We start from the raw sequence: 527,789 nt of genomic DNA on the forward strand, positions 1-527,789 counted from the left end.
TGGGAGTACCGCACAGCTCCCAGCCACCAAGGGGAGCAGGTGGACCCAGACCTTCCGCTTGCCCTGGGCGGTACGGCTTTCCACAGCTGCCCAGCCACAGTGTCTGGCAAGGGGCCCTTAGCAACAGCCCAGCAGCAGCAGGCTTGCAGAAATGGGTAGTGAGGGGACCACCTGCAGCAGCCCAGCTGTGGCAAGAGGACCCCCCGCATCAGCCCCGCTGTGGTGGGGGGACCCCACAGCTGCTTAGCCATGGTGGGCCGTGGGGGGACTCCACAGTATTTCAGCTGCTCTGGGCAACAAGGCCCCCCTATAGCTGCCCAGTCACAGTGGGCAGTGGGGGGACCTGCAGCTGCACAACCACTGCAGCCATGGCGGGGGACCCTAGAGCCCCCAGCTGCTGTGGGTTCTGGACCCTCCTCCCTCCCCATTATGTGAGAGATATTTTTAGTAAAAGTCACAGACAGGTCATGGACAACAAATAAAAATTCACGGAAGCCTGTGACCTGTCCCTGATTTTTACTAAAAATATCCCTGACAAAATCTGAGCCTTAATAATATGCATGGGATAAAGATATGGGATAATGTGCCCAATAAATATAACATTATATTGTATGTAGATTATATCCTTATTAGTACAAAAACAAAGGAAGAAAAGATATATTAGATCTTTCTACAGAAAGATAAAAAAACAGAGTTCAAAATTAGCCTAGGAAAGGCTGAAATATGTCAGCAACAAGTAAATTATTTAGGAGTAACATTAGGGCAAGAGGGATGGGTAGCAGACAAATAGAGAATAGAATTATTGCAAACAATACCAGCCTCCAGAGATATATCATTGTTCAGATTCTTTTGGGGAATGACCAGTTCCTCAAGGCATTTTATAGAGAATTACATGGAAAAACCAGTCTACTATATAAGTTATTAAAGAAAAGTAATAAGTTGGAATGGGGACTGGAACAGCAGAAAGCTTTAATTCAGCTCAAGCAAACATTGGCAAAAGCCTCAGCCCTAGCATACCCGAAAAGGAGACAACCTTTTGTGCTTCAATTAGCTACTACTAGTACTGGAATGAGTGCAGTCCTTAGTCAAGACTATGGTACAGGTCTTCAACCAGTGGCATATGCCTCTAAAGTTCTACAAGTAGTAGAACAAGAGTTCACTCCTTGTGAAAAAGAGGTGTTAGCCTTAGTTTGGGCTTTGCAACATTTGGGGATATTTAGTGGAAGTATCCTCTGTGCTCCTGAAAACATCCCAATCACCTGTAAAATATGTGCTAACAGTACAAATTAAAGATGGATATGTATCCAGTACTAGCTTAGCAATATGGATGTTAGCTTTGTTAAATAAAAGTGTGACCATGGAAAAGGTCCCAAGTCTATCCCCAGTCCCATATGCCCTCATAATTAAAGGAGAATAGCATGAGTGTCCCTTACTGGAAATTCCTCCTGAAGGACCTACACTGTTTCAAGGTGGAGCAATACTGAAAGATGTAATAGAAAACATAGATGAGGTTTGGTTCATAGATGGATCCAGTTATTATGAAGAAGGAAAACCATATACTGGATATGCATAAGTGACAATATCTGATGAGAAGGTTTTTAAGAGACAATGCTTACCATATTCAGCACAAGCTGCTGAAATTGTAGCTGTGGTTGTAACACTGGAGAATATGCCAACGGATAAGACCAGGGCTATTTTCACAAACTCTGAATGGGTATTAAGAGCTATAGTGGATTGGATGCTTCAATGGGAAAAGAGGGGAATGAAATCAGCAGATGGTAAACACATTGCACATACTAAAAATGATCTTATTTATAGAATCATAGAATATCAGGGTTAGAAAGAACCTTAGGAGATCATCTAGTCCAACCCCCTGCTCAAAGAAGGACAAATCCCCAGATAGTTATGAGACTTAGCACAGCAAAGAATACAACCTGTATTAATGGGAAAGGTAAAATAGGAAAAATGCTGGAGCAGCTCAGTGGAACAACAAGGCAGATGAACAGGCTAAGGAAGGAGTCAAGGAGGGGATAGAATGGGGGCCACACTTTCAGTTAGCCCCAATAACTAACGTAGAAGGAGAAAAAGTAGAACAAATTGATTTAGTGGCATTACAGAAAGAAGGATCCTGAAATAAAAAAGTTAGTGTCAAAAGAAAAATACGAAGGATGGAAAATTTGTCAGCATGAAAAAGGATTAGTATTAGCTACTAAAATGGAAGATAATATGTCTGTGTGGGTAGCTCTAACCGAAATAAAATCTGAAATAATAGCTTTAGTTCATGGTAATGGACATTTGGGAGTAGATAAAATGCTTAAAAGGTTACAGATGACTGGATGGTGGCCAAGTATTAAAGCAGATGTAGAACAACACATAAACAAATGTTTGCCCTGTGCAGCTAACAATGTGGGTACTAAAATAGAGAAATTACCATTGGGAAACCAACGGAAAGAGGGTCCCTGGGCCAGATTACAAATTGATTATATTGGTCCACTTGCAAAAACTGAAAAAGGAAATCAATATTATCTGGTAATAGTAGATCCTTTCACTAAATAAGTGGAAGCAATCCCTACAAGAAATAATACTGCTTTAACCACATCCAAGGTTTTGGTGGATCATGTAATTACAAGGTGGGGTGTTCCTAAGGGAATAGATTCAGATCAAGGGCCACATTTTATAGGGGATTTACAAAGGTATTAAGCTTTTGGTATCAAAAAAGATTGCATATAGGACATTGCCAAAGTTCAGGACAAGTAGAAAGAACTAACAGAACATTGAAAACAGCCCTAAGAAAAGTAGTAAATCAACAGGGTAAAGACTGGGATCAAAAACTTCCTCTAATATTAATGGCTATCCAAAGGAACAATAGCATCAGATGGAGTGACTCCATTTAAAGCTATGACTGGGCAAAACATGAGATTGCCACAACAGTGATGGGTGGTTGGAACACCTCCTGATGGATTGCAACCTCCGGGGTTAACTGATCAACAGATGCAACAATTGCTGAAATCCACTGCTGAAACACATAAACAGGTGACAATCACACTTAATGTAGATAGCCAACAAATGGATAAGAAATGGGACCAATCATACACCCACAGGAATGGCAAATATGTGATATGGTTATGTATAGACAAATTAAAGACAAAGGTCATCTGCTTAGTCTAATATGGATAGGACCAGTGAGAATAGTAAATAAAGCTAGTACCATGGTATATCAATTAGATATTCGACAAGGAAAAAGAAAAGTATAAAAATGATTCCATTCCTCACCATTGAAAAGGTGGAAGGGAGAGTCAAAATAGTAACAATACTATCTTTTTTATAGGAAGAGAAAAGAATTAAAAAAAAAAGGAAAATGCAACAAGAAGGAATAAGAAAGAAGTGTGAGATGAAAGGGAATGGCATGAGTTTCCAGAACTCATGGCACAGGACATTAATGATTTCCTTGAGAATCTAGCAGCAATAGAAATGTCTAATCTGAATCCAACAATACAACAGCTACCCAAGTTATAACACCATCGAGTCAAGTAGTAGGAAAATCACCCCAAATTATAACACCATTATGGAAGGAGCGACATGGAAGACCTATAGTGGATATAAGTATAGATAACGGAAAGGTCCACCAGTTATGCTACTTAGATACAGGATCCACTTACTTTGTTCCAAAATTCAACAAGCTTTATCCCATATGTTTCTTTGGTAACAGCAGAGATTCAGGGACTACAAGAGATAAGAAGTGAAATACCACTAAGCATTCCACTAGAAGTCAGTATAGGAAAGAAAAGGATGGAAAATGTGCATTTTGGATTCAAGAAATGGAGATAATGGATGTGGAGTAATAGGGTTAGATATGCTTAAAGTATTACGTTGCTCAATAGATCTTGTGAAGAATGTTCTATGGGTATTAGAGTAAGTTAAAACATGTAAAATAGTAATAGTGATAATAATAATTAATATAAGATGTAGTAATTCCTTTTTATATGATTAATTTAATAGGGAAAGTTAAAGAGAAATGAGAGTAGATGAAAGGTGGCAGAATGGTTTCAAGAAATTCCTATGGGGGACTGAGTCATCTGTCTGCCGCACCCATCAGGAAAACTGAGAGGTCTGCTGCTTGCCAGGAGCTAGGATTCACGATGTGACGGAGAGACTGCTGAGACTCATCAAGCCCTCGGATAACTACCCCTTCCTGCTTCTCCATGTAAGCACCAATGATACTGCCAAGAATGACCTTGAGCGGATCACTGCAGACTATGTGGCTCTGGGAAGAAGGATTAAGGAGTTTGAGGCGCAAGTGGTGTTCTCGTCCATCCTCCCTGTGCAAGGAAAAGGCCTGGGTAGAGACTGTCCAATTGTAGAAGTCAACGAATGGCCACGCAGGTGGTGTCAGAGTGAAGGCTTTGGATTCTTTGAGCATGGAGTGGTGTTCCAAGAAGGAGGAGTGCTAGGCAGAGACGGGCTCCACCTAATGATGAGAGGGAAGAGCATCTTCGCAAGCAGGCTGGCTAACCTAGTGAGGAGGGCTTTAAACTAGGTTCACCGGGGGAAGGAGACCAAAGCCCTGAGGTAAGTGGGGAAATGGGATACTGGGAGGAAGCATGAGCACGAGCGCGCAAGAGGGGAGGACTCCTGTCTCATACTGAGAAAGCGGGACAATCAGTGAGTTATATTAATTGCTTATGCACAAATGCACGAAGCCTGGGAAACAAACAGGGAGAACTGGAAGTCCTGGCACAGTCAAGGAACTATGATGTGATTGGAGTAACAGAGACTAGGTAGGACAACTCACATGGCTGGGGTACTGTCATGGATGAATATAAACTGTTCAGGAACGACAGGCACAACAGAAAAGGTGGAGAAGTTTCACTGTATGTAAGAGAGCTATATGACTGCTCAGAGCTCTGGTATGAAACTGCAGAAAAACCTGAGAGTCTCTGGATTAAGTTTAGAAGTGTGAGCAACAAGGGTGATGTTGTGGTGGAAGTCTGCTATAAACCACCAGATCAGGGGGATGAGGTGGACAAGGCTTTCTTCCGACAACTAACAGAAGTTACTAGATCACAGGCCCTGGTTCTCATAGGAGACATTAATCACCCTGATATCTGCTGGGAGAGCAATACAGTAGTGCACAGACAAACCAGGAAGTTTTTGGAAAGTGTAGGGGACAATTTCCTGGTGCAAGTGCTGGAGGAACCAACTAGGGGCAGAGCTCTTTTTGACCTGCTGCTCACAAACCAGGACGAATTAGTAGGGGAAGCATAAGTGAATGGGAACCTGGGAGGCAGTGACCATGAGTTGGGCAAGTTCAGGATCCTTATACAAGGAAGAAAGGAGAGCAGCAGAATACGGACTCTGGGCTTCAGAAAAGCAGACTTTGACTCTCTCAGGGAACTGATGGGCAGGATGCCCTGGGAGAATAACATGAGGGGGAAAGGAGTCCAGGAGAGCTGGCTGTATTTTAAAGAATCCTTATTGAGGTTGCAGGAACAAACCATCCCGATGTGTAGAAAGAATAGTAAATATGGCAGGTGACCAGCTTGGCTTAACAGTGAAATCCTTGCTGATCTTAAACACAGAAAAGAAGCTTACAAGTGGAAGATTGGACAAATGACCAGGGAAAGAGTATAAAAATATTGCTCAGGCATGCAGGAGTGAAATCAGGAAGGCCAAATCACAACTGGAGTTGCAGCTAGCAAGAGATGTTAAGAGTAATGAGAAGGGTTTCTTCAGGTATGTTAGCAAAAGAAGACAGTCAAGGAAAGTGTAGGCCCCTTACTGAATGAGGGAGGCAATCTAGTGACAGAGGATGTGGAAAAAGCTAATGTACGCAATGCTTTTTTGCCTCTGTCTTCACGAACAAGGTCAGCTCCCAGACTGCTGCACTGGGCAGCACAGCATGGGGAGGAGGTGACCAGCCCCCTGTGGAGAAAGAAGTGGTTCAGGACTATTTAGAAGAGCTGGATGAGCACAAATCCATGGTGCCAGATTCACTGCATCTGAGGGTGCTAAAGGAGTTGGCGGATGTGATTGCAGAGCCATTGGCCATTATCTTTGAAAACTCATGGTGATCAGGGGGAGGTCCTGGATGACTGGAAAAAGGCTAATGTAATGCCCATCTTTAAAACAGTGAAGAAGAAGGATCTGGGAAACTACAGGCCAGTCAGCCTCACCTCAGTCCCTGGAAAAATCATGAAGCAGGTCCTCAAGGAATCAATTTTGAAGCACTTAGAGGAGAGGAAAGTAATCAGAAACAGTCAGCATTGCTTCACCAAGGGCAAGTCATGCCTGACTAACCTAATTGCCTTCTGTGGTGAGAACCAGCTCTGTGAATGAGGGGAAAGCAGAGTTTTTGATATGGTTTCCCACAGTATTCTTGCCAGCATGTTAAAGAAGTATGGGCCGGATGAATGGACTATAAGGTGGATAGAAAGCTGGCTAGATCATCAGGCTGAATGGATAGCGATCAATGGCTGCATGTCTAGTTGGCAGCTGGTATCAAGCAGAGTGCCCCAAGGTTCAGTCCTGGGGCCGGTTTTGTTCAACATCTTCATTAGTGATCTGGAGGATTGTGTGGACTGCACCCTCAGGAAGTTTGCAGATGACACTAACCTGGGAGGAATGGTAGATACACTGGAGGGTAAGGATATAGGATACAGAGGGACCTAGACAAATTAGAGGATTGGGCTAAAAAAAACCTGACGAGGTTCAATAAGGACAAGTGCAGAGTCCTGCACTTAGGACAGAAGAATTCCATGCACTGCTACAGACTAGAGACCAAATGGCTAGGCAGAAGTTCTGCAGAAAAGTTCCTAGGGGTTACAGTGGATGAGAAGCTGGATATGAGTCAAAAGTGTACCCTTGTTGCCAACAAGGCTAATGGCATTCTGGGCTGTATAAGTAGGGGCATTGCCAGCAGATTGGGGGATATGATCATTCCCCTCTATTCGACATTGATGAGGCCTCATCTAGAGTACTGTGTCCAGTTTTGGGCCCCACACTAGAAAAAGGATGTGGAAAAATTCGAAAGAGTCCAGCGAAGGGGCAACAAAAATGATTAGGATGCTGGAGCACACGACTTATGAGGAGAGGCTGAGGGAACTGGGATTATTTAGTCTGCATAAGAGAAGAATGAGAGGGGATTTGATAGCTGCTTTCAACTACCTGAAAGGGGGTTCCGAAGAGGATAGATCTAGACTGTTCTCAGTGGTAGCGGATGACACAGCAAGGAGTAATGGTCTCAAGTTGCAGTGGAGGAGGTTTAGGTTGGTGTCATAAACAGATAGCTAAGGGTTAATGTCTCTTTCACCTGAAAAAAAAAGTAACCTGAAGCACCTGACTAGAGGACCAATCAGGAAACAGGATTTTTTCAACTCTGGGTGGAGGGAAGTTTGTGTCTGAGTTCTTTGTCTTCTGTCTGCCTGTATGCTCTCTCAGCTATGAGGGGATTTCTATTTCCTGCTTTCTAATCTTCTGTTTCCCAGTTGTAAGTACCAAAGATCAGATAGGGATTTATATGTTCTTTTGTATTTACATGTCTATAGTTGCTGGAGTACTTTATATTGTATTCTTTTTGAATAAGGCTGTTTATTCATATTTCTTTTAAGCAATTAACCCTGTATTTGTCACCTTAATACAGAGAGACCATTTGTATGTATTTTTCTTTCTTTTTTATATAAAGCTTTCTTTTAAGACCTGTTGGAGTTTTTCTTTAGTGAGGAACTCCAGGGAATTGAGTCTGCAGCTCACCAGGGAATTGGTGGGAGGAAGAAGTCAGGGGGAGATCTGTGTGTGTTAGATTTACTAGCCTGACTTTGCATTCCCTCTGGGTGAAGAGGGAAGTGCTTTTGTTTCCAGGACTGGAATTAGAGAGAGTGGACTCCCTCTGCTTAGATTCACGGAGGTTGCTTCTGTGTATCTCTCCAGGAGCACCTGGAGGGGGGAAGGGAAAGGTTTATTTCCCTTTGTTGTGAGACTCAAGGGATTTGGGTCTTGGGGTCCCCAGGGAAGGTTTTTGTGGGGACCAGAGTCCCCAAAACACTCTAATTTTTGGGTGGTGGCAGCAGTACCAGGTCCAAGCTGGTAACTAAGCTTGGAGGTTTTCATGCTAACCCCCATATTTTGGATGCTAAGGTCCAAATCTGGGACTAGGTTATTGACAGTTGGATATTAGGAAAAGCTTTTTCACTAGGAGGGTGGTGAAGCACTGGAATGGGTTACCTAGAGAGGTGGTGGAATCTCCTTCCTTAGAGGTTTTTAAGGTCAGTATTGATAAAGCCCTGGCTGGTATGATTTATTTGGGAGTTGGTCCTGCTTTGAGCAGGAGTTTGGACTAGATGACCTCCTGAGGTCCCTTCTAACCCTGATATTCTATGATTCTATGAGGAAGAGATGGGAGAGTTGTTGGATTTAGACTTTCCACAAACGAGTTAATGGCAGCAGAAGAGGAAGTGGACAGCTGGATAAAGGAGTCAGAGGAAGAGGAAATACCACCAATGATAGTGTTCCAATTATCAATAGACTAGTTTTGAAGGCCCCTGGTCCAAGTCTGAATCAACATGGCAGAAATTGAGATGATATGTTATGAGGACACTGGCTCCACAATTTCAATGTTAAATACTGAAATGGACTTTGATCTTTTGCAATATATATCAGAAAACATATGTTTGATGGTGGAAGATGCAGTTCTATTCATCTGGGTATTTGTAGCTACTGGATTCTGCTATAGTGGTGCAAATTTGGATGCAGAGAAATCAATAATAAAGATTCAATGGACCAAGTCCAATCAAACAGCTGTTGCCAGCCATCTCCATGGTTGTGTACTGAGTAATCCCAAGAAGTGAAAATAAGATTCTTGATACTCATCTCTTTCCAGATAGTTAATTCCCCCATATACACATCCCCTGCTTCTCTTCATTTTTCTTTTTGCACTCTATTTAATAAGAGTCCAAGTAGGACAAATCTAATCTCACCTCTCTGTGCTATGACTACTTTAGCAAATTGAAAGCAATTCTCAAGAAGCCTAATTCTAGTGCATCACCTGCCACATATTACCCAGAATAAAATAAAGGCTACTTAGCTTAATACATTCCACAGCCAGTGGAATAAAGCCAGGATCCATAAGTGGCTAAACGTGTTCTGTGCTGTGCTTGTGGTCTTCCAGTAACTGAACTGGAACATAAGTAAAAGTGGCATTTTCTGATCTTTTGCCACTATTTTCTCTACCCTTATATGTGTGTTTGCCTTGTTTTGACTTTGAAAAGTGTCTCCTTGAAAAGAAAGATGGCAAGTCTCATGTTATTGATCAATTTGTATAGCATGGGATTTGGCTACATGTGAGGTAATAGCAGGATGTAGCAGGTCCTAACAGGTACACAAAGATCACTTCAAGAAAAGAGTTGCAGGTGACTCCTGGGTGGTATCATGTGGTGAGTTCCTGCAGACAAGCAAGACATTATTCAAGTTCTGCTGATGACTCAAAATAGACTTGTTAGCTCCTAAGGCATGCTTAAATATCTGTAGACTGTGTTCTGCTAGTCTGTCTGTAGCAGAATGGTATGGAGTAGAGTGTATATGTTGACTTCCATTTGAAGCTAGGAACCTCTGAAATTCTTCAGAATATAACTCATATTCAGTGTCACTCATCAAGTGTAATGGTAAACCAAATTGGCTAAACAAGGTACAAAGATGTCCAATGGTCTTGATAGTTGTTGTAAAAGTCATTCTGAAAACTTCTGGCCATTTCAAATGGGCATCAGCTATGACCAAAACCATATAATCTTCTAAAGGTCCAGCAAAGTCTACATGAATACGTGTTCCAGGAGTCTGAAGCCACAACCAAAGGAGTCGATGAACTCGACCAGGATAATGCTGAATTTGTTGACATGTATATCAGCACTTCACCTGCCTCTCAATGTCTTTGTCAGTTCCAGACACCAGGCATGACTCCATGCTATGGCATTCATCCAGATGATGACAAAATGATCTTCATGAAGAGCTTCCAAACATGAGAGTGAAGTGATTTCAGAATGATCACTTGCACTCCCCATAAGATGAAAACATGATTCACAGATAATTCATGTTGATGTAACACAAATTGTGCAAACTGAGGATTCTTTCGATCCAACACTGTACTTTGTAGTACCATTTACTGCACAAGAGAAAGCATGTCATCCATAGTGGGTTTTTTTGTTGATGTCTTTGATAGTGATGGTAACCTATCCATGAAACTGAGATAGAACATTTTTCCTGAAGTCTCTTTGGATTGATGGGACTTTGAACATGCTGGGAGTGACAGCTCATCAGCTCTTCTTTGCTGAGTCCCTTGAAGGAATTGTATAGGAATGAGTTGAAAGTAGCAATACGCATTGTTGCATATGAGCAGCAGGTAAGAATGGAATTCCATGTTTTAGTCCAAAAATTGAAGTAATGGCAATAACCCATCAGATCATCAGATAGGTAAGGAACTTCTGAATTCTGAAGATAATGCTGAAATCTTCTCTCTCTATTTGCACATAGTCCTTCTCAGGAGTTGTGATTGCTCATGAGACAAAAGTAATTGCCATTAGGAAAAATGTGGGAAAGAATGGAACCCACTCCATATGGTGAAGTATCACAGAAAATTGCAATGGTAGCGAATCATCAAAGTGTGTAAGAACTTCAACTGATGTCAGCAGTTTCTTTGCTTCCTTAAATGCACATACACACATTCTCTTTAGTCCATTTCTATTTTGTATTTGCTTGTAACAGTTCATCTAAAAATGCCAATACTGTGTCCAAATTAGGCAAAAATTTACTGTAGTATGTAAGCAGTTCTAACAATGAAAATAATTATGACACATTGTCTGGTGGTGGTGCTTCAAGATACCCCAAAATATGGACCCAAAGCACCTTTATAATTGCCTGCCTATAACTGTAAAACAATTATCAATTTGACCTGTCTAAATGGGTAACTGGAGGTGGCGCACCCTAGAAGAATTAGCCAGGTTTTACCAGGGAGTTTATAAAACTCATTTTCAAGACAATTAAAATAAACAAAAATAATTTCTTTATTGCTTGGTGCCTATCATTCACCTATCCACTAGGGGGTGCTGTAACTTCCCTTATGTGTCAAATAACACTGTGGTCTCACCCAGGGACACAAAGTTGTTACCCCAACATTTGGACCGAGGGCACCCTAATAATGGCCTGCCTATAACTGGGAGGATATGATACAGTCCTCATCTCAAAGGATTGACACTCAAGCAGTAATTCTTCAAAAACAGAGTAACATTTAAACATAATATTTAATTACAGTGCACTTAAGAAAGCCTTACACAACATTACAATACTACACATAAAATGGCATTACTAAGTAATAAGATTCTATGAGCAGGCAATCACAGAATGTGTGAGGGAAGAATCCATTTAGATGCAGGCATCCAGCTTTATTTACAATCATACTCATGCATTCTTTATATTTAACATAATTATACTTACTCCTATTCTCAGAATCTGACTCAGCTCAGGTCCTATGCTCTGTCAGATACCGTTTTCAGCTGTTCTTCTTTGATGCCTTCCACCTGCTTCTCCATCAGCTTCTTTGTTTTCCACTCTCTTCTGCTGCACCTCTAATTCAGGCTTTTGGAGTTAACCTAATTTCAGCCTAGTGAATACTTCACCAGAGTTACTTGTCTGCTATTGGTCAATTCAGCCCCAGACAACCATTCTGACTTCCTAAGAAATCAGTGTGACCGCCATTTTGGATTTCTAGTTAAACCTGCTTAAACGATCACTATTTAATATTAATAAAAAGTCTTAAATCTATAACTAATTACATTTTTACGTACATCTAAACATTATGATACTGTCATCACTTTTGCTATGCTAATTGGGACAGGTGATATTTACCAAGTTTTTCTCCCTCTGCCTGCTTCCAGCTGTGTGGCTGAGTGCTCTCCATGGTGCTGCTGTTTTTCTCATACAGTATAATGCAGCTAAAAGCCTCTTGTATCAGTCCCCTGCTTGTTGGGTGGTATACTTATTTATCAATCCCAATACACGTTTAATTAGTGAGGTCAATGGATGTTTGGTTTACTCCAGTATTGGCTCAAGGCTCTCCTGTGAGACCAAGCAGATACCTCTTCTTACTGGCACATTTCCTCACCATCCTTGATTCTCACCAAGGTCACATTTTCCTTTCAATATTTGTGGGCTACACAGCTGCTTAAATTTTTGTTTGACCAGAGTACCAAGACAATAAGCATCAGTGCCATCAGAATCTGATATGCTGAGATTATTATAACAGGATATAAATTGTATTAAAGGATCCTGTTGCTGTAGGGGGCCTTCCTAAAAATACTTCCCACCAGCTACATTTGGTGTCCCTTTTTATATGCTCAATGATTTGTCCAATTTTGTTAGTTGAGTGATGAAGAGTAATCATAATCTTCTGAGTTTTCCTGGGCTTTTTTAGTTTTTGTAAATCAGGATGATCTGTTAGCTGTTTGACTAAACCTATATCTAATCCCAAAGGCACTAGGTCAATCTGCCTGTAAATCTAATACTGATCTTTCATTTCCTCATTACCAATTTCAGGTAGCCTGAAATTGAAATTGCAAACAATCATTGAGGTGATATTACAAAAACATTGGGTTTCATAAGGGTTCTGAGTTACATTGAACAAATGATTGACTTTAAACAGCTTACACCAGCTTCTAATACATACTCACTTGTTTCCAATATACACTATCACGGATCTGTTAAACGGGAAAGGGTCTAACTGATAATGGCATTTCTCCTTTCCATAGTTAAACATACATCATATTGCTGGATTGTATCACTATTACAAACATATCTGAATCCATGTTCTTCCATACAAGCCTCAAACTCTACCATTTTCCATTCAGAGTTTTGTCGTATTGTCCATAGTGTGTGTTCTGTTGGTTGCGTTATGCTATTGTTCATATTTATCCCTAGCACTACAATAGGCGATATCTATTCAATTTGGACATTGGACATTATGACTATATATGTGGTAATTTGATTTATTTGAGGATTATATGTGAAATTCATCATTTTCTACCAGGAAGACAACTTTTGTTCCACCCTCATGGCATGTTTCCTCATTATGCTTCTTCTTTAAAGATAAGATTCCACTCATTCCATCTCTTATAATATCTTCTACCATATCATCAGTCCAAGCCTGTCCTGGTATGCAAGCCAATGCCATGGACAGTATGGCTAAATGATCAGCTTTTTGTAACTTTTCCCAGCCAGGGAGTAAACTAGCTATTAGGTAATGGCTAGTACTAATGTAATTTAAACATGTTTTAAAGACTTGGACAGAACTCCTAAGTGTTGTCCTACTGCATTTAACTTGTTAGCCAATAGCTCTACATCTATACTATTCAACAAGTCCTGTAGAGCTGTATCTATTACACTTCTTTTCCTCCTATTAGTAGAGACTTTTAATAAGAGCTCGGTTTCTATCCATCTTTTCCATTCTACGAACAGAGGTGCGATGTATTTAATACGTTGTGGTTGTACGGATGAAATGTTAATGGAAGCTAAGTCTATTACTATTGTTTTAGGGAATAAGTGGGATCTATTATTAATTGTCTTTTAATGTTCTCTTTTACTATAAGGACGAATGTTAATGGTTTTAAGTTCGGATATCTGCAGATTAGTAAAAGTATAATTGAGATAAGGGCCAGTAATTCTCCATGTCCCACTTCCATGTTTTCTTGTTATAACTGTACTACCCTCCCCTCCAATAGGGAAATAAAACTTGGCCTGTATCATTTCTCTTACATTCACTACCCCCTACTATTTGTCTATACCAACGTGCGTGCAGGCTTCATTGATTTTTAAATAGAACTTTTGGTTGTGCTACACACTGAATGCTTATTCTACTCTATCCTCCCTGCAGATCAACAATACTATATAGCATCCTTTATTTTAGCACTGTTCTGAGCCCATTTTAATAATATTGGTTCTTTATCTTCTTTTGTCCATTTGGCAGCATACAATGCTATGAAAGAACATGAAGGGCTTTCCTTTAAAACTTGTATACAATTATTTATTTCTTATAGTTTCATACACAAACCCCCTCCTCCTTTGTACCATAGCATAGGTTTATCTTTTCCTGGGCCATCATTTATAATTATCATATTTTGTTGTGTCAGTGACCTATTAACTACATGTGCCCATGTTTTTCCTTTCTTTACTCAGCTCCATTGATATTTTTGTCCACTTAATATTAGAGAAATTTGGATAATTTTTTCTTCATCACATGGATTAGGTGGGGTTGTCCATTGGGAATGGCCCTTTTTCATATTTACTACCTTGGTATGGTGTACTAAACTCCATGTTTTCTTATCTATATCCAAAGACCATTTACAGATTATTGTAGTATTCCCTCCACCCCTTTTTTTTTGCCTGTATACTGTTTGTTAGTATTGTAATTACAAAAGGGGTACTAGTTATTCTTTCTGTGGCTACCAAGAGACTATTGGAGTGTGCAGGTGTTCCTACTAGCACACATTGCCATTGTCCGGTTCTTACTGCCTTTCCATGTATTGAACCTTTTCCTTCTTTAGCTACCTATTCACATTTTATTGGCCCTGGTGAGGGATAGCCATGAGAACTCAAGGTTAAAGAGGACAATGTAGTAAAACACCTATGAGAATCTGGTTGAGATGGTTGGTATCATCTGGTTCCTTTCTTCATCTGGTCCAGTCAGAACATCTTTCAGAATCAGGAAACAGTGTGGAGGTAAATCTTTGGGTCACAGCATGTCATGGTGATCATGAGAATGTTGCAGAGGATAGTGGATGTGGCAATTATATTGTAGCCTGCCACACGACAGTGAGTAAGTTGCTAAGTATGCCTTGGAAAACAAATGCCCCAAAGAAGTGGCAATGTTGTTTCATCAAAAGTGTCCAGTGCAGTGGTGGGCAGCCTGCGGCCCATCAGGGTAATCCACAGGTGGGCCGCAAGACAGTTTGTTTACATTGACCATCTGCAGGCATAGCCGCCCGCAGCTCCCACTGGACGCGGTTCGCCATTCCTGGCCAATGGGAGCTGCAGGAAACAGCAGCCAGCATGTCCCTGTGGCCCACACTGCTTCCCGCAGCTCCAATTGGCCAGAAACAGTGAACTGCTGCCACTGGGAGCTGTGGGAGGCTATGCCTGTGGATGGTCAATGTAAACAAATTCTCTTGTAGACCGCCAGTGAATTACCCTGACAGGCCGCAGGTTGCCCACCACTGGTCCAGTGTAAATAAACTTCCAATAGTCCTATCTATGAATACTTTCTCTCATCTTTAGGAAAATCTGGTTTCTTACTATAACATTTTGCAATCTCACCAGAAACTTTGAAAACCCATTCACAACAGTTTTTTTAGTCCAAAGTCAGCTTATTATTCCTGTTTGACTCCATTTAATAGTTTCTTTCAACAATCAAAACACCGAAAGAATAGCAAGGTTGGAAAGCCAAGCTTGCATAAGTTAGGGAATGCCAGTATTAAGGTTGTCAGTGTCCTATTATATTGTATAATGTGTGAGGCTGTTGTCTGTGGGACCTCTGCCTCATTTACTGCAAAGCCTGGAAAGGTCAGTAGTGAATAAATTGAGTATGCAGGAAGAAAAAGGATAATCTTATGGTTAAGGCACTTGACTGCAACCCAGGAGACTGCAGTTGGGTCCTATCTCTGGTTCTTCCATAAACTTCCTGTGTGATTTTAAGCAAGTCACATAAATCAGAATTTTTTGAGGAATGCACTAATTGTGTGTTCTTCATTTTTTGAGTGCTCAACTTTAGAACTAGGGTTTGACTTTTCAGAAGTACTGAGTAGGGGGGAGGGATAGCTCAGTGATTTGAGCATTGGCCTGCTAAACCCAGGATTGTGAGCTCACTCCTTGAGGGGGCCATTTGGGGATTTAGTTGGGGATTGGTCTTGCATTCAGCAGAGGGTGGGACTAGATGACCTCCTGAGGTCCCATCTAACCCCAATAGTCTATGATTCACAACTCCAGCTGAAGTCAATCCTCTCAGTGCTCAGCATTTCTGAAGAACAAGAACTAGGTATCTCAAGATGGTCACCCCTCACTAGGACATTAGTGAACATGTCTGTAAATTTTGTACTTCAGTTTCTTTTCTGTGAAATGGAAATAATAATATCTCCCTACCTCACAAGATAAATTCATTAAGCTTTATGAAGCACTTAGTATAGTGATAGCACTATAGAAAAGCCCATGAGGAAATAAAATATTTTTATTCAGATTAATATTTAGATACTATGCAGTAAATAAGGCCTGGAGCCACACATTGAACAATGAGGATAAAAAGAAATATTAAACAGATGCCGTATTTACTGAGCATCATCCATCCCATGTATTGAATGAGGCTGCAGTTCTCCAGAAAAAACCTCTGTGATCATGTGATTAATGATGGTATCATAATGCATACATGCAAGTGGACAGAACTAAGTTTTCTTGGCATATTTCGCTTGACTCTACAACCTTAATAATAAATAAAATGTGTTTTATATGAATTTTCCTAAGTGTGTGGGGGGTAGGGGGTTGTTTTGTTACAGAAAACTGAAGTACCATAAATTTCAGCATGTAAAACTGTCAATAGAGCTTGAACTCAGGACCTTCAAATCCACAGCAACATCTTTTCCACTTGTGTTAAAAGGAGTAACTGTTAGACACAATAAGCTGTTATCCCGTATGGGAAACAGCCACTACAGGGGAACACAACACATATTTTGGAAGTGATTTACAGAGCTTTATGCTAGAAGCACAGTAGGATTTGTGAGTTCTATTCCTGGCTTTGGGTGCAGAGTGTTGTTAAAGCTGTGATAAAGAATAGCATAGCCAGACATGTAGATTTAATGTATTCATTCAGAAAAACTGTTGGTAAGTAAACTTAGAAATCCCTTTTTAGAGGCTTGGTTTCTAGCTCTCTCAGAAGTGACTTTGTGCAACATCTGTTACCCCTTCAGTAATGCAGCAGGCAAAGGCTTTGCCTGCCTTTTAGGGTGGGGGTATGAGGACTCGTTAATACTGTGGGTTATTGCATAGAAAAATTAAAAACTAATCACTGGAAGAAATAAAGTAATGAACTCATGGGGTTGGGACTACCCTCCCCCACCACACACACACTTAAATTACAAGTTCCTGTTCCAAACCATGCACCTGTTCAAATAAATGGTTAGAATATTTTTTCATTCACAAAAATTACCCATATTTCTCTAACCTCATTCCAAAATATATATATTTATATATTCTGAACTTTGCAAACACATTCCACTTGAGGAAGAGCTCAAGCATGGGAAATTTCAGCCTGAATGTTTAAAGTTCAGCACATTTATAAGCAATTGAAAGCAGACACTTACAATGAGACATGGAAGGTACCCTGAACTCTTGGTGTTGCTAGAGGCTTCTTGCCACTTTTCAACCACTTTGGATAGGTTAAGATTCAGCAAGTATAGGATTCAACATAATTGGATCCAGTTCCAAAGCTTTTACTTTCAGCCAATAATGCTTTAATATAAAATATTATATATTATATAAAATATTTGGCATCATTTAGAAGCAACAAAAAAGAACTTGGGCTAGGGTGACCAGACATCCCCATATTATGGGTCAGTCCCAATTTTAGGGGACTTATCCGGCGTCCTGACCTTACATCAGCCGGGACGCCCTTTGTCCTGATATCGGGGACCGTCTGGACAGCAGCCATGGCACCGCCACTCACCACTTCCTGGGGAGTGTTGTAGGGGCAGGGCTTGCAGGTGCCGGGAGCAGGCAGAGTGCCCTCTGCCCCCACCACCTGACTCGCGACCCTAGGAGCCAGAGGGACCACCTGCCAGATGCTTCCCGGGACAGGAGCCGCCCCAGTTGAGCACCGCCAGGACTCCCCACCTTGCCTCCTGGCAGGTCCCTCTGGCTCTTAGGGTGGGGGGGGCTCTGCATACTGCCAGCACTTGCAAGCCCCACTTCACAGCTCCAGCAGCTCCCATTGGCGCTTTTCCCAGCCAATGGCAGCCATGGAGTTTGCGCTTGTGGCAGGCACAGCACGTGAAGAGTCTGGAGACTCCCCTTGCCACTCTCACCCTAGGAGCCAGAGACCTCCCAGCAGGGCTGGTGAGTGTGACCAGGGAAGGGAGCAGGGTGTGATGGAGTGACGGTCTGGGAGGTGTGTGTGGGGTGCTTGGCTGTGAGGGTGTGGAGAGTGCTGGGCAGTGGGGCAGATCTGTGTGTGTCAGGGCACTGGGCAATGTGGGTCTGTGTGGGGCATTGTGTAGTTGTGGTGGGGCTGTGGGGAAGGGCACTGGGAGAGAGCAAGGAAGGGAGGGAGGGGAAATCTCTGTGTATTGGGGAAACTAGCAAGTGGGGGGTTCTGTGTGGGGTGCTGGGCGGGGTGTGTGTGCACAGTACTGTGCATTTGTGGTGGAAGGGTTGTAGGAGGACTTTGGGCATAGTGGATCCAGGGGGCACTGGGCAGGGAAGCTGTGTGGTGCAGCATGGGCCACCCCCAACAGTAAGGGGCATGCTTGTAGCACAAGGGCCAGGCGGGTCAGTGTGCCTCTGGCTCGGGTAGGGGCTGTGCACCTGTGTCTGTCCCCCACAGCTCGACCAATGTGTCCTGATATTTCATTCTTGCGATCTGGTCACCCTAACTTGGGCACCTGTGCTATGTTCAGATATTTCAGGGTTCAAACCCTGTGTGTGTGTATGTGTGTGTATATATATATATATATATATATATATGTATAAGCTGCTGAAAGATTTTTTCAAAGGATATACTGACATCAATATTAATAAATGTCATTTTCCTTGGTGGAAAGGACACACACAGCAAAGTCCAAGGGAATGGGAATTTGTTTTCTTACATAACATTTGGAGTTGGAAATGTGATTTTTGATCTTTACCTCTAGTAGTATTTCAAGGTGGTGCTGGGTAGGGAGTAACATATGGCCATTTCTGTATGTTGACAAGAAAAGCCCCTTTTCAGATAAACAGCCATTAGCTAAACAATGGGGCTTCTAATCTTATTAATCCTCTGAAAGATTGCAGAGAATGTGTAGTGTATATAAATCTGCTGCTGCTGGCCTGTGCCTCTGTTTTATTATAACAACAAAAAGCTGCTGTCCCTGGTTCATCCTCCCCCTAGATGGTGGATAGTAAAGTCTTAGCCATAGAATGTGTACAGTGAGGTCAGTGGGTTGCTGGATGGATGGATTCAAGTCTGTTTCACACCTGTGACTGATTTCTAAATGACCTGTACCTTTTTCCAGTCAGCAAATCCCTTTTAGGAATCAAGTAAGTACAGCTAGACATATGTATGGGTGTGTTTAGTGATTCACATGCATATACCATCTATATTACACTGATCTCTGCAGAAACTGAGAGCTAGGGTGCAGTGTTAGCATGATACATACACTAACTGTCAGATTATTATTTGAATGAATAGTGCACTGAATCCACTCTGTGTCTACTGCTTCTTTTATCAGTGTTTTATTTTGGTGAATCCCTGGATCTGGTGATGACTGTTTGGGTCATACTAGTGGAGTAGGAAGGGGGATATGGTGTGCAGTGCAGAGACCCCATCTTACTGGCACATGACAGCAAAAATTTGACCTGCCTTAAAATGTGCCTTTTAGCCATCTTAACTTCTGCCAACAAAAGCTATGACTGGAAATGCTGAAGGGCATGGAAAGCAGCCTTCAGAAAATACTCTAAACATTAAATGTATGACCATGAGATATGGTACAAACCTCAGAATGTGTCTGCCTTCCTGTTTGACTATGTGGTGCATCAGAGAGCAACATGGTACATCCTTCAGAAAGTGCCCATCCTAAAGTTACCATCCCCGTGCGCTGAGAGGCACATTGTGAAGGCTATGCTGCACCCCTCAAATTGCCCCACCCACCAATTTTCATCCCCCTTCCACCAGTTGCTTATTCTAAGAATGAATGTTCTATTATAATAGAAGTCAGCACCCATGAATATATACATTCAATCAGCTGTCTTTCACATCAAATCTTTTTCTTTTTTACACATTGTTACACTTAACTATAAATTTATTCAAATATAAGACTGTGGAAGGCATTAACTATTAACAACCCAGAACTCACTCTATGGCAAACTTCAGGAGAAAATACCATAGCTTCACTGTGCTTGTAACAACTAATCACAGTAGTGGGAACACTTCATTTTAAACACATGGGAATATTTATTGAGTCGTTTTGAGTTTCCATGTTACTGGCATAGCTAGCTTTATTCCTGCCTTCCAATATCCTGGGCACAGGAGGCATGACTAGTGTGCACGGCATTCTAGTGATCCCCAGCAACAAACTGCTAACCCCTGGGAACTTTGGTAGCTAAAGGTCATTTAGAGCAATCCTAAAACTGCACTGAATTGTGCTGGAATCTGAACTGGCCCCATCACCCTACGTATGGGACAAAGCAAACGTGGTGAAAACTCTGCTGCAGCTGAAATCTGGGCCTGGGGTTTCAAAGTCTATTAATGAGGCCCTACTTGAATTACGGGATGACTCTCAAATAATGGCAGCTGAGTTGTGGACAAGACATGGAAAATCATGGAAAACTAATAATGGACCTTTATTAATTGTGGTAATTTGGAAAAGCCAGATAAGACCTATTTGTTTAAGGAAATTTTGCTGGAACAATATAAACAGTAAAGTAATATGTTATAACTGCTAATTTTTTTTGATAATCCGGGCATTTTGCCATAACAATATTGCAATCATTAACGTGCGAGGCTGACAGCCTGAGCCCCAGTCACTTGGGGCTGACAGCCTGAGCCCCAGCTGCTATCAGCTCAGATAAATGGGGTTCTATTGAACTAATGGGAGAAAAGTGTTGCAAACATCAAAATGTATGCAAAATTGTAGACTCTGCAAAGTAAGCTAATTAAAATCAAAATTGTAGTGGAAGCCTAATATTGCAGGGTCTGCAATTTCTGCAATATCACAAATTAAGTAGGGCCTTACCTATTAGTATTTTCAAATTCCTTCTGTTCTCACCTGACCTGCTTCCATTGATCTGCTCCTCCATACCCATCTGATTTTCCATTTCTTCCATGCTTCCCATCTCACCCAGTCTGTTCCCTGGCATGGATACGCCCCCAGTCCCTTTCTGACCTGCTCTTTTGCATGATTTTGCACACAGATTAAGACACAGGAATTAAAGGTCCAAGCCTAGACTCTCAGATCCTGGAGTCATGTCATTACATCAGAATATATTTTTATTACAATCAAATAAAAAAAGTAAGTTTTTATCCCTGGTTGCAAAGAGAACGTTGAAAGCACGAGTGTGGCAGGGCAGGGGTAAAACCCCCTTTAAAGCCCTGCCAAAATGCTGGCTGCAGTCTGCTCTCTGGCAGGAGGCCAGGATAAAGACACAGGTATTCACCAGTGGACCAAGCTGCAAGCCCTAATCAGGGCTGGCTCTGAGGAACATGCTGAGCTGAGTGCTGACAGTTGAGCTGAGGCACGAGAGGGCTATAAAAAACCTGAGCAAACCTCAGAGAAGGGGCTAGACTGGGAGGAGACAGGAGGGTAGGATTGTGTCTCTTTACCAAAGGGGGAAGCCTCAAAGGCAGGAGACTCTGGGGATGGTCTGTGGGGTGCTAGCTATTGGGAGACTGGGGAACTGCACAAATGCTGTAAATAAAGACACTTGGGTGATCCAGCAAAAGAAGGTATGGAGGACTCTTTATTATACGAGCCTAAACGCAGGGTGCAGGCAGAAAAGTGGGAGAGCCTGCACGCACCCTGTGACAATGAGCCTGAACATAACTGATGCAGTGATGACTGCCTTAGGCTGCAGACTTGCCAGCCTGAGTCAGTAGGCTTAGGTGGTGTGAACTGCCTTCTGCACCTCAGTGCAGTGCCAACTCCAAGACCCCATGTAGGGGAGAGCAAGAGAGCTCTGCCAGCACCACCCCAATAGAGGATTCTGTGGCTATGTCTACTGTACACACCACAGGTGTAGTGTATCCACATGTTGCAGTGAAAGCACATTATGTCCCTATTGCAATTCTAGCTACACAGGTCAGTGAAGGCTGTCAGGGGAGAGACAGTGGAGAAAATCTTTAGCTGCCACAGTCTTTCACTGCAGTGAGGAAAGGCTCTGTCTTCCCCCTACTGGAGCTCTTCCCTACTGCCAGTCTTTTCCTGCAAGGGGGAAAGCTCCAGCAGCAGGACACAACACTGCTAAAAACAGCTGTGTAGATGGCTCGGGCAAATAGTGAGCTTTGTCAGATATCTACTTAATTACATACCCACACCCTTCAGGTGAGTTTACTCTACTCACAGATGCTGTGCCTCATCATCTACACTACTGGGGGACTGTGTGTGTATATAGATTACCTGCTGCCAGAAGAAGACTGGAGCGTAGATGCAGCCTGTGTGGCAGGGGGAGAAGAGTGAAGCAGGCCCAGTCCCCTCAAATAGATATCCCTGCTGCTAGACTAAGCACTGTGAAGCCCCTTGTTGCCACCCTTGTTTGTCCAGGAGGCAGAGGGGATCCCACAGTGCCACTCCTAGTGAAAATAAGGATATTTCTGTCTCTCAGGGAGGGGACAGGGTTGGGGAAATGCAGCCACAGGCACCCCATGTTGGGGGTCCTAGGGCCACAGATTGCCTTAATCTAGCCCTGCTATGATTCATCTACTCAGCTCCTCCCATGCAGTTTGTCCTAGCCTGATCTATTTTCTTGTATGTGTAACCTTGTGGTGAATGTGTAGTGCAGGTTCTCACTCTGTGTAAATCTACAGATGACATGAAATGTTACAGTCCCACGCTATGTGTTTTGGCTCTTTAGCTCAAGATGTAGCAGTTCATGCTTTGAGCTCTAAAGGTTGCAGTTCAATTCCTACTCTGTCCTTCCCCACTCCCTGTAGGGTAGTGGTCACAGCTGCATCCCAGCACTGGTCCTGTTCTCCTGCACTCACTGTACAGCAAACCACCTCACTATGTTCTCCTGTATATGCCCATCTGATCCCTGACTGGTCTCTCATCATATTTGCTGTTTTTCCTCAATCCCCAGCTTCTGGAGTCATCTGAATATGCAAGACTCTCAGCTTTTAAGTAAATGTGGCCTTTATATCTGTGGATAAAAGCTTGAAAACATGGTCCCCATACAACCCAAAGGCTCAAAACCAGAAAGCAAAGAAGACAAAATGCAGTATTAAAAACCTCATGATTTTGACCCAATCTCATGATTGGCAGGGGCTGAGTCCTTACTGAACCTTGAAGATGGTAATCCTGGGTGTGCCCCTTTGGCCCTCTGAGCATCACCCCTGCCAGCCTGCTCCTCTCTCCCCAGCAGCTCCTCTCCTCACTCCCCGTACCCCACTCGCCCAGCTGCGGGGGGAGGACAATGACTCTCAGGGCAAAGGGCTGGGCAAGGGCAGCCGCTTTGGGCATGTGCGAGGGCCGCGCACACGCCGCCTGACCCCCCCGCAGGACTGGGTGGCTGGGGGATGCAGAGCGCGCCGGCCCCCAGCATCGGTCTCCCACCTACTCTCCCTCCCTCGGTTTAACGGGCTGCACCGGGCCAGCGCTCAGCGCCCCGCAGCTTCCCGCCCACTACCCCCTCGGACTGCGGACCCGCTGCAGCCGGGCGGCTTCCCAGCGCCCCCGCCGCGCAGCCTGGGAGTGACATCACCCTTGTCCAATCAGTGCCCGCCGCTCCCCCTACCCCAATCGGCCCCGCTAGTCGCGAGCCCCCAGTGCGGGCTGGGAAAGGGCGGGCCGCTGTCCCGCAGGTTGGCTGGGCGCGCAGAGCAGAGCAGGGTACGGTACTCCCAGGTGTTTGCAGCGGAAGTGGGGGCTCCTCTAGGTGACAGCCCCGCTGTGCAGTAGCAGCAGCATTGCACAGGTAGGACACAGCCTGCTATTTATTTATTGTCTTCTGCGCGCGGGGGAATATTTGCTTCTTAGTAAAAAAAAAAAAATTTGCAAATGCTGTAAAATAATAGCAATAAAAAGATCCTGTTGCATTTTGTTAGGGGAGCAAGCACATTGGGGCTGCAGGGACAGAATGCGTGAAGTGTGACTCGGCAAGGGGAGGGTTCAAGGTAGGTAGATGGGGAAATGTCTTGGGAAGAGGCAGAGCTTTGCGTGATGCAACGCATTCAACAGAGGAAGGATGGGGACGGTGACAAGTCAACTTTCCCCTTAGATTCAGCAGCGGGGCTACTGTGGCAGCTGCAGCAGTACCACTAATCTGTGACTGGCATGTTGATAATGTGCAGCCTTGCTGGAGGATTAGGAGCCACTTGTATATCCAGGATATCACAGGAATATGTGCATATTTGAGACCAATCACCCCCCACCCCTTCCTTCCCTATGTCTCTTCAGGTAGAAGAAGCTTTCCTCCTCCCCAACCTTGCAGTCCAGCCATTTCTTCTTCTTAGACAGGAAGCATAGAGTATATTATTCTGTGGCCTGAACACTGAAACTGAATCATAATTTCCCATGTGGGTTCGGAGAAGTGACTGCAAGTCGGTGGCATTTTCTGTTCATGAGTGTCTGGAATTGCAGTAGAGACAGATGAGGAGGAGGGAGACTGTTCCTAGTCACTATTTCAGGCTGGTATTGGCTATGGATGGCCCAAGCAAGGCAGACAGGAGATGACATACATGTACTAAGGGCATTGGCCAGAATATGGAAATCAGATCAATTTTCACAACATGTGGAAATGCCGGCTTGAATTCTTGAATTACCATGCCCACGTTACAAAATGCCTTCCCTGTGCTAATAATAGTGGGTACAGGGTGGTCTCAGAACACCAGACTCCTACTGCAGGAAGTAGGATATGGACCCTTTGTAAAATGCAGCTTTTTTTTTTGTGTCACAATCCCTGCCAATAATAATAGTAAAAAAAAACATTAAAAAGCATTATACATTCTTCATCCTCAGTATGCATTGGCATGGATTGGACAAAAAGATCCAGTACAGAAGATCTATTTCTATCATTGATTTCTAGGAATATTTTTGTCATGTGAATGAATGTTTGGAAGCTTGTGAAACGTGTCTACATTTATAACTCACTCCCATTTTCACACTACTGTTGCTGCTATGCAGGCATCTTTTGGAGCCAGTCTGCATACACAAAGGAAGGTAGCACCATGTCTTATTTATTTATTTGAGAAAAAACTGTTTGCATGTATTTATGGTAATTGGGTTGCAAGACCTTTTTATTACCTCTTATTACAGTTACAATCACATTACTTCACTGTTTTTATTTTTAAATGTTAGTTACTCTCCTTTTCTTTGGCACTTTGTGTAAATAGTAGTAATTCACATTGACTGTAGTAACACCTGCTGATGAAAGAAGAGAGATCTTTTGCAGACTTTGTCGCTGCTGAGCTCAGCTAAAAGTCATTTCAAGAGGATGAGCACTTAAGTGTTTCTGATCACTGAGTTGCAGAAGGAAAATGACCGTCTTTTTAGGGAATTTAGCTTCCTGGGTGGAATGCTATTTAATTATATGTGAAAGCAAGAACTTCTGCCTTTGGCATGTATTAGAGATTATCTATGTAACTAATAAATACAGTCCATTTATTAATTAAAATGAACTATGACCCTTAAGCTAAGGCAGTGATAAGCAGACTTAGTGGTTCAGGAGCCAAATTAGCGATCAACATTACCCAAAAGAGCCACAGTAATGTGAATTCACTATTTCATTTACTATAGTACTAGTCATATGTAAGCTGTATGACAGGGAAAATATTTAGTTTTATTATATAATTCTCACAGCAAATCAATTAATAACTTAGTGGAAGTTCATAACTGGTTAATAACATAGAAAAATCATCCTGATTGGTTAATAACTTAGGTTGGTTAATAATTAAATCACAGTGTTTTAATATCATGTGCAGCAAAAAGCTGCAGAAGACATGTTGAAGAGCCAGTTGCAGCTCACAAGCCACACTCTGAGTATCACTGAACTAAAAAAATAGTTTTAAATTGAATTCCAGTTTGTGATTATAAGCCATTATGTAACTATGTCTGACACAGAAATTTTTTTTCCTAAAGAAGGCTATATATTTCTGTGCAGTGCTATCTGAAACAAAGAAGATGTTAACTAACATCCATTATTTAAGATGAGTATTAGCAAATCACTTTTTAAAAACATAGGTAATTTCTGCCTCAGTATAGTAATTATTAAACAGCAAGAGGAGGTCTTTCGTAACAAGGTTGGACTTGAGAACTTTTAAAAATCTTAAAGTATTGCCTTTGCATCACTAGTTTTATATATATATATAATGTGTTTTGCACCATAAAAGTCCCTGTAAATTGATGTTTCAGTATGATCGTAGGTACCCATCCTTAATCTGGCAAAACTCCCACTGACTTCAGTTACAATTTCCCCTTGTTTCCAGGACCTGGTCAATAGTGCTCTTTCTCTGAAATTGTTTGTTTCCACTAGCAACAGTTACTTCAAGAGATTAACAAACAAAAGCTATGACAGTTAATGACAGTTCAGGACATACCTCATCCACCTCAAACTTAAAAGCTTGGAAATAGGAAGACGTTAAAGAGGAAGCCCCTTGGTTTCCTCTCCACCTTTGTATAGCCTATACAAGCTTAATTTGCCCCCTTGTGTGTATGCATTATGCTATAGTCTTTAATGACATGATCACAAGACCCTGCCTCGTTTAGTGCACAGAATGGAAGATGCTCACTTAGGGTCAACGCTGCAATTAAAAACCTGCAGCTGACTGGTGTCAGCTGACTTGGGCTTGCGCTTATGGGCCTGTTTAATTGCGATGTAGATATTTAGGGTTGGGCTGGAGCCTGGGCTCTAGGATTCTATGAGGTGGGATGTTCCCAGAGCTTGAGCTGCAGCTTGAAACCAACTGTCTACACCAGAGTTTAACAGCCCCTTAGTCTGAGCCCTGCAAGTCCAAGTCAGTTGGCATGGGCCATCTGTGAGTGCCTAATAGCAGTATAGACATATGCATAAGGTGCTGCTTTTCAACATTTTATTTTCTCTTCATTGCTTATTACTACATACTATTCAAACTCTGTCCTGAAGACAGAATTCATCACTATAGTATCTCAGTGCTTCACAGATATTAACAAATGTATTTGTACAACACCCCTATGAAATGGCTGAGCATAGAAAGATTAAGGTCAAAGGTATCCATTAATTTTGGGTGCCTAATCTGAGACACCTAGGACCTGATTTTTCAGAATGCATAGCATTATATAGCACTTTGTTTGTTCGAAGTTCAGCTGCCTCACTGAGTGCTCAGCACTCTGCAAATCTGACTCCAGGGTCTCACGTTGCTCTCCCAGAAATATGAGCAACACTCAATTACTGACCACGTGTGAAAAGTTTGGTTTGTGTGACTTACCTAGCATCACACAGGAGCTCTGTTAGAGTCGGGAACAGAATCCAGTTCCAAAGAGCAGCATTCAATTACCTTAGCTTTGAGGCCATCCTTTCTCTTAAAACTATTGTTTGACTCATTCACTACCAATCTTCCCTGACTTATTCACCCTACACCTTCCAACTTCTGCAACAAATGAAGCAGGGGGTGGTACAGACAACATCGATTTCGCTGCACAGCATTGCTCCATCCTAAGAGTGGGTCTGTGCTGTTCACTGAATGAGGCAGATGCCTGTGGAAAACATCGTATATGATCATGTAATTTAAGATTATATCATAATGCATATGCACAGGGGAAAGTTGCCCAGGCAGCCTTCATTCTGGTATTTCCTAATTTTTGTGTACTTGACTTTGCAACGTTAGTAACATTCTTTCAACATATTTTTTGTGTGTGATTTCTGAGGTTTTTAAAAATAAAACCGGAAAAATGGATATCTGGTATGTGGCATCATATTGACACCTATATGGGTCATCAGCAGGGTAGGAACCTTAAGTCCACTGCACAGACTTCTGCCACTTGAGCTGATGGAATAACTCTTAGCAGTAGAAAGTTGTCATCCTGTGTGGACCAGCACCAGAAGGAGATGGGGGACACACTTTGCCAGTGGGTTTCCCAGATATTTGCTGACAGCAGAAGAATGGTGAGACTCAGGAATCTTGGGTTCCATTCTAGGCTCTAGAGGGGAGAGTTCTCTAGTGGGCACATACTTTTCTGCCATTCTCTTCAAGCATGACCCCTTTTGCTCAGTCCCATCCCTCCTGTTCCTATCTCACTCCTGTCTCTCCCCACCTTGAATCCTCACTGCAGTCCCATTCTGCCCATTTCACACATGCTCCCTATACAAGTCATTTTGCCCAGTCATTCCCAGTTCTCCCTTCACACCCCAACTCCTCATCAGACTTGTCTGCTTCTCCTCACTGGTTATCAGTCCTAGTCTATTTGACAAGTCTGCCCCTTGGTTCTTCAGCTGATCTGTCTCCCCTGCTCCTTAGTTCCTCTCCCCAGATTCTAGTCCTAGTGTCCTTGCCCAATCTGTCTCAGTTTCTTCATCTGGCTCCTTAGGTATCTAGCCAATCCCACACTCCCTCCCTACTTCAAAATCCTAATCTGTCTGTCCCCCGCAACCCTCAGCAGTCATCAGTCCCAGCTTCTGCCTCCCTATCCCCAGACTCTTGTCCCCACCTATTTCCTCTCATCACCCACAGGGCTGACACTTGTCCTATTTGCATTTGAATCAGGTAACTTCCTCTTTCACACTGCCTGAGCCCAGCAGCAGAGTCATTGAGTGCACAGAAGATCCAGGCTCCCAGCTGTTAGTTCTGATGTCTGGGTCCAGGCCTGAAACAGCCTGGAGCTGCAGTTGCAGAGAAGTCCTGCTCAGTCCCAGGCTGGAGTGTGCAGACCAGGTCCTGCAGACCTGGGTTTAGTGTAGACATACCTGAAGTATTTAGATTTCTTCCAAAAGTGGTGTGAAGAAAGGCAAGACAGTATTGGTAGAGGCCCTGAGTTTTTTTTGCCTTCCTCTGCAGCATGGGGCATGGGTCACTTGCTGGAGGATTCTCTGCACTTTGAAGTCTTTAAACCACAAGCTAAGGACTTCAGTAGCTCAGACATAGGTCAGAGGTTTGTTACAGGAGTGGGTGGGTGAGATTCTGTGGCCTTCATTGTGCAGGAGGTCAGACTAGAAGACCATAATGGTCCCTTTTGACCTTAAAGTCTATGAACTATGAGCATTGAAAAATTACCTTCAGGGTGATTTTTGAATACTTATGTGTTTTTTTAGGAATCCTTTTTTCATCAAACCAACATGACAAAATAAAACACTGTTCATAGTTTGCATTCATTTTTTTTTGGCCATTTCTGTGACATTCTTTTAACAAACCCTTCTGTTAAGTTAAAATCTCAACCATGGTAGAACTACCACTCACTATGCTATCTTGTCATGGCAAGCAGGCACTTCTTATATGGCGCGGTATAGTTTTCAATAAGCGTTGCTGTAACATGCAGCTCTGTTTACAGATTTATCTGTTTCTCTGAGAGAAAAATATTTATTCTAGTATCTGATTTGGAAAAAATAAGAGAATAGTAATCTTGGGCTGTGAGATAAAGTGAGTTACCTATAGCTATTCACACCAGAAAGTATGTATAAGTATTTCAGTATCTGCATAATCTTCAAATGGACTCAGCAGGGCTATAGGATTTCAGTTTTAAACTGGGAGTCAGGAGACCCAGCTGTGTCACAGACTTCATGTCTGAGCTTTAACTGTTCATTTAGACCTCAATTCAACAAGTTAAACACTCACCTAACTTTAAGCAAAAGGTAGTTACATTCACTGAAAGTGTGTGACTTGAAGTCAATGGCACTACTCATTGCTTAAGGTTAGTCATGTGTGTAATAATACTCTAATGCAATGAGGTTATTTCTCTGTGCTTTAGTTGTCTTCGCCTTTACAATGGGGATAATACACATTAACAATAATTTGATTTTGTTCGTACAGAGAAATGGAAGGCATTATATAAGGGCAAATCATCAATATCTATTTTGAACAGCAGCACCTGATAGAGTATGTAGGCTATGCTGATGTGAACATTTTTAATTTGCTGAGTGAAATATTTCTTATGACAAACTGAATCCTCATTATGCTTCTCATCAGGATTTTTATTTAACACATTACTAGTTATTAGCTGCACTCACTATGTTAGTCTTTATGTTATACTGTCTACTTTATGGGAGTATTGTGTATTAAAAAGGCAGTGGGTTGGTCAATGTGTGTTCAGATGTCAGGCTACATTTACAGAATATCAGACAGATTTAATGAACGTACCGGAATATAATCTCTTCAATTCTTTTTTTTTAAAGCAAAGATTAAATTAATTTTTATTCTTAGAACTGCAGTTTACTATTATGTAACTTGTATTTTTCAAACAAAAATGTATCAATTTATTCTTGTCAAACTGCATGTAAGTATTTAAAACAAAACATACACTGATATTAATAAATGTAACAGGTTTGTAGCGTTTGCCTGATATATCCTTCACTGTTAGCATGTGCTGATTGTACTGGCTGACTGAAGCAGGTGACTCATTACTTATTAAAGGCATGTAGATGTGGCTCTCTTAGAAGAGAGGATCTAGAATGTGACTTTGAGCTGTCCTGAGCTAGGAACCCTAGTAAAAGTCAACCCTAGGTAAGAAGGTTTAATATAAAGTACATGTTGTTAAGCTTATTAAGCTTAATGGGGTTTCATTTTGTAGTTTTCACAATATATGGACTGAGTCTGAGAGCTGATTGATACTCTCTCTTCCTTGGTGCAGAAGATTGGGGGTCCGGGACTGGATGCACTTACCTCTTCTTAATGCTGGCATGATTTAACAAATAACATTGTAATATTTTTCAAAGCACTCTTTTTGCTCTGAGATTAAGTAAGACAAAACTGAATATCCAATAATAGCATTGAGACATGGCATTCTTGGAGCTTTTCATCTTCAAGTATAATTGCATGGTGAGAGAAATAGAAGAATGTGTACCAAGGAATGCTACTACATAGCTGCTGAACAGGCAAGCACCAAAAACTTTGGTGTCGTGATAAGATTGCCAGTGATGGACATTAACTGAATACAGCCAGAGCACCCTAAGGACTTATTAAAAAATTGATCTGCAAGGAGGCCACAACCCTTTGGGATTTGTAGTGATGATGAGAAATATGAGTGGCGATAAGAGAGAATAAAATAGAAGCAGCCTTACATTCCAAACAATTCTTTAGAAGGAGAGTTTCTAATAGGCATTCAGAATTCTATCTACTATACTTTTCTTGTAACTTAATGTCCACTTACCTTGATGGAAGCAGCTGTTTGCTCTTGCCAAGCGTCTATCTGTCCCAAAATGAGATCATGCGGAGTATATGCATATGTTCCCCCATAAGTCGCACTATTTTTAAAAGTCATAACTGCATATTTGCCTTTACCCACCATGTGGATTAGTAGGCTGTTAGTGCATATTATAAGACATGCACCAATATCTTAGTAGGCAATCGGCAAGTTATCCGCTGGCATAGCTTCAAGTATCAGGGGGTAGCCGTGTTAGTTTTTATCCACAAAAACAACAAGGAATCCGGTGGCATCTTAAAGACTAGCAAATTGATTTTGGTATAAGCTTTCATGGGTTTTTTTTACCCACGAAAGCTTATGCCCAAATAAATCTGTTAGTCCTAAGGTACCACTGGACTCCTTGACATAACTTATTGCTGTTAGAATAGGACTCTTTACAATTTCATTTTAAAAAAGATCGTTTATCCTTCCACTGTGAAAAGTAGCTCCTAAGAAGAGAAAAGGTGGATACCTCTATCTATCTATATAAATACATCCTTTTTCTCTACTATCTTGAATAAATTTATCTGAGAACTGTTATAACACTCTTTCTCTGCTTTTAATAAAGGGTAGCTGAACTCCTTCTCTGCATCTTACTGTCACCAGAAGCCCAACTCCATTTTCATCATCCTTTTTAAAATACAATATTTTTTTAAAAAACAAACTTTGGAATACTGAAGAGTCCACAGTTAGTTTTTCATTAGAAAAGGAGTTAAAATGGCTTAAAGGACCACAGACTGCTCCTGAAATGGCAGCTTCCAACTTTAAGAGTTGGACATTTTTTTAAAGTTGTGACTTTTCCCTTCATCCCATCACTCTGAACTCTCCCTCCAGTGCTTCTCTTTACCCCTTTACTTGTTATCTTTGGCTTTTCTGCCTCCACATTTTTCCCATCCCTCAATTTACCTAATAGGCGTAGAGATTTTTGTGTACGATTCACTGAAAAGGTCTTCAGTATATGCCATTGGGACTTGGTACACATCTGTGACATCATCAGAAAGGCACAATCAGTCAATCAGAATATGTCTTCAGGCAAACAGGGTCCACAGCCAGACTCTAATAGTAGAAGTTCTGTGCTTTGGTATTAAAATATACATTTTTAAGTCACAAATAGTAGGTTAGCTAATACTGAAATTACAAGTGAAATCGTAGAAAGGAGATTTGTACTTCTATATCTCATCTTTCTCCTTTCTTCTGCATGACTCTCTGTAGAATACACTGCATTTGAACAGTGTGACATCTGCTAGTCATGGCAACAAATGTCATCACGACAGGAGAACTAGTGGAACATTGCCAGTGCTGACTTTCATTCCAATTACTAGCTCGGTGATATTTGGCTACTTAAATATCTTCCATTTCAGTTTTGCCTTAGGTCTTGCAGGACAAATGCAGTACTGTAAATAAATAAATAAAAATCAGTCTAGCATAAATAGACTACATTCACAGTTATGGAATTTTAATACTGAATATGATCTTTGAAGACCCTGGTTCATCATGCTAGTTCATTACATCTTTTATTTCTTAATGTAGACCTGCCCAATTGAAGAGGTGAGTTTTTTGCAAAGATTATTGATGCACTAGCTGAAAAATGAATCTTTCATTATACAGTCCTACGTGCCAGAAATGTATCCAATTTTTATTAACTGTCTGGTTATCTGCACAGTACTTAAATTCAAATAGCTCAGTGATACAATGGATTCCCCTGTTACCTCTTTATTAGCATTCAGATTTAGACAGAGTTTATTTCCTCTTGAGCAGAACAGCCAGTAATTGTAAAATGAAAGTATGAATAGCATAGGACAAAAATATTTCAAACAGATCACTTAATCGGACTGATCTGGACTTACCAATGTGCCAGGATTACCTGTATTGATACATTATATTGATTACATTCATTTGTATGAACATCAATACAAGTATCACTCTAATCTGTGGTCTTGACATATGTGAATCTGCACCTTTTCTTAGGAAGGTGATTATCTTTAAAGAGAGTGTTATTGTCACCAATATTGAGAGAAGGAAAGCCTTTTTTGGGAAAGGAGAAACAGACCTTCCTTGTTTAAAATTCATGGCATAGTATTAATATAGAGTACTTACTACTTAACCAGGCTAAAGTTGACAGCATGGGATTCCTGACTAATCATCTGTTAGTTAGCAAATAAGCCATATTTTCATATACTACATGTTTTCTTTTTCGAGTCATTAGTTCTTTGGTAATTACCTAGTTTTAAGATACTTGAGAAAATGTAATTTAATACCTCTATTATGAGGGTTGCATTGCCACCTATCTTTGAAAATCAGCCACTGCATTTGGGCAAGCACATGCAGTCGTTTTTTGAAGAGCAAAATGCAGCATATCCGAGGATAGGATAGCATGAAGATTGGTATGCAGTACTCTTGTTTGAATCATAAGAGAGCACTATATAAATTATCTGTTCCTAAAGTAGGGAGTTTGGCCATTAATAACCCTAAAACAGAATTTTGAGCTAAATATTACATGGAAGTGTTTGACATTATTAAGTAACAGAACAGGAATATAAATATAATAACCCTTTGGACATTTGAAATTGCAAGTTCTTTTCATATAGGCACCTTTTTCATTTTTCAATTTAGCACATGAATTACTGACTTGTTGTTGTTGTGGGGTTGAATTGCGCTGCATTCTCCCTGCCTTTTAAAGGAAAAATAAACATTAAACCAATATTTAAAACACAAAAAGAATTATATTGCTTTTACAAACATATGAGTAAGATCAGGTTAAATTTTGTTAATCAACTTCAGTATATTAAATGATGGAGTGGTTTAAAAATCTCTCTTAAAAAAACTGGTTAGATTTTTTTTCATTAGGTTGTAATAGTGATAGTTTTACAATTTAAGAACATTTCAGACTAGTGGAAGATTTTGAAATAAAAAGCTTGAATGCATTTACACTCACCAATATGTTGTCAGTTTATTTTTTATTAAGATATGATTATACTACATGATAGGGCTGGCACGAAAGCGAAACTACTGAGAGGAAAGATTAATTTGCACTTAGTTATGTACATGAGACACAGTAAAAGATAAATCTGACATTCTGACTTGATCAAGTATATTTGTTGTGGAGATCAGAAAGCTTTGGTCTTTGCTTCTCAGAATGGCATGAAATGCTACAGAAATTTATAAGCTTCAAGAAAGGTTTGTTGTTAAAACAATCCAAGAATGGTCATAAAGCACACCTGTTTTCATTTCTGTGCAGTCTCTTATTGTCAAATGTTTTGTGGGTTTCTACAAATCAGCCAACTCTGTCTTTTAAATATGGCTGAACCATAAAATCTTGTTTTTTCCGATTGCTTTGGGATCATCTTTGAAGATTTCAAAGGATATGGATACTCCTTTCCCTTCTCCCCACCATTCCGGAATGATTAACTCCACTTCTGTCAAGCGCACTTTAAGTGTACATGGCCCCAGAAGAAGTTTAGTTTAATTTATTCTAATTAATTAAAAATTACAGCCGTTTCAACTGTTTCATATAGGTCAGACCTGGATTATCCTTATATCAAAAGCACGAGAGTTCAGGATGGACAGTAATGTTGGTGGTGCCCCTAGGGATACTGCTCAAATACCATATTTCATATTTCCATTATCTCGGTCTTATCTACATTTCTGCCACATTATGTTTTAATGGCATTGAAATCAGTCACAAGGTGGTCAGGTCCTTGGCAGTGTTGCCAAGTAACAATAGCTTTCTGGTCAGCTAAAACCTGCAAGTAGTGTTATATTGATGTTATATGCTGATTTACTCAAATCACACTTGCTGAAGCTTCTGTGCCAAATAAATTTACATTGACATGAGAGGAAAGGAGAATACACAGGGAGTTCTCATAAACTTCTGGCTGCTGCTCAAACAAATTATGTTGTGTGGCACATCTGGGAAATCCATGAAAACCACTGGCATGTCAATTTTTTTTTTTAATAATATAGCTACTTAAGTGTTCTAGGCAGTTTATGTAGCAGAAATACATAGTTTGCAGGCTTTCTGTGCAGTGATATCTATCGATCAAATAGTCATAATGAAGGGTGTAAAGCAGCACCTGAAATGTAATTTATGCTCCTGCAGTTAGGCCCATAACTCTAGCTGATCATTTGATAACCAGTGAAACTATAGATATACTTCTATTTAACCACCCAGATCCTAAAACTAAATGTTTGCAAGCAAAGTGCAGTTATGCATAAACTGTCATGCAGTGTGAATCCTACAATTTTCATACTTGTATACATTTGAATTCTGTATCTTGTTTTACCCGTGCTTGGTTTTCAAACCTGTCTGTAGTCATACTAATTTAAAAACCGATGCCTCACTGCATTTTTTTAAAGGCACGTCCTCAAATCCAGAACAGAGGGATTGGATCCTTTACCTGTTGTACATTACTTAAAATGTAAATTGTGTACATGTATAAGTTAAGAACAATAGATACAGATTCTTCTTTTTCCCCTAAGATTTTCTTTTAAATTATTTAATATTTTAGAGGCACAGTCATCTGAAAACCAGCAAACGGTTGAATGACTGCTTCTTGCTAGAAAGCACGTCCAATAATCCATTACTCAGGTATTGGGTGTTTTACTCTGTGTACAAACCAAACATTGTCCCATCACCCAAGGGTATTTATTTGTAATGGTACATACCTTACATAATATATGCTTAGTTATGGTCTGTCCAGCAATTTTTGATAAATATTCTCTTTGCTGGCCAGTCCATAACGAGGCAGCAAATTCCTATATAAATTATAGAAGGTATGTACCACTGCAGATAAATACTCTTGTTTGATGGGTCCGTGTCTCGTTTTGTACACAGAGTAAAGCACCTCGTACATAGATAATACATGAGCAGAATATGCCTTCAAGGAAGAAGTATTTAGCAATTTTTTTTTTTAAATTATCATGTCTAAATTACAAAACAATTCAAAGGGAAAATCGTTGAGGAAAAACGTGGCAGTTTATGTACCTATGGTTCTATTCTTACAAAACTTATATTTTGGAACTTTAACTGACACAAAGTAATTCAGGTTCTGGCTTCATAAAATACAGGGTGTCATTCCAAGAGCATTCAAGTTTTAGTAACATTTCTTTGACAACTAAGGGAAAATCACTCTGCTCAATACAGCTACCCAGGACTTCTGGATCATCACTAGATCACAAACCATGGCAGTACTTCCTGGCAGAAGACAGAATACCCTTCAGCTCTTAAACACAGTTACAGGAGAATCTGTATACAGGTAGAAGTAGACATTTTAACCTCTGTCTTCCAGCCACTACATTTGAGCTGGAATGACAAGCCCCATATAGAAAAGGTTTGTAGTGTTTAAAAGAAAATGACAATCTTTGTATAGGTTTTTTGGAATCACCTCATAGACTTTAAAGAAAAGTATGCACCTGCAATATAATTGTATAAGATGTATCAAAGTACGTGTGTGTGTATACAAATATACACTCTATTTCATTTTGTATGTTTTAAAGAATATTTCTTACCTTTTTTATTTCATCCTTATTAAATTTTCTATGACCTTTCTCCCTAAGGGTCTGTGCAGACAAATGATACAAACATTCACTTAGCTGTTTATATTTTAACATACTGTCAGTCCCCTTACTCTGGAAAACAATGGCAGTTGGTCACATTCTCTAATTCACATTTCATGGAGTAGGTTCATCTATGACCCCCTCAAAAGGACCCCAAAATAACAAATTGAAAACAAGGGAAAATCTGCCATCAGCTGAAGATAATTATGCAGACATTCCTATATTAAATGTAATAACATGTGACCAAACCCAACACACACTTTACACATATTAGTAGACCATGGTAAGAAATCCCTATTTCAAGTTCAGAAAAAATTGGTGAACTTAAGTCTCCTATACAAACCAAATCAGAAGCTCTTTGCTGATTAAGTGTACTCACTCTGTATATCTTTGCCAGATTTTTTTCACTGTAGTGAATGTTAAGTTAATGCTTCTTTCTTAACTAGGAGTAATCAGTTAGTGGCATAATCTCTTGTATTCATTCGCTTATATTTACCTAACATGTTGTTTTCATGAAAATTTCCAGATCTTCCACACTGCCTCGAGCATTTATGTGACTTTTTGGTGTACATTTAAACCACTCTCTCAGGGATCATATCAGTTCTGCCAGTTAATTTATGTTATGTTTCAACCAGTGTTTAAGAAAATACACAGATACCGAGAGAGCCTCTTGTGACCAGCAAGTCATCTTCATCAGTCTGAATTTCTTCATCTCTCCCACTTATCCAGGAATGGCTGTTTGTTAAAGATGCTTTTCCTATTAAATGTGCAAAGTAATGAGAGAGATGCTTGGCACTCATTGCTAATGTAACTTTCTGTATCCTCTTTTAAAACATAACAATTATAATAACAAGCAGCTATTGGAGAGCAAAACTACATTATTGCATATGGATAAATGGAAATAATCAGAATTTCCAGTCTAATTTTCTCTTGTCCAAACCTAAAAGGCTTCTCAAAAAGAGTTGATGATAATAAAGGAATCCATTTTATTTCATTTCCCTGTATTCGTGACCCATATCTTTTTGAGTAATTACCCATTACACCACATGTGCTTTAATTTGTTTTCAACATTTTACAGAATGTTTCCCTTACATTTTTGATGGCTTGGATTTGGAATGGGGAATCTTATTGTTTTTACACTATAATTGGTTGCAAAACTATATACATTACTGTATTTCTGTGTTTCTTTCTTGATCCAGTGACAGTAGGCAGGTATTGGCATAGAAGTCGGGTAAGGAAATCACTCCCTTCTGTCATGCTACAATATAGTCTTTTAAGACAAGTTCTTCTGTTCTCTTTCCAGAGGAAATCAGCAATTATCCTATCTCTAAAAGAAAATGTGCACAGATAAAAATAAAGTAAGGAAGACATACTTGCCCTCTGAGTTGTGCGTGTTCATCTGAGGGGCAGATCTGTTTCTTTTCAAAATTGATCCAACAGTGTTTGAAAATTAAAGTGGCTGCCAAAATGGAAAATCTTCTATTTTTTATTGATATATATCTCAACATCGATTGAAAAAATAACACAGCAGGGCACAGATTATCCAACAAGTTCTTGGAATGTATTGGAGACAATCTTTTTTTTCAGAAGGTGGAGAAAGCTACTGGGGGGAGGCTGTTCTAAATTTGATTTTGACAGAGAGAGAGAGGAACTGGTTGAGAATTTGAAAGTGGAAGGCAACTTGGGTGAAAGTGATCATGAAATGGTAGAGTTCATGATTCTAAGGAATGGTAGAGGGACACAATAAGACAGTGGATTTCAAGAAGGCAGGCTTTAGCAAACTCAGGGAGTTGATAGGTAAGATCCTATGGGAAGCAAGTCTGAGGGGAAAAACAATTGAAGACAGTTGGCAGTTTTTCAGAGATACATTATTAAGGTCACAAGAGCAAACTATCCCACTGTGTAAGAAAGAGGAAGTATGACAAGAGACCACCCTGACTTAACCAGGAGATCTTCAGTGATCTAAAACTCAAAAGAGTCTTACAAAAAGTGGAGACTGGTCAAATTACCAAGGATGAATATAAATAAATAACACAAGCATGTAGGTACAAAATTAGAAAAGCCAAAGCACAAAACAAGATCAAACTAGCTAGGGACATAAAAGGAAACAAGAAAACATTCTACAAATACATTAGAAGCAAGAGGAAGACCAAGGACAGAGTGGGCCTGGTACTTAATGAGGAGGGGAAAGGCAATCACAGAAAACGTGGAAATGGTGGAGGTGCTTAATGACTTTTTTGTTTCAGTCCCACCAAGAAGGTTGGTGGCAATTGGATATCTAATATAGTGAATGCTAGTGAAAATGAGGTAGGATCAGAGTCTAAAATAGGAAAAGAACTAGTCAAAAATTACTTAGACAAGTTAGAAGTCTTCAAATCAGCAGGGCCTGATGAAATGCATCCTAAAATGCTCAAGGAGCTGACTGAGGAAATCTGAGCCATTAGCAATTATCTTTGAAAAGTCGTGGAAGACGGGACTGATTCCAGAAGACTGGAAAAGGGCAAATATAGTGCCCATCTATAAAAAGGGAAGTAAAGACAACCTGGGGAATTACAGACCAGTCAGCTTAACTTCTGTACCCGGAAAGATAATGGAGCAAATAATTAAGCAATCACTTTGCAAACACCTAGAAGATAATAAGGTGATACATAAGTCAGCATGGATTTGTCAAGAACAGATCATGTAAAACCAACCTGATAGCTTTCTTTGACAGGGTAACAAGCATTGTTAGGGGAGAAGCGATAGATGTGGTGGATCTTGACTTTAGTAAGGCTTTTGATACTGTCTTGCATGACCTCTCATAAACAAACTAGGGAAATAAAACCTAGATGGATCTACTATAAGGTATGTGCATAACTGGTTGGAAAATTATTCCCAGAGAGTAGTTATCAGTGGTTCACACTCATGCTGGAAGAGCATAATGAGTGGGGTCCCGCAGGAATCGGTTCTGGGTTCAGTTCTGTTCAGTATCTGTATCAGTGATTTAGATAATGGCATAGAGAGTAATCTTTATAAAGTTTAAGCAGCAAAGAGTCCTGTGGCACCTTAGTATTGGAGCATGAGCTTTCGTGGGTGAATACCCACTTTGTCGGATGCATGTAGTGGAAATTTCCAGAGGCAGGTGTATATATATGCAAGCAAGAATCAGGCTGGAGATAACAAGGTTAGTTCAATCAGGGAGATGAGGCCCTCTTCTAGCAGTTAATGTGTAAACACCAAGGGAGGAGAAACTGCTTTTGTAGTTGGCTAGCCAGTCTTTGTTTAATCCTGAGCTGATGGTGTCAAATTGCAGATGAACTGAAACTCAGCAGTTTCTCTTTGAAGTCTGATCCTGAAGTTTTTTTGCTGCAGGATGGCTATCTTTAAATCTGCTGTTGTATGTCCAGGGAGATTGAAGTGTTCTCCTATAGGTTTTTGTATATTGCCATTCCTAATATCTGATTTGCGTCCATTTATCCTTTTTTTTGCTGCCTGTTATGAAAAAAGGGTTCAATTCTGCTCTAATTTGCAGGGAGCGGAAGTGTCTGTGATTTACTATGATTAACATTTTGTTCTGAGACTTTTAAAGGTGTTGGTGTCTCTAAGATGATTTGTAAGAAATATGCTTATAAATTATTTGTATTACAGTAGCACCTATGTGCACCAATCAGAATCAGGGCCCCATTGTGCTGGTTGTTGAGCAAACATACAATATGTAAATGATAGCCTAAATATGGATGAGATATCACAAGTGAGTATAGAAACTCAAGGAGAGGGAGGGGGATGATAACAGTAACAGTAACACAAGAGTATGAGTGGAAAGGAAAAGAATATCTGAATATTATCCTCATAGAATGCACTGAGGTTGCTTCCTCAGCTTCCGTTAGGAAAATTAGTTCTGAGAGTTTCACTAGAATGGATGAAGTCCAAGGTAAATTCGTGGTTTCATAGAACACAAGAGTAACTTCTTCCTGTCTTCTCCAAGTAATTTAAATTTGACCTTTAATAACCTAATGGGTAATGTCTAATATCGGTTGGGAAATACTTAAAGTACAATTCATATCTTGATTGTTTATTTAAAGGAACATAATTTATTGATGAGGACCAGAGCATAAATTATTCTTCCCTCAAAAGCTGCATCTCAAGATGCTTGAATTCTGATTTGAAGTGCTTTGTGTCTGTGTGCATTTTCCTGTGTTGCTACTCTCTATATATTGTTCATTGTGAATATTTTATGCCTTTGTATTAATTGCACAACATCCTCATCATTCTAGTGCAGAATACTTTCCTTTTGGAGGAGTGAGATCTTGGTAAGAGTTATTCAGTAGAAGAGTATTATGGCCTTGATTGTGCAACGTATCACAAATGGGTGAACCCTGCCGCCCACACACAGCAAGGTGCAGGTTTCTGCCGTTGAAACACATTTGCTAAGGTCTTATTCCTTGAACAATAATTGAAGCACTTTGAGTGAATGTAAACATAATCACAAAGTAGGTTAGATATTTCAGCTTCCACAGAAATAAATGGGGCTCCATGAGGTCACAAGAGTCCATATGAGTTGCAGGATTGGGGTCAGATGATGGTTTAGAGATTGTAAAGCGTCCCCTTCTGTTTCATAATAAACTACTTTCACAGCACCCTTATTGTGCTGCATCCTTCAGAACTGATGGCAGACTATTTTTTTCCTCAAAGTTTTTTCCATCAAAATGAAAAAAAAATCCTGTTAAAATAAACAATGCTGATGCTTTAAATAAAACATTAGGTGTAGGTGTTGAAAGGTATGGCTGTATGCATAGTACAGTGGGCACTGACCTCGGGCGGGGGAGGGGCAAGGGGCAGGTGTTACAGGAATATCACTATTAATATGTGAATTTTCCAAAAGAACCTATTGTGAAGCATTGTCTCTCAGTCCTTTTCAAATTTAGACCATTCTTAACTTGTATTTTGTTTCCAATCAGTCTAGGCTGAAACTTGGTCTTGGTACGAAACCTCCTTTCATAGGATTTTGCTGTGGACTCCATTCGCACCACGTTCAAGCCCCTTAATGAATTGGTACAAAGATAGGAAAACAACAGACTTTGGCACTTTTTAAATGTGTTTCATCCCATTTTTCTCTAGCTGCCTGTTAAAACTTATTTGTATTGTTTTAATGGACTTATAAATATAAATAAATTTGCTATTTTTGAGTGAAATATTTCTCCTGAATGAATTTTCCTACTTAGTCTTAATGGTATAATTTCAAGATTATATCTCTTACCCCCTTCTGAATTAAAATTGTGAATAATTTATTTTGTTTTAGCAATTTTTCAGAATATAGCGGCAAGTGCTGCATATGGGTCTTAGGTTATTGTGAAATCTTCCCTTTGCCAGTGAGAATAGGCGGAGTAACTTCAATCTAATGGTTTCTAATGACATTACTGTGCATCTTGTCCAAAGCAGTGTTATAATTCCTACCAAAAAAAATGCTGCAAATGTAGTGCTTGTGATGGGAGCCCTATTGGCGGAGTTAGAGTATGAAATCCTCTGTTTTTACTTAAGTGTTACTATGACTATTCTCATTTACAGTGGTGTAAATGGGGAGTAACGGATGAAGTCAAGGGAGTGGCACTGGGGTAAAACATATTTAAGTAGTTCTATGTCTGTAAAGCTTCTTAAAGATTAAAAACATTATATAAAGTAAATCATGTGTTGTGTTTGTTCACAAAGGCATGGGTTCCTCCGCTGGTATTTTGAGCAGTGATTTCACTGGGACAACTCGCAGAGTAAGGTAATACCTATACACTGTAATTAAGGATAGAATAAAATGCCCCAAAATAAGTGAGAAGCAGTGCAAGTATCATTCTGTGGATATTGAAACCACTTGTGTGAAACAGCATTTTGTATATTCAAAGTGCTGCAGTAAAACGTACCTCAAACAGAATCTCAAAGATTGTGTTACTGCCTATTCAGTCCTTGAGCACTTGAAGACAAGCTACAAAATATAACAGAATTAGCACTAACTTATGATAACCTGTCTACCATGGAATGGACTGTGACCATTAACTCACTTCTCATAGGTAGGGCCCTATCAAATTCATGGTCCATTTTGGTCAATTTCATGGTTAGAGGATTTTAAAAATAGTAAATTTCATGATTTCAGATATTTAAATCTGAAATTTCAGTGTGTTGTAATTGTAGGGATCCTGACCCAAAAAGGAGTTGTGGGAAGGGGGTCGCAAGGTTATTGTAGGGTGGGGCTGTGGTACTGCTATCCTTAATTATGCACTGCTGCTGGCAGTGGCAGTGCTGTCAGAGCTGGGTGGCTGGAGAGCAGAAGCTGCTGGCTGGGAGCCCAGCTCTGAAGGCAAAGCCAGTAGCAGCGCAGAAGTAAGGCCCCCTTAAATTAACCTTGTGCCTCCCCTCCCCACAACTCCTTTTTGGATCAGAACTCCCAATTTGAGAAACCTGGTCCCTGTAAAATCTGTATAGTATAGGATAAAAGCACACAAGACAAGATTTCACAGAGGGAAGATGATTTCACCATCCGTGATGTGTTTTTCATGGGTGTAAATTTGTTAGGGCCCTACTCATAGACCATGAAGCTGTACTGATTTGTGGTCACTAATAACATTGGGCAGGTTTTTTCTTCAATGATTGGGGCTATATTTGTAGTTACTCATATTTTTGAAAGAAGGACAAAACACACAAGAAGAGCAGCAGAATACAGACTCTGGACTTCAGAAAAGCAGACTTTGACTACCTCAGGGAACTGAAGGGAAGGATCCCCTGAGAGAATAACATGAAGGGCAAAGGAGTCCAGGAGAGCTGGCTTTATTCTAAAGAATCCTTATTGAGGTTGGAGGAACAAACAATCCTGATGTGTACAAAGAAAAGTAAATATGGCAGGCAACCAGCTTGGCTTAACAGTGAAATCCTTGCTGATCTTAAACACAAAAAAGCAGCTTACAAGAAGTGGAAGATTGGACAGATGACCAGGGAAGAGTATAAAAATATTGCTTAGGCATGCAGTAGTGAAATCAGGAAGGCCAAATCACACTTGGAGTTGCAGCTAGCAAGAGATGTTAAGAGTAATGAGAAGGGTTTCTTTAGGTATGTTAGCAACAAGAAAGAAGTCAAGGAAAGTGTGGGCCCCTTACTGAATGAGGGAGGCAACCTAGTGACAGAGGATGTGGAAAAAGCTAATGTACTCAATGCTTTTTTTGCCTCTGTCTTCACGAACAAGGTCAGCTCTCAGACAACTGCACTGGGCAGCACAGCATAGGGAGGAGGTGACCAGCCCTCTGTGGAGAAAAGTGGTTCAGAACTATTTACAAAAGCTGGACGAGCACAAGTCCATGGGGCCAGATGCGCTGCATCCGAGGGTGCTAAAAGAGTTGGCGGATGTGATTGCAGAGACATTGGCCATTATCTCTGAAAACTCATGCCGATCGGGGCAGGACCCAAATGACTGGAAAAATGCCTACGTAGTGCCCATTTTTTAAAAAGGGAAGGAGGAGAATCCAGGGAACTTAAGGCCAGTAAGCCTCACCTCAGTCCCTGGAAAAATCATGGAGCAGGTCCTTAAAGAATCAATTCTGAAGCACTTAGAGGAGAGGAAAGTGATCAGAAACAGTCAGCATGGCTTCATCAAGGGCAAGTCAGGCCTGACTAACCTAATTGTCTTCTGTGATGAGATAACTGGGTCTGTGGATGAGGGGAAAACAGCGGACGTGTTATTCCTTGACTTTAGCAAAGCTTTTTACATGGTATCCCACAGTATTCTTGCCAGCAAGTTAAAGAAGTATGGGCTGGATGAATGGATTGTAAGGTGGACAGAAAGCTGGCTAGATCGTCGGGCTCAATGGATAGTGATCAATGGCTCCATGTCTAGCTGGCAGCCGATATCAGGTGGAGTGCCCCAGGGTCGGTCCTGGGGCTGGTTTTGTTCAATATTTTCTTTAATGATCTGGAGGATTGTGTGTACTGCACCTTCAGGAAGTTCGCAGATGACACTAACCTGGGAGGAGTGGTAGATATGCTGGTATGGTAGGGTGTCAAGGTATTATTCCCACTTTGAACTTTAGCGTCCAAAAAGTGGGGACCTGCATGTACCCTTCTAAGCTTAATTCCTAGCTTAGATCTGATAACGCTGCTACCAAACAAAAATATAATGTTTTGGTACACTTTTTGTCCCCCAAAAATCTTCCCGGGGAACCTAAGACTTAAATCCCTTGGGTCTTAAAACAGAGAGAAATAAACCATTCCCCCTCCTTTCCCCCTCCCAGACTTTCCCTGAGGGATGCACTGATCCAAACTTCTTGGATCCTTAAACAGAGAGGATTTAACCTTTCCTCCCCTTTGTGTCCCCCCACCACTCCCTGGTGAGTTCAGACCCAATCCCCTTGAGTTTTACACAAGAAGAAAATCAATCAGGTTCTTAAAAAGAAAGCTTTTAATTAAAGGAAGAAAAAGTAAAAAACCCTATCTCTGTAAAACCAAGATGGAAAATGTTTACAGGGCCTTCAGCTGTATATAGACTAGAGGGAACCCCTCCCCTCTAGCCTAAGCTACAGGTACAGCAAACGGAGGAAAAAATATCCTTCCAGCAAAATACACATTTGCAAATAAAGAAAACAAACATAAAGACTAATCCGCCTTCTATCTAGTACTTACTGTTTGAAACGTGATAGACTGTTTCAGAAAGATTGGAGAAACCTGGTTACATGTCTGGCCCCTCTTAACTCTAAGAGAGAGCAAAGAACAACCCAAGAAGCACAAACAAAGACTTCCCTCCACCAAGATTTGAAAGTATCTTGTCCCCCAATTGGTCCTTTGGTGTCAGCCAGGTTCACTAAGCTTGTTAACCCTTTACAGGTAAAAGAGACATTAACCGTTAACTATCTGTTGTGGAACCACACTGGCGGTGATTTTTTCCTAGAACTTTAGAATAAACAAATTAATAAAACACATGCACCTTTACATATACTACTAATTATGTAAACTACAAGACTTTTTACATTTTAAGGACAATTTTTTAACCAGTTGATTTTGGGAAACTTTTACGGGAGAGTGCATCAGCTGCTTTGTTAGAAGCTCCTGAAATGTGTTGAATTTCAAAATAAAATTTTGGAGAGGTAAACTCCATCAAAGAAGTTTTTGTTGTTTCTCTTGGCAGTGAAGCCATTTTAGCGCAGCGTGGTTGGTTTGTAGCTGGAACCGCCGTCCCCAAATGTATGGGCGTAGCTTTTCCAGGGCATACACAATGGCGTAGCATTCTTTTTTACTGATTGACCAATGGCTTTCCCTTTTAGACAGTTTCTTGCTGAGAAACACGACAGGATGGAAGTTTTGATACGGTTCTTCCTGCATTAAAACTGCTCCCACACCACGCTCAGATGTATCTGTGGTTAGTAGGAATGGATTGTCAAAGTCTGAGGCCCTTAGCACAGGGTTAGACATGAGTGTCGCCTTAAGCTGGGTAAAGGCCTTCTGACACTCATCAGTCCACTTAACTGCATTCGGCTGGGTCTTTTTGGTCAGGTCTGTTAGTGGGGCAGCGATTTGGCTGTAGTGTGGTACAAATCGCCTGTAATACCCGGCCAAGCCTAAGAAGGATTGGATCTGTTTTTTGACTTTGAGACGGGCCACTTTTGGATAGCATCCACCTTGGCCTGTAGGGGGTTTATTGTTCCTTGACCCACCTGATGTCCCAGGTAAGTCACTCTGTTTTTGCCTATTTGACACTTTTTAGCCTTAACAGTTAGTCCTGCCTGCCTGATGTGCTCAAAGACCTTTTTCCAGGTGTTTTAGGTGTTTGGGCCATGAATTAGAAAAAATAGCCACATTGTCGAGGTAGGCAACTGCATATTCTCCCAATCCTGCTAGTAGACCATCTACCAGCCTTTGGAAGGTGGCAGGTGCATTTCGCAGCCCGAAAGGAAGCACATTAAATTCATAACATAGGTGATGAAGGTTGACCTTTCTTTGGCGGGTTCATTTAGCGGTACTTGCCAGTACTCCTTGGTTAAGTCTATTGTAGAGATGAACTGGGCATGTTCCAGCTTCTCCAATAGCTCATTGGTGCTTGGCACTGGATAGTTGTCTGGATGAGTTACCGCATTTAGCTTACGGTAGTCCACACAAAAGCGTATTTCCCCATCTGGTTTGGGTACCGGAACCACTGGAGATGCCCATGCAGTGGTAGATGAGCGGATTATACCCATTTGTAGCATGTTTTGGATGTCCCGTTCTATAGCAGCTTGGGCATGAGGAGACAGCCGGTAGGGTAGGGTTCTAATTGGGTGAGCATTACCTGTGTCTATGGAGTGGTATGCCCGTTCAGTCCGTCCTGGGGTGGCTGAGAACAGTGGGGGGAAGCTAGTGCACAGCTTCTTGATTTGTTGCCGCTACAGACGTTCCAAGGTTGTGGAGAGGGTCACCCCTTCCACACCACCGTCACTCTTTCCTTCGTAGTAGACACCTTCAGGCCACTCAGCATCATTTTTTCCCTGGGCTTTAAAATGACAAACCTTTAAGTCTCTGGAATAGAAGGGCTTGAAAGAATTAACATGGTACACTTTAGGCTTTGATTTTGTCACCTATGGACTGCATGGACTACCTCTCACTGAAATGGACTAGGTTTGCAAATTGAACACCTTTCCACTTGCCCTACCCCTGCACAGTTAATTGTTTCCAGGTGTCTCAGTAGACTGAGTGTTTACAGAGTTGTGTATTTACAGGCATGGCAATGTAAAGTTATTATTTTTAAGAATCAGGAATGGCCCTAGCAAAATCTGCACCTTTACAGTAAAGGTATTGTTCACTGTTTGCATTTTCCGGTTGCCATTTTGAACTCCATGTGATGGAGTGTGTGCGAGGGGAGAACCAAGGCACTGGTGTAAAATCCACCATTAGTGGATACACACTGCTAGCTGGGGCTTCTCATAACTTTTACATTGGTTCACAGAGTGGAAATCCCTTCCTTTACTCTATCAATAAACATTAAAATGGAGCCAGAAACTTGCCTGGCTCAGGGATGGCTTCTGTCCCTTCTCTGTCTCCTGTAGACTCCTCTGTAGGCAGGATACCATCCTGGTTGACCAGGTCATCATGCACCACCGTTGGCTTCATGCTGAGTGACATGCCTACCACCTGGTGAAACTACTCAAAGCGGGAATGAGCTTGGTGAGTTGCCCGAAGTGCAGTTCTGATCTGTGGTTTTCCAGTACTCGTTCTTGAGCTGCTTAATTTGCTCCCTGCACTTTTCACCAATCTGGTAAATTTGCAAAACTGCAAACTTCTTCACTATTTGCTGGTGTGCATGGCCATTCCTAGTATTCTTACAAAAGTCCACAGTTTTGCAGGCCTTGCACCAGAGATTAACCAAAATCTGTTTAAGCAGCAAAGAATCCTGTGGCACCTTATAGACTAACAGACGTTTTGGAGCATGAGCTTTCGTGGATGAATACCCACTTCGTCAGTTGCATGTAGTGGAAATCTGTTTGTGCTACCATGACCATGTAGCAGCATGCTTTGCAAAAGGCTTCTTCTATTCAGTCTCCATTGCAAACACGCAAGACTCTCTGCTGGTGTGTTTGCAGCTCAATAGTCAGAAGACAAAGGAAGGGTTAACATTGACTTGACGAGCGGCTGCTGTACACCAAGGGAGGCTCTTTCTGTCTTCACTGGATTCAACTGCAGATTCTTGGGATAGAGAGGACAAAGGAAGTTGGCCCATGGGATTGTGGGATACTTGTGTAGGATTCCCAGAACCTGAGTTGCAACGGAATGAGGCTCTTTCCCTGCGCCATGACTTGATGTGAGTTTGGACCTGGGCCCTTTGGTCTGAGCCCTGGGTTAATGAGATTTGTGTGTAGATGGAAGGGATTTTAGGCTTGAACCTGAGTCTGAGCCTGCCCTTACATTGCAGCATAGATATACCCTTAGTGCATATTGTTGTTCAGTGTTTGAAATAATCTTTGTTCTAATGAGGAGTCGAAGACCAGGAGGGTACCAAAGAATGGCCTCTAAACACCTCCCTCCACCTGCCCCGGGCTAAGTTGTAGCAGCATCCTGCACTATGATTTCAGCCTTTCATTACCAGATGATTTGAAAGCAGGTCACAATCGCATGACACTTCTGTGCCCAGATATTAATGGCCTGATTAGATAGTTCAGATTGGGGAGCTCCTCTGAGCCCATGACTGGATTAAAAAAACTCACTCATTACCATGGGAACCTCAGAAAACACACTAAGACTGACTGGTCGGAACATCCCAAACCCAGGGCTCCTTTAAAGGCAAATTCTCTTAAACAGACAATTTACAGTTTATCTCTGTCCAACTGCCTCTATAGCTCAGTTTAGCTCACAGAGGCATTTACAAAATCTCACCAGATGATCCCAGTCAGACAGGGCCTGGATTTGTTATCTTTCTGGGCAGGTTATAAGGCTCTCTGCACTTCCCCAAACTCAAGCTTTTGATGCGATGATGGAGTGGGTGGTAATGCTGGTCACATGGAATTGTTTATTTTTGTTTTGGGTGATCCTAATGGAGAAAATCATGTTTCTTTTCTTGCATAATACATTCACTGTTTTTGAATGATTGCATTGCACCTGGAGCCATTGATAGGTGCTGTCTTTATTGAAAGAAAAATATAAAATAAGAGAGACACATAAAGACACAAAAATCAAATTGGGATTGAAATGTCATGGTTTGCAAAATAAATTGAAATCTGCCTTAGAATGACATCTTCTGGTTTATTTTTCACATGTTTAATAAGCTAGAATTCACTATGTGGGTGTTTTAAATTTTCACCAAGTGTTGTCTTGTCCTGTATTTTTGTAAATATTTTATTAAAAGAAAGGCATTTTGACTTCAGTTAATGGGAGCTGCCTTTACTTTGTTGATCATATAACACATAGTTTGTATTCTTAAAAGTTTGTCTTCTGCGTTATCATGAATAGCTTCTGGATTATATTGTATGATTATTATTATTTTTTGGTAGCTACTCAAACAGCAAAATTAGATAGATGGTTGTCCTGTATAGCATGTGCAAGGATATTATTTCCTCAGGAAGACAACGTGTCTGAGGGAGTATCTTTTACTGGACCAACTTCTGTTGGTGTGAGGGACCAGGTTTTGAGCTTATACAGAGCTCTTCTTCAGGTCTGGGATGTAATTCAGAGTTGAGTGTTGAGAGCTGGGGATTGTGTTTTCACTCTGTGTACCTTAGGCAATGATGTGGCCCTTGAGAACAACCTTTTGGTTATCATTACAGGCAGTAAATGAACACTGTAAAATCTATGAAATAGGTCTTTTTTTTTTTTTGCTCTGTTCTGAGTTTATCACCCAATAAAGTAATAGAAAAGTCAATGAGTATTGAAACCTGAGGGCATAATTTGTTGGTGTTGATATTGTTATGATGAGCAGTCTAATATGTCCCTGATTAAATATTTGCATGATTGGATTTTATGAGAAAAAAAGGTGATAATGATGTTTCCCAATCCTGTTTATGTAGGATTCTATTCAAACAAATGTTTTTTGCCCTTCACACTTACGCAGTTTAAATATTGAATTGGTTGAGGTTTATGGCCTCCAGAGATTTTTATTTTATAAATAAAGCACTTTTTGAATTAAGTGTTCAACCTTGGATAGAATAACATTAGAAATAATCAAAATGAGTGTCACTGGTTCATGCCTCTTATTGAGACATATCCACCCTCACCACCCCCCTACACATCTCTTTGACTTTTTTTAAAGAAAGTTTAAATGTTTAAATATTCAAGCCTAAATTTTCAAAATTGTGTGGATAAAGATAAGCTTGAAGTCTATATGTAGTGATTAAAATAAGTAATTGGGTTCTCAAAAGTGCTGATCGAAGCAGCTCCCTTGATTCAACGTGGCTTGAGTTAGCATTGCATTAAAACCTTTAATTTTTGCATTTTTTGACTTGAATTATTTTAAAATCTATCCTTATGCTGGAAGTTAGGAGAAACCTTGGTGAAGCTGGGGGGCACAACAACTGCCTTCCATTCAAACTAAAACAGGGAACAATTAAATGCCTCTTTGTTTAGAGATAGATGGAATAGTAGGAACCATCACCCCAAACACGGGTCATATACATGGCTGGGCAGGAATCTGAACTCTGTGGGTGGATGAGTTTCACTGTGGGATGACTGTAAATGCAGAGATGGGAGATTCATTTGTGTGAGAGGGAGTAGAAACACCACAAGACAAAGTAGACAGAGAAGGGACAAATAGCCCTGAATAGTGTGACCCTGAGAAAAAGCCTAGCGAGAGAGCTTTTTGGGTAGAGTGCTGGCTGGAAGAGGGTAAGAACTGTGAGAAAGAAACTATCTCTTGTCGTTTGATTTCTACAGTATTCAGGGGAATGGGGCTTTGTGTATATTCTCTATAAATAAACAAAATTGCATCAAATAAACACTTGACTTCATCATTGGTTTCTCCTCCTAACAGAGGAGACCTCCGCAAGACCCTCAAAATTGGCCAACTGCTTGGGTCAAAAAGAGGTAATAATATTTTAGTTGCAGTACACTTCTCATATTTTCCCCAGTATTTTCAAATAAAAAGAAGAAAAAGAAACTGCCTGTGCTTAATAAAATTGGCATTCATGTCTCAGTTATGGTTTGTAGTTCACACCACATTGAGGAGTATAGGAAGCATGTGTTCTCTCCATTGCTGCTGCTATTTGGCTGAAGACCTCTCTCTTGGTTTACAGTATGCTGGACAGGTCTTTGCAATGGAAAGCTGCAATGAAATGAGTATTGAGAGGTTTTTGGATGTACAGCTAGAATCATAGGTGCTGGAACTAGGGCTGCTGGGGGTGCTACTGTACCCCCTGACTTGAGATGGTTGCCATTATATACAGGGATTTACAGTTTAGTTCAATGGTTCTCAGCACCACCACTATACACATTGTTTCAGCACTGTGGATAGAATTATGGAGAAGACACTACATACACACAACTGTGATTTATTTTAGTTTTATTTGCTCACAATTTATCTTGTTCTGCAAAAACTCAGCCTGGGCTGTGAGTGTCATGGTGGATTCTTTCCCTTAACCATGTCAGTACCATTAATAAAGGTTCCACTGGACAAATTAGGCTCACCTTTGCAACCGAATTGTCTTCAGATTACATCCTTATTGGCACTTGTGAAACATTATGGCTATTAGTGAGATTGCACAGGGAAACTGATTGGAACTTGTGCCCCAATCCTGCAAATTCCTACATACATGCTTAGCCTTACTCCTGTGATTTCATACTTGTAAAGTATGCATAAGTGTCTGCAGGATTCATAAACAATTCTGCTGATGATGAACAAGACAGAATAGTTCAATATAAGTTTCAATATAACTTGTTTTGGCTGTGCAGGGATAAGAGGAGTAAAACACATTGAAAATTTATTTTAGTCACTAAAATAAGCAGTATGACTCTTAATATGTAAAATGAACTGATCTGATGAATAAGAAGATGCCATTTTAACATGGTCATGTTTTAGATTTCTACTATACTTTACATTTATATCTGTAAAAGCAGCAAAGAGTCCTGTGGCACCTTATAGACTAGCAGATGTATTGTGAACACCAAGGGAGGAGAAACTGCTTTTGACAACTACAAAAGCAGTTTCTCCTCCCTTGGTTTTCACACCTCAACTGCTAGAAGAGGGCCTCATCCTCCCTGCTTGAACTAACCTCGTTATCTCTAGCCTGCTTCTTGCTTGCATATATATACCTGCCCCTGGAAATTCTGTTAGTCTATAAGGTGCCACAGGACTATTTGCTGCTTTTACAGATCCAGACTAACATGGCTACACTTCTGATAATTTTATATCTCTGTATTTACATGTGTATATCTATATGTAACAAATTATTTTATATGCTTGTGCACGTATACACATATAAGACAATCCCTCATGGTGATATACTACAGTGTGAAAAATAAAGCCCAGGTGGACAATATTTTGATAAGAAGAGAACATATGAAAATGGTAAAATACACAAAGATTATACCTAGTGAATATGCGGCAGAACAACATAAATTATTAACAGATAAAATCTGACTGCAACCTGAGGAGACAGGAAAGAAAATGAAATTGAGTAAGAAATTGCAGTGGTGGTGCTGTGGGGGAAGAAAGAAAGCTTTTTGTCAAAAAGTGAAGGAAGTTCTTTCGTGCTTTGCCAACAACAATGAAGTCAGTGGCAGAAGAATAGAGGAAGTTTAAAATACGTTTCATTAAGGCAGTGGAGGTAATGTGGCAGAATGAGTGGTAACATGGAGTGCTTTAGGAGAACAAGCTGGTATTAGAAGTTTGATACAGAAAAAAAGAAAGACCTACTCGGAGTTTGAGGAATCAGATCATGATGATGAGACATTCAAAAATGCACACAAAGAGCTTAAAAGGGCAGTTGCTAAGGCAAGAATGGACACAGCAGAGGAATTATACAGGCACTAAAGGAGGAGGATGGTAGGAAATTAGTTTTGGGTTGGCAAAAGATAGGAACAATAAAACACAAGATATGAAGAAATCTTTGTGTGAGTGATGGGGACTGTGTGGTCACTAACTCTAAGGAGGTGATAGAGGAATGGAAAATATTTTCAAACGCTGTTAAATGAGAGGAGAGATTTGTGCATACAAGCACCACTAACAATTATGGGGAAGCCTCAAAAGGTATTGATCTCTGTTGAGAAGGCAGAAGAAGCACTGAATAAGTTGAAGAATGGTAAAGCAGTTGGTGAAGATGAGATAATTGTTGATATGATCAAGGCATTTGGAAATATTGTAATAGAATGGTTTCATAGTTTATAGTGTTTTTGCTGGGGTCAAGCGAGGTTACCAGATGACTGGAGAATGGGATTAATTGTACTTCTTTGAAGGGCAAGTGTGCTGAAATGATCCAAACACCTATCCGGGCATCATCCTATTAAGTCAGCCTCTCAAAGTCCTTGAGAATGTTTTGGTGGCAAGGTTGATGTTCAAGGTGGAGGAAAATATAGTAGAGAAGCAACATGGCCTTAGGAAGGGAAGGAGTACTGTAGACACAATATTTGCAATGAGACAGAAGTTTGAAAGAATGATGAATGGAGAGTGTAATTGCTATGTAGCATTTATTGATCTTGAGAAACTAAATGACTTGATTCTGTGGGAACTGGAAGGTGAAGGTGGAGGAATCTCCATCCTTAAAGGTTTTCAAGGCCTGGCTTGACAAAGCCCTGGCTGGGATGATTTAGTTGGGAATTAGTCCTGCTTTGTGCAGGGGATTGGACTGGATGACCTCCTGAGGTCTCTTCTAACTGTAATATTCTATGATACTTTGAACTAGTGTTTGGAGAATTTGAGATGGATGGAAGTGGGACTTAAAAAAGTGGAGATGATAGAGGAGCTATATCGAGGGTCAAGAGCTCACATGGTAACAATACATGGAATTTGGGAGAATTTTGAGGTTATGGTGGGATTGAGACAAGGCAATGTTCTGAGTCAACTTCTCTTCATCCTAGTTATGGCGTTAATTAGTAGGAGAACCAAACCAGAGGATACATTAGTTTTCTCTGCGTATGCTGACAATGTAGCTCTTTTGGCGGACAGCAAAAGTAAATGTGTTATTAGAGTGGGAATCTGTGTTTGAAGACCGCAGTTTGAAGGTAAACAGAAAGAAAACTGAAGTTATGCAAGTAGGAAAGGTGGGAAAAGAGATGTTGATTGAAGTTTCAGGAGAGGAGAAATTGAATCAGAAGAATTTGTGTACTTGGGAAATATATATAGCGCTATTTGAGAGAGAGATTGAGAAATGAGAAGAACCACCCACTGTGCATGAGCAGTAGTGAAAAAGGTAACAGGAGTATTGTAGGATTAGCAATGAAGTAACAAACTGAAAGGACAAGAGTATGCTGCATGCATTTATCGCTGCCTACTCTATGGTTTGTAAATAGTGGGTTTTATGGAGATGGAAGAAAAGGATGATACATGTAGTAGAAAATAATATATTGAGGAGAATGTCTACCCACCACTTGCCTGCCATCCAGTGTGCACGTGGAAAAAATTAGGGAGGAAGATGAGCTTGAAATTCTCAATGATAGGTAGGGTGGAGAATTCACATTTGAGGTGGACAGGACATGTGATAAGAACCGGAGAAAAATGACCTGCAAAGAAAGTATGGGAGGAAGGAAGAGCATGGAAAGGACATGGAAGACTGAAGATATGATGGAAAGACTCCAAGACCTACAAACCCATGGTATCGTCCGGAAGGTGTGGTGGAGAATCCACATGCAAACAGAAAAAGGAGACGAGAAAGAAAAGTGTGTGTGTGTAAGTAAAATAATTGAGTGTCTTGGAAACATCAGTAGTGTGAATTACTGTAGTGTGTTGTAGGTATTATAGCAAAATTAATATTCCTGTATGTTTATATTAGCTATCCAGCAAAGGAGAAGGAGTCAAAACATAGACAGTTATTAAAAACCAAACAAAACCAACATCATAACAAATGACAGTTGCAGGATGCAGCAGTTTCAATTTAAAATTCCAGATACTGGTAATTAGAGTATTAAAAATAATTCACTAGTCTCCCATAGATTAGAGCTGGTTAGGCAATGAAATTGGGACTTTCCACTTTTTTTTTCTTCTGTTGCTGTGTCTGTTAGCATCAAGTAGTTCAGGCTCTCACTCTGAAGCAAACAGTACAACTCTCAATCTACTTGACGTAGCTGGTTATATTGTGTTAGTTGAGATTAAAAATAGAGAACATCATGTATGGCTGAATGATTGATATTACTTTAACTCCCAGAGGCCCAATCAGGATTAGGATTTCATGATTTATTTTCATTTATTATTTCGTTTATTATTGTGGTAGCACATAAGGGCCCCTATCATAGCCCAGGGTCCCATTTGTCAAGGTGGTTGAACTAGACAGGCCTCTTGTTCAATTAGGAATTAATTCAGAGAATTCTCTGGCCTTCGTTATTCAGGAGGTCAGTCTAATGATCACATGGGTCCCTTCTGGTCTTATGATTTATGAAAAAATTAGAAAGATTTAACAGCAAAATCTGCAGATCATCTTTTAGCTAGAAAGTAACTTACTGTTCAACGATAAACTGCTCATCTGAACTCTCTTGGGGCTTGCCTGCATAATGGTTTAGTGCACATCAGAGGGATGTAAATTCTGGTGTGCACTGGTATGTTGTGCACTAACTGGTCATGTGAACCCTGCTGGTGTGCACAAGAAGCTCCCTAGTGCTCTCTACTTACTGAACTTACAGGTTGTCTTTGTACGAATTCAGAGTGGCTCTGTCCAGAGTTCTGACCCAAAGACCCTCAGGGATTCTGAGCAAAGACTTTAACCTGACCAGACTGGCTTTTGCATCTTCAGACTGTCTTAGAGGTACCTTGACACAGTGGATTCCTGGTACTGTCCCACTGAGCACTAGGCAATGGAATTTTATCTACAACCATTGTGTGTGTGGGTTCCTGCAGGATTTAGCCTTTAGCTACCTTTTAAGCCAGCAATACCATGATCTATTGAACCCACGGATATTTATCTAGATATCTGTCTAGATATATAAACATTCACAAAAACAATGCAAATTATTTCCACGTTTTTCATTGTAACCCTTTATCATTTAGCTTTCATTTAGTACGATATAATAATATTGACATGATAAACAGAAGAGTGTTTGACAAACTAGATGTGTAAGTGAATAGAAGATACTAGTAACAATATTCCTTGGTTAGTAGATATAGCCATTAGAGTGTTTTAATTTTTGTTTTTTATTACTGTAAATATGGGAACTTGATGTATTTTAATTTATAACGTTGCCTGTCTGCTGATGCAAGGAGCAATCATGTTATGTAATCTGATATTGTCACCAAACTACATTGTCGCCTAGCAACAAGAGAGCTTATTAAGCACAGTGTGGTACCAATTCCTTCTTCAACCCCTTATCCCATCAACAAATGATCCTGTAATCACAAAATGATGACTGAACTCTTGATATGTTACAATAAGTCAAAAATGGAATTTGAAAACTGTCAAAAATCTTTTCCCCCCTCTCCTAGCTCCCAGGAAACTGATCTGAGCTGTGTTCCAGCTTTAGGCAGTAAAACACAGTCATCTAAGGCAGGAGGGAAGTAGTGTTCTTTTTGGGTTTGGTTGTTTTTTTCCAAAGTGCCTTCAAATCCAGATAACTTTTGATCTTACTACTGGGAATCTTGAACTTGTGCCTTGGATTTGGATTTGGAGACTGGGAATGGCTGAGCCATTACATAAATAGAATCTATTTCCCCATGTTAAGTATCCTCACACCTTCTTGTCAGTTGTTTGAGATGGGCCATCTTGATTATCACTACAAATGTTTTTTTTCCCTGCTGATAATAGCTCATCTTAATTATCCTCTTTTCATGTTCTCTGTATGTATAATATCTTCTTACTATATGTTCCATTCTATGCATCTGAAGAAGTGGGCTGTAGCCCAAGAAAGCTAATGCTCAAATAAATTTGTTAGTCTCTAAGGTGCCACAAGTACTCCTGTTATTTTTAAAACTAACTGCATCCATGGATTAACCCAAGTGAGTTACAGCAATAAGAGCAACCGACAGACAGAACTTAACTCCATAACCATGTGAACTGTATATATTGTAATAGATTCTGTGGTGATAGGCATTTGCAGAATGCCAAACATAATTAAAGAATGTAAGTAATTAATAACTGAGATTATTAACAACATTTATAAACCAAGAGTATAAAATACTGTATGGTGCTCCCGCAGTTAACATTTTGTCTTACAGATGTATTATCAACTGGAAGCTGATTACTGGAAATCAACATGCTTGATTAGTAATTGCACTTTATTCCTGGAAGTGTGATATTTGATTTCTGTGACACATGAGGTACATTACAGACCAGTAGGGGACTGTGTCATCCCTGCCCGTCGAACTTGCTAAAGTAGCTCCCACCTGGGCTGCTCACAGCATGCAAGTGTATATGTGTAACTGCAGCTTGCCAGTTACATCCTAGCTCTCACTGGCCTTGGTTATATTGCAGGGTGATCACAACACACATGCAGTCCTGGCTTTCCCCCCAGAAATGTATGTCCTGTACTGCCCAGCCCTCTCCTGGACAGTACAAATTTATTAAGTCTGTTATTCCTTTAAGGGAATAATATGCCAGTTTATTATTTTAAATAGAGTTGGCCAGACACTTCAACTTAAACACACTGAATTTGGTAAAACAAGCTTATTAACTACAACGAGAGAGATTTTAAGTAGAATTAGTGAGGCAAAAAAGTCAGAATTGGTTTGAAGATAAAACGCTTACTAATACCTAACTGGACAAACCCTGTTGGATTCAAACAAGCATGCTTCCTGCAAAGTTACTGACCAAACTCTTCAGGTCAGGACCCCTCCCCGAAAGTTCAGTGGCTATTTCCTTTTGTCTTTTCAGGTGTAGAGAATGTGATGGACGGGGTCGGGGGGGGGGGAGAGAGAGAGAGGATTGTCTTGTGGTGTTTGTCCCTCCATTTTACAGTTCCAGACTCCCTCTTGAAAAACATTTCCAGCTGAGAACCTAGAGACAGAGTCTGTGTGGAAGGATGTTCCCTGCTCGATTTTCTTCATCTGTTTGAGCTTGCTTTCTTTTTTCCTTCCTACTTGATGACTCTGTTTACTGTTTAAATGAAAATTAAGGCAAGCACACATTCCTTTGTGTCGGGCAGATCTGTTTGCCAGCTTCTGCCTAGGCAAGCCTGTGGGGTTTGGAACATATGTTAATAACATAATACAGGAAAATCTTATAACTTCACATACAGTGTTACCACACAGTTTTTTAGGACAATACTGACCAGCAGATTGAGTTTTCAAATAATACCTTAGAAGGCATACCTGTACAACGATTATTACAGTAGTGTGTATGGTGTGAATATAGGGGTGCATTCGATTACGGTATCATCTGCATGTTGCATCAGAGATGAAATCCTGGCCCCACTGAAGTGAGTGGCAAACTCCTGTTGCCTTCAGTGGAACCAGAAGTTACCTATGTGCAATCGTCAGTGGGAGTTACACGACTAAACCACAACTTTGCTTATTGACCTTAGAGAGTTTCCCCTGAAGTTTTATGGAAGGTTGATAGCATTCCAACATGGCCCTAAAAATGATAGAAATTTTACTTACTACCAACAAACTTTTTTAAATTATTACTTTAGATAATCAGTGTTACCATCCCCATACATTCAAAAATCATGAGTCTCACACACACCAAAAATCATGAGATTAGCTTAAAATCAAGGGGTTTTGAAAAAATAATGCATCTCTGTCTTTGCCTTCTGGTTTTTGAGTCTTCAGGGTGCACATATGTCATTTTTTCAAACTTTTCTCCCCAACTGTGAGGCATAAAAATTGACTTAAAAAAAACAAACCAAACGCCAAACTTCTCAAAGCTGAGCTTGTCATGTAATCCAGTGAAACCATGGAGCTGGGGGGCTTAAGAAGATCCTACCAAATATCACAAGAGTTAACAACACTGACAAGTGAAAGGTGTGGGGAGTCTCTCAAGGAAGGACTGCGTGTGTGTGTAAATGTGGAGTTACCATCACCCTTTAAGGCTTTTGGGAAGTGTCTGAAATAGATGTGATCTGGGAGCAGCAGCGGCTCCAGGCACCAGTGGCCCAAGCTTGTGCCTGGGGCGGCAAGCTGCGGGGGGTGCCCTGCCGGTCCCTGTGAGGGTAGTAGTCAGGCAGCCTTCAGTGGCTTGCCTGCAGGAGGTCTGCCGGTCCCGTGGCTTTGGCGGTGGGTATGCCGAAGCCGTGGGACCGGCGGACCTCCCGCAGGCATGTCACCAAATCTGCGGGACCGGGGACCTCCCGCAGGCAAGCTGCTGAAGGCTGCCTGACTGCCGTGCTTGGGGCGGCAAAAAAGCTGGAGCCACCCCTGTCTGGAAGGGTAGACCCTATTCTCCAAATAACATGCATTGAAGTTTACAGAGCTAGGCTAAAATCCTGTCCCTGGTTAAGTCAATGGGAGGTTTGCCAATGACTTCAATGAGACCTCGATTTCAAACCAAAAGTTTCAGGCCTGGGGGGGGGGGGCAGCATTGCTGGCCATTCATCTATTGAATTCATGAAAATATGGCAATTGCTGTCATGTTTCCCCGCTCCCCCCCCCGCCCCTTAGGACAGTTGAGGAAATTTTACTCCCTGCTCAGGAGAAATCACACAAAATTACAGACCCTGCTACAATGGGAGTAGCAGAGCAGGGTGGCTACTCTGTCACCTAAGTACTTGCAGAGCTGCTGGCACCATGCATGCTAGCTTGAACAGTTCTTTGTTTGGGTCTGACAATGTTTTCCCTGCTATATTTACAGCTAATGACTCAGAGTAAGTGTGATGAAAGAAAAAGCATTTGTTTTCACATTCTCAGTTTTATTACTTTGTACATTTGACAGCGCTATCGTTGGTCTCCCTTCTTTGTCTATGATTTTCACTCAGCAGCAGGGAAGAAGAAAAATGGATTAAAAAAAACGGCAGGAGAGATTTAGGGGCAGATATGCTATCTGGAACCACTTAAACTAATTTTTTAAAAGATTGACTTGATTTCATGTTGAGTGTGTCCCTTTAACATATTTCCACTATTTTGACAATATATGCCAGTAGAGGCTTCTGCGGTGCTGTGTGAAATGATTTTTTTTTCACCAAGCATGTCAACAGCAATCTACTTTAAATGTCTATGAATTATAAAATCTCAACATGGTTTTGGGGAATTAGTCTAGGATTAGAATATTTTCTTCTGTTAGTGAATCGATGGTGAGAGAATAGCTTTGGCAGATTAAATACGGTGTCTACTTATCTGATTAAGAATGGTTCCAAATTATTACACAAAATGTAGCATTACTGCTGTGAGATTCTAGAAACCCCGCATGCTGTTGACAAACTTTAGATGGATAGAAAGTAAAACAGGATTTGCATCTAAAGCCAGATGCCATAATGATATGACAGTAGCCATTGAATGGTGGTCAGTACACAAGTTCATTATACTTTCAGGTTCTTATGACTTAATCTCAGCCCTGTCTAGACATCTGAAAATTAGATTAATTGTGCAAAGTTCAGCAGGAAAAATCTGTAAATAAACAGAAAACATTCTCATTCTCTCCTGCCCAAAATACTACATCCCTACCAGCTCAGTGATCTTTTTCTTCTTTCATATGGCTTGGGAAGATAGCAATGATTACAAATCTATATCTGAATTTGATAGCCAGCACATTGCTGAAGCTGATGATTCTATTTCTTTTAAGCACCCCACCCTTGAAGGCTTGCCACAGGCAACCATCCTTCTGCCTGTGAAGCATAGAATGTGACTCTTTGGGTGCCACGGATCTCTTAATCTTTTACAAGGGAGTGTTGTTTGCCTGACCTCATTTGCTCTCCTTGCCTTAGAATTTATAATTGAGAGGAACTCTGGGGCAGGATTTCTCAATCAGATCCAGTACTCTCCTTTTGAACAGTAGTTATAGGTCAATAGTTCTTGATGATGAGGTGCATTAATTCCTCTTTCAGTGTGACTGTGGCTATGATTATATTTCATAATCAAAGATGGTAATGTCTCACAGAAAGTGAATCGGATAATGCAGACTCTGCACTGCTTCATTAAACACTGTTCTACCACTAAAGTAGGACAACATACTATATTACGCTAGTCTTACCTACCAACCATTTTTTAGAGTATTTAATAGATTTATTGCAAATGTATTTTTTCTTCCAAATTATCTTATCTAAACCAATAAGGGGTTACTGTGGGACAGTGGTCTCCAACCTTTTTACGCCGAAGATCACGTTTTGAATTTAAGGGCAACCTAGGATCTACCCCGCCCCTTTCCAAAAGCCCCACCCTGCTCACTCCATCCCCTCTTCTCTCAGTTGCTTGCTCTCCCCCACCCTCACTCAGCTTCACTGGCCTGGGGCAGGGGGTTGGGGTTCAGGAGAGGGTGAGGCATGCAAACTCTGAGAGGGTGTTTGAGTGCAGGAGGGGGCTCTGGGCTGGGGAAGCAGGGTGGAGTGTAGGAGGGAGTACAGGGTGCTTGCTCCGGGAGGAGGTTGGGGGTTGGAGGTTGGGGTGTGGTCTCTTGCCAGGCAGAACTTACTGTGGGTGGCTCCTGGTCAGCAACACAGTAAGGCTAAGGCAGGCTCCCTGCCTGCCCCAGCCCCACACCGCTCCCGGAAGGGGCCAACATGCCTCTGTGGTCCTTGGGAGGGGGGCCGGGGGTACGTGGGTCTGCGTGCTGCCACTCTGTGCAGGCACTGCCCCCAAAGCTCCCAATTGCCACATTTCCCCATTCCCAGCCAATGGGAGCTGTGGGAGTGGTGCTTGCAGGTAGGTGCAGTGTGTGGAGACCCCTGACCCCTCTTGGGCAGTGGGAGCATGCTGGCCGCTTCCGGGAGCGGTGTGGGGCTGCGGCAGGCAGGGAGCCTGCCTTAGCAGCAGCCCCACCACACCACCAGAGATCACGATCGATTGGGTGAGTCCCCAGGATCGACCAGTTGATCGCAATTGATCAACGGTTGGTGATCACTGCCATACGAAAATATAATTATATTTAGGGCTCCCTGTCTGTCACGGAGGTCGGGGAAGACTAAATTGTAGCCTTAATTATAATATTTTGTTGGATCCTTTTAAGGCTTAAGTGCCATACTCAAAATTATGGATCTTGTAACCATAAAAGTTTATCTGAAAGAAAACTCTTTTATTTAATGACCTGTGTATAAAATAATACACTGCTGTGCTGACTCATTCAGTCATTACAAACTAATGCCAAGAAAACTTTGTGCTTTATCTTTACTGTGTATTTTACACCATCATATATTTGTCAATTACTATATTTTGTGGTAGCTGACAAAAATATGACTTTGTACAACACTATATATTATCAGCAAAAGAAACTTGACCCAGATTATCTCCTTAGAGTTGAATCCTGCTTTTTCTTCGCTGGGTCTCAATCTTGTTTCTTTTAAATTGATGTACGCTGTCTTGTTTCAACCTCGTTGTGCAGGTGTCTACGCTTAAATGTATCCCCCATCAGTAAAGCTCTACCTTATGCTGTCCTGAGTGGCATTGAGCCATGGTCAATGTATGGAGGTAGATGCAGCTGTTACCTTGAAAAACTGGTTTTGAGGAACCCCTAGAATAACCTGCCTATTGCCCCCTTTATCTGTCCTTTCTTGAGTATCTGTCTCCAGGGTAGCTAAGGAAATACTTAAAGGACACTGATGCAGCCTTCCGATAAATGATTGACATGGGCAGTATTCTTTTAAAAAACTAGATACCTTTTACTGGTGCAACTAATAATCCCTAATACAATAATCTACAAATACAAATGAAACACAAATCCCATATTGCAAGTTAAAGAGCATTTTAAACTGCAATAATGTACAGTTCAGATGATTTTAAATGGTTGTGCTCTGTAACAGATGACCAGTCTGTTACAGATCGCTGACAAAAGTTCTTAAATGTACCTTAAATTTTACATCTGTAAATTACAATACACACACACACTAATACTACAGTATACTATACTGTGATTAAAACTGGCAGGCTTACTCTGTCCAGTTGGCTTTCTGTTGCTGCTTCTGCTGCTGTTACAGTTGCTGCTGCTGCTCCTTCTTTTGGTCAGCTCTTTCTTTCTTGATCAGCTTCACTCTTCTTTCTCATCGGCTCCGTGCCAGATCATCCGCTCTCTGCCTTTCTCCTCTCAGTGGTCCTACTCGTTTGCCTTTTATGCTGTCCTTCCAGAACTTTTCTAGACCTTTTTAACTACACATTCCATTTGTGATTTTTTTACTACACATTTATTCATTCATGCTTACTGCCAGTTGATTTCCTCAGTTATGAGCCACTGACTTATCATGTGAGCTGCAGCTTCCAATGGTAGAATGACTTTTGCTTATTGAAAATGGAAGCTAGTGACACAAAATGGAGTCTGAGGAATTTCTCTGGTATCACAGCATGAATGTAGTCATTGTATTATCTATGTTGATCCTAACAGTTCTCCAGCAACAGTTCCACAATGCCTGACACTGATGACTCTTGTCACAATTGTGAACTCCACTGCCCCTGGGTCCTAGACACTGGAATCCACCTACATTTAAGACCCATATGTTTTTGAAATGCCTTTTCTGATTATTTATCTTGGCAAATACACCTAGCAACTCTCCATTGTTGTGTGCAATTGACTGTGCCAGCTGCATGCTCCAGACATACTCCAGCATGGAGTAGACAAAGAGGTGGCCTGGACCTGTGAGGAGAAGAGGCTGTGCAAGCTGACTGCTAGTTGGGAGGGAAAGGATGAGCATAAGAGACAAGTTACTTCATTTGTACTCCTGCAATCGCCACCCCCTCTACTGCCCCTTTGGAAGCAGAGCATAAAGTAGGAGGGGAAAAAGCTGAGGATCCCCAAAAACCTCATACTGTCTCTGTTCATGTTAGATGTCTGTGTGTGTATTCCAGAATGTCTTGTTACTCCTGACACTATAGTATTATCTCAGCATTGAACAGGTATTGTTCATAGTGGACATGATAGAGGACTCTGCATTTTGCCTGTCACAGGCTGTAGGAGCCTCTTCTATGTGCATTTTATTTTTTTGACCCTTCACTCTCAGTTAGCATTTCTTGTTATCTGTTATGGCAGGACAGCTTTGACAAGTAAGTGGGTCTTGCAGTATGTTCTGAAGATGGCCTGGTTTGGGCTTGGTCTTGGTCTTCTCTAGTAGCTTATCCCAAAATCACATGCTCTTTACCAAGAAAGCTACATCTCCAGCTTCCAAAACTTCTGTCCTAGGACTTGTGTTGTCTCAGAAGAGTCAATGGAACTTCGACCTCTACATGACGTAGGTGCTTTTGAAAAGTCTTAAGTTGTCAATAAAAGGGAGCTGGGAGCTAATAGAGGGTGCAAAGAACAGGTCTGAAGAGCTCTTAGCAAATTGTCCAACTGAGGAGAGGAGCTACTGTATTCTACACAAGTACTATATGTTTTCCATCTTCAATCCTAGATACAACGAATCACAAGGGAGCCTGAAGGTGATGCATGTAAGCATAGATTTGGATCTGACCATAGCGAAGAGGAAGGCAGCATTTCTCTCCATCTTTTGATTTTAAAATGAAATCATATTATGCATGAAAAAACAAACAGTGGGGAAGCCACAAACAAAAAATTTATTGTAACAAAATTCAGGGCTGCCACACTCACATCTACCAATCTCATGTACCTCTTACTTGAACATCTATTTTTTTTCTTTCAGATGAGGGTAAATAATTCCAACATCCCATTACATTGTTTGGTTATGTAATTAATCATATTAATAAGATGTTTATGTGAAAGCAGTGTCAGCATACTAATCTTTTAAAGTAGGTCACAACAGCTTTTCCACCTTCTCAGGGTAAAAATCTCCAAAGGAATGACCTTGGACAATATAGTAGAACAAACAATGCCTGGCATAACAGGCATTAAAGAAAAAAAACGATTTGATCTTGGGGAAATTGTTCAAGACTTATAAAGTACTAGAACTTAATATGGCCCAAACCAGTGAGACCCTTGTTGAACTGCTATAGCAGAATCCATGGTGACCCAAGATAAATTGCTCATTGAAGACAGAAAAGGCAGCAGGAGAGAGAGAAAGAGATGGCAAGAAAAGGGAAAAGGCAGAGAGGAAAATGGAACTTAGACAATAGCGATGGGCATTTTAAAAAAAGGGTTAGCCCATATAATTTTATCACCAAGAATTAAGTGGTTTGCCAATTTTACCTGTGGGATACCATTATTTGATGATTTTGTTCACCCTTACAATAAGAACAGTGTTCATTTTGTGATATTTACTTTGGTTGCTACTGCTGGTGTTTTTCTTGAGCTCTCAGAAATGTCTGGAAAAAGCAGTATAAAAATCTTTTGGTCTTAGTATGCTTTATCTGTGTAACTTAATTTGTATCTCAGCAGTGATAAATGCCATAGTAAATTGCAACGTTAGATTTCTTAATTAAACTAGTATTTCAGAGTGGCATGTGCTAAAAAATAAAACAGACAAAACAGTACACATTACATTGTTTTTAGTAGGCTGTGGCTGAATGTACCCCTGTATTCACATCCTACACACTGTTGCAATAATCTTTGTACCAAATATGTCTTGTGAGGAATCATTTGAAAACTAATAACTGGTCAGTAATATAATGGTGAAATGTGTGTAGTATCATATGTAAAGTTATGAACAGAAACTGAAATTATGACTGAAATGTGTTTACTGGAGAAATCTGGGGAGAGGGTAAACCTCAAAGAAAAGCACAAACTGATGCCTCAAGCCAGGAATCATCAAAGTTGATTGGGAAACCCCAGTCAAGTGACAATTCTTCGGAAACAGAAAGCGGCAGGAACAGAACGATCTGCATTTTAACAAACACCAACATGGAACTTCTTTCACCATGAGACTCCATGTCTCTGCCCTCATAGTGGGAAGGAACTTTATCTAGGGCTAAGCCTCTGGAAAATGCATTTTAAAGGGTGACTGGACTATAAAATTGAGAGGCAAAACCACCCCAGGTATTTTTTTTTTCTCTCTCAACCTCTCTTTTTTACCTAAGAAGACAAAGGAACCAGCCTTTTGACTTTGGGAGGTACCCTGACATGAAAATGTGGTTAGCAATATTGCAGGGAACATGTGGTAAGGATTTTACCTTAAAGCAAGTCTAGTTTAAGTTTTAGTTACTATATTTCTCTTGTAGCCATTTCTGACTTTAATACTTGTACTCATTTAGTCTTTCTTTGTAGTTAAATAAATTTGTTTTATTCTTTAATGAAAACTAATCCAGTGTTGTGGTTAACTGGGCTGTGTTGTAACGCCATTTAAAGTAGCAAACTGTTGTATATTGACCCCTTACAGGGGCAATAGTCCTGTTATTAAAAAAAAACTTCTTCAACGTAGCACATAAACCAAATGTATTCTTCACATCATACTTGAAGATGGAAGCAGAGCTAGTCTCTAAGCATCCCAGTTAACTGCTATATATTGGGGACAAATATAGCCCGTGGCCTTTTCTACTTAGATTTGGTTCAGGGCTATAAGAGAAATGAAATTGTAAGAGAGTGACCTGTCCTCTTTCTTCTCAATTCCATTTGCTCTTCACAAGAGGGAGGTAAATAATTCACAGCAAATCATATATTAATCAAATGTAACTTTTTTTTTCTGTTTATGAATTATCTGCAAACAAAGACTGCATTTCATAAGTTGCTTATTGTTAAAATTATTAGCTCAGGTCGAATGTGTACATATTTCACCCAATGGATCACTTGTGAACTATGAATATTACTCTGTGTATTTGATATTAAAAATAGAAATTTTAGATGATTTGATTGGGTACGTAGATTACATGGTATACTTCTGTCCCTTGACTGGATGAGTATAACTTAGATTCATCTTCCCATTTGAACTCTTGTGATTTAAGTTTGCATTCCATAAATATTATTAGGGCCCTGCCAAATTCACTGTCCATTTTGGTCAATTTTATGGTCTTAGGATTTTAAAAATAGTAAATTTCATGATTTCAGCTATTTAAATCTGAAATTTCACAGTATTGTAATTGTAGGGATCCTGACCCAAAAAGGATTTGAGGGTGTGTGACTTTCTCCTGGTGTTGTCCGGACCGGTGATGTGCTAGGTCACTCCAATCCTTGACTCTGGGAGCCAGCCTAACTCTGCTCTGCTGTGAGAACCCCGACTCCTGGGCTGTTCACGCACAGCCTCTGGCATGTAAGATGCTCCCTGGATTGTGCAACCGAATGACACTAGCCAATATCTCTGGTCCCAAACACAATCCTAGGAGCCTCCATCTTGCAGTGTCCATTTATACCCACTGGGTGCTGCAATACTGTGATCCCCTTAAAATAACTGTGTGACCACCGCTGCAATTCCCTTTTGAGTCAGGACCCTCAATTTAAGAAACACTGGTCTCCCCATGAAATCCCTATAGTATAGGGTAAAAGCACACACAAGACCAGATTTCACAGGGAAGACAAGATTTCATGGTCTGTGATGTGTTTTTCATCGTCGAGAATTTGGTAGGGCCCTAAATATTATTATTCATTTCTAATTCTACTTTTATTTAAATGGCCTATCTATTGCTGTGAACAGTTTAACTATAATTAAAATAAGTAATAATTAACAATTAAAATTATGCTAACGTTACTTTACATGTAGAGAAAGAAATTATATATATATAGAGTAAATAAATTGTCAGGGTGGAATCTGAACATTTCTTGGTGTGTGCCCCATGCATCTTCTGTGCCCTGGAAAAATATATGACAGCCTCCTTTGAGGTGGACAGTAGGATTTCCATCTTGCTGTTGATTGGCCCATCAGGTTATTATGCGTGGTTTGCAGGTCATCAAACAGACTCTCTTCTGAGCCCATCATCCTGAAAAGAAAATGAAGACTGGAGGCATTTGTTTCTGCACAATGTCTCCTTTTTATATACTTAAAACTATGTATTGTTACAAATTGTACAGTTTTCACAATGCTTATACTAATTACATATTCATTGTTAAGAGTGCTAAAAATCAAGCAAATACAAGCTTTCTGAAACTTTCATTTAACATATATGTCAGAGGAAATAGCACCTATACATAGTATTTTTGGTGCTGTTATTTGAGGGTTAATTTAATGAGTGAGCTTGTTCATATGATTTTGGTGTTTGAAGCTCTTCTGATGTATTTTGAGGACATTTATTATTATGTAAAGTTGTATCTGGTTCCAAACACCTCAGATAACAAAGTACTGTCTCTATATCTTCAGTCAGAGCGATTTTTAGCTTTATTTCTCAGCAGTGCTATGGATAATTCAGTTTCAACTTGACACTATAAAATTTCCACAGTGGTGTTTATAACCTACTGCATCTTATTTTAAGACATGCACATTTTGGCAATATAGCATCTTGACGTTTGAAATCTCTGTATCTTCCTTATGAAAAGTTTGTAGGAGTAATATCTAAATTGTGAGATAGGAAATTCATCCATGAATTAAAGGATCTCACTTCTATCGGAAGAAGAGTTTCAATCCCAATTAGGTTTTTCAAGTCGTTAAAGAAGGATCAGAGTTCTACGTAAGATTGTATTGGACTAACTTGTATGCCAAAGCTCCTAAACTAGAACTGATTTTTTTTCCGTTGGAATAGATTCTGCGTTATGGGAAAATTAATACTTTATCCAATATCTGAGTTGCATCTGCTGTTGTCAGCTAAATCATTTAAGTTGTGTGAATGTGTTGATTGAGTTTCCTTCCGAAATGTCTAGGGTAAATATAAATTTTTTTAACTGGTCTCTGGAAATAGCTGTGCTTTTTGCGCTGTTATTCCTTCATGATTGTTTTTATTGTAGCATCGAGAATTGAAGCTACTTAGGTCATTATAACAATGATTGATGGTCTAGAAAATCCGCTTTGCAGTGACAGACTTAAGGAGCTCAATCTATTTACCTTACCAAAGAGAAGGTTGAGAGGTGACTTGATCATGGACTATAAGTAGCTACATGGGGATAAGATAAATGATACTAGAGGATTTTTTAATTTAGTAAACAAAGGCATAACAAGATTTAGAAGGTGGAAGTTTGTCAGAAAAATTCAGATTGGAAATAAATGCAGAGTTTTTGCAGTGAGGGTGATTAAATGTTGGAACAGCTTACCAAGGGATATGGTTAGTTCTCCATCTCTTGGAGTCTATAAATCAACAATGGATGTCTTTCTAAAAGATAAGCTTTAGATGCATGATAAATTATTAGGCTTGATACTGGAATCACTGAGTGAGAGTTTATGGGCTGTGTTACACAGGAAATCAGGCTAGGTGATTATAATGGTTCTTCTGGTCTCGCAATCTATGACTCAGTTTCCCATGCATGTCTTTCCATTACTCAGAGGGGTAGCCGTGTTAGTCTGGATCTGTAAAAGCAACATCCGACGAAGTGGATATTCACCCACGAAAGCTCATGCTGCAATACATCTGTTAGTCTAATAGCTGCCACAGGACTCTTTGCTGCCTTTCCATTACTGTTACTGTTCAGTTTTGCTACTGTGTGAAGGTGTAGTTATAATTTGCTGGCTGCTGTCACTCACAGTTAGCTACTTTCTCTACCACAGGAAATTTATTTTCTTGGCTATGATATAGAATTTGTAAGCACCAGCATGTTGGCCAGCAGCAGAGAGGGGAAGTAGAATCTGGGATAGCAGTAGTAGTGATAATATTTAAGATGCAAATTGGAAAAAAACTTCTTCATTAGAATTATATTTAAAATTTTTTTGTTGGTTTTCACACAGGGTTTAAGTTATTTTAGGTTTGGTTTTGCACAAATTATCAGTATTCCATACCTGTAGACATGCAGTTACTTAATAAGAATGCATCTTTCTAATATCTGTCATGGGTATCTACTTAAAAGTGCAGAACCTTCTGAACGCTTCTTGGAAGCTGAAACGCAGCTTCCCCTTTCATACTAATAAAGAGCACAGTGCCAAGCACAGGATGAGAATCCCGAGTCTCTCAATAGATAAGTGGGAGACTTTCTGGAATAGGCATGTATATGTCAAAAAGAACAGGATAAAATTCTAAATTGACAGTGTCCTTTCCCACCCTTTCCCTTTTTGTCTCAAATGTTTTAAACCTGCTGTCATGATGAGTAACACCTCAGATTACTGTCCGAGACCAATACAGGTTCGAGTAAGTTTTTGATCGAGTGAGGAAAATCAAAACGTGACAGATTGAAAGTTCAAAACCAAGTGGCCATTTATTGATGGGGGATAAGTTGCAACTTGGGCTGGGGAGGAGCACTTTTACTAACTAATAATACTATTAGAACAAGAATATTTACACAACTTGAAACAATCTATTTACAACCAACAACAGGAAACCAAATGATCTGTGATTAACTGCTCACCAGAAATTAGAGCAGATACACCAAACTGAGTAAACTATATATTCGTTAACCAAATATTGTAAAGTACAACAATTAACTGCAATAGCAATCAATACAACAATTTAACTTTCATATACTATGTACATAACTTGGTACCAAGTAACAACAATATATGCAGCTCTGTGTCAAATAAGAGAGGGAAAAGAGAAGAGACTAAGCAAACAGAATATTCACAGAAATGAAGAGGCAAAGCAAACAAAGTGTTACAGAAATTAGAATACAAATACCGCACTGCAGGCGTAGCTGACCAGCAGTACAGACAACAAGGGCATGGCGAATTGGCGGGACACAACACAACACGAGCTGGCAGGATACACAGGAGACCCTTCTAGCTGGAAGGAGGATCCAAGTCTTTCAGCTAACATACGGATACTCCCGCGGATCCTGGCGTGAGACCTGGTTTTATTCGAAAGCTCTCTTACTCATGTCAGCATCTGACTGGTCCCTAGCTCCTTCACCAGCCAGGTTCCGAGCTGGTGCCCTCTATGTCAATGGGAGCTGCACCCAGCACACTACTTTTGCACACAGCCCTATGCTTCTGCACACAGCACCAACTTGACCTTTTGATTGTTAGAAGGTTCAAGAACAGGCACACTACCCTTATGCACATGGCACGCTGGTATTTTTGCACAAGGCGTCCCCTAGGTGACCAGGGAAAAAGAGCGGGAAAATGCACACGGCTCTATAATGTTGCACACCGCACCACAGTGTTGCACACGGTACCAATGTGACCTTTTGACCGACAATTGGCCATACAGATGCCATGTTTGAGCATAGGTTTAGGGCTGCGACAATTACAAAACATGGTTTGCTGTTTGTGATAAAATGAAGATGCAGACATGCACAGTTGTTGAGTCTCAGTAAATTTTGGCATTTCAACTTAGATTTTCCTTTGAAAGATGCTGCTGAAATTGTATCAGACAAGTATCTGAATGTTTTCTGTTGATGCAGTATCATATGGAAAGAGAATCGCTCTATAAAAGTATTCAGAGAACCACTTTATTGAAACAATTTCTCATTTTTCTTGGCTATTTTCCAACATTGGAGAAAAATACCAGTGACAGCATACAACATTCTCAGCATAGCACAAGTATATGACACAGCAAACTTCTGAATAAGAAGTCAGTCATCTCACATAGATGGACAAAGCCTTTAATACAGAGCTTTTGAAAATGCTCTTCTTTTGTATTCTGTTTCAGTTGACAGAGTTTACAGTTCTTACAAAGCCTCAGAAAGATTGGCTGTATAATTCTTCATAAATTTCAGTTTAGTCCTTGGATGAGACTTTCTCCAATAGAGCTGAAGAGGCTAATTCTGTAGCTTAATGCAGAAAGTGAAGCAGTAAAGTATTATTCTATACTTCAAGGATTACTAAGTGTGCTGCATGAGTCCCAATCAAAATAGCCCTCCTGTGTTGCATTGCTATGATTTCACTTGACTAAACAACAAATGTCCTAGCTGGTATTAGTTAAAATCCAGTTTTCCATGCCTACTCAATTCTTTCAGTGCTTGATTGCTCAATAATTATATAGCATTGAATAGCTTCAGAATTTATATAAGAGCTTACTTTTCTCTCATCTGTGTTTTAGACACATCCTTGTTAGTTAAATGCCGTTTTCTGGGAGTAATCTGTGGAAGATTTGGTTGGCCTCAGTTGAAATATAATATGAAAACACGTTGATGCACACCCAGCCTATAGTCCTGTTCAGACCTCTTCTTTTTTTTAGTTAAATAAGAATCCTTTAAGTAAACTATCTGCAAACAAGTTGCATAAGTTCCTTGTCAAATAATTATACAATATTATTGATATGACTATATGGAAGTGAAATAAGTTTGACTAATATGATGCATAAAGATTTCGTACATTTTCTAGCAATAATTACTTGTCCTCCTCTTGTTGGGTTACATGGCTTTATATCACCTGACCCTCCAGTAAAAACCACTGTATTCCTAAAGGAGTTCACGGTCAGTAAATATGGATAGTGATCGCAACATCAAAGAAGTAATACATCAAGAAGTATTACAGTTAAATTTCATTGCTTATTGCAGCCTGATTCAGGCTCAGTTCTGCTCTAATGTTTGTAAATTGTAAGAGTGGTTCAACGGCACAAATAGTTATGGGTTCTAGTTTTGGGATGAGTACTCCCAGATACTCCACAAGATGTCTTACCATGCTCTCTTAAAATCTCTTTCTGCTTTGTGATGTGGATGCCATCAAATCTCTCAAACTAAGCAGGATTGAGGTGAGTGATCTCAGTGTGGTTTTAAGAGATTTGGATGGCTTGGCTATGCCTGCAGGGTCTCCTGTATGGACTTGAGAGCAGTAGGTCATGCAGTTTAAAGTATTGCATGTTATATATTAGCTCATGTGAATGGTATGAAATTATAAGCGAAACTGGAAATCTCTGAGTTGTCCTTCACATGTGCATGGCACCATTCTGAAGTTCAGCCTGTTTAGTAGGAACTGTTGTACAGAATCAGTTTTGCCCTCAGCCTATTTTTATAAAAGAATGCAGATATTTTTTTCATCAATGAATCCATCTATATGTAACCCACACACCACCTGGTTGTGATATTCTGTCCTATTGAGTGGCACTGAGATTACTTAGAGAGCAAGAAAGAGGGAGAGGTTAATGAGTCTGCTCTACAGCCTTTGCTAACAGCCAGTTGGCTTTTAGCTCATGCAGTAGAGGCCCATGTACTAAGCTCCAGAGATCCCAGGTTCAATCCCACCTGTCGACAATCGGGGTCTATCGGTGTTGTATACATTTGTCACTAAATTGTAAAGAAAGGACCTTGTTTTCTTAGAGCAGCTATGGTTGCACAGGGGTTAATATTAACAAGTTGGAAATCACAAGTGCTATCTGGTACTAAGAAATTAATTCTTAATCTGTTAGGTCAAGCACATTTAGGGAAAATTGTATAGAGAAGAATTTCAAAAGACCAGATATTTAATGGATGTTAATGCCTTACAGTATGACCGCATTCAGAACTCTGACTAGACTAGTTTGGTGATGTCTAGAGCACAATAACTTATAGCTTTCTATACACTCTAGTATCTGGCACAGAAACTAGTTTCAGATGAAGATGTTAATGTGTTCTGCATCCTTTGTCTTTTTGAAGCCTGGTTTATTCGTTGCTAATAATGGTGTAATGCATTTATACTGCACATAATCTCAAGATGTTCTTAGGTCAAATATATTTAAAAGCATTAAACAAATACTTTCAGTTTAGATTTAAAAACTGAAATAGATTAATCTTTCTAAATAAGAAAAGGAAGGTAATTCCATAACCGTGAGGCAAAAGCATAAAAACCTCAATCTTTAAATGTCTCCAATTTATATTTTGTACAAACCAATAAATTAGCAGAATCAGACCATCTAAACAACTGCTATAGCATAAGGAAAAAAGTTAGTCTGAAAGATATCATATTGTGTGTATCCCCTATCTCTCACTCACAACTTTATATTAACACTGTTCTTTTATGATGATGTGCTGTTTTGTATATACAGTCCAGCAGTATATAGCAATTTGCCATGAGCTTAATTCTACTTTCAGATGAATTGTTACAAGTTAATAAAAATCAGTGGACATCAGGCTACACAAGATTCTCCTCTTAACACTGACACAAGAATGGTGGTGCTTGGTCAAGAGAACCCTCCTTTCTAGTGATCTATAGTGCTACTGAATAAAAACCCTTGTCTCCAGCTAGTGCGTTAGATAATTGAGCTTTTCTATTTTAATTCTGGCTGTGTCTGGAAACTTCCTCTTCTCCATGTAGATACTAAAGAGGTTTTTCACCAGATCTCACTATTTGGCTTTAGTAAAACTGGGATGATCAGGCTAATGGTGATGTTGAAAAACGTTTCCCTTTTCCTGGTATCAGGATCTTAGTGAGTAATGAACAAGAGGAGTTGTGCAGTATGCTGATATCCCTACATATCCGATCAATGTATCTTCTTTTTTCCTTTTTTTATTTTGAATTTTAACTTAACTGTTACTTTAAAAAAGGCAGTCCTCTCTTCCTAAAAACTGCTACATTGAACTTTTGTATTGTAAATCTGGCATCCTGATTGCTTTTACATCTTAAATGACATTTTTCATTGATGATTCTTCTTTCTGTTGTGCATACAGACAGTTAACACTACTGAAAACATCAAATAAGCAAGAAAAGGTTATAATTTAATGTTTTACTCACACTTCTATCACTTTCACAGAGTTTTTACCATTTCTGTTCTTCAGTTTTAGAACAGTAAAGCTATTCAACTTTATTCTTTTTTTTAATTGATATAAAATCTCTGATTAAGGAACCCACAATCTTTGAAGCCTCTTTTACAGTTAAACCCCGAAATAGAATTTCTACATGCACGTGCTTTTAAAGTGAATTTTCCATGTTGCACTTCCTTTTGATAACTCTGCTTTCAATTGAGAACAAAGATGTTACTATGTCCAATTTAGTCACATGTTTGTAAATGATGAGCTTCTGATGCCAATGATGGCTTTGTTTTTATGTTTATTAGTCCAGGCTCTAGTGCAGTTTAACTTGTCCTGAATTTACTGTACTAATTCAGATCTACATAGTCTACAGTATCTTCCTCCTGCCTGAATGACATTCTTCGTTGATGTGACCTGCTTCTAGTTCACCTTGGGGAAAGGTCAACTGGAAAATGTAACTTTTTAACTTGTATACAAACTTGCTCAACTGTTTGATTTTTTCCTTTTAGTATATTAGGAATATTGTTAGCCTGCATCTAGGGTACTCGGATATCATGTCACTTGCGTATGCTTTCACCGTGACCTAAGGCTGGTCTACTGCACTTCTCTTTTTGGCTTTCAGTATTTTTGGCTTATTTATGTTTGTTGGAATTATAAAAACTTGCTTTTGACATATAATCTAATTTGTGAGGCTTGTTAAACTTTTACACTGATATGGTTGTAAATAGATACACAATGTATGCTTATAAAATTATAAATAATTTTTTATATGAAAAGAAATGTCATTTGCTAGAAATAATCTGAGAAACACTAGGATATAGAACACTAATGCAATACAGAGGAACGCTTTAGGTTTGCCTAATTTTGAATGAGGGTGTTCACATAGGTTTAATATAGTTTAACTAATTTACTTTTCTGGATGTTCTTGAAGAGCAAAGGGCTTGTCTACACATTTCTAACGCTCTGTTGATCTGGTGTGATTGATTTATTATTAATCCTGACTGTTTTTACATCTTAAAGCATTGGTGATTCAAAGTTTCAGACAATTCAATTTTTGTTAACTACTTAACTGATCTGTTTATAAAGTTACTTTTTCTAGTAAGTTTTCTGAGATTTTATTTGATTTAAAATGTGGTTTTCCTACTGAAAAGTAGTAAGGTTAAAATGTTACATTTGCAAATGATTTTGTTTTGTGTAAGAATATTTTGCAATCTCATTCTGGGGTTTACTGAAAGTGTCATATGTTGTTCCACTCTAGTCAGCAGTGGTGAGCCCCAGCTGGAGTACTGTGTCCAGTTCTGGGCATCACACTTCAAGAAAGATGTGTGCAAATTAGAGTCCAGAGGAGAACAAAAAAAAATGATAAAAGGTTAGAAAACATGGCTTATGAGGAAAGGTTGAAATAATTGGACATGTTTGTCCTAGAGAAGAGGAGACTGAAAGGGAAAATAAGTCTTCAAATATGTAAAAGGTTGTTATAAAGAAGGCAGTGATCAATTGTTCGCCATGTCCACTGAAGAGAGGAGAAGAAGTAATCGGCTTAAATTGCAGCCTGGGACATTTAGGATAGGTATTAGAAAGTTTTTCTTAACTATAACATTAGTTAAGCTCTTGAACAAGTTATCTAGGGAGGCAGTGGAATTCCAGTCATTGGAGGCATTTAAGAACAGGTTAGAGAAACCCCTATCACAGAAAGTTCTGGTATACTTAATTCGTTCTCAGCATGGGGGGTGGGTGGACTAGATGACCTTCTGAGGTCCCTTCCCACCCTACATTTTAATGGTTTGTTTTGTAGAATTTTACCATTAAAGGCATACATCAAATTAGATTGATTGTGAATAATTTGATTCAATATAATTAAAAATCAGAATGTTTTCATGGATTAGTCCATCTTGCAGTGTAGCATATAGTGTTGTATCTATTGATTTGAAAAAGAAGAATCTTTAAATGGTCTAAAATAGTAAAAGGGCAATATTAAAACTATTTCTTGATATTGGACTAGCAAATGCATGTACATCATTTTATTGTTGAGAGTGATCAAATTTTACCCAGGTTTTGCGGGAAACTTAAGACTAAATCTAATACATTTGGTCTAAATCTGAAGTCCATCTGTATAACCAGATTTTTTTTATATTTTATTTTTGATTTTGGAAAACTTTAGAACCATTTTCATTGTAGTACTCTAGATACATCAAGAAGTAACATTTCAGTTGTAGATGCTAATAGCTCTAATTTTATAAACATTTTTTTAAAATGTTGGATGTTATGATGGGCAAAGGATTTTGTTCTACCAAGAAACGGTTGTATAAATCTCTTCAGATTATTAATGGAATTATGATATTTCTTTGCCAGCAAGTTAATGAAGTATGGATTGGATGAATGGACTATAAGGTGGATAGAAAGCTGGCTAGATTGTCAGGCTCAACGGGTAATGATCAATGGCTTGAGGTCTAGTTGGCAGCTGGTATCAAGCTGTGGGGTTGGTCCTGGGGCTGGTTTTGTTCAACATCTCTATTAATGATCTGGATGATGTGATTAATTGCACCCTCAGCAAGTTTGCAGATGACACTAAGCTGGGGGGAGAGGTAGATAGATACACTGGAGGGTAGGGAGAGGGTCCAGAGTGACCTAGACAAATTGGAGGATTGGGCCAAAAGAAATCTGATGAGGTTCAACAAGGGCAAGTGCAGAGTCCTGCACTTAGGAAGGAAGATGGTCTAGACAGTATTTGGTCCTGCCATGAGGGCAAGGGGACTGGACTCGATGACCTCTCAAGGTCCCTTCCAGTCCTAGAGTCTATGAATTTATAAGAATCCCATGCACTGCTACGGGCTAGGGACCAACTGGCTAAGCATCAGTTTTGCAGAAAAGGACCTGAGAATTACAGTGGATGAGAAGCTGGATATGAGTCAGCAGTGTGCCCTTGTTGCCAAGAAGGCTTACGGCATATTGGGCTATATTAGTAGGAGAATTACCAGCAGATTGAGGGAAGTGATTATTCCCCTCTATTTGGCACTGGTGAGGCCACACTTGGAATATTGCGTCCAGTTTTGATCCCCTGACTACAGAAGGGATGTGGACAAATTGGAGAGAGTCCAGCAGAGGGCAACGAAAATGATTAGGGGGCTTATGAGGAGAGGCTGAGGGAATTGGAGTTTTTTATTCTGCAAAGAGAAGAGTGAAGGGGGGATTTGATAGCAGCCTTCAACTACCTGAAGGGGGGTTCCAAAGAGGATGGAGCTCAGCTGTTCAGGGGTGTCAAATGACAGAACAAGAAGCAATGGTCTCAAGTTGCAGTGGGGGAGGTCTAGGTTGGATATTAGGAAACACTATTTCACCTGGAGGGTGGTGAAGCACTGGAATGGGTTACCTAGGGAGGTGGTGGTGAAATCTCCATCCTTAAAGGTTTTTAAGGTCAGGATTGACAGAACCCTGGCTGGGATAATTTAGTTGGTGTTGGTCCTGCTTTGAGCAGAGGATTGTACTAGATGACCTCCTGAGGTCTCTTCCAACCCTAATATTCTATGATTCTATATTATCAACAGGGATAGATTTTTAGTAAAGAAAAATATTTTTAATGAAGCTTAGAAGTATTACATTTTCTAAGAGGTTGTTAAATATGAGGTCATTAATTTGAAATGCATTTGCTTTTTTAAAATTAAATTCCTTTCTTAACCCCCATTATTTTCAGATGTTTGCTTAATGCTCACAAAGGTATTTACCACAGTGAGATACAGCTTCAGATTTCTCCAAAGTTGTATTGACCTTTATTTGAATAGTGTGCACTAGACCAGAAGAATAATTCATCTGGAGCTTATATCCTTCTATGAACAAGTGCTCGACAGAGTTTTGCCATTTACTTAATTAAACTCAATTTCCTACTACCTAACTTGTCAGTTAGTGGAAAGTGAACTGCATTATTGCAGACTACAAATGTTAGCTTACAGAAATGGATCCTGAGTGATTGTTCATATTGTTTTGTAATCATTCAAGAACTTACAAAGAGGGGGTGTTACTTTACCACTTTTGATTAAAGGTATGCGTTAATGCATCTGAAATATCAGATACAGCAAATATGGTGTGCTACTCAAATGACATGATAGACTTGTGTAAGGGACAATTCTTACAACAAATAGGTTATCCAGGGCAGATTCTTGGCTCTTCTATGCTTGCTTTGCTCTACTGTAGTGGCACAAAGCAGCTGTAAAGCCAGCATATCCAGCTGAGGATCCTCCTTGTGTAATGGGAATTCCCAGTATTGCCAACATGAAGTGTTCAGAAATAATGAATCAGGGACAAATAATCATGAGATTAGCTTAAAAGTCTCAAATTTTAAAATAAAGTTTGTCGTCTTGTTTCCCTTCTGACTTTTGAGCTTCTTTTGGGCTGGGATCATGTTTTCAAGTTTTTCTCCCCAACCATTAAAGCTGGAAACATACTTAAAGGGGGTGGGTGAAAAATAGAGAATTTCACCCTATCTCCAGGAACTGGGACCTTAAGAAAGCACTCCAATATGGTGAGTCTTTCTAATAAAGTTGAGAGAGCTGGCTACACTGTCAGTGGCATATAAAGTAACAGCTCCTCTTCAACACCATAGCAACCAGTCATGTATGGGGCTTTCCCAAGGAAATGGCATGTGATTGTAGTGTCCCTGTTTCTGGAATGCTGCTTGGACACTTGTGATAGGGAAATTGTGTTCTATGCCTGGCTAAGGCAGAAGGGCTGAGAAAGGAAACCTAAACGATAATAATTACCAAAGCTTCCAGGCTTAAGCTAGGTGAGGTGGGGTGCATGGTGCTGACATCTGTGACCTCTTAGGGTATGTCTACATGGGGATAAAAACACGCAGCTCGCCGGGGCAGCTGACTTGGGATCTCAAGACTTGAGCTCTGGAGCTGAAAAACTACTGTGTAGATGTTTGGGCTTGGGCTGAAGCCCGAGCTCTGGGACTCTGCAAGGCTGAAGGGTTGCTGAGCCCGAACATCTACACAGCAATTTGTAGCCCTGTAGCCGGAGCCTTTGTGCAATGGTCTGAGTAAGCTGACCCACCATGGCCGTGCTGCAGGGGTTTTATTCCTATGTAGATGTACACTTAGGTTGCTGGAAGGGGGAGCTGGCAGTTGTAATTCTTAATTGCTGAAGACATAAGAAGAAGCTGGGGCTTGTAGAGGGGAGGGAGAAGTGCTGTCATACCTCCTTCTAGCCTAGGAGGCTGCTGAATCAACCTGCAAGCCAGGAAGGAAGGAAGCCAGGATGGACAGATGGACAAATCAACGGGGAATTTACTGTCTGACACAGAAGGATTATACTAGAAATGCCAACTGCAGTGAAGACTGTTTTGTCAAGGCCTTTCTTGGAGCTGAAGGAAGCCACCCTGTGTTTTGTTTGAGCGTGTGTGTGTTTTGTTTTTGTTTTCTTTTTTTGTTTTTCCTTTTGCTTAGGCTTCAGGAAGCTGTGACTGAGGTCTTATTATTTTCTGAACCTGGCTTACCACGGTGTAAGAAAGAAATAACTGGGACAGCTTGCAGCAGTGTGGCTTACTACACTACTCCCACAATGACTGCTTCAAAAATGACCAGATTCTCAGCATCCTAGTTTTTTTTTTAAATGTTGGAAATGCAAACCATGTGCAAATAATGCACGACTATGATCCTTGAATCTTCAGAGTGCATGAAACAATAACTCTAAAAGGTGTATTTGTCTCACTGAGGGTGCTAATTCAGTTGCTAATCATGATGCTATAAATGTCAACATACTTAACTGTCTTATTGCCACTGTGTAGATCTAGTATGGTGGTCTTAATTTACTCTGAGTGACAGCTCATTTTGGTTCCAGGTGTGGGTGGACATGGGAGATCTTTTGCTACAGTTACTGTCTAAGACTACAATAACAGCTCAGAATGTGTCAAGAGACCTACACTGCAAATTGTATGTCAAGTGATGGTCATACATCTCTCAGTCATAAATGCAGGGATTATTCCTATCAGTTCTGATGGTAGATTTAAGCAATTTGTAAACATTAGTTTGTCTTAGCCAAACAGAGGTGCAGCAGGCGCTCTCATCTAAGCCCCAATCTTCAGCAGACACAAAGTCATCTACTTTATTGCCATTATTGAATCTGTTCTACTTTTGGGTACTGCGAACACATACTTCAAGCAGGAAAGACTCTTCCCATATGCTAATCTCAGCTTCAACACTTTCCTCCATCTCCACACCAAAGGAACTGTACCCTGGTAAAAGTGCCTCTTGGCTTTTTTTTTTCTTGCTATATCTGAGGGTCACTTCTTTATATTTATTCTTGTCAATCTTCTTCCATAGATATCCCAAAACACTCTCTTGTCCTTGATGCTTTCTCATTCTTTCATGTTTTCTGTGACTCTGTCCTTTATTGGTTCTCTTATTTAGTTGACTACCTCTACCTTTTAGTAGATCCTCTTCTTCCTTCCACCCTTCTTCTAGGATTGTCACCCTGGGTTCCATCCTCAGTCCTCCCTTTTTCACTGTATACTTAATCTGTTATTGATGAGACTCAAGTCTCTTGCTCATCTTCATCTTCAACTTGCATCTTTGCAACAACTTCTTCTGGATGTCCTACAACTTGCTAACCAAGTAGGACAGACTCAGTCAGGTAACACATATCATGTGACTTCTGTTTTATGATCATTCTAACCCAATATGAAATACTGAAAAATACTATAAATTACTTAGAACATAAAAACGGCCATACTGGGTCAGACCAATGGTTCATCCAGCCCAGTATCCTGACTTCCAACAGATGCTTCAAAGGGAGTGAACAGAACAGGCAGTCAAGTGACCCATCCTGTCTCTTCCACTCCTAGCTTTTGGTAAACAGAGGCTAGGAACCTGCAGAGCATGTATTGCATCCCTGCCCATCCTGGCTAATAGCCATTGATGGACCTATCATCCATGAATTTGTTTTTGTTGAACCCTGTTATAGTTATGACTTTCACAACATCTCCTGGCATGGAGTTCCACAGATTGACTGTGTGTTATGTGAAGAAATACTTTTTTGTTTAAATCTGCTGCATATAAATTTCATTGGGTGACCCCTAGTTCTTCTGTTATGTAAAGGAGTAAATAATATTTCCTTATTCACTTTATCCACATCAGTCAAGATTTTATATACCTCTATCACATATCCCCTTAATTGTCACTTTTCCAAAGTGAAAAGTCCCAGTCTTTTTAATCTCTTCTCAGGTGGAAGCTGTTCCATACCCCCTAATCACTTTTTGTTATGCTTCTCTGTACCTTTTGCAATTCCAGTATCTTTTTTGAGATGGGGCAACCAGAACTGCACAAAGTATTCAAGATGCGGGTATACCATGGATTTATATGCAGGCATTATGATATTTTCTGTCATCTTACCCATCCCTTTTAGTTCCCCACATTCTGTTCACTTTTTTGGCTGCTGCTGCACATTGAGTGGATGTTTTCAGAGAACTATGCACAATGACTCCAAGATCTTTCTTGAGTTCTAACAGTTAATCTAGACCCCATCATTCTGTATATATAGTTGGGATTATGTTTTCCAATATTCATTACTTTGCATTTATCATATTGAATTTCATTTGCCATTTTGTTGCTCAGTCCCCCAGTTTTGTGAGATCCTTGTAACTCTTTGCACTCTGATTTGGACATAACGATCTTGAGTAATTTTGTATCAACTGCACATTTTGCTACCTCACTGTTTACCCCATTTTCCAGATCATTTATTAATACACCTCTACCCTGATATAACGCCACACAATATAACACGAATTTGGATACAACGTGGTAAAGCAGCGCTCCGGGAAGTGGGGGGCTGCATGCTGGGGTGAATCAAATCAAGTTCAATATAACGCGGTTTCACCTATAACACGGTAAGATTTTTTGGCTCCTGAGGACAGCGTTATATCGAGGTAGAGGTGTATGTTGGACAGCACTGGTCCAGTACAGGTTCCCGGTAGATACCACTATTTATCTCTCTCTCCATTTTGAAAACTGAACATATATGTATACCCTTTGTTTCCTATCTTTTAACTAGTTACTGATGCCTGAGAGGACCTTCCCACTTATCCCATGACTACTTACTTTGTTTAAGAGCCTTTGATGATGGGCCTTGTCAAATACACTATATCCACTGAGTCATCCTCTATACATATTTGTTTGAACCCCCTCAAAGAATTTTAATAGATTGGTCATGCATGATTTCCTTTTACAAAAGTCATGTTGACTCTTCCCCAGCAAATTGTGTTCATTTATGTGTCTGATAATTCTGTTCTTTACTATCATTTCAACCTATTGCCTGGTACTGAAGTTAGGCTTAACAGCCTGTAATTGTCGGGATTGCCTGTGGAACCCTTTTTAAAAATTGGTGTCACATTAGCTATCCTCCAGTCATCTGGTACAGAAGCTGATTTTAATGATAGGTCACATACCACAGTTGTTAGTTTGGCAATTTCACATTTGAGTTCCTTCAGAACTCTTGGGTGTATGCCATCTGGTGCTGGGGATGTATTACCATTTAAGTTATCAGTTTGTTCCAAAACCTCATGTACCGATACCCTGGCTCAGGTATGGGAATCTTCCTCCCATCTTCAGCCTTGAAGACAGATGCTATGAATTCATTTAGTTTTTCCGCAATGGCCTTATCTTCATTCAGCACCTCCGTTATCCAGTGACCCCACTGATTGTTTAGCAGGCTTTCTGTTTCTGATGTAGTTAATTTTTGCTGTTACTTTGACTAGTTGCTTTGGCTAGTTGCTCTTCAAATTCTTTTTGACTTGTCTAATTATTCTTTTATACTTGACTTGCCAGAGTTTATCCTCCTTTCTATTTTCCTCAATATTTTTTCCCTCTAACTGCTTCTTTTACTTTGTTGTTTAGCCACAGTGGCACTTTTTTACTATGTATTTTAATTTGGGGTATACATTTAATTTACTTGCTTTGACTATCAGCTAATGGGAACTTTTTCATTTAGTTTCCTCTAAAATCACTGTCAGTCCAAAATCTTAAACTAAATTTACCATCGTTTATGCCTATATAACCCAATCCAAAACTGGCAACTCACAATACAGGTTGACTTGTCTCTAAATAATATCTCTAACTCTAATATGGAACCTTTTGTCCTCAAAGAGATGCAGAATAATGAATTATATCTTTCAACCAGGATAAGAACTAGGTGGGTAACCAGTTGAAAGAATCTGGGGCAAGCCCCATTCATTCAAAAAATAGCAGAGAGAAATACATTTATTCAGAAAGACTTGCTGCATGGAACTCAAGTCCATATATCTGTCTCAGAAGGATGAAGGGCTAAACCCATGTTGCTGGATTTTGAACCAGAAATCCAGTGAGTTTAAGTATTTCCTGCTTGATTCTTAGATCAGTAAGTGCTTACTCTTTAAGTCCATTCTGTGTAATCTTTGAAATTCAAAATTCCAACCCTTTTAATCCTTTTGGTTTTTAATATGATTATTTTAACAGACATATATTTTCTTTTGTTCTGACATGAATTAAACAGGACAGTCACTGTTACTGCAGCCTCATGTCACCTGTCTTATTAAGAAAATTGGAAATAATCTTAATAAATGTTTGCTATCTTGAGGGATCCTAATTTTGAGTTTATTAATCTGGAACAAATCACTAAGTGATATCTCCTTTTGTTGTTTGCTCCATGGCAGACTTTCAAATACAGAAACAATAGGAGGAGGAAGATAGTTTTGACTTAAGGATCTATCATTCTCTTCCAGGTGGGTTGGAGTCTCATAAAAGTCTCTGCTCTTTATGTGAAAGTTTAAAACAAATAGAATTCAATCCTTGCTCAGCTAATTCATATTAATAGTTGGAGAGTCATGTCATATATAATTTCAAACTAAAATGATTAAGTATCCTCCCTGGTATATTAACTGGATAAAACAGATTACTATTTCATACTCAAGAGCTGTTCCAGTGTTCCTGCTTTGGGACCTTTGAGTCTGCCATCAGTTGTTAGAGTTGAATTTATTGTACAGTACTGTGGGAAACTGAATCATGTGTCCACACTATTTAAACTTAATCATTTTTGACTAGGACTGTCAATTAATTGCAATTAAGTCAGGCAATTAATGCAAAACAAATTAATTTAGATTAAAAATTGGTCACAATTATTTGCAGTTTCAATTGCACTGTTAAGCAATAATAGAATACCAAGTTAAATTTATTATAAATATTTTTGGATGTGTTTCTACATTTTCAAATAGATTGCGTTCAGTTATAACACAGAATACAAAGTACACTGTGTCAACTTTATTATTTTTTATTAAAATAGTTGCACTGTAAAAAAGATAAACGAAATAAATATTATTTTTCAATTCACTTCATACAAATACTGCACCGCAATCTCTTTATTGTGAAAATGCAACTTATGAATGTAGATTTTTTCTCCCATAACTGCACTCAAAAACAAAATGATGTAAAACTTTGTAGCCTTCTTCTTGTTCAGCTAATCACTAAGACAAACAAGTTTGTTTACATTTATGGGAGATCGTGCTGCCCGCTTCTTATTTTACAATGTCACCTGAAAGTGAGAACAGGTATTCGCATGGACTGTTGTAGCTGACGTTGCAAGGTATTTACATGCCAGATATGCTAAACATTCATATGCCCCTTTAGGCTTTGTTCACCATTACAGAGGACATACCTCCATGCTGATGATGCTTGTTTAAAAAAAATAATGCATTAATTAAATTTGTGGTTGAATTCCTTGGAGGAGAATTCTGTGTGTCCTGCTCTGTGGTTTTACCTGCATTCTGCCATATATTTTGTGTTATGACAGTCTCAGATGATGACCCAGCATATGTTGTTAGATTCACTGCAGATCTGACAAAACACAAAGAAGGTACCAATGTGAGATTTATAAAGACAGCACTTGACCCCAGTTTAAGACTCTGAATTGCCATCCAAAATCTGAGAGGGCCAAGGTGTGAAACATGCTGTCAGAATCTTAAAAGAGCAACACTCTGACATGGAAACTATGGAACCCGAACCACCAAAAAAGAAAATCAGCATTCTGTTGGTGACATTTGACTCAGATGATGAAAATGAATGTTCATCGGTCCACACTGCTTTGAGATCGTTTGTATGTTTTTTTACCTCAAAAATTTCAGGACAATGTTACATTTTTTCCTGTCAGAAATAACATCGTTTTAAGCAAATTAGCAATGTCTGTCAAAGAAGAATTGGCAAAGATACACGCATGCCAGCAAGGCTTTGGCCTAAGTGTTACTTCATCTGTATTCATTCATAATACATAGCTATATTTTAATGATTTGTAATTAACAAAGATTTTAATCTTCCCATTTCTCAAATCCTTTATTTTTATATTTCAGTGTTAAGTCGGTATATGTTATCCCCTTAATCTATTTAGGGAGAGGAATTTAGAGAGTACACTATGATTCTTTAATTTCTACATTTCTTATTTTTTTAAACACGAAGTTTTCATTCAAAAGTTAGGTTTGTTTGTGAATTTTTTCAAAAAAACTTTATTAGGAATTTTCCTCTGAATGCATTTTGAGGGATGTCTCAGTTTTGGGGCTGTATATTTAGTTACTTTTAATGATACTCCAACAAGTACATATTAAGTTTTCCTTTTATATTTGACTAAGGATGCATTCCGCATAGAATATTCAATAGATGTTTGCCTGCCTTCTGGGAGGCTGATTTCATCTGAAGTCAAGGAGATCGCTGGATCAGGTCCAATGTCCACATTGTGTATTTAGTTTCATTCTACTTGGAAATAATTATTCTACTTAAAATAAGTATTCTAATAAACATAATTAATGGATTAGTCATCAAACTTTACCTCTTTTAATTATACACTGAATTCCTGTAATTCTAGATTGATGGCATGAGACCATAAATTAATAACAAATTATGCAGTTGTCATTGTTGTCCTTCATATTTTCAAAAACATATTTTAAAGCAGTTAGAAATAACTTGCAAACAGTTTTATCATATGGTAAAAATCCACATTGGCAGTAAAAAGACCACTTAGTGCAGGTGGAATAAGATGTCCCGATTTTGATATTGGCTTGCGAAATGACAAATACATTCCTGCCAACATCCTCTAGGCTATGAACTTGAATAAGTTAAATCGTTAACCATGGAAAAACATTTACCTTCTGATTTCAAGGTTATGTGATAAAGCCCCAATGTAGGGAGATAACAACAGTGATTATGGAGGAGTCTAAACTGTTGGATAGAGTGCTGTCTGTCTAAATTAGTATACTTTTTTGCCATATTTTCAAAATTGTCCTAAGAAATGAGATTAAGTGCTTGTTAGTACCATCACTAACCTGTCATTTAAGTTGTCAAAAGGAAATGCAAAAAGTCAAATTGTTTTTGTTTTTAAAAACCCTGTCCGTACTCCTGTACCTGTTCTTAGAACATGTTCATTTAAGCTGTGCGCTGGAAAGTCAGGGATGTAAAAACTCATTCACAGTTTTTGTTCGCTGCAAAATTGTTTGCCTTCTGACCTAGGGAAACAACCTGAAAATTCTCAGGGAAGTTCCCACAGAAAATTTCAAACTTATACAGGATGTGGATGTTGAGAGAGGAAATACAATTATGTTATGTGAGAACATCAAATCTCTATTTGGATCATTCAAATTGCAAGAGATGTCAAGGAAGCAAAAGATCACTTTGAAACATTTTAGTGTGAGGGTTGTTTCTTAATACAGACATCAAAATCTGAAAGAAATAGCCCCTACACTAAGCCAGAGAAAAACAAAACAAATCAATGATTCATGTTTCATGGTATACTTGGATAAAGGGATAAAAATTTGTATTCTCCAGGAAAAAGAAGAGTAGGCAACTGTGTGAATGACACTAATTTTATGCAAAAATAGTGGGACCAATCCTGACCACCTCTGAGAACTGCCAAGTCGCTCAACTGCCTTTAAGGCAACAGAATTTCAGAATGCTAAGTAGGTATTGAGCACTTCACAGAATCAAGGTTGTAAATTACAAGATGGCTTAAGAGTATAGTGCCAGATTTAAGGCAGTCGAGAGAAAGAGTTGGCTCAATCATTTGTGTATTGTTGGTCCTGACCTCACCACTAAATCATAAGTGGAAGTTGCAATACAACAGACATCTGGATCAGATGTCAAAAATGTCATCAGCTGAATATACAGTCGTATAAACCATCTGCAGTAATTCATCTTTGTGGACTAATTCCTGTTTAAATATTGGGGAGTGGCCCAAACAAACTGCTAATCACTGGTAGGTGGTTGGTGTACTCTTTGTAAGAGATTTGCATGTATAATTATTGGAGGTGCCAAGCAGACATTTCTGATATTCTGCGTAACTGTGATCATGCCAAATGACATAATTGTTCTGCAGTCAAATACTGCAAATAATACAGGCAGTAGTGGGAAGATTTGCATTTCAGTTCAGTACTCTTGTATTATTTCATTGAAATAAATCAAACCCTAACTTCTACCTCTTGACTCCCATAACTTCCCAGTATTTATTCCTTTGACCCTTCACCAACTCTGCACTTGTGCTCTTTTTCATATTGATCCTATGCTCCCTCTTTTTGTGCAGCAAGTGACAGCTCTGTCCTTCTTCAAACTTCTCCTTACGACACATTTCTACTAATGATCTTCTCTGACTGGACTCATCTCCCAATCTCATATCTACTCCTGAAGTAATTTGTCTTGTCTTTCCAACCTAGACTGCAAACTCAGTATGCAGTGGACATAATAGAGATGGGACAAAAACAACCTCATTTATTGAACTCATCTAAAAAGTACTGGTTCTTAAAATCAGGTCAAGTGTCTGGATTAGTATTGGTCTGTTTCTGTATCTAATTCCTTGGGGTCAGTCTATGTCTTATGAACATCCTCATTGTTTCCCTATGCTGTCATGTCCCCAAGAGCATAGGGTCTTTTATCCTCATATCCTTCCCCCAACATCTTTGAAGACATCTGGCTGGCAGACCTCCTGTCCCCTTGATGTGGTCTGGTGATGGACTTAGTAGTGAAGATTGAGCCTCTTCTCAGCCCAATCAGTCTCCTGGGGAATTGGATAGGTCTCCCGTCCCATTAGCAGTGCATAGTAAGGCTCCTCCTGATGCTTCACTGTTGCTATGGTGCCATTTGCAAACCTTGTCCTTTCTGTACCCTTTGTTTTCTTAGTTATGTCTTTATATATTGGTCAAGCCCATCAATTTGCTTGAGAACACCTCATGTTAGGGGCTTGTATTCAGTGTCTTGTCTGTGAAATTATTAATTTTATACTGCTCACAAATACTGTAGGTTTTATTCCCATTTCAGGGAAATGCGACAGAGGGAAAGTGATCTGGTCAAAGACAGAGACAAAGTCAGTGTCAGAGAAGGGATTAGACCTCTGCATGCCCTGGCTCCCAGTCTTCTGCTGAGACCATTAAACTATAGTTCTTCTTACATATTACAGCTTGCATTGTGGATAAGATGGAAATGCATTCCAATGCAGAACTTTTGGGGATGGTTTCAGGTGTCCTAAATTAATGTGGGTTGAGTGGGGAAAGAAAGGGGCATTGCTTTTTCTCTACACACCTTGCTTGTAGCTGTCATCATGGCACCTTACCTGTAACCGAACAGAAGACATTTGTATTTGTTGATCTCCTTTGCTTCTTTGACTATTAGGTATGATTTAATCTAAAATTAAGATATAATGTGAGATTAAGATAACCAAGCACTCAGCTCATTAAATGTTCAGACTATGTAGTTGAGAGCAGAGATGAATTCATGGTGGTATCACATTATAAAAATAATGAATGGCATACTGGAAGTAGTGCTGCTATGTATCCTTTCCCATAATTGAAACACAAGGGAATGTTTACATGAAATTAAAAGACATCACATTTAAAATTCATAAACAATTATTATAATCAATTTATAAGTAATCAATGGAACTCACTGCCACAATAGGTTGTTGAAGAAAATAACTTAGTAAGAATAAATAATAAGGAATAGTAAATATATCAGTCATTTACACTAACTTGGATAAAAATGCTTGAGAGAGAAAAACCTGAAGCATCAAGAGATAAGCTAACTGCCAGTGGCCTGGGTTTTGGAACAAACTTCTTCTTGGGAATATTACTCTATAGTTGTCCATTTTAAGGGTTTTATATAGCATCTGTTACCGCCCAAAGCCTAAGACAATAAACTTGTCATCATGCACGGCTGTCTGATCCAACATGCAATTCCTAGGTTTTTGGTTTAAACACTGGAGAGTTTCAGTTTCTGGACAACATAACGTCCTCATGTCAAGGAACAGCGGCAGCCTGTAAAGAATTCAGGGAACCCTGCCCATCATATGGTTGGGCAGGGTATATATGGAAGCAGGAGCTGGGCTCGGGAGTCACAGAGGAAGGGTGTCCCTCTTCCCCTTGCTGGTTGAGGTAGGGAAAACCCTGAGGGAACTGTCCCACATTCATCAGTTGAGTTATTTTATTCATGATGTTTGATACAAGCAATAAACCATGTCCCAAAGAAAGGGTCTTAAAAAGGACTTGGTAGTGGAGTTTGCTTCCCTTCCCCAGCATGTGAAATAGTCCAGGAGCCTACAATCCTCCAAACAATCTGGGGAAATAAAGTACATCAAATTATGTCAGGCACTGTTTGACACAGTAAACTTGTAAGGTAAAATAATCTAAGCAGGATTGCACCTATCTGTTACAATGCATATCAAGAGTTAATATGAGAAACTTCTTTGAATCCATAAACGTAGTTTAGGCTTTGCCCTTGAAAAGTTCATCATTCAGTTTTGGTACCATATTTTCTTTCTTGTCAGATGTTTGTGACTTAAGAATCTCTGGACGTGTTAAAAGCGATTTCTTCTGATATGCTTGTCACAGGAGTGCTTGTCCTGCTCTCAGATCTGTCTGGTAAACGGCAGACACTGGCTTACATGTACATCCCCAATAATAGCTTTGTAAATACCTGTTTAATCACAAAATTAACAAAAGCTGGCTATGCTATTCTCTAGAGAAAAGTATAAATATCTAGTTTTCCTAGTTGTATATTTGCTTGTTTTTAGATGTTGTTTTAAATTCCTCTCAAATATATATTAGCGATCAACAAGCTGGAAGTTTTGCAGAGTAAGTTTAAGGAGAATTAAATAAAATTTGTGTGTAAAAACCCCTGACCTTAACTAAATTGAATATTAAGACCACTGTTTGGCACAGTAAGTTTGTTGCTGCGATTGGGTAATTAGACACTAACTTATGGTGTAGTCTTAGTTTCTGCCAACGGGTGGAACCTTGGTATGAATTAGCCTATATCTCCTGACCTTCATGGCTCCCCTATTTTTGGAGCATTGGGGAAGGGAGAGTTACTTAAGGAATGATGCTGAAGGAGGGAGGGGAGTATTCCTTTCTATTTTATCTGTGCTCTGGTTCTTCACTCTATATTGATTGTGTTTCAAAATAATTATTCGTGTATGGAATAGGTTTGGTGTTCTGTATTTTTATTTCAATTTATAACATTACTCATTAATAGTCACATGATTTTTTTGGTATGGGCGTTATTTTTTGTTAATTATAGACAACATGTAAAAATCAGATGATATAAATAATGATGTATGTTTTTTCACTTTCAGAATTTAGATTTTGTTTTGGTCGTGGGCATGGTGATTTGGAGGAGTTGAGATGTTCTGGCTTTATATAGAAGTTGAAAATGTTTTGTAGTGATTATGTGTTCAAGAAGATTTTTTTTTTTTAAAGTGTTTCTCACTCAGATGATTTGACCTAATTCATCAGTTCCATCCTTAAGTGGAATGTTGCTTCAGTCAGGATCTGCACATATTTTTAAACCACAATATTTACAAAGGCCCAGGGAAAAATGGCTATGGAAGCAGCAGAAGGTCAAGGAGCTCCTTTGTAGTGGTGCTGGTTGTGGTACAGGATGTTCAGTAGACATCTTGAAGCCAGTGAGCTATTGCCCTTCTGAATGATAAATGGTACAATGTCACATACAAACAATCCTGGAAAAATTGCAGTTGGCCATAAAGGCCAACTAAAAAAAAATAAAGGCTGTGTTTTGAAGGGATTGCATTTTTGATTGAATCTGTGAACAGAAATAGCGTTGATGTGTTTAATCCTAGAAAAAGAGCCCTTATAAGTTAATGTAAATACTGCAAAGCAGAAGCAGATTCTCTTAAGGAGACTGTGTGTGTGAAGTCTCCATTGTGGAGTGGAATCCGAGCAGTCTCATTCTTAGAAGTTCCAGTCTCTGTGTGAGTCAGTTAAAAAGATAATGTGTCTTCTAGAAACGTCCAGGCTGCAAAATGTAGATTCAGGCCTAACTTTCAGGGTATTCAGAGCTAGGAAAAAGGACCCTTCTCTCCAACTTGAAGTTATAGCACAATTATTTACAATTTTTTGGCACTTTCCTTTGCAAGGCCACTCAGGAAAGTTCAGCTGAATAAACTAAAGCTATGAAGTTAAAGTGCAGAAGTTAAAGAGCATTAAATCACAGTGTGGATGCTCTCATTCAGTAGTAAAGTGCTTGAAAGAGATTTAAGTTACAGTGAACTAAGACCATTTTTTAATTTCTGAATGAGAGAGTCCATATAAGGGTTTAATGCACAGTACTTTTTACTTATGCACACTAACTTCACAGTTTTTGAGGGGTAGCCGTGTTAGTCTGGGTCTGTAAAAGCAGCAAAGAATCCTGTGGCACCTTATAGACTAACAGACGTTTTGGAGCATGAGCTTTCGTGGGTGAATACCCACTTCCTCAGATGCAATCTATAAGGTGCCACAGGATTCTTTGCTGCTTTCACAGTTTTTGTTAATTCATTGGAATTTTCCTGAATGTTCCCATGAAGACAAGCCCTTACTATATTTAGAATTTATTTTCTCCAGATACCACCACTTCCTCCTATTAGCAATGTCCCCTGACTACCACCTAACAGAACTACTGTTGAACAATAACGTTGGCTACTCCTTCCTCTGCCTTCTACCATACTGAAATACTATGATATTACCCTTCATAGGTTTACTAAAACTAGAGTCTTTACTTTCATTCTTTTTCTGGGCAAGTCACTATCTGGTTCTGTGGAGTTTAGTTTGTTGACACTATATTAGGACAGATCCTGTAACACTAAGTGACTCTGCTCAGGGTTTTTCCAAGTCCATTTCATTTGCACACAGGATAAAAATTGCCCAGATGTTTACCACTTTGGGATTATTTTGTGCTAGTTTTATTTACTCTTCTGATACCTATGATGAATTTGGCTATCTCAAAGCAAAAGAAAACTTAAATAGATTGATTTAAAGACTATCGCATAAAGAAAACAGTTCATCGAGAGAGGCTGGACCATCATGTATGGAAAGTAACATCTGCTCTGGAGAGAACATTCTTTTTTTGCTATGGGTGCAAGTCACTTCACCTCTGATTGCCTCACTTTCCCCATTTGTATAATGGGGATAAGGATACTTATGACCTGTGTAAAGCACTTTGAAATCTACCAAGGAAAAGGGCTATATAAGTGCTTTGTATTATTATTATTCGTATATCATACAAATTGATAGGAAGCTTGACAATTACCCTTTGAAACTGTCTTCCTTCACAGAGCACTGTATTAATTCTTTTTATTTACAGGCATTTCTACAGCTTGTAGTATCAGCATGTCATCATTAGATCTTTTTATTTGGTATATTCAGTAAAATCAGTATATTTTTGATTATATCTCATATAGTTTGGATTTTGTCTAGAGGTTAATAACTGTGGGTTAAACTTTGTTACATTAACACTGTTTATGCCCAAGTCTTGTTGGTTGATAGTGGGATTAGTCCATTCACTATAGTATATTGTACTTTCTGTGCATTGCTTTAATACTTTTCTCCTGAGAGGATGGGGTTTTCATGTATGCAAAAACTGAGAAGTCATAGGCAACTGACTTCTGGTGATGCATTGCAGTGACAAGGTTTTCATTATATTCAGTATCTTGAGGTATGTGCAGACTTAGGTCCATTCAGACGATTCCCGTAAGGATGGGGCTGAACCAAAATGCCTCATCTGTCCATTGTCGCACTTTGTGGGTGTTTGATAGCCAACCTCAGATTTGAGTTTTATAAATGGCCCTTGTCTTTTTATAAAGGATAAGACCTCCAGAACTTTTGGGTGTTCAAGATTCTAATCTGAAATTATGATTCCCAGGCTTATGTTGGATGTTAGTAAATATGGCTCACTTTTAAGCTCTAAATTTTTGTTCATTGCTTGTTTTATTCTGTCCTCTCTGCCCCACTTAGAGAAGTTATGGTAATTTTATAATTTCAAACTCCATACAAAAAAAGCAACTCTGAAATATATTGAATAAGTACTATATAAAGTCACTTTGTTCTTTGCTAATAGTAAACATTCAGGGCATGTCAGACTGCTTTTTTTAGTTCACCTTTTTGTTAAAACAGATAAAGGTTATTTTCATCTCTAGCGATTGCTGGCTGATCACTGTGTTCCGTGTCAGAGAGAGGCTTGAATAATCTCTTTGAAGGCAGTATTCAAGCAAAGAATTAGCATTCTTTCCAGCTGTACTCTGCTGTACACAGGTTGATTTCTCATTTGTCATTGCAGTGTTTTCATTAGGTCAGCTGAAAAGCTGCCTTTCTCCCTTTCAGAATACAAAATGAGAAGCGAATAAAGAAAAACAGAATCATAGAAGTAAATGTTGGATAATATGTGTCAGTTAACCATGAAAGCATCTACATTGTGGTCGTTCACAAGTTTTAATAATTTGCATGTGACTTTGTACACGGAAACATTTTAGACACATACTGGGGTTTCTTGGGTTTAAATGAGGGCAGAGTCTGGCCCACCACTTTTTAAATAAGCATATCTTTTATTCCTTTCCAAATTAGAGTAAGTATAGAATTTTTTTTCATTTTTGATTTGGGGAATAAAAAATTCAGATTACTTTTGATAGAAATTTTAAATATTATCTTGTAGAAGTCTGACAATAATACTGAATTCCTAATATTTTAAAATTTTGCTATGGTATAATAATCTTAATATTGTAGATGTATTCATCCTTATGTCTTACAAACCTAGACTGATTATCTGGCAAATGGAATATACATTACATTTTAAAAGTTTCATCTATTTTTAAATATTTTATTGTTTTGAGGGGATAGTGCTTATTAAAATAATGGGGATTAATGGTCTCAACTATCAATATCTCAACATCCCTCAAACTGATGTAACATTTTAAAAATGCTTTGACATCTAAGATGAAAAGTGCTACTAAGACTCAAATATTCTTAAATGCATCCACTGTGTGTTTGAGATTTCCTAATTCTCCTCTTCTAATGTCCTATGAAGATGAAGAGAGAATTTTTTTTAATAGTAAAGGCTTAAGAGCATTAAGTATTAAACGGAGTACTCTACAAACTCAGTTATTAGAATTATATTCCGTGTTGAGGAAATGAAAGTATAGCTGCACTTCTGAGAGAGATGTAAAGCAGTAAATGGCATTATTTATTTATATATAAATATATAATTAATGACCACAAGGAATGTACACACCAGCGTGACTCTTCTTCATTTCTGAGAGAGGTGTACTTTCCTTGTGGCCATTAATAATTGAATCAGAACTGGTTGGCAATAGGATAGCTTCTGAAGCCCAAATTAACAGCAGAGTGAAAACCCAGACATAGTTAAAAATTTAAATTCACTTTGGAAGTAAAGCAGAAGCACAAACATTTTGCTGTGGGCTTAATGTTTACTCTGTCTTTTGTGAACTAGAAGAAGTTGAAATGGATTCCCTGTTTTACTGCATAAGATTAGATTACAGACCAGATGATAAGAAAATATAACAGTAATAAACTAGAGTTCGCTATAGACATGGCCAGCCTTATAGATCAGATAAGTTGTACAAAGAATGTGATGAGGTGATCTGGAGAAGTGGAGAAGAATGATGTAGTAGTTTTTGGCACAGCAATAGTATCTTACCATTTGACTGCAAAATATGAACTTCAGTATGTGTTTTATACAAAAATACTGAAACTGAAAGATGGGTCCCCTTGTCAGAACATGAATGCCTAAACAAATATGGGAAAGGTTACAAAAATCTGTTTCTCTGTTTCATACAAAGGTAAAAATCTGACTGTCCTTATTCAGCCAGACTTCACTTAAAATAAATTTGATTAGAATATACCATTTAATGAATTCTGGAATTATTTTGGCCTCAAAATAAATAATACAGCATGTAGAAAATGATCAAATACAGAGAAGCTGAATAACTGACATAATAACTAATATGGTGTAATGTGAAATTTTACTGTTCACCCCACTTATCAAGATCTGTCTTGCAACTAATTTGTTGTAATATAGAGTGAACTGAAATTTTCAGTACTTTTTGAGCAATCACTTTCAATGAAAATTTCTTGTTTATTAGAAACCAGTTAAACCTTTTTTTTTTTTTATTACTTTAAATGGTAAAAATAAAATAATCCTTTTGGGTGTTCGTGATGAGTTGGGTCATGGAGACCCCCTTGGGACTGCTACCTGATGTTCTAGGACTACCTCTGAGCCCATTTTCCCTGGCATCTTGGGACTTCAATACCCTGCCTTATTGAGCCAGACACGCTTCAGTACCCTGCCTTGTTGAGCCAGGCCCAGGTCTGAACCACATCCCCCAAAAGATGCAGGCTTAATGGTAAAGAGTTTAAGAAGTGCTTCTGTCTCCAACACCCAGATACCCAGTTCCCAGTGGGGTCCAAACCTCAAATAAATCCATTTTCCTCTGTATAAAGCTTATACAGAGTAAACTCATAAATTGCTCACCCTCTATAGCACTGATAGAGAGAGATTCACAGCTGTTTGCTTCCCCAGGAATTACTTACTTACTCTGGGTTAATAAGTAAAAAGTGATTTTATTAAATATAAAAAAATAGGATTTAAGTGGTTCCAGTAATACTTTGTTCTGTTTAAGTTACCAAGCAAAATAAAATAAAACATGCAATCGAAGCCGAATACAGTAGGAAACTAAATGCAGGTAAATCTCATCCTCAGAGGTGTTCCAATAAGCTTCTTTTATAGACTAGACTTCCTCCTAGTCTGGGTCCAGCAATCACTCTTTGTTCCAGTTTCTTTCAGGCATCTCTTCGGGGTGGAGAGGCTATCTTCTGAGCCAGCTGAAGACAAAATGGAGAGATTTCCAGGGCCTTGTATAGTCTTTCTCGTGTGCAATATCACAGCCACAAGATGGGATGTCTAGCCATCTGGGCAAGTCACATGTCTATGAATGATTCAGCTTTTTGCAGTTTGACACCATTGTTTGCGTGTTAGTTTGAACGTTCCCAGGAAAGCTCAGATGTGAATTGGCATCTCCCAAAGCCCATTGTTAGTTAAGTTCTCCCAATTACTTGAATAACCCCTTCACACTATGTTGACCAAATCTACCTTATGATCAAATTATGCCTACAGCAAACACTTTAAATACAAGCATAGAGCCAACACTCATAACTTCAGCCACAAACGTGATACATGTATACAAATAGGATGGATATATTCAGTATATCATAACCTTTGCAAAGATATGTTACATGGCATATCTAGCATAAAGCATATTTCAGTTATGTCATATTTACTCTCACAAGCATATTTCTATAAAGCATTATGGGGTGCAACCTCACAATGGTGTCAAGTGCTTTTCACCTATTCTAATCAAAACAGAAAATGATCATAGAATCTTAGAGTTAGAAGGGTCATCTAGTCTAACCCCCTGCCAAGATGTAGGATTTGTTGTGTCTAAACCATCCAAGACAGATAGCTATCCAGCCTCCTTTTGAGAATCTCCAGCAAAGGAGCTTCCACAACCTCCCTAGGTAGTCTGTTGCAATTGTACGGTATTCTAGGTTTTCCATAGTTGGCAGGTATATTTATTGCCCAGACGGACAGGTACCTGTGCCAAATTTGAGTGCAGCAGATTTTGTTGATCAGCCTGTATACAAGGTATTGACTAGGTCACTGTGACTATATAGTTTTGCCTAAATAACAGGAATAATGTAGACGAAACTTTACGTGGTCTTGTGCATCTTTTGGACTCTTCGTAACTAGTACACATTAGTGATCCCTATGTCATCTGTCACGGTAGAAACAACACTGAATACTTCTTCAATGGAAATTAACCACTTCATAGCACCCTAATACAAATTTAAATTGGTTTTTAAAGTCTTAAGACCCCAAAGTTTCTCTAGAGGTAAGAAAAAATGCGCTCTAGAGTCGTTGGCTTAGCAGAAGGTCAACTCCTCCGCTTATCATAGGTTCAGACTCTCATGAGTGTCTCCCTCAATCACAGCCACTATTTCTCCTCATATCTTGTGCGAGGGAACAGTAATCTGTTCTGTCCTCTACACTCAAATGTGTGAAGAATTAAAAATTTAGCAACAACAAAGATATGTGGGCTGATATAATTAGTACTACAAACATTCTATTTGTAACGTGCCAAAGCCACAGCTTCTTAATGTTACCCTCTTCTTTCTGGAACTTGCAAGCTGTCTGAGGTATTAGCAGGTCATTTCTTAGGCTGAGAAATGTTGCACAGATCTGGGTGAAAAGCTTGTTCCAGGCAGATTGCTCAACAATCTATTGCACCAAGCAAGTCGGTTCTGGCATTAACCTTGTGGATTAATGCAACCAAACTCTGTATCACCAAATAAGTAATTATTTAATCATAAGATATTCAGCAAAGGAAAATCCATAGAGCTAAAGGCATAGACTGCTCTTAAAAATAACATCATTTTGAGGCCTCCATTTTATCACTATAAGTTGTTGTTTATACCTGCTAGAGGTGATCTTCAAATCTTTAGGAGAGACCAAGACTCCAGATTTGTCAGAGGACAGGTTATTGCAGTTGCTCCTTCAACCCATCTTTCAGCTCATCATAAAGGAGGCCAGGGTTTTTAATTATAAGGGAAGAGGATATATTTTTCAGTCAGGTAAGAAGTTAGTGGACTCTGTGTCCCCAGTCACTGTCAGATAGTATCTTTGGCTGCAAGTTGCAACATTGTCATATACCAGTCTGATTTGTTCTTGTGAATACTGAGGATAGCAAAACAAATGTACAACAACAATCACATACCCCACCCACATTTGCGAAGACTTATACAGGATTTAGGGAAAGACCTATAACATCAGGCTTGCTCTTAAAAGCTTTGGGAATGTCTCCTACTCTGCAGCATAGTAGGGACTAGCAACGTGTAATGTGTTTCATATACAAAAAAAAAACCCCTGAAGTACTTTAGACTTCATGTAGTTTCTTAACGCTTACCGTGCTTAGCTAACTGTTATATAATCTCACAATTTGTGAGAATTTGTAGGACTTTTTTCTTTTGAAAATGTGGCCCTAAACATTGTACATAATTTACAGCAGCCACTCACAAGTCCTTCTGTGATGCTGTGATGTTCAGACACATCTTAGCTAAGGATACTTAGGCAATACTGGACTGTAACACATCACTTGGCAGATGTTCCTCATCAGTCGTGTTCATTTTCCTCTTCATTTTAATTGACTCAGGAAGCTGTACCTCATTTAGATAAATGTAATTTAGATTTACCAGCAGTATAATCAAGGAACATCTTACATATTTTGAATCTTGCAGAGCTTTCTGCTGCTCATCTAGGAGCACTGCACAGAGCTTGACATTGTTCAGGGCATTGGAAGCAGGGGGGATTTCTCAAAAAAGAGAGCTGAGCCTGTTTGCAAAAATGCATGCTTACCTTTGTACTTTCAGTTCTTGCAAATTGCATGTGTTCTGGTTAGTGTAGTGTCTAAATACAACTGTGTGTGCAAAATATTAATTAGATGAAGGAACAAAAATCCACACCATGTAGAGATCAAGCATAGGAGTTTATGTATAGCGTTTGATGGAGTGTCACCTTGCTTATCAGGCTCAGAGACACTGTCAGTCAATCGATTACAATGGAATATATGGATTTTCCATGGGCGGGGGAAAGTGACGCGGTAGGCAGTTTCAAACCCCGGATAGTCTAGCAGCAAGACAAGATAGCACAGTAGCCAATGGTCAAAGGTTACATCATGTCTCTGCCCGTGGTCTCAAGTTAACAAATTAACATTTAATTTGTATCTCAATAAATGTATTAGTATAAAATATATATGTTGAATTTTGATTTGGGGTCCATATTAATCAAGTAACTCCTTTAATTGTCCAACAGGTACGTTCCTAGGGATTAAACCAAAGAAACAGTGAAAGTATATGGCAATAAAGATTGTCTTTCAAGTTGCTTATTGGCAAGGCAGGCGTTGGCCGCTGGGAAAGGGAGGTAGGAGGAGGCCATATCTTATACTGACATGCTTTAACCATTCATAAACTCAAGATTGGTGTGTAGGAAGAACATCTCCCTACAACAGAAATGAACACAAATAAACAGGGCTTCTTTGTTCTGTTTGCAACTTTGAATAAGACACAATTATTGCCCCCAGCATCTGGCATTATGCTGACTAGGCTGCTTTAAGTAAAGCAAAGTTATTTTATGTTTGTTCTGCTTCTCTTAGCTAATCACTATTTGTTAGGCCTCTGACCTCTTGACCAAACTCTGGACTTTGGGCCTGTAGAAAGAGCTGACAATCCATACACGAGGTTTTTACATAAGCAGCTAATGCATTTTGACCCTTCATTAAACATTTTTAATCCTGGGACCTGAAATTTCCCTTTTTGCAAGTTTGATTTCAAAGGGTAAATTCTCAAAGCACATCCATAATTTCCATTAACTATAAAAGTTTGAGGGCATGCATATAAGTGAGAGTAGATGTCAAACCATTTTAAAGATCCCATATCTTCCTCCATTGGCCAATCAGAGTGTTTGAATTTAATTATGATACAACTGGTCTTCAGATATGTGGAAAAACAGCCAGTTATTCCATAGATATGCCTGATACAAAACAATGTGAAGATTATTCTTAAAGTTTTTCTTGCTCAAAAGAAATAATTAACTAAATGCCATCAGTCTTACATTTCAGTATTGTCCAATATTTTTGGAAAGCTGGCTGATTTACAGTGAATGAATTATGACATAGTCTCTCTGAATACCCAGGACAATCAGTTACTTGATAATTGACACACACAACACCTGAGACTGAGGGAGGTGAAGTGACTCCATTGTTGATATGAATCACCTTATTATGAGGAGGGACAGAAGATGGGATTTGAGTGCAATTTGTAATGTCTAAGGCAGAGGGAAAATTAGCTGTCATACAGTTCAGAAATAATCTGCTGTTAACACAGTTGATCTCTACATCTTCTGAAATTAGCATCCACAAACAGATGAATTCACTTTTTGTCTGAAGAGTTCACAAATGCATATATGGTGTTTTCTATGGTGATTTAAAAAGAGCCAGAAGCTAAAAAGCCTAAATAGATTTGTATGTTAATACCATGGCAATGCATTATTTGTATGTTAATACCATGGCAATGCATTATTTCTATTACTTCCAAAATCCCTTGGTAAGGGCTACATTTTTTCTACTCTTACAGTCAGAGAGACTTCCATTGTTTCTACAGGATGGTTGGATCACTTCCTAAATCACCTTGAATAGTCAGTGAACTCTGCAGGTCAAGCTATAGATAGAAGAACAGATATATTCTATATCACAGAATATCAGGGTTGGAAGGGACCTCAAGAGGTCATCTTGTCCAACCCCCTGCTGAAAGCAGGACCAATCCCCAGACATATTTTTGCCCCAGATCTCTAGGTGGTCCCCTCAAGGTTTGAACTCACAGTCCTGGGTTTAGCAGGCCAATGCTCAAACCACTGAGCTATCCCCTCCATATAGGTCAATAGGTTTCTGTCCATTTATATTTATTATCTTCTTAACAGTTTTCAAGTTCTCAGTGAAAGGTAACTTTTTGCCAGCTAACAAAAAAAGAGTCTCTAAAGTCACAAGGTGCACAGGAAAAACACATTGATATTGTAAGTTTAATTTTGGGGAGTAAATATTTCATCCCTGTTTTTGGATGTCTCAGATGACAGGGATCTCCTTCCACTGGGCCATTCTCTTTAAGCTATTATTCTTGAACTTTAGCTCGGCTTAACTAGCATGAATTCAGTTGCTTGTAATGGTCCTGTGTTCAACCTGCATGAAATTTAGCCGCAGCCTACTTTTCTCTACTTTCTAAAGTTCCAGTGGTTTTAAAGTTTAACTTGGGACTTACCCAAATCTGTATCTTTTATAGGACTGAAGTATGGCTTGCTGCTGGAAACTTTAATGAGAATCCCACAGCCTTTTAAAGGAGGCAGCGTAAACGGGTAGGGGGAAGTGGATATAGTATTAATGGAGAATGATGATTGGCAAATGTCACATTAGTTCTACATACAAAATATGAAAATAAGATGCAGTGAAGGGGAGGAGTTACTAGAAGGATGAGAATAGGAAAACAATTATGGAGAAGTACATTGGTGGGGGAGGGAATGAAGGTAAGTAGGGAGAAGACAACAAGGAGAAGAGGGAGGTTAAGCACGGACATAAGGTTGGAGGACTGGGAGAGTACAGAAGTGCAGCCTAAATATATTTATCTATCGTTTTTCAACACCAAGATGCACCTCACCACTGCATCCTAATCTGACTATTACGTATACTCTAAAGACTTATCCAAGATGTCTGTCCTTAAAAACAGACTGCAATCTCTCACTTGAATGAATAAAGAAAACTAATTTAGTCTTTTAAATAAGTGTATTGATATCAACACTTGTTTCTTATTCTACCTCTTGGATAGTTTAGATCACTTATACCTAGAGTGACATTTCTATAAATGTAGCTGTTTTGTTAATTTAGCTACTAACCATAAACTATAACTATAGATGTGTTATAGCACAAGGAGACAGATATATATTTTTTAAAACTTATTGAGAGATAAACAATCAAATGGAAAAACAGAGACATTTTCAAATTCTGTATGTACCTTATAGTAATGTCAAAGAGAAGTTACATTTAGGAAATAATATGTCAGCAGGGTCTTTTAAAAAGATCATATATTACACTACCAAGTTCATTTCATTGTATTTATTTTATGTGACTAAAAATGCTGACAACTTTGACATAAGCATGTATCTTATATATGAAATGGTGAGGCGTGATACAACTATTTTAAAAAAATGTTTTGTGTAAACAAATGTCTGTTGCCATATGCACCAGTCTGCGTCAACCTTTGCAGCCATTTCAGTGGTTCATTTGGCTGGAACATTTGAGTGTTAACATGAATGTTGGTGTATCACCTTATTTGACTATGCTTGATCATCTCATTTTAACTACACCTCTACCCTGAGATATAGTGACCCGATATAACATGGTAAAGCAGCGCTCCAGGTGGGGGGGGTGCACGCCCCCGTGGATCAAAGCAAATTCGATATAATGCGATTTCACCTATAACGCGGTAAGATTTTTTGGCTCCGTAGGGCAGCGTTGTATCAGGGTGTATATGCAATTAATGGCCAGAACCTGCTGCCCTTACTCAGGCAAAATCCGTAGAAAGTCCAGCCCTGAGTTGATTCTTGGCTACCTCTTATTTTCTTTCCAGCATGTAAAAATGCCTTACAGCTGATTATATTTTCAAAAGATTTAAACTCCTACTTCGTCCTTCCCTGACAGAAACAAGTTTAATTCCTCTCTGATTTTCTCTGTACTTTCCCCATTTACTTAGTGCATGTTATGACCTTTAACAAAACCCTAAATAACCATTGTGGACTTCGTTCTAGCATGTGCCTTACTCCGTGCAATGCAGGGAGAGGGGGAGGATGAGGTACCCAGGATGCACCATTTGGCTGAGGCAGAGGGGAGACCATTGTGTATTATGGGAATGTAGTCTGGCCCATAGGAGAGAATGGGAATATGAAACTCTAAAACTACCAGTTCTGTAAGGCACCATGGACTCCTAGACAGATGGAATTGAATGGTGAACTGACCCAAAACCTAAGTATTTCATTTTAATCTTCCACATGGGAATTAAAAAATTTCTGCAAAATGCCTTTTAAAGTTTCAGTTTTGTGGAAGCTGCATTATCTGTGGATAAATCATTCTGACTGAAATTTCCCAACCACTTCTACTGGTTACAGCCCTCCAGCCCCCCTCACCCAATATTCTTGGACCCAACACTGCTTAGAAGAGCTGATATCAGGCAGTTCTAAATTCCACCCCAGCAGACCTTCTACCAGTGGAGGATTGGGTTAGTGTAGTGGAGCTCCACCAAAACCCCCTGCTCCAGCGAGAGGGATAGCAGGTACAGATTTGGGTCTCTCACAGTTTTGCCCAACAGAGAGGTCATCTACACCAGGGAAAGTTTCTGCTGGGCATTTGTGACTAGATTATGGCCCTTTTATGTTGCCTGAGTTCTGGCACTGGGAAGAATCTTTCCTGACATCTGTATTTGTGCCAAACTGCCTCAGTTAAGATCAGTGGAGACACACGAATAGGAGCCTTGTAAGAACCTAAATGGATAAAATAGAGAAGGTTGTTTTTAAGGCTCTGTATTAAATCAAAGAATTCTGCTTTAGTAAGAAGCTTAGCAGAAATGCAGTGGCTGTTCTTCCTTGCAGACTTGCTCTCATACAGTCTTTATATGAATTTTTTCCCTTTAAGTCCTTGAACAGCCAAACCTGGCAGGTATTATTTTGCAGGATATATTTATTTGTTACGTAAAGTATAATTTCTTCCTTGATGCAATATCAGAAGAATATTGATATTAAGAGAGAGATATTAGAGTGATACAGATTTGGTTTGGTTTTCTCTTTCTCTCTGCCATTTCAGGGTATCTATGACAGTTATTATTAGCAACTGTCTTATTATTATGCAAAATTGAATTACAGCAAAAATAGACGTTAGAGAAATTCAGTGTACTGCGACTTTGAAAATTTAAGTAAAACTGACATGGGTTACCAGCACAGTCCTGCTTCTTAAATCTTAACAGAAGAAAATAAGTGTCTGTTCTACATCTTGCTTTTAAAATGAACATTTCTGTGTATAGGTCAAATCCCTAAAGCATGTTTTGTTATGAGTGCTGTATGCAGGTTAATCCCAGAGCCAGAGGCTTTTTCAGGATTCCAACAGGTTCATTGTATGTGAGAAATTGATTATTAGATGAGCAATAAGCTGATAGCCCTTCCTTCCCTAGCCCAAGATAGTTGCTATTCTCCATTTGAGAAAGTGACAGTATGGTCCAGTGGATTCCATTTTCATTTGTGCATTTGCAACACCAATAGACCCCAATCAGCAGCAGGTGGGATTGAATCAGGGACCTCTGGAGCTTAGTACATGAACCTCAACAGCAGACGCTAAAAGCCAACTGGCTCTTACCTAAGGCTGTAGAGCAGACTCATTTTTTCTCTCTAAGTGGTCTCATTGCCACTACGTGGGACAGAGCACCACAACCTGGAGGTGTGCGGGTTACTTACTTCCCCTAGTTGAGGAAGCACGTTCTGAGCTTCAGAGACTTCACAGTTGAAATCTTGGACAAGCCCCCACTTATAACACTGACAGATCCCGGTCGTAATTGGGCGGGATTGAACCAGGGACCTCTGGAGCTTAGTGAATGAGCCTCTACAGCATGAGCTGAAAACCAGCTGGCTCTTAGCTCAGGCTGTAGAGCAGACTCTTTTTTTTTCTCTCTCTTTAAGTGATTTCGGTGCCTCTAGATGGGGCAGAACACCACTCTCAGAAGGTGTGTGGGTTACACATTTATCTACAAAGACAGCAGGTAGACAAGCAGTCTCTTAATTATTTCATTTCAAATGATTTAATATCTGCAAGGGAAAAAAGTATGTGTTTATTTTGTTATGGGTCAAATTGTACTCTGATTTATACTGGTGTAAACTTCCTGGAAGTTACTCTGCAGTAATTAATAGTAGAATTTGGGCTGTACGTACACATACGATCAGGATCAGCTCAGCTTAGACAAACATACAGCTGCAAAGAATTCGTGGTTGTATTAGCCTCATCCTGCTAGATGCAAGTTGAAATAATGGTCTGACATTTACCACTCAAAGAGCAATCAAAAAGCAGACTAATAACCAGACATTGGCTGGCCCCTGTTTGGGTGTATATGGGAGGCTGCAAGAAGCACCTGGGTCCCCATACAAGAACCAGTTGTAATTGTCACCCTTGCATTCCCCTGAGTTCAGGAACTATACTTTGTTGACACGTCATAGACTATTATGGCTGGCAGCCTGCACAAGATGGGGCATGCTGTACATATGCAAGGATTGTAGTAGTGGGCATGTGCCTCCTGACTGTAGACCCCAGTGGCTTCATGCTTTTCTAAGACATAGTGTCACCTGCTGAGTCTATTGGGATGGTGATGCCACCATATGGAGGCTCTCTTTACCGGGCTGCAAAATGATGGAAAGGTCAAAGGAGATGTGAAACTCTTGACTCTGCAAAATGTACTGGGGACACCTTTTGTTTTCAGTCTCCAGAACGGATAGTTATTTGACTCCAACACTAGAACTCTGGGTGAGGCTTAATGCTCCTGTTAAGAAAAGGGTTTGCTGCAAGCTATTGGTGAGCTCCCTGAGGATTTTTTCTCCTCCTCACTACTATCCATGAAGCTCCAGCAGTGCTGCTTCAGCTGAAAGAATAAGGGTTTATGTCCTGAAGGCCAGTAGAAGCATACATGAAAACGTACCCAGTAGTAGCCTTGATTTAGGTTTAATTGTGGCAAGTCCCTGCCCTCTGAGGTTTCTAAGTGGCTTTAGATTCATATTGGGCACAGGGATGCCATTTAGGGGGGCAGAGTGGGCTTCTCCCCTCTTGCCCCCGAGTCTTGTACAAGAGGTCTCCTCGCGGCCCACATCCTAGCTCCAGGTGGAGCTCTTAACTGCAGCACAGCCTTTGTGTGGAATATGAGTTCTGCAGAGGCGAAGTGCTGCTGTCAGCTTGTGTCCCTGGTGTGGGAGTCAGTATTTTGTTTATAAACAGAGGCAGGGTGATTGAGATAAAAAAGGGCTCATAGTTAAATTAAGGATCCGGAAGTCCTTAGATGAACGTGTAAAACAGGAATTCTTCTGCAGGGAATGGATAGTTTTGAAGACAGAATGAAGTGGACTGAGAAGAAATACAGCTAAGGATACATTCAGAAATGAGGGGTATAGGTGAAAAGAAGGGGCCAAAACCAAGGGAAGGGATGTCATGTGGCCCCATCACTGTAGTACCTGAGTGCCTCACAATATTTAACCTATTTCTTCTCACAGCCCCTCTGTGAGGTAGAGCAGTGCTGTTATCACCATTGTACAGATGGGGCACTGATATGCAGAGAGACTAAGTGCTAGATTTTCAAAGGTATTTAGGCACCTAGTAAGATTTTCAAAAGCACCTGAAGGTTAGTGCCTAAAAACTCTGTCCCTAAGGCACTAGCCTGAGACCATACAGGAAGTCCATGGCGAGAGGACTCGGGTCTCTGAGGGCTGTCTCTTTCTCTGCTGCATGCTGTAAAAAAAAGTGACTCTGATAGATGGGAGCAAAACCAAGAAGGCCAGTTCTCTGAGACTCCAGCAAACAGTCCCAGGAGATTGGGTAGGATGTCATGGTTGACCACATGAAAGGCAGCACAGAGGTCAGGAAGGATAAAGAAAGAATGAGAGTCAGATGAGATGAGATCACTTAACCCCACAGGGATGGCAGGTTCTGGTGGCTGTAGAGCAATGGCTACTGTGCAATTTTCCAGTTTAACTGAAAACCATTTTGTTTTGCAATTTTGTATTTTGTGTTTGAGAAAAGGAAGGAAGGAAAAAGTGTCATATGCATATCAGATATGTTTTCAGGCCAATTCCAGAACAAAGAACAGAAACTGTATCCACAGAATCCATAAAGTTGACGATTATTGTCATGATTTGTATTATTCACTGGGTACCATCTGTGTGCTCAGCAATGTTCAGAATATTCTAGAAAATGTAGTCGCTGAGCCGATACGTATATAAAATAATGACATCAAGAAAGCAGGTTTCATGTTTTCTCCCTCCTCCCTGGTTCTCCCTTAACCAAGGAAGGGGAGATTTCAGAATCAAGTTTCAGGGCTCTAAATATTGACTTTCAAGCTAGAATGTTTCCACTGGAGTATTTTCCAAACACTGATGAAGAGTTGAAATGCAGACCATTATGAATGATCAAGAGGATGTAGTTAATGGATGCGAGATGTATTTTCTTTGCCCTTAATTCAGAACAAGAATTCCTTAACAAAAGTTAATGTACTTTACAGATCGTAGGAGGACAGGATACATTATGTACAAGTTGCAAAGGTTGATACAGTGGCAACTGTGCTAGCCAAGGACACTTACTATAGATGAAGAGGTTATTCTTAGAGAGAATTCAGAAAGGCACATAGAAGTGACTCTCAAGAGAAATCAGAAGGCATTAGCAACTTCTCTTCAAACATAAGTAGATTCTATTTGTTTCGCAAGAGCTACTCTGGCTTGATCTGCACAATTGAGAGTGCATCTGCTGAGGATAAAAATCAGAAGTCGCCTACAGGTAAGGTGACCAAGCAGCAAGTGTGAAAAATTGGGATGGGGTGGAGGGTAATAGGAGCCTGTATAAGAAAAAGACCCAAAAATCGAGACTGTCCCTATAAAATCGGGACATCTGGTCACCCTATTTACAGGAGACATTGCTTGCATTTCCCCCAGAGCTCCATCTCAGCCCATAGATCATTGCATCAATCACACCCTGCTGACCTTAACTCTGGTTTCATTTGCCCCTTGTATGGGCATACCAGAATAATTTGTCCCTTCAGAGCCTCAATACCTTGGTGTCTGCCCTTCTCTATCTTATCTCCCTTCCTTGTAACTATCGGGGTAAATTTGCCAGTCAAGGCCTCATTATCAGGACCCTGCTTCCTCTTTTCAGCCTGCCCTTTCTCTGGAGCCTTGTCCCATGGCTTGTTCCTTCTAGGAGCCTCCACCCTCCTTTTCCTCTAGATGTCTCTGACATAGTACTTCCTGATTTACTGCCCCCTTCTTGAGTTTTTTTCCACCTAACATGCACTCCAGGATGTTGGTTCTTTCTGGGCTTGTTAACATGCAGTTAGTTGCTTTTGCACTACGCCTGGAGGGCTGCCCGGAGGGTCTACATTTGGGATTATTTTATTCAGACCCACCTATGGGAGTCGCCTCCTTCTTACCCAAGAATTTTACCATATAATCATACTTAAATTTCCTACTAACACTTATTTAACCAGCAATGTTAATAAATGCCATGTACATCATAACAGCTATAATGAATTGTTTGTATTATACCCAGTGTCACAGTACTCAGTTTTATTGCAGCAGTGATATATGGGACAGGATATCTTTTGTAAGAAACTGAATCCCCATATATAACCTCTTGTGCTAGTTGTGTTGTATGTGTGTGTTGGAGGGAAAGTGGGTGTTACAGGATTGGCTGGCCCTATAAGGGATTTGGGCTCAGCCCAACTTGTGTCTTGTCATCCAGTTCCAGATAATGTGTTTGGGCTTAATCTGATTGTTGTGTCTGCTGATCGGGCATTACGAGATGGTAACCAGGGGGCAGGGCTCTATCAAAGAAAGGAAGACCAGAGTTTGGTGTGGTCCCAGCAAAGCTATCCTGGTATGAGGAGCTGAGAGAACTGATGTCTTGATTCAAGAGTAACTGGGAAATCTGATCATTTGAACTGTGGTGTTATTTTAGTAAACAAACTGCAAGAAGGGGTGCCGTTTGACTTGTGAAATTGTGGGTAGTTACTGGGAAACCCATGAATGAGAAACTGAGGAAATGGCAGGGTTTGAGGCGAGATTGGGTAAAACTCTGTTACGGGGTGGTTACATTTGTTTAAATTCTTGCTTGTCTTGTTTTATATCTCACTTCTGGTTGTGTCCCCAGTAGAGGGCTGGTGGACATACCATTTATTTTGTTGAGAGTGAATTGGATTGGTGAACATTTTACTTATGAGATAATAAATTCTTAAGACGCTGCCCTCTCTCTCATAAATGGGATGTTATAATCTGTTCAAAATTAGCTGAGGATTACTGTAAATGTGATTGTTACATTTTAGGCCATTTGTATTGTGGTTGAGTTCAAAGGGATTGATAGCTCTCATAGGTGACCGATGATTGACAGTCGTAGAATTGCCTTTGGATCCCAGAAAAGATGAAACAATCTTATAGATAGGCTGCTTAAAATAATTTAGCTTTTCTTGAATATTTTTTCAGAGTGCTGGCACAAAAATGTGATGGTGTATGTTACAGTCAGCCAGCTCAAACACACGGCCCTTCTGAGATAAGCTTGAGTCACATAATCACCAGAAATAAAATGCAAGATGTTGCTGGGCTTAGGAAATATGTGAAACAATGTGTCTAAGTAGGAAGAGGGGATAATCTTATCAATGTTGTAATCTTATCAATATACAGAATGCAAGACATGGAAAATTTTAAGAACATCTAGAGAAAGTATAGCATAATTTATCAGCATGGAACCACACAGGGACTAAGGAAGCTAGGTCCCTTTTTGAGGGCTTTGGCAACATAGATTAAAAGATTTTGGGTTATCTGCTTGAGGGGTGAATAGTAGTAGGACTGGGCATACTAATATAAACCACAGTTTGCCCTGTCTCTTCACCCTAGAGTCTGATAAGAGTGTTAGGCAATTCTATTAATATTGTATCTGTTGATTCTATCTCTGATTTTATTTTGACTCTATGAATAGTGTAGTGAAATAGTATTTGTAGTAACCTTTAGCATTTCATGGATGTCACTGATAGCAATATACACAGAAGATAGCTAGCATAGTTAGTTTGTTCTTCAGCTTGGTATAGTTATCAAGTAATGTACAGAAAACAAAGAGTCAGCTGTTTTTTTTCCTCCTTTCCCCTCCTAGAAAAGAGGGGGCAAAACCTGTCCTTTTAAATAGGTATTTAATTAATCTTCAAACAAGAAAAAGGTCAGGTTTCTCCAGTTTGGAAGAAAAATGTATGTGTTCCAAAATGTAAAAGGAATATTAAAATACTTGTGATCTCTGGTGTATTCTGTGAAGTGATATTTGTGTATTTAAGGAATGGGGATAGATCCTGGGCTCTGAAAGGTACATGTGGCTTGGAAGAATTGAAGCAAATAGAAAGGATGATAAGCTGCTGCTGCTGACACTGGAGCAGATAAGTGGGGGGGGAAGAGTGTGATTTTAATATTATGGATCTATTTATCTTTCTTTTTCTCTTGATGAGGTGTCTGTGGTTCCTTCAGTGAAGCACATATGTTGTGGAGAGGTTTTCTTAATATTGGGAATTTTTGACTCATTACTGTGGGGCTGATAGAGTCCATTCTTGTTTCCCTGCTATACATTGTTCTCAACTTATTATAAACTGAGGGTGCTCTTGGCTAGCATGTATTAGTCTTAATTACACAATGTAGCCTCTGTTTTTTCATGCAGGCTAATCATATCTTTTTTCTATGATTTGTTCATTTAATTGGTACAGTAGAGAATAGCAAGCCACTCTTACAGCGAGGAAGTATTTGATGCATTTGAAGGGCTTCAACAGTGGATATCATTAAAGCCTTGACATTTTAAAGTTTGCATAATAATTGCAGAATTCCACATTCTCACGTATAGGGATTGTGACAAAGATAGGTAAATAATACAGCATGGTGAACGCTAAGGGCCAGATTCTGGGCTGCACCTCTCTGGTTGCAGCAAAGTCTCTGTGGTGTAATTTAGAGAAGTTCTGGGGGCTTTATCTTTCAGCAGTTATGATTGGCAGCTTATCGGCTGCTTTGCATCCTAGAATGATGGGAGCACAGAGCATTACAGGCATGTCCATCAGTATCACTGATTCAGAGCTTTCTTGGGGGGGGGCAAATTCCAAATATTGTCCCAGGCAGAGTCCCCCTTCTGATCCCTGCTTGTGCCTCTCCACTGGGACCCCAGGTCTCTGTCGGGGGGGAGTCTCTCCTTTCTCTTACCCCCATAGTGCATGAGCTGATTCGGCCAGGAGTCGAGTTCTTGGCAGACTCCCTGTGCTCTGGTGTACAGGAACAGACTTCTTGGACTCCTGTGTGCCAGATTGCAACACTCCATCTGGACAGAGGAGCAGACAGGCCAAATTTTGAGTGGCATTGCAACACAATTCACTGAAGCTTGGCCCGGCTGTCCCTTCATCTATAGAGAGAGGTGGCTGGGTGAAATGTCAGTAGAGTTGCGACTACGCAGCTGGAGCAACACTACAGACTTATCTGGAAGCAGCCATGTTGATGTAGTACAGGACCACTGCTTAAAAAGTGGTTGGGCCATGCTCTTCCCCTATCCCCAACCATCCATGGTCTGTGTAACTTTGAGCATTTGAAAAAACTTAGTAGTAGAGGGAAAGGATTCAATCCCCTCCTTAGTCGATGCTACTGATGCCTCTATGCCCACGGCTGTGCAGAAAGTGGTATGAGGCTGCTGACGTTAGCCCTACATAATTCCTGTTCTGGGAATATTGTCCAGGGGGCCACAGCAGGAGTAATCTGGAATCACGTGTTTGATAGAATCTACTATATACATTTAGGAGCAGCATACTGTTTGCAATGTAGATGCAGTTAGAACTGTAATCATGTTTAACTGGAGAAATTACATAACTGTATATTTCATATACATGACACGTTACTAAACCACAACAAATCCTGATTTACCACGATTCTTAATTTTATGTAGTATTTATGTAGGAGGAGGTTGTTAAAAGCACCTGAGGAATCTACTTTTATTCAGAGAATTGCGCACACAATATTTGGGGGCACCTGTGATGATGTGTCTCTGTAAGGCTAATATAGTATTATAACCTAAACCCCAGCAATGCTTTCTCCTGAGGGAATTCTGTGTCAAAAAATTACAAATTTGCACAGTATTTTAAAACTCTGTATATTTTATTTGACAAAATAACACAGTATAATCACTCCGGTTTCAATTATTTTGGTAATTTATTTCAAAATACCTGTCAACAAGTATGTGAACAATACACACAACACTGCAATAGATTCCCCTTGGAGTAGAGATTTAAAGAAAGCCCTCTGACAGACCAGTTCCAGTTGGGAGGCAAAGGAGGGGGCTGCGTGGAGCCCCCAGAGCCCAGACACCAGGACTCCCGCCCTCCCAGAGCCCAGAAACAGTGCACCCTCCCGGCCCAGACACGAGCACACCCATCTTCCCCAGAATCCCGCCACTGGGTATCCACAGAGACCAGACACCCACACCCCTGTTCCTCACAGCACTCAGGCATGGGGCACCCCCTGGCCCAGACACTTGCCCACCCCTGTCTCCCAGAACGGGACACTCCCAGAACCCAGACACCCACACCCCCAGAGCCCAGCCATGGGGTACTCCTAGTGCCCAGACACCCACTCCTAGTGCCCTCCCCCCCAGAGCCCAGCCATGGGACAGCCTCCCAGCCCAGGCCTGTGCGGCCCCCCAGCCCAGAGCCCTTACTCCTCCCCTTCCCCCAGCTTCTTTACCGGCCTGCTAGGAGACTTGGTGTGATGTGACCCTGCCCTTCCTCATTCTTTTCCAGAACTTGGTTTCCTGCACCCTCTGTCATCCCTGGGAGAATGAGGATCAACTCAGACAGCCAGAGTGTGTAGCCTCTATCCCTGCTGGGTTAGGCACTCCACTCATTGAGAGCTGGGCTCTGCAGAGTCCAGTGGTCTCTAGTGGTGGCCAGAAGCTCTGCAGCCCCAAGCTCGTGGAAGAAATACGGAATTCTGCACAAATTCTGCATTGCACAGTGGCACAGAATTCCCCTAGGAGTAAATGCTGGATGGAATCTAGTGCACAAACTGTTAGCAGTATGCTAGGGCATTGTAAGTTATACAGCATTAATCCTGTACCTGTTGTGGAAAGAAATCCAGGCACACAAGACAACAGCACCCATAGACCTTTTTAACAAACCAAGAGACATTCTATCAGTCACTTGCCCTGTGAAGACTTGTAATAATAATGCTATGAATACTTGAGCAGTAATCTCTGCCTCTTTTCCATATAAAAGTGGAGAACAAAGGAAAAATGTATATACGTTGTTAAACAGCAAGCATAAAAATATAAAAATCCTGGATGTTAAATATATATGTGCTAGAAATGCACATATATTTACTGTACTGGTCTTGTTTATAAGTGTTTTGGCAACTTAGAAATAGCAAATGAAGCAGAGGTAGTGTAATACAGAAGTATTAATTCATGTAGAATCCCTCATTCGGGGTTTATTTTCTCACTGAACAATGTTAAATTTTACTCAGGTTTTGTGGGAATTACCTATGTAGGATACTCTGTGCATTGTAGGGAGAATAGACATTGAGGCCTGGTCTACACTACGCGTTTAAACCGATTTTTAGCAGTGTTAAACCGATTTAATGCTGTACCCGTCCACACAACGAGGCCCTTTATATCGATATAAAGGGCTCTTTAAATCGGTTTCTGTACTCCTCCCCGACGAAAGGAGTAGCACTAAAATCGGTATTACCATATCGGATTAGGGTTGGTGTGGCTGCAAATCGACGGTATTGGCCTTGGCGGTATCCCACAGTGCTCCACTGTGACCGCTCTGGACAGCAATCTGAACTCGGATGCACTGGCCAGGTAGACAGGAAAAGCCCCGCGAAGTTTTGAATTGCATTTCCTGTTTGCCCAGCGTGGAGCTCTGATCAGCATGGGTGGCGATGCAGTCCCAAATCCAAAAAGAGCTCCAGCATGGACCGTACGGGAGATACTGGATCTGATCGCTGTATGGGGAGACAAATCTGTTCTATCAGAGCTCCGTTCCAGAAGACGAAATGCCAAAACATTTGAAAAAAATCTCCAGGCTATGATACGGAGTCCACAGCACAGTGCTGAGGGACATGCATAATGGAAAGCCAAAGAATCAAATGGACATTCATGGAGGGAGGGAGGGGGTACTGAGGACTCCAGCTATCCCACAGTCCCCGCAGTCTCCCAAAATCATTTGCATTCTTGGCTGAGCCCCCAATGCCTGTAGGGTCAAACATGTTGTCTGGGGTAGTTCATGGTCTATCTCGTCAATTTGCCCCCTCCCCCCGTGATAGAAGAGGGGAAAACATCATTTCTTGACTGTTTATATGTCATCCTATGTATACTGCATGGTGCTGGTAGACACGGTGCTGCAGCAGTAAACAGTAGCATCCTCTCTCCACCCCTCCCCGGTGGCAGACGGTACAGTGCAGTAGGACTGATAGCAGTCCTTGTCATGAGCCCATGAGTGCTCCTGGCTGGCCTCAGGTGAGGCCGGCCGGGGGCACCTGGGTAAAAATAGGAATGATTCCCGGTCATTCCCAGTAGATGGTATAGAACGGCTGGTAACCATCCTCATCATAGCAACTGGGGGCTGAGCTCCATCAGCCCCCTCCCTTTCATGTGTAAAGAAAAGATTCTGTACTGCCTGGACTATCATAGCAGTGGTACGCTGAGCTCCTCTCCCCCACACCGCTTAATGTCCTGCCTGGACTATCATAGCAGCTGGAGGCTGCCTACCCCTCATTTTATCTCACTAACAAGTCAGTGTTTCTTATTCCTGCATTCTTTATTACTTCATCACACAAATGGGGGGACACTGCCACGGTAGCCCAGGAAGGTTGGGGGAGGAGGGAAGCAACGGGTGGGTTGTTGCAGGGGCACCCCCCATGAATGGCATGCAGCTCATCATTTCTGCGGGATCTGACACAGAGTTACTGTGCTCTCTGGTACACCGGTTCTCTAGTACACTTGCCCCATATTCTAAGCAGGACTGACTCTATTTGTAGATACCATAAAGGAGGGATTGACTCAGGGAATTATTCCCGTTTTTCTCTTTGCGCCCCCAGCCGACCTCAGCCAGGGGCACCCATGACAGCAGCAGATGGTACAGAACAACAGATAACCATCATCTCATTGCCAATTTACAGAATGACTGATAACCTTCTCTGCTATCTTGCAAAGGCAAATGAATGCTGCTGTGTAGCGCTGCAGTACCGCGTCTGTTAGCAACATCCAGTAGATATATGGTGACAGTAAAAAAAAGCTGAACGGGCTCTATGGTTGCCGTGCTATGGCGTCTCCCAGGGCAATCCAGGGAAAAAGGGCACGAAATGATTGTCTGCCATTGCTTTCCCGGAGGAAGGAATGAGTGACAACATTTACCCAGAACCACCTGCGACAATGATTTTTGCCCATCAGACACTGGGATCTCAACCCAGAATTCCAAGGGCGGGGGGAGACTGCGGGAACTATGGGATAGCTACGGAATAGCTACCCACAGTGCAACGCTCCGGAAATCGATGCTATCCTCGGACCATGGATGCACACCGCCGAATTAATGTGCTTAGTGTGGTCGCGTGCACTCAACTTTATACAATCTGTTTTACAAAACCGGTTTATGTAAAATCGAAATAATCCCATAGTGTAGACGTACCCTTACAATAAATGTCTAGCAGAAAAGTTACATTTCCTTAAGGGAGACTTAATTTACTGACTGACTTTTTTGAAAATGTGTTACTTTTCCAACCCACTCCCCAAATAGGTATGTATTTTTACTAAGCTAGAGATGGAGCTGTATCTTATGGGCAAGTATTGGTTGGTTAAGGGACATTTAATGAAAAGTTGCAAAGCTCATATACTGCTTTGTTTTCTGCTGCATTGATTTATTTTGATGAAAGCCTGTGTAAACAAAACTATAAGCAGTATATTTCTAGGCTTCTTTGTGAGATATTGTGTGTGCACTTCAGAAAATGGGAGCTTGATTTTTATTTACACTGCCTGTTTTCATTGCTCTTGCATCATAAAGGCACCTTAGTGTTATAAAGGGGCTTTAATGCAAATGATACCCAGTGACAGATGTTTAGTGAAATTTTAATGCTATGTGCTGAGTTCCAGAAATATACATATGGATAAAAACCAACCATTCTCTAGAACATTAAAAGAACCCTGAAGTGACTATTTGTAATTGGTACTCAGCGCTGATTTACTGGTTATGTGTGGTGGTGATTGAGGCTTTTTTTGGTCTGAAGCCTTATCATTGGAGACTGTAATCTTGCCATATTTCATAAGCAGGGCCAACACTTGAGTGGAAGACCTATAAGTAGAGCCCTGCGCGGATATAAAATTTGTAACTGCATCTGATCCGTGATCTGCAAACCCTTTCTGCGGATATAAAGTGGATATCTGCAGATTTGGAGGACTCTAGATATAGCATTTGGATCTGCATCCATCCGCTGTCCGCAAACATGATCTGTGGATATCCACAGATTTGCAGAGTTCTTCCTATAAGAAAAACAAAGGTTTACATGGTATGGTTTGGGAGTTTCAGTAGATGTGACACTCTCCTTTGAGGTTATGGAGAGCCAGTGTTCCATACTGGTGTCAAGAGCCACTCTGATGTTGAGTGAGGACCTGCATTTCGGATGTGAGGAAAAATGAAGTTTTGACCTTCCTTTAGTCATTAAGGATCCTATATTACTTTTCATAAATGTTAAGGGTTTAGTTTTGGTATGATCCTGCTGTGTGGTGTGTGCAAATTCCCGACAGGGCAAAAACAGCTACATTAACCAAAAGGGACAAACAAGCAATATAACAAATTCAGGTTCTGCACATGTAGCACATCAGTCCCTGCCCCTACTATGTTCAGGAAGAGTGAGACACCTATCAGAAGGGAAATTGGAGGTGGCAGGATTTTTCTAAGCAGTATCTGAATTGTCTTCCTTCTGTGATATATCAAAATGATGAGACGCTCACTTGGAGGAGGAGTGAAGCTTCCCAGGGCAAGCCGGTCTGTGGTGGAAAGATGGATGACAGAATTGAAATAAGTACATAATCCAATCAAGTCAGTGGGAATTTTGCTGCTGACTTCAATGGGAGCCAAATCTGTTTAGAATTATGGAAGCCTGGCATGCCTCAAATTCAAGAGTTGGTTCCCCCAAAAGTCCAGATCTTGGCTTTCTGGCAATAGTTAGGTAAGCAAGATTCCTGCACCACCCATAAAACCCTATCATGTCATTAAACCAGAGTTTTTCTTCCAGTTCCTACCTATGTAGAGCTTCAAGCACTGTCATGTTAAAATAATTTACCTGCCTCAAAGGCAGTTGCTCAGTCATTATCCCGCACTCCTCTAGGTCCACTAACAATTCTAGAATGAATATATTAAAGGCTAGATTTTTAAAGGTATTTAGGCCAGTACCTGGTGTGCTATCTGAGGGTGGTGACCCACTGACTGGGAAACTTTGGTCTTGTGGATAGACAGTGGAATGGGAGTACAGCAACATAGTGTCACAGAGTGTGGGGGAGTTAGGGCCCTGCACCCCCCACTTCCTCCGATTTACTGTAACTTTTAGCCAGCTAGTAAAACAGAAGGTTTATTAGATGTTAGGAACATGGTCCCAAGCAGGGCTTGTAGTTACAACCAGGACTCCTCAGCCAGGTCCCTCTGGGGGGCAAGAATCTTGGGGTTTCCTGCCTTTTTCCAGCCAGCCCAAAACTGAAACAAGAAAAACCCTCTTCAGCAGGCTCTTTCCCCCTCTTTCTCTCCCTTTATTTAGTTTCCCGGGCAAAGGTGTTGACTCGCCCCACCTCCCTTCCTGGCTCAGGTTACAGGCTCAGGTACCGTCCCTCACCTAAAACGATCCCCTGCTCTTCCATCCCCCATGCAGACAGTTCCAGTAAAACTAAATGACATTTCCAGGTCAATTCATCCCGATCCCTACTGCTTCACACACATGGGTTCTTATCCCTTCTTTGCTAGTGGGCAAGTCACCTCACCATGCCTTTGTTTGTGCTCCCACCTCTTGTGTTTTGTCCTTTGGGGCAGGGTATGTGTTTTATTGTTTTATAAAGCACATAGCATAATGAAGTCCCAATCTCGTTTGGGGTCTTTAGGCACTAACGTACACACATCCACATGTAATCCATAGATGCTTTAGTTAGCCCCTTAATCTCACCTTCCAAGCTTTGATGAGCAGACCATTTGACTCTCTGAAGGACATCTTGCTCTCCTTCCTGTCAGTTGAGGTCACCGCAAATCTTAAAATTCAGAGCTCTTTTCCTGTGGAGAACCTATACTTTATGAATTACAATAATGGGAAGCAAATGGTTGGAACCGGGACATAATTTCCAAAGTTTGCTTGCTATTTCATAGTTGACTTGCACATGCTCACGTCTCTTCCTGTCCAATTCTCCCCACCACCCAGAGCGGATGGTTCAATTTTGGGGGCAGATTGTGATGGTGCTTGTGCAGCTCTGCAGTAAGAGGAAGGGACTGCACCAGAAGCCTTTCCTGAACCTTTTCGAGAGGACCTTTCCAGGGCTGGTGCAGTCCATTAGGCAACCTAGGCGGTTACCTAGGGGGCTAACATTTGGGGGGCGACGACTGTGGTGGCCGGATCTTCGGCAGTATTTTGAGAGTGGGACCTTCTGCCACCTCTGTTGGGGGCGCCATTTTGGGGTGGGACCTTCTGCCGCCTAGGGCACCAAAAAAGCTGGCAGCACTCCTGGACCTCTCCCAACAGCAGTCCCCAGTTTTCTCTAGGGAGAGCAGGGACTGTTGGTCCCTACTCTGGCCTGGGGCACAAATTACCTAAAAGAGGGCAGGGAGGAGGCATACTCTGACAGAGCATGCATCTCCAGTGCGCTAATAAGCCCTAAGAAACAGTGAGCATGCTTTCAGGCACAACATCCCTGGTGCTTCCTCTAAAGTGGTGCTCAGAGCTGTGGCATAATTGCCACAGTGTGGTCCTTGATATCGGACAATCCACCAGAATATAGTATTGGTAACAAAGTTTCAGGACTTGCAGAGTGAGTTTGTTGTATTCTGTCTCAGATGCAGAGATAAGGCATCAAAACCTACCATCATTGGATGGATTACTTTGTGTACATCTCAGCTGTCCTAGGAATAGCTGGATTTATCAAGTTGTGCATTTCAGTGTCCTCTAGACAGTAGAGGACAATGGCCTGTGCAGATGAAATGCGCATGGCAGAAATCTGAAAATTTCTGCACCTTTTCCAGGCTTGAAAGTAATCTAGACTAGTTGTCAACATCCAATACAGCTTTCAGATGATCGATTCTGTGTTTGGCTGTATAAAGTGGACAGTAAATTTTCATGATAAGGCAGCCAAAGATTCCCCTAATGTAGGAGTGTTCCTACATAGGCCAGTGTGTGGCTCAGCAATCCACAGCTATCAGAGCAGGTCAGTCCCAAAGTCAGGGAGTAGAAAGGTGCCTGAGTCACTAACCCCTGCCCTGTACGTTGGTTCCTGTGCTAAGGCAGCTCTGGTCCTATATTCCCTAGCATCAGGATGCACACATTAATGCTTTCATTTTTCTTCAGTTCCTAGACTCTTCTTTGGTAGTGTAACACATCTGCTGATGGATTAAGAAGTCAGTTTGTTGTATAGGTTTGATTTGGCTACTTGTCTAATACCCATACTTACTTACCTAACTCCTGCCATGATGTAAAATCTGAAGAAAGTCATGTGTGTTTACGGGAGAACTGAAGAGGAAGATCATTCTGGAGCCTCTCATAAGTAAGGTCTAGCATTTCCTGGGTTCAGTCTGCTGATTCTGCCAAATTGCGTCAATTTCTGTTTAGTGGTTTTATAATGCAAGACTTTGATCCATTAAGGACTGAGATAGAAATTATTAATCTCAATCATTCATTTATTATTTATAACATTTTAGACCGGGGAAATCTTGGGATTTTTTTGGTTTGTTTTTTCTTTGTTGATGTTATGGAAGACAGCACTAATTTTCTCTAGGGGAGAATGGCTGGGTCAGGGATTGGCAGTGGAATACAGAATCTTTTGACTCTAGTTCAGGTTAAATATAGACTGTGTTGGATTCACAAGGACTTAGGGGACTAAAGTGGCAGTTAGGCACCCAAGTCCCAGAATCAGGCCACACTGGGATTCAGAAAGTCCCACTCAGCGCCCCTCCCTCAACACCATAGGTGCCTAAACTTGCTCAGTACCTAAATTTTTGCAGTAAAAGTTCCCTTGGCGCTTATGTGTATACCTCTGAGCGTACACACTGAGCACCATGGCATGTATCCAGATGCTTAAGCCCCCACAATGAAGCATGAATTGGGGGAAGATAAGTGTTCTTCCATTAAACTCACCTGCAGGGCCTGCTATCGTAAGTGTGCTCATACTTTGCCTACTAGGTCCTACCCCAGTGGACAAGATGACACAATAGGGGGAGGAAGGAGCTCATAGCCCAATGGTTTGGGTACTCACCAGGGATGTGGGAGACCTTCCCCAGTTCAAGTTCCCCCTGTGCCTGAGGTGTAGAATGGTTTTTAAATGTGCTGTCATCTCTCCGGAAGTGATATAACCACTAAGCTACGGGATATTCTGAAGCAGGGCTGCCTCAGTTTCTCCTGTTGAAGCTGTTCCACTGGGGGTAAATAATGTTAAACAGTCACTGGCACAGGGGGAATGGATCCTGGGTCTCCCACCTCCCTTGTGAGTGCTCTAACCACCAGGCTATAGAGTCATTCTTATGGTTGCTTGCTTGCTGTCTCTGGCCCAATGATCCTTCCTTTATTCATCCACAGTGAAACTAGGGCACTCATCTGAGAGGTGGCAGATTCCAGTTCAAAACCCTTTTCCCCCGTCAGCTGGAGTGGGGGACTTTGACCAGATGTCTCTCTCATCCCAGGTGAGTACCCTAACAATTTGGCTAAAAGCTATGAGGGAGGCAGTGGTGTTACTGTTAAAATGGCATAGGTGCCTATACTAAGAGAGGGGTTGCAGCTCAGAATCCCGAGTAGACGGAGGTGGTCAGTGTCATCATGCTTAAGTTTCTTTGTGACTCTAGCCCTGAATATTGAGTGAGCATGTTACATGAGTTGATGGCTTAGCCCAGCTCTTACTGGATAGGTGTACATAAACCCCTCCCCCCGTGTCACTAATTGATTCCCTAGTTGACTGTCTCAGCAGAGATACATGTGAGAAAATGAGGCATGACAAATGCTCTATCACCCATAGAAGGTGCCTTTCTAGGTCATGGCTGATGCACATTGGCTCGGCAGTGTGGTGAAGTTTGCCCAGATACTGCTTGTATTGTGTCTGTTCTTGAGTATAAATAGAAGACTTGGCTCTCCATGGCTTTTTGTGAGCACAAAGATTCCTGGACAAAAGTTAAATATAGAAGAAATAATGAAAGAAATCTTTCCATTGCTGAGTGATGCTTTTGTTATATATAGATATGCACATAATTTTTTAAATTATTCTACACTGGAGCTATTTAAAGAAATGCTAAGGAAAAACTAGTACAGTATCTCTCTATCACACTGTAGTTATGCAGAGTTGAATTAATAAGTAACTTGGAAGCTCAAAATAGATATGAAAAATATACTTTGGGTTTGATTTTTCTATACATACAAAAACCAATTTCTCTTATCTCAATATTTTTCAATTATTTTGTCTTAGTAAATATGTCAAATGAACAGAAATTATAGTGCTTCCCAAATCCAAGGGAGATGGCTTTGGTCTTCAATTCAGTTAGTTTCTGAGAAAGTCGTTTTATTACCAGGTACAGTAAATAGAAGAAAACCAAACCCACTGAAATATATTTATTCTAAATTATTGTTAGCAAGTTCATTGTATACTATTTGAAGTCCTGTATTTAGATTTTTGAAGTATGATCCTCATGACAACAGATAATTTTTAGAAATATCTTGATCTTCTGTCGAGAGAACAGTTGAGTACATTGAGGGCTCCAGATAGAATCACTTCTGATACATATTTCTTTTTCCATTTCCCAGTTTTACAGTTAGTGTTCTCAGCATCTGAGGATAGAGTTTTTTGTTTTTTTTTGTTTTTTTGGGGAGTGTTTGTTTTTTTCTGTAGAACTGGGTGAATACCTGATTTTTATTTATTTATTTTTTTGGTTTGCTGGCAATTCTGAAAAATTGGGGAAAAAAAGTTTGATCAAATCTAAATATTGCAAAAAAGAAATAAAATTTAATGAATTGGAAAAAAAAATCCATTTGGGGTTGAACAAGCTGGGAGGAAGGGGCAGGGAAGAGGAGGAGGCTTCTTTTATAACTTTTAGCCCAGTGGCTAGGGGACTCGTATTGAGACAGGCTCAAGCCGCACCATGCCTAATGCGGAGAAAGGGTTTGAATTTGGGTCTCCCGCACTGCAGAAGAATGCCTGGGCCACCAGGTGGTCTGAGGGAACAGTGGATTTGAACTGGGGTCTGCCATCTTTCAGAAGGTGCTCTAAATTAACCATTAGGCTATGGGATATTCTGAAGTGGGACTCATTCAGTCTCTCCTGTTGAAGCATTTCCATTGTATATAAACAATTAGTCATTTTAGCTAGGACTTCCACATCCTACAGGAGTGCTTTAGCCGCTCTCTCTTCTCTGGGCCAGTGACTACTCATTGTCAGTTATATGGCAGTTCATAGTCAGAACTTGCTCACGTAGGGTGAAATTCATCCCTCCCCACACAAAGTCTGAGTAATTTGGCTTTATGAAGAGGACTAAAAAGGATTTCAGGGTAGGATTCACCACACAGTTCATGGGTTGAAGTGCTGCTGTTGTAGTCAGTAGACAAAATTTATTTACCTGTGTTCAGGAACTCTGGGCCACTGGATCTTTGAAATCACAGACCATATTGTATGGCTGCAAGTCTGTCATGGAGGTCACAAAAGTAATGGATTCCGTTACTGTCCGGCACTTCTGTGGTCAGCCACACTGCTGCTGCAGGGCAGCCCCAGCAGCTGGTGAAACCCTGGGACCGGCCACACTGGCAGCTGTTCTGGGAAGTCCGAAGCAGCTTGCCCTGGGGGATGCTGGAGCAGCAGCGGTCCTGGGTGCTACTGTGCCCCTTCCCCCACTATCCTCCCCCTGCCCCTGAAGCAGCCCTCCCCGAGCAATTGCAGCGTCCTGGGCTGCCCTCCCTCCCAAGCAGCCATGGGACTCTGGGCCGCACCTCCCCCCAGAGCAGCAGCAGCCCTGTGGAGCCCCCCAGAGCAGCAGCAGTGCCCCGGGATCCCCCAGAGCACCTAAGATTTAGTCAGGGATATTTATTGTACTAATCATGGACAGATCATGGGCTAAATGTAGCCTTACTTATTGCTTTGTCCCTCAGCCATGATCCGGTGAGTGATCTGTTTAAAGACACAAATCTCAGTAAGGCCAGGGCTTGAAATACCCTCAACTGGTAAATGGAAAAAAAATGTCCTGGTGAATCAGGAAATATTACTCTTCATCATCTTAGTTGTCATCTTAAAAAAATATTTCTGGTTGTGTGCAGTGGCACAGCAGCGAGCAAACAGAGCTGTAAACAGGGGAGTTTCAGTGGGAGTTCTGTTGGAGGAGCAGGTTTTTGTATTTTGTGTATTGTATTTTGCAGTTTGTATGTATGGAGGCTGGTAGGGGCAGGGTGCTGGGAGAGAAGCTGAGCCCTGCTTAGGGATCCTATAAAGGTAGCCAGCCAGTCAGGCAGCGGCATAGACAGCTGCAACGGCACAGCAGCCAGCCAACAGAGCTGTATACAGGGGAGTTTCAGTGGGAGTTTACAGGGGGAGGTTGCTGGGGAGACTTAGAGACCTAAGCAGAGGAACTGACAGGCTAGTGAAGGGAGTGGGTGGTGGTCTGCCAGTATTCTGGTACCTGTTGGGGGGGGTTTGTTTTGGTTCGTGTTTCTTGGACCAGCAGGTTTTAGGTGAGAAGGCTATGACTGATACAGAGGCAGCAGTGAAAGACACAATGAGGGTGACTGGATATGGAAGCTGCGGCATGTACATGATCCTGGAGGGGGTACCTGAAAAGAGTTTTGTCTGCATGAAGTGCAGCCTGATAGAGCTGATGGAAGAAAAGATCCGAGGACTGGAGATGCAGGTGGAAACTCTGGTTGAGTTTAGAAGGGGGTTCGAGCAGATGGTGGAGCAAAGACATGAGGAGGCTGAAGGGCTAAGCTCAGACTTACAGATGGAAGCAGGACCAAAGAATTCTGAGGGGAGACTGCTGGGTGAGGAAAGTGGTCGGTGGAAGCATGTGACTAAGAGAACCAGGCAGAGGAAAAGACGGGCCAGTGAAGAAGAAATAGAGCTCAGGAACAGGTTTGCAGAGTTGGAAAATGAAGAAGGGGCACAGCTGGTGGTCGCTGAAGGTGAGAAGGCAAGGAAAAAGAGAAGAGCAGCTAGTCCTACAGGAAGAGGGGAAGAGTCAATGGAGACAACACCAAATATGAGCCCCAGGAGGATACGGGATGGGTTGCAGAGGATTGCAAGGGTGAATGGGAATCGAGAGGACTTGCAGCCAGTGGGAGCAGGGGATAGACCGGAGAATCACACTGTCACCAGGAAAAGACAGGTCTACGTGATTGGGGACTCCTTATTGAGAAGAATAGACAGGCCTGTAACTAGGACTGATCCGGAGAACAGAAGGGTGTGCTGTCTGCCGGGTGCTAAGATACAGAATGTGGACCTGAGGCTGAAAAGGATCCTAACAGGAGTGGGAAAGAATCTGTTGATTGTCCTTCATGTGGGAACGAATGATACAGCTAGATTCTCGCTGGAACATATCAAGGCAGACTATGCCAGACTGGGGAAGAGGCTTAAGGAAATCGAGGCTCAGGTGATCTTCATTGGGATTCTGCCTGTTCCTAGAGAAGGGCAACAAAGGTGTGACAAGATTATGGCGATCAACAGATGGCTCAGGCAGTGGTGCTATAAGGAGGGCTTTGGGATGTATGGCCACTGGGAAGCATTCATGGACAGAGGACTGTTCTCTCGGGATGGACTTCACCTGAGTAAGGAGGGAAATAGACTTCTAGGATGGAGGCTTGCCCAACTGATTAAGAGAGCTTTAAACTAGGAATTTGGGGGAGATGGTTGGGAGATGTCCAGGTAATCTCCATGCCGGAATTTAATATTGAGAAGGAAGAAAACAAAGTAAGAGAGGATACAGCTGGGGGCAGAAGAATGGACATAAGAAGGAAGGGTAGTGTAGATACCAGTCTAATAGGTGATACTGGTGATAGAATGTCTGTGCCTAACTGGGCAAAGAATGTCAGTGAAGCCAAACGGCAAAAATTAAGATGTCTGTACACTAATGCCAGGATCCTAGGTAACAAAATGGAGGAACTAGAGCTACTGATGCAGGAAGTGAAACCGGATATTAGAGAGATAACAGAAACATGGTGGAATAGTAGTCATGACTGGAGTACAAGTATTGAAGACTATGTGCTGTTCAGGAAAGACAGAAATAAAGGCAAAGGTGATGGAGTAGCATTGTATATCAATGATGAGGTAGACTGTATAGAAATAAGAAGGGATGGAATGGATAAGACAGAGTCTGTCTGGGCAAAAATCACATTAGGAAAGAAAGCTACTAGATCCTCCCTTGAGATAGTGCTTGGGGTGTGCTACAGACTGCTGGGATCTGATTTGAATATGGATAGAGACCTCTTTAATGTTTTTAATGAAGTAAACACTAATGGGAATTGTGTGATCATGGGAGATTTTAACTTTCCAGATATAGACTGGAGGACAAGTGCTAGTAACAATAATAGGGCTCAGATTTTTCTGGATGTGATAGCTGATGGATTTCTTCACCAAGTAGTTGAAGAACCAATAAGAGGGGATGCCACTTTAGATTTGGTTTTGGTGAGTAGTGAGGACCTCATAGAAGACATGGTTGTAGGGGACAACCTTGGTTTGAGTGATCATGGGCTAATTCAGTTCAAACTAGATGGAAGGATAAACAAAAATAGATCTGGGACTAGGGTTTTTGACTTCTCAAGGGCTAACTTTAGATAATTTAAGGAAATTAGTTAGGGAAGTGGATTGGACTGAGGAACTTGTGGATCTAAAGGCAGAGGAGGCCTGGAATTACTTCAAGTCAAAGCTGCAGAAACTATCAGAAGCCTGCATCCCAAGAATGGGGAAAAAAACCATAGGCAGGAGTTGTAGACCAAGCTGGATGAGCAAGCATCTCAGAGAGGTGATTAAGAAAAAGCAGAAAGCCTACAAGGAGTGGAAGATGGGCAGGATTAGCAAGGAAAGCTGCTTCATTGAGGTCAGTATATGTAGGGATGAAGTGAGAAAGGCTAAAAGGCATGTAAAGTTGGGCCTTGCAAAGAGAATTAAAACCAATAGTAAAAGGATCTATAGCTATATAAATAAGAAGAAAACAAAGAAAGAAGAAGTGGGACCGCTAAACACTGAGGATGAAGTGGAGGTTAAGGATAATCTAGGCATGACCCAATGTCTAAACAAATACTTTGCCTCAGTCTTTAATAAGACTAATGAGGAGCTTAGGGATAATGGAAGGATGACAAATGAGAATGAGGATATGGAGGTAGATATTACCACATCCGAGGTAGAAGCCAAACTCGAACAGCTTAATGGGACAAAATCGGAGGGCCCAGGTAATCTTCATCCAAGAATATTAAAGGAACTGGCACATGAAATTGCAAGCCCATTAGCAAGTATTTTTAATGATTCGGTAAACTCAGGGGTTGTACCGTACGACTGGAGAATTGCTAACATAGCTCCTATTTTTAAGAAAGGGAAAAAAAGTGATCCGAGTAACTATAGGCCTATTAGTTTGACATCTGTAGTATGCAAGGTCTTGGAAAAAATTTTGAAGGAGAAAGTAGTTAAGGACATTGAGGTCAATGGTAATTGGGACAAAATACAACGTGGTTTTACAAAAGGTAGATCGTGCCAAACCAACCTGATCTCCTTCTTTGAGAAGGTAACAGATTTTTTAGACAAAGGAAATGCAGTGAATCTAATTTACCTCGATTTCAGTAAGGCATTTGACACGGTTCCACATGGGAATTATTAGTTACATTGGAAAAGATTGAAAGGTAGATAAGGAACTGGTTAAAGGGGAGACTACACGAGTCATACTGAAAGATGATCTGTCAGGCTGGAGGGAGGTTACTATTGGAGTTCCTCAGGGATCAGTTTTGGGGCTAATCTTATTTAACCTTTTATTTCTGACCTTGGCACAAAAAGCGGGAATGTGTTAATAAAGTTTGCGGATGACACAAAGCTGGGAGGTGTTGCTAACACAGAGAAGGACCGGGATATCATACAGGAAGATCTGGATGATCTTGTAAACTGGAGTAATAGTAATAGGATGTCAAGTATCAGAGGGGTAGCCGTGTTAGTCTGGATCTGTATAAGCAGCAAAGAATCCTGTGGCACCTTATAGACTAACAGACGTTTTGGAGCATGAGCATGAGTTTTCGTGGGTGAATACCCACTTCGTCAGATGCATGTCATGCATCTGACGAAGTGGGTATTCACCCACGAAAGCTCATGCTCCAAAACGTCTGTTAGTCTATAAGGTGGCACAGGATTCTTTGCTGCCAGTAATAGGATGAAATTTAATAGTGAAAAGTGCAAAGTCATGCATTTGGGGACTAATAACAAGAATTTTAGTTATAAATTGGGGACACATCAGTTGGAAGTAACGGAGGAGGAGAAGGACCTCGGAGTATTGATTGATCACAGGATGACTGTGAGCCGCCAATGTGATATGGCCGTTAAAAAAGCTAATGCAGTTTTAGGATGCATCAGGCGAAGTATGTCCAGCAAAGATAAGGAGGTGTTAGTACCATTGTACAAGGCACTGGTGAGACCTCATCTGGAATATTGTGTGCAGTTCTGGTCTCCCATGTTTAAGAAGGATGAATTCAAACTGGAACAGGTTCAGAGACGGGCTACTAGGATGATCCGAGGAATGGAAAACTTATGAAAGGAGACTCAAAGAGCTTGTCTTGTTTAGCCTAACCAAAAGAAGGCTGAGGGGGGATATGCTTGCTCTTTATAAATATATCAGAAGGATTAATATCAGGGAGGGAGAGGAATTATTTAAGTTTAGTACCAATGTGGACACAAGAACAAATGGGTATAAACTGGACACTAGGAAGTTTAGACTTAAAAATTAGATGAAGGTTTCTAACCATTAGAGAAGTGAAGTTCTGGAACAGCCTCCCAAGGGGAGTAGTGGGGGCAAAAGACACATCTGGCTTTAAGACTAAGCTTGATAAGTTTATGGATGGGATGGTATGATGGGATAGCCTAATTTTGGCAATTAATTTAGCAATTGATCATTGGTTATCAGCAGGTAAGTATGCCCAATGGTCTGTGATGAGATGTTAGATGGGTTGGGATCTGAAGGTATGGCTACACTTGAAAGTGCACAGCGCTGCCACGGGAGCGCTCCCGTGGCAGCGCTTTGAAGTGTGAGTCTGGTCGCAGTGCCAGTGCTGGGAGAGAGCTCTCCCAACACTGCTCGTACTCCACCTCCCCGTGGGAATTAGCTTACAGCGCTGGGAGCCGCGCTCCCAGCACTGCGGCACTGTTTACACTGGTACTTTACAGCGCTGTATCTTGCTGCACTCGGGGTGTTTTTTTCACACCCCTGAGCAAGAAAGTTGCAGTGTAGATTATAGGACAATAACAAGAGATGTGATTTGGAGCATTACTAGTGGAGCTGTAGAACAGAGAGTACTTTCAGTCTGAAAGTAAAGCCGTTTTCAAGGTACAGTGTCAAGCATCTTTGGTTTTAATTTTTATTGGTCTTCCTTTGATTTAGGATTTATTCCTACAGAAATGTACAAGTATTACTTATTACTGCTTGCAGGTATTTTCAGGGTAGCCAAAATTGATTTTCCTATCAAGTCAAGAAGGATTTAAGTTGCTAGAGTTAAGTTTTGATTATATACTCCATAGCCTCAGCCAGACAACTTGATTGCCTGAATATTTATAGGTCTTGGTCTCTACATGCTCTATGGAGTCTCTCCTGCTATATGTTTGCTGGAATATCCCATGTGTTTGTTTGAATGAGAAGATTTATATTCCATGTATATTGTATTAACTTATTAATCAGTTTCTACCCCACAATATCATCATTAAATTATCATTACAATTATGACATACAATGAACTATTTTTCAGAGGAAATGGGGACTGTAGAGGGGTTTGGCCAGGGCTCATCCTTCTCCGGGATGGTGGGGAACCACACTGCCTCGCTGCTTCCTTCCAGTTGCTGATGGGGAATTAGCCTGGCCATGGGAGTCTCTTGCCACAGCAGCAATAGAGGCAAACACAGATAGTTATTCACACCTGGCCCGTGGTCGGTGGGCAATAGTGAGTCAAGGCCTTAGGCCGTCAGGCAGGGACTGAGCAAAGGCAGGTAAACAACAAGGCCAGGCTCTTGGCTCAGAGGGGCCTGGGAGAGGAGGAGACTGCCACACACCATTTGGGTGGCAGGAGTGACGCAGGCTCACCCACTCCATGGCGTCCCAGCACGGGGCCCTAATAGTGGCAGACCTGTTGCTGAGTCAGTGGGGATCCTGGCCGCAACACACTGACATAGACTCTGGCAGTGCTGCAGCCAGACTAGGGTTGGCTACCCTGGGGCCACTTCCGAACTCCCCCTCTGGCGGTACCTGGGTCTGGATGGTGCCCTTTGGGGGGGGTCAAGCACCATGGGGTCCTCTGGATAACTAGCAAGAGACAGGCTGGGTAGCTCCTCTGGGGGGGGTGAAGCACCATGGGGCCCTCTGGGTAACTGGTGAGGGACAGGCTGGGCAGCTCCCTCCGAGCTTGGGTCCACTGTAGGCCACCGGGGTCTCCCAACCAAGAGATAGGCCTCTCTGGCGGCTGCCTCTTGAGTAAGCTCAGGGGCTGGGCTGTAGGTTTGGATTAGAGACCCTGAGCTTTGTTACATCCTGATGTTTGTTCTTTGATTCAGGGTAGATGAACACTCATTCGGGGGGTATGATTTCAACGCGTGTATACATACCTGAACTAGCTTTAATCTGTCTAGCTTGAGTAATGGAGCAGTGAAGCCTTGGCAGCGCGGGCCATACAAGCCCTCCTTGAAGCTGGATGATTACTCGGTCAGCTAGCCCATGCTGACACTGCATCACAGAAAAGCTAGCTCAGGTATGTCCACGCAAGCTGCAGTCACACCTCTTTATATGTGAAGCTATGCCTACATTGTAATCAAGTTCTCCATGAAAAAATGGGACATGACCTCTTTGTTGACCTCTGAAGCCTACTCATGACAACCTAAAAGTTACCATTGAAAACTTATTTTACTGCTGATCACTTTAGCAGAAATATCCAACTTAATGCACAAGCCCATTGTATTGGATGTAGTAGAAGCTATAACTAGCAAGAGTTAAGTCATCTAGTCCATCCTTCTGCCAATACCAAATTTTCCTGACTCTGTAGCCTTTAAATTAAAGAACTAAATGCATTTTAAATTTTTCTTAGTGTTGTTTGTTATAATAGATTAGCTGAGGGCTTATGATATGAATGATGGGATGTTATCAATAAATCATATTCTACATGTCAAGCCCTATTTCTACCTTTCAGTATCCAGATGGATTGCGTATTTTTCTTGTTAAACTTTCTAAGCTTCTCAACAAAGGTTTAGGAGTTATTCTCAATTAAGATTAACTGTGAGGAAAATTTAAAATCCATCTGCTTGTCAACAGAAGGAAAGATGAAATCAGAAGTGTTTAGTGAACATTTGACTTTTAGCTAAGGAATTTTGTGATGCATAAAGTAAATGAACTGCCTTCCTAGTAAGAAAGTTGAAGAATTTATCATTAGTGCCAGTTGGTCACCTGCTCATAAGTTTAAAAAAGCCAAGGTTCCCTTGGACATCTACAGATTATGAACTTTCAATTGTTGTGTAGGACATCCAGGTCAGTTCAGTAGGAAAAAGTATTTCCGAGCAGCAACCAGACAGATATATATTTTATTATGAGAACTGATTGAGTTATCCTGAGGACACTACATCAGTTTGTATTATAAGATGTCTTCTCTGCGTTCAGTTAATTTTCCGCACCCCACTTTTTAGTGATCATGTCTGAACTCTCACTACTGAGTAGACACCTATAATCTGCCAATAGAAGTACCTTCAAGGCATAGTATCACTTTGCATTAAAAACAATTACTGCAGTACTGCAATGATAATTCAGATTTGGTGCTTCCTACTGTACATGTGTTTGATTCCCATCTTATTCGTTTATATATATAAAATGTATACATGCAGAGATTATGTAAACATATATGGATGACATATATCTTGCTCCAGATTTCCATATCCGTATAATACACACATTTCCAAATCTATTTTAAAACCATGAGGGCCTCTTTATTGGTTTATAAGTTTGAGGAACTGACTTTTGAAACTGTTAGAAAACTGTTACCCAAACCCTATTATTTAAAGGAGAGAGGGCCTGACTATGATTTGCTGACATTACTGTATATCAGGGGTAACTCCAATGAAGTCAGTCTGACTACATTGTCACAAAACCATTGCAAGTGCATGGGCAGTAAAAAACAGAAAATTAAATTAATGATACAGAAATGACTATCAGGACTGCTATTTCAGCCTGCTTATGAATTCAGATGAATTGTTTATTTACTAGGAAAGATTTACCAGATAACGGAAGCTCCTAACAAAGGCTAGAGAAGGTCTTTTGCATCAGATTTAAAGCCAGTCAAGTCTTAGATTTTTTGCTTGGAGTGAGGATTTCCTAATGCATTAATCTACTCAAAATATGCCCTACCCTCTGGAAAAAAAAGTCACAGAAATATAAGTAGCATAAACCATCACATTGGCATTAGTGGGGACAGGATTTCACACAGGGTTGCTCAAGGACTCTTCTCTTGAACAGACCTCCCCCCCGCCCTCAAAAAAAAATGTGTTTTAAGAAAATTGCAACTCCCTCTGTTCGGCAATATTCCCAGGAACCTAACTGCTGCTGTGTACCCAGACTAACACTGTAAATTCTCATGCTATTATAAACTCGGTTTAAAGAATATCTGCATATTTAGTTCACTGACCTTTATTAATAAAGTTAAAGTCAGATAGGAACTATTGACATATGAGAAATTACATGCAAAACTGTGTTTAAAAGAGTGGTATTTTGGTTGCAAAGCCAATATTTGAGAGTTCAGATATGTCCAATTTATGATTGCCTACACAATCTTAAGTTTGCCCCTTTGTGCATCCGTTCTGTGCACTGAATGAGGCAGGGATCTTGTAGAAAAAACAGACTGCCGCCACTTGACCTACAGAACTAACATAATTAGTTGGCTGCAGGACAAAACTGTTATCTCAGAAAGGGGATGATTGCCCCAGATACTGGGTCCTGTGGGCGGCCTTTGGGAGGAGCCCTGCCCAGTCTTGCGCATGTGCTTTCTCTCTTTTTCTGTCTGTCTCTCCTCACCATGCCTGAGGCTGAGGGATCTCATGACTCTTGTGTTGCCTACAGAGTAGAGACAGGCCACTGGGGCCATGTGCTTGATCTGATTTCAAGGAAGGTTGATGAGAACCTAGCATTTGTATTTGCTCTACCCTCAGGTATGGGAGTTGGGGAAGCTTCAGCCACCTATACTTCCCACAGAAGGGAGGAATGGACTGCTGGGTCCAAGAGCTGTTTACCAATGGGGAAAACCTGGCCTGGTTTTTGTCCCATGCAGTGCACCCAGAAGGGAACATGAGCCCCTAGATGCTCCCAGCTCTGCTTCTCATACTCTGCTACACACTACTTGAGTCCTAAAAGTAGTAGTGCTGGAATTCACTAGACCTGGCTACTGACAGGAGTGGTGGTGGGTTGATAACCTGGGTGGATCTCAGGGGAGCGCAGAAGGACTCTCCGGACTCATATCCTCACTTCAGAAGGAAAGAGGTCAGCTCGGTAACGTGAGTGGCCTAGGTTACCAAGCCACCATCTTTTCTTCCAGAGCAGGCCCGGAAAAGGTGGAGGAGGCAGCATGAGGAGTTGACACCCAGGTTGTCAAACCACCATCTCTCATTCCAGAGCAGGGAGCTGAGTCAGAAGTACCAGAATGCCATTCCAGAGCATTCTTGCATGCATGACTGAAGTACTGCTACTACAATTGCTCTAAGAGGTCCTATGAGTTCCAGTAGACACTGTGCTTCTGTGGTGGCAGTGGTGTGATCGTGACCTTAGAATATTTGTTGGTTTAGTTATTGTATTACAGGCTGCCAAAACATTCCTTGAGGAACACAATTGACAGAAGGGAAATGGTGATTTTTATCTTTGCAAAACACAAATCGAATTTCGTAGGTCAAAGAGAAGGCTCTTTTGTAGTCTTGAGGGGTTGTCTCACAGCTGAATATCAAAAGCCTCAATATCTCAAAGAAAAGAGTATAAGAATCATGTAGTGTGGAAAGCGTTAGGCTGCCTAAATATAGGAGTTGTTACCAGCTTTCCCTTTAATAAAATGAGTTTTAGTGATCCTTGTTAATTTTGCCTGTTCTATAAGGAATGTACTTGCTAAAATAGCTTCCAAATATCTGAATTTAAAAAGGAAATAAGCTATGAGCTTGGAGTACAAATCCCCTAAAGGATGTGAACTGATATTAGCAGATGTAAAACTCAATTAGCCTGTACACCAATCATTTACTACTTAATATGGCAGCAATCTAAGGCAAATTTATGTGTGAAATTTAGAGTGAAATTTGTGTCTGAGATGTGGCATTAATAACTTTTTAGTTGCATCTGGGACCTTAATTATTCTGCTAAACTTTACATGAGACTGAATCAAATCAAATCAAATTATAAAGTGTATTGAAATCATCCCACTAAGCATTCCCACTAAGGCTAGTAAAATACCTCTACTCAACTCCCACCCCCAACAAAAGAATTGCAGCTTCAATCTTTGTGACAATTAAGGTTACTACAGTCAAATTTTAAAAGAACTTATAGTGTTCAGAAAGCACTTGGGGCATTCTATAATAGCTGTAATTTCAGGGGCAAATGGGAGAGTGGCTTAAATAACTTTTCTATTTCTTTTTATTGCTCATAAAATGGCTTTTAAATGACATATCTTTGATTCTGTACTTCATTACATTTCTGTATAGGCCCTCTTGCCTGTGTGCTAGTGGACTTATAGAAGTGCTCTTGCTTATTGTTTGTGCACTTACAATAATTGCTCTCCTGTTGCTTATGGTATTTGGTATTTTCCAAATGGCTCATGAGAGTACTTTAAAAGTCCAGGAAAAAGATGTGAGAAGAGCCCTTCTCTATTTAGAATATGATTCAGATGATTCTTGTGCCCTGTAATTTTTTCTTAGTTAACTGTCACTTCTTCTTTAACAGAGTCTTTCATTTGCTTATGGCAAAAGCAATAAGGGCAAGTTTGAATTTTCTCACTCTTATGTTATCAGACTGTACCAAGAAACTAAACTGCAAATCAACTCTCTCCAGTTTTTGAAGAGTTTTGTTGTGAAAAATTTATGGGAAAGGCCATATGTGCATGCATATTAAAACAGATGCTTAAAAGGATGAAGTGAAAAAGTGCACAAAGGGTTTAAAGAGGATTCTTATGAAAAGGAAGTAAATTATCATGAATAGCTTTGACAAAAGCTAAAGGAAAATCCCAGAAGTCCTTGCTATTGTGATTCATAGCCTGAGTCTGAACACCTCATATCCCTTTGTACCATTTAAATTGCCAGATTCAGAAGAAGTCCTTTTTTTTAGTATTCTGTGGAAATCTACTATAGATCTTGATTTGGACTTTGATATATGCAGATAGATGCAGCCTAGTTCACTGGATAGCGTGGAAAAATCTAGCTACTGTGTCTGCATATGCAAAGAAAGCATCAGCTTTTTATGAGTTATACAAGTGCATATTTTGTATCCTAAGGCAGAAGCAAACTCAAAATAGATAATATGTATCTATTCCTGCATGATACAAAAAGTTGTTGATCACCATTTATGATGATTTGGGGAATCTATGTACAGCTTATGAATTCTGGTTGGTTTTAGTAAATTGTTATCACTGAATGCCTCAGTGTATGTCAAAGCCACGATCCACTGTCAAGGCTGTGTCTTATGTCCCCCCAGTCCAGGGACAGGGGGGATCATTAAGCTTTGATCCTCCTCTAAGGAAGGACTTTCAGACAAATAGGTTGGCTGCATCCTAGTTGAAACCAGTTCTCTTCAACCTTTCCATAGGGGTTTCGAGTTTGGAAAGTAGAAAATCTGCAAACAGGAAAACAAAGAACCTAACCTGTTTGTGCTGATTCTTAAAAACTAGAGAGCCCGTGAGACTCTGGAGAAACTAAGATGTACTCATGGAGACAAAACTTGGGCAGGAAAGAGGAACACAGGAGCATGTTATCATAGCAGAGGGGTCTTTTTTAACTGTAGGACCAGCCAAGGAAGAAGGAAACTGAGAGAGAGTCCATGATTCAGAGGAAAAGCCATATGCAGAAAGGGGATATTGGTTTTTTTTAGCAGACTCTGACCTATACCTCAAGAATGCTCGAGAGGGTGAGGAAACTGAAGCAGGATGATAGGTCACCCAGTGTCCATGCAGAGGATTTCATCTTGGATCATGGCCTGTATCTGTTACTGCTATGACCTGTCGAAGGTGCCTCCACTGGCGACCTTGACTGCCCACTCAACTAGGGCGCAGATTTCACTGGCAGCTTTCCTCGCCCAGGTGCCAATTCGGAATATCTGCAGGGCTGCTACCTGGTTGACTATCCATACATTTACATCTCATTATGCACTCACCCAGCAAACCTGAGGCAGTGCTGGCTTTGGCAGAGCAGTGTTGCAAGCTGCACAACTGTGAACTCTGAGCCCGCCCCTAGATATACTGCTTGTGACTCATCTAGAGTGGAATCAACATGAGCAAGCACTTAAAGAAAAAAAATAGTTACCTACCTTTTGTAAGTGGTGTTCTTCAAGATTTGTTGCTCATGTCCATTCCATTCTCTGTCCTCCTGCCCCTCTGTCGGAGTTGCCAGCAAGACTGAACTGAAAGGGCGTCGGGCCGACATCATCTCATATACTGATCCATGGGCACGGCACTCAGAGGGCATACAGCTGACCTTACCAATACCGCTAAGGCAAAAATCTCCGGCCACACACGTATGTGTGCGATCCTAGAATGAAATGGACATGAGCAACTCATCTTGAAGAACTGTTACAAAAGGTAGGTAACCATTTTTTTGTTTCCACTATCATGAGTCCCTGAGGAGGTGAACTGTAAGCCTAGAGTGTCCACAAAGTTGGAGCTCTGAGAAAGGGTGTACTTAAGTTACAGGAATGTTGGGGGTGGAGTGGGGGTTCAACACTGGTCCTGGGGGGCAAAGGGAGTTGGGTTGAGAGGTCCCATTTCCATGAAGTATAGCAAATAGAGAGTCTGTGCCCAAGAAATGTTTCAGAGAGGCGAAGGTAGGGAGAGACAATACGGAAGCCTACTCAGACCAAGAGAAGCTTAATAGCACAAGAGTCTAGTGATTGAATCCAAACAGAGCAGTGTGGTGTATGTCCAGTAGAGTGAGCTCTGCCAGGGCTGTGACACCACTTAATTTGAGAAACCCTTTTTTTATAGGATGCCTTAGAAAAATGTACATTTTGAATTATTTTCAGCAGTTTTCCCTTATTACACTGCAGAGTTTCTTTGCATTGGTAACCATTGTATACCACATTCAGTATATCGTTCTTTGCAACAATTTATCAGGAGAATAATCAATAATACAACAATTTTTTCCTTGTATGGCTTAATTTATGATGACCAATTTTTCCCCATCATTACCCCTACCAAACACTCTGCATTGCCTTGATCTATCCTTCCAGCCAATGAGAATGGAAGTGACTTCTACAAAAGCCCATCAGTTTAGCTTAGGAATAGTTGAGTTCAATGATTCAACAGTGCTCCCTCCCTTAGCTCAAAAATATGACAGAAGCTGAAGACCTCAACTTACAATTGCAAAGCTGATCCTACGTTTTGTGTGGTCATCTGTAAATTAAGACATCTGGGGCCTCAAACAGACATATCCTTACCCTGTGCATAGTAAATCTGGAGATGGTGGGTGAGGAAATGTTATTACTGGTGAAAGAAGTGTTTAGTCACCTAGAAGATTGGGCTGAGAGAATTTTGCCATTTGGGATGGAGGTTGGGTTCCATGGTTTGTCTTTCGGTGTGAAGTATTGCCATGGGCACTTTGGTGGAAGACAGCATGGGTGCTTGCATACAAATAGGTATTTCCCAAAAGCATATATCTTCTGCTGTGGCATAATTAGTACTCATTTCAGGAATCTTCTCTAACTTTACTTCCTTTATTGATTAAATAAATACAATTAGACATGGAGAGTATTCTGTGCCCAGCTTCTCCTGTGTTGCCAGGCTAGTTGCTAGGAGATGTGCAAGTGGTTGGAATCCTACCCGCCAGACCTTAGAGAAAGCAGCTATGGATCTGCCTTGTGCAGAAATCTTCACTCCAATGTCTTGAGTGACCTTTGTGATTCCTTGCCCTTCCGCTTGCTCTGCAGGGATGAGAATCAAAACATCTGTGGAGTGGCAGTTTCCACAGCCCTACCCCTCTCTGGCTACCTATGCACTGCTCTGCAGGGGTTGTGCACCCTCTAGAATCCTTTCTCCATCCTGTACTTGTGCAATGAAACCACACTGGTTTGGCTGCCAAATGAACCTTTATTGCTGAGGAGATAGGTGCAAGATTTGTTCTTAACTGAAGATTGCCACATATGAAGGCCCAACAAGAAGACTCTAGCACAATTATGAAAAATGATATTAACTGAGATCTGTTTTTGTTTTTAGGCATAATGTAGTTTGCATTTTAGAGAGACACATTTGGATAGCAGTAGTCAAATTTTATGGGATTTGAGGAAACTTCACATATTACCCTAGAGAGACAATGGGCGTGAGGTAGTATCTGATTGGGCCAACTTGTGTTCATGAGAGAGACAAGTTTCTGAGCTTGCACAGATCAGACCTGAAGAAGAGCTCTGTATTAGCTCGAAAGTTTGTTTTGCTCATGAAAACAAGTTGGTTCAGTAAAATATATTACCTCACCCTCCGTATCTAATATCTGGGGACCAACACAGCCGCAGCAACACTGGGGGAATCATGGTAATGATGTATAGATTTTTTTTTTCTTGCTGATATGGAAAGATTGATTGTAACTTGCTGGAAATATTTATTATGCATCTGAATAATTTACTTCATACTACTAAAAATGAAGGAAAGTGTAGTCAGGAAAAAATTAACTATTTTGATGTGCAGATTGAGTTAATCACATATTTAAGAAAAAATACAATAAAATAATTTATATGCGCATAGTTATTGCGCTTAATGTCTGTGTAGACTTCAAGATATTCACAGTGTTTAAGGACCAGGAGAATTTGTACAGATTGAGAAAACTGAGGATTCTAAATTTTGTTAATTTTTTTTTTCAAAATTATTTACACATCTGAGTTTAAAAGCATTTTAGGGGGAATAAATGTAGCACTGAAGATTTTGTTGGGAGATAAAGATTCAAATTCCTACCAGACTCATGAAGATGATATTCAGACAACCAACCAACAAAGCAAAATGCCTCTCCCTTATCCAATGAATTGTTAATTTAGGCTTCTGTTTATCTAAATTCATTTTATAACATGCAACTTTATATTGTGGTTGATTTTTCTAACAATTCTAATTTAAATTGTTAATGTTTAAATACTCTTAATTCCTTCCTGTAGCACCATTAAAATCTGTCCTCATCTTATCTGGTGGGTTTTTTATTACTGTAATTTATGTAATAGACCACAGTTTGTTTATAAACAAGTGGGAAGGGAAATAGGCAAATGTTGTATTGGAGAGGAGGTTTTTGGATATTCATTCTGCATGCTCTGGATAAGATCATTAGCGCTACTGATTATCTTTGTAATTCCTGCAACTCATAATGATTCAAGTGAGAGCTGCACCCAGTGATAAGTCCCACAGAAACCCTTTAAGAAAAATGTGAATTATTTCATTTTCTAGAAATCGCATGATCAGGGATGCAGCTGATTATTTGACAAAGGATTATGAAAGCTGTGGATGCCATAAGCAAACACTGGGTTTCTCAATACAGTCCTCAAACTGTATTATTATAATCTTTTGTTCTTCAATCTGTATTGTACATACCTTGTAATCTGTAATATTGAGCTCTGCCAATTCATCACAGATAGTCTTACTTTATTGTTTAGTAAAGGAAAGTGATTTATTTATATTAAAATAAGGCTACGAAGAAATGATGAGAGAACAATGTCATAAGACAATGTATAGTTTCCTGCTTTTTCGATGATTTAAATTTTTCACATTAGTCATCTAGTATTACCTTTTTATATTACCTTGGCATTTCAGGCTGAAAGTATTTACATACTAGTGTGACATGAATTTCTGCCCTTTGACTTACCCTCTTTCTTTGTGAAGTGACTGTGCACATACAATAATAAAGCTCCAGATTGTTCGGCCTATGGAGAAGTCCTTCATTTTTTATATACTTGTTGAATTTTAAACCTGTCTAAATAACTGTTGCAGTGAAAACAATTGTATTTGTACTGCTTTAGACTGAGAAAAGTATTAGATTCTTAGACTTTAAGGCTGGAAGGGACTATCATGATGATCTAGTCCAGTGGTAATCAATTATTTTTGTCAAAGTCCAAATTTCTTGGTCAATGAATAGTCAAGGTCCAGACTCTAGAGAAAATAATACAAAAATCATAACTAATGATGAGGAAATAATAAGATTTTTGCAGTCTATTCAAAAGCATCTGGCAGTCCAGGTTTGGCCCACAGTCCACCCCATTTGACCTTCTGCACATCGCAGGTCACAGAACTTCGCCCAGCCACTCTGGTAATAGACCCATAACCTTTGGCTGAGTTACTGAAGTTCTCACATCATGACTTAAGAACTTCAGGTTACAGAAAATTGACCATTTACACCAGTTTAAACCTGAAAGTGACCTGGGCCCCATGCTGCAGAGGGAAAACCCCCAAGGTCTCTGCCAATCTGATCCCGGGGAAAATTCCTTCCTGACCTCAAATATGGCAGTCAGTTGGACGCCGAGCATTTCAGCAAGACCCAACAGCCAAACACCTGGAAAGATTCTCCGTAGTAACTCAGAGCGCTCCCCATCTAGTGTCCCATCACCAAACATTGGAGATATTAGCTACTAGTAGTTGCAGATCGGGTACATGCCACTGTAAGCAGTCTCCTCATACCATCCCCTCCGTAAACTTACCAAGCTCAGTCTTGAAGCCAGTTAGGTTTTTTGCCCTCACTGCTCCCCTTCCAGAACGTCACTTCTCTGATGGTTAGAAACTTTCACCTGATTTCAAGCCTAAACTTGTTGATGGCCAGTTTATATCCACTTGTGTTTATATCCACATGGGCACTTACCAGTGAGAGAAGGAGTTATTTAAGTTATTTATCCCTCTAATGTATTTATAGAGAGAAAACCTATCTCCCCTCAGCCTTTGTTTGGTTAGGCTTAATAAGCCAAGCTTTCTGGGTCTTTTCCATTCCTTTGATCATCCTAGTAGCCCTTTTCTGTACCTGTTCCAATTTGAATTCTTCTTTCCTAAAAACGAGAGACCAGAATTGCACACAGTATTCCAGATGATGTCTCACCAGTGCCTATGTGATGGTACTAAGACTTCCCTGATGCATACCTTCCCTGATGCATTTTAGGATTGCATTAACCTTTTTCGTGGCTACATCACATTGGCAGCTCATAGTTATCCTGTGATCAACCAATATACCCAAGTCTTTCTCCTCCTTTGTCTTTTCCAACTGATAAGCCCCCAGCTTATAACAAAAATACTTCTTGTTAGTGCCTAAGTGCATGATTTTGCACTATTAAATTTCATCCCATTTCTATTACTCCATTTTTCAAGGTCATCCAGATCTTATACGATTTGCCAGTCACTCATCTGTATTAAGAATACCTTCCAACTTTGTGTCATCCACAAATTTTATTAGCACACTCCCACTTTTTGAGCCAAATTCATTAATAAAAATGGTAAATAAGATTGATTCCTCAGGAATTCCACTAGTAGTCTCCTTCCAGCCTTGATAGTTCACCTTTCAGTATGACCCACTGTAGTCTCCCCTTTAACCGGTTGCTTACCCATCTTTCAATTCTCATATTAATCTCCATTTTCTCAAATTTAACTGATAATTTCCCATGTGGAATCGTATCAAATGCCTTGTTGAAATCCAGCTAGATTAGCTCTACTGCATTTCCTTTGTCTAAAAATTCAGTTATCTCCTCAAAGAAGGAAATCCGGTTCGTCTGGCACAATCTACCTTTTTGTAAAACCATGTTGTATTTTATCCCAATTATTATTTACCTCTGTCTTTAACTACTTTCTCTTTCAAAATTTGTTCTAATGGGCTACTGTCCATTTCCACTAAACCTCTTATTTATAATTTGTATTTTGTTTGCACCCACAATGGGGTAGATATTACCAATACACACACACCAATCCAGCCCCTACTGCAAAATGCTTACAAGCATAGATTAACAATTATGTAAGAATCCTCTTCAGAAGAAAAGTGCATATTGGGCAACTAATACAAAATTTAATTAGAATCCTGTTCAAAAAGCCCTTTTTGTCTTCCTGTTTTCCAGTAACATGGAGCCATGTCTAACTTCTCACATCTTCAGAGTCTAATTGACATTTGATAAATTATACATTAGTTCTGGTCAACCTTGACAGATGTACAATACTTAGGAAAACCTTTAGTGCTAACATGGGTTCCTATTCACTAAACCTCACAATCATGAAAAACGACACAATAGTTAACGAGAGAATGCAGAAGAAAACAACTGGAGAATAGAGTTAATTCCAGCTTTCTCCCTTGTCACCAAGAGAGAACCTACTGTATTCATTACCTTAAAAAAGAAAAGTTTGACACTGCATAAAACTAGCATGTTTTAGGAGCAATAATCATATCTGAGAATTTACCTTGGTGCTATTTATAAATGTTGGCTTTTTGTTAGGATTGACTTACCACATAAAGCTGCTATCCATTCTTCCAGCAGTGCTTCAGTGCAGCAGGAGGTTTACTGACTGGCATGAACAACTGTGATCCTGTTATGCTCACCATGTATTCTTTACATTGTTTGTTTTTTAAAATGTGGATTGAATTTAACTAAGCTTGGTTAAGCCCCAGCTATTTCTGTCTGTTGTGTGTATTATGGTTGAGTCTACATGCTCAACTGAGATCAGGACCCCATTGTCCTAAGCAAATTCATATTGAAAGACTACACTTTAAAACACAGGACAGACAAAGCAGAGGGGAAGGGAATTAGTTTTATTCCCATTTTACAGGCAGAAAGCTGAGATGTAGTGAGATTACAGCACAGATCCTGAAAGGTATTTAGGCACCTAACTCCCTTTGACTTCAGTGAAAGTTAGGCACCTACTTATCTTGCCAAAGGTCACACAGGGAGGTTGTGGCAGACCTGAACCTAAACCTCCTGAGTCCCAATCCAGTGCTTAAGCGTGTAACTGTCCTTCCTACTACTACCTGAACCTTAGCCTGATAACTATTATCCTCTTTTAGCACCCATCCCTTAGGGCTTCCATTGTTGCTTCAGCAGTTCAACAGGTGATCATTCTTCTACCTTTACTGTCCAGGACTCTTAATTTAGAACTCATTCTTGGTTTCCATGTGTCTCAGTCTAAATCTACTTTCTCTTTGAAAATGGGCGAGTGAGTGAGGGTGGGGAGAGTGAGTGACAGAGGAAGGGGGGAATGGAGTGAGCAGGGTCAGGGACTTGGAGAAGGGGCAAGGCATGGGCAGGTCCTCAGAGGAGGGACTGGGCAGGGGGCAGGGCAAGGGTGTTCGGTTTTGTGCAAGTAGAAAGTTGGCAACCCTAATGAAGGGTTCCCATTTTAGACAATTGTTGAGCATACATCTGAGAGCAAAATTTGGTTCTAAAAGTTCAGGAGTAAATAATGCCTAGATCCACAAATGGATTTAAGTGTCTAACTTCCCATTTAGACCCCTAGGTCCAAAATTTCAGCATGACTGAGAACCTGAAAACCGCTGCTTGGTTATCACCTAAAGTTGTTGGTGGCGAAAAATTTTGCCATAAAAGTCTCCTAAACGCCTATATTTCTGCTGTGGGCATGAGCGCAATGCCTCAGTTCAGGTGTCTGCCTACCTCTCTGATGCTTAAACCCCAGCAGGATCCTCAGGTGGGGGAACCTCTATCTTCACCTGGCTTATTTTGTCTGAGGGGCCCATTGGACACGGTGGTGCCTCCCTTATAACTTTTAACCCAGTGGGTAGAATACTCAGCTGGGATGTGGGAGACCCAGGTTCAGTTTCTCCCTCTGCCTGAAAGGATTTGAATAAAGGTCTCTCACCACTTAACTGCTGGGCTATTCCCATGTGGGGCTTTAATGTTGAAGCTATTCCACTCTGAATAAATAATTAAATGGTCATTGAAGCAGGGGGAGTGAGCCCTGGATCTCCCACCTCTTAGGTTTATTCCCTAAACATGCTCCCTACTTCTGGCCCAATGACTCTCTTAGTATTTATCCAAAGTGGATAACGCTTAAGACCCTTTCTGGAGCAGCGTTCATTTTTGAATACACAATAGTATTTGCTGAGTAGTAAATTCTGTAGCAAGACCATTTCAGTTATAATTCCTGTGGTTAGCTTCTTATAACTTTTGAAAAAAGTCTCCTTTTGGATGTAAATTTGCCACACTTGGCCTCAAAAGTGAAGTTTTGGAGAGAAAGTTAGGGAAAACCCATTCAGCTATTACTGTAATTACATCTTTTTCCTCCCACAAATGTAAAGCCAGATTTGCACTTAGCGATGTGACCGCTGTAGTTATAGGACTGTTGTGTACCAGAGTTAGCTGTTTTAGGGGGAGAGGGAAAATAAGTTGTTCTGTAGGACTGTGGCCAGGAACCAGGCAGGAAAACTAGTGAGGAGGCAGTCAGAGAGAATGCAGGTTTTCTGCAAAGGTAACATGTTCTAAAGTTTGCTCTGCTCATTTCTCCGCTCCTTTTACCTGAGTGAGGTGAGACCTACTGATCTTAATCAGGACCATTATTATGCTAACATTAATAAACATGGGATATTTCTTAAAAGCAGTGAAGTTAATTAAATTGTAAAGTTATGTTAATGGAAAGTGTGTGCTGTGGTGGAGGGGTTTTTTATTTTTATTTTTCATTTATTTATTTTTTCCCCTGAGTGCTGGAACTGCTAAAGTTAAGGTGAAAGCTCAGATTCAGCTCCTGTGTGGCATTTTGACACCTCTTTCATGCTGCCTTCTTGTTCTTCACAGTCTAAGACTTGACTTATTTTATAATAAAAATAAAATAGTCTGTAGTAGATATGGTTGCTGAGATACACTCAGGTTGCATTTTCAAGGCTAACTGATGTAGTGCTGTCTGCCTGCATTTATAAACAAGCGTTAAGAGGTGTGACGTGCCCCATTTATTTCCATATGTACTCCTCAGATGCCAGTAATAATACTTTAAATGTCATCATTGTTAACTCGCTGCTCCTTAAAGCAGAAAGAGGGAGCAATGTATTATGAAGATCTGCACAAACTACTGTGACATAGCTCATTTGGCACTACCACTGAGTGAATGGGCCTGAGAGAATACAGCTACTCCCTCTTCACCTGGCCATTCAAGAAAGAGCCAAGCCCCTAGAGCCTAGGGTTGCTCATTGGGCAATTTGAATTCCCATCCAAGGGACAATTAGCTCAAGAAGGTCATATACTCCTCTGGACAGCATGCTGGAGCTTTGGGTGTGTTTGGGTAGCTGATCCCAGAGGGGCATGCACTGTTATATTTTAACATCTGTACAATCTAGTGGGAGTAATATCTCATGTGGATAGATTATTTTGTGAGGAAGGCTTGGAATAGAGTACCAGCAGTATTTTTCCAATCTAACTCCTTTAAGGTTTCCCAATAGTGTGACTTGGTCCAGTACTTTTTTTATCTTGAAGTTACAGAGGTGCCTCCTTAGTTATAGTTGTGGTCAGTTTTCCACTTCAAGTGGTGAGTAAATCCCTTAAACAAACAGTAATTGGTAGAAATCATTCTCTAAGATGGATTATTTTAAGAAGGAAGACATGTTAAATATATACATACTTTAAATCTTAGAATTCTACCAGAAAGGTAGTAAGTTGATTTAAAGTTACTTTTTAAGAATTTTATCTAAAAATGTTAATGATTTTTCATAGTATCATATGTCATGTGAAATATCATGCAAACTCTAGAAAAGCCCAGTATTTTTTGGGGGAAGGCGAGAATATTCAAGATATAATTATTTGATTGGTTTCCCGAAACAGTTCATTTTTTTGCCATGGAAGCCAGTTGGACACTATTTTTCCCCCAATAAAATATCAATCTCCTGCTCAATCTACCTTCCTGATTCCAGGCTACAGCCGTTGGTAACTTTCACTCTGTACCTCTTTTAATCCCTGTCCATTTTCACTTGAGTTGTCTTTTTTCCTCATTCTGTAATTTACTCGGTGGAAAGTCATAATATAAATTGTTTCTATTCCCTGGGAAAATCTGATGTAACGTCAGCCATCTTTTAAAATGATTTTTGATTCAATATTGCATCATGAACTGGCAAACTGAATGGTCTGTGAGAATTAAATCTGTATTAAGTTACTTCTGTTTTCTTTCCTGTGTAACTGATTAAAGATGTCATGGTAAGGGACTGCCAGAAACAACAGGCAAAAACAATGTTAAATTATTCCAGATGTTGTGAAACAAACACAGGCCTATTATGAAGTTATTAAAAATTGGATCACTGTCTCTATTGATTATCCCACCTAATGCTTCATATCCAATGTGGTTATTAAAAAAAAAAAAGGTATGTTTAGACAAGCATTTGGGCTAAAAAAAATTGTCTGGAAGCTTAATGCACCCATCTTTGGGATAGTCTCCGCAAACAGTCACTCATGATAGATAAATAATCAAGGTTTACAAAAGCATGTCAGAATCCCTGTTTTGAAAGTATAGGTGGGCCCAAGGTAAAGTAAGCACGCAGACAGGAGAATTTTATCTCTGATCCTTCTAAGCCTGCTGGATAAATGGACTTTGCAGTTTCCCACGCTATATTCTCAAGAGTTCCTAATAGTAACAACAGTCTCCAATGGGTGCTCTGTTCCAATCTATCTTCAAATGCCATTACATTATTGCCTATTTTTTCTGTAGTATTCTATCTTATCACACTTGCAAATTCATTTCTAATTTCCTGATCTACATAGTAAAAAACATGTTCCTGTTTTATTTTAGCAACTGTATAGCTGATACAAGTTTCTCCATAATGTATGGTTCACTAGATGTTAAAAATTAATACTCAGACAGATGAAATACTTATAAATGATGGACTAATATTATCCAAAATGCTGTTGAAAGGGGTAGAATGCATTGAATTTATTCCAGCATATTTCTAACCACCTGTTGCCTCTATCACCTTCCATTGAAACGGATGCCTATTGATCTTTCATCTTTGTTTGCTTCTTGCATTCTGCAGCAGCTGTTGGCTTCATTTGAGAGGCATACATCTAAACAGCAAAACAAATAGAGTTTTATATAACAAACATATTTTGAAAAAAATATAGAAGTCTAGATGTGTTTTGAATGTTAGGATCTTCCACTAAATACATGACAGGAACTAGTTAACACACTTTTAATCAACAGAATTTCTATGAAAACTTCACATATTTTGAATAATTGTTTGTAATTATCCTGTGGGTGGCATGCCCTTGTCTCAGGGCTTACAATGTCTCTATCTTTTCATCCTCTCCAAGGAAGGGGAGAAAGGGGCTTAAGCCCTTTCCTCAACAGGGTGGGGTTGTAGGGAAGCCTGGGTTTTCACTCTCCACAAGAGGCCAACCCAGGGCTCTATGAGAGGCAGTGATAACAAACTCTCTGGAGTTCTTTGAGGCTGCCTCCCTGAGCCACTTCCCCTCCAGGTCTTAAAATCCAAGAAGAAGTAGTACAAAACAACTGAATCTTCGGCTCAGCTGCTAGCTGCTTTCTTTGCATGTTAGCCCCAGCTTCATGCTGGTCTAGCTTCCTGGTTTCACTGTCTTCACCTGGGGTCTGCCACTCTCCCCCTGACCTGGGTTTCAGGCAGGCTTTAGTCTCAGATCAGCCCGTATCTCCAGTCAGCCTCCAAGGCTTCTCTCAGTTTTCAGCCCAAGATAGAGAGAGAGCTCCCAGCTACCTCTCACCGGAATCCTTTCCCTGGCTGCTCCTCCAGAGCCTGGGATAGCTGCTACTTGCAGTAAGGACTCTGGCTATACCTTATTCAGGGTTTCCCAAGATAAGTCTCTCTGCCTTTATTGTCCCTGTCTTGTCTCGTTTCTCCATCCCTCCCCTCTGAGCTGTCCGGCTCCCTTTTCAGTTCCTCCTTCTGCTGGAGCAGGCTCTGCAGGGGCAGTGGGGCAGAGTAATCTGCGCTCAGATCTGCTTCTTAACCCCTGCTATTCCAGTGTGGTTTATATACCTCATCACAAGGACCTTGAGGCTAACTTTTCTGTATCTCATCATGTCTTCTCAATCCAGATTATAAACTGTGATGCAAGTGTGTACCTTTTCTTTATGAAAGGGCTAGGGGAAGGAGGAATGGTGGTACTTTTTGTCTAGGTGAGTTAGTGGAGAAGCACCTGTCTTAGATAGAAGGTGAATGTCCAGATGCCTAGATGGAGGCAGCAGCACAAATACTCAGAGGTGGAAACAGGCATCTAGGAACTTTTATTGTAAAACCTAGACGTGGAGTGAGTTCAGGTGTCTACCAGGATGCTGAGCAATGGTTTTGTGGATCACAGTGGTGCCTAAAAGTGAGGCTTAGGTGCCTTAATCTGAGGGTTGGGTATTTGAGTACCTTTGTGGGTCTGGTCCTAAAACTAATGTCCGTGCAAATGACAAGTTGTTATGAGTTGTACAAACTCCACACTGACCAGGAAAGCTGCTGTGGGCTGAATCAGCCTCACCCTGCTACACCTGCTGTCAGGCTTGGAGGGAGGGATTAAACGGGGGAGAACACAGCTCTGTTGGGATCTGAGTGTGAAGGAGCGCAGACCCCATTCTGTGAGAGAGGCCTGGCTGGGGCCAGGAACAGCTTGAGAGGCTGCTCCCTGCTTGCTAGAGCCCCCTGGCGGAAAGATGGGACTATTGTTCGACTTGTCACCAGTGAATCTCTAGCTGGTGCAAAGTGAGTCTCCTGCAGTTGGTACCCTGCCTGAAGAGGATGACAGCTAAATAAGACCTTTTATTTCCTTACACTCAATTTAGGAAACAGCAGTGGTTTGTCCTGTGCCCAGAAGACCTCAAGAGTTGATGCACTGCCTTTTGACCATCTTGCTCTTTCTCCACATCATCCACACAGGTCTAGGTGGTTTACTGACAATCTGTGACAGATACGTTGTGAGGGGAGGAGGCAGGTATGCCTTTGATGGAGAACTAGCACAGCATTTGCTGAGCTGTAGTCTTGAGTGTCTAAGTACTCCTATTCTATGGCCTACACTCCTCATACTTCTTCTGTCACTTTGTCACTACCAAAACTCTCACCTTTCTTTCTCTACTTCTCCTAGGGTGACCAGACAGAAAGTGTGAAAAATTGGGATGGGGTGGAGGGTAATGGGCACCAATATAAGAAAAAGCCCTGAATATTAGGACAGTCCTTATCATATTAGGACATCTGGTCACCCTAACTTCCCCTTCCTCCCCTTATTCTTCCACTCTCCCCCTTAGCTGCACTGCCTTCAACATAATTTTCTCTCTTACTTTCACTGCAGCTCCAGTGTTATTTCTACAGTATTATTTCTAAAAATCTTTATCTTTTAAATAATCACCCATCTAACTCGCTGTGTTTTGGAACTTAGGACAATACTTACCCTATTGCTCATTAAAAAGCTTTCCTGCAGTAATAGAAACTGAAGCACAATAATGAGGATAGGAGACGTAGGTGGGGGCAGGGGATGGAAAGCTAAAAGTTGTGTGGCTGAGTCCTAAAATGGCAAGAGTATGGTCCACTTAGCATTAAAGGTGAGATTATATCTTAAAAGCCTTAGGAAATTGCCTATGGGCAGAATGTGGATGCTTGGTTATTAATCAGTATCTTCCATAGAAATATCCCAATCTACCATTGGATCCGTGGGTCCACATCAGAAACTTGTTTCTTTCCAGATGTTTGATTTTGACCTGTGTAGTCCTAAAATGTGCTAGAGGATGCAGTTAAAGGCAGATGGGTGATACTTGCAGCTGTAAATCAGAGCAGGTTTGGGAGTAAGATATCAGAGAGGACCTTTTGGTCCATCAAGAAGGATTCTGAGTGGTTAGGAAAAAGAAATCTAGCATGTGAAAGTAAGACTGAAATAAGAAGAGAAATCACAGGAAATATAATCTGTGGAGGAATAATTAGTTGTGAGGCAGGGAAGGTTGGAGCTCGGTGAGGGTGATGCAGAGCGTGTGTTCAAGCAGTGAGCTTGGCATAATTTTATGTAAGAGACAGTTGAGGAACAAAGTTTTTGAAATAAGATATTAATGATCTTTTAGGTCATTTGTATTGATTTTAGAACTATATAATAGCTTGTTTTTAAGTAATCAGGGAAACCAAAACCACTCATGCTAATCTTGCATTTATAGTTAATAAAGATGGGATTTTATGAATATGTTTTAAATTGTTTCTCACAGAGTGACTAACTGGAAACTCATGGGAAATGTTTAATGCCAGGTTGTTTCTTGGAAACACTGCACATGAGTGAGTGTTGCAAAGTCTGTTATACAAATATAAACAATAAGCTGTAACAGTCTGGCATTAGAAAATTATTTTTAAAAACAGTCCTCCAACAACTGGATTGAATTCTGTCTGTATTCACTTGTAGGTAATGGTTCTGGATCTGTACTGAAACAGTTTACTACATATAGTAAAGGTAAGTAACTTTTCTTTCTAAATTCTCTCATTATTGTTCAATAGTAAAAATAATTATTCATTGGTATATTTGAATAATCGAGTAAAATGATATGAACACTTGTGGAGTTAAAATATTTTTACACTGCATTGAGCTTGTATTTAAAGAGATTGGGTAATATGATATCCTTAAATTCTGCTATTGTAAGTATCTGACACACACAGGCGGGTCTTGCTGTTTTTCACATCCCTAACGCTGCTTTTGTTTTTAAACCTTATCTAATTTAAAACTCTCAAGTTTTTAAATTTACTTACTAAATTTAGTTTTTTAGTTTGAGGTAATAATTTGATTTACAGCCTTCACTACCTGTTTGAAGGCAGCGGCAATGGGCACTATTGAGATGATGTCTGAGAAGCCATTGAAACAATGACAAGAAGCAAGCAGATAGAATGCCACTCTCTTGTGTGCTATGTACATAATGTTCCCACTCTTACTCCCATAGGGCCTGATCTAAGGCTCACTGAGTGATTGGAAATTGACCATTGACACTAATGCTCTTTGATTTGAGGTTGTAAGGAGTGAGTTATGGAAGGGAGGCACACAGAGTATATTCCTGTCCTAGGCGACTTCTGTTGGTGAGGAAATGGATTGAAAACCTGGAATGAGGGCATAAGGTAGTGCAGCAACAGACAGCTTCTGAAGAACATTTGATGTGCCTTCCCCGTTTAGCATGGGGAAATATAATATATGTGAGAGCCTGACTAAAGTAAAGCTCAGAAATAAGACAATTCTATACAGATTTTGGAAATGTTTATCAATATATTATTTAAAAAGCATGAAGTAGCACTTCTTGTTATATGTTAGTAAAGAACCAGAAGAAGCCCAGTCTCTGTGTCTGAAATGGACTCATGACTACTCAGCCATCTCTTGCCTAAATGTTATGTATTTTAAATAGCTTTACACTTTTTTTAAAAACTTTTGTATTTTTCACTTTATAAATCATTAACGTTTTCTGCCAGAGGGATAGCAAAAAGCATTTCCATATAAACAAACTGATAACCCTTAGCCCCTAGAATGCTGTGAGTTATTCCTGAGCCAAAACTAATACCCTTTAAAATATTTAAATTCCATATAATCGCTCAAGTTTTGCTAAAATGTATTAATAATAGACATAGTTGCCTCAATTGGAACCTATATTTAGGTTCTAGTCCTGCCAGGATTTACTTATGTGCTTAACTTTATGCATTGTGAGTGGTTCTATAAAAGTAAATTGGACTACGCTCAATATGCCAAGTTAAGCATGTATAAATCTTTAAGGCACCAGCCCTGCAGACCGTAAGCTTTTTGCAAGAGGGGACAAGGTTTTTTTGTTATGTTCATATAGTGCCTAGCACAATGGGGTCCTGTTCTTTGAATTGGGCCCCTAGGTACTACCACAATACAAATAAATAATAATTCTGCCTATTTTTTATTTCTCTGTAAAATACCTTCTTAAATTCTCCTTATACATGTTGTCTCTTAACTTAAACATACCATATATAATTTAGTTCTGGTTTGTCCAATTACTTTAAATAGATCAAGCTGAATTTCATAATAACCCTTAGCTAATTTAAGTATTTCTGTACTGGATGGAGTCTTGAAAGAAAACAGTTAACTCAGTCAACAGTTAATTTTATCAATCCTCCCCTCAAGTTTGAACCCTACTACTCAACCTGTTATAGAGCCCCACTATTCTGTACTTTCAAATTTCATGACATTTTTTCCATCTACTATATTAACTAATTCAGTGCCATAGAAACTAGATATGGCATGGGTACTATTTCTGTTCGATTGAATCTTCTATCTTTAGAGAGATTGGATTTTTCATATTCCCACCTGTGAGCACTGATTTGTCACTTGGTCTCTGGAGAGACCTGACTCTCTCCTTTGAATGCTATGCTTTTTTATGTTTTGGAAAGTTGATTTCTTTGGTAACAAGGACAGAAGGGCAGTTTGTTATTACAGTATTACTTACTTTTTGGCATGAGCCAGGTTTACTGAAGTCAATGGCAGCCTTTCCATTGTCTCCGTGGGATTTTGATTGGGCTCCTATGGATCCTGGTAGGTACTGAGGCGCTATTGTGCTTCGTGTTGTACAAAAGTAAATGATCTTTGTTATTTTTAATGTTAAAATTTAAGGGTTAGGGTCTCATCTTGATACATGAGTATATCTATATATAACTTCCATAGCTCTTTATCGGTGAGATCCTGCCAACGTTCAGTAAACTGGTCTTGTGTGGTGATGAGAGAGGACAGAGTTCACCTCAAACCTGGGGCAGTGCACGGGACTACAAGCAGACTTTCTGCATTTCTATAATTGTAAGGGGTATGAAAGGGCAGGCATATTCATTCCTGGCTTCTGGATCCATATAGGCATCTCATGCATATCAGTCCCTGTCAGACACCCCTGAGAAGATACTGGTCCCCCATGAGACATTTGCTTCTCCCATACAATCTGGTTTCTCTTTGATGAATCCCATGTTGCTGTGATATTGCACTCCATATGCTTTATAAAAATATGTTTATAAGTATGAATATGATGTAACTGGAATATGCTTTATGCAAAAGGTCTCTTGTAAGGTGTCATTACAAAGCTTATATTCTACAGAGTGTGTTTATCCTATTTGTATGCATGTATCATTCTTGTATCTAAAACTAGAAATATGAAGTATTACTCTGAAGTCCTATTGTAATTATGCAAAGTGTGGGCCACTAATGGTGGCTTGGAATCTTGATGGCTGCCATTAACTAGGACAATTGATTGTAAATGGCTGTTTACTTGAAAAACTTCCTGGGTACATGCTGGCCAGCCTTGGAAGAATGGAGACTAGGGGCCTCACAGGACATGTGACCATGTCACATGATACTGGAATCCATCTTAAACCTGGTGCTTTTCCATTTAGAAGGAGGGGTGGGAACCCAGAGAAAGAGAGAGGATTCCTGCCTTGTGCCAAGGCTATAAAAGGGGGTGGAACAGAACAAAAGGATCCCAGACATATGGAATCCTCTGCTTTTCACCTAAGATGCCTGCTGGAACTAACAAGGGCTGTACCAGGGGAAAGGATTGGGCCCAGACTAGAAAGGAGTCTAGTCTGTGAAAGAAGCTTATTGGAACATCTCTGAGGGTGAGATTTATTTGTACTCAGTTACTTAATGTGTTAGGCTTAGATTTGTGTGTTTTTGTTTTATTTTGCTTGGTAATTTCCTTTGTTGTGTCTGTTATTACTTCAAACCACCTAAATCCTACTTTTTATACTTAATAAAATCGCTTTTATTTATTAATTAACCCAGAGTAAGTGATTAATACCTGGGGGAGCAAACAGCTGTGCATATTGCATCTCTCTCTATCAGTGTTATAGAGGGTAGACAGTTTATGAGTTTACCTTGTATAAGCTTTAAGCAGAGTAAAATGGATTTATTTGGGATTTGGATCCCATTGGGAACTGGGTGTCTGGGTGCTGGAGATAGGTGACCTGCTGAGCGGTTTTTGTTTAAAGTCTTTAGCTTTGGGGGCATGGACCTGACCTGAGCCTGTGTTTGCAGCTGACAGTGTCTGGCTCAACAAGGCAAGCTTCTGGAGTCCCAGGCTGGCAGGGAAAATGGCAAATTCAGCACATCCCAAGGAGGTCTCTGACAAAACCTGTCACAATTGCATCATAGGATAATGTGTAAAAAGCAGAGGTAGCAAACGTGTGTCATCTCCCACACATTTCTTCATCCCCTTTAAAATCACTAGCTACCTTATTTTTTTATGCAGATTCTCCATCCCCATTCACCCTCTCATTCCTTCTTCATACGGAAACTCAACCACTTGCCTCTCTAGTGTGGATATACCACCACCTTTTAATGCTGATACTGGGTGGAAATAGAGGTTACTAGTTCTAGAGGGTAGACATTTTGCTCATCCTGGGGGAACGTGTATGTGTATGTAGTGAGGAAACAGGAGCCTGAATGTGTGGGAGTGATGGTGGTACTCCTGGTCCCGAAGGCAAGGGTGTGGTGGCAGTGGCAGATTAACGCATGAGCCCATGGGGCCTGTGCTCAGGGGCCCAGGCAGGAGCACCGGAACCTGTGTATAAGTGAGGAACTGTGGTCCATCCCTGCTCCTTCTCTTCTACTGAGGCCTGCCCCCTGCTACTCCCCTTCCCCCTGGGGCCCTAGCCAGGCCAGAAGCTGGAGTTGGGCCATGGTAAGAGCCACCCAGGGAGCCCAGGCCACTGTGGTGAGCACTGGATCCTCTATCTGCCCTTGGTGGAGTGCTGAGGGACTAACAACAGCCCGTGTCCCTGTGCCTTGGGTTGCTCCAACCATGGCAGATGGAGAGTCCCGGACTCCCCACAGTGGCTCAGGCTCCCTGGGTGACTTACCATGGCCTGACTCCAGTTTCTGGCCTGGCCAGGGGGCAGCGCCTTGTGAGGAGAGGAGAAGCAGGGGATGGGGCCCCATGGTGAGGGGGTTGTGGGGGGCCCAAAAGTTCTTTGTGGCCAGGGCCCCAATAAATCTTAATCTGATTCTCTGTGGTGGCTATAGTGGGATGTAGGGAAATGGTGATGTACATCTCTCCAGGGTGGCCAATTATTTCATTGTGTATGCTTAGGGGTCCCTCAATCTGCTTATTCACTGTGGGAAGATAGTTGCCTTTGGAAAAGTAGAGGAGGCCAGTTTGGTGAAAGACCTGTAGTTTTACCTAGATGGCAATTTTTTTGATGTTTCTAGACAGGCAAAAATTCATAACATGCACAGTACCAGAAAGGCCAGTATTCCAGCGTTCCAAGCACCGTGGTTCTGTCCCACATCCTGAGTGTTGGATTATGACAAACCCAGATTTACCAATTCTCATAGTATTATTGCGTGTCTCATGGTTTTACTCATTGTTTGTATTTCAAAGCTGCTTATGATCTCAGGAGCAGCTGGGGTTTTTTGATGATTTTTTTTGCCTTCATTAAAAATGGCCGTCATCTCCCAATGTTGCTCCCAGGCTGCTGTCAGTAATGATTAGGGCTCAGATTTTGTCATGGATATTTTTAGTAAAAATCAGGGATGGGTCACAGGCAATAAACAAAAATTCACAGAAGCCCATGATCTGTCCTTGATTTTTACTAAAAATATCCCTGTCAAAATGTTGTTGAAGAGTTTGTGCCAGCCAGTACAGAGAGAGCAATCCTGTTTTATTCCTCTCAAGAGAGATGAATTACTCACTGCCTTGGCTCCTGCTGTAGTACAATCTTATCCGTGAGTTAGAAAATGAAGAGGTCTACTCTGTTTGACTGAATTGCTGTTGAGAACAAAATAATTTCTAATATAACTGGGCACAAGATAGACATAGCACCCACAGCAGCTGAACTGCTGCGTGGTCCCCCTACCCACCACCTGCCACGGCTGGGCTGCTGTAGGGTCCTCCTGCCCTCCCCCACCACCTGTCGTGGCTGGGATGTTGTGGGGGGTCCCCCCCTGCCGTGACTGAGCTGGTGAGGGGTGGGGCTACGGCTGCCTGCTGCGGGGGAGCCCAGCTGTGCGCAGTAAGGGGAAGCTCTGGGGATCCCCCAGGGAGCTCTGGGGTTCCTCTGCTTCCCAGCGGCTAGCAGGGGAACCCCATGACCTCTGTGACATAATCGTAGCCCTAGTAATGATGAATAGTCCTTGTGTTTTTTATTGTGGAAATCTGTCATTAGATATTAGATGTGGAGGAGAAAGTGAGAGAGACAGAGACTGAGGCAACAGAATGTGGGAATAGAGGAAGAAGACAGTGAGGCATGGGCAAGAGGGAAGGAGACTGAGGAGGGAGAATGGAGGAGACTGTAGAAGAGCATGGAGGCCGACTGAGCTGCAGGAGACTCTGGGGAATAGGGAGGGAGGATGCGAGGGGGACAGGAGGCTGGGAGAGTAGAGAGCAGTTAGGACGCTGTGAGGATAGGAGTTGGAAGTAGGGGGTGGCAGGAGAATGTGAGGGGGAAGCTGAAAGTAAAGAATGGCAGCTTTCCTGCTTTAGGGGTTAGGAGAGAAATGAAATTCCCTCTGCTGGCAGCCAGGATGGAGGGAGCTACACTTTTAGGTCTGCATTGAAAGTTGGACTTTCATCTTGAAATGACCACACACACAGATCTGTAGGATGAGGGGGCTTCACCCCTTCCCCTAAAGATTTACAAAGTCAAGAAGCAGTCCAGGAAAAAAAAACCCATCAAGATTTATTATTGTTTAGATCCCATTTGGTTTTGGATAATCTGACACACATTTTGAACTTGTAGAATGAATAATACTACACATCTGAATAGGAAACCATATTTACTAATCTGTTTGTGGCAAAATTCTGGAGCTTTAAACTTCAACATTTCTTGTGGCGCGAAAAAAAGTGTATCATTTTTCCTCCCAGGAATTCAGTGTTACTTCAATGAACTTCACCAGGCAACACAGTGCAGGTGCAATTTAAGACTCCTGGTTTTAAACACTACCGTATCAGCAATATGACTTATGTCCAGCATGTGCGGTTGTATCAGGTTTAATCTAATGAAAGAGAAATACTTTAAATGTTGTTGGGGGAAAAGAACTTAATCAGGATCTGCTGGTTCTCAGCACCTCTGAATATGTTGAAACTGGTAAAAACAGTTCAGATCAACATTCAGCTGGAAAGCCTTTAGCAGGATATATTCTATTATCTATTCTATATTATGGTAACTTATGCAATTGGCCACTATGTAGGCACTATTATTTTGTATTATTAAAATACTTTAAGAGTTGTGCCCTTGGTGAAAGCATAAACAAAGTACAAAGGCCATTCTGTTTTCTAAATAGTAGATTGTTGTTGAAGAGTTTGTGCCAGCCAGTACAGAGAGAGCAATCCTGTTTTATTCCTCTCAAGAGAGATGAATTACTCACTGCCTTGGCTCCTGCTGTAGTACAATCTTATCCGTGAGTTAGAAAATGAAGAGGTCTACTCTGTTTGACTGAATTGCTGTTGAGAACAAAATAATTTCTAATATAACTGGGCACAAGCTAGACATAAATATATGGAATTGTTTGTTCTAGACAGGATCATTACCTGTGCAATGTCTTGGACGTATGCACGCAAGCCATCTCAACAGTTTGGGGGCTTGTGGTTTTTTTTTTTTTAAAAGAAAAGTCAGAGTAGGTTTTTTGGGGGAACGAATTTGTTCACTCATCATCAGCACATTACAAGTGGCTATGTCACCCATTTATATGTTTTGATGTTCCAGGTAATGTTCCGTACTATTCTTTTGTCTGGAAAACTTGCACATTAACTCACAATAATATTGATTTTCTCACTGCAGCAGAGAGCTGTAGAGTTAAGATAACTTGGAATAAGGGAGATCACTTAGCAGTTTAGGTGTATTTGCATCTTTATTGCAAGTCATCTTCATTTTGTTTTGGCACTCTGACCTCTTTCTAGACATGAAATAGCTTTCATTGTGTACTATGTCTTGCAAACAATTTCAGTTTTTTTTCTTTGCATTATATAGTGAAATAAATTTAACTGTGGTATCTGTTAAGTGTTGTGCTGTTACAATGCAGGCCTTAGCCCTTGGGGTTAAAGTGGGACTGACATACTAATAAACGGCTCATCTTGATGCCACAGATCAATGACAAAACTCCCTGTGACATAGGTAGGAACAATATGGGGCTGTATGATTAGCTATGAGAAGGCACTGAACAGCACTGCTAGGAAACCAGAGATGAATGCTGAAGGATATGCATGCAAGATACCAGATTGCCTAGCCTGTAAGTGGATTGTATGTAAAAAGGTTGCTTGTCCATCAGGTATGCAGTCTGATAAAATTTTGGGGAAAGAAATAAATTAAGATAAAGGTCATTAAATCTGTGTAGTTTGGGAAATTGATAGTTTCAAAGAATATTTCTTAATCAGCTTTACTTGCAAAGAGAAGGTACACTTGTGTACTGTCACTCATCATTAACTGTGTAAGAAAATAGATGGATCCACTTAGGAGGTAGATAAGATTAAAGGAACATAAGAATGGTTATAGGGGCTCAAACCAATGGTCCATCTAGCCCAATATCTTGTCTTCTGACAGTGGCGAGTGCCAGATGCTTCAGATGGAATAAGCAACACAGGGCAATTTTAAGTGTTGTTCAGTCCTAGCCTGTAGCAGTTGGAGGCTTAGGGGGAAACACAAAATATGGGGTTGCATCCCTGACCATCTTGACTAATAGTCAAGTTCATGGAGAGTAGGTCCATCAATATCTAATACTTTTTTGAACCTAGTTATACTTTTGGCCTTCACAATAACTCTGGCAATGAGTTCCACAGTCTGATTGTGCATTCTGTGAAGAAGTACTTCCTTGTGTTTTCATTTTAAAACTGCTGTGTATTAATTTTATCAGGTGACCCCAAGTTCTTACGTTTTATGAAAGGGTAAATAACAATTCCCTATATGCTTTCTCCAGAGCTTTCATGATTTTATAGTCCTCTGCCATATCCCCTTAGTCATCTCTTTTCTAAGATAAACAGTCCAGACTTTTTTAATCTCTCTTCTTATGGAAGCTGTTCCATACCCCTAATTCTTGTAGCCCTTTTTTGTACCTTTCCCAATTCTAATGTATCTATTTTAGATGGGGCAATCAAAACTGCACACAGTATCCAGGGTGTGCATGTGCAATGGATTTATATAGTGGCATTATGATATTTTCCATCTTATTATCTGTCCTTTTCCTAATTGATCCTAACGTTGTTAGATTTTTTGACTGCTGCTCCATGTTGAGTGGATTTTTTCAGTGAACTATCCATGATGACACCTAGATCTGTTTCTTGAGCAGTCATAATTAATTTAGATCCCATCATTTTGTAGGTATAGTTGAAATTACGTTTTCCATTGTGCATTACTTTGCATTTATCAACACTGAATTTCATCTGCCATTTTGTTGCCCAGTCACCCAAGTTTAGTGAGATCCCTTTGTAACTCTTCGCAATCAGCTTTGGACTTATCTGTCTTGAGTAATTTTTTATCGTCTGCCAATTTCCCACCTCACTGGAAGATTTATGAACATGTTGAAGGCACAGATCTCTGTATATCTCTTTGGGGGACCCCCTCCATTTACCACTTTCCATTGTGAAAACTGACCACTTATTCCTGTCCTTTATTTCCTATCTTTTAATCAGTTGCTGATCCATAAGAGCATCTTCCAACTTATCTGATGACTGTTTACTGTGCTAAAGAGCCTTTGGTGTGGAACCTTCTGAAAGGTTTTCTGAAGGCCCAAGTACAGTATGTCCAGTGGATCGCCCTTGTCCACTTGCTCTCCCATCTTTCACAAGTGGCGAGAAGCTTGTCATATTTCCATAGTATTATAATTCTTCATCTTTCAGTGTTCTGAACTGCACATTCAGAGCCAATCTAAAGAAACTTATTCAAATATTTTTATGGGGCTGTTAAATCTGGGATAATTTCACAGGGACAATGATGTCTGTCCTATCAAGGTAGACAGAAGGAAGTGATGGGAGTGACTTCTGTGTAAAAACCATGTAGTAGCCTTACAGATGAGCTCATGGGTAATTAAGCTGATGGGTGACTAAGTGAACAAAAGGGTTTGAGACATTTGTTCCAGTCATATCAACTAGCACAGGGGATGGGAGCCTTTCACCCTTACCACAGATAAGGGGGATCTTCCCCCTATCTTGGTACAAGAACATATTTTAGATATTGTAAACTATGATGAACATAAAGAATGATGAGTACTTGTGGCACCTTAGAGACTAACAAATTTATTTGAGCATAAGCTTTTGTGGGCTAAAACCCACTTCATCAGATGCATGGAGTGGAAAATACAGAAGAAAGATCTATATACACAGAAGACATGAAAAAATGAGTGTTACCATACTAACTGTAACAAGAGTAATCAGTTAAGGTGGGCTATTATCAGCAGGAGAAAAAAACTTTTGTAGTGATAATCAGGATAGCCCATTTCCAACAGTTGACAAGAAGGTCTGAGTAACAATAGGGGAAAAAAAACATGTAGCCTGCTCCCAGTGCAGGGCTCTTCAAGGTAGACGCAGAGGTCAGATGAGTGATGTTTAAGGGTTTCTATTTGATCTGACACAGGCTCACCAGGAACAAGAGTTTTGACTTCCTGACAGGAATTGCCTCTCAACTCAAATATTGTCATGAGATGTTTGTACATCTTAGTTTTCAAATTATATAAAACAATTAACAAATGCTAATATTAACAATAATAACAAAAAGGGAGAATGAATGCAAACAAGAATAGTGAAAGAATAGGTTAAAATATTTAGATATATTTGATGTATTCAAGTTAGCAGGGTTTGCCTAAATGTACCCTAAGGCCTAAGGTGTATAAAGAACTAGCTAACAAAGTCTTGGTTCCATTAGCAATTATCTTCAAGAACCCATGGAGAATGGGTGATGTACCAGAGGACTGGAGAAGGGCAAAGGTAGGTACTTGTCTTTGAAAAGAGGAACAAAAAGGACTCAGGGAATTCTGGACCAGTCTGTCTAGCTTTGATACCTGGAAAGATACTGGAACAAATTATTAAATAATCATTTTCTAAACACCTAGAGGATAATATGGTGATAAGTGATAGACAACATGGATTTGTGAAGAACTAATCATGCTGAACTCATTCTGGCCTAATCACAGACATTCTCATAAGTAAACTAGGGAAATCTGATCTGGATGAAATTACGATAAAATGGGTGCATACTGGTTGAAAGACTGTATTCAGAGTAGTTATCTATGGTTTGTTTTCAAACTGTGAGGACACATCTAATTGTTACCTGAGGTTCTTTCAACCCAAAGCTCTTGGTAACTTTTACTCTGTGCAAGGTGGTGTCAGGAAATAAATCAGGGGAGACACATCCATCCGACTGATAGATGTCACAAACAGGACAACACAAATTCACTTAAAGCTAAACTTTACTTAGCCCTGGTCTACACTACGAGTTTAGGTCGAATTTAGCAGCATTACATCGATTTAACCCTGCATCCGTTTTTTCGCCTTAAAGGGTTCTTAAAATCAATTTCTGTACTCCTCCTCTGATGAGGAGTTTAGTGCTGAAATGGACCTTGCCGGGTCGAATTTGGGGTCATGTGGGATACTGTGGTTGCAAGTCGACGGTATTGGCCTATCCCAGAGTGCTCCATTGTGACCGCTCTGGACAGTGCTCTCAACTCAGATGCACTGGCCAGGTAGACAGGAAAAGGCCTGCAAACTTTTGAATCTCATTTCCTGTTTGGCTGGTGTGGCAATCTGCAGGTGACTACAGATCTCATCAGCAAAGATGACCATAATGGAGTCCCAGAATTGCAAAAGAGCCCTAGCATGGACAGAATGGGAGGTTCGGGATCTGACTGCTGTATGGGAAGTCAAATCTGTGCTATCAGAAATTCGTTCCAAAAGACGAAATGCCCAGACATTTGAAAAAATCTTCAAGGGCATGAAGGACAGACGCCATAACAGGGACCCACAGCAGTGCCGCGGGAAACTTAAGGAGCTGAGGCAAGCCTACCAAAAAACCAGAGAGGCAAACGGCCACTCTGAGTCAGAGCCCCAGACATGCCACTTCTATGATGATCTGCATGCCATTCTAGGAGGTGCCCCTACAACTACCCCACCCCTCTGCTTTGACTCCATCAATGGAGTAGCACACAACAGGGATGCGGGTTTTGGGGATGAGGAAGATAGCTCACAGCAAGCAAGCGAAGAAACCGTTTTCCCTGACAGCCAGGAAATGTTTCTCACCCTGGACCTGGAGTCAGTACCTCCTGAACCCACCTAAGATTGCCTTCCAGACCTGCCAGGTGGAGAAGGGACCTCTGGTGAGTGTACCTTTGTAAATATTAGATGTGGTTTAAAAGCAACCATGTTTAATGATTAATTTGCCCTGGCATTCGCGGCCAGTACAGCTACCGGAAAAGTCTGTTCATGTGTATGGGAATGGAGTGGAAATCCTCCAGGGACATCTCCATAAAGCTCTCCTGGATGTACTCCCAAAGCCTTTGCAAAAGGTTTCTGGGGAGGGCAACCTTATTCCATCCTCCATGGTAGGACACTTTACCACGCCAGACCAGTAGCACATAGTCTGGAATCATTGCATAACACAGCGTATGGTCCCGGTGTTTGCTGGCATTCAAACAACATCTGTTCTTTATCTCTCTGTTATCCTCAGGAGAGTGATATCATTCACGGTCACCTGGTTGAAATAGGGTGATTTTATTAAGGGGACATTCAGAGGTGCCTGTTCCTGCTGGGCTGTTTGCCTGTGGCTGAACAGAAATGTTCCTTGCTGTTAGCCACGCAGTGGGGGGACGGGTGAAGCAATCATCCCAGAGAATTTTGTGTGTGTGTGTGGGAGGGTTAGTTGGGTTTGTGCTGCATGTTAACCCAAAAACCACAGTCCCTCCTTTGAAATTGCCAACCCATTTTAAATAGTCTACCCGTTGTTCTCTGAAGTGTGTCTTTTTTTAACTACCACTCTCCCTTTTTTTTTCTTTCACCAGCTGCAAGTGTTTCAACGCTCACACTATCTTCTCCTTCCCAGAGGCTAGCGAAGATTAGAAGGCAAAAAAAACACACTTGTGATGAAATGTTCTCTGAGTTCATACAGTCTTTCCACCCTGAAAGAGACCAGCAGAATGCATGGAGGCAGACAATATCAGAATCCAGGAAAGCACAATATGAACGTGAGGACAGGTGGTGGGCTGAAGATGATAGGTGGCATCAGCTTCGTGACAGAAGGCAAGAGGCAATGCTGAGGCTACTGGAGGAACAAACTGATATGCCCTGGTATATGGGAGGGGTTCAGGAAAGGCAGCATGGGCACAGACCACTGCTACAGCCCCTGTGTAACCAACCACCCTCCTCCCCAAGTTCCATAGCCTCGTCACCCAGATGCACAGGAATACGGTGGTGGGGCCTCTGGGCACCCAACAACTCCACCCCAGAGGATTGCCAAGCAACAAAAAGCTGGCATTCAATAAGTTGTAAAGTGCAGTGTGGCCTTGTCCTTCCCTCCTTCCCCACCCCACCTGGTGCTTCCCTCCTCCCCCACCCCTCCCGGGCTACCTTGGCAGTTATCCCCCTATTTGTGTGATGAATTAATAAAGAATGCATGAATGTGAAGCAACAATGACTTTATTGCCCCTGCAAACGGTGATAGAAGGGGAGAGGGGAGGGTGGTTAGCTTGCAGGGAAGCAGAGTGAACCAAGTGGGGGAGAGTTTCATTAAGGAGAAACAAACAGAACTTTCACACTGTAGCCTGGCCAGTCGTGAAACTGGTTTTCAAAGCTTCTCTAATGCGCACCATGCCCTCCTGTACTCTGCTAACCGCCCTGGTGTCTGGCTGCACGTAATCAGCGGCCAGGTAATTTGCCTCAACCTCCCACCCCACCATAAACATTTCCCCCTTACTCTCTCAGATATTGTGGAGCACACAGCAAGCAGTAATAATAAGGGGAATATTGGTTTTGCTGAGGTCTGTCTGAGTCAGTAAACTGCACCAGCTCGCTCTTAAACGTCCAAATGCACATTCTACCACCATTCTGCACTTGCTTAGCCTATAGTTGAACAGCTCCTGACTGCTGTCCAGGGTGCCTTTGTACGGCTTCATGAGCCATGGCATTAAGGGGTAGGCTGGGTCCTCAAGGATAACTATAGGCATTTCAACATCCCCATTGGTTATTTTCTGGTCTGGGAAGAAAGTCCCTTGCTGCAGCTTTTGAAGCAGACCAGAGTTCCTGAAGATGTGAGCGTCATGTACCTTTCCTGGCCATCTCACGTTGATATTGGTGAAATGTCCTTTGTCATCCATGGGTGCTTGCAGCACCATTGAAAAGTAACTCTTTCGATTTATGTACTCGCTGGCTTGGTGCTCCAGTGCCAAGATAGGGATATGCGTTCCATCTATGGCCCCACCACAGTTAGGGAATCCCATTGCAGAAAAGCCATCCACTAAGACCGGCGCATTTCCCAGAGTCACTACCCTTGATATCAGCAGCTCTTTGATTGCGTGGGCTACTTGGATCACAGCAGCCCCCACAGTAGATTTGCCCACTCCAAATTGATGCCCAACTGACCGGTAGTTGTCCGGCGTTGCAAGCTTCCACAGGGCTATCACCACTTGCTTCTCTACTGTGAGGGCTGCTCTCACCTTGGTATTCTGGCACTTCAGGGCAGGGGAAAGCAAGTCACAAAATTCCACGGAAGTGTCCTTACGCATGAGGAAGTTTCGCAGCCACTAGGAATCTTCCCAGACATGCAACACTGTGCGATCCCACCAGTCTGTGCTTGTTTCCCAGGCCAGAATCAGCATTCCACAGCACGAACCTGCCCCATTAACACCATGATGTCCATATTGCCAGGGCCTGTACTTTGAGAGAAGTCTGTATGCATGTCCTCATCACTCTTGTCACCGTGCTGCTGTCGTCTCCTCGCCTGGTTTTGCCTTTGCTGGTTCTGGTTCCGCATATTCTTTGGGATAATGTGCGTGGTGTTTACGGTGCTCATAATTGCGGCGGTGATCTGAGCAGGCTCCATGCTTGCCGTGCTATGGCATCTGCTGTGAAAAAAGGCAGAAAACAATTGTCTGCCATTGCTCTGACGGGGCGGGGGGGGGGGCAGACTTGGCTTACAGGGAATTAAAATCAACAAAGGGGGTGGGTTTGCATCAAGGAGAAACACACACAACTGTCACACAGAATGGCCCCCTCAAGGATTGAACTCAAAACTCTGGGTTTAGCAGGTTAATGCTCAAACCACTGAGCTATCTGTCCCCCCACGATTCAAGGAGGGAGGGGGGAGCAAATGAATACAAAACAAATCTGGTCTCTTTCTTGTTTTGATCCACTCCATCTCTCTTATACATCTTAGGCTGGCAGCAGATGGTGCAGTACAACTGCTAGCCATCCTCGTCTCCTGCCTTCTTACCAGAAGACGGTGCAGTACGACTGCAGGCAGGACTGAATCTCCATGAGACTAAACTTAAAAAGAGAATGACCTGGAGTCACTCCCATGTCTGCCCAGGCGCCCCGACCGACCTCACTGAGGTCGGCTAAAAGAGCACCCAGGAGACGACGACGATGGCTACTAGTCATGATGCACTGTCTGCTGCCAAAAGGCAATGAGCTGCTGCTGTGTTGCAATGCACTGCCACGTCTGCCAGCACCCAGGAGACGTATGGTGACAGTGAGCTAAGCGGGCTCCATGCTTGCTGTGGTATGGAATCTGCACAGATAACCCAGGAAATAAGGCTCGAAACGATTGTCTGCTGTTGCTTTCATGGAGGGAGGGAGGAATGGGAGGGCTGATGACGTACCCAGAACCACTCGCAACAATGTTTTTGACCCATCAGGCATTGGGATCTCAACCCTGAATTCCAGAGAGCGGAAGAGACTGCGGGAACTGTGGGATAGCTACCATAGTGCAATGCTCTGGAAGTCGACGCTAGCCTTGGTACTGTGGAGGCACTCCACTGAGTTAATGGTCTTACTGGTCTTGAGTGAGGACACACACAATTGATTGTATAAAATCGATTTCTAAAAGATTGACTTCTATAAATTCGACCTAATTTCGTAGTGTAGATGTACCCTTAGTCTCTAGCACTTACACATGTCCACAACAGGTTAGTAAAAGACCCTCAACCCTTGATAATTGCTGAAACTGAGTGTGGCTCTCGCGTTGCACAGCAGCAGCCCGTCCGCCACTGGGGAACATGATGCATCCAGAGGGAGAGTCCAGTCCCACTACTTCAAACTTTTCCCCCTTATTTATACATAATAATACAGTGACAGGTCCCTCAAAGAAAACTTGTTAAGCAAGCAGTTTCAATGGTCAAGCAAGAAGTTTCCTTCTGATTATTGATTAACCAGGTGTATTTTTTCCCCCAGACTTTGCAGCCTTGAGACCGTTTCAGACCCATTCCTGAGGGCACATCCTGCTCTTTTAAAATGCATGTATCAGCAACTTCAACACAATTCTTATCAGGAAAGATGCTGGGTCAGGCTGCCCTTTCTGTGGCACCCAAAACCCTCTCCACTCCTGCCTTGGTTAAGCTAAGCTTGCTGCATGGCCACTTTATGGCCTGCTGACTTGGCTGCTTTTAGCAATAAGCAATAGTGGTTTCAGGCACTTTACTGGTTTGCCAAAATCTCCCCGTACATAATAGTGTCCTATAAGGGTTCAATATTTTTCTCTAATGACTTTGATAAAGAACTGGAGACTAAGATTATAAAATTTGTAAAAGACACCAAGCTGGGAGAAGTTGCAAGCACTTTGGGGGACAGGATTAGAATTCAAAACAACCTTAAATTGGAGAATTGGTCTGAAATCAACAAGGTGAAATTCAATAAAGATTGTAAAGTATTACACTTAGGAAGGACAAATTAAATGCACAAATACAAAATGGGGAATAACTGGTAGTACTGCAAAAAGAGAACTGGGGGTTATAGAGGATCATAAATTGAATACGCCCAACAATGTGATGCAGTTGTGAAAAGGAAAATGTCATTCTGGGGTATATTTACAGCAGTGTCTTATGTAAGACAGAAGAGGTAATTGTCCTGTTCCACTTGGCACTGTTGAGGCCTCAGCTGGAGTACAGTGTCCAGAAGACTGAGGGGTACCTAATAAGTCTTAAAATATTTTAAGGGCTATTATACAAAGGATAGTGATCAATTGGTCTCTGTGTCAACTGAAGGTAGGACAAGAACTAATTGGCTTAATCTGGAGCAAGGGCGATTTAGGTTAGGTATTAGGAAAAACTTTCTTACTGTAAGGATAGTTAAGTACTGGAATAGGTTACTAACGGTGGATGTGTAATGCCCATCTTTGGGGGTTTTTAAAAACAGGTTAAATAAATACCTGTCAGAGATGGTCTAGCTTTATTTAATCCTGGACCAGATGACCCCTCATAGTCCCTTCCAGCCCTACATTTCTGTGTTCACTAAATCCTTTTCAGAGTTACTGCTTTCCCGGATACAGTCTCTCACAGTGTGAGTGAGATTGGGTTGTTTCATGATGTTTCTTCAAGACAGCACTAATCCAGTATTTTTTTAAAATACCTCTACCCTGATAAGTGAGAAGAGAACCTTCAAAATGTGAACCAAACTTAACTTGATTCAGTAATGTCTTCCTGACTCGGCAGGCAGCCTGAAATAGCTCTGAGAGAACTGTACTCTGTTGCCATATGTCTGAATGGGGATTACTCATGAATCTTAATACAGTTTGTATGTCAGTATTGTTAATTGATTCACTGCTCGCATATGCAGAAATAAATAAATAATCCTATTGTATACACCTGCACTGTTTACTATGAGTGGGATCCGTTGTGGTGTTATGGAGTCAGAAATGTTTTATATTTTTAATAACCCTTGGCTCAAAGATTCTCCTCTAATTCCTCTGAAATACCTTGTTTAAATATAGAATATAGTGGATACCATTATACTACTTAGAAGTGCCTTACTAAGTAATTAACATTACTATGATATTCCATTTACTAAGAATAGAATACCATATGGACCACAATGATGTACTATTTAGACTACTTGTAAAGGCAAATGTTAAAAAGATTTTAATGATGACTATAAAATGCAGTTCAGGAAAAGCCTAGAAATTCTAATTTTGCTTCCAGTAGTTACCAGCATCTTTATGTATTTACTGATTCAGTTGGTGGCTCGGCAGATGTGGAGTCCATTGAGGGTTACGAAACTCAGAGGGGATGATCCTATTTTTTATGGGATGGATCCCATGCATATTGTGGAGTGAAATGACTGTGTAACTGAAGACGCTTTAAAAATCAGGGAAAACGGGACAATGAGTACGTGTGTAGAAAGGTTAAATTCTTAAATATGCCTAATATCAATAATTATAGATTGAGTTGGTGCTATACTTTTAATAATGATTCAGTTGAAGAAATTACACTTAATAAAAGTCAAGCAGTGTTTTAAGGATTTGAATTATGCATACTGCTCAGTATTTTCTGGAAGATACGAAAAATAATCTGCAGATATTTAAGTAAAAAAGTTAAGTAGTTCAAGAATCTTTTATTTGCCATATATATACACTGCATTATATTTTTTCCTTATTTTATTATATATTTATGTAACATGGTTCTTGCATTTTTTCCTTTAGCAGCTAATCATGGTGCTCAGAATTTTTTTGATTTTGGTTTCCATTACTAAACTGTGTTACACTCCAGAATTAAACATAAATAGTTTAAAAAAAATCTTGTGTACACATTTTTTCTCTCGCCATCTGTATGTGTGCATACATACATACAGACTGTATATATATTTAATATATAAGTATAAACCCAGTGAAATGCCCAAGACGCCTATAATAGTTTATTTCAGATTCCATCAGCTTTCAGTTTTGGTAAGTCAGTAACTGCAATTGGAATTTTTCTAAATATAGTTATGTAAAAGTTTCTGCAATTTCTTTATATATCAGTAATTATTGTAATGTAAGTAATGGTATATTGAAGTCATCTGATCAAAAGATGTGATTAGAAATGATCTTTTCACTGAAGAAACACACATGGTCATTGCCAGTGTCCTGCAGGACCCCTGTTTTTAAGGACTAGAGAGAACTTAATTTTAATGCTACATGTTTAGTTACAGATCTCTGTCAAAAACAAGCTACTAAATGTGTGAAATTGTGCATGACATTAATAAATGCAAATAAATGCACATTGGAAAACATCATCCTAACTATATGTACAAAATGATGGGGTCTAAATTAGCTATTACTACTCAAGAAACAGATCTTAGAGTCAGCATGGATAGTTCTCTGAAAACATTTGCTCAGTGTGTAGCAGCGGTCAAAAAAAAAAGCTAACAACGTTAGGAACCATTAGGAAAGGGATAGAAAATAAAACCAAAAATATCATCATGCCACTATATGAATCCATGGTACTCCCACATTTTGAACACTGTGTGTGGTTGTGATCACCCTGTCTCAAAAAAGATATATTAGAATTGGAAAAGATACAGAGAAGGGCAACAAAAAATATTAGGGATATGGAACAGCTTCCATATGAGGGGAGATTAAAAAGAAGACTGGGACTCTTCATCTTAGAGAAGAAACAACGAAGTGGGGATATGAGAGAGGTCAGGGATATAACCCTAAATCTCTGACTGCCGGAAGCTGGGACTGCACCTCGGGATGGATCACTCAATAATTGCCTGGCTCTGTTCATTCCCTCTAAAGCATCTGGCCCTGGTCACAGTCAGAATATAAAATGCAGTGCTAGATGGAATGTTGTTCTGATGCAGTATGGCCATTTTTACATTTTACACTTTACTGCATCAAATATAATGTCAAATATGAACAGAACTCAGACCACACACACAACTACCTCTTCTTTTTTCTCTTCTCCATCTCTCTCTCTCTTTCTCTTTCCTGGAGTCAGGGTGAAATCCTGACCCTACTGAAGTGGAACAGGAGTTCTTCCATTGACTTCAGTGAAGCCAGGTTTTCACCCATGGTCTTTCTCCTCTGTTCAGCGAGTGGATCTCTCTTCCCTTAGGTCTCCCTTTCTAATTGAAGCTTTTTCTTTATCTCTGTGCCTTCAGTATGTTTGTGTACTCCAGCTTGTGTGCTCTTCCCAGACACAGTCCACTTAAGCCCTAGTAAAAATGTCCAAAGTAGCACCCTAGCTTTTTGGATTAGTCTAGAATCCCTTACTTCCAGCATTTTGCTTCCTACTCCCAGGTGCCTTCTCCCCCACAGATATCTTGTGGGGTCCTGCCCTAGTGAGCATCAGCTCCACCCATAAAAATCACTGAAGTGGGGAGCTGATGGTGCTAGACTTGGCACTAGTCCTCTCTCAGCCCTACTCTAAAGTCACTCTCAGACACTCGAAGAAGGGAGGTAGGGCACCCAGCAGAGGTGAAATGGTTGCTCAGCTCTACATGTCTTGCCTCATGAGAGGCAAAAAATGCAGTTTTTGTAATTTTCTAATGTGTTCCATCCCATGTCCCCTTGCAGAGATTGAGCATGAGACAGCTATCTAAATTGAAAATATTTAATTACTGTAGCCATAAGGCACAGTCTGATCCTGTAGATGCTGTGCACGTGGAAATAATGTGGGCTATGAAATAATAATGGGAATTCTGGAAAAGGAGCAAAAGCATACTGGGAGCCATGTTCTGGACACACATTGCCTCAATGACAATTTGCAATGGATTTTAAAATTGTTTCACAACCCATGACATTAAGACATTGAAGGATTATATGTTTGTGCATATGTTTTGTACTATGTTGGCATTTGATGGAGAAGATAATATGACGATTTTTCCATGGATAACCCATTATATGCCAGTATGGTTGAATGTTCAGTTATTTAAAAAACTTGAATTAAAGGGTTGTTCCTAATATACTGTCATAGGACATACCTGCCCTGTAGCATTCCCTGTTGGCTGGGTGTGGTTCTGCAGGCACTCCCTGCCTCAATTTCTCCTCTCCCAGGTTTTCTGTCCCTGCTGGGAATTCGTGTGGCTCAGCCCTCCAGCTGGGTCACTCTTGGGTCACTCCCCCTCTGATCACACAAACAAAAAGTTATTGCCACCCAGCCTGAGCGTCAGCCCTCCCTCAAGCTCAGTTCCCAGTCCCTTCTTGGCTATCTTTAAGTTTCTCTGGGATAGAACCTGACTTCCTAGCTGCTTCCCTTCAAGACTCTACTTGAGGGCCTTCCACAGGAACTTAACTTGCTCCTTGTGGCCCCTCCTCCAAACTGAGTTTTCTCAGTCCTTTATGAGACCCAGGTGTTTCAGGCTGTTACCTGACACCAATCAGTTCAGCTCCCGCTTAGTTGAGGAGGCAGTCAAAATATGGCTTATAATGGAATTCAGCACACCACGTTAATTATGGAACTGTATCCAGTGCTTCCATTTTGTGTGAGCATATGTGTGTAGTAGTATGATTAAACAACACTAAATTAAATGATTAAACAACACTAAATTGTGTTTCATCTATCTCTGGAAGGCATTCCAAATAAGAGTAAAACCACCAACCAAACTGTTTTTTTAAAGTGGGGTGGAAATCTCAATAATATAGTTTCTAATGTCTAAGGACTCAATTCTGTGAACCAGCAAAGCGCACACAAATTTAAGCATGCAGGTAATCCCATTGACTTCAGCAGGACTATACTCGAATGCTTAAAGTAAAGCATGTACTTAAGTATTTTGCTGGACTAGGATGTAAGATTCTGGACTGAGTACGTAATTGAGCTCCGTAAGCTTGCAGTCGCTATATTATCAACAGCTAATTAATTACCATGTAAAGAGTTTTGAGACATTGTACCTTAAGTGTGAAATGCAATCTATACAAACATAAATTATTCTTCTGTTCTATTTCGCAGTAGTGGAGAAATGTATTTTACAGTTTTTACTAAACTTATTTATTTATTAGTCATAAATTGTTATAATAAATGTGGCATCTTTGCCTTGTCCCCTTTAATAAGTTGACAGTTTAGGGGATTTCTGTCAACTTATGAATTCCATTTTGGTTCTGTGAACACTATGTTTTATTCCAGTCTCCACCTTTGTTTTGAATGTAACGTTTAGTGTGACTTTCAGCATACATTTTGTAGCAGGAACTTGATTGTCAGGCCTGGAATGCATTAAGAAATTAGGTTGATATAACTACATTGCTCAGGGGTGTGAAAAATCCACACCCCTGTGCAACACAGTTAAATGGACCTAGCCTTCCCCCATTCTCCACCCTCTGATGTAGACAGCTCTAGGTTAGCTACTGCCTCTCAGGGAGGTGGAGTACCTATGCCGACAGGAGAACCTCTCATATCAGTTTAGGTAGTATCTTCATTTACGCGATGCAGTTGTAGCAGTTTATGTGTAGATGTACCCTTAGTGGAGAGACAATGTCTGGGAAATTGTGACAGAGCAATCAAGGGCTATCAACACTGAGTAGCCCTACCCTGGTGAAACAGTGGATTGGCTGCCAGTAGGATCATTGACTTTGAACAACTCTACACAGAAGTTGACTGGGACTGGGTATAGTTTATAGGTTGGAAATTCACCAGTGGAAGCTAAGGGTCAAGAAAGGCTTCCAAAGCAATTTTAAAAGAGGAATGCTCTCTAAGCAAAGGAGACCATTCCAGTGACATAAAGAAGACCATGCGAAAGAGGAGGGAAATCTGTCTGTCCTAAGGACCTGGACTAAACTTTGGATTCACGGGGGTGAATCAAATTGGATCAAACTCCTCAGCAGTTTCCAAATTGTATTCAGCAGTTGGTTTTCTGAAGATCTAAAACTCTCTTGTGCTTTTTAAGAGTATTTGTGGCTAAGAAATTCTTTTGCCAAGGCTGTGTTTCATTTCTTTCCTGCCATGTTGGCTCTGAAGGGTATAAACAGAAAAAAAAAAACCCACATTGATGGGGGGGGGATATATATCTAAGTTACTGGGCACTCAGGAGACACTGTTTCCAGGATCTAGGTGGCCAGACTGCAAGGTCCCACTGTATAAGTAGGGTAGGAAGTATGTCTAAGACACAGAGCTTGTAGAACTGATAAATGAAATTGTTTTTAATTGTTCACTTTATTAACGTAACTTCTGTTCACCGTTCACTACACTTGCCTACACTGTAACTTCTGTTCCATATTGTAATTCAAACCCCATTTTAAAACACTCACTCCATTTTGTAAAAGCTTCCTCCAACCTTCGTTTTTGCAAACCCTGCTGTAATCTTATTAGTTTAGTTTAGATGTGTGAATGAGGTATGGGTGGATGATGGAATCAACCTCCAGCCCCAGCCTGTCCTGATGAGATAAAGTTCAAATACCAACGGCTGAAGACCTAGACAACAGCCCTAAACAAAGTAAGAAGCATCCACCCTGAAAAGAAAAGGACAACAGAACAACAGAAGGAAGATCAAAGCCAGGTTCAAGGCTGAAAGTCACGCCTGCAATTGATGGGTGATCAATCTAAATCCAGAGGCAGCGTGACACAGCAAGACCTATAGACTTTGAATCCAAACTAAAAGCCTATAAAAAAGAAGGGTGAGATGAGAGACTTTGGGTAACATTCTGCTGCCAACGTGGAAGAACATCGGTGCCTGCCCAACAGAGATCCAGCTCAGCCTTGTGCCCAGCTTTCCTGGCCAGTTAGCTGCCACAAGCTACGAACCCAAGCTGCAAAATCAAGCCATGAACTTAAGCTATCTTCAGGACTGGTAACTATGCAGCAGCTGCAGAACACCTGATGAATGTGTGTGTGTGTGTGTGTGTGTGTGAATGTGTGTATGTGTGTGTGTATAGGTATTAGGTATAATATATGTGTGTGTGTGTGTGTGTAGGTAATAGGTATAATGTGTGTGTGTAAGAATTAAGATATTAGTTATTAGTCATAAATTGTTATAATAAATGTGGCATCTTTGCCTTGTCCCCTTTAATAAGATCCTGCTGGTTTTTACTGGTCTAATATAATCGGTACAACAAGCTGAGAACTAGAGCTGGCTGTAAAACAAGAATTTCATTTTGTGAAACTGTTAAGAGGCTTTTTTTAATTGGTTTCCATCCTAATGTGGAACAAAACCAAGACCTCTCAAAAAGTTATGTGGAAAAACCAGAGAAAGAGACCCACTTCCGAATAGTCAATAGTCTGTTCATAGAATCATAGAAGATTAGGATTGAAAGAGATTCAGGTGGTCATCTAGTCCAACCCCTGCTCAAAGCAGGACCAACCGTAACAGGATCAGGAGCAACCCCTGTTGGTAAGTTACTCACCTGAGTTGTGGGCTATTAGCTAATCAGAGTGTCTCTCTCTTGTTCTGACCAGAAGAGCCATCGTGGACCTGAGAATCCTTCAAACTAATGCTTTGTTGAAACAGGTACATCTCCATTAAAAGTTTGTTTTTGATTAATCAGCATTCTAAGACAAAAAACATTTTGTTGAAAAGTTTCCAGTCATCTCTACTAGTACCAGTGATCAGTCATTACCCAGAATCATGGGACCTAGAAACACATGGGATTCTGCAGCTGGATCTAGAGAGGAGGACAGGAGTCAATTGTGACTGTAGTTATTAAAAACGTTTAAATTGTAGGCTCCCAGACCTGCACTGAGACCTATGTAGATGCACTGTCTGACGGAAGTCAGTTAATTTCAGGATAGGGGCCCTAGAGTGGAAAAAAGGATACTTTTTAAAAGGTTGCTTTCAGTTTTTACTTTGTTTTGTTGTTTGTTTTTGTACTAGGCAGAAAATTGGAAAGGTAACGTGACTAAATGAAACAAGCTGCTATAATTTACACAGACGCCCATGAGCCAAGCAACACTTAAACTGCTTTTTAAAGTTTGAATTCAATGTGGCCATTTTGTATTGTTTTTCTTGAGAACATTTTCAAACAGTCTAATTACTAAAATACAACCTAAATAATACACCATATATAGTGTATGTGAAATAGGACTCTGAGAAGAATGAGGAGAAAATTAGAGGGCTTTATATAGTATTTGTAATATTCAGGGCCGGTGCAAGGAAGTTTAGCCCCCTTGGTGAAACTTCCATCTTGCACCCCCACCTCCAGGCTTGCGGCAGCTCCTGCCCCTCCCCCGCCCTAAGGCGCCCCCCTGTGGCAGCTCCCTGCCCCCTGGAGCCGTGTGGCACCTCCCCACCCCAGCTCACCTCTGCTCTGCCTCCTCCCCGAGCACGCAGCTCTTGCGCTAATTCTCCTCCCAGGCTTGCGGCGTCAAACAGTTGATTGGTACTGCAAGCCTGGGAGGTGGGAGAAGTGGAGCAGCAACTGCGCGCACGGGGAGTTGTGCTTTAAAAAGAAAATTGGGGCACCGCTTTTTGGCGCCTCCAATCTTGGCGCCCTAGGCAACTGCCTAGTTTGCCTTTGTCATGGTATAATCTCCACTCTGAACCTTAGCGTCCAAAAGATGGGGTACCAGCATGAATTCCTCTAAGCTTAATTACCAGCTTAGAACCTGTAGCGCTGCCACCAACCAGGAATTTCAGTGCCTGGTACACTCTGGTCCGCCCAAGACCTTGCCCGGGGAACCCCAAGACCCAGACCCTCTGGATCTTAAAACAAGGAAAGTAAACCCTTTCCCCCACTGTTGCCTCTCCCAGGCTTCCCCTTCCTGGGTTACCCTGGAAGATCACTGTGATTCAAACTCCTTGAATCTTAAACAGAGAGGAAAATGCACCTTCCCCCCTCCTTCTCTCTCCCCTTCCCAGACTCTCCTTGAGAGAGACAGTAATCCTAACACAGAGAGAAATTAGCCTCTCTCTCCCCCTTCTCCCCACCAATTCCCTGGTGGATCCAGACCCAGTCCCCTGGGGTCTCACCAGAATAGAAAAACAATCAGGTTCTTAAACAAGAAAAGCTTTTAATTAAAGAGAGAAAAAACAGTGAAAATTATCTTTATAAATTTAAAAAATGGAATAGGTACAGGGTCTTTCAGCTATAGACACTGGGAACACCCTCCCAGCCTAAGTATACAAGTACAAATTAAAATCTTTTCAGCAAAATACCAATTTGAACTCCTTTCAGCCAAATACACATTTGAACTCCTTCCAACCAAATACACATTTGCAAATAAAGAAAACAAGCATAAGCCTAACTTGTTTTATCTACCTAGTACTCACTATTCTGAACTTATAAGAGCCTGTATCGGAGAGATTGGAGAGAGACCTGGTTGCACGTCTGGTCCCTCTGAGCCCCCAGAGAGAACAACAACCAAACACTAACAGCACACACACAAACTTCCCTCCCTCAAGATTTGAAAGTATCCTGTCCCCGATTGGTCCTCTGGTCAGGTGACAGCCTGGCTCACTGATCTTGTTAACCCTTTACAGGCAAAAGAGACATGAAGTACTCCTGTTTATTAACCCTTACTTATCTGTTTATGACAGCCTTAATGGTAGCACCGGCCCTGGTAATATTCCAGCTCACACTTAGTCTTTAGGATTGTTAACTAAGAACCATTTGCAGGACCAGATTCTGTCCTTTGCTGTGCCTGTGTTCTGTATCCTTCTACTTGGAGGACATTTTGTCCCCCTCACTATGCTCTTGATCCCACTTTGCTATTAAAATCATACTGTTCCTGTAAAAGAAAATGAGATAGTGCTCACTGATGTCAGCTTGTTATGCCTGAGCCAGCTTTTTTTGACTATATAACAAACAGAGCTAATATTTAAGGACCAGATTCTTCCCTAACTTTCACACCTTTCCAGTCCTAGTCATGGGGGTTGCCTAAGTTCTTAAACAGAATTTGGGCCTAAGGCTGCAGAGATCTAATTTCAAACTCTAGCCACAGTCTAATAGTCTGTATCGCTAATCTCAGTGTCACTTGTTTGTCCAATATGCTTTATAATGTATGGCAGCACATTTATGAATATTAAGAAATGAAAGGATAGTTCCCACAGCCTTCCAACGAATTCTGTGAATTCCTGTACTCCGGATGTTGCAGAGCATTACACTCTTTCAAGAGTCATAAAGCATAAGCATTCTGAAATACTCATTAAATTAGAATTGTAAAGAATTACTGTTCAGAAAAATTCTCTCCTTCTGAATACACCAGATATCTTGGGACATTACTCATAACACCCTCCGACAGGGATAGAAATCTTCTGGATTCTCTTACCTTCCAGTTCTATGTCCTGGATTACATGGAACTGTCCTGCTTTGACACCTGCTCCCCCATTCTCTGAGTCCCAGCTGAAGAGCAGTTTGCCTTAGGCCCTCTGTCCGAGAGAGCCCCGAAACTAATTGGCATTGAATCTGGTGCACGAGGTCACAGCACCATTCATGTGTGACCTAGTTGCCTCTCTGTCTTGGTCTATGGCAGGCCAGGCCATATTTATATGTGCTAGATAGCAACTACAATCAAATTTGGCATGTCTGACTTCACCTCCATCAGCGGAGGTATGGATGGGCCAGTCCTGAATGGTGCTGTGCCCGGTTTTAGTAGCTTAAAATGTTGGTAGGTATGCATTCTGTTTTAGCAGGAAGTACTAAATGAGCCCAAAGAATGGTGGAATACGGCCAATTCTGCTAACTAGAAGACTGATTCCTTTCCTTTGTTCCTACCTAGAGCACACAACAAAAATGTCCTTCATTCTTCAAAGGAGAAATCTGCTCTTCCTGATATTTTTAACATGCATGCCAGAAGTTCTACATTCTTAAGACAATTTTTAAGGCCATTTTTAACCCTATCATATTTGATACTTTAGAGAATGTGGGTTGAAAAGGTACATTTCTCATTTTGCATTTAAGTAATTGCCATTCCTGTTTTTTTTAAAGTGCTAAAGTTGTAGTGCAGTACAGATTTAATTGATTTCACAATAGAATCTCAGTGACATTTCACAGTTCTTTTCACTTCCCTTCAAATACTAGATTATTTTCTGTTACAAGATATATACTTAAAGCTCGTGTTTTGAGTTAGTGATTTTTCCCAGTGTGTTCCTAATAAAAGATTAGAGACCTAAAATCTTGAGAGCTTTTGGGAGCTGGGTTGGGAACCAATGCCACTGTGGTAATGGCCTAATCCCATACCTGGTAATGGCACCACATACAAAAATCTTTTCCAGGACAAGCTGCACCTCAGATTTGCTTGTCAGGTGACAAAATATGGTTGTCATAAGGCCAAAATGAGCAATTTTTGTAATTTGTGTTTATCCCTAGTCAGACAGGACTATTGGGAATGTTATGTGGAAGAGCGTCTGTTCATTCAGAGTTGTGAAGAAGTGGAGATCGTCAAGTCAAAAGCCATTCTCTGGTGAGGGTTTGAGAGGGTTCCATCCTTGAGGGGAACAGAGTCAGAGGCTGATTCTGATTGACAGTTCAGCCTGCTGTTGGGGAAAGAGCTTGGCTTCTGTGTATTTTGACACTTTACTGACAAGCTACTGATCTGATCTGACCTGAACTTGACAACAGTGGTTGCTGCTGACTGACAAGCATGACTGACAAGCATGTCTGACATGAGATTGAAAAGTAAATATTGGTCTAGCTGCATCCCATGCTCCATATCATGGAGCAAGCAGACACACTGCGTTTTGGGAAAAAGAAAAGTATACGTGAGATGCAAAGCAGAGTCATTGGAGGTATGTAGCAAAATTAGCAGGCCGGACAAGCAAAGCATAGCTTTCTCCTGCCATTCAGTGGTATTTACAAGGGAGTGAAGAAAGCAGGCCTGTTTCCATTTTTAGTCATATGAATCAATAAATGCACCTGAGATTTGCAGGGCAGTTGTCACTTGGAAATTCCTCCCTGTGGGGTACCCTCAAGCTCTTTCACACACACACCCTCCCCGGGGAAGAGCTAAGAAAGAAAAAAAAGGAAATTAGTTGTGGCTACCAGCTAATCAAACAAAATATGCACAAACCTCTTAAGACGCCAAAAATCCAATCCTGTTCTCAAAGGTAAATTTTATTAAAAACAAAAAGGAAAAAATTACATCTGGAATTTAGGCTTTTCGCTAGAAAAGAAACAATTACAAAAATTAAGCACTCAAAATTGCTTTTTTGGGGGTTCATCTTAAAGGTTACAAGCAAACAAAAGCATCTGGGCTTAGCACAGAGGAGTCCACAAGCCAATAAGAAATAAAAGTAATAACCCTAATCATGTCTTTTTAGACATTCCTTAATTTTACTTACCTATCTGAGGCTCCAGAGAAGTAGGTTTGAGGTATGACATGATAATTTATAATCATACCTGGCTTAAAGCTGGTTACAATTTTACTGCCCGTTTCCCTGCAGCCCAGAGAACAACAGACAAAGGGAACGTTTCTTTTCCAGTTTTAAAAAGTTCTACCTTCCCCTACGCTCTTTTGGTCAGGTGCCCACATCTGACCAAAAGGGGAGGAGCTGGTGAAACCAGGGCTCGAGTAAGGTTGAGGAACCACAAATGATAAAACAAGGGTGGGAGTGAGGGTTACAGGGTTAAAAGCAGGGAGTCAGAGGGAGACGCTGAGCAGAGAACCCCAGTCAACTGAGACGTACTGAATTCTGGGAAAGGGGTGGGCGTGAGTCCACCCTTATCAGAACGCCCCTCCCCCATCTTAAGGGGGAGGAGCCATTAAACCGAGGGTTCAGCTGATCACATGGGGCAACAAATGATTAAGCAGGGACAGGAGTGAGGGTCATAGGTTCAAGATCAGGGATCCAGAGGGGGACACTGAGCAGAGAAGCCAGGTCAGACTGAGAACCAGCAGCTGAACCAACATTCTGGTCAGGGTAAATCCAACTAGTTCCCTGGAGAAGGCCTGATTGAGGGAAGGAGTAGCTAATTACTAGATCAGCCTGAGCTGGGGAGAGCTAAAGGAGATAATTAGCCCATTAACTGCAAGAGTAGAAAAGGCGCATAGGAAAGAAGTGCAAGGGGGAGGAGAGAGAAAAAAAGAAAAGGCTAAGGGAGATCTTTGCTTAGAAATATCTCTTTTTTCTCTCTCCTGTCTGGCAAAACAGAATGGTGGTTGTATGTCACTGTAAATCGAATCGCTATACAGGACAGTGAAGGGGTGGTGGTTGATACAACACAAACTACATGGTGATGATTACAGACTAGAGGCGTTAGAGCCATTTGTGCAGGAAGACAAGCAGATGGCTGCACCTTGTCACCTGAGAAATTAGAGTTCACATATCTCAACTGGGCATTTGATGAGTCAGACAAGTCAGCATGGCCTACTGGAATCTACTGATATTAGGAAAGCAGGAATTACAATCAGCTTTGCTCTGACTTGTGTGTGGGTGAGCATGGGAAAACCATTCAAACTCTGAATGGATCACTTCTCCATCTGAAAGGTGGGGATAATTATCCATGCTGCATAGTGCATACATAGGGCCCTTAATTTTCGGGTTTTATATTATTTAATTTTTCCCAGGAATTTATCTATATTACCACCACAACAAAAACAGGTGAAAATCAGTACAAAAAAGTATCAATAAATTTTCTAGGTAAATATCTGGGTTTATTTTAGTGGACTAAAAGATGGTGGGGGGGGGGGGGAGTATTTAGAAGATGAATGCTTTGAATTCCGTTCATCATTGTGGTTTCTTGCAGAATTAAAACAGAACTCAAAACACAATGCCGCCTCTGAGTTTTAGAAAATAATATAGCTCTCAGCCTAAAACTTTTCATTTAGATAAACAGTTTACTGTTGTAGTCTTAGAACTACTAGCCTATAAATATTTACATTCAAAAATTGGGCCACGCCATTTTCAGCACATACACTCAACTTTATCCTTTTCTCCTGTTTTTGATTTTTTAAAACTTTTGAATACTTCCTTGTGTTCTGAACGTATTCTGATTTTCATTTTCTTCCCATTTTCTGTCAAATCTTTAAACTGTTATCTGCTAGTAAATGTGTGCATGGAGGGTGTGAGATTCATCAGTGCATTCAGAGGCACATGCCCTTCAGAGCTTGCGTGTGTGCCTGTTTATTGTGTGTATCTTATAGACCAGTGGTTCCCAAACTTTAACAACCCGTGAACCCCTTTCACTAAATTGTGAAATCTCATGAACCTCCTCCTAAAAATGAATATTTCCAGGAATTTAAGGTTAAATTTCCTCAGTGTGATGGATACGCTTGTTTGGTCTTCATAGCTTTTGGAAGTCTGGAACCACTGGAGAAAGATAAAGTCTCAGGTCTCGTTCTGCATCAAATCTGTTTCTGTATTTGGTTTTCAGGTGTGCATACGAGGAAAACGGTTTTCTCACATAATATGTTGTTGAAAATGGTAACTAAACTGTAGTAGCTTTTTCTGCCAGAAATGGTTGGTCATGAGATTTAGGCAGAGTGATCGTGGGAAAGTAGGAAAAGATCAGAGAAGTGTGCAGAACCCTTTCACTGAGCATAAGGAGCTTACATTTTATGCAGAGGTTCAGATGCTATAGTGATAGGCATGGTATACGGATCTAAATAGGACAGTGAGCCAGTGAAAGGATTTGAAGAGGTGAGTGATGTGATCAGAGTAACGGTGATTTTCAGATCATTATTTTGGATAGTCTGTAGGGGGGAAACATAATTTCAAGCATGTTGCTATCTACTTAGCACTATTATTTTGAAGCAGTGGCAACTAAAATTACATCACTCTACAATTGCTGAAATAAGATTGGAACTGGGGTACAAGGATTGGACTTTTGACTGAAAAATCAGGCAGTGGGCTAGATAAGTCCCACGAAGGAGCACTGTGTCCATTTTTTTGCAGATCCTTTTCTGGAGGAAGGTGCTTGTGTGTTATTACAGTGTTAACATCACAATAATAAGCAGCAACAAATAGAACATGGAAGAATTATTCTCAGTGCTCCTTGGCTCTGTGTGTATGTATTTAGTTACTGAATGCAGGATGCCATTTTGAGTGAGTTACAACTACCACATGTTCATGATCATTTGGTGCAAATATAACTGTGTGGTGGCTGTTTTAATATATGCAGAATATATGCACAAGTCTTGGCATTTTCCTCAGTTCAGACTATATACAGGATCACTTTATCCATCACGGAAATGCATTTACCTCTGAGTGAAACACAGTAACTGTTTAACAGCACAAAGCAATGCTGCACAACAGTTTAGTACAAAAAGTAAATAATCATTTAAGTAAAATATATTGAACTATTTGGAAGTATTTCAGTCCTTGCAAAAATGAAATTCTAAATTAAAGGTAAGTAGACACATTTTTAGAAAAATATAAAAACTATTGAATATGTGAAATATCTCAAGATAGTGACAATATAGTGTATTTAAAATGCATATTTGAAAAATTGTTTAAGCAGTAGTACTTATGTGTCCCAGCCGGGACTGTTGTTTATATATTCAACTCTAATGACTGAATTAACAATCTTATTTCCATCAACTTCTAAGACTCTAAGTAGGGCCTTTATTGACTCATTTATTAGATGCTTGATCCTGGGGAAGAGATAATGTAGTGTGAAGGCTGGGATGGTAGGCATCGTGTACTAAAACTGATGCGTGTGATGCAGCAGCAAGAGCAGATTTACTTCTTTGCATTTGTATGTCTAAGTCTCTGAACTCCAACAAGATACAATAAATACATGAGAACCTGCTGTATGATGACATGACAGCCTTTCGTTAAAAGCTCTGGGCAATGCAGAGAGAGACAAAAGAAAGTAAGACATTTGGGCTATCTCATCTTCAGGTTTAGAATTCTTTAAAATGCTAAAACCAGCTTTTGGTCAAGGACTATATATACTTGTTTTGGTTTGTTTATTTTTCACTGTGCCTAGGATGATGAGGCCTCGAGCTGACAGAGGCCTTTTGGTACTGCTGTAATACAAATAAGACGTACTCAGATTCAACAGTAATATTTGGATTCAGTGAGGGCAAATACCCTTAACAGAGCTCTAGGTTATCCAAATTCTAGGCCCCATCCATTCAAATGGGAAGAATCTCAGTATCTGTTGGTCTTAGGGCTGCCAACCAGTCAGCTGCTCCGGTGGCCTCAGGCCTGGCTGCCAGTCAGCTGATCCAGTGGCCCCATAGCTGGATGCCAGTCAACTGCTCTGTAGTCAGTGCTCCGGCAGTCCCAGAGCTGACAGCAGCTTCAGGCCTGCCCCAGAAGTAGTCATGGATGTCCTGGAAAGTCACGGAATCCATGACCTCTTTGACCCTAAAAGTAATAGCAACTTTTTTTAAAAGTATATCAGAAGCGGGAAGCCTGCTAAACAACCAGTGGGGCCACTGGATGATCGAGATGCTAAAGGAGCACTCAAGGATAAGGCCATTGCAGGGAAACTAACTAAATTCTTTGCATCGATCTTCACGGCGGAGAATGTGAGGGAAAGTCTCAAATCTGAGCCATTCTTTTTAGGTGACAAATCTGAGGAACCGTCCAAGATTGAGGTGTTGTTAGAGGAGATTTTGGAACAATCTGATAAACTAAACAAGAATAAGTCACCAAAACCAGATGGTATTCATCCAAGAGTTCTGTAGGAACTCAAATGTGAAATTGCAGAACTACTAACTGTGGAATGTAACCTATGATTTAAATAAGCTTCTATACCAGATGACTGGAGGATAGCTAACGTGACGCCAATTTTTTAAAAAGGCTCCAGAGGTTATCCTGGCAATTACTGGCCAGTAAGCCTGATTTCAGCATCGGGCAAACTATTTGAAAATATAGTAAAGAACAGAATTATTGGGCACATAGATTACCATGATTTGTTGGGGAAGAGTCATCATGCTTTTTGTAAAGGGAAATCATGCCTCACCAATCTACTAGAATTCTTTGAGAGGGGTCGACAAGCGTGAGTCAGTGGATATAGTGTATTTTGATTTTCAGAAAGCATTTGACAAGGTCCCTCATCAAAGGCTCTTAAATGAAGTGAGCTGTCATGGGATAAGAGGAAAGGTCCTCTTATGGATTAGTAGCTGGTTAAAAGATGGGAAACAAAGGGTAGGAATAAATGGTCAGTTTTCAGAATGGAATGTTGGAAATATCGTTGTCCCCCAGAAGTCTATTTTGGGATCAGTTCTATTCAACATGGGAGATGCACATCCTCGCTGAGGTCTGGGGACCTCAGCGAGGATGTGCATCTCCCATCAACACTGGAGGCATTCGAGGCAGCCTCTGACTTATTAAGCCTCCCGGTGCCGGCCTCCACGCGCTTGTGGAAAGAGCTGCCAGACACGGCCCAACTCCCGATCCAGTGAAGGGGCAAGGAGGCCATGATGTCGCTCCAGTCCCCTCCCCTCCCCGCTCCGCTCCAGCCGCACTGGTGCAGAGAGGGTGCTCCCCAGCCTTGAGGCACCACTTCCCGGCGACAGTGGGTACTGCTCCCCCTTGGTCCTCCTATTCGGAGACCTCGGACTTGGAGGTGGAATCCTACTGCTCCAGTAGATCGAGGAGCAGGAGGTCGGCTTCTCAGGCATGACAACGACCTTACCCGGTGTAATGGCAGCAACAGTGGCAACCGCCCTCTCAGTGACCGTTCTGGACTTCCTGGGCCTACCATCAGTCCCTGGGACAGATGCACGGCCTGCGCTCCAGTTCTTTGTCGGTCTCCTCGATGTCGGTGGCTCTAGCGAAAATGCCTCCACCACCAGCACCACTGTCCGGCACAAGTGTGCCACAACAGAACTTGGCACCATCTAGTTAGATACCGGCACAAACGGGAACCATGTTTCTGACGCTGCAGCATGCCTCATTGTTTGGCATCGACCCCGGTACCGGCTGCGGTGCCGCATCCTACATCCACACCGGCCACGCAACCAGAGTACCATGTGCCGCAGAACCCTACAGAGGCTGAGGGTACAGAGGAGAGTCCTTTGCAGGTGATCTCCTCCTCTTCCTCACCGGATGAGGTGGTTGTGGGAACTTCAGCAGCACTGGCCCTAGAGAACAATCAGGTGCTTCAGCTGCTACTTAAGCATGCAGCTCAGAGCCTGGCGATCCAAGAAGAGGAGATCGAGGTGGATATAGATCCAGTAGTGGACATCGTGGCCCTCTCGGGTTGCCCTACAATTGATCAAAATGATAGCTGATATGTCCAGCACCTTGTAGCAGACGCCAGCTTCGTTGGCCCCTACGGCCAAAAAGACAGAGGCGCTACTTTGTACCCAGGTGTTTGCACGCCAAAGCCATGAGCAACTATATATCCACCCTCCCCCGGACTCTGTGGTTGTGGATGCGGCCAACCAAAGGGAGCATCAGGGGTTCCAAGGGTCTACAGCAAAGAACAGAGGCCAAGAAGTTGGACCTCTTTGGTAGAAAGGTGTACGTGATGGGGGATCTGCAGCTATGTATAGCCAATCAACAGGCTATAGTGAGCCGGTATGGCCATAACACTCGGCCTTGTCCAAGTTCGCTGAACTCCTTCTCCAGGAATTGCAAACATGATTTTCCGCTCTGGTAGAGGAGAGGAACCTAATTTCCCGGGCATCCCTTCAAGCAGCCCTGGATGCGGCGGATGCAGCCTCTCACATGCTGGCAACCGGGCTGGTCATGTGGTGGGAAGCTTGGCTTCAGGTCTCAGGCCTTAAGCCTTCCACATGAGGTCCAGCAGACCATCCAAGACCTCCCCTTCGAGGGGCCCATGCTCTTCTCTGAGAAGATGGACAAGACGCTCCATAGCCTAAAGGACTCAAGGGCTACCTTAGGCTTGCTAGGCCTGCACACCCCAGCCATCCAACACAGGCAATTCAGGCCGCAGCCGGCTCTGCGGCTGTGCCAGCCCTACAACCACCCGGAGTCCTTGCATAGGCAAAGCAGAAATGGCAGAAGGAGGCAACAACAGCCCTCTGGCCAGTCGTCTGGCCAGCCGCGGCCTCCATTGGGGCCTAGACCCCAAATTTGATGGTATGGTTGAGGACGAACTACAAGTCAGAACTCTGTATCCTACCAATCCTACCTTTTTGTCACGTCTGTCCCCCTTCTATTGTGCCTGGTCCCAAATCACGTTGGACAGTTGGGTGCTCCACACGATAGAGAGGGGATATTCTATCCAATTCTCTTCCCTCTCCCCCTCCAGGTCCCTCCCCATCCCTTTTCAGGGACCCCTTTCATGAGCAACTTCTAATTCAGGAATTGCAGTCCCTCCTTGTAGTAGAGGCAGTGGAGGAAGTTCCTCAGGGGCAGGGGTTTTTACTCCCAGTATTTCCTAATACCGAAGGTGAAAGGGGGCCTCAGACCCATTCTGGACTTGTGGCATCTGAACAAATTTGTAAAGAAGCTCAAGTTCCATATGGTCTCCCTGTCCTTCATCATCCCCTCCATGGATCTAGGAGACTGGTATGCCGCCCTCGACTTGAAGGATGCGTAGTTTCATATCACAATAATCCCTCAGCACAGACATTATCTCAGGTTCGTATTGGGCAACACCCATCTCCAGTTCACAGTCCTGCCTTTCGGTCTGTCAGCTGCCCCAACGGTCTTCACAAAGTGCATGGTAGTTTCATAGATTCATAGATTCTAGGACTGGAAGGGACCTCGAGAGGTCATCGAGTCCAGTCCCCTGCCCTCATTCCAGGACCAAATACTGTCTAGACCATCCCGTATAGACATTTATCTAATCTACTCTTAAATATCTCCAGAGATGGAGATTCCACAACCTCCCTAGGCAATTTAAAACAGACGCCTGCGGAATCCCACTTGTTATACCTTTCCAGCAGGATTGGGAACCATTAATAACTACTCTATGAGTACAGTTATCCAGCCAGTTATACACTCACCTTATAGTAGCCCTATCTAAGTTCTATTTGCCTAGTTTATTGATAAGAATATAATGCGGGACCGTATCAAATGCCTTACTAAAGTCTAGGTATCCACATCCAGCGCTTCTCCCAAATCCACAAGACTCGTTATCCTGTCAAAGAAAGCTATCAGATTTGTTTGACATGATTTGTTCTTTACAAATCCATGCTGGCTATTCCCTATCACCTTACCACCTTCCAAGTGTTTGCAGATGATTTCCTTAATTACTTGTTCCATTATCTTTCCTGGCACAGAAGTTAAACTAACTAGTCTGTAGTTTCCTGGGTGTTCCTTCTTCAGGTGGTCTTCCAATTCCACATGGGTCAGGACATTTTTCTCCCTGTGTTCTACCCTAAGCCACACTCCTCCAATGCAGAATGTAGGCTGCATTCTCTGGACGTTCGCAGGGCTCTTTCATTCTATATTGAATGAACTAAACAATTCAGGAAATCAAACCAACTCTTTGTAGCTGTGGCTGACAGGATGAAGGGGGCTCCCCGTCTCTTCACAGCGTATCTCCTCATGGATCACAGCTTGCATCCGCAAATGCTACAATCAGGCAACGTGCCTGCCCCATCAGTCACAGCCCACTCCACAAGGGCACAGGCCTCCTCTGCGGCGTTCCTGGCTCAGGTCCTGACACAGGAGATATGCAGGCCTGCCACGTGTTCCCCAATCCACACATTCACGTTGCTCTATACTATCATGCACCAGGCCAGAAATGATGCAGCCTTCGGCAGGGTGATGCTCCAATCTGCAGTGAACTCCGACCCCACCACCTAAACTCAGGCTTGTGAGTCACCTGCTTGGAATGCACATGAACAATCACTCGAAAAAGAAAAAACGGTTACCTTTTTGTAACTGTTGTTCTTTGATATGTGTTGTTCATGTCCATTCCAATACCCACCCTCCTGCCCCTCTGTTGGAGTGCTAGCGAGAAGGAACTGAGGGGGTGGGGGTTCGAGGGCCTCTATATAAGGCGCCATGGAGGCACCACTCCAGGGGCTGCCAGGGCCAACCCTACGAACACTGGTAAGGGAAAATCTTCCATCTGGCATGCACACGGCATGCACGCGCCTGCTTGGAATGGACATGAACAACACATCTTGAAGAACAACAGTTACAAAAAGGTGAGTCACCGTTTTTTTATATGTAGCTCCTTACATAGTATGTGTATGTGTATTTCACAATAATATTTATGACCAGTGTGATTTGCTTTCATTTAATACCTTCTAGGACATTATTTAGTGAACCAGAATTTATACAGCAGACTCATAAGTTCTGCACCTCATTGCCAGTTGGCATTAGGGGGTTCTTGGGTCACATAAAAACTCCACAGACAGTGGAATTCCACAAAATATCGGACAGACCCATTGTAGTCCCACTTGGAAGAAATTTTATCAAGACTGTACTTGGACAAAAAGAGAGAGAGGTTTATTCTTGGTATTTTCTGATACAGGGATGCATTCTGGTCACAGAATCCAACTCTGATTTCTATTAGGGAAATTTACTCACAGTTCAAGGTGTTGCTGTTTGGTCTGATTTTATTTTTGTAGAACGTTTGGTGCTTCCTACATTGAACTGGAGAGTGTAATCATTCTCCTATCTGTTTGACTGACTGATCAAGGTTGGAATTCTGGAAGGAATCTGTCTGAAACAACATGTCTGCCCTGGAGTTCTGCCCACCTATTGATAAAATCTGTTACAAGCTTTTATCATAAATTACTTAAAGACCCTGTGGAGTCCCAGTCACCGTTGGGTTAAATATAATAAAAGTCATCAAAGTCAATATTTTCCAACAATTACCATGTCTCCTATTCTGTGCTTAGATATTTTGTCAATCCATGGTGTAGTGACCATTGACAAATACTGACATTTTAATAAAAGGAGTACTTGTGGCACCCTAGAGATTAACAAATTTATTTGAGCATAAGCTTTCGTGGGCTACAGCCCACTTCATCAGATGCATGCAGTGGAAAATACAGTAGGAAGATATATATATATATATATATATATATATATATACATATATACATATATATATATATATATATATATATATATATATATATACATATACACACACACATACAGAGAACATGAAACAATGAGTGTTACCATACACACACTAATGAGAATGATCAGTTAAGGTGAGCTATTACCAGCAGGAGGAAAAAAAAAACTTTTTGTAGTGGTAATGAAAATGGTCCAATTGTAGCAGTTGACAAGAAGTTGAGAGGAACTGTTTGTGTGTTTGGGGGGGAATAAACATGGGGAAATAATTTTACTTTGTGTAATGACCCATCCACTCCCAGTCTTTATTTAAGCCTGATTTAATGGTGTCCGTTTTGCAAATTAATTCCAATTCAGCAGTCTCTCAGAGTCTGTTTCTGAAGTTTTTTTTCTTGTAATATTGTGACTTTTAGGTCTGTAATCAAGTGACCAGGGAGATTGAAGTGTTCTCCATTTGGTTTTTGAATGTTATAATTCTTGATGTCTGATTTGTGTCCATTTATTCTTTAACGTAGAGACTGTCCAGTTTGGCCAATGTACATGGCAGAGGGACATTGGTGGCACATGATGGCATATATCACATTGGTAGATGTGCAGGTGAACGAGCCTCTGATAGCGTGGCTGATGTGATTAGGTCCTGTGATGGTTTCTCCTGAATAGATATGTGGACAGTGTTGGCAACGGGCTTTGTTGCAAGGATAGGTTCTTGGGTTAGTGTTTTTGTTGTGTGGTCTGTGGTTGCTGGTGAGAATTTGCTTCAGGTTGAAGGGCTGTCTGTAGATAGGGACTGGCCTGTCTCCCAACATCTGTGAGAGTGATGGATTGTCCTTCAGGATAGGTTGTAGATCCTTGATGATGTGCTGGAGAGGTTTTAGTTGGGGGCTGAAGGTGATGGCTAGTGGTGTTCTGTTACTTTCTTTGTTGAGTCTGTCCTGTAGTAGGTGACTTCTGGGTACTCTTCTGCTCTGTCAATCTGTTTTTTCACTTCAGCAGGTGGGTATTGTAGTTGTAAGAACGCTTGATAGAGATCTTGTAGGTGTTTCTCTGTTTGAGGGGTTGGAGCAAATGCAATTGTATCGTAGTGCTTGGCTGTAGACAATGGATCATGTAGTGTGGTCTGGATGAAAGGTGGAGGCGTGTAGGTAAGTATAGCTGTCAGTAGGTTTCCGGTATAGGTGGTGGTTATGTGACCATCGCTTATTAGCACTGTAGTGAACAGGACATGTATATATATCTTCCTACTGTATTTTCCATTGCATGCATCCGATGAAGTGGGCTGTAGTCCACAAAAGCTTATGCTCAAATAAATTTGTTAGACTCTAAGGTGCCACAAGTACTCCTGTTCTTTCTGCGGATACAGACTAACACGGCTGCTACTCTGAAACCTGACATTTTAATGGTGACCACTCTGTGAGGTCTTCTAGTTATGACTCAGATGAAACTGTCATTCTGTCCCATCTAAAAGTCCAAATTATATTGGTTTTGATGGGAAGTATAAGATTGAGCTATTGGGTTTTGTTTCTGCAGTGATGGTTTATGGTACCCACGGCATGCCTTAATATGAAGGGTCATAAATGAGCACTAAGATCTGTGGTCACATCTTATTTTGCATTTCATTTGGGTAAAACTCCCTCCCTGGTTTCCAGATCTGTTGAAAGTGACAGTGGCCTATCATATACATCATCAAAGAAGATGCATAACTTAACATCCTGAGCTGGATTTTTTGGCTTAATGAACAGGGGGGAAGGTTGACAAATTTTGATATCTGAATCTCCATAGCTCTCATGACTGTGTAGAAAGAGCGTACAAGAAAGACTTATAGACTCAAGATCTGCTCCAGTTACATTTGTACAATCCCATTGATGTTAATGGGGTTACACTGGTCAGATGAAAACAAAACATAGCCCATATTTTGTGTGTGGACAGGCTCATGCTTTGGTTGAAGTGAGTTATGTGAATCCCTCCACGCATACCTCACAAGCTCTATCTAATTACTTTGTGTGTCAGTCTGGGTTACAGATACTGTTCCAAAATCTGCTATTCTACACCAAAGGAATTGAACTCATTGTAGTTGCGTGGAATTTACACTGCTATAAACAAGAATAGAATTTGGCCTATGGGGTTCTCAGCTTTCTATGGATATGTGAAATGTCTGCAGTGAGCCCTCTGAAGGATTTGCTACAGCTGTTTTTCCCCTCCTCCCCCCTGCCCCAAGAAACCATTGGTGTGGCTCTTGGTAATCTTCAGAATGTTTGTTTTTGACATGCTGGAAACCTGTAAGTTTCTTGCGTGGAAGGGGCTTTATTCTGAATGACAATTACTTTTGCGTAAGATTGGAAGAAAGAAAGCTAGTAGACTGTGCTGGGAGCTTTTTGTTGAGGTCACTGGAATGGAAGAAAAGGAAGTGTGCTGGAAAGACTTCACAATGTTCTGATCTCTGGATAAGGGTGGAACCATTAGTATGCTGCTCTGTACTGCAGTTTTAATCAAACTGCCAGAAATAAATTATCCTGTGAACTATGCTATTCTAGACAAAATGATACGTGTGTACAGATTTATATAGCGTGCATGTAATATATATGTGTAAAATAGGATTTCAGTTAGAGACTGCTCTTTTTATGAACATTCTGATGCATATGCATCATCTATAGTAGTATAGAAAGTAAAACAAAGCTTTAGTATTACAGCAGCTCCGTATATTTAGTGGTTTGCTTCTTATATTATTTAGAGTATAAAACAAATGACTGCAGAGAATGTACACTTTGAATAAAAGAACAGATGATGCAGCATTTTACGAAGGGTGAAGAAATGCAGGGCCCATACTCTGCAGTAGGTAAATGCCATGCCATGTACGTTGGGGTTATGCTTGAGTGCTGCAGGGGTGGAAAGTGTGTGTCTGCATCTGATTTTGGTTGGTATATTGTTTGTTGCAGTAAACCAGTTGCCTAGCCTCAATTGTTTTAATGATGAGCTGATCAATATCCCATTATTGGATGTAACAGTGGCTGCAGGAAGTGCCCGGAAGATTTTAATACATGAATTATGCATTCTGTGCTCATTTTTTAGTCTCAAAGCACAGTGACAGAGATGGTGAAGATGACTGGGATAGTTTTTTGCATAAAGTAACTGCAGTCAAATGCTTCATATTTTCATGCACACAGGCAGCATCGAGTGGGACAGCCTATTTAAGAAGATATAAATCCCTGAGTTTACAGCACAGAATGCTTGATTTGAAAGCATTTGCAGCCATGTACAGAGCCAGTTTTCCTGCTGTCTAACCTGTTTTCTACAGAAGGTTGGCTGAGGGATGCTAACGGCTGTGCTTTGCTCTGAGGTCACAGCTTGAAATCTGTCTTTTTTTTTTTTTTTTAATTTGCTTTCTGCCGCAGGAGAGGATCTGTGAATTTTATTGGTGCAGCAATCGTATTTTCAAAAATATAAACTTGGAATAGTTACTATGAACAAAAGGACATGAATGAACTCACCTTCTCAGGTAAAATGAGTGTGGTTTTTTTTTCTATAGGTTTGATTGCGGAAACTGGAATGTGCTGAGGCAGGATTATGTGGTAACATTGACACAGATCTCTGTACTGGAATACAGAGTCAGGTTTCTCAAGTGGTTATTGCTGAATTTATCCTACCAATATGATTATTTTAAAATGACTATTATTGTGAGAGAATGTTTTATACTTTTTGCATATTGCAGTTTATATAGGAGTATATATTGGTGATCAATTTGTATCTTCTGTAGATGACTGCATCATGGGGAGGGGCTGTACAGTAACCAAGCTTAATTGATAAAAATAAAGTGATCAATTTCATTAGAGGTACTGGCAGGAAAATGACAATGGAGTTTCATTGACATTTATTCCTATTTTTGTGCATTTACTATCACATTTGCAAACAATAGTAACATAAAAAGTGTATCTGGGATGTGAGATAGCAGAATCTACTCCCAGACTGTCCTGTAAATGATTGAGATGAATAAACTTAAATCTTGGCTAAAAGTCATGACTGTCATATAGTACAGAAACAAATCTGTCCGTATTGTCCTTCAGAATACTCCATGCTGTCTGACAGTTTACATCCTCAGAGATCTATTTATAGTGACTTAATTTGCTGGAACTACGTGTTCTTGACAAGAAATATGGGATTAAAAATCATATAGAATCTTTACATTTGCACACAACATACAAATTGTGAGATGTTTGTAATTTCTATATAATTAATCTAGAAGTACAGTACAGCAGGCACCATTCTGAAATACAAGAGTACACTCAATTTATACAATTCTTGCTCATTAAACCAAATTTTCTAGTACAGGAAATGCTTTAAATGTTTGTATCACTTCCAAATATTTTTGTATGTTTAAGTGTTGATCTTCTGTGTTTTGTAGGAAATGGGCTCAAATGACATGCAAATCTACAGTCTTGTAAAATAACTTATAAAGATGTATCCACATTTTTTTACATAGAAATATTTTTTCTGAATTACAGGTACTGAAAGACCCTGACAGATAATTTAATAAATCTGAAAGCTATGTGATATAAATTGTTGAGGAGCTAGTTAGTGCCATCTGTATTGTGTGAAAAAAAATTTTTTTAACAGAAATTCCATGTGTTATATTTCTTAAGATAAATAACTTTGCCTCTGAAATTACATTATTATTTAACAGTGTTGCAGTAGCATCCGTAGGCTCCAATCAGAATCAGAGGCTCATAGTGCCAGACTCCGTACACATGCTTATGGGCTCTGACTCAAAGAACAGGCTGTGTTGATTACTTGCAAAAAGTTTCCTTGAGAAATATGTAGGAAACTAACTAATCAACCAACAATGAATTTTCTTAACCCAATAACTATTAATATTTCTGATTTGTGTGGCAAGATTATTGCTCATTAGTGTTGTTTTTCTATTGTAAGCTGTCTTTTGGTTGCACTCCCATACAGAAGCCAGAGTTTAGACCATGTTTTATTATTCTTTTTGAATTGGGTGTATTGTAGAGGTGAGACACACAGAGCTTCCAGGGAAGGGACGGTGTTGCTTGCTTGAATCTTAAAGGACACCTGAATGCTGAATCACAGAGCAGTTTTAGGTAGTGCTCACTTGCCTCCCGGCTGGAGATAAAGTGGCTATTGCAGTATGATGATGATTGTGAAAAATTAGGGAAGAATGCTATCCAAAATGAGTGGAGAGACGGAAGTCTTAAAAATCTTTTGTGGCAAAAACAGTATCTTAAACTAAGAGCAATGTGTGAACATGCTTCTGGGTGTGTAATTTTTTCAGGGTGAAGTGGAAAGATGTAAATCCTGTTGTGTGAACTGCAGCAACATAAATGTAAAGCTAACACAGTAATTTTAACAAGCACATGTACATTAGTTTGTCTTTTGGCAATGTGTTACTCGCTAAATGTTCGGCATTTGTTGGAAAAGTATTAAATATATGAGGCCACTTTTCTCACAAGTGACACAAAAGTAACAAGAGCCAGCTTCTTAGATGAGCTAGACAATACTTAACTTTTGTGTATGATAATAACAAACTAACTACAAACCAACTACAAAATTTGTATGTATTTGTAGGTGTGTTTGCATAGATAATGTGTTCTGAGCATATAATACCTAATAAAATGGCAAAAATGGAGTTGCATGTTATTCAGATAATTATGTATGTTTTTAATTGTCATAGTTGAAACATTAATAAATATTAAAATGTCAAAATACAATGTTTAGCATTAAAAAGGAGAAATACTAATTTTCAGAAAGAAATTGTGGCTGGGGTTTTCCACAGTGGCTAAGTGAGTTAGGAGACCAAACACCATTGTGTTTTAATGGGACTTGGGCCCCTATGTCCCTTTAGCTAAGATTATCAAAGAGCCAATATAAATATTTAAGTGAATACAGCAGGGACAGTTTGGCTAGAAAGCAAGGACAATAAAGGCAGTTTGCTTGTTCACAGCTGTTAATATAAATCTGAAAAATAATTAGAGAGAGATCAGAAATCGTATTATTTTCTCCCCACATAACTCTATTATTGTGTTTTGTGAAAGGCTCAAGAGGCAATGCATGATGTCATAGAGAAATGAATTTAATATAAGTTGTTCGGAGAATCCTGAGAACTGTCTTATGATTAAGGGATGTTATTGGAAAAATGCAATTTGATTCAGGCATTAAGTCATACTTTACTAATCTATTAGGGTTTTTTATATCTCATACTTTTATATAAAAGACTAAATAAAAGAACTAAGTGGACATACTACGCTTAATTTTCGCTTTTGACTTGGCAGGTTTGAAAAACTATTTTGGAACAAACTACAGCCATGTCATCTTGGGCACTAAACTAAGCACAGTTCAGCGTAGCCAGTGGCTGAATGGGAGACCACTTATGAAAACCAGATACTTCAGGAAGTAGTATTGAGCTTCAAGGAGTGATGCTTAGATGGCACTTCTATGAGTCAGTTATGAGCAATGCTATAACGTAGCAGCACTATCATAATATTGTGCTGTATTCACATGAAAATGAAACTGAAGACTTTATTTCTAATTGTCATGGTACTTGTTATAGCAGGAGAGATAGGGAGGAGAGAAGGTATAAGTAAAAGATCAGCAGAGGCTAGTGGGCATGTAAATGAGGATGCAATGAAAATGCAAACAGAAGTTAAGTGGATGATTAGTAAAGTGATAAGAAATATTTACACAATGTATTTTCCAGCAGTATTGAGTTTATCAAATGTTAAAGGGGCTAAGGAAATTTCAGTTTCCTCCATTCCTTATGACACAGTTTGTGAAATGACTGAGATATCCTTGGCACTAGTGCTGTGTGTTTCCCAGTGTGGAAGAGAGGATATAGATGGTTGAGAATAACAGAAATGTTTATGAAATAATTGGACACACCTGAGATAGCTAGATTACCAGTTCAGATCTATTCTATGAAACTACGAGTTTTAAAGAAAGTGAGGAAAGAAATGTGTGAGTTCTTAAAGTGTATTTATGGTCAGGTAAGTATGTATGTATACATGAAAGACACAGTTTTACTCAACAAATACGTTCCATCAGATCTTACTTTTACTTTACCAATAAAGTACTGTTATTTTTTTACTCCAGCTCACACTCACAAGCCAATACCACTGTGTGATACTGAAGTGGTTTCTGTTGGCATCACTCTTTCACAGAACTGAAAACTACTTTGGCTTTCATATTCTATTGTGAGTTAACTGAGCAGCAGCAAACCCAGAACTCCATGATGCCATTTTACAGAGATGCTCTTCAGAGTGTAGTCACACACCATTGTATTTCTGAACTTCTCAGAGGTTGGAAATAAGCCTCTCCATCACATCAGAATTGGGTAAAAAGGATGCCTTGGATGTCTTGTAACTTTATATTTACTAAAATGCTGTTAATACACTATGGATTAGTTTTCTTGCTACACTTTATTTATTTATTTACCTGCCTAATTAGTTAGACACTGTAAGCCTAATGATAAATGTAGCTCAATTAAAGCTTTTAGAGTTTGTCTAGTTCTCAAAAGTACTTCTTTATCCTCTTCTTAAAAGCTACTTAAGTGTTTTAAAGCAATATTCATCGAATTAGAACAGATATCCCTATGCCTCCTGCCGAAACTGTGCCCAAGGGGCATATTAACTGCTGGAACAACTGAGCAGAAAATTAAACAGTTGCAGATACCAAAGTCTCTTCCTCAAGATTCAGTGTTTATATCAAGAAAGTAAAGTATATCAGCACAGACAGAAAACCAGAAATCTCTCTAACATGGTGTTCAAGCACAAGCTTTCACGCACAGGCCTTGCCTCCCACCCCTGCAAAGATAATCTTCCCTCTTTCTCCTAAGTAGCCATTCTTGTATAGTCCTTACCTTAAGCACTTGTGCCAGGAGAGGGATACCTGACCTGGAGTTATCCCTTTACTCGCCTGGCACTAAGTTGGGCTCCTGCACCCTCTTACAGGGTGGTACTTTTTTTCAGACAGTGGAAACGTAAGTGTCACAAAATGTCATGTTACAGCTTTTTATACCTAATGTACTTTATAGCTTTTATATATGCATACAGACTGTGGGCCAAATCTTAACCTCTGCATTTTGGAACAGATTTTCAAAAGTGCTCCAGTCCCATTTAGAGACCATGGTAACTGGCTGGATTTTCAAAGAAGCTCATCACTTTGGGTGCATGTTGGGAGCAAGCTCTTTTTAAAATTCTGACCTTTGTGGGTGAGGCGACCCACCAGGATTCAGTAGTATAAACCAGGGAATTCTTTGGGTGCATGTAGTGAGGAAACTCGTGCCTACTTCCCTAAGTTGCTCCTCAACTGCAGTCATAGAGCTGTCCAACCCTGCCTCTCCTCTGCTCCCCGCCCTCTTATTTTAAGTGGGACGCACAGGATGTTGACTCTAGGTGAAGTCCCATCAGCTGAGTTGCAGATCAACCAGAAAAGGGACTTGTCTGACTTTGAGCAGTAAGGTGGGAATGACAGGGTCAGCTGGTCAGAAAAATACCATTGCCCCAAAGGCAAATGGGCACAGGTTATCAGCAGAGCTTTCCTTTCTCCCTTTCTACCCTTCCCTATTTCCCCTTACCACAAACTTCTTTGACTCTGAGCCCCCACTCAAAACACACAAGGAGTTACTGAATCCCCAGGACTGCCACAGGCTTTGTAGCCTTTTGGTGGAAGAGGGAAAGGGACAGGGATCTGCAGAGAACCAGAGAAGAGTTTCTCTGGGGAGTCTTAGGACCTGATCTGAGAGTGGCTTTCGCCACAGCTGCTAACATATCACTGTGACTGTCCTGAGGATTAGTCAGGCTGAAATAAAGTTTTGAAGCTTTCCTAAGGAGTAGCAAGACCTTTGCATCCTTCAGGATACCTGTACACAGCAGGTCCCTTTGCTAGATGCACAAGCACAGCTACCACTGAGATCAATCTTGGCCACTTTGCGTAGCAGTCTAAAGTAGCGTGTAAGAGTACTGTAATTGAAATTAGGAGAGGTATATAGATACGCAGAATGTTATTTTACCCAAGTTAAGATTTGACCAGGACAAACATTGCAATAGGAATGTTACATCTCATTTGATGAGGGGACTTGAGGATTAGGTTCAGTACAAGTAGGGAGGGTGGACCATTCATCTTCCATTTCCTATGATTGTCTTCCCTTGTTTGCCATGATTTAAGTAACCTTGCAGAGAAAAGAAAGTGTTGGTTAATGTCAGTGCCACCACAGCAGGCCCCATGGGAGAAAAGAAAAGATGCATCTTACAAAGAGAGACTGTCCATGTGCTGTTTTTGGTATAGGAGTCATGTACTCACCTTTCACTTTACATCTATTTGCTGGCAAATTGTTTGTTTCTCCGGTCTGTTGGTGTGTTTTTATTTATTTGCTGTGGTGGTCCAGTTATGTTGCCCAGTTCCACTGACTTCTGGACATGAAGCCCTAGTGGTGGAAAACATGCATAGTAGAAGATGTACCAAGGTAAACTGGCCGCAGTCCTTGTGCAGATCACACATAGGGCTATGGCAATTTGCTATCCTCTAAGCAGAACTCTGCTGACAAGTCTCATTTAGAGCCTGAAACTGAAGTTTATGCTGGCATGGCATGGTGCATATTTGAGGGAGAAGGTTTTTGCAGGGCCTGCTCTCCTTCAGGGGTGAATTCCTGATAGGGGTTAAATTAGCATTTATTTATCTATTGCATCCCTTTGTCCCTGAATCAAACCTGTACTCTTCAAATAATAACATACCTTATTTATTTGCTGAGTCATCGAAGACCCTGAGTACTGCTGCAAATGCCAAAAAACTGTGGATGTTACCAGTTAGGCCGAGCCCATAATATGTGGGGCTGTAGAGCTGCAGTACACTGTGCGCATGGTGATCATTCTGTCTCCCAATCTCCTTAGTGCACAGCAGGAGCCTGCTTCTCCTTTCTGAGGTGCAGTCTGCCTCAACATGGAACCAGTTTCACCCTCCTTTGCAGCTCATTTAGGGTGTCCTACATCTCTGGCAGAATAGACACCTAGCAGTTCCTCCCTTCCCTTGAGTGCAGGGACTAAAATTCCTTCTCTTGTATGTGGGCTTCCTTGTGCCCTCCTCACCACTGCTCACTCGCATACAGGCCAAACAGCATGTGGCGCTTCACCAAGACTTACCCACTTCTGTCCAGTCTTGTCCTTTCTTTCCTAGTTGTTCCTGAACAAAGGCTGTATATCTATTGATATTGTTCCATGTAACATGGGGTGGAAGGGTGGGGCTTCTAGGCACTACTGGAATACAAATAATATGTGAATAACAGTAGCCCTGTCCTCCTGTCTCATTTCCGCTCTAACAGCGCCGCTACCATTGGAATTGTTGATCTCTTGAGAAGAGCTTGCTTTCTTATCTGAACCAATGCCACAGCTTTAGAGGGTTTTTTTTTCAGTTTTTCCTTGGGAAAGTAAGGATTCCTGACTCTTACTTCCATCAGAAAAGGCCTATTTAAACCTAATATGTATGGGGAAATCCCCAGCTGGCTCCTTAGTTGAGCTTTCTATCTCCTTTTGAACTGCTTCGTGGCACAAAGGGAACAGAGAAGGTCTGAAGATCTGGCCATGTACGTCACTGTGATCTCAATATCCCTGCCATTGCAGGGCCTCGGGCACTGGTGCACTCCAGTCCCTCCTGTTCTTTGCCTGTGGTGCATAACAGTCTAGTCTCCTATGGGCTGTAACACTGGGGTCTAATTTAGGTTGTTGGGTTTAGTGTCCTGGGTGCTGGGTAGTGTTGCTGGCCTGTGCTATACAGGTCAGACTAGATGATCTGGTGGCCTTAACACTATGACTCTGTGACTCAGTATCAGATATACTGAGGTTTATGTCTTCTAGCACATGTTTCTGTATTAATCAGCTGTGATGGAAAGTTTTGCTCAAAACTGAATGCTAAAAACCCTCTGTGTATTCAGGATCCTAAAAATATATATTTATACTGTGTAGGTGCTGAGGTTAAATTTCCTCTGAGTAAATGTGTTATGAATTTAGGATTTATTTGTCATAGCTGCATTCAAAATGCCATTTTTGTACTTGGCTTTTTTTTCCCCCTAATTTTATGCTCAGTTTGAAACAGTGAAAGTTCTGCACTGGAAAAGTCTATATGTATTTGTGCTCCAGTCCAGAAATAAGAGTCTTCCTTTGAGTTGATTCACATATTTTATCGCATCATTTATGGAAACAGGAGTGCTCTACTAGTTACCTTTCAGAACAAGAAATCTGGTTGTTCTTCTTTTCCTTCTCTGGCGTGGCCCTGCCGGCTGAGATTTACTCCATTGAAAGGCCTCCTTTAAAGAAGGAAATGATGACATACACATCCACAGTCTCATTTGAGTGAGATGAAATATACAGAATAGTAGCTCTGAGACGCTCAAGGGAGTTATTGAAGCTACCTTACTGCCTGCCTTTAATAAATGTGTGCATTTGCAGAAAACCTCAGAACAACTATTTATGCAGTTAAACTGAACATAAACTCTGTCTTGTGGGAGTAGAAAGTTTTGAGTTAGTTTCTTAATTATTCCCCATTATCTTTCCCCACTGATGCTGGCTATCTTATCTGAATACAGTTGTGACAATTAGGGCCCAGTGCGGCAGACTTTCTTTGCACTTTTTTTTGTACAGTGCTGGCGCTAAAGAATATGTAAAAATTCCAAAAGATGACTTCAGCTTTCAGTCTGTTTTGAGCTTGCTAAGTACTCCTTGTGTACCATGCTTAGTTTTCTCCTGGAGGAATTCTGTGTATGTGCAGAATTTATGTTCCCCACAGATTTCTTTGCTCCCCTGCAGAAAAATAATTTTATGATGGGAAAGCAAAAGGGAAGCCATCAGTGGTCATGCAACCCTCCCCAGCAGTATGTTTTGGATGTCCAGGGCAGCCGGCAGAGAGGTAAATCATTGTGAGGCAGGGGGTGGGACTGGAGAAGACTCTGCTGGTGGCTCCTACCGTGCCCCATGCTCAGCTGCTGGTCCTGGCTGGACTGGGAAAGATGGGACTTCCTTTTTCCTGCATGGTATCTGAGGCTGTGTCAGACCCACCCTACCCCCAGATTTATCCCCCGGCAGTAGGAAGCTCTGCAACCCCCACTCCCCACACTTCCTGCACCCATCACTCCTCAGCTGCAGGGGGAGGGATCACTGTACAGGGAGCTGCTTCCCCATCCACCCAACTCCTGTGCATCCAGAGCCCCTCATACCCAGACCGTCCCACTGAGCTTCACCCCCCCTGCACCCAGACCCCCCTCCGATGAGTCCCACTCCCCCTATCCCTGGACCACCCTGACAAGCCCCCTGCATCTCCACTCTCCCAAGCCCCATCCAGCTGCACAGGGATCCTCACTCCATTGAGCCCCACTCCCCCAGCATCTAGAACCCCCCCAACACTAAACCCTGCACACTCAGACCCCCTGCCAAGCTCTATCCCCCCCCCTTCCCCACTGAGCCCCAACCACCTTCATCTGGAGTCCCCTGCAGAGTCCCATTATCATTGCACCCAGAACCCCACAAGAAGACCCTATGCATCCATACCCCCCCACACTGATACCCCACTGAGCTGCCTGCACCCAGATTGCCCCGCGCAGAAAACTCTCATGCCACACCTGGATCCTGGCACACTAGGATCCTGCTGGGCTGAGCCTGCACACCCACACCTAGTACACCTGTGTCATGGTATAATTCCCCACTCTGAACCTTAGCGTCCACAAGATGGTGTACCAGCATGAATTCCTCTAAGCTCAATTACCAGCTTAGTCCATGTCCCATGGGGGAGCTGCACAATGATCTCCCCCCCCCGTGCAACCAGTGGCCTGTGCTCCCCAATGCCATGCTGGAGCCTCCATACTTATTTGACAAAACATTCAGAATTTTGCAAAATTTTAAAATATTGTGTGCAGAATTTTTAATTTTTTTGGTGCAGATTGCCCTCAAGAGTATTAGTTGTAATATATTGATTCAAGCATCAGAGCACCTACATATGGTATATGAGAGAGAACAGGTTCATATCATCGTGTGAAAAATATAAATATTTATATTCTTTGCAGTTTCTGTAGCATCCCGTGTGTTGGAAAGGAAGACACTTTTGTGACCCATTGAGTACAGCTTTCAGCTAAGGGCAAAACTGAGATTTCATAGCATTTTTTATAAAAGATGAACCCATATTCTGATGTGTGTCTCAAAGAGCAATCCACTCTGCAGCATTCAGTCTATGTATCTTGGGTGGTCACTGAGGAGATGCATGTCAGGGGAGAAATAGTTCTGTTGTGACTTAAGGCTTAAGTGGCCTCTATGACCATCCACCACTTTAGCAAGAGGAAAGCACCAGCAGCTCCTCTGGTTCTAGCTTTTCCTGGGCCTGCTCCACTATCACAGACTTCTTTGTGCTGTCATGCAAGGGGGACACACAGAGCCCACCTGTTACCTTTTTCTTTGTTCCTGGTACCGTACTAGTTCCATTACCGGGATGCTCCCTGAACCCACTCACATGAGGACAGAGTTTGCCTCAAAAATTACATCTCGCTGCTGAATGCAGTGCTGTAAAATCAGCATTTCCCAGCTGCGTTGCTGGTCAGTCCCTAAAGTGTTTTCATTTCGGCTACGGGCAAGGATCTTTGTGCAATATTTCCTGAGCATAGCAGAATGTGCAGGTATGCCTATCTGTGTCTTATAACAGTGATTTTTAGTGCAAGTGAACATTAGCACACTTCAACAGATCCAGTTGTTTTGAGTCACAGGCTCAGTTTCTGACCCTTCTGCATAATTGCCCTTTACCCATGAATTTGACCCACACAGAGTAAATTAAGCAGATTTTTTGTTTATCCTATTACATGCCGTCTGTTCAATACATATAATGAGCACATAAAAGGAATTTATGCTTGAATTCATCGTATCATTTTGCGTGTTTCAATTCTTTGATTAGCTTTGATTAGTTCTTCAGTATTGCTAAGTAATGAATACACTATGTAATGTATTACAGTAAACCAAGGAAACAGGATACAGCAAAAGAAAGATTAAATTTATTTTGGGGTATGAGCATTTGTACTCATGGATGCAGATCCAGGAAGGGCTCTTCAAGTTGAGGCAGAATCCTAACAGAGCGATTCAATTACCTCTTAAATGTGCTCTATCTTTTAAAGCTCTTTGTTCCTTGCCCTAATAAAGTTTTTTTTTTTTAAGTGTTATGACCAGGATGTGGGTGGTTTGGCCAAGTGGGTAGGACCAGGAGTCGGGTGATCAGAGCAGGAGTAGGGAGCTGGGGGTCAAGCCAGAGTCAGAAACCAGGAGTCAAACTGAAGGTCAGAACCAGAATTGTCAGGAATCAGGAGTCTAGTCAGAGATTGTCTCAGTGTCAGGGGTCAGAAATAAAACACTGGGTCAGAGCTAAAGAACAGAGCCGGGATCCAAAGCAGGGAACAGGAGAGGGTCTGTTGTAACAGGAGGCCAGGTACTGCTAAGTTGCTCAGATAGCTTCCTGGAACTTCTTCCATGTATAAATAGTATCCCTGGACCAATCAGAGGTCACGATGGTGCTGCGAATCAGGGTCTTCGGTCGGCGGTGGTTCTCCTGGTGCTTAGTCTTCTAGGGTTTACAGTGTATCAGAGCTCAGCTGTATTGATCAGAGATCAGAAGCATTGGTCACCTGGAGCTGTACAGACCTGGGTTTTATCCTTTGCAGTGTTAATTGAATCTTTCATGTGAAACCAAGTGTCAAAATATGATCCTTTTGCTACATCTTAGTGTCCAGGACTAATGCATAATGTGTGATAATTAAAATGTAAGGCACATGGGGTACAGAGGGATTGTATGTGTGCTCCCATTTTCAGTCTGATGCAAGCTGAAACAGTGGAGTTAGAAGATTCCTAAAAGTGGGTTAGATGGGAATGGATAAAAGAATTCTTAAACTGAAATATGGGTTTAAAAATAGTACTCAAAATAGAAACATTTTCTTAACTACCACTGTGCGTATTAGCTGCTGTAATCTGTTTCCTTTTCACTCCCCACTGTGAAGATGAATGCTGTGCTTCAGTATTTTTTAAAGTGACTCCTGAGCTTTTCTCTTTTATTGTGTCCCTTATGATTGCATACTCCTCACAGAAGCCTTTTTCTGACTCTAGCAGGCCCTTTTTGTGCATCTTATCATGAATTATAACAGTTTTATATAGTCAGACTCAGTTCAACCATTTAATAATTGTATTAAAAAGATAGAAAGAGGTGAACAGTCTTATGGAGGTATACATGTGCATCTTAATGGATTAATATGAAGTAATCACTCATTTATCATCATCTATTGATTTGAGAAAGGATGGTCTTGTGCTTAAGGCACTGAACAGGGACTTAGGGATATAGGTTCTGTTCCTGGTTCTGCCACAGACTTCCTGTATGACCTTGGGAAAATCATTTTGGGTGGGATTTTCAAAAGTGAAAGAAAAAAATGAGACATAAAGAGGTTAAGTGACTTGCCTTATTTTAATTCTTCATCTGTAAAATGGGGATGATACTTCTTTTGTCCCCATCTTTGTCTGCCTTGTGTGTTTAAATTGTAAGCACTTAGCGGCAGCAACTTTCTCTTACTGGGCTTTTTTACTGTTCCCAGAACAATAGAGTCACAATCTTGCTTGAAACATCCGGGCCCTTAAATGCAAATAAATAATAATGAGTATAATGTAAGTGGCAGTTTAAAAATATAAAAATTAAATTCACAAACTGATAACCAAGCTCACATGTAATCAGATTTCTCTCTATGTAGCTAGTAATTTAAATATTTTACCAGCATCAAACATCTTGAGAGATGAAAAGCAAACTGTCCTTCTGAAGAAAGATGGAACTTTCATTCCCGAATCATACAAGCACTATCTTTTTATTACCTTTCTTAAATATTAAACACTGAAGAACTGTGATATATAAGTACTGTTTTCATTTGGTCAGAGAGGTCATGATGACCAAGGGAATGTGGCTTATTCTGTCAAATTACCAATTTTTGAATAGATGCAAATAGCAGTACTATTTTAGCAACTTACTTTAATCAATCAGTTTTTGTCATGATGGGCTATACAGACTTTTAGATAAGATAGGAGTTGCGGTACCTGAACAGACCAGTGGCCCATCTAGTTCCCTGTTCATTCACGGACAGTGCTCAGTTCCAAATGCTTCAGCAGAGAGAGAAAAAAATCCCATAGTGATGTAGCCAATTATTTTAGTTTATTGTTCATTTATTGTAGTGTTAGGCTCTAATAGAGGCCTCTCTATGGGATTGGGGAGCAGGCAGATACCAGACACAGTGTTGGTGTATAATACTCTAAATGCTATTAATGATTATAATATAAACCCCATTCACTCCACATTCACACCTTAAACATACTGCACCAGAGTCCAAAAATGACAACAGAGTCCCGATGGCCAGCCGAGGTTCGTTCCAATCATAAGGTGTGGGGAACTGGCATTGCACACCTCTTCAAAATCCGGGCTCTGGATCGGTGACTGACTCCAAATTTCAGATTTGTCAGGCAACTATTTATAGACCAATCCGTTGCGTCATCAGTTCTTTCCCTCTGTTTCCTAGGCCTTTCACCCATAACTTCAGCAAAATGGTTCCGGGCAGACTGCCATAATCCCAGATGATTTTTTTTAAGTACATCAGAAACGCTGCTAAACAACCAGTGGGGCCATTGGACAATTGAGATGCTAAAGGAGCACACAAGGATGATAAGGCCATTGCAGAGAAACTAAATGAATTCTTTGCATCGGTCTTCATGTTGAGGATGTGAGGGAGATTCCCAAACCTGAGCCATTCTTTTTAGGTGACAAATCTAAGGAACTGTTCAAGATTGAGGTGTCATTAGAGAAGGTTTTGGAACAAATTGATAAACTAAATAATAAGTCACCAGGACCAGATGGTATTCACCCAAGAGTTCTGAAGTAACTCATATGTGAAATAGGTTACAGACTACAGGTTGTAGTCCTGCAGTCATTTAAATCAGCTTCTGTACCAAACAACTGGAGGCTAGCTAATGTGACACCAAATTTTAAAAAGGGCTCCAGAGGTGACTCTGGCCTTACTTCAGCACCAGGCAAATTGGCTGAAACTATGGTAAAGAACAAAATTGTCAGACAGATAGATGAACAAAATTTGGTGGGGAATAGTCAACATGGTTTTTGTAAAGGGAAATCATGCCTCACCAATCTACTAGAATTCTTTGAGGGGGTCAGCAAGCATGTGGACAAGGATGATCCAGAGAATATAGTGTATTTATATTTTTAGAAAGCCTTTGACAAGGTCCCTCACACCAAAGGCTATTAAGCAAAGTATGCAGTCATGGGATAAAAGGGAAGGTCCTCTCATGGATTGGTAATGCGTTAAAAGATAGGAAGCAAAGGGTAGAAAAAAATGGTCAGTTTTCAGAATGGAGAGAAGTAAATAGTGATGTCCCCCAGGGGTCTGTACTGGGCCCAGTCCTATTCAACATATTCATAAATGATCTGGAAAAAGGTGTAAATGGTGAGGTGGCAAAATTTGCAGATAATGCAAAACTACTCAAGATAGTTAAGTCCAGGCAGACTGCGAAGAGCTGCAAAAGGATCTCTCAAAGCGGAGTGACTGGTCAACAAAATGGCAGTTGAAATTTAATGTTGATTAAATGCAAAGTAATGCATATTGGAAAACATCACAACTATACATATAAAATGGTAGGGGTCTAAATTAGCTGTTATCACTCAAGAAAGAGATCTTGGAGTCATTGTGGATAGTTCTCTGAAGACTTCCACTCAATCTGCAGCAGCAGTCAAAAAATCAGACAAAATATTGGGAATCATCAAGAAAGGGATCGATAATAAAGACAGAAAATATCATATTGCCTCTATATAAATCCATTGTACACCCATATCTTGAATACTGCATGCAGATGTGGTTGCCTCATCTCAAAAAAGATGTACTGGAATTGGAAAAAGTTCAGAAAAGGTCAACGAAAATGATTAGGGGTATGGAGCATCTGCCATATGAGGAGAGATTAATAAAACTGAGACTTTTTAGCTTGGAAAAAATGAGAGGGAGGATATGATAGAGGTCTATAAAATCATGACTGGTGTGGAGAAAATAAATAAGGAAGTGTTATTTACTCCTTCTCATAACATAAGAACTAGGGGGTCACCAAATGAAATTAATAGGCAGCAGGTTTAAAATAAACAAAAGGAAGTCTTTTTTCACACAATGCACAGTCAACCTGTGGAACTTCTTGCCAGAGGATGTTGTGAAGGCCAAGACTATAATAGGGTTCAAAAAAGAACTAGATAAATTCATGGAGGATAGGTCCATCAATGGCTGTTAGACAGGGTGAACAGGGATCATGTCCCTAGCCTATGATTGCCAGAAACTGGGAATGGGCGACAGGGGATGGATCACTTGATGATTGCCAGTTCTGTTCATTCCTTCTGGGGCACCTGGCATTGGCCACTGCTGGAAGACAGGATACTGGGCTAGATGGACCTTTGCTCTGACCCAGTATAGCTGTTCTTATATTCCATTTCACTCAGTTTTTATCCATAGCTGTAATGGATACATTGTCATGACAACACCATCCATGTCATTCCATTATCTGCTGATTCTTCTTATTTCCCATGGATACAACACAGGTGTTTTTCAAGAACAGTTCTTGACCACTCATGACCTTAAATCTTCGCTTCAGGTGCTAACACGCAACTCATGTCAAACACAGCATTCATACTAGGCCACAATGGCCTATAACGTATTACAACATATACTACTGTATATATTCCAACAGTGCGATGTTATACTTAACTAACATGTTATGTTATATATATTGTCATTGTATGATAAATAGAGTTAAAATGTAGGATTATAGAAGTTTAAGACTAATCAGTATGTAGAGGGAATAATCATGTATAAGGTATCTAAGTACATAGGGTTGAAATGCAAGGCCTGTAGGCTGAGGCCTGCAAGTTTTTAGCTTAGCTATTTTAGGCCTTGGAGCTAAAAAATGCTGATAAAAGTAAGTGACCGAAGAATAACCCGATGCCTTAAGATTATGGGAAAAGAGGTACCAAATGGTAATATTGCAAAAAATTAACCAGAAGATTAACTTTAAATCATAAAAATGCTGTAAAGGAACATCTGTTTCCAACATATGCTGTTACCACAAGACACAGGTTGTGCGTCCGTGCTAATGAGAATAAAGAGAGCTGACACAACCTATAGAAATCAGGGTCCCGTCAGGTTCTAGGGAACATCAGTCTAATAAGGAAAAAGAGGGTTGACATGTTTATGGACATGTGCAGAATGTAGGTATAGACAGAATCACTTTATAAAACAAGGATGCCTTAAGCAGGGCAAATTTAGCTCCCTATGGGAAACTCCAGCAGGAACCATTCCTCTACTGATGATCAGTTCATGAGAGACCCATCAGAGCCCAACACTGTTGTTAAGGATGTAAGTAAGGGTAACTTGTGCATAGGTCTGTATAGAATTTCTGTGTGCTTGGGTATTCATAACTTTAACTGTAACTTTAATAAATCTTGTTAAATAGACTAGACCTTGTACTTGTGAAGGTATGTGTGGTCACTACCCTTGGTCTTTATGTGTTCCTACAGACTCTAAATCTAAAGTAGCACGGGTGGCTTTCACTCTGCTAATCTTGAAACTGTAACTTCCAGAGTGATATAATGCCACATTGCAAAATTTACTTTAAATAAAATAAAAGGTTGCAGTGGACAATTATGGAATAATCTGTTGTTGCCCTGAACTGTGACTGCACCTGTATTCCCCTCTATGGTTCAGCAAGAGCACCCACTCTCAAGCTTCCAGCTTCCCAGCTTTTGGGAGAAGGCACACTTCTCTCTGCTTCCCTGACTTTGGTATTTTCAGGCAGCACTGTTCCCTGCTTTCACTATAAATTCCTCAGCAAAGTCAAACTGACAAAGCAGTGTGCTATGCTTTTCTCCCTAGAGGCTATAAACAATGTAATTGACACATTTAAAAGTTACCACATCGTACTTTCTAAGGAAGTACATTTATTCTTAAGGTAAAAGCATTACAGAGAAAACATATTAAAAACAATAAAAGAACCTACATGCATACTAATAAGCTTACCAGAGGTCACCTCTCACTTCGACAAGGGCTCTGCCAGGTGGACAGTCCTTCAGACCCCATGAAAGGGTATTTCTGTGGTCACAAGTTCATAATAGCTGTTAACTTAGAACAAGCATGCCCATGAATCTGAGAGTTCCTCTTTTATCCAGTTGAGGCCTGTCATAAACAGGTGGTTAAGGGATAATGCCTCTTTTACCTGTAAAGGGTTAAAAAGTTCACCTAGCCTAGCTAACACCTGACCAGAGGGACCAATGGTGGAATAAGATGTCTCAAAAGGAAGGAGGGAAGTTTTTCCTTTGTTTAGAGTTTCAGCCGAAGTGAAAAAGATTAAGGAACCAGCCTCTTATCAGAGTAGTAAGTTTTAGAAAGGGATAAATAGGTTTATGTTTATTTCTTTGTAACCTGTCTTATGCAATTAGAGGTAGAATCAAATTGGGTATTTTTTTGTGTAACTAAATGTGTGCCCAGGGGAACTTCCTCTGTGTTTGGAATCTGTTGTCTGTGAGAGTAGCTGGTATGCTAATCTCTCCCAGAGGGTTTTCTTTTCCCTTTCTTTTCCCTTTCTTTTCTTTAATTAAAAGCCTTTTTCTTAATACTTAATTGATTTTTCCTTGTTTTTAGATCCAAGGGGATTGGATCTGGACTCACCAGGGTTGGTGGGGGAAAAGAGCGGGGGATGGTTAATTTCTCCTTGTTTTAAGATCTAAGGGGTTTGGATCTGTGTTCACCAGGGAATTGGTAAAGTCCCTCAAAACTACCCAGGGAAAAAATTAGTGCTTGGGGGATAGTGGCAGTGATACCAGATCTAAGCTCGTAATTAAGCTTAGAAGTGTCCATGCAGGTCGCCACATCTGTACCCTAAAGTTCAGAGTGGGGAAGGAATCTTGACAGGGCCTCTAATCTTGTCCTTGTGTAACAGGTGATTAGCAGACCATGGGTTTCTCCTCAGAGTGCAGCTTCAGAAGGATGGGCCCAGAGATGGATAATTTGCATTCCCCTCTTCCTAAATATTTCCTGGGAAGTCTGCTGAACTAAAAGTTCAATCTTGTCTGGCCCATTGATTTAGAGTCCTTTGAAGTTCATAACACTTCCTAGGGTTTACATTAGTCCTTCTCCCCCTTAACCAGGTTACAGAGAATCCCCCAATGACACATAAACACTTGCATTTTTAATATAATGAACTCCTTAAGTACTTAAACTTAATTCAATAAGGTTTAGCTTAATTCTCCAGGAAATTGACCACACCTGTCACTAAAATAAGATTTTATTTTAAATAGCTGGTTTATGCCCTGAAACATAAAGGTTTATGTCTCTCCTAGTTTTTTTTTAATTTAATCTAATGTGACTTTGTATGTTCTCATTATGCATATAAATGTTATTCTCTTTTAATCCTACCGAGTTCAGTCATATTTTGTGGCAATGAGTTCCACAGTTTTTGATGTCTAATAAAAGTATTTTAATGTTTTATTTTTTGCTTTTTAGTTTCCTTTAATGTCCTCTTGCTCTTTAATTATGAGGAGATAAGTAGGAATGCCTGATTTACTTTGTACCTGTCATTATTTTGTTTATCTCTAAATAAATAACAAGGAATATATTCTCAGGACTAAACAGTCCAAATCTTTTCAATCTCTTTATATGGAGTCTTGCCGTGCTTCTGGAACCTTCCTGCTTCTGCTCTGTTTTTTAGCCCAGGTGACATTTATTACTGAGCTACAATCTAAAGGCCTGATTCATCAATGGTAACTCCAGTGTCACTCTGTTTCAGCAGGAATGAATCAGGCCTAGAATGTACATGTCTCTGCTTTATTAGATTAATATCAGTTCCTAATTCATTTGACCTTTTGTTTCTTAAATATAATCAAATGCATGTTTTGAGTGAACTACGTGTTAAATAATTAATAGTTGCAAATAACTGGGCTCTAGATGCTAATCTAATCCTTACCATTCTCAAAATAGTTCCATCCTTGAAAAGGTGCTCTTTACTGTAAAGTTTGAGCAAAAGTGGTTCCATCATATGCTCTATTTTTGAATTGGAGTGTGAAAAAATAAACTTTCCCCATATGTTCTGATCAGACTTTTTTTGTTCATGTGACTTGAAAAAGGATAAAGATAGAAAATATGACTGTTTTGTAGTCTTTCCTGAGAATTAAGACATGATTGATTCAAGTTTTGAAATATTTAGTACATTAGTTTGAAAGTTATGAACAATTTGCATTGGCAGTTTTGTGTATTTGACGTAGAAGTTTTCCATATTCTTGTACGTAGTTTTAAGATTTCTTCTGTTAAGCATTTGTATCAGTTATTTTTACTATCTGTACTTAAGGCACTATCTGGGCGGTAGATCTCTGGGTTGTTGAATTCTGGCAGATTTTTTTGATTTATTTAGGAGTCTCAGATCTAAACAGCGAACATCTGGAAGGACTGCAGCATCTTCCTGGTTGTAATCTCTATAAGAGGAATAGCTCTGGGTCAAGTAATTTACAAATTCTGCTAGTGCAGCATCACTTAACCACTCAGCACTAGCTTAATGTTTCATCCTATATCAGAATTTTATGCTAATATGGTCCTGCTCATTCACTATAATTATGATAAATTGATTCCCTAGGAGATATTTCAACATGTGGTGGTGATATTAAAAGCTTGATTGAGTGACACATGTTAAACAACCAGTATATTGACAAATGTAACTGAAAATACATGACCTAAAAGCATTTTTGATCAGCCTGCTATTAATTTAATTTATGCCAGATATGTTAGGCCATTTTTGTAAAATAATAACCATGTGACTCTCTTTATTAACATCTATTGAAAAGGTGTGAGTGAGCCATTCTGCTAGAAGGGAGGGGCAGGAGGAGCTTCATCATATCCCTGGTGGTCTAGTGGTTAGGATTTGGCACTTTCACTGCTGTGGCCTGGGTTAAATTCCTAGTCAAGGAAAAGTGACTTCATGTCAGAAAACATTCAGTTATTTGGTGAGGAGGAGGGATAGCACAGTGGTTTGAGCATTGGCCTGCCAAACCTAGGGTTGTGAGTTCAATACTTGAGGGGGGCCATTTGGGGATTTGGTCCTGCTTTGAGCAGCAGGTTGGTCTAGATGATCTCCTGAGGTCCCTTCCAACCCTAATAATCTATAATTCTGTGAGGCCAGCCATGTACAGGACCTGGAGCAGAATTCCATGTGGCTTCCTGGCTCTGTAGGGTTAGAAGGCAATGTCCAAACTGTTGCTCCTTGAACACATCCTCCCATGAAGAGAATCTTTTTGTTAAAGAATCCTGTGCTCTGTTGCTGTTCTGTAGGTTTTACTATGAGAGGGCACAGAATGGCCCTCACTGTTAATATTTCAATACGATTATTTTGAAAACTATAGTATTGCACTTCATTAAGGCATGAATAATTTCCTCAAGCCTCTCAGAGCCTTGATGTGATGCATGACAAGCTGATCTCAATCAGAAATTGGACATATTTATATACTGTAATTACTTTCATACAGTATAAGGGCACAGTTCGATTCAGTGATTAAGAAAATAGCAGATGTCCGTGTAGAGATGTCAAGGTAATCATAACCCAGAAATGATAAGATGGAAATAATTACCTGAAAAGCCCAACTGTATGTAAAATGTCAAGTGCTATATATTTTTGTACTTGTTTGTTTATATTTATTGTACATAATATTTATTCTCTACTTCTTGCATTACTATTAGTAGATTTATTTAAAGACAAAATGGATTCACTTAATTCCTAAGCTATCGTATTTTCAAATTTGTGTTATTAAAACAGGCACCTATAAGTAAAGTGCAATTTCTCATCATAGAGCTCTGATGCTGCTTATGCTGGTGCAAATCATGAGTAATTATTTAAATCAATGGAGTTATGTTGATGTAAAACTAGGGTGAGAGCATAATCAGGACCATGGTATCTACAGTTCTCGATACTTGATTCTCCAGTGCTGTATACCCTGTGAAGTCATTTGCTCCAGGACAAAGTGGGTGGAAAGTTGGTTCTCTGTCCCTCACTCCTGGTCCCATCTATGTGTATGGGGATGGGATAGGGTGTGACTGGAATGCGTTGGGCTCTGGTGACCCTGGGCAGTTATCAGCCAGCACATCGTGGAGCAGGCCTGAGGCTGCATCCAAACAAATGTGAATATAAGATTTCATTGGATAATCTTAGATACACCTTTTCAGTCCACAAGATGTCAGTTGATCCTAGGGACATTAAACATATTGCTGAACTTACTAGTGTTACTGAAGTCAGAAGCCCCCTTAGATTTGCCAGTCTAACCCACTTGTGCTGATCCACAGAGGATACGAGTTGTCAGCTAGATTTCGCTCAAGTTCTGATAATTCATGCTTTTAGCTCTGGAGCTCCTTGGTTCGATCCTTGGTATGTTGGCTAAGAGGACCACCATCACATGACACTGAAAGATCGCTAGGTAAGGTTAATCAAGGAGTAAACAAAGAAACACCTTGTAGTGCTCATTCATATTAAGAACTCTCATCAGTGGGTAAATAGTGGTCTGCTTAGTCAAGAGGCTATGGTTAAATGCACAGGGCACCAGAAGAGGAAGCATGAGAAGTTGGGCTACTTCCTGGCTCTGTCAAAGGACATGCTCTTTGGCTAAGGAGAAATCACTTAACCTTTGTGCCCCACTTTTCTTGTCTATAGAATTGTTCATTATGATCATTGTTTGCCACCTTTCTACAAAATTTCAGATGATATTAATATCTTGATTCATTCAAGGCTACATAGTTTATTATTAATGCCAGAACAGTTAGTCTTGGTGTTCTCCTGGTACTATTTGATTCTCAGGATGATGTTTTTACCACTTTATGTATATGGCAACAAAACTTTGTCACTAGTCAAAGAATAATATTTATAAACGGAGTCATTTGTTGTCGTCTTGGGATAAAGTTGCATCTCTCTCTCTTTCTCTTGACATAATTTTCCTGTTCTTGCCAAGCCTTTGCAATTCATCTTTAAAATGCTTCTTTCCATCCACCAGCTCAGGCTGAGCATTTGATGCTGAAACTACAAGTTTATTGTACTTTTTTTTTTTTTTTTTTTTAACAGAAGTGTACAGTCTTAGTTGTCTTACCCTACCGGCTACTTCTTTAGCACACTGTCTTGGATGTCTTTGTATAGAAATTTCAGTGTTATTCCACTTCTTAGATTATGTCCTTGCAGTCATAAATCTCAAATATGAATCCTATAGAGATGATATTGTCTTTAATGTCTTAATTCTTTAAATAATTTAGCCTTAACTGATACCTCATCTTGCATTGTCAGGAGCACAACTACTAATCTGGCATGACTCTTATCTTTAGATTGGTCTAGTAAAGTGTCTAAACTAGCTCTTCCAGACTCCAGTGACCCCTGGATGAAGAAAAATCTATTGGACTACAAACTGAATTTCCAGAGAAAAGAAAACACTCTCTGCTAAATTTTAAACCCTGCGCTGTTTACATAAGCAGTCATTTGAAGTATGTTGTACCACGGTCTTACTTAGAGCAGCATCAGACCTGTTCCCTCAATTTGCCTTGCTTGGGTTTCTCAGTAACTGCACTGTCATATAAGTCAAACAACGTGCTTGTTGGGGTTTGGTTTATTAAAACAATATCACAAATCAAATGTCAAAACAAATCTTCTCTTAACTTCGCAGTTTCTTCAGCTGCTTGCTTCCTCAAATCTCAGAATCAGGAGAGGCAGTTAATAAGGCATAGGTTGGGTTAGCCCAATCTGTTTTGTAAGGCTATAGTAAAGACTTCAGAGTGGAAGGAGCTCTCTGCTCCCTCCATTGGTGGAAGGGGGAAAGAATAGCTATAGGCAACTTCGTTGACATGTGTTACTTACCTACAATTCCACCAATTTTGTTTGGAAATCATCCTAATTTTGGGAATAAGAGAGAGAATATCATGTTTCTTCTATAAAAATACATGGTATGCCCACATCTTGAATACTGCATGCAGATGTGGTTGTCCCATCTCAAAAAAATATATTGGAATTGGAAAAAGTTCAGAAAAGGGCAACAAAAATTATTAGATTTATAAAAATAGCTTCCATATGAGGAGAGATGAATAAGACTTTTCAGCTTGGAAAAGAGATGACGGCGGAGAGGGGTATGATAGAAGTCTATAAAATCATGACTGGTGTGCAGAAAGTAAATAAGGAAGTGTTATTTACTCCTTATAAAACAAGAACTAGGGGCACCAAATGAAATTAATAGGTAGCAGGTTTAAAACAAAGGGATATATTTCTTCACGCGGTGCAAAGTCAACCTGTGGAACTCCTTGCCAGAGGATGTTGTGAAGGCCACCACAAAAACAGGTTAAAAAAAGAACTAGATAAGTTCATGGAGGATAGGTCCATCAATGGCTATTAGCCAGGATGGGCAGGGACGGTTTCCCTAGCCTCTGTTTGCTAGAAGCTGAGAATGGGCGACGGGGTGGATCACATGAGGATTACCTGTTCTGTTCATTCCCTCTGGAGTACCTGGCATTGACCGCTGTTGGAACACCGGATATGGGCTATATGGACCTTTGGTCTGACCTAGTATGACTGTTCTTATTGTGACAATTAGCAGCGAGCTCCTAACAGTTAGTAGCCTTATAATAGCTAGCAACCATTAGGAGAAATTAGACACCTCACGGACACAGTAGCCTAAATTTTTGAACTGTTTTTTATTATTAGTTTTGAGGCAGTTGGAGCTGGTCCTAAGATGTTTTTGCTGAGCAGATTGCAGAAGTGCAGGGTTTGCTAACCAACAATCAAATGCTAACACGACCAAAGCCTGTGTGTGAGTGTGTATAAAAGATTCTTGGTTTTTGTATGGAGTAGAGTTTTTGTACCAAGGTACAAACTCTCCTTTCTTCTGCAGAATAAAGCAACTTTTCCTTATCTCTGTCTGGCTGTCGTTGGATCTCAGCTAGGCGGACCCAACATTTCATTAACAGTTTCTGGTGACCCAGATGGGATACTGACGAATTCAAGGAATTACAATGCCTGGCTTCAAGGTTATACGCACTGGTTCTGTGCGGAGAGTGCTCGTGTGTTTTTAAAGTGTCCCATAGGGAGGCTTTTTACTGTGGTATGAGATAGTTGCATGGGGAGGAGGGTCTCAATCCTCCATCATTCAGTAGCTTCCGTGGAGGCACCATGGGATTTCGATAGTCCCTTAGGAGAGATTATCTCAGATTTCTTTAGCGTGACTCGGAATTAATGGCCTAATCATTTGGGTAGACCTGAACTGAGGGCCTGTGAGGAGAAGAAGAAGGAAAAGTATTCACCCTAGCAGGCTCTTGGTGGTTTTTCTAATTAAGACCTGCATAATCAGCCTTTCAGCATAAGATTCAGAGTTCCAGGAGATTTCTGGACTTGCTTAGAAAGCTCAGAACTTTTAGTGTGGCCCGAACAATTAGTGACAGAGGTGCCATGGATGCAGTGACCATTACCAAATAAATCAGGTGAGGAATAAAGAATGGGTCCCACAAAAAGCAGACTACAAAGACAACAGAGAAATAAGATTGACTCTTTTAGCCTATTGTTTCACTTAAAATAGGAGATAAAATTATTTTAACATCAAGTTGTTATCAAATCTGTGATATTTTCTTGAATGGGAGATAGAATGCCATTGTTCGTGTGGGGTTATTGGGGAGACCAGGGAATGACTCCAGGGAATAGCCAGGGCTTAGACTTCTTAATTTGCCATTGTAAGCAATGAATGAAGACTATCAGATGTAACTTTTCCATCTTTCTCCCCTTTGGTTACTCCTTTGCCAACTGTTTGTATATCCTCAGTTCAGTATTCCAGGTCCTTGCTCAAGCCAGGAATTGGACGTGAACACTGTAAAATTACAGGTCAAGAGTTTAAAAGATAGGAGCCTAAAGTTGTTGGGGATAACCGCAAGTTACTTTGGGCTGTTGTTACAGAATAGTTCGGGGGGAGCTAGTAGTGAACTGGCTTTGAACTGATTTGCAGCCACTCAACTGGATAAACAAGTAAAGAGATAAGGAAGGCCAGAGAGTGTTGAGTGTGGGAAGTGGGAATAGAGAGCAGTAGTGTTTCCTGCCAGAGCCTGCTTGTGGGTGAATATGCCCCCCACCCCCTTTAGAAGGAGATGATGATAAAAGCAGCTATGAGGATTGCTTTAGATGAACAGTCTCACCTGCAGACCCTGACCTTATGGGTGCCCAGGAATTCCCCACGTTGGAGCAATGCCTCCTATGAGCCCTCAGGGACAAGGCTGGAGAGTCCGGAACTATCCATAGCAGAAGGGGTGTAAGCATTGATTCTTGCTTGTTTGCTTGCTTGGTTGCTGGAAAGCATGTATATAGTAACGTGTGCAGACTGGGAAGCTGCTTATACTTTGGCAATAAAACCGGTTATACTCATGCACCTGGTGTGGCTTCATTGAGTGTATCCGAGCCCCCCACACTTTGGCTCAACAAAAGGAAGTCCATGTTGAGGCACTTAAATAAAGTACCCTGATTTTCAAAAGTATTTACCATCTAGTAGTTCCCACTGTCCTCTCTGGAGGCTGTTGGGTGCTCAACAGTATTAAATATCAAGACACTTTAAGTGTTTAAATGAGTATTTAGGAAACTAACTCTAGGCTCCTATTTAAAAAAGAAAAATCTTGGCAACTATTTTTGATATAAAATTAAACAGCAAAAAGAACTTAGAGTGGGAGTTAGTGCACCTGATATTTGAAAATCTATTAAATTGATTTTGTGGTGAAATTCTCTGCCCCCACCCCAGAAGATTTGTCATGTATTCTTTGTTTGACCAAAGACTGGAAGCAGAGTGAGGAAGAACCACCACTTCCAGAACAGAAATAGAAAAAGGACAACACAACATGTAGATAGAACATATTTTATTTTAAGTTTTTTAGTCAAGAGAAGGTGCTGCCAAAAAATTGATAAGGAATCCCCATACATTTTACCACAGAAATAAGTCTTAAAATATTTCCTTTTTTAATAGTACATCTGGAAATCTCAAGTTGTTGTCAGAAAAGCTGTTCTATAGGCAACATTTAAGTCTAGTTAACTATTAAGAGTAATACAGGTTTGTGATGGAGAAACAAATTAATACAATTTGTGTGAGAACAATGAATTAGAATCAAGGGTGAAGTGATCAATTAATATTATTTATTTCAAAATTCCTTTACTAATTTTGTTCTGCATTTGAAAATGTACATACAGCACAAGCTTTGAAGGGATTTTTTTTACCTTCTCTTTGCTTTGCTTACACTATATGTTCATTTGCTTACATTATATGTGCAATAGTTTTTAGTGCACTGTTCTCAGTTACTTCATCCATTTCAAAAACGAAATCCCGGAAGCTGTAAACTACTCCTGAAAAGTAGCAAATGTAATTATTATGAATTAAATTTTATTGTCTGTTATAGAAACTAGAGTGATTTACAGCAGTATTATTTTAGTCACACCTGCTAAACCAACTCCGGGGCATATTTAAAAAAAAAAAAGAATTTTTGTTATTTCTGGAAACAGAGGCAAATAAGTAAATATCTTAAAGACTTTAAGAGGATTTCTTCAGCAAGTCCCAGTGCAGAGGATGACAAGACAGATTAATCTATCATTGAATATACTGTTTCTTAAAATCTACTGGACCGTTCATAGAAGAATATAATTGAGGGCTAAATACTGCTTTCCTTACTCAAGCAGACTTATTGGGCTAAGGCTCAGAGAGGCATCAATTTTGTGCAGACATAGAATGTTATGAGCAGAAGGTAAAAAAAAGTCAATATCAGTTGCAAAGGAGAACCCCATGCTTAATAAATAAAAATGCTACACTGTAGCCTCCAAGTACTAATGTCTAGTAACGAAATAAGATCAAAAGGAGCCTTAGTCAGCCAAGGACTCCTATCTCCTGAAATCTCTCTCTTACTCTGGGCTCAAGAGGTTTTGCAGGATCAAGACCAGAATTGGAAATAAGTAACAATGCTGCAGGATAATGCATCTAATTGCATCTGTCTCCCAGCATTTCAAGAACCTAAACTGCATACTTGCATATAGAAACTCCAAAGAGGGTGGTTTCTTCTGATCTCGACCTTTACAGTAGTTTTATAAAGCAGTATATTCATGGAATAACGCTGTAAAATAGGGATGAAAGGAGTATAACGATCTCACATACTTTGGAAATTTTAAAAGAATTAAGACACTTCAATGAACTCCAAGCACATCCAGTTCCTGTGTTGATCTTGGACATCATTCATTTTCTCTGTTACACTGGAGCCTGACAATATTACCAAAACACATAGCTAGAAATGTGTGAAACAAAATTTGCTGCACAGATTGAAATGTTAGACTTTTAACGTTAGACTTATGTAGGATAAATTTAGGGACAAATCTGCTCTGTTATATCGTTATAATTGTTTTTGCAGAGCTCCTAGAGATTTAAACATTGTAACTGAAATCTGAATTTGGCCCAGTGTAAGGAAAATAAATGTACATCTGTTTTTTTCAAACCTGGATGCCTAAACTTAAGCTGCTAAATCCATAATTAGGCATCTAAATAAAGGTGGCCAGATTTTCCAAATGCTGATACCTGCAGCACCAGTGAACTTCAGCTGATTTTGCAGGTGCACAGTACCTCTACAAATAAGCCACTTTTATTAGGTGCCTAGTCAGGGATTTAGGAGCCTAACTTTAGCCACCCAGGTTTATTTTGGCCTCAATTTATAACTGCAGGAGGAGCAGCAGTGTCTGCTACAGTTAATATTGTATAAGCATTTCCTCTCTACCCTCTCTCTCTGCTAGTAGTCCACTAGAGGATATAACACAGTCAAGGGCAACGAAAATGATTAGGGGGCTGGGGCCCATGATTTACGAGGAGAAGCTGAGGGAACTGGGGTTATTTAGTCTGCAGAAGAGAAGAATGAGATGGGATTTGATAGCAGCCTTCAACTACCTGAAAGGGGATTCCAAAGAGGATGGATCTAGCCTGTTCTCAGTGGTGGCAGATGACAGAACAAGAAGCTAAGGTCTCAAGTTGCAGTGGGGAAGGTCTAGGTTGGATATTAGGAAACACTATTTCACTAGGGAGGTGGTGAAGCACTGGAATGGGTTACCCAAGGAGGTGGTGGAACCTCCATCCTTAGAGGTTTTTAAGGCCCAGCTTGACAAAGCCTTGGCTGGGATAATTTAATTGGTAATGGTCCTGCTTTGAGCAGGGGGTTGGACTAGATGAGCTCCTGAGTTCTCTTCCAACCCTAATATTCCAAGGTTCTGTGATTCTAAGGTAAAAATGAAGGCAAAAGGCTACCAAAAGGATGGTGGAGTTTGGAGAGGGCAGGATGATGCTACCAGGCGATTATTTATAATTTATTTCTGTATAAGGCTCAAGATATGCAGGAGTGAGTTATTAATTCATAGTGGGTAAGCAGTCATAATAGTAAAAAAGTTAGATAGCATAATAATATAAACTTGAGGGCTATAGGAAATAAATTCCATGAAAAATTCTTTTGAAAAGGAAAACTAGTTTTTTTCCCTCATGAAGTCCATAAAATAATTATTGTAACTGGTAGTTTTAACTAAAATAAAGGATACTATCAATAGCTTACCCTCCTTTTTCCATTTACTATAACTAAACACAATGTATAAATGAATGAAAAGTATTTAGGTGCTACTGTCATACAAAGAATATTAATTTACAGAAACCTTTCAGATTTTAATCAACAGTCAATAAGATGTTACAGCAATATCTGTTCTGTAGCTTGACTGTAAAAGGTATTATAGAATTAGTGTGTGTGTATGTTTTCTTACTGCATTTGTGCTAAATAATGTGATGGTACATTTATTATGCATAATAATTGTAACTGAACATTGCATCAAGCTTTTGAATATTCTAGATAAAGGAGAAGGAATGAATGTTTCAGTTATCTCAGAAATGTCATGCTGAGTTTTGGACAATAAACTCTACTAAATTTCTATTTCCTTTAGATATTCACATCCTCATTTATAGCTTGTAGATCAGGGGTAGGCAACCTATGGCATATGTGCTGAAGGCGGCACGCTAGCTGATTTTCAGTGGCACTCACACTGTCTGGGTCCTGACTACCAGTCCGGGGGGCTCTGCATTTTAATTTAATTTTAAATGAAGCTTCTTAAATATTTTAAAAACCTTATTTACTTTACAGACAACAATAGTTTAGTTATATATTATAGACTTATAGAAAGAGACCTTCTAAAAAGGTTAAAATGTATTACTGGCACGCAAAACATTAAATTAGAGTGAATAAATGAAGACTCGGCACACCATTTCTGAAAGGTTGCTGACCCCTGGTGTAGAGTATTAATGCTTTGTCCCCTAGTAGTTAGTCTTTCATCCTTTACAGACTATAAAGCCCCAGGACTCTATGCACACTGTGCAAAGTGGACATAAAAAAGGGATAATCTTTAGTATATCAATTTTCCATACAGTTGAAAGTAAGACACAGAATTTTGACATGACTGCAAGACATGCAGCAGAGCTGAGAATAGAACTCAGGAGTCCTGACTTAGTTCTCTGATCTAACCTCTAGAAAACAGTTCTTTACAAGGGCTGTATGCTTGGATTTGGTGGTAAACACGGGTTTCACTCTTCAAATGATCAGTAGAATTCACATTAGGGTAAAACTTGTCAAGATGTCAGCATGCACTAATACTTTTTTCAAAACTATGCAAAGTATGCACAAGTAAAACTGCAAATAAGATCTTCAGGGGAATATATATATATATTTATAAAAGGTGGTGGTATTAGTTGGCAGGATCCTCAAGTGGTGAAATTACCAGGCATTAATTTGCTTTTCCTTACCCCCATCAATGCTTTCCGTTTTAAATTTTGTTGAAGCTAATAGAACACTTTCAACTTAATTAAATTGGAGAGATGATAAAAGCAAAAACTAAGGTAATAGAAGTGATAGAAAAGGAAACTTAATAGTGATAAGCCAAATTCCTGAAACAGCAGTTTCCAAGCTCTTATCTCTACTGCCTGATAAGTGTGGTTTTGGTTGATATTTTGTTAAGCAGCAGTGACATCCAGTGGCCAGTAAGACTAATTCCAAATCTCTTCACTTGGAGATGATCCAGATATATTAAATATCCATCTCTGGAGTTGGTACTCTGAAATTATTTCATTTATCTACTCTCTAATTTGGCTCATTTTTTCTTTACATTTTCCTTTTAGATTATCGGATGTTGCATTGAGAATAAGGGTCAATAAATGTCTCCAGCTGGCATTGCCATTTTATTGGACTGCATGATACGCTAATTCCTATGTATTGAGCCACGTGTGATACCAGCTAATGTGTATACTTTAGAAAAAGACGACAGGACCATTAATATTGTATGAGTTGGCTTCTCATACAGTACATTATCAAGGATAAATTCAAGTTTATTTAGCATTCATTTTATTAACTGCTTATTTTACGTAATGTATCTGAGGACTGTGGTTTGGTGATACCTAGTATAAACCAAAATTTCTGTTGCTTACAAGCTACTCCTTCTATAGCAATTTATGACTAGAATGTAATAGGTAAATTTGAAATATGCTCAGTTCTGTCATGTGCCTCACATTATCGGCCCACGAGACGAATGCAGTTTTCAATGTTAACAGTTGTCACAATTATGGAAAAATAAACCTGTGTTGCATTATATAGCATCTAAACAAAGCATATCAATTAGCAGATATGACTCATTCCTAAATGTATAAATCAACCGTGATTGTAATGTTTTTTTTTAAACTTGATCTCTGTTCACAGTGAGGTCCAAAGAAGTTGAGGACGTTAAACAGTTCTCAGAAGGGCTCAGCACCTTCCAGGATTGGGCTGTAAACAAAGTCTTATCCAAGTGAATAAGTAATTTCACTTATTGTTATGTATTATATATTTGATTCGAGGCTTGGGACAGGGTTAGGGGGGATCCTGTCCAGTGAGGGCGAGTGTGTCATCTCCCTTAAGGTGTAGGGGCAAGGTGTACGTAACCTGCTTCATGTTTCAGTAGCCAAAGTCAATATACTCACCTCTGTTAGCAGGGCGGGCAATGAGGCCCAATGGCCAGAGTCAATAGTCACCCCTCTTAGCAGGACAATAAGGTCTAGTGGCCAAAGTAAGTTAGTAGGGCAGTGTGGCATAGTGGCCAGAGTCAGTGGGTTCATCCCTGTACGCAGGGCAGTAAGGCCTAGTGGCCACATGGCCTCAGTTGGGGAAGAAGTCCACCACTCCCAGAAAGGGGGGATGGTGGCAGCCTGGGTGGGGGGCCCAGGCCCTCCCTCTCCACCGGGCTCCAGCCCAGGGCCCTGGAAGTGATAGGAGCGCATTCCACTGAGTCAGTGTGGGGGCGGGGTGGGTCTGACAAAACATGTTGATTCAATATTCCAGTTCACTAACCAGACCACTGTCTGATTCCCCTGGACTGCTTCCTCCCCTGGTGCCTGCTGCTGCGGTCCATGTGTCTCTGGGTTCCCCAGTCTGTGCTGTCCCTGGCGACTCCGGACTCTGTGGGGCCTCCATGGGTAGCCTAGTGTCTGCCTGGGTTGCAGTGTTTCCGGCTTCCGTGACCTCGGGCTTCGGCTGATCCTCGGCTGGAGCGAACAGCGTGCACCCTTCTTCTCCAGCAGTCAGCCCCTACTGAGCTGAGCTGCTGTTCCCTTTTATACTGGTGCATTTGGAGCATGACCAGCAGAGCTGAGGGATTGTGGCTTCCTCAGCCCACAATGTAGGATTAACCCTTACCCGTCCAGTGCGGGGTGAGTGCACCCTGTCATAGGGCTACTTAGAGGTCCCAAGTGAGATGGTGGGGAGGGGGAATCACTGTGCTATACAAAGAACTAGTATGAGACAGTCTCTGTTTAAAAATTAGAAATGTATTACTAAAAGAAAAAACCCTGGAGATTTTAAATTATGGAATATACTTTTAATTGATGAGAGATTTTGATTGAGTCCACCAACCATGTGCTGAACACTTATTCCAGTTAATACAATAAGTCTCTCAGCATTTATTGTTTATAGTGTGGTTGCCGCTAACTGTGTGAGTTATTTTCTAGAGGGGAAGTCACAGCCTTTGCTCAGAAGATCATACAGTCTAACATGACAAATACAAAGACCCCAATCTTGCAAACACACTGAGGCTTAAATGTTTTGCCCTGAGCAGTGCCATTGAAATCAAAGCTAATGGTAGTGAAGTTAAGCAGGCTCATAAGCATTCGTAGGATAAGGGTCGAAGTGTATAGGTGGTGGGGATGGGAGAGGGAGGAAAGGAAGGTTCTGGTTTGGCAACAGTGATAAAGATTTGGAAAAAGAGTTTATTCACCCCTTCAGGAAACTAAAAATAAATGGTCAAAATACAGAAAAAGTGAAACTAGCAAACATATTAAAATAAAATTCAGGTAAGGAAGATAATTGTGGTTTTGTAGATACATGGCAGATTAAAACACATGAGCAAAGAGATGTCTTCCCTCCCACTTTCTCTGAGTGGTATGCCTTACTTGTATGCTTACTTACAGTACTTTATATTTTCATTCATCTGTCAAAAGCACACATCATAGCTAGATGTTCGTGGATATGTGCACAACAGAACATGACATCACATGGATCATTCATAATAATAAAAATCTTGATTCTAAGAGGTGCTGAGCACACACAATTCCCACTGATGTTGATGGAGTAAAATTGCAGAATATTGAAATCAGTGAAGTTGTGTTCAGCGCCTCTCAGGATTAACCCATAATTTTTGTTTAATTATAGTGTGAACATTCAGGCTGTATCTTCCGGAGTGAGGAATGGGCATTTTGCCAAAGCTTTGGGGAGAAACCCTGGGATTTGCAATCTGTCCTTCTCCAGTATTCTGCTGTTTGACTGTAGCAGGAATTAAAAAATAGGATGTAATAGAGAAAATGGGTGACACTGAAGTGGTGTTTAATACATTTGTATGGACTACATTATGTCTTTTCAGACAGGCCTTTAAGTGATGTTCCACTTTATACTGATTTATTACTGAGAGACCTTATGTTAAACTACAGTCTTGTCTGTCTCTGATATTCACACACAGTCTTATCTCTCTCAAAATCTGTGGTGGTGATTTTAGTACACAAAGATCTTCAGGATACTGTTCCTGCACAAAGTTATTTATAAGAGTACATGAATGAATTGTTGGATGCTACTAAGCTGTGATCCCACTGTGGTTACTGAAAGCAGGAATGGGAATGGACATTGTGCTTTCCATCCATCCATCACTTATGGGGCGGATCCTTAATGGAAGTCAGTGGAACTATGACAATTTACATCAGCTGAGAATCTACTGCATAGTTACTTTAGTGACTGTATATACTGGAAATGAGGAGAGGTATTAAGTGTCAATTATATTTTAAATAAATAAATGCATTTTCTTTATTTTTACCTAGGAGAGTTGTTGGACTAAAAGTCTAAGTGTGAGCAGTGAGACCAAATGTTTCAGGGGATTGAAAGTTGGGTGTATAGGTTTTTTTTTTAAAGTAAATAGTTCAAATACATCCTAAATCAGTAGTGAAATCTGACACCATTCACTGCTGTAGAGCAGCTTTTGTCAAATAGGTTGCCGGACATAATCCATTTCCTGATGACCAAATGTCCTCATTGCAGAAAACTCTCTTGATTAATTGGTCATTGGCCTTGTTAACCTTGATGATGTTGACAATCTAAGTAGTGAGGTCAAGGATTCAGCAGGCATCCCCGGGCCTTGGGTAAGGTCCTTGTTTGTCAGGGTTGGGGCTCACTGACAGGGAAGTTTGGTGAAGCTGATATTATTGCTACCCGTGCTGTAATGGTTTGATTACTGAGGACTTCCGTTTCTAGTGGCATCTGGCAAATTCCACAAGTTCTAAATTCATCTCACAGTGTGCTTGATATGGATGAATAGGGTCTCGTTGTACCCAGCCCTCCACAAGTACACTAGAGTTCCATGCAGACAACTTCCAGAACCCTGGAAACCGAACTAAGGACAGGTGCAGCCTGCCCATTCCAGTCCTCTGAGCACAAACATTTTGAGGCTAGTGTCAGTAGCAGCTTGAGCCACTTCAAAATGGGCAGGGAGCTGGCATGTGAGAAGGGGAATAGAACTGTTTCTTTGCGAGGAATGCCAAAGGGGTTGTGATTCCCCTGCTGCTCCAGTACGCATTCTTCCTGAGAGCATTGCCTTTGGGAGCTTCTGCTGAGGCAGTGCACCATCACAACATTCCTAACAAAGACTTGTACCTTAAAGGCACAGTATAGCCCATAATATTCTGTTGGCTAGAATAATATAGAAACTCTTCTTTGGGGGGACAGAATTTTTATTCTGGCATACCTCTCTAGGAACCAAGCTGGAATTTGCAGATGTAATATTAGTCTTAAGTAACTTCATTTTTTAATGCTCAGTTTTAAAGTGGCCTGGTTTTTAGAAAGTACCAACCATCCACCCTCTGAAAAGCAGGTCCTTTTAAAGTGTCTCAAATTGAACCACTGGTCACTTGAATATCTTGGCCCATATATATAACTTTCCCGTGTTGCGCTACAGAAGGTTGCACATGTCCCTTTTGGGAGCTTAAGTCACTTTGCATATCATATGCATTGGCTGGGCTTCTTATTTAATCTGGTTCTAAGATTTCATTCTAAATTATAGGTAGGTAATTTTGCCATCAGATATACGTGCAATACATTACCACTAGGGGGAAGACAGAAGCTCCCTGTGAATGCGGGTTGGAGGGAAAAGGTGGGGAGGAGGGCAGTCAGCTCCAGGCTGGGAAGAGGTGTCCCAGTAGTTCCTACTGCCATTACTACAGCAGGTCCTTGGTGGCTGGGGCCTAGTGTTGTTCCTTCCCCAGTGGCTGGTACCCTGTGTGTGCACCCTGCCCAGGTGCTAGTGCCCTGTCCTATCCCCTACTCCATCCCAGCAGCTGGCTGATGTACTCCTGCCCCTCCCCTGGACAGGTGTCTTCATCAGGACTCATGCTGGCTGGAAGGTGGGCTCAGACTGGGCCCGGGAGTTCTACCTGCTCCCTGGCAGCTCGCCCAAAGTTACTGATATGTTTTGCACCACCTGGGGCCCACCAGCCCCTCCTTTAGATCCCGCTCTTGTCTCTGCCCCTCAGGCATGTGTGTGCTCAGCATAGCCAGGTGCCACTTTTTCTTCCAAGATATTGTGGGGAGAGAAACAGATTCCCCCCACCCCCAATTTTTTTTTCCACAGTAGGGTCACTAGCACCATCCCCACCCTGCTCTGCAGCCCCTGCTTATCACTGCTCAGAAATGCATTTCAAAGTGTGTGGGTGTTTGTGTGGGTGGGAATGTGAATATTTAATTTTTTCCCTATTCATCTTGTGCTGGAGTTGTCCACAGTGAATTCAAGGCTTGAAAAGACTGAGAGGCTGTGTGCTGGCTGTCTGCACTGGAGTGAATTTCTTGCTTTGATTATGTTACTGTCAAAAAAGGTTCTTGTTAGTACCATGAAATTTACAGCAAAACAGTGGGCCATGTCCTCTGATCTAGCTAAGCTGCATTTGATGCAGGATGTGGGGGTTATAGGGTGGAGAGACACAAAACATTGTTTTAAACTACCTTTGTGTTTCCCCAGCCCACAGCCCTCCTAGGAGGCTGGCGGATCATCTGAGGGTATCTCAACTCTGGCTGCATCCTGTTCCCCTAAAAGTATGTCTCCACTTTGAGCTGGGGGTGTAATTCCCATCTTGAGGAGACCTACCTGTGCTAGCTCTGACTGAGCTAGCACACTAAAAATAGGTATACCTGCAGTGGTGCGAGTAGTGGGAGGGGTTATCTGCCCCAAGCACATACCTGCCTGAGATGGTAGGCGTGTACTCAGGGCCGCTAACCCCTTCCCTCCACTAGCAATGCTGCAGCTACTCTCTATTTGTAGTGCACTAGGTTGATCAGAGCTAGTATCTGTGTCTCCATGAGCTGGGAATCACCCTCTCTGCTCACCACATAAACCTACCCTAAGACAGGAACCCAATGATTCACCTTATAGCAGGAGAATTCTAAGCTAACAAATTTAAAGCACTGAGACAATAGCAGAGTTAAAAACTGGTGCACTTTTTTGGGGGGGCGAGGAATTCAGTACATAACTTTAAAAGTATTTGTAATCAGTTTAAGCCCCATTTAAGCCTTTAGTTTGAGGTGTCAGTAGAGATGAGGACATTGTCCGAATAGTCTGGAGAGAATTCCACTCATTGTGAATGAAATGTTCTCTTAATGAAGTGATAGAAATCTTTACAAGCAGTTTTTTTGTATAATTGCTTATTAAGAAAGTATAAGTTATTTATCAATTCATTAGAGGGAAAGTACCAAAAACACAAAATTAACAGATGCAAAAATGAACATCTCACTTCCTGTTTGAGAGACATTATGCAATGACCCAGTGAAATTTATCTATTTGACAGAAGAGGAACCTTCTTACATCAGCCAGACCATATTTTTTTCTGAAGTATTTCTTCAGTTGAAAAACAATTCTATCTTTACTCCTATTAGCAAGTCTAATAACCATTTTTGTTTTTAAATTGTCAAATGCAATCAGGTTTTTCTCTGAAGATGAGTGTGTTCTGAATATTGAGTAGACAGTGACCAAATATCCAAGTCTCTATTTAATTGGTGCTGTTTTGCTGTGTGTATACCTTTACAGGTGGCTTTAAAGCAATAGAAAAAGATTGCATGCATCATAAAATATTAATAGAAAATGTTCAGATTGAATCTTTGAACTTTTAAATATCTTCTTTTGTGATGAAAGCTCCCTCGTCTGGAGGATGATGGGAACTGCCTGGAGGGTAAGCCCATTGCAGGTGGAAAGAAAATAAAAGTTGTCCCCATTTTATTTTCAGTAACAGACTGTAACTGGGACAAACAAACTTGGCACGGGGGCCTGGGAAGTGAGCAGTCCCAAGTTCCTTTCATGACACAGGAAACTTGCTACCAGAGTACAAAATACTTCAGTGACTATGCTAGAGTTCTTCACTAGCTTTCCAAGTGGAACTTGGAATTTGGTTGGCAGTGAATGATGATCTCCCCTGTACTCGATTGTTTCACTGAGCACATTACAGATTTCAGTTTATAATATTAATATGATTTTTCTTCCTGGAAATGTACTCAGTTGTACAGTCTCTCGATCTGGGAGTTAACTAGTTATTCAGAAAACACTAGCTGCACTTAATGTGAGCTAAAGTTTTGGATGGAATGCCATCCCTTTAGATTTGGAGGTGGTTTTTCGTATAAGCATGACTGGCGTGATTCATATGAAGGTGGCTGTTAAAGAGACCAGCATAAAGAACTGTTTCTGAAAATGCAGGTCTGTTACACAAGTTCCAGATGCTGAAAAATAAATCTTCCGTGTTGATATCTCTTCATCTGCATAAATTAGCATTGCTGAGTTCAGTATGCTTTCCATGATAAGGCCTTATCAAACCCCCATTGAAGTCAATGAAAACACACCTATTTACTTCAGTGAATCTGGATCAGGCCCAGCACAGGCTATTGTGAAAGTAAAAGAAATAATGACACACTCTGGCATCTTAAATGAGGGGAGAAGACTGAAATAAGGGTATGGGGACTACGACAAAAAGGAACTCTCACCCAAATGTCAACCATGTAAAGAGGAATTCTTTACAGCCTTTGAAGGATCTTTTTAAAGGCAAAAAGTCTGTAGACCTGAACATTGACACAGTCTGCAATCATTCTGCATTATTCCTCTGAGGAGATTAGGTGAATGAAACAAGGTGGGTTTTTTTTGTTGATAGGAGATCTTAAATGTTGTTTTTTGAAAGATACGTGTGTGCAGGAACTGTGCTATACTCTTCCTCCTAAAGCAAATGAATGAAAGGCAATGGCTGGGAAAATTTTACAAAATTACATTTTACAAATGGAAAATGAAATTATTTTAAATTACTCATTCCCTGTTTTGATTTGTTATGTGACAGTTGACCATCAAGTGATGACACCTACTTTGTGTATAATACTTGGTTGTAACAATTAAGAGGACCAGGCATGAAATCACTGTAAATTAAGTGTCGGAGGGGTAGCCATGTTAGTCTGGATCTGTAAAAGCAGCAAAGAATCCTGTGGCACCTTATAGACTAACAGAAGTTTTGGAGCATGAGCTTTCGTGGGTGAATACCACTTGACAACATGCATCTGATGAAGTGGGTGTTCACCCACGAAAGCTCATGCTCCAAAACTTCTGTTAGTCTGTAAGGTGCCACAGGATTCTTTGCTGCTTTTACTGTAAATTAAGTTCACTGTAGCGTAAGAATAATTAAGTGTGGGTACGCCAAATCACTATAAACACATGTTTTTAATGCATCAATGTATTTCATCCATGAATTCTGTTAAAGGATATATCTACACTGCCGAGGGTCAGTGGGACTTTAGTCAGCTGACCTGTGTTAGAGAACCCTGGGATTGAGTGTCTGCACTGTTTCTTAACCCTACATTAAAGCTTTTCTAACCCAGGCTTGAACCTGGAGCTGTGGTGTCCTCACTGCAGCACTCAGACCTAAGTCAAATCAATCATATTCCGTAGTCTCTAACACCTTCCTGAAATGTGTCCGCTCTTGCTCTTTGATTGTGATGCATTGTGAAAATTTTGCTGCCCATCCTGAACTTTACAGGAAGTTTGAAAAGCTTGCCAGCACAGCCTGCCAAGCAGTCATTTTGGTCTGTGTGCTCCCAGCTACCAGGGGCAGCAACATGACCAAGGCGCTTTTTGAAGAAGTTCTCTTGCTTGCGCTTTCGGTCTAGTCAGCAACTGGGCAGAGCATCCATGAGGCACTGGTGGACATTTCGGCAGGGTCTTCTGTCCCACCAAAGGTAAATAACAGATTTCCTGATGGAGCAGCAGGAGCAAGAAAAGAGGAGGAGGCAGAGGAAGAGGACTGGCATGGCAGACACTGCTCAGTACAATTGGCAGAGCCGCTGATACCCCTTATGTAGACTGGTGCTTCTGGGCCACAAGCATAGACTGGTGGAACCATATCCTCATGAAGACCTGGGATAACCAGCAGTGGGTCCAGAACTTTCATATGAAGAAAGCCACATTTCTGGAGCTTTGTGAGCAACTTGTCCTGGAAAAGACACACAAATGAGGTCACCCTTGCCTGTTCAGCAGTGGGACACTATAACCGTCTGGAAGATGGCTAGCCTAGACTGCTGCCGGTCTATTGCCAACCCATTTGGTGTTGGAAAGTCGACTGGGTAAAGCAGTGACAGATGTTTCGGAGGCATTCAGGCATGTGGTTACCCCAAGGTGGAAGGCATTAAAGATATTCTGGAGATAATTGCTGGCTTTGAGAGAATGGAGTTTCCTAACTGCGCTGGGGCCATTGATGGGGCTCATATGCCCATAATTTTCCCTTCTCAAGGAGCACGAGTACATAAACTGCAAAGGGCTCTATTCCATTGTTACGCAGGACCTTGTGGACCACAGAAGCCGATTTATGAATGTCAGCATGGGCTGCTCTGGAAAAGTTCATGATGCCAGCATTGTTGCCACTCAGGAGTCTGCATTCATGGACAGACTGGGACTCTATTCCCACCCAGTGACTCATAAACAGAGTTAATGTCACCACTGTTGTTCTGGGGGATCCAGAGTGTACCCCCTTTTGCCTTGATTTATGAAACTATAACCTGATTTCAGAGGCCCTGACAAAAGAAGGTTGAATTATTCTTTCAGCAGGTGTAGAATGGCTATTGAATGTGCTTTTGGCAGATTGAAATCCCATTGGAGGATGTCATTAGTGCTGCCTGCATTAGTGTGGCTTGCTGTGCTCTTCACAATCTTTGTGAAGCCAGAGGTGAGCCATTTCCCCCTCTATGGACCTGTGACAATGATTGTTACCCTCAGCCAGAAAGTCCACCTACCACTGCAGGAGCTGGTTGCACCAGGACCAAAAAAAGTCAGGAATGCTTTATGTTCTCACATTAGGGACTTGCAAGGGAAGAGGGGGAATAGTACCTCTATGAATGTGCTTGTGTGGGGAAAGGGGCTAATTTTTTTTTGGGGGGGTCAGAGTTTGGGAGGGGTGTGAGCTTGATTGCTATGCAGTGTCCTTATGAATGACATGATGAAGAAAAAATTGGGGGGGGAGGGGAATCACACCATGGGTTTATATATGAAATTTATTGAGGTATGAATTGCTGTACCTAACTAAATAGAGGAATGATGTTTGCTTATTAATGCCTAATTGCTCCTGATTATGATTTAACTTTATTCTCAGATCATGATTGTATCATGAGATGCATTGGTAAATAAATAAAAGTTCTTGATGACGTACAAGCCTTTATTTTTAATCATGTATTAAAACAGTACAACAGTCACCCAGTGCTGGGCAGGCCAGCTGTTATTACAACCCACTAAAACAAGTATCAGAAGAATATTTCCAAACGAAAACCACAAAACAAGTGAAGGAAACAGTGCAAACCTAACAGAAGCCTCCTACCTCTACATGGCCCCTGCCCCCACGCTCTCCTTTCCCTTCTTTCCCATTTTACTTAGTGCCTGGGGAGGAGGAGGGTGAACATAGCCACAGGAGAGAGGTTGAAAAAGGAAGGCTGTATGAGGTTTAGTTGCACTGCCCAGTTGCTGAATGCATGGACCACCCTGACATGGAGTTGTCCAAGTTACTTCTGGACTGAGACTGCATTGCAGGGGGAGGCAGCAGGAGCTGATGCTTTTGCAGCCATGAGGGAGGTGAGTCATTCAGGCAGTTCTCTTTGGTGGGCTCTGTCCTCCCTTAGCTGCCATTCCTTTTCCAGGAAGTGCTTTGCAAGTGCCTGTTCCCTTGCTGAAACCCTGTGCTCCTCCAGCTGCGCGTTGAGCCTCAGCCTTTTCTCCTGGTTCTCTGCATGCCGTTGCTCTAGTCTTGCATCACTGTGATTCTGGTATGGGACCTCTCCAGAACTTTGACTATAACTTCATCAGAGAAATGCTTCCTTTTGGAACCATCTGTGCAGTTACGTTGGGCCAGGGATTAAGTTTTTACGAACAGCAGGCAGTAGAGGTGAAGTACGGCAAGAAACAGAGCGTTATTGTCTGCAGTAGCTCAGTGGAGAAGCACTGAATTTAATTCTTGTGGAATCTGAAGGACATAAAATGTTACCTTTCAAAACTGAACCAATATATGCTGTGAAAGGGGTGCTTCAGTCCATAATCGCTCTCTGGACACAGTCTGGTTAATCGCAGTTACAGATGTGTGCAGACAATGGTAGGGTTAAAATTCAAGATTTTATTCTGTTTTATAAAAATTGCATAATTACTTGAGATATGGGAGATGTGGGGCAGCTAGTGCCCTTGCTATAAAAGGCTTTTTCTATCGTTTCAGGCCTTTCACATTTTGGAGGGCATAACTGTTCTTGTAGTGCCCTCTTGTTATTCCAAGCAGCTGGTGGGAAATCTGCAGTATACACAGCTGAAGTATTCAAAGTATAGTTATCGAACAGCACGTCTGTGAGTGGAGTGGGCTAGTCAGCTACTGAGGTGGCCCTGGAAAATATGCTCTTCAACTCAATGTGGCTATCTGGAGTGCCTGCTTCAGGAACGGTTTTGCAGCTATAAGCAATCAAGATTGGGTCAGAATCCATGAGAGAATCAACAGGATGCTGTGTTAGCATCAACATGGTGTAGCCTGCTACGATTGCATGAGGACTTTCATAGCTCTCCTCCTCAGCACATTCTGGATAAAAACTGACACCCCACTCAAGTTTGGGAGAAAGGATTTTGTCACCTGCAGACTGCACAGATTACCTCTATCTGAAATGGACTAGATTTGGAAACAGACCAGACTTTCTTAATCACATATGCTGAGTTCACTGTTTTCAGGCGGCTACACAGACTGTTAAGCAATTGCAGAGTAGCAACCTTCAAGCCATTATTACTTAAAGGAAAACATGAAAATACTTTATCTTTTTTTAAATACAGTTTGCAATTTGCGGTCACCATTTTGAACACCATGTGGGAGGGGCAGGGGGGATGCAAAGGTGCTGTGATATAATCACGCTGGAAGCAGGATTTCTCATAACTTTAGCACTGGCTCTTAGATTGAAAATACCTACCATTACTGTAGTAATAAACTTTACATTGGAGTCAAAAACGTATCGGGCTCGAGACGGCTTCTGTCTATACCACGTTTGCTGCAGGGTTGGCAGCGGGGTCCTCCTTGGTAGCAGGAGGAGAAATCAAACAACTTTTCTGAGTATGGACTTATAATTTGCTGTTGACCCTGTTCCACAGCCCACTCTGGGACTGGTTTTAGAGAGTCACTTAATGTTCCTTACTCGGAGCCTGCTCCTGTCTCCCATGCTGGATTCAGGGATCAGCAGGGAACCATACTGGCTGACCAGGTCATCATGCCCCATGGTTGGCTCCGTGCTGGGCACAGTGCCCGGCAACTGGTCAGTCTACTCATAAAACAGGCATGACATTGGCAGGTTGCTTAAGGTTTGGTTCTTGTCCCTGGTCTTCCAGTACTCACTTTTCAGTCTCTTAATATGCTCTCTGCACTGGTCACCAGTCTGGAAAATTTGTAGAACTGCCAGCTTTTTAACTATCTGCTGGTACACATGGATATTCCTGTTAGTTTTGCTAAAATCCACAGTTACTCATTTCAAATGAGAGATTCACCAAAATTTGGCTGTGCTCCTGTGACCATGAAGCAACTCTCTTTGCAAAAGGCTTGCTCTGTTTGGTTTCTACTGCAAACTCAGGAGACTCTCTGATTGCATGCTTGCAGCTTGGTGACTAGAAGACAGTGGGTTAATAGTGACTCAGTGAGCTGCTGCTGTAAACCAATGAGGCATTAGTTCCATTTTCAGTGAAGTTGAGATCTTTGGGATAAAGAGGACAAAGGAAATTGGGGGATTGTGGGATATTTCTGGAGAACTCCCTGGACATGAATGAAACACGGCTGGGTCTAAACTGTAAAGCAATAGAGCTCAAATTGTGAGTCCTGTCTTGACTTGGGCCCAGAGATGACCTCTGATTAGTGCAATTTCTGTGTAGATGGAAAGGGTCTTCAGCTTAAGACTGAGTTTGAGCATGGGCTTACACTGCAGTGTAGACATACCTAAAGATTGTCTGAAACTGCTTACAAAAATAATTAAGCAAGACAAATGTAAATACAAATTTGAAACTAACATGAATAATAAGTAAATACTCAAAATATATTAATTAAATGTAAAGGTAGGTCTTGATCAATCAAAACCAGTACCTTTATGAAGATTTAAGCTTGAAAACTAAAGTTGTATAAAACTTTCACTCATAATAATCAATATATAATAAAACAATCTTGTCAACCTGTAAATTTATTGATACAGTTAAATACTATAGTCCTATCCAATCAAAACTTGAGTAGATATCAAGGGGAGTTTTCCCCCAAGCAGGTAATATTGAATGTGAGAAATATGGCACACCATATATTCCATTTACAATACAGACAGATCAGCTGACTCATCTTGAACTAATGTGCAGCCATCTGGTGAGGAGAGTTGTTTTTTTTTTTTAAAGAACCCTTTCAAAATTAGTACAGTATTAAGTGTGTCTTGAGTTATGGCTTTTTGTAAATAAGAACTTACTTTTGCTTAATCTCTATCATTTAAACATGCAGCCTTAAACCTGATATAGTCATTTACTCCTGCTCAAGATGTACAAAAATCAGAATTCTTAATCATACAGGCATTGACATTGTATACCCACTTTGCTTGTATGTAAATGACAATGTAACCCATGGGTGAATGTGTTATACGTCCCAGCTGCAGAACCTTAGCTCTTTAGTTCAAGCTATAGCCACACATTCTTTTAGGTCTGGAAGTCCATCGTTCATTCCCCATTATGTTAGCCAAGATGTGGCTATCATAACTCACAAGAAGTAAGACGGGTGAATCAGGCCCACTGACTCCAGTTCCAAAAACACGTAATCTCTCCACAAGTATATTTCTGAACTTTAAAAATGTTAGATTAATCTTTGTGACACACATTCTCTTTACATGTATTGTGCATATAGATTGGTAGTCAAAGAAATTTTATTCGTAAAAAAATAAACATTTTAGGAGTAACCTATGCCTGATTAAAATTTGATAGCACCAAAGTGGCTGGAGAGCAATTAGAAATTTAAAAAAATAAAATAAAAAAAATCAATCATCCACAAATCTTAAATTGAAAAAGTAGGAGTAATCAGTTGAGCACTTGCACATATGTGGACATTTCATAGCACAACTAAGCAATTCATCAATTTATAATTAAAGGTGAAAGAGAGAAGAGAGGTTGGCTATACTTAGCAATGACTTTGCTATGCTTTATATTGCTTAAAAGCACTTAGGGAGACAATTTAAATGCAAACAGGCAAATATCACTTGTCAGTCAAAGGTCTGATCTTGTCAGGGTTATGAGAGGAGGACATGCAGCAAAATGTTATGAGGTGCTCATCAGTTTGCAGGACTGATCCCTAAAAAGCAGCAGTTTATAGATTTTGTTTTGAGTTTAATATTGCTGTGACAAAAAAATTACATTCCTGAATATGGATTAGGCAAGTCAGACAGAAAAAAAGCCACATCTTCCCTTTAGTTGTCAAAGTAACATCAATGTGAGATCTTCTGACAGAATAATTTTAAACGTTTAGGGATATTCAAGACATTAGCTATTCCGCTAAATAGATGAGTGCCTATTTATAGATGCAGTTACAAAAATACTTATCAACCAAATATGGTGACATGCCAACAAAGGAGATTAACCATCAAATGTATCATAAAATGATCGCATGGTAATACCATGAAATCTTGCCACAGCTCCATTTTGCTCAGAGGAATAAAATAGCATTGCCTTTGAATTCCAAAATAAATTCCAAGAATTCTTGTACACGAACCTAGTATTTACTGCTGTCCCCGCTAATTAAAGATTTACAGCATCCACACCACGCAGAAGGTGATTTCAGGAGCTACTGACAGCACCTAAACAACAAACGCACAAACTAGGTTTACTAAAACAGTGCCTATTTTTAATACATCAAGGGTTTTAACTTTCATTTCATAAATTCCAAGGCCAAAAGGGATAACTGTGGTCCTCTAATCTGACACAGGTCATAGATCTTCCCTAAAATAATTCCAAGAGCAGATCTTTTGGGAAAAACATCCTATCTTGATTTTCTAGAGAGAAGCTCTTGGTCACATAAAAAAAGGCCACATTTTTAGTAAAGAGCAGATTTTTAAACTCATGGTCTGGCTGAAAATTCCTGTTTTAAAGTCTCCAAATTTGACAGTATAGAAGTCATGAACTTGAATACAGTTTTTTATATTAACTGTGTAGAATGCATAATCTGTTATTATTTCAGACATATAGGATGTGTCTACACTGCACAGTAAACTGGGCTTAGTGGGAATTGGGTTTTTGACTCAGTGTTTCCAAGCCCATGCTTGAGCATCCACCCTACATTATAAATCTGGTTTACAATTGATGGACCTGAGTTTCACAGACGCATAAACATATCCATACTGCACTACACACACCTTCTGACTCGAGTCTGTGGCTTGACTATGTCAATATTACAAAATGACCAGGCTTGGACCCAAGTCTCAGCAGGAATCAGGCTCTGACCCATCCCCCTAACAGGGTCTTAGAACCCAGGCTCTGAGTGCTTGCTGACCCATGTCAGACTGATTTGTGTGTGGATGGAAGGGGTGTTTGGGCTCAAGCCTGAGTCAGTACCTGGATTTAGTGTGCAGTGTAGACATACCCATGGTTTCTCTTAATGCCAGAACCAGAATTTGATCTGGTCAATCAGCAGTGAAAAGGACTGACAATTTTTAGAGTTCTAAAATACCATCATTTGCAGGCTGTTCCAATGTTTTAGGGATCAAACTTTTTGGTACTACAATAATGTGTGTCAGGAGATACATGTAGCCCTTCCCAACTAGAATGGTTTGTAGGAAGCAGGGATGATGGTGAAAGCACAGAGAAACATGAGGCAAAATATCATGATGTAAGACCGCAGAGCATAAAGTACAAGCTGGAGAATTCTCTCTGAGTGATTCTTTTGACTTCTATACCTTGTATCTGCTTGGTTCCACATTTTACTCCTGATTTACACTGTTTACTATAAGTGAGATCCAAACTAGGTACATAGAATTCCTATCCTATTACCTCACAGGGTACTAGCTAGATGTCATATGTTTGAGATGATGCCTGGATATCTCTATTCTGCTGTACATGTTCTAGCAGGGCAGTTGTCTTTATGCTTTTTGGAAAGGATGGACCCTTAGAAGGCATACAGCAAATTGACCCAAGAGCTGGATTTCTTAACATGGCCAATGTGAAAAAACTCCCTTAATCCATACCATCATATTTGACCCCAAGATTACTTCTTGGAAGATTATGCTAGAAAACTGCTGTACACTTCTACTAGATAAATTAGGGAATGGACTTCTTATTACTTGCTTACTGTCAGTACCCACAACAACTATCAAAGAAGCCAGACTGGGGAGCGAAGCCAGAGTTGGCAGGTTTTCTTTTCTCTACTTGTAGTTGCTCTTCTATCTCTTTTGGTGTGTGTTTGTAACATATCTATTACAAAAGTCTGAGATCACTCTCTTTACCTATATCCTTTATAGCACTAAGTCTAGTGCTTATAGGTGAGATCCTTAACTATTTTGTTTACCTGTTGATCTCTGTTAGCCTTTTGTATCACCATTCCTTAGTGCTCTGAGCACATCTGTGCCTATTTGTTCTAATATCCAACCTTTTAATTAAAAACAAAAACTTGAATTTAATACTTTTTAGTTAGTATGAAGAGAGTTTATGCCTATTGTGAGAACCAAAGGCTAATTAGGAAGAGCTCCTCAGGCTTTTAGGTAGCCTGGCTAATATTCACCCTGCTTTTCATAGGTTCCGGACCCATGTTGTTTATTAAAAAGAATGTGACTCAATAACAGTTTTATGTGTTTTATTAAAACTATAAAAGAAAAATACAGTGAAACGCAGTAAATGAAGTGTGCATAATGATTTTCAGTTAAACACAGCCTGCTCTGTTATTTAATTGCCATTGAATATGCCACAGATAGCACTCTGCCTACCCAAACAGTAAGCACTTTTCCAAGAGAAGAAGAATAAAGGGAAAAATAAAAATGAAATTCCATCACTGGAAATAGCACATAAATATCTGTCACTTGTGTTAGAAGAGAATAGCGACGTCTAACAGATCTTGAGAACACTCAGCCTCTACAGGGGAGATCTTGAAAGTCAATATGGCACTGCACAAAAAGAATGGAATCCGAAAGCTAAAATCTCCCAATGGCCTTCTACATTCATCATATTTCTTACTTTGTGCTTGCTTCTTGACTCTTGTGATTTTTATTACTGCCATTATCGACAGTTTTCTTTGTGTTCATTTGAATTTGCAGTATTACTATACTGGCTGTAATAACAAACTGTTAAGAGAAGTGACCAATATGTCGGCTGTTACCTCTCTTTTCAACCAACAAGACAGTCATTGCTTCAGGGTATAGTCTGAATTCTTAACCACCTCAACCCAACTAAATCTGCATGTCACTTTGAAAGCATTTACAAAAGCAGGCCTGATTCACTGCTGTGTTACTCCAGCTTGTGAATAGGTTTACACTGGCATTAAACTGGAGTAATGCAGTGGTGAATCAAGCCCTTTTGTTTCTAGGCTGCTATAATCTTTTTATTTTTTTGTTTATTTTTAAATAATTTTTCAAGTGATTGACTCAAGGGATAGGAAATGGTGCTGTCAGTAGCTGCAGCTGTCTTTACTAAGATGTGAATGCAGGCTCACTGCTATGGGGTGGGGAATTAAAGGCAATGTTCTTTCCCCCCTCATGCGCCTCCCACCTCCATGGAAACAATTCCCAGCACAGATGTTGAATAACTGTGAAGGACAGGAATGCTCACCTGGAGTGACTCAGGTGCTTCTCATCTGCTACCAATCAGTTGTTGGGTGGAAGAAAAGGGACCACTACTCTCTGCTCAGCAGGTGATGAGTGGAAATAGACTGCATGTGCCTTAATTGGCCTAAAAAGGAGGGGAGTGGACCATAATTTCAGATGATCATAATTCTTCTTAGAAGGGAGGGAAGTAGAAAGAGATGATAGGAAAGTTAATCAGATAGAAAACAGACAGTGACATATTTAAAAGGAAAATGGATTGAATGATGAAAAAAGGAAAGGAAAGCATATACTTGCTTTACTTACTATTTTGTTGAAATGCCATGGGGTAACATTATTTTATCAAACTTATACAAAATAATAATAAAAATGCCTTAACATAGTCCATTCCTTAGGGTTTTTTTTATCCCCCTCTCTTCCTTTACTCCACTTCGCTATGAATTGCACCTGGCAGGAAATTGGCAGGAAATATGCACAAGCAAATGAGATCTTGGGGGGCTGGTTTATGTTTGTTGGTATTTTAACAAAAACACACTGTCCCTGGCAAGTTATTCCAGAGCGCCATTCTACAGAAATAGATATTAACATTGCTCCATCTTATTCATAGAATCATAGAATATCAGGGTTGGAAGGGATCTCAGGAGATCATCTAGTCCAGCCCCCTGCTCAAAGCAGGACCAATCCCCAACTAAATCATCCAGCGCTAAATGCTGGCATGAACAGAAACGGGGCATGCAAAGTGATCGCATCAGGTATCGAGCCCTTCACAACTTGCTTGGAAGAAGGAAGGGTAGTGGCCTGAGGGGAGGAGGATGGGAAGAAAGAGAGGATGGGTTGCAGGAGAGGGAATAAACACGGTTACTTGGCTTAATATGTTGTCTGTGATATCCAACTGGATTAGAATACGTTCCATTTCCTTAAACAGTTTCCTCATCTCTGATCCATATTATCATTTTGTTCTAAATAAGATGGTCAGCTTCTTGCTGTTACATAAAACTTTGGTGTTATAAAACATATAGCCTTAGAACATTCGTTGATAGTGTTGTTGCATGTGTCTGAAGCTCTACTCTTCATGCTATTTCTTGCCATTAAATGTTTTCTTAGACTGCCTTCCCCAGTTTGTAAACAGTGTGAGCAATGATGTGCAGATGGTACAGATTTCCTACCGAGGCAGCTAGATACAGTTCATTCCATGTTGGTACATGAGCTACCTTAGGAAAAAAAATACGTAATATGTAGGGGATGGTAGTTCTAGTGGAACAATTATGCATTTACTTTCATTTAGGACTTGCACAAAACATGACACTGCACATGTATTGTACATTTGGTTACGTAGTATAACATTTAATTTTATTTGATTTGTATATACAAATGTAGTGAAGGGATCACTGAAAATCACTTTCAACAGCTTATATTCTTGTTACGATGCATATACAATCTGAGCCTCTGAGAATTAGTGAGAGTGATGGCACCTGAGTTTAGCATATATAAGGGCTAGATAATATATTCACTGATTTCTAGGATTCAGCTCTTAAACTTGCATTGCAGAAACTGTGATTCATAACACAGGCACTTCACACTGGGGTTAGTGATTTATACTGAACAACATTCAGGAAGTGTTCCATGCAATATAAATCACTAGTTAAGTCAATTGAGCCATGGCTCTTCACACCAGCTGAGGATCTCCCCCTTGCCGCTCATCGAACAGTCCTACTTAAAGATACCAGTTGAAATAATATTTTATTGCCAGTGATACAAACAGATCTCAAAGCATTTTACAAAGCCTTCCCTAAAAACCTCATCATTTTGCTTAACTAAACAGCCAACATTAATTCAGAGTTTATGGTATTCCCTACACTTCCCAGTGCTTAGGGTATGGAGTGTATGTTTAATATTCATTTTAAAAAAACATTTATTGCTATGAGTTACAAAAATTAGAGTGTACAAAAAGATGGAGCTGATGTACGGTACTTAGAGAGGTGCCCTCTGGAAATACAAATCAGGAAAATATAGATATTGTTAGAATAAGATTTTGTACTCTAAAACCCAAAACAAAATTACAAATAATGAAAGTGAGCAGATCCTGCTTTGAAGTACTTGCAGAACCCGATGCCAAGGGAGCATGCCAAAGGGACATGATCAGTGTACTTCTGCTTGCCGGGTACCATGAAAATGCTGCCCTTATATAAGCTTTGTGTTGCTGCGTTGCTGCTTCCTCTTCCACTTCCCATGCCAGTATTTCTTAACATAAGACCCCACTCACTTGTGTTGTGCATGACAGAAGTCGTTATACTCTTTGTCCAGCTTCTTATTATTGCCCTCTGCTCTATCTATCCTACTTTTGTTCCCACTCGGTGGCAAATACTGACCAGCTTCTGGCTGGAAAAATTGTTGAAGAATTCATCCGTGCCAAAAAAAACCCTTTTTATTAGTTCTCTCATCCATATTTAGCAAGATTATTGAGATGAATGGCCAAATTCCTGATGATGTCAGCCTGGAACCAACCCCTCTTTTGGGTTCACTACATTTTAGGAATTGTGCACTGTAGTACAGTGCAAATCATTCTTCTTAATAAACAACTGCCATAGTTCAGAACTGCAAGTGATAAGCTGAGGTTAGAAATATTTTTTGCTAAAATCATAGGCAAAAAAAACAAACCCAAAATCAAAGTAATTTGTAAAAGAGCTTTAAATCCAAAACCGTAACTAAAAGAAAATTATTTTCCAGACGTGCAAGAAGCAGTAGATTCATTTTATCATAGAAATTATTTATACATTATAAGTCCATTAATTTTTTCTTTTATTGTAATTTTCCCCCAGATTAGTGGATGAAATTCCAGTTTAAATCCAGAGCTAATGGGCAGAATGCAGAGCAACTCAGTTGACTACAGTGCCATTACTCCTGATTTACACATGCATCTGAAAGGAAGATTTAGCCCAAATGATTTAATGTTACCTGAAAGTTGATATCTATTTTTGTAACTGCATCTATAAATAGGTACTCATCTATTTAGCGGAATAGCTAATGTCTTGAATATCCCTAAACGTTTAAAATTATTCTGTCAGAAGATCTCACATTGATGTTACTTTGACAACTAAAGAGAAGATGTGGCTTTTTTTCTGTCTGACTTGCCTAATCCATATTCAGGAATGTAATTTTTTTGTCACAGCAATATTAAACTCAAAACAAAATCTATAAACTGCTGCTTTTTAGGGATCAGTCCTGCAAACTGATGAGCACCTCATAACATTTTGCTGCATGTCCTCCTCTCATAACCCTGACAAGATCAGACCTTTGACTGACAAGTGATATTTGCCTGTTTGCATTTAAATTGTCTCCCTAAGTGCTTTTAAGCAATATAAAGCATAGCAAAGTCATTGCTAAGTATAGCCAACCTCTCTTCTCTCTTTCACCTTTAATTATAAATTGATGAATTGCTTAGTTGTGCTATGAAATGTCCACATATGTGCAAGTGCTCAATTGATTACTCCTACTTTTTCAATTTAAGATTTGTGGATGATTGATTTTTTTTATTTTATTTTTTTAAATTTCTAATTGCTCTCCAGCCACTTTGGTGCTATCAAATTTTAATCAGGCATAGGTTAGTCCTAAAATGTTTGGTTTTTTACGAATAAAATTTCTTTGACTACCAATCTATATGCACAATACTAGTATGATAGATTGTGATGTCTAAACTGGCACTTTTATATGGATAAATCCTGTATGTCATTATGGAAATTTAGTCTCTTCAGCTTTGGGCCTCAGTATATGTTGAATTTATCAACAGTTTAGTAACAGAAACTTTGCAGTTTTTTGTTTAAATACTACTTAGGTTTTAATAGCAACCCATATCTGCGGTTGATGGTATATTCAAATCACTCATTTACACTTGGAACCATAACCGGTGTTAACAGCAAACTAAAAAACAAAACAGATTGTTGGATTCTTACAGGTTCCCTCCTTTTAATGATGTGTTCCAATTGTCAGCTACCTGGGACAAAGAGTAAATAAAACTTAAAATTTATTTGAATGCATTAGGCAATGAAAGTCACAAGGTTAGATTCATATCATACCTGCCTGCATTGCATTCCATTATTATTCATTATTTGTTAAACCTCACCATTCTCAGTGCTACATTTCAGGAAAGATGTGTACAAATTGGAGAAAATCCAGAGATGAGCATCAAAAATGATTAAAGATCTAGAAAACATGACCTGTGAGGGAAGATTGAAAAAATTGAGTATGTTTAGTTTGGAAAAGAGAAGACTGAGAGGGGACATAACAGTTTTAAAGTTCATAAAATATCCTGGGGGGATTCTGTGCCAAAAATTTGAAAATTCTGCATACTTTATTTATCGAAATAATGCAGTGTAATCACACCAGTTTCAATTGTTTTAGTAATTTATTTAAACTACAATACAGAAAGAATTCACAGTTACTGTTCACCATTTCCTAAACACATGAAAGTTAAGTTACAAACATTTGGTTACTGCATTCCAGTTATAATCCTGGATTTTCGTTTAAATTACATTACAGAACACTGAACAGCAAAGAAAAAAACGTTTTTTTTTGTTTGTTTTTTTAAAGTAGAATGTCCATTTTAAATTGCTCAGACTTTCACACATGGAAGTCATACACTTTGCTAATCATTGTCGTGGACCTGGCTGGGTACTTTGGGAAGTGCTTGGTTCTGATTGTCCTGACATTTTATTGACTGCCTGGTAAATATTTTATTTGTTTTCAAAGTCTTTTTTTTAAATGAGTAAGTAAAATAAATCCTTAAATGTAGTCTAAACTCATTGTGCCACTTTGGCACAGGAAAAAAGTGAGAAAGCACATAAACTTTCCTAGCTGAGGATTCCCTTACTGTTGTTTATAATAAGGCTCCTTTACATCACTCTGGCAATGTAGGGGCCTTAAAACGTTCACAGGCTTTATGCTCCTGGGGGATTTGACTGAGATTGGCAACAGTTAACTAACATTAGGAACATTAACAATGTTATTTCATAGGCAGGCTGCTACATTTATGCCTCAGAGAATGAGATCAATTAACCATCAATGGCAACTTTAACAACCTTACTACACAGTCAGGTTGCTACATTTCTGCCTCTAGCCTGCCTCGTGCATAATAAAAAGCCCTATTCATCCATGCCAGTGAGCTGCAGTCACAAGAGAGAGGGACAGTCAGTCTCTCTCTCTCTCTCTCTCTCTCACTTGTTGGCGCACACACTTGTCCAACCTTGCCTCCCTGATGGTGACCAACCATGCAGGCACTCACGACCAGCCTCCCCCCTGTCTCTGAGGCTGCACCAGGCATGCTGGAACAGGCATTCTGCCTCTGCTGCCAGGGAAAGGGCACGTGTCCTGAGGTGGATTTTTTTGTGTGTTTTTCTGCAAGGGGGCACAGAAAAATGTGGGCCATATGAATTCTGTGCCCCCACAGGGGAACAGAATTCTGTCAGGAGTAATAAAAGATTGTTACAAAGGAGGAGGGAGAAAAATTGTTCTTAAACTCTGCTAGGACAAGAAGCAATGGGTTTAAATTGCAGCAAGGGAGGTTTAGGCTGGACATTAGAAAAAAATTCCTAACTGTCAGGGTGGTTAAGCACTGAAATAAATTGCCTAGGAAGGTTGTGGTATCTCCATCATTGGAGATTTTTAAGAGCAGGTTAGACAAACACCTGTCATGAATGGAGATAATACTTAGTCCTGCCATGAGTGCAGGGGACTGGACTAGATGACCTCTCAGAGTCCCTTCCAGTCCTATGATTCTATGAAAAAGGGAGAAAGGGGAGTTCGGGAAAGCAGCGACATAGGGCTTTGGTGATAAATGACTAGATGAAAGATATAGGGCAGAGCAGAGTTGGGAAGGGAATTGAAAATGAGGACAAAATGTTTAAACTTGATGTGGTAGACAAAGAAGAACCTACGGGTGTGAGTATGGGTGACATGATCTGAATCCCTGGAAATGAAAATAACTTCAGCAGCCATGTTTTAGATGGACCAGAGTGGTGGAAGGCAGTCAGTATTCCCTCATAACACTCCTTCTGGGAAGAAGCTACTTTAACCCATGCTGGGAGCTCCAAATGAGTTCTGCATGCAGGACCTACTGGGAGAGACTCTGAATTAGCTCACTAACTCTCCCAGCTGGCATGGCCTTGCCAACTTTGTAGTGCACATGCACATATTTGGGGCTGACTTGGCTGCATATTCCCTTTCCTCGCGCAAGAGAAATGTGGCCTCCTTGTATGGCCATAGCTTTGTGTCCTGTTGGACTTTCTACCACTGGAACCCTCTGGTAGATTTTCATTGTAAACCCTGATGAATCTGTATTTATTGATTCCGTATCACTAATTATGGGGAGTTACCATGAATTACCAGAGCTAGACATGTGGCCTGTGCAGTAACTACAATGGGTGGGAGAATGATGATCCCCAGTGGCAGAGTGGCCCACTTTTTTGGAGAGTTGATTACTGGGAGTTGCTGAGGGCATTGCAGTCTATGCATAAAAAATTATTTGGCTAGGATGTGGCAGCCTTGGGGGGAGCAGATGTGGAGGTTAGGGGGGCACAGAGAATATTGTCATTACAATATTTTCAGTTACTTATAACTGTCAAACTTTTACTATTTGGACTGAAATTTTCCATGCTAGGTGTCTGCCTCAGGCTGAATATTTTTTTTGAAAGTTTTGAAAAAATTGGCTAGCCATTTCTTAGAATCAGATTAGGAGAAAATTTGTTGCTTTGATTTTGTTAAAATTCTTACAGCAGTTTCATTGAGAAAATCTAGAGCCTCCAGGCTTTGGAACAGGGATTTGGAAGTTGGTTGGAGAGTTGCCTTTATGTCTGGAATATGTGTTTTACTGTTTCTGTGAGGGGGGAAAACCAGCAACATTTGCAGGTTATAACCCTTTGAAAAATGTTAGCTCACACATCATTGGTAGAGATCTATTAGAGTGTGGCAGGTAAATTGGCTGAAGATTCTTTCTGCACAGAGCATACTGCAGCCAACAGATGAAGGTACTGAGCAGGACTTTCCTTCCAATCACTACTTCCCGCTGTCATGGATGGCTGTGGTGTCTGGCCCTGGATTTGGGAGCTGTTTATCCTGTGCTCTCAATGCTCCTACTGTTAGGCCCAGGCAGTGAGGAGGAGGAAGCAGAAGGGACACAGTATGTGATCACATACAGTATTAAAAACTATATCATAACGTATACTCAGATTGTATGAGCAACCTTAATACTGGCATTTCGTGACCCTTGAGTGCTGACTTTGCAACCTTAAGGTATTTGTGGATCATTTATTTATTTATTGATTAATTGATACTACCAGTACTGCCTGATGTTTTGTACAATAATCAAAGGCCTGACAACACCCATTGACGTAAATTAGATTCTTTCTGTTGATCTCCTTGGGCACCACATCAGTTCCCACTAAAAGGAAAACAAAAAAACTACTATTGCCTCATGCTTACTACCAATAAGTGTTGGGGAAACTGGTACTTTCAGGTTCCACTGTGTGATAACTGTGGCAACCACTGTATATCCTTTTCTTGCTTTCATTTAGAGTAGTGGTTCTCAAACTTTATTTTTCGCGGACCACTGGAAAATTGCTGAGGGTTTTGGCAGACCACTTAATGATCTTTTCAAATGTTGTTTGTAACGTTAGCTAACTATTGTAAAGCACTTTGGATAAAAGCGCTATATAAAAAAACCTTAATAATTAACGCTTTTTGTTCTACCAATAAAAGCACAGAATCATATTTTAGTATCAGTAGTCTTATCTTGCTAATGAGATGGATGTGCCCTCTCTCTCCCCCGCTGCAGCAGCCACTGAGCTGGACTGAGAAGGAAAGGGATCTCTTCCTCTCTCCCCTACCACCGCAGCCACCAAGCTGGGTCTGGGAATGAGGGAGGTATCTCCCCACCAAAGCAACCACAGACCTAGGGCTGGGTAGAAGGGCCATCTCTCCCTGGCAGCTGCAGCCCTGGAGCTGGGGAAAGTCACCTCTTTCTCTGGCCACTGTAGCCCTCCATGTCCCAAATTCGTCACATCCCCTCTTCTCACCCCACTGCCTCCTCTCACCTACCTTCTATCCACCCCCAAAGGCCACCACCTCACATGTGCGTCTTCTCCAGTGTACAGGCACCTGATGAATGGAGCCACGCCTGCACGGTTCCACTAATTAGGTGGGTGGCCCTTCATTCTCTCATGTGCAGCTGCCCAGGCATGCACCTTAGAGAGAGCTATCCACGGACCACCTGAATGGAGCTCACGGACCACAATGTGAGAACCTCTGCTATAACCTGCTTTTCCAGAGGCTCACATGTGGTGAAACAGCAGTTCAAGTATTTAACTGATCTAATATCTGGAAAAATGTGTTCTTATTAGGAGTAAGACTTTTGCCTTGTTTGCAAAATATGTTACAGAGAGTACTTCAGTGCAATCAAGAAATTCAATATTTTTGTTGTTAAAATGGCATGATTTGATTTCTAATCTACTATCTGAAAGGCTCTGCATTTGATCCATTTGGCTCTGCATTTGATCCAATGGCTGTTCTAATAGCATAGCCTCCCTCACAACAATGCATCTCTTGGTTGACGGAGCATTATGAGAGATTTCTATTTATTTTACGTTGCCCAGAGGTTAAGTTACAGTTGATGTGCAACATAGGCATGACATTCACTCATTTATACCTAACAAAATACAAATGCTAAAAACTTCCTAATTCATTGTAAATTAGAAAGCTATAGAAAGATTGTTTTAATATTGCCAGGCTTCTGAAACCTACATAAATGGATTTAATTTAGCTTTAAATGTTCAGTGTACAACAAAGTCTAATTAGTGATTAAGCATCCTTTAATATTCCATCATATCAGAATTCAAAATATTTTAAACAGTGTGATTATTTTCAATATTCCACCTCATGACAGCTCAAATCCTTAAAAATTAGCATGTATCTTAATAACAGCTACTTGAAAATGTGAATTTGTTTGTTAAACTTTAAAACTGAAAGGCATAAATAACATATTACTGCAAAATCAACTAGAGAATTCCAGTAAACATTGAATTGATTTTTTCCTTTTTTCTCCTGTTTGCAGCTGCCTGCTACTCTAATTCGTATTGTTTATTCACAGGATGAAAGAGATGTTTCTCTTTCATTCTCATTCTCAACAGATGCGAGTGATTGATGTAAAAAAAGCCACTCTGGTTTAAAGAGTTGCTAGGAAACGTGCAATTCGAAAATGAAATCCCCCACAGAGCTTGTCTTCAGCTGTACAATAAAAAAAGTGTTATGGCATGTTCTGAGACTACAAGAATAAATAGCTAACTTTTCATAGGTAGAAGTAAATCTAGTATGAAATTACTTAAAACACTTCATTTTGGAAATGTTTTAAAAATATTTACTTTATATATTGCAAATCATCTAATTTATCTGAATAGTTCCTAAGTCTCTATTTCAATTGGTACATGTTACTAAACTTGACGAAGGTGAAAGCAGACAGAAAATAAATGTGCAGTGTTGGAAAGAAATTCATTCATATCCAATTTAAGCTTACAAATCTTTGTTTTAATATTTCTCAGAAATGGAACTTTTATACTATACTTTCAGAGTTGATGATCATGATGGTCCCTTCTGACCTTAATTAAAGTCTATGAGTCTACTTAATTTTTTAGGTCAAATGGTTATATGAAAAAAACCAAAATAATCCCACCAAAACAATGCTGTGCTGATTTCTTTTTTGAAACAATAATTAAGTCAGACATCCAAGTGTAGACAGTAGTAACCAAGAGTGACGAGACATAACCCAAATTTCCTGGGAAAGTTAATCTGTTTGCAGTTTGTGAACAGATAGCGTGAAGAAAAAATAAATGATTAGCCGTGTTGAAAAAATGTCCAATTTTTAAAAGTGAGTATTTCTTTTTGTTTTTTATTTTTGTTTTTCCCTTCCATGTTCTTGTTTTCTTTAGTAATTTGAGTCTTAAATATTTTGGAGTTTGGAATCTATGTTCTGAGTGAAATCTGAGTGTCTTAGAACCAGAGTAAAATGACTTGGACTTTGTTGTTGTTGGGTGCTGTTATGTTTATGCTAAAGCTAAAGGAAGGGAAAGAAAAATGGAAATTACTTGACATGAAATTGAGTATGTTCGCAAAAGAAAATGCAGCAATGTGCTCTTTTGCCTGGTAAGGATTTGTAGAGTTTGACAAAAAGACTACTTGATCTTTTCAGTTGTTTGTTTGTTAAAACTGTTAACTAAGAGGCAGACAAAGAGAATATTCCCTAAAGAGGACTTTTAGGCATGTGAGTATAGCTGTTAACTACTGGGAAGTGTGTGATCTTGGTGGTATTTATTACCCAAAGAAGAAAAAACTGTCTGTTGTTGATAGAGCAACCCATGTGAATAAAGGATATAGAGGACTGGTTTTCCGCCCACTTGCTCCCACAGTGATGATTAAACACAGTGTTTAAGTACATCTAAGAAATACTTTTCATTATCTGAAAGTCTGTAAAAACATTCTTTTTTGCAGCTCCATGATTCAAGAAAAAATGATGTAGCTCTTTTAACAATTAACATTTAGGTCAATATCCTGTACATATCATGCATTATGAATTGCCCAGCATATTAACCTTTCTTGTGCAAAAATAAGAGTTTATAATTTAAATACCAACTGACCCTTTATTACAGTGCAATAATTAACTGTAGTAATAAGAAAGATGTGATGCCATAAAAAGCAATGGGGTATGTGTGCAGGGGTGGGGGGAGGGCGAGAGGAATAGACTAACATCAGTACACAAGGAGGCTCACAATGCAATTAAGAAAAATAAGACCTCTTACTGGTCATTTAACATATCTGGGAAAGGAGGGGATTACAAAAAGTCTAAATGGAAAATCATACTTCTATTTTGACTTTTCTATTAGATACCAGACAAGGCAAAGAAAATCCCATAATACTTTACTTAATTATATAAGGAGCTTAACAGAAAAGCAAATAAAACCCCAAGGAAACTGACAGGAAAGGCTGCTATTGCTAGAGATCTGTGTTCTTTGACATGCTAACCATAACGGAAACATGAAGGTATAACATTAAGAGACTAGTATATCTTTTCCTGTTAGAGAAAGTGGCATGTTTAAAGAAACTGTAGTCGAAATTGGACCTCCAAAACCAACAGAGTTACATTTTGATTATACAGTGTCAATCATTATAATTTACAGCAAAACACAATAGAATGTGTTTCTGTTTCTCAGTACAAAGACTTTTAAGCCATTGAACCTATTGCTTACAAGTTCTTGACTGTGAGCATGAGTAAAGAAGGAATTAATCTTTTCTGTGGTTACTCCAGGGAGAGAAATTGCAATTTCCAGAGAAGGTGAAAGAGAGGGAGAGGGGAAGAAAAAAACTCATTCTGAGGCAGCATATGATGTGTTGTCATATTTGTGCTATAGTGCTAATTCTACTTAAGATGCCATTGCAGGTGCCAGTAGAGATTTACATAAGGAAAGAGAGTGAGAACTAGTAAACAAGTAAATTGTACTTGCTTGGAAAACAGGACCTACCTTCTTGAAGTCTGGAAATATATTATTATCAATCTAGAGATTAATGGGAAGTGTACACTGGGCTGCAGAATCTCCACAAAACTACCGTACTGATTAAAGAGAATAGAAATATCAAAAACTACTTACTGCCAAATCCCTACCTTTTAAAGAATTATTGCTGAATGAGAATAAGGGAGATATGTTGGTGCACAATTAGTTTTGCTGAGCAAAATCTTGAGGTGCTGGATACAATTCCAGTGGTCAAAATGTTGAAATATTTACTAAGTCAAAATTCCCATATTCAGACAAAACCTCTATTGAAGCACACAGGCTACAGTATTTGATAGAGAATTTTTGTGTATTAGACAGCTAGATTAATTTTAATAAAAAGCAGAGCAGTTTTAATAGTTAGTTATTACTATTACGCGTGTAGACCTTTTTGGGGTTAACGTGGCATTTATGAACTGATCCTGATTTTCTCTGAAAAGATTCAGCATCAGTAAAAAATGGCCAAAGAATTTAGATTTTAAGTTGTTCGCAAACTGTTCAGTTCAATTAGTTGCTGTTTGTTGTACTATTACATATTTGCTAGAAAGTGATGCTGGCTGCCAGAAAATGCATCTGTGACCTATTGGCAATCACAGTCAGGATGGAGGCTCATGGGCCTCCTTTCATTCAAGCTAAATGAAAGAAGCAATTAAGCACTTTTATTGAGTAAGATTGTTAAAACAATAGAAGCCACCATCCAAGACACTGGGCCATATGGGAAGGCCTGAGCAAGAACTAAAACTGGGAACTGATTGCAAATATAGGGGCTGTAACATTGACAGCTGGAGTTGTGTGTATCAGAAGCAGAAGGTGACCAGGAAGCTGAGTAGATAGAGAAGCATTGTAGCATGGCTGTGAGAGAACAGAGATGGAGTTCCTTGTGGCACAGGTCTGACTGGAAAGCAGGCTTAGCTTTCTGAATACAGAAACTGTCTCCTGTTGTTTGTTCATACTGTGTTCAGGGAAATGTCCTCCCAGTTTGACAGTAAATATTAATAACTACTTTTTGAGTATGGTCTTTCAATCAGTTGTGCATCTACTTTATAGTAATTTAATTTAGATCACATTTCCCTGATTTGCTTATGAGAACATCATGTAGGACTCTCTCAAAAGTCTGACTAAAATCCAGGTATATCATGTCAACAGCTTCCCTTATTGACTAATCCAATAACCCTGTCAAAGAAGGAATTTAGGTTGGTTTGGCATGATTTGTTCTTGACAAATCCATGCTAGCTATAACTTGTAACCCTATTATCCTCTAGGGTCTTGCAAAAAATGATTGTCTAATAATTTGTTCCAGTATCTTTCCAGGTATCAAAGTTACGATAACTGGCCTGTAATTCTCCAGGTCCTCTTTTTGTTTCCCTTTTTAAAGATAGATACTAGGGGTATGGCTACACTTGAAATTTCAAAGCGCTGCCACGGCAGCGCTTTGAAGTGTGAGTGTGGTCGGAGCACCAGCTCTCCCAGCGCTGCACGTAAACCACATGTTCTACGGGTGTAGCTTGCAGTGCTGGGAGCCACGCTCCCAGTGCTGCAGCACTGATTACACTGAGGCTTTACAGCGCTGTATCTTGCTGCGCTCAGGGGGGTGTTTTTTCACACCCCTGAGAGCGAAAGTTGCAGCACTGTAAAGTGCCAGTGTAGCCAAGGCCTAAGTTCGCCCTTCTCCAGCCCTCTGGGAGCACACCCATCCTCTGTGAGTTCTCAAAGATAATCATTAATGGTTCTGAGATTGCTTCAGCTAGTTCCTTAAGTATCCTAGGATAAATTTCATCAGGCCCCGCCAACTTGAATATATCTAAATATTCTTTAACCTGTTATTTTCCTATTTTCTTTTGTGATCCTTTTCCCTTGTTATTAATAATTGTGTTAATCATCTGGTCATAACTAACCATTTTAGTGGAGACTGAAGCAAAATATATATTGAACACCTCAGCCTTCTTAATGTCATCACTTATTAGCTCTCCTTCAGCAGAGGACCTACACTTTCCTTCGCCTTTCTCTTGACAACAAGCAGATGCCAATGATACTATAGAATGTCTATTGTCCAAATGGAATTCCACAGTATATTGTGTAAAATATTTATTTACAGAACTAACTCCCTCCCCATGATATTGCTTAGTGAAATTTACTAGGATAGCTTTCTGTTGCACAATACAATTCATTTAATTTTCATGTAATTAAGTACAAACAAGAGTGCATCATCTGTTGTGCTGCATTAACTCTACCCCATCTTCCTCACCTTCACCCTTTCCCAACTAAACACAAACAAAAGTATCTTTTTTTGTCTTTACTTAAAAATTAAGTCTGTCTTTATTTTAAAAATAATTAGAAAATAAAAGTGGTCCATATTTCAATAGGTATTTTCAACTATTTTTATATTATAGTAAAACCATTAGTGGAATATTACAGAATTAGTCATATCGCTGCAAATGTACAGTGTATCACACAGCCATCATAGTGAATTTCACTTAGCAATATTATTTGGGGGTTTTAGTTCCTTAAGTGAGAGAGGGTATGTGTCTGTGTGTTTGTGTGTGTATGTACATAAATGGAAATCCATTTAAATTAGAGACATTTTATAGTATCATTGACAACTGACTGATGTCTAGAGACCATTAAATACTAAACTAATTAAATGCAAGATTGTGAACTGAATTGCCAGCTATTTGGGAAATAAGAACCTTCCTTGCTCCCCTGCACTTGCTACTCAGTCCTTGGGTCTGGGACTAGTGCACAGGAGCAAAGAGGATCTGTGTGCACTGTATTGTCCCACCCCAGAGCAGGTCAGTTAGGAGCTGAGCCTTAGTTCTTCACCCCCATGCACCAGCCAGTGTTGTTTTGCTACTGGTACAGACCTTGAGTGCCAACCATTGCTCAACGCTGTGCTTGAAGACTTGTTGATTTAGTTGCACAATAGAATTGCTAAAGCCACAAATGTAGGGAAAACAAAGAGAGATGCCAGGTAGTATGCAATATACGTCATTAGTTTCATTACATTAAAAAAAGTAATTGTTAATTCTAGGTGCTGTAGCGGCTGATGAGATTTATGAAAAGTAAGTCAGTTTAAGTAATAAAACTGCTAACTCTTCAAAGCAGAGCTAGAAAATTAGCAATTAAACGCTTACCAAAATCACAAGAAGAGGCTAAAATAAAAACAAATACAAAACACTGATTGGGTTGAAGTAATATGCCATTCCTAAAGAGCTTTGATTACAACTTGCCACTGTGATAATTTACTAGTGAGTTGTTGTAATTATGCATATTCATGTTTTGAGAAAAGGTGGAGAACTAGAGATTTCCACTAGATTATTGTATCTATTTATAATGTAATCTTGATGAATCCTCCAGTTCTCTAACCATTTTCAAAGCATAAATGTGTATAATTGTAGTAATAGGCTAGTACACTGTAATAATAAGGGACTTGATTCACCTCTGCTGGCTAAATATGGCAAAACTGGAACTCCTCCTAAGCACTTTTCCCTCCCCACTCACTCCATCACCATAGGTCGGGGGTTTTCAGCCTGGGAGTGATGAACTGGTATCACAGGAATTTAACTACTCTCTCTTCTCATATTGCAGAATAGGGACAGCTAGAAAGGAGGGAATCTCAGATAGGTCCTGGTATGGAAACTGGGCATAAACAGACAACTCCATTATCCTTTCTATCACTCCAGCTCACAACCTGGGGATTATTTTACAACCCTCTCTTTCCCTTCTCTCCTCACATCCAGGCTCTCATCAAGTCTTGTTTCTTCTTCCTGTAACATTACTAAAATCTGTTCCTTCCTCTCAGATTCCACTGGAGCTACTGCAACTTTCCCCTCCCTGGCCTTCCTGAATCTTCCTTTTGCTCTCTCCAGACTGTCCAACATGCTACAAATAAAATAACCTTCCTCCTTGGTTGCTCTCTCTATTCCACCCCCTCTCCACCTCTTTAGAGTGCCAGGAGTTTCAGGGAGCCCAGATGGATCTGTTCTCCTGTATTTAGAAGAGTGTGGGGACTGCAATTGTGGCTGGATCATGTAGGGAAAAACAAAATTGTCAAAAGGGAAATAAATGCTTTAGTACTAGGTCCGTTGAATTAAATAATTAAATAGTAATGAAATCTGACACTTGGGCAGGCAAGCATTTGCTGTTTTCAGCATGTGTTTTAAAATCTTTTATTAATTTGCCAGAATTATATGTCATTGTAAAATATACATGCTAGTAAAAGATATATAGAAAAAAAGACATCTATCTGACCACATAGTCGTTTTCAGCATGTACAGGAAAGTAAAGCAAGGCCTTTTGATAGGGAACACTTTTCACTTACAATACGGTATGCCTCTTACTCCAAAGAGAGAAAGGTGCAGAGCTTCAAGAGACAGAATCTTTTAATCCTCAATTAAAGAATAGACATGATGCGTGAGCAGTGCATCTGCAATCCTGTCTCTTCTGACAGGGCTGCTGTCTTAGATCAGTTTGAACGGCTGCTTGAGCAGCTGCATAGCAACATTATGCTCAGTCATACTAACCTAGTCCTATAAAAAGTAACCTGTGCACTGTCTCATTTAATAGCAGGCAGTACTACTGACTTGTTCCAGAGAAATATATCAGAATCCCTCACTTCTCTTCCATAAGCCAAGATGAATCAGGTTAGATGTAGTGTATATGCCGTTCTCACTCAGCTGAAATAATTGCAAGTAAAGGAAGATTTTTATATCTTGGCAGGGTGTCTTTCTGTACTCACAGTTGAGTATGCGTGGGGATTTACAGCATGGGGACTTACAACCACAACTTCCATGAACCCTACTTTCTGATGAGGTAGGGGAGAAAAGAGCTTTTCAAAAATGAATATAATTTCCACAAAGATCAATACAAAGGGCGAGGATGGAAGGGCCTTGCATCAGCAATAGTGCCTCTAATTTCATACAGATGACATAGTCTTACTGTTAATGCTCTTTAACCCATTGCTTTATTATATTCAAATACAGTTATTAGGTGATGACCTGGTAACGTTAACATGAGTAACATATAATTACCATTATTCCCAGAGGAATTACTGTTTGATTGTTATTTAATTATGTACATCATTTTGAAGTAATTCATGTCAGGCAATAAGAAATGAATAAACAACCTCATAAAATGATTAGCTTCATAGTCAGGAAATGTTTGGCCCTTTGGAAATGTTTTGAATAACTGGCAGCATCTCTCTCCTGGAAGAGGAAAAAGAGGAGCAGAAAATGCACTTCCTGGTACTGGTTTTAGAATTCAGTGATGACTACTATGACGTAGAGGGTCTATTAAAACACTTCAAATTCCTGCTCTTGTCCTCTTGCATTGCCATACTGTTCAGTGGATTATACTGTATGTTAATATTTTCTGTTTTTTTAAGAGAGAATTCTTTTAAATTATGCATTCCAGGCAAAACAGACAGTAGTGCTGGACTGGGAAGAAGCTTTAGTGCTATGGTAAAGGCAGGAGGGAAAGATTTTTAGAGTACATATATAGATATAGATACATTTTTACTAACTAAGAATTTTTTCTTGGGGCTGAAATAAGCCAGGGTTCCTTGGACTGCACTATAGTTGTATGTATATTCTGCTGAACTTTAGCTGTTTTTTAATCTGAATAACATAATTAACAGGCTCTGACAGCTAAACCAGTCTTTAGGCTGCTGTTAAAGATTTCATCTACCAGACTGAAAAAGAGCAAACCCACCAAATCTGTCATTCTGTGCCCTGTATAGATTGCACTGGAACACTGCATACCATGTTTCCATACAAGGAATGAATATTACATGGCTTTATAGAGGTTTTTTTAGTAAACCCCCCCCATCGGCATTCGTGCAAAGTTGCTGGAAGACCAATGAGAGGAGATCCCAGAAGTCTGGCATTCGTGATTAGTTCAGATAAGGATTCTAAAGTGAGGCACGACCACCAGGCCTGCTAGCATCCCTCCACATCTCTCGGCAGGGTGTGCAGAGGGAAGATAACAACTGTTCTTCTCTCCTAGTGCCATTTCTGCAGTCTCTGGTCTCTTCTATTAGACTCTTGAAGGCCTGAAGCTGCTGCCTCTGATGATGATGAGAATGGGTGGGTAAATGAGTGATAAGTCACATGAAAGTGCACATTAGGACAAATGAGGTGAAGGAGGAAGTGAAACTGAGAGAGAGTAAGCAGGTAGGATCAAAGGCATTTGTTTGTTTTTTTTTGAAAAAAATTGTAGAGTAAAAATTTCAAGTGAGCCATGTGCCCAGATCCTCAAAGGTATTTAGGTACCTAACTGCCATTGATTTCAGTGGGAGTAATGTGGCTAAATAGTCTCTGTGCAAACCAGGAGACAGAATCAGAATCACCAGTGCATGACAAAGCAAGCTGGTAGAAAGCATTTTTGGAACTGAGAAAAGAGAGGTTTCATGACACCTCTGTTAGCAAGTATATAAACATGCATTGGGATACAAAACAAAAAAGGGTCTAGAAGACACTATGTGAAGATTTTAATCTTTAGTAAAAGGAATTCAAATATACTTTTACCATAGTTGTATAATGAAATAGAGTCACAAAGAGAAAAAAACCAACAACAACAAAAAACATCCCACCTAAGAGCAGGAGTAAACCAAACGGATGGTGTCCACTCATGGGTAGGATATGCAGATATTCCTTCAGTGATGAATTGGAAATCATACCCTATCCACAGGTCATAGAGAAACTAGTGACACAGCAGAACCAATGAGCAGAAAAAAAAGAGAAATGTGAACAAGATGTGAAGGATGCTTTTATACACGCATGGCAAGAAACCCATTAAACAAAACAAAACAAAATACATATTTCAATCACCATGACTCACTGCTTAAAGAAATAGATAACAGGCAGCAGAAAAAAAAAGGCTAGCAAAATATTTTAATCTAAACAAGGAGGAAACATAGAAGCAAAGAATTCTGGAAAACTATGTCTGAACGGTGGAAGGATCCAAATGAAGCTATGTGCATCCATTACTGGGTTCGCTGCAATCTTTGCCCCCCAACCACATACAGAATATAAACTAGCTCAAATCACATAAAATAATTGACTTATTCAAGGTTTAAAAAAAAATCCACTAAACCAGAGAGTAAAAACTAGGATGGTCTTTCCACAAGTTTGTGAGCTACAGATTAGAACTCTTAGCAACTACAACAGGAAAATGCATTCTGAAAGAGATTGTGTGCCACCATTTCGTGGTCGTTTTTCTGTTAATGACACTGAAATCCCTGGGATTATTTTTAGTGTAAGGTGCCACTTAGCATGAGTAGGGGTGACAGAATCTTGATTTATATCATTAGTTATAAATCAGAAACCTTTTTCAAAGACCTCCCCACTGTAAGATGTGTCTACAAATAGCACCCACATCCAAACCAACCCTAGTTTTGGTTTTGCAAAATGAGCCAAAGCAGAAACTATTGCATTAACTCTTACAGACTTTACAATCATTCATCTGAACCATTCAAAGTGCTTTGAGATCCTTAGATGGAAGAAGCTCCGTAAATGCAAACTATACATTTGTCGTCATACATTTGGTCTAGCAGATTTGAGAGTACCCTTAATTTACAAATATATCTATTCTCTGTCTGTTAAACATGGAAAATGTAGCTGACTTAAATGCAGTGCTAGTCTCTACAGAAACATTCTCTTATTGGAATTATTCACTCTTTTTCTTTCCTTTTTTATTATCAGGTATTTTTAGTTCTCTGAACACTGGGGCTGCAAGGCAGAATTCCTTTTGAAATAATCATCTCTGAATAGAAGATGAAAATGTGGTTCTTAATCAGTCATCTTGTTACAGTGTGTTTCGTCTTCTGCCTGGCAGGTAAGATGATTTCTCATTTTAGTTAAATGAATTAACTTATTTTCAGTGCCACACATTTCAAGGTCAATACTGGTGTTTGTTTCAGATTTAATTTATTTGTGCAGATGTGGTGAGCTACTAAATGTGGATAATGAAACTGGAAGAAAGAGTTTCACAATATAACTGAAGCACTAATCCAAAATAAAAATGAGCCGGACTTTGCATTTGTTACTGGGTCTATCTGATGTAGTGAATCCCCTTGATTTATCAAGCTTTACGTAAAATCAGTATAAGAAACAACTGTTTGTGGCCAGGTGAACAAAATGACTAGAAAAATGGAAAGATGTCCATGGAAGGAGAGATTAAAAAGATTGGAACTGCTGTAATGCAGATGCCATTTAATAAAAAAAAAAAGATCAGCATTTAGCAGCTTATGGTGATGTCTTGCTATGTATCTTGCATAACAGTGTGTTAATATCACATATGTTGACTTTAATTAAATTGTATGTGGTAAAACTGTACTCTAATTAGAACTAGGCCCTTGCCATAAAAATTCAGATTTTAGGGATCCTGATTTCTAACACAAAATTAGGGGGTGTTAAACTGAAATTCAATCTTTGTAGTTATAGCAGCCAATTACAAAGTTCAGATCCAGGTTTGAATTATGACAACCAGCACCTGTTCCAGCCACCCAAAACACAAAGGACATCAAGACAGTTAAATGTGCATTTCAAACATTAATTCCGCCTTAAACAAATGTCATTTTTATAATGACACAATAAAGCTCAGTTTTGTAGAGCCAATGTAGGCAAAATACCTTTCAGGGGACATTTTGCTTATGTATGGACCATGTGATTGAGCCTTTTGTGTCTGAGAAGCAGAATATATAATGTGTGTATCTTTTATAAAATGCTGGCTGAAGCAGATTTAGAAAAATTCAGATACCTTGTGGAAATAATATGAGAAATTTTTTGCTCACATTGAGCCAGACCATGAATCCCTTACTGCTGTTGGCAAACAGTTACTCATGTGCAGTTCCTTTAATAGAGCTGCTTATGTGAGTAACAGCTTGCCTATGGGAAAAAGAGCTTCATGGTCTGGCCTAGTATTGCCTCCCATACTGGACATTGTCTTGATTTTTCCCTGTTTGTGTTATTTATGGAAATAGATCACAAAGCACTGTTACTGAGTCACAAAAGCTGAACAGCATTATGATGTCAATCCATTGCTTCTAAGACAGTCTTTCCAGAAAGGACTTCATAGCTTACAGCAGTGTAGTTTGGTTTAATCATGGGAACACAGTTATATTTTTGATCTCTGTTGGAATCATTCCAGTTGATGTGTGCGTTTTACCCTGTCGTAGTTCACTGGAGAACAAATTAAATGACTAGCAAGGCATTAAGAATTCTTGAATATAAAGTAGTTTGCATTGTAGGGTTTTTTTTTTATATGGCTTTTGCTCAGTTCAGGCATGAGAGCTATTGATGGGCCAGAGTAATTCATTCACTGGTTTCATTTAACCTGGGGCTTTTCTTGCAGAAAGGCTGTCAGCTCCAGTCATTAATGTTACCTATGCCATTTCACCCTAGCCACATCAACATTTTGGTCAACGTGATTATCAGCTCCTGTAGCTAAGTGAGTGTTAGGTTTTTGTGTTCAGGTATTTTGTCTGAAAGCAGTACAGTGGGAATAAGGCAGGCTTCCTGCCTGCCCTCGCTCTGCGCCATTCCCAGAAGTGACCGGCATGTCCCTGGAGCCCCAGGGGAAGGGTCTCCGTGCACTGCCCCTGCCCCAAATGCTGACTCCACAACTCCCGTTGGCCAGGAACTGTGGCCAGTGAGAGCTGTGGAGGCGGTGCCTGTGGGGCCCCCACCTAGGAACCACTGCCAGAGGAGTGTGCTGGTTGCTTTCGGGAGCCACCCAAGGTAAGCACCAACCCTCTGACTCCCTACTGCAACCCAATACCCTGCCCTATCACAGAGCCTGTACCGCATATCCAAACTCCATCCCAGAGCCTGCACCCTCTCCTGCATCCAAACTCCCTCCCAGAGCCTGCGCTCCGCATCCCCTCCCACACCCAAACTCCCTTGCAGAGCTCACACCCCTCATCCCCTCCTGCACCCTAGCTCCCTCCCAGAGCTCACACCCCACACCCTCTCCTGCACCCAAACTCCCTCCCAGAACCTGACCCCTTACCCCTCCCGCACCCAAACACCCTCCCTCCCAGAGCCTGCACACACCCCCAGCACCCAAACTCCCTCCCAGAACCTGACCTCTCACCCCCTTCTGCACTCCAACCCTCTGCCCCAGTCTGGTGAAAGTGAGTGAGGGTGGGGAAGATCAAGCAATGGAGGGAAGAGGGGAAGGAGTGAACGGGGCCAGGGCCTCAGAAAAGGGGTGGGACAGGGGCATGGTCTCAAGGAAGGGGCTGGGAAGGGTTTTTGGGTTTGTGCGATTAAACAGTTGGCAACCCTATTGGGCAGGCATGTGGAAGCCCTGGCCATGCTGGAAGAGTGCACCGAGCAGCGCAGCTGGCAGCTCACTGGGCACCAGCCTGGATGCAGCTCATGCATGCATGGGGCCCGGAATTCCTGTCGGTGGGCCTGTTTGTGAGACTCTGCAAATGTAGTGTAAAGGGAGAAGAGGAGGACACCCAAGAGAGAACCTTCTGGGACTCCCACAAAGGGAAAAGGGTAGAGAAGAGACCACTGAAATAAACATTGTGGAACAAGGCCTATTTGATAAGTTTAGAAGGGAAGGAAAAAAGGAAATGAGGAAGAAACTGAAGAAGCAGGAGGGTTTCTTGACAATAAGGATCTAACAAGAGCATGTTTACATTTTAAAGAGAGGAAGCCAAAAGTGAATGACTAAAAGGGAGAGAGATTGAGAGACTAATATAGATGAGGTAGAGGAATGGTGGAAAGTAAGTGAAAAACCTAGGTCTTGGGGACAGGGGCGAAGTAGGATGGGGAGTAAGGGAGATCATGATAGATTTTATCAGCCTTCTCCTGGAAGCTGTCATTAAGATCCTGCATGGAGAGGGAGGAGGAAGTGAAGGGTCAAGGTTGATGGTGGCAAAAAGTAATGTTGGTTGTGGGAATGGTAGTGAGGAAATAATGCAGTTTGGGAAGAAATATGGCAGAAGTGAAGGAGGAGAGTGTGAATGTGTAGTGGTGATGGAGATGAACAAAGTAAAACTGTTTTCCCCATATCTATTCCCCCCCCACACACACACTGTTCCTCACAACTTCTTGTCAACTGCTGCAAATGGACCGTTTTGATTAGCACTACAATTTTTTTTTTCTCATATGCTGGTAATAGTTCATCTTAACTGATCACTCTCATTAGAGTGCGTATGGTAACACCCATTGTTTCATGTTCTGTGTGTGTGTGTATATCTTCCTACTGTATTTTCCACTGCATGCATCCAATGAAGTGGGCTGTAGCCCATGAAAGCTTATGCTCAAATAAATTTGTTAGTCTCTAAGGTGCCGCAAGCACTCCTGTTCTTTTTTTGGAGATGAACCATGTATATTTTAATGATTTATTAACATACACCAAATATTTCTCATTCATTTCTGACATTTAAAACTAATGCTGCACATGAATGTGTTAAAACAAGTGCTGAGGATTTTAAGGTAGATTTAAAAAAACAAATAAATAAATTAATAGAGAGATCCTATCTTCTAGAACTGGAAGGGACCTTGAAAAGTCATTGCGTCCAGCCCCCTGCCTTCACTAGCAGGAACAAATACTGATTTTGCCCGATCCCTAAGTGGCCCCCTCAAGTTTGAACTCACAAGCCTGGGTTTAGCAGTCCAATGCTCAAACCACTGAGCTATCCCTTCCCCCAAAAGGTACAAACAATTGCTATAGCAGTTCATTTCAAAATCTCATCAAAACACTGTCATTGGGAAGCCTGGAGTTACTTTGATCAGCAGAAGTGGACAAGAGTCAATGCAGCTGCTTTACAGGCAGAGGTCATCTCCAGCAGTAGGAGCAACATTTATTTTTCAGGTAAATCAGTGTTTGGTATCCAGTCTTGCAAATAGAAGTTGATGAAAAAGCCATGGCTAATTTCAGTGCTTTATCTCTGATTCATCTCTGACAGACAATAATATAGAAACTTCACCTTTCAGAATGCACTTTAAGTGGTCCAAGGCAAATGAGAGCAGCAAATCACCCAGTCAAGCGTGGGCTGATGATTCGCCGCCCTGCTGTCAGAGATATTTCATGCCTATCGTCAGCAATATTTGAGTCCCCATCTTCCCCCTGTATATCTGGGCTCTCTCCAAGCCCCCGATAACATGTCTAAATTGGCTAACTTTCTGTACAGATTCACCTTTCCCCACTTGAACGGTGACTTCAAGCTTTTCTTTTTCATCAAGTTGACTGCAAGCAAGCAGGTCAGTGACTAATGGCTGTGCCTGAGTCTGATAAATTTGGGCCTAGTGGATTAGGCTTCCATTTCAGTAATGGCCTAGCTTTTACTCTGTTTCCCAGTAAAACATGTGCCAAAACCTACTGACCATTTTCTAGTTTTTACTGTGCTTCATGAACCCTCAGTTCTATTTGTCAAAAGGAGAATCTGTGGAACCAAAAGATGTGTGACATGCCACACTAATTACTTTTTAATGAAAATACTCAAAATAGCATATGCTCTCAGACATTCTATTGCAATACAAGGCAAATACCCAACTTTGGTTCAGATCTGGCCCAGAAAGTCAGTACTGACTGTAACCTCTTGCTGTTTGGCCTAGGCAAGATGATTTTACAGTCTTAAGCATTTTTGAAAACTTTGTCCTAAGTGTCAATGAAAGTCAATAGGTCCAAAGTCATTTTCAAAAATGAGGCTGAGGTTCCTCTGTACCTTGGGTGCTTGTGAAAAACATGCATGTGTGTCAATATAATTACAAACTATTACAACATGTATTTATTGACATCTTTGTTGGCAGTCTCAGAAGAGAAGCAAAGGACTGAAGTTACTCTTTCATTCATAAGCAGAGTGGATCGTTGTGGAGAAATGTATATTGGCCTGTGCCTATGCTGCATCTGTTCCTTAGAAAAGTAAAACTTCAGTTCTAATGCTGATACTTTTCGTATGCACTAAATTCATTTTTAACTTTTAAATTAGAAAAAGAAAAAAAATGCACCTCAGTTGCATGATATACCATAGTGAATCAGTGATCTCACTGGCAGCTGGGAGATGGGCATAGATAATAGCAGTTTTCTTATCTTCTTTAATCTAGTAGTATACTATTTGTCTTCCCCAAGGCAATCTTGTCACTTTGTACAGAAGAAGGTGTGACTACTTTTTGATGGGTGTTCTTTCTGTCCAAGTGGTGACGTGTTCTTGGGAACCAATATCCATCCAATCCCTCAGGGTATGTCTACACAGCAGCTGGGAGTGTACCTCCCAGCCTGGATAGACAGATGTGTGCCAACTCTGCTTGAATTACCACACTAAAAATAGCAGTGTGGACTTTGTGGTATTGGCTAGCCACCCACGCCCAAACCCACAGAGTTGGGCAATCTTGTACTGAGGCAACTGGCTGGTATCATCACCTATGCTGCAATATTCCCATTGCTTGAGCTAACACATCTATCTGCTGTGCTAGGAGCCACACCTCTGGCTGCAGCGTAGACGTACCCTCGTTGGCCTATACTGATATGTTATTCATGAAGTTAATGGCAACTTTCTAGCAGTGTTATGACGTGCCAGGTCCATGACCTTTATGGTCACAGACACAATGCTACAATAGCCAATGAGGCCCCATTGTGAAGTGCAGTATTCCCCACTCTATTATGAGAGAAATAAACTACAGATCTTAAATTATATATCACTTGAGTTTTTCCAAGGCAACAGCTTCAAAGACACATTCTGTGAACTGGGGAGTTGAATCGACATTTGGCATTATATGGCATTCACAGTTGCTAAAGGGGGGGGAGGGATATACTTGCCTCTAAAAATAGAAAGTGGTTGAATGTACATATGCCCATTTATGGCCTCCACCATGTCCCCGCTTTGTCTGACAAGAGCACTTTGTGCAGCACTGTTGGTACTAGTGAATAAATAATCACAATGTACTTCATGACTGTAATGCTCGGAAACATGAAAGTGCATTGTTTATCTTCCTGTGAGCCTGGCAGAGTACGTTTTTGGCTCTTTTCCAAACTGGTATGGACCATGAGCCTCTCTAATGCTGGTGAGTCATATTTCATGTGAGTTTGAATACAGTATCTGATCCAGTTCTCAATATCAAATAATTTCTAGGGTGTATTCATAAAACCGATCCTGATGATTTAGTGATGAGTGGGTCCATGCCTCTTCTCTTGTACCAATGTACATCAACATTCAAGGTCAGCCTAGCTGTGTACTATGTTAGGATATCTGTGGTCTTTGCTGTCTGAAACTGATAGATTAATACTTTTAAAGTTGATCATTATAAGAAAGAGGAACATATGCAAAGATTTAAATGTTATTTAAATGATTGAGTCCACTCTCCAATTTTTGCAGAATTTGAGAAGGCTATCACTTAGGGCATGTCTACACAGTGAGTTCCTGCACATCAAGCCAAGGTATGAATCAACAGCCACCATCTTGCTGCACAGTAGCATCCCATGTAAACACTGCTACAGCACAGTGAAAGTCCTGGAGTGTGGTTTACTGTACTACTGTGAAAACTAATTATGCACGCTGCACCGTGGGGCCTTCATTATGCTGCAAGAGCATCCACACTGGATGTTACTTTGTGGTAAGATGGTGTGCATTAGGTTCACAGCCTGACTTACTGTGCAGTAATTTGTTATGTAGACAAGTTTGTAGATTCTAAACTCTTTAAGGCAGAGGCCATCCCTTTTGTGTGTGTTTGTACAGTACCTAGCATAGTGGGGCCAAGTGCATGATCGGAGCCCATAGGTGCTACCACAGTACAATTAATATGCAACATTGCTAATAACCTAACCTCATATAAAGTTTCTGATTTTGAGGTTACTGACTCCCCCATTCTCCCATGTGTTCCCTAATCCCCAAATTGGAGTTTGACAATCGCTTATTATCTGATGGATTATTTGGTAATGAAAATGCTTTGTTCACAGACTGGGAAACATCTTATTTGCCAGCTCTAGAACCAAATGTTGGTTACCACAGGAATTGTGAAGTTATATGTCTCTGGATGTATGTTATCCGTAAACCTACATGAGTTGCTATTATATGACCTGTAGACTAATCAAGCTATTCCTTTCCCCAGTGGAGGAGAAAGAAGAGAGATGGATATGCTATGGAGGCACTCAGATACTGCAGTGATAACAACCAGTGTGTGCCTAGATGGGTAGTAATTACCCTTACCAACACTAAATGAATAGGAAACAGATAAATATACAGGAAGCAAGGAACAGAGGGAGGAGATAGTCCTTAGAAAAAGAGAGAGAGAGGAAGCTAATGCAAAGAATACATTGATGCTAGTGGGAGTTACAGGTGTTTGAGATGCTGAGCACCTCTCAGATTTTGGCCATTAGGAGATCACATTATACTTAGAGCATTTTTCTTAAGTTTTGAGGGCACATTAAGAACTGTATCCTTCAAAGTGCTAAGCAGCATACACGGCTCTTGATCCAGCAAAGCCCTTAATCATATGCTTAACTTTACACACATGAGTAAGCCCCATGGATTTGGGACTACTTACATGCTTAAAGATAAATGTGTTTAAGTCTTCTGTTGGATCAGAATAGAGCCCTAAAAGAACTCAAGCAAGTCAGCTTACTGTCATGTGTTTTAATAAATAGTGGTAGCTTCCTTCTTTGTCCAAATGTACATTCTAAAATGCGCTATTTCAATATTTTCTCGGGAAACTCTCCTCCTCCACCAGAAATATTTTCCCAGTAAGGAGAATACTATATAATGCAAAGTTTGCTCTTTATAAAACTGCTGTATGTTCATCCTTGACAGTGTGTTTTGATTTTATCTCTAAAATGCATGATTTTGTCCATTTTAAACACACTTGAGGAAAGGTTTCCCAGAGTTTCAGCTTTACAGTTTTAAAAAAATATTGTTGTTTATGTAAAAATATACAGAATCTCTGCTTCTTGAAAACCATTTAATCCCCTGCCCCTTTATTCTCAAGCTCTTCCAGATGAGTTGAAGTTTAGTCATTCACTCCAGGATCTGCTTTCTTTAGCATTGACCCCAATGAACACCTAGTAAGGCCTTATTGTGCAAAAACACAAAAACTTATGTTAAGGGTAGGCAACCTATGGGCACGCGAGCTGATTTTCAGTGGCACTCACACTGCCTGGGTCCTGGCCACCAGTCCGGGAGGCTCTTTATTTTAATTTAATTTTAAATGAAGCTTCTTAAACATTTTAAAAACATTTTTTACTTTACATACATCAATAGTTTAGTTATATATTATAGACTTATAGAAAGAGACCTTCTGAAAATGTTAAAATGTATTGCTGACATGCAACACCTTAAATTAGAGTGAATAAATGAAGACTCGGCACACCACTTCTGAAAGATTGCTGACCCCTGACTTATGTGAACAATTCAAGTAATTTAACAGCCAGCATTTGTGGTTAGTGCATCTCTTTATCACAAGTAAAACCCTGGCTTTGGTCCACTCTACCACTCCCCATGCTTCAAGGAGCTGGAAATAGTGCAGAGGTCTTGCAATTAAACCTTGTTAAGGAAAAAACATGTCATGACACCCTGATGCAACCCGTATAGCAGAGCAAGAAATATTGTTGATGAGCTGCAAATGAAGTTCCATCCAGCTCTCCAAGCTTAGGGAAATATTTGCACAGGGTCAATTCAAGAGCGGCCTTTTTCTGAGGGCAAAGGGAGGAGTTTGGGAGATAGGGGATGCAAGGTAGGGGAAGCATAGGCTACTTTGGCATGAGGGAGATTTGTAAAGTGTGGTGCATATGAGGAAAAGCTTTTTTTAAAAATGAAATCTTAATTAGATAGGAAAACCTTGGCATTGGAATTATTAATATTTGGAATGATTAATATGGGAGATTACCAAACACTAATTTAGCCATACATTCCTTTATTAAACCAAAAAGCCAAATGGAATTTTATACAAATGCTCTACACATGCCTAACGGTGTAAAAAAAAGTAGTTATTACCCTGAATACGGTAACAAAATATTCATAAGTATGTGATCAGTGTACTTAAACAGTTCAGAGTTAGGAAGAACCATCTCGTCCTGGTGTGCTATAGCATGATTTATACCCTTCAACAAACACATCATATGATAGCCAATTAGCAAACAACCGGTTTGTCCAGTCTTACTCCAGATAAGATTTACAGCCTCCCTTTCTCCCTGAGGCCTCTCCTTCTTCGTTGCTCCTGGGTTAATATGGGCCTTTCCACCCCACATTCCAGTGTTTTCTAAAAAGAAAAGTCCATGTTGGCTCCTTCTAAGGCAGATTTGTCTCATTTATTACCATCTGCAGTCATTCCTTACAACACACATTTCCTTAACCCAACTTAAGCTAACTCTAATTCTTTAATTTCATGTTTATTCTATATTCCAAAAATGTGGAGGGAGACCCTAAATCCATTGAATGTGTAGGAGTTTAGTGCACATGGATTTTCAATGTCCATGTGTCTAGCTGCTTTGTTTGCCCTTCTGATTGTTCCTTTCTCTGATGCTCATGTCTTACCAAAGCTGTTACTTCTTGCCTCACTTATATGGGAAAAAAAACTTGCTGAGTGTATTCTCGCTTGCTGCTGCACAGGTTGTCTTTTCAGTTGCATGTGGAACAACTTAGTAGGTTCAGTCAATCACTAAATACTGCTTTATAAACAGACTTAGAGTTTCACAGGTGGTACAGCCTCATCACATTGGTTACACAGTGGGACAACAATTTCTCACCCCAATGCTTTTCTAATTAAAGCTACCCCTCCCATGATTTGTTACTTGTGGACCCAAATGCGGGACCCATACTGACAGAAATTAATCCATAGAGTCATTATAGCAAATGAATGGCCTATTGAAAAGAGTCACTGATAAAACATCTGAAAGGAAATGATGTCCCCACGTGTGAATCTGAAATGACTATGTGATAGATTTCTGCCCCGTGTCCATGGGAAAAGATGTTTAAAGTGGTAACAGCACCCACTGAAGGATTTTTCCTTAGAGCTCTCTGGGGCTGAAGAAATGTATACACATGGGGCCATGGCTCTGTCTCATCCCTGTTTCTCTCTGCATCCTTTGGCATGTTTGAAACCTCAGGGATCAAATGATGTGGAGAGGAGTCCAAGCACTCCAGGGAGTGCAGAGACTGTAGTTGTGCCCTTCTGCTGCATAGGAATGGAAGAATCCTCTCTCTTGGGCGGGGCCTGTTGTCTTTGTTGCATGGCTATACAAAGGGGCCTTGATTCTTGACTGGGTTTCCTAGGCACTGCTGCAATACAAATGAAAGCAATAATCATAACTGGATTTCACAGCAATAGTATAAATTGGCTGCCGCTGCCCTCTTCCTTGTGTATCGGCATCAGATTAGGAGAGAGAGAAAATATGCTGCCAATAGCCTCTTTGTTATGCCCTTGGAGGTGGTGGGAAGACCTCAGTATCAGTCTCCCACATTTGTAGTCACTGCCAAAGCTTGGACACAAGTCATTAGCCCCCCCAATCCTGGAAGCATGACTGGAGACATCTGGGCGAGATATTACTTTCAGTTGCAGAAATGTAAATCCAAAATCTTGAGATTGGACTCTGCGTTTACAACAGAATAGCAGGGAGCGGAATCTTTCCTTCTGTCTATCTAGCATAACATTATCGTATCTATCTAGCCTTGCTGGATTTTATGCTGCGTTCATCACCCTGAGTTGAGATATTGTAGAGTGCTACTAGCCCTGGTTATAAATTAAAAGGGACAGTTAAAGGGTTTTATGTTTTAAGGTATTTGACAAAAATCAGGGTCAAAACATTTGTAAAAAAACAGTTGCAGTATCCAAAATCTATGTGACTAACAATGAGACAAAGGAAAACTTCAGATTAGAATTTAAAGACAACCCACTATGAAATATAAAATATAAAAATGATGAGGGTAGTATTTTACAGTGTACGTTCAGCTTCCCCCACTCTGCCCCCTCATGTACCCAGGGACATGCGCACACACACATACACACCATACAGGCTGGTATAATTATAAATCATAGCTTTACTGCATGGTATTATCCTTAATCTGTGAATAAAATTGATTTTCAAAACTAAATTAGATACATGTAAGGATTAATTTAGCTGAAGATAAAATAAATTGGCTTGGTTGAAAGTGATTGGGATGGATGGTGATGGAGCAGAGACTAAATCTTTGCTGTCCCTCTGAAGACAGAAATTATTTACATATCTTCTTGTCTACTGAAGTAGATGTTTGGGAGCAAGGTTACATATATAGTCTGGTTGATATAATTGCCTACTAATTTAAACAATATGTAAATATTTTATTTGTTAAAATCTTCATTATTGCATATGGAGAACAGAATGAATGATCACGCAAAGCCAGTCTTTTGCTGCCTTTTTTTTTTTTTACTACTCTTTTTTGCACTAAGATATAGTGAAGACAGTATAATTAGGTTCAACATGGAGGAGGGCAAGTCGATTTCCAAAAAGTGACACAGTGACACTAAACTTTAGGAAAAGAAAGATGTTAATAAAATGAGGAAGTTAGTCATAAAGCCGCCAAATCAGAAGTAAAATCCTGTATATGACTTAATCCAGTATATGACTTAAAAATGTATTAGCCTGTCCGAAGACTTCTGTGCCATTGAACATACGGAAAGCCAGTAGAAAACTAATATGGCTAAATGGCAAAGTTTCAAAAGTCATTTGAGCCAAACAAATCTTTTTTTCAAATTTTGGAAATCTTAACCTAGTGAAGCCAACAAACATGAGTACAAAATACAGTTGGCAGTAATTAGCAAGAGGGAAATTGCAAGGCCAAAATGGATTTCCAAGAGGAAATTGCTTACGGTGTAAAAACAAACAAGCAGAGATTCTTTAAGAATATATGAAGCAGGAATTCTGCATCAGCTGAATCATCATGGATTAAAGGGAACAATTAATGAAGATGAGACATTGCTGAGACGCTAAATGATTTATTTGTATCATTCTTCCAGGATGATATTGTTGGGGAGATTCTTACCCTGGCCCGACTCTTTTCTAGTAATAAAGATGAAGTACTTCCAGAGACTGCTGTGTCAAAAGAAGAGTGGGTAGAGCAAATTGATGATTTAAGAAGCAATGAATTGCCAGGCCTAGAGAGCACTTCCAAGACTTCTCAAGAAGCTTAATATACAATCTCTTATTTTAAAAAAAAAGTCACAGAGGATTAGAAGGTAGTAAATATTGACACTATATTTTAAAAAGAGTCTGGTGGTGATCTGGGATATTATAGACCAGTAAGCCTTTTATACCAGACATATTGATTGAAGGAACTTGTTAAGAATTTGAAAGTGGAAGGCAGCTTGGGTGAAAGTGATCATGAAATCGTACAGTTCACAATTCTAAGGAAGGGTAGAAGGGGGTACAGCAAAATAGAGACAATGGATTTCAGGAAGGCGGATTTTGGTAAGCTCAGAGAGCTGATAGGTAAGATCCCATGGGAATCAAGACTGAGGGGAAAAATAACTGAGGAGAGTTGGCAGTTTTTTCAAAGGGACACTATTAAGGGCCCAAAAGCAAGCTATTCTGCTGGGTAGGTGTCATAAACAGATGGTTAAGGATTAATGCCTCTTTTACCTCTAAAGGGTTAAAAAGTTCACCTAGCCTAGCTAACACCTGACTAGAGGGACCAATGGGGGAACAAGATCTTTCAAAAGGAAAGAGGGAAGTTTTTCCTTTGTTTAGAGTTTCAGTTTTAGCCGGAGTGAAAAAGATCATGGAACCAGCCTCTTATCAGAGTAGTAAGTTTTAGAAAGGAATAAATAGGTTTATGTTTATTTCTCTGTAACCTGTCTTATGCAATTAGAGGTAGAATCAAATTGAGTATTTGAGTATATTTTTGTGTAACTACATTTGTGCCCAGGGGAACATCCTCTGTGTTTTGAATCTGTTGTCTGTGAGAGTAGCTGGTATGCTAATCTCTCCCAGAGGGTTTTCTTCTACCTTTTCTGTAATTGAAAGCCTTTTTCTTAATACCTGATTGATTTTTCCTTGTTTTTAGATCCAAGGGGATTGGATCTCTACTCACCAGGGATTGGCAGGGGAAAGGAGGGGGAATGGTTAATTTCTCCTTGTTTTAAGATCCAAGGGGTTTGGATCTGTGTTCACCAGAGTGAACTGGTGAAGTCCCTTAAAACTACCCAGGGAAAAAAAAGTAGTGCTTGGGAGATGGTGGCAGCGATACCAGATCTAAGCTGGTAATTAAGCTTAGAAGTGTCCATGCAGGTCCCCAAATCTGTATCCTAAATTTGAGAGTGGGGAAGGAACCTTGACAGTAGGAAAGATAGAAAATGTGGCAAAAGACCACCTTGGCTTAAACATGAGATCTTGCATGATCTAAAAAATAAAAAGGACTCATATAAAAAATGGCAACTAGGACAAATTACAAAGGATGAATATAGGCAAACAACACAGGAATGCAGGGGCAAGATTAGAAAGGCAAAGGCACAAAATGAGCTCAAACTAGCTACAGGAATAAAGGGAAACAAGAAGACTTTTTATCAATACATTAGAAACAAGAGGAAGACCAAGACAGAGTGAGGAGGGAGAAACAGTAACAGGAAACTTGGAAATGACAGGGATGCTTAATGACTTTGTTTCGGTCTTCACCGAGAAGTCTGAAGGAATGCCTAACATAGTGAATGCTAATGGGAAGGGCGTAGGTTTGGAACATAAAATAAAAAAAGAACAAGTTTAAAATCATTTAGAAAAGTTAGATGCCTGCGAGTCACCAGGGCCTGATGAAATGCATCCTAGAATACTCAAGGAGCTAATAGAGGAGGTGTCTGAGCCCCTAGCTATTATCTTTGGGAAATCACGGGAGACAGGAGAGATTCCAGAAGACTGGAAGAGGACAAATATAGTGCCCATCTATAAAAAAGGAAATAAAAACAACCCAGGAAACTACAGTCCAGTTAGTTTAACTTCTGTGCCAGGGAAGATAATGGAGCAAGTAATTAAAGAAATCATCTGCAAACACTTGAAAGGTGGTAAGGTGATAGGGACTAGCCAGCATGGATTTGTAAAGAACAAATCATGTCAAACCAACCTGGTAGCTTTCTTTGATAGGATAACGAATCTTGTGGATAAGGGAGAAGCAGTGGATGTGGTATACCTAGACTTTAGTAAGGCATTTGATACGGTCTTGCATGATATTCTTATCAATAAACTAGGCAAATACAACTTAGATGGGGCTAATATAAGGTGGGTGCATAACTGGCTGGATAACTGTACTCAGAGAGTAGTTATTAATGGTTCCCAATCCTGCTGGAAAGGTATAACAAGTGGGATTCTGCATGGGTCTGTTTTGGGACCAGCTCTGTTCAATATCTTCATCAACGACTTAGATATTGGCATAGAAAGTATGCTTATTAAGTTTGCAGATGATACCAACTGGGAGGGATTGCAACTGCTTTGGAGGATAGGGTCATAATTCAAAATGATCTGGTCAAATTGGAGAAATGGTCTGAGGTAAACAGGATGAAGTTTAATAAAGATAAATGCAAAGTGCTCCACTTAGGAAGGAACAATCAGTTTCACACATACAGAATGGGAAGAGACTGTCTAGGAAGGAGTACGGCAGAAAGGGATCTAGGGGTTATAGTGGACCACAAGCTAAATATGAGTCAACAGTTGGATGCTGTTGCAATAAAAGCAAACATGATTCTGGGATGCATTAACAGATGTTTTGTGAGCAAGGCACGAGAAGTCATTCTTCCGCTCTACTCTGTGCTGGTTAGGCCTCAGCTGGAGTATTGTGTCCAGTTCTGGGCACCACATTTCAAGAAAGATGTGGAGAAATTGGAGAGGGTCCAGAGAAGAGCAACAAGAATTATTAAAGGTCTAGAGAACATGACCTATGAAGGAAGGCTGAAAGAATTGGATTTGTTTAGTTTGGAAAAGAGAAGACTGAGAGGGAACATGACAGCAGTTTTCAGGTATCTAAAAGGGTGTTGTGAGGAGGAGGGAGAAAACTTGTTCATCTTAGCCTCTAAGGGTAGAACAAGAAGCAATGGGCTTAAACTGCAGCAAGGGAAGTTTAGGTTGGACATTAGGAAAAAGTTCCTCACTGTCAGGGTGGTTAAACGCTGGAATCAATTGCCTAGGGAGGTTGTGGAATCTCCATCTCTGGAGATATTTAAGAGTAGGTTAGATAAATGTCTCTCCGGGATGGTCTAGACAGTATTTGGTCCCGCCATGAGGGCGGGGGACCAGATTTGATGACCTCTTGAGGTCCCTTCCAGTCCTAGAAGCTATGAATCTCTGAAATACAGAATAACAAAACAGATAGAAAATCATGTCAGGATAGAGTACAACCTGCATAGTTTCTGAGAAGGAAAATTATGTCTCACTATTCCATTAGAATTCTTTGAAAGTATTATTATAGTAGTGGATAATGGAGAACCTGTTAATAGTTTAAGGCCTTTGACCCATACAAGAGGCTAAGTAGTTATGGAGTGAGAGGCAAAGTATGGTTCAAAAATAGGCTAAGCGACCGAAAAAAAAGTATAGCATTAATTGTTAATCTTTTGCCAAGATGAAAATTTACTATGGGATACCTCAAGGTGCAGTGTTAGGTCTCATGTTGATCGGTATTTTAATTATCTGAAAAGGAGTGTGAGGTGTGTGCACAGTGACGTAGCAAAATTTGCAAATGACACTGTTATTTAGGTTAGTCAGGACTAGAGAGGACTGTGGGGAACTTCAGAGATTTTAAATAAGCTGGGTGAATGGGCAATATGATCTCAAATGAAATTCTTAGTCAATAAACAAAAAGTAATGCATGTTGGAGGGAAAAAATTACCCTATACGTTTTACAGGGTTCTAAATTAACTATCAACACAGAAAAGGTTAGTTGTCATGGCAGACAGCTCAATGAAAACATCTGCTCGAAGCGCAGCTGCAGACAAAAAAGCAAACAATATGTTAGGATGCAGAAGGAATGCAGAAAATATTATAATATCTATATAATCAATGGTGCGGCCTCATCTGGAATACTGTGCACAGGATCTTACTCTAAAGCTTCTGGTGATGGCCACTGTCAGAGACAGGATACTGGACTAGAAAGACCTAGGATTTAATCCAATACGACAATTTCTATGTTCTTCTTCGAGTGATTGCTCATATCCATTCCAGTTAGGTGTGCGCGCTGTGCGTGCACGTTTGCCGGAAACTTTTTACCCTAGCAACTCCAGTGGGCCGGCAGGTCGCCCCCTAGAGTGGTGCTTGATATATACCCCTGCCGGCCCGCCCGCTCCTCAGTTCCTTCTTACCGCCGTGTCGGTTGCTGGAACTGTGGAGTGCGGCTTACTGTCCTCCACGTCCCTAGCTCTCCTTCGTTACTGTCAATAGTTGTAGTTGTAAATAGTTTAATAATGCAGTTAGAGTTGTATAGTAATTAGTAGTTAGTGTATATAGTTTATAGAACTTATTCGCGGCGCCTGGCACTGGGCCCATCCCTGGTTCGCCGGGCTTCAAGCAGTGCTCGGCCTGCAAGAGGCCGACGCCAACTAGCGATCCCCATGACGCGTGCCTGAAGTGCCTCGGGGAATTGCATATCACCGAGAAGTGCCGCATCTGCAAGGCCTTTAAGCCTCGAACAAAGAAAGAGAGAGATCAAAGACTGCGGACTCTCTTGATGGAAGCGGCAGTGAATCCGGTACCGTCAGCGCAGCCGGCCACCTCTACACCGGCACCGGACTGCGCCGGCACCGGAAAGACGCCCCGGCACTGCCCATCCCTGGCACCAGGATCTGATCAAAGACCCTCGACGTCTGCGACATCGTCTCGGCAGGCTCGAGTGGAGTGCCCAGCACCTACCTCTGCCGCGGCACCGTCTGCAGGGTTGCCGTCGACTCCGGGCCCGAAAGGTCCGTCGAGTCCGGCCTCTCCAAGCTCCCCCTTAAGATCTGGGGTCGAGCCATTAGTCCCGTCCACGCCGGAGACCTTCGCCTCGGCGCGGGACTTGATAGCTCTGACTGAGCCATCCCAGCCTCAACCCCCGGTACCCCCGGTGCGGGTCATCTCCAGAGGCAAGCCGACATTGAGAGCGCCGTCTCTGGAATCCAGGCATCGATCACCTTCGAGGCCCCGACGACGTGGACGCTCGCGCTCTCAGCGCCGCTCGCAGTCCCAGCACCGCTCTCCTAGGTGGCACCGGTCGCACTCGCGGCGCAAGTCGACGTCGGTACGGTCCCGGTCTGGCTCTTCTCCATACCGGCACCGGGACTCTAGGAGCTGCTTGCGTCGGCGATCAACTCCTTGGTCGACCTCCCGGCACCAAGCCGGTGGCAGGTCCCGGTCCCGGTCGACCTCCCGGCACCGTGTCGGTGGTAGATCCCGGTCCCCAGCGCCATCCCGGCACTGCATCAGACATAGATCGCGGTCCCGATCCCGGCACCGAGCTGGAGGCAGGTCCCGGTCCGGATCCCGGCACCGAGTACCAAACCAATCCCGGTCCCGGTCCCGGCACCGGTATGGCTCCCGGTACCGATCCTCAGCACCGAGAGGATCGTCGGCGTCGGGACTGAGGGAGGCCTATCAGCCGAGTTCGGCACCTCCATGGCTTTTGAGACAGCCATCGGTCTCCTCTCAGGCGGACAGCGTTTATAAGCTGGGCCTGGACAAACACGCGGCCCTTTTCCAGGACCCTCCACCTCAAGACCAAGGGCCACAGCAGTGGGGGTTTTGGACTCCCTGGGCATACCATCAAGCCCAGGGTCCGCAACATACTTCTCCCCGGCCTGCGGCGGACCGAAGACCACCAGAGTCGACGCTGTCTCACCCCCCTCCCTCTCCGGAAGGCGATGACAGGTCCAGCCACCAGGACCCAGAGCTCCCTCTGCAGCCGGAGGGCCGGGTCCAGACGGAACCCCCTGTGGACGCTCTGCTGCCAGGGGTCTCCTCGTCATCTTCCCCCGACGAGGCAGTGGCAGGCACCTCGTCCTCCAGCCCTCCCCCTCTCGACCTCAGGGCACATCAGGACCTCCTCAGGCGTGTGGCGCAAAACTTAAATTTACAAGCAGAGGAGGTCGCTGAGATCGAGGATCCGGTAGTCAGCATCCTCTCCGCGGATGCTCTCACCAGGGTTGCCCTGCCTTTCATTAGGACCATTCAGGCCAACGCCACCACTATCTGGCAGTCACCGGCCTCCATCCCTCCTACCGCACGAGGCTTGGAGAGAAAGTACATGGCCCCCTCTAAGGGCTATGAATTCCTGCACGTCCACCCGACACCGTGCTCCCTCGTGGTGCAGTCGGTGAACGAGAGGGAGCGCCATGGACAAGAGGCCCCAGCGCCCAAATCTAAGGAGGCAAGGCAGATGGACCTCTTAGGCCGTAAAGTCTATTCGGCCGGGGCGCTACAGCTCAGGGTCTCCAATCAACAGGCCCTCCTTAGCCGCTACTCGTTTAACTCCTGGGTAGCGGCGGACAAGTTTAAGGAGCTGTTACCGCAGGAGGCACGTCAAGAATTTGCAGCGATTCTTGTCGAGGGCAAGAAGGTCGCAAGGACCTCGCTGCAGGCCTCATTGGACGCTGCAGACTCGGCCGCTCGGACCCTTGCCTCAGGGCTTACGATGCGCCGCATATCCTGGCTTCAGGTCTCTGGCCTTCCACCGGAGCTCCAGTATACCATCCAGGACCTCCCCTTCGAAGGCCAGGGCCTGTTTTCAGACAAAACAGACCCAAGGCTAAAGAGCCTTAAAGACAATCGCGTCATCATGCGCTCTTTGGGGATGCATGCGCCTGTGACGCAGCGCAGATCCTTCCGGCCGCAGAACCAGCAGCAACAATGCCGGCCGTATCCCCAGTTCCGCCCACGGCAGGACCTTAATAGGCGCTGGGGCAGGAACAATAGGCGCAGACAGTCGGGTGGCAGAACCAAGGCTCCTCCAAGGCCCCATCAGGACCCAAGCCTTCATTTTGAAGGTGCGCCCGAGGGCGCAGTACCAGTTTCCCCTTCGGATCCTTCCCCACAGTTTTCCAACCGTCTTTCGTTTTTCCTCCAGGCGTGGACCCGAATAACATCAGACCGCTGGGTCTTATGCACTGTACAGGCCGGTTACCGCCTGCAGTTTTCATCGCCCCACCCTCATCCCTCTTCAGGGACCCCTCTCACGAGCAATTCCTCCGTCAGGAGGTACAGACGCTCCTCGACAAGGGAGCCATAGAGGAGGTTCCAGAGACCGAGAAGGGCAAGGGGTTTTGTTCCCGATACTTTCTTATCCCCAAGGCCAAGGGAGGCCTCAGACCTATCCTCGACCTGTGAGAACTCAACAAGCATATGATGAAGTTGAAGTTTCGCATGGTATCCCTGGGGACCATCATCCCATCGCTGGATCCTGGAGACTGGTACGCCTCCCTCGACATGCAGGACGCTTACTTTCATATCGCCATATTTCCACAGCACAGGCATTTCCTTCACTTCGTGGTCGAACGCAAGCATTATCAATTTGCGGTCCTCCCATTTGGCCTTTCTACGGCCCTGAGGGTATTCACGAAATGCATGGCAGTCGTCATCGCACATCTTCGGCGCAGCTGCATTCACGTGTTTCCCTACCTCGACGACTGGTTGGTCCGAGGCACATCAGAGCTGCAGGTCCGCGACCACGTCCGCAGGATCAGCAACCTCTTTGCTGCCCTAGGCCTCATTGTCAACGTGGACAAGTCCACTCTGCTCCCCATGCAGAGGATAGAGTTCATAGGGGAAGTTCTGGATTCCACCTTGGCCAGGGCCTTGCTACCACTGCCCAGGTTCCAGTCGCTATCGGCCATCATTCTGCGCTTGCAGGCGGCCCCCCGACCTCCATAAGAACATGTCTGGCCCTCCTGGGCCATATGGCGGCCTGTACGTTCGTGACAGCGTATGCTCGACTCCGCATGAGGCCTCTCCAATCTTGGCTCATCGCGCAGTACCGGCCGGCCAGACAGTCGTTAGACACAATTGTCACCATCCCCCAGGGAGTACTGGACTCCCTCCGGTAGTGGTTAGACCAGTCCATCGTGTGTGCAGGGCTCCCGTTCCATCCGCCCCAACCCTCGGCATCCCTGACGACGGACGCCTCAGATCTGGGTTGGGGGGTGCACAGTGGAACCCTGAGGACTCAGGGCCTGTGGTCCCCCCAGGAACTGGACCTCCACATCAACATACAGGAGTTGAGAGCGGTCCGTCTTGCTTGTCAAGCGTTCGTCCATCACCTTCAAGGTCACTGTGTCGTGGTGTTCACCGACAACACGACGACCATGTACTATATCAACAAGCAGGGTGGCACCAGATCCTCTCCCCTATGTCAGGAGGCGACGCGGCTCTGGGAATTTTGTATAGCCCATGCCATTCACCTCACGGCCTCCTACCTACCTGGAGTACGAAACACACTGGCGGATCGCCTGAGCAGATCCTTCCGCTCACACGAGTGGTCCCTTCGCCCGGACGTCGCCCTCTCACTCTTCCAGAGGTGAGGTTGTCCCTGGATGGACTTCTTCGTGTCCAGGGAGAACAGGAAATGCCAGGCATTCTGCTCCTTTCAGGGTCGGGAGCCCGGGTCATTAGCGGACGCCTTCCTTATCCCATGGGCGACCCATCTGTTTTACGTGTTCCCTCCGTTTCCGCTGGTCCACAAGATCCTCCTCAAGGTGCTCAGGGACAGGGCTCGCCTGATTCTGATAGCCCCAGCGTGGCCCAGGCAACATTGGTACCCCATGTTGCTGGACTTCTCAATAACCAACCCAGTTCCCCTGCCCCTTCACCTGGATCTGATCACCCAGGACCACGGCAGGCTCTGTCACCCGGACCTTCGGTCTCTGCCTCTCACGGCGTGGCTCCTGCGTGGCTGACCAGCTCCAAGTTACGCTGCTCTACCCCGGTTCGGGAGGTTCTCCTGGGCAGTAGGAAGCCTTCCACTAGAGCTACGTATTCAGCCAAGTGGAAACGTTTTTCCTGCTGGTGCTCGGAGAAGGGTTTTCTCCCTATGGAGGTTTCCGTCGCCAATATTCTGAACTACACCTGGTCCCTCAAGGTCCAGGGTCTGGCAATATCGTCCCTTCAGGTTCACCTAGCGGCCATCTCCACCTTTCATCCTGGAGGAGATGGCCGTTCGGTCTTCTCCCACCCTATGGTGGCAAGATTCCTGAAGGGGCTGGAACGTCACTACCCACAGGTCCGTCCCCCTGCCCCTTCATGGGATCTCAACCTCGTTCTGGCTCGGCTCATGGGCCCTCCATTTGAGCCGTTAGCGACTTGCTCCCTGCTCTACCTCTCCTGGAAAACCGCCTTTCTAGTGGCCATCACCTCAGCTAGACGGGTGTCGGAACTCCGGGCTCTCACGGTAGACCCTCCGTATACGGTCTTCCATAAGGACAAAGTGCAGCTGAGACCGCACCCTGCCTTTCTCCCTAAGGTGGTCTCAGCCTTTCACATTAACCAGGAGATCTTCCTTCCCGTCTTTTTCCCGAAGCCCCATTCGTCCCGCAGGGAGCAACAACTCCACTCGCTGGATGTCCGTCGGGCACTAGCATTTTATGTGGAGAGGACCAAACCGTTCCGCAAGTCCCCCCAACTCTTCTTGGTGATAGCGGACCGTGTCAAGGTCCTTCCTATTTCCTCACAGAGGATAATCTCGTGGGTAACGTCCTGTATCAGGACCTGTTATGACTTGGCCCACATCCCTACGGGCCGTGTGACTGCACACTCTACCAGGGCACAGGCATCACCACTGGCTTTCCTTGCCCAGGTGCCGATCCAAGAGATCTGTAGGGCGGTGACCTGGTCATCGGTCCACACTTTCGCTTCCCATTACGCCCTGGTCCAGCAGTCTAGAGATGACGCGGCCTTCGGCTCAGCAGTGCTCCATGCCGCGACTTCTCACTCCGACCCCACTGCCTAGGTAAGGCTTGGGATTCACCTAACTGGAATGGATATGAGCAATCACTCAAAGAAGAAAAGACGGTTACTCACCTTTGTAACTGTTGTTCTTCGAGATGTGTTGCTCATATCCATTCCACACCCGCCCTCCTTCCCCACTGTCCGAGTAGCCGGCAAGAAGGAACTGAGGAGCGGGCGGGCCAGCAGGGGTATATATCAAGCACCATGGTGGCGCCACTCTAGGGGGCTACCTGCCGGCCCACTGGAGTTGCTAGGGTAAAAAGTTTCCGGCAAATGTGCACGCGCAGCGTGCACACCTAACTGGAATGGATATGAGCAACACATCTCGAAGAACAACAGTTACAAAGGTGAGTAACCGTCTTTTCCTATTGTTCCTGGGAGGGGAAAAAAAGATTCTAACATACATAAATATAGGCCATTTTCACTTGGGTAACTGCAAGCTATTGGAGCTCCATAACAAGGCCACCCAGAGGATTCAGGGGGCCTGGGGCAAAGCAATTTCGGGGGCCCCTTCCATAAAAAAAAATGACAATACTATATTCTCGTGGGGGCCCCCTGTGGGGCCCGGTGCAAATTGCCCCACTTGCTCCCCCCCCATGGGCAGCCCTGGGAAAAGTAAACCTTCTACATCTTGGCACAAATCCAGTTTTGAGAAAACTTCTTTACAAGGTATCACTGGTTCTCAGCATCAGCTAGTGCTAAAAGGCACTAAAGCTCATTAAAAGAGTTGGACAAATATGTGCCATCAAAACTGTTTCTGGATCAAAAACTAGGGGTTTTTAAAAAGCAGAAAAAAATCACGGACAACGTCTGCTTTCCTTCAAAATGTGTTGTGTTTTTTTTAATTGAAAAGTTGAAATTAGTCTGCCATAACCTGAAAATGGTTTGGGGTTTCAGAAGTGTAGCCAAATATCTTCTGCTTGCTGTGTTTGATTGTTTAAAGAAACAATAAAAAAATTCTATTTTAAAAAAAAATCCAAACTTTTTGAACCACCTCAGCTTGTGACCAAACGCCTGAGCCCATCCAGTCAGAGTTTTTTCCAGGTTTTTGATACGTTGCTGGCTTCCTTGACTCATATCTGTCTCCATAACTTTGGGTTCATTTAGGTTAGAATATAAAATGGCCATACTGGGTCAGACCAAAGGTCCATCCAGTCCAGTATCCTGTCTACTGACAATGGCCAATGCCAGGTGCCTCAGAGGGAATGAACCTAACAGGTAATGATCAAGTGATCTCTCTCCTGCCATCCATCTCCACCCTCTTAAAAACAGATGCTAGGGACACCATTCTTTACCCATCCTGGCTAATAGCCATTAATGGGCTTAACCTCCATGCATTTATCTGTTTCCTAGAGACTGGCTCCATGAGGTCCCTCACAGACTGGAGACTGTTACTATGGGTTTGTCTTTAATATAGCTTATGTACATACTCCACACACTGAGCATTTGAGCTTGTTTCAAATCTGGGATGAGCCTATGCTGTGAAAACTGAAATGCTCAAAATAGCACATACATGTGAATGGAAATAGGGTGTTAAAATTAAATTACCCCAGGGGTTCTCAAACTGGGGGTTGGGACCCCTGAGGGGGTCACGAGGTTATTACTGGGGGCCATAAGCTGTCAGCCTCCACCTAAAACCCTGCTTTGCCTCCAGCATTTATAATAGTATTAAATATATTAAAAAGTGTTTTTAGTTTATAAGGGGGGGGGGCACACTCACAGGTTTGCTATGTGAAAGGGGTCACCAGTACAAAAGTTTGAGAACCACTGAATTAACCCCTCTGGAGCCTCAGGAAAGCCTTGGTAGGGTTGGGAAGGAGGTAGGTGGTGTCGGATATTGCTTTTCTCATGTGATCCCTCCCCCAGTGGCTAATTTTAAATGAAGCTACCCTCCCCTGACATGAATCTCCCTATGGCACTGAAATTAAATATAGACTATAATTTGGCATTTGAGAAGTGAAAGGGATGGTAGCCCTAATGGAAAAGCTAACAGCTTGGCTCTTCTGCAATCCTCAAACTGCTGAATGAGCTTTAGGGTAGGGAAGGCTGTGCCTTCTGAACAGCCTAGTCCTTCCCCCTATCCGACCACCACCCACTTCCTGCCCTCCGACTGCCCGCCCCCCTCAGAATCCCCGACCCATCCTGCTCCTTGCCCCCCGTATTGTCCCCCAGAGACCCTCACCTACCACCCCAGGACCCCACCCCTGCTCCCTGTCCCCTGACTGCCCCAACCCCTATCACCCCCTCGCTGAGTCCTAACAGAGCCCTGGAATGCCCACGATCCAGCCCCCCCCATTCCCTGTCCTCTGACTGCCCCCCCAACCTCTGCCCCCTCCCTGTCCCTGGGACTCCCTGCCCCTTAGCCAACCCCCGCAGCCCTGACCCCTTACCCCTGACTCCTCTCTCACCTGGAGCCTCAGCACATCCAGGAGCTTCTCTTCGACAGAGGCAGCGTGTCTCCAGCAGGGCCTGAGCTCTGCCCCACTCGGAGCCGCATGGTCAGGGCGGGACCTGAGCTGCGCCCCACTCAGAGCCACGTGGTCAGAGGGCAGGTCTGGGAGCTCCACGCTGAGCTCAACTCCCTCCGCTCAGCCTGGAGCTTGCAGCCCTGCCCCCTCACCATGAAGCTCTGGGTGGTGCAGGGCTCAGGGGCACCGCCGGAGCCACGCTGCAGCTGTCCAGGACACTGCTGGATGGGCTGAGGCTCCGGGAGAGGGGAGGGGAGGGGAGGAGATGGGGCCAGGTGGAGCCGGGAAAGGAGTCTCAGCTATGCTCGTGGGGGCCCCTGCGGAGCCCCGGGCCTGTGGCAAATTGCCCCATTTGCCCCCCCCCGGGCAGCCCTGCTCCATAATATATAATAATAATTAGGAACTGCTTAACTGAAAATGTCACTGGGGCCTAATATCTGAACATCACTAGTTCACATGCAGCTTTATGTATGGACTGATCAAAATTCACTGCTATGTGATGGCAATTTATTGGCTTGCAATGTATGAAATGATTTGGTCTCAGATGAGTTCTTTGCTGACGGATGTCCAGATTGTTGAAGTTGTTGGAGTTACTCTGAGGGCTTGTCTACACATACAGAGCTTCAGCGTCGCAGCTGCACTGCTGTAGCACTTGGTGAAGACACCACCTATGCTGCTTGGAGAGCTTCTCTCGGTGTACGTACTCCACTCCCTGAGAGGCAGTAGTTATATTGACGAGAGAAGCTATCCCATTGACATAGCATCTGCACCAAGAGTTCGGTTGCAATAACTGAATGGCTCGGGGTGTGGACCTGAGTCTGTCGTGTAGACTAAGCCTTAGCTTACGCTGAAGTAAATGAAGCAAAGTTGGCACCATCTTGAAGCTCCACTACTAACAGTAACAGTGTTTAATTGGTGTGTTTTTGAATGAAGAACTGTAAACTTATCAATGAATCTTACTCTGAAAACTTAGCATATTTTAAAATCTCTTTTAAAATGCAGTACTCACATTTGACTTTCCTGTTCTACAACTTTCACAAGTTAACCCCACAAAAATGCCACTGGGATGCCATTTCATCTGGTAAGCTCAGGCACCCAGTGTTGCCCTGACCTGGTTGAGAACTGCTGATACAGTGTTTTCGGTAACCATGTAAATGACAATGTGTATGTATTTGGAAAGTATTTTAAATGGGTGGAGGAATGTGGTGTCCTGCCCTTTTAAATGGTTAGGCTCTCGGAGTTCAGTGCAGAGCTTCACTTTCATTTTAGTTTCTATTTTGTGGCCAAAACAATGAAGTCTTTCTATCACCTTTCCCTATGTCTATTCCCTTCTCTGTTGGGTCCAAATATAGCAGCAATTTAACACTTTCCCAGTAAGTAGCCCTTGCTCTCTGGAACTAAAAAGCTCTGTTTTCTAGTTCTGCTCATTCCAAAGTGCCATCCTGGAGTGGGTTTGGATCTTCCGTTTTAAAGAATCACCCACTTCAGGTTTAACAAGCCTCACACGTGCGCCAGGTTGGGCTGATTGTGCCCACAGAAGTTCTTTAACCCCTTCCTGGCTAGTGATGTGATCTGCCCCACTACATAATCCTACTGAATTCATTGAAGTTTCAGGAATTTCAGTAAATCATAGCACAGGATGTAAATCAAGTCAGAATTTGTCTGCTTTATCTATTAAAGATTATAACAAATTAAAGCCTAGCATAAGTAAATGAAAGTCAATGTAATTACAGCAGGGATGAATTTGGCCCTGAATCTTTAAATCTGGAAACAGCAAATGTAATTAATGAGAGCAGGAATTACGTAACTAAACAAATACTGAGGTAAAGAAATTTGCTCCTGGCATAAGAAACTGATGGGAAGAAAAAAATGGAAATAAAAATTGAAAAGCAGTTCTATACAGGGGACACAGTTAAACTTTTTATTTGTTTTGCCTTTTATTTGAAGTTATTTTTTCTAGTGATAGTCTTGATTATAAGGATAGGAAATACCAGTTAAGCCTTTTAAAATATTATTTGCAGATTTAGAAAAGGTTAGAGAGAATTTTGAACTTTACTCACCACATTATGGTCATCATTAAAAGTAACCAGTTAGGCACACACATCACATTGTGGTATCTGAGATGCCACAGCTGTGAACTCTAATTGCATCTTCTGTGGGGCATATCCTTATCTGTTCCAGAGCTCTGCTTAGTGTGGGGAGTGGATGGTGCATATTTTGAGAGCTGGCTCTACACCCCTCAGAGCTGTTGCCAGCAACTCTAAATTACATCAGTGATTTTGGGGTCTTCAGACTGCAGAGGATTAGTGTGTAAGCAGAGTCAGAATGAGCTCTACCCTGACATCTGATAGGGAGCTGTGGAAAAAGACTTCAGGGGCTGATCTTGTTTGCATGGGCACAACCACCCTGCCTAGCATGATGGACTGCTTGCTGCTGTGGGATCCCCAGTCTCTTTGTTATTGGGGCAGGAGTAATAAAGTGTTATCCTGGTGAGGTGAATCAAGGACAGTAGAACTGTACTTGGCATTTTATGACAGAGGGACTCACCCTCAGCTAAGTAGCACTCACTGGGCAAGGGACATGGGTTCCAATGCCCAGTGAATTGAGAGAGGATAGGACAGCTATGTGTACCTGGTAGTATGGACCCCTTCTGAGGGCCCCGAACACCACTTTGGCCCCTCCTCTCTCTGCAGTGTAATAATAGAGCTAATTTTGACTCAGAAGTCTTGTTAGATGTTGCAGCACTGAAATCACTAATTCCTAGGTCGAAGCATTAGACCTACTTTGTGCTAGTGGTTCTGAGTGCGCCAGCACTGAGGCCCCCCCTACTAACAGATGAAATCACTTAGAGCTGAAGTTACTAAGAGGTGAAATCACTGAGAGCATGTTAAGTAGGGATGGGACCTGAAGACAAGTTGGTGAGTGGCTAGCAGGATGGCTAGCGGTGAGGAGAGGATAGTGGAGAGTCGCAGCTATAGTGGAGAGGAGCGGCAAGCAGGATGGCTGGTGGAGAGGCGCAGCTCATGGTGAAGACTGTAGCAGAACCCCACGGAGAGGCTTGGCAATCAGCCATCAACCTGGCAGTGGCATATGTAAGATTCCCCCCATACCTACCCCTGCTTCCACCCAGGCTAGGAGGTAAACTCTGCAGATGAATTTCTGACATCTGGGCGCTGCACTGACCAAGGACAGAAACTGTGGGAGGGGTGACTTTTGGGTTGTTGGACGCCAGAACCACTCTGGGGCTGCACTGACCAAGGTCAGAAACTGTGTGGGCGGGGGTGACTGTTGGGTTGCTGGACTTAAGACCCTGAGGGGAAAAGGACACTGCCAAACTTACTTAGGGGTAGGTCTTTTGCTCTTGGTTCGTGTTACGAATCCTGTTTGTGGTGTTTCCCCAACATAATGCCGCATTGTTTCCCTCCTTTATTAAAAGGCTTTTGCTACACTCAGACTCCGTGCTTGCGAGAGGGAAAGTATTGCCTCCTAGAGGCACCCGGGGGTAGCATGTAATTGTCCCAGGTCACTGGTTGGGGGCTCGAGCCGGTTTTGCATTGTGTTATTGAAACAAAACCCCCGGATACTGAACCTGGCCCTTGTTGTTGCCCTCTGATCAGCAAAAGGGTTACAGGTGAAGCGGAGTGGTGCTTGACCACACCCCTGACAAATGGCCCCACATAGGGAGATGGGGTTGCAGAGGTTCAAGGCCCAACTGCACTTAGATGCACTACCAGGGTGTTGCCTAGATACCAGCAGGATGATCCTTTTAAGATGGGGGAATTCTCTGCTGCTGATTTGTGGCTGGATTATGACCCCTTAACACTAGCTGAGTAATGCAAAGGGGCATAACTACTCCTGGGAATGTGTTAATCTGTGTATAGATAGAGGATCACTCTCTGCTGGTGCACAGCATTTACTATTCACACTGTTATAGGTTGATAAAAATTATGTGTTTCCATAAGACCACAAAAAGTCCAATAATACACATATAGTATTTTTGTTATTCCTAATTCCCACATTATTGGGCCAATATTTTTATTAGAAAACTAGCAGAAAACTATCCGAGATACTGATAAAAAGCTTGATCCTGGTCTACTTGAAGTCAGTGACAAATTTCCACTGCCTCGACTGGCAGCAGGTCCAAAGAGGTACTGTATGCTGCAGCGTGGTCGTGCAAATTGTTATAACAACATCCAGGTAAGAAGGAGAGAGACTTGTCACAGAAGTGGAGGAGAACTGGAAAGATGGCCAAAGCAGCTGAAGAATGGTTTCCTTTCTCTTTACTTTTACAGCATACTACTATTTAAAATTCATGTATTATTAAACCGCATAAATAGACCATCTTATACTGTAACATAGACAACTAGTATCTACTGACTGTGGGAGGCACAATTTAAAGGTCCCCCCCACACCCCAGCACGCCCCCTCTTATGCTCAGCAGCCCCTCCCTGCAGCTCTGAGAAGTTAGCTCAGTGGGGAGAGGCAGCAGCAAAAGCAGCGGCTCTCCCTGCAGCTCCCAACTGTTTTGCTGCTGCCTTTCCCCATGGCCGCAGCTTGCAGTTGGCCAGCCCCAGGAGCTGCCATGAAGGGATGGGGCACTGCTGGCAAAGCGTGACAGAAATGTTTTCAATTATGCCTAGGTTACTTAAGCACACACATCCCTGTGACTTTTCAATGGGACCCTTCAGACATTTCAGCGCTTTTGAATATCCTACCCCTCAACTTTAGAATTTGGCACAGAGTGCCTCAAACAGGAAGAATGAAATCATATAACTTACTCAAATTTGAAATATAATTTACTTATTCTTTTGCATAGAGACTGTCTGGTTTGGCCAAAGTACATGGCAGAGGGGCACATGATGGCATATATCACATGGGTAGGTGAACGAGCTCCTAATGGTGTGGCTGATGAGGCTAGGTTCTATGAATGAAATAGCTAATATTCAATTTTCTCATTTATTAAAGAAACTGTAGCACCTCCATGCTCTGGAGCAAGAACTTTGCTTGGTCGGGAGATGGCTCTGGTATCTGGCTTGCAGCTTTTGTTCTCATTTGTTCTGTAGAGACTTATTAGAGTTTGTCAGTTAAAATCTCTTAACATTCCACCTGCACTGAGCATGCTCTCCCCTCACAGCAGCTACATGCACATACTGCAGACTGTCTTGCACATGCTACATCCTAGGGCTCCAGGAACTAGACAGGAAATTCCCTGCCATTGCTCTTCCCAGCAGCTGGGGACCACTGTGTCAACAGTCACCAAAACGAAGAGCCCCTGCTGGCGCCCTGGCAATGTGGAGAAGGAGGGAGAAAGCAGCCTGACTTGAATGCAGGGAGCAGGGAGGGGAAGAGAGAACGAGCAAGGTGAAGAGGTCAGGAGCTCAGAAGGAGGATGAGCATGGGGGTGGACAAAGCTATTTAAAAATGTGAATTGCTCAAAGAACCTTAATTCTGGAATTTCCTAACTTGTGAGTCTTTTCATTGCAAGCATGAATGTAAGCAATACCCGTCACATCAACTTTAACTTTCTTTTAACGTAGCTTTTTTGGGATTTAATTGAATATACAATGATAAATTTACCTTTGCCTGCAGCATCTTACATCATTTTTCTTTTCCAAGAGGCCTGAATAAAAGGAGAACAGTTTGATTTGGAGAGGAAGGCTCAGCTTCATTCTCTTTCATATTAGTCTTTTATCCGTAAAGTAAAGACTGATTCCATAAATACAAAAACCTTGGTGTTCAGTAGGTCATGGGAAAAAGGACTATTCAGCTTTAGCTCACTCGTTTGTATTTGTCCCAGCTCACATGTCCTCACTATCAGTGCTGGAAATATGTTGGCCTGTGTCGGATGAGTTGGTCTCAAATGCATTCCTGGTAGATATGTCCAAATGACAAATACTTCCATCAGACCTGGCACTAATTGTCACCCTAGTTGGTAATGTCAGCAGAGAGGGTAAGAAATGAATGGAAATGAAATCTAAATTACCTTCTCCCTCACCCCAGGGCAAGAATGACCCAGAGAAGAGTGGTAAAAGGAAGCCAGCACTGATGTCCATATTGTGCTTGTTTTGTTGATGCATGCAGGACTTCATTTTGCAGGGCTAACAAACCAACAGCATCCACACACACAGCATGTTATAAAATGTGTGTCTTTTGTATTTTTTATTGTTTGTTTCTTAATGAAAATCAATACAAAATGAATAAGTGTGGATGATGTAAATTGATTCAAGAGAGATTAATAAGACTGGAACTTTTCAGCTTGGAAAAGAGATGACTAAGGGGGAATATGATGCCTATAAAATCATGACTAATGTGGAGAAAGTGAATAAGGAAGTGTTACTTATTCCTTCTTATAACACAAGAACTAGGGGTCACCAAATGAAATTAAGAGGCAGGAGGTTTAAAACAAACAAAAGGAAGTATTTCTGCACACTATGCACAGTGAACCTATGGAACTCTTTGCCCAAGGACGTTGTGAAGGCCGAGACTATAACAGGGTTAAAAAAATAACTAGATACATTCATGGAGGATAGGTCCATCTATGGCTATTAGCCAGGATTGGTAGGGATGGTGTCCCTAGCCTTTGTTTGTCAGAAGCTGGGAATGGGCAATGGGGGAGGGAGGCCACTTGATTATTATCTGTTCTGTTCATTCTCTGTTCATGGGCCACTGTCGGAAGACAAGATACTGAGCTAGATGGACCTTTGGTTTGACTCAGTATGGCCATGCATAAGATTTACTTTCTTAACATCTATTAATTGTGAACCTATATTTTTATTTCAGAGGATGGAAAAGGATATGGCCCAGTTTTTGAGGAGCAACCTATTGATACCATCTACCCTGAGGAATCTACAGATGGACAAGTTTCAATGAACTGCAGAGCTCGAGCAATCCCTTTTCCAACTTACAAGTAAACTTTTAGCTTGGTTTTGAATTACAGGGCTTGCCAGGCATTTCACACACTAAACATTTCAACTATTATAATTTGCTGATTCTGAATGAATGAATGAATGAATGAATGGTTTAGCAGGTGGATATATAGTCTTCCTAGACACACAGGAGTTGAAGTTTGTGCATTTTTTCATTAAAAAGACAGTTTTCCTTATACTTGCAATGATATCTAGGGAAGTCCTGAACAGAAAATATCAACGTGTTTCATGAAACATTTTCAGGTTTCTTCATTTATTTTTGGGAGCCTAGCTGTGATCTTTCGAGACAGTCCTTCATTTCCTTTCAGTCGAAATCAGGGATAGCAGTGTCCTGGAGTTAAGAAGCTTTTTAATGAATTTTTTTTAATGTTTCTACCAGCTCTAGTCTAGAGTTTCACCATAATAAACCTCATATTCTTAATGAACCAGTCCATGATGATTGATTCTTCTGTGCAAGTGTAGGATCTCATGGCTTCCATGGGTCTCTACAATAGGCTCAACACACATCAAAGGACATACTCGGGAGCTTATCTTTTGTCATGAGAGCATGGTAATTTATATTCTTGTCATGGTCAGATAACTACCTCCTTCAAAGTAGGGACAGGCTCCTAAGTCCTCTCAAGGTGAGGGACCCATTTCACTCATCTTCTCTCACAAACTGACAGACTTAAACTCTTCTGTCAAGAATTTTATGAAGGAGAACACAGATGAGTCACTGAGCCATTCTGTCAATGTCTGTAATAACATTACAATCATCTACTGTACTGTACTATCAACACAGTACCCTCCAAATGCCCATTTTCACCCCATCGTCCTTGCAAATCACTTGATTATACATAATATCTGTGATGAATGGAGAACTTGAGAGGAGATTAGAACACTGGGGCTAGACAACTCATTTTCTTCGTAACAGAGAGAGTTCTTGTGTTCTTATGGTGATGGTGGAGGCTAATAGGGTTTTTTTCTCCCCTCACCACCATGACTTCTTCAAAGTCCAAACCAGCAGGATTGTTCATGTGGTGAACACCTTGGGGAATGTAGACATTTTAAAATATATTGATTTCAATTACAACACAGAATACAAAGTGTATAGTGCTCACTTTATATTACTTTTGATTACAAATATTTGCATTGTAAAAATGACAACCAAAAGAAATAGTATTTTTCAAGTCTTCTCTGAATTCACCTCATACAAGTACTGTAGTGAAATCTCTTTATTGTGAAAGTGCAATTTACAAACGTAGATATTTTTTGTTACATAACTGCACTCCATAACAAAACAATGTAAAACTTTAGAGCCTAGAGGTCCACTCAGTCCTACTTCTTGTTCAGCCAACCGCTAAGAGAAACAAGTTTGCCTCTTCATGCTTTGACCACCATTCCAGAGGACATGTTTCCATGCTGGTGATTCTCATTAAAAAACATGCATTAATTAAATTTGTGATTGAGCTCCTTGGAGGAGAATTGTATTTTTCCTGCTCTATGGTTTTACTATATTCAGCCATATATTTGGTATTATGGTAGTCTCGGATGATGGCCAGGCATATGCTGTTTGATTTAAGAACACTTTCACTGCAGATTTGACAAAACACAAAGAAGGTTCCAATATCAGATTTCTAAAGATAGGTACTGCCCTCTACCCAAGATTTAAGAATCTGAAGTGCCTTCCAAAATCTGAGAAGGATGAGGTGTGGAGCATTCTATCAGAAGTCTTAAAAGAGCAAAACTCTGATGCAGAAACTACAGAACTTGAACGACCAAAAAAGAAAATTAACCTTCTGTTGGTGGCATCTGACTCAGATGATGAAAATGAACATGCACTGGTCCACACTGCCTTGGATTGTTGTTGAGCAGAATCCATCATCAGCATGGACGCATATCCTTTGGGATGGTGGTTGAAGCATGAAGGGACATATTAATCTTTAGCGCATCTGTTACATAAATATCTTGTGATGCCAGCTACAACAATGCCATGCAAACACCTGTGTTATAATTCTCACTTTCAGGTGACACTGTAAATAAGAAGTGGGCAGCATTATCTCCTGCACATGTAAAAAACAAAACAAAACAAAAAAAAAAAAAAACCTGTTTGTCTGAGTGATTGGCTGAACCAGACGTAGGACTGAATGGACTTGTAGGCCTTAAAGTTTTACATTGTTTTATTTTTGCATGTAGTTATTTTTTGTACATAGTTCTGCATTTGTAAGTTCAACTTTTGTGATAGAGATTGCATTATAATACTTGTATTAGGTGAATTGAAAAATACTATTTTGTTTTTTACAGTGCAAATATTTGTAATAAAAAGTGAGCAGAGTACACTTTGTATTCTGTGTTGTAATTGAAATCAATATATTTGAAAATGTAGAAATCATCCAAAATATTTAAATAAATAGTAATCTTATTGTTTAACAGAGTGATGAATCACGATTAATTTTTTTATCATGCAATTAATTGCAATTAATTTTTTTAATCGCCTGACAGCCATATTTTCCACTCAATAACAGATATGAGTATTTCTTGCTGTGATATTTTTACTTATTTGCAGTTAGCATAATTCAACAGCATGAATTGTCACAGACTGAAATATCACTAGAGGAGGTTTCGGAATTAATTGATAAACTTAACAGTAACAAGTCACCGGGACCAGATGGCATTCACCCAAGAGTTCTGAAAGAACTCAAATGTGAAATTGTGGAACTACTAACTATGGTTTGTAACCTGTCCTTTAAATCAGCTTCGGTACCCAATGACTGGGAGATAGCTAATGTAATGTCAATAAAAAGGGCTCTGGAGGTGATCCCTACAATTACAGACCTGTAAATCTGACTTCAGTACCAGGCAAATTATTTGAAACAATAGTGAAGAATAAAATTGTCAGACACATAGAAGAACATAAATTGTTGGGCAAAAGTCAACATGGTTTCTGTAAAGGGAAATCATGTATTACTAATCTATTAGAATTCTTTGAAGAGATCAACAAACGTGGACAAGGGGGATCCGGTGGACATAGTGTACTTAGATTTCCAGAAAGCCTTTGACAAGGTCCCCTCACCAAAGGCTCTTACGTAAATTAAGTTGTCATTGGATAAGAGGGAAGATCCTTTCATGGATTGAGAACTGGTTAAAAGACAGGGAACAAAGGATAGGAATAAATGGTAAATTTTCAGAATGGAGAGGGGTAACTAGTGGTGTTCCCCAAGGGTCAGTCCTAGGACCAATCCTATTCAACTTATTCATAAATGATCTGGAGAAAGGGGTAAACAGTGAGGTGGCAAAGTTTGCAGATGATACTAAACTGCTCAAGATAGTTAAGACCAAAGCAGACTGTGAAGAACTTCAAAAAGATCTCACAAAACTAAGTGATTGCGCAGCAAAATGGCAAATGAAATTTAATGTGAATAAATGTAAAGTAATGCACATTGGGAAAAATAACCCCAACTATACATACAATATGATAGGAGGCTAATTTAGCTACAATGAATCAGGAAAAAGATCTTGGAGTCATCGTGGATAGTTCTCTGAAGATGTCCACTTAGTATGCAGCGGCAGTCAAAAAAACAAACAGGATGTTAGAAATCATTCAAAAAGGGATATAGAATAAGATGGAGAATATCTTATTGCCCTTATATAAATCCATGGTACACCCAAATCTTCAATACTGTGTGCAGATGTGGTCTCCCCATCTCAAAAAAGATATACTGGCATTAGAAAACGTTCAGAGAAGGGGAACTAAAATGATTAGGAGTTTGGAACGGGTCCCACATGAGGAGAGATTAAAGAGGCTAGGACTTTTCAGCTTGGAAAAGAGGAGACTATGGGAGGATATGATAGAGGTATATAAAATCATGAGAGGTGTGGAGAAAGTGAATAGGGAAAAGTTATTTACTTGTTCTCATAATATAAGAACTACAGGCCACCAAATGAAATTAATAGGCAGCAGGTTTAAAACAAATATAAAAGGAAGTTCTTCACACAACACACAGTCAACCTGTGTAACTCCTTACCTGAGGAGGTTGTGAAGGCTAGGACTAAACAGGGTTTAAAAGAGAACAGGATAAATTCATGGAGGTTAAGTCCATTAATTGCTGTTAGCCAGGATCGGTAAGGAATGGCGTCTCTAGCCTCTGTTTGTCGGAGGATGGAGATGGATTGTAGGAGAGAGATGACTTCATTATTACCTGTTAGGTTACTCCCTCTGGGACACCTGGCATTGGCCACTGCTGGTAGACAGGATACTGGGCTGGATGGACCATTGGTCTGGCCCAGTGTGGCCATTCTTATGTTCTTACCTGCTGATATAGTTACTTCAGAACAATGTCTTCATTTTCCTGTCTCTCCAACTCTCTTACCTAGGCTTTTTGGTCACTGTGATGCTTTCAACCACTCCGTTTTGGAGATAAACAGTAGTCCAACACAAAACCTTCAATCCTTCCCTGAGCTCAATTTTTAGCTCTCCTGATCTTCTCACCAGGTGCATGCTGGTCTCTTCCCTATTTGTGCAGGAGTTTGTTCACATTACCTGTCTCCAAGTGTGGCAATTCTTCACTCTTCTGTAGGGCTGAAATATCCTTATGTCCTCCTTGGGCTTCTAAGCTTTGTTTCCGGGAGTTGCCTTGTCACCTTGAAAGGTGGCACCACAAAGGTGACAAGTGCCATCTCTCTACTTCAGACCTCTGATAATTGGGGTGTAAGCCATAGGTTGTCTGCCCTAAGATTCCAACTGACCTGCTTCTCTTGGGGCCACTTCCTATATTGCCTTCTCTGGTTTCTCAAATACACAGAATCCAGAATCAGAGGGGTAGCTGTGTTAGTCTGAATCTGTAAAAGCAGCAAAGAATCCTGTGGCACCTTATAGACTAACAGACGTTTTGGAGCATGAGCTTTCGTGGGTGAATACCCACTTCGTCGGATGCATGTAATGGAAATTTCCAGGGGCAGGTGTATATATATGCAAGCAAGCTAGAGATAATGAGGTTAGTTCAATCAGGGAGGATGATGCCCTGTTCTAGCAGTTGAGGTGTGAAAACCAAGGGAGGAGAAACTGGTTTTGTAGTTGGCAAGCCATTCACAGTCTTTGTTTAATCCTGATCTGATGGTGTCAAATTTGCAGATGAACTGAAGCTCAGCAGTTTCTCTCTGAAGTCTGGTCCTGAAGTGTTTTTGCTGCAGGATGGCCACCTTAAGGTCTGCTATCGTGTGGCCAGGATGGACACAAATCAGATATTAGGAATGGCAATATACAAAAACCTGTAGGAGAACACTTCAGCCTCCCTGGCCACACAGTAGCAGACGTTAAGGTGGCCATCTTGCAGCAAAAAAACTTCAGGGCCAGACTTCAAAGAGAAACTGCTGAGCTTCAGTTCATCTACAAATTTGACACCATCAGATCAGGATTAAACAAAGATTGTGAATGGCTTGCCAACTACAAAACCAGTTTCTCCTCAACTGCTAGAACAGAGCCTCATCCTCCCTGATTGAACTAACCTCGTTATCTCTAGCTTGCTTGCATATATATACCTGCCCCTGGAAATTTCCACTACGTGCATCCTACAAAGTGAGTATTCATCCACGAAAGCTCATGCTCCAAAACGTCTGTTAGTCTATAAGGTGCCACAAGACTCTTTGCTGCTTTTACAGAATCCAGAGTCCTCCATACAGGGTTTTTCAATAGCCCACATTTCTGGGTTCAGAGCTTTTGCTAGCTTTCTTGGCAGAGAGCCCTTCTCTAGGCTCTCCGTCCCCTGCTGTCTCTAGGTCTCTAGACTTCCTACCTCCATCTGGATTGGCCCTAACTGAGCCACCAGCTTCTTATATAGGCATGGAGGCCCCGTGGCCACACATTTTTGTTAATATGACACGCAAAAGCATGTTGAGCACTTTACAGAACAAATACAAATGTGTCCCGTGTCCTGAAGAGCTTACAGTTTCTTTTATCTGTGACACAATGAGTGTAACAGTGGTTCTTAACATGAAAAGACCTGCACTCCTTAGAAACTTTTAGCGTATGAGAAGTTCCACTGAACTAAATAGGACTTTTTCTTGTGCATAAAGTTACTCATAAGTATTTGCAATATTGGGGTCAGCTAGAGGAACTGCATGAGGAGAGACAGTTTTTACAGTAATAAGATCCCATGGTCACTCAGTTATGGTTTGTGCACATTTTGAATGAGTCTATTAAGGCCTATTTTTATGACATTTAATTATAGAGTAACTTTGTTTTACAAAGGAATATAAATAATATTGTGTTCATACAAAAAGAAAAATTCAAGCTGGATCAAGGAAACGTGACTGTGTACTGACCTCAAACTAACAAGTTCAGAAGAACATGTTTACTATGACTTTTTCCTCTGATTCGCCACAGATTCCACTTTGTGCAGAATGTTCTGTTTTGTCATGTTTTAAACTACGTATGTGATAGCTACCCTTGTATATTTCTGCATATATTTTATAATTTATTAATAATGTCTACATGTGGTTTTCTTCATGGGAATGAAATATGTAACAACTTTTAATTCCCATTAATATAATTAAAGATTTTATTACTATTATTATTATTGTTTATTACTGCTGATGCTATGGAAAAGCTTCCAGTTTGAAAGTTATTGAGTTTTGATCTTGTTAGGGATGTATTTTTTATTAAAATCACTTCACATGATTTTTCTCTCTGTTTCAGATTTCAATTTTTAATTAACTTTTAACTTCCCAACAATAACTGCATTTAACACAACCTTTCAATAGTTCTTTTTGTTGAAGAAGCAAACAGAGTGTAATCTGATTTTCAAAAGTATTGTTTGCCTGTAGAACTTGGTATGAAATTGTGTGCATACTTTGAACTTTGTAGGCTTTATATATTCTCAATTCGTTTCTGTTGCCTTCAAGCAATATTATGGGCTCCCTCTGGTGGACACAATAATACCTATACATTCCCATGGAATTGTGTCCGCAGTTCAAAAGTGTTGGGTCATTTTCATTTCTGGAGTAATTCCATTGAAGTGAGTAGAGTTACACTAGGAATGAATTTGGCTCACTGAGTTCCTGCCTTGTTGGGGTTGAATTTTATGAAATAAAACAGCAATGCCACATCTGCACAATCAAATGCAGAAGCCGGCCCATCCATTTACCCATCCAGTCTCCTATGCAGAGTGCCCCAGTCATTCTTCTAGCAGTCAGGGAGCGTAGAAGTCTCCAGCAATTTTGTTTAAAAAAATGGCAATGTTAAAACAAGTCTGACTTTCTTTTCACTGGCATTACTATTACTTTATGCCTAGAGTAACTTCCTTGGCCTACACATCCCCAAGTGTATGGGGGAGGATCTGGTAGAGATTAGGTAGTAACTCTGTTGCATATTCCAAGGGTGCAGAGTGGGTGTTTTCTTAAGCTACTTGACCCCCTCCCCCAGCCCCACTCTCATATAGCTCTTTTAGTCTCACGAATGGTGGTGGTTCTCACCTTGCGAATTGGACTGACTATCATGTTTATAGAGAGATAATTTGGGTGAGGTACTTTTTTTTTATTGGACCAACTTCTGTTAAAAGATATTACCTCACCCACCTTGTCTCTTTAATATACTGGAACTGTCATGACTACAACTACACTGCCATACATCATGTTTATATGGCATTAAGGCAGGTCAAATTTGAGAGCCTTGTCTGAAAGGAAAATTAAAATAAAACCATTTATTGTAATACATGAATATAATATAGTTATTTTCAATTAAAGGCAAGTTGTGAATCGATATATGAAGAGTTTTCTTGCAAATAATTTTTTAGTAGATGTTTCACAATCATCACATCATCTTTTCTTTTTTTAATAGGTGGAAACTAAATAACTGGGATATTGATTTAACAAAGGATCGCTACAGTATCGTGGGAGGTAGACTTCTTATCAATCACCCAGAGAAATCAAAGGATGCTGGGAAATATGTTTGTATAGCATCGAATATCTTTGGAACTGTCCGAAGCGCTGAAGCTACTCTAAGTTTTGGATGTAAGCACATACTTCAAAACAGATAAACACATACTGATTAGATTTAAATGGTCAATGCTTCACTATTATTGTTGCAACATTTTACAGTCATTGCATTGTATCATTGTATTGCTCTGTGAAAATGATATAACGTGCCTTCATCGACAGACCAGCAAGAAGTTTTTAAAGCAGCTTGTACTCTTCATCCTGCTGTTGGCATTACAGCCATCTCAAAAGCCTTACATTTATATCTGTAAAGAGAGTTTCACAGCTTATTTAGCCAGAAAGGGGGAATTCCTACAATCTTGAGGCATATAGTGTCCTAATTTTTTTTAAGACACAATAGAACCCATGGAGAAGTTGTCAGAAGAGAGATACAGATAGGTTCACATGATGGTCAGCTGTCATCCTTGTCAAAACAGATTGGAAGTTCTTGAAGATGGATGATGTGTCATTTTATAGTGAAAAGAATGCTGCAATCCTTGTGCCACATTTAAGGCCCTGCTGAGGGCTTTTCTGTCAACTTCAGACTATGGAGCAGTGTTTTCTACACACACACTGTCAACAACAGATACTTTGTTGAGAGAGATTAGGGTGACCAGATAGGACGTGTGAAAACCTGGGATGGGGTGAGAGGAATAGGCACCTATATAAGACAAGTCTCTAAATATTGGGACTGTCCTTATAAAATTGGGACATCTGGTCACCCTAAAAAGGATGTATCTGGGTAACATAAATAGCTAGATTTTATCAGCTGGAGAGAGAAGGGTTTTTGTTTGTTTGTTTTTTTAATTTCCCCCTTAAAATTGTGTTATCCTGGAAATATTTTGTACATTCAAAACACAGGGTGAAATCTTTACTTGTGCAGAGATCCTGCATAAGGCCCTATGGACGGCTTAATCCTCATATTAAGGGCTTAGGCAAGACAAGTGCTCCACTTGTGATCACTCTCTGCACAGGGCAGTATTTCACTTTTAGTAAATAATATCACCCGTTTAAGAGGTTTAATGTAAACTCCATGTTGTAATTGTAATCCTTCTGCCCCTCTGAGTTGGCAGCAATAAGGACCAGGTTCTGTATCCAGGGGTTCCGTTTTAATAACACCATGCATAACTGGCTCGAGCCCCCACCCAGTGACCTGGGACACTTACATACCACACCCTCCTGGGCGTCTCTAGAAGGCAATGCTTTTCCTCTTGCAAGCACAGAGTCTGAGTGTAACAAAATCCTTTTAATAAAGGAAGGAAACAATGCGGCATCCCATTGGAGAAACACCACAAACAGGATTATAACACAAACCATAGACACAAACCCACCTCCAAGTACATTTGGCAATGTCCTTTTCCCCTTAGGGTCTTAAGTCCAATTACCCCAAAGTCCAACAACCCAAAAGTCTCTGGTCAGTGCCACCCCAGAATTCAAGAGTTTATCTGCAGAGTTTTACCCCCCCCCCCCACAGCCTGGGTGGAAATGGGGGGGAGTCCACACAGGATGTTAAGGGGCACCTTATGTGGACCAGGGCCAACTGCTCCACCTCTCCGTGGAGTTCTGCTGCAGCCTTCATCGCGACCCGCTCCACCACACCAGCTGTGCTGCTCCTCCAGCTGTCCCTGCAAACCGCTTCACTCCGCTCACTGTTCCTTGGGCTGCTCCAACACGCTGCAAACTGCTCCGCTCTGCCAGCCGCTTAACAATAGGTCTTCAGGCTCCCCCGCTGGTTAACACAGCACTCAGTGATCTCAGCTCAGCTCTTCCAGTGATTTCAGCTCTTAGTAGGAGAGCCCTGGTGCTGGTGCACCATTGGCCCAACATGAACTCAACTCAGCAGTCTCTAGATGGACTCCTAATGGAATCAAAATTAGCACTACTCTTTAAGAGTGGAGAGAGAAGAATGTGCAATTGGTGTTCCAGGCCCTCAAAAGGGGCCCATACCATCAGGTACACACACCAGTTCCCAACCTCTCTCAATTCATGGGGTTTTGGAACCCATGTCCCATGTTTAGCAAGTGCCACCCAACTGAAGTTGAGTCATCTCTGTCACAAAGCAGTCCCATAGTTCCCCATTCACACAATCAGGGTGACAAACTTTTTTTTCCTCCTGTCCCAATAACAAAGAAATTGGGATCCCAGAGCTGTTAAAATAACCATCCCAGTCTGCTGTGGGCTTACGCTAAGTTGGGGGTGGGTGCCAATGCAAATGCTCGAAATCTCTTTCCACACTCTTCGAAATTTTTGAAATTCTTTCCACACTCCCCGCAATTCACCACCAGATGTCAGGGGAGCGCTCATCCTAACTCTGCTTACATAATGTTTCATGAAAGTAAATTTAATATTATGGGACCAAAGATTTAAAAGTGAAGCCAGACTCATGGATTTTCACACAAATCTGGATGCAAGTGTGGTCTGTATTTTAAATAGAAATATTCCACAGTGCATTTTCTAGCAGAAACACAAGGCTGGATTAGCGTTTCTCTGTATAGTGAAGGTGAATTTAGCCGGTAGGCATACTTTCCCACTGATATCCAAGGAGTGGCATGCATTCCAGTAGTTCACACTTCAGATGCCTGTGGCTGCAGACTTGGAGAGGAGCACTTTAAAGAGGTGTAAGCCCCAGCCCTGGGCTGGCCAGAGCAGCCCCAGTCCCTCTCCCTTTAACCGGTTAAACGATATGATTTTAATCATTTAAATGGTTAACTTTTTAAACGATATTTACATCCCTAGTTTATACCAGGGGTGCTGAGCTTTGTAAGCAAACGTTCAAATGCTAACAATAGGGATGAATTAAAAAAAACAATGGAAACCAAAATATGCCAGGAAACTGCTAAAAATCTGTTTTTTTTAAAAAAAGCATTAAAACTTTGTTGTCTCTGCTTTCCTTTGTTCTATTATTTCCCCTTCCCCTGGCTCCCTATAGGTCAGCAAAGCTCTTCTACCTCCCTACTACCACAATAACTGTGAAATGCTTCTGTTTCAAGACCATATATGGCATAGAGCTTGTTCAAAAATGCTAAACTAATTGTGAAAAACTTTTTAATTTTTTTCATTGACTTGCCCGTTCTATAAAACGAAAAAAAACAAATTTGGTGAAATTCAAAAAATATTCAATATTTGTACTTGGGAGAAAAAGGAAGAGATTTTCATAGTGAAGACAACCATCTTAAATTCAATTAAATAAAAATTGTTATTGGGACAAAATCCAAGCTGACTTCTTAGGAAGGTGGGGGCGGAACTGAAAAGTCCAATCCTGCAAACATTGGCAAAAATATCATTGATCTCAAAGTGGGGCTGAATTGAGTCTCCAGGAGAGAAATGAATCAAAGTTTTTAAAGTAGTTTTAAAAAAGATTTTAGCTTTCAGCTGTTACCACACACGTGCATACACATACTTGCATGTGCGCACACACACCCACAACAACTTCCTTTGCTTTGGGGAATTTTCTTCTTTGATGTAAAATGTTGGTGCTTTTTTGGCTTATACTGATGAGAGTCAGAAGCTGAACCACCTCCTTTTTGGTGGAAAATGGATTGAAAATTTTAATAACAGGAGCCAAATCATAGCAGAGGGACTGTAGTAGCCAAACAGAGCAAGCAAAGACATTTCCATAATCACTGTACAGTTATAACTGTAAAGTGATTATACAAAATCTTGCACTCTGGTTAATAAAGGATATCTTCCAATTAGAGTTCAAGGATTCACATTCTTTATAATTACTGAGTAATAACGATAGTCATTATGCAACTCAGACACTCAGAGCCAATCAGCATTCAGAGCATTTCATAAGTGGGAAGAAACTGTGCAGTTATAGATCAGTAATTGTACAGACATCTCTATTCACTCTGGCACAGACTGTTCTAGTTCAGTAAACACCTAATTTATTTAGTTTTACATTTAAATTGCCAGTTGTTTTCTATGCCTTTGAATTTGTGGTGATTATTCCTAAATTTCATAAATTTATCCAAAACACGCCATAAATAAAAAGTCCAGACATAAAGTTAGGCATTTACATATTTTAATTCAAAATTATCAAAGTAAATATTAAAGAAATGACAGCTAGATTTTTTTTTCTTTCCTCAAACCATACTTTGGCCATATTCAAAGTAGTATATTTTCCACTCATGGATAGCACTAGTAGTTTTTACAATCACTATAATAGGTTTACAACTGCAGTATGCCAAGATGAAAGAGGGAATGAAAAACAGTGGCAAACTCACAAGAAATTGTGAAATTTTAGAGCCAGGAAAAAAACAGTTTTGGGGCATCATTCCATGTTGTGAAGTCAGAAGCAAATAATATGGCCAGCTGCTTGAGAAGAGTAGTCCACTTTGACAAATGAAAGGCTTCTGTTTCATGCTCTAGGTGAATACATACATACATGCATTCCAAGCCATGCCAGTTTAAGAATGTATGTCCTCCCTGGTTAGGATTTGGGGCTCTCGCTGCCGCGGCTTGGGTTCAATTCCTCATCTAAGAAATATACTTTAATAGGCAGCAGGTTTCAAACAAACAAAAGGAACAAACAGAACAAACAACATTTTTCACACAACACACAGTCAACCTGTGGAACTCCTTGCTAGAGGATGTTATGAAGGTCAAGACTATAACAGGGTTCAAAAAAGAACTAGCTAAGTTCATGGAGGATAGGTCCATCAATGGCTATTAGCCAGGATAGGCAAGGTTGGTGTCCCTAGCCTCTGTTTGCTAGAAGCTGGGAATAGGCGATGGGATGGGTCACTCGATGATTATCTGTTCTATTCATTCCCTGTGGGGCACCTGGCATTGGCCAGTGTTGGAAGACAAAATATTAGGGTAGATGGACCTTTGGTCTGACCCAGAATGGCTGTTCTTATGTTCTTAACTAGCTGAGATTTCATTGCAAATCTAGTTTGTACCAATACTGAACCAACCATAAATAAGAATAATTGGTTGAATTAGTTGTGAGCTAGAAGGTGAATCAAGACAGTGTGGTGTTCAGACATTTGAAGAGATGCCCTGTTTATATATTAATAGCAGAGGTCTTTAGAGATTTCTTTTACGATGTTTGTCCTACAAGCAGTCACTAAAAAGATCTGCTTCTCCTCTTACCCTATTATTTTGTTGTCTCCCTGCTATGTGTACAGTATTTATTCTACTGTCTTCTCAGTTACAGTAGCTCATAAACCATGCTGCTGTCTTTTTGTGTAAATGAGTATGCATCCCAATCCTAATTAGTCGTTATTGTTTCTGCCTTGCTACTCATGAACTTAAGTTGTAGTTAGATCCTGGAACCAGCCTGGGGAAGAGAGTTGAAATAATCTGAATTTAGGTTGGATGATTCCTTTGGCTCTATATTGTGCACAGTTTTTAATACTTTATTATTGTTTATTTAGACTCCATCAGCTCTTAGAAGACCCATTCCGGATTCCCTCACTCCCATTGTACTTTGTGCTATGCAAACACTTAGTAAAAGAGACAGTCCCTGCCCCAGTCTAATTTGATAAGAGATACGACAATGAAAGTGACGCAAGTAAGGTAGCTATTGCCCCGCTTGTAAGTACCACTCTTAACATAAATAAATAAAATCTGCTGTCAGTAACTGACATGCAACCAAACCATGACTGTCTTATAATCGTGGCCACCATTATTGCAATGCTACAGCCTGTAGAATGTGTAACTCAAAAGGATCTGATTCTTGGCCCTTCTACAGAAGACCCTTTGCACTGCTCCACTGGCACAAAGTGATCATATGGCTGTTTCAGCCAGCCAGCTGAGGATCCCCCACTTTTGCCCTACCCATCTTTGGGTTATTGCTCTAAATGCAGCTTGCCTGGACCTGAGAATCAGAGCCAAAGTCAACATTTCTTTTTTTTTATGGGCAGTTGCAACTGCAGTGATTAGAACAGGTAGAGTCATTACAGTTGGTGATGCTAGTATTAAAGCAAGCAAAATAGGCTGTATGGCCCTGCACTTTGTCTCAAACATTGATGTATTTCTACATTCATCTCTAAAGGAGCTGTATGTTTAAATCCGAATATAGAAAATAATCCTAAAACATTGAAAAAACATTGTATATTCTCTTCATTTTTTTAATCTAGATCTTGATACGTTTCCACCCGAGGAACGCTATGAGGTGAAAGTACGGGAGGGTGTTGGAGCAGTGCTTCTTTGCGAGCCTCCTTACCATTCGCCAGGTAATTCAACTGAAACTGCACCATTTTCAGTCTCCATAGTGTGGAAGGGATAGGATGTATATGTGTGATTAAGATATTTTCCATTTAAATCTAATAAATGGGATAAAGATACTGTTGGTATGCACCGTGTAGTTTAAATTAAACATGCATTAAGAAAGGCAAGAAATGATTCCTTCTAATAGTTTTATTTTTTAATCCTTTGGAGAGTGGACTGAGCCCTTCAAGTTAATGAACAAAGATTCTGGAGACTGTTAATACTTCAATTAGTTAAAATTAAATAAAATCTCTGATTATATTCCTCTCCTCCCCACAAAACCTATCATCTTGCTTGCTTCATGGACGTATGGAGAAAGGAGATTTTTTCGATTCATATGAGATGTAAATAAACAGCAGTAACTTTTTTCCCAGGCTCAAACCCACTAGATCAGTTTCAAACAACATGTTTGTAGATTAACAGTGTATAGGACGAGAGAGAAATTTTCCCAGATGTACAAACTAGAATAGAGAAAAGCACAATGCACACAAAACGTTGCTGGTTTTTCTGGTCAATTTGTCTATAAACTATTAAAAGTGTATATAGTGATATGGAATAAACAATAAAGCAAGACTAATAGAAGCTGAGTGAAAATTATGTTGTAATATGTATAACTAAGGCTTCAATTATATGGTGACAGCAATAAGGCACAAATTACTTTTAGAATTTACAAACAGTTTTTGAAATTAGAAATAACATTACTAAAAAGAAATCAAGTAATTTACCTACGGAGGTTGTGGAATCTCTGTCACTGGAGTGTTTTAAGAACAGGTTAGGTGAACACCTGGCAGGGGAGGTCTAGATATTGCTTAGTCCTGCCTCAGTACAGGGGATTGGAATAGATGACCTATCGAGGTCCCTTCCAGTCCTACATTTCTATGATTCTATGAATTTGGGAGGAAGGATGGTCCATTACCTATGGCAGTAACCTGGGACTGAGTTCAGTTCCTTGCTCCACCACAGATTTCCTGTGTGACCTTGGGCAAATCACTTAACCTCCCTGTGCTTCAGTTCCTCATCTGTAATAGCATTTCCCTACCTCACAGGGTGAGGCACTAAGATACTACAATGACGGACCAGATATCTACCTAAGATAAGACAATTCATCTCATCCAGTGGATATCATAGCACCTTGTATCAGGAAAATCAACCAAAATTTTCACGATTTGTTTGTTTCATCCTGATACTGTTGAAGTCAATAGGAGTTTTATCAGTGACCTCAGTAAGAGCAGGATTTGGCCCATTACATTTTACCTTCACTGCATGGTATCATTCACTGTTCCAAGAAGTTTATATATTGACATAATGCAAACAGAAGAAATATATGGATATTTTCTCCTTGGTCTTAACATTTCCATCTGTCTATTTTACGATTTAACAACGTTTAATTCAAGTTTGACATGAATTTAACACTGAATTGTGTTTAGTCTCTTTAATCTGGTACAGTAATTACCAATTCTGAGCTCAGCTTGCCATGTTAAAAGCTGCAGCTGAAGGTCTGAAAGCAAGCAAATTTAAATTAACTCTGCAAACTAATTCTCTCAGATAGTAGTTAGACAATGGTTTGATATTAGACGGCTAAATTATACTTCCTTTTAGAAAATTTGCTATTACTGCTAACTCCCCCCAAAATAGATATTCTCTAGTTGATAGAGAATTCATCATCAAGAAGGACATAGAGAACATGCAAAGTTTCTTGTTTTCCTAATATCCAGAGAATTAATTAAATCTGTTGAAGAAATATCGAAACAACCGTGTTTCTTCAAATAGTTGCACTTTATTTATACAATAAATGATTGCTGATGTCAAATTACCAAAAGTTATCCTGCACTGAGTATGTGCAAGGAAGTAGAAATAGCCATGTTCCAAGAGGTCATTATGGACTCGGGTACCTAATGTTAGATGCTTAGTTCACAGATTTTGATGCTAGTTCCTAGCTTGAGTCAGCTGATGAGATGGTGCCTCAGAGGAAGTTCTGTGATCACTCCCCTAATGAGCTAAGTCCCAGATTTGTAAAGGTATTTAGGTGTTGTGGTGCCTCACTCACTTAGGAGCATATGTCCCATTAACTTTTAGTCAGATAGGTGCCTAAAGACCAGATCCTCAAAAAGATTTAGGCACTACCTCACAGGCATGTTAGGCACCTAAATACAAATTTAGATCCTCAGAACCTCTACTTAGCTGCCATGTAACTTAGTAGGTGCTTAAACTCCCTAAGTTTCCTCTGGTGGGTATATGCAAAGCCACATCAGTCCTGACACTCAGCTTGTAATTCACACCTAAGCCCCAACATAATTCACAAACTAGGAGTTTCTTTACCTACAGGGTCCAATATGGTCGGCATGCTGAAAGCACACCTACTGGATTGAGGGCCTGAACAAAGCACATCTGCCAGAGGGGGAGGTGGCGGCAATGGTGGTGCCACCCCCTTTTTTTAACCAGTAGACATGGGTTCAGCTCCCCACTCTGCTTCATGTGGAGCGGGCACTTGAACCCACTCTCCCATATCCCCGGTGAATGTCCTAACTACTGAGCGAATGGGTATTCTCAAGTGGGTCTCTTTCAATCTTTTCTGTTGAAGCCACTTTGTATTTGTATATATTGGGCCTAAGAGAGAGGGGGAGTGACTTCTAGCCTCATGGTTAGGTACTCTGTTGGGAAGGGGGAGGTCTATACTAATTAATATTTAAGTCTAGAAAAGGGTATATGATCGTGAATCCCAAGCAGAGGGAATCTTAAGTCCCACCTTTCTCCTCAGCATTTCCTGCTGACTATCTTAAGTGGCTCCCTACTCAACTTGCTGGCTTTTGTGAATTCCATTCTTAGGTACCTGTCTCTCCCTACATGTTTGTTCAAATGCTTTCCCTTCACCTCTCTCCTGGTTCTTGTCACACAGACGGAAAGCAGACCAGAAGTCTGCAGTGCAAGCAGTGCAATGTTTACTGGGGTTAATTTCCAGAAGGCATATGTACAGCATAACTCTGTTTTCCAGTGTTTCCATTCTCACTTCCTCAGCAGGCACAATTATACGTGAAGTGCACGCCCACATTCCCACCCCTTACAGCTTATGGTCATGTTCCAATCTGGGGGGTCGGCGGGCTAAGGTCTTCATTCCCACCCCTTTTGTATCCCATGGGAAGGGTAAGGAGTGAGGTTGTACTCCGGTCAGGGGCAGGCATTCCTCTGGTCCATTAGTGTTTTACCTTCCTCCTGAATCCCTCGTTGCCCTTCCTGACTAGTTGCTTGACCTTGCCTTCAGATAAGGAGTCGAAGCAGTTTGCAAGTGTGCGCTCATATATTACATTCCCACCAGGCCCAGTAACACTTCAACTGCTCTTTATCTATTTCCATCATACTAACAAACCCTTCTGCTTTACGCAAAAGCAACATTAACAGTGTCTGTCTTTGTTCTTGTTCACACATATTAGTAAAAACATATATATATCTCCAAAACCTAACAGGCAAGCAGAACTCATAGTACTATCTCAGGCGAAACTACAGGCCTGGATGCTACATTGGCACTAATACTCCTAACAGTGTTGCAGGACTGGGCCTCTAATTCAGGGATTCCATTAAGCAGCACACCTAAACGGTAGGCATTGCAAACACGGAGTGGATCTAGTCCCCTGTGTAGATCTAGTCCTGAATACCTATGATACTTTTGAAAATGAGATTTAGGTTCCTAAATCAGTTAGGCATTCAACATTGACTGGAGCGATGCCTAAATACCTTTAAAAATCATGGCCTAACCCAGTATCTTTGTTTTTTATCTGTGTGATTTTTCATGTAAGCCATCTTTAGATATGTTTTATATCACCTGATATTTCGTATAACATTAAATGGAGTATTTTGAACTTCAGAAGCAAATAGATGGTATCTCACAGACATTCATCTTAATTTAGTCCTCTTAGCAGATAGTACAACATTTTGATTTTAATATTTTGGTTTTAAGAATTGAAGTTGACTTTGTGAGGAGCTGGCAAACACATTTTGTCCCTCCCTACTTTCACTCTTCTAATTTGCTGCTCTGAGATGTATGTTCTTATTTCTTATATGACTCCATCCTCCTAACTAAAAACTAAGGAACTGCTCATTAAAAGAAAGTAAATAAGTTCATAAACTAGTGGGTTTTCTAGGTTTTCTGATTATCTTTATAGATCCCCCTTATTAATCCTTAAATATTGCATACTCTCCAAAAAATCACTGTCTTTTACATTACTATAGAACATACTGTGGCTTGGTTTGGTACAAGAAGCTGATACTATTGCTATTGGGTTTGCTAAATATTAACTAGAAAATATTTTCCTCTAGATGATCTCAGTTATCGCTGGCTTCTGAATGAGTTCCCAGTATTCATTACTTTGGACAAACGGCGATTTGTGTCACAGACAAATGGCAATCTCTACATTGCAAATGTAGAAGCATCAGATAGAGGCAATTATTCATGTTTTGTGTCCAGTCCTTCAATCACAAAGAGTGTATTCAGCAAATTCATTCCACTTATTCCCCAGGCAGTAGACCGTAAGTATTTATGAGAAATGTTCTGTTTGCATTTTGATTTTTTCCCCCATTTACTGCAATATTTTTAGCTCTGAGATAAATCTTAAGGCAGTCAGTGGACTAGCATTTTGGTAGAGTTACTTCAGAGATATTATTTAAATGTTCCATATACACAGGCCCAGATCATTCCCTCCTACATGGGTTTTCTTGGAGAGGAAACCTCCATGAAGATCCCCTCAGAGTCCCTTCTCTGTCCTCAAGATATGAGTTTTTCTCCCCCATCACCATCATGGAGTAGGCCACTGGACCTGTCCCAAAACCTGTCACATCTCCTGGCTTTGGCAGCCCTTGGGATCCCTGCTGGGGAGGTTGTGACTCCATGGAAAACTGAGGCAGCTCCTGGCAGTATTATATTTTCTGGGAAATCCCCTAAGTAGTGGGAAACCCAGCCTCTTCTGGCCCACTCTCCCATTCCCTTCTACCTTCCGCTATGTGATGACTCTGGAATGGTATTGTAAAAGCCACTGACCTGCTCTTCCTGCAGGAGAAAGAGAAAATCTGTACTTGGTTATCAAGAGATCAAAGGCTTTGTTTAGTGATGCCAATCCCCTGAGCCTTCTCTTTGGCTTCATGTTACTAGATTTTTCACTGCCATTTCTTCAGCAAAGTTACGCATTTTCAATACTGTAAATACTGCCCTGCTTGTACTTTGGAATGTCCATCACTTGTCTTTCACCCACTCTCTGCTTGATGCAAGATTTAGTTTTAACAAAACTGCGCTCACTTGATCAGAGGGCACATATTTTTCATATTTTAAATTTTAAAGAATACACTAGATTCCTATTTCATATTTATTTACTTTACTATTTTAACAGAAAGTTCACCACAGAATTTTCACGTTTAGAGAGAGCTTAGGATAAATACTCATGGTATGTGTGAGTGCTTCCTATCCGTGGAAAAACATGTTATTTGGCATTAGAACTACTGGATAACAATTAAATTAATAATCAATAGGTGCCATTTTTTCACTAGTAGACAAACTATTGACCTTATGCCAGCCTGACTTGAGGCTGGTCTGGAAGAGGGAAGGAATCCGCCCTTTTCCTCAGACCAAGGAGCAGCAGCAGAATTGCTCTGTATTTTCAGAACTTCAGTAACCCTTGCGGCTGTTAGATTTTTTCTCTGCTCTGTAACTGGTAATAGCCAGTGAATCTAGGTAGTTTCAGCTCAATTGATCCTGTCCCTACCTGTTCCTTGGCCCACATCCATACTGAGTTCTTCATCTGATAGCACAAGAGATGCTCCACAAAGCTCAGCTCACTGGTTGATGGGGGTTCGTGTGCCCACGTAGACTCCTGGCATTCCATCACTCCCTATTTCCCTGTTCAACAAAGCACAATAGTTCTGCTACTTCCAAGTACCTCTGTGCTTGCGGAAGAGAAGGGGGTGACCTTAAAGTTCACAAAAATTAAAATGATTCTATCCACACTTGTTCTAAGGAAGCCATGGAGATAAGTTGACTTGGCTTTGACTGCCCACAAAAGATAGGAATGTGCTCTCTCCCTCATCTTTACAATCTACTGTTACACTTCAACATAAATTTAAATGTGTTTACACTACAAAATTGTGCTCTTGAATATATTAGCTATTAATCATCCAGTGAAAGATCTTTTTTTTTTTTTTTAAGAACAGTTCTGCCTTATTGTTAAAGTTGTTCAGTGTTACGTCAGACTTCATTGATAATGGACATGGTGTCACGTATCATAAAGAAAAATTCTCTCTGGATTTTTAAGATGTTTTCTTGAGTTGTAGAAATTAAAATTGCTGTATTAATTTCTGTCACTGATGGCTATGTCTGTGAATCTCTTTTAATGTTAGGATCTAAAGTATATCCAGCTGATATCAAGGTTACGTTCAAGGATACATATGCACTCCTGGGGCAAAATGTGACACTGGAATGTTTTGCACTTGGGAAGTAAGTATACTGTATTTTAATTTAGTTGTAGAATAATATATTGGCTTTCATATCTCATTTGGAGCAAAAATTCAGGATATTTAACACAAAAACATTACATCAGCAAATACATTTCTGCATAATGCAAATTAATAGCCAATTCCTAAACAGTGCTAACTTGTATTATTATGTCTTTTCAAAGCCCTGTTCCTGAGATTAGATGGAATAAGTATCTTGAACCCATGCCAGCAACTGCTGAGATAAGCATGTCTGGTGCAGTTCTCAAGATCTTAAATATTCAGTTTGAAGATGAAGGAACTTATGAATGTGAAGCTGAAAACTATAAAGGAAAAGATAAACATCAGGCAAGAGTTTATGTTCAAGGTAGATAAAGCATTTTAATTCTTCAAACATTCTTATGTCGGGAAGCACCTGTGTTTTCACACTTGATATCCATGTTATCTAATTGCATCATTTTGATACACTTTTTTGAGATAATGAAACAAAATCCAAAATTCATGCATTGTGAGACAACCATAAAAATGATTTATTAATTGAACAACTCCTCAATTTAATTCATTATAATAGCTGTACTTACGTCTTGAATGCAATATGCAAGGGTTTAAAATGACATAAATATGCATAGTGGAAGCTAATTTGCTTAATTGTAGAACAGTCTAATGTAAGAACTGCTAAGGGAAAAAGAGGTCACTAGGTTTATCACACCTTCTTGTTTACTCATTATGTCTGGCTCTCTTCACCCTTTCTGTCTCTTCTTCCTGACTACAATTTCTCTTTTATATACACACTTTCTAAAGATTTCTAAGGTCTCTTAAATGTCTATTTAACCCTAACTTCAGTGACATATTCTACTAATGTATATGAATGTTAATAATTCTTTTGAGCTTTCTCTACTTCACTTTTTCTAGATTTTAAATACATTTGGGTTTTTTTCCATTGGAGGCACATTTCCATTAAATCACTTCATTTTGTAAAAAAATGAGTATCTTAGATCTCAGTGGTGTTTGTTTTCATTCAACAATTGTTTTTATTTTTGTTCCTGTCATTTTGCACCATTGGCTTTCTCTTGTTCCAAACTGTGACATGTCTGTCATTCTCTGTTTAGCACTCAGGAACTTAGTGCATCCTACAGCTAAAAGTGGAATGGGCCTGAAATAACCTGACTCTCACTGTCAGAGGGTCATCACTATTTCTTATACGTGATGATAATTAATATGACTTTTCTATTATTTTGCACTTTTACAGCGCAAGAATAAATGTAGGTGAATTTGGTTTTTGTTTGTTTCTTAAATGCCTTCTCTGTTTCCATGGAATAATTTCTGGAGAAGAATAAGTAATGCATTCTTGTTATCTACAACTCTAAATTGTTTACTTATATCTATTTTATGGTGCTACTAATCAGTTAATATGAGGAATAACTGCAATCAAATAGGAACACAGTAGAGGTAACAAGTATTGTCTTACATTCACTTCAGCAATCACGATGTCACATCCACTTCCCATTGTTACCTCTATAAAAATTGTTTACAGTTATTATGGTGCTCATGGGATAATTCCAAATATTCTGTGACTACCAATGTTTCTTACTTAAATTAGTTGATGCATTACTGATTTACAGTATTCCCTATGCTTGATGGCCTCTGAATTACCCATGTAAGAAAACCTTCACTATAGTATTTCTTGAAACGTGCAGCATTCCTTGTGTTTACAGTTACTGCAATTGGTATAGGACAAGTCAGCTCCCCTATAGTAAATTTGTATCTGCCCTTATGTTTCTGAGACTTCTGCATCTATAGGAAGAGGTGTTTATTCTTTTTTCACCGTATTTTAATATGATTTTGTGCATTCATTCACCATGTCAGAAGGAAAATTAGCTTTAGAAGAGAAGTCCATCAAAATCATGCCAGCGCATGTTTTAGTGGGATAGCTCTGATATCAAGATTACATTGTCTTGAGCTTTTCTGTTAAATGAAAGCTATATTCTTAAACTGACATTTCAAATTAAAATTTTCTCTTTCTGGGGACTATGGTCAGAGATGTAAAGCAGTCATTTGGGGACTGGTCCTGCTTTGAGCAGGGGGTTGGACTAGATGACCTCCTGAGGTTCCTTCCAACCCTGATATTCTATTATTATTCTTCAAGTGATTGCTCATATCCATTCCAGTTAGGTGTGCGCGCGTTGCGTGCACGTTCATCGGAAGACTTTTTACCCTAGCAACACTCGGTGGGTCGGCTGGCCGCCCCCTGGAGTGGCACTGCTATGGCACCAGATATATACCCCTGCCGACCCAGCCACCTTTCAGTTCCTTCTTACTGCCTATGTCGGTCGTTGGAACAGTGGAGCGCAGCTTAGCTGACCTCCACTTCCCTAGCTACTCGTAGTTCTCTCGTTCATTATTGTGTACATAGTTGTTAACTTTTTATATAGTTATACTTAGTTTATCTGTTTATAGCATAGTTAGTGTAATATAGTTAAGAGGGTTTCGGGGATTAGCCCCTTCCCCGCACCCAGTGCCAGGGCCCATGCCCGGTTCACCGGGTTTCAAACCGTGCTCGGCCTGTCGCAAGCTGATGCCAACAGGAGATCCACACGATTCCTGTCTGAAGTGCTTCGGGGAATCGCACCTGACAGCTAAGTGCCACGTTTGCAAGGCTTTCAAGCCACGGACCAAAAAGGAGTGGGACTTCAGACTTAAACAGCTCCTCATGGAGGCAGCTCTCACCCTTCCGCCTTCGGCACCAAGCGCTGGTCAATCGGCGGGCAGAAGTGCCTCCTCGGCACCGGACCGCGCCGGTACTGCCAAGGCATCTCGGCACCGAAGTCGGCTCCATGCCGCTCCCTCTCCCCGAGGTCGAGAAAGACTAAGACTCCTGCTGCTTCTGTGCCGCCTGCACCGCAGCCAGAGAGCTCGTCTAAGTCGGATCGCCCGGCGCCAACACCACTGCGGCACCAACAACGTCAGCACCGTCAATTCCGGTCCCACAAGGGCCATCGAGTCCGGCGCCTGTTAGCTCCCCGGCTCGTGCCGTGGTAGAGCTCACTATCCCATCCACACCGGAGACGTTCTCAACGGTGAAGATCTGATTGCCATGACAGAGTCGATGCTGCCTCTACCCCCGGCATCGCTGGTGCTGGTAATATAGTCTATAGGCAAGCCGGCCTTGATAAGACCACCTTCTGTTGGCACAGCAGACCGGCACCATTCACGATCGTGGTCCCACAGAAGTTCTAGGTCCAGATGGCGCTCCCGCTCCTGATGTCGCTCGCAGTCCCGGCACCGTTCTTCTCCTCGGTACCGGTCGCACTCACGGCACCAGTCGGCATCCCGTTCACCGGCACGCTACTCCCGGCACCGTTCCAGCTCCCGGCACCGCTCCAGGCACCGTGACTCCCGTAGCTGCTTCCAACGTCGAGCCTCGAGATCTCGGTTGACCTACTGGCACCGCTCCGGTTGCAGGTCCCGATCTCGTTCCCGGTACCGGTATGCCTCCCGGTACCGGTCTCTGGTGCCGAGTAGAGCAAGGTCCGCTAGGGACAGAAATTCTGCCCAGGGCTTCTCTGCTCCTCCATGGCCATCCAGACACACTTCAGTGTCGTCCCACACGGACAGCTCTTATGCTCAGGACCGCGATTCTGATGTGCCCACCAGAGTCTTTCAGGAAGCCCAGACCCAGGATCAAGGCCCACATCAGTGGTCCTTCTGGACATCTTGGGCATACCACCAGGCCAAAGGTGCTCCAGTAGTTCCGTCTCGCTCTGCCCCATCAGAGGCTACAGCTAACCATCCCCCTCTGGCTGGAACGGAGGAAGCTCCAGTCCACCCACCGGTCTCCCTGGTCCCACTGGAGCAGGAGGCTACCCAAGAGCAAGAGGCCACACAGGACCCGCTCTTCCCCGGCATTTTCTCTTCCTCTTCTCCGGATGAGGCGGTCAGGAACATCCTCCTCGGGCCCTCCTTCAATTGACCTGAGAGCCCATCAGGACCTCCTCAGGGGGGTAGCACTTAATATAAACCTCCGGGTGAAGGAGGTCCCAGAGGTGGAGGACCCGGTAGTGAACATTCTGTCAGCGGATACCCCCGCCAGAGTGGCTCTACCATTTATCCGGACCATCCAAGCCAATGCCAACACTATATGGCACTCTTCAGCCTCTATCCCGCCTGCGGTCAGAGGAGTCGAGCGTAAATACATGGTACCCTCTAGGGGGTACAATTATTGTATGTCCATCCTCTTCCCTGCTCACTAGTCGTTCAGTCTGTGAATGAGAGGGAGCGTTCTGGCCAACAAGCGCCAGCCCTGAGGTTGAAAGAGGCTAGGTGAATGGACCTGCTCGGCCGCAAAGTGTACTCGGCAGGCGCCCTACAGCTCCGGGTGGCAAATCAACAAGCCCTGCTCAGCCGCTATAATTACAACACCTGGGCGGAGGTGAGTAGGTTTACGGAGCTACTCCCTCAGGACTCCCGCCAAGCATTCGCTGCCTTCTTGGAGGAAGGGAAAAAGGTGGCCAGAACTTCCCTCCAGGCCTCACTAGATGCAGCCGATTCAGCAGCCAGGACTCTGGCCTCAGGTGTTGCCATGAGACGCATCTCATGACTGCAGGTTTCCAACCTCCCACCAGAGCTACAATATACCATCCAGGACTTGCTGTTTGATGGTAAAGGTCTTTTCTTGGAAAAGACTGGACCCTGGACCCAAAGCCTGAAGGACAATAGGGTCATAATGCGTTCTCTATTCATACATACGCCAATGACCCAACGCAGGCCTTTCCGTCCCCAGCCTCACCGCCAGTACTTTGTGCCTAGACACAGACAAGACTTGGGCAGGCGGCACGGACAAGGTGGGCGTAGACGCCAGTCACGACCCCAAGGGGGCCAAAATCAAGGTCCCTCTAAATCGCCAGCGGGACCTAAGTCCAACTTTTGAAGGTGCGCCCAAGGACGGCATACCAGTTACAGGCCAGGATCCTTTTCCTCCCTTCTCCCCGTCTCTCCTATTTCCTCCCGGCGTGGTCCCAGTTAACCTCAGATCTCTGGGTCCTACGCACGGTGAAATATAGATACCACCTCCAATTTCTTTCAACCCCACCCTCCAACCCCGTCCCTGTTCAGGGACCCCTCTCACAAGCAATTCCTATTGCAAGAGATGCGGACACTCCTCGCCATGGGAGTGATAGAGGAGGTACCAAAGGACGAAGAGGGCAAGGGGTTTTACTCCCATTATTTCCTAATCTCCAAGTCAAAGAGAAGTCTCAGACCTATCCTAGACCTGCGAGGACTCCACAAGTTTATGATGAAGTTAAAGTTCCGCATGGAATCCCTGGGGACCATTATCCTGTCCTTGGATCCTGAAGACTGGTATGCTGCCCTCGATATGAAGGACGTGTACTTTCACATTGCCATTTTTCCTCTGCACAGGAGGTACCTTCGCTGTGTAGCCGACTGTCAGCACTTCCAGTTTACGGTCCTGCCCTTTGGCCTTTCTACGGCCCCAAGGGTATTTACAAAATGTATTGCCGTAGTCGCCGCATATCTCCGCCGACATTGGATACACGTATTTCCGTATCTGGACGATTGGCTCATCCGAGGAGCCTCCGAGACACAAGTCACTCAGCATGTGGGCATTGTCAGGGACCTATTCACACATCTAGGCCTGATGATCTATATGGAGAAAGCCACTCTGGTTCCCACGCAGAGGTTAGACTTCATAGGAGCTACCCTGGACTCCAATCTAGCCAAGGCCTACTTACCACAGCCGCGTTTTCAGGCAATGGCAACAATCATCCGAGGTCTGCAGAATTTCCCGACGACCTCGGCTCGCACTTGTCTTGGTCTCCTAGGTCACATGGCTGCCTGCACGTTCGTGACCAAATATGCCAGACTCCGCCTCCGTCCTCTCCAAACTTGGCTCAACTCGGTATACTGCCTGGGTAGGGACCCAATAGATACTATAGTCACCATTCCCCCGAGCATTCTAGGTTCCCTAGACTGGTGGCTGACTCCCTCTCTGGTGTGTGCAGGGCTGCCGTTCCATCCGCCCCAACCCTCAATGTCCCTGACGACAGACGCATCATCTCTCGGCTGGGGTGCTCATCTCGGATGCCTTCATACTCAAGGCCTCTGGTCATCTCAGGAATTGGAGCTACACATAAATGTCCGAGAGCTGCGAGCAGTCCGTCTGGCGTGCCAGGTGTTCCAGCAACATCTACAAGACCGTTGTGTCTCAGTGTTTACAGACAACACAATGGCCATGTATTATATAAACAAACAGGGAGGGACTCGATCTTCTCCCCTTTGTCAGGAGACCATCCGACTCTGGGACTTTTGCATAGCCCACTCGATAGACCTGGTATCGTCCTTTCTCCCAGGGGTTCGGAACACTCTGGCGGATCAACTGAGCAGGTCCTTCCTGTGCCATGAGTGGTTGATACGCCCGGATGTTATTCATTCGGTTTTCCAGAGGTGGGGATTTCCCCACATAGACCTGTTCGCCTCTTGCAAGAACAGGAAATGCCAGATGTTCTGCTCCTTCCAGGGTCTTTCACCAGGGTCGATCTCGGACGCATTCCTAATGCCGTGGAAGAACCGCCTGCTCTATGCCTTCCCACCGTTCCCGCTGGTTCACAAGGTCCTACTAAAACTCTGCAGGGACAGAGCGCACCTAATCATGATCGCTCCAGCGTGGTCCAGGCAACACTGGTACACCATGCTGCTAGACCTGTCGATAGCCAACCCAATTACCCTGCCACTCCACCCAGACCTCATAACTCAGGACCACAGCAGTCTTCGCCACCCGGACCTGCAGGCCCTTCACCTCACGGCGTGGCTGCTGCGTGGCTAAACCAGTCAGCGTTACGTTGCTCTGCTTCGGTACAAGTACTCCTGGGTAGCAGGAAGCCTTCCACTCAGTCAACGTATCTGACCAAATGGAAGCATTTCTCCTGCTGGTGTGGAACGCAGAATGTTACTCCCACTGAGGTCTTGATCCCTACTGTCTTGGAGTACCTCTGGTCTCTTAAGCAGCAGGGCCTGGCGGTGTCTTCATTGAGGGTGCACTTGGCGGCCATCTCTACCTTCCACCCAGGGGAGAGTGGCCGCTCAGTGTTCTTGCACTCTATAGTTACTAGATTTCTCAAGGGCCTGGAACGCCTATACCCCCAAGTACGCCGCCCTGCCCCTACCTGGGACCTCAACCTAGTCCTAAACAGACTTATGTCGCCACCATTCGAGCCGTTGGCAATTTGCTCACTGCTATACCTGTCCTGGAAGACAGTTTTCCTCGTAGCCATTATATTGGCCAGACTAGTTTCCGAGCTTCGTGTGCTCATGGTGGACAAGGTGCAGTTGCGACCACATCCAGTGTTCGTCCCTAAAGTGGTATCAGCCTTCCACACCAATCAGGAAATCTTCCTTCCAGTCTTCTTCCCGAAGCCGCACTCATCTCGATGGGAACAACAATTGCACTCCCTAGGTGTCCGTAGGGCGCTCACATTTTATATCGAATGGACGAAGCCCTTTCGTAAATCACCCCAACTCTTTGTTGCAGTGGCAGATCGAATGAAGGGCCTACCTATATCCTCCCAGAGGATCTCCTCTTGGGTGACGGTGGGCATCCGCACTTGCTACAACTTGGCTCATGTTCCCTCGGGCCATCTCACCGCACATTCTACCAGAGCTCAGGCTTCATCTGCTGCCTTCCTGGCTCATGTACCAATCCAGGAAATATGTCGCACAGCTACCTGGTCCTCGGTCCACACATTTGCTTCGCATTATGCTCTGGTTCAACAGTCTAGAGATGATGCAGCCTTTGGCTCAGCAGTTTTGCATTCTGCCACGTCTCACTCCGACCCCACTGCCTAGGTAAGGCTTGGGAATCACCCAACTGGAATGGATATGAGCAATCACTCAAAGAAGAAAAGACGGTTACTCACCTTTGTAACTGTTGTTCTTCGAGATGTGTTGCTCATATCCATTCCACACCCACCCTCCTTCCCCACTGTCGGAGTAACCAGCAAGAAGGAACTGAAGGGTGGCTGGGTCGGCAGGGGTATATATCCGGTGCCATAGTGACGCCACTCCAGGGGGCGCCCAGCCGACCCACCGAGTGTTGCTAGGGTAAAAAGTCTTCTGACGAACGTGCACACGGCGTGCACACACCTAACTGGAATGGATATGAGCAACACATCTCGAATAACAACAGTTACAAAGGTGAGTAACCGTCTTTTCTCTATTTGACCCAATATGCCTGCCTATACCATTTTTAAAGAATTAACTTTCTTTAACTTTATAAAAAATCTAATTTGGAAGGGCAGGTAGGAGGGTGGAGGGGAATTATTATGACTTGACCCACAGATTCTAAGTTTGCTATGATTAGTTATCTGTGCTGTAAATATGTATATTTTAACTTCTTGTGCGGGCTTAGTGGGAAAATTATAGGGATATGTATATCTTGTAGGGTGTGTACACCCCCATATAGATGCGGTTGCATATACCTAGTCTCCCATTAGAACAAGGATATCAAAAAGGAGGAAGTGGAAAAATGGGCATGCTTCCAGTAGGAAGAGTTTACAGCAGTTCCAGGAAGCAATATGCAACTAGGAAAATGAATGACTATCGTGCTTAAGAGAGATTTGATATGAAAAGTGTTGTTAATTTTCCCTATGGCTGAAGCACCCCATCTTGTTGCATCCACTAGATTCTGCATAGGACACTCAACAAGATCTTCTATAAATGAATATTTTCGAGAGGGCAAGTTAAAGATAAATTTCCAGCCATAAGCCTGGATTCTTTCAATTGGCTTAACCAGATCCGTAGTATTAGCTTTGCATACTTGTTCATTATTTCATTATAGTTTGTGTATGCCTTTGGCTAAAATTTCAGCACAGTTTGTCACTCAGAATGACTTTCAGTTGACTGGCCTCATGAAACACTTCATGCCATCACTTGCAATTAATATAGGCATTATTTTCTTGCACATTCTGCTATAGTTGACATGCACTGATGCTTACAGTCCAAGAAGAAGAGTCTGATTTTTCCATGCAAATAAAACCTTGTGTTGCACACTGCACATGAAAGCATGAACCTGTGTTTTGGCAAAAAGGAATAATCCTTAGTCCTAATATAACAATTGTAAACTGGACTGCTACACTTGTAGTGAACTGGTGCAGTCCATATAATTATAGCAAACAGTATTTTGCTAAGAGACACACAAGAGTAATTACAAATAAAAGACAGAAACCTCTCTGCTCCTTCCCCATAAATTCTCAGTTCCTTCTTAAAGAATATATAAAGCAGTATGAGATGTAAAACACAGCACCATCAATACAGTCAAAATACCTTTGTTTTGCTGCCTAAAACTAGGAGCTAATATTAATGAATAGCACAGTATTGTAATGATTCTTCTTTAAGCAATTGCACATGTCAATTCCACTGTACTTCATCCACAGTTGTCTGAGATTTTTCCTTTAGCAGTTCCCGTCAGGGCAGCATGAGCTCCTGGTGCCTCATGCCACTGCTCACAGGTATAAAGGGCTCCACTGCCCCTAAGACTCCCCCTCAGTTCCTTCCTACCACCCATGATAGTTATTGGAGCTGTGATCTTTGCATTTCAAAAATCTTCCCTCACCTTGTTTATATAGTTCCTGTCGTGTTAGTTTGGCTTGGAGTAGTGGTTTTGTATATAGTTACCTATTATAATAAGTTTAGTCTAGTCCTTAGTGTAAACTGCTCTCTGGTGCTTTTATGGGTACCGGGTCCGGTGCAGGACTCATGCCACATTCTCCTGGCTTTAAAGGCTGTCACACCTATGGCAAGCCAGTGCTAGTCAGTGACTTCCGCCCCAGCTGTCTGAAATATCTAGGGGAAGCCCACATAGGTGACAAATGTCACATTTGTAGAGGACAGGGTGGCCAGGCTCAAATATTTACACATGGCATCTGTGCTTTGCCCTCCATCAGAACCTTCCTGTTTGGAGCATGTATGAGTTGATCAAGAGTGCTCTGTCCATTCTAGCTAGCCTCACTGGTACCAAAGAAGTCCTCAGAGGACTCGGTACTGGGGCCTTTGAGATCTGCAGGTGAGGCACTGGGTGCTGCAAAGGATATTGAGGGGCACTCAAAGAAGAGACCTTCCCCCCAGCACAACTTCCCTACAAAGAGGGATTGCTGATTGCCAAGCCTAGGAAGGGCCCATTGAGACCAATCGCAGGACTGGCACAACTCCTAGTACTGATGGATCAACTCCTGGTACTTTGACGGTACTATCTGCCTGAAGCGCTTGAGGCAGCTTGCAAACTACTGAACTTGTTGGTTCTGGTTTCACTTATGGGACAAGATTCCTGTCTGGCACCAGAAGTGGGCGAGTTGGATTCTCTAGTGCCTGTTCTGGTACCAGTCACCATTCAATACCGGTGGCTGCTACAGTTGCAGCATCTCAGCAAATTCCATCACGAGGAAAGCCTGCAGTGATCTCACTGTTGCCTCTGTCACCTGATTTGTAGCAGGTCTCCCTGATAACACTGAGGTCAGCTCCCCCATGGCCAGAGGAAGCAGACTCTTTCCCCTTTTCGGATTCTAAGGTCGATCGTATGTCTTCAGGCCAAAGCAACCCTAGCTGGATGTCTCTCCACCTTGGTTCAGATCAATGGCTGGCAAACAGCTGGGTCCCAGCACTTCTGGAGCCTTTGTGGCTCTCCCCGATGCTCTGTAGTATTCAGTAGACATTGGGACATGAGCACCAGTCTCCATTCCCCCTCTGCCGATATCAGTACTGTGCAAGGGGAATTGATTACTCCTGTGCAATAATTGGATGTGGGTCCCCCTCAACAACCACTGGCCTCTTCTTCTTCATCCCTGGATGAGGCAGTACTTGGGGAGTCTACCTCACCCCCACGAGATGACTTCAGAGTCCACCAGGACATGCTCAAAAGGGTGACTGTGGCTCTGGATAGCCAGCCAGAGAAGGTGCAAAATGTGGAACCAGAATTGAGATTTCCTTAAAAGTATCAGCTGTTAATTCCCAGTCTTAGAACGACTCCTTTATATTTCAAGAAATTAGCATTTCAAGAAATGATTGATAGTGATGTGGCTAAAAAATTGGAGGATGCCCAAGTGCAAGCTATTCACTGGCTATTCATGATCAGAAGAGAGAGAGACTGTTTCCCAAATGGATCCCAGGCCAGATGACATTTGTAGTTGATGTGAAGGCAAAGGCAAAGCCACATTAGCAACTGTTAAAATGGTACATGAAGAAGTGGTCAGATAGTAGTTACTATGTGTCTGGAGACATTGACAGTTGGAAAACCACAATGCTGAGGAGAGTATTGGAAAACGTGGAGAACAGGGAGCCAGAAGCAAGCATTCCAGGCATAAGATGCCAGGGGAAAAAGTACATGCCAGGAAGGCATAGTTATGCATCTGGAAAAAGCAGCCTAGGATAAATCCAAAACTTGCTCCTTTTTGGAGAGGATTTTGCCCACTGATCAAGACACTAAATAACTTATCCTTGCTGATACATAATCCATACATAATACATAATCAAGAACTGCTGCACAAAATCACCAAAAGAAAGGAGAGAATAAATACTGAGAGTGTTTGTGGCAAAGTGTACCTGCCCTTTGTGACTCCCTACAGGAGGCCTGGCAGTCCTACTACATCCTGCCCCAGACAGCAGTGAAATGACAGGACAGGTGCAGCAAAGGTGGCCCCTGGGATAAAAGGAGATGCAGGTCAGTTCATGGCTGGGACCAGAGGAGCAAGGAAGAGTGCTCCTTTCTGCCTAATAGAGCTTGAGGGATAGTCAGAGTTTGTTTCTGGCTACATTTTCTTAAGCTGGGTTTGCAGGGAGAGAAAGGACAAAACAACCTTAACCCTGAAATAAGAGTGAAGCTAAAGGGGCCAGATAGAAATAAGCTAATGGAAGAAGCAGCAATGAATTGGATCAAGCTGTGCAGGGCTGCTGTTTTGTAGGGTCCCTGGATTGGAACCCAGAGTAGTGGGAGGTCCGGGTTCCCCACAGATTTTGTGCCATAAACTCCAAGAAAGGGAGCTTATTTAGGAGTAGGAACAAAGGGCTGAATTTAAAGGGTCCAGAGCTGGGCCCACAGGTGTGCTGCGAAAAGCCACCTGCCTGCCGTGCTTGGGGTGGCAAAAAACATAGAGCCGCCTCTGCAGGGCAGATACCCCTTGGGCCTCCTGTTCCCACTCTGGTAAGATTTTAAAAGCATCTGCAGTTTAGTAAGCAGAGAGTAAGAAACGTAATATTATTATTCACCATAAAAGGATTGAAGGATATTGTAGCTTTCTTTAAAATTGTATATTATTATTATTCTTTGTATTACAACAGTGCCTAGTCATGGAACAGGACCCCATTGTGCTAAGAGGTGTACACTCATGGAACAAAACGATTGTTCCTACTTCAGAGAGATTATAATCTAAATATAACACAGGAGACAACAGATTGATACAGACAGGGAACAATATATAATAATTACAATACAATAATTTTTTTCAAGTACAAAGAAAATTGAGACAATATTGGTCAGCATCCTTGGCAGTGTTAGCAGCACACCAGCAGCCTAACCATTGTCAAGTTTTTATAGGAATTGGTGTCCTGTATTGGACAACTAAGGGGAAAAAGTAACTTTGGTTAACGGTGAAGATCTATTGCAGTGAATCTATAATCCTGGTTCAGTGGGACTAATGAACAGAGTCCTAATGAAAGAGGCCTAGAACTTCAGGATACTTTTCATCATGTTAGGAAATGCATGGTCTTATTGCAGTTGCACGGTGCAAATTGGCTTTTGATACTCAGTGCTATTGCTTAATTCTTAGTGGAATATTGAGGATAAAAACACATGAATAGAACTAAATAATGATTATTAAATTTATATTTAATATTTATAGGGTATTCTGTTTCCTTTATTTTTCAGCATATCCAGAATGGGTAGAACATATCAATGACACAGAGAGAGACATAGGCAGTGATCTATACTGGCCTTGTGTAGCCACAGGCAAGCCTACTCCAACAATCAGGTGGTTGAAAAACGGAGTATCGGTTGGTATATTTCTATGTATTATGCTGTATTAATTGTTTATGTAGACATAGAAAATGATTTTTAAAGTATACATTATTAAACAGTTAGAAGCCTTGTGAATTATATGATATAAACCTTTGATAATTCAGACTACATTAAGGACAAAATGTATTTCTATACCCTACTTATATCTCAGTCTGCTCTTCGGTTGTTAAATGCATCTTCTCAGATTATTTCATATTCAGTTCATATAACCTGATTTTTTGTAGCATACGTTTGGGATATCTTTTTTTTTTAAACTGGGAGCCGTTACAATGAATGCTATTTTGTTGTCTCTAAATAAAAGTGCCCCCCCCCCCCCCCAATTCCATTTTACCACATTAAACATGAATGTATCTCAAAAGATAAGTGGAAAAGATTGAGCCAATGGAAGGATGTTGGAAATGTTTAAAAATAAGATTGCTGTTCTCATTATATTACATACAACTTTTTCATGTATTTCATGTCACAGAATATTGCAAATTTCACGTTTTCAGTGGATGTGAAGTGTAAAATAAAAGCACTGCCAAATAATGAGACCTAATTTTCTATCAGCTTTCCAATTGTTATCCTTTCTGGAGGAGTATTTTCTGAGTCTTAAATATATATTAATTTTCACTTCAGTACCCTCAACAATAGTTTTAATAGCCATTGGTAGAGTTTCTCATTTTAGGTTTTAACTGATAAACATTGATATATCGCCTCCTATAGAAAAATAAATGAGATTGGTGTTTATTCAGTGAATACCGGAGAAACACTGGAAATGGTTACTTGTACCTAAGGGCTTATCTACATGGAGTAATAATGTGGATTACAAGGGTGTGATTTCTAAAGTGCACTCAAGTGTGTTGCACATTAATTGGTCTGTGTAGACCCTGTTGGTGCAAATTAAAGTTTCCCTAGTGCACTTTCACATATGGTCATTTGAAACAGTACTAAGTTAAAGTTAATTAAGGAACATTACATTGGGATTACTCGTTATAGTAAATACAAGGAGAAAGCCCTGAAAAACCCTGATTTTTGGACATCTACATAGGACTCATCACTGCTACTGATATAACCCCCCCAAAATGAAATGAATAAACCCTGAAAAACAGAAACCCTACCATTGTTTATGTTGGACTCACAGTATTGTGTGCTCTACTGCTGTAGAATAGGCCAAAAAGAAGAGGATTCACAATACAACTAACACACTGCTGCATTTACTGAGCTGTAATCACAGTGATACTGGTATACAGACAAAGAAAACAATGGGGCAGAGCTATTTTGGCTGCATTCTTTGAGAAAAATATGATGGAGAGCAGAAAAAGGGAGCAGGCATATCAGTGGCTGCCATATGGAAAAGGATTAAACCAGAAGAAAACAATCCTGTTTTCAAGCTTCTATGGTTATTACAAACAAGAGATTTCACAAGCAAAATTACTTGATTGTCCCTTTTAACTGGACGGTCACTGACAAAATGTACATATTGGATTGCAGAAAATATCATGTAGTTCTCAAATATGTCACACAATTATACTGTGTGTTAAGGTTAAAATATTATTTCTGGTTGAAAAGAACAAAAATATTCTCATTTCCATAAGAAAAAATTTTTGTTTCCAAATCAAACAGGTTTTCTTTTTTTATATTAAATATTTCCCTTGGTTGACACCAGAGAGAATTTCCTTTAAAAAAGCTGATTTAAATATTTTTGATTAATAAAAAACAGTACAGAGAATGCAAAAAAAAGTAATATTTCTTTAATTTTCAACTATCCCAGATACTAAAATTGACCCTTATGCTAGGTCTAAAGCTGCTCAGCCTATTTTCCACAAGAACATAGTTTATTAACTTTTTTTTTAAATGGTTATCTACTGTAGTTCACAAAAGGTCTTGCTGTGTTTCTGTTTGGGGTTTTATTTTTCCCAAGCTATATCAACTACTTCATCATATTTACCATGTTATTGGTTATTAGAAGCAAGACACTCGAAGAGGCCCATACCAATCCTCATTGAAGTCCTTTAGAAGAATCCCATTGACTTCAATAGGTTGTAGAGCAAGCCTTAACCATGCAAATACTAATATTATTGTAAAACAAGGTACTACAATATACTGTAGATGTTAGCTTGCAATTTGTTTAAGTAAAGCACATTGGCGTGGGCCATTGGCATAGTGGATGTGCTATGTGCTAAGCATGTGGAAAAAACTGATTTGGTTCCTGGTTCTCCAGCCATCTTAACACTGGATCTGCAGTGCTAGGATTGTTATAGAGGCATCTTATACTGATGTGCGCGATTGCTCAGCCATGATCCTTCCAGTCAAGTAGGGAGCCAGCACAGAATCTTTTCATTCAAAAAGATGGTGGCTGCAACATATTTCCATGAGGTCTGGAATGTAAAGTAGGGAAAAATAAAGGGTCTTCAGTATTTAAAGGAATGTGTGAAGCACTAATACCAAAATAAGAAAATTAAAGAAGCATGGAAGGATAGAAATCTTAGTGAATGTGATATTCTTATTGTTCTGGGTTTTTTTCAGTTCCGGAGAGGTGAATTAAGAATACAAAGCCTGACTGTCGAGGATGCCGGCATGTATCAGTGTATAGCAGAAAATGTACATGGAATTATATACGCAAATGCTGAGCTGAAGGTTGTGGGTCAGTGAGATATTCTGCTTTTGTATCAACTTGTAAAACACTTTCAAATTTGAACAAAATGGTAGTCAGATTTCCATATTTACAAGCGCTGATTTTTATGTAAAATACAGAGCCCTGACACCACATGGCTTATTCTGTAATAATAAATTTAATAATTTTATTGCCCTGTTCTGATTGAATATAACTGAGGTGATGTTTTAACACTTGAAATATTTAAAATCTCTAACGGGGTACTGAGGAACCAAATTTTACCACCTTTAATTTTGTCATTACTTTGTAAGAAATGTCCTCTGGAGTTTCACCTCCTCTCTTCCCACTGTAGCTGCAAACTTGGATGGGTCTCATATCAAGGGTTTGCAGTGCTTGTTGAGGTGTGGCTTCTGCCCCTGCTCATCTTACCTACTCCATTGGCCACCCTCTGCTTTCTCCAGTATCTGTTCTGCCAGTCAACACGCAACCTCTAATTGACTGCTGATGCTCCTCCTACCACCTTTTTGCCCTCCCACAGCCTTTCAGGAGCTGAGGCTCTAACCCGTCCTCTTTACCCCAGTCTAGTGGCTAGACCACTTTTAGAGGTTTCATCCTATTACTGCCTCCAAGATAACTCATGCTGTTCTATAGCTCAAGCAGTAGAAACTCAGATTGTTAGATCCAGAGGTCCCATGTTCAACCACAGTGGACGACGCCTCCATTGATATATTTATATTGCTTGATGCCCTGTCCAGCTTACGTGGCTTTCTCAGGAATTTCCTCAGCCCAGTTGGCTTGTGATCTTCTCATCTCACATCTGCCTCCAATCTATGTCTGCTTCTCCACCGCCAAGCCCCCCAATTTCTACCTTCTCATCTGCCTGCCTCTCTCCCACAGCTAGAGCTCCCATGGTGCATGACCAGTTCTGTCCTGTTACTTCTCAACCCATCCAGGCATTTGGTTCCCCTCCCTTCGTCCAGTTCCTCACCGCTCCTGCCACCTGTCTTGAGTTCCTCAGTTCATTGCTCAGGAACATATCCTCCTTCACTACTCAACCAACCCTTCCAGTAAGTCCCCTCATCTCTTTACCAGCTGTCACCCCATTACCAGCCACCCACCACCAGACCCACGTCACCCAGAAACATGCATGGATGAATGAGAGGATTAAATATCTGTTTGCTTATTTTGAGATGGCTGTATTGAAAAGATGTGACCTAAACCAATGTTTGATCATTTTGCCTGTACAGCTGCGGTTAACAGACTTATTTCCCTGAGCTGTGCACATTTTTGGTGGCATCATAAACCATGTTGTCGCACAGACAGAGAAGTCAACAAAACAGACATGTGTTGTCTTATAATCAGTTACAAATAGAGAAAAACTCAGCAGGCCAAAGTCTTACCCCAGATATGTCTGAGTGGCTCTCGCTAAAATCATGCTGCTGCACTTGCACATCTGAGAGCAGAATTGGACTGAGGAAGCGGCCAAATAGAAAACAACAGAAACTGCAAAGTTGAGGAACTGTCTACTGTTTCTTTTAGGGCTGTTTAAAACAACAGAGAACAGAAAACAAATACTAAATTATTTTAAAAAATTCTTGTGACCTATGCGGAAGCTGAATTTTTAAAAGTGCTGTTATCAGACTCTTAATTATGTCTGATCCAAAGACAAGTGAGATCAATGGAAGTTTTTCTATTGGTTTCAGTTTGGGCTGTAGAGCAGACCCATAATACAGCTGGACCAAGCTCAGATGAAATTTGAGAAATGAATAGATAAGAATTTCAGGAATGACATAATATATAAATGTTGTTATTGTAATTAATTTGTCAGACCTTCCACTGTTGCAGAGCCAAATTTCTGCATCTATGCTCACCTGCATAGTGAAAATTGTGGAGCCCAATTCCTTAGTTCTTCTTAGAGTCATTGAGTTTAAAGGCAGAAGGAACAAACAGATCATCTAGGCTGACCTCCTGTATATCACAGGCCATAAGAGCACCCTGCACCCGCACACTAAACCCAACACCTACATTGGACCAAAGTGTTACAGCCCACAGAAGACCAGACTGTTATCTGCCATAGGCAGATAAGAGGAGGGACCAAGCTACACAAGTGCCTGAGGTCCCTGCAGTGGCAGGGAAATGATTAAGTGAGATATAACCATATAATCCTGCTAGTGACCTGCACCCACTCGCAGAATAAGGCAAAAATCCCTCAAAATCACAGGTAATCTGATCTGAGGGAAATTCCTTCCTGACCCCACATATGGCGATCAGTTACACCTTGAGGTTGTGAGCAAGACCCAGCCAGCCAGGCACCTGAGAGAATGCTTGGTGCCCCCAGAGCCCTGGAGTTGCTCATCCAGTGTCCCATCTCCAGCCATGGCCATCCCTCATGCTTAAGAGGAAGGAAATTAAAAAAAAAACCCAGAATATATTGAAGGAGAGGGAAATCCCTTCCTGACCCCTGCTGATGGCCTGAGCTCTGAAGAACATGTCAGAAACCTGAAGTGAGCCCTACCTTCTATAACAGTTTGCTCAACATTGGGACACCTCATTGTGGCCATGTCTGGGGATTATCTTCTGACACCTCCCTTTCCATGGTTGCTCAAGTCATATCCCCCCTCACTCTCCAGGATCCGCAGTGCTCCATCTTCATGACAACCCTCTGGCCAGGTCACTGTATGGTCCAGAGCAGGGCCACTTTCTCAGTGGCTGGTAGGGGAACCCGGGCCTTCCCATGAGTCTGAGTTCAAGCCAAGGAACCCCTTCTCAGAGGGAGTGACTGCAGACTGCTGCCCCCTCAGCCTCTTCCTGTTCTCAGTTTCATCCCTTTATACAGGCCCAAACTACTCCTTCCTAGCTGAACTTCATCTTCCATTAGGTTTTGTAAATCCCTGGCTTCCCTCCAGGTACGGCCTACAAGATTAATTGACCTCATTTAACCTGCTCTACCTTGTGTGCAGTGGGCACCCCATCATACAATCTCACTCATAAATTTGTCAGGTTCTCTCTTAAAGCTAATTAGGTTGCTTGTCCTCCACAATTCCTATTGGGAGGCTGTTCCAGAATCTCATCCATTCCCCAGTCCCTCTGATGGTTAGAAATCTTCTTCTAATTTCCAGCCTGAAATTGTTCGTGGCCAGTTTATCTCCACTTGTTCTTATGCCAACATCACCCTTTAGCTTAAATAGCTCTTCATCCTCCCGGGTATTTTTACCCCTTATGTATTTATAGAGAGCAATCATATCCCCTCTCAGCCTTTTTGCTAGACAAAACAAGCCAAGCTCTTCCCGTTTCCTCTCATAAGATAGGCCCTCCATTCCCCGATCATCCTAGTGTCTCTTCTCGGCACAGTTTCCAGTTCTGAACCTGGTCCAGTTTAAATTAATCTTTCTTGAACGTGGGTGACTAGAATTGTACAACATATTCCAAATGAGGTCTTAGCGTTGCCTTGTACAAAAGTCTTGATAGTTCTCTATCTCTACTAGAAATGCCTCACATAATGCATCCTAGGATTGCATTTGTCTTTTTCACAGCCACATCACACTGGTGTCTTATAGTCATACTGTTATTGACCCACCATACCCAGATGTCTCTCTTCCTCTGTCACTTCCAACAGATGAGCCTCCAGTTTGTAGTAAAAATTTTTAAGTGCATGACATTACACTATGTATTATTGATTTTCATCCCATTTCTATCATGCCAGTATTGAAGGTCATCCAGATCTTTCTGTAGAATATTCTGATCCTCCTCTGTGCTGATGATGCCTCCTACCTTTGTATCATCAGTAAATTTAATTAGCCCACTCTTACATTTGTGCTAGGTCATTTATAAAAATATTTAAATAAGATTGGTCCCAAGATCGATCCTTGAAGAACTCCACTAGTAACCTCGTTCCAGTCTGATAATTCACTTTGCAGCACAACCTGTTGCCTTCTCCTGTTCTACCAGTTCCTTGTCTACCTTGTAATCCTTGTACTGATCCAGGTCTTCCCTAACTTAACCGATAATTTCCCATGTGGTGCTATGTCAAATGCTTTCCTGAAGTCCAAATATTAAAAAATCAGTTATTTTCTCAAAGAAGGAAATCATATTAGTCTGGCATGATCTTACCTTTGGTAAATCCATGTTGCATTACATCCCCATTACCATTTACCCTCATGAATTTAATTGTTCTTTCCTTCACAATGTGTTCTAAAGTCTTGCACATTACTGAGGTCAGACTAACAGGTATGCAATTGCCCAGGTCATTCTTATCCCCTTTCTTACATATAGATAAGTATGCTTCAATACACCCGGATTATCTTTAATGTCCTAAAACAAACAGTATTACATACCTTGTCAAAAGATATGACAACAGTGTTCATATGTTGCTTTCCCTCTTCAGCTTCACCTCCTAATTTTGAACTGAACCCAATGAAGAAGAAGATCTTGGCTGCTAAAGGAGGCCGTGTAATAATTGAATGCAAGCCTAAAGCTGCTCCTAAACCAAAATTCTCATGGAGCAAAGGAACAGAACTGCTCGTAAATGGGAGCAGGTCAGTATTGGTTTTAAAGAGCATGTCCGGTCTTAGAATAGTTTTATGATACTGTATATTCAGCTGAAATAGAAATTTAGTTAGAGTGCAAATTTTACTATCGATTTTTAATGATTAGTGAATTCTTAGAGCAAAATTGAAGCAAAGAACCATTCTTAATTAAATTCTTCATTTTTATTCTTTATTCTTAATAAAAATTTAAAACATTAATTGTCATCTTGCATATAAATCTTTCATGTAAGCTTACAGTTCAGCTAGTACATTTACTAAGTATTAGCCATGAGATATTGGGTCTGGGTTTGACAAGGCAGTGCTTTCATTTTTATTTAACTTTCACTTGTCTCATTTTTATTACGTTCCTGCTTGCTGTTCTCCACCAGTGTTGAAATGCAGAGGCAATTCATGAAAGAGAAAGAAAAGTTACTTGCCAGTACTGGTAGCGGCATGTAGGGTATGTGTAGCTACACTCCTCAGTAAAAGCAGGGGAGACAGTTGGGAAGGGCGCTAGTGTTTCCCCACTGCCTCTCCCTGCCAGAGCCTTTCCCCACTAGTGGAGTCTTTCACTGTGGAGAGGAAAAGGTCCAGCAGCTTCCCACAGCTTGAGTCTTTCCCTGCTGCAAAGAAAGAAATTACAAAGAGTAGGACTGTTCATCTTAGAAAACAGACAACTAAGGGGGGATATGATAGAAGTCTAAAATCATAATGGTATGGAGAAAGTGAATAAGGAAGTGTTATTTACCCATTCATATAATGCAAGAACTGGGAGATCAATGGCTATTAGACAGTATGGTCAGGGACACAACCCAATGCTTTGGGTGTCCCTAAAGCTCTGACTGCCAGATGCTGGGAATGGATGACAGGGGATGGATCACTCAATAATTTCCCTGTTCTGTTCATTCCATCTGGTACTGGCCACTGTTGAAAGCATCTGGTACTGGCCACTGTTGAAAGACAGGATACTGTGCTAGATGGACCAATGGTCTGACGCAGTATGGCCATTCTTATGTACTCTGAGTGTATGTGCTCTGCAGATGCACTGTGGCCCTTCCTTCTCCCCACTCGTCAGTCACTCAGGAGCAGTAAATCTGGACTCAGGGACTCTTATACTCTCAAGTTTTAAAATCAAGTTAACTAGAAGTTCCCTATGCTGATTATACTGCCACTGTGGTTCAGAGACTTGCAAGCATGATGCACAGTTCCTATGCTGTGAAACAGCAGAAGCAATATTGCTGGAGCATGCAAATTATATGTTAATAGCCTCATAGTAATTTACAAAGGTTTCCTGCATTCTTAATTTGATATTGCGTACAGATGTATTGACAAACATATATAGGGTTTTATTTTCAGAATTCTATACTTACACAAGATATAATTAAAATTAATTTAATGTTTAATGTACTGTTTCTCCAGTTTATTTAATTTAAATATATACGCCACTGTGTTCTTCAGTTTCTTGTTTTTGTCATAGCTGTCTAAGCTTATCCTTTGTCAAAATAAATCAGTGTAGTGGCTTAGCCTATGTAAAGGTGGTTTATTTATAAACATCCCATGCACTACAGAAGTCACCTTTTAAATGCTATATTAAATGAGATTTTCAAAGCTTTAAACCCAATATTCAGAGAATTTCCCTGGCTGCAGATAAACTCCCTCAAAAAACTAATTTAAAATATCAGTTAGCCTAAAAGGGGGTGCTCAGTTTTCAACACTAACTTATAACTGTTTAAAATGCAGCATTTAGAAAGTTTAGAAATTTTTAATTTGCAAAGTGTAAAAATCTGGGGCTAATTCGTGATTGTTGCCCCACAGCAAAGAGGAAACTACCCCATGGATAGAAGTTAATTAAGGTTAAATTGGCAAGAGATGTCCATGGATTTATATACTGTATAAAATTCTAAGGAATACTGAAAGCATTCATTTGCCTTATTTCATATAGCAAAAAAGAATTAATTCAGAATGTGCATAAGGAATCAGTTTTGAGGAACTGTTAGTAAATTTCCCAGAATCTAAAATAATGGCCCTTGCTTGTCTTCCATTGCTATTTCATGTCTGTTGGTGGAGAAACCAAGAATTTTGTTTAAATATTAGGTTTTTCCCAGGGGATATTGCCCTCCATTAAATAGATGTCATATGCCAACACATTTGCTGCCCATCAACCTTGTAGGGTATGTCTACACTGAGGTAAAACACCAGTAGCTGGCCCATTTCAGCTGACTCCGGCTCTCAGAGCAATGTAGACATCTGGGTGCTGGCTGGAGCCTGAACTCTGGGACCTTCCTAGAGCCAGACTTCTACACTGCAATTTTATAGCCCTACAGTCCAAGCTCCATGAGCCTGAGTCAGCTGACACAAGCCAGCAGAACATGTTTTATTGCATTTGTGACAAGACCCAGACCAGTGGGGTACAGGAGTCTGTTAGAGGGCAAATATACTGGTCACTGGATGAGTAGTTTTCTGTTCCCTGAGTGACCAGAGCAGGGGCTGCACTGGAGTAATCAGGAACCTGCTAGAACCAATTAAGGCAGACAGGCCGATTAGAACACCTGCAGCCAATCAAGGCAAGCTAATCAGGGCACCTGGGTTTAAAAAGCTCACTCCAGTCAGGCGGGGAGGGGGGAGCCAGAGGAGAGGAAGTGCGTGTGAGGAGCTGGGAGCAAGAGGCACAAGGAGCTGAGAGTGAGAGGGTATGCTGCTGGAGGACTAAGGAGTACAAGCGTTATCCGACCCCAGGAGGAAGGTCCCGTGGTGAGGATGAAGAAAGTGTTTGGAGGAGGCCATGGGGAAGTAGCCCAGGGAGTTGTAGCTGTCATGCAGCTGTTACAGGAGGCACTATAGACAGCTGCAATCCACAGGGCCCTGGGCTGGAACCCAGAGTAGAGGGTGGGCCTGGGTTCCCCCCAAACCTCCCAACTCCTGATCAGACACAGGAGGAATTGACCCAGACTGTGGGGAAGATCACTGAAGTGAGCAAATCTGCCAATAAGCACAGGACCCACCAAAGTAGAGGAGGAACTTTGTCACACAGTGTAGGCATACCAGTAGTGTCCCATTCTATACATGGGGCAGATACTCATCCAGTTCCTTGAGTAGATTTAGTGGAGTCCACTTGACATGATCTGAGCTGCTGTACCACATATCATCAATAGAAAAGCATGGTTCATTCAAGCCTGTAGGAGCTGCACAGAAGCTCAAAGATGGGTTTCCATATTTTTGAGGGGAACATTTTGTCTTCTGAAATAGAATTCATCTTCACAGTTGGCAAGCTACTGGTGCTCCTTACCAACCAATGATTACATCGAATTATCCTGTTTTAAATCTCACTTTAAAATCTACCTCTGCCATGATGGTTATGAATCACTGCCACCTGGAATTGGTTAGGCTGGTGACTGCCTGTGACTCCTGATTCATGTAAAATATACCTATGTCTACCTGCCCCCACCCAACCCTATTTGTTTATTTATTCTTCTGTCAGATTGTGAGCTCTCTGTTCCAAACTCCCTTTGTTTCACTCACTGCCTGGCACAGTGGGGCCCCAATCCCTGACTGAGGCCTCGTGGTAGTTTCTACAGCATAGATTTATTTAATAATTTATTTACAAACTAATTCTAATTATTTGATCTAGATGTTAAAACATTACTTCAAGGGAGAGACTATAATTAGTGGTATATTGTTTTTAAAAAGGGGATTTTGAGATGAGGGGTTTTGAAGGAATGTGTCAGAGATTTCTTGGATTTGTGCACTATTTGTTCGCCACAGGTGATGCAAGTTCAAATCCTAGCTCATATCCTCAGTGAAAACTTGACTGATTGTCTCATGCCAATCCATAGTGAGCATTTGTCTATACAATTTCTACTCTTGGAAGTCCCAGCTCAAAATAAACCCAGGAGTGAAATTGCAGGGAGGCGATAAGTCAAAATATCATTAATGTTGACTGGAATAGCTTTCTTAGCACCTAGTTTTAGTCACTCTAATTAGTCTTGCACTTATTTGAGTATTAAACGTGCAAAACTAAAATAAAAAATATTTGAGAGAACAAAAATAAGTGAAAATAATCCCCCTAAATGTAAATTGTATGCTTTATTCCAGATCCCAATTACCATGCTAAACTCTGTTTAAATCACGATGGGGTACTGGAGCATATATAAAAGCAGTAGTTAGACATTAGCTATTGAGAGACCCTTTTGATCTTTATTTTGACTTATTTAGGAATTTCCACTGGAAATATTTTGTTCTTTCTGATAAAAATAACTATTTTAACTAATGGTGTATTTTTCACACTTTCAATAGAATATCTATTTGGGATGATGGTAGCCTGGAAATTGTTAATATCACAAAGCTGGATCAAGGCAGCTACACATGTTTTGCAGAAAATAACCGAGGAAAAGCTAACAGTACTGGTACTCTGGAAATCACAGGTAAAACTCCATTTTTGTTAGTTCATTTCACATAACATGCCTCAATTTAAAATTATAAAGCTTTGCTTTATAAGATTTCCCTTTAAGACTTTCCCTGCAAGCCATTTTATGTTATTTCTTTCCAACTGAATTGAACTGAATTGCCCATTAAGAGATAGATTATGGCTTTTAAGCCACAGCTGTAAATAGGGGAAGCACTGAACTGCGCTACTCCAAGAGGAACAAAGCAAAGGAAAAGAAGTGTCTCAGTTCTTCCACCAGTGCTGTTCCTTCCACAGGAGAGTCAATAATCTGATCCATCCATTCAGATGGTGCTGATATCTCTCCCTCATGCACTAGCCCAATATTGCAGCCCAACACACAGAGATGGGTCCATGACCATCCTCCTCCCTGCCTCTCCTTCTCTCCTCTGTACTTCTTTTTCAGAGCATGGGGGTAGTGAGCAGTGCAATTAAATAAATCATTTATTTAAATTTGTAATGTGGGATCATTCATCCAAATAAACGCACCACAGTAACACATTGCAGTACTGGTATCAGATGCTGATGTACTTAATCACACCTTTTACAGCCCTGTCATATAACTAAATAGCTGAAGGGAGGAGGAAGGGAATATAGTGTTCATGAGCACTTCTGTCTGCCAGGCCTCTGGAAAACCACCTATGTATTAAATGTATATGAAAAGAAAGCATTTCCTGCAGCCAGAATGTGGCAGTCGTACTCTACAGCATGGTGCCGCAAGATAAACTTAGCAACATAAGTGTGAATCCATCAGAACATATGACAACATCTTTTGTAACTTCTTCCCTGCACCACATGTAATGATGTTTCAAATATTGTAAAGAATTTATTTTGAATCACGAGGTCCGTTTAACTAGTATGATTATTTATTTTTCTTTGTATTTTGTAGCCTTTTTTTTTTTAATCACTACATTCATTATTCTTAGTTTTCTGGAAACATTTGTAAATAAATATTCAAGCCCTTTAACGTTATACTGTGCATTGTAGAATCACAAAAAATCATTGACTTAAAATATCTCCACAGTTAAACATTTAAACCATATGTGTGTATTATCTAAACATAAACCATTTCTTTTTGTACCTGAGGACTCTAACCTAGTTCATCTAAGGAGGGAGAACTAATGACTGAGCATGTCCCTTGCAATGCAACTTTAACCAACAGAAACAGTGGAATGCTAGTTGGCAGATTTCAAAACTTGGTATCTGTCATGGACACAGGAGAATTTTCTCTAGCATTGTTTCCACACCCTGGGGTATAACTACACATACCAGTGGAAGACTCTGGTAGTGGGGAGGCAGTGCAGAAAGGTTTGAGCCACTCTCCACTGCCAGAGATTTTCACTGTGGTGAGGAAAGGCTCTGGCCGGGGACAGACAGCAGGGAAAGCCTGAGTCTTTGCCTGCCGCCTCCCCACTGCCGGAGCCTTTCCTCACTGCTGGAGTTTTTCACAGTGGTGGGGAAGGGCTCCAGCAATAAGAGCCACTGGAGTCTTTCTCCACTTCCACCCTCCCTTCCCCCACTATTGGAGTCTTTTTCTGTGGTCGTGGAAAGCTCCAGAAGAGCCAGTGGGGAGGCAGCAAGGGACTACACGGCTAAAAACAGCACTGTAGATGGGAGTCACAGCTTGGGCAAGTAGAGCTCTGTGCAGGGTATGTACTTGTGTACCTTTCCACACCCTGCAGGCATCTCTTTGCTCGCCTAAGCCATGCCTCATGGTCTATGCTGTTGTTTATACCTGTGCTGGGGGCCTACATGAGTATGTATACGACCTGCCACTGAAAGCCGAGTGCAGTGCAGACATACCCTAGAATACCTCTAGGTTGATAGAAGACTCTACAATACAAAACAAAATCCAGCAACCATTATAAAATCAGCTACCAAATGTACACACACATGGCTGGAATACCATTCCCTTCTGTTATGCTGAGCTCTTTGGTATCAAAGCATGTGTCAGCTAAATTAGATCTGTATAGCAAGATCCCTGAGGGATTTCATGGAGTCTCCTGCTCTTCGTCCTTTCTTGATTGTAGTAAGCTCTGATTATACATATTTTTCTTCTTTGCTTCTATTCTCTTCTGTCCCTTCCCAGAATAGCTATTTGCATTCCATGCAGAATTAAACATTGTTTTTAAATAGACGCATTAGAATCCCCCTTTCCAGAGTGGAGTAATGGAAATGAGAGCACTGAGCAGAGCTCTCCATTCTTTAATGATTTTTTTTTTTAAGGCCAGGATTGTTACGAACAAAAAAATACACGAATCATGCAAAATGAATTATCTGTCTTCTACACATGAAATAGTCTATGAATAAAAATAAGTCAGCATAGTTTTTTATAATCATCATCAGCAAGCTAAAATGTGTGTTTTCAGAGAATGAGCAATCAAAAGCCAAGGCATTTCAATTGTAAGGGTGTCACTTTTCTTAGGGTTCTAATCTCTGTTCTAATCAGTGTTCCCCTTTGAAATGTAGTTGCATAAATAACATATAAATCAGTTTGTTCTTTTCATGTATAATGAAACAGCTAGATTGGCATCTGTATATTCACTTGTTTATTAGAATTTTCACATTTTCTTTTAACTTCACAGAAGCTACAAAGATTACCTTAGCACCAACTAATGTTGATGTCACAGTTGGAGAGAATGCCACCATGCAGTGTATTGCGTCCTATGATACCACATTAGATCTGACATTTATTTGGTCTCTAAATGGCTACATGATAGATTTTGAAAAAGAGCATGATCATTACGAAAGGAGTGTTATGGTAAGATTTTGCAGACCCTCATCTGATACGCTAAGCTCTCGTTTTCAGTATCATGAAACACATGGTGTTTTCTGTATATTCTAGTTTACTGGTTCATACCCAGGAAAATGCATCTGGAATCACCTTTTTAAAGAGGCCTAAAATTATAAAACAAGGATCAAGGCCTCTAAATGTTATTTACAGTTCATTAGTTACTTCATAGTGGAGAAGTGAAGAGGTTGTTTGTAAAAGTTTGTGTGTTCTCCTAACCTTTTTCATTAGCGGTTCCCATTTTTCACTGTAACAGATTTTGTGGAATCCCCAGTCACCAAACTAGAGCTCATTGAATTCTGATTGATAAATTGTCTGAAATTGCCACGCTCTTTTTCTGATTGTGAATGATTCACAAACCTCTACTTACTTATTTGAATGTATTTGAATAGTTTAAATGTATGAATTGCAGCCAGTGTGCTCTGTCAAATGGATCACTTTGACTCTTAACTATGTGCTATTCATGCAGTGTGAGTCTCAGAGGGCCAAACTGTGTGAGTCCTACTCTCCCCTCAAGTTTTCCTCTTGACTTCCATAGTCTGGCTGTGAATAATTTTTTACTAGTGTGAATAAGGGATTTGCAGTCTGGTTCATGGTGTCTTTTTTCTAAATGGCTGACTGAAACATTTAAAATTAAAGAACAAGGAATAATAAATGATAGATAGTGAATATTGTGGAATTAAATAGAGTTTTCACTCTCAGATTGGTTGCAACAAGTCAGTGTGTTCCCTGATGTCATTTTTTAGCAGACTATCTGCAACACATGAGGGTCCTACCCTGCATATATTTATTTCCATTTGTGGAAAGCCTTCATCTCATAGCACTGTGCTTGGACCAACTTTAAATTGTATAAAAACACACAACAATCAATACAAAATACAAACAAATTATCCAACCCAAACCATACAATCTGAAAAAAATATTAGCCCAGAATAGATATCAATAAAATTAATTATCCCCACATCTAGCCATTCTTAATCTTCAACCCACCCTCTTACTGAAATCCCAAGGAAAACAGTGGATTTTTCATCATACCTGTGGATCAATCCTGGTGAAGGTTGTAGGTATGGGGGGAGCAAGCTCCAGAATTAAGCACCCATCACAGAAAAAGATGTGCCACCACTCCACTCCCTTTTAAATCAGGGGAATGTTAACTCAGGTATATCTGCTGAGCACAATTGTTGTAGTATTATATGGGGGGAAGGGCCTTTAAGGTAGGCTGGCTGTGAACCCATTAGGCCTCAACAGTGGTCGATCACACGCTAAGCTCCACCTACAATATTACCTACATTTTAACAGTCTATTCCATGGAGTCTTTCTGATTCCTAGACCTGCAAAGCTTATCTGATTTGGTAATAGCTAGCTGGGTTCCTTCTTCCTCTATTTTTTAAATATCATTCCTAATGGCTGCAAATAAAAGTAAATTAAAAATATTTTACAAATCTAAAGCAGAACCAAAAATAAGATTTGCGTAGTCACAGTAGTTAACATGGGGCTGTAATCATAAACATAAAAAATGAAACGGTCTGCCTAGGAGCATGCATATGATATCAGCAGTCCCACAAGACTGAATTAGCCAGTCCCAACTCCTATTTAGAGCTAGTTGAAATGGTTTTAACAGGACAGTTTTCTGTCAAAAGATACCATTTAATCGAAATTGAAGTGTTTCATGGGAATGTGTCTTCTGACCAATTTTTCAATAGGAAAATGTGAAATGTTTCAATTAATTTAATACAGACTTATGTATTATATTAAAATATTAATTTTGTTACATTTCTATATATTTAATACTGTGTATATTTGTAACACATATTTAGTAAGGAAATCAAGAGTCAAAACGAAACACTTCAACATTATCAAAATGAAATGTTTTGATGGTCCTGAATCAAAATTTTCTGATTGTGAAGGCCTCTGGAAGCCTTATTAGTATTTTTCAATGAGGGTCTGTGTGGACTTTCCTTGTCTGACTGGCAGAGTAGTGTTCTAATGCCAGGTTAAGGGCACTGAAGCTCAAAGTCTTAAGGTTCCTGCAAAGTACCTTACAGAAATCTGTGCCTATCAAAACTCCTGTAGCAGCATACTAAACATCTCTAGAAATGTACTTTACAGTTATTACTTTACAGTTATTTCAGGAATTATGAGATGTGTAGATCTACCTCATTGCCATCTGAAGAAAATGATATTTTCCATGTTTACATCTGAGGATTGCTTTATTAATGTGTGTTTAAATTTGCACTTCTGCACTGTTCAGTGCATATAGAGTATTTTGCAGAAGCCTGAAATTACAGCTTGCTGACAGCTCTTCTCTTAGATAACAGCAGGAATGAAATCTTAGTGTTTGTCAAACCCTTCCTTTAAAAAATACAAGAGGTGGGAAAATATAAAGAAGAAAGCCCTCTGCTAGACAGAAGAAAAACCATCTCTGTCTTGTAAGAGAGCAAAGTAAAAACACATCTAATTTTTTGTCTTGGTCCTTGAGCTTAGTCCCCTGACAGTCATTTAGAGAAGTTATTTAGGCTTGGGCTCAGATATGTACCACTAAACCACAGACTGGGATTAAAAGTATGGATAAATCAAGCGCTTTGGTGTATAGTAAGGAAGAAAATTCATTGACAGGAGGTTTCCCCCACCTTAGCCTGAGTAACATCAAAGAAAAAATATATATATCATGGCTTTATGGAGTGTCTGAACTTTGTCAATCTGTTGGCCATGTGCAGATCCTAGGATTTTTATCCAAAAAACACATTGAACAGAGCCATAACTTTACACATACCAGTGGCTATTTATGTGGATGTAAGATTTTTCTTGTAATAGTGCCACTATAGGGAAACTCAAATAGTTTTTAAGGAAATTAATTTTAATGTCCTGTCCTGATACTGAAGATGTTTCTGAAGAATTCTAGCAAAGTACTTCAGGAAGAACATACCATGACCCACTACCCACTAAGGTAAGCGACCCACTAAGCGACCCACTAAGTCCTGAGAGTGCCAACTCCTCAAAAGCCAGCCACACCCCTTCCGCCCCTCCCCCCCCCGTGCCATTCAAGAGATGATCTCTGGACCTGCGTCTTTGCAGCTGTATATAGCTGTGCAGTAAGGGTAGAACACCACCATTCTGATTTTGGTGGCATTTTTTGCGCTCGCTCTACACAAGATGTAAATGACTGAACAAAGCAATGAAGGATTCCACCCTGTGACTCCATCTGCTGGAGCAGAAACATCTACTTCATATGAGTTTTCCTACTCTTAACTAACTTAACTAGCTTTGTTGCAGATACTCTTTGACCTTCTTCCACCATTTGCTCAATCCTCTGCAGTTGATTTGACTTCAACTGTAAGCAAGGACTTGGAACAAATTTTGAAGGAGAAAGTAGTTAAGAACATAGAGATAAACAGTAACTGGGATAAAATGCAACATGGTTTTACAAAAGATAGATTGTGCCATACCAAACTGATCTCCATTTTTGAGAAGATAACTGATTTTTTTAGACAAAGGAGATGCAGTAGCTCTGATCTACCTGGATTTCAGTAAGGCATTTGATACAGTTCCACATGGAAAATCATTCGTTAAATTGGAGAAGATGTGGATTAATATGAGAATTGTAAGGTAGATAAGAAAATGGTTACAGGGGAGACCTCAAAAGTCATACTGAAAGGTGAACGGTCAGGCTGGAGGGAGATTACTAGTGGAGTTCTTCCAGGATCGGTTATGGTACCAGTCTTATTTAACATTTTTATTAATGACCTTTGCACAAAAAGTGGGAGTGTGCTAATAATATTTTCAGATGACACAAAGTTGGAAGATATTGCCAATACAGAGGAGGACCAGAGTATCATACAAGAAGATCTGGATGACCTTGAAAAGCAGAGTAATAGAAATGGGACTAAATGTAATAGTGCAAAATGCAAGGTCATGCATTTATGGACTAACAACAATATTTTTTTCTATAAACTGGGGATTTATGAGTTGGAAGCTAAGAGGAGGAAGACCTGTGTGTATTGGTTGAACACAGGATAACTGTGAGCCACCAACGTGATGTGACTATGAAAAAGGCTAATGCGATCCTAAAATGCATCAGATGAGCTATTTCCAGTAGAGACAGGGAAGTGTTAGGACCATTATACAAGGCATTGGTGACACCTCGTCTGGAATACAGTGTGCAATTCTGGTCTCCCTTCTCTAAGAAAGATTAATTCAAATTGGAACAGGTTCAGAGAAGGGCTACTAGCATTTTTAGAGGAGTGGAAAACCTACCTTATGAGAGGAGACTCAAAGAGCTTGGTTTGTTGAGTCTCACCAAAAGAAGGCTGAGGGATGATATGATTACTTTCTATAAATACATCAGAAGGAAAAATACCAGGGAGGGTGAGGAGTTATTTGAAGTTAAGTGTCAATGTTAACACAGAACAAATGGGTATAAACTGTTCTTCAACAAGTTTAGGATTGAAACTAGACGAATGTTTCTAATCACCAGAGGAGTGAAGTTCTGGGACAGTCTTCCAAAGGGAGCAGTGGGGGCAAAAAACCTAACTGGCTTCAAAACTGAACTTGATAAGTTTATGGAGGGGATGGTGTGATGAGACTGCCTACAATGGCATGTAGCTGATCTGCAACTGCCAGCAGCAAATATCTCCAATAACCAGAGATGGGACACTAGATGGGGTGGCCTCTGAGTTACTACAGAGAATTCTTTCCCGAGCTGAGTCTTGGCTGCTGGGTCTTGGCCACATACTCAGGATTTAACTGATCGTCATATTTGGAAGAATTTTCCCCAGGTCAGATTGGCAGAGACCTTGGGGGGTTTTTGCCTTCCTTTGCAGCATGGGGTAAGGGTCACTTGCAATTTTAAACTAGTTTAATTGGTGGATTCTCCATAACTTGAAGTCTTTAAATCATGATTTGAGGACTTCAGTAACACAGTAAGAGGTTATGAGTCTATTACAGGAGTAGGTGAGTGAGGTGCAATGTGCAGGAGATTGACTAGATGATCATTATGGTCCCTTCTGGCCATAAAGTCTATGAGTCTATCCCTTAATGATTGGATCTGAGGTTTGTATTTAAGTAATTTTTGGGGGTTGGGATTTGTGGTTATATTAATAAGGAATAATGTTGTGGTGTTTCTAAAAATTCTTGGAGTTTCATTCAGTTTTCTGCCTAGAATATTATATATGAAATGCCCATCACCCATTTATTTCTTTATTTTATATCCAAGTGTAATTAATTACTTATAACAGAAATATATATTCCTGATATTTCATCTGTTTGTTAATTTCATTTATTGTTACATTCATGCTTTTTATGCTGCTTTTATGCGTGCTTGTACCTGAAAGTTTTTTCGCTCTTTACCTAAGTTTGCTGGATCCATATTGCAGGTCGTCTTTTCAGCCACCAGGTGGAACCCTTGTATAAGATTTCCAGTTCAGTAGTAACTGTAGCTTTAAACAGCTTCTAACCAAACCTTGGTGGAACTGGTAGAATCACATTTTGCCATGCAACTTTTCATAAACATAAAAAGTTAAATATTCCATTATTAACATTACAATTGTTATATATGCTGCAATTTCCTGTAGCTTAAGGAGCTTCACAGATCTTTCAAATAATAGGGCTATTAGGTTATGGTGAGAATGCAGATCAAAATGCTGAAACCTAACATCATCCTTCAGTTGCTGAAATAATGCTACTATTGTTGTCATAAACACATAATGAAATAATAAAATTTATATTAATAGCTGAATAAATCTTTTGTCTTGAGCTGGAAGCTTTAGTAGTGCCATCAGTTGCTGAAGACAGAACTAATTTGCATTTCATTAGCGCTACAGCTCGTTTTTCAAAAGAAAACTTGTCAGTGTTGTTTTCATCTCACATGACGAATTATGACATTGCTATCTAAAATGAAACAATATATATTTAAATTTTAGTGCATGTTCTTTTCAAATAGTTTCTACATTAACAGTTCATTTTCAGGGTTCTCCTAAACTGAACATTGTTCAACTTTGTGTTTGTTTGCCTAGTTATTGATTGAGTAGTTCAACATTATCATATTCTTTCAAATACCTAGAGAAATAACTATGGAGATTTAGCACTTCAAGGTCTCTCAATGCCTCTGATGATTCAACATTTATTTACTGAATTGTTTTTTATCATGTATATTTAAAGACTGAAGAGTTTACTTTTGTTAGACTTTTAAAAATTAATATCCACTATCTAGAGAAATATTAAAATGTTTTTATTACCAAAAGTATTCTTAAATAGCTACCCACACTGAAAAAGAAGGGATATATTTGCCCTGTGATATGCGTATGGAATACGTGTTCATATTAATATGCTGTCATGGTATAATTCCCCAATCTGAACCTTAGAGTCCAAAAGATGGGGTACCAGCATGAATTCCTCTAAGCTTAATTACCAGCTTAGATCTGATAGGCTGCCACCACCCAAAAATATAGTGTTTTGAGGCACTCTGGTCCCCCCCAAAACCTTCCCTGGGGACCTCAAGACCCAAATTCCTTGAGTCTCACAACAAAGGGAAATAAACCATTTCCCTTCCCCCTCCTTTCTTCCTCCCAGATCTTTCCCGCCCTGGGTACACTAGGAGATCACCGTGATTCAAACTCCTTGAATCACAACACAGAGAAATCAGGTTTTTTCTCCCCCTTCTTTCCCCCTCCCAGGCTTTCCCTTCTTGGGCTATTCTGGAGAGATAGACAGATTCAAGCTCTGTGAATCTAAAACACAGAGGAAATTCACCTTTCCTCCCCCTCCTCCTCCTTCCCTTCTCCCACCAATTCCCTGGTGAGTACAGACTCAGTTCCTTTGAGCCTTAACAAGAGAAAAAAATTACTCGGGTCTTTTAAAAAGAAAAGCTTTTAATAAAAGAAAGAAAAAAGTAAGAAATCTCTGTAAAATCAAGATGGAATATTACAGCGTCTTTCAGCTTATAAACACTAGAAAGAAGTCTCCCCCCAGCACAAATACCAATTAAAATCCGTCCAGCAAAATACACATTTGCAAATCTAGAAAACAATCAAAAGACTATATCCGCCTTTTCTACTTAATACTCACTATTCTGAATATATAAGAGACTGTAGCAGAGAGATTGGCAAGAAACCTGGTTACACGTCTGGTCCCTTTCAGGACCCAGAGAGAACAAAGCAAAACCCAAAAAACACAAACAAAGGCTTCCCTCCACAGAGGTTTGAAAGTATCTTGTTTCCTGATTGGTCCTCCAGTCAGGTGTTTCAGGTTCCCTGTTTGTTAACCCTTTACAGGTAAAAGAGACATTAACCTTTAACTATCTGTTTATGACATATGCATACATAGAGGAGAAAATGGACCTCATAATCTTATTTGGTGCAGTAAGAATTGGATAAGTTCTCAAAGAAAGTCCACATTTAGACTGCGTTCTCTTTTTCTGACCTCTGAGATTTAGAGCACCTTTCAGAACATGTCCTCTTTGCTCCATCTTGGTTGCTTCCTTATCTGGTGGAGGCGCTCCTCCAGTGTGCAGAGGGTTCTCCTGACGGCCACATCTGCAGAAGCACAAGAAACAATAAACAGAAGCATGATTGTTAGTTCACACACAGCATCGAATCATTACAGTAAAATTCACCTCTTTTAACATATGAATCATTTTCTCAGTGTCCCATGAAAAGCACACATTTTGGCAAACACCTTCAACATGGTGAGTTCGGCCTGTGTGGGGATTGGGCGTTCAAGATGGGGCAAAGATCTAGGTGGTCTTTTTTTAGGGAGATCAGTGCAGGCAACTAGGGACAATGTTGTAAATTCTGCTACCATTTTCCACAGAAAGAGTTATCATAGCTAATATCTCACTCCTGAGGGTGTGCAAGGGTGCATATCCTGCACGTGTATGGTTTTAGACCTGGGCCCTATGCTGCTTGCCTCTGTGCTGCTTTGGTCCCGGCACAGGTGATTGACACGGGAAAGTTTCCTACAATGGGGGAAGGAACAAAGCAGCTCTGCCAAGAAACCTTCGGCAGAGGATTGGCGAGTACCTCCAGGAAAGTTTCCTAGAGATCTCTCTGGAGGATTCCTGTCAAATCTTTGTGTGCATTAACACACTGTTCTGCCACACTACTTAGCTGCACTGGGGAATGTGGAGCACACGCGAACACAGCTAGTCTTGTACATTTCTATCCCTTCACCCACTTCTAGAATATACAGAGCAAAGGATAACTCTACCTCATATAACCGAGCAGCACCAACTCAAAAAGACCACTCACCTCTCCTACATCATGCGCACCATAGATGGACTGCTGGGACTGACTAGATCCCTTCAGAATGGAAAAGAGGTCCTGAGTTGCTGCGCCATTGGATGACCATGCCATGTGCTTCACATCGTCCTCCAACTCCACCTCCTCATCCACGACTTTATCCTCGGGTTTCAGTCCACTGTGTATCCACAGGACTCTTGGAGGTGGATGTGGGGTAACTACCAATGATGCTGTCCAGCTTCTTATAGAAGCAGGAGGTCTTTGGCGCAGCAGCAGAGCAACTGTTTGCCTCCCTTGCCTTCTAGTACACCTGCTTCAGCTCATTTATCTTCGCATGGCACTGCTGCATGCCCCATTCATAGCCCTTATTCATCAAACCACAAGAAATCCGACTTAGGTATTGACGTTCCTGTGGCTAGAGCAGAGGTGGGACTGCACAGCCTCCTCTCCCCACAGACCCACCAGATCCAACAGCTCATGTATGTTCCAAGCAGAAGCGCATTTGCTGTGTGGAGCTGCCATGGTCACCTGAGTAGATGCGATGTGAGCTCTCCATGCCAAGCAAACAGGAAGTGGAATTTCAAAAATTCCTGGGCCTTTAAAGGGGCAGGGCAGAGGCCTGAGTACCTGGGTGCAGGACAGCAGAGTTCAAACTGCTGACCAGAGTGGTCGGGATGGGCATTGTGGGACATGTCCTGGAGGCCATTTACAGCGACATAACCAAGCATGGGGTCTACGCTGACACTTTGTCAATATAACTTTGCACAAAAAGCTCTCTGCCTCTCGTGGAGGTGGTTTTATTTTGTCAGCAAAGTTGGAGAGTTTTGTCAGAAGGAGGAGCATGGAAGTGTCTACACTGTTTTGTTGATGAAACCTGACTTCTGTGGACAAAATTGGAAATGTGTATACAAGGCCTTAGATGACAGTAGATCTGATATTTTTCTCACCTCTGTTTTTCTTTAATAAAACCTAAACTAGATTGCTACAGATAAATTCATAAACTTGTTGAGATAATCTGGCAGATCAGCTTTATTCAGAAGAGTTAAAATATGGAATATATGTTTGGATTTAAATGCTCTAAAGAGTTTTGAGCCATTTTTAAGAGAGAGGGGACTGAAAGACATAATGACATAGGAAGTGGAGGCTGAGATAAACTTAGAAAATTGGATTGTTGCGGGCATATGGTCTTTTTCCTGCCCTGCACATATCTAACATTAACACTGGGATTTCCAAAGGAGACTAAGGGGCTCAGTTCCCATTCACTCTTTGTAAATCCCAGACACTATCTGTAAGGTGTATTTCATTATGAGATCCATGGCTCCTTTTAGACCAAAATTTACTCTCCCTCAACACCTTGGTGATTTCGTACTTTTAAAGTAAGAAATGCTGAATCTGGAAACTGAGGCTATAGAAACAAATCCCACATACATTTGTGGTCTTCATTGTGTCTTTTATACCTTGTCTGTCAACAGTCCCATCTGGCTGAGAATGTCCGCAGTCATCACAAGTATGCAGAGCCCCAGGGGCTGGGGCATTTGCTGTCTTGTTTTTTTAAGTCAACTCTGGACTCCTGCCACTAGGGGTTGCTTTTATTAGTGGAAGCCTAGCTAGTGACTGCCCCCCTCTCCCTGCCTCAGTTACTCCTTTTGTGATTCCTCTGGCTCTGAATGCAAAGCAGAGGTGAAGCAGGTAGAAGAGGGGAGGGGGGGCACTCAGCAAACACCTCCTACCTGCTTAGCAGAGTAGGTGAGTGTGAGCGGGAGTGGTGTTGTGCGTCTGCCTTCCCCTGGGACCTTGGGGACAAGAGGAGAGCAAATGCATTAGGGAAAGGATATAGAGTACCTAGTAAGAGAGAGATCAGATATGTATAGCCCCTGGAATTATGGACCACGTGGGCAGGACAGATGGTCCAGTGGCTAGTGTAGAACATGGGATACCATACCTGGGTTCAATTCCCTGCTGTGCCATGTACTTCCTCTGTGACCTTGGGAAAGTCACTTACCCTCTCTGTGCCTCAGTTCCACATCTGTAAAGTGGGGATAGTAATGCTTCTCTACCTCACAAAGGTGTTGTGAGGATAAATACATTCAAGATTGTGAAGCACTTTAAGATCTACTGGTGAAAAGTGTGTATAAGAAATAAGCATTGATGTAATTTATGAAAGAGGTGAGATGGGTTTGCCACCTGCCCACTGAACACAGCGGAAGAGGCTAGCGGACTCTGGGGCCTCCTTTCAAGAAGACAGCTTGAGGACATGGGAATTCTGTTTGGGATGAAGGTTGTGTGGGAATTAGAACAGAGGCTCAAAGTGTTGCATGGGGTCTCGACTACTTTAGATAAGGTCTCAACATGTGGGTACTTAGCTGAACGCTGAACTTTGGAGGTTCTCCCACCACTGTTTGTAGTGTTACTGTATCCAAAAGGTGGGTTTATCATGGTGGTTTTGAGCCCAAGAAAATTATTATTTGTATTAAAAATCTAAAATTCACCAGGTGCACACACCACAGCTTGGCTGCTGGTCATTTTGCATCCACCAGCCAACCTGTTAATTTGGAGAACTGCCCTGAGTTCGGCAGGGAAATCAATTATTGGCCACTGGCTACACACTTTGAAGAGCAGTCCCCTACATTTGAGTTTTGACAACTTGCAAGCTGTGTAATGCTTTGTGATCACTTCCTGTGAAAGCTCTGTGTCGGAAGGATTCTCGCAATTGTCAGTGAAGTATTTCAATATGGAGGCTGCTAAATTGGGTTCATCAGAGGTGTATAGAGAATTTGCTGCTGCTTGGTTTAAAGTTTTTGAAGAAGAAATGTATCCTTGTAAGTGGTCTCATCAGAAGAACATATGGTTGTCATTTGTAATGGCTTCTTCTGAGATAGTATGCCTATAGCCGCTTTGGGACCTCCGTTGTCATCTTTTTTTTCTTTTTTTTTAACTACTTAAATGCATAAGAATTGGAAGCTTCAAAAGAGGCATTGTATTCCCATTCTCAGAAGGGAAGTTTCAAAGATGGCAGCCACTAATTGGACTAAATAGAGGTGATGTTAATAGTGTTTTTAAACATTTTTCATGTTTAATAATGCTTATTGAGTATTATGAGCCCACGTTGAAAGTATGTTGCAGGACTTTTCCGTTCATGTGGTAAAGTTATATCGCAGTGAGCAGTATTGATGTGTGAGTGATTTTTAGCCCTTCTTTCCTCAGGCAGCATGTCTGGTCCTTGTGGCAGATATTGCCTGTATTGAATATAGTGGCTCTAATCTCAGTCCCTTCAGGGGTAGGACCACCTTAAAGGGTATAAAGTTCCTGATTTGATCCATCTTGTCTCCAGTTTATCCTGAAAGGCTGGCAAATCATTCTGTCTATCCTTTCTTAACATCTGCCAGCTAATTACCTTGCCAGCAATTGCAATTTATTCCTCCTCCATATATCAGCCTCTGTGCACCTTAGCTTATGCAAAGAGTTGTATAGAATTTTATTTTTAACTAATTTCTTCAACTAACTCAATCCACCCCCATATCTCAAATGCCCAAGCATAGATCTTCTATTATAGAATTGGAATTGAAACTTTGCAAAGGAATTCCCCTGCCTGCTAGGGAATTCCAGCCCAGGTTTTTCAGACGTGGTATATTTGATCATCTTTCACATCAATTATCTTTACGGACACTCCCTGAGTTACGCAAGACCCAACTTACGCAAATTCGCACTTACGGTAAAAGTTCCATAAACCAGAAATAGGATTTTCAAGTTGCAGAAATATTTGCGTAACGTATGGGTATACGTTTCCGACTTACACAAAATTCGAGTTACACAAGGCGTTCCAGAACGGAACGATTGCGTAAGTCAGGGGCATCTGTACTTTACTGTTTTCTCAAAAACATTTTTTCATACAAATATTAATTAATTCACCCAAGCCCTCTCCACAATCTGAAAGCACATAAAGGTTTTCAGTCTTCTAGAGCATATACGGAATACCTAATAGCTATGTAATGCTATCCCCTTCTTCTGTATCTGTCCTCTGTGTCTCTTCTTATTTCTCCTGCTAAGTCTTCTTCAAGGTGGACAAAGGTAGAATGTATGCTCCTAAGAGCTATATGTGACAATCCCACCTGAGTCGTTAGGTGTGCTACATATATGTGATGTAAGGGCTAAATTGTACTAGGAGGAAAGAGGTAATATGCATCAAGAAAAGAAATGCCTACTGGCCTATGTGAAATTAGTTGGTTGTTTCAGTTCTCAAGTTTCTAGTAAATATCCACATCACAAAAAACTGCTGTAGCCATTGGCACTTCTCTCCTGGCAAGCTCAGCTGACAGGTCAAGAACTAAATGAACTGGAACTGGTCCCTTTAGGAGGAAATCACATTGGCAGAGTAGTATGAGGAAGCCTGCATTGTTGTTGGCTGTGATGTACCTGCTTCGTAGAATAATGATGATAATAATACCTAACTCTTATATAATGCTTTTCATCCATAATTCTCAAAGCACTTTACAGAGGAGGTATTATGCCCATTATACAGATTGAGATATGGAGGCACAGAGTGGTGAAGTGACTTGCTTAGGGTCATAACAGGAAGAGCAAGGAATAGAACCCAAGTTTCTTGAGTCCCAGTCCAGTGCTCTTATCAGTCATTAGTTGCTAAATACGAAACACAAAGAGTAAGAAGTAGGTCATGGACAGATGGAGCCAGCATATGAGAAAAAGTGAAATTTGTTGTTACAGATTTCTTTGTAAACCACGCAGTGTAACTTGGACTGTAAAATTGTTATTAGATGAGAATTGTATGGTATCTGCTCATTTTTGTAATTTAGATTATGATTTGCAGACAGCAGTGGCTCCTTGGGAGGACATGGTAGACAATGCTGTTTTGTGCAGCTATCCATTTCTCATATAACATTGCATTAAGTAGAGACCCAGTGTTATTTTATAATTGTCTGCTTATTCAGATAACAAACTGCGTTGCACCAAAAAAGATGGGGGGAAAGTATTTTGAATTTAAAGTTTTTAATTACATTCTCTGTATACCACTTTGCAGAGGACAGCAGGGTGCATTAGACTGCTCTGCTGAAGTATGTCCAAGGTTTGCACTGAGCAAAAACATTGGAAGTTTGTGGAGGAGAGTTTTAAAATGAAGGGAATGGAAAATGTATACAGAGAAGCTAGTTTACGAAGTGGGGATGCGTGGATTGGGATGAGAATGAGAACCAGAGGCACAGCAAGCATGTTCAGAGCAATATTGAGCTGTTGGCAGAAGAAAGCTGTTAAATAGTTTAAGAGAGCAGACAGTGGCTGATTAAGGCATGGTCAGGCAGATCAGATGATCTACATCCCTGTCTCTAAAGGAGTTCTGAGACTCTCTAAAGGTGATTTCCAATAAACTTTTGTCATCAGCCCTCTCTCTTCCCCCCCCCCCCTCCACACATACAGGTGAGTTTGGAGTCATTTGTTTCTGCCCAGGCTGGGTCAAATTTTGGGCAAAACCTGGAATTTTTAAGGAACATGACAATAGGGGGGTAGGCATGGGTTGAGAGGAATTGAGTCAATGGTTAAGAGCAAGCAGGAGAAGGAAAGCAGTAGATACGGTGCTGAGGGTGGGATAAACAAGCAGTTAGCTAAGACGGGAGACACCGAAGAAACACATTAATCTGCAATGCTGTTTCCAAAACAATAAAACTTTGTCGATTCAGTGGAAGTTAGAAACGTGCCAACTGCTGCTCTGGGGAGAAAACAATTTCCTGAAAAAACAGCTCACTGTATCTTTGTAATCAATGTGTTTGTGAGATTTTGAGGACTACAAGAATCCATGTGTCATGCCTGTTTTGGCAAGCCTGAGCTCAGAAAGGCATATGTCCTTAACTCCACTCAGAAATCTAGTTAGCAGTTTAGTTTATATCTTCCACCCACGGGTTACTAGGAACATGAGCCTTTCGTAAAAGCATATTCAGCTTCTGACCTATTTTCTTTCTTGAAAATGAAGTAACAGGACACCTTATCACAGTGATACCAGTACAAGCATAGCTTCCCAGATGTCTTCTGGCACCAGAAGTAGTGGAATGTATGAAGGGGGAAGAATAATATATTTGTTGGAAATATTTCCTAGTCCACATATCAAGGGTAGAATTAGCACCATACTTCCTTCTCGTATAAATATAGGGCCTTTGAAGGATGAGGTCCTTCTGTGTGAGCCCTATCATTAGACTGCTGATTTTTAGTTACCCCTAACTCGCATGCCAGATATCTCTTACAAACCAGAATGAACCAAATTCTTCTGCTAATGAGACCCAGACAATGAGATTGCACTGGTGTAAATCTCAGTAGATTTTGTCCCTGTGTCTTTTGAGAACAAGGAATCAGAAAAGTGACTGTAATCACAGCTTACACTATCAGGACAAGTAGCCACAACTGTTGAAGTATGTGCTGTTTGTATTTATTATAGTGCAAATGGATATCTTTGCCATTTCTCGTCACCCTTTGCTGGGACAAGGGAATTCAGGGAAACTCATTTTCATTTAATATTTTTGTCCACAATGAAAAGATTTACAGATGTTAAGAAGATCTTTTAGGCTTTTGCAAAGAGAGGAGACAGCAAGGCCTGGCTAAACTGACTCCTCTTTTCTGAATTACCTGTTATCTGTTGTATATTCAGGGTACTTCTTCAGAACCTCTGAAACTCGCATGCCTAATTTTGGGGACGCAAATTTGAAAACTTTGCCCACTGCTTCTGATTTACTATACTCACTGGATTTTTATAGTTCCTCCAAATTAGCTTTGTTAGTGCCAAACATCAAGTCAGCTGCATCCTGGGATGAAGTCTTTTCTTGTGATCTGATGTTCCTTCAGGGATGAATCCTTTCTTCGGTCAGATGACCAGAGGTACTGTGAAGGATTTGCATTCACCTTTGGGCACACTCTGACAGCAGTCAAAAGGTTAACAAAGTGGGAAAGGTCTTTAGAGAGCATCACGTCTCAGAAAGAGTGTACATCACACAGAGATATTTTTTGCCTTTGGCATGCTTTTATAGTCTAAAAGCATAAGTACAGGGCTCATATGATGAAAGTCTTTTGCTTTAAAGTTGGCAAATATTTGGGTGGTGAACCGCATATACACTTTGGAACATCCCTGAGTAGTGCTATCACAATTTCCAGTCTGTGATTCAGCTCTCTCTGTATTGTCGGAGGCAGTTTGTAACCCAGCCAAGCTGAGGTTTTGAGTGAAAACATACAAAGCATTCATATCTAATTTGTGGATAGAATCTGCTGATGTCCATGTTCTTTATTTGCTGTGTAAGCTTTCCTTTTACCACTGAGAACCTAGGCTCCTGTTGAGGTATGGAAAGCTTTATCACCAACTACAAAAAGCTTGGTTCAGGAGAGCTTCATAGAGAAAGAGAGATATCAAGTGTATGCATTTTCTTTATTTTCTGGGTAGATCACATTTTTATCTCCACATTTTTTAGAGTTTCAGCACTGAGCCATTTGCCATAATATATAAGGAAAATTTACAGAAGGTTATTACTGTGGGTCAGCAGATAAAACATTATGTAAAATGTTTAATGATATAATTATAAACTTAAATGTATTCGAATTAATGTATACGATTAGGAAAAAAATTAAATATATTGAATGGAAGGAGCAATATGATTAGATCATGTGAATTCTGAGCTATGCAATTGAGACCAAAGCTGTGTGGTTTGGAACAAGTTTTGCTTATGTGTATTTGCAAAACAGGTGATGCTCAGAGATTCATGGTCTACATGATTCCTCCCAGGATATGTTAAAAGCGAATAAAGTTTAGGCTCAGCCTTGAGGTTTTCTGGACGGGTTTTGTTGTTTGTAAGTTTATTTTTAATGTAGGGAACTGATAATGCCAAGAGTTTCCTCCATTGTTTCATCGGGAGGGTGGGGCAGTTGTCCTCTCTCACTTCCATAGAACAATGGTATTTGTCCATTCACCCCCTTGGGCAGCACAGGTCAGGCATGACAAGGAAAGAGGAGTTGATGTCTGGAACCAGTCAGTGTTAATTTATGCAATACTCATATACTGTGGGGAAACACTACTCTGGAGAGCCTGTGGAGTGATCACCATGAAGCACTCATGGAGGAGCTGCCATGGGAAAAGGGAACATATGTTACAAAACTGGCATCAATCCAGATTCACCTGGCATGTCTATCCTCCACCCACACTGGCAAAGGGGATAATCAGGCCTGTAATGTTAGTGAATGGAAAAGTGCTTATAGGTGTTAATTTAATAACAATTAAAAGCAATAATGGTGCTAATTAGATTTAGAGTATGGATTGTAGGAAAACAAGAATTAATATACTGGAACGTACCAATAGTCCATCTAGACTACTTGACTATGGCTAATGCCGATGCTTCAGAGGAGAATCAATACTGCACATGGAACGCGAATTTACTACATTGTGAACTGGAGTTCCTTCTTCACACTAGATGCCAGTGAAGTATAGAACTAACTTCATGTGCTATTCTTTTCCATATGTGTGTAATCCTCCTTTATACCCAATTAATTGATTACTTCAGTAGCGTCCTTAAAGAGAGAGTTCCTATGTTTCACCCCCCAAAAGTTATTTTTAAATTTTTGCTGCATGTTAGTTTAATTCACTGGCTTGTTTGTTCTTTTATCACTGGAGGTTCCCGATAAGAGACCTCTCTACTTTTCTTTTGTATACCTGTATTCTATCCCAACTCCTCTTACACTTCTTCTTTCCAAATTGCTATAAATTTCTCCTTTGTCATTTTGATCTCCACGTATGGCTGTTCTCAGCTGACGTTCTTGTTTCAGAGTATTTACAAAATGTTTACATTTTATTTTTTGTTTTCAGTCAAGAGACATAAACCTAGGCCTTGTAAGTGTCCATTACATCCACTGTGGTGTTAACTGCTTAAGCATTTCTAACTTCAGAACCATATGGAATCCCAAACAATTTTTGGTTGCATTGAAGGTTTATACCTTTCCCTAACATTTTGATGAGAAAAAAACCACAAATAACCATTACCTCTAAATGTAATTCTACCAAAATTGGTTTTTACATATGTTTTTTTTATTTTGAATGCTGCCACTATGCTTCTGACTGTGAAGTTTCATGATTGCAAGGAGCTATTTCAGTGTTTGTTTTCCATAGGAAAATGCAGTTTCTGAACAATCTGGAGTGAGTTAGGAGAGTTAAATGTTAATCATTCCAATGTGGCGTGATATCAATCCAGCTGTTAATCTTTTGTAACATTTTACCTTGCATGAAAGAACTTTAGATATATTTTGAAAGGATAATTAGGGTTTTTATGAAAATAATTTAAAGACTAACATGTGTAATGCTGTGATTTACTTCATTAATCCTTTTCTAAATAAGCTACAGGATACATTTGCAAACTAGTATCTGCAAATAAATGAATTATTTTTAAACATTGTGCACATGTATTATTTAACATAAAATATTGTGCATAATTGTGTCTGTTTAGGGAGGTCCATGTTTTACAGTGTTTTGCAGGTGCAACTCCTGTTGTTGGATTTTGACTGGTGTTAAAGAGCAGTATTTTACTCACAATGTGTGTATATATATGTGTGTGTGTGTGTGTGTATATAATGTATATGTTTAAATGAAATTACTATAGATGCTGCAGATAACAATGCATCTAGTTAAGGTTGACTGATACTTCCCATTATAAAAGCCTGTTTTCAGTTGGTCATAATTTTGCCAAATTTAACCATATGAGCTGAAATGCCAAGTGTCTACCTCAGGCTGAATATTTTTGGAAAGTTTCAGCAAAAATGGTTTAGTCATTACTGAGAACCAGGTTAAGTGGGAAATACCTTATTTTTCCCATGTTAAAAAACAATTCTTATAGCTGTTAGGTTGTGAAACTCTATGACCTCCATGTTTTGGAGCAGAGACTTGAAAATTCGCAGGGGGGTTGTCTCTGTGGCAGGGATATACCTTTTGCTGTTCATCTAAACAAGTCCCAAATTTGGCAAAGTTATTAGCCTTTGATTATTACCCATAATTAGTGAACACATTTTATATTCATTTCTCTGTGCTTCAATTTCTCCTCATTAAAATGGGGATAAAACTACCACCTCACCTGACAAGTGTGTTTTGAAAACAAATTCATTCATGGTTGTGAAGTACTCAGATACTATAGTGAGGAAAATTAATAATTCTTTCTTTAGAGCAGGATTTGAATAATAATCAGCAAATAAGGCTTGGCCCACACATTGAACAAGCAAGATATAACAAAATATAGAATAGCTTCTCGTTCAGTGAGTACTTGTCCATCCTGTTCAGTGAATGAGGCAGAGGTACTGTGAACAAAATAGTATGTGTTCATGGAATTAAAAAGTGTATTATAATATGCACAAACGGGGTAAATTAAGGTTAAACAGGCAGTCTTAATTATGTCTTTTCCTAACTTTTGAACGCTTGACTTTGACCTCATAGTTCTTTTAATGTACTTTTAAATGCACAAAATGAGTGCATGGATTCCATTTATTTTACAATCTCATTAATGGATCATAGAGTCCTGGAGAATTTTTCTGAATACGTTGTGTTTTACTCTTGAAGTCAGTAGGAGTTTTGCCTGAATAAAATACATTTTTTGGTCAAGTACACCCATTGAACATAGTAATGCATTTAATAATAGTAACTTTGAAAAAGAAGTAGATTCCATGAAAGAGCAGTATCCACTACTTAGTTCATAATAAAAAGTCAGACCACAATGAAATAGTGAAATAAAATTCTTAAGGTAACTAAAAGAGTAGGATTTTGTGCCAGAGTCAGAAATGCTTGTGTACCAGGGTGTCCTGACTCAGGAGCTAGCTCAGCACCCTGTCACTCAACTCCCCACCAGGTTATATTAATTGAAAGACAGGCAGTTGGAAGAGAAGCCCAATTAGCTGCTGGAGATACAACTGAAGGTCTAATTGGATGGAAGTATCCCCAGCGGCTAGGACTATATATAAGCAGAAAGGAAGAAAGAGCTACAGGAGAGTAAGAAGCCTGTAGGAAGAGAGAAGTAGGCAGGTTTGGCTGCTACTAGTACTGTACTCTTTCCCAGAAGCAAGTGGTGAAGAAGGCTATGGATTGTAAATATAAAATATAACAAAACACAGAGCTGGTCTACACTGGGGATACGAGAATAGCGTAGCTGAAGTCAAAGTATCTTAGATTGATTTACCTGTCGTCCTCACAGCGCGGGATCGACGTCCGCAGCTCCCCATGTTGACTCCATTACCGCCGTTCATGCTGGTGGAGTTCCGGAGTCGACGGGAGCGCTTTCGGAGATCGATATATCGCGTCTAGATGAGACGCGATATATCAATCCCCGAGAAATCGATCGCTACCTGCCGATACGGCGGGTAGTCTAGACATATCCACAGTGATAGTTGAGAAGAGCTATAGTAGTTGTGGTCTGAGATTAATGCTGAAAAGGACTCTCAGGGCCTGAGCCTGCTTAAGAGGTTGTTTCTACATTGCTGTGTTTAGTAGATAACGTTGCATGAAACATTCTGTCATTCACATAACTTACCTATGCGAACCTTAGTAAAAATCTCACTTCCTACAAAATGTTATTGCGAGGTCTCACTGCAGATTAGTATATTTATACCATTTTCATTCATAACTCTTGCTCTTTGAATTAAATTTTGTTTAGAATTACTATGTTTATCCTGTGGAGACAGAAGTCAACTTTCCATGCTAACATCTGGATTTGCTATCTTATAATTATACTGTCCTTACATAAGCTGAGATATTACACTATCAGTTTAATGATCTATTAACATGCAAATGTAAAATTAACACTTTTCAGTGAAAAAAAGCTAGTTTATGGTGCAATAATATGAAACATAAAAATCAGCTCAAAATTTCTGACAAAAAATATTCACCCAGAAACCCCCTTTTCAACTTTCATTTTAGGCAGAAAAAAAGTAGAGGCAGTTTGTTCTAGGCTGACTTTGTGTCACACAGACTGAATGGTTGCATGAACAGATTCAAAGGAGTAAGACTTCCAGAACATTATCTGGAGGAATTTTAGTTCTAGTCTTTTCTCCATAAACCTGCTTGATTCCAGTTTAAAGTAAGTGGGAGTTACGCTGAGAAGACGATAGGCTATGCAGCACAGTGCAAAGATAGTGTATGTGTGGTTTGCAGATTGTGAGAGGATGTGTGTGAGCCTGATTGTCATAGCAGATCCCTTACTAGATGGCCAGGGAGAGCTGTTGGCAGGTATTACAAGTGGGTCCGTTTACTCTTATTTGTCTGGGATTGTGAGGAAAGCTGCAGGCTACTCCAGAGAGAGCAAAGGTAGTTATACAGGATGAGGGAGGAGGGAATGTACATACATTTCATTTTTCCCCCTGAGGCAGATAACAAAAAAAAAATGTTTAAAACAAAATGTTATCATTCATTTTGTTTGATCTTACACATGTGATGCGAATAAATAATTGCCCTGTTCAGTAACTACATATTTGAAGTGCTGAGGGCTTAAAATACCAAGTATTATGTACTTCTATAATATTGTTTCTGAGACCAAAAACAATGAGATATAAAATCATATAGATAAGTAATATCAACTACTGAACATTTTATGCCATTTGCGTATTTGTAGTATACTTTTACCAGTAATCACTCATTGTATACTCATTGTTTACACTGTGTACTCTTCATAGATGTGTGTTGCTTTATACACCATATGACTATTACCTGTATACAGGTTCTGTTGTATGTTAGTAGGAAACAATAGGGTGACCTGACGTCCCGTTTTTAAAGGGACAGTCCTGTGTTTAAGCCCTTCTGTAGGTGTCCTGACTTTTTCTTAAAAACAGGCAAATCGTCCCATATTTTCTGTCTCCCCAACATCATTACTGGCGGGTCCTGCTGCTGGCCAGATCCCTACTTGCTAGCCACTCGTCCACCAGTGGTGAGTGCGGGGTCCAGTGGCCGACTATGGGGGTGGGTTTGCAAAGCTGGTGGCGGGGTGAAGATGTAGTGCATGAGGCCGGCCACTCCCCCTGCTCGGCCGTCAGCGGAGCCCCCACTGGGTGCTGGCTCCCAGTATGGAGGGTTTCTGTGTGAAGGTGGGTTTCCATGTAAAGGTGATACAGCCTGGAGATCTTTAGCCAAATGTGATGCTATTGAGAGGGCAGTGTAGCCTCTAAGTCTTGAACAGGCTTATCCTCTCATTCTGGCATCCCAAGGAGGCAGAAGATAGTGCCATGGAGGCAGCTGATCCGTACGAATATTTCTGGGGCCTGATCTGGGCCAATATATGGAGCAGATCTTTTCTGACATGGATATAGTTTGTGGTGTTATCCACTGCTGGGTTTTTTCTGTATCTATGCTTAATTCCACAATAATTTAAGTAATATTGGAAAATAACTTAAAAGTGAAGCATGCAAAATTCTAGGCTAAAACTATTGTAAACCACTGTTTTCATGTGGTAGTGTACAAGCACCTGGTACATGTGCACTAAGTGCAATATTGAAAAAGTTTTTAGTTTCAGAACATTTGGATTTTCAGCTCTATTAAAAAGCAACAACTTTTCAAGAAATACTGAATAGTTTCCACTGCTACAATAGAAATAAATCAAGCATTTCTTTGAGAGATGTAATCGTCTCCTTTCTGTCCTGAAAGTGAGCACTTGTTAATCATGAGTGACAATCACTGTATATCAAATGATAGAGGGGTGGTGGGTGTGGGTGTGTGTGTATTACAAATATATAAGAAAATTATTAATCTAAATGATATGATTTTTGTAACAGATAAAGAACAATGGTGAAATGCGTATTAAAAATGTACAGCTGCAGCATGCTGGAAGATACACGTGCACAGCACAGACAATTGTTGACAACTCCTCAGCTTCAGCTGACCTTATTGTAAGAGGTAAGATTTTTCAAGCTAAAATAATAAGACATTTTGCTATCTCTCATGTAGGTTAGCAGAGTGGTGGGAGTTGTTGTTTTTTCATTAAAGCCATTTTATTTCTCATCAAGAATTGATGGGGATTATAATTAGGAGGAAATTAATATTTGAACACCTTGCAATCTACTCGTGATTGTTATTCTGGAAGATATTTAAATGTGTGTGTTCTGTTAGTATATCCAGTGTGCTTCTAATGCATTTCCTGTATAAGAATAAAGATTCATTATCATGTATTTTTCCCGATATAATATTTTTAGACAACTTAATTTGGTGTCCACTTTTATATAACGAAACTTCTCAAAATAGAGTGAGGAAATGATGTCATTCCTGTTTGTCTACTGCATTTTGAAACAGCCATTCATAGTGCTTCACTGAATTGTATATTGTGCATGAAATTAAACATTACAATAAAAGTTCTGCTGATGTTTAAGTGATTGAAACAAGGAAATTTGGAGTGAAGGCTCTCACTCCATCATTAACTCATCCCTCTGTCCCTAAGTATTGCCGTGGTCTCAGAACAGTGTGCTTGCTCATATGGTAGGTATCTTACAACATCTGGTACAATGCATAGGTTCAACAGGGTGAGTTAATCTTTTTTTTTCTGGCCTTCACATGCAACTTCTCTGCAGACAGCAACAGCATGCTCTGAAGTGCTGATGCTCTGGAATGTCAGTATTTCAAAAGTGACGTACCTGATGCATGGGGCAGCACAGGCAGTATGTTTTGCCCCACTTACCAGGTATGTTAGCCAGCAGTATGGTAGTTAAAGGACAGTTTATGCCTTGATTCTGATTTTCCTTCATTTTTAGAGTCTGGTAAGTTTTAACATTGTTGTAACTTTTTAAATGTAATTTCCTTTGGTCAATAACAGCAAATGAAGTTTCTATTGACACTATAACAGTAGAGTCAGAGCTGTCCTACGGAGAATCAGGGTGACCGCCCAGTCCCCATGCTTTGAGGATGGGTGAGCGGGGTGAGAAGGAGGAGAACGGGGAGGCGAGCGGCAAGCAGGCGGGGGGGCAAGGAGGAGCCCCTCTACCAGAACTTCCTCCTTCTCCCAGCGCCTCCTTCTCACCAGCGGGCCCCACCAATCAGTGCCTCCCCCTCCCTCTCAGTGCCTACCGCCTGCTGCGGATCAGATGTTTCACAGCATCAGGAGGTGCTGGGGAGGAGGGGAGAGGAGCAAGGGCACAGCCTCTTGGGGGAGGGGGTGGAACTAGGCAGGGAGGAGATGGGAGGAGGCGGAGTGGGACCTTGGGGGAAGGGGTGGAGTGGGGGCGGAGCTGGAGTGAGCACCTATGTCTCAGGCCCCACTCCTCCCTTAGGGACAGCCGTGAGTAGAGTAGATATAATTTCCATTGGATGAATATACTGGCATTACAGAAGACTCCTATGGAAGGAAAGGAATAGTCTATTTATATGGCTTAATATAACAAAAATAGTAGGCAACACTTTTTTTAAAATAAGAGAATATCCTGTTGGATATATTTCTCCGGCCTGGTCTACACTACGCGTTTAAACCGATTTTAGCAGCGTTAAACCGATTTAACGCTGTACCCGTCCACACTACAAGGCCCTTTATATCAATATAAAGGGCTCTTTAAATCGATTTCTGTACTCCTCCCCAACGAGAGAAGTAGCGCTAAAATTGGTATTACCATATTGGATTAGGGTTAGTGTGGCCGCAAATAGACGGTATTGGCCTCCGGGCGGTATCCCACAGTGCACCAGTGTGACCGCTCTGGACAGCAATATGAACTCGGATGCACTGGCCAGGTATACAGGAAAAGCCCCGCGAACTTTTGAATTTCATTTCTTGTTTGGCCAGCGTGGAGCTGTGATCAGCACAGGTGACCACACAGAGCTCATCAGCACAGGTAGCAATGCAGTCTCCTGAGAATCGAAAAAGAACTCCAGCATGGACCGCACAGGAGGTACTGGATCTGATCGCTATATGGGGAGAGGATTCAGTGCTAACAGAACTCCATTCCAAAAGACAAAATGAAAAAATATTTGAAAAAATTTCCAAGGCTATGATGGCCAAAGGCCACACCAGGGACTCAGTGCAGAGTGAAAGTTAAGGAGCTCAGACAAGACTACCAGAAAACCAAACCAGCAAATGGAAGGTCAGGGTCAGGGCCGAAAACATGCCGCTTCTACGCTGAGCTGCATGCAATTTTAGGGGGCTGCGCCACCACTACCCCACCCCTGTCCGTGGATTCCGAGGTGGGGGTTGTAATCTCAACCATGGCTGAGGTTTCTGCGGAGGGGGAAGATGAGGAGGAGGACGAGGAGGAAGAGGAGGACGACCTTGCAGCGAGCACACAGCACTCCGTTAGCCCCAACAGCCAGGAGCTTTTTGTGACTCAGACAGAATTACCCTCCCAGCCCTCCCAAGCCACTAGCCCAGACAGTGAAGCCATAGAAGCGACCTCTGGTGAGTGTACCTTTGTAAATATAAAACATAGTTTAAAAGCAAGTGGTTTTTTAATGATTGATTTGCCATGAGGGCTTGGGATGCATTCGTGGCCAGTAAAGTTACTGGAAAAGTTTGTTAACATGTCTGGGGATGGAGCAGAAATCCTCCAGGGACATCTCCATGAAGCACTCCTGGAGGTACTCCAAAAGCCTTTGCAGAAGGTTTCTGGGCAAGGCAGCCTTGTTCCGTCCACCATGGTAGGACACTTTACCACGCCATGCATGTAGCAAGTAATCGGGTATCATTGCATGACAAAGCATAGCTGCGTATGGTGCCGGTGATTGCTGGCATTCAAGAAACATCCATTCTTTATCTCGCTCTGTTATCCTCAGCAGAGTGATATCGTTCATGGTAACCTGGTTGAAATTCAGGAATTTAATTAAGGAGACAGAGATGGCCATTTTCCTACTGGGTTGTTGCTTAAAAGAAATCCTTCCTTGCATGTAGCCAAGCGGGGGGAGGGGAGGAAGGATAGCGCTAAGCTTTTTTGCGTTTGGCTAGCAGGAATCGTCCCAGCTACCAGCCACGCGGTGGGGGGCGGAAAGGGGGGTGATTAGCAGTGATCTTCCATGATACCAGCCAAGCGGTGGGGGAGGGGTAAAGCAATCATCCTAGAGAATTGGATGGCGGGGTTGGCTTCTGCTGCTGCATGTTAACAGGAAGAAGCATCAGAGGGCACTGTGTATATGAAGGCTGGAGAAGTCGAAAGACAATGGCTTACCATGGCCCGCATGCAAGCTGAATTGTGATGCCCGGACCTGCGTCTGTGAGATCTGTAACACCAGAGCCGCAGGCACTCAATATTAAGATGCAAAATGCGACCTTGTAGTGAAATCACATGTGCTATGTAAGGTGAATAGTGTTGTTCACTGTGAAAGAGTTTAACCATTGTTCTGTAAAATGTATCTTTTTAAATACTTCTCTCCCTTTTTTCCCTCCCTCATGCAGCTGCACATTTTTCAAGCCTCCCTACTCCATCCCGAAGGCTCTCTCAGATAAGGCGGAGGAAAAAGAAGACGCGAGACGAAATGTTCTCGGAAATCATGGAAGTAACCCGCAATGAAAGAGCTCATCTGAATGACTGGAAGAACATGGTAGCAAAGCACAGGAAAGATGCCAATGAACGTGAGGATAGGAGGGACCAACGTGAGGATAGGAGGGACGAACGTGAGGATAGGAGAGAGACTCGAGATGAGAGGTGACAGCAGGAAGATCAGAGGTGTAGGCAGGAAGACCAGTGGTGGCGGGATGCAACGCTGGAGCTGCTGCGTGATCAAACTGATATCCTCCAACGTCCGGTGGATCTTCAGGAAGAGCAGCGGGGTCATAGAGTGCCGCTGCAGCCCCTGTGTAACCATCATCACAACTCACCGTGTTCCATATCTTCCTCACCCAGACGTGTAAGAACACGTGGGGGAAGGCTTCGTGCACCCGCCCACTCCACCCCAGTGCACAGTCCAACCAAAAGGCTGTCATTACATTGAAATGTATTTAATGGCCGTTTCCTTCCCTCTTATGCTCCTCCCAAACCACACCCGGGATACCTTGTCAGTTCTCTGCCTCTTTTTATAATTACTTTTTAATAATGAATACATGATTTTTAAATGATAGAGACTTTATTTCCTTAAGCAAGCTGTAATCGAAGGGGGAGGGTGGGTTGCTTACAGGGAAGGAGTCAATAAAGCGGGGGCATTCATGAAGGGGAAACAAACACAGCAGTCACTCCGTACTCTGGCCCGTGATGAAACTTGTTTTCAAAGCTTCTCTGATGCGCACCACTTCCTGGTGTGCTCTTCTAATCGCCCTGGTGTCTGGCTGCGCGTAATCAGCGGCCAGGTGATTTGCCTCAGCCTCCCACCCCACCATGAAGGTCTCCCCCTTACTCTCACAGAGATTGTGGCGCACACAGCAAGCAGCAATAACAAAGGGAACATTGGTTTGGCTGAGGTCTTAGCGAGTCAGTAATGTGCGCCAGCTTGCCTTTAAACGGCCAAATGCACAGTCTACCACCATCCTGCACTTGCTCAGCCTGTAATTGAACAGCTCCTGACCACTGTCCGGGCTGCCTGTGTATGGCTTCATGAGCCATGGCATCAAGGGGTAGGCTGGGTCCCCCAGGATAACTATAGGCATTTCAAACTGTTATTTTCTGGTCTGGGAAGTAATTCCTTTGCTGCAGCAGTTTAAACAGAGTAGTTTTCCTGAAGACGCGAGCATCATGAACCCTTCCTGGCCATCCCACATGGATGTTGGTGAAACGTCCCTTGTGATCCACCAATGCTTGCAGCACCATTGAAAAGTACCCCTTGCGGTTTATGTACGAGGTGCCCTGGTGCTCCGGTGCCAAGATAGGGATATGGGTTCCATCTATCGCCCCCCGACAGTTAGGGAATCCCATTGCAGCAAAGCCATCCACTATGACGTGCACGTTTCCCAGAGTCACAACCTTTCGTAGCAGCAGCTTAATGATTGCTTTGGCTACTTGCATCACAGCAGCCCCCACAGTAGATTTTCCCACTCCAAATTGATTCCCGACTGATCGGTAGCTGTCTGGCATTGCAAGCTTCCAGAGGGCTATTGCCACTCTCTTCTCCACTGTGAGGGCTGCTCTCATCTTGGTATTATGGCGTTTCAGGGCAGGGGAAAGCAAGTCACAAAGTTCCATGAAAGTGCCCTTATGCATGCGAAAGTTTCACAGCCACTGGGAATCGTCCCACACTGCAAAACTATGCGGTCCCACCAGTCTGTGCTTGTTCCCCGGGCCCAAAATCGGTGTTCAATGGCTAGAACCTGCCCCATTACCAGCAGGATCTCCAAAGTGCAAGGGCCCGCGGTTTGAGATAATTCTGTATCCATGTCCTCATCACTCTCGTCGCCTCGCTGCCGTAGCCGCCACCTCCTCCTCACCTGGCTTTGCAGGTCCTGGTTCAGCATAGACTGCACGAAAATGCGCGAGGTGTTTACAACGTCCACTATTGCGGTATTGATCTGAGCAGGGTCCATGCTTGCTGTGCTATGGCGTCTGCACAGTTCACCCAGGAAAAAAGGCGCGAAATGGTTGTCTGCTGCTTTTACGAAGGGAGGGGTGAGGCTGTACCCAGAACCACCCGCGACAATGATTTTTGCCCCATCAGGCACTGGGCTCTCAACCCAGAATTCCAAGGGGCAGTGGAGACTGCGGGAACTATGGGATAGCTACGGGATAGCTACCCACAGTGCAGCGCTCCAGAAATCGACGCTAGCCTCGGACCATGGACGCACACCGTCGAATTAATGTGCTTAGTGTGGCCGCGTGCACTCGACTTTATACAATCTGTTTTATAAAACCGGTTTATGTAAAATCGGAATAATCCCGTACTGTAGACGTACCCTCCTGCAAACCTAGTATGTGGGGAGTAGAATTATTACCATTCACATAGTGAAATACTATGAAAGATATGACCACCAATGTTGCATTCAGTGTACAGGTTCTACAGGATTGCATGGTTCCCCCCTCACCCCTCCATTGACATCAGCAGGACTCTGGGAGTGCTCAACACTTAGCAGATGGTGCTGAACACCGAGCCATGTCTGGCCAATGTGATGAAAGTGGCGTTGTCACTGCAGTGTCAGTGGAGAAGTGTGACGATAAAACAGTCCACAGATCAGTGGTAATACAGAGCCAGGTGAAATAGGAGACATGTCTCATAGGTGAAGTATTAGAACAAAAGCCACTGCACATGGAATCGCCCCTAAATGTTTTCCCTTTCTAACAAACAGTACATCCATTTATCTGAATTAATGTTGCATCCCTTCTGACATCACAGTTAGGATAGTGGAACTGCAGAGGTGATCAGGAGATATGATGATGTCAATAGGGGATTTACAGTGTTCTGAAGACCATACCATTGAATCACTTCTCTGAATGGTTTAACACTGAATCACACAGGTGACAAAAGCATCCCATAAAAGGTACCAAAGAGGAGGACCTTGGTGCAGATGCATCTTCTCCCAGCACCACTGAAACAAATGGAACCACTGTAGAACAATCCTGTCCAGCTCACTCTTTGCAGTTGGGCTAGCAGAATATTATGATCACTCATGTCAAAAGCAGATGATAGATCTAGCAGTACCAGTAAGGAGAGTTGTTTGGCATCAGTCTTCACAAACAGGGCCATCACAGTCAGGAACCAGAAACTCTGAACTTATTCAGCTGATGACCTTTTCAGTCACCTTCTCTTGGAAAGGATGGTTCAAGGTATGTCTCTGATGTCAAGAGATGGACTTTTAACAAAAGTTGAAGACTGGCTATCTAGTGCTGTGCTCGCTCTAAGGGATCCATTGGTCCAAATGGGTTAGCATTTTACTCTTGGCTTTACAAGTGACAGACAGAGATCATGGACCTGAGCCCTAAGGACCCTGCATATGTTTTAGGATGAGATACCAAATCAAATCAGTATAGCAAAAATAGTTGTCCCTTCCAGCTTCACTTCTGCTTTCTGGGTGTAAGAGAGACTGGGTATAACATGAATACATTATTTTGGTGACCATGTTGTGTTTCTCGCAGCATACAACTGATAACTGTTTCTGATAACCTAGACTGTTCACTGCCCTAAACATTTTGGCCCAATGAAAATGAATCTTTGCCAAATCAAAAGCAGAGCTAAAGTTTGTTCCCCCAAGTTGAGGTATAAGCCATGGAGAATGTCAAAAAGGAAAAAATAGTTGTCATAGATTTCAAATAATGGAGTTTAATTTCAATAGCTAATAGAGAGGCACAAATGAGGTTCTGTTTTTAATTATATATTAAGTTTTCAAGGTTATATAGAAAAAAGCTGTATTCAGTTCTGGGTGGAGTTTGGAAAATTTGCCTGCCATTTTACTGGAGATGTTTGATAGTTCTTATTAGGTTATTTTGTTCAGGCTTACTGCTATAGTATTCATTTAGGGCCAGATTTACATAGGTATTTAAGCACCTCAAGATACAGATGGGCACCGAGTGAGATTTACAAAAGCACATCATTCTATAAATGAGAATTTTTCTTTCAAGGAAATTATTATTTTAGTTATAAGGTGTAAACTTTCAAAGCCAACAACATACAGTAATTATAAAATAGAAGAGAAATACAATTTTAAAAAATAAAATAACATATGTAAGCAATTTTAGGATGGGAAAAAAGTTCTACAAAACAAAATATTCTTTCCAGTTTCTGTTTAAAGGACCCTATATTTATGAAACCATTGCTGACTCAGTTTAAAAAGAAACAATTACTGTACTTAAAATATTTTTAGGTTGCTATTTTAAGCTCTGTATTAAAGAAAGCTGTGGAACAGGAACAATTCTTAGAAAAATGCTGTTGTCTCAACCATTACATAAAAAAAAAACATTTTAAGGTGTCTATCAAGCAGTGCATATATTAAGTTCAAGTCAATGAGACTTTATAAGCATGAGAAGATGTACAAATATTGCTCAAGTGTAAGAAAAAGACAGACCTCTTAGGCATCTGTCATAGGTAGGTACAATCCACCCAGAATGGGCTACTCACTGTTTGGGGGCTTTTGATATCAACACATCAGAGATTGTGAGGCACTTGGATGCTCCGGTAATGGAACCACAAAAGTACCATGGATAGATCCCCTGTGTCTATTTGTCATTACTGTCCAGTACTAGAATGAAATCCTGGCCTTGCTGAAGTAAATGAGACTGCAGTGGGCCAATATGTCACCCCTGATTTGGTGGCAGATTGCTGTGTAGTAAGATGTGATTCTATCTCTGTCATCTCTTCCCTTTCTCCCAAAGTCAGTCAGACACAGTTTTTTTCTGCAGCGCTTTATGATGAAGTATCTTTTAAGATTCCTGATAATTTAAGGAAATATCTTTTTCACATTTCCTTGTGTCTGAGAGACAGGAGTAGAAAGTCTGCCTATCTCAGTCTCTCATTTGTTACACTCTTAGCTACACAGTCACTCGTCTGTGGGTTTAGACTTTGCCTTGAGCCTTCCAATTTCCACCTTATGATCCCTGCTTCTGAATTTGGAGAGACTCTGCTAGCATAATATTTCTGTGCTATGATTTGTATCAGTTTAGCTTGTTCCTAGTTTTAATTTGTTCTTCCCAATTACTCATATATTGTTATTTTATGTTCTGGCCAAGCTTCCTGAGTACTTTTCAGATTGGGTTAGTATTGTTTGCTCCACAGGCCTGGGGGGAAAGTTTTTGAGACCAGGGAGCAATGATTTATAGGAGCGGATTGTGTTTTCATATGGGACAAGTTCTAAATACTCTTGTACTTTGCAGAAGAGTGAGTGAGTACTTCTTTGGCGGAGAGGTCACTAAATATTCTTTGGAGTGTGTTGGTTAGCAGAGGGAAATGACCCAGATCTGGTGTGCAGCTGTTGTTCCTGGAGTTCCTATGCACGTGGAGTATTTGTTTGTAGAACTTCAAAAGTAGAGTTTCTGTTAAGGGTTTTATCCCAGTCAGTGTAATCAGTTGCTGAAGTTGGACCCTAGATTTCACTTCCATACAGAAATTGGATCATGCTGGTGAAAAAATTTAGCTATAATTTTCCTGGGGAGTGGTATCTTTCGTGCAGTACCTTAATGGCATAGAGTACCCACAATTCCTTAGTGGCCAGTCTGAAGCTCTCTGCTGCATTTATTATATCTAACTTAACGTAACGCCTACAGACCCCGGTCGTTGGTGTGCGGGATCAAGTCTGGGGCCTCTGGAGCTTAGTGCATGATTCTCTACTGCATGAGCTAAAAGCCAACTGCCTGTTAGCTAAGGCTGTAAAGCAGACTCATTGTTTCTCTCTCTCTCCCCCTCCCTCCTTCCCTAGTGGTTTCGGTGCCACTAGATGGGACTGGGATTTGTTTAGGGTTTTTTTCTGAAATATCTTGATTTTTATTTTTTCCAGGTAGGTCCCATGTCCTGTGGTAGGTTTATAGATGTCCATTTCTCTGGCGATCTTCTTCCATAGGTGATAGTATGATGAAGTCATCAGCATACAGTGGGCATTTTATTTCTGAGTGATTAATGAGAGGTTAGATTCAGGTCTGTAGTATCATAAGTTATTTCTGTGTCTTTGTTCAAATTGGTCAGTAATTGGTTTATTTATGAGATTTCTCTTGTTTTCAAATCAAAATAAATTATAAAGAGGCTATCACTGCATTTGCTAGGAGCCTGGTAGTTTCCAGGTCTGCACAGTAAAGAGAGACTAGTCCCCTTATTCTTCTGAAGATACCATGTGACATGTTCAGTCACATTTGCTGTAATCTACTGAAAGATTGTTGGAGTAATTAATTGAATCATAGATGAGATTTGACAAGCTGTTAATCATGGAAAGGGAATCAGCAAGTCTAATTTTAGCGATTGTAATGCATTGTCTCTGCTTTTCTTATTTCACTGATTTTTTTCTTATAATTTGATCCTAATGTCCAAGGCAACTGCAAGCAGGATAAAATAAATTGTGTGAAATGACCCGCAGGCAAAATTCACAAACGAGTGCCAAAGCTGATGATCACAGAGCTGTCGGGCAAGGAGCTTATTTTTCGCATGGACTTCTGACTTTCATAGTGTCTTTTACAGATTAAGATTCCTACACATACACATACACGTTGCATCACTGTCCTCTGTTTCACTCTAGTCTAGACTGCTAAGAATCCTAGTCACCTGTGGTTGTTGACCTGTATGTTCCAGGCAGCCATGCAGTTCTCTTCTTCGAGTTGAGTAAGGCATGGCACAACATACGTATCTTATGTTGCTTGAGTTTTATGAACCAATTGGGGGAGTAAAGGAGTGCTTTCATAATAACAGTAAGTACCCTGTAAAATGTAGGCTTGGAAAAAAAATGCTGTTCACTATAGCAAATACTATTATTATGTCCTCAGTTCATGAGTCTGTTGTTTTGGGATAAGACCATCCAAGTTTTAGGTGGAATTTAGAAAGGATCATTAATAGCTATAACTCTTAATATCTTTTAGATGCAAATGCAGAAATCAGCTAAATCATTTTATGAAGATTATAAAGATATGATTGTATTGCCCCATTCTTCAAGCAGTTCTTAAGGAAATGTGGCAATAGAAATCTTATATAATGGTTAAATAGATTGTAATACATTAGTTAGGAAACGCTTTCTTTTTAAAAGTATAATTTAATCTGTAAATTGCCAAATGTGCTTTTCAGGTCCTCCAGGTCCCCCTGGGGGTTTGAGAATAGAAGATATTAAAGACACTTCTGTAACACTTACTTGGAGTCGTGGGACAGACAATCATAGCCCTATTTCAAAGTACACTATCCAGTCAAAGACTTTTCTTTCTGAGGAGTGGAAAGATTCCAAAACAGGTAAGGGAAGTATTAGAACTAATAAAATCAATAGAATAACTTTTGACTCATCTTACATGTGCTTAATTTTATACATTCCTTTCTGGATGACTAATAATGTGTGAAGCTGAGTACATAAGCCTTTCCAGGATCATGGCCTTATTCTTTAGAAAATATTTTATGCCAAAATACATTTCTTTAGAAAATCTGATTTTCTTAAACCCTTCTAAATTCTAGCAGTTAATGAGCCAATCACATGCAGAGATTCTGCCCAACAAGTAAGTAGTGCAGATTCTCAACATGAAAATATTTCTTTCCCACTCAGCACATTTAATTTTTGAATAATTTATTCTGGGTAATATTGCCATATGGTCTACAGAATTAACATTTCATTTCTTTTGTTATGCCTAATCACACTCCTTTAATCAATGGAACATTTACGATCTTTTCCTTGAGAATTAGTTCACCACAAATTGATCTTGTGACTGTCAAATATTGTAGAATTTTAATAGTTCAGTTATTACTTTTCATCTAAGTTATACTTTGATACCACAGTGATAGATGCTTTAGAAACATACCCAGCTTTATTGACCCCTAAATCCCATTTTCAGTGGGAGTGCAAGCATTGCAGGACCAGGGCTATTCTAGAATGTATAGTATTATTTGTTGTTGTATGTTATTTTAAAAATAAATATTAGTATATTTGTCTTACCTTGCCATTCCCCTTCCCACCACACACATCCACCAGTTCACCCACAAACTCATTCAACATTGACTCCCCTCCCAGCTAGGGACCTTTCAAATCCCTCAGCTTCCTCCAAACCAAGGTGCTAACTTCTAATCATATTATATGTTCCATTCCTGGATAGTTGACGGATCTTTCTATCTATGCCTGGCTAACCTATAGATGGCACTTAGTCAACTTTGTATTTAACTTTCATAACTATGAGTGAAATTCCAGGATTATGAGCTTCAAAAGCATCATATTGTTACATGAAATGTAGTTGCGTTCCAGCTTTCTCGGTGCATTTTTCTATAGGAGAAATATCCAGATGTCACAAGGTTCAGTATGCAATTATTAAGGCTACCGCCACCACTCGTCCACTTGCAATTGCAATTTGTGATCTTGTAAAAGTTTATCCCAGATAATCTCATAGATTCAATTTCTCATTCTCTGCCAGAAAAAGAGATCCTGTTTTATAATGTAGTATTCGTCTAGGTGGCTGATTACAAACAGAGAGGGGGGATAAACTACAGAAACTGTAACTAGATTATTCTTTCAGCTTACTGCAAAATGCTCCTTTCTAAGCAGTCTATTGTTTCATTTAGATCCCCCAAACGTTGAAGGAAATATGGAGACCGCAAAGGTGATTGATTTAATCCCATGGATGGAGTATGAATTCCGGATAACAGCAATGAATACTTTGGGGACAGGAGAACCTAGTATGCCATCACAAAGAATTAGAACAGAAGGAGCTGGTACGCAGACACAAATTGTCGCGATATCTTAAAATGCTTAAATGTTCTTTTTAATTTTTCTACATTTTCATTAATTTTGGTAGAGGCAGAGTGCAAAAATCCAAATAGAATGGTGTAACTAGTTGTAATTAACTGTAGTGAGTAATTTTCAGATATACTAGTGTGCTAACCACAAAACAGGCAACAAAATGAGCAGTCTTGACACCAAATGATAAATTTACACTGTCTTTGGTGACTGCTGTTTTTTACTAGCTCACTACCATGGCTCGCCATAATCCCAAAGTCTGGAGAAGATTTTATGTTCTTTCATTCACATCGGACTAACAAATATCTTGCTTGGAAGCTTAGACCATTTAGTGGTATCTGTGTGTTTTAAAGACACACTTCCTACAATGAGTTTATCCACAGACACATGTCCAGTTACTGAGCTCATCTCATCACGTCTGCTAGAGAGCTGGCTTCAACGCACAAGAGCATTTCCCGCCTGTTCAGGTTGCCCCCACAATCTGGCTCGGCTTTGTATTCCTGTTGACTCTTTCAGTGCTCTCAGACTGGTCTCTTCCTGTTGTCTCCAGTGATGGACCCTTGAAACTAGTGTGACTACCTGTTCCAGCAGCACTACTTATAAACCAAGCCATCCCTCCTGTCTGAGCTGCCGGCCCAAGGTTTTGTGCCCCCACTCCTGGGTCAGCCTAATATCAGTTACAGAAAGAAGGGTAGAATTTCAGACTACTGGAATACAGACTTTCAACCCATGGCCAACATGAATCACTGGGCCCCATTGGTCTTATTACCCAGTACTTCTTGGTCCAGTAATAAATTCAGAAATAGAGAATGAGAGGCTAAAAGTCATTCCCAGTTGTTACTGGTGGCTAGAGGGAAATTCTTGACAAGGAAGGAGGCCCTATTGCAGTACATTTGTTGTTGTCCAATAGTAGTGAGAAATTACCTGAACAGACTTGTGTTATACCTCTGACACTTGTATCCTCAGTTGTTCTCCAGGACATCATATAGAATGACTTACTCTTTTATTCATGTAGAAAAAATTAAATTAACAAAGAAGAGAAAAATAGCATGAAATTGCATTCATTGGGGATGTTTTCTTCTCCCGCCTTTCAGAGATCCTCTACAGTATGTTTTAAATTAATTGTTTTTGTGCAGGAAAAATATATACATTTTTTTTAAATCAGCAAATGTTCATTTGTTTCTTAGCTTGCTGTATTCTAATCATAAGACATGCCAGCATGTGTGTTGTACTGGATAATGCCACTTCCCTATGATTGAAGGTTTGGTCTTGTGCCTTTTAATGCTGTGTCAAAGGCATGACATTATCCAACACAGCACATGCCTCAGTCTATCTAATTGCTTAATGTTAAGATCTCGAAGCACAGTTAAGCATATCCTGTAGGCTGGGACAGGTACATCATAAAATGAATTCTCCGAAATGAAGAATTAGATGCTGAATATATCATTCAAGATAATATAGTCTGTTTTGACTGTCTGAAGGAGATAACAGCAGTGCTTTTAGAGGTAATGCATCACTGCAAAAAGGTCTATATCCAACCAGACTTACATGTCACTTTATCCATCTTAACAAACACTAGCTCCAGTTTGCAGCCCTGTTCTTTATTAATTTTAGAAGTCTGCTGTCCCATTAGTCGGGCTTGAAATATCTATTTGGTAAATAGATTAAATGTTTGTTCACTGCAAATTTTGCTAAGAATAATAAAAAGCATAATCACCTTTTAAAAATTAGATTGTTAAGGAGTAAGGAAGCATTAATTCGTCAGGTTAATGGAGACAGGAAAGAAAAATCCACAGCACTGTAAAACCAAAGTGAAAGGAAATTACTGCTAATAAACTTGTCTATTAGCATCAAATGTTTCCTTACTCCACAGCTGCATTTGGACAAGAGCCTAGGGGTCTAAAAGAAGAAACGTGCACTTGCATCTTGGAGTGCTGGCATACCATTAGTATTTTTCTGCTGTTTTGAAGGGTGGGTGGAAACAACCCTCACATGTAGAGGGATTGTGATACTTTACATATATTAATAGCCTTATGCTGGGTTCATGAAACTTCTTTCAGTCTCCTCCCCAACTTAAAGAATGACATGCCCTCCCCTTTTGCTTCAGGTCTTTAATATCTTTGGAAGATTTAATTGGTTGTCTTGCTGCCCATGCAGAATGGAGGACAACTAGGAGCAGCATTTCTGCCTGTGGCAGGTTATGACTGGTACTTTTGGTGCAGGCATTTATAGAAGTTATGGCATCAATCTTGCACGCTTCTTAGAATACAAACTGAAGAGTGTAATGCACTGAAGTGTTAATGGATAGGATCCCCTGTACTGGAGAAAGTGTATTTCTTACCATGAGTTGGCACTTATTATAGAGAACTGGTACCATCCCCCATCTGAATTTCCTGCCAAGAATCTCAGGCTAATATGGGAGCAAGACACTATATGTGGCTTTTCAGTTCAATGTGTGTTGAATAGGTTCCCTAAGGTATTAGGTATTTTCATTGCACAGCTTGGAACCAATGCTAGAATATTTTGATTATCTGATTATAAAGAGCAGCTGCTCAATATGACACAGGATCAAACATTACTACTAATCTGCTGTGCCATCTGAGTAATGGATAACACATTGCATAAGTTTAACTGTGGTATCTGACAATTGTTAGTGGCACAAACAGCTCTGAACCTTCACTCTTTCTTCCATGTGCATATGGCTTTCATTTTAATGGCTGCTTTTAACTGCAGGCTTGTTGTACATGTAATTAAGATAAGTTTAAATTAAAATCTGTTTATTTTGTTTAGTACCACTTAAGTTACATAATGACTTCTTGGGATTTTCCTATTGTATATATATTTTAGCTACTAGACACTGAAATTCAGTAAGAAGTCTCTGAAACCAATTAATGCTGGGAAAATGAAGGCTGGGCACTTCTCCATTTACTTGAGTTGTCATGATAAATATATTGCTCCCTGTCATCTCTTGCTCTGCACTTTGGGTGGCCATTTACACCTATATTAAGTGAGCACAAAGTGGGTGTCAGATGCTACCAGTATGATTTGGGCTGCTTGATCTTTCAAACTTACAGTCATCTCATTGCTAGTTTTTTAGTTGCTTTTTCTTCCGACGAAATTATCATTTTTAGTTTGATAAGGACTACCAATTGCCTATCTTTCGGAAAGTGTTTTGTAGTCATCATGGCAGAGATGAGTTTCAAGGAACCTTCCTTACCAAGTCCATGGGAGGAAGGAGCCTGCACACCTTCTGAACTACCTAACTTTTATCCCAACTATATTCAGTGGGAATTGAAGGCTGTCAGTGTCGCACAAGTGAAAATAAGGGAGTAAATTGTAATGGAAATAGTGGGAACTTCCTGTGCAGATTTCTAAATGAAACATAAAAATACAGTATATACAATCAGAAGCTTAATTTACTTTGAGTACTGGAGCCTTAAGTCCTGATCCTCCACCCACTCATATCAATGGTAGTTTGCCATTGACCTGAATGAGAACAGGTCTAAGGTCCCAGTCCTGTAGAGACTTACTCATGTGCTGAACTCTATGTATAGTGAATAGATCCATTGACATCAGTGGGCTATTCGAAGAGTGTGTAAAATGAAGCATGTGTTTAAGTCTTTGTTGAATGGAGGCATAAGTCTCTAAAGACCACAGAGTGAGCAGAGATAAAAATAATAAAATGCTTTTCTCCTCAGATCTATGAAGGGCGTGTTCAGTTTCTGAATATCCAATTTAAAAAGTAAAGTGAACATGGATAAAATCAGGAAAGAGTTAGTTATTACCAGCCATTCCTAGTTACCATAAGTGGAGAGAACTGGCACTTTTCCTGTGGCAAAAGCTATACGTTAGTCTTGGCAAGACCACAGACTCTCACAGCTATTACAGGCTATCATTACTGTAATTGTGTGGGCCATATGGGCTCATTGGCACTGCTAGTAAAAAGAAAAACGTAATTAATGGCTCTTTATTGAATGAGAGCTCTGAAGTCTGAGACAATGTTGCTTGTCTTTTCTATTATTCCAGCTCCTAATGTGGCTCCTTCTGATGTTGGAGGAGGGGGTGGAAGTAACCGAGAGCTGACAATAACATGGATGGTGAGTATCAAAATGAAACTAAATTGATTACGTGCTGTGCTGGGTATGCAGCATCTGATCCTCTTCCCACTGAAGTCAGTGGAAGTTTTGCCATTGACTGCAGAGAGGGCAGGGTTGGACCCACAGTAAGTAAGTTTGCAGTCTTGTCTTTTGAAATATATAAGAAGGAAGGAAAAATGTGTGCTTTTAGATACACCTCTCCCCCGATATAGCTTGGTAAAGGGGGGGTGGGGCTGCGCGCTCCGGCAGATCAAATCAAGTTCAGTATAACGTGGTTTCACCTATAACGCAGTAAGATTTTTTGGCTCCTAAGGACAGCGTTATATCGAAGTAGAGGTGTCGTTATTTATTCATCTTTATAAAATATAGCTTTAGGCAACTATCTGATGCTCTGGGCACATATTGCATACATTAAAACACAGAGGCAGAGTCTATGATACTAGATTAATTTATAGAACTTCAAAAAGCAGCATTTGGATTTTACTTATATTGTACTTCGGACCAAGTATTATTCTATTTTTGAAGCCCACAATCCAAACAGTAAGCAGGTTCACTTAAATGTTTTAACAGCTACATGGCTAGACTTTTCAGTTTTAATTCTTCTTACATCACACACCTACCTTCAACTGGAGTGGAATGCAGAGTTGGAGAATGACACTGATTGTTAGAAAAGCTTCAGAGTAAACAAAGCTTTTTGTAAATTACAGGCACAATAAGTGGTGGCTCCATGATATTCTGTCTTTAGAAAGTCTACTGTAGAAATGTGTAGTATTACTGTTTTCCTTGTGGGGCTGGAGCAATTCTTTGGAAAATTCCACCCACTAGGGGAAAAAAAAAGCCTTCTGGAAATGCCTGGTCAACGAGAAAGAGAGCCAGAGAGAGAGAGAGAGAAGCAAAGGTTGAAAACAGGGAATGAAGAGAAGAAAGGCAAGAAAATGGGAAGAAGGAAAAAAATGGAGCAGAAGAGGATAAGAAAGCAGGAGAGAGCAAGATCATATGTAAACTAAAGATGGATGGGATGGAAAGGAGAGCTGAGAAGCTACAGAGGATGAAGTACGGGAAAGAAAAAGAAGTTCCTTCCTTGAGACATGGTAAAGGAAAGAGTTGTGGAAGTTTATACTTGCCTCCAGCAATCAGAGGCCACAATATTATACTTTTAAAAAGTAACCAAAGTTATCTTGCTGTCGTTGGCCCCTCTACTCACTTGCCCAACGTCATATGGAGAATAGAAAATATATCCTTTGTTTCTTTAGGAATGGTTGATACATCAGATGTAGCTCGGACTGCATGTACCTCTACCACTAAGAATGCTTTCTCTTTGATTAATCAGTACCTAAAGCCTACTTAGGACTAAAAGCATCTACTTTATTGTCCTAGTAAGAATGCTCCTTTAAGAAAATACAGGTTTGTTTAAAAAAGTATGCATATTGCACTCTGTGTGTGTTTGTTTGTATGTGGAATGCTGTATTTTAGGGTTACTGAACCGCTTGGGAGGAGTATGTCAGCTGTGACAGTTGTAACCAACCACAAATTTGGGAGAAGGATTTTTTTGCTTCAGGTCAAAATATTTTCAACTGTATTTTCAATTGTATCTGCTACAGTAGAGATGCATGGGCATGAACTGACTCAGAGACAAGAGCTTTATGTTTAAATAAAGGAAACTTCAACATTCTGTAAAAATAGGTTTTCAAGATATCTTTCTCAATGCTAGTAAACGGTCATTTAGACAATATGCCACTCCTATTATTTTCATTTTGTTTTTAATTGTTCTTTGAATGAAGAGAATCAAATAAAAACACATGCAATGCACAGCTGAGCAAGACAGATTAGCTTTAAAATATTGGCATACATACTGTTGTCTCAGAGAAAGATTAAGAATGATACACATTGCACTGCATGTAAAGGCTTGTATTCATGGCAGTCTTGGCATCAGGGAGACTTTGATAATTGCCAGGTAAGACTAAATTTAATAAAAAAAAAAAAATTATAACCAGGAGGATAGTGACTAATGCAAGATCTGAAGTCTAAGATCATTTAGATTTTTCTAATGGCCCCAAATAGATTTATATTCCAATTATTTCACTTAACTAATGTCAGTTTTTCCAGCAGTTCTGTAATGGGTAGTTCATTTAACCATTCAAACTAAGTGGGCGGAGTTTCTGTTTCTCAGGAATATCCAACTTTCCACTAGCATAACTATCAAGGGGGGGTTTTCTATTAAGGTTAGATTTACTATGCTCACCTGACACAGCACAGGTTGACTCAGATAAGGGTATTTGTTCCCAAAAATGTACACACATTTGCATATGCGATTCCAATAATTTCTTAATTAATGGCATGAAAGCAGAATATGAGACAGGTTATGTGGCTGCCAACACCTACAGCATTTTCAGATTCAAAATTTCAGCTTGCATGAGATATTCAGGGATCCAGCCAGAGCTCTCTGAGATCTTCGTTTAAGGGAACTGCAGAAGTAGAGGATTAGAAGTGGTCTTCTTTTTGGCCATAGCCTTTCTCCATATCTCTTCATGGATAGCATGGTTAATTCCCTTTCCCATTCTCCTTTGAGGACTATAATTGGAGGATATTGCATGGCGTTCAGCAATGTACAGTTATTTATTTCAACGTGACATTTATGCTGACTGTCTGGCCCTTTTGGCTGATGGCAAAAGAGGAACTAGACATTATGATATCAGAGTGAGCATCTGTGTTTGAAGGTAACAAAAAAACCCAGAATTATGAAAGTAGAGAAGGTGGAAGAAGAACTGTTGATTGACGCTTCAGGAGCTGAAGAAAATTTGTGTACTTTGGAAGTACACGTAGTGCCATTGGAGAGATTTGTAGAATCGAAAGGAAGAACCCAATGTGAAAAACGGTAGCAGAAGTACTGCAGGACCAGAGATTAAGCAACAAACTGAAAGGAAAAGTGTATGCTGCATGTGTTTGTCCCTGCCTGCTCTATGATTCGGAAATGGTGGGTCTTACGAAGTTGGAAAAAAAGAAGATACAAGTAGTAGAAAATAATATGTGGAGGAGAATGGCAGCAAGCGGATAGTAAACAGAGGGGGCATGGAAGAAATAAGGGGGATGATGTATTTGGGACTTCCAGTGATAGATAGGCTAGAGAGTGCATGTGTGAGGTGGGGTGGGCATGTAATAAGAATGGGAAAAGAATGAGTAGCGAAGAAAGTGGAAACAAGCAAGAGGACAGCAAGAAAGAATGTGGAAGACTGAGAGTACAAAGGAAATACTGTCAAGAGTAGTTTGAAGCGAAAAGGACTGGATCTCTCAGACCTACAAACCTGTGCTATGGACTGGAAGAAGTGGTGAAGAATCATGGGCACTTCCAACCCCAAGTACACAGGAAAAGGAGTCGAGAAGTGAAGTGATATATTACTAAAGTTCTTAAAATAACCTACCTGTGGAGAATGCAGTCTCACACTTTCTCTTTCCCATTTGGGGGAAGATGAAGGAATGAAGATCTCATCTGGTCCTAGTTTATTATATCTGAAATGCTACGAGAATGAAGATACAGTACATGCTAACAGCTAACAATGGTAACCCAAGATAGGGAATAAAAAAACAAAGCATGGCACTCTTTCCATGTTTCAGAATTAAAACAAATTTCAGAATCTCAAAATCCTCCATAAAATAGAATTTGTTTTCTTCCCATTCCATTTAAAACTATTTTTAATTCTAAAAAATGTGACCCTGAGTGTCCTTTGAGTGGATGATATAGTAATGGACAGCAGTGTAAAACCTGAAGATAATGTACTCCCACCTCTTACGCTGCTGCAGGTCCATTACTCCTCACATAAGCCCTTGCATGGATGTTCTGTGCAGGAGAGACACTGTTGGGTTTGGAGGGCAAGAAAGGGTGGAGCAGGGGGCTACTCTCAAAGACATCAGCCTCTGCTCAGCCTTCAGGTTCACACAGAAATCAAAGAAATGGTAAATAAAGCTTGTAGCTCTATTAATCTGAGTTTGTTCCATGTCTGTTGCTGAACAGCCACAGGAAGAACCCAGCCAATGGCAAAAGGGTCCTGTCTCTTTACATCTAGAATGATAGGAGTCTCTAGTTGAGAATCCATGGATGGTGGCCTTGGATAAGTCTTCCAGAAGTGTTATCCCCGATTCAGCCAGAAGCATCACTGATCAGTGACATGAGTAGGGCCCTACAGGGCAGGGCCGCTCAGAGTGGGAGGGCAAGTGGGCAATTTGCCCCAGACCCTGGGCCCCGCAGGGGCTCCCACGAGAGTTTTTTGTGGGCCCTGGAGCAGGGTCCTTCACTCACTCTAGGGGCCAGCTTCTTCCACTTCAGGTCTTCGGTAGCGGGGGGTCCTTCTGCCCCGGGGCGGACGGACCCCCCTACCACCGAAGCGGGGGCCCCCCGCTGAAGTGCCAGGTCTTCAGCGGTAATTCGGCAGTGGGTCCTGGAGCGGAAGGACCCCCCGCCGCCAAATTGCCGCTGAAGCAGGGGCCCCCCGCCGCTGAAGACCCCAGGCCCCTGAATCCTCTGGGCGGCCCTGCTACAAGGTGCCATAAAAATGATGGATGGTAGTCCATGTGGATCTGAGAAATGTCTGAAATCTTTAGAGAGTGAAGTTCTGGCAACACTGATGCTAAAGCAGTTGAATGGATAGCACACTACCTGCTCTGAGAATTTGCCATTACCCCTAAGTATGGGAAATAAATCATCATGAAGATATTTATGATATAATGGGAGGTATGAATCCATTGCTAATAATTGTCTGTGTTTGGAGCCTGTGATAGACATCTGTGAGTTACACACTCATTCTCTCTGTCCCTCTCACACACACGCACACACAGAGTCTATGGTACATACTCCTTGCCACTCGTCATTTCTTAAAAAGGTATATTTTGCTGGCTGCAGCTGAATATAGTTTTAAAACAAAATCATCTTAGCCTTCTCTGGCTGGAGACAGCATGACATGCATTTCTGTACTACTGGATCAAAAGCAGAAGTTGAACTTGAATTTTATTATTACCAGATGTAGTCAGTGACGGAGATGGTGTGCTTCTGAAGTGGACGGAAGCAAATCAGAGAATGTAATTTCAATGCAATATTTTTGCAATTTATATGTGGAGAAATATTTTTAAACTTCTAATTAGTGATCCACTGGTTAACCATAAAGTGTTAATTCTTAGTTTTTTGTCTCTTCAGCCTTTGTCAAGAGAGTACCACTTTGGCAAGAATTTTGGTTACATAGTAGCCTTTAAACCATTTGGTGAAAAGGAATGGAGAAGAGTTACAGTTACCAATCCTGATATTGGCCGATATGTGCACAAAGATGACTCTCTGCCCCCCTCAACAAAGTTTCAAGTAAAAGTGAAAGCATTTAACAACAAAGGGGATGGACCGTTCAGCCTTGTTGCCATCATTTATTCAGCACAAGATGGTGAGTAAAATTTATATATTAAAATCTACAATAAAGGCCTGATCCAGCACTAACAAAGTCAAGGGGACCAGGGTCAGGGCAAGTGAAATGAACTGCAGCAGGATTCAGCAGGATGTACCTTCAATGAGTAGGGTCATTCTTGGTCATCACTCCTGAAGTTCTTACTCAGGCAAAACTCCCATGAGAGTTTGTCTGAGAGTATGTCTACACTGCCGCTGGTAGCATGCTTCTCAGTGCAGGTAGACTGACAGGTGCCAACTCTTCTTGTGCTAGCATGCTAAAAATAGCAGCGGGACCATGGGCAGTGGCTTGGGCTAGCTGCCAAAGTACCTACCCAGTGGGCTGCGTGAGATTGTACTTGGACAGCTAGTTTGAGTCCCTACCTGCTCTGTGGCCATACTGCTATTTTGCATCTAGTTTAAGCAGAGCTAGCACATGTCTGTCTAAATGCACTGGGAAGCATGCTCCCAGCTACAGTGTAGACATACCCCACATGAAGAACTGTAGGACAATGCCCCTGGTGGGCAGAATAGCAGTGAACTAACAACCCTCAAAGAAATTCACCTAGCAAATACCCATTCTCAACCATTGTACAGCTAGTTAAAAATAAAGGATTTGGGGAACTGGAAAAAAAGTGCCTCCTTCCACATTTGTTGTCTGAAACATGGCATTGTGATACTACAGTTGTATTTGGGTCATCCTCACTAATGCAGTATGATTGATGCACATATTGAAAGGTGAATTGTTATGTCTTGCTAAGGAAAACTAGAAAATAAGTACTCAAATTAAATTTAAATTTCTTTTTAAAAAAGAAACCACTCCTGCTATCTTGTAATACACAGGTGAGTTTTTAGTGAGAATTACTGTCCAAAACTGTCTAGGACAGTTAGTGGCAGAGTATTTCAGATATTTCAATTATAAGATTGATATTCATAACTGAACGAATGGAAGCAAAAATGCTGTTAGTTACACTTTTCCATATGCTTTAGTAGTAGTCAGCTTTATTCTAAAATAAAGTAGTAGTACATGTTTTGCTCGTTAACTGATGGTAGTAAATCCTATCAGTCTCAATATAACAGCTGTGGTATTTAAGCATACTACTGCAGAGGAATGATTAATTTGGTTAAGTTTTCAAGCCTGTTCAAATTCTAATACTTATTCTTCCATGCTCTTTTATTCCAGTTTAGACATTAAAGCAATCAGGTGAATAATTAAATGAAAACCCTTGACATTTGACTAAAACCTTCTTTTCCTTAATCCTTGCTGGAATTATTTCAAATTCAGCAATCTGCAAGATTTCAGTTAGAAATGTCATTTCCTATGCTGAGTGGAAGAAAGCATTAGAAAAAGGTAAACCTTAGAGCAGAATAATATAGGTAATAATATATAACAAAAATATTACACTATAATGTCTGCTGCCAGAATTACAAAGCAGAAATGTAAAGAATTGCTCAATATTTTCATGTCGCAGAACAGAATCTGCTTCACCAAAGCAGAACTCCATCTACTGAAATGAGAGCAAAGAGCCAAAAGGTGGGACCAGATAACAAGGCCACATTCTCACACTTCAGACTCCATTCTCATCTCAGTGTACTTTATAGGAGATTTATGTTTGTACCTCCCATTAGCTCTAATGGGAACTTTGTATACAAATCACCCACACACCCAGAGAGAAACATAGAATAGACCCTTTTATTTCTTATGATAATTCAGGATCCACACTAGCAACACTTAGCTAATGTGATTAATACTGATCCTAGTTATCAGAGAAGTGTACCTTAGGATATCATCTTTAACAGCTGCTGCAGCAACAGAATGATTATTGTTGTAGTAGTGTAAATGAATGAATATGTTGCTGATACCCAAATAACATTTCAGTATCCCTTCATTTCTCAGAACATTGTCAACATCTGACTTGTAAGTTTCCAGGCCTGTTAGTGAAGTGCTAAATGTATTTCTTCTAGAAAAAAATAACTACTAAAAGCAAAAATTAATAATAGGAACATTAAACCTGCACCTGAAATATAATTGTGTTATATATGTAAACTGCCTGTATGATAGTAGCAAAATTGTTTGTTTTCTGAGTTCAGCTGTTTAATAGAGCCATCATGCTCATGTGACCAAACACCTTGGGAGCAGCAAGCAAGTGTAGCTCCAGAAAAATTAGAGAAAAGGAAATGAACAGTAGTACTGACTTTTAGAAAATGAAAGAAAAATAATCGTGGTGGTTGCCACCTTATAACTCTAGTCCTAGCAAAATAATTCTGCACCTGCACAGAGAAACACTAAGCATTCAAGATCATATTATGCCCATCGCAGCCGCTAAGGCAGGTTGAGGACATGAAAGGGAGAGGAGGCGCTGATGGAGCTCAGCCTCCAGTTGCTATGATGAAGACGGTTATCAGCCGTTCTGTACCATCTGCCGGGAATGATCGAGAGTCATTCCCATTTTTACCCAGGCGCCCCAGGGCATCCTCACCGAGGCCAGCCAGGAGCACTCACGGGCTGATGATGACGGTGGATAGCAGTCATATTGTACTGTCTGTCACCGGGAAGGGGATGCTGGTGTTCAGCACTGCAGCACCCCGTCTACCAGCAGCATGCAGTAGACGTAGAGTGACATTGAAAAAAGGCGAGAAACGTTTTTTTCCCTTTTCTTCAGGGGGAAAGGGTGTAAATTGACGACATATACCCTGAAACACGCAGGAAAATGTTTTTGACCCTTCAGGGATTGGGGGCTCAGCCAAGAATGCAAATGCTTTTTGGAGACTGCGGGGACTGTGGGATAGCTGGAGTCCTCAGTACCTCCTTCCTCCCACCCTCCATGAGTGTCCATTTGATTCTTTGGCTTTCCATTACGCTTGTCACACAGCACTGTGCTGTGGCCTCTGTCTATCGTAGCTTGGAGATTTTTTCAAATGCTTTGGCATTTCGTCTTCTGTAACGGAGCTCTGATAGAACAGATTTGTCTCCCCATACAGCGATCAGATCCAGTATCTCCCGTACGGTCCATGCTGGAGCTCTTTTTGGATTTGGGACTGCATCGCCACCTGTGCTGATCAGAGCTCCATGCTGGGCAAACAGGAAATGCAATTCAAAACTTCGCGGGGCTTTTCCTGTCTACCTGGCCAGTGCATCCGAGTTCAGATTGCTTTCCAGAGCGGTCACAATAGTGCAGTGTGGGATACCACCTGGAGGCCAATACCGTCGATTTGCAGCCACACTAACCCTAATCCGACATGGCAATACCGATTTCAGCTCTACTCCTCTTGTCGGGGAGGAGTACAGAAACCGGTTTAAAGAGCCCTTTATATCGATATACAGGGCCTCGTTATGTGGACGGGTGCAGGGTTCAGTCGGTTTAACGCTGCTAAATTTGGTTTAAACGCGTAGTGTAGACCAGGCCAAAGTAACTACTTCCTTCCCTAGAGCACCAGTAAAGGAGGGACCCAAAATTTCACTGTAAGTATCAGGGAGCTCCAAACATTGTCTACAACAGGGGTCGACAACCTATGGCACGCGTGCCAACGGTGGGACGTGAGCCGATTTTTAATGACACACCGAGCTCCCAGCCGCTGGCCACACTCAGCCCGCCGCCAGCCTGGGTGAATGGAACCGCAGGCTGGCAGTGGGCTGAGCAGGCTGGCGGCTGAGACCCCGCCTGGCACGGGGCCAGCAGCCGGAACCGAAACCCAGCTGTAACTCAGAGCCAGCCGATGCTGGGGCGCAGCGCGTGGCACACTCTCAGCTGGGGGGGCTGCTCGCTGCCGGAACTCTCCTGCAGGCTGGCGCTGGCGGCCGAAGCAGCAGGCAGTCAGGCAAGTGAAAGGGGCCGGCAGGAGGCGCGGTGGAGGTGCCCGCATCCCAGCCTGTCCTGCTGCCCCTCTCTCGCCACTGTGGCTGGACACCAGGGCACTGCAGGCACATGCCATCCCTGCAGCCCCTGGGGGAAGGGAGAGGCAGGCCAGAGGGTCTTCTGCAGGGCCGGCTCCAGCATTTTTGCCGCCCCCAGCATTTTTGCTGCCCAGAGCAGGAAAAAGAAAAATAGCCGCGATCGCGATCTGCGGCAGATCTTCCACCGCTGCTTCAGTTTTCCGTGGCTGGTCCTTCCCTCAGTGAGGGACCCGCCGCCAAAGAGCCAGACATGCCCCCACTCTCCTTTGGCCACTCCAAGCACCTGCTTGCTGGGCTGGTGCCTGGAGCCGGCCCTGGTCTTCTGCTGCCGCCCCCCATTTGCCTGCAGATGCAGTGCCCCCACACAGCTGGCCCACAGCTCCCTTGCCAGAAACAGGAACAGCATGGTGCAGGGACCCATCCACCATCCAGGTAACCCAGCTGCAACCAGGACTGTCCCAGGCCAGCCCCAAGTCCCTGTCCCCCCGGAACTTCTCCCTACACCCCCGAACCTCCTGCCCTGAACCTCTCACACCACCCAACCTTGACTCCTACACCCCCCATGCTCCCTGACTCCTGGACCATCCACATCCCCACCCCCTGCCCTGATCCCCAATCCCTTGCTCTAAGTGCTTCCCCACACATCCCAGCCCCTGATCTCCTCCACTCCAAGGGAGGTTGTAATACAACAGTACCTATAAGAAATTTAAGTTACTTTTACCCCTGCCAGAACCCCAGAAAAGCAGTGGATTGAGCGGGGCCAGTGGCAGGCTGAGAGGCTCAGCCCGCTGCCGGTCTGCGGTTCCGGCCACCAGCCCCCCGCCAGCCAGTATCCAGACCTCCAGCCTCACTCAGCCCACTGCTGGCCTCGAGTACCGGCAGCCAGGCCGGGGCTCTGCTCCTGGCCTCAGCCACTCCTTGCTGTGGCGCCCATTGGAAAACTCAGCAAGGACAAGGCTCACACAAAACTGATACGATCGGCATTTTAATTTTATTTTAAATGAAGCTTCTTAAATATTTTTAAAACCTTATATACTTTAAATACAACAGTTGTTTATTTATATAATGTAGACTTATAGAGATAGACCTTCTAAAAACATTAAAATATATTGCCGGCACACGAAACCTTAAATTAGAGTGAATAAATGAAGACTCGGCACACGACTTCTGAAAGGTTGCCGGCCCCTGATCTACAACATTAGCAGCCTCAAAGGAGAATGCATATGTGCACAGCCATGCCCCTGTTCACCCAGCACATTGGCAAGCTGGGGCTGCAGGGAAACCCAGCATACACCTTTCCAACAGGTGAGTAAGAGGCAGTGCACATCACGGGCTCCTGAGACCCCTGCAGGCATTGGGACTTGTATAGTTGTGAAGATTCCCTGGAGCTTTACCCTACATGGAGCCGCACAGAGTTTACCCTCTCACTGCCCTGACAGTACCTAATTCCACAAGGTTTCCTTTATAGGATAACTGAACTATGAGCAATAAGCAGCATGTTTTTGATAAAGAATACATCTTGTGAGGCAAACTGAAATGCTTTTTTTATTGCAGAATTGGAAAATGACAGATGGAGTGGATGTCATGTATTTGAACTATAATGTGAAAATGGACTGTCTGCAAAATAGTGTAAATAGCAAATAAGAAGCAAAATTAGTATTATTGAAGGGGGCGTAAATAAGCTTAAGAGGGTGAAATATGAAAAGTAACATTCAGATTGTCTCATCAAGATAATCACCCTGACAGTAAGAACTATTCGGCCCAAGTGAAATTATGGAAACCTGTGACTTGGGCATTTAAATCTTGGGCATTGAACAAAACACTACCAAATGGTACAATGAGAAGCGATCCTGCATTGGCATGGAGATGGACGAGATAACCTGGTCTCTTCCATCTCTAATGCCTGCACAGCTATGATTCAGCAAATGATAAGGCTACGGATAGGCAAGGCAACTTATCAAATGTGTTGCTAGAGATTTTAAAGCTACATAATCATGATATATACTTTCATTGCTACTGAGTTATGTGTTTAGGATTATAATTAGACATATATAGCTTTATGACTAGACATCTTTATTAATTTTAGCGCACTAGTTTTATTCTGTGATTCCATGTGTTTCATGCAAACGTGTGTAATGAAATTGCATTAGCAGTAGTTATACTTAGTACTAAAACTTTAGATTGTGGTGTTTGTGCTTACTTAAATTTTTGTAACTGAGAAAATGTCCTTAACATCAGTGCATCGTTTTTTTTAAAAAGTTATACATTTGAATTATTAACTGTTAGTGAAAGACAATTAAAAAGAGTAACTTTGCACATAAGATTATTTTGTTACCTTAGATACTTCTCATCAGGAAAAAAAACCAGTTATATTTCTTAATAGTGGCTGTTTTGATACATAGTTGATTTGATGCCCAGTTGGAAGATTAAATATATGAAAGCTTTCCTGTGCTGAGGCAGCAGTGGCTGTCTGTTGCAACTTGTTTCAAAAGACCCATAAAAGACAACTGATCTTGGCTTGAAAATGGAATCTTTCAAAGATTCTGTGCGCTGTTTATGCATTTTTACATTCATTAGCTCCTTTTAAATGCAAGCAATAGAGTGAAATTGGCAGCTTCTTCTAACTAAACGAACACTTATTGTTTTGGTACTACAAGTTAATTTTTAAATAAAAAGAAAACTTTTCACATTAAAATGGTCTGATTGTGCATTTGGCAATGCAAGGTCAGATTGTTAAAGTTAAGCACACATAAACATTTGCATGTGTCCAACTTACATGCACGAATACCTGATGTGAATGCACATGCATATTCAGTTAGACACACAACTAGCCCACTGCATGCATAATTGTCTGACTTGCATACACATAATGTACAGTATGTTATATCTGCATGCATAAGAAGCAAATAAATATTTGCATGCAATTGACTTTGAAAATGTGGCCTACAGTTTTTAATGTGAGAAACACTATACAGCTGAGTAAAAGATCAGTGGTTTTTTTGGTTCTGTCTGTTTTTATTTGAGCATATTTTTAGTTTATTAAACTTTCACTTTGGAACCTGCTAAAGCTAACAAATATTTAATATAGGCCTAATCCTGAGATCCTTACTCTACTTTTTCTCAGTCCGGTCTAAAACAAATGCCCAATGAAATTAGAGTTTACCTAAGTAAACACAGGTTAAAGACCTGAGGACTTGGCCTTGTGAAAATGAGAAAATAATATGAAATATTGCAATAAAAGACCGTGCAAGTAAATATTACAATGCACTTGATGGGGTTGAATGTTTTCCATTTCCAGCTCCTACTGAACAGCCTAGAAATGTGAATGTAAAAGTCTTATCATCTTCTGAAATCTCCGTTTCCTGGGAGCATGTTTTTGAGCAATCTGTTGAAGGATATCAGGTGAGTTCAGAAGTGACACTTATAAATATCTTCACATTCATTTAAATACAGTAATTGATTATGCTCAGGCAATACACACTGTCATATTCTAACTCTTAATGCTCAGCATTAATTGATGTTTGCTGTACAAATTTGATTCTCTACCTATTAGATGTTTCATATAACGTATAATATTTTGATACTAAAATATAAGACTTTTGGTCAAATTCCCCTACTTGTGTATATCTTCATATATCTTCAGAACTCCACAGAAGAATTTTTCCAGTTTATACCAGTAGAGGATCTGGCCCATAAATGTCTCAAAACATGTTCAGAATAAGTTTTGGGTGTAAAACATTCACTGTACACTGTAATGTCTTTGTCAGTGCAGAAACAGACTTGTAAGTAACTAATGGGCCACTACATTATCAAATGATCAGGTATAGTAATTATTTTTAAATATCACCAACAGAATTTATAGTAACTTGGAAACAGATGCTGCAGCCTGAATATAGTCAGTAGAAGATGCAGAATCCTGGGATTTTAATGTGCAGGTGAAACAGGATTTGAGGGAGTCTGTCTGCATCTTCTGCCTGCCATCCAGCATTGGTGCACCCTAGCAAGAAGGAATGATTTGGGAGCAGGGTAGGGCTACTGGGTCCACAACAACCCAAATCCACCAGTGAAACCTTTTCTTACTCTCCTGCAAAAAAAGAGCACAACAGCTAGAGAGCTGCTGCGATGAAACAGATGTGGAAGTTGTCATGGAGCAGCCCAGCAGAGAGTGGGTTTCTTCCAGCACATACACAGTAGCCGCTGGAGAACTCTGCAGCATACAGTGTGTTTACTTCAGCAGTGCTCTGAGAAAAGGATTTGGGTCTTGCTAAGTTAATGTCTTGCTTTGCAATTTTAATTCTCTGACATATGATATTTACCTACATGCTGTAAAAAGAGCATATGCAAATTCAGAATAGTCTCATAAAATGCATCAATTAGAGGTGTCAGTTGCCCTGTGAATCCCAGTGGGGTGTTAATTCCAACATCCACTGCTCTGGGGGGAGCTCATCAACATCACCCCAGCAGAGGATTCTCTTTGTGTCCCAGCCTACCTACACAAGCAGATGTACATTAGCTGTTGGAGTGAATATGGGTGACCTCTTCTGCTGCTTGTGATGGGAGAAGGCGGTATTATCCTACTGGGGAGGGGAGGAGGACCCTTTGCCACTGCCAGTAAAGGGAGCTTCAGCACGGGGGCAGGACCACTGGACAGCGCTACAGGGAGGTCTGTGTCCTGGACTGTCTTAATCCAAGCCTGGAAGGTGTGCTAATTTGATCAAAGTAAAGTTGTTTAAAAACTGGAATGCATACTCTCGGGTTTCATTTATTTATTTAATTACATTATTGTCCATTTCTAACACAATTTATAAAAATACCTAGTTAAATCAGAATACTTCCTCCTTTTCATTTTAATCCTTCACATTCCATGAAAAAAAGCTCTCTCAGGACATAACTGGCACTATATATTCAAGAGTCGAAGAGTTGGGGATACTGGGAGAAAAGTAGTTGAAGGCATTTTACCTGTGATACTAGCCTTTTCACACCATGAGGAGTCAGGTTTTCTTGACACTAAAGCAGGCACTCATGACTACTGCACTAGCAGTGATGAGTGTGAACTGATAAATTTTTGCCATTACTGAGGTGTGTCCTCAACTCACACCTAAATGAAAGATAAAATATGAACTAGCTCCCTCTATACAGAGAATGTACGATTTATGAGCTGCTCAGCACATACAGTTCTAGTGGGAATATATATTTCCTGCTTCTTACGTGTAGTAAATATATTGTTTGGCTTTTATTATACAGGTTTATGGTTATGAAACTGTTTTGTGGGATTTTTTTTGCTAGGCACTAAGTGTCCTCACTAATATCAATAAAGTATATGAAATGAATAAAATATAATTGGATTTTGTATCTTTAGTCATATTTCTTGGAAGTGACATAGATAAATATGAAAGATTTGATTGCAAATTCCATGATTCTAGTACGTAAGCTTTATTGCTGCTTTATTTTGTAGCATATTTTGGGTTGTACAACTGGCCAACATAAAATGTTTGTTCTGTAACGATAAAGAATATTTCTATAACTTTTTTTTTCATGTCAAGCTCACACAAGGATCATATAGGACTTCTTTCTTGATATCTCTCCCATGCTTACAAAGGGTTAGATTCTCTGCTGTGCAGGATCATGTGGACACACCAGAGGCACGGGACCACAGGGGAGTTAAGGGTGTTTTCCTGAACCTAGGGATTTGCAGGCGGTGCTAATCTATGATGGCATGTGATGACCTACATTGGGCCAGAGACTATCAGACAAACCCCTCCTCAGGCTTGGCTCAACCCTTCCAGTGAGAGCTGGAGTTGGGTTGCCACAAAACTGTCAGTGCCTACTGAGGATTCCCTTACCCTGGGGATTCCTACTTGGATAGTCCAAGACACCACAAAAAAGAAGGAACTGATCCCAAAATTTGACCTAAAATCTTCTAATGAAAAAATTCAGTTTGTGATGCAAATGTAATGAACAGACTGGACAACTGAACAAGCTAGTGGCAATGAGGGAATGTAATTTTGCATATTATTTTAATTGAACCAGAGTACAGGATGACCAGAGAAAAGGAAAAAGAGTAGCGATCAAGTGCTCCATAGACCTTTAAAATATTTGAAGTATACTTCAGGAGACCCAGGGATTTTATAAAGGGGGCAGTGTTAGTGTCTCAGCACTCAAAGGAATCAGTCATGGTTTCAAAAAATAAATATCATGACCTAGGTATATAGTCATGTTTGTATCCTAAGTAGATGGGTAGAGAAAAGCTGTATAGACGTCTGAGTTTAATACATACAAATCACGTTGTCACAGTGGTTAAATCTAAGTCATTTGAACCAAGATTCAATGTATTTGGAATTTAGGTTAATTTAATTTTTAAATGATCTTATTCCTGCAAGGAATTTAATTCGCATCTCAGTGGAGTGGCTTAAAGTTTCTTTCCTTTTTCTCGCTCAAATTGTTTAACAATTCCATATTACTTATTTTATTGTACACCTAGCTGTACAGCTTGTAGATGAATTGGAGGAATATAGACAATTTCTCCCAGGTGAGAAGGGTTCAAGGACTTTGGGCAGCTGTCCAGTGATCAACAAAAGCTTTAGTGTGTTCATCATCCCTAAATAAAACAGGCACTTAACATATCAAAGTATACCAAAAAATGAAGGAGTGAACCCCTGGCAGTCACTGTGCAGGTTTGCATTTCATGGCAACATCACCACCACAATTATCATTAATCAGACCATAACACACAGACATTTGACCACCTACTATTTCACAGATGTCACTTTGCAGCAGACTCAGGTCCATTTGGAACTTCATGGCAGAAATGGAGAGTGTGCTCAGATCCCCTTGTTCCAATTGCACAGGCCCCAACTTAAGCCAAAGGAGAAATACCTCAAGCTGTTAATAGCATAGGGCACACAGTTGAGGAGTTGTGGTTCTAGCCAGTAGAAGGCAGAGGTCCATATACAACACTTCATTACAGTATTATGGAATCAAAATACTACTCTGAGACTAAGCAACTATTTAGAAAGATATGCGATTATCTATACCAGAGAGGATCTCTGTCTGAGAGATGCATATTGTTTGTTTTTCCACATTGTAATAATACCTCAGTAAGGAAAAAGCCTGGATATTTAAAAGATTGACATAGAAGTAATTTTAGTTCATATTTTAATAAAATAGGTCAATGATACAGTCTAGTCATTTTAAAGCCTAAACATGAACATTTTCTCTCCAGTATTTAAGCACCACAAAAATCCATTTTTGTTATTTTTTGTTTGGTTGGTTGGTTGAGTTTTTTTTTTCCTGTAGAAGCATGGAAATATGTGAATATCTTGGTGCCCTTTACAAGGGATTCCTATGCCAAGAGCTCTGGCTTTGTCTAGATAGAGTGCTGAAGTGACCTGGGTCTGAGTTGGGTTACTAAGGCTTCCAGCTTCTCCTGAATTCTCAGCCTCCCTTTTCATTGCTCACTTCACAACACATGCTTCTCAAACAGGATCATTATAAAACTGAAGTTTCCTAAGCTTAAACTAATGCTGTTCTGTCAAATATCCAGCAAATGTTACCAGCAAGCATCATCACTAACCCCAGCCTTTCATAGATTTTAGTTTTTGCCTTCAAAGAACAGGGAGCCTTATTGGGCCCAGTCAGTGAAACTTTTCTAGAAATGTCACGCATAGATCTCCCAGATGGCAGCACACAACATTTCCTCCAAGTCCTGTTTTACTTCCCAAAAGAATGTATTGACATTGTGTATATATTTCACCTAAATGTATTTCAAGAAAATTCCAAGTGGTGGCTGCTACTGGACTAAATTTCCAAAACTCTGTGCAGCATGTTCATTTCTATAATCAGAAAAATATGTGTGCTTGCATGCTGTAAACCATGTTTAAAGTGGGAGCCAATTTGGTCAGCGTATGCATGTGCAATTATATCTATATTGTGAAAGAGTTGGTAGAGCCATGATGGTAATCTTATGCTTATAATGATCATAGTATGGACAGCTTGTATTATTACTATTGACGGGCAAACTTATGTAAGCATTGACAATAGACTTTGATGTGTAAATTAAATTAGGAAAGCCTTGGTTCAATTATTTTGGCTGCTAAAATGCCCTTCTAGGCATTTGAATTAGAAGGGAAACCCTTCTACTGTCTCACCACTCATTCAGCTATAGTGCAGACCTGGGAGTAGAAGAAAGTTAAACGGTTTAACTTAAACACTTAAGAGAAACATCAAGCCTTGCCAACCAGCAAGTTGTATCATAATTTGTGAGTGGGAGAATAGCAGTGGTAGGAGCTGGAGAAACAAGCCAACACAACCTCTCCCAACATATTTTTGGAGTCTCCTTAAAGTGAAATATCTAGGGAACAAAACATAATGCCAGCTGAAAAGAAGATTAAGCCAAATGTGGCTTGACAGCAAAATAGGAGTGCTTATGTTATCAGAACATTCTGTATCAGTCCTGTTTGAGGCCTCCTAGATTATAAAGCCAGAAAGGATGATTGTGACCTAATCTGCCATACTAATCTGCCATTCCCAGAATTAATTCCTGTTTGAACCAGAGCACAGCTTTTAGAAAAACTTCCTATCTTGATTTAAAAATTTTCAGGAATGCAAAATTCACCACAACCTCTGGGAAGTTGTTCCAGTGGTTAAGTACCCTCACTATTAAAAAGTGCACCTTATTTGTAATTTGAATCTATCTGGCTTCAACTTTTAGACATTGGATCTAGCTATACCTTTGTCTGCTAGATTGAAGACTCTCCAAGGAAAGGTTTACTTAAAGCAGGGGTTCTCAAACTGGGGGTCAGGATCCCTCAGGGGGTCACGAGGTTCTTACATGGGGGGTCGTGAGCTGTCAGTCTCCACCCTGAGCCCTGCTTCGCCTCCAGCATTTATAATGGTGTTAAGTATATAAAACAGTGTTTTTAATTTATAAAGGGGGGTCACACTCCGAGGCTTTCTATGTGAAAGGAATCACCAGTACAAAAGTTTGAGAACCACTGACCTAAAGAATGGAATAGTTTAATAATAACATTAGCCTCTTTCTTAAAGGAAGGCTTAAAAGGGTTCTGTTGTGGTAGCAGCTAAAATAATTTACAAGAAAGGTGGGAGCAGAGCAAAAATGCACAGACTAAAAGTACTTGAAAAACAAAATGCTATGGACCTCGTCCTCCACAGCTTGTGCCTTTTGTAGTTGCTTACACCTGTGCAAACTGTGCTACCAATTGATACTGATAATGTTTTACTCTCATGTTGCACAGTTGTGAATGATTCTACAAGATAGTGGTGAATTGGACCCTATGTAGTATCATCAAAAATCATTTCATAATGACCAGGATTTGTAATAATTGGGTACCTTGTATTTCCTTCCTAAATGTGTGTTTTGGTGCTTAAATAAATGACCTCCGAAGTTCAGAGAAAACTGCTGGGTGATCAGCACTTCAGAAAATCAAGTCAACTTATTTAGTTGCCTACATATGGACACAGGAAGCTAGTCATAGGCATCCATTTTTGAAAATCACAGATAATGTATCTTTAATAGAGTTGTCCAGGCTATTTTCCATAGAAATGTATGAGACAAAAATATGGTAGGATATTTTTTAAAAGTACTGTTGCTGACACAGCTAACCACAACTTGGTTTTGGCCTGCTAATAGTCTCGGGGAATACCTACAAAGAATAGGGAAGGAAAGGAGGAGCATCCACTGAGAGGGGCACTAAAGAAACCATCATAGGTAGATGGAGAACCAGGAGTGGGCAGATTCTTGCAAGCTTAATAAGAATAGGGTGTTAAGTAGGAGAGGATGATTAACAGATTGAAAGAAGCTAGTAGGTCAAGGAGAATGAAGATGAAGTAGAGGCCCTGAGATGAAGAGGTCATTAGAGTAATTGGGAAGTTGTGACTGTTTGCATATGTGTCCAAATTTTACTGAGAATTGTTTTAGTAGAGTGGAAATATTGGAAGGGATCCAGTACAGAGCTCAAGGAGAGGAAGTGAGTGCATTGGTTTTAGATTGCACATTCAGTGAGTTTACAGGTAAAAAGGAGAGGAAAGAGATTGGGTAGAAGAGGGCATAAATCCTGTTCCCTTTCTAATAAAAACATCTGTCAACTCAGTGATGACCTAGTATTAAATCCCTGAGTTGCCCCTGACATTGGCATTAATGGACTGGTCTGAATATATATTCTTGAATGTATAATTTAAGTTGATACAAAGAAAAGAGGGCAGAGGAGAATTTTGAGGGGAAGGAGAAGAGGAAACTAGGGAACCTATACAAAGTAGGTTGTGGACTGCTTGTCAGTGTTTTCCCCCTGGTCTTATGTGGTTTAATAGTGATTAATGGTATTGTGGGGGGGAGAGTGAAATAAAAGATAAGAATACACAATATTTTTAAAGAGAGGGGAAAATATAACAATTTATAAACACTCTTACAACATTAATATTATAGAAAAGTCACTTAAATATTAAGTTTAAAAACGCATACAGTATTGGACACTTCTTCAGTTTAACCATTTAAGCTTCATTACTTAGCTAAAGCGCCTCCTAAAAGACAAGAGCAGATTTAAAAAAACAAGTAAGTTCTGATAACAAGTCAGTTTATTAAGTATGTGATAGTGCTTTGATGTCTAAGTTCAATGCATGTTCAGTCTGTTAAACACAGTTCCCAGAGGAATGAGCAGGAAATAGACATCAGGTTGGGTGTTGTAGATCCCTTTTGTTTTTTATACCTGTTACTGTGCTGTCAAACTGCTTTGTCAATTGCTTATTATAACCTTTAAATCATAGAAACAAAAATACTGGATGAATGTGATAAAAGTTATAGTGGATGATAAATTTTAGTAAAAGTGTTTTGAGCAGCATCTTTCATAAAGAAAGAAGAGTTTCTCCAGCTTGGTCTGGATAGGGCATACTGTATGTGGGGAATGAGAGCAGAATGAAAAATATGAATGAATTGCTTTTGTAGGGATTGTATTAGCTAGAATGCCGTGAAGTAGGAAGTGGAGTGTACTGTACAACTTAGTCCAAGGTGTCTTTGCATTACAGAGTACATTGTGACCTAGAAAATGATATTAAAGTTGAGCGTAAAATTTTCGAGTATAAAAGAGCAACAGCAAGATAGCCCTGTTCTAGTAAGGCCCAGTCCTGCACCCAGTTAAGTCTATCACAAAACCTCCATTAGCTTAATTGGGTACAAATCAGGTTCATTAGTGCAAAAGTTTCTACATCAAATCTGAAGTATTTTCTGTTTCTTGATATGATCCTATCACTTGGCTTAATATAAGGAGCAGCAATTAGCCAGAAACAGACTTTATTGTTTTAAAATTATTCTGTCCTCCAGTCTGAAGTTTCTGTAACATTTCAATATCATTAATTACACCAAATTATCACTCAATTCAACTGTGTACAGATTCGTTACTGGACTGTTCATGATAAAGAAGCCGCTGCGCAGCGGGTGCTAGTGAGCAGTCAGGACTACTCAACCAAACTGGAAAATTTGAAACCTAGTACCCGGTACCATGTAGATGTTTCTGCCTACAATAGCGCAGGATATGGACCACCCAGTGTTGCTGCTGATATCATTACAAGAAAAGCACGTAAGTAAAAGAACTCTGGATTTATTTCTAAAGTTCTGCACTTCGTTACTATGTATTTGTACTTTGCATATACTAATACTATAACTACTGGGTTTGACACCAGACTGTGGCAAAGTGGGAATGTTCTTACTGTTTTTTCTGAATACTGTGTGCGTCTCTCAGTTTTCCCTATGTATTACTCAAGTGTCTAGTGGTGGGATATGGGTGTTTGATCATTGCAGAGTCCCCTAGAGGGCAGGTGTGACTGCTGACTGGGTTCAGAGAATGGCTGACACTATGTAGCCTGGCAACTGATGGCTGGGCCCCCCTCTGCAAGAATGAGCCAGAGGTATTGGTGCAGACCAGGTGACCTGCTTGCCTGGGAAAAAACCAAAAGACAGAGGAGGGGCAACAGGCATGTCTCAGGCTGGGCTGCTAGAAAGTCTCCTGGCTGGAGTCTCAGGGGGAGGGTCAGGGCCTTGGAGCTTTGATTTCTGTGCTAACAAGGTCTGTTCTATGCTGTGTTCCTGTCAACTAATAAACCCTTCTGATTTATAATGCTGGCTGAGACTCACTGCTGACTGCAAAGTTGGGGTGCAGGGCCCTTTGGAGGCATGTAAGGCTGGACTCGTTGCGGGGAGCTCATGATGTGAACAGGGGTGCTGGACTCTCTGAGGTCAAACCTAGAAATCGCTGAAACTGAGCAAGCTTCTTGCCCTGGTGACAGCGTGCCCTGAGGGGAGATACTCTGCATCAGAGTCCTGCCTGACTTCATTCAGAGTTGTTCCAGAGCAGCGAGACTGTGACTCTGTGACACGTACACACAGAGTTTTCCCAGGGGGCTAAATTGTGGCAGTAACACAAGCCCCTTGTATGGAGCAGCAAGTAGTTGTGGAGGTGTGGCTCTGAAGAAGCTGATCTCCACTCATTGCTGCCCTATCAACTTGGAAATCTGGCACAGGGGAGTAAGGGACATCTCTACAGTCAGGCAGGGCAGGCCATGATCTGATCCAAGAGGAATGTAGGCTTGGGTCCATAGGTTATAGCCTCAAGCGAAGATTTTCACAGAACTTGTGGCACTTCAGTGTTTCGCTCCTTAGCTGGAGACACCTTAAAGGGGAGCTGATTTTCAGAATGTGCTGAGCACCCACCCTTTGAAAATCAGGTCTCTTTAAAGTGGCTCAGTTTGGGCACCCAGAATCACTATTCACTTTTGAAATCCTGTGTGCGACAGAATTAAATAATTAAATAATAATGAAGCCATGAGTGATATTTAATTAAGGACTGTGTTTCTTTATTTATAAATGTGCTTGGATGGCCTACAAATGTATGAGAGTAACATGTGCTTTGTCAATAAGGTAAGTAGTATACTATTTGACTCAGACCTGCAGGGAGCATATGTTTGGATAAGAAGATTCCATTTTACATGGCTACTAGTCTAACTATAATTACACTTTGTGCAGGAAGGCACTCTGATTACCACACAGATAAGTGCTATAGAAATGCTTTTATATAATTTTTTAAAGATTTAAATTCAGTGAATAAGTATAATTAAGCTAAATTCTCGGAGGTTCTGGACATAGATGCCTTCAAGGAAACACAAGCCCAGTTCCACAGAAAGGGATAGAAATTGGCCCCGTCTGTTCTGGCAGCACACAAATGCCAAACCCACAGGGAGCCCATTGCACAAGCCATGCAAAACTGCATAGCTGGAGCCGTAGAACTGCATTCCAGGAGAGAGACTGGCCCACATTCACAGAAAGGCCAGCCATAATCTTCCTTTTTAGAAGGCTCATTCAAATGTAAATGAAGGTTTGTGAAGCATCATTGTTTCTGCACACAAAATCGTATGTTTATTTTTCAGCTCCAAGCCAACGTCCCAGAATTATCAGTACAGTCAGGTCTGGTTCAAGGTACATCATCACCTGGGACCATGTCACGCCAAAGTCAAATGAATCTGCTGTTCAAGGATACAAAGTATGATCTGTAAAAATAGTTTCTATCTTTTATATCCTGCACACAGTATATCTTATTGTCAATATTGCTGCCTACTCTGGCTCTAATGTGCTTGCATCCTTACTTTAGACCATGGGTTCACAATCTAGAGGTCACAACTCCCCTGTCCCCCAATGGCTTTGGAGGAGGGTTATGGCCACCCTTCTTTTTTATGGTGAGATGGGAGGGAGCCTAAAATTGTATGTTATAACGTGGGTCAAAGTATGGAAAAGGCTGAGAATCACCATTTTAGACATGCAACAGAACTGATTGCTCCCACAGTGACATGTCTCCCACAGCATACATTCAAAAAATTAGGCTCTTTTATATTTTTTCCCCTTTTCCCAGGATGAGTTACTTCCAGCCTATTGTTCCCATCCTCCCTCTGAGAATTACAATCTCCAGAATACCTGTACTTATAGATCAAAGACGCTAATAGAACCAGTCTATCTAAAGCTGTCCTTAAAGGGACAGCACATCATGGTACATGCAACTCCAGTGCAAGCGTATCTATAAATTATAGGAAGATGGTTAGGTATAGCTATCAATATGGTGAAACCATTAAAAACAGGCTCCTATTTGGTGGTGGTGTTTACTTGGCAGTAAAAGAGCTAGAGTGCTACACAAGTTCTTGTTTGATGGATTGAGTTACTGCCTGTGAATCATTGAAAATGAGCAGAGATCTTTTCCATGTGTCTTATAAGTCACATGCTAACTTCACATTTATAATAATTTACCAGCTCTGAAACATATTAATAAAAAAAGAAAAATTGTGCTACCTTCTGAGGACATTAAATAATTCATGCTCTAGTATACGGTAAGATGTATGGTATGTTTTTGTTTTGTTTGGTGAGCTTGAAAGTATTATCCTCTATCATTCTTAACTTGAACCCATATGGAAAATTTACCTATCAAGGAGATGGTATTGTTTTGCCATTATTTAGAAATAAAAGAGGAAATATCTGCTCCCTCCAAGCTCCTTTACATTATAGCAAGCTGCAAAGCAGTATAGGTTATTTAGTTTTGATCTAAAATTAAGCATGTACACATAAAATTAGCACCCTAAACTTGTTAATCAAAACTGGAAGGATGTAACTGTGGTACCAGCTGCAACATGACATTTCAATAACTGTACTTGTTTATGGCTTTGCAAGGTGCTGTATAGACCAGATGGCCAGCATGAGGGCACATTGTATTCAACTGGCACACATTCTATAGAGTTGCCAGTCCCCAGAGATGGTGAATATATTGTTGAGGTTCGAGCACACAGTGAAGGAGGAGATGGAGAAGTAGCTCAAATAAAAATTTCAGGTAGGCATTTTTTTATCATATTGGGAATATATGGCTAGATGAATTCATAGACCAGTAAATGCATGCCATTCCTGACAAGAAGAATCTGGGCTAAAACTCTCTCTTTATCTCTCTGTCTTTCTGTCTCTCCAATCTTTGTATATCTGGGGTACGAATTACGATAGTATGTAGTATGCAAAATGCATAAATGTCATGAAATTGGATGCTGATGCTGCCATCTTAAGGTCCAGACACTTACATTTGATTCTTGGTTTTTTGGGTTTTTTTTTACACTTGAGGAGAATGGTGACAACTGTAAGCTTTATGCCTACCTCTTGGCACACACCCTGTATAGCCATTGGTACTATTTTGCAGAGGGAGTGTTAGAGAGTCTTCATAGAGTTTTACAGATTAAGGTGAGAAGGGACCATTAGATAATCTAGTCTGACTTTCTGTATATCACAGGTCATTCAATTTCACCCAATTACTCCTATAACTCAGCCCAACAACTTGTGTTTAACTAAAGTGTATCTCATAGGGCTCGTCCAGACTAGGGGGGGAAATCGATCTTAAATACGCAACTTCAGCTACGTGAATAACGTAGCTGAAGTCGAATATCTAAGATCGAATTACTCACCCATCCAGACGGCGCGGGATCGATGTCCGCGGCTCTCAGTGTCGATTCCGGAACTCCGTTGGGGTTGATGGAGTTCCGGAATCGATATAAGCGCGCTCGGGGATCGATATATCGCGTCTAGATTAGACGCGATATATCGATCCCCGAGCAATCGATTTTAACCCGCCGATACGGCGGGGTAGTCTGGACGAGGGCCCAGAAAAGCATTCAGTCTTCATCTGAAGACATTAAGAGATGGAGCACCCACCACTTCCTTTCGTAGTTTGTGCCATTGTTTAATCAGTCTATCTAATTTGAATTTGTCTTGCTTCAGTTTCAAGTCATTGGTTCTTGTTATGTCTTTCTCCCCTACATTAAAGAACCTTTTATTACCTAGTGTTCTCTTCCCATTGTTATTTGTGGACTGTAATCAAGTCAATTTTTTTGATAAACTGAACAGATTGAGCTCTCTAATTCTCTCCAGTAAGACATTTTATTCAGCCCTAGAATCATTTTTCTGTCTCTTTTCTGCACCCTCTCCAGTTTTTCAACATCCTTATTAAAAAAGCGGACACCATAACTGTATGCAGTAGTCCAGCATGAGTTTCAACAAAGTGGTATAGAGGTAAATTACCTCCCTACTCTTACTCACTACACCCCTGCTTATACATTCAAGGATCTCATTACTCCCATTTGTCACACTGGGAGCAAATATTCAGCTGCTCGTCCAGTGTGACCTCTAAATCCTATTTAGAATTATGCTCTGTCCCCTAAATGCTTTCCAGGATACATGCCCCCATTCTGTAGGTGTGGCCTGCACTCCTTGTTCCTAGATGTATGACTTTCTAATTGGCTATATTAAAACACATTTTCTTTAAATGGATCTATCTTCCCAAGCGATTCAGTTTGCTCTACTGTCCTAGTCATTATTTACCACTCCACCAATCTTTGTGTTATCTGTAAATGTTATCAACCAGTGATTTTATATTTACTTCCAGATCATTGGTGAACATACTGAATAGTATCAGGATTAGTACAGTCCCTGCGGAGCCCCCTCAAGAAACATACCCATTCAATGATGATTCCCCATTGACAACTGTTTTTTGTCATATTGGTCAGCCAGCCAGTTTTTAATCCATGTACTGTATGGTAATTTCAAAATCAGCATGTTATCCAGTATTAAGTCAAAAAAATTAGTATTATTACATTTGTATATTACAGAAATCTAAGTATGTTACATCACGTAATGTTCTAGCACCCTTCAGCAGCCACTTTTGACCTGTCTTGCAGATAGTTGTTTAGGTGAATACTACTCCATGCAGTATTAGCCGCTCAGTTTGTGACTTTCATCACCCTCAGATAGGGAGGAACTATGCAGAGAGAGAGAGAGTGACAGCATGACTGTGACTGGACAATGCGCATGTCAGTGGGGGAGGCTGAAAAAAAGACATGAGCCTGGGCACTCTCCATTGCCATCCTAGTATATGGACCACAAGGCCAGCATTTCTTGCAGATTTATGGCTCAGTCCCTGCCTCTTCCCAAAGAGAGCAGAATGCACTGCTGTTTCCATATCCACAACCTGGCAAACTTTTCGCAGGGAGGTTACTGGTGGCTGTGTGACAGGGTAGTAGCATGTTCCCTATCAGCTTTTCCCTTCCTGGTAGCCCTCTCAGAAACATAGTGCTGTGACTAATGCATGTCCAGTCTGTGTACCACAGTGGAACTTCTAACTCTTAGACAGTGAGATGAATATAATAAGCAATGCAATTGTAAACAAAAATGTTGCACTGTTGGAAGAATGACTTCTTAACAGGGTCCATCTGGCTATTGAGAATAGCTGCTTTGCTAAAATGAAATGGGAGCAAAAACAGGTAAGTTATAGCACATTTATTTCTGCAGTTAACTTAGTTATTAAAAGCACAACAAAAAAATTTGATTTGCAAATGTTGTTTGGAAGCCAAATATATATATAAAAAAATATGGAAATACATATTCTTTCTATTCCATCCCTCTTCCTCCTCGTTTTCTCTCTCTTCTCTTTTTATATTCTCTTTTTTAAGCAGATTCCAGTTTGAAAGATAAACTGTTTTAGCAGGGCCAGCCCACAACATTTTGGCACTGAGGCAGGGAGCTCAAATGTTGCCCTCATGCTCCCTCGCTTGGGCCAAAACTCTGAAAGGTCTCAATTCTGCCTTCTTCCTGTTCTATGCCTCTCATGGTGCTGCTCTGCTACTTACCCCAATAAAGGAGAGCTAACAACTTAAAATGCCTTGTTCAAAAATGTTGAGTAACACTTAATTTTCAAACGCCTGAAATGTAACTTTTCTTGTCTGCATAGTAAACAGGCATTTTTATCTGTTTGAATGATCAAAGTGGTGCTTTCTGTGCCTTCTCGGTTGCAAAGATTTGAACTGCTTCCTGCTGAAGGTCCACTGTCTGGGCCAGCTCATGCTCTACTGAGATGGTTGCAAGGCTGACCAGCCTCTCTTGTGTAATTGTGGAGCGTAGATGTGTTTTTATTAACTTCAGCTTGGAGAAGCTGTGTTCTCCACTGGCAACTGTTACAGGAAGTGTTAGAAGTATGCGCAGAGCAACAAAAGCATTTGGAAAGAGAGTGGTCATCTTATTTGTGCACATATATTCCAGAACAGCCTTTGGAGTTGATCTTGCTGAAATGTATCTTGAAAGGGCTTTCAGTTCATCACCTAAATCACTCACATCAACATCGCGCATGTGATCATGTGTCAACACTGCCTCTAATGCCCTGCATTGCTGGTGTAGGTCTTCTTCAGAGATAGTGAGGAGTTTGGAAATATCATACAACATCCCAGTTATACTGCTGTGTTACTTGAGCTGCATGAAAGGTTCTTCAACTGACTGTATTGCCCAATCTAGCACCTGGTTAAAGAATTCAACTTTGAATTGTTGTTTGGGGTCTCTTACGGGTTTATCCCATGCCTCGTAATCAAAATGTCGTCTTCTTATATTCTTGAATGGGTGGGAAAATAGCTTCAGTGTGAAGTTCTGCTGACTTCTGTGCACTTTTCAGAACATTTTGAAATCTCTCAACTGACCAGTAAGACTGTAGCTATGACTTTGCTTTGTCCAGTCATTCCATTGCTGCAGATATATCAAGGTCAACACCTCAGAGTCTCTTGCTTTCAACATTTATTTCAAACAGTATATCAGGCCACAACACTAAGCCACACAGAAATTTGAAGTTATGTATGTTTCTTGTGATTCCATTTCCCTCTGCCACTGTTCTCCCATGAACAGTTCCTGTCATAGCATTATCCTCCATAATGGCAACTAGGGCATCATCTGTCTTCTCAATTTGGTGTTTATCATTTCCACTCAACTTTCCCATTGTGTGGCACTCAGTGGTTTCAGTGTCAGAGAGGATGTTCCCAGATGCTGCTTCAAAATATGCCATTAATGAGTTGATGCAGAGAAAAATACATAGATGCTTTGAATTACATTAAAAAATTCAGCAGCCTCACTAGAAGCTGATGCTAGAATCACTGACCGCCAAGTTCAATGAATGAGAATTGCATGGGACAAAAATAAGCTCGAGGGTTTAACTCTCAGATCCGTGTCTGCACTCCTCTATTCTTTCCTCTCATGTTGGCGCCATTATTGTAGCCTACCTCTCATGTCAGCTATTGCAATTCCCATACCTTCCAGCTTTTTAAGAAGCACATTTGTCATACCAGCTCGTATAGTATCATCAATGTCAATAAATTCTAGAAAATGCTCTCTGGCAGTCTCCATTGCAGGGACATTTTCACTAGGCTTTGTTGTTGTTACAAAACGCACCATTTGAAGTCATTTGTTCCATATGGCTGATGTCCAGGATAACAGAGTAATATCTTGCTGACTTCAGATCTGCCATAATCTTCTCTTTGACTTTGGTTGCCAGTAACTATATGATCTCATTTAGAATTGTTTTTCCAAGGTAGTGGTGTGTGTACATTTTTTGGGTGGTGACTCGTCTTAGATGCTCCTGGAGTACAGCATCAAACTCAGCCATCAGCGCCACAGTTTAAGGAGGTTTCCATTGTTTGGCACATACAGTTGATCTGAAGTGCCACGCAGTGCTAGGTTTTGGGTAGCAAGCATTCTCACAATGGCAATGAAACTTTTCAGAACATTTTTGCCAGTAAAGAGACTCTGATGCAATCTTCTCTTGATGCTTATCATCTATGGTGGCCTTTAACCTTAGTCTCATCTCAAGCTCTTTCCAGCTATGGAATGCTCTGTGGTGATTTGCTGCCTTCTCATGACATGCCAGATTTCTAGACAGATTTTTCCAGTCCTTTGTTCCTATAGAACCCAGTGTGGCTGGAACATTAGACTGGAAGAGTCTGCAAAAAAAACACTATGCAGCATTCTGGGTTTTTGAGTGCATAAGCCATGGCCTCTCCACTTTGTCACCATTGGGGATTTCACACCAGTAATGTGTTGGATGGAAACTTCTATTTTCATTGTCTTCAGGAAACATGAAGTTTTTCACTTGCTGTGGCCAAATGCAGTACAAGGAAGTCCCTCAGGCTACTGCTCAAGTGGGTCCACAGTCCTGGATCACCTAGACTTAAGGAACTAAACTCAGCAGCAGCTGTTTCTTGCACCTCCACCACACTCTTCTTTGATGTACACTTTTCTTCAGGAATGTGCATGGTTACATCCATGTGAGATGGAGATATGGATGCTGCAGTAGCTGCCAGCTTACCTGCACTCTGACTAACTGGAAGATCAGGCATCTCCTCACCACTCACATCCTCACTGGGGCCGGAAGGCTCAGCGTGAACATTTGTGTCTACATATCTCAGGAGAGCTCCTTCCTGCTTAGATAGAAAAGCTTCCTTTGCTTGCTTTCTTTTTCTGAATGCTGCCCCAGAGGGGCGTTTTCTTCCGTCACTCATGACTGCTGTTCTGTGCCAGCTATAGTGGCTCTCAACACTCAGTTGAAGGGGACAAATAAACAGGTTGGTAACAGGGCCTGAGTGAGGGAAGATATCAGCGTCTTAAGGGCCTAACTGGCTCCTACTACTTTCGTTGACTGTCTGTTCTCCTCAAGTGGGTTCAGGGAAGCAGCAGGAAACAGGAAGCTCCCTGAGGAGCCGGTGTTAATCAGTCCAGGCTCCCAGAGGTGCTAGAGAGGTTCATAAGAGGCTCCTCCTCCTCTCACTCTCCCTGCAGATCCTGCTGCTTTCTGCTATTCCCTCTCACCTTTTCTCCTGCCTGCCTGTTATGTCTCTTTTCCCCTCCTTCCTCCAGCACAGCACTCCACCATCTAGAACAGAGAGAATACATATGCACCAGCAGCAGACACAATTTTCTACACTCTGGGTCCTAGTGGCGCCCCACACGCACAATCTGGCACCTGAGGCAGCCGCCTCAGTTCACCTCACGGTAAGGCCAGCCGTGTGTTTTAGCTTTAGTATAAAGGAAGTTTATCAATATAAATATAAAAACACACATTCCTTTACACTGAGTAATCTGACATTTAAGAACTTGTCATAAAATAATCAGCTGCATATTTATTGAACTGCATTTCAGAACATTTACCATAATCAGAGTAAAATATAGGCCTACTGTCTTTTGTTAACCAATGTCTGGTGTTTAGTGATTTTTCTTTACCACATTACAGTGAATTCATGAACTACACAGTTTTAAACTCTATATTGAGATACCACAACCAACTGAGGACTGGAACTGCTTGTTTAACCATAGGAGTCAGTTACTTCAGCTAATAGCAGGCTTATCTAATTTTTTTAAAATACATTAAAGGTTGGCTTTTTTCTTTTTAGTCTCTAACATGATTTGCTGATTGAAATATGTTGTCATAATGCAGATATTAATGTAATCCCAGCGTTAGTCTGAAATGCTGCAATGAATACAAATCAAAAACATATTGCGACTGGTTATCCTCTCACTTATGCTACTGTAATTGAATTGGTTTCAGTGAAAGTTACACCTAGTTTTTTGCCAAAGTAAGTTACAGAAGAATCAAGCCCATGGACTTTTAAATAACTTTATACTTCACGGTATCTTCACTTTCTTACAGTACTTTCCTAAATCTCATTCCAAATGCCCAAGTGAAAAAATAATAATTTACATACTGTATGCGTACAGCTTCTGCTTTCCCCCACTTAAATATGTATTGAGTTTTCATTGCCAGAGGCATACTTTGAAATTCTGCAGAATGTTTACTCGCAAGCATTCATCTTTTTCAAAGCAAAATGCATGAGGATTTTTTTTTGCAGCCTCAGTAACTCATTCAACATTTTAATTTTATTTTATCTTTTAATCTGCAATTTCTTTTTCTGCTACTTAATAGGAATAGCAATTTATTGAAAGGCCCCATCAGCTGACCTGGGGCAGACGTGGCTGTGCCGCGGGTCTTTTATTGCAGTGTAGATATACCCTCAGTCACAAAAACAGTTTGTTTCTTTTCTGCCATGTGAACTTTTAGTCCTCCGTTTCTAAACAGGACAGGGAGTAGCAAGGTATACTGCAGTAGGAAGCATTCACCCAGCTTTTCTCTTCCAGGGACTGTCTGTCCTTCCCTGCTCCCTGTTCCTCCCAAGGATATATCCTCCCCGTGACTGTGCCAATTACTTCAGTATCCCAACAGTTACCACCAAGTCTCAGTAATCCCCTCTAGAAATAGGTTAATTGGCTCCAATTGAGCCTGCAGCCTTCTCTGTGCTGCAGCAACTTCACTAACCAGAGTGCTACAGCTAGAACTCTGTCACAGTCTGCCACATCTACGGTTGTGGTATTAAAAAGATTAGGTGGAGAAAACAGGTAGATCCTGTATGGAAACTGTTATGTCACCATTATATAAAATCTGATGAAGACTTGGACTCTGTGACTGTCCATTATAACCAATCTTGGAACTCATTAATCATTAGTTAAAGAAATATAGCAAAAAATGTTCTATATAACCAATAACATTATTTCAAAAGTGAAGTCATACTAAAGAACTATTCTTCTCGCTATTGCATTTCATCCTTGGTTTCATGTTTCACAGCAGACTAGGAGAATGTACAGAATAACCTCATCTTCACTGTGTTAATGCTTCTGAAACAGATTGGCAGGTTTGCTAAACATTCCCTTGTCATTTGGTTTTATTTCTGGTGCATTGCAGATACTCTATGTACCACTGCAGTGTAAATTTTTGATAGATCCAGGTCTAGTCCTATTTAATATGAGAATTAAGGTTTGATTGTGTCACATTTCCACACATTACACCACATTCAGTTATGGAACAAGCATGTTCTCAAACAGACACACTGCTTTTGAATTTCAATGTCTTATATTTTCTCTTGTATTCAGTAACAGGAAGGACTAGGAAAACATTTGGTAATGATACATTCTACTATGGTCTAGTCAGCATTATCCTACGTTATTCATGACCATGTTTATTTTGTTGTTCATTTCTAGATTAAAGAACCTTGATATGTAGAAAAAGTTAATAACTGAGCTCAATAAAAATTAATTATCAAATACTCATAACACTCTGTGAAGTAGTAATATTGACTCCATTTTACAGAGAGGGAAACTGAGGCAGAGCAATTAAGAAACTTTTTAAGGCCACAACAGCAATTAGAGTAAGGATTAAAATTCAGAAAGTCATCCTTGTTCTCCCAGTCATGTGTTCAGACTTCTAAACCAAACAGCTGGTCTGTCTCCTTCTGAATTCATCTATGGTATCCTATTGTACAGTACAATTAAAATTACATTCAGATTTGAAGTATGGTGTAATTTGACTGATCAATTATCTGCACTGAAAGTTCAGCTGGGAGTCGCATGCCATTGCGTAAGTGAACAGCTATATCATAAATATTGTCTTTATGTTGGGTGAAAGATTTAGGCCAGATCTACAGAAAGAACCTTTTTAAAATTCAGTTTTAAAGTTTTCCTCCTCTTGTATCTTTTTTTCATAATTTTTCTTTTTTTGCAGATAGTCACATTGAAATGGTTATTGTTATTTCTCCTGTAAGCAACTGGTTGTTGCTGATAATTGTGATTTTAGGGCTAGAGTGAGCAACTATGAATTTTTGCATAAGTAGACCCCTAAATTGTCCAAAACCAAGTGGTTAATAGTGCTGTAGCTATTGAAGGGTAACTCTGAAAAACTGTTGTCTCTCTGTATATCACCTATCTTATCTGTAACTTCTTGTTTGTGACTGTGGCCTCTGATTTTGAAATGGTAACATGAGTACAAACAGGTAGAGATAGGAGCCTACAGAAAGTTGATAACTCCTTTACTAAACCACATTAACAATTATTGGAAATACAGTGGTGTCTCTCAAGTATGTTGGTCTGTTGCCACTTCCTCATAGTCTAACTCCTTCAAACAACTTTTCTACATTCACACTTCCTATGAACCTGCCAGACAGGCTACAGGTCCCATGAGTCTGTGTAGCATTGTAGTTCTTTTTAGTCTCAGAAAGTAAGCAAAGATTAAGGCAATCTGAGTACTACTTGAGTGGAAGGACTGAGGAGAGTTAGAAAGAGAATGTAGAAGAATAGTCTGTTCAAAGCTAAATGCTGTGCAGAAATATCTGAAGAAGAGTTTGCGGGATACAGTAGGAGTCTTGGTTTTGAGCTGAACAGAACATGCCATGGCATGCATTTAAAAAAAAAAAAAGAAAGCAAGAAAATAATGCTTAGCCAGAGCCAGAAAAACATTGGGAATGGAAAAAAGAAGTTCATTTTGACAGTTCCAGGAGTGACTGAATTAAATTCTAGTGAAATCCCACTTACAGGATTAGCTTCAAGGTTATTACCAAACCCTTCTTTTTTTCCATCTCATCATCAGGAAAAGTAGATTTGCAGGATAACCAGGAGGACAAACAATAACAGCGACAGGAAGAAATGGATTTTAAAGAAATCCTCAATGCTGTTCAAGAAAGTAAGTTTTCTCTTGGATCTAAACTTGATTTTGAAGCAAAGGAATTGATCATGATGAGAACTCATCATAGCGTACTGTTAGAGTAGAAGATAATTGTAGAGTGGAACAGAGAATAGATATAAGGAGAGGCAAATATAAAAATGCTAAAAATCAGAAATGATGAAATAATGTCTGTGTTTTAGAAAAGTACAGAAAACTCTGGTATCAAGAGCTTTCTTTTACGAATCCAACTATTTTTGGTAGTAAAATTTTCACAGATAGATTATTTAGGACAAAATTCTAGTATTAAGTATGAAAGATGCAGTTGAACTCAAGTATTATGCTGTGCTTGAATGCAGATTTTTTTTTTATTGATGACAATTTGTATAAAGAAGTTACAAATAGCACCAGAATCAGCCAAAGTGAGCTGGTAGTAGGTAAGCCTTACGGGAACCAAAAATTTAACCACAATCAGGTGACACAATGTTAAACGTTAGTTGTTCCCATCTATACTGCCTACCAAGTCATGTTTAAATCGTGTTATTTAACATGATTCCTTGAGGCCGTTTTCTAATATGAATTAATTGTCTAGCAAAGACAAGCCCAATGATTCCAATATGTTTGCATGGGTGTAACAGGTAGTAGAATTTATCACCTAAGATATTGGTTTAGGACCTGCCTTCCTCCTTGGTTGTTTTGGTTTTTTTTTCTCCTAACTGACCTTGGTGTGGCACACTGAGTGCCTTAAACTCTGGACCGGTAATGGACTCTTGTGGCCATGTCTGCAATAGAAAAAAACATTACATTTGTAACACATTAGGTTCCGTGTCAACTAGCAGGTGTTAAAATCTCGGTATAGACAAGGCAAGTTGTAGTTTTAATATATATTAGCCAGTTGAGGTAAACTCTAGTTGAGAGCTATGTATTAAAACTACAATCTGCCTTGCCTACAGTAGGATTACAGTTAGCTAACACTTATTAAAAAAAAAATCTTTTTTATCACTGAAGTTAAAGCCTATGTCAGACAGTCAGATAGCTGACTGAAGCATCTCATGATTGTAGAATTCAAGGAGGAAACATTCTGTGCCCATGCTATGATTGAAGACTTGTCTATGCTCAGAATTGCATCAGTTTAGCTCAAGGTGTGATTTTTAAGCCAATTTAGCTAAATCTGGGCAAAAAGCTTGGTGGACTCTTATTTTGGTTTGTCTTCAGTCAGTTAGGAGCAGATTTTAAGATACTTAATTTTAGGAATATTTTATTTCTGGTAAGTGTGCTTACACGTGTTCTGTTTTGTCCGAAACAATTACCAATTAGGGACCTGGACCCATGCATGCCTTGGGATTTCCACTGAACTGGGATTCTGCATGAGTGCCGAATTCTATACGGTCAGTTCTGGATGCAGGATCAGGAGCTAAGATGAAGAAAAGCCTCTAAGTTGTGTGCAATTTTGAACTTAATAGTTAAGAATGAATGTTTAGTCTCCAGCTGTACATGGAAATGAAAACTAGGATGGAGCATGTCTAATAAATACACTGGAAATCAGGACTTGGGGGGTTTATTCGCTCTTTGCTTCAGACTTGGTATGTGACTGTGGGCATGTCACTTAGGCCAAAATTTTCAAAACTTACCTGCCATGAGACTACACTCCTACTGAAGGCAGTTGCAGTCGTAAATGTCAGCTTCTCTGGCCTAAGATATCTAAAGTTGGATGTTTTCTGAAATGTGACTATTAATATCTTGATGCATCTGTTCCCTCATCTTTAAAATAAAGATAATAATAGCTACTGTATGTACAGGGGTGTTGTGAGACATAATTGGTTAGTACACCTCTACCTCGATATAACGCTGTCCTTGGGAGCCAAAAAATCTTACTGCATTATAGGTGAAACTGTGTTATGTTGAACTTGCTTTGATCCACCGGAGTACGCATCCCCACCCCCTCAGAGCGCTGCTTTACCGCGTTATATCCGAATTCATGTTATATTGGGTCGCGTTATATCGGGATAGAGGTGTACTTGTAAAGCACTTTGAGATGATGAGATGAAAGGTGCTGTAATGTACCAAATGATGTCAATTTGAAGCAGTTAATTTTCATTTTCCAAAATTACTTAACATTGTTCTTGACTTGCAATCCTAGGGCTAGGTTCAGAAAAGGATGTAGATGCCTAACTGCCACTTTAGGTGCCTGAATCCCAGAATCAGACCCCACTAAGATTCCCAGTACTCTTTCTTAACTGCCTCTGAGCACTGTAGACACCTGCACTTGCTCAGCACCTGAATTTTTGCAGTAAAAATTCCCTAGGTGCCTATATTTCTGCCTCTGAGCAGGTACACTGCAGCCCCATGCCAAGCATCAGGACGCGTAAGTCCAAGGGTGATGCATGAATTGGAAAAAGATAGGTTTTCCTGTGCCTAATGCACCTGCGTGGCCTAATCTGGTAAGCATGCTCATAGCTCGCCTACCAGATAAGACCCCTATAGGAAAGTTTACACAAAATGGCTGAGAGAGTGACCTTTCTCATATCTTTTAGCCCCATGGTTAGGGTACTGACCTGTGAAGTAGAAGATCCCAGCCTCAATTTGCCTCTCCACCTGATGGGAAGAAGGAATTTGAACAGGGATCTGCCACTTTTCAAGTAAGTGCACTGGGCTATGGGATAGTCTGATTTGTGGGGAGGGCACTCCCTCAATCTCTTCTTTACAAGCTGTTCCACTGTGACTAAATAATGAAATTGTCACTGGAAAAAAGAGAGAGAGAAAACAAGCATGAGAGTGACTCTGGAGCCTGATGGTTAGAGCACTTACCAAGGAAGTGAGAGAGCCAGTCCCCGTGCTCCAATGACTTTTTAAATCATGTATCCACAGTGGAACAGCTTCAAAAGGAGAGACTGAGGGACCCCCCACATCAGAATATCCCATAGCCCTGTGTTATGGCACTCACCTGAGAGGTGGCAAATGCCTGTTCAAATACCTTCTACCCCTCAGGAAGAGGGAGATGAACCAGGAGTCTCCCATATCCCAAGTGAGTACCCTAAGTCCTCCTTCCCCAGCGTCACTCAATTGTAAGAGAGGGTTTGCAGCTGAGAATCTCAGATAGGAGGAGTTGCATCCCTGTAGCCCAGAGTTAGGTGCCATCTCCAAGAGACACACCCTTTGCCTTGGCATCTCCTATTGACTGGTATAAGTGCTGCCTACCATGCTGGCTTCTGTGAATCCCATTCTAAGGTGCCTCTCCCCATTCTTTCTATAGAGAACCTAGACACCTAATTCAGGCTTTGTGAATCCCAGTGATTTTCAAAGCAGTTAAAAGTTAGACCTGATGATGTTCAATGTCACCATGCCTAAGAGTCGTCTTGTGAATTGAGCCACTGGTATTGAAGATACTTCAGTTTACAGTTATTGAGAAACACTTGAGCTACGAGAGAGAGGGACAGGAAATAAGGATTTTGAAGGATATGACTCTATGGAAATTATGGGTTTTAAAATGTTATTTTTTATCTGTTTTCAATGTTTATTTGCATTTGCATAGATGGCTATGGGAGGAAAGGAGACTTTACATTTAGACTGAATTTGTGAAGGCAGTCACCCTAGAATATTTGAGAAAAATATTAGTGCTTTAATATATACGTCAAGGAACGCAAAAGAGCTCAGTGAAGTGGTTACAAGACTTCGGGGTTTTTACTTGGTTTAAGGAACGCTTTGTCAGTGCTCCATTACAAACTGTACATTTCTACAGTAGGCAAGTTTATGGGGAAATGATTGATACATTAAAAAATAAGCTGCACTGAGAATGCTGAAAGGTGCCTTGTAAAGAGATGCAAGCATAGAGTCCAGTAGCTACACTAACATATTATACAAGGGCTGTGGTTAGCCCATTCTACTGATAGAGGGAGGTGGTTTTCGCTTATAGGAAATAGAGATAAAAACAAATATTAACACTAAGGGGGTATCTGAGAGTGACTTTGAGGTTTCTATTTTTAGATGTGGAATATTGACTTCAAGAGTGAAATTAAATTAACCACTGTGCAGAGGTCCAGCACAGGGCCACAGCACACTTAAGTCTCACTTATGCCTATTTTAATGTTAGGGGAGAGAGGTTTAGTTGAGGATGGACTAGACTCTCTCCAGAAGATATCACTTTTCTTTTTCTTTTTTTAATAAACAAAAATTGATATGCTCTTTATGAATTCACACTTTTTGCAGTAAAATTGGTAATATTTGTTGTTATCAGGTCATTGTCTTTATGGAAACTGAATGGAATGATCTCCGTTATCCTCTATTGCTGATGGAATTATCTCTGGATTTACAGTGGAGATTTATGATTTTCTTCTTGAAAATGTACAGTTTAAAATAATTTAACCAAGGACATGGATTTCTCATTGTTAAAATATACATCTCTATATCATTCCTCAAGTGAGAGAAAATACAGTATCACTTACAAGGGGAAATAAACAATATGAATGCAAATTATGGAGTAATTTTCTGATCATGTGGGGGCTTAAAAGACCAGAGGCATTCAACAGTGAATATAGGTTTGCAGAGAAGAGGCTGCTATTGATAGGACAGGATTCTACTTTCTTCCCTAAATTCCCTAGTGTGAAAAGACACACAGGAAAGAGAGGAATAGTGATGAAATTGCTGTAGCACCAGTAGATTGAATGGCAAATAGAGACAAGTGAGTTGGATCTCAGACATAGCCGGAAACCTCTTCATCACTTTCATTAAGACATACCTGCTCTTGATAGAAATAAAAATACAAGAAATAACAGCTGCTCAGTGGTTTCATGATGGCCTACTGAAGGTTTAGGTTAAAAAAACAAACAAACAAAAAACCTGTAGCTGAAATGAAAACACGGAGGTAGCCAGTCCAAGATACTGAATCAGATAAGGCTTGCAGGGCAAAGGTAAAAGGATAAGGATTGCAATAAAGAAAAATGAATAAATGGCAACCAAGGAGGAATAAGAAGCATTTTAAAAATCAAAGGCGAAATAGTACTGTGGGAAAGAAGATCCAGTAATACACAAGGAGGATGAAATTAATGGTGACTCAGAAGAGGCTGCGGTGCTGTATTTTTATTTGTTTTAGTATGTCTTTAACAGGAAAATTTATAGAGGCGCATGAGCAACCAGTAGAATAGGATATTAAGGGAAATAACTAACTTGCCAAAGAAGTCTAAAGAAATGAGTCCTTCATATGAGCACTTTATTTGAACTATTAGAGCATTTCCAGGAAGTAATGCTTAGCACCCTCATCTGAGAGAGATTGCATCATTCTGGATGGATGTGGTTAAAGAAGAGAGTCCAGAAAGTGAGATTGATATCTTGGAAAATGAGGACATTAACAGAGCTGGCTCAGACAGTTATGAAAAGGAGAGTATAGATTGCCTGCATTCAAGAGACCAAATTGAAGGGAACAAAGACAAGAACATTGGAGAAGGCTATAAACTACTACTATGGCACATTGAATAAGAGAAATGTAGTTAATATAGTTTTAGGGCATGGCCCCATTGTTTGCACTGCCTTGCGGGTCAGACCGGTGGTGCGAATAGTCTTCTTCAAACAGGACAACATTAATGTGAAGTAGGAAGGTTTTAGTTAACGCCTGCAGCATCCATATGGGGGAGTTACAGCAGCCCTATAGTCTCAACAAGCCCTTAGAAAAGCCCTTAGACCAGGGGTCCCCAACACGGTGCCCATGGGGGCATCTAAATGTGCCCGCGTCCTGGCCGGCAGTCGAGTATCCACCGAAATGCTGCCGAATTTTGGCAGCATTTCGACGGATGCTCAACCGCTGCCACGGTCCTTTGTCTGGGGGGACCACTGCCTTAGACGAAGTGATGCAGGAATTTGTAGTGATTGTGGATAGGTGAAGTGACAGGATAATTTTGGTTAAGATAGCTATTGAAAATGGCCCCCTAAATGTAATATGTACCTATGCACCTCACATGGAATGTGATGAATAAGGAAAAAAGGGATTTCTGGGGGAAAATGGACACCGTTGTGCAGAAAGTGGTAACAAGAGAGTCATCATTGGAGCTAACCTTAACAATCATGTGGAGATGGCAAGGTACCATAGCCTCTGTAGCAAGGAAGGGCAAACTGTATTACAGTATGCCCAGATGTATGACTTGGTCATCATTAATACATTTTTCACTAACAAGGAAGAACATTTGATTACCTGTAAGAGTGGCATATAGATTACTTCCTTCTAACCCAAGCTGAGCTGAAGAACTTCAGAAACTGTAAGGTCATCGCAGGGGAAAGCATTGCATCACAGCATAGAATATTGGTTGTTGACTGTCAATATATAGCATACATGAGAAAAAAATTGTCCAGATCAAGTGATGGCAGCTTAATGAAGTTAGTAAGGAGTTTAAAATTAAAGTGCTGGAGAAGATCTCTTTAGAAGGATTGAGAGAAAATAAAAATCAATGGTGGAATCGTATTGCAATCAAAATTCTAGAATGTGCAAAGAACCTACTTGGTGAATAAAAAGAGTCTTTTTCCCCAAAGAGAGCAGATGGTGAAGTTTGAGAGGCCACGAAGGAAAAGTGTTTTAAATTTTCCCAAGCAGTGCTCCAACAGCAGGATTTTCAGGAGTATAAAAAGAAGTAAAAAAGATAGTGAATAAAGAGGCAGCAGCTACTAATACTAAAGCCCTGAAATGAAGAATGGTGAGAAAGAAATACCTAAACTGTCAAAGACCTGCAATTAGAGGGCTAAAGAAATTGGTGAGATCAAAATGATCAAAAATGAAAGTGAAAATACATTAATCAATGAGAACCACATTAAAGAATGGTGGAGAAATTACTTTGAAGAAAATCCATTATAACCAATCATAGAAGATGTGTTGCAGAAGCAACATGGAAAATAAGAAAGCTCTTGGCCCCAATGGGATACCAGCAAAAGTATGGAAGTGCATAGGGCAAATAGGCATGAACATATTGATACAATTGTTTAATTTCATGAGAGGACTGAGAAGATGCCTGGAGAAAGAGCACATTAGCACCAATATTTAAGAGAAAAGGAGACATGCAAGTCTGCAGTAACTACCAGGGCACTAAACGCATCAGCCAAACAATGAAGATCTAGAAGAAAGTTGTAGATAAGAGACTATGAAGAGAAATAAAGGTCCCTGACAAACTGTTTAGATTCATGCCAGGTAAATCAACTATAGATGCTACTTTTGCATTAAGATCGCATGTGGAAAAATATAGCGGGTAAAAAAGGAAAACCCTGCATATAGTATTCATTGATTTTGAGAAGGCTTATTACCACATTCCAAGAAAAGTCATCTGGTAATGTATGAGAATAAAAACAGATACCTGAAGTCTATATCAGACTCATCTAGGATGTGTAAGAGGGTGCTGTTACCAAAGTCAGGAGGCCATGATGGGGAGAAACTGAACAGTTTCTAGTAAGTAAATTAAAGCTTGGGACTAAACCCCTTTTTTTGTTCATGTTAGTGCTTGATGCCTTTTCAGAAAGCATTCAGAGAGTGGCACCGTGGTGCATGCTTTGTGTGGATGATGTGGTGCTTGTGAGGGAGAGCAAAGAGGAAGTGGAAGAAGATTTAGAGAGATGACTGTCACATGGGGTGAAAACTGGCAAAGAGAATCTAAAGAATGTATTTAAAAAGTGTGATCTATTGAGTTGGAAGGAGGTTCCTCATGTGGTACTTCAGAGATAGCACTGGTCTTGTCAGGACAGTCTTATTTAACATTTTCTTCAATTATCATAAAGAGAGTAAATGGCACATTAAAAAAAACCTTTTATACTAAATCAGGAATCATAACAAAATTCAGGTAGGGCAGATAAACAATACAGGGATTTAAAGAGATTAGAAACATAGTTACAAAATAAAGGCACTAGTTCAGTAAACCATTTAAGCCTATTGTTAAACCCATCCCTATTCAGCAATGCAGTTAAGCAGATGCTTAACTTTAGACATGCTTAAAATTTAGCATGTGCATAAGTGCTTTGTTAAATAGTGATTGACTGCTGAATCGGGGTCCAAATGAGATTCTGGGTAAAGTTTTCAAAAGCCCTGTAAGTGACTTAAGAGCCTAAGTGCCAGTGATTTTCAATGAGACTTAGGGTACATCTACACTGTGCAAAAACAAAACAAACAAGCAAAGAAAAAACTAGGGCCTGGTAAGCTTTCTTGGGGTCATGGGGTTTGCACTATGAGGCTAAAAATAACAATGTAGGTGTTTGGGCTGGAGCCCAGCTCCTGAAACTTGGCTTGGGATGGGGGGTGGGAGGTGTGTCTCAGAGCCTGGGCTCCAGCCCAAATGAGAATGTCTACACTATTTTTAGCCCCATGAATCAGTTGACTTGGGCACTAAGACTCATGGCCACAGGGTGTTTTTGCTTTGTAGAAACACCCTTAGGCTCCTAAGTGCCTATCTCACTTTTGAAAATGTTACCCACTGTTTTGAAATGTGCAAACGAATATATCAGGAATTAAATATTCTGAAACACACATACTGAGTGGGAGGGAGAAACTGGCAAAGTAGAAATGCTGACAGAGACCCAGGGATGACAGCCAAGAGCAATTTAGACATGAGGTTGCAGCATAATGTGATGGTGGGGCACGGGAAGGGAGTCAGTCTTGTCTGGGGTTGTCTATACAAGGATTTCATTTCAGAGCTTGAAGGTAATTGTCCTATGGGTGTAGCTCTGCAGTTGCCACACCAGGAACGTTGCAGTCTGTTAATGACACTCCTTTGCTAGAAATGTAATGGCAAATCAGAGGGAATTCAGAAAAAATAAATAAAAATAAAATAAATATTGTACTGCATAAAACTCAATTAAGCCCTTTTTCCCCCAGTGATGATCAACTGAAGTGGTATTCTTTAAGACACTGATATCTTCCCTCACTACCAGCCTGCTTATTTGTCCCCTTCAATTGAGTGTTGAGAGCCACTCTAACTGACACAGAATAGCAGTCAAGAGTGAGAGAAGAAAACGCCCCTCTGGGGCAACATACAGAAAAGAAAGAAAGCAAAGGAAGGAGCTATCTAAGCAAGAAGGAGCTCTCCTGACATACATAGACATGAAGGTGCTGGTTGGAACAAGACCTCTGTCTTATCCAAACTGATGGTGAGGCCAAAGAGCTGGGACAAAAAACCTGCCAATGATGAACTGAAGGTCGTCATATCTATGGAATATCAAGGTGCAGTCATCTGCAAAAAGTGTCTCTCCAGCTTCTTGGTCTTAGCAATGAGTCTTCAAAGATCAGAAGGAGCCATCATGTCAGTAGCAGATGTATATCGAAGTCCCTTGTGGCATGGCTGAGAACGCAGGAAAAGAACAAATTGAACTGCATTGGCGCAAGTATCCAGCCTTGCTTCACTCAATTTGAGATTTTGAATGCCACAGAAGAGTCAGCACTGGAGAGCACTTGCACTGCTATGTAGTCATGGAACAGATAGATGATTTGTATAAACCTTCTTGGGCAACCCAGTTTATGCAGAATAGCCCATAGACCCTCTCTGACCATATCCAGAGCTTTGGTCAAGTCAATGAAGACTACATACACGTCCATGTTTTGCTCTCAACATTTTTCCTGGACCTGTCTTATGACAAAAATCATGTCTGTAGTACTGCAGCCTGATCTGAAACCACGTTGTGCTTCTGGCAGAGTCTTCTCAGATAGTTTGTAATGTATCTGTTCAGTAGAATGCGAGCTAGTATTTTCCCAGTTGTACAGAGGAGAGAAATGCCTCTGTACTTTGTGCAGTCTGTTTTGTTGCCTTTCTTTTGAACAGTGATACAATAGCAGCATATTTGAAGTCTTGTGGCATTTCTTCTTCTTCCCAAATGGTACTCAAGATGTCATGAAACACCTCAATAGCCTTTGGGCCTGCTACCCTGTACATTTCTGCTGGAATACCATCATTTCCAGATGCTTTGCCAGAGTACAGTTGTTCGATGGCTTTCATGACCTCTTCAGCTGATGGAGAGAGATCGAGATCCTCTTTGATGAGTTTCTCAGGTGATTGATTAAGGACACACCAATCAACTGTGGATGGTCTATTGAGTAGATTCCCTCCTTGTCTATGATAATAGTTATGCCATTTGCCAACTTCAGAGGAGCTGTGGCAGATTTAGGTGGTCCGTAGACTGTTTTGAGAGAGTCAAAGGTCTTTGTATTGTTCATATCAACATTATGCTGAACTTCTGCAGCTTTCCTCTCCCACCACTCATCCTGTATTCTCCTCAGTTTGAACTGGGCCTTGCTCTGTAGGCACTTAAACCTATTTTTCTTTGAGATGGAAGTAAGATCGTTCTACCATTCAACAAACATTTTCTGCTTATCATTTAGGAGTTTGGAAATGTCCTCGTTCTTCTAGTATGTATTGTGTGTATTGTGTAAACACACATGGCGTTTAGTGAAACTTTTTATTGCAGTAGCTAAAGTACAGGGGTATAGTATTTTCGCTAGGCATTTTTGCCACAGTAAATTCAATAATCTCATGCTATACGAAGTACTGAAAAGGGGCAACCTCATGATGAGCACAGCATGAAAGCCTAAGACACAGTACTTCAAATTAATGTAGCTTATCTTTTTGGCATTTAAAGTAAAAGAGAGAAGTTTTGTGCTTCTTTATAAAGAGCGACTATCAGAAATATTGCTTGTTGTCATGTCATTGACAATTTTTTCATTAATAATTTTGGAGAAGGTTTTAATATAAAAGCTTCAAGATAAAAAAAGATTTCTTTTTATAAAAATGATAATGAGACTTAATTTCCTGAAGGTTTCACAGATTAAGAAAGCATTTCTTCACCAATAGGATTTAATCTCACAATCCTCAGCTAAAATCTGGTACTGTAAGAATAGTTGAGATTAAAAAAGCAATAGGAGAGCCCTTCAGTTTAAAGTGGAATGCTTGGAGAAAAGAGAATATCTAAAAATCAGCTGGCCTGAAAGGCCTTTATTATGATTTATTAGAAATATAGGAATTGCAATACCAGATTATACCAGTTGTCCATGTAGTTCAGTATTCTGTCACTATCAAATGCCTCTGCAGCAAGAAAGGTGCAAGAAATCTTTAAGTGGGAAATAACGAAATGACTTGTCTGTAGGGGGAGTTTCTCCCTAATCCCATCAGTTAGTGGTTAGTTTATATCCTGCAGCAGGAGAGTTTCACTTCCTGACATATATTTTATCATAATTCATGTAACTGTGCATACTCTCATTGTCCATATCAATGGCTGATCTATTCTTTAATCATGCTAAACTCTTGAACATACTGATCTCTTGTGATGGTGAGTTCTCTAGGTTGAAGAAAGGATTTTCTTTTATCAGGCTTAAGGCCACATCTACACTAGGAAGAAAAGATGTGTTTAACTCATGTCAGATAACATATGTTAACGAAAATGTGTTGAGAAGGCAAGTTGTAGTTTTAACTTGTGTTAACTGGTCAAGGTAATCACTAAGGGGCAGCATGACAGGTTGATTAATTCAGGCTCACTTGGGGTACATGTACACTGCAAAGAAAAATAATAATAGAAAGACCTGTAGTCTCACTGACTGGCTCTTGGGGCTTACGCTGTGGGGTTGAAAATAGCTGTGTGGATGTTTGGGCATAGACGGGATCCCGGTCTGTGAAACCTGGTAATAAGGGAGGGTCTTAAAGCCTGGGCTCCAGCCCAACCCTGAATGTCTACACTGCAATTTTCAGCCCGGCAGCATGAGACCTGCAAAACCAAGTCAATTGACCTGAGCTCCAAGATTCGGGGGGGGTGTGTGTGTGTGTGTCCTTCCAGGGGAACCCCCAACCCTCTACACCCACCTTCCCTCAGTGGCTACTGCCAGTTGTTATCTAGCCCCCGCTCCCTGGGGCAAACTGCAGTCTGTCATGGCCACTCATCATTGGCAAAGAGGTTGGACCAGCTGCTTCTGCCTAAACCTGGGCTGCACCTCCCAGCCCCAGTACCTGCCTAGGCCTTTATCAAGGCCTCAGTCTGGGGAGTTGCCAGGCTGTTGCTCTCCAGCTCCTCTTGCCTTTCCCCAGCCCTGCTCTGCTCCAGGTACTCTATTCCCAGGCAGCTAGGTCCTTCTCTTTCCACAGCTAGAGAGAGACTGACCCAGCTCCTCCCTGAATCCTTATAACAAGGCCGGGTGTGGCCTGATTGGGGTATGGCCTCAGCTGTGGCTGCTTCCCCAAGCAGCCTAGCCTTTTTCCACCAGAGGAGGGTAACTGCCCCGCTACACATGGGTATAAGTAGCAGTGAAGATGGTGTAGCTCTGCTTAGGTGAGTAAAGATATACCGGAACCTGAGAGTATGTACCCTATGCATCTATACATGCCCAGCAGTTCCTCCCCTATCTGCACTGCGTTGGAGCCTTTCCTGTCCAAGGGAAAGTCTCAGGCAGGGGGCAAAGGCTATTGCATTGGGGAAATACAGTAGAGAAACGCTCTGTCCACGTCTGGAGCATTACCTTGCCGCAGGGAGCTGCCCAAGACTTTCCCTACTGCAGGGAGAGACTCCAGCAGTGGAGAAAGACTCCAGCTGGGGAAAGGTAGTGAAAAAAGTCTCTGGCAACTCCCCACTATCAGAGATTTTTTCCTGCTGCCTTCCCCTGCCAAAGCGTTTCACTGCCACATGTAGCTACATGTACACTGCCTACATGTACCCCACACACTGCTGCCAGTGTAGACAAGGCAAACTGATGTACTGTTAGGTCCTCCCTTTATCATTCTTGATGCCAGCATCTTCTCTGTTTTCATGCTGCTGTAACTATGACACTACCTACCTTAAGTTCCTGAATACCACTTGCATCTTGAACTTGAATGTGAAAATTGAAAACCTTTTACAAATTCCTTTAGCAATCAGTTCATTGTTTCTTCTAATCCTCAGGGACATATAGAAATAAGTAAATCTTATTTAAGTATCTTCCTGAGCAAAAGATTATTTCTTCTCCCAAAAGTTTTTTTTTTATTTTATTTTAGTTTTACTATTTAATCAATTTGAGTTTTACCAAGGATATGGTGAGTTTCACAGCACTGCAGATGAAGAAGGGAAAAAAATGTGTGTTAAGGTGCAATGGGGAATACCATTATTAAAAATTCCAGTCTTATATTCCTTCAGTTACTACTTATTTTGCACAACTGCCATTTGGTTCATAAATCAAAGGTTTGACATTCAAATTAGCATTTTCCTGAATTTCTCTTTGTTGATGTGTTTCATTTTTTCCCAATAATTTCCCCAATTTCTCTGATAACATAGTCAGGTGGTTTTTTTTAAAAAAAAAAACAAACCATTATCCCATGATAGAAGCATCTTTTTCTTATATGTGAAAAAAAATATATCTTTTTTATATTCACTTCACCAAATCACAGGAAGGAACCTGGAGAATTTCAGTTGGAAAAAAACTCTGAAAAATATATATTTAACTGTTTATTACTCTGGTCAAGTGACACAGGAAAAAGAAAGTCACAATTGTCCAACACTTGGTTTGTTAAGATTTTGGTTTAATATTGTAATTATTTTAATGTACAGTTTTATTTATTACAAACTCATAATCTACCTCCATCAGTTTGACAGAACATCAAACTAGTGAAATAAACTTGTATAGTATTTTTATTTGGTTTTAGAAATCAAAGCTAGTCAGCTGGGATTTGGGGACGATGTGAGGTTATCTTAGCACTGTTTTTTGGAAGGCTGACCTCACAAAACTATTTCTCTCTATATTATTCAGGCAAGTGTGCCAGATTTGATCACAAATGCAAATTTTTTTAATGTCTTAAATTTTCAAGTGTTTGTAATGAATATGTCCCAATCCAGGGAAATTCTTATCTGTTGCTTAGTTTTCTCTGGCAAACTGATGGACATCTTTATTAAAATCAATATGGCTACCATTTATTTAAATTATGGGGATAAAATTTTACGGCCTGTTTTGTATGGATGCACTGGTGGGAAAGGGTGCCCAAGGAGCCCATCCTCCACCCAGCATCCCCATATTGGATCAGGACAGAAAACAGACATTAGGCACCTGGGAAGGCAGCCAGCCAGCTAAAACATCTGGTAGTGCTTCATGGCTGCAAGAGAGTGTGAAAAGCTAGCATGAGTCTGTTTATGACAATGAGATATAGCCATACTCTGTGAGGATCTGACCTTTCTCCTAGGCATTGCAGTGGTGCAGGACCAAGCCCTGAGTGCCATGCGCTGTCAGTAGCTGGCATTTGACAAAGCGTGCACACTGATTTTTGGAAAAGTAATGAGTTCTACAGAGCATATAGCTCCCTTAATAATCCCTGGGCAACTACAGGATAGTGTATCTAAACTACAGTAGTTGCAGTTGGACTAAATTATATAATCTTAATGAAGAACCAGGTGTGTATTGTAGTTCTCTTTCACCTATGTATCGAACCAGAACTCCGTAAGTGTGTCTGCACACATTAGGATCAGCTACAAACTAGATAAATTGCTACATGTTGTTTATTTGCAAGCACCAAAGTTGTATTGATGAATACATTTACTGGGCAGATGTGTTGCACAGTAAATGAACTATGATTAGGAAAACACAGGTGTCCTGTATGGATTATTTCCACTGAATGTGAATGTAATCACAAACATCATATGCAAGTTTCAAAAGTCACACAGAAAAAACTTTAATGCGTCAAATTGTTGTTTCATTAAATTGAAAGCATCCTGGTATATATGCCTATACTCATAAGATCTGCATACCTTTTGCTGGTAAATATGTTCATGGAAATAATATTGAGATAGATGAAATCACGTGTAGGATTTGAAATGGATGCCAGTTTGCTATGTAAAGGTTTTATTTATTTAAAGATTTAAAAAGATCACTGTGTGCATTGATATGTATGACTGATTTTACAAAACGTCATGCAGTATTGCTTTTGAATATATCTGATAGAAGTCCTTTTTGAATGTTTAGATATTTTTACCTTAAATTTCCTTTCCTTGACTTTATAATCAAGTCAAATTTGTCAAATTAAGTGTGTTGGTACGTTCAAAGATGTGTCAAAGGATGCTTGGGCTTTTATAAGTAAGGTTGATAGGTTCTTTATTAAAATCCCTCTAGTCTGAACACATCCATATTAGATGGTTCCAGATTAACAATGTATAATATAACTTTCTGTTCTTTCTTTATACATTTGTTATAGAAGTGTCTAAAGGTAACTGAACTGGAAATCCTGATGATATCTGCTTTCCATTTTAAAGTACATAGATTTGTTCCTCATATTTCAGGTTTAAAGTTAGATTGACTTGTTTTCAGATTAAATATCTGCATTTCAAGTTTAAACTAGAACTGCTGTATGCCCTTTAGAAGATGGACAGGATCAGGCTAAGTGCCCAAGATATCAGTAACTCAATCTGTGATCAAGAGGCAAGCACTGAAAGTGAGCCACCAAAAAGAAGAAAGAGGAAATTAGTCCCATTTGGGTTGTGATCCAAGACATCTCTGGCACAGATAGAGAAAATAGAAAACAGGACAGTCTGGGGTCTTCTTTGTGCTAGGACAAAGAATGTCATAATAAGGATTTCCTGAAGGGTATAATGAAGAATACTTGGGAATTCCCAGTGCCTGTAATCCATGTGGGAACATACAACATCAGTGAAAGAACATTCCGTACAATCAACAGTCACTTCTGGTGTCAGAAGAGAACTGAGGAGGAAAATGAAAGTTCTTTGCAATACCAAATACTAGTGAAGGCTAATGCATGAGATCATCTGCTGGTGCAGTGAGGAGAGTTTGGAGGCTGGAGAGTCACTCTGTCATTGTCAGAAAACCTGCTTGGGGCAGGACAAAAGAGGGGGTCATCTGACATCCTAAGAGTTTTCTTGCTGCTACCATCCTTGGAGGCATTAGAATAAAGAAGATAATGCATTTTTTTTAAGTACAGTTCCTGTGTGTCTGACTTCCAGTCCACATAAAAAATGAATTGACAGGTAGCTGCTCAGGATAACCTACTAGACCTTTTTCTCTTCTAATTTCGGTTCCTTCACAAAACCCTTCATTAAATTAGAGTTTAACCAATATAAACATGAGACCAATCTCAGCTGGCACCCATTACACCCAAATACACACACAGACTGCATACTTCCACAGCTCCCTTCTAATTGCAACTACATGTATCCAGTTCCTCACTACCACACTCTAATGCACAGCCTTAACTCCAGGCACATACCTTTTCATGGACAAATAACACAATAGATTTTTAACCATCACATATGTGTTTATGAAAATATATCTTAATGTAGCTGATGTCTGTGGTTGGCTTGTGGGGTTGGGTAGGATATTTTTTTAATGATCAATAAAAGGAAGTGTCTTTCCTTTCCACAACCCTCCTCCAGTCCCTGGGGATTTCTTCCATTTCTATGTTCCTCCACATATACTCTCATATGACCACTTCCATAATTCTTCTTCAGCTCCCCTATCCCACCAAGTCTCCTTGCTGTGTACTCCCTGGCAATGCTCCATGTCTTCAGCTTGCCTCAACCCCTCTGTGCTGACCCCCTCAATGAGTCTCATTTATGCTTTTGTCCCTTTTCCACTTTTCAACATCAATATCGATAAATATCAACATCTAGGGAACAGACTAGGAGACTGTGAGGCAGGGAGGAATTATGAGACTAGCAGAGCCAGCCTTGGCAGTGAAGCTGGGATGACAGGCTGGTAAGGCAGATTGGGAAGCATTGTTCTCGACTGACTCCTCCTGGCCTTACTGCCCACCTGTCCCTACCCCAGTGCATCATCCAGTTGCCAAACTGGCTGCATAGCTCCATGGCTCCCCTTCATTCCACGTTCACCCCTTTCCCAGTCACAGTGATTTTTTTTCCTTTGCTTATTGTTACAAAAGTCATTTATTGTTATTAACGTTGATTTTTAGTAATACAAACAAATGTTAATAAAAGAAAAAACAAGAAGAAAGGTATGCTGTGCAGTGGGTATGGGAAGAAGGAAAATGAAGATGAGCCAAGCTGGGCATAGGGGCAAAGGAATTGGTTTAGGCTGTCAGATCAGGGACCCATATGAAACACTGGCCAAGGACCCCTGCTCCACAGCCCTTCCAATCTTTATGCCTCCCATCATCCATGTTCCATACAGCCTTGGACATTCTACATTTCAACAGTGTGACTCCTCATTCGATGCTCCTGCTGAAGCAGGAGTCCTGGTCCTGCTAAGGGCTATGAGAGTAGGGCTTTCTTTTGGAAAATCACAGGAGTTTCACTAAATGGAAAAGTCGCCTTCTCATCAACCTTGCTCGCCACTCTCTGCTCTCTCCAACCATGGGTACCAGTCAACATAGTTTTATGGAAAATAGGTCTTGTCAGACAAACCTGATTTCACTTTTCAATGAGAATAAAAATGTGTTTGATAAAGGTAACTGTGTAGATGTTGGATTGCTTAGATTTTTATAAGGCATTTGACTTAATACTGCATGATTCAAAAATTCTCACTATACAATATCAGTAAAATACTGGACAATGATCCCTTGCTTTCACAGACCTTGGGAGGCAGGTCAGTCCTTGGCCACAGAGAACCTGCCAACTTTAAGCATATTCTCAACAGCAACCACACACCACACCATAACAACTCTTACTCAGGAACCAATCCATGCAACAAACCTTGATGCCAACTCTGCCCACATATCTACACCAGTGACACCATCACAGGACCTAACCAGATCAGCTACAACATCACCGGTTCATTCACCTGCACGTCCACCAATGTAATATACACCGTCATATACCAGCAATGCCTCTCTGCTATGTACATCAGCCTAACTGGACAGTCCCTATGTAAAAGGATGAATGGACACAAGTCAGATATTAGGAATGGCAATATACAAAAACCTGTAGGAGAACACTTCAGCCTCCCTGGCCACACAATAGCAGATTTAAAGGTAGTCATCTTACAGCTAAAAAACTTCAGGACCAGACTTCAAAGAGAAACTGCTGAACTTCAGTTCATTTGCAAATTTGACACCATCAGATCAGGATTAAACAAAGACTGTGAATGGCTTGCCAACTACAAAAGCAGTCTCTTCTCCCTTGGTGTTCACACCTCAGCTGCTAGAAGAGGGCCTCACCCTCCCTGATTGAACTAACCTCGTTATCTCCAAAATGATTCTTGCCTGCATATTTAGACCTGCCTCTGGAAATTTCCCATTACATGCATCTGAAGAAGTGGACATTCACCCACGAAAGGTTATGCTCCAATAGATTTGTTAGTTTTTAAGGTGCCATAGGACTTTTTACAGATCCAGACTAACACGGCTACCCCTCTGATAAGTAAAATACATGATAAATGATAAATGAATTCAGAACTGGCCAATTGAAAGAGCCACAGAAGTAGTTATTGATGGACACGCATAATAAAATGGGGATGTTTCTAGTGGATTTCCACAGGAATCTAGGCCCGACACTATTCAACATGTTCATCAGTGATCTGAAAATAAATATAAAACCATTGCTGATCAGATTTGTGGGTAACACAAATACTGGCGGAGTGGTAAATGAGTGTGATGAGGACAGACAGGACAGCCATACAGTGAGGTATGGATCGTTTGGTAAGCTGGATCCATTCAAAGATGATGTGTTTTAATACAGCCAAATGCAAAGTCATCTAGGAACAAAGAAGGAGGGCCACACCTACAGAGTGGGAGACTGTATCCTGGAAAGCAGTGACTCCGAAAAGGATCTAGGGTCACAGTGGACAAACAACTCAACATGAGTTCCCAATTTGACACTATGGTAAAGAGAGCTAATCTTCTCCTTGGACTTATAAACAGGGGAGTAGGCGAAAGAAGGTGATTTTATTTCTTTATACAGCATGGGTGAGACTGATATTGAAATACTGTGTCCAGTTCTGTGTCTATATTTTAATAATGCTGTTGAAAAATTGGAGAGAGAGCCAAGAAGACCCACAAAAATGCTCTGAGGGCTGGAGAAGATGCCTTATAGTGTGAGACTTAAAGTTCAGTCTTTTCATCTTATCAAAAATAGGATGGGGAGTGACAAGTTTACCTCTATAAGAGTATAAGTATCTTCACAGGGAGAAAATCCCACATAGGTTCTTCAGTCTAGTGGGGAAAGGCATAACAAGAACCAGTTAAAGCCAAGCAAATTTAAATGAGAAATTAAGCACACATTTTAACAGGGTAGTTAGTCATTGGAACAAAGAACCAATGGGAATGAATGGTCAGTTCTTCATTTCTTGATGTCTTCAAATCAAGACTGGGTGCCTTTCTGGAAGATATGCATGGTCAGATGCAAGTTATCGGACTCAATGCAGAGGTAACGGGGTGAAATTTTATGATCTATGAGATTATATTATCTAATGTTCCCTTCTGGGTGTAAAATCTATGAACCTATGATTTTCTGATATTGCTACTGAGAAAATGTGTTAGGTGCTGTGTGAAAAATCTGTGGCAGTCTAAATCTTGCAGAAGTAGTTGATTGAACATTCTAACAGGGTGGCACAGCTCACTCATGTGTGCCCTGATGAGCAGTTGCGTAGACGGATGATGTAGGACACCGCTTGCCCACTGCTCTCAGTAAGTAGAGCCTTTCCCACTTACACACACACAGTTTTTCTCTCTCCTCCAAAATAAAGTTGTTCATCATACTCCTGAACTGGTACCTTCTCTGGTGAAATTTAAAGTAGTGAAAAACATAACTATAAAAGCTGCTTTTCTGTCACTGCAAAATATGTCAGCAAAAAGCCTGAAATATTTGTGATTGTTTGCCTGTTTTCTTGTAACAAGGATTTTCAGGTTGCACTGGAAATGGCTTGAAAATGTGATGCCAGTATTAGGACTTTAAAACATAAAATACTGAGCTAGAATAGCATGCGTGTCCCCATGATGATTCACTGCACAGCAGTACTGCTAAATGCTATCTTTCTACATGCACAGGTAACATGGTGAAACGTAAAAAAATTATTACCTTGTTAGAAAGTTGTAAGGGAATTCTAATATATACATAGAAAATATCTCTCAATCTAGTAAAAACTTTCACACCGTGGCCCCAGAACCTTGCTTTGTGTCTGTTGCCTTGACAATGTTTGCCGCCTCGTCTTTGAGAAATTTTGGTTTTCCTATTTGATTTTATATTTTTTGAATTTTAAGAAGTAGGAAATTGGGCAAATTGGCAGGTTGTCTGTGGATGGCTTAATATAGATAGCTGTCCATCCTAGAAGTGATGGAACAGTATGTTGTCATGTGTGAGCAAGACTTCCAACTAAAGCTATAGATCAAAAGACAAGGAATCTGGAGACAGTACCTTTATCTTCGTACGGGCCATGTTTACTCTAGGGAATACTCGGAAAAATACTGGTGATTTTAACACTGATTCAAGCACACTGATGTTGCACTGTTGCCCATTTGGCGTGACTGGTTAGTCAAAATTCCAGGGCTTTGAGCATTATTTCTATTATAATGAGACTTGGGTGCTATATTGTACATTAGGTATACACTTTGTGTAATCTACAGAGAATGTGCACCAAGTCCTAGTTCCTTGAATACAGCAGGCAGTTACCTTGCTCAGAAATCCTCAAGTCTGCTACTCCCTGATTCCAGTGCTGAAGATCTTGGTCTGTACTTCCTTCAGGGTCACACTTGCTTCCTTTCCTGGCCTTCTCTTTTTCATTACTCTTTTTTTATTTTGCAAAAAAGCCCACTATATGTGTGAAGTGGAGATAGGAGTCTGCATGGGCTCATTCATCACAGAAAGGCCTCTAAAATCCTAAGATTGCTCCTGCAACGATCATTTATAGGTGCAGTGCTTTTAAAAAAAAAAAGTAATAAGCATATTTTCAATACATTGTCTGTGTGTTTTACTTAACTCTCCACCATGAAGAGGCTATATTTAACAGGACAGGGAGTGTACTGGCTAGTGGGTGGCTGAGAAGACAATTTACACTTACTGGCAAGTGAGTAGTAGTCTCACTATTGAAAATTATCTCATTTGTTCCAGAGTACAAAGCATACTGTCATTTTGGCAGTCCAAGTCTCTAACAGAGCCAGAGTTAATAGCAAAGAAGCCAGCCAATCAACACTGACCGCAGGCCAGATGCCATGGCAAAAAAAAAATCATTTACTTGGCATATGGGCTTATAATTGCCTACCAAATAGGAGGAGAAAGATTAATGCAGTGGGATGAACAAACCACCCAAACCATGAGAAGTCTGCTGCTAAACACTTTTTTTTATATTCTATTTTTGTTTAATAGTTTCTATAGTTTGTTCAGCAGCTATATAGAAGATAGGAACACAGTACAAAACATGAGCAAATATGCACTCATGCACCATTGTAACTTATATATAGCGATTGTGTGCGAGCAAGGTTGTGGGGGCAATGGTGAGGAGCTAACTCATCTCAAGCCAGTTAATGGCCTCTAAGTCAATAGTGTTCATCTTGACAAGATCTCTGGGGAGCCCAACACAAAAAGAACAACCATCCAGGATGTGTGCAGCATCCTCCACAGATACACAAGAGGCTGTCCTGGATTCCCCAGGTATGGTCGGTCTTGGCACAGTGAACTGCACCACACGAGAACCTGTCAAGTTAGCTCTAGAGGCAATGTGAGGCCCATAGCCAGGTAGCTATTCCTCTGGCTTGTTGATGATGTAGGGGTTAGAACATAAGAATTGCCATACTGGGTCAGACCAAAGGTCCATCCAGCCCAGTATCCTGTCTACTGACAGTGGCTAATGCCAGGTGCCTCAGAGGGAATGAACCTAACAGGTATTGATCAAGTGATCTCTGTCCTGCCATCCATCACCACCCTCTGACAAACAGAGGCTAGGGACACCATTCCTTACCCATCCTGGCTAATAACCATTAATGGACTTAACCTCCATGAAATTATCCAGTTCTTTTTTAAACCCTGTTATAATCCTAGCCTTCACAACCTCCTCAGGCCAGGAGTTCCTCAAATTGACTGTGCTCTGAGTGAAGAAGAACTTCTTTTTATTTGTTTTAAACCTGCTGCCCATTAATTTCATTTGGTGGCCCCTAGTTCTTATATTATGGGAACAAGTAAATAACTTTTCCTTATTCACTTTCTCCACATCACTCATTATTTTAAATACTTCTATCATATCCTCCCTTAGTCTCCTCTTCTCCAAGCTGAAAAGTCCTAGCCTCTTTAATCTCCTCATATGGGACCCATTCCAAACCCCTAATCATTTTAGTTCCTCTTCTCTGAACCTTTTCTAATGCCAGTATATCTTTTTTGAAATGAGGAGACCACATCTTTACGCACTGTTCAAGATGTGGGCATACATGAATTTATATAAGGGTAATAAGATATTCTCTGTCTTATTCTCTATCCCCTTTTTAATGATTCCTAACATCCTGTTCGCTTTTTTGACTGCTGCTGCACACAGCACAGACATCTTCAGAGAACTATCCACGATGATGCCAATATCTTTTTCCTGACTTGTTGTAGCTAAATTAGCCCCCATCATATTGTATGTATAGTTGGGGTTATTTTTTCCAATGTGCGTTACTTTACATTTATCCACATTAAATTTCATTTGCCATTTTGTTGCCCAGTCACTTAGTTTTGTGAGACCTTTTTGAAGTTCTTCACAGTCTATTTTGGTCTTAACTATCTTGAGCAGTTTAGTATCATCTGCAAACTTTGCCACCTCACTTTTTACCCATTTCTCCAGATCATTTATGAATAAGTTGAATAGGATTGGTCCTAGAACTGACCCTTGGAGAACACCACTAGTTACCCCTCTCCATTCTGATAATTTACCATTTATTCCTATCCTCTGTTCCCTGCCTTTTAACCAGTTCTCAGTCCATGAAAGAGTCTTCCCTCTTATCCCATGACAGCTTAATTTACGTTCCTGGTAGTGGCAGAGACTCTCTAAATGGAGGAGGTGCAGCGCTGTCATATTTGCCAAGCAGTTGATTGCCATTATAGAATTGAAACATCTCTACAGTGACACAAAACAGTAACCGACAGTACTGCACACATCCATAGACCCTATCCATGATGTGTGCAGGGCTGCTCAGAGGGGGAGGAGGGGAGCAAGTGTGGCAATTTGCCCCAGGCCCCACAGGGGCCCCCACGAGAGTTTTTTGGGGGCCCTGGAGCAGGGTCCTTTACTCTCTCCGGGGGCTTCAGAAAAGTCTCGCGAGGCCTGGGCCCCCAGAGTGTCTTTGGTGGCAATTCGGCAGCAGGGGGTCCTTCCGCTCCAGGACCCCCCGCCAAAGTGCCCCAAAGACCCACTGCAGGGGGTCCTTCTGCCCCGGTACCCACCGCCAAAGGGCCCCGAAGACCCGCAGTGGAGGAGTCCTTCCACCTTGGGACCCACCGCCAAAGTGCTGGGTCTTCGGTGGCAATTCAGCGGCTTAGGACCCCAGGCCCCCTGAATCCCCTGAGTGGCCCTGGATGTGTGTATAACAGTACAGAAGAAAAGGTTAGTATACTCCCCAAATATTGTGATGGGACTTACCCCCCATCACCTGCAAGGCAAAGGAAAGAACCCCAATTAGTCATGCTCTGCACTTGGGGGGACGGGTGATTAATTGCCTCTTGACCAGAAGAGGCAGAGCTGGCCTCATAAGGAACTGAGGGAGCTAAGTAGAGAGGAGAAGACCCAGAAGACAAGAGGTGGGGAGTTCCCTTTCTCTGGGAGGATCCTGGGTTAGGCAGACTGAGGAAAGGTGCAAGAACAGAACTGGTCACTGTATCCAGGGAGAGACTGTACAGTAGGCACGGTTCGCCTACAGAGAGCACCAGAGTAGGTTCCTGTGGGGTTCCTTCAAGAAGAGACCCACAGGGAACAGAGTAGGCTGCTGTGAGAGGGAGCCCTGAGATAGGGTTTGTAAGTAGAAACAGAAGACTTCAGTAGCCCAAAGGAGCAGGAGAATTATTCCGATTTGTTTGGATTTTCATTTGGACCTTTCAGTTACCCCAGAAGGGGATTGAATTTATGTGACTTGGCCAGAGGACTGAGCCACAGAAAACTCCATGAGAAGCAGGTGGTCAGCAAGATTTGCTGGAGCCGTGGATTCTGGCAACATTACACACAGAGGCAAGAAGGTGATTCCGGGGTGAGTGTGCCCCATCTCAAAGACCCAGAAATTCCTTTAATAGATGCATCTGCCCCTGCTACTTAGATCAACATGCTTAGAGTATTGTGGATATGTTTGGGAAACATGGGAGGGGGGTATCTATGTGTTAGGGGACTGTTGCCCCCTTACTGACATTCAGTGGGGGAGTTTTGGTTGCTAGTTCCCAGCACTAAAAGGGGAGGGGTCGATGGGAAATAAGGACCCTGAGACACTCCCCAGGAACAATGGCGAGAGGCCAATGCTCTAGGTCAGCCTGACTGACAGGGTGAGCAGGCTAATCAAGAATACAGAAGGCCAGGGTGGGTCCCGTCCTCCGTGTGAGCTGGAATTGCCTGGGTCAGACAGAGCGGGGCCGAGCTAAGGAGAAAGCAGGGGCTCAAGCTGAGCTGGAGAGCAGAGCCATGCCAGATCCAGAGGGGCCAGAGCTGCAGCAACAGAGCCAGAGGCACAGCCCAGGGAGAGCAGATCCTGTGCTGGGAGCAGAGCTGCAGCCACAGGGCCAGGTGTGGTGAGCAACTGGGGCCAGTCAAGGGGGGCACCTTGGGCAAAGGGCCCAGCGCAGAAAGACACCCCCAGCCAAAGGTTCTTGCAGGCCAGGCTGGGAGGGGTTTCTTAACCTGATGGGGGGCTGATGCTGGGAAGAAGGGTCCCACCACCCAAAGCCCGGAGGTGTGTGGCCACCACCATTGCAAGTGTCCAACCCACAGCATCCCTGCAGCACAGCCAGGGCCTGAGACAGAGGCTTGGAACCTACAAGGAACAGACTGTAAACTGTCTTGATGTCCAGAGACACTGTTTGTAATGTTCCCTGCCACAGAGCAGGGCGATGTGTTTTCCTGTAACTTTTCCCATTTTTCCTTATTCTTTTTTAAAATTAATTGTTAATTAAACAACTTGTATTTGCTTTAAACTGTATGGAATAATCAGTGGGTCAGGGAGGTGCCCAGTGCAGAGAGGGTACCCCAGAGTGGGGACACCCTAAGCCCCTCTCCTAGGTGACCACAGCAGGGTTGGGGGTTGAGCCCCCCAGGAATCTTGGGCCCAGCCTTGTTGGGGTTACGAGAACTCTTCCAGACAGGAAAGTGGAAGGGGAGTCCTTGAGGGTAGGGAGGCCTCTGGGTAAAGGAAGTGGGAGCAAGGACTCAGATCCTTTCACTAGCCAACTTCACCGGGGTAGCACAGAAGCCAGGAGAGTTCCCCACAATAGCGGGACCATTCCCCCGCTTACGTATGCATGGTGGAAGCAGGTGGAAATCGGTAGAAGAAAATGTGCCTATTAAGTTAGAGACTTGTAGGTCTTTTTTGAAATATATTAACCTTTTCTTTGTACTATGTTCTATGCACTTCATGATAATACCTATGGAAGTGTACAGTACTGTACTACAGTCTTAAGTCATTGAAGATAACTTTAAAACCCACCATGCATAAATGTCTCCAGCGTGTTTCCTAAGTTTGTCGTCAGCACTCTAAGCGTGATTTCCCAAGCATCAGTCTTTCTACAGAATATCAATTGTAGTAACTAATGACCGTGAAAGTAGGGATAATAGTATAAAGGTCTTGGCTACACTGAGGTTTATGTGATAATCTCCCACCATTTCTGTAGCACTGATGCTGTCTGTGGGGGAAGTAGTAGTGTAGATGGGCTGTTCTGAACAAGGTTAGATGATGTGATGGCAGTTGCTCAGTACTAGTTCTCCCACTATTGCTGGCATCGAGAGCCGAATGAGTGGAAGCAACAGTTAAAAAAAAAAAAAACGTTTTTAAATGACCAATGTGACTGTCTTCTGTAGGCCTGCACACTGTTCAGGGTGATAGAATTTACTATTTAAATGTATTTTCTGTCATCCAATGTAGAATACCCACTGCAACAATCAGCCCTCCACTCCAGGTGTTTTTGCAACTTCCCCTGTTCAGATACTTCTCTTTTGTTCTGTGCCCAGTATGTGGTTTGGGAAATTGCTAATGAGACATTCCTCCACAGGCATTGAGTTTGGATGTCTGTCTGAGGGGACAATATACTGCAAGAAAAAGCCACTTAACTTTTGCATCTTATTTTAGCATCTTATTATTTCAAAGATATCCCAGCACTTCAGGGGAAATACTGCTGCTATCAGCTTTGAAAGCACCAATATCTCACAAAATAACTTTAAGAAGTTGCCAGTTAAAGTTAACTCCTCCCATTAATGAGTTGGGATCATCTTCTGTAAGGATTTTAGCCTCTTTTGAGATAAGATTTCTCTCTATCTCAAGATAAGTTATTTTGCATGCCATGATTGTTTCCAGTCCCCTCTGCTGATAATCAGATGAGCAACAGCTAATCAAACCTAATCCTCAGAAGATTCATGTTCCTGTAAATTTGTCTTCACTTGCTTCCCTCTTCCTCTGAAGGAGGCAGTGGGATTTCTCCCTTTTTGTCTGCAAAAACAGGTATATACTTCTCCCATCCCCAGCCTAAGATCAGAGTAACTGTAACTCCTCTCCCGAGCCTAAAAATTGTTCTAAGGAATTTATTCAAGTCGTTGCACTGAATAGACCTTACATCCATAACCTTGAATGTGGTTATGCCTGAAAGAGAAATAGACCTTAACTTCCTAATCAAGTTTTTCAGCATTCCGGTGGCTGAGCTAGCAGTCATATCCATGTTGGCCTTGTATATGCTAGGATAATGTGGGCCCATAATTCTCCACCAGTAATACCAATGGTGGAGACTATAGTGTAGATGTGACAGGTATTTTATCTCTCTAACTTCACCTTGCTCTGATTACTTGAGTAATATACTCTTTATTATGGGTAAGAAAGGCAGAATCAGATTTTCAGTTTACCAAGATGACCCTTGCTTATATTCAGTAAGCACTACAGAGTAGAATGCTTAGAGAAACGTAGTCTGGACTCTGGGCAGGAGCTGATGGCAGTCCCTTCAGGTAACTACCAGCACCACATTTGCCCATCTCATGCAGTTATGCTTCCCCTTACTCTCCAGGTAGTCTTTCCTAGGTCATTTCTATATGTACAGCGCTGCAGTGGCACAGCTGTCGTTGCAGCACATCTGGTGAAGACAGTCTGTGCTGATGGGAGAGCACTATCCCATCAGCATAATAAAACCAGCTCCACAAAACATGGCACTGTGCACACAAGCGCTTATGTTGGTGTAACATGTCATTCGGGAGGCTGGTGTATTCACACCCCTGAGCAGGGTAAGTTATAGCGACGAATTGTGTAGTGTAGACATAGCCCAAGAGACAGTCAGTCTTTCAGGGCTCCTAATCTGAACTCAGCAGCCTACACTGGTATTTATCAAATCACAGAATAATAAACCTGCGGATTTGTTTTATGTGACTTTGTTCAGATATGTTGTCAAGAAATCAAGTAATGTTTTTCTTTCAAATATGGAAGTGCTCAATGAGGGAGGAACAAAGAGAAGAAGGGAGAGCATGACCAACTAGCTGTGATTGCCTGCTCTAAGAACCAATATGAGAGAAACCCAAACAACCTGCCCTGGTGGGAAATAAATCTCAGACAACAAAGTAACAAAAAAGAAGATTTGTTTTATTAAAATTGATATTTGATGAGTTTTTGCCACTGTTTCAAAAATGTTTTAGGTTGGATGACAGCTGTTGTGTAAGAAAACAAAATTTCTTTACTGTCATAGTAAGTAAATCTAGGTCTGTTAGCAATTTTACATTATTTATGAATCACGGGCGATATGATGTGAGAGATGAGAGGAGTCTCTGTCTCGCACTATAAAATGTTAAACATTTGATGACTTTTGATATAATTAATACATTTAGACTTTCAGTTCATGGGAACCAAAAACACTGCTGTAATCCTGTACATGTTAAACATAATTTCTTGTATGTTCTTGAAAAAGTCTTTCCTAAGGACCAAAGTAGAGAAACAGTTGTGCCACAACAGGGTCAGCTCATGATTAGCCAGTGTTAGCTGAAGTTTTGCATATATTGGTAGGATAAACATTTTGCCATTCAGGGCACATCAATCCTAGGTCACTTTACAGCAACCATGGTAATTATGCTGGTGGCTGATGTCCACACTACCCTTCTCCTGGTGGTGGTGCAGGTCCTCACCATGTGCACTTCCACCAACTGAAAAGGGGCAGTGTGGGTGGCTGAGAGCCAGGGCTCTCAGCTCCACACTGGGAGCCCAGCTACCGCATGGGCTTCTCGCCTCCCTGCTGGGAATGGAGGGGCAGCCACCTGGGGCTTCTCACCTCCTGGCAGGGAGCAGGAAGCTGGGATCCCAGGGGGCAGTAGGTGGATGGCAGCCTGGCTTTGAGCGGAGCCACGGCAGCACCCTGCCTGGGGAGCTGGCTTTCTAGAGCTGTGAAACTGACATGACCGCTAACAGACAAAGTAAGGAATGCAGTGTCTACACAAACACTGTGGCCTGGTCTACACTATGCGTTTATACCAAATTTAGCCATGTTAAACCGATTTAACCCTGCATCTGTCCACACAACAAAGCCCTTTATATTGATATAAAGGGCTCTTAAAACCTTTCTGATGAGGGGAGTAGCACTGAAATCGGTATTGCCATGTCGGATTAGGGTTAGTGTGGCTGCAATTCGACGGTATTGGCCTCCGGGAGCTATCCCTCAGTGTGCCTTTGTGACCGCTCTGGACAGCAATCTGAACTCGGATGCACTGGCTGGTAGACAGGAAAAGCCCTGCAAACTTTTGAATTTCATTTCCTGTTTGCTCAGCGTGGAGAGCTGATCAGCACAGGTGACTATGCAGTCTGAGAATTGAAAAAGAGCTCCAGCATGGACTGCACAGGAGGTACTGGATCTGATCGCTATATGGGGAGAGGATTCCTTGCTAACAGAACTCCGTTCCAAAAGACGAAATGAAAAAACATTTGAAAAAATTTCCAAGGCCATGATGGAGAGAGGCCACAGCAGGGACTCAGTACAGTGCCGTGTGAAAGTTAAGGAGCTCAGACTCGCGGACCAGAAAACCAAAGAAGCAAACGGAAGGTCCGGGGCAGGGCCGCAAACATGCCGCTTCTACGCTGAGCTGCATGCAATTCTTGGGGGGTCTGCCACCACTACCCCACCCCTGTCCGTGGGGGTAATCTTAGCCTTGCCTGAGGATTCTGCGGACGGGGAAGATGAGGAGGAGGACGAGCTTGCAGAGAGCACACAGCACTCCGTTCTCCCCAACAGCTAGGAGCTTTTTCTCAGCCTGACAAAAGTACCCTCCCAGCCCTCCCAAGCCACTATCCCACACAATGAAGCCATGGAAGGGACATCTGGTGAGTGTACCTTTTTGTAAATATAAAACATGGTTTAAAAGCAAGAGTTTTTTAATGATTAATTTGCCCTGAGGAATTACTGGCCGCGACTGCATCCCAAAGTTACTGGGAAAGTCTGTTAACATGTCTGGGGATGGAGCGGAAATCCTCCAGGGACATCTCCATGAAGCTCTCCTGGAGGTACTCCAAAAGCCTTTGCAGAAGGTTTCTGGGCAGGGCAGCCTTATTCCGTCCTCCATGGTAGGACACTTGACCACGCCATGCATGTAGCAAGTAATCTGGTATCATTGCATGACAAAGCCTAGCTGCGTATGGTCCCGGTGTTTGCTGGCATTCAGGCAACATCCATTCTTTCTCTCGCTGTGTTATCCTCAGGAGAGTGATATCATTCATGGTAATCTGGTTGAAATATGGGAATTTAATTAAGGGGAAAGAGATGGTTGGGCTGTTTGCCTGTGGCTTAAAAGAAATCCTTCCCTGCATTTAGCCAAGCAGGGTGGGGGGGAGGGGTGATTGGCGCTGAGCTTTTTCACTTTTGGCTAGCTGGGAAGTGACCCGCAATGAAAGAGCTCAGCTGAATGAGTGGAAGGACGTGGTATCAAAGTACAGGAAAGATGCCAGTGAACGTGAGGAGAGAAGAGATGCTCGAGATGAGAGGTGGCAGCAGGAAGATCAGAGGAGGCATGATGCAATGCTGGGGCTGCTGCGTGATCAAACGGACATGCTCCGGCATCTGATGGAGCTTCAGGAACAGCAGCAGGATCACAGAGTGCCGCTGCAGCCCCTGTATAACCACCTACCCCCTCACCATGTTCCTTAGCCTCCTCACCCACCAGACAACTAAGAATGCATGGGGGGAGGCTCCGTGCATCCGCCCATTCCACCTCAGTGTACAGCCCAACCAAAAGGCTGTCATTATTTTGAAATTTTTTTAGTGGCCTTTTCCTTCCCTCCTATCCTCCTCCCAAACCTCACCCGGGCTACCATGTCAGTTTTCTCCTTCTTTTTATAATTAATTAATAAAGAATACATGATTTTTAAACGAGAATGACTTTATTTCCTTAGGAAGCAAGCGGTAATCGAAGGGGGAGGGTGGGTGGCTTACAGGGAATTAGTCAATCAAGGGTGGGGGTGTCATCAAGGAGAAACAAACACAACAGTTACACTGTACCCTGGCCCATGATGAAACTGGTTTTCAAAGCTTCTCTGATGCACACCGCTTCCTGGTGTGCTCTTCTAATCGCCCTGGTGACTGGCTGCGCGTAATCAGTGGCCAGGTGATTTGCCTCAGCCTCCCACCCCGCCATAAAGGTCTCCCCCTTACTCTCTCAGAGATTGTGGCGCACACAGCAAGCAGCAATAACAATGGGGGCATTGGTTTGGCTGAGGTCTGAGTGACTCAGTAATGTGCGCCAGCGCGCCTTTATACGGCCAAATGCACATTCTACCACCATTCTGCACTTGCTCAGCCTGTAGTTGAACAACTCCTGATTACTGCCCAGGCTGCCTGTGTATGGCTTCATGAGCCATGGCATCAAGGGGTGGGCTGGGTCCTCCAGGATAACTACAGGCATTTCAACATCCCCAGCTGTTAATTTCTGGTCTGGGAAGTAATTCCTGAAGACGCGAGTGTCATGAACCCTTCCTGGCCATCCCACGTGGATGTTGGTGAAACGTCCCTTGTGATCCACCAGTGTTTGCAGCACCATGGAAAAGTACCCCCTGCGATTTACTTACTGGGTGCCCTAGTGCTCCAGTACCAAGATAGGGATATGGGTTCCATCTATCGCCCCACCACAGTTAGGGAATCCCATTGCAGCAAAGCCATCCACTATGACCTGCACATTTCCCAGAGTCACAACATTTCATAGCAGCAGCTCAGTGATTGCTTTGGCTACTTGCATCACAGCAGCCCCACAGTAGATTTGCCCACTCCAAATTGATTCCCAACTGACCAGTAGCTGTCTGGCGTTGCAAGCTTCCACAGGGCTATCGCCACTCGCTTCTCAACTGTGAGGGATGTTCTTATCTTGGTATTATGGCGTTTCAGGGCAGGGGAAAGCAAGTCACAAAGTTCCATGAAAGTGCCCTTACGCATGCGAAAGTTTCACAGCCACTGGGAATCGTCCCACCCTTGCAACACTATGCGGTTCCAGCAGTCTATGCTTGTTTCCCGGGCCCCAAATCGGTGTTCAATGGCTAGAACCTGCCCCATTACCAGCATGATCTCCAAAGCGCAGGGGCCCACAGTTTGAGAGAATTCTGTGTCCATGTCCTCATCACTCTCATCGCCGCACTGCCATAGCCACCGCCTCCTCGACTGGTTTTGCAGTCCTGGTTCAGCATTGACTGCATGAGAATGCACGAAGTGTTTACAACGTCCGTGATTGCTGTCTTGAGCTGAGCAGGGTCCATGCTTGCTGTGCTATGGCCTCTGCACAGTTCACCCAGGGAAAAAGGCACGGAACAGTTGTCTGCTACTTGCACGGCTGGAGGGGTGAGGCAGGGGTGAGGCTGTACCCAGAACCACCCGCAACAATGTTTTTTGCCCCATCAGGCACTGGGATCTCAACCCAGAATTCCAATGGGCGGGGGAGACTGCGGGAACTATGGGATAGCTACCCACAGTGCAACGCTCTGGAAATCAACACTAGCCTCGGTACATGGACACACACCGCCAAATTAATGTGCTTAGTGTGGCCACGTGCACTCTACTTTATACAATCTGTTTTTAAAAATCGGTTTCTGTAAAATTGGAATAATCCGTAGTGTAGACATACCCTGTGTTGCTCTAACTACACCTACATAAGCCATACACCTCTCATGGAGGTGGAGTTATTATGTCGGTGTAGTAAGGAACTTGCATTGGTGGGAGCAAAGCTGTAGTACAGACACTGACATAGTTAGGTCGACATAAGACAGCTCTGTAGTGTAGACCAAGCCTTAGAAAAAAGAAACTCTTTTGTGAAGAGGAACTTTACAATATGGATTAATTACATCGGAGATCAATAACTAACATATTGGTAGTTTAACATCTATATGGTAAGAAATTAGCCTGCAATTTGCTTTCAGAGCTAATATTTCTTCATTGGTTTTAGAAGAACAGGAAGTTAGGACTTGTGGAATCTCTTTCCAGCTCAGGCATTGAGTAATAGTGTAACATGGGCAACTCACTGACCCTTTCTATGGCTTAGGTTGTGAATCTGTAAAATAAGTATAAAACTACTTTTCTATCCTGTGTTCAAAATACATAGAATGCTTTGGAATCCTTGAATGGAAAATGCTGTAAAATTGTAAAACATTATGTCAAGAGTCACCAACTAGTGGTATAGCACATAGTCTTACAAGTTCTTAAAACTTGCTCACATTCTTACTTTTTGAAGAAATGCAGTATTAGTTCTGTTATACCGTCTTCCTTTGAAAGAAGCTGTAGCAGGTAGCAAAAAGTTTGCTCTCTGCTTTATTCTCTACAGTAGAGGCAATTCATGGGACAGTACTCTGTCTGCTTGTCAGAGCCGGCTCCAGGCACCAACGAAGGAAGCAGGTGTATGGGGTGGCCAATAGAACGGAGCGGCACTCCGTCTGTTACTGGGGCGGCATGTTCGGGTCTCCAGTGGCAATTTGGCGGCGGGTCCTTCAGTCCCTCACTTCCTCTTTGGCAGCACTTCGGTGGCAGCTCAGTCTGGTTTTCCCTTTTTTTCTTTGCCGCTTGAGGCAGCAAAAAAGCTGGAGCCAGCCCTGCTTCCTGTGATTTGGGCACTGGTATGTGGATTGAGATTTCTGAAAGAGTGGATTATCTGCATGCTGTTAGTGACTGCCTCTGTTCCAGGACTGGTGTATATGTTTAAATAAAGGAGGTTACTCGTAGAGCATACCCAGATTCTAGGTCACGGATTTCTCTTCCACTAGAGCTACAAGACCCCAGAATTCAGCTACCACTCAACAGAGGGGGACACTGATGTCAGAAGAAGGGGCAATAATATCAGATTTAATAATCAGAGTCTAAAGAAAATAATTGTTACACAATTTAGAGTAATATATAGATGTCTTAGATGTTTTGATACACATTAGATTTGTTATTTTTATATTTAAGTGGTAAAATATTGAATGTCTGAAGTTGCTAGTAATATAGTATATGAAGAATGGAAAATTGATTTACAAGCCATTTTTGGGACCTTCTGCTATTTCTGTCCTCACAAAGCCAGCGTTAGGCCAGAAGTGTGGAGGACTTCTCTCTGGTCTTTCTCTGCTTCAAGTGGATGGCCAGTGCTGAAGCAGGGAATGTAAGATGCAAGGAGGATAAAACCACAGATATGTGGGATTTTACCTGGAGTTCATCTAACACACATGGCTCCCACTGGAGAAAAATGTATCCAAAACTACCAGTATTTCCTTAGTTTACTCGGACATATAACTTTTTGAGGGAAAATGCTTAACAGTATTGACGGTGTGTGGTTTGTGGCTTTCAGACTCCTGAAAGCAGAATGCAAAAAATGGATTAACCAAGTGCAGCACATGCATCATAGAAACAAAATCCTGTACATAGGTAAAGTGCATTCTAGATATTTCCTTATCCACTGTAGAGAAGCTAATGCTAGGTTTAAAAGAATTCAAGATTTCCACAGCTGAGCTTCGTTTTTATAGTAATCCAGCCAAATCTGTAATTCTTCCCAGATATATATAGAGGACACTCATGCTCAGGGCCAGTAGGAAAATTGAATATAACACACACAGCCATACAATGTTTATTTGCAGTAAATTAGATACCTTGATGCCAAACCCTCAAACAGAAAGATACTTTCATTTCAGACTGGTGGTCTTTAGGCCTCATGACTGGCGTGCTGACTCGGCTTGGCCGCTCCTTCTGTGGCTGCAGTTTGCCATTCTGTGTGTTCAGTGTGGTATGTACTTGCGATTGATGGGATAGGGTTACAGATAGCGTGGTACTGGAATAGGGCTTCACTTGGAGTCATAAATAATGTTAATACGAATCATCTGTGTTATTTCTAAATGGGTCCCAAGTCAGAGAAAGGAAATACCAAGTTCATACATGGCCAGCCTTTACGGAGAGTGCAAAAATCCTCCTTTTATATAAATTCATACATTTGTTTGCACATATTCACAAATACTTAAATAAATATTTGTCTACAGTCATTCATATTTTAAATTAAGTCAGATGCTAAAGGGTCAGATTTTACCACTGCAGTAGCACTCTGTAGCATGTGTGCTAATGGTACTGCCTAGTTTGTCCATAATATGGCTAGTTTGCATGTCCTTGTATCTATATGGCAAAGGTAATCAAATGCATATACAAGCAACTATTTAAAACCTCTTACTCTACGTATGTACATCTTTCAACTGTAAAATCAACCATTTTGTTTTTCCAAGGAGGAAATAAATGGATGAATTATCATATCAGCAATGGCAAGTTACACAGCATAGAGCAGTGTTCTGTATTAAATATATGTCAATGCTTCTCTCATTTTTAAAACAGTTGCTAAGACTGGCAGGTCAGACTTACATCAGCATTGGCCTACAGCTGTAAAACCTGCAGTCCTTACTCAGGCAAAGCTTGCATTAATCTCAAGGATGTTGTATATGAGTAAGGACTACAGGATTGCACCCACAGGCCTGCCTGGAGGGCTAATCCAGCATGTACCTCCTGACATCAGCATCAGTAGTCCAACAAAAAAGACAGAAGTCTGCTTAATGTGATAACTTTCCTCACAATGTTCTGTTAGTGTCATGTCTGGATTTAAGAGTAACCTTACTGCACAGAGCTTACATGGTAGCACTGAAGTGGTGCCTAATATATTTTTGAGCCTGCTGCGCTTGGGTAAATTTAACCCCAAGTGAATTGTGTGGAATATTGCCCACTGGGAGTACTTCTCATCGAGTAGTTTATTTCAGATTGTAACTTTTTTTTTCTTTGCAAAATATTCATATGTTTTACTCTGCATTGTTTGTAAACAATCAAAAATTGAGCTGTGTTGCTTAATTTTGACAGTCCACCTAAGGGTATGTCTACATAGCAACTGGGAGGTTTGATACACAGTGCAAGTAGATGGACATGCACTAGCTCTACTCAAGCTAGCAGCTAAAACTAGCAGTATGGACATTGCAGCTGCTCTGGCTATCCAATTCCTGGGTATATACTTTACCAAGCTGCTGCTGCCCATGCCACCATGGCCACGCTGATATTTTTAGGCACTAGCTGGAGCAGAGCTAATGCACATATGCCTACCTGAGCTGGGAATTACCCCTCCCAGTTCCTGTGTAGACTTGCCTTAAGTCACATGATATAGCATCTGTTCCCAGATTGGATGGTTGTACAGGAATTTCCAGCTGAATACAATTCCAACTGAACTGTTCCTGCAAATTTAAAATCCATTTTGTGTGGATATTCCCACATACAACTCTAAAATTATTTCTCTGTAGCCCACATTTATTATTACTGTTTGTTTGCTAAGGTCCATCACTCTAGCATATGTGGAAAGTGATTACAACAAGTTGCTTATATGTGTCCAAGTGATAAATAATCCCAATGAGGTGCAAACCAATCAGGGTTATTCCCATAATGCAAATCATTTCTGAACTGCACAAAGGCCAAAATGCATTCATCTCTTCCCTTTGTCTTTCAATTGGTTGGATACCGAACTTTCTGTGGAAAGACAAGTTTGTAGTGTTCATGCGCTGAGCTTATGAAGGAAGCACTGTTGGATCTCCTGCTGTTCATCCTCAGTTTACCTGACAGCTGATTTCATGATGGTTGGATATCGGAAACATATCAGAAAAAATAATCGTTACTTCATTGAGCGGTCACACAAATTGTTGCTGAAATCCCTCCAAACACTTTTTGTGTTGATGCAAGTTTTTTGATAACACAATATGTGCAGACTATATCAAAACTGTTTTATCTCAAATATGCCTGAACTTTGTTTACTAAATAGCTTAATCTTTTTATACTCCTGGACCTCAAAGTCAAAACATCTTGCTCAGCTGCCAAGTGTACAAATGATATTGGTTTGACAACATTAAATACTGACAGTCTGGTGTGCCCAGATAATGCCATTTGCAATCTTGTTTGATATAGAGGATCTGGACGTGTTTGTTCAAAGATTTTCAAGATTAAGCTAGTAAACAGTGAAGATGGCACGGCGCACACGCACTAGGGATGAAATAAGTTGTTCATTTTTCAGTCTCTGCCTATTTGTAAGCAGCTGTATTTAAAGTCTAGCATAGTGCTTTCCATAAATTCATTACTTAATATGAGTACAAGGAGAGTGATGAGCTATGTATTGATTTTTCAGATACTGTGTACATGTAGAATTCAAAGGAATCACTACAGCAAGTTGTAAGTAAGTTGTATTGCTAAACGGTAAAAAAATCTCTGCAAAGATGGTGGATAGTGCTGTGTAATCATTTGGGTGAGGCTTTTGCTGCATGGCTGGTTTGTTGTAGTGAGGACAAAGCTCCATTCTTCTCATTCTCAGCTGACACATAGCCTCTCAGAGCAGGATGTAGCCCGGAAAAAATCTGGCTCACAATATTTAGCTCAGTCAGGGGCATAAAGGGAAAAACCTACCAAAAAGCAGAAATAAGTTTAAAAAAAAAAGAACTTTTGTTAATCGCTTCAAAATAACTAGTTTTCTCACGTGATTTATACAGAAATCTTGAACTTACTGAGTATTGAACTCTCTGTGTGTGCATGTTCAACATGATGAACTTTGGGGGTGGGGGGAGTTGACCCTCATTTACTTGTAGTATCTTACAGAGAGAGATTTTGATTTTACAGGCCTTCCTATGATGCTCATCATCAAAGGCACAGACTCCATGAGTGCTCCGGGGCTGGAGCGCTCATGGGAAAAAAATAGTGGGTACTCAACACCCACCAGCAGCCGCCCTACCAGCTCCTCCCCCACCCCACCCCAATGCCTCCCACCCTCTGTCAGCCTCACTGGTCAGCACCTTCCCCTCCCTCCCAGCACCTGCTACCCACTGCAGATCAGCTGTTTAGCAGTGTGCAGGATGCACTTGGGGGGGGGGCAGGGTGGGAGTGGTGGGTTGGGGAAGGGAGTGGGGTGGGGCCCAGGAGGAGCAGGGATCAAGCATCCCTTGGGAAAGGACAAAGTCAGTGCCTGTGCTCATCATCATAATATCTGAGTATTTCCTATATATTAATGAAATTATTCTCTAGATTGGAAAATATCATGGTCCCCATTTCACAGTTAGAGAACTGAAGCCAAGATCAATTAGATGACTTGTACAAGGGCATGCAGGGAGTCTGGTAGACTGGCAATGGAACTCGGATTGCCTTACTCCTTAGCCACAAGTCCATCCAACTTCATTTTCAGCTGGTTTCCTTATTTTTCCAGAGTGCAGTAATAAATGTCTCAATTCAACTTCCAGGCATTTATTTTAACTTGTCTTGATCCCAATCCTGGTTTCACCTACGAACTCCTGTTGGCTTCAGACATCTGATCAGGACAGCATTTGCTAATGGGAGATTTTGAATGCACATGAAATGCAGGCTCAGCCTCTTTACTTACTGAAAGATGTTGAATATTGTGACTGAAAGATTGTGTCTTCCACATCCTTAAGTACAAATTTATGGGCTTGATGCAGAACCCACTTGGTGTAATCCTACAGCCTATGTTATATAAGAGGTCAGACTAGGTGATCATAACGGTCCTTTCTTGTTGTAAAATCTTTGAATAAAAAAACACTTGATATTTGACTTTAATATTCTTTGCTGCTACTTATGGAATAGAACTACCTGCTGAATCTTTGCTTTATGGTTTATGGTTTCCTTGTCCCATCCTTCAGCTCCTTCGTTTCTTCCTCAATCAACTACATGATCCTTTTGGCAAAGAAAGTTCTTTCCAACAAGTAGACCCCAGAAACTCCTCAAGGACTCTGTTTAAGGAGATTGAACTTTACAAGCCATTTTACTCCATCTGTGGTTGGTCACACTATTCAGAAGAAACTTTATTAGAAAGAATGTGAGCAGAAGCAGCTGTAACAGAATTGTGTTACAAAATCATTTTTCTTCTTCGAGTAATGTCCTTGTGGGTGCTCCACTTCAGATGCGTATGTGCCTCATGTGCCATCAGTCCGAGATTTTAAGCAATGGTGCCTGTTTGACCTCCGCTTGTGCTCTATTCCACCTCATACTCTGCACCATAACTAGATAGAGCTGCACAGGCAAACCACCCTCAGTTCCTTCTCAACCGCCTCAGCCTGAGATGTAGCCTCAGCAGTGTCCAAACTGACCTTTCCTCAACTGCAGTTTTTCTCATAGTTTTATTTAGCTTAACTAGTTACAATAGTGGTAGTTAGTTATAGTTAATAGTTTAAAAACGTTGTAAGGACTTTAGATTACTGGGAAGATATGCCCAGCTCTCTGGTTTTAAACACTGCCCTTTGTTCCAGGAGGTTTACCCAGGGAGTGACTGGCATTCTTGGGCTGTCCATTGCTCCAGGGAGTCACCTGTCCTCCAGAAGTGTAACTTTTGCCTGACCATAAAATAGAGATCCAGAAAAAACTGGGAGATTAAAACATGCCTCCTTATGATGGAGAGCTCCCTCTGTCTGTCTTCTGACCCAGACCAGGGGATTCCCCTCCCCCCCTATCACTGTACACCAGTCTCCAAACAAGTCAACTGTCAACTCAGCTCAATACTCCTGTACAACTTCTAAGAGGAAGACTCCAGAATTCTCTCAAAAAGATTCTGGGAACTGGAGCTTAGGTTCTCTAGATAGGGAATCTCAAGGAAACCGCCATCACTGATTGAGACAATTGCTTCAGCACCTGCTGATCCCCATCCTGGTACCCCTGAGGCTGCAGTTTTCTCAGGTACTGTGAGCATTAGTAAACCCAAAGAATCTAAGGGTTCTGTCTTAAGAGGATCTTCATTACTATCGGGGGATCAAATCAACAAAGATAAGAGGACTACCTCTTCTAAGCTTGTACCAGTAGAATCAGCCAGGCACTCGGTACCTAACATTTCGGTACTGCAGAAGACCAGGCTAGCAGCTAATAGATTCTCCTCAAGGAGCATAAAGCCTACAGTACTGCCTGCTCCATCTGCCACAGGCTTTTGTCAGGCTGCCACCTCAGTATCGACAACCTGTTGGTACCTCAGAAGTTTACATTTTCATGAGATCTTGCAATAACAGAGAAGCCTGACTCTCCTTTGTTTGGTACCGATCCATTCTTGGTACCGAGGACCTCTAGGTCTCCAGACATTCAGCTGATACTGACAGAGCTACCATCTTTTTCTCCTGGTGCTCCACCTCTACAAAGTGATGTTGAAGATGACAGTAGTGATGGTGATTTCTCATTAGTCTCACAAATTTTCAGTTCAGGGCTCCTCTACTCACTATCAGATGAAGATGGAACTTATTCGTGAAAGACACTCTCAAGCTCCATCCTACTGCTATGAGCATTCTTGGGTGCCCTCACCTATACCATATGGCCCATCTCATTGGAAGTACTGGGATCCATGGGCGGTTTAGTGCCAACAATTCTCTAGGACCCTAGCGTCACTCATCACCATGATAAGGGTAGACAATTCCCCCTGCATGCTCTCTCTCAAAAAAAGGCCTTCTCCAAAAGAAAATACCTTTGAAAACAGGAGGCAAGAGTAGTCAAAGAGGTCATCCCATCAAACAACATCTCTTCTTCATCCCCAGATGAAGCAGTCATGCCTCTCCCACCATCCCTGGCAGACAACTTCAAACGGTTCCAGGACCTCATTAAAAGGATAGTGGACTCCTTACAAATTCCACTCAGGGAAGTTAAGGTGTTACAACATAAAAGGCTTGATATTCTGCATACATCATCATATTTCCAAATTGTACTACCTATTAATGAGGTGCTGCTGAATCCTGCAAAAGTAATCTGGCATACCCCAGCGACAATACCATCCACCCGTAAAAGGGCTGATAATAAATAGTACGTTCCAACTAAAGATTAGGAGTTTGTTTTCTGAGCCCTCTTCCAACACCATAGATGTGAAAGCTGTAAATGAATATGTAAGGCAGCACCATGCTAATCAATGCCATATGATAAAGATCAGAAGTGTCTCAATTTATTTGCTCGCAAATTATATTTGTGAGAGACACTGCAGTTTAGGATCTCTGACTATTAGGCATTGATGGTGAAATATAATCATGCCCACTACTCAAAGTTCTATTTATTTATTGAGCATTTACCACCAGAGCAGAGAACCAATTCCAGGCAATCATGATAGAGAGTCAGCTCCTCACCAGGACATCTCTGCAGTCCTCTCTGGATGTCCCTGACACAGCTGCTTGCTCTATTTCTATGGCTGTAGTCACGAGAAGGGCCTCCTGGCTCCAGCTGTCAGGATTTCTGAGGGAGATTCAAAATACAGTTGATGACCTTCCCTTTGATGGCTTAAAATTGTTTGCAGAAAATACAGATGAGTCTCTGCATATATTAAAAGACTCCAGGGCCACTTTGCAGACTCTGGGAATTTACATGCCTGCACATAAAAGGAAATCTAGTAAGTCCCAGACAGCACAGAGATCTTGTTCTGCTCAATTCTTTGGCTCCCAGAGACCTTATGAACCCCAGCAAAAGAGGCAGAGTTTTCAGAAAATGAGAACATCTGATACACAGACATCAGTCTTGCAGCCCTCATTGCCAAAACACCAATTTTGTTGGGGTTATTGAGTGTTTAAGTTACCCTCTCCCCTTTTGCCTTAACAAATGCAATGGTTCACAGCCAGTTCCCAAAGCAAGGAAGACATTTCTCACTTCTGACAAGCTTGGGAGCATATCACTATGGACATAGGGTTTTGGAGATCATATCAGCAGGATACTCCATCCACTTTGCTTCCCTCCCTCCATCCAACCCCTCTTCCCTTTCCCTCTTCAGGGATTCCTTTCATAAATGCCTTCTAAAGCAGGAAGCAGAGTCCCTCCTGAACCTTAGCAGTACAGAATCAGTTGGGAATGAGATTTATTCCTGGTATTTCCTGGTTCTAAAAAAGAACAGCGAGTGGAGACCCATTCTAGCTCTAAGGCTCCTCAACAGGTTTGTGAAGATACAGAAGTTCAAAATGGTAACACTTGCAGCAATAATACCATCATTTGATCTAGGGGATTGGTTCTCGGCTCTCAACCTACAAGATGCATGTTTCTATATGGCGACCCACCTCTCCCACAGAAGGTCCCTGCATTTCACTCTAGGTCAAAACCACTTTCAATACAGTGTGATTCCTTTTGGATCCTCTTCTGCTCCCAGAGTGTTTTCGAAGTTCTGTCAGTGGTAGCAGCTTACCTTCACAGAGAAGGAATCCCAATATACCTTGAGGATTGTCTGCTAAAGGTTTGCTCCTACAGTGAGACCTAAGTGGCCCCTCAGAAGGCCACAGAACTCTTTCTCAGCCAGACATTCACAAGTCCGTCCACCCACCCCAGTCCAAAGCTTGGTATTCGTAGGAATCTGTCTCAATGCGGTAGCCACCAAAGCCTTCCTCCCAATACGGAGGTTTACAACCCTATTGAATTTAGTCTGTATAGTCCAAATCAGCCCTCAGACATTGGTTAAAAACTGTCATCAGTTGTTGGGGCAGATGGCAACTGGGCCTTTAGTGATCAATCGTACAAGGTTGCAGGTGAGCTGCAGAACTGTTTATTTGGCAGGCAAACACAGCTTGTACAAACTACTCTCAGTTCCTACTCTTCCTACTGGAAAGACCCTCACCACATTTGTGCAGGAATCTCCTTCACTCAACCATTCCTAATGATGATGATGATGATAACAGAGGCATCTCTGTTGGGATGGTAAGCCCATCTTGATACACTGCTCAAGGCAAGTGGTCATCTCATGAGAGCTTTCTGCACATCACCTTGCTGGAACTCAGAATGGTCAGCAATGACAATCTTCATTTTATGGCATTGATCAGGGGGAAATATGTGAAGATCATGACAGACAGTATGTCATGCATGTTTTATGTCAACCATCAAGGAGGAGTGAGTACCCCCAGATCTGCTTGACAGGTGGTCAGATGATAGTGAGAGTTCTCAAGGGGCTGGGGAATATTTTTTGATGAGTCACATGTCCATGTTTGGGACCACAAGTTGGTGCTTAGATGCCTTATGAGACCTCCCTTTGAGCCACTGGTGACCTGTTCCCTTCTTGACTTATCTATGAAAACAGCCTTCCTGGTAGCGATTACTTTTGCTCTACATTGGGGAGATAAGGGCTCTGATGGCATATCCCCACTTTACATTATTTTTCAAGGACAGGTCACATTGCAACCACATCCCAAATTATTACGGAAGGTGTCCTCTGATTTCCACGTTAATCAGTCTATTGATCTTCCAGTTTTCTGTCCTAAACTACACCTGAATAAGGAGAATGCAGTATTACATACACTCAATGTCAGAATGTCATTAGACTTTTAGTTGGCCAGAACTAAGCCATTTAGAAAATCTGGCATATTGTTTGCGTCTATTGTGGCCGGATCTAAGAGATCTCCAATTTCCAAGCAAATTCTCTCTAGATGGACATCTGATTGCATTATCTTTTGTTATGAGTCTCATGATCTCTAACCTCATTCAAGAATACTAACCCATTCAATAAGATCTTTCTACTTCAGTAGACTTTCTTAAGAATGTTCCCATTGCTGAAATAAATAGAGCCACAACTGGGACCTCCATACTCATCTTTTCTAAACATTATGCAATAATTCATGACTCAGCTTCTGATGCTATGTTTGGCTCTACTGTATTGTCTTCCATTTTGGATTGACTATGAAGCACCTCCTCCCCCATCCTTAGAGGGTAATGTTCAGTAGTCACCTGAAAAGGAGCACTCATAGGGATAAAACTCGAAGGAGAGGTTACTCGCCCTATGCAGTAAGTGTAGTTCTTCAAGATGTATGTCTGTATGGGTGCCCTGCTCTGCTGTGGAGCATTTCAGTAGGCAGGGAACTGAGGGGGGTCACCCATGCAGCTCTAAATAGCCACATTGCTGAGCACAAGGCAGAGTAGAGTGTATGTTGGGCCGAATGGGCACTGCTATCTAAAATCTCCAATCAAAGGATCATGGAACACATGCCCACCTGAAGTGAAACATCCTTAGAGACACACATCTCAAAAAATTCGTTACTGCATGGGGTGAGTAACCTCTCCTTTTAGGTTTGTTTAGAACGTAATGAAAGCATAGAGAGAGATACTAGATTAGGTGCTAAAATACAATGGAGATGAGCACAGAATAAAAATCTAGATAGATAGGGACTGACACCACTGGATCCACCTTAAATCTTCTCTCCGTAGCTGAAGTACACCACCCACGACAGCAGTGCAACCTTCTTTCACACTGCCCAACTAATCTACCTCAATCCTGATCTACAGGAACCATCTCAAGGGATGAGATGATAGCTTGTTCTTCATTACCATTCATTCCTCCCCAGATTGAGAGCAAGGTTGCCAGACAGATCCATTTGTGGCTTAATAAAATAGATGTTTGTTTACAGGAAGCTGGACCGAGACAACAAAAGTAATTGCACATAGTGTCATTTTTATGCGTGTTATTTCAAAGCAAAATCACACAAAGATTGTAAACTGTCACTGAATATTTTTGTCCTGAAATATTTATTTAAAAGAGACCATGTGATTTTTTTAAGAGAAATATACGCACAAATGCTGTACTGTTAGAGATTAGCCATCTGGACTTCATAATCCAGCAGGTAAACAAATGGCCCAGGGTCTGTGACAGCTCTTAGGTTATTACTGATCATAACAACATTAACATTTCTGGAAGTATCTCTTTGCTTCATCACATTTCAAAGTCTCTGCTCATTTTGTGTTCATGTGTTTAAATATTTATTTTGACCTTTTGCCTCCTGGTATAGCCTCCTGGCTTGCTGGACCATCCAAACCAAATACACCGATGTGATCTTAATGGCCTCACTGATTATATAAACATGCTGAATAAACAGCTCACACAGAATGAAAGAGCAAGACCTTAGTAATATTATGGTGACTTTTATCAATTTCAAATTGTCCATACAGGTAGAAGCCACTTTGTGATGCACCAGCTGGTTTTCAAGATCTTTCACCTTGAATCATTGCCTGCATCTAAATTTGTGATGATCATTCATGTAAAAACAAACATGCATTATCTCTTTTATTTGTAGGTGCTGCTGGAGTATCACCTGGTCTTCTTGGCTTATTGCTGCCTGCCATTGGTGTCCTTGCCTACTTAGAATTCTGAATGTCTCCGGATTTATCTTGTCCTCAGCCCAGTTTAAAGGACACCCTTCAAACCTATGAGGACTACTATTCATTTTGACTCCTGGCACCATCTTAAGCCAAATAAATTACACTTCAAAAAATTACCCTACTGATTTACTATGAACTTTAAGAGGACTGAGGCATCCAGGAACTCCTCCATCAAGCGAATCAACTTTTGAAAGGATAAGAAATGATTTTTAACTTGTTCCAATATGCCTTATGAAACACTTATGCTGATTTGTGACAGTTGCATGATTTGGTCCAATGGGCAAGTTAAAGTGTTAAAATCCAATAACATAGGCTGTACAGTGAAAGTAAAATCACCATACATAGGTGCTTTAACTTGAATAACAAATTGTGAAATATAATAGAGATTGAAATGTTGATTGTGTGTGGTAAATATAAGAGTAATTATGTCTGTCTGTACTATCCTATATGTTTTGTGTACTGCATATTTTTGAATGGCCCTACTATCATTTTTGAGATTTTAGGTTTTTAGGGATACAGTCAAAGCAAAAACATTGAATTCATTTTTAGAGCTTTTTTTTTTTTTTGAAGCAATTGAATATACTTTGGGAGCATTTGAAACTAGGTTCCATTACAAGGAATTTTTATTTTTAGATGCATTTGGGGAGTTTGATTTTGAATATTACCAACAAAATTGAATTATAAGGATTTTCGAGCCCTTTACTTCCTATAACGCAATATTTAAAAAAAAAAAAAAAAGCTCCTCAAACAAATTGTGATTTTCTTAATTAGTAATAGATTATTGCAATTTTATCATGCAAAAAACATCAGTGATAGCATTTGCAACTTGATACCATTTCTTTTACTCAGTTCAGGAATTATTGTTTAAATAATTCAATCATTGCTGATTTTGAGTGTGAAATACTGGCTTTCATACAAGCAGCATAATTGCCCCTCCTCCCTCAAGATATTGGAACAGCATGTTAAAAGTTTGAAAATGGAGTCCGGTATAGGATCAGCCACCGGAACAACAAACAATAGAATGCTTAAGTTGTGTTTTAAAACATTTATAATAATAAGCTCAAACATATACAGTAAAATGGCAAAAAGAATGTAGCACAGTAACAAAAAATTATTCTGATTACTTTTTTATGCTGCAGATTCAAGTTTTTACTTTTCTTTAGTGAAGCCCTGCAGTTGGAAGAATATGCTCTCTTTTCAATAACTTGATATTATTCTACTATTTCTAGTGCTGTAAATAAGAGTTTAAAAGTTCTTAGACTATTTCTCTGTGTGATACTGAAAGATATGAAGATGTTAAATGAAAAGCAGATCCCAGCTGGTCTGATTCTAAATGTCAACTATGACTTTTGCAAAACTGGAAATCTAGTAGGAGACAGAGAATGTTTTTGCTCTGACTGTATCTACACTGTTTCAGTGGGTTTTTTTAAAGTTGTTAAAGAAGTGCATTTTTCTTTCTTTTTCCATGGTGTGCTGAGAACTTAGTCTGAGTGTGAATGTTGAAGAAACACGGTGATATTGAATCAGCTGGCTCAAGTAATAGTGCAATGTTTGATGCTTCAAGAATTATAAGCTTTGAATCATATTTTATTAGCACAACCTTGCTAGCTATTTAGAGATAGAGTTTATCTTTTTAGAACTGATACTGTAGAGGTCCATAATAATACTATTTACATGAAGCAAGAATAGGCCTATCAATACTTTACACCCCTTTCTTTAATTTGTATGATTTTGTACTATATATGTACCTGTAGAAGTTTAGAGTCTTCATTAAGAAATATCAATAATACTGTTTTATTTTAATTTTAATTCTTTGTTCCAAGATGAAATTTTTTAAATAGGTGAAAGTGATAATTTCCCTATAGAGGAATGTCAAAAGTTATAAGAGCTCTCCTGAATTTAATAAACTGTATAGTTATTTGAAAGAAAAATGAGCTGCTTTCATGCGTAACAGAAACTAATACTCTGTAAGCCTTCTGTACAAAAGATTGTTTTATTTTGTTTTGGTTTTTATGCAGTATGACTCATTTTATATAATGTACAACCACAACTAAATCTTTTGCCAAATGCATGATTGCCTTTTGCTTTTCTAATGTGTGATATAAGGAGCAAAACTGTGTAATTTTTGGATGAAAACTATTTGGAAGGTAAAACCACTTTTTTTTTTTAAATCTGTAACACAGATGAGCTATATTACATCATCTCACATGCTGATCTGGTAATTCCAGATTTTTATTGTTTTACACAACTGTGTAAACTGGGACCTTCAGTTTCAAACTGTTGTCAACAAAACTAACTAATGTATCATGTGCTTTAAAATGCAAGGTTCATAATTAAAGTTTAGATAGACATATTTGTTGTTTCTTTATACTTCAGGAAACTTAATATTACTTAATACTGATGAATTTTGAATTTGTTTTAGTTACTCTTTATCTTATTTTTTTTAATTTAGTAGAGCAGGACCATGCTTTGTCCTTTTTAAGAATGAAAAATAAATTATAATTAAATAAATGTATTAATGTTACTCAAGATGTAAAAGCTGTCTTTTGAATTTAACAGGAGAGTTAAAAACCCAGTGGCTTTTTATTGGTTTGCTTAGGGGAAAATGGTGTGAACACCATTTTCTCAGCTTTAATAACAGAAAGGTTCTATTGTGAAATATTTTTGGAGCATCACCAAAGTCAAGGGTTAACCAAGAAGAACAGCTGTGATCAGTAATGTTTCCCATTTCAACAGATTTATTACCAAGAGATCCATTTTCTAAAGCTGATTAAAAGGAGCCACGTTTTTCTCTGATGTACACCTTGTGCAATCCCACTGATTTCAAGAGGCAGTATCAGATTTAAGGGCTTTATCTGGTGAGATGCTAAGTGCCTCTTGAGAGGCAAATTCAGCATCTCAATGGGTTTGAATTAATATCACTAAATTTGGCAATTGGAGAAGTAGCACATCTGTCAATGAAACTGGTGGTCATTTTGCAAATTTTTGTTCCTTTTTCCATTCTTGAAACTGCTGGGAGTTCTGCATTTCCAACAAAGAAAGTAGGAGTCTGTCAGAAAAGAGTCGTCTTAACCTTTGTACAGTGAAATAGAAAATAATCTCCAGTCGATCCAGTGTGAAATATGAACAGATCACAACTACAGTAGTTATTTCTTGGTGAAATAATGAGCAAAGGAGTAGTCATATTGTCAGCCTGATGGTATACATCAGGACAAGATCAAAGCTGCAGTCAGAGATACCAGGAACAGGAGGCTTCCATTGCTCTTGTTTTGCAAGTTCTATAATTTTTTTCCTGATTTTTCTTGGTTCTCCAGACTTCTGGGCTTGTGGCAATAGACGAGGAAAACCTTCATACTCTTACAGTGTTGAGAGTCTGTGACTCAAGATCTGATGTTTCTAGCTTGATTGTGTCATGGCTTATTTCTTATTGGAAGTATCATTAAAATAACACCACCAGATATGACACAGGTGTTTCAATGAAGCTTTTGAAAGTTCCAAGTATTTTTTTTTAATTCGGCTTTGGAATTTCTGTTTCAACTCACTGTAAAAACTCTAATTAAGGACATTTTTCTGTAACTGTGTAGGGGAGGAGTAAAAAAATACTGCAATTTTCAGCAGTTGTGTATCCTATAACCTACATTTCGCCTTTCAGGGGAACTACTCTACCTGTGCTAGGCTATCAAAGCCACAACAGAAGCTTCCATTTTATTCAGACAGCAGGAATAACTGACACAAACTGCCTGGTCACCTCCCTCAGATTATTTCTCCAATGATGCTTGAGTCCTCTTTTGTTCTCTGCTGGTACTTCCCCCAGCTGTGTCATACATCATTTCTTTTCATTTTTCAAGAATACATAGGGAAAAGGGACTCACAAAAAGGGCCATGACTTACTTAGACAAAACATGAAAATCTAAAAATACCTTCCATATTTCAGTTAGAAAGGGTGCAATTTTTTTCTATTCAATGTATGTTTTTTTTATTTTTGTTTTTATTTCCCTGTATCTAGTCTGATCAAGCCTGGCCTGAAAGACGTCTTGAAAATTCCCTTGAAAACTTCTCCCCTACTGCAAGTGGCGATGATTCTGGTCCCTTTTTTGGACTAATATGGTGTGACCGACAAACCCTGGAGATGATGCCAATCCCTTCCCCGAGACACCACCTAAGAGACACTCCTATTTAGCAACTCCTATTGAGTGATTGTACCCAAGCTTCACTGAACTGGGGTAAAACAGACACCTGTCTTCTCCGCTCTTTGGTCTGCAATGCTGCTACCACATCTCTTGACTAGCTACATGTTACAGCCTGGTTTTCAGCAAATTCAGTTAGTGTTTAAGGCCCACTGGTAATATTCATTTTAACACTTTTTAGAATATGTTAATTATAGAGCTGGGCCAAAAATGGAACCATTGATTCCAAGCCTTCACAACTTAGAGGTTCCAATAACATGGTACCCAAGGCCAAACCAAACCCAACACTGATTTTGTCCAGTTACAGTTTGCAAAATACACCCTTTACAATATATTTGTATTGAATTCTACAGCTAAAGAAATCATGCCCGGGCTTGTTATTTTTATAAGTTAATTTTTTTCTAACTTTTGTTACTAAAAATCCCATTAGAAGGTTAAAACTCCTATCTGTGTCATTACAAAAAGCTTTCTCCTTCCACCTCCTGTTCCCATTGGTTTGCTATCTAATGTTGTTCAAGAGGAGCAAGCATGGCTTAAGAACCTCCTCAGACGTCACTATACATTACCCTGGCTGAGAAACAGCAGAGAAGAGAATAAGGAGTCAAACATTTCCCCAGCACCACAGCTGGCTCATAGCTCAGCCATGAAGCACCCACTAGCGCTGAAAACAACCCCCTATCTACAGGTAGTCTGAGGATTGGAGTTAACATAGCTTCCTGCAATCAATCCTCCACCTCCCTCCAAATCTAACATGTAATGTTTGGATGGGAGGGGCTCTGACTGAGCCTCTCAGCCCCAAGATGCAGCTACTGCAGAGTTATTAGAAAGCCAGTGGTAGCCTCCACAGGACTGGGATGGCGGAAGACCGTATTCGCAGAGGCCCAGTGAGCTCATTTGCATGTACTCCTTACTTCTAGGACTCCACCAAGGAGAGACTGAGCAGACACTCCTTGTCCCACCATTTTGACCTAGCTATGCCTAGTTTATTCACACTGGTGCAGAGCTCCTCTCCACTTTGCCTCCAGGTTTCATTTGTTGTTTGCAGCTGCTGATTTTTTAAATATTTGTATTTGACAACCGAACACCTTGACTATGCTTATTACTGAAATTCTCTAACAAATAGTATTTGCACTTATAGGGAGACTTTAAATGATCTCTGTGCTGGTGGCTAAATCAACATCCCCATTACACAGATGGGAGACTGAGGCACGACACATTGTGGCAAACCCCAGTATCCTAACTCTGTTTCTTCGTGTAACTTTTAGGCCACATTGCCACCCTCTAATGAAAGTGCACACACTGACTTCACGCAGGGTTGTTTCCTCAAATAATTGCTTCCTGTGGCACATTTTATAGAAAGAACAAAATCCCGTACTAACAGTATAACAGATCGATATCAGATTGTTTTCCTTCCGCACACTAAACCTGTTTCCACGTTATTATACAGGTTACAAACGTACAAAATAGGGTACAATTTAAAAGAGATAAGCAGGATGTGTACATGCAAAGCTATTTGAAAAGGGATTTTGCTAATGCAGCAGAGCTCTTATGTTTAGTAATTAAACTACTCAGAGTTATCCTGTGTCCTTTTGTAGAAATTATGTTCATGAAATTGTGTGGATTCAACACAACAAGTTTTCTGTGCTGTCTGGGTCAGTGCAGGAAGTCAAGAGCTTTCCATTATAAATCTGCATTCTTCAGTAAGAACTCCTGTATGACAGCACTGCGATAAATACAGTTCTTTATTGAACTATGTCACCTAAGGAGTAAAGTGTTCCAGAATTCTTAACATATGGTAGGTCCTCCGTGGATTGTCCTATAGCTTAAAGAAGAAGCAGAATCCAGCCAATTACTCCATGAAGCTAGCCTTTAATCTTTGTCAAAACAGGTTATAATCCTACCGCTGGTATTTGAAATGACAAGTCACTTCCTAGAGAAAATATTCTGCTTCTCATTGGAAGAAGAGATTGTTTTCTGTTGAGCTGGCATTTCAGCTGATGTATTGAATATAACACATTAATGAAAGGGAAACTTGAGTAGCCAACCATTGGCTGCGCTCTGAAAAGAAGCCTTTTGTCCTACCCAATAAGTTCAGCATGCAACTGAACATTCCCACAATGACCTGCCTTCTAAAGGAAGGACTTGTAAAGCCCATAATGTATAGCTCTTCAATATATGCCATTCACTTCATCACTCCCAAAGCAGTTGTATAATACTATGGTTAATGCTGGCAAAGATACAGTGTGCTGAAGCTGAGATTATGTCTACTTTGACTTGAAACTTTAAGACCTTTTAGCAAATGTTATTGTTTAGAGCCCATCCAAACTAGTGGGAGGTGGGGAGGGGTGATAAAATGAATACTTCGTATAAGCATGTAAATGTGTGAATCATGTCTGTGACTGGGCTCACAAGTGAAAGCATCTGAATGAATCTGACAAAAGCAGTAAGAAAAGGTAAGCTCCACATTCTGCTTTGTGGTGGTTTTTGAACACCCACTTTAAGCTTTGCGGCACTGGCTACTGGAGCCAAGAGCAACATATAAATTGGCTGCACCTTGCTGCGCTTTGCCAAAGTTTCCATCATTCAAGTTGGGGCACAGTGGTTTCTGCTGTATTGCAGATGGCGGTGATAATTTGCAACAGAAGTGAGGAAAGAACACTTTTTATAACCAGTCATGGAGTGAGCATCTTTAATTGTTCCACTCATTAGGCTGCCTCAGCCAAACACATGGTTAATAAAGCAAAATTTAAAATTGTAGAGAGATTGTTTCTCTTTCAATACTTACATACATGTAAGTGTAATAATCTTCTCTTTCAGGCGTAATGATGCCAAAATGTGTATCTCCTACTTCAAATAGCATTTTATGCTGTATCATTATCTTTGACTTGATATTTTTAATCAGTAAATTGGATTAAATTCTTCATTCCTTCGTCAACGTAGAAGTAGAGAGGTTATTCTGCCTCTGTATTTGGCATTGCTGCTGGAATGCTGCATCCAGTTTGGTATCCACAGTTCAAGAAGATGCTGGTAAATTGGAGAGGTTTCAGAGAGGAGCCACTAGAACGATTAAAGGATTAGAAAACATGCCTTATAGTGATAGAATCAAAGAGCTCAACCTATTTAGCTTAACAAAGAGAAGGTTAAGAGTGACTTGATTACAGTCTTTAAACATCTTCATGGGGAACAAATATTTAATAATGGCTCTTCAATCTAGCAGAGAAAGATATAACACAATCCAGTGGCTGGAAGTTGAAGCTAGATAAATTCAGACTGGAAATAAGATGTACATTTTTAACAATGAGGGTAAATAACCATTAAACAATTTACCAAAACTTTGGATAGATTCTCTGACTGACAATTTTTATGATCTGCTCTAAGAATTAGTTTGGGGAAGTTCTATGGCCTGTGTTATACAGGAGGTCACACAAGATGATCATTGCTGTCCCTTCTGGCCTCGGAATCTATGAATTTATTAAATTAAAAAACATGGTGTCCCAGAAGATGTGAACTTGGCCAACGTATTATTTCGTTACTTGACTGGTTTCAGAATATCAATGCTCATCAATTCTACTGCTAAGAATGGGATAACCTCACCACTTCTGGCCAGCATTCTACTCCTCTTTTCAGGCCTCTGGCTAAAATAAACTAAAAGAAGGTATTTCCTGTGTCCAAAATATGTAACTTTTTTCCTGAAAGAAAAATGAAACTGGTGAACTCAGACAAAGGAGGTGGTAAACATTCCAGCAAAGAACTTTGTTTCTGGTCAGTCTCAATTGCAAAGCAGTTGAGGACACAGGCTAAGGAAGAGCTTCAGTGTAAAGCAGCTCAAGAGATTCTGCAAGCAATTAAGCCTCAGAGAAAGTGCTGATTAAATAAAACAGTGAAAACGGAAACACCCACATAGATTGTCTGAAGCACCCACATAGATTTCCTCCAAAAATGTTTGATGCAATGAGTTCTGCATCAGGGATTTGGAGGGTCAAGAGCACATTTCTGCTTAGGAAAAGAAAACTGCAAAAGATATTTTCTATCTTGCATCTAAAACTGAAAAATAGATTAAAGTGATTCAGCATCAGAATCATGGATGTTCTAGAAGGATCTGAAATAACATGGGCTTAAAGTTATTTAACTTTAAGCTTAAATGCTGTGTTGGAGTGGGGACTGCTGCATGATTTCTATGTAAAGTTAGTAACAGAACTGATGGCTAGGATGACTGTATTTAATTGTACATGGTAGGACAGCAAAAACAACACAAAACACATAAAAATGGGTGCTTCAATAGATATGTACCTAATTGTGGAACAGGGGCATTTCTTAACAGTGGGATTTTCAGAAGACTTCGTGTTGGCCAACTCTGTTCCCAACTCAAGAGTTTTACAATTGACTTCAATTGTAGAATTAAGCTAAAGTTTTGAAAATCCCACCCTTAAATAATACTTTGTTTCCAAATTTGGGGCAATATACTGAAGATCTGATCATTTCAGAAAGGGACTTTAATGAAGTTAAATGAGTTCCTGATAAAAATAGCTAAAGAATTTCCCCCTCTAGAAATCTGGAGGACTTGATTGAAGATAGTGGACTTGTAGACACCGGCAGGAAAATTCATCTGAGAGAGAGAATATTTCTCTTACACTTGTATCACACTGCCTACTCATCAACTGACATATTAGTGAATAGACCAGAGATTCTCAAACTGGTGGTCGGGATCCCTCAGGGGGTCATGAGGTTATTAAATGGGGGGGAGGGTCGTGAGCTGTCAGCCTCCACCCCAAACCCCGCTTTGCCTCCAGCGTTTATAATAGTGTTAAATATAAAAAAAGTGTTTTTAATTTATAAGGCTGGGATCACTCAGAGACTTGCTGTGTGAAAGGGGTCACCAGTACAAAAGTTTGAGAACTGCTGGAATAGACAGTGCTATGGACACAATTGTTTTCTCCAGTAATTCATCTGTGTGCAATGAATTGTACCAAATAAACCTAATTATTGTACCATATGGACAATAAACAGATTATTGCCACAGGAACCCTGCAGTTTAGAAAATCTTAGATTAAACACTAGTGAAAGTGAGGGAGAGAAGCAGCACAAGTGAAATAGAAAACCCTGTAGGAGATCCACTTCTCAGGGGATAATTAATTTGCACCATCACAGGGCAGAAGAAACTCAGAGCACCATAACTGAACAAGTTAACAAAGGAAGTGATGTCACTGGAGGAAAAACAAACAGAAAAGGAGGCTGATAATTTATAAAGATAATATAAAAGTCGAAGAAATGAACATCTTAGAAATTAACTAACTAGAAATGTGTGAATAATTACACATAAACTCCAGTAATAATGCTTTATATCAGAGGTGATGACACCCCCAGAGGATTAACTTTAGCAAAGCAAAACTAAAAGGAAACAAAATTCCATTCATGATATTAAAAAAATGCTACTGGACAAACCATGCAAAAAAATCTCATGAGAAATAAAGCATAGTTATGAAATTTTATATACAACTTTGTAGCCCAGAGAGTCTCACTTAAGAACTGAAATACATCATCATCTGAATAAAATTCCCCTGTTATGTTTATTTCAGGAGAATGTTGCTCTTTCTTCCAGATTAAGGAACTCTCTTCCTGAGCTATTTCACAAAGCAACCATTCTTTCTGCATTTAAATCCCTCCTCTATACCCACTCCTCCTGCAGTGCTAACAAGAAAGCAGTCAGCTACTTACCTATTTCTTTATTTATCTTATGAGTGAATTTCTCATTAATGTACAAGCACAGGAGTGGTGTACAGACACTGGAATTACAGCTGGAAATTTAGGAGGAGGAGTACAAAGGGGTCAAATTGTGGATGGAGATTGGGGGATGGGAAATGTAATGTATGTAACTTTAAAAATGTACAAATAACATAAGAAGAGCTGTGCCTGATCACTTTGCTTGAACATTGTATTTACTTTCCCCACCATTCCTTATATCTTTGGCTTTATAAATTGTGTGCTCTTTGGACCAGGTTCATGGAATACGCCTAGCATAATTTTGGCACTACCGCAATCTTAGCACTGTCAGAAAAGTACTGGAGGACATTCAAGAGATTGCAGAATGGGGAAGCAGCTGGCTCTAGTGGTTTCCTTATAGCAGTGTATAAAGCCTTACAAATTCAACTGGCTCTACTATCAAAGTGTATATAGAATCATTAGCCAGTAACAAATTATCAGCCATTATGCATAATGCTAACGTGATGAATTTGGAGCTGCTCTGTAATGATTTAGAATATTGTGTGTTTATCTGGCTATTTAGGTGTGTTCTGTATGACTCTATTGGTTTCATTCAACAAGTGTCTGTCTGGAGAAACAGGCAGGAGGGAAAAGAATGGCTCAGAATAGCCACCTCTCAGCAGTTGTTAAGGGACAGTGCCAGAACTATTAGCTTTGATTTCACTTCCAGCTCAAGCAAACCTGCACAAATTATTTGGATCAGGAAAGATCAAAGCCGGGGAACACAGAAGAACAATAGCAGGATTATAAGGGACCATCTTTTGAGAGAGAGGCAGCAGTTGTTCAGGGAAAACAGACTGGCACACAGGGACTTGCTAAGAGTGTCTAAAGAAGTTAGGCCTGCCTAGGTTACCATCCCCTTTACATACGAGAGACACGCACATAGACTATTGTTTTAAATTCTTTTTTCTCTAATGCTTTGTTCCTACTGCTAAAACAAACAGTTCTTTCAAGGAGGCTGTCCGGTTACGGTATGCCACTGGTCAGAAGCCCAAAGGAAGAAATCTCAGGTGCCCAAACTCAACCAGAGCTGCAGGGGAAGCATGGTTGTTACAAAGGATACTAAAGCCTACGGCCCAGTGTAAGAGTGGGAGAATAATAAAATTCTCTGACAAGAGTAAAGGCACAAAGCCTAAGGCTTGTGGAGGGAGTAGCTTAGAGAACCAGAAAGGGGACAGAGGAGGCTCAACCAGCCTGGAACCATGACATATCGTATGCCGGAAAGATGGAAGGCACAAAGTAGAGTGTAATAGCTTCCGCTCATTGCTCTATTGAATGCAAGTCTAAGAAATACAGTCAAAAAACTTCAACAGGTGCTTCTTAAAAACATTAATATTGACCAAGTGAGATTGTAGGTATGGATATCAGCTATTGTTTAGCTGCTATCTACTACTGGAATGGGGCTTATCCTAGTATAATTTTATCGCCAGGTGCAGGAAGACCCTTTTGATTGGATCAGATGGGTTCATTTGTGAGATGAAATGATTAAAATGAGATTTAGAGCTAAATATTTGTAATTAACTAAAGCAATTTAAACTTCATTAATCTTATCAGTACATATTCACTGAAATAAATACAAGCAGATTAATTGCGTATTAATTGTGTATAAATGAAGTGAGGGGGGATAGCTCCCTTTTATGGACACCCAGCCAGCCAGTAGCTATAAAATCCCTCTTAGTAGCTGTTCTCTTATCGCTCTATCTGTAAAGGATTTAAAAGTCTCATTGCTATGCATAGGTAAAAGGAAGTGAGTGGGCAGCTGGTCAAAAGAGCCAATGGGAAGGCTAGAACTTTTTAAAATTGACTCCCCTTTTGTCTGTCTGTGATTGTTCTCCCAGACAGAGGGGACAGGGCAGAGCTATGCTACAAGAAGCTTGAGGCCAGATATGAAAAATCCTCAATATCATACCTAGAAACTACTTATTTGAATCCCAGGCATGTAAGTAGATCAGGAAATGTCTAGGAAGCCACAATTAGGTTTATCTCTTTTTTATTTATTTATGGCTTGTGGACTCCTCTGTGCTAACCCCAAGTGCTTTTGTTTTGCTTGTAACCTTTAAACTGGACCTCAAGAAAGCTACTCTTGCTGCTTAATCCTTGTAGGGTTTTTTTTTTGGATCTAGCAAAAGCCTAAATTCCCAGATGTATTTTCTTGGTTTTTTAAATTAATAAAAATTTATCTTTTTTAAGAACAGAATTGGATTTTTGTGTCTTAAGAGGTTTGTGCACATGTTTAATTAGCTGGTGGCAACAGCTGATTTCTTTTCTTCTTCAACTCTTCCCTGGAGACAGGGGAGGTAAAAGGGCTTGAGGGTACCCCACAGGAAGGAATTCCCAAGTGCACCTTCTTGGGTTCTCAAAGGGGTTCTGCGTTTGGGTGATGGCATTATCTACCAATCCAAGGCCAGAGAAAAGCTGTAACCTTGGGAGTTTAATACCAACCTGGAGTGGCCAGTATTAATTTTTAGAGTCCTTGTGGGCCCCACCTTCTGCACTCGAAGTGCCCAAGTGGGGAATCAGCCTTGACAGCACCCATCAATAGTATCCATATCTCTGCTTTGTTTTAATATTTCTTTGGAGCTCCTTGTAAACATGGTTTATTCAAACAAAAGTAGTTATGGGATAGGGGTAACTGGATTAATGGGAAAAGGAGATTTTTAAACATGCACAGAGCCCAATTAATTTAAACTGAGCTCCACAACAGCACAAAGGTTGTGGAGCTCCTGAGAGGCTTCCAACAGCTCTGTGTTCTGAGTAAAGCTGGTCAGGAATTTTTCAACCTAATATTTTTTGTCAGAAAATGGTGACATGTTGAAACCTTCTTAGCTCCAGGATGGAAGAGAGAGAGAATTGCCTTGTGGTTAGGTCACTCACCTGGGCTATAGAAAAACCCAGATTCAAATCCCTGCTCTTCCCAACTCAGAGCAGGCCTTGAACTTGGTTATCCTACTTGCCAGAGAAGTGACTCAGCCACTAGGCTATTAGCTAACCTAAGCATACGCTCTCTCTTACGCCTCCTTCCCCTCCCCCCAAATATTTTGAAAGGTATCATTTTTGTTCTATATAGAACAAAACCAAATTTAAAAACCTCGATTATTTTTTTCCATTAAATGGAATCCTTGTTTTATGCCCACCCCAAATTCTGATTATTTTTGCTAATGGAATCCTTCATCTGTTTGCAGACTTGCATCTAATTTTTACTAGATAAGATATAAATCCTACTGCAGTGCACAGACAGAGAAAATTGGCATCTGAGTAAAGTACTCCTGTAGTTCTTGATTAGACTATTTGGACTATATTTTGCTCCTGCATGTGCTTCCTTTTGAAAAAGTTAGGCAGACCAGTCAAATAATAGTTGCACTGTTGATGGAGTTACTCCAGCTTTTCACAGGTTAGCTGTAAGCAGAATTCAGCTAGTACAAGTGTGCCCAGTTTAGGTACACACAAACCCGTCTTCATATGAATTTACATGGCCAGCGGTGGAGCATCCACAAAAATGCCGACAAATTTCTGCTGAGTTTCAGTGGCAATGCCGCTTGATGACGTCGCTTGGCGGCAAGTGACATCATCAAGAGGCGTCACCGCCGAAACACTGCAGAAATTCGGCGGCGACACCGCTCAATGATGTCACTTGCCGCCGAAAAGCGATGTCATCAAGAGGCATCACTGCCGAAATTCGGCGGCATTTCGGCAGGTGCTCCACCGCCGCCACGGTCCTTCGTCTGGCATTCGCCAGACGAAAAGGTTGGGGGCCACTGATTTACAGCTTTTATCTCTGTTTTTATCTTTTCTCCTGTTCATTACAGGATGTGTCCATTAATCATTCTTTTCTGTGTATACTCAATGATCATTTACAATTAATTATTACATTTTAAAATGAAAATATTTGTGGTAGTTAAAAAAGAAATTTCTGAATTGTGAATATTAAAGTTGCAGTCTATTAAATATGAAGAAGAATTTTCTGAAGAGAAGTATTTAAACCAGGCTTTGGTAGTAAGTGATGGCTACTGACATTTAATACATTAAATATTAACAAATATTCACCATGAACTATAATAATGATTCACCTTGTGAAGTTTTTGGTGGTTGCAAATCACAGCATTTAGAACAATAGCAGTCTGCCCTTTCTAAAAGATAATGTAGTAGTATAGGAGCAATCAGGAATGATGTACAATTAGTTGCTCTCTGCCAATTAATGAGATATTTTTCTCCAGTTAAAAGCTAGAACATTCCAGGAGCTAATAATGGGAACCATTTCCCTGAAGAATTGCAGTTCTATTGTTTTTTAATGATTTGTACCTTTGTGTTACACTTCCAGGTAGAGTCATTCCTTGGCTAAACATATATGCAATACTTACTAAATCACTATCTATGCACTGGATTAGCTGACAAACAAGAAACCATTGTAGCGATTTGGCTGAAGAGGAAGGAAGTTAAATAAACCACATTTTATATCCTTTTCATCATCTTACTTACTTACAATAGTTCCTAGAAAGGAAAATGCAGAAGCTGATCCTGCCTAGAGGCATTTATAACAGGTTTTTATGATCTGTTATTCACTATATTCAAGTATTCTTAATATAGTAACATGGCAACTATAGGCTGCCAACAGTAGACAGTCACAAGAATTACTGTCTTCAATTAAAATATGTTAATTCTCTAAATTTTACATTTTCATATCTTATAGTAGATATTTTATCTTCCTCTTTTTTTCACCACTATATTAATGTAACATTCTTTTCATTAAAAAGCCATTTTCTGGGAAGCTCTGAAAGCCCCAGGAGAATTATCTAGTTCCTATTTAAGGAAAAATAGCAAGAAAAGTAAATGTTCTTTTCCAAATGATTGCACATGTGCATTGTACCCTGGGTATCTGTGCATCCAATCCACAGCCAGTGGACATTTTTTTAGCAGTGCCTATTGGGCAGCTCAAGCTCCCTCAGCTGCCATGCATCACTGCGTGAAGATATAAAGGGCAGAGTCACTTCTAGCATCCCTCAGTTTCTTCTTACCTTCTTCTTACCTGAAAGTCATTGGAACCCCTGCTCAATTCCAGAACGGTTTTCTCTCTCAGCTTGGTGTGCAATATTGTGAATAATATAGTTAGTAACAGTAAGTTTTAGTTGTGTTTAAAAAAAAATTGATTTTTTCAGATCTGATGTTTTTACCCATTTTGAGATTTCTGCTGATGGCACCAAGGTCTGCACCAATCACTGGGCTTCAAGCCATGTTCTTCTTGCTTGAGGCCTATGCCAGTGAGTGACTGGCACAATAGCTGCATGAAGTGCCTGGGTGAAGCACACGTAATATACTGGTGCCAGATTTGCAGTCAATTCAAGTGTAGAATGAAGAAGGATAGGGAAGCTAGGCTGAAATTCCTGCTGCTAGAGACAGCTCTCGGGCTACCATTGGAGCCATCCTGGTCCAACGTGATGCCAAGTATTGCAGTTTCAGTGAGAAGCACACCTCCAGCATTATCAGAATCCTGGCATCCATCTATCTACCTGTGCCAGAAAAAAAATAAGACTTCAAAAGAGGCCACAACCAGGTGCAGATCTCCACCCTCCAAGTTTGTTAAGAAAGATGAGAAGGAGTTGAGTAGAGTGCACCTGAAATCGAAGCACACCTCCTAATCAGAGCCACATTACAGATGATTGCCCAATCTATGCTCATCCTGGAGGTGTCACAGCTATTCACCTGGCTACCTTCTCTGTTTTGCTCAGCTCTGCTCTGGATAAGAACTTTAAGAACCAATTGTAGTTACACCATTGCTTTCATTGTTCCACTATCACTCTACGAAAGAAGATGTGCCTAAATTGGCACAGTTGGCTTTGGCATTGCAAAGAGCATCATCAAGCCAGAAGCAGCACCATCAACATAATCAGTACTGCAACAGATACCGGTAGCACTGATTATCCCAGAGGAGTTTGCAAGCAGCAAGAAATGTGCTTTGCCTCTTGGTTTTGGTGTCATCAGTACAAGAGTCAGATCTCTTGGCACCATTGCCCCATCTGGTACCAACAGTTCAACCTATTGTATCACAACTGCCAACTTCCAGGTCAGATGGCCCTTTGGTCTGGTGCAAGGGGAAGCCTGCATTGATGGCTGTGCTCTGCCCATCTCCTGGTTCTCAGCACTGGTTCCCAGAACTGACTGGATCAGCCCCTGAGTGGCCAAAAGAAGGACAGTCTTTATCATCAGTGTAGGATCTTAGGTCTCACAAGCGTGAAGCAGGACCCACCAGTCTCCTCATAGTTCCTCTCCCCCAGCCTACCATTGTGACCCCACAATGGGAGCTTCCATGGGAATATGTGGCCAGGACATTGAGGTATGGCCCCATATCAGTGACCATTTTGAAACCCAGAGGGGTTTCCCCCAGCTTTCAGATCTTCTCTTCACTGTGCCAACTCAGTGCCCTTGTCTAGAAGGGGGAAGTCTGCACATCAGGCTGCTCTGTCTCTAGTGTCCAGTACAGGCCTGGTACCAAGCACCAGGAGGTCCCAGAAGCAGAGGAACAGCCTGGAAAAAAGATTCAAGCTCCTCCAGTCTTGGCTTCCTCTTTGTCCTCTCCAGACAAAGCTGTTTTTCTTTGGAGGCAACTTCACCGTCTCCTGATGATTTTAAAGCTTATCAATAACTGTTAAAGAGAGTGGCTGCAGACAGGTCAAGGAAGTCAGGGAGTCCTCACATTGCCGGTTGACATTTTATCAGCTTGGGTCCCTTTTCACGGTAGCTCTGCCAGTTAATGGGGAAATACTAGGTATAAAATTGCTATGGCAGACTCCATCTTCATTACCTCCCACCTCAAAAATGGCAGAAAGAAAAGACTATGTACCCTTCTAAGGTTTTAAGTACCTTTATATTCACCCATTTCTGGGCTCATTAGTCACGACAGCTAATGAAAGAAAGTGACAATGCTTTCCTGCTGCCCCAAATCAAAGGACATGAAGTGGCTGGACTTATTTGGCAAAAAGACATACTTGACAGGAGGTTTGCAGCTGCGTATCACTACCCAACAGGCTCCGCTGAGGCATTACAATTTAAATTTATGGGGCTCCATGGTAAAGTACAGAGAACTCTTTCTAGCAAACACTAGGCAGGAGTTCTGTTGCCTGGTCAATAAGGGCAGAGTAGTCAGAAGAACATTGTTGCAGACTGGGCTGGATGCAGCAGACTCAGCAGTTAGAACCATGGTTTCCACGGTTGCCATGCAGAGATCATCCTGGTTGCTATCTCCTGGTCTTACCTATGAAGTCCAGAATACTATCCAAGACTTGCTGTTAGAGGTCCTTCTCTAATCTCAGACTAGATGGACAGCAAGCTTCCTGAGCTTTAGGATTCGAGAGCCACCTTAAAGTCCTTATGTTTGTACACCCCTGCCCCAGTTAGAAAGCACTACTGGCCCCAGCAGACTCACTGATATTCCGCTCAACCTCCTCGACAGGACATGTGAAAAAAAGAAGTCCATGAGTTAAAGGTGCAGGTCTCCTGCTTCTGCTGCTTCTGGATCCAGCTCTGGGCACTTCAAGACACCCAGGAAGTACAAAGCAGTCTTTTTCTTGGACCTGTCAAGGTCACCATGCCAGTTTTCATATCTCCAGATCCAAAGTCCCTCATTTTTGCAAGCCATCTGTCGCACTTCCACATTGCTTAGTCCAGAATGGCTTCAGACCACAGAGTCTTGACCACTGTGGAGGTGAGATGTACTCTTCAGTTTGGTTCTACCACTCCCTCCCACCCTTCCTCCCCATTCCTCTACAGAGACCATTCTCATGAGGAGCTACTTATCCAAGAAGTGGAATCTCGCTTTTGGTTGGGAGCCGTAGAGCAGGTTCCATATGATCTCAGATGGAAAGGATTTTATTCCAGCTGTTTCCTAATTCCAAAGGCAAAGGGGGGACTCAGACCAATCTTAAACCTGCATCAACTCAACAAGTTTTTGAAAAATAAAAAGTTCCGCATGGTCACCCTAGCTTTTATTTTTCCCTCTCTGGTTCCTGGGGACTGGTATGCCACCCTCATCTTAAAAGATGCCTACTTTCATGTGGGAGGCAATCAGGCTCACAGGAAGTACTTCTGATTTCTGGTAAATCAAAATTGTTTCCAATTTACTGTACTACTATTCAGCAGCTCCCAAAGTCTGCAGTAGGTATAGTTTTCCAGTGTATGAGAGTTCCAGTTTACCCCTATCTGGACAACTGGCTTGTCAAGGGCCAATCCACATTGCTAGTACAGAGCAGTGTTGCCTTGATCTAGTCAACATTCAATGTCCTGGGACTGTTAATCAATGCAGAAAAGTCTCTCCTCTCCCCAGTCTAGAGGACAGAATGTATAGGGGCTGTAGTGGACACATCTCAACCCAGGATTTTTCTTCCAGACTCCAGGCTCCTGGCAATTCAATCAATTGTGAAGCTGTGAAGGCTTACCCAGTCACAACAGCACCAAACTGTTTGAGGCTTCTGGGAAAAATAGACTCTTGTGGTTCAATATGGCAGACAATGCCTCAGAATTCTACATGGCTGGCTGGCCTCAGTCTACTGAATGAGTCATCATCAGCTAGACTTAATGATGCAGGTCCTTCTCATGTCCTCACTTCCCTGGATTAGTAGGCAAATCCAGGGAATGTATGTGCAAGCATTCCATTTGCTTGCCCACAACAGACATTCATGCTAGTGGCAGGTGTGTCTGCTCTAGGATGAGGGGCCCACCTGGGTTCTCTACAGACTCAGGGTCTCTGGTCCTCAGAAGACTTAGCTTTACACATCAATGTCAAAGAACTGAAAGCTGCCAGACTGGTGTGCCAAGTATTTCTAGCGCTGACCAGAGGAAGCAGCCTATTAGTCCTCACAGACAATATTCTACCTCAACAAGCAAGGGGATCCCACTCTTCTTCACTCTGTCAAGAGGCGATCCTGCTATGGGAGGTCTGCATTGCTAACTCAATAGATCTAGAAGCCTCTTACCTTCCAGGGGTCCAAAACAACATAGCCGAGAACCTGAGCAGAGCATTTCCTAGTTACCATGAGTAGCCTTTTCATCCAGATGTAGCCAGAGACATCTTTCAGTGATGGGGATTTCCCCAAATAGACCTATTTGTGACAAGGACCAATAGAAAGTGTCAGCAGTTCCGTTCCCTATTCGGTCACAATCCAAGTTCCATGACAGATGCATTTTAGGCAGGCTCCTCTATGCTTGTCCACCAAGTCTGCTCATTCACAGGTATTATACTAAAGAAAAGACTGGCCCAGAGCAGTGTCATGCTTATAGCTCTGGGGTGGATCCATCAGCACTGGTTCTCCACTCTCCTGATGCTGTTGGTGAACCCTCCAATCTCACTTCCAGTAGACTCAGGTCTAATCTCCCACTGGGTCGCCTACTCCACCCAAGTCTACCATCCCTTCACTTAAATGTGGGGATTCTCCCTGGCTACATATTAGAGAGCAGTCTTGCTTGAAAGAACTTCAAGAGATTCTGCAAAATAGTAGGAAATCTTCTACAAGAACTATTTACTTCTCTAAATTGAGTTTTTCTATCTGTTCTTGCCAGGATGGAGTATCGCCATCCCTGTCTTCAGTTCAACATATTTTGGATTAGTTAATGTACCTGAAACATCAAGGTTTGGCTGTTAGTTCAATCAAAGTACATCTGGCAGCTATTTCAGCATTCTGTCCTAAAGTGGACAAATCACTCTATTTTCTTTAATGATATTTTCTTTAATGAGCATAAGGATTTTTTTTTCGAAAGGCTTAGTCAAATTACATCCTGAAATGAAAGACCTCATCCCTCCAGGGTATCTAAATGTAGTATTGTCTAAGTTTATAGGCCTCTATTTGAGCCATTGCTACCTGCTTTCTGCTGCGTCTATCAGTGAAAGTGATAATTTTGGTGGCCATTACCTCAGCCAGAAGAGTGGAGAGCTTGCGTGCCTTAATGCTGGGTCTCCTTATACGATCGTCATTAAGGGCAATGTTTACCTATGTCCTCATCAAAAGTTTGTTCCAAAGGTTCCATCTTTTCACATCATCCAGCCAGTTTATTTGCCTTCCTTCTATCCAAAGTTGCATTTGAGCAGATAAAAAGGAGCGGTGCACACTTTGGATGTCAGACGAGCACTAGCGTTCCATCTGGACAGAACCAGGCACTTCCATAATCCCACCTATTTGTAGCAGTGGTAGTCAGAATAAAAGGACAATCAGTCTCCATCCAGAAAATTTCTTCTTGAATCACCTGTATATGCATGGGTTATGGCCTGGCTAATGTTACTCTGCCTAGTAGAGTCACAGCTCATTTGACGAGGTCACAATAGGCCTTGGTGTCTTTTTTTGGCACAGGTTCCATTTTCAGACATTTGTAGAGTGACAACCTGGTTCTCAGTCCCACTGTGCTGTGGCTCAAGATTCCAGAGACAATGCTGGTGTTGGACATGTTCTTTTCCAATCTTTATTGAAATAGACTCCAATTCCACCTCATAAGAATAAGAATGGTTGTACTGAGCCATACCAAAGGTCTAGCCCAGTATCCTGTCTTCCAACAGTGGCCAATGCCAGGTTCCCCAGAGGGAATGAACAGAACAGGTAATCATCAAGTGATGCATCCCCTGTTGCCCATTCCCAGCTTCAGGAAAACAGAGTCTAGGGACACCATCCCTGCCATCCTGGCTAATAGCCATTGATGGGCCTATCCTTCATGAACTTATCTAGTTCTTCTTTGAACCCTGTTATAGTCTTGGCCTTCACAACATTCTCTGGCAAGGAGTTCCACAGACTGACTGTGCATTGTGTGAAGAAATACTTCCTTTTGTTTTAAACCTGCTGCCTATTAATTTCATTTGATGACCCCTAGTTCTTATGTTATGGGAAGGAGTAAGTAACACTTCCTTATTTACTTTCTTCACACCAGTCATGATTTTATAGACCTTTATCATATCCCCCCTTAGTCATCTCTTTTCCAAGCTGAAAAGTCCCAGTCTTATTAATATCTCCTCATATGGAAGCTGTTCCATACCCCTAATTATTTTTGTTTCTCTTTTCTGTACTTTTCCAAATCCAGTACCTCCTGTTGTCATGGCTTGTGTGTCACCAAGAGTGAAATCCACATGTGTGATTGCTCAAAGAAGAAGGAATGGTTACTCACCTGTTCAGTAACTGTTGTTCTTCGAGATACGTTGCACATATGCATTCCACAACCCACCTGCCTGCCCATCAGCATTCTGGCAAGAAGAAGCTGATGGGAGCAAGAGGCAGCTCTATCCTTTATACCTGCATGCAATGGCACACGGCTGCAGAGGGATTTTTGAACCACCCAGCAGGTACTGTTGACGGGGGAATTTTCTGATGGCCATGCACTGGGCGCACAGACACCAAGAGTGAAATGGATAAGTTCAACACATCTTGAAGAAAACAGTTACTGAAGAGGTTAGTAACCATCTCTTCTACTCAGGTCTCTGCAGTGATTTGCCTTTGATATCATCTAAGGGCTGAGGGTTACGTTGTAGCCTAACCTCCAATTCCATTGTCTTCAAGGACCCAGGGCAGAAGTCCTGACTCCACTGAAGTCAACAGAAAAACTCCCATTGTCTTCGATAGGGCCAGGATGTCACCTCATGTTAACTAATCACAGCTAAAATTTGAGGAAGCTCAGATACTGACCTAATTCTGGCAGGTCCTCAGCTGGTGTAAATTGTTATAGACGCTGACCTCCATGGATCCATGCTAACATACGTGAGGGAAGGATCTGCCTGAACTTTGCAGTTCTGGCCTATCCTTTCTCTCAGTGCTTAGAGATTAACTATCTTCATGTATGACTTAATATATGGACAAATTTAGCAGCTGCACTTTTCCTTACCTTAAACACTTGACTATACCTCTAAGAGGAAAATTTATTAGCAGCAGAACTTTGGGTATTTGCAACATCTTAAAGCACTTGAGTTGTGAAATCTAATTTTATAAAATCCCCAGTGACTGTTAACAGGAATAGTTTCTTTAACCACTTAAATCATTAAACCACTTCATTCACATACCTACACATCAAATATAATTTCCCATCTGCTCACAGTCCATTTTATAAACATCTTTGTTGCCTCATGTTTCCTCAATTGAGAGAAACATGGGAGGCCAGGCCTTGCTTCCTATTTTAAAAGCTTAACAATCCAAGCTACAAAGCTACAAACCTGTAAAAGGCTGACCACCAGGCATTGCCCCCTAAATCTAATCCTTGAAGACAAAACAAACTTAAAACATTATTTTCCCTGAAGAGAAATAGGGAAAAATTATGGCAGAATGGAAGGGGCACCTCAGCACCCTGTCACTGCACGCCTTTCAGAACAAGTTCTTTAACATTTTGTATTGGATCCCAGAATATCTTAGCAAATGCTGGAGGTATTGGCAACACCATAGCTACCTGCCTCATAGTCTGTTCTTATGCAATAAACTAAAAAGGAATGGGAACAGGACAGCACAGCCTCGCTTATATGAAATAGTTTTTAGCAATTCCTAAAGCTGGTGTTAAGGGGAGTAGGACCCTTTTTGGACAGGCTGAGATATAATTGCATTTGTTGACTGATTCACCAGGACACTACCTGGAACTCCTTAATATTAAAGCTTTCAGTCCATATGTCTGTTAGTGAGCTTCCCCAAGGCCAGTTGTCTCAGTAGCACATAGCAAGACTGAAGCCCTGGGGAACTGGTTACTTAGTTACCTTTGGAATGAGACATCTTTTTTACCGTGGATAATTATTTTTGATAATTAGTATTACCTAGATGCCTCAACTTAGATCAGGAATCTGTTGGGCTCGACATTAGACAAACACATAATGGGAGACTGACAGCTTGCAATCCACAAACAAAAGATAGAGGATGGGGGAAAGGATGTATTTCTAGTCCCATTTCACAGCAGAACAATGAGGCACAAAGTCTTTGGTAGAGCCAGGAACTGAAACCAGGTTTTCTTAGCCACAGGTGAGTGACTTAACCACAAGACTAGCCTTCCTCCATGTATGAAATTGTTAATTTTAAAGGATGCTTAGAGCACAGAAAGGATGTCTGTTGATTGAATTTACACCTGTGTGTGTGTGTGTGTGTATTTTTATATATCAATACATACACATAAATAAATCTATTTTGGGCTGTCAGAAAGAACTATGATGTCTCACTTGAGATTTCACATTAGTCACTCTCCTCCCAGTGTTTTACAGACACACACACATATTTATTTATTTATATTGGATGCAGTTGGAACGTCTCCAAATCTCTCTGAGGCCAAACTTGCTATGAATACGGGTCTTTACTTGCAAAAAGTGCTGTATCAGTTTGAGCTTATTAATATGAGAGTCAATAGGATATTTTAGTTAGTCTGGGTTTTGCTCAACTGTTCATTGTGTTTTAAGTGATTCTTTTTTTCCCTTCAGAAACAAACAAAAGACAAAATGTGATGATAAAAAAGAGGAAAAAGGGAGACCAGATTACATTTGGAATAATGTGGAGTGGTGAGGGCCAGAAGAATCTGAAGTATGTATTGGATGTCATACTCTGACTGAGTCAACATGTTGACATGGGAGAAGGGAAGTATTTTTATTTCCATTCCAGGGATGAAGAAATGAGGCAAATGAAATTAAAGTTTTCTCTGAAAATGCTTACCTGAATAGCATTGAATGAATTCCGGATACTGCTTTCGTTGTCTAAAAATAAGGGATATTTAAGATTCCAGCAATCTCCTACCAGAGCCCTTCCAACCCTTCATGACAGAGGATGACAACTGGCCTTGAACCATACGTCATAGGCTGATAAAATATAAATGTTTAGAACCAGGGGAGAGCAAACTCCAAAGCTGAGGGGCCTTTATAGAGAATACCCAGCCAGCTGCCCTCTGTCTCCTACATGTGGCTCAGGTAATTGCACAGATCCTACCTATGGCAGTAGAGTATGGGGCAAATAGTGGTCTTTCAGACAAGTCTTGTCAGCCATCAGTCTGCTTGGTAACTACTGATTATTTTTCTGAGCACTTAGTGCTATCTATGGTACGTATGGCCCCCATCAACATACTGTCTGAGCACCTCGCAGTCTTTAATGTATTTATGCTCATAACACCGTTATGAGGTAGGAGAACTACTATTGTCTCCATTTGCAGATGGGGCTCAGACACACAGAGTCCAAGGCCATTCAGGAAATCTTCAGCGAAGAAGGGCAATTTCATTATTTTTAAGGCTGGAGAAATGATGAGCAAAAGTGGGGGAAAGAATGAAATGCCATAGAATAAAAGCAGGTGGGTTAAATTGCATGTGCTAAAAGGCATAGTTTGGTATTGTTCTCTAGCCAGAATTTATTTGTTTATTAGCTATGCCAGTCACTGGATAAATTAATTTAGAAGTTTAGCAAAGTATCTCCCTTCAAAGCAAACTCACTACAGTGCTAACAGTTCTTGGTTCCAAAACTTGCTTGGCACATGTGAGTTACAATAATTGGTTTATCATTACTCAGATGGGAACACAATATGCTGAAGGCCTAAGGAACAGGTGTAATGCATCATCATATAGGGTCTGAAGAAAATCCATTCACCCTGCTTCCTCATTCATATCCATCTTAATCTTTCCATTCCAGGGCTCTTTATTAATTTGATCCGTTTGCCTTATGCACAGTAAAATCAAGAGACTTAATTTTAGTCTGGTTGATAAGCCCTTTGGAACTCAGGCCATTTATTTAGGATCTCAGCTTTAGTGTCCTAGTTTGGAGATGTTTGGCCTAGATGTTTAGCAATATTGGTGGAGATTCTCAAAGGCACAAATTGCAGGTAGGCAGCCAGTTCCCTTTGAGTTTCACTGAGAGTTGGGTGCCCAACTAGCCTTTGTGTCTTTGAAAATCTCCCTCTTTTTCTCTTTTCCTGATTTTCTAACTGGGATATAAACTAGACATACCAAGTGTGACCAGCCATTCCTTCATTTTTCAAAGACTAATATTATATTTGCTTTACTTCAACCTGTATTTCACAGCTTTAAAAAAAATTGTCAGTATTTTGGAGCATTTGTTAACCTGCAAGAATATATATCCTCCAAACTCAGTTGAAGTTACCAAGTGCTCTCTTAACCTGGTCTGTCTCAATAACCACTGTCACAGAGTCATCCTTATTTCCTAAGATCCCAGCTACTACTGGGGCTCTGCATGGGTCCAGGATTCCACCTATGTGAAGTCACTTTCAGGTACTATATTCCAAATACCTTGTCTTATTTTTCTTGTAACAGACAGATTTGAAAAAGAAATTCAGCATCTCAGTCATTTTGGATTTATAGAGTATATCTACACTGCAGCTGAGAGCATGCCTTTGCAGCTAGAAGCTAGCACGCTAAATAGCAGTGTTGATATTGCAGCACATGCAGGGGCATGGGCTAGCCACCGGAGCTTGGACTTAAGGGGTCAGATGAGCTTGTACTCAGGCTGCTTGCCCATACTTTGCTCATGTTGCCACGCTGCTCATGTGGCCACGCTGCTATTTTTAGTGCATTAGCTCCAACAGGGGCAAGGCACTCTCCCAGCTGCAGTGTAGATGTATCCTAGATTCTGAGGCCAGAAGGGACTATTATGATCATATAGTCTGATTGCCTGTATAACAGGCCGTGGAACTTCCCAAAATAGTTCGTTTTGAGCTAAAGCATATCTTTTAAAAAAGTCATTCTACGTCAGTCACTCTTCACTTACAATGGAGACTACTTTTTCCTGATCTATCTATAAAGCCCTTTATATTCCTCCTTCACTAGCATTATCTTACTTTGCCTTTTTTTTTTTGCCTCTCCTATTTTTCCCTACTACTGTACCTTAACTCTGTGTATTCTTGCTTGGCTACAGTCCAAACCATTGCAGTCAAAACACATCTGTACAGTAAGTAATGAGTTTTTAAAAGATTAAGCATCCAATAGATTGTTATGGGTTTTTTGCCACAGAATCTAAACAGCTTTGATTGTTAATACTTATTTTATTTTACTTAATTGGTTAGTGAAAACTTTTTGCCAGGTAAGCGCAGAGTCCCACACAGCTGACACAGCAAGGTCTGGGGCTCACTCTCATGTGTAAATGACTTACAGAGCAAAACAGAGCCTCAGGGTTCCATGCGACGGGTCCCAATCCTGCAAACAGCATCATGCAGGCTGCCTTCTCTACCTGCACTGTGCTCCCTTGGCTTTGTGCTCCCTTGGCAGCCTGCCTGCACAGAGGCCATTGCAGAATCAGGGGATCAGATCTCTAAGCTTGTCTGTCCATGCAGACCCCCCACCAATCTCAGTAAGGCTCCATGCAAGGGAATTGGGGCCTTAGGATTCATTCCTGCCTTCAGTTATACAGATGCAGCCCCCCCCTCAATTCACCCAGGCTCTGTTATTGCACTATTATATTCTTAAATGATCCTTATCAAAGTAAATGATCCTTTTCCAAGATCTTTAAACATTCTCTTTCCTTGCTATTTTTAATATACTTGAAAGTATTACATCTCTCTCTGTATCTCTGCAGGTTTCAGTAAGGTCAATCATCACTAAGGTATGTGAGTGCTTTCTATGAAAAGTAAAGTGACATCTCTTTCCTCTCCATTGGTTTCCTTTTATTCCTCACACATACCATTTTGTTTCTGCGAGGTCTTTTATTTCTCCATCACTGGAAATATAATGAACTAATGGAGCATTTGATTTGGAGAAAAAAAGAATTGCTCAGATGTTTATACTGCTGGGGTTTTTCTTTAATTGTGTCCTTTTAAGAGGAGTGTTCTATGGTAATTTTCCCACAAAAACTTGATTTCTGATAGTGTCAATAAAACCAAAAGGGACAAATTCTGCCTTTGTGAAGGGTTCATCCTGAAAAACTTGTGCCTGTGCTGTCTGTAGATGCATAATGCCACTGAAGTTCATTTGCAGATCAAAGCCTAAGTGAGTCCTCCCTGAAACTGAACTTCAGAGAACATTGTGATTAGCAGAAAACATTCCAAAGAATGAGGCAAAAGCTTAAAGTTACTTGCTAGGTTGTCAGCATATATTGAAACATTCCTGGAAAATCTGAATGTATCCTAGCCTAAGACAGCCTGAATCCCAAGTGTACATCTTCAGACTCCCATCCTGCAATTGATAGTATACAGGCAAACTGCTGCGTCAATGCAGAGCTCCACTGAAGTCACTAGGACTCCACATGGTCTCAGCTACAGGATTGGGGTCCTGATGTGTTAGTGGAGCATACAACTTGTTTAGCTAAGTGCTGTTAAGCTATTTTGGCAATAAAGTCAAACAAGAAACGGCCTATTATTCTGTATATTAGAATTGCTCTAGTCCTCCTTGCTAATGCCGCTTTTAGGGCTTGGATAATTAATGAAAATGGAAACAGAGATGCAGTGGTATGTCTTTTCTCAGAGACACTTCGGGTATGATTGGGAATGTATGCCCACAGAGAGAGCTTGATTAGCAAACTATGATAAGAATTTTTCTCTGCTTTAGCTACTGCTATAACTTTGTGGATGAGTCATTTCTTAAACAGATGGTGATATCTGCAGAAGTTTAGATGTGTAATGAGTGCTTTGGGCAATATGTAGGAATATGACAGAAGTGGAGAGATCTCCATCCATAATACATCCCAAGGTCAGAGTACTGCTGCCCTGAAATACAGTTCCATATTCCTAAATAGATTTTGGCCCAAGAAAAGGAAGAAATGGGAGCAGTGTGTGAGACTTCAATAGCACCCTGATACCCTGATATTTCTTTTTCATTTGACAAGAGCTAATAATACCTTGGTGACATATTTCTGTCAAACAGAGGTGAAAGTAAGCCAGTACAGGTACAGAGTACTGGTAAAAAAAGGTGCAGCAGCTTACTGGCAAATAAGTGGAGCATTCAGTACTTTCACCTCTTTAGGCAGCATAAAAAACAGTTTAAACTCAAAGCTAATAAAAGCTTGGAAAGAGAAAACTCACTGTCACACTGGTTTCTCTCCTCCTCCCTCCTCCTCCAGCCAGGCTGCCAAAGTGGCTAGGCTCCACGTTCCCTGACCCCTCTCACTCAGCAGGGGCTGCAGGGGCTCCCCTCTAGCTTGCAGCAGGGAGCAGGGGGACTGGCTGAGGGAGAAGCCTGCCCAGGATGCCTGCTGCCTGCATAGGAACAGTTTAAACTCACCTGTTCACTCCCTGGTTCAGCCCATGGGATTAGGAGCCATTTCTGGCATCCGTGTTAATTTCACTCACAGTTGTTTGGGGCTGGAGGAGGAGGTAGGAGAGAAACCAATGTGACAGTGACTTTTCCCCTTCCTCTGGCTTTTTATTAGCTTCAGATTTAAGCTGTACAGCCAAATGCCTATTGTATTCTGCCCCTGCCTTGGTCTCACCCCCACCCAAATAACTGTGAGTGAAATTAACAAGAATGCCAGAAATGGCCCCTAATCCCGTGGGTTGAACCAAGGAGTGAACAGGTGAGTTTAAACTGTTCCTATGCAGGCAGCAGGCATCTTGGGCAGGCTTCTCCCTCAGCCAGTCCCCCTGCTCCCTGCTGCAAGCTAGAGGGGAGCTGCTGCAGCCCCTGCTGAATGCCAGGTTAGGGGGAGGGGAAGTATGGAGCCAAGCCCCATCGGCAGCCTGGCTGTAGGACAAGGAGAAAAATGTGACAGAAAGTTTTCACTTTTTCAGGCTTATTCCAATATTAAAGTTTTATTACAGACAGTACTGGTAGTAGTAGCTTTATTTTGTATATCAAAGTCATGCAATGGGAGGTATGAAGTATGTAGGAGAGGTGGGTTGCTTGACTCTGGACTGTACCAGTAAGAAATGTAACTCACTTTCACCCTGGCCCCGCTCCTTCCTCCTGAGGCCCCACCCTTCTGGGGCGGGGGACAGAGTGGGTCCCGTATGGGTAAGAGCTGTATTTTACTTTCACCTCTGCTGTCAAACGAGAAGTCGACATAAAACTTTATTGTTATTCATTTATTTTCTGCTGGTGTCTAATGGGTCCACTGTTCTAAGCACTGTACAAACACTCACACACCATGACAGAGCTTCCTGCCCCAAAAAGCTTATAGTTTAAGCAAATAGGACAAACAAAGGGTTGGGGCTAGCACTGCAACACTGCAAGTGATTAGGTTGTTGTTGGTACGCATCATCTGAGGCCCAAGGTTCTTTTTTGCAGCGGTGAAGGGTGAGGGTGGATAATAGGATGGAATAGAGGTGATGGTGAAGAGTAGCTAAGGAGGATGAGAGACTGAGGTAGGAAGGAGAAGGTGGGAAGAGTTAGAGGATGAAGCTTGGGTTAGTGACAGGTGAGGCTGGTCAAAAAAATTCAAATTAAACATTTTCCCATCATAAAATATGCTTTCTTCTAAATGGGACCCCTTAGCCACAGACAGAGACTACTGTGCATGATAGGGAATGTAGTCAAGCCGAGTAGTGGGACCCATAGAAGAGAATGAGGGTATGAGGGACTCAGACCTGTAACTCCCATGAGTCCCCACAACAGTTCAGACAGATGAAGAGATTACTGTCGACTGAACCTGAAATGAAATGTTTCAACTTCTCCAAATCAAAAATTTTCAGGGAAGTTCCCTGAAAATTTTGGATATTTTATGTCCCAAATGGAGTCAAAATATTGGAATTTCCAGTGGGATGGAAATTCCATTTTTCAATTATCTCTTGGATTTGAAGTCCAAGAATAAGTCAGTGGTGATGTCATGAAGCTGAGGTTCTGAAGACTAGCTCCTGCTGCTTGTGTTACTGCTGGGAGGATGCTTTAGAGGGCTGCTGCAGAAGTCCCCTGTACCAGCAGTAGTCATGTAAGTGGGAGGGAAGAGGCTGCTAATAAGTGAATTACAGTTAGGAATCTCTGCACATTATATTTAGGCTCTGTGCATTATCTGTGGGTAAAAACTGGTGGAAGTATTTTACGTAGACCTGCTCTCACTGGTTTATCAACTGGTTAAACCAATGAAATAGAATAGAAGCATAACTTTTTGAATGGGATACACAGTTTAAGTAGTAGCAGCAATTTAATCTCTAAGTCCTACTCCCCCTCCTGGAGTCCGACCCACTTGCAGACAAAAACAGAGTCAGCAGTAATTACTGTTTTATATAACCTGCACCTGGGTGGCATATTAAGTTTCAGTACTGGCACTGATATCAGTTTTACTTGGGGTGATTGTTCTGTTCATTAAATAGTCAAGTAATATTTTAGTCAAAAATGGAGCCCAATCCTGCAAACACTCAGGCACATGAATAACTTTACTCATTTCAGTAGCTCCATTGACCACTGACATAGTTATGTTGGTAGGATTGGGCCCACAGTGGTTAAAGTAATGTATGTTACACAGGAAAGTTGGATACTTTAGCATATTTATGAGTTGTATCCATATAGAAGGAATTTTAAAGCATTTACAGCATTTAATTTTCTAGTTGGTCATATGAAAAAATGTGATGTTCCTATATTTTTTCTAAGCCATACTTTATTTTCAATGCCATGGCTTTATGATGTTCAAGTCAGTCTTTAAAATATGACAGTTGTTACTGTGATATATGGCTTTAGGTGAACTAAATGATATATGTGGTGTTAATTGCACTGGATAGACTCCAGATGCATTAAAATGCTCATCCTCCCTCTCATGTTAATAAGCTTTGATTTCTGAACTGTCAACAAGAATTATTTATTAGAGCATTATGTCTGTGATACTGTACAGTAGTTAGGAGCCTGTCAGCACTGTCATTCAAACACTCCTTATTCCCTACCTCCCCACATAGTTCTGGCACAAAAGAAAAATGGTTATGCACTGATACTTAGTGCAGAATTTCTCAGTCTAAGCGTGCATATTAGGGTGGAGGCGGAACTATGCATTAAAATGAGAGTTTGGGATGATGTGTTAGTTTAAAGAGAATTTGGTTTTTACACACACACACACATGCAATGCCCAAACTAACAGAAAATACTTGACCTAGGAATCAGTTAACATGTTTTAAAAGATTAAAAAAAAAAACACCCAATTTGAAAAGTTAAAAAATAAAATTACCTTTTATATGGTGATAGAATACTGACCAGTTATTCAGTGCTTTCCTTCTCCAAAGGACTTTACACATATTAACCAATTAACTCCACTACTTAGCATAGGCAAATAAGAAGTATTTATCCTCATGTTACAGACTAGGAAATCAAGTCAGAGATGTTAAATAAATGGCAAAAAGCCAAAGAAAGAATCTGTGATAGATCTATTATCTATAGAATGTAAACTCAGCTGCATCGTGAGTGTTTATGGCATGTGTTTGACATTTAACATAAATATATTTAGCTATGCATTTAACCAGAAAACAGGAATAGAAAAATAGTATACATTAGGGGTGGGCAAACTTTTTGGCCCAAGGGCCACATTTGGGAATAGAAATTGCATGGCGGGCCATGAATACTCAGAAAATTGGGGTTGGGGTGTGGGAGGGGTGAGGGCTCTGATTGAGGGATTGGGATCCAGCTTGGGGCCAGAAATGAGGAGTTCAGAGTGCGGGAGGGGGCTCTGTATTGGGGCAGGGTGTGAGGGGGGGTGTGAAGGCTCCAGTTGGGGATGCGGGCTCTGGGGTGGGGCTGAGGATGAGGAGTTTGAGGTGCAGGAGGGTACTCTGGGCTGGGATCGAGTGGTTTGGAGGGCAAGAGTGGGATCAGGGCTGGGGCAGAGGGTTAGAGCATGGGGGGAGGCTCTTGGGTGCAGACTGTGGGCAGCGCTTACCTCAAGTGGCTCCTGGAAGCAGCAGCATGTCCTTTCTCCGGTCCTATGAAGAGGTGCAGCCCCGTCTACAGTCACTACCCCTGCATCTCCCATTGGCCAGGGGTGGTGCGTGAGGCTGTGTAGGAGCCAGAGGGGGGTCATGTCGCTGTTTCCGGGAGCTGCGTGGAGTGGTCCCAGACCCTGCTCCCTGGCTGGAGTGGGGCAAGCCCCAGACCCCACTCCCCAGCAGGGGCTTGAGGGTCAGATATAAACGGCTGGCAGGCCGGATCTGGGCCGTAGTTTGCCCACCCCAGTATACATGAAGATCTGTATTGTCACTGCTGAAATCATAGACAGATAGAAGGAGTTGATTGAAATTTTTGGCAAATTTATCACAAATTGTTTGGAAAATTCATCCTGTTTTTTGGCCAGCTCTAATATTTACTTTTCATAAATATTTGTAATTTTAACCATGTAATCGTAACATTGCAATAATATAACTTTTTGCATTTAAATTTCCTAGTTTGTTCTATTTTTCATTTTAAAATAATGAAGCTGCTTGTGCTTAATTATGTTAACAATTCAATATTCTCATGTTCTGAAGTTGCCAATTAAGCATCCTTACAAGATTTTTCAGTTGCTTTGTTGTTTTTAATCCCACTTCCCTCCTAAGTGATTATATCCTTACACATGTCTCAATCCTACAAGCTATCCTGGTACTCAAGCAGGGAGGTAGAGGCTAAGGGATGCTGGGAAGGAGTGCCAGGAGCTACAAAGAGCATCCTTTGCTCAGAATAGAGAGAGACCAGGGAGTCAGTAGGACTTGGGGAGTGTTTTCTTTGCTAAAGCAGCATGGAAAAGCCATGCCATGTGGCTGTCTGTATGGAGAAGGAAGTCTGGGAGAGGTCAGACACTCTGGGTCTCTCCATAGGGAACTGGGAAGAAGAGGGTGATAAGAGGGCTTCCTGGAGTACCATAAAGAAGAGAATAGTGCAGAAAGCATCTTGAAGGGGTGGGGAGGGAATGAAGCACAGGTAGTTTGGGGCTGGATCAGATGGATTCTTCACTTAAGGCCTCAGCACTAAAGCTCCTCTATAGCTTTAAAGCTCTGCCAAGGGGGTGTTTCGGGGTGGGGAAATTCACAAAAAGATAATCTGTGACGCAAAGTGAAAGACTGGATGAAGATTGATACATGCCTTCAACAGTGAGTTAGTGGCCCGGAGAGGGGAAGAAGCTGGATGAGAAAAGGAAAGTGTTGTTTGTTTTGGACTTTTGTAACCCGGCAAGGGGTGGAATTTTTGGTTTAGCCATAGGACTAAACTACCCTATCAGCAAGAGGGAAAACTGAGGCATGGGCACGTCTTCATCTCCCAGAGATTTAGTGCCCATTACACTCACAAATTGATAAAGGGAGTGGCATCACATTTCAAAAACAAAACTGAACATTAGATAGAGACCAAGCATGGAATATTTCAGCCCAAAGTGTTCATGTTTTAGAAAGATATGTGTTTCCGAAAACAGGTTTTAAGGAAAACTGCTAAGAAGCTAAGGTCTGGTAGACCTGGTTTAGAACAGTAGCTTTCAAGCTTTTTTCATTTGCAGACCTCAAAATTTTTTCAAATAGAGGAAATCTTAGACATGGTGGTCCACAGACCACAGGTTGAAAACCACTCTCTTCTGTGGTAACAAAAACCTTTCAGAGACCCCTTAGACATAATCTGCAGACCTCCAGGCATCTGCAGACCACAGGTTGAAAACCACTGGTTTAGAAGAAAGAAGAAATGGTCTGAGAGGTCTGACCTGCAAGGCATTTTACTTCCTCTCCCCCTGAAACAGGTATTGTGCACTGTATTTTAAAACACCAGGCAGCTATATCTTATACAGTACAGTGAATTAGTCCACTTAAGACAGACCCACTCAGGTTGTCAGTGCTATGGGAGAGAACAAATCATAGTGTAACAGCAACACAAAGGAGCAATGTGTGGAAAGGAGCAGCTATGACTAAAACCATTAAAGTCAGCAGATACTGATGCTGGCCATTGTCATGTGACAGTGGTTATCTTTAACCATGCTTCTTAACAACGTTCAAAGGTTAATAGATTTTAAAGCCAACATGAACTGTTATGATCATTTAGACTGATCTGCACACAGAAGCCATAGAATTTCACTAAAGCAATTCCTGCACCAAGCCATAGCTTTTCCTATTTTGATTTCAAGTGACAGAAAATCCACAAGATCTCTGAGTAAGTTGTTCCAATGATTAATTATTTTCACTACTAAACCCTTGTGACCTATTTCTAGTCTGAATGTACATGTTATGCCTTTGCCTGCTAGATTCAAAAGCCTTCTACTTTTCTCCATGTAGGTACTTACGTAGTGTTGCTATCTCCAAGCATTCAAAAAACACGAGTCAGCCCTCAAGAAATCATGAGACTAGGCTAAAAATCATTAGCTTTTTTAATAATGAATTTGGGGCTTATTTTATTCTTCTAGCCTTTTGAGTGCACTTAGGTTTGTATTTTGAAGCATTTTTCTGAATCCATGAAAGCTAGAAATTATGTTTTTTTAAATTAAAGCTGAGATTGTCATCTCATCACATAAATTCAGGAGATGGGGCCTTAAGAAAAACCTCAAATATCACGTTCTTGTGATAAAATCACAAGAACTGGTAATGCTGCTTATGATCAAGTTATCTCTTAAACTTCTCTGGGATAAATTAGATTGTGCTGCTTTAATCTCTCGTTGCAAGGCAGGTTTTCCAGTCCTCAGGCCATTCATTCTTTTAGCGACTTGCTGAAGCCTTACCCATTTGTCAATGTCCTTTTTAAAGTGTGAATACCAGAACTGGACACAACCAGGAGTGCCAGAACAGGGGGTGCGAGAGAGCCATGGCCCTCCCACTTTCTGAAAGTGGATGGGTCTGGCCTGTCCACTTGTTGCCATGGTGGACTTGCCCCCTTACCCTCCTCTTCCCCATGAGGCCCCACCCCCCGGCCACGCCAGCAGCTGGTGGAGCCCGGCCGGGGAGCCCAGGCAGTTGTAGGAGCTGCACGAACCCTCCACCTGCCCACAGTGCAGGGGTCCTGAGAGCAGCCCCTGGCCTGTGTCCCTGCCCCCCAGGCTCCCGCCCAGCTCAGGGCAGGTGGATGGTCTGTGACTTTGTGCCGGCTCCACACAGCTGCCTGTGCAGCTCTGTCCCCAGCCCAGAAGGGGGTGGTCTCGGAACCACAACCCAGCCATGGTAAGAGCTGGGTGGGCAGCTGTGGGAGCTGCGGACTGTCCACCTGCCCTGGGTGGGGAATCTGGGGGTCGGGAAAACGGGCCAGGCGAGGGCTGTTCTCTTCCGGCCCCCCACACTGCAGGCAAGTGGTGGGTCTGTCGCAGCTCCCCACAGCTACCCGTGTGGCTCTTACAATGGCTGGGCTGTGGCTTCAAGCCCCGCCCCCTATCTGGGGAGCCTGGATCCCTCAACTTGCCTAGGATGGGGACAAGGGCCGGGGCTGCTTTTGGACCCCCTCACCTGCATGCCAGGGACGAGGCCTCGGAGGAAGAGGACGGGTGGGGCTGCTCCTCAGATCCCCCTTTTGGGAAGGCTCCAACACTCTTGAAGACAGTATTCTGGCAATGACCCTCACTAGTGCCATATTCAGTATCAATACCACCTCTGTGCTTCAACTCAATATTCCAGTAGCACATGCTGTCTTAGTCACTTCAGCACACAGGAAACTCATGTTCAGTTGGTTATCCACCATGATCCCCAAGGTCTTTCAAATACAGTATTCCATCTTTAGTGCTTTCTAAAATACGGTCTGTCATGTTAGAAATGTTATATTTTTGGTTCCTAGATGTATGCTATTGTATTTAATTATATTAAAATGCATGTCGTTCAAGTGAGTCCATTTTACCATTCAACCAGATTGGACTCCTGTATTATACTAGCTAGTAGCCATAATAGACCAATTTCTGTAACTAACTCCTTTTTTCTAAAAATAGTGCTACCTTATCAGTTTATATATATATATATAAGAACATCAACTAAAAATAACTGAGAACCAAACTAAATAAATTCTCTCACTGCTCACACAATAAATCCTATTAACAGATCTGAGTTTCTGGAATATTCTTCTTCCTATTATAAACTGGAATTCATCTATGGCATCTTTCAAGGCAAAGATCAACTCTTTATGTGTCTTTTGTAGATTCTTTTTTGCGGGGTGGGATTTCATTTATTTAGGCCCCAATCATATGCACACATGCTTAACTTCACTCATTCTAGGAGTCAGTTAAAAACCTGAATAAGTATTCATAGGATTGTGCCCTTGGTTTGTTCTCAGTATTTGTAGCTGACTGCAGTACTTTCTCTTAAGTATTGTCTGTCATTGTTTATTATAGTGATGTTCAAGATATTTCCCATTAAGGTGCCCAGAGGGTTGGAACACGGGCCTCCATAAATTAACGCTTATTATTTCCACAGAAAATGTGTTCAGAATGTTTCATGTGCAACATTTTCTCTGATTACCTTTGCATTCTGCATATTGACAGCACAGCCCACAAAGGATGACATATTTGAGTAACTAGTGAAAACGACACAAGTAAATGTATATCACCCCTTTTCAGTGAAATCCGGCCACCGAAAAATAAAGTTGTACCAGGAGCATAGACAGTAAGTAGTACAGTACTTTCTTTTAACTATGTTCAGCTTCATGTAGTCTAAGAAACAGAAGCCGCGTATATCATTCTCATTCTGAATTTCTCCCCAGTGGAACCCATTTATGCCACTTTGTTTACGAAGCTCATGTTTGGCAGCTTTTGTTTTTCTCACAGGTCTGATGTGACTGCCAGAGGAAAACAGATATCATAAGTCTTCTTCTCAAGCTGCCAAAGCCCTTGTGTGGGATGCAGAGTGTGAAAAAGGCCCAGACTAAGGGACACACTCATACTATTCATGGGAGACATTTAAGATGTGAGAGTCATTCCTTTTCTGTAACTAACTCGTTCTATAACCTCACTTTCAGGGTTGTTTATCTGTGATGTAATGTTTCAACAAAAATGTGAAGGGACACCAAATGTGTACAGAATGCAGGTAACTCTGAGACTAAAATAAGGGACATTAGAGATTTCAAGGATAAAATAATTCAGAAAACCAAACATCAGCCATACCACAACAAAACTATATAGAGCACATGCAGTAAACCAGCTTCAAAGCTGCATGTAAAACCAGTGACCTGAGTAATGCAAGTGGTTCAGAGTTTGCTTCAAACAGAGATATGCGCATGTTCATACCGCAGAGGCCCCATGACATTCTATCACAACTTTCATCCTCCCTACTTTGTCTCCTTGGGAGTGGGGAGGAGAAATGCTATCCCATTTAACATCTTCTAGGTGTAGCCATCTTCCCTTCTTTCCATATAGATATTAAGGGAAGGTGGGGGAGTCAAAATGGTTTCTCCAAACTTTCCTTTGTGGCAGCCTTAGCCAATCAGGAATCCTTAAGCAATATGTTTAAATTCAACTATGCGATAAAACCCATCCAGCTTATCTTGAAAACTCATAATATTCCAAGAAAAGGTGCATGGTGATTTTTGCTGCCATCCTGATAGTAAACTGCAGGGTGGAGGGGATTGTGTCCAACACTGATAACATTTTTGTGACATGAAAAAATGTCAAAAAAGGTTGTATTTGTGAAGAAACTCTGCAAGATAAGAAACAAACCTCTAATCTTCATTTCCTTTAATTTTATTATAAACAGGTAGGCGTTATTCATGCTGCTAACATCTTCAAACAAAGAAATCTGTTCTATGTTTACAAAAATCCAGCCACAAGACATCAGAAGCTAGTATCTTCACACTTGTAAAATTAGGGCCTAATTCAACCACTGACTTTGAATGGGTGCACAGGACAATCTCCATGGTGTCATTTGCAAAATCAGGACTTGTAACAAATCTCTGAAATCTCTGGTTATGTGATGGAGTATACAAACCCTACACTGGAGAGGAAAGGGTTAAGAAGCTGTTTTGGGCCCAGGCAGACCTGTCTTACCACACTGTAAAGCCGGCACAGGCTGGAGAAGGGGCTTAAAAAGGGGGCAGAGTAATTCAGTAACAGGTAGATAGCGGAGGTGACCTGATCGGTGCTCTGAGCTCCTGGGAAGCTCTTCCTGCCCGAGGCCTGTCTGTACAACCCAACCAAGCCTGCAGAGAAGGGGATGGTGACTCTTGGAAGGTCGGAGACTTTATCTTTGGGTTTAGGTCTTTACCATAACCTGTGCAAAGAGAAGGGATGGTAGGAAGTGATACACACAGCACAGGACTTTGCTGCCTACCATTGGGCCCTGGATTGGAACCTGGTGAGGAGGGTGGGTCCAGGGTCCCCTAGCAGCACCTAAATAAGGACAACTACAGAGGTATATCCCTTAACAGGGAAAAGCTACAAGGGTCTGGACCGGGATGGGCAAATTTTTGGCCCGACAGCCACATCTGGGTGAGGAAATTGTATGCAGGGCCATGAATGTAGGGCTGGGGCAGGGTGTTGGGGTGCCGGAGGGAGTGTAGGGTGTGGGAGGGGGGTGCAGTGTGCAGGAAGGGGCTCAGGGCAGGGCTTTGGGGTGCAGGAGGAGTGTGGGGTGCTGCAAGGGGTTGCAGAGTATGGGAGGGGGCTTAGGGCAGGGAGTTGGGGTGCAGGAGGGGTGCAACAGGGGGCTCAAGGCAAGGGGTTGGGGTTGAAGGCAGGGGGTTGGACTGTAGGGTACAGGAGGGTCTCGGGTTGCAGGCTCTGGTGCAGCACTGCTTACCTTGAGCTGCTCCGGGGTGGAAGCAGCACATAGTGGGGCTATGGCAGGCTCCCTGCCTGCCCTGGCCCTGCACCCCTCTTGGAAGTGGCCAGCATGTCGGCAATGGCTCCTGAGGATGAAGTGGGGCAGACATCTCTGCCACGTGCTGCCCTCACCTGTGGATACCACCTCCTCAGCTGTCACAATTCCCTGTTCACAGCCAATGGGAGTTATGGGAAGTGGCGGTGCCTGCAGGAGAGGGTAACGCTCAGAGCCTTCTGCCCTCCCCCTCCCCCAGGGACTGCAGGGACATGGTGCCAGCTGCTTCCAGGTGCAGTGCGGGGCCAGGGCAGGCAGGGAGCCTGCCTTATCCCTGCTGTGCCACAGGGCTGGCAATCCCCACAGGTTGGATTGGAAGCCCTGATGGGCTGGATCCAGCCTGTGAGCTGTAGTTTGCCCCCGCCCCCGGTCTGGACCATGGGACCCTAACCCAAGGGGGAAGTCCTTAATCCTTAAGACCTCACCATTATTAGACTCTGAAAAAACTGGACATGAAAACATGACCTGTTTGAGGGCTGAGTCACTAAAAGAACAAGACCACTGCAGGGCTCATCAGGAGTGAAAAAGGAAAATGCCCCTGCCCAGCCACTAGGCACACTGGCAATGAGTGTTTCCCCCCTTTACAGGTTAGTTGCTTGTTTTTTTCTTGGCCGTATTTTCAGTACTGTTTGTATTTGCTTTTCCAAAATTAGAAGTCCTGAAAGGATGGTGATTTGGGGGGAGAGGGGAAGGGGAGTTAGTGCCTGTTAGATTAACCTTAACTATTATCCCTTAAATAACTTTGATTAATGTCAAATGGAGAAGCAGAAATGTCAAGATATTTTCAGCAACTCTGTACTGATGGGTTTAGAAGAACTGGTAATAACATCTCAAGGTTGGTCACTGGAAGGTGAAGGAGTCAAAAATACATGGTGGGGACAGTTGGCTTGGAGAGGAGAAAGGTCGATCTTGGGCCCCAGGAAATAACTAGTCAATTTCAACAGACTGTAGCTCCAAGAAGAAATTTCATCCCACTTGAGTGGCGTGAACTTCAAAATCTCAGAAACTCTTATATTAAAAACAAAGGAGAAAAAATTTTTGAAAATGATTCCATGTCACAGAATCTGTGGAAGCTGGGTTTGGGTAATATAAATTATGAGAGAAGTCAGGGAAACAGAAGATTATTCTTAGCATTTTACTGCCTGGGCTATCCTTTAACATTCACTCACTGATTTCTTATGAAATCCCTCTGCACAGAGCCCAGCATCAGAAAAAACTGCAGATTGTGAAGATTCCCAGTAGACCAGTAAACTGAACCAAAATACAGTGGGCTACTGGGAAAAGCAATAGACATAGCATTAGCTAAGCCAGTGGTTCTCAACCTGTGGCCCAATCAGCACATAGCTTCGGCCCATGTGACATCCTCAGGCCCATACAGGTATTATATATATTGTGTGGATGCGGTCCACAAAACGCACAGTGAGCTGCATATGCGACCCGCAATGGTAAATAGGTTGAGAACCATGAGCTAAGCCATACTAACATCGCTAGATCTTACGTAGCCCAAGTATAGACATTCTGTGCCATCTTGCTAGTTTTTTCTTTTATAAATCACTTTTGAAATTAAACATCAAGAGATCATAGCAAAGCCCCAGTGCAGCAGTAAGCATGTTTTCCAAATCATTATATTGCAGGGAGAGAAGAAGGGGAAAATGTCAATATTATGGTTATCCAAAGTGCTTTGGTAGGAAATCCAGGACTTGAAGATAGAAGAGGCTGGACCCTCAGCTTGATCCACATCAGGTGAAGATATAGACCAAGGAATTTGGGTAAGGGAGTGACTTAAAGAATATGTAATAGCCAGATTCTGCCCATGGATGCGTGCACAGGATTGTGTGACTTCCACAAAGTTAAAATAAGGAGAAGCACATCAGCCCCTCTTCTCCTTGCCCTTGGTTTGGAGCACTGCTCTTTCAGAGTTCCCCCTTCTCCTGCCTCCTCAACTATCAGTGAAAAAGGGTGTAGTATGGACTCCTCCCCAGGCAGCAATATCTTGAAGTGGGGACAGAAGGAGGTTGGTAGGAAGTTTCTGGAGTACCTGAAAGAGGAACATCAGCACTTGATGGGAGAAGAGGCTAAAATTCCCCTATTTGATTCCTCTTCTTTACAGGGTGAAGAGATGTGCCAGTATCTGTACCTACTCTTGTCATTAACAGATAGCTAGGGGTTAATGTCTCTTTCACCTGAAGCACCTGACCAGAGGACCAATCAGGAAACTGGATTTTTTCAACTTTGGGTGGAGGGAATTGAGTGTCTGTGTCTTTGTCTTTTTTCTTTTGTCTGCCTGCCTGCTTTCTCTGAGCTTTGGAGAAGTAGTTCTATTTTCTAGTCTTCTGTTTCCAAGTGTAAGGACAAAGAGATCAGATAGTAAGTTATATGGTTTCTTTTCTTTGGTATTTGCATGAATATAAGTGCTGGAGTGCTTTGATTTGTATTCTTTTGGAATAAGGCTGTTTATTCAATATTCTTTTAAGCAATTGACCCTGTGTTGTAATATCTTAATACAGAGAGAACATTTGTACTTATTTTTCTTTCTTTTTATATAAAGCTTTCTTTTAAGACCTGTTGGAGTGTTTCTTTACTTCAGGGAAATTGAGTCTGTACTCACCAGGGAATTGGTGGGAGGAAGAAATCAGGGGAGATCTGTGTGTGTTGAAGTGGCTAGCCTGATTTTGCATTCCCTCTGGGTAAAGAGGAAAGTACTTTTGTTTCCAGGATTGGGAACAGAGAGGGAGATTCACTCTGTTTGGATTCACAGAGCTTGTGTCTGTGTATCTCTCCAGGAGCACCTGGAGGGGGGAAGGGAAAAAGGATTATTTCCCTTTGTTGTGAGACTCAAGGGATTTGGGTCTTGGGGTCCCCAGGGAAGGTTTTTCAGAGGGACCAGAGTGCCCCAAAACACTCTAATTTTTTGGGTGGTGGCAGCAGGTACCAGATCCAAGCTGGTAACTAAGCTTGGAGGTTTTCATGCTAACCCCCATATCTTGGACGCTAAGGTCCAAATCTGGGACTAAGGTTATTACAACTCTCTTCTGGAGTGGAGAAGAATCCCCCACTGACCTCGCTATCACACGGTGAAGGGGACGTATGAGATGAAATGGCAGAGTGGCAGGTGACAAAGAGGGAAGAAAGGAAAAAAGGAGGAAGAAATAGACAGAGATGGGGCAGATTTGGGTGAATGTAGAACAAAGAAAAAATGAATTATAGGAAAAACTAAACAAACAAACCCCCAAACCGCTGACAAAAGAGACAGGAAGATATGAAAAGAGAGAAAAAAATGTGAGTGGGAAAGAAAAGGGAGGACCCTCGTATGTCCCAAGATAACGTACTTACAGCTATGACATTACACTACATGCAAAATCTAGTTTTTATCACTTGTAAAGGTTTATAAAATGTTTTCTTTCCATCTGAGGTCTGTAGAGTTGGACTCATGATTCTGAGGAAGCTGGCTTTACAAACAACATTTCTAAAATAGCTTTTCCACACAATATGTGTTCCATTTGAGTCCTGCACACCTAGTCAAGGGAGGCGTCCTGCTAACACAAACAAACAAATATTCCTCAATGAAGTGGTGAGAGAGATTTCTGGAATTTTAGAGGGGGCTTTTGTATTGATTTTAATATAACTGACGTTTCAAATCAGTGGGTAAATACTTTATTATTTTACTTGTAAATGGTTGGAGAAAAGGAACTGTCATGAGATGACCACTGAGTATGTCATCATCGTCTGATATTCAGAGGAGCAATCATTTTACTGAGAAATAACTTGTGAGCAGCAGTGTGTTTTTACCGAGTGAGAGCCCCTACTGACAGCAATATTTAACTATGTAGGAAGAAACCGGTCTTCTGATTCTGAGGTCTAGTGCACTTTGTGGGTTTCAATGGACTCCATTAGGCTACATATGTGACCATTAAGATCATTTCAAGCTTAGCCAAGTAATTGGCATGCACTTTGTCATCATGTTAGCCTCAAGGGAATAGTTAGTGTGACTAATGTTAAGTTACTACTTGATATATGAAATTATCATTGGTGGTTTCCAAAATTAATTTGTCTGCATATATTTTTCAAATATCCTGCCAGCTGTCTTTCTCTTCCCAAAGTGAGGGAGGTAAGAAAGCATGCTCAGTCAGATTCCATTGGAAACTATTCATAAACAGCCTGCTGTTTCTCCTCATTTCATGTGTGAAAACTATGACATAAGACAGAAAAGGAGGAAGTAATGTCATTTTGTTCTGTGATACATCCTTGTGTAATGGTTAAATTTAATAGACCAGCCTTTTATTACTCATAATGCACCTTCGTATTTAACTGTTCCTAAAATTACAACATTAGCAAAACAATCGCTTCTTTAATAATGGGTATGGTATTGTACATTTTCAAAATTGAATTTAAAATAATTACCCACTGTAAAAAAAGTCCATCTTTTTTTTTTCAAAAGAGAAGACAAATGAAATCCAAAGCAATAGTCTGATGACAATAAAAATGGTGCATCATTTCTTTTTTTTAATTTAAAATAAAAATAATTCAGCTTGCCTGTGCAATCTGCAAAGGAATCCATGTAAAACAGTTTTCCTGCATTTTTGCAAGTGACTTAAAATTAAATAATCTCAGTTGTTAAAAACTCCAGTTTTCCTTTCAGCAGCACAGCTGGCAAATGCAAAAAAATGGTGCAAGTTAACTCAAGCACTTAAAAAGTTGTACAAAATATATGGCAAAGCCAGACTTGTAGTGCTACTCTGTTGCAAATAGTCAGGTGCTTCCCATAAGTGTAGATCAGAAAACAAAAGGGATGTACCATATAGACTTGAGACACAGCCTTGGGAAAGATGCCTGCACCATATGTTCTGCCTTTCATGAGCCTGAAAAAAGTGCAAGAAATGGTGTAATATAAAACTGCCTCTTGGATCTCTAAAATAGGCCTTTTGGTCTGCTTCCAAGGCAGTGCCAGCTGTGAAGGTAGGAAGGAGCGATAGTGAGAATGGGCAGGCAGTTTGTTGACCATTGACTGAGAAACAAAGCAGATGTCCAGATAATCACACATGAAATCACATATCAGTTATATGCCAAAGAAATCCTTTGATCAGTGAACTCCATTTTCCTTCATGCCAATTTAATTGCCACAGAAGAGCTCAAATCATCTTAATGTGGTTGTACGTTTGCCATCCAGTAAAACATGCCTTGCAGCATTTCTGTGCTGAGATGATCATACTGGTGTGAAATAAGGCTCCAGCTAGTTTTTCCAGCCAAACATTATATTCCACTATCTGTGCAATACCTTGGATGACATAGGTAACTATTTAATTGCATCTGATTCCATTTCTAGACCTTTAGCTCCAGCCTTCCACCTTGGTGATGGAAATAACTTGTCATATACACTGTACATACTGTACATTAATGTCTCCTGACTTTCTCTATTTCCTAACAGTCTCGTTACATAAGTTCTTGCTCCTGTCACTTCTCATCTCCTCCACGGTATCTAGTTCAGAGTTCCACTGCAGTCCTCTGACAAAGAAGGTACAAGTCCTGGTTTATTAAGAGTTGAATACTGGTTGCATTATTTGATAGCTTCTGAGAGATTCACGCTATAGGATGCTCCAGCACAGAGATCTCTCAGCAACGACACCAAATTATTTTTTATGAACAAAGAGGCAGGAAGGGATGGATTAATATGTGAAGTTGTGATTTGCCAAAAGTTTGTTGCACTTAAAAATATCAATCTCTTGACCTCCTTGATCTTCCTTTCCAGCTCATGCGGACCACCCCTTCCTGGACCCCACCCTCCTCAGGGGACTCTTTGCTCTCCTGTAATGGGTTTGCAGCTTCCCACTAACTCTTCTCAGTCTCCTCAAACCACCAAGCCCAAATCCAAAGACATTGCTTTCTTCTGCCCTTGAACACCAGGCATGTGAGGGTGATATCTATCATGCAAAGGTGACTGGTGAATATTTAATTATTAATATAGAGGCCCCAACAGAGATCAGGGCTCCATTGTGTTAGGTGCCATACAAACAGGCTGTCCTTGATCTTAAGAGTTTATCATATAAAGAGACAAGATAGAAGGGTAGGAGAAAAGGAGTAATGCTATGAGTGGCTAGTGGAGACCAAATGCACCAGAACAGTCTTCTAGCTCCACTGCCTCACTGTGCCCTGCTCCTGCAGCGTGGGGGCAGGGTTTTTAGAAAGCCACATGGTGGTGAGATTAGCGGGAGGGAGAGGGATGCTGCAGTTTAGGACTACACCAGTGAGACTAGTTCACAGTTTACAGATAGGAATCAAGATACAGAAATTGAGTCACTTGCTGCCTCTCAATCTAGGTTCTTACCTATATGCTGCCATCGCCATAGTATCTGAAAATGTCACATGTTAATGAATCCTGTGAATGAACCCTCACAGCACACCTGGGAGGCAGAGAATTATTATCCCCATTTTACTGAATGGGATCTTAATGAATTGCCCAAGGTCACACTGGAAATCTGCAACAGAGCTAGGATTTGAACCTAGGTCACCTGCATCCTAGTCTAATACCCTAACCAGAGATCAGGCTATATACTTTCAATGCTCATAGTTTATGCCACTTAGACTCCTTATGAGAATGGTGTGCTTTGTTTATCACCAGCCAACCACAGTCACTCCTAGGTATATTTTGATTCCAATTACACTAGATGGTAACAGATAAGTTGCACACCTTGTCAACTGTCTGAAATGGGCCACTCTCATTACCACTTCAAAAGTAATTTTTCCTCCCTGGGTATCCTGCTGTTAATTGAATTGTCTTGTTAGACTGATCTCACACTTGATAAGGCAACTCCCATTCTTTCATGTATTTATACCTTATCCTGTATTTTCCACTCCATGCATCTGATGAAGTGGATTCTAGCCCACAAAAGTTTATGCTCAAATAAATTTGTTAGCCTCTAAGAGGCCAGAAGAACTCCTCATTGTTTTTGCTGATACAGGCTAACACGGCTGCCACTCCGAAACCTGTGACCTTGGTGAGTTTCTAGTGCATCTATGTCTTGTACTTGCTTTTGCACATCACAAAACACGACTGTACTGTCCATATCTAAGTGCTGTACTACTCGGAGAGAGACGGATTTTTGCGGATACCTGGAAGAAAAAAGATTATAGACAGGGTTTTGTTTGTTCATATTAACGTGGTGTTGTTCCTAGTAGATAAAATTGCTCTTTAAAACAATACATAATTCATTATTTTGTCTTAGAAACAAACAAACAAAAAGTTTCTCACTGGCAGTAGGAATGAGGAACAGTCTTGTTCTCACTGTAGGGATTCTAGTCCCGATATGGGGCAGGAAACACCCTGTAATCCTTTGTGGAGCGAGTAAGTATCTAGCAAGCACCATGAGGTTCCTGAGCAATTGTATGTGATTAGTGATGAACAATTCATTGTCTGTAAAAGCAGCAAAGAATCCTGTGGCACCTTATAGACTAACAGACGTTTTGGAGCATGAGCTTTCGTGGGTGAATACCCACTTCGTCAGATGCATGTAGTGGAAATGTCCAGGGGCAGGTATATATATGCAGGCAAGCTAGAGATAATGAGGTAAGTTCAATCAGGGAGGATGAGGCCCTGTTCTAGCAGTTGAGGTGTGAAAACCAAGGGAGGAGAAACTGGTTTTGTAGGTGGCAAGCCATTCAGAGTCTTTGTTTAATCCTGAGCTGATGGTGTCAAATTTGCAGATGAACTGAAGCTCAGCAGTTTCTCTTTGAAGTCTGATCCTGAAGTTTTTTTTGCTGCAGGATGGCCACCTTAAGGTCTGCTATAGTGTGGCCAGGAAGGTTGAAGTGTTCTCCTACAGGTTTTTGTATATTGCCATTCCTAATATCTGATTTGTGTCCGTTTATCCTTTTCCGTAGCGACTGTCCAGTTTGGCCGATGTACATAGCAGAGGGGCATTGCTGGCATATGATGGCATATATTACATTGGTGGACATGCAGGTGAATGAACTGGTGATGGTATGGCTGATCTGGTTAGGTCCTGTGATGGTGTCGCTGTTGTAGATATGTGGACAGAGTTGGCATCGAGGTTTGTTGCATGGATTCACTGTCTAATTGTCCCCTGTGCTCATAGGAAAATAGGATGTTATCTGCTGTTGGTCAGTTACATACTCATCTCAGCTGGATAATTGTGTGGCTCTGCTGAGGATGGGGACAACCCCCAAAGTTCCATTCAGGAATTGTTGGAAGCAGAGGATCTCTGTAGCAGTCTTTCAAAGAGGTTGTTTGCAGGGAACAGTCAGCAAGCCATTCAGTGATCACTCCCTGGAGGACATTAAAAGCTAAGGTGTGTGTATGTTATTCCTACTGCCCAGGGTCAGCTAAGAACACACTTGTGAATTGCCTGGATGGAGGCAGAGAAGGAGAGAAGAGGGTGTGCTTTCTTGAAAGCTTGGATTTTGTAGAACCCAAAACCTCCTAGTGATTAGCAGCTATTGGACCAAAGCCAAGCCCTACAAATAATCCCAGTAGGTATCAGTGCATAAGCCATATGACCCAAATCCTGCAGGTTTCACTGTCTCCTGATTCGTAGTTCCCTCTTTCACCACTGACCATGCAATGTCAGATAGATTAATGAATCAGGTTTAGCGTGACCAAATAAAATTACTGCACTTGTTTTCAGAGACATGGCAACACTATTTTAACTCTGTCTCTGTTTTACCTCCCTCCCAATTCCACCCCATAACTTCTTTGCCTCTGAATCAAACTGATATAAATGTGAACATCATCTGACAATAAATATACATGGCAGAATAGAAACTGTGCCTCTGTCAAATATGCCTGTCTGGTACATTTGGCAGAAGACAACTGGTTACATTTTGGCTTCCTATTGGGCCTGATCCAATGCCCTCTCAAGTCAGTGAATTAGACCCATTTTCATCAATATTAATGAATTATTTCAAAACCACATACTACTACTTGGAACTCTGTCCTTGAATTATCGTTATGTGAACTGTTCTGCTTCTTTAACACAGTTCTCTTTTGCTCATACCCAAGTGAAAGCTCCATCACAGTGCGGGGAAATATACTTAGCTTTCAACCTCTGTGTTCCCTCGAATAAACGGTCCTATTTTTTTGTTTTACAGCATCCCATATCTAGCCAGGACAGCCAGTTAGTCCAGTGATGGATAGCCAAGTATAAGTGGAAGTTTAGTTCTCCAGTGTGAGTGAGTAATGTTTCTTGGACTAAATAAATGTTGCAGTGAAACATAGCCTTGATTTACTGAGTCTATTCTAAAATTGATGACCAGCTATGTTCTGACAGCATAAATGATTAATCCACTCCGTTGCAAGGCATTGTGGGGAATCAGTAGACTCCAGGGCACTACACTGAATATCTGGGAATGTTTGGTTCATCTTCAGCATTTAACTTCATTTTTTGAAGGTGACAAGGAAAACCTGTTCTTATGCCAGTCCAAAATCAATGCACCTAAAAAAGTTCATACAGGTTGTTTTACCCAGCAAGATGGCCTTTTCTCTCTTCATTCCTAGTGTTTAGAAGCCACGGCATTATTAGTGAAATGTCACCATTTGGGCTGCTCGCTCTCTCTCCTCTCTCTCTTTTTTCTGTCTCTCTGCCCAGATCCCATCTATTACCAGGGAATCATTTAACAAGATCTACATTTAAGAATTCTAATCAAGGACCTTACAGTTCGCTCTACTCCATGCCATGATCAGAAGCCAGATAGGTTCATTTTCCTTGACAAATTCTTCTAATGTAAGAGGGGGATAGTTGCAGCCCAGAGCATGACCCCATCATATCAGCCCATCAAGACCTCACCATGTTACTGCTGTTTTGTTAGAGCTTCACAGTTCAAGGGTCGATGGGGCAATGGGGAAGGGACAGTGATTCTCTGTTGCATAATGCAGCCTTGACTGCCGTTCTGCACCTCACCACCAATCCTGTTGGGTAAGCCATGCTGCTAATGATATCAGGAAACATCACAAAGATTGATTCTCTGCATGTTGACTCTCAGCAATAAATGTGGATTTGCCTGTGGATCCTTGGGTTCCAAGCAGTGAAAGAGCAATGCCCTCTGCTTATCCTCCAGATGAGTCGGCATACTCTTGAAGGAAGAAAGCAATGGAAATGCTTCCAGTTTAATCTTGTGGTATTTGAAAAGCACTTTTTCTCCTCTTCCTGGGTTTTCTGAGAAAGAGGAGACTATAGACCCAAGAGTTTAATCTTCTTACTAGCCTTTAATTAAGCTAACTGCCAATAAATTGTATTACTAGTCCAAAGAAAATACTGGCTGTTGTGTATTTTTTGAGCTGTGATTGATTAAACATACTTGTCTAACATTAGGTCATATTCTTTGTCAGCCTGTAACTTTTGAGTTGGCAGCTACACCATTTAATTAGCAATTCTGCTGATAACCTCTGTTTCATATAGCAATCAATCTGTTTTTCCATACCAGCTGGCAGGAGAAAACAAGAAAATGATACTTCCATGGTGCCACAAGTCTGAAGTCAGAATAACTAGACAAAAACACTCTGCAAAGTGCTTTGTTCCTTTTAAGGTTTGATTTTGTTAAATTTTTCATCACACCTGTTTCATTTCCTTTCACAAACTCACACTCTTCCTTTTTGAGGTAGCTGCTCTTTTTAGATGCTCCAGAATATTATAGGTGGGGCTGGTAGTGCTGCCTTGTGTTTTATTAAGGTTGCCCAACACTTCCCCCTTGTAAAACCCTGTTTCCAGTTGTGTATAACTTTGCCAAACTTTAACTGTTTGGGCTGAAATTTTCTGTGCTGTCTGCTCCAGGATGAATTGTTTTGGAAAATTAAATTAAAAGTCAAACTGGTTTAGCTGTTTCCAAGAGGGAGGCTATGGGTTAACACATTATTTTGCCCATCCTAAAAAAAAATCTTGAGACTGTCTCTTTGAATAGCTCTAGCACCTTCATGCTTTGGAGCAGAGGCTTGAAATTTGGCAGGGCTGGCCTTTGTGTCAGAAATGTGCCTCTTCTATCCTGGTTAAAATCCACCCAAATGTGATCACATAATAAGCCTTTGAAAAATTGCAGTACACATGCTCACTAGAGACTTCTTAGACTTTAGCAGTGAAAATCATTGAGGATTCCATCCTCCTTGAGTATGCTCCTGCCTCTTACAGCTCCTAGTGCTGACAGACTGCCCATGCCCATCTCCACAGAGCAAGTAAGCAGTTCCATCCGCTCACAACTCCTAAGTGTGACCAGACTGTGCATGCACCATCCCCACAGAGCAACTGGATGGGTATGGAGATTGGAGTAGGGTTTGGGGGACTGGATTGTAACCCTGTGAGGGAAACAGGGGGACTGGGAGCCAGCTGGCTTGCGGTTGGGGGGACAGTGAGTTCAGATGAGGAGTGAAGTGGAAGGGAAGGTGATAGACTGTAGACTGGCAGACAAGCAGACTGGAACCAGGTGGGGGGGATGAAAGTGGGGGAAGGGGTCACAAATCTAACAAGGAGCTGGAGTGTGCGGGGAGAACTGGGAATGGCTGGGAAGAGACTAGAACAGGGATTTAGAGAAGGAGGAAACTGGGGCAAAGAGATGGAGAGGCAGTGTGGGAGTGAGGGGAGGCTGAGATTGGATGAGGAACCAAGGAGGCAGATAAAGAGTGAGATCTGGGGTGGACGGGAGAGGGAGAGACTGGAGGAGAAACTAGGAGTGGGGAACCAGGATTGGCTGGGTAAGGAGACTGACAGTGGGTGTGGGAAGGGCAGGGGAGAATGGGACTTGGACAGTGACCCTAGAGAGAAAAAATAGGACTGTTTGGGCAAGAAGATTGGGACAGGAATGAGCAGCCTGAGTGGAGACTGGAACTGAGTACGCAAGGAGAATGGAGTTTGAGACAAAGAAAAAGGATTGGGATGGGGCAGTGGGAATAGGGAAGAAGAGGTTGAGCTTGAGGAATAATGAGTCTGTACACACTCTCCTCCAGAGCCTGTAATGGAATGCAAATTCCTCTGCTGTCAGCAAATATTTGTGAAACCCATTAGCAAAGCATGCATATCATCCACCTCTAGTGCTGCTCCACATAGAGGATGACAACCTATTACCACTTTCAGTGCCTCCATTACCTCAACTAGAAGAAGTCTGGGTGTGGATCTAAAGCTTCCAACCTTGATGGGGAAACACGGTGGTGTCAGTGGCATAGCCAGGTTCTAACATCAGGGGGAGCGAACACATAAAAAAAGGCACCACCCGCCGCCATATCAAATTACTAGTTACATACTTTTAAGTTTGTTATACATATTTATTTTCTACTTAAAATAAAAACACAAGAATGATATTGTTTTATAAGTACGTGTGTTATTTTGCATTTAAAATATAAAAAAAGTTTACAGTATTGTATATAAAATCAAAACATAATCAAAACGTGTTATTTACTTATTTTATATTTCATACTATAAACCTTTTTTCTATTTTAAATGCAAAATAACACGAGTACTTATAAACAATATTATTCTTGTGTGGCCCCTGGAAGCAGGCAGCACACAGGAGCAAGGGGGGGAGCACAGTCCCCCGCATGAGAGAGACAATCGGACAGAGGTGGGCAGGGTCTGTTGGGGGTTCGCATGGGAGACTTTCCAATGCAGCACCTAGCCACGCTGGCAATGTGCATCATGAGGCCACTCGGGAAAAGGAGGCAGCAAGAGAGAGAGGCCGAGGAGGAGGTGCCCTTCCCCTCCCAGCTGGGTCTGTGAGTCCCTGATCTCACAGAGTCTCAGTGCTGCAGGCACCCAGCCCCCAGGTACTGGGCTGCAGTGCAAGCTAGAAGGGCTGATACAAAGAAGTCAGGATCAGTCAGAGCACTTCTCATGTCATCATGAAAACTCACTCCTGGAAAGCTGGGTGAGGTAATGGGGAGGAGGGTAATATATATCAAGGTGGATGAGGTAAAATATTTTTTATTGGACCAGCTTCTGTTGGTGAGAGAGACAAGCTTTTGAGCTTTCACAGAACTCTTCTTCAGGAAGACATTTCCATTTTTTCAATTTGCTTTTCTAAAAATGTAGAAAATTACACACAAAAAGCTACATTAAAATAACCTTATTAAGGTTGCAAAATGAATCCCTCAAAAGTTAGGAAATGACAGATTTAATGTTGTCTGTGCATCAGCTACCATGGGTGTTCACATTATGATACAGTCTTTAATTTTATGTTTGCAGACCTTTTTTCCCCTCAGGACCCCTGCCTCATTCACTGACTAGGATCAATATGCTCTGGGCATGAATCATGGCTGTGTAGTAAGGCAAGCTGTATTTTATAGAACTCCTGCCCCTTGTGTATAATATAGTAATTAGTAGGAGAAGAAGGATAGTTTTGTGATTTAAGGCACGGGCCTAGGGGGTCAGAATACTGGGTTTATTTCTTGGCTCTGCCTCACACTTCCTGTGTACTCTTGGGCAAATCACTTAATCTGTATCTGCCTTAGCAATCACATCTGTAAAATGGGGATAGTAACACCTGATTTCATTTACCCTTTGCCTGTCATGTCTATTTAGTTTGTCTGTATTTGGAAGCTCTTTGAGAAGTTTCTGTCTCTTACAATGTATTTGTACAACACTTAGCACAGTCTCAGGCCTCTGGGAGCAATTATAACACACATTATAATAACAGTATAGACCTAGCCCAAGACTCCCAGAGGGAGTTTTTCCACTGACTTCAATGGGTTTTGGATCAGATTCGAAGAGTTTTTCACTGCAGCATATTCCTATAGTGTGTGTGAGAGGAACATAGGCCAACATTTTCAAAAATAGTCTCCCCTTTGGGTGCCTACCTTGAGATATCTTGAAGGACTCTGATTTTTTTCAGATATGCTGAGCACCCACAGCTTTCACTGAAGTAACTCAGATACATGGGCACACAGCAGCTGTGAAAAACAAGTCTAAGGAATCTCAAGTTGGGCCCCTCAAATTTGATCACTTTTGAACATTTTGACTGTAACGTACAAATATAAATGTGTTTTCAGTTTACTTAGAACAACAGCAACTGAAAGTAATGAGAATAATGACAAATATTTCTGATTTTTGTGATTGCGTGTCATAGTACTCTGTGTTATCAGTTTTCTTAGTTACTATAATGACATACTGAAACCTAATTAATGTAATGATAGATGTATTCAGATTGGCAGCAAATGGAGAGGGATTTTTTCCCTCCTATTATTTTTTCCTAACTTCCTACTGGCAGCTATTTTTACTAGTGGAAGGTTGTGTGACATTCCTGTACATCTCCACCTCAATAAATCTTGAATTTTAATAAGTGGGTTTTTTTCAATCTAACCCCACGGAACCACTTTCTAAGTGCAATAAACCACATCAGGGTGTGCGTTGCTAAGCTATTGGTTCACTTCCCGGGTGGTTTAAGGCACAAATCCAGTACACTCCAGGCGTGCACCAATACCATGCTAATGCACACCCTGCTGTGGCTTATTGCTATATTAATAAGTTTCAGGGAGTGTCTTTGTACAGGCGAAAACATCTTTTTGCCAATGCAGCTTTTTAGAAAGCTGAGTAATCTGTCCAAGTTCATGGGAAAAATGCCTTGTTCTACCTCCCAAATTTGAGGCTGGGATATCGGAACGAGGGCTAAAATCTCTTGCTGTGCAATAATGATTGTTTCCCAACATCTGAAAAAAATTCATAAGAGCAGAAACTCCAGCATCAGAACTGATTACCCTCGTTCATAAGCAGAGAATGGAACAAGAGAACTGTGAACTAGACAAAATTTGCTACACAAGTGGCCAGCGGATTTTAAGAAGTCCTTGCATGATTTCAAATCATGCTTACAAAATCAGTAATATGATATATATTGTAAAGACACACACGCATACCCTCTTCACTTACAAGCCAACAGTTACTTTTGAGAAGCAGTATGCTTCATATGCCCTATTCTGCACCATAACAATGTTATTAAATTATCAGAGAAAAAGATGGTATCATAATTCTGACACCTTTTCTTTCTCTGACAGACTGTGTGAGTGAGATATATAACACTGTACTACATGTAACTGTATTTCTCTTTCGTTTGCTTAAGAGTTTGCTGGCCTGGTTTTCTGTTGCATGACATCTTTATGAACCTCTGTTTATTTTATTGGTTTTTTTGCTTAACTTCTTTCAATCCCATTTTACAAGTTGTTCTTTATACTTCAGGTACAAAGTTTGTTTTGGTAAGGCGCATAGCTGGAAAATCGCCACTAGATTTACTGGAAAAGCAGAGACAAAGGCGGCTTTGGGTCACAGAAGCAACGTTGTGTTGCACTACTACCATCGCCCTATGCTAAAATTGTTGGGCAGAGTTGTAATCTCAGCATGCGCTCTGAGTTACACATTGTAGCACAGTGTAACAGACTCTGTATATACAGAATAGGGGGAAAATAGGATGATGAACTGCTGATTCATTGTAGTCTGCTGATGTAGCTAAATGTACTATCAACCTTAAGGAGACAAGGCTTTTTTTTAAATCACTCCCCAGAGAATAACACACACAAAACCACAGTGTTTTGAGATACGAGGTCAGTTTTTTAAATCCAGGACACACATTAAAAAGGCAGTCTGTGCCAAGAAGGTATTTCATTGATATCTGCTAATGGGAGAGAGGACTTTAATGGATGTGCCATGACTCCATTTTTAAAGTAAGGAGCCAGTTTAGAATGATGAGAGGGCACAAGTGCAATGATGCATCTGTTTCAAGGCAAGTTGAGAGGTGCAAAACACATCTGTAATCTAGAACAAAAATAAACAGCACATTAACCCTGAGGTTAGAGAACAGGGGAATCCCTTTACAAGTAAATAATGCTGTAGGTTTAGAAATCTGTATGTCTATTCCTCAAGCATTATTTTGTTATGATTTTATTGTAATAGAATCAATATATATTCTGACCAGGATATCTTTTTAAATACTTTCTAGTATGTTTGTTTTTAAAAAAATGATTTATATTAAAAGATAAAGAACAAATATATAGAAAATAAAACAATTCAGAGGAAGAGATAGACACGCAGTCACAGAGACATGCTGTGTGTCATTGACAGAGCATTAAACTATTTCCTATACTGCAGTCACAGCAGCTCTGTAAGTCACAAGATGAAGAAATATTAGGTCATTTCTTGCCATTGATTTTTAATGCATTGCTCCCCACTGACTTCAGTGGGAGGTCTTCATTAAAATAGACAGGGCTATAGCTTGCTATCTCGCTTGCTGTTCATAGGAACAGTATATATTGCAACAGTATAACGTGACTACAGCGTAAGCCACTAATAAGGAGACAGAATAGTCTGGTAGTCAGGAAAAATTCCCTATTAGTTCAGTTGAGTAATGACTACAGCAGGATCAAACCTGTATACATGAAGAGATAATGACACCACAATCAGGCAGTACTCTCATTGACTTAAATGACAGCAGGCGCGTGCTCCAAATCTTTATTGCATAAGGTTTTCTGTTGTAACTCTGTGTCTGTTGAATAATGTCTGTAACTGCTGTTGAATAATTGCCATACCCTCTGTGCTTTGTGCAGGGAGTTTTATGGGATGGGGGGAGATGTACAAAGGAGTAGAAGCACATGCCATACAAGTGCAAACATTAGGCTGCATTGTGCCTTTTGGGCACAACCCTGAGCAGAGGGTGGAGCTGCACCAGTCCTGAGGGATCTTGTCCCAGGGAGAAATTGTCCTTTGTTGAGTTCTCCAGTGCATAGGGAGATTAGGAGGGCTACACCCCTTCCCTTTCCTTGGTCTGTAGGATGGTACAGCCTGCTCCCTGTGATGTACTTGGCTAATTCTCCACTTGCTGCACCTGGCCCAGGTCATGTGTACACTACAGGGACTATAGTGACATAGCTATGACATTGTAGCAATGTCAGCATAAACAGGTAGTGCAGACACAGCATATAGTGACAGACGGGGTTCTTCCATCATTGTTGAAACACCACCTCCACAAGCAACAGTAGCTAGGATAACAGAAGCATCCTTCTGTCGACCTAGCTGTATCGACACTGGTGACTGGGTGCAGGGGGAGCTTGGCTATGGCATTCAAGGCATGGATATTTCACACCCCAAGCACTGTAACTATGGCGCCCTTAAGTTTTAAATGTAGTTCAGGCCCAAGTCATGGTCTGGGTCTCGATAAGATGGGTGGTGACCAGAGCTCCACCTTCTCCCTGCTCCCTTTGAGATAATATACATCTGTAGGGCATGCTGAGGAAACAGTCTCTGGATTGCCCTCGAGTGAAGGGACTCTGAATATACGCAGCCCTTAAACAGTGCAGGCAGCAAAAGTTTCTTGTTCTGTGCCTCACCTGTACTCACAGAAGTGAGGGGTCAATTTAACCCTGTGTGTTCCAAGTACCTCTGTGAAATTCTATTCTCAATATTTTAGAAACTAAGAAGCCCAATGAAGTAAATGGCCAAATCCCCACGGACTATAATGGTATCAAGAACAGGCCTCTAAAACAGGTGCCCTTATTGATTTCCAAGACAAAATTAAGAGTATAAACTATATGTAATATGTTTTCAGCTAAAACTAATATTTTCTTCACCTTCTGTCTGAATTGTTTAGAATGTGATAAAATTCCTTTTCTCTACTGTATTCAGACATTGAGAATGCTTGCAAAATATTTATCTTGGATAATCCATGTATCCAATGCCGCTCTTTATCAATAGAACAATATTTATGGAGGTCAGGCTGCCAAGTTTGCCAGACAGTTGCCTGTGGTGTCCAAAAGAAAACACAGTTCATCACAGGATTGTGCTTTCAACTGTAAATTAAACTTGTCCTTGATGAACTAAAAGATACAAGTCAATAAAGGAAAATTATTGATAGCTGGAAAGATTGTATCCTTTGCAATGGACAATATTTGGTTCAGAGCACTGATCTCTTAGATGCACAAAAAGTATATTTTACATCCCAGTGGCAACTCTTCTAGAAACACAGTGAGTATAATGTTTCAGATCATTTTGTTAGCGCTTCCAGGCAGAGATTCTTTTTACTACTTTTGAACAGCACCTAGGATAAAAAATAACACACAGCTCTTATATAGTGCTTTTCATCAGTAGCTGCGATGAGGACCCAGGTCTTCTGCGTCCCAGCTTAGTGCTCTATCCACTAGACCACACTGCCTTCCCACACAAAGGGACTCTGATCCCTATTGGGGGCTCTCCAGATTCCATTGTAGTACATGTAATGAATAATAATAAATAAAGTAGCAGTGATAAGCCTACCCTATCTTACGCACTTTTGGCTTATTATAGTTCAGCATGCATGCCCACCCTGCAGATAAGATAGACTAACTCTAATCTCCAGTTTACCCAACAGAATAGGAGTTGGAGAGGAAAGTGTCGCTGGTGAAAATGTAATAATTAATACCTGCTTGGTAGTTCTGGAGCTGTTTGTCCTGTTCTACAGTTACAGATGCACCACAGAGTTATTATTGTTCTCCCCCTAAGCAGCACTCTTGACAATATTTCATTTAGTCTCACTTACCTAACCTTTTAATGATAGCTACCTGGCAGAATCACCATCTTCTTCTGCAACTAAAGGGCAAAGGCCTTTTCTGAAAAAAATAATAATTAGTAACAATGATACTTGGCACTATCATCATGTCTTACATCTGAGGGACTTCAAGTGGTTTACAAACATTAGTCATTTTAATTAAGCCTTACAACACCGCTATGAGGAATATGAGCATTATTATGTTCATTATACGTGTGGGTAAACTGAGTCAGAAGGTTAATTAACTTGCTGAAGGCCACAGAGTGTTACAGTGGCAGAATCAGGGATTATACACAAGTCCCATGCCATGGTTTTGCTCCAGCCATTGGGCACATCACTTCCTTTCTCAGCAAAAAAGAGCTAGAGCTTGCAAACTGTTCATAATTATAACTAGTCAATGTAGGATCAGTTATTTGTTTATTGCTGAAATGAAGTTGAGGAACTCAATAATAAGAGAGATTCTTACATTATCTTTAACTCAGACTATTGTGCATATGGTAGGTATTGTATTGAGACAGTAGTATTTGCACAAAAGTCTCAGGATATTGAACTGGGAAAGTCAAGTTGTAGAGTTATGGATTGAAAACAGACTGCCAGACAGTACAAAACCAAACAGTTACATTCTGCTAATAGTGCTGATCTCTACAAGGAACCTGTGGGGGTATGATAGCTCCTCTGGTAAAGATTGTGCAGATTGTTGCAAGACCCATACTAGGCCAACTTTCAGCTTGACTGTACTTGTTTGGAGCATGGTGTATACAGGAAAAGGTGATTGATTTGACATTTTGAAAATGACACACAGCCTTAAAATCATAAGGTTCTAGGGACCAAGAAAACCTAGAAACATTTTATAATTTGTCTCTCATTCCTCTCTCTCCAGAGTGCTTCTTATATCAACATTACAGCCTTGACAGAAGCTCTTAACTCTGCTTCAGAGTCTCCTGAGATAGAGACTGGCATCAGTGAATTTAAACTGGCATTTTATGCTGATGATATATTAATATGTATTACTACCAGGGATTTCAGGCTTTTTTAGTTTGGATGATAATTAATTGTGGCAAATTTTCTGGTTTTAAAATGAACTATAATAAATTTGAAGCCATGTCTCTGCATGAACCTGATAACATACTTCCCCTAAAGAATTTCCTATTTAGGCCGGTATAAGGTCTCCCAAGCTGGAGTTTATGTATCCTCTTTTAAAAAATAAAAATAAAAATCCTTACAGTAAAATTGCAGGAGAATATAAAATAGTTTCCTCTCCCTTTATCTAGTATAAAACATAACTAGGAACCAGACCGTGCTTACCCTACCCATATGAGCATCCCTTAGAAGTCAATGGCCGATTTTGTATTTATCAAGGTGTGGAGGATTTAGCCCTAAATTACACATTATTGCTCTGATTTTTCTAAGGTACTCAGCACGCACAACTCCCAGTTGACCTCAGTGAGAGTTGTGGGCGCTCAGCAGCTCTGTAAATCAGGTTATGTTCTTGAAAACACACAAATTAACCATGAAATAATGAAGCCAGCAGCAGCAATATTAACCTCCTGATAACACGTATCAAAACATGATGATCAGGCTGCTCTACATGTGAATCCTTAGCACAGGTGCTTTTAGTCATTAGGAATTATTGTTGTTACATCAGAGGTAGTCAGCTTTCCATGTGCTTGATCTATTGACTAAATCAGAGGAACAAACACATATTTTTGTATTTTAATCCATTTAGATGCCATGGTGACAGGCATCTTAGAAATACCATAAATTATAGGCAGATTAAAATGCTTTAACTTGTCTATATATGGGCTATTAATAGTTCATCAGATAGGCTAGATGTCTTTAAATCTCAGAAAACACAGGAAAACTTGTTTTGGATAAAGTAAGAGACAACTCTGAGTTTCTCATCAAATTGAAGTCACACTGAAACTTTTTGGGTCTACAAAAGTTCGCTTCATTTTTTTTTCTCATTTCAGGCACATCAGGCCTTTCTGTATCATCCAGAGCTATTAAAATAGGACATGAAAAAAACTGATGATTCAGCACTCATATTCCCTCTAGAACAGTGGTGGGCAACCTGCGGCCTGCTGGCTGCACACAGCCCGTAAGAGTAATCCACTGGCGTGTTGGGAGATAGTGATTACATTGACTGTCTACACGCACAGCTGCCCACAGCTCCCAGTGGCCGCGGTTCGCCCTTCCCAGCCAATGGTTGCCCACCACTGCTCTAGAAGCAGGACAACCTGAAATTTTGTGTGAGTGTTGTCTCAGAAGACTTTCAGCTTGATTTTTACTCTCTAAAGTATAAAATATAAAAATAAAATATAAAATATAAACATCTGAACTTTCAGCCATTTATCTGCACAGAAATATAGTATTAAGACAGTTAAGCCTTTATTTCTTGCCCATAGAAAGATGGTTTCCTCCACTGATCTGAACACTGAAGGTCACCTGTGCACATGAGTCTCCTCTCTCCCACATGAAAGCCATCCCCACAGCACCATCCCACACTCATACCTGGCTCTACATGGGTCTAGGGTATGAGGAGAGAGGATAGGAATCTCAATCCTTGCCCACCTACTGTCTCCACAGAAAGAGTCACTGTTTTCTTACTGGTTGTTAGATAAGGTAATATTAACTGTTACCTTATCGCACAGGAGGTTGAGTCCTAGAGGTACAGCATGTACAGTAAGGAGGTCTGTGTTAAGTAGCAGAGGATCATGGATATATACTGAGAAAAATTACAGCTGGGAAGAGGTTCCACTGTATTTGCTGAAGCTGGTGACAGCAAAATTGATGGAAATAGTATTTTAAATATTTTTAAAATGTTTTTATTATATGATAGGTTATGTTTTTACCGTATATAGTGATGATTCCTAAATCCTAATTAAATAAATAAAACTGTAGGCAGAAAAAATATTTGAAATGAGCTGAGTTTTACACCTGGTATTAGAAAGCTGTTTTGGGAGTCTTATAAACATTGACTCTGATAAGTAATTTGTGAAAACTGAAAACTTCAGTAAGCTATGGCTTAGAGGAAAAAATGAAGAAGGGCAGGTAAAACAGATGAGGAGCAGGAAAAAATTACAAAAAACAAACATATAATATTCCCTGGTTGGAATAGCCTCTCTCCTTGCTTAAAACAGTTATATCTCTATGATGTTTTTTTCTGTGTTACTATCATAGATTGTCTATACACACAGTTTCATGGTTTTCCTTGCTCTCTCTGCATGCAGATACAAAGGCAATTAGATCATTTTAAACATGTTAATTTCATAACTGTCTAATGGAAGAAGTGCCAGCATTTCTGAGTTCTTTTCTTGCTAGAATATAAAACTTACATTAAATATGGAAATACAGGCTTCTTTGCCCCCTCCCCCATCCACTGAATAGTGCATTATTGGAGTTAACACAGGCTTGGTCTCAAAGGGGCTGACCTTGGGGTCATTAAATGTTTGGAGTGTGTAGCTCACATTTCATATGAGGAATATTGATAGAGTGGAGTGTGCTGCCTGATCATTTTGTGTTTAATCTCTCTCTCAAAAATATACAGAAATTAAGAAGAGTCTGAACTAGATATTCCAAAACCTGGATTTGCAAAGGGTTAATGTGACAATCAAAGCATTAGCACATTCTGATGTCTTCCTCCCAGGATCCATAGGAACCTTGAGATACCTATTTTGTCATGCCTCTCTTGTTTCTACCCTTTTCCTGTTTCCAAACTTATACTGTACCTGAGAGGAGAGAAACAATGGCAAAACAGTGCTTCCATGCATGTAGTCTCATACACTTATAACTATACTTTAATTTCTCTTTTAAATGGTTTCTTTCAGTTTTTAGTCATATTTTTTCTCTGTGTTTTTTTTTTCTGCCAGCATCTTGTTAAACTGCATAATGTAATCATAATTCTCTTCACACATTCCTCAGGCTGCTCGCCAGGCTTAGACTCCGGCCAACCACATTGGTGGCAATGGTATTTAAATTTAATTTCAAAGGCTTTAATTCAAGGATTTAAGTAAAAGGACTGAAAATCCTACCACACACATTCCCACATTTTTTCCCCTTTTTATTTCTTCATATTTCACTTGAGATCTCTCATTTATGCTTTTAAACAAATTTCACTTCTTTTTTCTTTATTGATGGATGGGCAAACATGGATCTTTTAATTATGTTAATGTTACAGGTAATGATAGTTTTTTCTACACCCTGTATCATTTTGCATTGGCTAGTGCAATATGAAAGATATGCAACAAAAAGGCACTATTACAATCTCAACCATTATCAGATTGAGGATATTCCTGTTTAGAAGTTGAACTCTTGCCTCCCTATCACTCAGTGGTTTTGTCTTTGATTTTGCTAAGGGTATGCAAAGTGACAGTTTTTCATTTTTGGATTTTCAAGCAAATTAAGTGCTTGTAAAGACAGCCTTAGAGACTGAAGCCTTGTGTTATTCACTGAAACAGAGCAATGCCTGCCAATGGGCCTCATCCCTGTTCTGGATGGAACATCTTTAGTGGTGGAAAGGTAATTCATTTTTATATCAGTCCTTGGTGTGTCATCTGAAATTTGCAACAATGGTTCCATTTAATGACAGTCATTGTGGAGGTTTTATAATGTGGATACCAGTGCACAAGGAAGTGACTGAGACTGCCAATACATTTCACATATTATCACATACTCATTCCACCAGATAAACCAGTGAAGGCACTACTGACCCATAGCTAAGTTCTAAGTGGTGACCTGGAGATGAAAGAGTCCAAATTCCATTACTAATCCTTCAGCTATCCACTTTCCCATCTTTGAGAATAATGCATGAAAGGGAGACGAGCACTGCCTAGTTTTACATTGGTTTTTAACAAATGACATGCCAGATTATGAGTCACACCAACACTGCACTCTGGCAGCTCAGGCGGATATGTGTGTAAAGTCAGTTTAAAGCCACTTTCATGAGTTCTGCTTTCTTGTATCCAGTGTACGTTCTGAGCTCAACTTAGAGCAGTTTCAGTTAGAGTTTTGCTTATACCCCAAACCATGAGATTTTATATCCCTGAATTTTTGTATCTCCTCTAATGTCACTGTGGATGATCTCATTAGCCCTATAATTCATCCTTTTTTGGGACCCTGCTAACTTCTTGTCATCAAAGACATCATGTGGCAATGAGTTCCAGAGGTAACTAGATTTTCAAAGTGAAAACCCAGGTAGCACAAGGGAGAGATTTGGTGAGAGATTAGGGAAGTTGGCAAAGAAGCAGGAAGAAAAGGGTACCCCTCTTCCACTAACTTCACCCTTTTAGAATGCAAAAAGTTCACATTTTTCTTTAAAGGGCAGGATGGAAGAACATAGTATTTACCCCTCTTTAACTTCTTTCCTGTTTTCTCCTAGCTGCAATTTTTTCTGCAGCTCCATGTGTAACATTTTATGTAAATGATTTAATAACTTTAATTGCATATTTGCATATACATATACATTTCAGTTTACTGTCAATATATCCTATCCCAAGCAATGGTGAGGGCTGACTATGGAGCTGCACACAGCTTGATATTGGTGGCAGTGTGTATGGGATGAATGGAAGGGGTGTTTAGTGGGCCTGGGGTAGTTGATGGGTATTGGAGGGGGTTGGAATTGTTAGGGTATCTGAGGTGCTTGGAGTAGGTGGGAGGCCTGGGGTATCTGGGTACTATGTAGGGGGTAGCTGGGTGCTGTCAGGATATGACTGGGGTAGGTGGTCAGGTTGTGAGGTTTTTGGTGCTGTTGGGATTGGATAGGAGCTGTGATGTCTGGCAGTGCTGGAAGAGGGTAGTGTTTGACTGAGGATCTGAGACTAGCCAGGGGAGGCTGGGGCTGGGGCCAGTACTGAGTCCCCTCACTTTCTGTCCCTGCCAGCTAGCTTGCTACCCACTACTGCTGCTACTACCAGGTCCTCTTGCTACAACTCTTCTTGGCTGCTCCTTCCCTGCTCTGGTCCAGAAGAGGGAGCAACAATGGGAAAGGCAGACAGCCTGCATGAAGACAGCTGAGTTACAATCCAGCTGGGCTATAGGGATGCATTTACAGGGCTAACAAATGTGTGTGTCATGTAAGTAGTGTAACTCTTGGCAGCCCTGTTTTTATCCAGTCCTGGCCTCTCCTCTCTCTTCTTTCCCACTCTCCTGTCATGTAACATAGGCAAAGCAACATAGAAAGACTGGCTTTCCTTTAACACTGAACAAGGAACTTTATAGGAGTAAAGAAATAAGTATTATCCTGAAAACTTTTTTTTCTGTGCTTCACCCCAGGGCTTCTGTCTGTAACCTCCCACTGTCCCCTTCTCCCAGCTGTACGGCTAATGATTTAAAGCAACTGTACACATATCCAATGTGCTCCTCCAATTCAACCTCTTACCATTTTAGCTCCCACCACTGTCCACCTGCCCCAACCATCATTCATTCACTCACACCCCTTTCACTTGAAACCTTCTCCCCTCCCCAGTCTCACCACCTTTCACCCTCAGTCAACCCTGTTCCCTAACCTGACCCCTTCCTTGTTCAGAATGCCTTTCCCAATTTATATTTGTTTTTATTTTCCCTGGTTCAGCCCCCTCTTGGTTCAGAACGTATTTATCCCCTCCCACCCTTTGCAGCTCCAGCTCCACCAGAAGTTCCTGGTGGGAGTCGGGTAAAGGGCACCCACTGAAGCCTCCAGGGGCTGAAGAAGCTTTTGCCCCAACAAAAATCTCATGAAGAAAGAGGAAGGATGGACCAGTAGTTAGGGCACTAACCTGATGCATGAAATCAAGTCCCTGCTCTGTCACAGACTTACCGTGTGACCTTGGGCAGGTCACTTAGTATTCTATCCTTCAGTTCCCTGTTTGTAAAATGAAGATAATAGTTACCTGTCTCACAGTTTGTTTTGATGATAACTACATTAGAGATTGCGTGGTGCTCAGGTTCTTTGGTAATATGGGGACTATATAAATACCTAAGATAGAAGAAAATTGTGACAGCTTGGAGTACACATTCTGCACTATAGACATACTAACATAGGCCCAGATAATCAAAGGTATTTAAGTTCCTAAATCCCATTTTTTTCAATGGAAGTTAGGACTCTACATAACTTTGAGGATCTGCGCCATATTGCCTGTGGTTTGGCTTAGCCCCATGAGCCTTAAATTATCAGCTGCCTTGGACAATTTTGTGAAACAGGGTAGATAGAATTATCCTCATTTTACATGTGAAGAAACTGAGGCAAAAAGTGGATATGTGACATGCCCAAAGTCACATAAGCTGTGGCAAAGCTGTGGATAAAATCCAGATCTTTTATTGACATTCTAAGAATTGCTCTCATTTACCCTGCTGATTTCTGTAAGTTGTTTTCTGACATGTTTGATGCCAACAGAGCCAATTCTAGGGGCAAACAAGGAGGTTGTTCTGGGTGCCAAGTTCTAGAGGGTGCTGAAGTGCTGTGCCATTGGATTTTTTTCTCCCTCTCCACTCTGATTGGCCGGCCATTCTTGCTTTCTTCTGATTTGCCAGCCTTTTTCTTTGGCTAACATCCTGGAGAAGTGTGTTACAAATATTTTCCACCATGGCCAGCAAAATGGCTAGTGCTGCTCCTGGATACCAAGCTTAATTAAGTCGAAAATATATCATGTCTCTGTGCATCAATGAACAGTATAAATAACAATCATTTTCACTGTGTAAACTTCCTTACTCAAAAGTCTGCTGTTGTCTGGAAGAGTCTCTTGCTTGCACTGATGAATGGAAATATTTGTTCAGTCTTCAGAAAGCAATTGGGAGGCTTCAGACTATATTTCTCCCGCCCCATTTTAGGGATGCTGTCTTAAGCTCTTAAAGTGCTGCAATGATAGACTGTGGTTCAGAAAAATTGCTTGCTAAGCTTAAAATATGGATGAGAAAAAGATGCCTTCTGAGGTGCTTCTCAATAACAACATGGACAAATATAATATTTATAATATTTGCTCTGAAATCTTATGAAATGCTGTCCTCTAACATTCCTGGTGATAAGTTTTAATAGCACCCTCAAGTCCCATTGACTGTAGTGTAGTTATCCCAGTTACATTGCTGTAGGTGGCAGAAGAATCTGGCCCAAAAATTGTTCAGCTGCACTATGAGGTGAAATTATTATGGATTACAATAAAAGAAAAATACATGGTTTATTCCCGAGTTTGGGAGTTGAAACTCCTTGGGTGAAATCTTGCCCCATATAAGTCAATAGGAGTTTTCCCACTGAGTTCAGTGGAAACAGGCTTTCATAAGAATAGCCATACTGGTCCATCAGACCAATGGTCCATCTAGCCAGTATGGTGTCTTCCAACAGTGACAGGTGCTAAATGCTTCAGAGTGAATGAACAGAACAGGGCAATTTATTGAGTGATCCATCCCGTCATCCAGTCCCAGCTTCTATCAGTCAGAGTTTGAGGGAGACCTAGAGCATGAAGTTGTGTCCCTGAACATCTTGGCAAATAGCCATTGATGGACCTATCCTCCATGAACTTATCTAATTCTTGTTTTGAACCCATTATATTTTCACAACATCCCAGACAATGAGTTCCACAAGTTGACTGTGTGTTGTGTGGAAAAAGAACTTCCTTATGTTTGTTTTAAACGTGCTGCCTATTAATTTCATTGGGTGACCCCTGGTGCTTTTGTTAACTGAAGGAGTAAATAACACTTACGTATTCACTTTCTCCACACCATTCATGATTTTATAGATTGCTATCATATCCCCCCTTAGTAGTTTCTTTTCTAAGATGAACAGTCCCAGTCTTTTTAATCTGTCATATGAAAGCTGTTCCATATCCCAATTGTTTTTGTTGTCCTTCTCAGTACTTTTTACAGTTCTAATATGGGGTAACCAGAACTGCACACAGAATTCAAGGTGTAGGTATACCATGGATTTATATAGTGGCATTATGATATTTTCTGTTGTATTATATATCCCTTTCCTAATGATTCCTAATACTGGATTAGCTTTTTTGACTGCTGTTGTACATTGAACAGATGTTTTCAGAGAGCTGTCCACAATGACTCCAAGATCTCACTCATGAGTGGTAATAGGTCATTTAGACCCTATCATTTTGTAGGTATAGTTGTGATTATGTTTTCCAATGTGCATTACTTTGAACTTATCAACACTGAATTTCATCTGCTATCCTAGTGCACAGTCATCCAATTTTGTGAGATCCCTTTGTAACTCTTCACAGGCAGCTTTGGACTTAACTATCATGAATAATTTTGTATCATCTGCAAACTTTGTCACCTCACTCTTTACCCTTCTTTCCAGATCATTTATAAATATATTGAACAGCACTGTTTCCTTGGGGGACCCCACTATTTACCTTTCTCCACTGTGGAAACTGATCATTTATTCCTACCATATGTTTCCTATCTTTTAACCACCAGTTACTGATTGAGGAGAGAACCTTCTCTCTTATCCCATTACTGCCTACTTTGCTTAAGAGGATGTGGTGAGGGACTTTGTCAAAGGCTATCTGAAAGTCCAAGTACACTATATCCACTGGATCACCTTTGTCCACATGTTTATTGTTCCCCCTCAAAGAATTCTAATAGATTGATGAGAGACGATTTCCCTTTACAAAAGCCGTAGTGATTCTTCCCCAACATATCGTGTTCATCTATGTATTTGATAATTCTGTTCTTTACTATAGTTTCAGAAAGTTAGACTTACTGGCCTGTAATTGCCAGGATCACCTCTGAAGCCTTTTTTAAAATTCAGCATTACATTAGCTATCCTCCAGTCATCTGCTACAGAGGCTGATTTAAGCTATAGACTACATATTACAATTGGTAGTTCTGCAGTTATGTATCTGAGTTCCTTCAGAACTCTTGGGTGAATACCATCTGGGTCTGGTGATTTATTACCATTTAATTTATCAATTTGTTCCAAAATCTCCCCTAAAACCTCAACCTGGGACAGTTCTTCAGATCTGTTACCTCAAAAGAATGGCTGAGGTGTTAGAATCTCCTTTACATTCTGTGGAGTGAAGACCAATACAAATAATTCAGTTAGCTTCTCTGCAATGGCTTGGTCTTCCTTGAGTGCTCCCTTAGTACCTCACTCGTTCAGTGGCCCCACTGATTGTTTGGCAGGCTTCTGATGTACTTAAAAATTTTGCTGTTAGTTTTTTTGTCTTTTGTAGTTTGTACTCAGTCTTTTTTGACCTGCATAATTATACTTTTACATTTGCGTTGCTGCCAGAGTTTATGCTCCTTTCTATTTTCCTCAGTAGGATTTGACTTTCAATTTTTAAAAGCTATCTTTTTGTCTCTAACTGCCTCTTTTACTCTGCTCTTTAGTCATGGTGGCATTTTTTTTGGTCCTCTTACTGTTTTTTTATTTGGAATATACAAATAATTTGAGATTCTATTATGGTGCTTTTAAAAAGTTACCATGCAGTTTGCTGGCATTTCACTCGTGTGATCGCTCCTTTTAATTTCCATTTAACTAGTCTACTCATTTTTGCGCAGCTCCCCATTTTGAAGTTAAATGCTACTGTGGTGGGTTTCTAAATATTGACCCCCATACAAGGAATGTCAAAAAAAATTACATTATGGTCACTGTTACTGAGCAGTTCAGCTGTATTCACCTCTTGGACCAGAACTTGTGCGACAATAAGGACTAAATCAAGAATTGCCATTCCCTTTGTGGGTTCCAGGAGTGCTACAAGAAGCAGTATCATTAATGACATGTTCTCAGTCATTTGAAATCCTCCATTAGTATTGGGTTTTCTGTTTGTTTACCCTCTCTAATCTCCTTGAGCATTTCACAGTCCCTGTCACCATCCTGGTGATATGGTTGGTAGTATATTCCTTCTGCTATACTCTTATTATTCAATCATGGAATTCCTATCCATAGAGATTCTATGGCACTGTTGATTCATTTAAGATTTTTACTATATTTGACTCTATGCTTTCTTTCACAAACAGTGCCACTTCCCCTCCAGCATGACCTACTCTGTCAGACCTATATATTTTGTACCCTGGTATTACCATGTCCCATTATTCTACCAAGTTTCTCTGATGCCTGTTCTATCAATATCCTCATTTAATAATAGGCACTCAAGTTCACGCATCTGAGTATTCAGACTTCTTGCATTTGTATACAAGCATTTATGAAATTTTTCAACATTTAGTTGTCTGCTTTCATGTGATGCAATTGAATGGGAGGGACTCTTTTTTATTTGTCTGTCTCTTCAGTTCCTACCTGTACTTTATCAACTTCTATCTTCTCCTCTTTACTAGGATATCGATTATCCCCTTCAATGAATCCTCCCCTAAGGGATGTGTCTGTCTGAACCCCTTCGGCTTTCCCTACCCTTAATTTAAAAATTCCTCTAGAACCAGCAATCTGGTTCCATTTTTGAGTGGTGCCCATGCTTCCTGTATAGGCTCCAACGTTCCCAAAACGTTGCCCAGTTCCAAAGAAACATAAATCCCTCCTCCAAACATCATTCTCATCCACATATTGAGTTCTGCCTGAATAACTGGCCCTGCATGTGGAACTGGAAGCATTTTCGAGAATGCTACCATGGAGATCCTGGACTTCAATTTCTTACCTAGCAACCTGAATTTGGCCTCCAGTACCTTTGTCCTACCTTTCCTTATGTCACTGGTATCTGCATGTGCCACGACCACTGGCTCCTTCCCAGCATGGCACATAAGTCTGTTTAGATGTCTCAAGAGAGCCATATCCTTTCACCTCATGACTTTCAATTTACAGGTTATCTTGAAATGTTTCCATTTGAGCAGTTGCCTTCCTTGGAAACAGTTGTATGTTTTACACTTTGACCTGACTGAGGCAAGAGCTATATGAATATAGAGCTTTACTTTTGTATTGCTGCCCGACCGCCCTCCACATCTCTCTAGTGACCTTGGGCTGCATGCTCTTCCATGCTACCAAAGAAGTCCTGCAACCATAGGGTTTCCTCTGGAGCCTCCCTTCAAGGAGAGTGCGTGTGTGTCTCTGTATGAAACTATGAAGTTAATGCTCACCCTTTTCGCAGCAACCTGAATTCCAGTACCCTTCAAGCTCCATGTCAGCGAGAGTGAGGGAATATGGTGGAGCTAGTTAAATATGTATGGAATTACAGAAAGACTGAACATGATATGAGGCACATCTGTTACCAAGTGATTCATAGCTCTTGGAACTGCAACTAGGGATCATGAGTGAAGCAAGGCAACGTAGAATGACAGTTATTAGCCATTTTCCTTATTTTACCACTATGGTGATGTCATGAACATGAGCGCTATGGAAGTAACAAGTCTAGATGTTGAGGCCTCACAAATCCAAAGTGGGTTGGAATGAGCTGTCCTCTTTGAGGCAAATTTAGCAAAATATGAACTGTAATGGCCAGCAATGAATGTGGTGTATTGCTCATGGGTTTTTCCTTGTGATACAGGAACCAGTAGGATTGTATCCTATTCTAGAAGCTACAAAATCTTCATAGCATAATCTCAAACCAGTGCCTGGGAGATGTTTCTGTCTGTAAGCAGAGTCTGAATTAACTCTCCCCTGAAATGGAGAGATGTGGAAAAGAACTTCAAGAGCTGATCTTGTTTGCATGGACACACCCACCCTGCCTAGGCGCCCAGCATGATAAGACTGCTTGCCCAAATGATCACTTGTGGTTGTGTTGGATCCCCAGTCTCATTGTTATTGGGGCAGGAGTAATAAAGGGTAGTTATCCTTGTGTGAACCGAGGGCAGCAAAACTGTATCTGGCATACCCTGAGCGAGGGACTTACCCTCAACTTAACGGCACTTGCTAGGCAGGGAACAGGGGCTGCAAAGTGGGGACATGGACTCCAATGAGTTGAGAGAGGATGGGCCCCATTTAAGGGCCCCAGACACCATTTGACCTGGTCTCTCTCCACGATATAATAAAAGAGCTAATTTAGACTCAATTGACAGTCTTGTTACATACTGTAGAGCTGAAATCTTGGTCTACGTATTAAACCTACTTTGGGACAATGTCTCTATTTCAAGAGATTGCCCAGGGTGCACCAGCAGTGAGGCCCCCCACTAACAGCTGAAATCACTGAGAGCTGTGTTACATGGGCGCCCTGAGGTCATCTTGGTGGCTGGTGAACAGGTGTGGTGGCTGGTGGGTGGCTGGTGAACAGGTGTGGCCAGCAGGGCGGCTGGCAGAGAGATCCAGAGCACAGCCCCACAGAGGGCTCAAGCAGTGGAGCATGTAAGCTGCCTCCTTACCCCACCTTCCACCCAGGGTGGGAGGTGAACTCTGCAGATGAACCTCTGAATGCTGGGGCTGCACTTTCCAAGGGCAGCAACTGTGAATGGGGTGCAGAGAAGGGATGGGCACGTTAAAGGGACTTTTGGATTGCTGGACTTAAAAACCTGAGGGGGAAAGGACACTGCCCAACTTACTTGGGGCGTGGGTCTTTTGCTCATGGTTTATGTTTATGAATATTAGTTGCAGTGTTTGCCCAAATTAATGCTGAGTTACTTCCCTCCTTTTATTAAAAGTTTTTGCTACACTCAGACTCCGTGTTTGTGAGATGGGAAGTATTGCCTCTTAGAGGTGCCCATGGGGTGGTGTGTAAATGTCCCAGGTCACTGGGTGGGGGATCGAGCCAGTTTTGTGTTGTATTGTTGAAAAGGAACCCCTAGATACTGAACCTGGCCCTTGTTGCTGCTGGATCCACCTGGCAGAGGGGTTACATGTCTATGTACTTATATGGTACCAATGACCACGAGTGCCTGCTGTGTGTGGGTTTATCTTTCTTCATGGTGCTTTGATAATGCTGCATGGAAGCTGAGTTTTATAACTTAGTTTATATTGGATGATCTCCCATTGAAGTGTTGTTTTTGATATGAGCCAGGTCTCATCTGTTGTCCTGAAATCCTTGTCCCTCAGAAAAGAGTAAGGAAGATAATTTCCTACTCTTGTCTGAAGACAGAAAGAATGAATCTACTTGGAACACCGATGCACTGAAAGGTTGCTAAGGGATGGAACTGAGAGCTGACTAAAGAAACAAAGGCCAATATTTAAAAAAAAATGGGTGCCTAAGGCTAGGCTCTTAAACCTTCATTTATGCACCTAAATAACTGGCCTGGCTTTCAAAAGTGCTGCATGGTATGCATGGTTGCATCACCTCTTCATGAGCAATGACTCACACAAGACCCACCTTATAGTTCTTATTTTGTCCATGTCTGAGATTACTTTAACTCTAGGTAAGGAGACCAAGGAAGCAACCCAAAAGAGAAGCTGGGACTGATAATAAGATGCAGAAATAGATTAAAGAAATATAGGTGCTGGTCAGTTGCTATAACCTTCACATTGGGGCTGATGCTGACACTCCTACTTTTACTGAGCAATACCTTACTTTCTGAGACGTGCCACTGAAATCAGTGGATTACTTGAGGAATAAAACTGAGAAAGAGTGGAAGAACTGGATGCTTACAGTGTTTGTTTGAGTTCATGAGGTAATTTTATTTTATATGTGTAGTGTGTACACAGTTATAGGTGGATATCTTCTCTTTAGATAAAGGAAGGTAATTTGGATCTTCAATTAAATGTTGTGAATGGCTTAATAAGTTGTTTTGCCTAAGCTGGGAGGCTGTATTTTGGTACAGTTTAATTTTTGCATAATGATAATAGTCAGGGTGAAGGTCATGTTTGTGGTTCTCACATGGGAAATTAGACATGGTAAATGGTAGTTTTGTGGAGGGTGATCTGTAAGGAGATTACATACATTTTGGTCTGTATTTGTGGTGTACTGTCAATTATGATGAAGTGAGATCTCTGATCTGAAATGTGTCCTAGGGACATCTGTGTGCAGGGTTCTCCGTCCATGTGGGAAAGGAAGGAGGTATAGTTGCCATGATGTCACTGACGCTCATGTCTTCTCTTCAGAGATACTTAAGTGGCTTTGTTAGAGTCATGATGCCTGGAAACTGATGAGGGCAGTGTCAGTGGTCTCCACTGGTCAGAAGACACTGTGGCTCCACATGGATAGCTGTAACTACCAGCTAATGCCCTGAGATGTGTGAATCTTGGACCAGCCTCTATGGCCCTTCCAGAGGGGGCTAGTCCTGCCACACCCCTGATCCAGTTAACTGAGGAAACCTCCCAGATCTTTCTCTGCTCCCTCCT

General features: G+C 41.2%; 1 protein-coding gene across 2 annotated transcripts; it reads left to right on the forward strand.

The window, feature by feature from the left end:
- Positions 1–23,734: 23,734 nt before the first annotated feature.
- CNTN1 (contactin 1) lies at positions 23,735–458,152 on the forward strand. Of its 2 annotated transcripts, XR_007772052.1 has the most exons (25): positions 23,735–23,898; positions 150,684–150,731; positions 259,203–259,335; positions 290,613–290,739; positions 298,572–298,744; positions 304,795–304,890; positions 309,236–309,445; positions 311,303–311,399; positions 311,581–311,762; positions 324,324–324,448; positions 326,982–327,099; positions 331,454–331,604; positions 335,889–336,016; positions 338,622–338,797; positions 360,832–360,952; positions 371,636–371,794; positions 373,103–373,252; positions 377,304–377,374; positions 382,560–382,794; positions 389,987–390,090; positions 398,090–398,276; positions 400,120–400,232; positions 401,405–401,561; positions 410,988–411,080; positions 455,588–455,675. XR_007772052.1 is itself a non-coding variant. In XM_050936109.1 (24 exons), exons 3-24 carry the CDS (start codon positions 259,275–259,277, stop codon positions 455,662–455,664), a joined length of 3,018 nt encoding a protein of 1,005 aa, XP_050792066.1. In that variant the 5' UTR covers positions 23,735–23,898; positions 150,684–150,731; positions 259,203–259,274; the 3' UTR covers positions 455,665–458,152. The 2 variants fall into 2 exon arrangements, 1 of the variants encoding a protein (XP_050792066.1); XM_050936109.1 differs by lacking the exon at positions 410,988–411,080 and having other exon boundaries at positions 455,588–458,152.
- Positions 458,153–527,789: the final 69,637 nt, after the last annotated feature.

The sequence above is a fragment of the Gopherus flavomarginatus genome, chromosome 1, assembly GCF_025201925.1.
Source record: "Gopherus flavomarginatus isolate rGopFla2 chromosome 1, rGopFla2.mat.asm, whole genome shotgun sequence".
In the NCBI taxonomy this organism is placed as follows: domain Eukaryota; kingdom Metazoa; phylum Chordata; order Testudines; family Testudinidae; genus Gopherus; species Gopherus flavomarginatus.

What these genes read in the sequence shown, in the direction of transcription:
- CNTN1 (XM_050936109.1), top strand. Translation starts at nt 259,275, where the DNA reads ATGAAAATGTGGTTCTTAATCAGTCATCTTGTTACAGTGTGTTTCGTC. An exon ending in GCCTCCTTACCATTCGCCAG is followed by an intron (nt 304,891 to 309,235) that starts GTAATTCAACTG and finishes ATTTTCCTCTAG; the next exon opens with ATGATCTCAGTTATCGCTGG. An exon ending in TATCATTACAAGAAAAGCAC is followed by an intron (nt 398,277 to 400,119) that starts GTAAGTAAAAGA and finishes TTTATTTTTCAG; the next exon opens with CTCCAAGCCAACGTCCCAGA.